The sequence below is a fragment of the Pezoporus flaviventris genome, unplaced genomic scaffold, assembly GCF_033815535.1.
Source record: "Pezoporus flaviventris isolate CSIRO_AGI_PZ_B2104156 unplaced genomic scaffold, CSIRO_AGI_Pfla_v1 ptg000086l, whole genome shotgun sequence".
In the NCBI taxonomy this organism is placed as follows: Eukaryota; Metazoa; Chordata; class Aves; order Psittaciformes; family Psittacidae; genus Pezoporus; species Pezoporus flaviventris.
This window is the reverse complement of record NW_026892634.1, coordinates 878,500-1,436,956: the sequence shown is the minus strand read 5'-3', so window position 1 is coordinate 1,436,956 and position 558,457 is coordinate 878,500. Positions and strand designations below refer to the sequence as shown.

Below are 558,457 nucleotides of genomic sequence, written 5' to 3'. Positions count from 1 at the left end.
GTATTAGCTTAAGGGACAGTTTTTTTTAAGTATTTAGATTGGAAAAAAACCAATGGAATGTGGCTATGTGTTTGTGCATAAATATATATATTCACACATAAAAATCACATTTTAAAGAACATAGCTCAGATTTAGGGGAAATCCTGCCCTCACTGAATAAAATGGAAAATTTTATATTGAGTTCAAAGGTAGCAGAACCATGTCCATCTAAATTAATATATCAGCTTTGTAATGAGCAGTTTTTGCAATAAAATATGTGGGAGTCTGGAGGGGTAAGCAAAACAAAAAGGTTAACCAGATTGGAATTGTAAACAAGTATGATTTTAATTATCAGCTTGTGAGACTGTGGATGGATTTTTTGGTCTTGCATTCCTCTTTTTCTTTACAGGCATTAGCCAAATTTCAAAGAAGCTATTGTTTAAGTTTATTTGGGATTCAGTTGCTGACAAAAGGAACACTGTATTTCTCTATTTCTGTGCTTATTTACACTCTGTAAAAGCATATTTTCATCTTGGCTGTGGCATGCCAGGTCAGTTAAATATGAATTTCAGGGGCTGCCTGGAGGTGGTGTGAATAATGACCAATCATCATCCCATGTTCTTCTACTTGCTCTGGCAGCTAAATAGCACACTTAGTACTGTGCTGTCATTTTCAGTTACAAAGACAAAATGTTCCCCTCTCCCAACCAACTCTTCCCCCAATATGGTTTAATTGTTTACTGCAATTAAAATCTTTGCCTGGAAGTTTCAATGAGCTTCCTGAAGCCCTCAATGAGCTTCCTGAAGCCCAGGTCTTATCCAATTTCCTTATATGACCTAATATAGTGACCAAATGCCAGATACCTCTCCCTCTTGAGAAATCTTGTCGCTTATTCCAGAACATGAACAGGAGGGTAAATCTTTAGAAAATCTAATTTCAGATTTGGAGACTGGCTCTTTCAGAAGCTTTAAATGATGGCATCTAGATACCTATCTGTATAGGTATCTAGATTTCAGGGAAAATACTAGGTGATTTTCTCTAAGGTTGGTCTAAGCTGTGGACTAAGATTGTTTTCTAGTTCAGTCCCAGGTTTATTTTAAGTACAATTCAGGTAAATTCACATTTGTCAATTCTTGCAACTTCTTAGTATTTAATGTGACAGAACATGTAAAATCTCACCTTTTTAACCTGAGGGCTGTTTGAAGAGAAAAGAATTATTTTCATTGCATAGGCTACTACAACATCTGCCAATTCTATTTGAGGAAAAGACATCTCTGCTATGGCTCTAAATAGACCTTGCTATTTACAAGCAAATAAAATCCTGCTCCTGTCCATCCGCCTCTCTGTGTAGAGTGATGTCTAGCTAAAAGTAAGCCCTTCACATTCACAAATCTTCTAGTTTCATAGTAGTCTTTTGCAGTAGTTGAAGTAGCAGGCAAGCAATTTTTTAGTACCTCTTTCTTTACAGAAGTTTTTCCATAATATATAGTGTCTGCTTCTAAGAGAGAAAACTGTTTACAACCTTTGGGTAAAGGAATTAAATGCCTTCAAGGTGTTGCCAAGACCTCACTGCTATCCTGATTTAGAAAGACAAAACTGTCACTAAATCTGATCTGCTGTCTTCCTGAAGATGGTAAGAAACAGATAGATTCCATACTGGTTGCAGAAAGAGAATTTGAGAATTAGTGGATGCCTTAGGTTTTTTACTTGGATGCATTTAAGTTCTGCTTTATTTTCTATTGTCTTTCATTTATCTGAAAATATTATTTCGTTTGAACTGTTGTAGATACTCCATGTATAAAGCAAACCGATTAATTAGTTGAAATTGTTCTACAACAGACAAGTGCATGTACACAACGTTGTAAGAATGTGGGTTTTTAAAAAACAAACAAGCACACGTTTAACAGATAGGGAGGCATATTCTGCGTTGATCACATGCAAAAAGTAGAAGTGTTAGCCTAAAATGACTTGAAAATAAACTAATTCTGAGTACCTGAAAGGAAACTGGTTTAATATGGAAGTGAAATAAGAAGGGGAAATTAGTTGCTATTGCTTCTAGTGTGGAATTTTTGCAAATTACCCTCTTAGCAATTAACTGAACTAAGTCTACCTGAGAAAATGCTTGTCCCCCTTTAACATTATTTTGAGGGAGCTATAAATTTAGTCAATGAGTTGCAAACAAGCGAATCCCTGTAGCTTACCCAGTTCTGTTGACTCAGACCAGCACAAGAAATACTTTGAAACTGCTAAAGACTTAATTCAGAAAGCTTAGAAAAGTGTGATAACTTGAAAAATACTTTGTAAAAAGTGTGCCTCCAGCAATGGTTTCCCACTAGTTTTCATTTCTATACAAGTTAAAAATAGTTTAGGTATAATCCTGCTTAGGGGCAGGGATAAAGTAAAAAGCCTCTCAAATCCTTATTTTTCTCTGTGAATCTATTATACAGATTTTCACTTTTTCAGCTTGTTAGTTTGAATTCAGTCTGCTTATTAAGATGCAAACAACCCCAAACTTATAAGATCATTTTACGACTGCTCAAATTTTGCAGTGTTATTTAGCCAGATCTTTGACGAAAAATATACAAATCACTAAAATGATTTGTTCAAGTACAAGTTCAAGTTCAAGTACATATTATGAAGCTTCAGAGTCAATAGAGATATATACTGATATATTTTAAGAAAATCTGACAGAAAATATGTTTTGAATTTCCTACTGAAGCATTCACCAAAAAAAGCTGTTTTTCCAGAAAAAGCATGATTCTTGCAGAAGTTCTCTTGGGAGAAATAAGTAGAAGAGGGTACCTATCAAAGGAAAAATTCTGAATAGTCTTAGTATTGAGAAGTATTCAACAAACTTGTCAATGTTTTGTTTATGGACTAAAATAACACAAACAAAACAAAACCCCAAAACTGGCATCCTAGGACCCTGCTGACTTTCTGTGAGCAGTGTGGTGGCTTTGCTCCCTTCTGAACTGATGCTGCATTTAATTTTCTGCCACCAAACAAAAAATCCCAAACCCATCTTAAGTAAGCCACAGGCAGTCTGCACAAAGTGTTTGTAAGATTATAATAAACATTTCCCAGTTAGGGAGTGCTTCACAAGGACGGAATAAATTAACACAGCCAGTATTTATGTAATGTTTAGATTATAGATTGATAAGATTTGTGCATGAAAGCGAGTTAAAACATGCAAGTTGCTGCCAGAACAGTAAACCACTAGCAAACATCCATGTGATACAATAATGTGTATGCTTACAGGGTATTCTGCTAAAGCAGCATGGTCCTTGCTCACCCAGAAGCCCATGGGAAACAATATTTCATGCACTCATGCCAGTGCCATTCTATTGTCTTGGGATATTCCCACAGTCCATAAACAGAGGAAAAATCCTTAAAAGTTACAGGGTATTTTTCTTACTAGCCCACTAAAGCAAGTAAAAAATTATCCAAGGAAGACCTCTAAACCTAAGGGCAGAAAAATCTTGGGAATAATTCTGAAATAATTTTTCAAATGCATGACCTCTCTAAAAGTTTCTGCTTTTCACTTCCGCTTTTCGCCTTCTGCTTTTCACCAGGAGGTTGAACAACTGTACGCTGAAGGATAATTAAACTATGAAGACAAATTATAGAGACCTCTGTACTCTCTGACCCTTTGATTCATTTGGGATATCTTAAGTCTTTATCTGAGACAAAATTTTAAATCTGAGTATTTAACTGATTAAGTACTTTTACAGAGGTTACTGCTTTATGCATAGGCAAGGCAAGTTTAGCTCATGCACATGAATATGAAATATCACCTCAGTGTACTATCCCTCATCACCTTTTAATTTGGCATATGACCCTTCTAATAATTTGTAATTAAGAAATAGTATCCCAGATACTTGGAGTAATCAGGCTACTGAACGATGGAAAAGGTTTTGCTGGATACTCTTTGGACAGAAAATGCTACTTATTACATAATTACAATAAATGTCTATACCTCCTCATTTGATCTAAATTGAGTCAGATTGATATTAGCCAATTTCAAGAAGCAGTGCAGTTGGTCTGTGAAAAGATTCATCCTAATCTGCTGCTCTAACAGTTATGTTTTTCAGGGCTGAACAGAGACTGTTAGAATTGCTTCATATTTTGAAAGCATGTATTACATAAAGATGAAATGTTTTCATACATTTCAAAAGGCTTAACCTGAATTTTACTCTTTGTCAATTGGCTCTTGCAGATAGGTATAAAGTGTGGTCTTTATTTTTACCCTGGAAGGTCATAGGCTAAATCAATTGTAATTGTTGGTACACTGTTGGTATCACGTAATATATGAAATTTTATAAAGTCATTGAAATTTCAGGGAAAAGCATGAGTAAGTTTTGATGGTACAAATTGTGCATATGTCAGCAAAAAATAAGTTCAAATATATTTATTTTTCTTATTGAACTGACATCTCTTTAAACAAGGGGACTCATGGGATAGATAAACTGAGATTTGTTGCATTTTTTTTTTTCTATTCATTAAGATAAGGAATGGAACTGTATTCGACTTCTAAAGGCAAACCCCCTCACTTAAAAGCATGTAGTACTGGCATGACATCTTTGTCCTTAAGAATCAGTCTGCCCTTCTCCAATATGGATAATAAGTCAAGGCCAGTGATCATGCTACAGTAGCTAGTGTGAAGGAGACAAAAATAACGGGACATATGTTCAGAATATGATATTTGAGACTTCTGAAAAGTCACTTGTCTTACTTCACACTTCACAGCCTGTAACTTATTTAAGAACTGCCTTCTGGCATGTCTTCTCTGCTTTCGCTCAATTTGAAAGTGAACACTGTCTTCTGAGGACAGTCATTGCTCCCATACTCCATGTTCCTGTCTGAAATACTGTCCTGCCTTGTAAACAATCTGCACAAATGAATTGTTCTCATGGGAAAAAGTCAAAATGGATAGCTTTGTGACAACCAGACCACTGGAGGTTATGGGAAATCTAGCTTTTAATGTAATACTAAATATAATAATAAAGTTTTAGAGCTAGCTCCTTGCTGCTGCAGAGCTGACATAACTCTGTTGGTTCCCAGAGAACAGAACTGACTGACATAGCTAAATTTTTTACCTTTAAGTTTTCTTTAGAGTGTAATGTCCTGCTTTAGTCAGCATTTGGCCTATGTGCGTCTCATAGACTGGTGGAAGATCTTCAGTTTTGTTGTTTGTTAGGTGTAGAATCTGTATGTCTTGAAGACCAATGTTTTCTATTTATAATCATTATAAGCCCTATCTCTCTTCTCCTTCACATACTGTCAAAACTAGCTGCTTGACAGTTCGAGCTCCCTGTGTGAAATTTGCTACTTACAGAGAGAGGAAACAGCTGTGGGTCCATAACATACCTTAGCTGTCATCAAGAGATTCCTTTGCCTTCTGCATTTGAACACAAAATACAGCCAAGTGTTAGGCCTAGCATGGCTGCTATAGGTGCCTTACATAGCCCAGGACTGGGTGGTCTTGATTTTTTGTTGTTGTTGTTGTTGTTGTTGTTGCATTGTGAAGTGGCTGGATTTCAAGGAGTTGTTTGTTATACCATTAGAGATTCTAATAATCAGTTGTGGCACGTTTAAGAATGGCTCTCAGACCTTTTCCACAATGCTTTCCAACTCTCTCAATTGTCTTTTGTGTAGTTCAATTGTGTGGTCTTCTAAAGGTGAAGTGTTTAACAATAACCATCACCACCATTTTCTATAATTTTACATTATTCCATATTGCTTAGAACAGGAAAGATCCACTCAGAGTACACTAATGATCTGACAGACCCAAAGACAGTAATGTCTTTATTAAGGACAAAATAACTCTGATTCCCATTACCTACTTAAAACGGAATGTGGCACACCAATAAAGTGGCATCTAGTCTTATCTAGATGTTAGAGAATATGTGGCATATCTCACTCTTCACTCCATGGCATCAGAATTATATGTGTAACCCTGAAAGAAGACTTCTTTTGACAAAAAACCTTCCAACAATCAAACCAAAAACAGAAACAAAAAAGTGTCTGAGAGTTATTCTATTTTCTCTTGAATTTTACATTTATCTTACAGTTATTTTCATTCCTGTTTCTATTATAACAGTTCAATTTGTAGTAAACGGTTTACTGTTTGAACATTAAAGCACAAAATTCAAGAAAATGGAGAAAATTAAACTCCTGAAGAAAATTAGTTTTCAAAGAAATGCCCCAGAAAGTTCAGAGATTAGTGCATATACAGTAAGTGCTGTATTTATGTAGTTCAGAGTGGTTGTTTGAAGGTAAGTGAAAAAGAACACGAAAGAATGGAGAGAGATCTAAATCTTTTTTGTGGGGAGATTTACTTGTTTAAAAGTGGTAAGAGAAATACTATAGTTCATTGCTCCACTTTTGCGGATGCCCAAAGAAAAAAGCCCAAATTACTTTCCAGGATTAAAGTAGTTTGAGCTTTCTTTCAGGTCCACTGTCTATCTTTTCACAGGAAAGTGATGGGGAGTGAAGAGCACAACTGGAAAAAAAACCTGAAGTTTAAAAGAATTTCACACTATTCAGTTACTTAAGGAAGATTTTTGTAGATATGAAGTTCAAAGGTAGCACGACCTACCATACAAAAAAAAAAGAAGTAAACAAATAATTTAACAGTGCAAGTTAGGCTTTTATAGGGGAACTCTGGGTATGTCAATATAATGCAAACACTGCTTCCATAAATTATACTAAAGTAACACGACGAATAAATTAAATACTCTTTGCCCCATAAAAATAAGATGCCAGAAGAAAGCTGATCTTTGCTTTAGCTAATTATGAAGCTTTGCTGTAACTAATTGCAAAAATGCCCTTAGGTATATGATTTCAGGCAACAATGCTAAACTTTAGTGTGTTTTAAAAACTGAAGTCTGGAGTAATACCGTCACATAAATACAATGGAAATATAACAGTCTAGGAAATCTAAACAAAATAGTTTCTATCTTAAAAAGGGATTATAACACCAGTGGGAAGAACCTTCCTTAGATACAACTGCTAACTACAACAAGGCAACAGAGAAAAACAAATTCCATTTGTCTAGTGGTCTAGCACACTTCACACAAAGACTGTGGAAGATAAATAAAGCATCTTACTGAAATTTATTTGTTTAGGACCAGGTCCATTATAAACTAATCCTCTTTGTTATTCAATCTGAATGCTGACTTTTTGTGCATACTACTGAAGAAAGAAAAATTTTTTTGTACTAAATTCTCTGACAAAAATACTTGGAAACTCACCATTGCAAGCTCAGTGTGATGGATGCTGTAAACAGCTAGTTTTGTGCTTAATGTTCTACAAAGTAATGTGTCAAATGCATGCACACTGCTTAGAACACATGGGTTTTCAGAACTATATTACTGTTCTATCACGCTCAAGTACATCATACGGTGGCAGAGTCTTGAGGTTGCAGTCACTGTGGGTGCATCCTCCTTTTTGTTCTAGGTGGTAGCCAAGTAATGCCATTTCTTGTACAGACCCGCTATATAGCAGCCTGTATCTAGACACTTACTCAGTTTAAACTTTAATGAATTGGATTTCTGGGATTACTGTATGAGAGTGACAAACAAGGCAAATACAGGAAATGAGTCTATCCTTAAATCACTGACTTTGAGCTGCTATAGTATTTTTTCTGTATAAATGGGTGTGCAGACAGATATTTGATGGTTAAAAGATATTTCTTTTGTTATTCCTGTTGGCATATGAAGAAAGAAAGGATGATTTCCATTTAAAAGAATTATCCATCAACTGTGTATCTTTGCAGTTGACGCAGCTATGTGTTACAGATGAATTCTGCTTAGTGATATTCTTCCATTACTTCCAGATCAGGTGAAAATTCCTCCTTCATAATTCATACAACTTATCAAAAAATAATCCTATCATATGATCTCTGAAGTTACAAAGAGTCATTGGTTCCTGTGAAGCAGTGCTAACTTTCAACTCATTGGATTCTATAAAGAATGTTGCATTTAACTGACATGCAAGTGTGGAAAAAATGTGTAAGTGGAATAATAAGTACGTATAAACCTTCATTATCTCAAATTACGTAAGCTGTTCATTTACAGTTTATTTTGCCAGGAACATTTTTTCACAAAGTAATGACTTGATTTTTTAGCTCTAGCCAAACTCTTAATGATTTAAGAATAGTAGCAGAGAAAAAAGGGATTTATTGAAGAAGGTATTTGAAATTCCGTCCGCTGAACAAACATGAAAATTTTTTATTCCTTCTGCTTTAGATACTTTTCAATGAAATGCTTGAAAGAAGTGTGCCTGCTCCAAAAATTAGGTCCTTGTGCCCACTGCTAGACCAAAATGCAAGCATTCACAAACACATGACAAAACTTGTCTTTGTCATACGGTCCTCTGAACTAAGTTCCCTGTGTCTTTCTGGGTGCTGATTGTGTTACCCAGCTGCCTACACTTTGGTTATACTAGGAAAGGGATGAAAGAATAACGTGACTGGGAAAGACAGCCAGAAGAGATTAATAAGTCAGAAATATTTCTGTGTCCTGATTCTAGCTGACCGTGACCATCTGAGTGACCTTTAGAAAAAAAAAAAAGGCAAGTGAGGAGGCAGGGAACTGGTTTTGCCAGTCTAGATGTGGGACAGTAGTTAGCCACTGTAGTAGTTGCCATCTACAGCTTGTTTGTTTTTTTTTAATTTCTGCTTGTAAACATTTTCAATACAATCGCATTTATGATAAGGTATCTGATCTACTATTACATGTAGTCTAATGTATCATTCAGATTTACCTAAATAAAATTTATCTAATAAAAACGTAACAATTTATGATGTATCTTTAAAAATGTAGGTTAGGATGAAAGCTTGATGTTTGCATAATCTTCAATGGAGATATAGGGAAAAAAGGGCAAGGTGAACAAAAAAGCAAAAGGAAAAATTACACAAAATTTATGTCAGAAAATTTAAAGAACTGGATGAGACATTCCAGACTCAGGAAAGTCAGAGAAAGCTGCCTGTGAATGAAAGAAGGACAAACAGTACACTTTGAGAAGAAATATCTTGGGAATGACAAGCCAATCAGTTTAGCTATCCAGAAATACACTGGAAAGATATGAATCAGTTTGCAGACATTTAGGGAATAATAAAGGCAGAAAAGATAGTCAACATACTTATATTAAAAAAAAAAATAAAAAATCATAGTCAGTGCTTTTCTTGGTGAAAAACTACCAAAGACAATAGGAGAAAGTCTGCCTTGACTTTAGCAAGACTTATAACAGGTTTTTTTGGTGACATTTTCCTGATAAACGAAGGAGATTACAATAAAATGAAATTACAATAAACCAGAACTATACCTCATTGTAAAACAGAACTTCAGCAAATTTTTAATTATTTCCTGTCAGACTTGGGGACATCTCAGGTTTATAGGGATATATAGATTTTGGTGACAGTCTGATCAGTTGGAAGATAATTCTTTTTTTTTTTTTATGTCGTGTTCACACCGTTACTAACTGCTGTAATGACGGAGTGCATTTATGATCTCTGAGCAACAGTAAGATACATGGAGTCAGAAGCACAGTGTAACTAAGGCAGAGACTGACTACAAATTGCTCTAAAATCAGGTAGGTGATATTAATGAAAGAAGCTGAATATACATAATGTACAATACTATAATTAGGAAGCACTCTTGCAAAATGAGAAACAACTGCCTAGGTGGAAGTGCCATAGGAAAGAACGTGCAGGCCATAGTGGATTACTAAACAAATAAGCCTAGATATGTAAAGTGTTAGTTAAAAAAGAGGTGACATTTCCTGTGTATTAGTGGTATTGCTACCTGGAAGGTGTGAAGGGTTACATTGTTCTGGCAATGTCTTTGCTACATTGTGCAGTGTAAGACATTGTATAAAGAGCTTGACACTGAGAAAATGTTAGAGGAGTTGTGTCAGAAGACATTTGGAATATTCATTTTTGAAGGAATTGAGTTTTTCTATCCCAGGCAAGAGAAATCAGAAAGAGGGCGTAAGTTTCTTGGTGACCCTGATGACTGGGGAACCAGAGAAATACAATGAAGAGACTATAGTTAGCTCTTCATTATTCAGGATAGTTAGGCATATAGATACCTTAAAGAACAGAAATACCTCAATAATATGAAGGTGAAACAGAGCTCCCACACTCAGTTCTGAAAGCTTTTCTTAGTTGCTTTAATGATCTTCTGATGAGGGTATAATTCAGCATGTAATAACAGCAGTTTATGTTCCTTGTCTCCAAATATAGACATTTTCTATTTGGCTGTATGAAGAGAGTTGCTTTTGAGAGACAGAGTTTATCAACAAAAAATGTACTCTATTATTGGTAAGAAGTTTAGCAACAGTCCCAAGACAATATATGTCTTAATTCTAACAGAAACACTGTCAATAGTAAATTGTTCTTCACTAACAATTCAAGTTATATTAGTGGAGTATGTTCCATCTCTGTACTGTACAGCCTTTTATATTTTATTTGACTGCCTTGTATTAAGAAGTTGTACAGCTTCAAGAATTTAAAGTATCAGCATGAAGAGTTTTAAGCATATTCTGTCAACACCTTAATCAGCCAAACAGTGGATCTGTCAAACAGTCTTCTGTTTGATGACTTATAGAAGGCAAAATATCCTCTAACTACACTAACATTTAATGTGGTAGACAAGATAGCAGTATGTACATTATTTTCTTGGAGACGTAGGGAGAGGCTAGAGGGACAACAATGGAGAACTCCAGAGAAGAAGAATAATGAGGAATGTTAGATAAGATTTCTATTTTATTTGTTGAGGGAGTTACAGGGATTAATTGGGGAGATTTGAGGATCCTTAACTTTTTCTTTAAATGGGGGTTCCTACTCCCAGGGAAGCCCCTCTTTGCCACAATGCAATCAAGGCAGTTCAGGTTCTTCATTTATGGTTCATTTCTAAATTTTTCTTTTCTTCTGTTCCTGGGTTATAATTTTTCCGAACATATTATGCCTTAAAATGTGTAACTTCTATTATTTCTTCTTTTTTCCCCCTTTGTTTGATTCAATTCAACTCTTCTTCACCATGTTCTACCAAGCATGAGGAATTTCACTCTTTTTACATATGTGATAATGGGTATTTGCACTTTGATAACATTGAAATATATTTTTCCACAGGGAGTTAACTGTCCCAGCTCTGTGAAAAACTTGAGCAGGAGGACAGCAGTGTTGTGGCAATATTATTCCCAACAAGTCTATTTGAATCCTGTGAATCCTTTGATTTTGTCCATAATCCTGTAAAGAGGCCAAATTTATTCCACTCTGCACATGGTTTCTTCACTGAAACATGGAGTATCTGAGTGTGTCATTCAAATGCAGCCAAATTCCTTCCACCTCATCTGATTCCTAGATCAATAGAATTTCTTTGTTGTGAAAGTACATTCCATCTTCTTGCCTCCTTTGCTGAAATTACTGATAAGTGCTCTCTTAAAAGGACTAGAAAGGGTATTTTACTGTTACAAACTTTCAGCTGGCCACTCTTTACAGCACTGACAGTCTTTAAATCCCTTAGTGATGTAAAGTCCCTTAGGGAATGTTTTCAGTAACCTTAAAGCTTCCCATGGTTTTGGTTTGGCTTATGCATGTATTTTCAAATGCAGTTTTGTTGATTTGCCAGCTCTGGAGTATTGCTTCTTTTCTGCACTGATAGAGGCCTATGTTCCGTATTTGCTAAATCTACTTTATTAATGAGAGATATGAATAATTCAGGGCCTGACCTGAACATCTCAGACTTTGGATATTTTGAACTGAGAGTCAGTGTGTACATATTCCTACATAGTTAATTAATTTGAACTTTGAAAATTTATTGTCTGATTTTATTGATATATATGCTTCAATTCCTAAAGCAATTTAGTCCTATAAACTCAAAAAATTAGCTGTGAAAACATCAATCTTTCCATTTATTTTAATTTTAAAGAAAAAAAGTCAATGGATATTATGTGTTCCTGTTGAGGGCTAGAACACCTCTCCTATGAAGAAAGGTGAAAGAACTGCTGTTGTTCAGCCTGTAGGAGAGAAGACTTGAGGAGGACCTTATTGTGTCCCTTCAGTGTATAAAGGGAGTTTATGGGAAAGACTGTGAGAGAGACATTTTACCAATGTCTGTAGTGACAGAACAAGGGGCAATGGTTTAAAATGAAAGAGCATAAGTTGAGATTTGACAGAAGAAAGACTTTTTTATGATGAGGGTGGTGAGAAACAGGAGCAGGTTGCCCAGAGAAGTCATGAATATCCCATTATTGGATATATTCAGTGTCAAGTTGGAGGGACCTTTAAGAAACCTGGTCTAGTGAGAAATCTTCCTGCTTATGGTGAGGGGTGTTGGACCAAATGATCTTTGAAGGTCCAGTCCAACCCAGACAATTCTATAATTCTATCATTCTATCTTGTAGCAAGGTATGAAATTATCATTTAAAATGTATGCTGTATGTTACTGAGTTATTTTTTTATGCATAATCCTTGCAATTAATAGATTTTTAAAAACCAACTTTTATTCAATAAAGTTACTAATACAGCAGTGAGTAATAGAAAATTACTGCATGTGTTCCTAGAAGATCATTCTGTAACATTTAACGCCTTACCTATTTCATAAACTTCCATGTTGTTTACATTCCTTCAGAAATGTATTCTGTATTCCTCATTATTTCTGGGAAGAAGCTGTGAACTCATGGATAATTATATCCAGGAGGCATTCAGAAGGTTTAAACACACCAATATCTAAATATTTAGTCTCATTGAAGAAAGAAACTTCAGACACTGGCATCTGGCAAACTGGTAGCTTGGGTCCTTTAGATATGTTTTTGGCTGGGTAAGTCTTTCTGTCTATGGGTCTGACATTGCTCTTGGCTTGGAAAATAATTCTCTCTAGGGCTGATGCTCTTCACTGTGAGTCCTTACTAGTAGTGCTGATTTGTTTGTATTTAGCGGATGTAGGGGAGTCAACTAAAGCTAGCTCTCCCCAGCAGCAATGGAAGAAGAGCAGCTCATGGCTTTCTTGGAAGCTGGAATTCTGTCTGAGCATAATGAAACTCTTAAATATGTACCTGGCTGTGAGAATGCCCAAGAGAACCAGAGTAATATTCAGATTTTTCTATTAAGATCTTTTTATTAAGATCTTTTAGGTTAGAAGGTATCTTACTTTCAAGTGTTTTTTTTTTTTTTTTTTTTTTTAATATAGAGATTAGGTGTCTATCATACATCCTTCAAGCTTGCCTTTTTTTTTTTTTTTTTTTTTTGCATATTTTTGGACATTCTCTTGCTTTTGAAAGCAGTATGTTATTAAGGTATGCGAAATCCCAATCTACCAAACCAGTGTCAGGATGACAAGTTTGATGTTACATAAAGAGGTTTGAGATTCATTTTTGAGGTTCATAAAGAGGTTTTTCTGACTTGAACATGAATGCTTTACAGCAGCCTTAGCCAGAATGGCTGGCATCAGTTAATTCACACTGACAGGAGTTAACAAATTTTAGATTGTGAGTGAATTTCATTTTGTTTGCTTCTTAATCAGATTGTAGTAATTGGGGTCAAAAGCACTGCCTTCTTACAAGCTGTCAGCACAATTACCTAGCATTTGGTATTCTGTACAAGTGGAGTAACAGGCATTGTGCATGTCTGTAGTACTGTGTAAGTAAAAGAACCAGGTCTTATAAGACTGTGATTGAAAATACGTATGTGACATACTCAAATCTGGTATTTTCCTTATGTGCTGCTGTTTAGACAATAACCCTAACATTTCAAATAAACAATGTCTCACTGAACTGATGTACTTGCTCTATCTACGCTGCAGAACGTAGCAGCTTTTGGCATATGAGGCAGAAAATGTTTTACAACAATTTAATATTTTACAAAGGGTTGCTTTTCTTACTAATGTAATCAAAATTAAAAAAAAAAAGCCACAGCTGATGTCAAATTAATAGAATTTTGCCAAAGAAATCACATAAAATTACTTTGCTAGTGGTCTCCTCATTCAATGAGTACTTTATTCAATAGGGTCTGACAATTTTCAGTGAAGGGCTTCTAACAAACAGCAGCTGAAGCTCCTCTTCTGAAAATGCTAGAAAATTGAAAGACTGTCTTGGTGGTCAGTTAACTACAAACCCTCATTATTAAACTATTAAAAAATAGTTACATCTTTTACAATACTAGCTTTATAAAAGCAAAGCAGTGTGCCACCTTTTTTCCTAAAGTCTGCCCTCTGAAATCTTTGTCATGAAGCTACTTGGACAGCTGTCTGCTCCCCTCCTCCTCTTCTAGTAATGCTCCAGTTACAAAATGTAGGTATCAAATCTCAGGGTTCTATTATCTATCTTGCTGGATGGCAAAGGATCAAATAAGCTGCATCTGACTCAGTGCTATGAGCTGTTGTGTGTGCAGCCCAGGCAGCTGCTTCTCTTCCTCTGTGATTTTGCAATGTACTGGTGAAGTTAAGTGCTAGTCAATTTAAGCACTATTCTCCCTGATAGATTTGTTAGCTTGCCCAAACCTTTATGCACTGTTTCAAAAATACAATCTTCTCCATGTTATTATCCATGGGATTTTTAAGCAAAGGGCTGCATCAGAGCATAAAAGTAAAATGAAACATTACATTGGCTTTTTGATACTTTAACTTACAGCTCTATCTCTCAACCAAGGGCCAAACAATTTATTCTATCTTTTTACCAGTCTAGAGCTTTCTGCTCCAGGGCTTCTCATTGTTTCATACTTCAGCCTCTACACATCACATTAATGCAATGACCATGTAACAAAAAGTGTAGACAGCCCAGTGCCTCCTGCAGTACACCATGTAAACACAGGCAGAAACTAGGTAACATTCAGGAGAAGGTTGGTTTGGCTATAGTAGCTGAGACCAAAGAACAATTTTCTGTTTTCTAAGTGGCTAGCAAATGAACATACTTTGCATTGAATAATTAAAAACCTGGAGTATGAATCACTGCCAAAGAGGATTACTTTTTTTTTTTTTTTAAACAAGAATTGCACTGTTACAAGAAGCTGCATACAACTCTTTGCAAAATTTGTGAAGTTTGGAGAAAAAAAAAAACAGAAATGGAAGCTGGCATCCAGAGTAAGTGACAGCATGTTCACCACTTATGTATTGTAATAAGGTAAAAGATAAAGGATAGATGCCTACATTTAAATACTCGACTTGTATTAATTTTTAATATTTCTTTAGGACAGTTTCTTTGCTGCAGAAATGACATTACACTTAAACAAATAAAGTCATACTAAATACTTTACATGAAGGGATTTTTTTTTCCAAAGTGCAATTAATTTGGTTATTTCCTTTAAAAATAAAACTATAATTACATTATAATTATAAAAGCCACCTTTATGAGTTACAGCATGTGCATGTAGATATACTATTGTATAACAGCTGCATAAAGTACAACCTTGTGTAAACTAGGTTATACTTTATGTAGGGGCACCTGCTTAAAAAGCTAAAGAAAAGGTCTTTCAAGAGAATGTATTTTGAAAAGAAAAGCAAATCACCACTGGGTGCCACTGTTCTTCCTTGCCATCTGTCTTGCTATCACTGCGGACCTATTTTAGCAGCAAAGGCATGATCCAGAGCCCATTCAGTCAGTAGCAAAGCTCAAAAAGACTTCAACAGCACGTGATGAGAATGTAAAAGAACATGGCCCTTCAACAAAGATATGCCTGTTGCATAATTATTATAAAATATGGTAGGTTTTTTTGTGCAACAAAATATGTGGAATTTTATTCCACTGCTGTACATGTTTTTTGACAGTAGTGGCTTCTAAGAAAGAAGTTAGCGAGCATTTGGTACATAAAAAAATTAATGCACCGGTCCTGAATTCCTGAGAAAACAATGATAAATCCTCTGCTCCGCTTAACAGAACCACATGCTCTTAGAAAACAGTTCTTCATATGTATAGTGAAGCTGTAGGTTCTCCTTTCACCCAGAGAGATGTACATTTTAGAAGATCCACTAGAAACTGAAATTCTGCTTTCTATTCCTTCTACGCTGCAGTATTTGCCTTGCATCAGTACTACCTCCCCCATCAAGGAGGATGTACAGTGGCTGCAATTTAGTCATTCTGGCATTATTCTTCACTTGGCTTCATTCTCCAATGGTAATACTGTTGATTTATGAAAGACTCAGAGTACTTAGATAAGCTATTTCCTGGCTTTATGCCTTGCCTTTCTCTGTCTCCACAGAACCCGAGGTCATGAAAGGGAGAGCATTGTCCTAAGTTTTTAAAATCAGGTTAATGCTAAATTCCTTTGGTATTTGAGAGATCTTTTCTGGATCTGTATGTTATGCAATATTATCTAAATGGTTCAGCAAAACTAGAAATGCAATGTTCAGAAGTACCTTAGCAACTAAGCAATGTAAGACTAGATTCGTAAAGATTTTTAAATGCCTGAGAATCTTAATATTAAGATTTTTAAATGCTTTAAGGTCAATGGGAGATAGATACATCTGGAACTTACTGGGCGTTGACCTCTCCAGCATTTGGGGATCCTGTGTGTAAAGGAATTATCTATCCCAAGCTAGACACATAAACATCTGCAACAGACACCGCAAGGAGACTTCACCTGAGAACTGGTTCACAGAAGTAAATAAACTGAGTGGAAAGTTGCTTAAATTTGGCTTTGGGAATCACAGAATGGTTGAGGCTGGAAGGGGCCACCAGAGGTCATTTAGTCCAACCTCACTGTTCAAGCACAATTACCTAGAGCACATTACCCAGGATTTTATCAAGTTGGCACTTGAACACCTCCAGGAAAGGAGACTCCACAAAAAATACTGATGAAAGCTCTCAACTCTCAAAAGCAGATGGGTGCCTCAGCCCACTCAAAAGTATCTGTTTATATAAAGCAAGGTAATATCCATACAGAACTAGTTTTCTTATTGCTGGGCCGTATTTCTGTAACACATAACTGAATTTGATCTAATTTGAATAAAAAGAATAGCCAGTGAAAAAGGGATCTTCCATACTCTCTTCTGTGCTGTCTCTCTTGCTTACTAAGTTTTAGAGCAAATGGTCTGGTGATATTGGATGTTTGGAAGTTCGGAAGTTCTATACATTCCTGCCAGAAATGCAGGAACACTAGAGTTAAAAGGCAAGTGTAATGGATTTCAAAATTTTCAGTGGCATGGTAACCTTGGACATAGCTATTCCTTTCCATTCAATTCCATGGGATTTGATTTGATATGATTCCATTCGATTTTTAAATCTAAGATACTTTTTGAATCTAGCCTTTAGTATAAAAAATATGGTTTAGATTAAAAAAAAATTGGTGTATAACTGCTATTGAAATAGCAGTGCCTGGGGACTGTATGGCAATTGGAGTCTATGTGTTTAATAAATTTTTACAAAAGGGAATGTACTTTGGCGTTTCTGAAAATACTTTCTATGTACTTGCTCCTATCTTTCCTGGGACAGAGTATTTCCTGAGTGTATGCCAATGGTTTAGAAAGTCTCAAATACAATCCAGATATAATTCTTCTGTATTGCATTGTCTCCTTTTTGTTATTCTACATTTATTCCATCCTGAAATGTATAGGAGCCTGGTTACTCCTTGCACCATAACACTAAATGAAGGCTTAGCTGTATTTAACTTCAAGTTAGCCTCATAGGAATTGCGAGAGTCCTCATCTCTTTTCTTGAACAGAATAATAGAAGCGGTTATGCAAAACTGAGTCACTTAAAATATGGGGAGAAAGCAGCAATTGTAAGTCAAAAAAGAAAGAATTGTTCTAAGTTTATGGAGTGTAGAAACTAATGAAACTATACGTAACAGGGCTCATATAAATAAAGTAAAACATTTTATGTAAATAAGATTAAATATTTTACAGGCTTTTGATTTTAAATGACTAAACTATACTAATGAGAATGGGACAAAAACAATGAGTCTTACAAACAGCAGAACAAAACTGCTTATGGAAATTATACTTCTGCACTTAAAATTTCCAAGTGGCACAGGAACAAAGTGGATATTTTCAGAATTTTGTCATACTAAATTACCTGTAACCTAATTTCAGATACTCAGATCATGCAGTTAAATATTTTTTTCAAATGCAGTTACTGTGCCTGGTTTTTTGTAATAGAATCTTGCTTCGTTAAGGTGGGTAAACTCCCTTTGTTTGTGCAGTTTTTAATTAAAAAAACTCCAAACCTGTGACTGATTTAATCTGAAGGGTTATTTGTTGAGTATTAATATATTCAAATATACAGGACTTCCAGTTGGATCCAGATAGAACCACTTGTCTTCGCCTTGCAATCATTTGTGTCACTTGAACTGTTCATGTGACAACATTCTAATATAAGAAGAGACAAAAGTCATTGTTGGCCTTGCATATTAATAAATAAGACCACAGTGTGTGCAAACAAAGGCTGCTTCCTGGAACATTGTGTCACAAGATTCCCAGGGTCAATCCTGATGGCTTTATTCTGATGAGCTCTGTTGAAATCAATGAGCTCAATTCTCCTCACATTAATTTTACACCACTGTAGAGACATTACTATTACATAATCCCAAATTCTGATCTCAGCCTTGTTAGTCTAATTCAGATCAGAAATGACCTACTGATCTGAGCATTACATCCAGTGTTACCCTTGGGTTCCCTAAAAAGGCAGAATGGGCCCTGCTTCCACTAGGCACTTTCAGAGGTGTAATTAGGTAGTGAAATCTTTGTGAGTCATTGTACAAGTGGTGAAAGAAGAGCTCTTGAGGATTTTAAGCAAGTGTCCCATTTTTTCCATTGAGCAGGGAATGAATGCAAAATACTATGTGACCGTTTCTGCAGGGATTATAACCTCTGTGCTTCTTCTCTAAACTCAAACTTAAGTAACACTAAAGAAGAGTATTTTGCTTTCTTGCTTGTGAGCTTCTGAGTGCCCTTCTTGCGAGAAGGGCTCACTTATGTTTTGGATTGCTAAGTAATAAAAGATGAAATGCTATCATATAAAAGGCAGACAACAAGAAGCAGGATAATTATCTTAGAAACAACAATCTGTATCCATAATTGACCCTTGTTTAAATATTTCTAATATTTATTTTCTAGATTGCTAATATACACACAAGTGTTACTCCTCAAAAAAAAAATGTTAAAAGTAAGATCTTTGATAGCATGTTGATAACTTCTTTTCATTATTTGGGTCTGAATTTAGTAAAGTGCAGCATTGTCTCATCAGATATTTTCCACATAAAAGTGATTTGGTGAGAGTAGTTGGAGCTCCAATCTTGATGTACAGCCTGAGGAGGAAAATAAAGGGAATATCTCTTTGGGAGTACATTTTACCAGGAAGAAGAAAGCCTGGAATAACATGTGTCCTAGTCCTGAAATCCTTCTACTGTTTTAACTCATAAAACTCTGCCAAATGTAGAATAGAGGTTGTAACTAAAATACGTCATGCTATTGTAGGCAGCTGGTCCTGTGTACCTGTTAATTAACTGGGCTGCAGTCTGTTCACTCTTAATTAACATTAAAGTTTATGAAAATGTCCAAATCAAACTAAAAGTGTTTTTTGTTTTGTTTTGCCATTTGTTTGTTTTCTTTTGTTGTGTTTTTTTTTTTTTTTAATAGGCCACTAATAATTCATCTCTAGTGAAGGGAAAGATAATAAAAAGAATGAGGGGAATGATTTCTTACCAAGATCTATATCCTCCTTCAGAATGACTAAATAGCATGGGGTTATATCATCCACTTTGTCTCCAGCCTGTGTCTAATGGATCTAAGCAGACCCAGTTCCAAGAAATTCTTTTGTGTTTGTGAGCCTCAGAAAGTACATCCAAGAAGGTTTTTTTCCTGTTAATTTTTGACCACTGTCAAACACAGAAGATAAACGCTAAGAAAAGTAATGATGGAATCTTCCTTATCTCTGATTTCATCATGAATTTGGACCTGCATCAGGCTGTTGAAGTCTTAACCAAGGCCCTGGTACAAGGTAACAGATAAAAGAATGTATGTAATTTATTAAAGGCTGTAATTATGTCCACATACATGTGTATTATCAGTATGATAACTGTAGCCCATGTTTATCTAGTTCTTCTCTATTTTCTTTTAAAAGTTTGAGTTTATTGCTAGTTCATATGAATACAAACACAAAGAAAAAGAGAGAATTCTTTTTCAGTAGTAACCTGAGAACTGCCTGATTTGTGAGCTGTTCAACTGATTTTTCCTTTGAATTATGTTGACTGTTCTGTCTGTGTCAATATAAACAATAGTGAAATTCAAGGTCAGGTCTCCATTAACATCCTTTCTCCTCTTTTGCTGATCTGAATTCATGATACAATCTGAGTTTATAAGAAAAAAAAAGGAACTTTAGCCATAACTAGTTGTCTCCACATTTAAACCAGTCTATCTCTCCCAGACTCCTGCAAATATAGCTCCCTATTACAGATCTTTCCACATGATTATGGAATCCATACAAATACAAAATCGTAATTATTAGTGACAGAGAAACGTATTAGACAAGTCCCATGGGGACCAGCACATCGTCAGTGATACAATAATCTCTTATAACAAATGCAGTCATACAGCTAGTGTAAATAACTGGAACTTTCTATGTCTCTACCCAGTTAATTGTGTCTGAAGACAGTCTTAAGTTTGGTGTTATATCCAGATGATCAGAGAATCCCAAGATCAGAATTATTAGTGATAGAAAAACCTATTACATAAGTCTCCCAGGAAACAGCATGGCATTGCTTGCACAGTACTTTTATGATAAATGCAGTTATACAGCTAATTTTAGCATCTGGGACTTTCTTCAAACAAATATGTTACTTCTCAGCCCATTTGTATCTGATGTCACTACAAGAGAATTGTTCTGAAGCATGACTTCAGCTTTGTTAGTGAGGAAGGAACACGAACACTGGTACAGCAGTGCTGTATTTGGAGCAGCATGCTGGCTTAAAGAGAATAGCAAATATATAACAAATCAGCTTTTGTTCTTGTTTTTCCAAGCAGGATGTTTGCCTCTGCTAACTAATTACATAACCAATGGCTTTGCTTAATCTTAAATGTCATGCTTTCAGTGGTGTAAATGGTGCATACAGATACGCTTGTGCTTTCAACACACAGTATAGTTTATGTTTCTTTCTATTTTCCTGTGGATTTTTGCAGTTGAACAAATAATTTATATCATCTTCCATCTGAAATTTTTCAAAAGGATATGTAGACTGTATCCTCATAGGAAACTAATCATAGGCAACTAATTACCAGTTTGTATGTAGTGATTCAACATGCAGCAATAGAACCACACGTAAGTATGTTGGTGTCATGCCCCATGTATACATTGACCTTTGGCTGTGATCAATAGAACAGGCAGCATATCTCAGAATTTCTAAACCAGCAAATCATTGTATTATTCCACGCATTTCTGCAGATGATGAACTATCCTGCCTGTCAAATCAAGAGATTAAAGAAACAAATGCTCTAGAGCAGAATGGCTCTGTTCTCAACAGCCAAAGGTATTCCATGCTGGCTGTGGAATGCCATATCCCCATGGCAACGGTCAGTTTGGCTGGGAATCACACAGGTGATGGGGTCTTGCTTTGCTCAGTACAGAGGGTGAAAACTACAAAGAGGAAGGCGTGGTACCTGCCTAAACAGCTGTTTTCCTTCTCTTGCTGAAAGGTGCCTGGCTGGAGACAATCAAAAAAAAAGGCTAAAGCTGACCCTCAGGATCTATTTTAACTAACTTGAGTTTAGACTGAAAATCTGCTGTGACTGTGTTCTGTTAAATGCTTACGGTTGAGATCTGCTCTTCCCTAAAGAACTGACAGCTGTTTAACTTTTAGGCAGCAGTTATCTGACTCTGCCTTAGCCAAAAGGCAGCTATTACCAGAGCTGTATCTGTTGGTTTGTCTGGTACCAAATGTAGAAGAGACTGGGGGGTTATAAGGAGAAGCAAGGAGACCTCTTGACTGGAGATGTGTGACAACCCTTTGAAGGTGCCCACATTGATCAGACTGTCAGGAAAAGGCAGATCAGTGTGGTAGCACCTGATCACTTACTGTCATCCTTGGCTTTTTTATCACTTCCTGTGCATTGCCAGCTGGTTTGATTGATCCTGTTACCAGTTCCTGCTACACTGACACAACACTGTACATTTCAGAATTTCTCTGTAAGGAATTAAAGTCTTCACATCGGGCTAGTGCAGGACCTAGATTCTGATACAATCTTCCTTTTTACATGAAAAAAAAATCCAGATTAATGGCTTTTTTTTTTAGTTGAGGCAGAGTATTAGTTCTGTTTTACTTAATAATGGACAGAAGAGTGCAAGCAGAGAAACTGACAGCTGGTGACAGGACTGAAAATGGTGAACTTAAGGTCTGCTGGCAAGCTAGGATGAGTCAGAGTACAGCAAGAGGGGAGGACCATGTGTTTGGGAGCATGCACTTGGAGAAACTTATGGAAGGGTTGAGAGGAAAATTAGGTATCAGGTTTTGTGGTTGCTGTGTCTGCACATTTTCACAGTGCTTATCTTTTGCTGTCAGTATTCAGGAACAGTAATTTGAGGTCTACCCTAGACATCAGGGCATGGTGGCTAGGTAGACACAGATTATTTTAAGGCAAAAGGCCGCAGTAAAGACAGAATCATAAAACTACCAATTTATCTTCATAACATCTATAAGAATTAAATATCACTTCATTGCATGCAGTCAGCTGTTGCATACTTCAGTGTCTTGTATGCTACATAATAGCAATTGAGACATGTTAATAGAACTAGAAGGGTAATTTCAGCAAAGAGAATGAGACAGAATGATGACAGGAGACCAGGGTATACATACGTGTACCTTATAGCACTGAAAAAAATAACAGTAAGAACTTAAATGTTCATAAATAGTAAGTATCTTAGTTTTTATGTTGGTCTGAAAGATGATCTAGAGCACAACATCCTGTAATGCTTAATAAACAGTGATTTATTTCAGAATAATACTGTTTTTTCACTTGCATTGAGAGACTTCCATCACATACAAGTGTTCTTATGGTATCGCAGATATGTTAACATTTATGTATATTGCCTAAATAGGACTAAAACACTAGCCACAGACATGTGACTCGCAGAGTGGAATCATAGAATCTTGGAATAGTTAGGGTTGAAAAGGACCTTAAGATCACCAAGTTCCAATCCCCCTGCCATAGGCAGGGACACCTCCCACTAAACCATATCACCCAAGGCCTCGTCCAACCTGGTCGTCTGGAACATTCACAACCTCCCTAGGCAGCCTATTCCAGTGCCTCACCACCCTAACAGGAAAGAATTTCCTCCTTATATCCAAACTTCCCCTGTTTAAGATTTAACCCATTACTCCTTGTCCTATCACTACAGTCCCTAATGAAGAGTCCCTCCCCAGCATCCCTATAGGCCCCCTTCAGATACTGGAATGGCTAAAGAAAATAATCTTTTGAGTACCTACCCTATCCATACAGACGAGTTTTAGCAAGTAAGTCTATCTTCATTTAGTAGTCATATATATATAAAAAGGTTGGTTATATAAAACAAGGTTTATTAATAAAACAGGAACTCTAAATACAGTTTTTCCAGATTAAAAAACTGACTAATCCACTGAGAAATTGATTAAGACAATCTCACCTAACTTTAGCTGCCTGAAAGGTAGGTATTAATGTTCGTATTATCTATGTAGGTTCCATCTCTAGTCAATGGAAAGATCCAGATGGAACCAAAGGTCCAATCATCTTATTCTGCTTTTACTATTAAGGACTTGCCTTTGCTGATTATAAACAGAGACAGAATTTGATTTTTAAACCAGGTAGCAACTGCTCATATGGCGCAAGTGAGAATAATCCTGTGCTCAGATTCAATAACTGGGGTGATAACAGAAGACAGACAAATAATATTAGTTTTAGGTTTTTTCTTAAGAAGACACAGGGTAAGGGAATCTAGTATTTTATGACCTGCAAAAAAAATTGCATACAGTGTTTCAGGCACAGTGTGCAGGTTCCTACAGTATGCAGGTTCATACAGTAAGCATATTCACACTGCAGGATTGTTTCTCTAGGTTGGCTAATGCAGAGTAAAATGTAGTGTGTGACAGAGACCATTACCATTGAATCTTCTTATACTAGCAATATTAACACTTTGAGTATTGTCATCTTTTGGTCTGTTGCAAATTTAGGAAGATATGTGTTCAGTGCTCAAGTTGAGAGATGTCCTTTTTTCCATGTGGGTGAACTAATGCACTTCAGGTAGATCTAACACAGAGATACAGTATGCTTCAGGATACTATACAACTTTGCCACATTCACCATTAAAAATACTTTGCCAAGAATGTTTTTTATAATGAGAACCCTATAGAGATTTCCATTTATATATTATAACAAGATACAGAAGAGACCTCCATGGAAGAACAATTAGCATAGAGGGCTGTGGGAGAGATAAAATAGAAAGTGAACAGGCAGTCAAAACTTCTTATTCGGTATAACATAAATAACATACATGGTAATAAAAAAAAAAAAGCGTTTGAAAATAATCATGGTGGAGAAAGAAATACAGATGATCTTGTCTTGGCTGCATTGGTTTCTAGATTCTGACTTTTGGGATTCCTGATGTAGGCATCCATTTGGAGTGGTTAGAAATTTTATTGTGTCTCTCAAGGGCACAAGTAAAAGCTAGAAGCTGCTAAAATTATTTCCACAATGATTCTTCGACTTGTTCATGCTCTAGCCAAAACACAAACAATATTCAGCTATCAGTGGGATTAATGGAAACTGTGCCTTGCATGACAGCTTTTGATTAGATTGCACTTTGTCCTTTTTTACTTTGAAGCATTTGAACCTAAAACGTCTAGGAAATTAAAAGGAGCTTGCTGAGGAAAGAAGGTGGGGAGGAAGGAAGGGAAAGAAATAATTTTTTGCTGTTTTAATAAATTAGACATAACACCTAAATTTGTTTGACTAACTCTACATATTTCTATGTCTGGAAATACCTGTTCTATGAAGGGGTTCAACCAGCATTTTTAAAATTCTTTTATTTGTTACACTGCCAACAGCATGGGTAGTTATTAGTGTAACGTAACCCTGGGTAAGATTTGTGAACTCTGTATGGTTTAGCTGAGACTTGTATTTGTCTCAGAAGTCATCAACTCCCTCCCTGTGGTGTAACGTGTTCCAGACTTGCCTGGAGCCTTCTTTTTATCTGATATTGAAGACAGTACAGACCACATTTTTGTCTGCCAACAATGAAGAAAATTATCAAAATTGGTTCACAAAATAAAAAGGTACTTGATACCTAAATATTCTTCTTTGTCCTTTAATAATTTGGTTCTTCTTCGGTACCTGAGGGTATCTACAGACTTGTATCATTGTGCAGATCAAAGGGGATATAAACGTTAAACAGCTTATCACATTAAGATGTAGTAATGTTTCCAAAATTAAAGGAAAAATGCAACTATGAGAAAGAATACTCTGTCTCTCATTTCTGAGCAATGTTTCATAGGCTAAGAAATACAATGTTATGTATTTATATATCTCTTTACAGGTTAATTATTCCTATTATTCTAAATTTAAAAAGTTTTTGAAGAGAGGTGACATTCATCAGCTTGTCTTACTGCACAAAGACTGATTTTAAGCTTAAAGAAATTGTATCCAAAATGGTGTCTGAGCTTTTATGAATTAAAGCTCAGTTGCAGGAAGCCCATATACTCTTTAAGTCATAATCTTTATTAAATGTTGCTAAAATCCTCTTACAGCAAGGGACACTTAATTTTCTTAGCTTTCATTAGCCCTGAACCAAGTTCTTTCAAGAGTTGCCACTTAGAGGACCTAAACAAGCTGGAGTTATGGCCAACAAGAACCTTACAAAATCAACAACAGATACACAGTCCTGACCTAGGATTGAATAACCCCTTGCAGTGATACAGGCTAGGGACTGCCAGGCTGGGGAGCAGCTCTGATAAAAATGTCCCAGGGGTCAGGATGGACAGCAAGCAGGGCATAAGCCAGCAGTGTGCTCTGGCAGGTACAGAGGCCAAATGTGTCCTGGACTGTATGAACAGGAACATGGCCAGTCAGTTAACAGGGGAGACTCCTCATCTCTTCAGCCCTCACTAGAGCACACTGAAATACTGTGGTCCATTCTGAGGCCCCAGTATGGGAAAGACAGGGCTGATTCAACATGGAGAAGGGCTGGTTCAGGTGACACCTAACAGCAGCCTTTGTTGCCTATGAGGGGCTACAGGGGAGATGAAGCTGGGCATTTCTTAGAGGGGCATGGTGGGAGGGTGAGTGACAAGAAAAGCGAAGACTAGTTGTAAGAAAGCCCTTCCACTAGAAGCCCAGGCAACCAGTGGCACTGGCTGCCCAAGGGAATTGTGCAGGCTCCTTCCCTCCTCAGAGGGTTATGTATTCCAGCTGGATGAAGCCCTGAGCAGCCTGATCTGACTATGGCTCTAAGCAGCACATTGGAACAGAAGCCTCTAACGCTTCCTCCCAGCTTGAATTAACCTTTTAGCCTCTTATCCCATGTCACCATGATGATTCTATTTAAGAAATAATAATTATTAAGAAATAAAAATAAACACATATTACTAACTAAACATTCCTAAATAAACCCTTTTCATACCTTAGGAAAAAAAAAATCTCATAAGCCTTGCTGTAGAAGATCCTGATTACAAGTCACATATTATCTAGTTTTCCTTGTTGATTACGCTTAATATCTCAGTTCACTGACCTTGAGTGATATATGAAAGTAGCTTCGCAGTGGTTTTGCAGGTTAAGAAAACTAAGGTTGTGCTGTTGTTTTCTAACCCCATCTCTCCTCTGATGCAAAGGCTTTATTAACTGCCTGACCTGCTGCTATTAGTCAATATGCATTGAAACAGTTTTGATTGCAAGCCCCGTGTAAAAGGAAAATCACATTCACTGCAGCTTTTCCTGGTTCATCAGTCAAACCTGAATCAAAGGAGCATCTTGCCTTTCCTGGCCTTGCTATGTTCAGTGACAGTGGGCTGCCATTAATCAAGCTGCTGTCAGAACAAACACGAACTTGAAAGAAAACCAGTTTTGTGGCTGACAACAGCCTAGCCATGTGCCTTACTAGGAAGCTGTTAATGGGCTATGGTAAACTTAATAAAATTGTGAATTATTTGAAGGAGGTACTGAGTGGTCATTTAGGCAGACACACCACCAGTGGCAAGGTAAGTTTCCAAGCCTGCAACTCACTAGTAGTTTTCATTTCAATTTTGGTTTTTGTGAAAACATGACGTCTGATTTCTGCACACTGCTCAGGAGAGCGGGAAACTATTGCAACATCTATCTTACAGCAAAATCAATGAGTAAAATCAGCTACAGATCTCAGGGCTTGAGCTGCAACCACAGAAAGCTACTTGTGAATAATGGACATCTTTTAAAAAGCTGGATGAGCATGTGCAAAGCCTCTCTCAAACCAGGCAATGTGGAGGGCTCTTCCCCTACCTGAGGGCAGAGGTGGGGTGCCTGTGCAAAAGCCACTTCTGGTGATGTCCTGCTTGTTCTGGCTTGGGTGTCCTGCCATGAGACCCATCTCACCCACACCTGAGGTGAGGGACGAGGCGCTGCAAAGGGAGCTGGGGTGGTCTTGTGAATCTTACAGGCATATTCTGACAGGTTTCCCAAAGGCAGCTGAAGTCTGCTGTAGCCCTCACAGAGATGGACATCTTAGTGCCCAGACATGCCTTCCTCCCCACAGCTTATTGCTAACCAACCATGGAGCCACCATGCCTGCCATGGCAGTGAGGACAGCAGCTGAGGCCTGGGGGTATTTTTCTCACCTCAGAATTGCTCCCACTCCCTGGCCCCTTGGTGCTGCAGTTTCCGCAAGAGTTATCAGCTGTGAAACATCGTATCTGTTTTATTTTGTTTGTTCACCATTTCATGTAGCCTGTTGTGTTCCTGTCCAAGGGAGGCCATAGGCTCGGCTTGTCCTTCCTGCCAAGGTCAAAGGCTCTTGATGGAGAAAGGGGCTGAGCCCTCCTCCCAGGGGAGCATTGTGGAAGGTGTTAGCGGCAGGGGGTGGGGGGACTACTGTGGGGAAATGACCAAGTGAGGAGTGAGCCCTGAAGCACAGCAAAGCTCGCCAGCCCAGAGGAAGGAGGAGGAAGCAGGTACACAGCCAGGTGCCTGAGGGGAGAGGAGACAGCCATGGGCACCTGGCTGCAGCAGCACTGAACCTGCCACCAGCCAGCCAGCCCCCAAGCTGCTGGGCTTGAACCAGCCACGAGAAAGGACGTGGCCTGGAATGCAAGGTGAGAGAATTTGTTCAGGGTGCTTTACTTCTGTTTCTTCTCTGTTTGACAGCCTTGTGCAGCTGGGAGTTGCTCAGACTACCGGTCAGATGGTGTACTCCTCTGTGAGGCCAGGCCCTGATGCGCCCCTCCTCAGTTTTCCTCAACCATGAACAGTCTTCATCCCAAGGTATGAAGCACTACAGGAAAGGTCAATGTCCTCTGACAAACACTACATCCACCATCATCAGACACACAACAGGAGGTGTATCTCCAGGAGGTTATGTGTACAGTGTGTGTTCATTCAAATAAAATAGCCCATGTTTAAGAATTAAAATACGTGAAAATCAGGTTTCCATGGGATACACAACAGAATTCATGTGGTGAAAAAAATCAGCTTAAATGTTTATTAGTTTGAATAAACCTTAATTTTTAATGAAGGTATATGTGGGGAAAGAGGGTGGCTGTTACACTAGTTCTTTGTGCAGAGCAGCGTCATTTCTGGTTTGGACTAATGGCAAGTGATTTCAACAGGTTTTAAAAGAAAATAAGTATCCTGAATGTGGTTTCCCCTTCTCTTTTTTTTTTCTTTCCTTTTAAAAATACTTTGCAGAAAGTTAAAATATCAATTATGTTTTTAGCCTGTCAGCTCAAATAAGGCAGAGCTAGAAGACCTGGTTTCACAAAGAGGACTTGGAAATAGCTGCCTTGAAAGCAGAACCATTGAAAGAGAAACATATGCCAGAAACCAGGTATGTTCCAGGACAGCTTAGAAGAAACAGGACCTCAAGTTTTAAAAAAACAGAGAACTGTGAACAAACCTCATTTATGGCAGCTTGAGTAAAATAAAGAAATTTGTGCCAAATCATTTTTGCCTAAGCTACATGTAGCCATTTAAGGACAGTATTGCAAAAACTAAATATTTGTCTTCTTTGAGACTAGCTATGTGATATTTCCTGCAACACAAAGAATCTAAAGATCTGGTATTAACTGGAAAATGGTTCCACATTAATCCAACATATGCAGCTTTTTTACTCAGAAAAATTCTTTTAAAATGTTAAAGTAATATTTCATAGCTGCAGATGCAACTATTTACTCAAGTTCTAAGGAAGACTAAATGAATCATTAAAAGAAAAAATAATACAACCAACATGCTTTTCAGCAAGGCTCACAACCTGGGAAAGATCAGCTGCCCACATTTGAGAACAGATTAATTTATCCTTAGCTAATTACCCTGTAAGGTTCAGCTGAGCTGCCAGCACCACTAACAATCAAGACATACCACAATGGATTGTTCTGTCTGTTTGATAAACTCATTCACTGCACATACTGATTTCTGGCTGTGCATGTACAATATAATTTACCCGGTCAATAGTGTTACTACTCATCTATTCAGATCATTTTCTGCCTTTTTGTTCTGGCTTATTATTTTCAATCTGCTTTTTGCATCATTCTCTCTAGTTTGAGTAGAAGTCTGGCAGTCAAGACCAGTATGTTCTAGTTCTTGCTCTGCTGATTAGTATTTGTATGGCTTTATCATAGTTTTAGCATCTCTGACTTCAATTTGCCCATCTGTAAAGCTGGAATAGTATTTAAAAGCCTCTGGGGATCTTCAAGCATAAAGTAGTTCTCACAGTGAAACTACACACAATGCAAAGGGACATAAAACCTCAAGAAATACACTGTGTCCATTTAATTGTAAGGTGCCATGGCAAGCATACAGTTGAATTATTATCTAAAATATATACAGATGTAAAAGTTATTGTTCAGCAAGAAGTCAGTATTTGACTTGTTTTTTCAGTATATAAAGAGATGAATTGAAAATTTCATGGGAAGGGTTTGAAGATCGTATAAGTTTCCTTTTTCTTTTAAATAATCTAATAATCTACATATAAATATGAAAAATATTGAAGTCTTAATGACTTCAATACTATAACTAGAGTTGATCTTTTTTGACATAACAATGAATAAATCACACTCTTCTTAAAACTACTGCTTTCTGCAGAATCTGAGCATGTTTTCATTGGTACCAGCCAGTCACTACTGCTGGCATTAGTGAGAATCAAATCAGATCCTTTGTAATGAAAACTTAACCGTATGCTGAATCTTAGTCAAAATATGCAGACAGCATGCTTTAAATCAAGGTACATAATTAACTGGGATATAAATTCCTTAAAAAGCTAGTCCTTAGATTCAGGGCAGCATAAAGCCTTTTCAGTTTAATTTCTGAATTTAAACGGTAAGGTAAAAATGAAAAATAATTTATTTAAAGCCCAAGGTAAAATATATCTTGCTACCTGCAGAATAAGAATGGGCAGTGCACTCTTTTTTCGGGAGTGCAATAAAACTAGAAAGTAAAGATGCTTCTCATTGTGAGCAAACAAAAAAGTACTGTTTATTAATTGCAGCAAAAAGGAACTTTAGAAAACTGGCTTAATTGTGGCAGTTGGAGAGTCTTAGAAGAGGCAGAATATGACTTTCATTAACTTGTGTGATGACTGGGACTGGACATAGAGAAAACACATGCACATGAGTGTTGGAGAGAGATGTTTATTTACTACAGCAATCTTTGTCTGTAAAGGGAGAGATGGAAAAATTTTCCATATCATTTATAGTACTTCAGCAGTTAAAAAAAGAATTTCCTCAACCACTTCCTCCTTTCTTTATCTTTTTTTTTTTCCCAAGCAAAACTTTCTGCAAGATAAATATATAGTAGAGATCTCAAGACATATGTTATTAAATTTCTGGCCTGTCATCACCCCTTGGTTTTCAACAAATGCAAGTTTAATGTGACATGAGGATATGTGATATTAAATATGACAGTACAAAGTATTTCAAATGTGCCTTATTGGAAAACTATAATACCATAGGTTTCGTGGATTATACATTTCTCCAAAACTGGCGTAAAAGAATTGGGAAAATAACTGCGTATTCAACTGACTGCATTCCCTAGAACATGACATTTAAAGAAAACCAGCTAATTAGTGTGAGGTGAAGTCTGCTCAGGCTATATTGGTTTAAGCTTGGAGGAATGCCACAGAAATCAGTCTAATAACTTGAAAGTCATGTGGCATAGAAAAGAAGAGAATTTGGTACATGAAGTTCTTCTTTTTTTTGCTTTTCTTCAGGGACATCTATTTATAACCCTCTTCTCATACAGCAGCCTTGGCTATCATTTTAGTCATCAATACAATTTTGTAAACATCTTTCCCCTGAGCAATGCATCATTGTCTCGAAAGCTGAAAAAAAGAAGAAATGTACAGACAAAATAGCTAGGAATTTGTAGCTGTAGCCTTATCTTCAAATATCCTGAGTTTTGTGCATGGGCAGTTGTCAGCTCAGGAAATAAAAACCCCACAAAACCCCCATGAAACCAAACCTTGCCTGTAAGTACAGCAAAGTACTTACACGCAGCAGGAAGCAAGGTGGCTTTTCATAACCATGTTGAGTTAAAAAGAAAAAAACCCGAAAACCAAGGAGCAGATTCATCATGTAACCTATAGAAGGAACTCTTTCCTCACCAGATTGGTCATGTACTAGAAATTCCAAAACAAGGAAGAAGATGTACAATAAAACATTGACAAGAATCATACTTTGTGCTGTTACTCCCTCTTTGGTCTGAAGATAACAGCTGCCATCTGAAAATGCAAGCCCCTGAGAGCTGCAGATATTTCTGAAAGTATAGGCTGAGGCTATTGAACTTTCTTACATCATAGCAATTTAATGATCATTTTTGTTACAGGAAAGGAAGAGGGGGGAGATTTTTCCTTTGTGTGAGCATACACCTGGAGTGTATGGAGCTCTACCTGAAGACGGAAAAGGAGCTGTTCGAGAGTTTATGGGTTAGGATTAGAGAAAAGACAGTCAAAGGTGACAGCATAGTAGGTGTCTGCTATCTAGACAGAAAAAAGTGGGTGAAGCCTTCTACAGACAAATAGTAACAGCCTCACATTCACAGGTGCTCGTGCTGGGGACTTCAACCACCTTAATATCGGGAGGGACAATACAGCAGGACATAAGCAAACCAGGAAGTTCCAGGAGTGCATTGACGATAACTTACTCCTTGAAGTGATTGAGGACCCAACAAGGACAGGTGCAGTGATGGACCTCATGCTCAACAACAATGTGTGGCTTGGCTGCAGTGACCATGAAATGATGGAATTCAGGACCCAGGGAAGAAGGAGTGAGCAGGGCAAAAAACATGATCACAGCCGTGGACTTCAGGAGAACAGATTTTGTCCTGTTCAGGGATATGCTTGCAAGAGTCCTGTGGAATAAGGCCCTAGAGGGAATAAAAGCCCAGGAAAGCTGGTTAACATTCAAGGATCATCTCCCCAAACTCAAGAAAACTCCATCCCAACAAATTAGAACTCAGGCAAAAAAAGCCAGATGTCCTTTGTAGACAAAAAAAGTAGCTCCTGGGCAAACTCAAACACAAAAGGAGGAAGTCATGCTTGAGCAACTTGATAAAAGTATGTGATGAAGTGACTGGCCTCATAGATGAGGAGACAGGGAAAAAAGCCTACAACACTATGCCTCATAAGCTCCTCATAAACAGGATGTTGACATACAGGCTGGATGAGCAGATGGTGGAGTGGATGTAAAGTTGGCTGAATGGTCAAGCCCAGAGGGTGGTGATTAGCAAAGCAAAGTCTAGTTGGAGGCCAGTGACTAGCACTGTACCCCAGGGGTTAATACTGGGTCCAGACCTGTTTTACATCTTCATTAATGAGATGGATGATGGGGCAGTTTACCCCCAGCAAGTCTGCAGATGACACCAAATGGGGAGGGGTGGCTGATATGACAGAGGGTTGTGCTGCCATTCAGAAGGTCCTTGACAGGCTAGAGAAATGAGCTGACATGAAGGTTCAAGAAAGAGAAATGCAAAGTCCTGCACATGGGGAGAAACAACCACATGTATATGCTGAGGGCACGTAGCTGGAAAGCAGCTTGTCAGAAAAGGCCCTGAAGTTCTGGTGAACACTAGGTTGAACATGACCCAGTAATATGTCTCTGCTGCAAAGAATGGTATCCATGGCTGCATTAGACAAAGTGTTGCCAGGTCGAGGGTGGTGATCCTTCTATTTTATTCAGCTTTGGTGAGGCCATTCCTGTAAAGCTATGTCCAGCTCTGGGCTCACCAGTACAAGTACATATTGGAAAGAGTTCATCAAAGGGTCACAAGGATAATTAAGGGACAGGGGCAACTCACATATGAGGAAAGGGTGAGCAAACTGAGGCTGTTTAGCCTGGAGAAGAGAAGTCTCTTTGGGAATTCATATTAATATTTCTAAATACCTGAAGGGAGGTTGCAAAGAAGACAGTCAGGTTCATTCCAGTGGTGCACAGTGACAGGACAGGGGCAATGGGTGCTAAGTGAAACACTTAGGGTGTTCTGTATGATCACTGGAAAACACATTTTGCTGTAAGGGTCACCGAGGACTGGAATAGGTTGCCCAGGGAGGTTGTGAGTCTCCAGCCTTAGAGATGCTCAATAAGCATGTAGACACAGTCCCAAGTAAGTACATGGCGTTGCTGGAGCAGGGGTTTTGGAAAGGAGACCTTCAAAGGCCCCTTCCACCATCAACAATTCTTTGATTCTCTCATACTTAACCAATACAATTCCTTAACTGGTTTTAATGAGCAGTTAAAGAATTCTCTGTATTACAGACTGTAAAGAGTGGAGCAGTAATAAAGAGAATTCCCTAGCTGTAGCTACCTACATGACACATCAATTTGCTTCACAAGTGGCTCTGGTATGCACAAAGAGCAATTCTTTTCAGAGGGACCTAAACTGTCAGTTGTGCTCAAGATGCACACCAGCCTTTAATGGGGATGTCAGATTCAAAGCAACAACTTTGTGCAGCTTTGGGCTGTATGGCCATTGTGAATGTTAAGTTTAGAAGGGCAGAGTAAATTTAGTCTAAAGTAAAACTTGTAAGCTTCATCATGTTGAGGGTTGGGGATCTCAGCAGCAGCACCTTTGAGTTACTGCTTGAATCCTGTTGCACCAAATTTCTTTTTAACTTAAGACATAGCAGAAATGTGAATGATTATGTCTAGTCTCTCTACTATTGTAGTAATATCATTCTTAGAAATACATCAGAGTTGTAACTGGGATTAAAAGTGACTGTTTTGGCTCACATTACGGTGAAAGGCTTTTGTGACATATCATAGAATCATAGAACAGTTGGGGTTGGAAAGGACTTAAGATCATCTAGTTCCAACCCCCCTGCCTTGAACAGGGACACCTCACACTAAACCATCTCACCCAAGGCTCTGTCCAGCCTGGCCTTGAACACTGCCAGGGATGAAGCATTCACGACTTCCTTGGGCAACCCACTCCAGTGCCTTATCACCCTCACAGTAAAGAACTTCCTCCTTATATCCAATCCAAACTTCCCCTGTTTAAGTTTTAATCCATTACCCCTTGTCCTATCACTACAGTCCCTAATGAAGAGTCCCTCCCCAGCATCGTATATGCCCCCTTCAGATACTGGAAGGCTGCTATTATTTCAGAACATACTGTACAAAGTTCGTGCCTTTGTGTTGCTGGAGGCTAGTGTTGGCTGTTCTGATTTTTTTTTTTAAGAGCAGAATAGGATTGTTTTATGATATTATGAGAAAATAATAGCATTCAGTTAGCCTGTGGAACCATCAGCCATTCTGTTGACACTATCTTTTGATTATCTATAATTGATTTAAAATCAAACAACAGTGTTATATAATGTGCACTTTATAACATTACTGCCTTGTTATTAAAGTTCTCAGCTGACCTTGTATGTAAGCTGATACTTTACGGCAGTTCTTGGATGAAGCTTTCATCGGATTCTCAGGGGCTGTCTTCATTGATGCATTAACTTAGCTCATGTGACACTAAGCTTGGACAGCTGTGGTCTGCCACATTGCAAAGCTGTATGGAAGTGATTGTGTTCTTACTGGTATTGTCATCACTGTTAGGACAAGAAATGGCTGCACTCTGACATATGGTTCATCTGGCCCAGAGTCCTATGTTCAGTTTTCACAGTCAGAGAAATATTTGGGAAAAGTATGACACCATATTGTTGCCACAGTTCTCCAATATTTCCCAGCTAGCAGTAACAGCTAATTCAAGTGTAATTTGTTCAGATGCACTATAAAAGGTGATATCTTTTCTTTAATTGTCCTTGAGAGATATTTCCTGTCCATTTGTCTAATCTCTTTTAGACTAATATGAGGTGGGTGGTGCAACATCCTGTGGCAATGAGTTCCACTGCATGCTGTGTAAAAAACCTACCTGCTTCTTTTTTATTAAGTACTTAATAATTGCTTTTATTGCACATTCACTCTTACATTAGGAAATACATTAAATAATTATCCTCTATTTGCTTTTTCTCTTTAATGTATGGATTTATATTCTTTAATTATACCCCTCCTTAGTTACTTGTTTTCCAAGATGATATATCTACATAGAAAACTATTCGTTATCTTTGGTCATTCTTTTGCCCAATTCTCTATAATCTTTGGTTCTACTATATCCTTTAAAGATGGTTAACATCTTCAAATCATAAGATACACACAATGTTCAAATGGTAGGTATTGTAATACTGTGTTATGTATGGTAAAACTGTGAGATTTTTCTGTTCTGTTCCCTACTTTGTTTTTCTATCATCAAGAACTGACGCAATGTTTTCACAGAACTATATAACCTGCCATAAACTTAAAATCCCAATCCTGATTGTTATTACTCAACTTGCAGTCACATGCTGTACATGTAAATTTAGGATTATATTTTTCCTGTGCCTCACTTTGCTTTTATCTACACCACATTTCCTCTGCTATTTTATTACCCAGTGACCCTTTTCCTTCTCTACTTCCTTATAGCTTATTTTTATTCTACTGGATAACCGTAGTTTAAACAGAAAACTTTGCCACTTCAGTACCACCTTTTTTCTCAGGTAATTTATTAACATGTTGAATAGTCTGTCCCATGGTAGTAGGACATATGCCTTTTCTTCATGGCGTTATAAGCTATCTGTAACTCTTTACGAATTTATTGTGGGATATTTCTCTGTTGTCATGAACTCCCAACAGGGGAAGATACTGGAAGTCTCTAAGCACTGAGTAATTTGCTCACAATGTCATTTCAAATTGAGTGGTTATCAGACCTAGTGAAGGTTGTGTCAGGTCCTAAACCAACATTTCTTCTTTGTTTAAATACTCTTTTTAATGCTCATGAATTTTAAAGGAAGATTTACGTGAGCTGAAACCTTATCTAGCCACCACAATCTGTAATTCTATCAATATGTCTCTGGCAATCAGCTCTGGTTATAAAAGATTCCATACTTCAAACAGTCTCAAATATTAAAGTGTTTGATGCAAAGCACACTTTGAAGTTTCATTATGACCATAAACACTTATTGCTTTCCTTACTGTATGTGTATTCAAAGATCATGTATTGTGTAAACAGTGCAATGTCACTGTATGAAAGGACTGGGATCTTTTTATCCTCACATTTTTTTCTCATTTATATCCTGGAAAGATTTCCTGCCTTAGTAGAGAAAACTGATTTATGTTTTACTCTCATAGCTTTTGAAAGTAGAAATCTACTTGGCATTGAGAAACCTTAGTGATCCTAGAAATGAAAAACATAACAGTAGATGAACAGGAAAATCAGGGAAGAACTGGTCATTTCCCAATAGTTGGTGCAATACTTTAAAAAGCTTGAAAACTTTAAGTAATCCAAATAAATTGTAATCATATAAATAATGAATGTTTAGAGAATTGAATAACTTTTTTAAAGTTTTCATTCAAATTTCCATTGGACTAACGCTGAAAATAATGATTTAAACTTAACACAAAAACTATTAAGAAGCTATTTTCTCTCATACACCCTGATGTAATCTCTTACAAATTAGAAGTCTTTAAAGGACATGTATACAGTGGAATTACATTTTCAACTTAAACTAAGTATTCAGATTCTTCTTACCATTTATTCAGCTCTGGTAAATAACTAGATGATTTCTAAAGCATACAAGCAGAAGAAAATTCAAACTTTGCAAGTTTTAGTAAGCGTAATGAGGAGAAAATAAATTTTCTATTCAGATCAGTATTGCTTATCATCTTTACAAAGAGAACACCAAGTTTAGGGCTTTTGCTTTCCACTTGCAAGGTGGGAAGAGAGGATGCTTACAGACCAGTAAGTAATGTATACGAAGTAGAGGCTAAGGATGGGCTGAAGTTGCTTTGGTTGCAGTAACATACTGATTTGCACTGCCACATTATAATCTTTACAAGGTACATCTTTACTTCTATCACCTCTATTTGGCAATCTCTAGGTAGAAAACTAGAAATACTCTAAACTTGGTGTTCCTTCCTTGAAAAAGATGGGAGAATTTTCAGACTGAATTTCCTGTCATCGAAGTTGACTTAGTCCTGAAGCATTTTTAAGAGCATACCTTTGAAACTGGTTCTGATCTTGCTAGTAAAAGATAGAAGAAAACTCATTAAAATCAAATAGCAGTTTCAAATACATGGCACTTAAAATTGCAGTATATATTTCAGTGCTGACCAGTAGATTTTAGTTTTTTAATTCAAGATGCCTAAATATGAAAATATAGTTCTTATTCTCTCTTGTAAATGCCTTATATCTTAGCCTCTGCATTTTGATAATAATTTGGGGGATTTTTTCTTTAGTGTAGAGTTCCACATCTCTGTACTTATAGCATTTTCATAATTGTAATAACAATACAGTTTTGTGAGTTTTTTAATATACAGAATTTTAGAATTGGATAATTGAATTCTTGTGTGTGTTTGCAATCTACAGTTACAATTTTTTATGTTAGCTAAAGTTTAATATAAAGACTGAGGGAAAAGTGACTATATGAGTGCACACTAGCTCAAGGTAATTAGTTTTTATTTCCTTTATGTTCCATAGTCTGAAGTTTCTCTTCCTGTATGGTTTTACTCACATTCAACTGTTCTGTAATGTTAGTCACTAATGAAATCATCAAACACTAAATTTTAAACTAAACTTTCTGGATGATAAGCCAAAGCCATCACATACGTTGGTATAATATGACAGTAGCCCACATTTTTAAAATTCTACTATATAGAAACTCCTAAATGAAAAGCATCAAAGTCTGAATGGCAGGGCTTTTTAATGCAAACTATAAAGGTCATCTCTGTTGTCCTGAAATGCAGGTAGCCTTTCATTTCCATGTGGTATTGTCCAGAAGATAAATGGAAGTATGCTATTCTGAGATATAAGGGTAAGACATTTTTCACAAAATTTGTCATTTCAGAGAGAGAAGATGTTCTGGCTGAGAGGAATGACACTTTGATACGCTTGTAGATTGTACCTGCGTGGTCTTTTGTCACATCTAAAATTCCTTTGAGGTCCTGAGGGCAAATTCCTTTTCTGTCTTACAAGGAAATTAACTTCATATTTTTCACTGAGTGTTCAATAAGGAGAATTGTCATAGTATTCTCAGAGCTGTGCAGGTCTAGAGCACTAATAACTGGTTTTACATCAGAATGGTATCAAAACTGTCTTGTGAAAAATCCACTAAAAGGGGTTATCTGTGTGGCTATTGTTTTCATATTGCATTACAATGCCTCTTCAGCCTAATTGTCATTGTATGCCACAGTATAGAAGAGATGGGTAAGGAATATTAACTTTAAAAGAGAAGAATAGGAAAATATAGAATTTGAACTATTTTTTGACAGAAGAACTGTAGAACCTCATGCAGACAGAATAATGTCAAACTCAAACAAAGCATAGTTGTTTCAGCAAACTTCCAGACTAGGAAATATGACTTCTATCAGTGGTCAAAAAGCCTCAAACTGCACTATTGCAGCTGCTCCATCTTTTCAAATGGAAAGCTTAGACTTCCAGAACTGACTTTCAGAGAAACAAGTCTTCTTTATATCCAGTCATTTTTCTCCCTTTTCTATATAATCTCTAGAGACCTGGATACTGCTTCAATGCTCTATAAATAACAGTCTGTTTTGCTTGCATTAAATTTGAATGCATATGAAAATTCATATGCTAACAATATGCAGACCCCACCTTCCTAGCAACATCCTTTTCTCAACCACTCTTCTGTGAAGGTCAAGTTTCTCTGCTGTGCTGCTTTGTAATTCTTGTGGATTGGTGGCAAGGAAGGGGACTTTTAGCCCAGGTATCTGTGTGTGAAATCACTGCCATTTGTTTTAGCTTCCAAAATGGAAAAGTGCTTACAAATGCATCCTTTTGTTTTCTTTAGTAATTTAACATACATAAAATTTTGGATTTTTTTTTTTCATACTATAATGTTTTCATAAACAGAGGTTATGCCATGTATTTGCTCTTTTTTAAAGGGTGTGGCTAGACCAAATAATCCACTGCTGGCCTTGTAACTTTATAGAGAAGACAAGGTTTTTAACACCAAATGCTGTAAGCTCGAACGGACAGAATTGCCCATCTCATTGATATTCAAAGCAAAAGACCCCAGAACTTCAGGAAATGGTCAAAATTCTGGGCATCAATTTTTAAATTAGATTCAATGGTAGCCAGAGGAATCCTGCCCAGCAGGAAGTAAAAATTGTGCAGTGGACTACTTGGGGACAAGGAGAATGTTTGTTTTTAGAACAAAGGGACATTACAACTGTGACAATTAGAAGGCTGGCTTTTGCATTATTTTGTCTACCCTAGTAGAGAAAGAGTATGAGCCTAGAGGGTCTGAATGCAGAATTGTATGTAAAGAATACAAATACAGGCTTGTCTCAGATAAAAAGCTTATTTAGGTTGTAGCAGACACCCTGAAAAACACTTCTTGTCCACAGATGAAGTTGGTAGATATTGCTTTTCTAATTTAAGTAGAAAGTAGTAATTGATTTTGGTTCTGCATTTGTGTAGTACCATAGCAATAATCAAGGTTAGGTACTATTAATTCAATGTGCTGTGATGGCAATAAGAATAGAAAAGATAGGTGTGGATATACAACTGGCTTTTCCAACAGCTTTAGTTATCGGCCTGCTCTGATCAGGAACCCTTAGAAAGCAGAAGTCAGAGCTGTGGCCTGACTCTCAAAACCCCTGCTTGAAGGAGAGAAAACTTGATATGCACTTCATTTGTGGCTCTTTGCTCATTTTACTAGACGAGTTACTCTTAATTAGTAGAGCACTAATACCAGAACAACAGTCATGCAGAAATGCTCAGAAGATGGTATAATTATACATGCAGAGTGCTGCATATAGTTAATACTTTCCTATCTCCACTGGCCATTAAGCAAGTATATGAGACAAAGAGATACATATAATACACTAGGCCACTTTCTGTCCTGACTGACACTATACGCAATTTCTTTCAAAATATATGAATTCTTTCTTGACTCCAAAACATACATGCTCCTAGTGGAAGGGAAACCTATGTAACTGATCAACATACTTCTAACAAATTTTCTTGTGATGACGTAACTTACAAGAATTATTAAAATCCACTAGGATTTTTCCGAAGGTAGAGCAGTCATGTTACCTTGATATAATTGGGCAATTTCAACATTATATCCAACATAATATCTGCATTAATTATTGAACTGACCTACCTATGTTGTGCCAAAAACTACAGCCTTATCTCCACAAGCTTTTTACAGGAGGTAGCTTATGTAGCCATAGAAGTACCTCCTGCCATAGAAGTACCTCTTTGGGAAGAAAAGCAAAGTTTCAGCTTGTGGGTAGCTTACTGGAGAAAAAAGTATAGAATATAATTTAGTGCTAATTTTCTGATTTCAGGATTTGGTTATGTACTTCTCTTGTGTCTAACACACCCCCTTTTGTGCTAGAGTTTGGTTAAAAAATTCCATTTGTTTTCAGATGTGAAGCTGCAGCCCATGACTTGTTAAATATAAAGAGCTATGATGCTGTAACAAGGAAATTCCAAAGAGTCTGGTTTGGCTCTCAGGTTGTTGCCAAGCCATTTCTGTGTTGCTTGAAGACAGAGACATGCTTTTGTAAAACACTCATATTACACATACTTGTAGTATGGCTGACATTTGATTTTGAGCAACACTGTTGTTAGAGTTTGGAGGGGCTGTGTAGGACAGCCCTCAGCCCTTCATCATTTGACACAGAGGGTATTGCAAATGCAACTTAATCACTGCAGTAAATATCCACCTGTCTAATAGTGAGTGCTTGAGGCTGAAACATTTGAATGCTTCAGTGTTACTGCAGGCAGCTACTACTTAAAAAATTTTTCAAAGCTGTAAATTATACAAAAGCCAAGCCTGAGTTATCAGATTACATAGTTTCCTCTAATGAATGTATGTCACTACCATGTGCAGCATACAGTATATATGTCCACACTTTAGTAAGATGATTCTTTCACGATTATTTTTAAAATACTGGTCAGAGAAGCTTTTTGCTTTGTTGAAGACAGGGAAACTAGGAAGGCACTTAAAATCTGTTTATCTGAAGGGTTTATGGTGCATCTTTACTGCACATTTGGCAGAGTTAAATCAGAGTCTTACCACTGTGTCATACAGCCAGTGAGACCAGTTAGCCCAGTTTGCAATGCTACTTCATCTGGATATGAGAGTTTTACTTGGCAGTGGAAAGACAAAAGGGCAAGATCTCCAACAGTATCAACAGAATGAAAAAGTTCTTCCCATAGCCTCTCATTGGATCACAGATTACAATGACTATCTTTTGTTAGCTAGCACCACAGCTGAGCAAACAGTGAGCAATGTGAATAGTAGGAAATTTTTATCACGCAACAGCTTTAACCACTGTTTGGTTCTGCCAGTGCAAGAAAGGAGAACGGTGGAAGAAAACAGTTTTACTTGAAATAAAATTAATCTTTCTGCAGATATATTGATGCCTGCACTATTAAGCTCATTTCTCTGGGACTGAATATAGTGTACATATATTGACTTATGTAAATGTGGGAACTTTACCTATAGTAGGGAAACCCCACATTACAATTAAAAGCTAGCACTGTCAGAACAGGATGGTGAAGTATCTGTGACCTTTACAGTTTCTTCCTTTTGAGCAGCCCACTTGATGTTTTTTTATAATTGAAAACAAAAAAAAAAATCAAGCAATTGAGACAACCATAGTTAATTATTAACTATAAGGGTAGCTAAAAATATTTTATATGTATTACTAAACATAAGGGAATTCTGAATTTTCAAAGTTAAGTTTGTGGGTGCAGGTGACTATTCCAAACTGCAGCAAAAAAAAAAAAGTCAGTTAACATCTCATTTAAGTGAGTTAATATACATATTATGTGTGGGGACAATTGCTGGTAGTAGCAGGGATCTCAGAGGTAAGATCTGCACCCCATGACTTGTTAAATATAAAGAGCTACAACACAGTGTTAATAAAATACCTGGCCTTCACTCTTTCTCCTTAAGTCTGACTCAAGCATTGATATTTATGTGAAGTTTCTTCTTGGCAGATATTCAATAGCATTGAATATCTGGAAAAAATTGCCAGCAACAAAATCATAGGAGCCAGCCTGAGTTGGTCAACTGGTGTAATAGCATGAATAAAAAAAAACAACCCTGCAATATTTTAGGAAAGAGATTGGCCCAGTTGCCTTTGAAATCATTGAGACTTCTGCCGATTTAACTGGGAGGTGATTTTTAACTAGGAAGAGATCCTTAGCAATTTTTTTTTTTTTTTTTTTTTAAATTTGCCCGATTATTAAAGCATGGCACTAGGACTCTTTTCTGCCTTTATTCCCCCATTTTTTCCTGATGTACTAACCTGGCCTAGAGGCTAGCTCAACTTAGTTCTCTATGTCCAATTGTATAATAACTATATACTGGATCTTTTGCCCTTTTTCAGCATAGAGGACCATGGGGATTATTTACTTAGAAGTTCTTGTTTTCTATTCCCCACAAACTAGAATTCAATAGACATGAACATGACTTTTAATCACAGTTCAAAGTGCATAGGAGCTTGAGTAAGGATTTGCAATAGTACTATACTAAATACTACTTGGATTGAAATCTTCTCTTGCAAGCAAAAATATTCAAGTTGACATAAATGTCTTCTGGCGTGCAGTTTAAACGCAACACTGCCGTGACTTTTCCATTGTTGACTAAAGCGCGAGGTTAGCATTTTTGCTGTTTGAGACAATCATAACTTTTCCCTTTGTCAACATGAAAAATAATCAACATCTTCTTTACTCCAGTAAAGTCCTTATGCATTTATGTCATCTACAGAATGCAAGCTCCATCAATTTAAACTATTTACATTCTTAAAGTGCTACCCCTGCTGAAGTGCTTTACTGGATTGTACTGTGGTAATAACTTTTACTCTGCTAACTTTAAAGAATAAGGAAACACTCTATTCCCCATCCATCCCAGAAAAGTATCCGCTAAACTACCAGCACTCCTGCTTTTGAACCTCCTTCTGTTTGCTCCTATTCCTCTGTTAGAGAAGTTTTTTAGTCTCAAAGAAAGCAGGAATAAATCAGATCAAAGCCCTTTTTGTCTTGTGACAGTAGACTTTGCCACTGTCACAAATCATTACTTAACTTGATCTGCATCAGTGCTTACTATATGCAAAAGATTACATTCAATTTCAGGAATAGTTATTATTACAAGAATCGGCACTAAAGTTATGAATGAAATGGGTACAAGTGTAGTTTCTGTACCCTTCTGCTCACTTCACTGTAACACAGCCTGATTAAAGACAGGCTTAAATGCAGAGAGTAGTGTCTTTACAGATGGTTTTGGAAATTTGTTCTATACTTACATGTTTAAGGGATTTGTTAAATAAGATTAGTAATGCTTTATGTTTCTCTACTAACCCAAGACCATTATAAGATGGTTCTTTACCAGTAGTATAACATCTCAATCCTCCCACTGCTCTATATCATACTGTATAATAAGACCTATCACATAAAAATAAAGCCAAATGACATGACACTTTTTAATTAGGTATAGTAGTAGTAAAGTCTGTGTGTCACAGACAGGCTACCATAGACATGACTTCAACATTGTAGTTTAGTTTGTATTTATTATTCTGATGAGGGACTAGACTTAAAATCTTTTGAGCCTTAACAAATTTTAAAATGTCATGCAGATGGGAAAGGGCTGTGAACAGAGTTGGTATATAACTCTCCTGCTCCTAAAAAACTTAACCACTGTAAAGGAATTAGGTGAGGCTAGGAGAACTTGTTTGGCTGCAAAGTATCATCAACACTGCCTGGCTTGTCACTTTCCATGCTGGACCCAGACAAGCAAAGGTAGATCAAATCTTTCATTAGAACAGGAATGTACACAATTATGCAACAACTTTTATCAGTGACCTGACCTTTTCAGGTTACTTTTCCCTTCAGCTGAAAAGGCACTAGATGTTTTTAACCTAAGCATTAATTTAATTGTGCCATTATATACTCACAGAGGGTTTTCATGTCCTTTACCCTTTGGCTAATTAATGTGAAGTTCTAACAATGGCCTGTGAGTATGGACAGTTTGAGCAAAAAAGGGAAGGAAAAAAACCCAACTCTGAGGCTGATCACAGTTTGTTATGAACAGGAGAGATGAATTTATAGTAATTTCCTTCCCTTCTTCTATAAAAGGTGTATAAACCAAGTGTGAACTGTAACAATAATTATAGTTTAAACCATGTGTAAATTGGTTCTGATTTTCCCCTCCTGACTCCTACCATTCACTGAGTTATTTGATAACATCAGTTCAGCAAAGTAGTTCAATATTTCTTCGTTGTCTAAGGAAAACAGGTTCAGTCACTCAGACTCAGGGTCCTACACAGATTGTAGGTACCTCATGCAGGCTTGTTTTTCTATCTTAACAGTTAGAGTTTTCGATATGACATCCCTTCTAATAGGGTTTCAGTTAACTTATGCTAGATTCATATCCTTCGAGTAGTACAAAGAATGCTGCCCAAGCAATTATGAGGCCACTGATGAAGGGCTTTGTATTTCTTGGAAAGAAATACTATTCCCCTCATCAGCACAAGAGACTTTAAAAGTGGAACTTGCTCATATTGCCACAGTTGTGACGTGGAATGATTGACTTACATGTTAGGTGCTTCAAAAAAATATCAAAAAGATTTTGCTAAGGTAGGAAAAGAGTATTCTTTACTATCTGTTGGCTCTAGCTCTGTTTAAATCACAGAAGAAAAGAAGAGCCAAGCTAAGTGCTACTATGGAAGCCTTCATTCTCATTCACTACCTTTTGGGACATATATAATTTCACAATGAATTCAGTAGGAATTTTCTATTTGTAGAGTTGTAAAATTGGCCCAAATGTGTTGTTATTGCAGCACAGTAGACAAATTGTCAGAGATAAATATCTGAGACAATACATACTTATAAGTGCCACTGCCATAATAGAACTCTAAAATATGCAACACAAATGTGTTAGTCCATACTGTGTTCCATCCTTAAGCAAGATGCCTGCTGAAGGGACTTCCAGCACTGTTTAGGGAAGGCCCATGGTTTAAGTAAGTAGTCAAAGTATATCCAGCCTGGGTTCTACTGAACTGGCAAAGAACACATTGCAGACCAGTCCTTTCCAATTCCAGGTAAAGGAGCAATTAGTTCAAACTAATCATGCAGATGTCTTTCAGGTGATCAGAACTAAACCTTTTTCGTTTCATACACCTTGGTTCAACCTTGATTCAACAATATATGCAAATTGTGCTGGTTTTGGCTGAGATAGAGTTAATTTTTTTCATAGTAGCTAGTATAGGCCTATGCTTTGGATTTGTGCTGGAAGCAGCGTTGATAACTCAGAGATGTGTTACTTTTTGCTGAGCAGTACTTATACACAGTCTAAGCATTTTCTGCCTCCCACACCACTCCACCAATGAACAGGACAACAGTGCACAAGGAGCTAGGAGAGGACACAGCTGACCTCAACTGACCAGAGGTATATTACTTATTATATGACATCATGCTCAGCAATAACACTACTGGGGATGTTGGCCCAGAGATCACTGCTCTGGCTGGGCATTGGTCAGCTGGTCATGGGCAACTGGTTTTATTTGCATTAATTTTCTTTCTTGGTATTTATTTATTATTATGAATTTTTTAATTAATAAATGTTTTTATCTCAACCCAATGAGTTTTCTCTTTTACCCTTCCAGTTCTCTCCCCCATCCCACCGGGGTCAGACAGAAGTGAATGAGTGTCTGTGTGGTGGTTAGGTGCTGGCTGGGGTTAAACCACAACACATGTTTAAGTATGCTGTCATTCATTTCAGGAGGTTAATGGATCTTTCTAAAATCATACAAGCACTAATTAAGCAAAAACAAATCAGAGTAATAAACTGCCAATTTCAAGTTTCAGAGTTCAAAGTCATTCAATTGCAGAATGTCCAGTAGATGAATGAACTGAAATGCAGCATCATAGAATCACAGAACAGGGTTGGAAAGAGCCTGAGAGATCATCGAGTTCCAGCTCCCCTGCCAGAGGCAGGGACATCTACTAGACCAGGGTGCTCCAACCTTCGTCCAACCTGTTCTTGAGCACTTCTAGGAATGGGGCAGCCACAGCTTCTCTGGGAAACCTGCACCAGCGCCTCACCACCCTCACAGGGAAGAATTTGTTCCTAATATCTAATCTAAATCTACCCTCTGTCACTTTAAAGGCATTCCCCCTTGTCCTATCTCCACATGCCCTTGTAGTGATTTCTCCAGATTTCTTGTAGGCCCCCTTTAGGTCCTAGAAGATTGTTATAGGGTTTCCCTGGAGCCTTCTCCAGGCTGAACAACCCAGCTCTCTCAGCCTCTTTTCATAGGACAGGTGCTCCAGCTCTCTGATCATCTTTGTGGTCCTCCTCTGAACTTGGTCCAGCAGGTCTGTGTCCTTTTTATGTTGGGGGAAGCAGAGCAGTACTCCAGGCAGGGGAGTAGAGGGGGCAAATCACCTCTCTTAATCTGCTGGTTGTGATTGTTTTGATGCAGCCCAGCATACGGTTGGCTTTCTGGGCTGCAAGAGCACATTGCTGGGTCATGTTGAGTTTCATATTGACCAACACCCCAAGTCCTTCTCCTCAGGGGTGCTCACAATCCAGTCTCTGCCCATATTTATGCTTGGGATTACCCTGACCCAGGTTCAAGACCTTGCTTTTGGCTTTGTTGAACTTCATGAGGTTCGGACCTCTCACATTTGTCAAAATCCCTCTGGGTGGCATCCATTCCCTCCAGCATGTTGACTGCACCACACAACTTGGTGTTGCTGACAAACACGCTGAGGGTGTACTCAGTCCTTCTGTTCATGTCACCAACAAAGATGCTAAACAGCGTCAGACCCCTGAGGGACACCACTCATCACCAGTCTCCACTTGGACATCAAGCCGTTGTTCGTGACTCTCTGAGTGTGACCATCCAGCCAACTCCTTATCCACTGAGTGGGCCATCCATCGAATCCACATTTCCAGTCACTGGGAACTTCAGTGGACTGCCATATTTCACATATGATGGAGAATGGCTTATCCACTTCATCTGCCAGTTCCCTCAGGACCTGCAGATGTACTCAACTTCTCAGTGATTGCAACTTTTCTATGGTTAACAGTACATAACGTAGGAAAAAATGACACAGCCATACAGAATCTTTATTTGATGGGCCTACTAGACCTGCTTTTATAGTATGTAACTTGTATGCATACTTGTATTGTATGTAATTATGTATAGCATACTCTTGTGCTCATCCAAAGGCTGAAGTAGAAAATAGCACAAATACTGCACACTCAGAATTGATTTGCACAGGTATTTTTCACTCTTCCTGTAAGCATAGGAGGAATTATTCAGTAATTCTAAGCATTATGTTAGTAGGTGCTGCCTAAAACTCTGTGTTGCTGTGGTTCAAATTAGAATTAGTAATAAGCAGACACTAATGAACAGCCTGAAAGCTGTTCTCTGACACTGCCTAGGGAGCTAAATGAAGGAAGTGTGTACTTTCACAGCTTCACCTTTACAAAGTGGGCTATACTTTTCCAGAAAACTAGAAGGTAGTTGTGGTGATAATGGAATAAAACACAATAAAGAACAAAATCTTATTATTATAATACACAATAAAAATTATTTTGATAAGATCTGTATACTGAATATATAATATTATAAATATCAGTTTTGAGTAGCTAAATTATATTTTCGTATGCCACACTTTGCTACGTAAGCAGACTGCTTTATGATAAGTACTTACCAACCAGCTCTTCTAGTTAATGACTGTTGATAAATGCCAGTTCTGAACATATTTAGCTTAATGAACTGTACATATAGAATATGTAAGCTGGAAAAAAAAATGGACAATGACTGTCTTGAGAATTATTTCACTGCATGTTTCTTTAGTTACAAAATGTCTGTTATTCCAGTCCTCCTTTCAGTACTCAGCCTCCAGCAAGTCATGTTTTGATACAGCAATGTATGCATTTAAATTCTGTACAACTAACAATTGTTAGTTTTGTTGTTTGCTGGAGGTTTTTTTGTTTTTTTTTGTCTGTTTGGGGTTATTTTGTTGTTGAAGTTTTGGGCTTTTTTTTAAAGAAATGAATAAGAAACAATCCTATCAGGAGAAAAATGTGGTATTCTCAATGAAATTGTGTTAAATATGTAATTTCTAAATGAAGGGTCCTCTTTAGAATCTGAGCTTGTTAAATGAAATTTTAACTCCTGACAGTGCAGCTATGGTAGTATCATCACTGGAACTGACATGAATCTTTGTTTCATTCAGCCCATGTGAAATTTATATAAATGAATGCATCAAAAGACATTTAGGACACTTAAAATTATGGTGCACTTGAACTAACAATTGTGAGACAACCCTCTTTGATAGTTTTCATTGTAACTATTTACAACTACTTCTGTATGGACTTTTTAAATTGCTCTTGTCTTGCCCATTATAAAATGATTGTGCTATAGTCACAAAGTCTGTATTAGTCTCTGAGCAAAGCTGAAAACCCAATGGGCTTAGAATTTGACAGAAAAATCTTATAGGAAATGTAGTATTTGCATGGTTATGTCTATTTTAATACTACCAGAGTGTGATCTCTCACGCTAAGAAGGGTTGTCTCACTCTTTTGCTGGAGGGTTTGCAAAGTCTTAGTGTTAAAAAGGTGTTAAATGCAATAGACTAAAGCTGCCCATGATAGCTGGAATTAAACCAGATGCTAAAGAGTGCTAATATTGCATCCCTAATTTTAATTAGTGATTATTAAACAATGATTCTTTGTTTATGTATTATTTTTTACAGATGACTAGTAAATTAACTGAACTTACTTATTAGAATTCCTTTTACTGATTTCAATGGTAAATCTTCTCTTACTTTTTCTAAGCTCTTTAATAGCTGTCAGACATCTCAAAAGGTGCAATTTTGCATTTAATAGCATAGAAAGGTGTTCCTTTTAACGGTTTGTTCTCTGCACGTCTTTTTTTTTTTTCATTTTTAATTACTTTGTCATGCAAGCTTAACATATCTCACATACTGAGATTGCGACTCACAGAGGTAGTGGCTTTTCAGCTTACCACTGCTCATTAGCTGGTTCAGTCACCTCCGGAAACAAGCAATGGCCTCCTTTCAACACAGCTACACACAATGTGGCCTGATCAGTGATCCACTAACCAACTCTGAGCTGAGTCACATGGAACAGCCAGGTCACAAAGCAGTGCTACACTATATCATACTAAAAGGTGAGTTATACAGTGAGGGGTTCCATTCTTGAGATGGCAATGCTAAGCTATAACCTGGCACTTTAGCCTTTTCCAAAGTAATGTGACCTGATTATCCCTTTTCCTTTCCCCTTCCCATACACTGGGCCACAATTCTGAATGTGACGTGTCTTATGTCAGAATGGAGAAATTTAAGTGTGTGCACTTAATTTGAAAAAGCTTCACAAAGACACATTTTAAATATCAGGTGTGTACTCTGCATATGGATTGCCCAAGTTGTACTCACATTATATAATAAAAGCAAAGATTCAGAATATACTCATGGCATTTTTGTGTGTGGAAAATTCATTATTTGAATTATTGTTGACTAAACTCTGGACTGTTTTGTACAGAAGTCTATGGAAAATAGCAGTGCTACATATTCATTATGCAAACTACAGAGATATAGCAGCATCAATAAATTAGCTTAGCTATTTCATTCCACAGTTTCAACAAGTTGTACTAGCCATATACAAGTTCCTTCAGTTGTTCCCCAAACTGCTTTAACATGAGGAACTTAAAAGAAATTCAAGTCTAGAAAAACCAACATACAATACCCTCTTGTTCACACTGATGAAATGCCTCAATTTACACTTTTAAATGATAATTACTACTGTAAATGTGTATCATCTCAGTCTGAAAAATCTATCACACTAATACCTAAAATCTGTCCTTTACATACTACTATTTACAACCCTTCCAAGCACTCTGAACAGAAGAAATAGCTGGAGTTGTAAACTCCTGTTATTCAGCAACATCTTATGCAATTCACCTTTATAACTTCCTGCCAGTTGCATTTAACCTTTGATTTCACCACTGGAATATTTTTTGTAATAGTACCCAAAGCAAACAGCACCAGAGCACTAAAATCCTTTCCCATACAAGCTTAAATTTCATTCACAGAAACATACAGGGTTTGGGTTTTTTTTATTTTTCTTTCTATGTTTTTGTTAATGAAGTTAATGAAGCTTATCAAGACCTATCATATCTTACTAAGTATGCCAAAATATGAAGCCTCAGCTAAGAACAGTATTATTTCTTTTAGCATGCTTTGTGGTCTAGTTTGAATTAGATGATCTTCCAGGCACCTTCCAACCCAAACCAGCCTGTGATTCTACAATGCTGCATTTCGGTTCATCCATCACTGTGTTTTTTTAATTTTTATATTTTCATTTCTAGGCTGCTCCAATGCACTATGAGGTCTAAACAGAATTACTTCTTCTGCAGCCCTTTTTAGATCAGGAAATATCATTTTTATTTACCTACTAACCCTTTTTTTTTTGGTAGTAGGCTGTTACAGAGCAGCTCTCTAAAAGAAGCTTCTAAACTTGACAGCATCAGGAAGATTCTTGTAGGAGCCACAAGGTTTGTAGCTCTTTTCCTGAAAAATTAACATCCACCTCATTCTTAGGATGATGTGGGGAAAATCTGACAGAATTTGCTTCTTCAGATATCTATTTCTATCAGACATTCTACCAAAAAGGTACGCAGTATTTGAGCTTGTATTGATAATTGGTAGTAAAAAAGGATGATTCTGAATTATTCTGAATTCCAAAGGCTATAATATAAATAGGACGATGGTAGCTGCATGGACACCTTGGTGATCAACAGAAGAAATCAGGAATCGTAGTTTGTGTATAGATATTTGTGTACAGGTATTGGCTTGTATAGAATTATTGCTTGTGCTTTGCTTGCCTACCACAATTGAGCCTGTCTGCAACAAAAAAAAAAGATTAAGGATTTGCCAACCATGCAAATCTGGGGCCTGAATCATCCCAAGTATAATATAAAATAATTCAATACAGAGAACTCAGGGGCAGGGGAGGAAAAGGCTGTGTAAATACAGGCCTGGAATAGAAGCCCCCAAACAAAATTTTAAAGGAAAATTAATCAGTATACAAAGTTTACATAGGTTTTGAGGAAACAGAAAGGAAATTTAAAACAGCATTGAAAGAATCTAAAGAAGGAAAACCAGGAACTTAAATTTGACGAGCAAAATTATACATGTCCAGTCCTTCACTGAAATTCAGCACTTCTCTCCAGGTGTAATGTTCCCTGATGTAACTGCTTGAGGCTGTTTTACATGGGATTTATAAAACAGCTAAGAATTTTGTCATACTACACTATAGTAAATTCAAAGTTAACTGACACTAAGAAATGCCTTCTTGTTATGTTTCTGCCTTTTACTCAAGCTTTCCTAGTTTAAATATAATTTTTTAATATTATTTTTATATACTAGATCTAGTTCTGTTGATAGCTGATACGGTTTTCCACAGTGGAATTCCCCTTCCTTGCAGATGAAGAATATAGGATTTCCCATTTTCTTTCTGCGGATTTCCTGAGTATCTGGTGATTCCAGATGTCTAAGCAAAAGCAGAAATTGGAAGTGCTTTATTTTGGCATGAAGCCAGTATGTTTTTCCAAATTTAGACAATAACTTTTTGGCCTCTCTTCTGATTATAAGTGGGCACTAATTGTAAGAGTCAAAGTTGCTTTACTGTTTATTGAAACAATGAGACTTAGATTCAGTGAGAATTAGAATTCATTAAGGTTTTTGAGAACTCATTTCTGATTTGTTAAAAGTGATGATGGCTTGAAACTTGTTTTTCACTCACGACTAATAGTTTTGGTGAGTTGTGAACTGACTGTTTATTTGGCCAAATATGAAGTAAAGTGCACTAAAGAAGAGATTGTATCCATGTTAACATAGAATTGTGTGCATGTATATGAAATCCTGTAACTAAGACTGTCTCAGTACATTTGTAAGCAGTAGGAAACCTTCACTTCTGCATTTGCTGACCTATAGTGTTTAAATGAAATCTTACTGCTCTAGTGTTCACGTTATGAACTTTTTTCTAGGAAAACTCATGCTACTGAGAGGTGCTAAGGCTACAACATTTTTGCTGAATACCTCTGTTGTTGATGTACACTACTGGACAATATATATACCAGAAGTCCTTTTAGAAAGATGTGTACTATTAGAATGAATCATTTTGATATAAAGAATCAGTTTCATAGTTCAGAAGTCACTTTTGTATCATTCAGAGCAGCCAGTTTGACAAATGCCCATCTTCGACAAAGGTGAATTGTCATTGAAAACTATCCAAGTCCTTCTTCTTAAAAATGTTGTTAAAGATTCTTAGAAGGAACAAGGTCTATGGAACAAAAATTAGTGGTGTTAATCTTATAAACATAGCAGGATGACTATCTAAAGAGTAACTTTGCTCTTGTTATATTTATAAGACATTGCATCTGGCAAGCCTTGAAAGTGTACCAATTTTGTCCAAGGTTTGTTTCATCTCTGAAGATAAAAGTGTTGCATCTCACTTGATGCCCTACAAACATGGATGGGTGTGTTTTCTGTCTTGTCACTGTAGTGTTCATTTCATTTCTGTCTACTTTTTAAAGAAACTGCAATGTGCAAAAACAAACAAAAAAATAATTCCACTGGCACAACTCAAACAGACAACTGACCTCACTATTCTGTAGCCAACAAAACTAAAGACTCTATGATGGAAAGGAAACCCCTAGAGGTCAGTATAGTCATAGTAACATTAGCACAGAGAAATCTAAGTTTAAATAACATTGAGAATAAAATAAAGCAGCTATAGAAAGGAGTTTGCACTTAGATTATAGTCTGTCCTTAGGTGACCCTGCTAAACCCATGTTGAATGCTACTAATAATTCTTGGAATTAGAAGGCATCATTGTACATCAGGACACAACGTCAAATAGAATGGGAGCTCTGAGAGTTCTTCTTCGTAGCAAAGAGGCAGGAAAGGAATGAATTGATCAGCCTGGGGTGGAGTGCCTCCAAAAACAGGCTGGCTGGTGCAGTGAGCAGTGAAGAGCATGCCAGCTCTTGTAAGGTATTAAGGATAGTATTGGGAAGCAGTTTATGATATGGCTGTGCTCTGATCTTGCAGATGTTGGTGGAACCAAAGCCTGTAATACCTACGTTCAGTAACTCTGTCAAAACCCTAATGAATTCACTACCTTCCAATTCACCATGACATGAAACAGGAGCAACTTTGCAAATGTCATTTGCAAATGTCGTTTGCAAAGTATCTAATTATGCAGCATATGATTTGGCCTTCTGGTTTTTAAATGGCTCACTAAGGTTCCACAACATGGCTGGATTTTTCCCCATGGGAATGTGCTATAATTTGCCAGCCAAGAGAACAAAGCATGGGGCATAAAGGTACTGGGACTTCCCTATTCTTATGTTCATGCTTTGCAGACTATGTAAAATTCATATTGAGCAGATTTTCCAAAGTATGTTCAAAACATTTAGCAGGTGTGTCCTTTATCAACAAAGTGAAAGCTAATTTTTTGTGGCAGTGACTTAGTGACAGAATACACAGACACTTAGTGCTTGATTCAATTGCCTCGGCAAAATTCTTTCATGTCATTTCAGGCACTGGGGAGTTTGCATAGGCTTGTCAGATATGATACCCCAAGAAAACAACGAAACCCTGTGCCTTTAGCATTTGCGTATGAATGCCATGTGGGAAGTAGTAGGGCATCTCAAATGTCACTAGATGCCTGTGTTTAGGCAACTGAATCAAACTTTCAGTGTTCATATGTTCCCTTAACACTGATTGTCACTGGCAGCATATGAAATAATTCATTTTAACTCTTTTGTTAGTAGGGACATAGTCTTACCTCATTACAGTACTGCTTTGTGTTAACTTCATTAGGATTTCAACACAACTTTTGAACACAAGGAAAATTCCAAAACAAATTGTATAAGACCTTAGATAACAATGGCTTCAAAAGAAGGTATTAATCAAGACCTAGCCCCTGGTGCCTGAATAACTTTCAAAAGGAGACAAACAGTGTTTGTTTTGCTTGTATTTCTCAGATCAGACTGTTCAAACTGAACTTAAGCCTGGGGCAAAATGAGCTTAGAAAAAAGTTGAAGCTGAGTTTAAAGAAAAAAAAAAAAGAAAGAAAAAAAGAAAAATGAAGGAAGGAAGGAAAGAAACAGAAGGTCTTGTAACACAGTCAAAAAGACTAAGAAGAGCCACACCAAATCTCATCCTAGCTTTACAATGTTGTAATGATATTGACTTCTAGAGGGCTGTGTTGGTGTAATTGAGGGCACAACTGGTCCAGTGCATGATGTTGGAAAAGGTTTACATCAGAGAAATTTTTGGAATATAGAATTTTAAAATAACCTAATGTCCATTGTTGGAAATATACTTGAAATGAAAATTTTGGTATTCAGAAATTTATTGTTCTCTTTCTCATTTTTTTGACTAAGTAATTTGCTTATGACAAGAAAGTTGTTTCGACAGCACTTCAATATGGCATTAAGAGATGATCAACATGTGAACTTGGAAAAAACAGCTAGAAAGAAGGGGAAAAAAATTAGATTGAAATATTATTTAGTATAGGTAGAAATATTTTTGGAGAACAGATGTTATCAATGAAAATGCAAAAAGCCATGAATGATTCCATTAATTTCCTAATATCTATTTATTTTATACTATATCAACAGATGTTAGCTCTGAGTATTACATAAACCATTTGATTGAAAATGTTGTATATGTTGTCCTTTCATACCTGAAGAGCTATAAGTGTGTGCAGGATTTCTATATATTCGTGTGATAGAAAATAATGTTCTGTAATAGAATGCTAAAGTGAATAACTCAACAACAGAGTAATTTTGCCAACAGAGGCCACTTTCCATGTACAGGCATTTATGCAGTGCTTATTATTTTAAGTCCTCTAGCAGGATGGCTTTTTAAAATGGAATGAAAGAAAGACATTGGTTAAAAGTTTAAATTCTTCATTCAGTTTTTCAGTTATGAAAGAGTCTAGAAGATCTTTGCAAATGCTGGTAAATTGGTGCTCTACATATTAGCTAATATACTACAGGGTGCACTCTGAGAATTTATTTATACAAAATAAAAATACATGTATTATGTTGACAACGTAATACACACATTTGAAAAGAACCTCAAATTTCTCACTGGCATTTATAAATCATAGAAAGAGCTGTCTCTCTTTTTCTTGTGTCTCAGAAAAAACACAAATGCATTTTTTTCCTGAGAGCTAGCATTATGTTGGTTCTGCTGTGTCCTGGGTTCAGCAGTAGCAGTCATTTTTTCTGCTTGTTAGTAGCTGGTGCGGTGCTGTGGTTTTGACTTTCAGCCTGGGAACAGCACTGATAACACCGATGTTTTTAGTTACTGATCAAATGTTTAGTCTGAGCAAGGACTTTGTGAGTCTCATGCTCTGCCAGGGAGGAGGGGAAGCCGGGAGGAAGCAGAGACAGGACACCTGACCAAAACTAGCCAAAGAGGTATTCCATACCACAGCACGTCATGCCCACTATATAAATTGGGGGCAGTTACCTGGAAGGGTGAGATCACTGCTCATGTCAGGCTTGGTATCAGTCGGCTGGTGGTGAGCGGTTGTATTCTCTTCCTTTGTTATTTCCCTTATCATCATTATTATTGGTGGCAGCGGCAGTGTTTGTGTTATACCTTAGTTACTGGACTGTTCTTATCTCAACCCGTGGGAGTTACATTCTTTCAATTCTCCTCCCCATCCCTCTGGGAGCGGGAGAAGGAAAGGGGGAGGAGTGAGAGAGCAACTGTGTGATTTATGGCTGAGCTTAAACCACAACATGCTGTCTTTATTTTCCTCATAATTATTACTCTGGATTATATTTTAGGTATATTTAATTTTAATTGCTTTGTTCTATTAGGAGAAGATTTAGAGTAAAGCATGCAAAAACAAAGGCAATAGAAAGTGATTTCAATGAACTACAAACTTCAATTTGTACATAGGTCTATCTGGCAAAAGCAGAAGCCAACCTGCTGTTTATATGGCAACACAAGAAACTGCCCCAGGCCGCAGAGTCTGCGTCCCCATTATTTAGATCCTGATTTTTCCCAGATGATTTGTTCTTTACGAGAAGCCCATCTTTGTAGCAGGTCTCTGCTTATAGAAATTTAGGTATGATGTGATTGCCCAGGCAGGGAGACAAAGCTGGCAGACAATTTCTTTGTCACGTTTATTCATGGGTAGCCTGTAAGCCTGCAAGCTTACAGCTGAGACACATTTGAAGTTGTCTACTTTCCCAGCTAGCTTCAGAAAGCACTTTATTTTTTTCACAGTTACATGAATACAGTTTTTCATATATGTGATTCTTACAGAAAGCCCTTTCTCCTGTGTGAGTCTCTCACACATTTTGCCTTTATTATTTTGCAAGAGGTTTGCCCTCAAGAGAAGTAAATTGACCGAAAACAGATCAACTAAAGCCAGATGCATGAAAACTTGGTTTGTTGCTTGCCCCTGTGAAGGTCAGTGACAATCATAGTGCTTGGGAGAGTAGATTCCCAGGCAGGCCATTGGGTGATAATTCTTCTGTGCACTTCTTTCCCACAGTTTATGAAGCTGATTCAAAGCCCACAGAATCACTGGAAACATTGCAGTTATCTCCTCCATGTCTTAGGTCAAGTCTTTCAAGTCTCAAAGCAAAACCATTTCTGGCGAGTACAGGTTATTTCATTAGAATGCTTGTGTTTCTTGTAAACTGTGAGGGTATTTTATTGTTTCATACAGCATGATCTAGCAAACAAGTAACAGTGGGAATGTGGTAGAAAGATTTTCAGAACTACCTGATGCTCCTGCCATTTTTCCTGAGCTTGTGACCCTCAGCTGTGACAAGGAGACAGCTGACTGCCTCCTGCTCTGTTTATCTTTACCATTTCTTCTGCCTTCATCGCACTTGTTCTTAGATAATATAAAAACTATGAAGTCTTCATCATTTAGAATTTGTGCTTGTTGGGGTTTTCCTGTAATTTCTGTAGTACTGCTCTAGCATCAGTATAGCATTAGATACGTTGGGCAGGCTGTCATTTTTTTATTGTTTGTCTGGAACTAAATTGTGGAAAACTGGCAAATCTGACAGGAACAGGCACTTTTCTCTCCCTCTTCTCATCGCTGATGATGCTGTTAAGACATGAACAGGAGAATTTCAGAAAACTGCTACTGGGGATTTTTCAAGTCGCTTTACTGCAAAGCTACTGGCAGGAGAAAAAGGAAGGAATCAAGGCAGGAGAATTTTCTGTTTACCCTCAGATACAGATATGTTTAATCCAAATGCATGTTTGTGTTGTTAGTTTGCACTAGCCATTTTCCTTTAGAGAGGAAAGATAGAACTCCTCCTTGAGCACAAATGAAATGATTGGTTTGAATAACATTTATTTAGTGATACAGCTATTGTAGCCATGATGCTGTCAGAATATGTGGCAGGGCAAAATTTCTAGGTAAACTGGTATCTTTTATTAGATTAGTTGGTCTAGCTAGTTAGTACAGATAGAAAAAGTACTCAAACTTGTGGGCACACAAGCTTTTCTCCAGATTTGAAAATGCAATCTTACTTGTGTATCCAAGTATCCAAGAACTGCCCTTTGGCCACGCTGACGTAGTCCTTGAGTTTTAGAATATTTATATTTCCCCTAAGTCTGCTGTTTAATTTTCAGTCTGTGACTGGTTCTGAGGCACTATATAGGTTTCCTCTCTGAAAGACAGGCTTACTATCTTATGTAGTCAAAATAAAGCCCTGACATGGCAGTACAACCACTTGAACATGCACAGTCCAAACTTTTTTTTTGCTGAATTTCTTCTTGGGACTTCTGCAGAGTTCAGTGGTGTTAGAAACAGCTTCTTCTCAGGTGCAGTGTGTTCTTTTAATAGGTTCAGGGAGAAAATTCCTAGCTTTTCATTTTTTAATATGTTGTGTAGGTATTTATCTAGACAGAAATTCAGGGTTTTGGAGAGGACACTTTGTTCAGCTCATAATGGTGGGGTGTTTAGACAGACTAATAATATAGGTGAGCAGAATGGTTCCCTCTGTCCCTGAACTGGATGGTGCTGTGATTTTTCCCGTGACACACTGCTTTTTGTAATCTGTTTTGTCTTATACATGTTTTAAAGGTAGAAGTTGTCCACACTGGCTCAAAATATCAAAAAGTAATAGTTATGCTGTTACAATGACTGCTATCCACTTGGCTGCAGAGAACAGGTGAGGGTGCACAATATACAAGATTCTTGAATTTGCTATTCCTTAGGTTCTCTTAGAGTAGAAGAAATATTATAGCTCTGCTTTTTTTGAAAGGAAACTTAATTGCTTGTTCTTGTTTTTCCAATTTTTGCAGGAGCTCTCCCAGAGGAAAAGCATGGATTGTATGAAATTCCATCTGACCCAGTTGTGATAACCGTCTTGCAGACACTCATGGCAAAAAACAAGGGTTAGGGACTAAGACCTTAGGGAATGCACTTGAAATGCTGCCAGTTTATTCAGTTGCCTCCCACCCCTAAATTAAATGACAATCTTGTCAATCAAGAAGCTAGATAGTACAGCAGCACAGTAAAATGCAGTCCAGAAAAGAAGTGTTACCATGATAAGAAACTGATAAATCTATATTAGAATATTTGTTTTGCACAGGGCAGCAATTCTTTTTGCTTCCTTTATGGCAATGCTTTTACACAGGAGCAGAGGGACAAATGACAGTTTTTGAGTCATCTGATCTAGTCCTCCAAACCATTAATTGTCAAGACCTGAAGAAAGGTGAAAGCACTGTACTCCAAGGTTTGGATACTGGTTCCCACCAGAAGATGGGATGAGTTGCAGGGAAGACACCTGTTCTCTCAGACTGAAAGACAGTTCCGAGCGTTAAAGACAAGAGACACAAGCCTCCTCCTTTCAAAAATATATCTTCTTTGAAAAAACCCCATGAACCCAAAAAAACCCCAAGCCAACCAAACAGCCAAACCCAAACCCTTTTTATGTTTCATACTGAAATAATTTTTCAAAAATTCAGTCCAAGTACCTATTATTCTAGGTTCTGGGGGAGTAAAGCAGGGCTTTAAAAGACTCCTTTTAAAGAACACCAAAATTATTATGAAAGTCTTCACTGTCACTGTTTTCTGATGCTGAAAAGGAACTAGAATGTAGCTGCTTCACAGAAGTCTGAAATCCCTTATTTGGGTAGGCCTTGAACAGATTTGGAGTCTTAGTTGACACCTATTAAAAAAATTGAGAGCAGAGTTAGAAACTTGACACAGATAGAAGCTTTTAAGGTTTTCAGGATTTCCTATATGCAGTTGAAGCAGGAAAGAAATGTCAGTTCCCATTTTCCACAGTGAATAGGAAGCAAAGTTACCTTTCTCTTCTTTGATGTTTAAATTAGCTGTATCCTTTGAAGTAGTTCCTGTTCAGGTTGCCCTTCATTTCAAAAAGTAGTTATTCCTTTGTAATTCCAATTAAAATCTAGAATATATTCTGTTCAATGCAAATTTATAATTAGAAAAAAAGCTCATCTTCACTAGATAGATTATAACAGCCTCTGAAACTGAGTTCTCTTTTAAAGAAGAAAAAGCAAAAAATAATATTAATGTCTGCTTTTATTTTTTCTATAACAGATTTCAATAAAATGAATTGTAAAGTAATGAATCATTCCATTGGTAAGAAAGGAGAAAAGAGATGATATGAGTTTAAAATTGGTACATGAGGAAATTGATAGCAACATTCAGTTATCTTTATTACCTAAACAGAGACTCAAATTTTTGTGCTAAGATATTTTAGATCTAGAAGTGCCATGTGAAAATTGAAAATTTTCACTCATTTAATGGAAGAACTGTGATTTTGGTGTCTGGATATCTTCCTGCTCATCCTTGTGAAGAATAGACAGATAGGCATAGTTCTCTTAAGCTAAACCAGGTTGTAACTGAAGTAGGTGAAGTTGAACCTGTTTGCAATGGGTTCTTGTCCTGTGTATTCCCAGGTAATGGGGAAGCTGACAGAATCATGTATATTTGCCTTTGATATCTGGTGAATGTCAAGAACAGTTCACAAAAAAACCCAAAACAAACCACAAAACACACACACACACAAAAAAAAACAAACCAAAACCAACTAAAAAAAGCCCAATTCTTTACCAAATGGAAAAATCAAGGTTCTTTTATAAAAGCATTAAGGTGATTATGAAACAAAATATGATCTAAATAGACTGTAAGAATTGTCTGTCTAAGTTTCAATATCTTAGAACTAACCCAGACAATGAAATAAACATGTGAATTGCATTGGTTGTTTTTCAATAAAATAGGCATCAAACTAAAGAAGCCTCAACACAGGCTCCTATTTTTGTAAGGCAAAGGCCTAAAAAGAACTAGAGCATGACAGCATAAGCAGTGTGAATTTTAAACTTATTAATTGTGTATTGTAATTAAACAATACAGACTCAGAAATCTTATATCCCAAGTCCTGGGCTCACTAAAGAATATAGGGCCAACTTAAAGGAAGATGTGAAGTGCAAAACCTAAAGGTTTGCTTAACAAGCAAAAAGACTTTTCTCATAAAAAAACAAGTTTTTCTGTTGAATGTTTCTCTCAGATAGATGGTCAAAAATCTCAGGACAAGCCTGATTCCTGCTGAATGTGATAAAGAAATGCTGCTTGCTGTTGCAGAAGTAGCTCTTAGAGAATTTCTGTTTCCTGGACCTGATATATTGTACCTGGGGTATCCAGCTCAAGGCTGGACATATGAAAAATAAAAATCTTATCAGCAAAAATATTTATACTTAGGGTAAAAATTCTCAGAACAGCAGAGATTTAACTAATGATTTTTTGCCCAAACACTCCTGGGAACTGTTTTTTATATGTGAATGAAAAACTCAGATGGCAGCAGGTGACAGTAAATAAATGCTCTCAAAGCATAGCTGGAAATTAATTTTTTCCCATATTATGATTGGAAGTGTCCAGAGAGCACTTTACTGCTGACACTAAAATGACTCCCTGGATAAAGGTGGAAAGATACTATTTTTTTATCAAGCTTCCAAATTGCATCTTTAAATGAGAATGCTTATACAAAATTATTCGGGAAAACAACATCACAAAAAGATCTGCACTGGTCAAAAGAGCTAATTTAGAATCATAGAATCATAGAATACTTAGGGTTGAAAAGGACCTTAAGATCATCAGTTCCAACACCCCTGCCATGGGCAGGGACATCTCACAGTAAACAATCTCACACCAGGCTCTGTCTAACCTGGCCTGGAACACCACCAGGGGTGGAGCATTCACAACTTCTCTGGGCAGCCCATTCCAGTGCCTCACTGCCGTCATAGTAAAGAACTTATTCCTTATATCCAATCTAAACTTCCCCTGTTTCAGTTTTAACCCGTTACCACTTGTTCCATCGCTACAGTCCCTAGTGAAGAGTCCCTCCCCAGCATCCCGATAGGCCCCCTTCAGATACTGGAAGGCTGCTATGAGGTCTCCACGCAGCCTTCTCTTCTCCAGGCTGAACAGCCCCAACTTCCTCAGCCTATCTTCATACAAGAGGTGCTCCAGTCCCCTGATCATCCTCATGGCCCTCCTCTGGACTTGTTCCAACAGTTCCAACATGTCCTTATGTTGAGGACACCAGAACCGCACACAATACTCCAAGTGAGGTCTCACGAGAGCAGAGTAGAGGGGCAGGATCACCTCCTTCCACCTGCTGGTCACGCACCTTTTGATGCAGCCCACGATGCGGTTGGCTTTCTGAGCTGCAAGAGCAGGCTGAAGCTTCCTCATGTTCAGTTTCTCATCAACCATCACCCCCAAGTTCTCTGCAGGGCTGCTCTCAATCTCTTCTCTGCCCAACCTGTAGCTGTGCCTGGGATTGCTCCAACCCAGGTGTAGGACCTTGCACTTGGCATGGTTAAAATTCATGAGGTTGGCATCAGCCCACCTCACAAATGTGTCGAGGTCCCTCTGGATGCCATTCCTTCCCTCCAGCGTATCAACCGAACCACACAGCTTGGTGTCATCGGCAAACTTGCTGAGGGCGCACTCAATCCCACCACTTGTTACTGGTCTCCAGCAGGACATTGTGCCGTTGACCATAACTCTTTGTTTGCAGCCATCCAGCCAGTTCTTTATCCACCGAGTGGTCCATCCATCAAATTGATGTCTCTCCAATTTAGAGACAATGATGCTGTGTGGGACAGTGTCGAACGCTTTGCACAAGTCCAGGTAGACGGCATCAACTGCTCTACCCCTGTCCATCATGTTAAAAGTGGATATCATAGGCAAAGTCTCCTGTAGATTACAAAGAGTTCAGGAAGAGCTCAATTACAAAAGAACATGTGTCCTGGGTTCAGCAGTAGCAGTCATTTTTCCCCTTCTTGGTAGCTGATGCAGTGCAGTGTTTTGATTTTCGGCCTGGGAACAGAGCTGATAACAAGGATGTTTTGGTTTGGCCAAGGACTTTGTGAGCCTCATGCTCTGCCAGGGAGGAGGGGAAGCCAGGAGGAAGCAGAGACAGGACACCTGACCCAAACTGACCAAAGAGGTATTCCATACCACAGCACGTCATGCCCAGGATGTCACGGGGAGTTAGCCGGAAGGGCTGGGAGTCTGCAGGGTTGGAGGAGGTATTGGTTGGAGCTTGGTCGGGCTTGGGGGGTGAGTTATCGGTCAGCTGGTGCTAAGGTGTTGTATTCTCTTCCCTTGTTATTTCCATTATCATTATTATCATTGGTGGTAGCAGTAGTGATCTGTGTTATACCTTAGGTACTAAACTGTTCTTATCTCAACCCGTGGGAGTTGCATTCTTTTCGATTCTCCTCTCCGTCCCTCTGGGACTAGGGGGAGGGAAAGAAAGGGGGAAGTGAGTGAACGAGTTACCTGACTGGGTTTAAACCACAACAACATGGCAACTGTAGACTTTTTGTTCCTTCTGACTTACTGGATACAGAAGACTTACCATTGCCATCATTAAATAACACTTTTTTTTTCTTTTAAAAGCAAAGAGGAAGCTGAAAAAAACCCACCCTAACAAGTAGTTACAATTAAAATTTAAAAGCATAAGGGAAATCTGTTCCCTTTTATACATGAAAAAAAAAAAAAAATCTGTTTTGTGGTACCTAATAACACATGAATCAATAATTTCTAAACCTTTGATATTTGAAATAAAGATGATCCTAGCCAGAACCTGAAATCTTTACTTAATTTTCCCTAGAAATAAATGTACATTCATGCCTTGGCATGCCAATGGGTAAAAAGCTGTGGGGGAGGAGAGAGGGAGAGAGGGCATAGAGGAAGAGGCAGAGAGGATGAGGTGTGCATAAAGGGAGATCAAAATTTGGGGTAAAATTGCATAGGTTTATGCCTGACCTGTTTCAGAACCGCAAATCTCATTCAGTTTGTGTGGCCCATAAATTTACCAAGTACAATGAAAAGCAATCTAGTGAAACTACTTGTTAAGTGTTTCTAAAGAACAGACAGAAGTCATTAGTCTTTTCTTTACTTCAGCATGATTTCCCAAATTGGCACAAGAGCCTTTGTGAGTGGAAGAACAATTGGTAATTTCTAAAGAATACTAATGTTCCCTTAAAAATAAAAAAGAAAAAAAAGGAGAGAGAGAGAGCAAGATAGGGGGGAAGTTTTAATCTCCAGTGATTTACAGAAAACATAACAGAGGGAAACACAAAAGCCTGTGTGCTTGGATCTGGATCTAGATAAGTGTGATATGAAGATTAAAAAATAAAAACCCCACAACAATGTATTTTCCACTTCCCTAAACAGTGTTTATGAAGTCTTCTTTCATCTCTTCATATAAACACACCCTGTTAGACTCCAACCGCCAACATCTCACCCCCTGAATTTATGAAATTTTATACTCTAGAAACAGTCATCATATTTAGCCATGAGAGCTGCAAATATTGGACCAGGTGCATGACACATGGTTAAGCTACCACACTTCATAGCATAACTTTTGTATATACAAACCCCCTTTATCTCAGAAAGAATAGTGTGATAAGATTAAATGTCCTTTGCTGAGGTCTACAAAAGGTGTTTTTTTCTCAGCTTATGCAGTACTCCAGGACTTGTCCCTCATGGCCTTAGGTATTTAGACAGTAACCCTTTCTCTTTGGTTTAACTATTTAACATAAAAGTTTTAGACAATAATCATAAAATCATAAAACCATAGAATGGTTAGGGTTACAAAGAAACTTCAGATCATCTAGTTGCAACTTGTCACAAATACGGACGTCTCACACTAGACCATGTTGCCCAAGGCTCTGTCCAGCCTGGCCTTGAACACTGCCAAGGATGGAGCATTTACCACTTCAACTGGGCAACCTCTTCCAGTGCTTCATCACCCTCACAGTAAAGAACTTCTTCCTTATAGCTAACCTGAACTTCCCCCATTTAAGTTTAAGCCCATTACCTCTTGTCCTATCACTGCAGTCCCTGATGATAGTCCCTCTCCAGCATCCTTGTAGGCCCCCTTCAGACACTGGAAGTCTGCTATGACTTGCTATGACTCTCCACACAGCCTTCTCTTCTTCAGGCAGAACAGCCCCAACTTTCTCAGCCTGTCTTCATACAAGAGGTGCTCCCAGACCCCTGATCATCCTCATGGCCCTCCTCTGGACTTGCTCCAACAACCCCATGTCCTTATGTTGAGGACACCACAACTGCTCACAGTACTCCAGGTGGGGTCTCGCTAGTGCAGAGAGGCAGGATCACCTCCTTCAACCTGCTGCTGACACTCTTTTTGATGCAGCCCAGTATACGGTTGGCTTTCTGGGCTGTGAGCACATGCTGAAGCTAGCTCGTGTTCAGTTACTCATCGACCAACACCCCCAAGTCCTTCTCTTCGTGCCTGCTCTAAATCACTTTTCTGCCCAACCTGTAGCTGTGCCTGAGACAAGAATATTTAGTTATTGTTATTCTCTAGCAGTTATGCAATCAGGCATCAATTTCAGAGTTCACAGAAAAGGTCTAAGGACATTATTACTAACATAGGTCATTGACTGATCAATGACATGGTAGATACTGATGTGATTTGTAGCACATGATACTTGTTCTCTAAATTACAGCAGGACATTGGGTACGTTAGATTCAGATTTTTAACGAAGTTACCCCAAGCTGTATTGTTTCAAAAACTATTGGCTTTGAAAGGAAAAGAGTATCTTGTTTCAGAGCAAGTCAGTATTATTGTTTTGGTTGTTCTTCAGATGCCTGAGGCATATTATGGCATGGTTACTTTTGCCACAGGGATGGAATGTCTATTCTGCAGATTACAGGCCTCTAGATTTTCATTTGAAAAACAACTGAAACTATGCATAGAATTTTACATCATTCACATCATTCACATTGGTCAAACTGTTTCATTACAATGTACACTGCGTGACTGTGATTGCAAAAGACACTTTTAAGGGCTTATTCTTATTTCTAATACACTAGCCACTATACCGTAACATATATGGATTATGCATAAGTTTTATATAAACATATAGGTATGTATGTACCTAGACATATTGTTGTATACATGAAAAAAATGCACTCACAAATATATAATTAATATATTTATATTATATATGTTTGCTTTAGAATTACACACACATAAGCATAATATTTTCAAATGGAATGACCTAATCCACTAACTTTATTTAAATAAAACTTGTTTTATTCTAGGTACAAAATGACCTTTTCCCTGATGGAAGACTGAAGATTCGCATAGATAATAAATATTTATTAGATGTGAATGTTAAAAGGAAGATACAATTCTTAGAATATCCAGAGTTCTAATATTCAAAGTGTTACTGAATCTCTAAATGCATCAAACACCACCAGTACAAACTCATAGACTGGATTTTTGGAGGGTGTTTATTTCAAAAATTCTTATGTAGTAAAAAGGTTTATGAATGCAATGGAAAGACTTTCTGGAATAGAAAGTTGTGAAAATTAAATTTTCTGTGTCTTTATTTCAACTTTATCATTAGTTTTGCTTCGTTTCCTATTTTTGCTGATCCTTGGTTAAGAATGATACTGTGAAGATGTAGTCTGCATGGCAATGCAGTCACAGTGCCACCTGAGAAAGTTCCACAAAAATTTTAAGTGTTCTTCCCTCCTTGTGTCTGGTTGGCAATCTTTAAGGAATTGAACCCATTCATGATCACAACCTCTCTCCATCTCAAGAAACTGTTGTCCTTTGTTTTTGTGAAGAATGGCACAACTGATTGAAAAACTTCCTGTTCCAGGTTTATACAGGCTAACTACGTTATTCACTTTGTTCCTTGAAAACAATGCATTACTCATAATGATGCTTGCAAATCTGCTTTGATCTTCATTCAGGTGATGAAGTATATGCAGCTGTGAACAATCTGTCATTTAGCTTCAAAATAATCTCGCATTAAGTAATACTTTACAGGGGTTTACTAACAAAAGTTATAGATGATTTTGATCAAGATAATCTCTGTTAACAGGTAGTCTGTTTATTACACAGTATTTTTCCCTTTTGTAGTATGCTGTTTTATTCTTTCCTTGCACCAGGTGCATTAAATTGAATACAGAGTACTTGCATTTGGTATAAATACAGAAAAACCCTGCTTTACTGTATTCTTCCTGAGCTAGTCCAGCCTTATATATTTTTTAGTCAACAGTCTTCCACTGTCAGCTTTGCAGAAAGGATTGTCTGTATTGCTGCTTCATGTCATGTTAGTGCAATGTGAGACTAATTAATGACTGGACACTCTCGGTGTAACCATACACAAGAATTCGAAGAGCTTTTGTGTGTAGGTTTTTTTGTTTTGATGTTTTTTGGGGTTTTTTTTTGAACAATAGGGGAAAGACTAAGCCAATATCCCATAAATTTAAAATATTCCTTGCTTCTGAAGAAAGGAGAAAATATCTGAGTTACAAAGAGAATGCTATTACATTTTTATTTTTAAAAAACCTTAATATATGCCAAAAACTGCAAGTGATCAGTGTATTATGGTGTAATCAAAGGTTTTCTTCAGAAGGAGGGAAAACCCTTTGAAGGCTAAACTCAGTAAGATGATGCTCCACCCTATTGAACACCATATTATTTGATAACTAATTATAACCTTCTTTCCCCAAATCTGAGTGCATGTTAGAAATTATGGATTTTCTGGCTTTATACATGCTTGAATGCATTAGACATGAATGAAAAATATTTTAATCATTCATGATGTTCAGAAGACAAAACTTGCATTTTGTTGAAATACCTTAGCTTCCCTCTGTCCTCCTAACCCCTTGCTGAGACTGAAATTTCTGTGCTATGTTCCAAGTAAAAAGAGCAGTATAATATTTTCTTGCCAAAACCCAAGAATAGCACTTTTCTCTTCAACCTTTCAACTTCAGCTCTATTACTTCTTTTAAATGTGAATATTCTCATTTAATTGGACTAATACCTGCATGTATTATATGCTTACATTTTACCATTAACGTTATTATTACTATGACTAAATAAAAATCCTCTATGAATTTTCCACTGTTTTTCAATGGGAAATGATTTGTGATTTGCTTTTGAAAATATTTGCTCTCTGTGAAAACATCCCATTATCAAACTGGAAAAGTTAACATAGGGAAATGCCTGGCTCATGTTTGAGCTGAAGCTTAGGTAACCATGCTGACTTTTCTATGTGTCGGGCTTCCCATCCTGATTTCACTGTTCACCTAGTGGCCTTGAGACCAGCAGAACCTTTTTCCTGAGAAGGGAGACTACTCTGAAGATGAAATCCAAGCTGTCTTTAGGAAAAAAAAAGTGGGAATGTTTAACCTCTGACTATAAATGCTATGTAGAACACCATAAAGCTTCCAAATTGAAAAGTATTGCTTTGGGGCTTTCCATCTCAAATAAACAGGGACAGAGAGAAGTACACCCTTCCCTCCTCTCCTCACACCCCCAAAATCATCTCAGAGATAATAATATCAGATTTTATTCCCAGCAGCATTGTTAAACGTTGTCTGGGGAGAATGGGTGAAAGTCTCTTAGTTTTTGTCTATCACCTCCAGAACAGTCTGGTAATTCCTGTTGATTGCATTCTGCAACCATTAGTGTAAATGTTAGTCCCACATCTTTGTAGAGAACATGCCAGTCTCTGTTCTCAGTCTATGTGGGAAGAGTGATATTTAATCTGGTTTCCTCAAGGACCAAAGAGCATAAAACATAAGCAGATGAAGGGTACTGGAGAGACAGCTAAGAAACTTTTGATTCATAAGCCAAGCCTATATGAGATAGGTTAAGGAAAGAATAATACAGGCAGAAGGCACAAGTCTGTTTTTTTCAGAGACTTGTCAAAGCAGAACACAGTAATGGATGTTACCAAGTCATTTCCTATGTTTCTGTGACTAGGACTTATTACGACACCAAGGTTATATTAAATCTCTTATCTGTGTACACAGAGGTGCCTGGTTTTAACACTCATGTGGTTTCTGCCCTTCTCACACCTTGTAAATGCACATGAGGAAGAGACTTATATTCCTTGAATTTTCTGCTTCAGCAATCTTCACAAGGGTTAGGTCTTGCTTGAGTTCCGAGTTGGACACTAATTGCTGTTCAGCTATCCTGAGGCTGAGCAAAGTAAACTATGGCACCATGTTTCTTTGACATATGTAGAGCCATTCAGTTAGCTATAGATGAACTGACCACAGAGCACTCAGGCATGACGTAACCTGCATTGTGCTCTAAGCATGCAAATGAAAGAGTTCTTGCCTGCAAGATCTAGTTGCTCCAGATTGCTCATTCTTCATTAGTTTTGCTCTGCTGTGCCTTCACCATCAGCTGACTCAAGCAAACATTACAGCTGTATTCCCCCCACACACTCACCCCTAAGAAGCTGGAGTGAAAAAAGGGGGAGTAGCTCAGTTACTAGCACAGATCCAGATTACATCTGGGCATTCATGTTTAGAATGTTATTGCCTTCTTCAGCATTTTAGATTCATCACTTGCTTTCTGATGGACCTGATATAGTCAATTTCCAATGTACAGAGTAGTAGTTCTACTGGGAAGTACTGCTGCATGACAAACAATTAGAGTAAGGCTTATATTTTTCAAGTGCCTGGTTTTGTCCAACTGAGTGCATGTCTTTCCTTTCTTTCCTTTTTTTTCTTTTTTTTGTATTTTCAACTGGGAAGTTTTCTCCCATAAAATGGAAGATGAAAGTTTCTGGTAAACTACTATCTCTTGTTCCCTGTGCATAAATTTATCTGATGTTCTAACTTATACTTCATGAGCAATAGTGAGTAAGTATTTTACAGTTGTGTCTGGACCACAGTGATAATGATCTCTTCTTGTGAAGGTATCTCTTGCAAGACAGCTGCTCTCCTTCACTGTGAAATCTGTCATACACTCCTTTCCAGCTACATCCACTGTATGATTAATGTTTGGTGCCTGACAATAAAGCTTACATTTTGGACACACACCCTTCTTACTATCTTTCTTTGCTTTAAAATATGTTGGCTGACAATAAAGCTTACATTTTGGACGCACACGCTTCTTACTATCTTTCTTTGTTTTAAAATATGTTGGCTAGTACTAGCTAAAATCTCAGCTGCTTTTTTACAATCTCTTGTGCTATTTACCTTACAATCTGCATTTTTCTTACTTTTTAGTAAAAATTGTCCATATCCTTCTTTCCTGCTTCTTTATGCCACCTGTCTGCTAGACTTCCTGTCAGTTGGACATTTGGAACTTCCTTCCGTTTCCAGTCAGTCCATTAGAATCATAGGGTCATAGAATCATTTAGGTTGGTAAAGACCTTTAAGATCACTGAGTCCAGCAATTGCTTTATTTTAATTTGTCAGCTGAGGCAAAGCAGACAAGTGAAGAGTTAGCATCAGCTGTTCTGTTCTTTGTCAGGAAGCTCTGCATATACATTTAAGTACCTTAAATAACATTTTTAATTTTTTGTTGTTATGTATCCCTGTTTTCTACCACTTTTGATGGCTATTAGCACAGCTCATTTTCCTTTTCAGTGACTTTTCTATTAACAAAATAATATATAGTGGAAGTCTAGTATAGTCATTATACAGCAGCAATCAGTTGCTACTGAGGGGTTAAAACCTGCCCATTATCACTTTATGTTCAGCATTTACACTAAAGTCCCCATTCTCTGGGATTAAATGCCAAATGAATAAGTACACTTTTGTCTGATATATGTCCACAGTTATGAAAAAGAAGTTGTTTGAAACATGACACGTTATTGTAGAAGCAAAGAAGTCAGAAAAAAAGGTTAGACATTTCAGTGTTTTGTAGTTTCTTTACTTTTAGAGATCTCAGGATTTGTGAAGGTAACTGTCAATACTGTGTCCTTGACAGAGGTTTCTGGGGGTCAGTTAGCAATCCAGCACAGCAAATGACTGTCTGTGACTGTTCCTGAAACTGCTGCCTGTGGACTTCAAAGAATAAAATATCAAGGTATGTAAATAAATTATAGGAGCTAAAGGCCTAGATTAAACACAAAACTAACAAAACACCCAAAAACCACAAAACTTTTATGAGTGGCAGGGCCTTTTCACTCTGCATTCTCCTGAATGCTTGATTAAAAGAGCAGCTGGGCCTCAGAAACTTGTCATGTATTTTCCTTCCCTTCCCTTGTTCTCTATTAATGAAAATATTTAGATAAAAAGGGATCCTTGTTTCCTAACATTTCATCCTCCTCTGCTGTTTATTCTCTACCTGGTGTCATAGTCCTCTGAGTTTTGGCAGCGTAATAATTTCCACAGCAGTCCTGCTGTGTTGTCACAAATAGAAGATTAGGATTTCAGATTTTTAATAAGTAGAAACAGAAAGGTGAATACTTAAACAAAGACTTTGTCTTCAAGTAAATATCCTTAGTAATGTACAACAAGGAGAGAAAAATAAGGGAAATCTCTAATACCTCGACAGAACTGTATAAGAACAGTATAGCTTTTTCAATCTTTTCTACACACTCCCCAGTAGACTTCAGGAATGCTGTCGCCTTTCATCTTTGTCCTCTGTTAGAAAGCTGTTTCTATACTTTTTGGGCAGAAGAAAGCCCTTGGCAAAGTTTCAGACTGAATGAATTATATTTTAATGACCGTTTGTAATGATAAATGGCAGGATTCCATCTTAAATATAGGGCTGGATTCCCAAAGTAAACAGTGTAGAGAGAATTCTTCTCTAATGGAGCAAGGTAGATATGGGTTGGACTGGGAAGAGACAGAGAGCACTGCCGCTCAGCATGTTTAGGGCTTGGGGCTGTGAAACAACACCAGATGTAATTCTGAGGCCATCAATTACAATAGCCTATGAGGTTATTCTAACCTGAATTGTGGATCACATATTTCTCTGAAAAAGATAGGTGGGTTAGACAAATTGGGTGAATTAGGCAAGCACATAAATAATTGAGCTTGTAAGATTTTAAATAAAAACATCATGAAGCCTATGAAGCAATTAGAGTTAGAAACCATGAATACAAATCTCCAGGTGTAGCTTACATACCTCAGATGCAAGTTAAAAAAAAATCACTAGGGGCCAGATTATGCCATCAGTATTCCCACAACGTAGTTGTTTATTCTCCCAAGTAATCCCTTTGAAACTGAGCATGTTTAGAACAGCAAAATCTCTTCTAAATAACTACCAGCAACTGAACAGATGGCAAATAAGATTCCTCTGAAAAACTATGCTTCCATATTTTTCTCATAACTTTGTTACAAATAAAATAAGGCTTTAAGTGAGATATATTTTTACTATTTCCAGAATAATATTTCAGTGTTAGCTATCCAAATCATAGCATTTCACATGACTTCATAGATAAGATAGTACAGCTATAGCCTTTTGGAAATCTGCATTTATTCCTATTGAAGTTGTAACATGCCTGAGATAAAAACATACTGAAATAAGAAGCTAAACATGGGCCAGTTTTAAGACCTGAAAAAATCACTGTGCTCTCTTCCATTGAATGCAAGCAGTAACATGTTCCACTGCACTTTTGCAGATAAGTTAGGAACAGAAATTTTAAGCTTTGTTTAAAAGAAGCAGTACACAGTTTAAAAAGACTAGTATTTTTACACAATATATTTCATCTTCCAACACTGACAGTATCTTACATGAAACACTTCACAGCAAAGCCACTCACTGATTGGCTTACCCCAGATATACACTTGAGGTGTTCTGAGTCTGATTATTTTCTTACTTACACTGGAGTAAAAGAAATCTACCAAGAATCTGCTCTAAGGGAAAAATAAGTCTTTGTTACTTTGGTAAGTTCTTATGTGTATGCAGTCTTCTACATAAGGTCAGGAGCAGCATAAATCTCCTACTATGACTACCCTCCACAGTCTAGTCAGTCTTGTATCAGAAACAAACTTGAAGGATGCTGTTTTGTGGTACGCTGCTGGATGCAAAAGATCCCAGGAACTCTTTCTTGTATTCTTTTGTATGACTGGGCCAAATTTGTTTACGTACCTGTATGGCTTCATTCTTATTTCCATTTTAGAATAGAATATACACACACTGGATAACCTATCCGCTGTTTACAAAAAGAGTCTTAATTTTCTGAAAATAAAGCACAAAAGTAAAAGGTAGCCCTTGTGTAGACTGAATTAACGGTCCGCTACCATCTAGTTCAAGCAGGTTTTCAGAACTGCATTTGCATTTCATGTATATATTACATGAACAAATTAGCAATACTGAGATGTGTTTACTTATGCATGCCTATAGCAAGTTACTGTGTAATTTGCTCGTACATCTGCATATACAATCACTACAATTACATTTGCAAATTAAGTATGTATTCATATACACATGTGGGATAACTGTATACACAATTTTTTTACTATTTAGATTATAAATTTTTGTCAAGTGAATATTTATATTATTCAAATATCCACCAATTTGCATAAGTCTTCCTTCTGGGGTGAGAGCTATTGTAGCCTGCAAATTACTTTGTTCTTATCTACAGTAGAAAATGTATTTGCTGGCTATCTATACACCAACTTGTATAATCTGGTAATGTCAAAACATTCACATCTTCTCTTCACTACACTTTCTATTTCTGATGGTTAGAGTGCAAAGCTCTCCACAGCTGAGATATTCCCTCTAGTAGTTTAGCTGTGGCAGCATAGTCTGTCCAATCAACCATTTGCTCAGTTTTGGGGTACTTTTCTTGTTGGCATTGAATTCTGTGTTACTGTAAGTGCTTTACAATAGCTAACATTGCTAGTTCAAAGCTAAACTGGTTTTTCCTGCTCTATGCTAATCATGATCCTGAAGGCATATGTGAAGACAGCAGAGGAATAAAAAAAAAAAAAAAAGGAAGAATTTAATGCCACTGGGGCATGTGGGGACTTAGGGTTAGGGTGTTTGGGATTTTTCCTTTTCTTCTTTTATGAGAAATTAATTTCTTGGTGTAAGATGCTCTGTCAAAGGCAAGGAGAAAAGAATAAAAATGATAGCTGAGGTGAATATTAAACTAATATTACGTTATTTCTTTTGCTGTGTCAGAGTGCAAGAATCTGTTACTTGTAGATCCATTGCACGGCAGCAAGTGGTGGCAGGTTGCAGCTGCAAGTATGTGGCCTTGAAGCCATGGGGTAAATCCCTTTGTACAGGCACCTGTTGTTGATGGGTCATCAACATTAGTGTCTGTTCCATATACGTAAGTAGTCTCACTACTTAACCTTTTCTGCTCAGGGAGCAAAAGGCAGACCAAGACAGGATGAAGTAGGGAGCACAAGCTCAGCAGAACAGGAAAAGTTATCGTGGTAGTAGTGTAGCAAGATGATGACTGAGAGACACATCCCCAGTTCAGTGAAGCTAGAAAGAGACAAGAGGTTGAGAGTGTAAGAGGAGAATGATGACAAGTGGGCACGGTTTTGGAACTGGGAAACAGAGGTTGACTGAAAAATGAATACAAGAAAAGAAAATTAACATATATGCCTTTCCCTGCTCTTGTGTTAACTAGTATACTTTCAGGGATTTCAGGTGCATGACCACCACTCATAGCATATAACCTAAGTATGGTGTGGAAGCCCTGCTATAATACTCCTTGAAGTTCTTTAATTGAAGGAAATTTGGTAAAGAACTTGGGAAATACTTGTTCACAGCAACCAAATTCTTAGATGGCAACAAGCACTTGAAAGTCCACAGCCTTTCAGAGTCAGACTTGGGAAACAGGACATGGGATTTAGCATGCTGAGTAAGGAAAAACACAACATTTATTTAGACAACATGGAAAATAACAGGAAAGTAAATTTCTCATAGTGCTGAGAATCTCTAAGGATTTAAAACATGGATTGTCTTTCCGCAATAACATGCCTGCAGATGCAGGTGGAAAGGTCTTTGAGTAGGAGTCACAGAGTAGATTTTTCCTAACCATGGACAATGTAGCAATATGTTTTAATAGTCAGAGGGGCTTTCATACAATTTTAGGGTATTCCTGGTTTGGATTACATTGGACAGGCACCAACCATCAACTCGTATTTTAGCAGGTTTCATTTAACTGTTTATTCCTGAAAACCTAGGCTTCAAATCTACTGCTTATGTCTCATGTGGGGCCGAGAGGCTATGTGGAACACAAAATCAGCTTAACTTGCTTTTGTAGATGTGTACTGATATATTGCAGGTCAACATGCTGATGCTGTTTGAGCAGAGAAAGCAGCTGCTCCAACCTGCATTTGAAGCCTGAAGCTACACAGTGACATTATGAGAATCAGTGCTCCCCAGAGAGGTGCATGCAGTTTTACCGTCTTCCCTTTTGCTGTAGATAACAGAAAATACTCTGTTGCCTCTCCTACTGTCTGTTCATTCTTTATCTGAGCTTCAGAACAATAGTTTTCAAAGAAAAAGGTAGAGTGTAGCCCAACATAATTCCAAAATTTTACTTCATATAGTGCCTTCCAAAAATCTTGGAATATTGAGATTCTCCCTGCTCATGCCGCACAGATTTCAGAGGACTTTTCTGAAGAGGGAGATTTCCTTTTGAACCCTTGCCATAATATTTTCTTGTGTGCATTACTGCTGCTGATTCCCAAAGTAGCTGAGTTACAATGGTCCTGTTTGAAAAAATTTAAAACTCCTCTGGAATAAAATAGGAGCACCAATAGTAAAATACACATATTTTGAAAAATCTGAAATCCTGCAGCTTTATGATGTTAATAGAACCATTAAATTTGACTTTGCTTGCAGCTTCCACTGAGGAAGCAAACTGAGAAATGCGCAGGCAGGGGGATTCAGAGAGCAGGAGTCTTTTCTGAAAGGCAGAGTAGAGTTGATTACACCTGGCAAGCTTGGAGGTTCTGTATTTTTTGACTGAAGAGTTAAATTCTTGGGACACCAGAGGAGCAGGATTTCGGCTATGCATTCCTACAACAGGCTCCCTGACAGCTTGTTTTTGAACATCATCTTATCTTTTTTTTTAAATAACAAAGATTAATATGAAAGACAAAACCAGAGTAACAGGTCTGAGAACCCAGACACTAAAGGATCTAAAGGAAGAGAATTTATCTGGTGAGGAGATAGTGATGCTGTTTTTTTTTTTTTCTGATGTTGTATCTTTTCATCAGGCAGCTCCTCCTTTCTCACCTTCATGATGTCCTTGGAAATACAGACCCTGTTCAGTAATGGTTTGGTTGCTTTCATGTCTTGCTTCTCTTTCATTACTTTTCTCTTTTGTGAATCATCACTCCCATCACTTTGTTCTGAGCATAACTGCATGGAGAAAAAAAGTATTTGGGGCTAAAAGTCAGAAGAATGTAGAGCTTTAGGGTGCCAAGTTAGCTCAATACAGAACCACTGTAACCTGTTTGATGAAATATTTTCATTGGTTTCAGTGGAAGTCTAAGTGAGGTACTAAGAACAATTCCTAAAAAGTCCTTAGTATGAGTTCTGTCTGATTTTCTTTTCACTTTCAGAGTACATTCAGAATGTGTAGAACCTAAACCGATTTTGCACTGTAACTGCTGGTCTTAAGAACAGTAAAATACGTTCTTGCCTCTCAGTTTGCAACATTATGTTTTGAGTCATTTTTAGGAAAGTGGCACAGCTAGCTATGTCTCTCTATTTGTAGTTTCTCTGGCAGAGGAGACTCTTTAACCCAGTGTGTAGCCTCTCAAAATCTCTTCTAATGTCAAACTTTGAGTAAGAGCTAACAAAGAACATGCGTTTTGAAACATACAGTAACTTCAGTGAAGCTAAGATATTTAATATGTCTCAAGATACATCATATATCCAATATGGCAGTATTATAAAACCATTAAACGCTGTGTGTGGAAATGGTAGTGATTATAAATGATTTTCCATTTCCTTTTTTTCTTTTTCATTTTAAAAGTTGACTTTCACAAATTAGCACTCTATGTCTTTCTTTTTTTGGTTTTTTTTCTTTGACAGATAACCGAGTCAGGTCATTGTAATTTAGCTTTCTAGCAGTTTGTTGTTGTAGGAGTACTGCTGTCAGAACAGTTATTCCTTAATTATTCTTCTGCATTGCTATGCATTTTTATAGTAAAATAAAATTTTATTACACAATAAAATGCACAATAAAAGGCAATTTTGAAATGTGTAACGTAAAAAATTTCTCAAGTATTGCGCAGACTCATGAGACACAACTGTTTCTTACATGGAAGATAAAAAAATAACACCAAAGAAGCCAAAAAATCCTCATGCATGTTCCACTATTTCTCTTTCCTGGAGAAAGTTTTATGTGGATCTATTTGCACTGAGGCATTCTAAGGAATTGGATTGTTTTGTTTTATAGGTAAGCAAAATGAAACATATTAAGAATTTCATTTATGTTTATAATGTTAGAGCACTTTGTGAATTACCCATACATTCAAATAGCTTACAGTTAAGAGGTTCACAATGTGATCAGCAGAAAAAATGCAAGCTTTCAGTAACAAGAAATTCTGCACTATGGAAATGAGTTATTTTAGCAAAAGGAACCAGCAGGAATACTAGACCACTAAGGCTAGTCTCATTTTTAAGAGGTGAAGTGGGTATATCAGTAATTTACCTCAGTGGTGCCTACAGTAATGAAATTTTGAAAGTGTGTATTATGAATTTGATGCGGAGAGACTGCAGAGGTTAGGCATGAATTAATCTAGAAGAAATACAAATGACCTTTGTGTGCAGCCTAAGTTACACTACTGAGCAAGCTGTGACGGGGGATGAACATTTGCTTAGCACTGCAAGCAACCTAAATGAAACATCACATACTGTTTTATCGTCAACATGCAAAGGTTTTATCACATACTGCTATATTTCTCTAGCACAAAATGCTGTAGGGAGTTACCTGCTTTCAAATCTAGTACACACAGTAATACCCACAGAAAACCACTGATGAGGCTTAACTGCAGAACTGAAAAAAGCTAAAGCAGTGGAAGCAATACTGGTTAAGTGTTTGATTAGTGAGGATGCTAGTTTTCAGAGTTTCTTGGTAGTGTACAATACAAGCTACTGAGAAATGTAGAGCCCAGCAGTAGTGATTACCTGGTCTTCTGAATAGCAACTTGTTTTAAACATTGGATGGAAGTATTTTTCATAGTGCACTGCAGCGTTAACTACTTGGTGTGTCACAAGGAAGGATTCCTACCTTATATTATTGCCACCTTCTTCTGAAGAATATATGGACTGATAATATCAGAGAACAAATAATGTTTCTATAATATCCATAAATAGCAAGACACCAAATCTATCACAGCATCAGGAAGAAAATTCTTTATATTGCCCTTTAATTTGGACTCAGATCTCCTTTTGCTTATGTTTGTACAGTAATATCCTTCTTGAAAATTTGCTTCATATCTTGGAACTTCCATATATTCTGATAATGCAAGTAGCAATATTATGAATAAATATCCACAGTAATAATTATCTAATTTTCCTTAAAAAAGGGGGAAAGGGCTCAGAGGCTGTTAAACAACTTTATCAGACAAAACCCCTTTTCTGTGTGCAAATCAATGATTTTCTCTTTTTCATGCTAAATAGTATTTATTTGTAGTGATCATACTCATATTTCTCTTAATAGGAAGAGTTACCCATATTAAACAACAATATGGGATGTCAAGACGCTCAAGATGTAGGAAGACTTGATACTGACAGATGAAATATTGGACATGATCCAGCAGTGTGCCCTTGCAGCCCAGAAAGCCAACCTTATGCTGGGCTGCATCAATAGGAATGTGGCTAGCAGGTCAAGGGAGGTGGTTCTACCCATCTACTCCACTCTGGCAAGACCCCACCTACAGCACTGCATTCAGCTCTGGAGCCCCCCATACAAGAAAGACATGGAGTTGTTGGAGCAAGTCCAGAGGAGGGCCATGAAGATGATCAGAGGCATGGAGAACCTCTCCTATAAAGACAAGCTGAGAGAGAGAGCTGCAGCTGTTGAGCCTGGAGAAGTGTGGCCTTTCTATATATAAAGGGAGCTTATGAAAGAGGTGGAAAAAGACATTTTACTGAGGTCTGCAGTGACAGAACAAGGGGCAATGGCTTTAAACTGAAAGAGGGCAGATTGAGATTGAATGGAAGGAAGACATCTTTTTATGATGAGGGTGGTGAGACACTGGAGCAGGTTGCTCAGAGAAGCTGTTGATGCCCCACCATTGAATGTGTTCTGTGTTAGTTTGGAGGGGTTTTTGAGCAACCTGGTCTACCAAAAAATGTACCTGTCCATGGGAGAGGAGAAGAGGGGGATTGGACTACATGATTTCTAGAAGTCTCTTCCAACCCAAACCATGCAATAGTTCTATTCTATGGTTGTTGTCTCTTCCATTCACAAGATTACAGCCTGCCTCAGTTGTCATGTCCTGTTTGTTCCCCCACAACTTTGACCTGAGAAATTAATTTGACCTGGAATGTGTCAGAAGAGTTACTACTGTTGAGTAACAAGATGACTTGGCAGATTGTGCTGGAGGGAAGGGAAGGGGAAAGGGGGGTGGGAGACTGTTCAAATCCTTTTAAAAATCAGGCCTTCAGTCACGTCTACTGTACATGTCTATCAGAACACTTGCAGCAACTATTTTTCAATGTATATTTTCTTCTGAAATTTAGGATATATAATTTCTGTGAATCCTGTGCTTACTATGTTTCATATGTTTTCCTTCCACTGTCTTCCCCATTTTGTTCTACATAATTTTCAGGAACTGGGAAAAGGGATGATTCTCAACAGCATGGAAAAAAGCTGGATACTGGATTTGAAGATATTAGCATTTTTCATTGCTTAAGAAGCTGATAAATCATCAGATATTCAAACTCATTCTTTGGTAAGTCCCAGAGATTCCTCAAGCTTTATTCCAAATTCCTCCCTGTGAGTGTCACCATAGCTGTTAGCTGTTTGAAGCTGAGATAGCAATCTTCCTTCACATACTTGGTATAAAAATATTCAGTGGTAAAAAAAAATTCTGATAAAAGAGAATTAGAACTATTCAGATAGACACAGTGGGTATAAGTTTAAATTCAGAGGTTTTCAAGCAGGACCCTACATGTCTGCATTGGTTGCAATTCTTTAACCTGTTTTTTCACTTTTCTCAGAATATGAGTAGCAAATGAGTAGAAAGAAGGGAAATTTCTCACTTCTGCCAAGTGAAATTAAAATTGAACAGTCCCTTTTTGGAGTTCATTTTAAAGTATAGCATGACAGAACAGACCTGTAGAGATCTTAGACCAGTGGGGGAGAGAGACGTTAGGCTTTGTTTTATTCTGGTGTCATCTACTCAGGTTTCACTGTAGCATGAGAAGATGAAGCAGCTGGAACAAGCTCCAAAGAAAGGTGAAAGCAGCTGGCAAAAGATTTTAAGTCCAAGGCTATTTTGGCTGCTACAATCTTTTAAACTATTCATCAAAATTACCAAACCGCAATAATCTCAGGGTAAATTTCATGGAAACTCCTAAGAACTAGGACTTTCTTAACTGAAATTACTGAGTGTACAATGTGATGGAAAATCGGCTAATGTCCACACAATTCTCAGAGGAAAAAGGTACAATCATATGTTTCCCAGCAATAAATACTTCTTCCTGCTTCATTATATCATTTAGTAATAGAAAACCAACACATTTGAAAGCCAAATCAGAAAATGGAGCCTTAATGATAAGTTTAATCATATAATTATCAAAGTATGAATAACCTTGGATGAGGGAGACACACAGTATCGGTTAAACTGGAAAGAATGCAGCAGCCACACTCATTAGAGAAAAATAAACAGAAATACTAGAGTTCAAAGTTACTAAGCAACTGCATTTAAAGGAGGAAACATCAAACTATGTGTTTCTCTTTGGGAGTTTTAGTTATTGAGCTGACTTCAAAACTATTGCAATGTAATAAATTAGCCTGGAAAGTTTCTTTAGATATTCTCTCAGTTTTGTTGTTGTTGCTTTTTATTTTTGTCTGGGACACATTTCATTAACACTTTGTAGATGTTTATAACACTACAAAAGACAATCTAGGCAAAACACAGCAAGATAAATCCAGTCAAATGTGCAAATTCCCTAAGGGTGTTAAGATTACAAAACTACATGAGAAAGCTCAAGATCCATACGTTCTTATGTCTGTAGTTGGCTAAAAAAGTAAATAGAAATACCAATTAATATTCCACCTTGTTCAAACAGTATGGTGGGGAATAATCCTTGGGGAGTGAAGATTTTTTAAAAGGGAAAGAAAAATGTCAAGAAATCTAGAACCACACTGTGACTGACCCCTGTACAGAATGCCTATGAGCTGACCAACAGCCTTACAAATGTTATGGGTTGGTCAGAGTTGCAGTCTAAGCACTATTCTTCACCTTCCTTGGGAGATTAAATCCCACAAGCTGGGCAGAGGTATGGCCCTGACCGCAGTTCATCAGCAGCTCAAGGCAGAGGAAAGGGGAGGCATGTTACCCCTTGCAAAGCAAGGTCTTTTTGTATATGCCAGTGGGCTCAGGGAAGACTTTTGATTCTTATATGATTTATTGCTTAGTGGTAGTATAAAACAGACTAAATTACAAAATCATGTTTATACTCTGCAATCTGTAAGGATAGCTTTTACCTGGACAGATAGCAATTCTTTTTCACAACAGTTTAAATGTACTTTTTCTGCTATAAAGATTCCAGATGCTGAAGAGTTTCTCCTGCAGACTCTATAGTCTCTCCTAGAGACTTATGTGAAGTCTCCTGCAACTGCCGCTTATTATTATATTTAAGGTTTTTTCCCCAGTCTATAGCTTCTTTGAGAACCGTAACTTATTTCATTTACTGGGCCACTTAATCAAAGTACAATGAAGTGTGTTTAGATAGATTCTGTCTATCTAAACTTTAGGGCACAGAAAGTGAGCTGTATAAAGAAGTACATTAAGAGATATCAAACACTGAAAGGATCCCATTCATGTGACAATGTAATTTTGTCACATGCCATGAGATGATACATCCATAATGCCCATTGACCCTTCTGGACTTTGAGGCTGCTGATACTGTATAGAATCAAAGTCAGGGTTGTAGGAAAAATACGTAATTGATTTTCCACTAGAGAAATCTGTTGTGATAGAAACTTCTTTGTTAAAGCAGTTATAGCATCTTCAATCTAACATTTTTTTGTAAAAATAAAAAAAGGAAAACGTTTTAAAAATTTTTCAGTATTTTAAATGTAAATTTTACTGATAATTTCAAAGTAATTACTTGCTGTTGAAATTTCTTACAGTGTTTCCAGGGATTTGAAGTCCAAATGAAATATTTCACATTTACTGAAGTAAAATTCAGTAGATACAGTTTGATCTTTCTAGACATGTGAAATTATTAATAAGCTTGAAATGAACTTTCTAACAAGCCATAACTAAGCTTGTTATAGAAAAAAAGAATTCATAAACTATAATAATCAGCAAGATTTATAATCTTGCATAAAATAATGAGTAACTTCAGTTAGTCACAGAACAAACACCTTGTAGTCATGTAAGAATTTAGTAAATTCACAGGAGAGTAAAAGCTATTACAGAGTCAGCATGTCTCCTTCTGGAGTGATAAAGCATTATTTTCCAAATACACTTTAATAACATTATATGCATATACTCATACTAATAAAAGGCTATAACCTCCAACTTAATTTAATGGATCTTGTATTGATTTTACTGGGAGTCTTGAATAACTATGACCCAAAGTAAGTGAAATGTACAGAGCAAGCAGATCATTACATTTCTAGGTAATTTACAAAGACAAATGAGCATTAATATTCTTCCTTGGCAGATAAAAAGATTATGACTTGAGTAAGGTTACACAGGCAGTCAGTTATGAAGCTGGGAAAGAGCCCCGTTCTGACATGCTCTGAAAGCCCTGTCTTCCATGCTTCCCATGAAGAATAATCCAGCCGTAGGAGAGCTAAGGAACTGCCCAGAGCAGCCTCTGTCTACTTTTTGTACAGCACACCTATAAAAATACTGAAGTGCAACGTTAAATTTTTAAATGACTGGATTATTTCTAGTTGTCACCTAGATCTGGATGAAGCAAAGAGTTTAAGCATCATTGTTAAACCCTTTGCCTTCAATGAGCTTTGAGTCAGTTGCTTTTTTGCATGCATACCCTTTATTGTAAGTGTTTTCTGATGCAAAATAGAGTCTAAACGGGTTGCATTGCCTACTTGCATACAAATTCTGTAGCTGTTTTTTCTTTATGGTTAGTTACCAAATCCAGAAGCATGGCACTTTTTCAAAGTATCCAAACTAGCATCATATCACACTACTTATTAGTTAGCATCCTACACACAGTATAATCTATGCGATGACAAGATCCTATGAGGAATTTGGTACCCTTAAGCATCACTCCTCCTTTGGAGGTAAAGACTTTGAAATCTCTTTGGAGCAGTTATATGAAAGAAACATCCTACTTACATGGAAAAATGGTTCTGTTTTTCTTTTGATTTAGAAACAAAATGCAAGAGTTTGTGAGTTGTGAATTGTTTCTGCCATAGAGTTTAGTGTACTATCTACTTTCTTCAAGAAAATTTCAGCAAGGCTAGCTAAACGTTCAGTAAACACATACAGTTAGAAAACCCCACAAAATAACCACTCCAATTGTACAGTTCCTGTAGAAAACACAAATTTCAAACAAGAAAGACGTTTAGAAAATATCTTTAAAAAGTATTCACAAGGAACTCAGCTTGAAAGTTAAGCTGAGCACTTCTGCAGATCTACCACTATTTTATTTCACAGGCATAAACACCTGAACACACTGTTGGAGGTTTTCTGTACTTAGGCCAAGCAATCATTCTGATTGCACTCTTAATCATTTAGTGTATTATGTATAATACATACATATATATTCCTTTTTTATATTTCTTTTCCTCAGAAATGTTTAGTGTGAGATGAGACCATCCCATACATACAGGCATGCTAATGACTATTTTTCAGCACTTGAAGAAAGAAAATCTCAAATGGAAAGATTGCAAAGAAAAGGCTTTGGCAGTAGGTCTAAACTACAGCAACATAGCTATGATTGTTTCGGGAAAAAAACCTCTTTTCATCAATATTAGATTTTGATTGGAATGTTTATCACATTACTTTCATTCCAAGTTGCTACAAGGGACTGACAGAGTGAGAATGAGAGTGTTTTATCAGTGAACTGGTAAATAAGTTACTCATAACATCTATTTCTCTTGAGTTAAACATAACAATAAAGCCCAATTTTCCAAAAATGTAACCAAATAAATGGTATGTGGGGGGGATATGTGGGAAAAGCAATTGAGACATACAAGCAAGTAAAAGAAATAGAGATGGTCTATGACTCCCTGAAACTTCGAAGCTGTTGTTCGAGTTGAAAAATGACCATTGTCATTAATACTAAAGTTGTAAAACAGGTTGTCAGACGTATGTGACGACTATGGAGAAAGTAAATGATTAAACTTTTCCTAAGTCTTGAATTAAAAAATTGTTCATTTTAAAAGAATGTGTCATTGAAAGGAGATGTTTGTACAAGGATACAAATAACTTTTCACTTTACTATGTTTTTGTTCCTGCTAAAGACAAGTATAATGAGTCAGTTGTGAGAAAGTAAAACAAAAGCAACTTAGAAAGGAAAAAGAGACCTAGCAATTGCTTTGATGTTTGTAAAATGAACTGCTTGTATACAAACCACCAGACTCATATTGGTGGATTTCTGCTCAGCATTGACAGTATGGATAATTTTACTACATTATTTATTCAATTTCAGCTATTTATCATAAGGAAACAGGTCCTAACCCTGGGACTTCTGAAACTGATGGAAAATTTTCCCTTTTTCTAATACACTTTCTATACCCATGAAGTAAAGAAGAGCAAATACTTGTATACGTAGTATGTAGTAACAATTATTGGGAGGTTTATGTCCTTTTTTGGTGGTGGTTGGGTTCAGTTTGCTGCACAGAGGACATGGGGCTTCAGAATGAGTTCTCATAAAACTGTCTAGAACAGGAAAGGGTCTTGAAGCCTTAAGTGCCCTGACCAGCCTCACGAGGCATCCAGCCTTCAAAACGGAACCATTATCGCAGAAGCCCCATTTAAGCTTAGCCCAAGTGACACACTCATTACCTGACCTGTGGACAAGTTCTTCCTCAACTTGCAGACTGGATTTGCCAGGTAAATGTAGCCTTCCATTTGTCTGATGATTTCTAGATTCTTGGTGGGCCCTGTTTTTCTCACTAGCTCACCCTGCTCAGCTATGGTCAGACTGCAGCTATTTTGGGTGGGCATGTGAGGCTCCCATCTCACCATCTGCTGTTGCTATTTCATGACAGGCACGTCAGTCTGTAAATCTAGGCTGCTGGACAGTTGACTATAAATCTTCACAGCCCACCTCACCACAAGTGATTGTAATAATTTTCTGTGCGCGTAGTTTCCTCGCTGTTGTATGTACAAAAGTAGGCATCTCCTTAGAACTGTCAATAGAATAGCCAACATGGTGGCTTAAACAATCCATACTTTATCCAGCTATATTGCTGGGTTTTCTTCAAGGCAATTATTACCCAAAGTTGTTAGTTTTGGTTTTAAGTCACTGAAATGACTCAAGATGTGGATAGACTCTCAGTGGGATTTTTAAAATCTGACATTTATCTTTAAATTAATGAGATGTGCTGAGGTTTTTGCAAGTTCTGCTTACTCACGTAATCTTTAGATACACTACTTCCTTAAATAACAACACCTAGATAAATATTAATATAGGCTTTCAATAAATAATAAGTCCTCTCTACAGAAAAAAAATATTTCTTTCTGCTTTTTCTTTTATAGCACGTAGTTACTAATTTAAACAACAAATGGGTCAATTCAAGCTACAAAATGGGGAAAATGAAGCAGTTGGTATGAGTGCTACAACATCTAGCAGATAATTGTAGAAAATAAAAGGTGGTTTAACACTTAAATACTTAAGCATTGCTATCAAATACAAATGATTGAAATGTCTATTCTATCATTTCTTCCAATTAAAACAATGTGACTATAAATTAAATATATACAGAATGATATTTAAGTTTTATTTTTTAACTCTGGCAAGAAGAAAAGCTCAGAGAGATGGTTTTGCCCAATATTTTTTTTAATTGGAAGGTGGAATTCTAACTGAACCAACAACTCTCATGAAGTGAGAACTTTATTCCTTCTAGTCTTTGTGGGTCTGCAATAAACTTGCAATTTGCAGGACATGTCTCTCTGTAAACTTTTCCCCATATGAAGTCCATAAAGTTATGTTTTTGCTGTACTTTGAGTTTTAAACCTGAAAGTACTAATGGAATATTAACAGCACTTGGAATGAATGATGATTTCCCAGTTTACCCTACTACACTTGAAATTATTTCCACTTCAGTCACTAGAGTTATGCACCACACACAGCAGTCTGTACAGACACTCCCCTCTTGGCCTCATGTCTTATAAGGCAATAGGTCCCTCTTCCTTCTTTTCCTTCTTTGCCCCAAACATGGAAATTTCCATGCAGCTTCCATTCTCAGGAGACCACCCACCACCAAGTGCTTACAACAGTTACTACAGACTCACTGTGCATTTCCCAATAAGGAATTAAGCCAAATTCTTTGACCTTTCATTGGCTTTCACAGCAGTTTTGTTCCACTGACAATGCATAGTCCTGCCTAGGTAGGTCCTGCAAGCCTGGCTGCTAAACCAGTTTTAAATGGAGAACATTTAGAAGTGGCATTGTTTACTCACTCATTAACCTCTCAGCCAGTCAGAATCCAGCAACAAGGTATCATAGAAATGAGTTTAAAAATAAACAATTAGGATTATTAGCCTTCTCCTCTCATCCTTCTCCCTTTTACCCCTGCTATTACAGAAAGCATCATGGTGGCACCATGTGAAGCCAGCAGTTGCCATACACTGAATTCTGTACATACCTCTGCATGCTCCATATTAAAAAGCACTAGGACAAGAAAATGTTCATGCAATCCAAGCAGAGCAGATGATCCACGAGTGGGAATGGCATGGAGGTAAGAACACATACACTGGAGCTCCTTACTTCAAAAAGGTGGAAAGGGACCTGGACAGTGGTCCATAAAATCACTAGGGAGGGGAAAAAGACAACTAGGCAAGGACTGCTCATTGCCTCTTCAAGAATTAGGAAATGTCTAACAAAACTAGAAGCTGGCAGGTTCAGCTAAAATAAAAGGGAGGTAGGTAGGTCAGGTAATTCTTGCCACAGGAAATGAGGAAAGATGAGAATTTTCATGTATTCAAAAAGTGATCATACAAACTGAATGGAAGAAAAATCCAACAAGTTCTATTAAATACACCAGAGGAGTCCTTGGAATGGCAGTTACTGGAAGTTGTGACTTTCCTGGGAAAGTATTATTACTAAGTGATGTTAGTGATCTCCGTTCTTATTTTAGGCATCCAATGTTGTTTTTGTGCTTCTCTGTAGAGTTTGAAAAGACAACATTGACACTGCTTGTTCCTGTTTTTTTTTGTTTTTTTTTTTAATTTCTGCAAGCATCACTGCATTTTTCACGGTGATTGCAGTGCTCTGTCACTGACAGTACATTAAATGTCAAACACTTTTCCAAACAGGAGGGATCCTCAACAGTGCATGTTTGATTCACTCTGTGCTTTTGGTGATAGCTACCTTTATCCCTCAAGATAACACGGAAGTCCCCATTTCTCTCCTCCATTTTGCTACACTGCACCGATACTCTAAATTTGACTACTTTATGCTTATGTAGCAAAATCAGTGGGGGAAGCCTCGCACACAAGAACTTTCAATTATGTAATAGCTTCCTTTTACAATAAATGGAGCTGAATTTCTTTAGTGTATTTATTCTTACATATTTTAAGGGTTGTTTAAAAGATTCCATGCAAGTAGCCGTTTCTTTGTACATATTACACAGCGGATGTTCTCCTGTTTGCAGGTAGAGTGCAGCCGGAACTTTGCTCCTTGTTTCTTGCTGGCAGCTTCCCTCCTCAGAGGCTGGAGGACTGCAGCTTGAGAGGCTGCCATGGAATTCAGTTCAATTAAACCTGGTATTTATTGTGACCTTACTAATTTATTCTGCCAAGAAGGTTAAGTGAGAAGCTTTACAATGAGCTAGGAGGAGGGCCTTGTGACAGAGTAACTGTAAGTAGAAAATTCTGCCTATTGCTGGTACTGACTTCAGCCAAGTGCTTACATGGAGCCCTGCATCCAATGGAAAGAGGAAGGCCCCAGAGTTGAATTAAATAGGGCAGCAGATGACAAAATAACCAAGTCAGGTATTTTACATGATGGAGCCTTGAGGCACTTCCCATACACACACATGAAGGACTGTTGAGAATAAAGCCACGAGACGCACAGATTCCTTCTGAGCTTCCCTGCGAAAGGCTAAGGGGAGGTTTCTGAAACTGGGTCTGAGGTGACTGGAAAGGGTCTAGGCATTTTAAGCAGAACATGTGCATCACAGAACCTATGTTAACCTGTGGTATATACAGTATTGTAGCCTAACTATACTAGACCTCGCCTAAAGATAGGTGCTTTGATTTTTTGGAACAGAAGTGAACCCTACATGTAATGTTATGTAACTTCTATGCAACTCCCAGTTGCTATTTTCCCATTTTTCAAATTTTCTGTGGCATCTATGAACATTGTAACCAAGTGGATCACATTGTACTTGTGCTTTCTGCATCTCCTAAAGAAATGAGATAAAAATGCAGCAGCTAAGTGACTTAAAGGAGTGAGCCATTCACTTTACCTGCAGGGAGAAACTCAGAAAAGCCTCCTCAAACTTTTTGGGTTTTGAAAGGGATGAACTGTTTTTTCCACATTCCTGTAAGTAGAGAGCAGTAGCAGTCCTGTTATATGTGTAATGAAAGGGGCACAAAGAAACTTGCAAAAGTCAGAACACATTCCAGAATTTTGACTTTGATTTGATAACCCAGCTCAAACTAACAGTTAACACTGAAAAACCTTCTCACATATAGATGATTCTGTTCCTTTGTAAATATCAATAACAATATCAATAATTATAAACTTCACCATCATTTACAGGTGCAGTTTTATGATTCCAAAAGTAGCTGCAAGCAGAGCCTCTACAGTAGCCATATTCCCTACAGGACTGACACAAAATTCCTGTAACGTGATCACACTTCATCTTGTGCCTCAGAATAACCTCCTTTAATGTGGAACTCTTTTTTTCAGCCTTGCTTCGTTGTTGAGGCATCCAGCCATGGGAAACAGCGATTAAAACTCTCCTCCTAACACACTGTGGGAAGAATCCTTTCAGTTGCTACCATGGTTACGAGATATAAGCCAAGGTCATTGTTTGTTATGATTGTAGCTGTGCTGAGCCTGTTTTGTTCTTTTTTGTTTTTCTTTTTAATTGACAGCTGTTGCATTTTAGTAAAATCCAACCAGGCTTGAGGCAGATATAAAGTGTAGGATTTTTCTAATTCAAGTGAGGCATGCTGGTATTTCTATATTCTCTGTGATCTAATTTCTGATATTTGTTACCATTGTACTTTAAATACAGAGAGGCGAGTTAAGTCTGCACGCTTTCAAACTTTGCCATGTTTTAGAGATGCATTTTCTAAAACTAACGACATTGCTGGCAATCTGTACTTGTGCTTTATTTAAGTACCATTATCCTCTGAATTAATCAGATTTATCAGGTTTATTCTGGGTGGATTTGGTATCAGTCATGCGCAAGCAATTTCCAAAATAAGATCAACAGAGACATAGAAAATAAGGTCCCTTCTCTTTTCAACTGTGAGGTTGATTTAGCTGTCTTTGTTGCCATTTCTAATTTAAAGAAGTTACTTTTAAGAATATGGACTGTAACTTGTCATGCATTTTAAATGAGGCCTCTATACTAAAGACCACTCCCATACATCTGGTTAAACTAAAGCATAGGATGCAAGGAGCTGTTTCAAAGCTACCTTCTTGCTTTTCAGCTCCATCTGGGCCACAACAGAGGTAAAGCAAATTCCTAGGGTAAATTAAAGCAGATCCATCATTGCTTTATCATATATGAAACGGAACTACTTCCTCTAGTAGCTCTGAAGGGTCTTTATGCCTATACTGGTCAATATTGCTGCAGCAGTCTTGCAAGGGTTTTGATATACAGCAGAAGCCAAGGCAGTAAATGTGATATTGTGTGATACTGAATAAGATACTAACTTCTTTGGGGCAGTTTTTCCTAAATATAGCATGGAGAACTAAAATATAAAAAGCATAGAAGGCAGTATTTTGCATTTTATTTACTTTCTGTTTCTAAAAGCTGCCTTTCATGTGTAATTCTTCAAACCATGTAATTACATTTCTGACAGTTTTTTATCACAAAAGAGAAATATTGCCAACATTTTATTCCTCTGCGGGAAATTTTCAATACTTTGTATTTTCCTTTAAAATGCTGTAAAGCAACATTGTTGGTGTCTCTAGATCAAATAGGATCAGACTCCAAATATGCACTTCCTTAAAAAATAAATTGTATCTATACACACATATAATCAAAACTGTGCTTATCTTCCATTTCATTGTGGACACTCATGAAATATATGCTCTTAAATGCACCTATGACCTTAGTTAAACCTTACAGTGTAGGCTTTTATTTTCCATCATTTCCTTTCTGACAGCGTCGGCAGTAAGCCAAGTGAGCAGACGCAATCCCTATCTTGATATATACCAAAAGGTTTATTAAGTACATCACATTTCAAGGACTGAATTACTCAGTTTCAGAAAAACATATGGAATAGAATACTTTAGAAAGAATCTGTAAATATTAATTACCTCTTTACACTCAAGCCTTTGCGTATCGCAATGTTCCAAATGTAAACAAACTGAAGAATGCTGGATGACAAATTCTTGGGTAAAATCATTTACAGGAAGACAGGAAATGAGTCAGGAACCTCAGGAAAAAATAGCTATCTTAGAAGCATCTAAAAAATTGTCCAAAGCATTTTTTTTTTTCTCCCCAGGTGGAGAAAGGAAGTGGAAATGTATCAATACGAGTTACAAATCATACATTCCTAACTTCCTTCTTAGCTGCATACCAGCTTTGTCTTAAAATTTTAGTGCTAGACACCAATGGGTAAAATAGGAAAAGGAGAGAAATTGTGGCTTTATTCTGTATTTTAAAGACTCCTTGATGCAGACACTGATTAAAACTTAAATAAGTGATTTTCTTTGCTTCTGAAATTCTTTGGAAATATCAACAGCACTGCACAGAAAAGATTTCTTAAAGCTGCTTCAGGAGCCTTTGATATGCTACGCAGATGCATTTTCACTTGCTAAGCAGAATAACAATAGTTGGTATGTAGTGACTACAGTTTCACATGTTAGAAAGAATCCAAAGGTTCATGAAAAGAATATTTATGTATTTTCAAGCTTTATCTTGATAAACAAAATGCAGAAAATAAGGAGACTTAAAAGTGTAACAGCAAGTTTGAAGACTAGAAAAAAAAAATAAACCCACAACTTTATACTCTCCCATTTACTTTAAGAAAGGTATCAGGACACAGAATCACTAAGTACCATTGTTTAAACTTAGATATTTCAAAGAAATGTTTTCTGGGTTGAGGGAAAGAAGATTTCAATAGCATCATCCGGTTCATTCTTTTCAGATGACTTGCCATTCACATGTGGCAGTACATGAGATGGATGTCTTCCTGCATTCTCAACTTTCTCCCCCTCCTCTGTATCCAAGAGACATTAAAGAGTCTGTGAAACTCTTGCTAAGCTCAAGTGGGAAAAGTTGCTTTATAGTCAGCAGTTTCAGGTGGATGAAGGTCAGAGGAACACTGAGGATACCCCTGATGGTGCTTTTTTTTTTTTCACTAAACAAATGAAAGGAACTCTCAGTTCTAAAATACCAATTTGCAGATGACACCAAGTTGCGTGGCAGTGTTGATCTGCGGGAGGACAGGGAGGCTCTGCAGAGGGATCTGGACAGTTTGGATTGATGGGCTGTGGCAAATGGTATGAGGTTTAACAAGGCTCAATGCTTGGCTCACAACGACCCCATGAAACACTACAGGCTTGGGGAAGAGTGGCTGGAAAGCTGAAGGGTAGAAAAAGGACCTTGGGGTGTTGGCTGACAGCAGCTGAACATGAGCGAGCTTGTGCCCAAGTGGTCAAAAAAGCCAACAGCATCTTGGCTTGTATCAGCAATAGTGTGGCCAGCAGGGCCACGGCAGTGATTATCCCCCTATACTCAGCACTGGTGAGGCTGCACCTCAGATACTCTGTTCAGTTTTGGGCCCCTCACTGCAAGAGAGATATTGAGGTGGTGGAGTGTGTCCAAAGAAGGGCAGTGAAGCTGGTGAATGGTCTAAAGCACAAGTCCCATGAGGAGCATTTGAGAAATCTAGGGCTGTTAAGCCTGGAGAAAAGGAGGCTGAGGGAGACCTTCTTGCTCTGCAGCAAACTGAAAGGAGGTTGTAATGAGCTGAGTGTTGGTCTCCATGCAAGTAACAATCAATTGCACAAGAGGAAATGGCCTCAAGTTGCTCCAGGAGTGGTTTAGATTGGATGCTAGGAAGAATTTCTTTGCTGAAAGGCTTGTCAAGCATTGGATCAGGCTGCCCAGGGAAGTGGTAGAGTCATCAACCCTGGAAGTATTTAAAAGATGTATAGATGTGGTGCTTAGGGATATGCTTTAATGGCAGAATTGAGAGTGTTAGGTTTATGGTTAGACTTGATGATCTTAAGGGTCTTTTCCAACCTAAATGATTTGATGATTCTAGGAATATGAAAACAGAAAGAATGGACTCGGTTTTCCATATACTATATTTCCATATACTATATTTCCATATACTATAATTAAGGAAAAAAACAAAAGAAAACAAACAATAAAACCACATTTTTCATACAGCAAGTTTTACTAGTATAGTAGCAGTAGAGTCATTACTGCTCTACAGAAAAGTTGGTCAGTTTCTCTGTGTAGATTAGTGTCCATACTGCAGATAGCAGCTGTTTTAAAGCCTTTTCCCAGATTTGGAAGATAGAAGGAACATGGATCTTTTTCAATTAAAGTATTGTAATTCACTTAAAAAATCAGCCCTTTAGCACTAATCAGATCCAGTCTGACACCTTTATTTCCATTTTACAGGTCAGTTTATAGCTTCACAATTCAATTAAATCAATTGGGGAACATCTCTTTCTCTTAGCCCCAAGAAAGCACCTACCATCCACAGCTCTAAACCATTATTCTTCACAAAACAAGCTCTTTGAAAAGGTGATAATTCCCTGACCACTCCATTATCAGGAGAAATGGAGGAAGAAGCCTGACTGTAAATTATGCCACACAGATTCAGAATGGATTGAGATATACTTGGGAAAAGTACATGTCAATCAAATCTCACTTACAGAGGCTTTTTTCCACAGAGTACCTTTTATTTATTTTTATTGCACTCCTCAGGTACACATGTGTCAGCACTAAATAATTCAGTCCAACTGCTAGTCCAAGCTTTAAGAAACAATACATGCCTATATACTAAGAGAAAGGTTACACAGATTAATAATGATGGTTTTGTTTTGTTCTTTAACATAGGTCTGCTTATGTTAAACTACTAAATTATATTTGCTGCTGCTCCCCAAAACCAGCATCAATAATTGAGTTACATGCATATTTAAATCCAGAGCTGCTTTTGCCTAAAAATATCTCCAACTCTGACTGTGACAGAATAACTACCTTCCATTGTGTAACAGTCCCAGACTGTGATTTGGCAAAACAAGAAGAAAATTACCCTGACTGGTTCTTTGTACTTTTCTTAGTTTATCTCAGTCTTTCTAAAACTGTTGAAAGTATTTTAGGTATGTAAACTGTACTTCAGGTAGTCTGTGTTCCCTTAGAAAATTATTGATTGAAAATAAGTACTTAGAGTGTTTTCACATCAGAACAGCTCAATCCCTTCTTTCACAGTTCCCAGAATGCCTGATGATTGCAAAATTAATAGCCAGCCAGTATGGTTATGTGATCATTTGGTGTGAGATATTTGCATTATTTTCTGCTCACCACTGAAATTATACTGTACATACAGAAAGATTTATTTCCTCCTAGATTTTCCTTAAAGAGTCTGTCCTGGGTTCAGCAGCAGCAGTCATTTTTCTCCTTCTTAGTAGCTGGTGCAGTGCTGTGGTTTTGACTTTCAGCCTGGGAACAGCACTGATAACACCGATGCCTTTAGTTGTTGCTAAGTCATGTCTACTCTGACCAAGGACTTTGTGAGTCTCATGCTCTGCCAGGGAAGAGGGGAAGCTGGGAAGAAGCAGAGACAGGACACCTGACCCAAATTTACCAAAGAGGTATTCCATACCACAGCACGTCATGCCCACTATATAAATTGGGGGCAGTTACCTGGAAGGGTGAGATCACTGCTCATGTCGGGCTGGGTATCAGTCGGCTGGTGGTGAGCGGTTGTATTCTCTTCCTTTGTTATTTACCTTATCATTATTATTACTGGTGGTAGCAGCAGTGGTTTGTGTTATACCTTAGTTACTGGACTACTCTTATCTCAACCCGTGGGAGTTACATTCTTTCGATTCTCCTCCTCACACCTCCAGGAGCGGGAGGGGGGGGGGGGGGGGGGGGGGGGGGAAGTTAGACATAGAGCTGTGTGGCAGCTGGGCTTAAACCACAACATAGTTTCATGTTTTTAGGACTTATTTTAATGTGATTTAATCACCATCCAAGGTCCTGTGACTATCTGCTCTTGTAAGTCTTTAATATGACTAGTTCATCTTTGGGCACTTATTATCATTAACAATCTGCCTTTTGGTTGCTCATAAATGTTGCTTAATATCTTCCTCCTAATTGGGGAGGGTGAGGAGGATAGGAAAACATTAAAATTCATTCAGAATTGATAGGTTTATAACACTTCACATGTAATTCTTTTTTTCTTTTTGGAATGTTTAGCATGTCATAAATCATTGAAAAGTCTAACTCTTGGCTTCAACTGCAACAGTCATTGCTCAAGTCTACTGCAGATCAGACTCCATGTGTTTGAGGTTTAGCCCCAGAATGCATGAAATGTATGGGGTCTGTGAAAATGTGACTTGGCCAGCACTGATTACATAATGTCATATTATTCAAGGTGACATTCAGGTTCCATGAATACAAAGGTGGGGTTTTTTTTCCCCTGAAACTTTTTTTGCTTGATTTTTCACCCGCCTTTAACTAGTTGCAGCAAGTTATACAGCAAGACTAGCTTTCTTGTAGCTTGAAAGACTAATACTAGTATATGATACTAGCTAATTAATGTATGCATTATGTATTTTGGTACAGATTTACTATTTGTTAAATAAACACTTCAGATGTTGGACTTTTTAGTTTTGGATAATATTTATAAATTAGTTCTGCTATTAGGCTTGTTATTCATCACTGGATTTCAATTGAAAACTGACAATCTAATGACTGCCTATGGATTACTAGAAATGCATATTATTTTGATAACTGAGTTTGAATACACTTACCTAAGCTAGCACCTCTATTTCTGTGATCTATGACTCCTAAATACTGAAAATTATTTAACGTACACTTGTATGTACATTTGGATGCAAATACAATTGTATAGAGCCTAAATCCAGGTCTCTGAAACAGCTGTTTAGGTATTTCACAAACTCTTCTCCTAAAATTAATGTAATGGGTAATGCTACTCCTTCAGTCAGGTAGCTGAAACAGTAGAAAGTCAATATAATTAATTAATTAATGAGAAGGAAAAGGAAGAAAAGAATCAGCTTTTTAACAAATACATTTAAGAGTATGCTCCTACCACCATGTGAACTTTCAGGACACAGGATTGAGCAAAACGGTACAGCTTTCAATTTAAAGGTCAGGTATTGTTCATATTTCTCTTCAATGGAGAACAGAATTTATTTCATCCTCTGAAGTCTCACCAGCCTGAATCTTGCCAGCCAAATCCAGTTCAAATCTCTGATTTTCAGGTCCCACTGGTCCCATATGTACCCATTCTGAGGTGTTGATTGGTGAAAACCTACTGTTTTAGAACCATTTCTCTAAGACTCCTTTGAAATTGCATAATTTCCATTTATAAACGTTTCTGAGTCATAATTGCCATAGGTGCCAGGCTTCTCTTTTCATCTTTGAATTTCCACCTTTACCAGTTTAATTTAAAAGCCAGGAAGACATTTTAGTCAGCTGATCATCCCAACAACTGTATAAAAGCTAAAAAAGGGTGGTGATGAGGGAGGGGGGAGCAGAGTCATATTGTAGTTTTAATTATATTAATAAGCACTGGTACAGTTTGTTGATTCATCTTTGCTCATAGTGGTGGTTGAGTTTTTTTAAATACTATAGCAGCATCTGAGGACTTCAAGCAGGATGGTGATCTTACTACGTTACATATTGTGCAAACATAGTAAGAAACAGTGTGTCCACTGAAAAACCTCTGGTCTAACCTGATACAATAGTGAATCGTCAAAAGAAGATCCAAAGTCATAGCAAAATTGTGATACGTAATTGCTATATAGCCAACTGTATACTATCATAATGTGTGTATATCATAAAGTCACAGAATGGTTTGGGTTAGAAAGGACCTTACAAATCATTTAGTTCTCACCACCCTCCCACAGGCAGGGACACTCACTGTGCCCTTTCACTAGACCAGACTGCTTAGACTTTTACTTACTGCACCTTTTTGTTGATAAATAATAATTATGTTTGTCTGGACTTTGCAAATATGACAACACACAGAAGCTCAGACTGTCCCATCTAAATAACAGAGCTGTTACAGGCCATCTTGTGTCAACAGCGACTCAAAGACACTAAGCTGTTTTATAGATAACTAATTAAAAGATGCTTACCCATGTTTGTTAAAAAAAAAGCCAGAAAAAAATGAGGGCAGGTTCAAAAGCTTATGTTAGTAGGAGTATTATCGTATGAGTTCTACAACATGTGTTAGCAGTTAACTCTCAAATTACTGCAGCTGGTTGACCACAGCACAATAGTTACATTTCTCATGCAAGGTAAACCAGGCAAATCTGCACAGATGGTAAAAACAGTAAAAAATATAAGTGAAAATCCCTTAGGTTTTCTTTGTCCTTCTGTCCATTAAAGGAGAAAGCAATTGTGGCAACATGAATTTTCCACAAAATTAAGACAGAAAAATAAAGAGAACCTGTGATACGCAAAAGATGGGGCTTCGTGTTTTATTATGCTTTCATTTTCTCTCAGGACAACAATGCATTGTACTTCTGGAATTAAGGTAACTCCTGAATCAAAAAAAGAAATTGTGATATTCTTCTTGACCCCCTGGCACAGGATGTTATTAGAGTGGTATTTATTTTCAGGGTCTAAGCACTGGGTTAACCATGTCCCAGATTAGCAGAGCAAATCATCTGTTCTGGTTGAAAGTGTTTGGCTTTAGTCTGTAAATAAGAAAGCACATTTTCAACACACAAGAATCTTTAATTGCATTAATTAATTTGTGAGACATCACAGTTGAAGAAAATGTGTCCTGTTGATTAAGTTCTTGGATGGGAATCAATGGCTTCATTGCTTGGCTGTATTAACTTTCCAAATATCATCACTGCGGGTTTCATTACAGAGAACACAATAGGATGTACATGGCTGAGTGAGGTATACCCAGGAAGCAAGCCACTTAGAATTAATATACAGTTCTCCATAAATCAAGCTGTCCTTTTCATATTCTGCACAAAGGAAGAGAAGTACATACTTGAAGGCCTTGATTCACAGCTGACATTCGATCTGACCTCTCTTTCACATAGCATGAAATAAATATGGCAGGTTGGGTCTTTGGTTTCAGAATACCTGCTACTGTGATAAATTGACAGGCAAGATGATCAAACCCAGGGGAGGAAATAAGGATTTCTAGTTTTGGTAGTTTTAGGGAAATTAGATGGTTTGACAAAAACTTTTTTCACTGACAAATGAGAGATTTTTGAAACTTAACTAGAAATGAGTTGTCAGATATATTTTCCTTCTGTCTTTTTCTCTTTTTGTCTCATCCCATTACTCTTTTTCCCCTGAGGGCAATGTAATGTAGTATTCAGGTATTTTTATAGCTTGGGAGTTACCTATTCTGTCACACTTATTAGCAAAGGAGAAAGGAAAAAGTAGAAAACTTAATTTGCATTATAATAATCATAGCATTCTGGAATGAAAGTCATAAAGCCAGGATTTTCTACAAAAATCCTTCTCTTGGAGTTTCTAGAATATAATGTAATTATGAACTGTGTAAAATCTTGAGATACTCAACACAAACTACATGTTGCCTTCATCTGCAAAGAGGAGGGCTCTTCAGTGGTGTCCCTATATAAAGTGATAACACTGACACCCATCAAGTGGGTGGTTACTGTGGAATTGCAGCGTGTTTGGGATGCTCCAAATCTACAGTGTTAGCATAGCACACACTGTTACTTTGTTTTGTTTTAATGAGTTCCTTGGTTCTGCTTTATTTTTTCTTTCCTACCTCTTCTGTATCAAATTCATAATTGCCTCACATTTATTCCTGTTTCAGTACTTACCTTCTACATTTCTGTTCTGTAAGGAAAAAAAAAAAGTATCTTTCTGAAACAAAGATGAAATTGGCTGACAGTTACCATTCAAAAAATGTGCCTGACTCACTCTACAAATCACCTCTGTAGAGGCTACTGCCATCCTATTTAGTATAAACTCAGTGACAGAAAAGCAATGTATTTTATTCTGGCAATAGCTTTAAATGACCTTGCAGGAGTCTGCAGGTTCCAGAACAGTTCTTCAGAATGTCCTCTCTTGGTGCCCAGGTGGATTAAAGTACAGCTTCCCTTGCAGCAGAGCAGCAGCCTAGCTCCATCAGGTCTTCTTTCACTCCATAGTGATACAGTACAGAGAGCACTAGTGTTATCTTAAAAATGTAAGCAAGTCTATTGTACCTTTTTTCCTTTTTTTGTTTCAGGAGTAAAAATAAGAAGAGCAAGGATAACATTACGTGTTTCCTAATGTTTTTAAAATTTCACTCCAAACACTGCCATTTCTCCAGCATTCTACACAGCTTTCCATTTACGGGGTTAGAGACAGTTCTTTCACTTCACATTATTTGGTAGCTTGAATGGACACATGGTTAAAAATGGTTTTTGTCTAACTAACTGGGAGCTGGATTCCTGATGTTCAGAATATGCAGTGTTGAAAAGATAAATAGCACTGCTCTATTAACATCTTAATGAACCCGCTGAAAAGCCCATCTGATGTCTTAAATTCACATTTCACATGTGCTGAACAGTTTTATATTTCTTTTACATTCCTTTGAAGTCCTTACACTCAAAAGACCATCACAGAATTTTTTTTTAATCTCAAATATTAAAAGCAGTTGCATGTCTGACTTAAGACATGTTACTGTTTGCTGATATACAGCATACCAGGCCTTTATCACAAACACCACCTGTTTCAGAAACTGTCGCCTTTTGGGCTTCTTGTTTCATTGCAGACAGGACATTGAGAAAGAGGAAAAGGAGCTAGGGAAGGACAGAAAAAATTCAAGGCAAAAGCTCCAAAAACAACCTTTGGTTTTCTTCCAACCCAGGGAGTACACCAGAAATGGCCTTGCTTGAAACAAAGCAGAGGGAGGAAGGGTGAGGTTGAATTTTGTGTTTTAAAGTCTACCTCAGTTCCACATGAGTATTTATTACAGATGAAGCCTGAAACACAATTATTTCTGCATCAGCACAGATGAGACCAACCTGTTTCAACATTTGCTTCAGCAAATCATTTTGCAGTTTCAAAGGTACACCCTCAGTAGGACCGTTTCCATGGTCCATTTAATCTGTGAAACTTACAGCAATAACACAGGAATACAATTTTCAGTCTTTTGCCCTTTTAAGCCCTTTTTGACAGGGATTTTAGTGATACCTTAGAAGACTGAGTGGGAATTAAGTATTTACAGTATCACAGTATCACAGTATGTTAGAGATTGGAAGGGACCTCGAAAGATCATCTAGTCCAATCCCCCTGCCGGAGCAGGAAACTCAACTTTTTTTTTTTAAATTCTCTCCTTACATTGTTATTTCAGGAACTGAATTACAAACTGTGTAACTCCATCAGACTCACGGTTGAATAAAGTGAGATGAACACATTTAATTTTTCATGGTCATTGTTCAGATGGGATAATTATCTGTCAGAGGATGTTAAATAAATAGCTTCTCCATGATGTCAGTGTTTGTATCATGGTGTAGAAGAGTAAGAACATTTTATGGAAATTTATCTCATAACACTAGTTATAGATCCTGGAAATATTAATATAATCATAGAACCATACAATCATAGAATCACAGAATAGTTAGGGTTCGAAAGGACTTTAAAATCATCTAGTTCCAATCCCTCTGCCATGAGCAGGGACACCTCACACTAGACCACGTCGCCCAAGGCTCTGTCCAACCTGGCCTTGAACACGGCCAGGGATAGAGCATTCACAGCACCCTTGGGCAACCTGTTCATTCCAGGGCCTCACCAACTTCACAGTAAAGAACTTCCTTACATCTAAGCTGAACTTCCCCTGTTTAAGTTTTAACCCATAAATACTGTGGATAAATGCTGAGGATAATGCTGTGGTTTAACATTTTTGTTCAGAGAACTTCCCACCTTGACAGTCACAAGCAATATTATTACTTTTGATTTTTTCTGAAGAAAGTTAAGAGGTGTATGTGGATTGGAATACTTTTCAGATTTTTTTTTTTTCCTTTTATTCTAGTTCTATGAATGGAGAGGCATTTATTGAAGAACTGCTTTTGGTTTTATTATAAAAGGTCCTTATGAGCTGAGAGCAACCTACGCACCTTCAGAAAGCTCAGTGAACTGGGGTCTAAGATTCTAGGATAAGAAAAAGGACTGACCTGATAGCTTGCATTGCTGCTTTACATGTGCAAACAATATTTCTGACTGAAGACTGTCATATCAGTCAGCTGTTTAATGAAAGAAGAAAAAGTATCTTAGAGACACTAGTGCTGCTCCAGGGAAAGTAAGTCTGGTAAGGCACATTGGAGACCTTAAAAAGCAGCAGTGGCTTGTTATGACATTTACGTCACTTCAGATGTCACAAACTCAGAAAAGCCAGACAAACTGAGTTATCCTGGATAATATCCAAAACCACCCACACACAACCTGGAAAAAACTGTCCTTTATAAATATATATCTATATCTTAAATATCTTAATCATTTTCTGGAGTTCCCGTTTGATATCCTTTGCCTTCATGTTGCAAGAGCCTTGTTATGCACAGCATATAATATACCATTTACTACTGTTTTTCTAGTAAGATCTTAAAATACTTAAAAGATGTAGGAGACACTTTCCTAATAACATACACGTTACTGAGAAAACTAAGAAATTCATAGAAAATCACTGCTATTCTGGTACATGGTGCATTACTCACATTTCTGCAGACTGAGAATATTTCATTCATATTCACTTAGGGCTCATAACCCAAATTTGAGTTCCAAAGTACTTAAAACATCACTGCTACTGAGCTACTGGGCCTGCTTGGCAATTTCCCATCAGTAACTCCTCATGAACAATAGAGACAGGCACACAGAATCAAGCCGAACTCTGAGAATCCTATGCTCAGTATAGATGACTTACAGCTGTAGCAAATACTGAATCATACTAAAAAAAGCATCATTTATTTTTTTGGATGAAAGCTGGAGAACCCTATATTCTGACACATCTTAACTGTTCTTGGGAACTTTGCTTTAGACAGTTTTCATAGAATCAGGAGTAGATGCTTTCTTTGCATGTTTCCTCTGTGCATACTATGGGTGATAAGCCCTTCACTTGAAATTATCTCTTAGCTGATCTGTATAGTAGCTGAGAGGGCCAGATTTATAGCTATACCACTTACTGCTCCCTCACTGGGTTCTACTGACTGACAGCCTCGCTTGTCACTAAAGGAACTTGAGTTGGTTAAACGTCATGATGTTTAGATCTATTTTGTTGATAATCAGAGGGTATCATGTGCTCAAATGAAATACTGGGACTTTGGTAAAATTGTCACATCTAACCTTATGACCACTTTACCAATTTTGACATACTGTTTCTGGTTCTCAGCTTTCAATAGAATGTGCTTTTATGGTATCTAACAGACAACAGAACCTCACTGCACTTTATGAACTGATGGATTCTTCTAAAAATTATGCTGGCAAGTATTTCAGTGTGGAAAGTGTCCTTTTCAGAAACATTTTTGCCCACCTACTAGATTCTCATAATCTCTCTTTTAATTGCTGTATATTTATTGGATTCTGACAGAAAGTTGCAAAACATGCCTCTGATGACTGCATATATAAAAACACATTTAGATAGCACTTGCCTTAAGCAATCAGTGCTGTGAAAGCAATCCTTATGTAAAAGAGACACAAAACCTCCCTGTAAACTAAAAAAGAGACAGTGTTCTGTCATTCTCAGAAACACATAGTCAGTCCACCACTAATGCCAAGCATGCTAAAACAGTGGAAAAACCCCAAGCATTATACGTCAGCATTCAAGTAGCTTTCACAAATGGTTCTTGCAGCTTTGGACTTGTGCGACAAGAAGATAGAAGACAACAATCTTCTCCCTAACTGCAGCACTAAAATTATATGCTACTTGGAACACCTAATTTATTTTCTCTGGTTTGAATACAGGATAAATGTTTCCTCATGCATTAAAATGATCTGAATGTATGTGCAGCAGTGCTGTGGCAGTGAAAAAAAAATTATTGGAATAGTATCATAATCATACTGGTTTGAAGATAAGTGAGAAGGGTAGGTTCCTCACTTATATGTTAATTAGCTAGCTGGGAAAAAGATTTGCACAGAACATTCTATCATCTAATCAGTTGACTTGATTGGCTTAACAGGCCATCATGTGCTTTTTTTCTGCAAGATCATCAGCATTCACATATCACCATGCCATAATAATTAGTATTGGCACTTCATTCCCTCTAGCAGTTGAAGGCATGAAAGAGGTGCCAGTTATGCCAAGAGGAAAAGATAGAGGGGAAGGCACATAAGAAAAATAGTAATTTTAGGGAAAAGGGGGTGGAATGATTAAACAAAGGAATTCTTTAGCAAAAGGAAGTTCAGTGACACATTTCTATTGTAACTATTAATTATGACACTGTCTCAAACAATATGACAGCGTGTGTGACTGGCTACCCACTAATTTGAACATGTGCACCTTCTCTCTGCACGCTGGCACTGCCTCTTGCTCGAATTTAGTAATGCGGAAGATTAAAGCTGTCAGTTACATATAAGGGTTAAGAACTCCAACAGGATTTATGTATGATCTCTGTGCAGTCTCCAGGGAGAATAAGCAGACTGTTCTCTGCCAAAACACTCCTAAGCTGCCCTGCAGTGAGGAGCATTACAGGAAAAGTACCAGAGTTAGACAGAGGGAGAGGGAATAGCAAAGACATAGCCAAATGCAGCTGTCTGCATCTTACCTGCTATGTCTATTCTCCATTCTTACTTCAGTGTACTTCCTCTTCTTTCAACAAATGTATTGTAAAATTGACTTAAATGTAAAGTTTACTTAATTCAAGTTAGATAGTATATCTTCTGCTGCATATAGAAAAATAAAGAAATTAGAAATAATGAACTAACAAGAATAGTGAACTAATGAAGATTGCTCCTCTCTCAATTTGTGTGTTCCTTGCTGAGAATCTAGCCTGAGCTAACATTCATCCCTTACAACTCCACTGATGGCTAAGACAAGTATTCGTTGCCCTAGTGCTCTCCTGGAGAATAGTGCTTATTAGACTGTAATTAAAGTCTTTCAGTGTCTGAAAATCTGGGAGTATGATTTCATTTCAGCTCCTGTCACTTAGGTATTAACTAAAAGAAAAGCTTCGGGAATTATGACAGTCCAGTCTCTTGTCAAAACATAATCATATCTTGTGCCTCCCTATTTACCCCAGTAGCTTTTCCACAAATTCACCAGTCAATAGCGGTCTTTCAATTCCTAATTACTCAAAGGCTTTGCAAAAGGGTTATTGAGAGGACAGATACCTCAGCTGAGGAAAAAAAACTTGTGGTTTCACTACAGATCTGCAGCTGAGACAAACTGCTTATGCACCCCAGCTGTGTGAAGTGTCCAGCTGGAAGAATATATATCTTTTTAAACACCAAACCCCAAGCATCAGCCATAGTTCATTCATCCTATTATTTGCTGAGCAGTTTGCTTTCCTACAGCTGCATTCAGATCATGGCAAAGGTGAGGGTGATGATAAGGGTTTACAAGAGCTTAAGCTAACCCATATGCTTATTCATGCAATTCACATCATTTGGGTTAGCTCTTTAAAAACTGTCCAGTTGACACCAAATCTGAGGCGTAAGAGCACATTCAGCAGGGGTCAAAGCAACCTTGAACATGAAGGGGGTGCTGTTTCCAACTGCACAATGCTTCTCCATTAGTGATGAAGAAGCAGTGTTTTGTGAGTCCCAGAAAGAGAGCAAAACAAGCCAAAGGGAGGGTTTCGCTGTCTGGCACAGAGAAGGGCCATGACGACTTCACCTTCATAGCCTTCTCAAGCATAACGCTGCCTGTCCTCACTTGTGTAGCAATTTATATCTTGTTTGCATAAGGTGTGTGAATGAGATGCATCTTTCCCGTGAAACAGGAGCATTTCTGAACAGTTATGTAATAAATGTATTAGTGTGCCTGTCTGCATGCATAACGCCAAAGGAAACTGAGAATAGTGTCTGAAACTAGAGGAAATATGAAAAGGCGTAAAACTCCTCTACAGCCCCATATCAACTTTCTGTGCATCTTTGATCAGTACCATTCCACATTATAAAACATTGGCAATAGGCAATGCAGTCTGTTGCAAGTTATGCACAAACAACCCAACTGTGACTTTGAATATGCTATGCAGTCCTGAGAACTGCTAACAGAATATAAGCAGAGAAAAAATCTAATGTCCAAAACACACCTCAGTGTATCTGTGAAGTAATTTTCTTATAAGTTCATAGGGTACTTTAAGCAAATGATCACCGTGTGCAATAATTCATAAACAGGGAAAAACCAACCAGACTACCTTAAGCTTCAGCTCTACTTGAGCTCTGTAATTTGGCACAGATTGGGTTAAAGTGACTGTCCAAATGATTTATTGAACCTGGATTATTACATTGGAAAAGAACTGGTCTGGAAAGAAATTAATGAGTCAAAGGTGCAGTCTAGCAAGACCCAGGGTACCAGTATCACTTCCAAGCAAAGAAGTGGTTTCCTTATGGAACATATGTATTTTTGGATATCACTGAGACAGCGCCATAAGGAACTGTAGGAGGATAGCAGATTACAAGCCAGGATCTCAGAGAAAGTTGAAGGCAGGAAACAAGCAGTGGAAGTCATAGGGAGTCTGTCTAGATCCAAAAGCCTCTTTGGAATGTCTCTGAAGTTAGGAACTGAGAAGGTACAGAAAAAATAAGATAAGCTAATATATTTTCAAACTGTATGATGCTTTTATTGCTATCCCCCTCCCTTCCATGCCAGAGGTAACACCTTCAAAAATTTTTATGAGTGTTTTGGTCAGGAAATGAACTGAACCAGTACTGCAGCATTCCCTTTTTTAGTTCCAGTGCTGAGCCCTGGTGTCAGTCGTATCGCCCTTCAAAACCAGACTTGGCTCCTCTTCCAGGCAATGCAGGATTTTTTAGCATTGTCCAGCACGGCTTCTCCTCCACATGGTCCAGAAGTCCAAGGCAGAAGGCTGATAGCAGTTGACTGCATTGTGTCTCTAGCCACTGGCTGAGCATGAATAAAATGCTCAGTCTACAATAAACATATGAAATACAGTAAAGCAATCACAGTATTATGAACACAGTTCCTTCTAGCACTTCACTGTTGGAAATTGAAATCAGGGTATTTATTAGAGAAAGTTGTAAAAGAATGTTTCTTCTCTCCTCAAGGATAGTCTCAGGATCTGTTTTTTTAATTTATTGCTTTAGTTTCATAGTCTCATAATCAGGTGACAGTAATTTCCCTGCATTCCCTGCCAAATTCTTCTACAGTTTTCCTGTTCTGGAGTATGTCCTTTCTTGGGACTTTTTTCAATTAATTTTACTGGTTTGAAAGTTACGCGTCTCTTACAGATTCATTGCTGAGCTGACTTCTGTAATGGAAAGACAGGCATTTCCCATCTACCTTAGATTTCTATCTTAAAATGGTATTGGAAATGCTTATCTCTCTTGATTAGCATAATGTGAGAACAGATAAGTAATTTAAACTTGATATTCAAATCTGGATGGCTAAAGCTAGGGGTGATAAACCCCACCCTTAGAGTCTTTAACAAACATCACCTTAAGTTCTGCTTCTTTCTCTATCATTTCCAAATGAGAACAGTTTAGGAGTATTTCTAATTGCAGATGCCATACATGTCTTGTAGATGATCTGAAACTAGTTCATACGTAATTGCTGAAAATAGAAAAAGAAAGCCAAATCTTTTTGTTCCCTGGAAGATTTAAATGGCCTTCATGGACAGAAGGGAAAGAGAAATTTGTAACTGACTTGTAAAAAAGGAAGATAATTAAATCTTCATCAGTATTGTTTTGTGGATAGGGTCTTTCAACAAAATTTAGCACACCCGATTGCTGTGTTACAGAAGAGGCCATGTTTTCAAGCTGCAGACACTAAATCTGCATTAGCTTGGTGCTCAAGAAGGATGTCATTAGAGCTCTTGTTAGAACTCAGTTTTGCTGAAGTTAATTACGGTAGGGTAAACCTAATTTATAAACATATTATAATACTGCATTACCAGCTATTCAAGTAAATCTGTCTGTAAATTAATAGCTTTTGCGACCTCTCACAAAATTTTGTGGCCAAACACCGTTTCTTAAGGGTTTTTATTATTAATTACATTAATGTCCAGAAGATGCTCAGAGCACAATGACTTGATTTTTTTTTTGTTTTCTGGTCAGTATTAGGACCATTCTGCCTATATCAGAAAGAGTTAGAAAAAGGAATATAACAATTTTTTAATCAAAGATCTGTTTAATGATTGTGCTCAGTGCCATTTCAAGGAAGTCCTGGATGCATAGATGAACTTCCCAGAGACATCCACAAATCAGTGTGATGCTTGGTTTAGTTTACCTACATAGTTCACGCATTTTTTTGTAAATCATTAACTTACCAATACAAAAAAAAAGCAAAAGTTAACTGATTGTCGTTTTGACTCATGACCTTGCTGAGGCAACAATGCAAAAGCTGAGGGCTACATAACCAAAACATGTACAAAGACTCAAAGAAAAGAAAGCTTCACAGAGCTATCATGTCCCTTTAGAAAGTGAGTGGCAGATTAAATGAATAAGGAAGAGCCTTAGCAGAGAGTTCTGCAATATAGCCTTTCAGCCTATGAAAAAGCATGTGCTTGACAGAGGTTCTCCTGCTTTTTATAAAGCAATAGCAAGACAAAGGCTAATTCCTCGAGCTCAGCTGATCCAGAGAGTGCAGCAATGTTTTTCTTCTTGCAATTTGGAGCATGCTACCATCACTTGATCCCGAAAAGTGCACTGAGAAGCAGTAAAACATTTAGAATATAACATTTCTTTATGAGTTTTGCTTGCTTTCATTACTTTGGAGCCCTCTGCCACCTTGCTAAAAAGTGACCTCATCTGAGAAACTTTTAATGTGTTGCAGCCAAGTGTCAAAGAATGCAAACAATAAAATAGAGAGTGCAGAAGTTTAATATTTACTTAGTGTTTTAAAATAGAACATCTATTCCAACATGAGTAGGGTTTAGATGTCACAGAAAAGGCAGAGTACTCATCAGTGTATTATGCAGCCATTCTTCCCCTTTACCTCTCCTCTTTCTGCTTTTCAGCTTTAAGAGGATTTCACAACCATGTTGTCAGGTTAATTTACCAGGCATTGCCTTATGCCTGTCAATTTTTTTTGTCTGGGATGTTACTGAGAGGAAAGACAACTGGAGGATGTGTGTAACACTAAACACGTGCAGATTTGTATAAATGGATTCTTGTTTATGTTTCCCATGACTTTAAACATTTGGAAATGAGCCCAAATCAATATAGTTAAATATATGCATTGTGTAAATACAGCCACATCCCAAAAAGAAACATTAAGTGGGAGGGCACTGGACACTAGACAGGTTTTTGATGAGGTCTTACACATTCGTACAGCCTGTGAAAAGGTAATTACATAGGTGGACACTTTTTACTCTGTTTTTCAGAGATTAGAACACTAACATCTAGTAAATTTCCAGTCAGTCTATTTGAGTACAGGTTCAGACCTCTGCTTTAGTAATTTACTATTCAAAACCTTGGACAAAGATATTCAGGAACTGTTTTGTAAATCCTGCAAATCCATGCCTTTATGTTCCAGGCTGCAGGTGGGATTAAGGATAGCCCAAGCCTGCACCACATAATCCAGGCAGTTCCACTGGCTCTGCATTTTGGTGTTTCACTGGGAGCTGAGGTTCCTACACACTACTTGGGAGAGCTGGTTCTCAAAAGAATAGCCTTTCAGAAGTGAGCACGAGTTTAAAAGAAAAGCTTAAGAAGGGAGCTTATGACTAATCTGATTCATCCAGATGATAGGCATGTCTCTTTCCCAAGATAATCAGCCCTCAATCCTTTCCTGGTGGTAGTAATCATTCAAGAGGCTTAGTCTGGACCTGCTAAACCCCTGTACCTATCATTTACTCATGCTGGCTTGCTTCCATGTATTCCTTGAGTTTCAAGTGTTTTCTTCATGTGTCCTCTGCTGTCTCTCATCTTTAAGGGACCTGTCTTCCCTCATGATACTGTTAAATGATATCTATTGGGCATGTCCTAAGAGTACCAATGATAAGAAAAGGGGCTCATGTTGTGAATAATTCAGCTGTGGTACCCATAACAGCCTATCTCACATAGCCATATATGCTCCTGGGAAGTCCCAGTCCTTAGCAGTGCCAGGAATTAGGTTATCGTGACACCCAGCTGCACAGTCAGTCACATCCAGTCCAGCCAACATCCAAACAAAATCCATTGGGAGCTCATGTTATCTGGCTTTAAACTCCCACAGCTCATTCCTTCTGGCCCCTCCATGTGTCTTCTGGATTCCAGCGCTTGTGAACAGTTTGGCACATGAGAAACATAACATCAGGAAGATTGGCTTAAGGAATTGTACATTTCAGCCTCTAAATAATCCACTTCAGAGGACTTGGGACTTTTTGACGTTGGGTTCTGTCTAACGTTTTAGACCTAGGAAGGCACATGGTGGTTTCTAAATATGAAAAGGTATATATATATATATATACATATATATATGCATGTATATACATATATTTTTATATATATATATGAAATATATAAAAAGTAGCAGTCATCTGAGCAATTCTAAGGTTTTGTGCTGGATCAAGACAGGAATGAAGCCTGAAATTGCTGTAACTTGCATGTCAGCCTCTCGTCATCTTTTTATTAATTGTGTTTGTTCCAGTAAAGACTAAAGACTAAACATGAACAGCACCTCACTTATCATTGTACAAGGTTAAATACATAGAAATGTATATTGTTGCTTTTTTAGTGCTTTGTATCTAAAGTACATTTGGAGGCACTCAGAGGTACGCGTTGTCCTGCTTGCAGCCAGCCAGCCAGTAAGACAAACAAGCACTCTGTGCTATGCATAACTGCTATCCTGGTAATACAGCACCTCCTAAACATTAGGCTGAAAACTATTCACCAGTGTACAAACCTGCATATCCTCAAAGAAGAAAGAACTTGTTAATGTGGAAGCAAAATGGCATGACAAACTCTAAATAACTACAATCACCCTACTTAACACAGGTCCACATAACCCAAGATAACTTTAAAAATCCTCAGTAACATCTTGTGTAATGTGATTCTCCAGATCCACCTTATTCATATTAATACTTGATTAATCCTCCTGGGAAGGGTCCCTGCAATGCGAATAAGCAAGCTGTGTACTTCTGCTGAGGCAAATTTTAAGAATGCTTGCTTCTACTTCTGTGGAAGTACCTATTAGTTTACAGGGCTGTCATAAGCATTTGGATGTCCCTGTTCATGTGCATGTAGTGAGACTGGACTAATGGTGCTTGAAAAGCACAGATGATAGTTGCACGGGTATAGAAATGTTGATACTGGCAACCGGCTGCAAGGGAACCATCTGTCCTTTGGTGAAGGGTTCTAAGACCATTTTATTGTCAATATCACTATCAAATTATGGGTGTTGTTTCCAACTCCCCTACTATAGGTTGCCTTTTGAATAGCTTAGCACCCTCAATATTACTACACCTGCAACTTCGGAAGATCTCAGCTTAAGACATCCCTCTGTAAGTGTTTAATTATTGGCTCCCAGTATAACAATCAGTTGACATAAGCATGAACACATCTTGGTGTCTACAGTTCTATTACCTTATCGTCACACAATATTTTAGATGCTGAGTTAGAAGACATTTAAACGTTTTGTATCAGAGGAAAATCACTGCACAGCATATTGTATGTTTTCATAAAGATATACAAAAATCCACACAATTATCACAATCTTTTACTGTCTGATAATTAAAATGCAGTCTAATGTTCCTATAAATATATTGATATGCGTAAGAAACATGTAAAAAAATTAAACACTCAAAATTCAGTGATTTGCTTTATGGAAATTGGACATACAGAAAAGATACTCCTGCACTATAAAATGTAAAAATGCATAGAAATATTTATACTGCATTTACCTCAGACAATGTAATGCTAAACTCTGCTGACGAATATAAGATTTCTGGGGATTTTTTTTGATGGACCACTTTAAATTAACTTTACTTATATGGCACTTAGTTTCATATTACTCTACTGAAATTGATTCATTTTGCTATCAGTTACTCATGAGGGTTAGACATATTTTAAATTTAAAAAACACTAAAAATCATATTTCAGTCCACAGTGATTGCTACACTAAAAAAGCAGGGTTTGCTTGATGCAGATTTCTAACTTTTAGCAACGTAGATGATAATGTTTTACTCTAATTTTCACCAAAACTTAGTAAGAAGCACATTTTAAAACTGTGGAAAATTTTGTGTTCCCAAAAGTACATGTTATTGAAGTACTTCGTAGCACTAACAATAGCTTTCTGGCATTAACAACCTAACCCACAAATGACATCCGCTGGCTATTTGTTAATTATGTTTCTGAATTGCCTATGGCTACATTAAAGGACATATTTCAGGCTCTGATTTCTATTAATAGATACCTGTTTTGGAAAGCACAAAACCCCCTTCTATCCTATCCAACCTCCTTACACCTAAGACAGCAAGCCCCCTTCTTTTATTCAGACTATCTACTCTCAAAATACAACAAACTGCTCCTCTCCTGTAATATATACAGAATATCAATGTGAATGTACAATGTGTAGTCCTCTAAGTTTCATGAAACCATTCGTGAGCAGTCAAGAAGTGTGGAAGACTAATTATTTGGAGACAGCATTTGCACTTAATGCTTCCATAGACTTCAATGTTCTGTAATCCTTCAGGAATAGGTTCAGTTCAAAGGTATGTTTATCACAGCTATCTAAACGTCTTGCGATTAGACTAGACTGTAAATAACATAAAGTGAGCTTTCTTATTAGGCATCTACTAATTTCTCTTTTGATCACTCGGAAACAATTCAAGTGCAATCAGAGACCGAGCCAGAACCTGGAACTGTGGAGCTATAACGTTTACACAATGTTTTGATAACAGCTGTGGAATTTCAGAAAGTCCTGACAAAAGCTCATGTCTGCTTTTGTTTTACCTCTTCAGCTTTACTCAACTGGCTGAATTAAAAAAAAAAAAAGGACCACAAGTATGTCAGTTTTCTCCCGTTTTGGGACCACTAAGAATGTAACAGCTAGCCCGTATTAAAGGACCTCAAATACTCTGTCTCACCATCACTGTTAAGTCCCCATGTCTTTCTATACCCAAAAAGAAAAGAGGCAATGAAATAATTCCCCATGAGTGCTTACAATAGACAAGGCAAGATAAATTCTGAGAAGATGTAAATAAGAGCAATGAAGATTTAATCCTGCAAATGCTGTGGAATTTGCTCTCTTCAGGAGATGGAATATTGCTACTACAAAACAAGATATTCTAAAACCCACATATACATACTTATTCATAAACTATTACAATTATGGTTTTAGTAGTACTATTATATTAATTGTTCTTTTTGTGTAACCAGGAGATAGTGTTTTGAGGAGTCTTATGCTGTTTTTTCCAAAAATGTCCTTGAAAGGTACATGTTCACTGCAGACACAAACACTTACATGTTGCAACTCGTGGTACAAACAAACAAACAAACAAAAAATCCATAAAAACATATTACGTACATATTGACAAGTCGGATAAGAATGTAAAGACTGATCCAGGAACATGTATCTGCTAATTTTGGCATGGAATAAACCCAACATTGCACCTGCCCTGGCTAGGTGAAAGATTGTCTAGATATGAAAAGGTAGAAGAAACACTAACAATGAAGCTTTCATGTGAGGAGCTGAAGAACTAGGTGGTGTGAGGGTAAGACAGAGAGAACTTCTCCAAGGGCAGAGCGCCAAAGCTAAATATCAGAAGAGAAGGACTCAGTGGCAAGTCTACTTTTGCAGGTTTTATTAGCAGGTTAGACAAACATATACCATGAATGTCACTGGTGCAGTCGATTTGTCTTAACTCCACAGCAACAATTACACACCTTCTCAAACCCTATTCTTCCCTTCCACACCCGTTATTGTTCTCATGATCTCAGTCCACTGTATGTTCTCCTTGGTCAAATTTACCTCTCTAGGTCATCTTCAGCCACTGGAACCCAGGGCTGCTGTAATTACTGCTTCTCACAAGAAAAAAAAGAAACAAGAATAAATCTGGACACAGTAAATCCAGAGGGAAAGGTTTTATTCTCCAGGGGTAGAATTCTGTGAAAAGCAGCTCTCTTCTCAAAAACTGGGTGATGAAAATCTGCCTGACAGTCTCTGAAATTCTCTTGGGTTTGTGTGCCAGCTACCTCATTTTACAAACTTTAAGAACTCAGCTCACCTACCTGCTCTCCATAGCTAGTAGGAGGAGTTAGGACCCTCCTAAGGGAGATTAGACCTTGGTTAGGCAAACTGCCTTCTAGAAATGCTCTTTCCACAAATTTCAGGATGACTCTGGGAAAACAAGGCACCTCAGCTGAATGGATTCATTCACTTCATGTGAATTGAGGCTTCTGTGCAGCAAAATAAACTAATATCCTCAGAGAACGGGATTGCAAAACTAAAAGGCTCTTGGAGTTAACCTTTAACTTGAATGGCTAATCCAGTGACTTGTACACCAGGGATAGGCAAGTTCCTAGTGTTCCCGTAAGAAGAGGAGGAGAAGGTGCTTTGGCACAGAGAGGATGTAGGATGTTGGCACTAGCAGGCAGATCAGATGGCAGTGCTGGAAGACACTGTTCTGTTGCTGTCTTTGGGCAATTAGCACTCAGAATAGTCCTGCAATGCACAAGGAGAAATGAGGAATAAAAGCAGTAAATTTATACACAGAGAATGGCTTTTTCCCATGTAAAAGTTGTATTTATGCTAGTGGCTAGGTAAGGCTGGTGGGGGGGAGCAAAAGAAAAGACCTGGCTCACACACATGGGGAGGGAGTGAGAGGAAGCAAAGTAAGAAAAGGAACAGCCTTATCCTGGCAGGAAGAATGGGAAGAGGGACGGGAAAGAATTTTCCGTGTGTCTTTACCCAAGTCAGAATACCACTGAGGAAGTGTCTGCTTGATTTAGTTCTCTGATGGTTGTTTGCACCCTGGAATCTTTGGCAGTAAGTTGACATACAAGGTAGTTATACCTGTTTTTACCAGACATGAAAAACCAAAGTACACCATTTCTTTTGTGAAATTAAGAAAATAACAAATATCTGAGGCCCCATCAGCCACACAGCTTATAACATTTTGGGCAAATATATACGTGCACATGTGTAATTTTCTAATACCTTACTGACTAAATCAGAGTAACTGTCATAATGAATGCATAGTTAAGTGAAGAATCCCTACTTTTCTGCTTTTTTTTTTTTTTTCAGTTTGGATTTCCAGCAAAGTTTTAATGCAAAATTGCTGATGTTTTATCTTGCTTATTTATCCATACTGCCTAGGAATTACTAGGATATGTTTCAATTACCATAGTGTTATGATGAACCTCTACAGCTACTTCTGAAAAATCATTATTTTGAAGAAGTGCTATTTTATATTTAGAAAATAAATCTTAGAAAAATAAAGCCTGCATAAAGATAACAACTTACAGACCCACTAGCCAGATTCAGAACAAGGTAAAAGGGTACCTACTACCAAACCAGTCTCCAAACCTGACAAAAATTTGAAGAGGTTATAATGTTTCACAAAGAGGGCAGAACTAAAAGAATGATAAAAAGTTTTGTTGCCTTTATTTTTTTTTAATACCAAATTACCCAAGGTTTTCAATGTTGCTCATTTTTATCAACTAGATTAAGACAAGCAACTGTGAACTGAAACAATCTCACCACAGAATAATGAAAAAATTAGCCAGCAGAATCCATATTTTATCTGTGGTTTTCCCAATATGTGCAGAATGACTCCACTGTTGAAAAACGCTTCTGAAATTTGATCCATGTCCAAGTCAGAATGCAGGTGAAGAAATCAAGAGTGCCTTCAACTGTGTATGTCAAATGTTTAATGTTCAATATGACATTAGCCAGATTTAAAACATGAATTTTGGTACGTCTGGATAATACAGAAAGAGGAACAGCAACAGCTGCAAAAATTTAAAACATACTATGTACTGTAACTTTTTGTCCTGGATTTCTAAACTTTCTGCCTTTGGCCCTGACCTTTCCTTCCTGTGCATATTGGATAAACAAAAAACAAAATTTGTACTGCAGAACTCTCAGTGAATCCTACTTGTATTTATGAGGAAGTTGTCTTAAAGTTGTCTAAAAGTTGTTTTGTCATGCATCCACCAAAATAATATAATTTTTTAAAAAAGTGGGTTGTTTGGGGTTTTTGGTTTTTTTTTTGTTTTTTTTTTTGTTTGTTTTTTTTTAAATGTAAGCACGATGTTATGCAAAGTATTCACAGCTAAGAAAGCAGTTTTAATGTAAAGTTGTCCTAATATAATTGCCCTCAGTGGTAAAATCATTACATTATGCAATATTTTAAAGTCACCCTGGCTTCTTTGAAAGAAGTCATACCTTTCAAATCATACCTTTTCTTTGGGAACAAAATGAGGTATTTGGTGTTTTTTTTAATAGAAAAAAAATAAATAAATGAAGTATCATCAGAAACCTGGCTGAAGATGTGAATATATCCAAAATAATTAGATTATGAAATCGATGTTTCAGTATTCACAGAGCACTGCTAAATTTTCCAATAATCTTATTATGGAAGGCCTGTATAGTGTCTTCTATATATTTAATAATGCCTACTCTTTAGTACCAAGAAAATTTTCAATAAATTGACAAGACCATTTATTTGTATATAGCTGTCAAACGTGTGAGATGTCTACGCTTCATCAACCTGTTGACAGGGAAGCAAGGAATCAGTGGAGTGATAAGCACTGCCTTCCAAAACGCCATATTCAGCATTCACCTATTTGGTAAAACAAGAAAACACCCACTGAAATGTTAGACGTGAAATTGGTAGAAATAACTGTCAAATTAGCAAAGTAATCGTGGCATACATGTTCAAACAGAAGTAGGAATTTTTTGGGGGGAAGAGAAAAAAAGAGGACTAATATTGTATTTCTGAAGTGTACATTCCCCATCACACAACATACACTGTTATTTCCTGCAATAGCTGTAATTAGAATTTAAAATTCATCAATTTTTCCCCCAAAATACAGAGAATATTTCCTTATATTTCATACAAGAACAAGCTACAATGCCTGTGGCTGGACAATTCTGTTGCACATGACAGTACAGGTTCATCTGAGGAGCAGGAATTGTAGGGTCAAACAGAAAAACCCTGTATGAATCTTAAAAGATCTTTTATCGAGTTCACTGTCTGTGGCTCATACTTAGATGCAGTTGCTAGAAAAATAAATTCAGGGTAAATCAGTGTGTCATGACTCAGTTTCAAAATACACTTCTATACAAAAAAAAGAGCAACTAAATAAATAACCTCTGTGAAAATATTTAAACATGCCCAGTGAGAGGTGACATATTTCAATCCAAAACCTTAAACCTCCTTGCTAGCTTCCACGTTTTTTAACTTTTTTTTTTTTTCCAGGTAGCAAGTTGCAAAGTAACATTTAATGAGGGATTTCTTTTAGCAATCTACCTCTGTTTGGCACGGTTCTTAAACAAGCTGCTTGACCTTAGTGGACCTGGACAAGTTTAATGCTAAATATACTCTTCAGTGCCTTGCTGAATAGGAAAGGAGATAATCACATACTTGCATAATTTGCTCAACTGGGTGTCTCACTGTTCAATTGAATAGCTATATTATACTTCCATTTATTTCAATACACTACAGGTCATTAAGCAGTTTTAGGCAGTGGCCTAGGGAGGTACTGAAAACTATCATCTGGGAACTGATATCTTTCAGCCTGCTAAGACCCGAGCTGTACTACTGGACAAAGGCCAAGAGGAAAGACAGCAGTAAAACAAGATAAGAAATATAAAACAGAATACTAGCAATAGCTTTATGAGAAACAATCAGAGATTTAAAGTTTCACTTGTAAATGAGACAAGACAGTGACAGAATGGAGGTAAATTCTCTTATAAGAAGGCATTTGCTATGGGAGGTAGCTGGTCATACAAAGAACAACCTTGTGAGTTTTGTCATTTCAGGACCAACCAGGGGAACAAAAGTAATGAATAGTCAGTCACCATTTCCATTACAAACGATCCAAAAATATTCTTCTAAGAGATCATACCATACAGGGATAGGAGGAAAAACTACTGTTTACTGACAGAGTAAAGAGGTAACAAGAAATACCGAGCAATGCAAAAGAACAAATTTAGATATTTTTGCCTTTTGATGTTCTAGTTGAGAAGAAGAGTAGATCTCACAATTAGAGGATGTGAGAGACAGCTGCAGGAAAGTGTTTCTACTGCATTTCCTTCCAGCCCATTCTGAAAGATTAAGGAGTGCCTATGATATTAATTCCCTTTGACATAAACGAGTGATGATAATGGACTGCAATATGTGGGGGTGATGCTTGCCATATGGTTTTTGACACAACTGAAGTAGCTATTTTTGAAACTGAGTAAAACAAATTTACAATATGACATGTGGGATAGAAACAAGCTACAGTTACAGCAGAAGCTCTACCTCTTGGTCTAAATGAACTGTTTACAGGGTATTTTGAAAATACAGGCCAGTTAAAGAATCAAAGCAGGACCAAAGTCATACCTGTTTTGACTGAATTTTAGGTACTCTTCCTCAAGGCAGAAGAAAATCAAATGAGGACATTGTCTACTGAACATTCCTGCCAAAATTTACATCAGATCTGTGCCATCAGTCTAGTTATACAGAATTTTTAAAGGTACCTGATGAGAACTTTTATCACCAACTTCCTCTGAATAGGGGTGTTTTCCTAGGAGCAAAAGCACTATATAAAGTGAGATAATACAGACATCACCTGGAAATGCAGTCTCCAGCAGTGACCAATACCAGGAGCAAGCATGAGGAAATTCAGAGTAGCAATTAATACACTTTTAATTTTAATACAATTAATACATTTGGGGAGAAATTCTTTCTAATCTTTGTTAAGAGTTCAATTATACTTTGATAGAAACAGATTAAGATCTTTAAAATTTTTCTTCCTGGAAACTGTGCATGTTTTTATCATTTGAATGGCTATTCCTTTCTTCCCACCCATCTAACTCTATGGAATCTGCATCAACAACTTAATTATGCTGTGTGTCATTACTTTTCAACTTCATTGATCATTCCATTCTAGTAGAAAGGCATACTGTAGCTCCCTCTTTTCTGCCTTTCGTTGCTGACCAGCATTTTGCATAAATCTACTAAGCCCCCTTCTATCAGTCCTCTCTAAAGAATCACAGCTATTTCAGTCTCTCATTTCCCTACTTTTGAGTACTTTTATTCCTCTAAAACTGTAAATCTTTGTCTATTGTCTGTTGCTGGATTTGTGCTTGTTTTTTTCTGTTTGGTTGGTTGGTTGGTTGGTTTGGTGTGGTTTTTTACACAGATTATTCAATTAAAACTGTATGATATCAAATAGAGATGAGTGATTGTGTATTATAACAATTTACTATGGCTTCACCCCTTTTTTAACTGCTGCACCACCATGATTGGCGGTTTCATTAAGCTATGTTAACATAATTCAGATTTTTTTTCTTTGAATCATTCATGCTTACTTTGAGGTACCAGGCACATGCGATCTTTTCAAATAAATTTTCCACCAACAATAAACTTCCTTACATCTCCCAGGGGCCCTGAATTTATCCTAGGAAAAAAGTTAAAAAATATTTTAAGAGGAAAAATATTTGGATTCTACCTTATATAGAAACATGGGGCTACATTTTTCTATAAAACTTGGGTGTAATGATTTTCAGAGATTAGTGATAAACTCCTTCAAAGGAGCAGGTGAGTCTTTATCTAAGCATTTAAAGACTTCCGGAGCACATACAAAAATGCCTGTAGAAAAAAAAACACAACACTTGACCACAGTATTTAGCATTGCTCAGGAATGCAATAAATTATGCAGCAACTTATCCTGCCAACATATCATAAAAAGCTACACAAAGGGCCTACAACTAATATCTGTAATGCAATCTGTAGTTCTAAGATAAGCTCTAATAGGAAAGAAAGGGAAAAACAAGTGCACTACTACAAACATATGTTTTTAGCTCCCACCTCTCATAAGATTATAACGGTTTTGGCTGCCTTTGGTATTAGTAATTTTCCCAATGAATTTGTGGGCGGAACAAGAATGTGGAAATGAAAACTGAGAGGGTATTGTATGTTCAAAATATCCACCTGCACTCACACACATTCATTCACACTGTAGATCTGATTCAAGCCATCATCTTTCCATGCCTCAGTTTTCCCAACTGTAAAATGGTTCAAGTCAGAATATGCTCCTTTGCTACCATTAAACTTCTTCTCCCACCTTAGTTCCCTCGTGTTTCCACAATCATTTCCTATTCTGGAAATGAGAGAAATCATTCCTAAAACCACTTACCAGCAAGCTTACTTGATTCCCTCCCAGTGGTTGTGCACCTAGGTGCTACTACTCCAAAGGCTGTACACATGCTTGGGCACAAGTCCCCTATGCAGCCATCCTCAGTGATGTGGTAAAGGTCCACCTTCCTTGGCAAGTCACCAGGATCTTATCCTCTGATGCCTAGCAAACATCATAAGCATCACAATTGTACCCCATACCTCCCCATGAGAGAATATTGGCGACATACAATAAAAGTAGCAGTCTTCCTTTGCCATAATCTCAACTTCCCGAACATGTAAACTCTAAACTCATAAAAAAACATGAAAAAGTATAATGAGTGGATAAAGAATATGTTAGTTATGCTGCTAGCATGTGGGCGATGTTTAGTTTGTCTTATCAGAAGAGGGTACAAAGACTTTCATTCCAACAATTAAGACTTCTCCCTCCAGTCTGAACTAATCAATTTTAATTGGTTATTTTACTCTACTTTGTCAAATAACTTTATGGCACCTACCAGGGAGAGCCTGGAGCAAACTTCTGCTTAGATTCTAACCATCTTAAATAACATCCTAGAATTAATTCTTATCCATCTTCCTGGCATAAATCTGGTAGTAAAAAGGAAAGAAAAATTCTTCCATTGCAGGAACATGTAGCACACATGAATCTCTGGCAGTGCCTACTCAGGTTTTCAGACTTGTTAAAATGCATGTTAGAACTTCTGTTGAGGAGTGGTAGATCTCAAATCTAACTGAATTTGACTTAACTTCTATATGGTCATCATACAAGACTTGGCAAGTTTAAGCTGCTACAATGCTACATATACGGAGTCCACTGATGGCACATGAATATAATGCAAAGAAAGCATTATTAAGATATGACTGGGATCAAGTAACATCAGTAACCATGGCAGTAACCACAAAAAACTCCTTAAGAAACATTCAAGCTAGTAGTTACACTTTACAGGCAAATCGTGACAGTTCGGAACATGAGAGGCAGAAAAGTTGCTTGAACAGGTACGGTTAAAAAACAGTAAAATATTTCTACACAAACCTGCCAGCATCACTTGGGACTACGGAGGATGTGAATGTAAAATGTCATCCTGTTAATTTCTGCACTTTCCACTAATTCTGAATTATTGTTTAGAAGTAGAACACTACTTTGGAAAACTAGGACTTTCCTATTTTTTGTGCGGCTTTTTTTTTTTTTTTTGAGAAAACGGTGTTATAAACATCCAGATGGACAACAGTTGATCTATGTATAAATTATGTATTTGATTCATTTTTGATCTGACAAAATAAAAATCAGATCATTTTGGATTGCGAACAGTTGCTGCCAAGGGCTGGGGGACATGTCGTGGGAGTAGGGGAAAAGCAGCATGTGATCCTATAGGATATATAATGAGATGTCTGGGCAAGGGGCAAGGTGGCAGCAAGGGCCAGTAGCAGGTAGTAGCTGGACAGTGGGAACACTCATCAGCCGTGGCCTGTACCTATCCAGCACAGCCTGTCCCAGCAGCTTCCCACAGCCCTTCCTCATTCCATCACTGATGGCTCTGTGTATATCTGTGCACACACACGTGGGGTATGAGTGCAGTGGTTGGGGTCAGAGGGTGGGTGGGAGCCCCATGTCCATGCTGCAGTGACCACAGTGGGTGTAAGTGTGCAAGCTAGTGTACAAGAGCTGGCAAATGAAGTTGCGAAGCCACTGTCCATCATATTTGAAAAATCACGGCAGTCACGTGAAGTTCCTGATGACTGGAAAAAGGGAAATATAACCCCCATTTTCAAGAAGGGGAAAATGGATGATCCAGGGAACTACAGATCAGTCAGTCTCACCTCTGTGAGGTGACACTGGCAAAATCTTGGTGCAGATTCTCCTGGAAGGCATGCTAAGGCACGTGAAAATCAACAAGGTGCTTGGTGACAGCCAGCATGGCTTCACTAAGGGGAAATCCTGTCTGACCAATTTGGTGGCCTTTTATGATGGGGCTACAGAACTGATGGACAGGGGTAGAGCAGTTGACGTCATCTACCTGGACTTGTGCAGAGTTCGACACTGTCCCACATGACATCCTTGTCTCTAAATTGGAGAGACATCAATTTGATGGATGGACCACTTGGTGGATAAAGAACTGGCGGGATGGCCGCAGGCAAAGAGTTGTGGTCAATGGCTCAGTGTCCAGCTGGAGACCAGTAACGAGTGGTGTCCCTCAGGGATCGGTGTTGGGAACAGTCTTATGAAATTTAACCATGCCAAGTTCAAGTTCCTTCACCGGGGTCGGAGCAATCCCAGGCACAGCTACAGTTTGGGTAGAAAAGAGATTCAGAGCAGCTCTGTGAAGAAGGACTTGGGGGTGTTGGTGGATGAGAAAATGAACATGTGCTGGCTTCAGTGTGCTCTCACAGCCCAAAAAGCCAACCGTATCCTGGGCTGCATTAAAAGGAGTCTGACCAGCAGGTCAAAGGAGGTGATCCTGCCCCTCTACTCTGCTCTCATCAGACCTCACTTGGAGTATTGTGTGCAGTTCTGGTGTCCTCAACATAAAAAGGACATGGAAGTGTTGCAACAAGTCCAGAGGAGGGCCACGAGGGTGATCAGGGGCTGGAGCACCTCCCGTATGAAGATAGGCTGAGAAAGTTGGAGCTGTTCTGCCTGGAGAAGGCTGCGTGGAGACCTCACAGCAGCCTTCCAGTATCTGAAGGGGGCCTATAGGGATGCTGGAGAGGGACTCTTCATTAGGGACTGTAGTGATAGGACAAGAGGTAACGGGTTAAAACTGAAACAGGGGAAGTTTAGATTGGATATAAGGAGGAAGCTCTCTCCTGTGAGGGTGGTGAGGCACTGGATTGGGTTACCCAGGGAGGTTGTAAATGCTCCATTCCTGGCGGTGTTCAAGGCCAGGTTGGACAGAGCCTTGGGTGATATGGTTTAGCGTGAGTTGTCCCTGCCTATGGGAGGGGGGTTGGAACTAGATGATCCTAAGGTCCTTTCCAACCCTAACTATTCTATGATTCTAAGAGCCATCGAAGATCATGCCAGATGTGGCGTTGGGCTGGTGAAGTGGGTGGGAGCCAGTGGGGGTGCCTAAGGATGAACACAAGGGGTTTAGCTATGGAGACAAGGGAGTCCCAGCCTGCTCTGTGTGCATGTGCATCTCTGTGCACGTGTGTGTGTGTGTCTGTGCATGCATGTGTGTGTGCATGTGCACCATGGTCTGCCCCATCAGCAGGCTCAGCGGCTGTATGTCCTGGTGCCAGAAAGTGGGAAGTCTCAGATTAAGAGGCAGCTGTTGGTCTGGTAGAGGGTCTGAGCCAGCTGCCAGAAGGACCCACAGCATTCACTCATGTGTGCATGGAGTCACTTGTGGATTGCCATCCTGCCCCGCCAGAGAAGGGAGGGGGCTCAGGCCCTCCATGCTGCCTGTGCCTGTGTGAGTGCTCTGGGTGTCTGTCTGATCTGTGTGCCCACACATGCATACTGGTACTGATGTGGTGCATACGTGCGCTCTGTGTGTGTTTGCCTAATGGGAATACATCTTCAGCCTCACTGCTGGCTGGATCTGGCAATGTGCAGCTGAGCAGCCTTGCCTCTCCCAGGCTCTTGGGTCCTCCAAGAGACATCTACTCACATACTTTGTTTCCTACACTTTTGTTTCCTGCACTTTTTTTAACTTCTGTCACTTCACCAACCAGTTGCTAAACAGTACAAACAGTGCTGGGAAATTTCTTGGAAATGTTAGATGTTTTCCTATGGTAAAAACTCATGGAAAAAAACCCAAAATATAAAATAATATAATTAGGCAAAACAAACCTAAGAGTTTTCCAAATGCTGAATGAAGTAGGAAAGGAAAGAAACACCCCAAAAGGATGACTGCAGCAAAAATGATTGCTAACTTCCACTCAATTTTGACAGAGGGCTTATGGAACATGAAAGGAAAAAAACTAAAAAAATTTAATGGACTGTCATAATGACAGGAAAATTAAAAGAAAAGGATTGAAAATTAATTCTATGAGTAGAATGTGGTTTGCTGGCTTGAGCTTCTGCAAATATAGACATCTTGTCTGTGGGCACTTGTAGGCTGTGCGCCAACCCACTCACTTCCCTAGGCTATTTTACATAGTGGATGTCTGCTCCAAAGGGCATAAAGTTCAGAAACCAATGAATGGGATACAAAGATGTGGAAGTTATTTTGGCCTCCTTCCCCCCCCCCCCCCAAATTAAGTAACCAACCAACCACTTTGAAAAGGAAAAATGAGATAAATCGCTATCACTTAGATACACTCCTGAAGGGTAAAGCAGTTCCTCACCTCTGTATTCTGGATGTCTCATGTCTCTACATGGAGAATGTTCTCTGTATGTTTGAGACAACTTCCCGCACGTAATTCTAGACAGCAAAGAAATGAACTGAAGAAAGAACTGAATCATCCCAAATGGACTCAGTTTATGCAGGAATGTCAGGAAGAAGGTAACAGAACAGGTCACTAGCTCATGAAGAAATTAAATAGGAGGATCTCTGGTGAGGGAGATTATATGAGCTCTGTCCAGAGCTACTTGGCTGCAATCTGCATGCAAGGCTTGGAATCAGAATCAGTACTCCATGGTCTGCTCTGAACAGTTACAGAGCATTCAGGCTGTCCATATTTCAGCAGCACCTCAGTGCTACTCTGCAACTTTGTCTACTGTAAAATTCCTTAGAGACTGAGACCCGTAAAAATGACTGAAACTAGAACAAAAAAAGATAAACCGTGAAGAATATAATTTTGCCTTGAAGTTGCACTGTACTGCATAAAAAGCCTGCTTGTTTGCCTGCTTATTTACAATTTCAGAGTTGCTGCAATAAATTTATCTATTTCTCAAGTTATTCTTCATGTAACTGTCTATAACCATAGCAGTTTAAGATAAGTCCCATTTCCCCTTTGAATAATTTCTTCTAGCACATAAACACTGCAACTTGCAAATGCTGGACAAAAAAAAAATGTATGAGTCAGATATTAAGTGCTCTGGATGATATGTGATAATTAAAGTCCATAATTATCTGGTCTTCACTTTTAATCTCACTTTTTCACATGTAGACCTTGGCAATGGTTTCTAGAGCCTGCGGGGCTTCACTGGTCTTGACTGGACTGATATGGGCACATGATAAAAGGCAGTCTCTTGGATACTAAGAAAACCAGGACTTTAAAGATAAACCAGCAGCCTAAAACTAAACATGGAAACTCAGGAACTCAAGTAGATGCTGAACATCGTTTTTTCAGCTACCAAAAAAGTACAGCATCTTGCAAAAACTTCCATTCCTGTATGGACATGAGATATATCCTCCGCCTCACTCCTACGTAAAATAAATAGCTAACAGAGTATTAAGTATTGAAGTCCTTTGAAGAAGTTATCCAAAACCTATATTACATGCCAGTTTTCAAACACAAAAGGTTAGAAATACCCAATTATCAGAATTCGAGCCATCAATGGAGGTAGGTACTCGTTACCACCAGGTCAATCAAAACAAGGCAGTGTTGTGTTAGGGCAGTGGGATATTAAGGACACACACAGACACATCAAAAGCATGGCTGGAAGAAGAAAGGTCCTTGAAACAGACTGGTCCACCACCACATCTGGCTGCCAGCAAATGGGTTTAATTTTTGAGTATCTTAATCACAGGATTTATCTGGCAGCCTTTCAGAAGTGTTGCTGCAATTACCTTTTCTTCTTGTAAGCTAGGATTAGTATAATACAAATAAAGGTAAGTTAACACACGACTACACAGTGTTTGTTAGGACTTCATTCAGATTTCTGGGAAAAGACAGTACTACTTAAACACTCATTTGGATGAACCTTAATTATAAAAGACACAATAAACAGTACAGTAGTAGAATACAAATATTAACTGTGTTTGTTGTGGAACAGGAAAGAAAAAAGAAGGATGGAAAAAATATACCAAAGGAAAAAAAAGAAGAAGAATCAGGCTGTGTACTGACTTAAAAAATCCGACACTGGATCATGATGAAGAAATAACATTTTTAGATGCTAACAAAGACTGTTTCGAGGAGCAACTAAGTAGGTGATATACAAGAGAGGAAATAACCTTCATTATGTTTAAAGCAGTGCATACACATGACCTATTAAAAAATCTTAGCACCAAAGAACTGCATTGCAACAATGACTATAGCTTGACCTGCAGAAACAAAAAAGTATGCAAAACTCCCAAATCTCTCAGACTATGCTCAGCAGAAAAAAAAAAAAACAAAACCAAACAAAAAACAGAATGAGGAGGCTGGTCAAAGACAAAGCTGGAGAGAAGACCAAAACAAGCAAGGTTCTTAAGAGTTTTGATTGCTGAAAAATCATTTTTGAGAGGCAAAGCAAATTTAAAAAACCAATCAAGCATGACTTGAGAAAGGTTGAAAAAATGCTGACATAACTGAACATCAGATACAAGGCAAGTTACTAGAAGAATGCTCTGAAAAGTTGAAGTTGTGTCCAAGTATATTAAACCCAAACCAAAACATGATAAGCATGAGATGACTGCCCAAACAGCATATGCAGAAGAAAAAAAAAAAAAAGTAAGAAACCGTCCCTTACATGTATTTGGAACAGCAGGTCTATCAAGAGTCTAAGGCCAATGGATGATGACGATATAAAAAGAACACTCAGAGAAGATAAGTCCCTATCAAGAAGACAAAGTAAGTTCTTGTTATCTGCCTGCACTGTGGAAGAGGTAGATGCATGAATAGGAGGGATCTGCCTGAACAATGCAACCAGTCCGAAGGGCACTCTGCAATAAGGTCTAGAGGAATGCAAGGGCAAAACTGCTGAATTACTAACTGACACACAGCATCTTAAAACCAGCTTTTGGAACTTTGGAAAGTACATGTTTATATTTTATTATTTGAGGGGAGATCTGTGGATTTACAAGCTTCTAAGTCTGGCACCTATCATCAAACAAATCATGAGAAACTATAATAAAGGGTAGAATCTGAGGACGCGTGGGCAAATATGGTTTGCAGAGTGTCAGCACAGCTCTTGCAGACTGGGAGTATACCTGAGTTTTCTGATGGGTGTTCACAGGCAAGTAAACACGACTTAGCATGATTTTCTGACAAACTTTTGACAAGATCACAGGTTTTTAAGAAAACTAAGGATCAATGAAACAAGAAGGTCCATGTTTTGATAAATACTCAATTTAAACAGAGGAAAGAGAATAGACTAAGTTGTTCAGAACCAGAGAGAAGCAAGAATGTGTGGAACAGTGTCCACAGGAGCAAGGACTTAGGAGCTCTACTTGGAAAAGAGGCAAGCAGGAGAAGGAAGCAGTCTAAATGGCCATAACAGTCATAATTCCATAAAAGGCTGCATTTTTCAGTATTTCACATTGGGTATCATATGAGCACTATGGAGTACCAGGTGAAGCTGGCAAATGCCAAATTGAAAGTAGAAAAAGGAAGCAGTTACTTACACCATGTTTACATGTGAAAGTCCCTGCCACACACCACTGGGAAGCTGTATAATGTCAGGGGGAAAACAGACAAGTTGATGGAACAGAAAGACCCCCTGGCTTGCTTAGCTATGCCCTAGCTGCAAAATGTTGGAGTCTAGGAAAGTACCTGAAAGACCTGTGCCTGCCCTCTTCTTAGGCAGTCTTTCCTTGGTGGCCACTGCTGCAGGCTGGTTACAGAACTAAACAAATTCTTCATCTAACACAGCACAGTTGCTCTGTTCTGATTTTTTTATGTGGAGGTTCATCTGGGCATTAAATTCCTTTTGCCAACTCTGACAGCCATTCTCATAGACCTTTCTGACACCCTCCAGTGCCAAAAGGGTGTTTGATGATGAAAGGTACCTCAGCAAGGCACTAAGCCAACTGCATCTGGTATTTTCTCCAGTAATGTATTTATTATACATGTATAAGTATTAATTCAATGTTCCCATGCTTTTTAACTACCAAAACCAAATTTTGGATTTTCAGCAGTGCTTTTGCATCTCTAACAGACAGTGAAACCTTCCACAGCTACTCACTCCACACTTTGTAAAGAAGAAAAAAGTTAAAGGTTCTGTGGTAAATAATCTTAGGTAGAATTAATTTATTGCTTACTTTTATTTAATGTATTACACTTTTGTTTTGTTCACCAATGACACCCAGACTCTACTGTGTTAATGTTTTAACCACTGGTATGCAATAAATAATTTGAGTTTAAAGTGAATATTAATTTCTCTTTTTTTCCTTCAAAGTGTATTTTTTAGTATTAATGGCATTTTATTTGGCCATATTTGGAGCATGTGTTCTGTTTATTCTCCTTTAAAGTTACAGATTCTCTCACCCTTCTCACAGGTCATGTGAAGTCCCAGGACCTTTAAGAAGGTCTGGCCCATTTTCCTCTGACTCTTGCCAGTTTCCCATATACTAGTATTTCTGAACTTCCTTGGTCCTTTCGGTTTTGAGAGGACAGCATTTTCCTCATCCGTCTTCTTATTGTTGGGTCCCCTATTTCCTTGTTTTTCATGAGGACTGTGGTAGCATCCTCAATTCTTTGCTTTCTTCAAAGACAGTATTTAGCATTATATCACATTTGATGGATGCACACCACAAAATTTATTTGCTATTAACGGTACACCCTGGTTTTTTTCTTTCATTTCGATAAGGTTCTCCCTCACAGAATCATGTGCCCCTACTGTATTTCAACTATGATGATGTACTCTTCCCTCTTGGGACTGTTCTGTGCCACATTTTCTTCCCATTAGCATACTCTTCTCACACAGTTCCCTCTTCCTTCTTCTAAGAAGGAACCTCTTCTTGATGCCAGAAGTGCAAGGGCTCCATCCGTCACCCGCTTCACTCAGACTGCTGCTCTGGCTCTCCTTCAGCATGAGTGAGGCCAACCTGATCGTGGCTTCTGGCAACACAGAATTGTGGGATGGATTAAACGTTTTAGCATTGTGTTGCAATAATAAAAATAAAGGTGAAAGAGGGACTGACATCAGGCAGACTGTGAGCCTCGCACACGTGGCCAATGACTATCTTAGCCATACACATAGAATGACACTTCATTTAAAATAGCTAAACATCATAATACAATCCCATCACCACCAACTATATCATGAATATGGGATTTCACAAGCTGCTTCCCTGCTCTTTCCCTGCTTATTTAATACAGGAAACTGACAGAAATTATAATTTTCCAAATCTAAATTGCTTCCACCTTATCTGACAGTCTATGCAGGTGCTTATGTCTGCCTGTGCAAAACATACAGTGGAGAACTTTCTTTGTACATTCTTTATTCTGATTTGTCCTCTTTATCATCCACTGTTTTTCAAGTCCTTGCTCCCTGACAAAAGTACTTCACCGTGCTTTAATCTTTTATTTTCCAGTTCATTCACAGATTTTTGTTTATTCTTTACACTCTGAAAATTTAGCAAATCCAGCCTTTTTTAATCTGTTACTGTCAGTCTGGGAGTCCATCAAGGAATTTCTCAAACAACTCTGAAGCATATTATTTTTTGTTCTTTTTCTAAAACAGTGCTTGAACAGGAAAGGATCAGTGTGCTCATGTTTTCAGCCTACTGGTGCCCTCAGCCCTTTCACATAAACACATCCCTAAAATTGAAATACTTCTTCCTCTAAGCAACTGTAAAGAAAAAGCAAGATTTGTTTTATAACTCCAGTCCTTTTCTGTTTGGTTATGTCACCAAGTTTCTTGTTAATTTAAATAAGACAGTAGAGACGTGGTGAGCTAGAAAATGGGTGTTGGCACTCAGGAATTTGCTAGACACAAACCTGGAACCATGAAGTACCAGCCAAGATGTTTTTGAAATAAATAAGTGGCACTGCTTGAGAGGATTAACTTAAGTGAACGTTTGCTTGATGAGTTTTAGCAATTGAACAAGGTAAAACTGTTTTGGTAACTCTTGCCCAACCCTCTTTTTTGTTTTGTGACCTTCAAGCACAGTGATAATAAAATACATGATGCAAAATTATTGGTGGATCCTTTCTAATTCCTTACTGTGGAAGGAGAAGACTTTTCTTACATCCAAGGTTTCTTTTTCACAGCCTCAGAGCTAACCTCCTATGCTTTAATGGATTATCCAGATGCTTATGCTCCACTAAGACAGGGGGAGTGGTGGGGGAAAGGGGAAGACGATGCCCAACAACTGCACTTTTAAAATTAAGTAACTAAAACCATGTGTACTTTTGGAGAAAGCTTACAATTTAAGGGACTACGGCAACACAAGACACAGAAAAATACTTATTACTGACATTAAATCTATGATGTGAGGAGAAAATGACTTTTACATAACACTAGGAAGAGATGTGGTGGCTGAAACTGAAAACAGCTCCCAAAGACGGCCTGCTTTTACTCTCCTCGTTTATTCCTCCCTCAAGGTATCCGTGGGCAAACTTTCCTGTGCTTCCCCGGCATTTTCTGGTCCTGGGTTACCCGCAGGCACACCTCATCTTTGCACTTAACTCACCCAAGCCGTACATCCGGACGCTTTACACCCGGACAACGCTAAGGAGCAGCTAGGTTGCGTACGGCAAAGATCCAAGATGAGGCGACTGAAAGCGGGGCTGGGGGGTTTTGCAGGGCTGTGAGCAGGAGACGGGCCGCCGGGCGCAACGGAAGCACCATCACAGCTGCGGCCGCCGGGCCGGGCGTCGGAGCCCCACTGCCGCCTAGCCTCCAACCCGCGAACCGACCCCGCCAGCGGAGCGCTATAAGCAGCTGCCGGGGGCGAGAGGGGGCACGGGAGGTCCCTTAGCCCGCCATGTGAACCAGGCCGCTCCTCCGGCCGCGCCCGCGTCTTGCATTCCCGCAGCTCGCGGAGCCGTCACGGCCCGCTCATCCCCCACCGCCGCTGCTCCTCTCGCGAGAGGTGGTGGCGGCCGGCGAGCTGACAGGCGCTGACAGGCTTTGACAGGGGGGAGACCCCCGCCCCGGTGCAGGCGCTGCTTGTCGTTCCCCCCTCCCCGCCCCCCAGACCCCTGGGCTCCGTCCCTCCCCAGGCCGCCGCAGGGCGGATGCTGCTACGGCCATTCTTTAGGCCGGGAGGAGCCGCCGCCGCCGCCCTCCCCGCCAGCGTTGCCGGCGGGTCGGGAAGCCGCTCCCGCGGCCGCTGCCTGGAGCGGGCGGAGCTTAGAGAACAGGCAGCGCCGGCAGCCCTCCGCATCCCGCTTTTGCCCGAGCAGGGAAGCGAGCGGGAGGGGGGAGGCAGCAGTGGCCCTTTCGCGTCCAAGTTCCTGTCGCCACCAAGAGGGGATCAGGTGGCGGGACTAGCCGCGGAGGCCAGGAGGAGGAGGGCAGCGGGGACCATTTCCTTCCGCGGATCCACCGCCCCACACCGCCGCGTGCCCCGCGCAGCTACCTCCCGCTGAAGCCCCGGTGCAAGCCGCTCATCAGCGTGCGGCGCTCTCACGGCAGTGGGCGGCTTTTTCGCGTAGCGGGCGCGCTTGGGGGTAGGCGAGCGGGAGCACGAAGGCGGCGAGGACCGGCGCGGAGCAGGAGGGCGGCGGCGGGCACGGGTCCTGCTGAAGCAGCGCGCGGCTGGGACAGGAGGGGGGTGCGTTAGCAGCAGCACCGGCGGCATCATCACCTGGCGCTGCAGCAGGGGGCGGGGCGTGCGCGGCGCCAGGCGTTGTGTGCGGCGCGCTGCAGCCCCGGGCGCTGGTTGGTGGTTTAAAGCAGCGGAGCCGCGGCCGCGAGGGGTGGTCAGATCGTTGGAGCTGCAGCCGCGCGTACTGCTCGATTGGCGAGAAGAGAGAAAAGAGAAGAGGGAAGGGGGAAAAAGGAGAGAGGGAGAGGTATGGAGGGCAAACAGCAGCAGCAGCAGCAGCAGCAGCAGCAGCAGCAGCAGCAGCAGCAGCAGCCGCAGCCGCCGCCGCCGCCGACTGGCCCTGCCGCGATGAGGGCTGCAAGCGATGAGCGGCGCTCGGAGGACGGCAAGGATGGGGCTGGCGGCGAGACTCTGGGCAGACCATTGGGTCCCACGCCAAGCCAGAGCCGCTTCCAGGTGGACCTGGTGGCCGAGGGCGCTGGCCGCCCGGCCGAGGAGCTCCGCAAGGCGAGCGGGGAAGGCGGCGCGGCGGGGAAAGGCAGTGAGGAAGCCAAGGGCAGGTTTCGGGTGAACTTCGTGGACCCGTCGGCTGGTGACGAGAGCCCTGGCGAGCCGGGGGGCAGTTCGGAGGGCGGCAATGTCAGTTTTCAGAACGGCGGCGACACTGTGATGAGCGAGGGCAGCCTGCACTCCGGAGGTCACCACCACTACTACTATGATACCCACACCAACACCTACTACTTGCGCACCTTCGGCCACAACACCATGGACGCCGTGCCCCGAATCGACTACTACCGCCACACGGCCGCCGACCTGGGGGAGAAGCTCATCCGGCCCAGTCTCGCCGAGCTGCACGATGAGCTGGATAAGGTGAGCCCCGCTGCGAACCCCCGGGTACTCCCCACCCTCCTCTCGGCAGCCTCCATGCAGGGCGGTCGCGGCCTAGGATCCCTCGTTGTGTCCCCGGCGGGGCCGTGCGGGTCCTCCGTGCGCGCCGGCAGTGGTGGGAGGGTAACGCGAAAAGCGCCGTGAGCCTCGAGGAGGCGCAAACAGTGCGAATGCATCGGATCGCCTGCGCCTGCATCGTGTTTTTTTTTTTCTTTTTTTTTCATGACGCAGTGAGGTTCTCCCTCCCCACCCCCCTCCCCCCCGTTATGTTTTTGTGATATGGTGCCGGTGGTGAGAGGTAGCTGCAGCTGTAGGCTCGCGGGGTAAATGTTTTTTTTGCATAACCGGGAGAGAGGATGTGTTCCAGACACAGCGGTTTTCCGCTTATGGTCCATATCGCCTTCGGATAGGGAATTAAGAAGTATTAGTCAGGGAGGGGGAATGAAAAGGTTTGGATGAGATGCTAAAACCCCCAGGCAATAAGGAGGATTCACTTGCTTTTACTAGTGACAAGAGGTTTGTCCTCCAACCAGCTGAAAACGCTTGCCTCGCCCTGCACAGGCAGTGCCGAACCAGAGCGCCTTCTGGCGTGATGCTGAAGGCTGCACAGATAACAGCTGAGGCTCCTTGTCCCCCTTAATATCCTTAAGGAGTCTTTTCTGCCATGCTGAGTAGCCCTGCGTGTGAGGGCGTCATGAGCAGGGCCTCAGAAATTTTGAAGCTGCGCGTGTCAAGGTTTTTCTGTTTTGTGCTAGCCAGTACGTTACTGGAGACTCTACAGTGAAAGCTGATTTGCATCATAGGCTGTCTTTATTAAAAGTCAAGCTTTACCTGAACCTGGAAGTAATTTGATGTATTTTTTAGATCATTATTAAGCTATCATGACTAAACAAAAGCTGCTTTCTTGCCGTCTCAAAATTGCCTCTTGGTATATGGCTGTGCTCGAAGAAGCTTGTGCCCTAGTGGGTTTTTCTGCCGGGTTTAGGGAAATGAACAAACATGTGGGCCACATCCTACAGTGTTTACAGAACTTTTTTCATCCTTCCTTTCACTCCTTATAGGTGGCGTTCCATGAGAAAATGTGTGCTTCTTTGGGACTGTCCAGTTTCACACCATTTTTACACAGATCAGTATGTTTGCACTGATCTGTGTGGTTTTTGTATGCTGATTCTTCCAAGTGTATGTTTTCAGACCCTTCATGTATTCTGATAGAAATAATTTGTGTGCTATAAAGATACTTCTTAGCAACATGTGAGATTAAATATCAAATTAATCTTGCCTTTCAGGTCCCTTCCTGATGGAGTTAAATGGTGTTCTGTAGTCTGTTTCTAAGTTAGTATGGAATGGAAGTTGGCAATTACTGTCTTGTGCATGAAGTTAGATATGCTATAAATAAACCGTGTAATACATGTGAAAACACACTTTCCTCCCCCCCCCCCCCCCCCGCTTCCCAGTTTCTGATGCCTGGCCAATAGTGGGATGATCAGGTTGCTCTTTGAAATTTTAAGCTTGGCAGGTAGGTTTTTGATGTGTTTATATTGCAGCAATCAAGAAAGCTCTTTATGACACCTTTAAGACATTTCAGTGTGGAATCTAACTTAATCTGGAGCTATAGCTTGTAAAAGCGCAATTTCTTCATAAAGAAGAAAAAAAGCATGAAGAGCAATTTTCTCTGTACATTGTGGCATAGAGGAGCTGTAGATGACCTAATCACAAGATTGTTAGCAGAACAGTTTCACTGTAAGCATTAACTCAAATTCTTAATATCTCAAGTGTAATGAATTTGAGAATCTGCAGTGCGATTAGTGTGTATGTGAAGATTTTTTCTATTTTGATTTTTTTGTTAAAACAGTTATGTCCTGTCTGCTGTGCCCCCCAAAAGATAGGGGATGTCATGCTTAATTCGATTACATTGTATATTATACTTAAGTATTGATTTAAAAAAACTGTCATGGTATAAACTTCAGAAGGTAGGTTGAATTTCTGTATAGTAACTCAGTTGTTTTGTCTCAGGATGTTAATTCCGAAGGCAGTTAATGTGCTAACAAGTATTTAGGCTTATATGACGAAGGGAAGCAATATTTTTTTACTTAAGACTTGGGACAGCTTGCAAGATGAAGTTGAGAACACAGAAGCTTTTATTAAGGGTATGTTGTGCATACTGATAGCGTGGGATACCTATATTTTTCGCAGTCTCTGGAGCATAAGGTGGACTACGTCTGTGTTCCTGATTTCTGGCCACAGAATGATGGTAACTTTTAAATCGTGATGGAGCCATGCTTTCATATGAAGAATGTTCACAAAGTTATTGTGCTTTTTTCCACAGTGTTTCAGGGGGTTTATTGTCTCTTTTCCCAAAGTGACACTCAGTTCCTGCTGACTAATGGTGATGGTCTTTACTGTTGAATAATACTATGCATTAAAGAAGAGATTTCAGTGACTTTTAAGAAGTTGAAAAAACTCACTCTTCAGCTCTGTTTTTTTAGTACTAACTTAATTTGTACAGCATGGATGTCAAAGACCTTGTAGGGCAGCTGATGTAAACATCTGTAAGCGGCGAGGAGAAGCAGACAGGCCAACCCAATATGGGTGATAAGCAACTTCTAGTTTATTTGTGACGCAGTTCACACATATATAGGAGTGGTATTCAGCCACTCCTTCTTGGCATAACAGTATTGGTTAGCCCCCACAGCTTCCTCCACATTCTCCTCCCAGGTCCGGTCTCCGGCCACCTGTGGGGGCCACCCCCTGCCTTGCTTGCACAGTCCTCCAGAACTCTATGGTTCTGCTCTTAGAGTCATTCTGCAACAAACATCCAAGTACAATTTCATAAAATCCACACTTATGTAAAGACCTGTTGTTATGTTCCTGTTTCTTGACCCAGTACATCAAGGTTGGCAGCTACTTTGTGTTAAGACTGATCAAAAAATACGTTCACCAGCAGTGTGGTTCACTGCTTTGAATGCAGCAGTTTCTTCTTGAAGTTAAAGTTTGTGCTATTTGCAAACTGGCGACAGCCCACAAAGCCAACCATGTCCTGGGCCGCATCAAAAGGAGCATGACCAGCAGGTTGAAGGAGGTGGTGACCCTCAGTGATGCTCTCATGAGGCCCCACTTGGAGTATTGTATACATTTCTGGTGTCCTCAACATAAGAAGGACATGGAGCTGTTGGAGCAAGTCCAGAGGATGGACACAAGGTTAATAAGGGAACCAAAGGACCTCTTGTGTGAAGGCAGGCTGAGAAAGTTGGAGCTGTTCTGCCTAGAGAAGAGAAGGCTGCGTGGAGACCTTGTAGCAGCCTTCCAGTATCTGAAGGGGACTTACAAAGATGCTGGGGTGGGACTCTTCATTAGGGACTGTAGTGGTAGGAGAAGGGGTAATGGATTCAAACTTAAACAGGGGAAGATCAGGTTAGATATGAGGAAGAAGCTCTTCATTGTGAGAGTGATGAGGCACTGGAACAGGCTGCCTAAAGAAGGGGTAAATGCTCCATCCCTGGCAGTGTTCAGAGCCAGGTTGGACAGAGCCTTTGGTGACACAGTCTAGTGTGAGGTGTCCCTGTTTGTGGCAGGGGGTTGAAACTAGGTCCAATCGTAACCATTGTATGATGCTGTTTTATTTTTTTCCCTTTTAAAATGTTGTGAGGCAGTGTTACAGTAATGTTGATGCTGGTGCCAATTACAGAACAGAGGGGTTTTTTTTTTTTTTCCTTAGTTTTGTTTACAAGCCTCAGATGTTTACCTCTTCTACTGATTCTGTTCTCAAAGAAAAGTACTTGTTGGAGAAACATATGTGTTCCTCCACATATGTGTACAGAAGGGGTATTTTTTTTTACCAGGGTTTGTCTTGCTGCCTTGGTAGAATAGGTGTTAAACCACCTGAAGTTTCATGTGGATGTTTCAAGAGAGGCTTTCCTAGTAGAAAAGAAAGTGGTTATTCTTGAAACTGGCTGTGGAAGCATAGATTGGTGATGCTGCAGTACAAGTGCATGAATTGCATACTACTGATCTTGATCTGTCACGTTAAATTTCAAGTGAGTGGTCTTGTCTTCATACCTTATTGGCTGCACATAGCCAGGTGATCAGCCTGTTGTTTACCCAATAGGTGTTCATTAATCTTGCTTTGCTTTAGAGAGGTGATAAAGGGAATTTGGTAATGCTGTTACAGTTGCTAATCTTCTTAGATAAGGTAATGCTTATGAGATGCATTAGAGATGCAGAGAGGTGAGAAGATAGTACTAACAAAGAAGTGGGAGGGAAACTACAAACCATGATAGGTAGGGTTTTGTTGCAGCCCTGTCCCCTCCCTGCTTGAGGGGATCTACCTTCTTTCAGACAGTATCAAGGTTGAAAGTGTCCTAGCCTTCCTTAAATTTTTCTAGCTGCTTTTAGGAATATCTGTTTTACTTCGGTCACCTGTCTGTGTAAGCGAAGCTGTAGCCTGTAGAAGACATTCCATCTGCTTTTGTCTTCCTCAGTGCAAAAAATTACCATGCCATATCACCATAGCTGATATGGTTCTGGAAGGTATTTCTAAAGTACTCAGAATTGGACAGTGTCTTAGTAATCCACTGCTATGCATTAATGTGTGTCTTTTTTTCAGTATAACATTGCCTTCATTGGGGAGTTTATTATTTTTTGAAGAATGAACTTGAATATGTGAGAGATTCTGATTTGGTGTATCTTTTGTGCAGTAGTCATTTACAGTTGTGGTAAGTAGATGTTATGTGAATGAAGCCCTCTGCTGGTCGTGTTGTTCTGTTTTTTGTTAAATATCGAGAGAGCTAGCTGGTTCTCGTAGCAGGCTAGAAGGCAGTAATCTTGGAGGATCTTAACACCAGCCCTATTCTGTCCAAATTAAAAACAAAACCAGCAACAACAAAAACCCCCATACCCTTCCCCCTCCACCCCCCAAAAAACCCAACAAAAAAACCCCAACAGAACCCAAAAACCCAAACAAAATCCAAAGGCATTTAAAGGTATTGCTTCCTCCCCCACAGAAATCCATGCACCTGCCCTCTGAATTTGGAGATGTAAGAAAGAAGACATTACTGATAGTTTTGATGCTGAGTTGAGGGTGATTTTGTTTGATTTTGTTGAAGTTGGATAGCTGTTTTTTTTTGACTATCAGGCTTTGACTTATATTTTCTTGAGCACTGCAGTTTTCCCTCTTATGTAATAACTTAAAATGTTTAAGCACAGTGAAAAAGCTGCATATGGCACTGCTTTTTAGCAAAGAACATTTTCTCTTGAAAATTTTAATTGGCTGCTGCACATTTGTTTATATCCGCTTCCACACCTGTTCTTAGTTTGTACCTGCTCAGTTTATTAAGAAAACAAGTTAGCTGACTATGTTATGTAAGGTCTGTCTTTAAAAACTCCTTCCTCCCCTTTCTCTCACTGGAACACTGAGACCCACTTGCAGATAGTTTTTATTTTACTACCTTGCTGAGTCTTATATACAATCATTGGGTCTTAGTTCTTGTATCAGTGTGATTTTAATTCAGATAGCTTTTTTCCTCTTGCTCTCCTTTATATTTGTAAGCATAATTTGAATATTCTTTCTGAATTTCATTGTATTTAAGTAAACCAAGAAAAAATCTCTTAGTCTTGATCTCTGTGGTCTTGGACATCCTAGAAGCTTTTAATTTATAGCTGTTCTTCTCCATCACTCTTGAAAAGCAGTGAGCAGCTGTACCTCAGGTGAGGCTTTATTAACATCATGCATAGTGATGTGTTTATGCTTTTTTCAATTTGTGTGGAGAACCCTAAATTTGTTTATCGTGATACCCCACCTAATTACCGACATCCTCAGGAAGGGGAAAAAAGTAATACACCACTCTACTTGCAGTGGTATGTTGTATCAGTCCTCCAAGGTCTGTATTTTATAAGGACAAAATGTTTTGGGTACTTTTGTATTGCTTGATGCTTGAATCTCTCTTATTTAGTCTTTGTGATAAGTCTTTAGTCCGAAACACCTATGGAATACTGGAATCTTTAAACTGTCGTCAATGAAATGCTAATATTGTTCTCTTTGTGGTTTTCTTTTTTAATTGTTCTAGACAAGCTGGAAATAACTGAGTGTTATTAACAGATTATAGTTTGGCAGCAGAAGTGTAGGCTGGTGCTGAAAGGGGTAAACTTTTGTGCTCTCTAGTGGTGATGTTTGTATTTTTGAGCTGGATCTGAGAGCTGATGTGGTTTACGGGAAGAACCACCACCACTCCGCAACTGCAGTCTTGTGCTGGATGTGCTGAGTCAGTTCCCTGATCAAATGCACCAGTGTGTTTTGACTGCACAGTCATATCAATAATAGAATTTTTGAGCATGCACCCTAATATACATGTGTGTTTACTTACAAAGTAATTTCATGTATTACTGTGTTAATATTTTGCATGGGAAAAAAAAAGGATGAGGTAAAGATTGAATAAAGTATGAAGATTTCTGAAAGTGGCTTATTAACATTACAAGAAGGTTTTTCTTCCCACAATCCCAGTGGTCTGTCTGCTGCACTGCTTGGAGACTGCTGCAGTGCACTATGAGTGCCTTGAGTGCTCATGTCAGAAGAAAAGGCATTGTGATTTGCCAGAAGAGTGGAACCAAGGAAGAAAGGAGGAAGTGCCTGTTCAGAGGTTTTTTTTTTTTTAATAAACTAGTCTTAGCTGACATACTGTTAGTGTCAGTGACTAGTTAAAGACCAGAGCCTGGAAGCATAGTAATAACTTCTATCTGGAACTGATTAAAGAGGAAGGTGCATCAGAATTTGTCTTCAGATTAACCTTTTTACCTGTACATACTGCATTTGATTGGATCTCAGATGATTCTCGTTCTTGAAGAATGTTCTTGCAGAGGAGGAGGTTGTCAAGATCAGTATCTTGGAGTAATTCAAAACAGTGTACAACATCTTCTGTTGCATCCTTCAGATCTTTTTCCAAAAGTACCATGTAATATTCATTCATGGGCAACCACAAATGCATTTGCCCCCCTTCTTGGTGCAGGTAATAGCAGTCACAATATGGTCATTCATTCAGTGCTGAAATTTTTTCAAACAGACAGATGCCAACCTCATGAAGTTTAACCATGCCAAGTGCAAGGTCTTACACCTGGGTCAGAGCAATCCCAGGCACAGCTACAGAGAAGAGATTGAGAGCAGCCCTGTGGAGAAGGACTTGGGGGTGTTGGTTGATGAGAAAATGAACATGGGCCGGCAGTGTGCGCTTGCAGCCCAGAAAGCCAACCGTATCCTGGGCTTCATCAAAGGGAGCGTGACCAGCAGGTGGAAGGAGGTGATCCTGCTCCTCTACTCTGCTCTTGTGAGACCTCACTTGGAGTATTGTGTGCAGTTCTGGTGACTTCAACATAAGAAGGACATGGAAGTGTTGGAACAAGTCCAGAGGAGGGCCATGAGGGTGATCAAGGGACTGGAGCACCTCCTGTATGAAGAGAGGCTGAGAACGTTGGGGCTGTTCAGCCTGGAGAAGAGAAGGCTGCATGGAGACCTCATAGCAGCCTTCCAGTATCTGAAGGGGGCCTATAGGAATGCTGGGGAGGGACTCTTCATTAGTGACTGTAGTGATAGGACAAGGGGTAACGGGTTCAAACTTAAACAGGGGAAGTTTAGATTGGATATAAGGAGGAAATTCTTTCCTGTTAGGGTGGTGAGGCACTGGAATAGGTTGCCCAGGGAAGTTGTGAATGCTCCATCCCTGGCAGTGTTCAAGACCAGGTTGGACGAGGCCTTGGGTGATATGATTTAGCGTGAGGTGTCCCTGCCCACGGCAGGGGGGTTGGAACTAGATGATCTTAAGGTCCTTTTCAACCCTAACTATTCTATGCTTCTATGATTCTATGACTTGGAGTTGTTTGCCTTTCAGTTTTTTGGAAGCTATTGAGTTCTTGCAGCTTGAGTTCATGGCATGTCTTTATTTCTACACTTCAACATGCTGATTAGGCTGAAGAAACTTACTGAAATTTCTTTTTATGCATTAAAAACTAAGATGCATTGTCTGTGCTTGATAATTGACTTAAGGGTGCAATGATTAAAAAAAAAGTAAAAAAATATTAATTCCTTTTTTTTTTAACAAGGAAGCTTCTCTTGCATCTTGATTTTGGTACTTTTTCAATTAAGCTGCTTGTATTACAGATCGTACAGTTTTTAGTTTGAAGAAAATGGCAATGTCTGTTTCAGCTGTAAAGAAACTTAATGGCTAGGTTTATTTCAGCTTATTCTGAGGGTTTACATGGTAAAGAGACTTCTAAGGCTATTATGAGTAATACTGCAATTGAGCTGTAAGCAATTTGGCAGCTTTTGTTTGAACATAGTGCTGTGCCAGTGCAAGTGCCAACAGATGCAAAAGCTCTGCTCATTGATGGCTCAGGGGATGTGCCTGTAGCTGTATGCATCACTTCATGTCATGATGTTAAAGATGTCAGCACTGCTTAATTGATTTTTAAGACTGTTTCAGTGGGCTGTTTATTCTGTTGTAAGACAGTAGGTTAAATAATATTTTCTGTGAATTCACTACATACAGAACTAGACTTCTATATGAAGTTCTCTAAAGGTCACTGCTGCATAGTGTGGTATGCTTGCTCTACATCCCCTCATCTCTTGAATGAAAAGTGCATAATTCTTGCGGAAGTAGACAAAAACTGTAAGGTGTCAAGAGCAAAAATGCTTCAAATTAACCTTTTTTTGGGGGGTGGGGTGAGGAAGTGTGAAGATTATGTGGGAATTTGCTGTGGTGAAAACAAGTTCTTCAGCAAGACTGAAATGGATTCTCTTTTGAAGTTATTTACAGAACACTGTATTGAGAATCATAAAATGGCATGGGTTGAAGGGGCCTTAAAGATCATCTAGTTCTACCCTCCCTTGCCATGGACAGGGACACCTTCCACTAGACCAGGTTGCTCAAAGCCCCATCCAGCCTGGCTTTGAACACTTCCAGGGATGGAGCAGCCACAACTTTGCTGGGCAGCCTGTGCCAGTGTCTCACCACCCTCGCTTTCTCAGGCTACACTAGAGTAAGCACAACTTCTAGGCAAGAGGCTTGCTAATACAATTTAATTCAGTTCTTACGTGATCAAAATGCTGCATCTCCTCTCTGGAGAACAAAAAATTCTATGGAACGCTTAGAAGATCTCTAAACATTACAGATGTATCAAGATTGTTTTTGAAATAATGAAGTGAAAACTACCTGTTTTCAGAGACTGAATCTGTTTTCCTGAGAAGTGTGAGTTCTCTTCATGCCAATGGATGTCAAAAGGAATATGACTATCCATGGGCAGTAGTGAATAATTACTGTAATAATCATTCACAGTACAGTGGTTCTTCTGGAAAAGGATCAAATAAAGTGGTGCAGTAGGGAAATTAAAGCTTGGTTCTGGAGAGAGCAGGAAAGGAACAGTACATGAAAAGCGGAAATGAGGTGTATTTTTGAAGAGTGGGTAAGATTACAGGTGTTTCTTCCTTTCAGGCTGGATGGATTGGTTTCCCCTTTTTAGTGACTAGATGCAAATGGTACAATTTTCTGTTAACTAGAAAAAGTGAAGAGACTGGCAAAGTGTTGGGTGCTTTTTTCTTTAGATGTTTTGGTTTTGGGTGTTGTTTTTTTTTTGTGGGTGTTCTGTGTGGTTTTTTTAGGGTTTTGTTATTTTTTTTGTTTTTTTGTTATTTTGGGTTTGGGGTTTTTTGGTGTGTGTTTTTTTGTCTTTTTGTTTTGTTTTTTTTTTTTTGGTTCTGTTTTGTTTTGGTTTTGGTTTTTTTTGTTGTGGCAGAGCATTTTGACTGTTCCTTGATAGGAAGGCCTGACTTTGCCTACAGTATTTCTGGGAGTCCAGGACATAAGCATTGTTGGTCTTCCATGGAGTAGCCACACTTTATAGCTGCTGAGCAGAGGTCTTTTCTTGTTTGTCTCTATTCTCATAATCAGCTGCCCAGAGTATTCATATAATCCCGGGTTTATGGAGGGATGTGTGAATCAAGGTGTGAAGATATTTTTTGATGCTTTTGCAGATCGGCCTTGTTTTTTTATGGAGGGGAGAAAAAAAATCATGTGTCTGTTAGGATAATGTTCTTGCATACTTGGAGTAGTCAGCAAAATTTTGGTACTGTGTCATGTGTAAAAACTACTTGAAAGGATTCCATCTGGTCACGCTTTCCTGGCTGCAGGCTTTCAAATTTCAGCATTTGCGTAGCTATCTAGACTTCCGTGCTTTCCTCTGGAACTTTTCTTCTGTAAGTACTGCTAGTCCTTCTCTGTTAGGGATGCAAAGACTTGATTCTAAACTTCCTGTGGTGACGTTATGACAACAAGATCAAATGGTGTTGACACTGTCACTGTTTCCAGAGGCTCTGATTGGTAATTGCCTTGAGAAAGGCTTTATTTTCATGTGATGCTTAGGAAAGCGTTCGAACTTTTTTTGCTTATTAAAAGTCTGAAACCTCAATATTCCTGGTGATGCCATAGAGAAATCAGGTAGAACAAGGGATGAGATTATCCTTGGAATGTTACGCAGTATTTTGATGCCTGGATTACTTAAGTGACATGGCAAGTTAGTGGCTGTGGGATACTGCTATGACAATCAAATTAATTAAGATCACTCAAAGACCAGATTATGTCAGTTTTCACCAGTTAAAGTGCTCCTAAGTGAGGGCAGTTTTGCTGTTGCTTCATTTCAGAATTGATGCTAAACCTTTTTCTTCAAGCAAGTCCACCAGACTGGAGTTTGTTGCCCATCCCGTCTTAGGAAGGGGAGGATCACAGTCACCTCCTTAAAGAGAAAAGTTCATAGACTTCATGTATTTAGTTGGTTTAGAGATCAGTCAGAAAAATTGTATGCATGTAACATGTTAAGTGGTGGTGAGCTTTATAAACAGAGCTGCTATTTGTCCTATATAAAAATACTACCTTGCAAGAACAGTGATTTTTCTCCTAAGCTGAAATCAATTGCCTGACTAAGTTTCTTGATTAACAGTCTCGCCAGCCTGGATAATGGATCCTGCAACTTGTAAGAGTTGGGAGGAAGAATGAATGATTTTTTTTTTATTCTTTTAAGAAGATTAAAGTAAAAATGGCATTTAAAATCAGTACCTATATATATACACACACACACACGAAAATGTTACTTAATTTTTCTGTTTAGAAGCATTATCGAGTTGCAAGACACTGAAACACAAGATGATGGCAGAGATGTAGCTGGCTAATTCTTCAGTTGACATGTTAATTGTAACTATACATTTCTTCTGTTTAAAATTGCTATAATAAAAATACTTTAATTTTAGTATAAGATAACATTAATGTTCCGTGTTTGATGCAATCTCGCAGGAAGTGGATGTCAAAAGCATTTGCTGTTATATTTTATATTTATAATTTTAGGCAATGTAATATAGCCGAAGCACTAAAGTTTTTGTCTCTTGGCTGCAAACCTGAGGTGAGTAAGCAATGGTTGAAGCTGTTCATGTTTGAGTCCATGGAATCCCAAGTTTTAAAAACAGATCTGAGTAATTTTATCTCTTGATGCTGTAAATAACTGCTGGGTGCCATTTAACTGGGTTAGTAGGTGGTTTTAGATTATGATTGTAAAGGTACTGGAACTGGAGTATAGTAGCAGCATTTTACATGTGCTTCAAACAAGAAGTGGGAATTATAAACTCTATTAGTGAATTTGCTATAATTCCTGTTTTAAAACCAAGCAGTGATATGATTGCTGAGTTTTCTGAACTGCTATCAACAACTAGTCATTGCACAATGACCAGTTATGCTTCCTGAAAATGTGTGGGTTTTGAGTTTGTTCCTTAAAGAAAGCAAGCACTAAGAAGGTGTTTAGGCAGAGTGAAATGTTTTGAAAGTGTCTTCTGTCGTGTTTTCTTTTGCTGCCTGACTGGGTTTTTCCCATTGGTGGTAGGTTTTCCATCAAACTGCTGAAAAACCTGTACACCTGAATCTGTGTTACTAACTTAACAAGTTTATTTTTAACTAACAAATTATCAGGAGTTTGTGAAGTGCTCTAGGTGTCTGTTGAAGCTACTCTCTTTTTGTGTCTTGTCTTGAAGTGAAAGGTAACTGTTGTTCGTTTGGATTATCACCCTGTTTGAGGAACCAAAGATTCAAACTATTACCTCTGCTCTGAGGTGTAAATGAGTGATGTAATTAGGACATAGAAATTGATAACCTAATTTCGGTTTTAGAATTTGCTCTTTCAGTGCTCCTTCATCACAATGAGAGCTATTACAAAGCATTTATTGTGAGTTGGGCTCGCTAGTTCTTAGTTCCCATACTAACTCATGAAAACCCTATTGCCATCCTTACTCCAGCAGAGGATTCTTGAGGAGGGACTAGAATGACATGCAGTATTTGAAGGTCATGTGTACTGCAGATTTTTTTTTTTAATTCAAAGAATTATTTTTATGGTTTTATAATAATTTCAGCTGTTGCTGTGTAACAAGGTGATAGTTTTCTGAAAACCTTTAGGATAGGCCAGAAAGCATGCTTTCAAAACTAGTGAGAGATGTAGAAGGCATGTGGGTTTCTTTCTTATTACTTTCTTATTTACTTTCGTAGCAGTTGAGTTTCACTTGTGTTAGTTTCCAGTTCCTAGGTCTAACAAGATACTTCTGTATCATTTGATAGGTCTAAATAGCAAATTACCTTTCTTAAGAAGTAACAGTTCCAGTCAGGTAAATACGAATATCCATACTGCATAGCTCTGGGGTTCTAATGGGAAGCTCAAGTAAACGGCATAAATGAAATCAGTGAGGGTATCTAAAAAAACTTTTTACGGTTAGCTCTTCTGAGACAGATCAGTGTAGAGAAGAAAATAGCTGTCTGTCAAAACCAGTATTGCTAGTGTTAGTAATTTACAAATTGTAAATTCCATGCCAGTACTGATGGTTCTTTAAAAGTGTTACGTAGACAAAGATACTGAAAAAGTTACTACCTACAGTACTAAGTCTGTCGTCTTAGAGCTGGTTATTTCCCTTAAACCAAATTATTTCCCTTAAACCAAAACACAAAACATACAAACCCCACTGGAAAATTCAGACCTGGCAGATTTTTTTCAAACTTAGTATTAAAAACTTGCCGTGATTTGTTATTACTCTACAGGGCAAAGTTAACAGCAGCATCTCAGGCATTTTCAAGAGTGGTTGGTTGAAAAAATGGTTACAAACAATAGTGTCACCAGATCAAGTTAAAGTCTGTGAGAGCTTGTTTGTCTTACCACATATGTAAGTACTGAAATACTTTGTATTCTCAATCAGAAAATAAAATTGGAAACTTTTCTTGATGAAAGTGTTAATCGCAGGACTCTTTTATGTGCCTGGACAACAATGAGCTTAAAACCATTCAATAGAGATCTAGATATTTTAGAAAGGAAACTGAGTGCTTTTGGTTTCTTTCACCACTGGTTAGATAAAAGCATTAAAACATAAAATAACCAGCTTATCAGAGCTGACCCTTAGCCACAGACTGGGAATTTTATGACTGCAAATATTAGAGTGCTGCAAAAGCAGTGTTTAAAGAACAGATGTGTTTGGTAGATTTTAGTGTCCTGCAGTCAACATTTAAGAGCTGGTTTATTCTTGGGTAGTACAGGATCACACTTAAATATATTTATACCAGTACAAACTGTTTGTAGAAGTTGTCTCTGTTCGTCAGAGGTAAACGCCTATGTCAGTAGGATTATTCTGTGCGGTTATTTCATGCATACAATACATAGCACTTTTTAAGCCTTTTATCAAGATAATTAGAAATGGCAGGTGAGGTGGGAAGAAGAATCAAGAAGTTCATTACAGAAGGGAAAGCGGAAGGCTTGTTCATACAAGAAAAGACTTGTAGTCTTGAAAAATCAAGGGAAGTGCTGGCATCTTCTGGGGTAAAACGTTCACTAATTCTGCTTTTGTTTTAACTTCTGTCACTTTTATTTAACCCACGCTCTGCCTGAAGTATGTTAGAGTTAGAAAAGCAAAAAACATTTGACATTTATATTTTAAGCTGTATTAACTCTGAAAATCTTCTGTGTGGTCAAGTTTTGTACTTAAGTAGTCGTAGTCTTAACTCTGTGCAGCTATAGAGTTGCTGCACAGTGTGAGTATTAATCGCTCTAAGTAACAATTCTTCCGGTGTTGAGACAGCTGCCATGCTACATCTTGATCAGTATGTGTTAATGGTTGCTTCCTTCCACAAAAAAGAATTTCTTAAAAATGGCAATGCCAATGAAGCTAATATTTGGGAAACGGAAACGATAAAGTGTTATGGTAACAATTGTTATGGTATTAGTGCACAGTTTGGCAATAATGCGGTAAGATACAGTGAAGGAGTGCAAAAGCTTACAGTGAAGGAGTGCAGAAGATGTGTCAAGTCTCTTGCCCTTGTGAAGAAGGGTTCCACTGTCCATGGTGATTACTGCAGGCATCTCTAACCTCAAAGCTTTCTGCATGAGGCTTTGACTGTAGGTGGTAAGGACAGAGACCCATTGCTGTACAGAATTGTTTTGTAGGTGCATCTGTTGGTGAAGGACAGTTCTCAGGTGGTTTCCCTTACTTTCTGTCCTCAGTAAGCATATTAAATAATGGGATCACCATACTCAGTATTAGAATATGTAAGTACAAAGCAGTTTTAAATGTAAGCTGATGTTCTCTTGATTAAATGTAGTGGAATGCCATGTTTATATTTCCTTGCAGAAACTGGAGATTGGAAAGATAGGGGTCTTGATTCGCTTTAACATCTTGATAGTACTAGCTACTTGAAACAGCTTCAGTACTGTGTCCTACTAAGACAAGAAAAAGCTACTGTTGTGAATCCTTTCTGAGGAATTTGTACAAGGATAAGCCCTCATACAGTATGGCATGTACTGAACCTGTAACTGGTCAAACTTGAGAGATGGAAAAAGAGATGTTAAATGCTCAGGTGCTTTTTTGGCCTTCCTTCTTTGCACGAGAGTAATGACAATTAGAACAATTAGCTAAAGAAGTTACTACTTGGGACATGCCAAATCCGGCAAACTGCAAAAAAAGCAGTCTGCCTGAAGAACCATCATGTATTCTTAAAAACAGACTTGTTGGTTGTCCTGTCCTTTCTCTGGGACTTCTATGTTGTAGTACTTGAAAAGAAGCAAGAGCAGAAGAGTTCATATGTGTTTATTCTGGTACTGCCTCATATGGTTCAATATAGCTTGAGCATGTTGAATTTAAGATGAGCTCTAGGTAAGTTCACCACAAATAAATGTTCTGCATGGCATACACCACTATCAAGAATTCTCAGTAAAACTAGATAGCCATTTTTACCCATGAGAAACTTCAATATGTTAGTGTATTTCTAGTGTGTGAAAAATCTCAGATCTCTTCTGGCTAACAAGTCTTTTCTTATTACTAATCCAGTTCTAATGTGGAGGCTATTCACAATTTGCACAAGTAGCTTATTGTCATGATGCATTACTGGAGATGAAATAGTAGACTATCTGTATTTTTCAGTGCACTGTGATACAGCAATGGAAATGTCTATGTAGGAACAGAGTTTAACTGTTTCTTGGCTAAATTCCTGTCAGTGTATGATAGAATTATCAGCATGTTAATGTGTCCTATTTTTAACTTTAACAGTGCAAGTAAACACTCTGAGCGTTCTTTGGAGTGATTGGATAGAAGACTATTTTGATACGAAGATGTGTTGACAAGAGCATTTTTGATCTGAATGCTAAAACTGTTTCTTTCCCCTTTTGTCACACCCCCTCCAAATCCACAATGCGTTAGTGTTTTTTACTGCATATGAAGATCTTACCATACATGTATTGCAGTTCTAAAATAGTGCTAGTGCAGTTTTTTCCATTCAGTATGTGACTTGAGTAGAAGCATTGTTTCCTCATGAGCACAAGCATGAAAATACTATTCCTGCTTGATTTGCAGCTGAGACCACAGTGGTACTTTAAATCTTGCATTAAAGGGAAGAACTTGGAGCTTTGTGTATGGAATACTTTTGTGCCCACACTGTAATATCTGTTCTCACTGTTTTATTGGGCAGCCACTGACAACGGATAACCACCAGTAACCTTTCAGTTATTACATATTGTGTGTGCTTCGGAATATTTTTCTAGGAAGTATTGCATGGTGTGGAGAGACAAGACAAACAGAACAAAACTTTCTTGTGTTCACAGTGTGTGTATGTTGGACCTGATCTGGTAACTGATAACTCAAAATTTGCAAGCCATTATCTCCTTTCCAGAATACAGCAGGCTGAGCTATTGGCTTGTTTGAGCACTACAGTAAAATGTGTAGATGTCACATAATGGTTGAGGTTGGGAGCGACCTCTGGAGGCCAATGTGTGCAGGTCGTACCAGTACCTGTCCAGCCATGGTAATGTGCTGAGTAATGTAATTGTCTCTTAACACTAGATGGTAGGATAGTCTCCACCTTCTCATAAAACCTAATGGTGCAGGTTTCTTCTAGCCCTTCGTTGATCTTCCCTGACCCGTCTTTTCAAAGAACAATTTTATTCCTTCTTATTAAAGACATGGCATGCCTTTTTTTATAGGCAGGTTTCTTGGCCAAAGCATAAAACCTACTTAGATAATGTAAATGTAAATCCCTTTATGTAGTACATTAAAATTTAATTTGTTCCAAGTATAATGTGATGCTTTTCTGTGAGAAGTAAAGATAGTTTTTATATGAAGGAATAATAACACACAATTACACTGTTGCATCCTTGGTTGGAGGATCTGTTGTCATGGCTGTGAACATCTTTGTTAACCTGTTTTTTGTTTTAATGTATCTTTTTTCTTCCCAACTGCTGATGGTGTGTGGGGAGAAGTGAGGAGAAACTTATCATCAGTGCTGCTGGAAACAGCAGTACCTTGATAAGGGAGATTTTAATACCTAGGGACAGTTCAAAGTTTTATTCTTGCATTTCTAGGAAAGTCATCTGAAGGATGAGTACTCAAGGGCATCAGAGTACTGTAGTATGTAGGCTTACTCTTTTTTGTTGAAACTTTAAGGTGTGTGAATTAGGTGAGGATCCTGATAAGAGGTCTTTGCATTTCTTCAGTTCTTGTTTAGGCAGGTTAGGATAGGCTCAGCAAGTGAGCGGCTTGTGGCTGTATCTGTTAAATTAAAACTAGTTAATTAGTATCTTCTTGAAATAGAGCTGCTAGGGTTCATTCTGTGTAAAATCTTAAATGTAGCAGCAAGGTAATTCTGTATTTTGGTCCTCACTTTATTGTGATGTTCTTGCCACTCTAGATGGATCACACACCACTTCCTTCTTGATTTGTGTGTCTGAACATAGGTAATCAGCAAATCAGTATATTCATTGATCAAAGGCTGTGCAGATCTCTCCAGGTAACAGCCATTAGTTCTCTATTCCAGAGAGCTGCAGTTCAGCAAACTGGGTAATTCTGTGTTACATTTCTTTTTGTCCTCTTTTTAACGTGTGTAATGTGTGATATACATGTATGTATGTATACACACGTGCATATAAAAATATACATATGTATACAACACGTGTATCTAATCCCTTTGGGAGACAAGAAATAATTATTTAAGAAACCTCTCTTGGAAAGGTAACAATCTGGAAACTGATCACGATTCTGCCTACTGGTATAAAGCTTATGCCATACAGGGTCTCCAGATGTGTTGCAGGTGCACCTGTTTTTAAGTGAATTTCGTAATTGGAGTCATTGAGAAGCACTGATGTGAATCTGTGCTAATGACTTTTGGATAAGGTTGAGATAATCAGATTATTTTTTTCAGTCTGCTTTGTATGTTTACTGCTGATTGTGAGGGGATATGGATGACACCCTTCAGAATGACTATGTATAAATACTTGCTCTGGACTTTATGCTGAAGGTATATTTAGTGTTAATGTATCAGGAAGAGGAGCAGTTCAATAAAGTATCTCACATTAAACTTTCTTACTGGGTCCATTCAGCATGAAGCATACTTCTTAATAGCATAAATTGGGTCCAGACTATTTTTTGTGTTATTCAGTGAATGGGAGTTTTGCCTTTGACCTCATTGGGATTGAACCTGTAATTGCTTAAGTGTTTTATAAGACCTCTGGGATGCAGGCTGCTTCACAAATTCTGCTTGAGCTGGTTTGTTGAATAGTATTCTTCAAATGGTATTCAGCGTCTTTCTAGTATGTTCACTCTTTATACTTGTTGCCTTGGATAACTAACAAACTTTGCTTAGAGTGTTGCCTGCAGATTTGTTACAGCAAGTGTAGGAAACTGAGTTTGTATGTTCAGGTGTTCACCTGGCTTGGCAAAAAAACCGTGCTGCTTCAAAAGTAAGCATGCGACATCATGTATGTGCACACACTTTTATTGCATGCAGATTGTATTGTTTACACACACACATTTATTTTAATATATATCAAACTGTTAATATTTCTGCATTGTAAGGCTGAGTGTTGACTTGTAAAGGAAATCCACAAGTTGGTCTTCATCCATGAAACTGATGATTACGGTGTCTGTCATCCTTCATTTTAAGGAAGGAAGAGTGTTTGGGAAGAGACTTATCTTTCCTCCTTCTCCTGAAATGTCACCTTCCTTTCTAGCAGCATCACCTTACAATGAATAGTAGAATAGTTTGCCAGGAAGTGAATAATTTATTTCCGGAAAAATCGATCAAATGACAGCAAAGTCTGAAGTACGGGAAATGCTGTAGCTGAGACCAGTAACTTGTGGTAGAACAGTATATGCTTTCAGATTAAGAAGTAAAGCCTCCTGTGCCGTACAAGTCACTTCATTTGAAATTTTGTAGTTTTTTTTTTTTCTAAAAGACCTTGTATTTGTTTCTTAGTGCTGTAGAACTGATTCTTAAAAGTATTTATTATTCTGACTGCTAGTGGATTGCCCTGAGTGAAGCAGAATACCTAAATCTTCTGTGTAAGTTTTTTTTTTTTTTTTGCATACCTTGAAATCTCTCAGATGTCTCATGCGGGGAATGGAAAAGAAAAGTTAAAACTTCTGCTGGGTCATTCTTTAACTTTTCTGTTAAAAGTAAATTAGTTTTTATACAATGTATTAAATGCCCCCTTTACTCTGTTAATCACATAAAAATTTTTTTTTCTAATTTTTTTTTTTTCCCCAAGGAGCCCTTTGAAGATGGCTATGCAAATGGTGATGAAGGCACACCAGCTGGGGAAGCTACTGCCTCTTACACACCTGACAGCAAAGGAGTGGTCAAGTTTGGCTGGATAAAAGGTGTATTGGTAAGTCTGGTTATTGTACTTCAGTTTCTTACAGATTTGGTCTTTCTATTAGCCTTGTTTTCTTGAGAGGGATTGTGATAGTGCTGTATAAAGAAAAGATTATATATATGAGAGATGTGAAAAATGCCATAATTTTGGGTAAGGTTTCTTATACTGAATTTTAAGGAAATGAATACTTCAGGGCTTAAGTTTTCAAGTTATCATGGCTTCTTAGCACTGGTTTTGTGATTTTGAAGTTGCATAATTTCCAGGAAGGAAGAAGATTATGCAAGTATTCATATGTAGTAGAAAATATGAATCTTAAATGACAAAGGCAAATGAACTGAATACACTTTGTATGTGTTCAGCTTGGATCTGTAAGACTTTGGATTGAAGTGTTAGAAAACTTGATTTCTATTTGTTTTATTTCACGGAAACAAAAAATGTGTTGAGCAGAGTACCTACCACTATCTGGCAAAACTTGACCCAGATTAAGTATTTAAATTTCGTTGAACCTGGTACAAAAAGTAATCGTCTCCTAAGGTGTGGAAGTCTTAATACTGAACAGTATAGTCATGGTGGAAAAAACTCGAGTCTGCTCCCATCTGGAATAGTGAAAAATTGAAGGTGACATGGGGGATTTTATAACAAGTGCATATTAACTTATTTTTAATATTTTGGCAAGGAGAAACTATGATTAATATGTACTCTCCAAAGCTGAAAGAATTTATAGTGATGGTTGCAAGTGCAACAGTTGGTTAAAATATACTGAACTTGAGCATTCAAAATATCTAGCTTTAGTTCAGCAGTCTTGCACTGTGTAACAGCAACTTCTTACAAGTCTTCAAGTAGCCATATTCATTCATATGGGAGAAGGAGAGTGCCTATAGTAGCTGTGAAATGGGTATTACAGACTTCTACTGAGGTACCCCAACCAAATTCAGAGTTGGTCATTTTGAAGCAGATGTGAAGCTGACTTTGAATGTCTCCAAACCCAAATCCTCTATTGGGTTATTTTTGTAAGCAACAACTCAAAGTATTAAAAAGAGTTATGGGATAAAAGTTGCTGGCCATTTTATTCCAAAGGATATTTAAGTTTCAAGGAGAATGATCTCTTTTTCAGTGGTTTGAAAGTTGCAGTTAGTACTTCCTAGTAGGTGTAATCTGCCTGGGTGAATATCTTCACCTCATGTGATGTACATTTTTTGAAAGACTTCTTAAATCTCTGAGAACTTTTTACTTTTGTGCTTTGAAGAGGTCCTTGTCTCATTTCTAGTCCTAACGGCCATTTAAACTTTTTGTAGGATTGATACCGTACTCTTCAGGTAAGAGAGTCCTGAGTTGTGTTGGTAGGCTTCTGTCTAAATTCTGTACAGTGTAAAGTATTTTAATAAGAACTAAGAGTTTAAAATGTAAAGATAAAAAATACACACTACCACCACCATTCTGTTGGTGTGCAGCTGTTTTGTAAGATAAAAAAGTTGTAGGGCGGGAAGATGTGGTAGGTGCTTGTTTTATAAAAAAAATAATGAATTGTTTAATAGGGTATTGGTTTAGTGCAGTTTTGGGGGGGGGGTATTTTTGGGAGATCTGAAGTGGGGTTGTAGTCTTCACATTCTCTAGATTATGCAGTCTTATTTAAGTCATATGTTCTGCAGTATAAATTTTGGATCTTGAAGCTTAAGGGTCTAAGTTTTTATTTGGTTAAGACATACTTCAGTATTTGACAACTATAGTCTTGTAAATTAGCTGTCTTCAAGGTAATATATTTTTATTCATCTTTAGGTTCCTTTTTTTTTTTTTTTTTAACCAAGCCTGGTCTAATTAAAAAGGATCAAAACAACTATTCTTGTAAAACTGTGAAAAGTGGTGAATAAAGACTGCAAAATAATTTAAACAACATTAAAAACTGAAAACACACCTAACCTATGTATTTATGTTTTATCTTAGGTACGATGTATGTTAAATATTTGGGGTGTGATGCTTTTCATTAGACTTTCATGGATTGTAGGACAAGCTGGCATAGGTATGTGCGCTAATACTATAATTTTATTTTAGTCAGTCTTTAAATGTGATCCAAAAGAAGTGTTGATCCTGAGCTTACGCTTTATAGAGAGGTAGAAAATGTCCTTAATATTGCCAGTTTTAAAGATAATTTACCCTTATTCAAACTTAGCTGTGTGAAGTTACTTGGACTTTTTCATCTAGTTGTAAGTTATGTAATTTAAAATTGACATCTGTAAATCTTCAGTGAACTTTAATGATAAAATTTGCATTTCTGGTTATCAGAGTCTGTGTATGGACAAGTGTAGTACATAAACAGTTTCCTTTGAAGGCTTAACTTAGTTTTGGGCTGCAGAAAATACCTCATCTGCAAAACGCATGTGTTTTCTCGAAGCTCTAGGGTACAGCTTTTACCCTGCTGATTAAAGATAACGTTTATCCAATTTTGATTCTATCCTGGAAATTTCTCTGTACAAAAGGGGCGTGAAGAAGCCTTTTGCTTGAATGTGTGGGACCACACACAGTAAATTTGTGTTGTATTTGCAAGGCTAATTGTTTAAACCAAGTTTAGTTGAAGATTTGTACACCTTAATACAGCTGGACTTACACTCTTTTTTCCGAAAGGTCTGTCTGTCGTTGTTATCGGAATGGCCACTGTGGTGACCACTATTACAGGACTGTCTACTTCAGCAATAGCCACAAATGGGTTTGTAAGAGGAGGTAAACCTACTTTCATAAAGCCTATAAAACTTGAATCGCTCTGAAGCATACACCTTGAATATGAAACCTAATTTATTTTCCGTATTTTTAGTATTAGAGGTAAAACTGTGTGGATGAAATATAAGGAACAGTTAGTTTTCTGAGGAGCTGAGTTTTCCCTATGTTCTGTATTTGATTAAGCAGACATGTAATTAATGAAAAGCCAGTAATGGCTTACTAATAAGATTTTTTTAATATTGGCTTGCTTTCCCCCTGCGGAAGAAACATTGCCTGTTACGAATTTTTGGAATGCAAACATTTTGAGATACACATATCCAGGAATGAATAGGTTCCTGATATTCTCCTGCATCTGCACTTGTGGTTTAAGGGTATGCATGTGTGGTTATATATGTTCATGCCCTGAAATAAAATTTATTAATGAAAAAATACATCCTATAGAAGGATAAACTGCAACTATATGAGAGCATACATGGCTGTGTTCCTGTTCTATTGGGATTGTTTTTTTTTTTTTATATACAGTAGAACTTCTTCAAACTCTTGATATCTAGCTTTCTTGAGGGTAACGGTCATTCTCTTTTATGGTTTATAAATTCCTACAAAATTACTTTGTAAGCGTTTGGTACCTTTGACATGTTCAGACTGCTTCATGACATCACAGAACTGCTACTACTAGAAAATATGGTGGAATTAAAGAAGAAGTTTGCAAAATTTTTTTTATTAAGAATGAGCAGAAAAACCTCACTATCATAAATAGACCCAGCAGGAATCTTAGTATTATGTTAAGCTTAGTATCTAAATGTCCTTCCTTTTTTTTCTTTCTCTTTTCAAATTGCATTTTACATACCAGATTTTCTTGTTCATCTGAGAGCCATTTTGCTTTTAGAGTCACTCTTGCAAAATAATAATTCATTAGAAAATTTGAAGTGCTGAATGGAGAAAACTGTAAAGCAAAATCACAGCTGCTCCTGTGAAAATCTTACATTACAGTAATATCGTTCTTATGTTAGTGTTCTCATTTGCAAAGTACGTCAAAGCTGGATGCCTACATATGTTTTGCACAGCAACTGTAGTGCAGTGAAATTAAGGATATCCTGTTGCAAATTTTTAATGTGCACTCAATTACTTCAGACTGGAGCTGGAGGATTTTGTGGCTTCGAGAAAGCTTAGCCCTAAATTGGAGGAATGTGCATTTGCTACTTTTTTTTTTTTAATTTTCACTCTAAGGCTGTGGATACTCGGTATGTCCATTTGTCGTGTCAGGTTTGAGATGTTGTATTTGACAAGCTCAAAAATACAAAGAATAAGTTCTGAAAAGTCAGTGACAATGTGATTTGAGAGTCCTATTGAGGGGCAGAAAACTCTCTTAACAACAGAGCTTTAAAAAAATAGTCATGGAGGTTTGGAGGTTGAATGAGTTTATTACAGTCTACTTTGCCAGTTTCTTGAGCTATAGCTAATGAAAATGTATAATAGTAGAACTATGCAGAAATGCTTTCCATGTTTTCAAATAAAAAGCCCAGTAATACCGGTATTTGTATTTTACAGTTTGTTTTTTAACCACAGAACTGGTTGCATAGCTGAATAATATGATGTGGTGCATGAGTCAGGATTATTTCCAACTGGTGTCTTGAAAACTTGTAAGGTTCCTGAAACTTCAGCATGCTTGTCCCAGAAATACTGAGTTATGGGTTATTTTCTAATACATCAGGGAAGATGCACACATAAATAGCATCTTGTTTGTATAAACTTTAAACTGCTAATGACTGTTTGTTCTCACACTTTATCCCATAGAGGGTATTTTTGTCTCTCCCATTTTTCTTTTTCAGGTGGAGCATATTACTTAATTTCAAGAAGTTTGGGGCCAGAGTTTGGTGGCGCCATAGGTCTGATTTTTGCATTTGCCAATGCTGTTGCAGTAGCAATGTATGTTGTTGGCTTTGCAGAGACAGTTGTGGAGCTACTCAAGGTATATGGACAATGGTGGTTATATTGATTACAGTGTCTTTTATGCAAGTTTTAGCCGTCATCTACTCATAAAATCATAGAATGGTTTGGGTTGGAAGGGACATTTAAAGGCCATGTAGTACAGCTCCCCTGCCATGGGCAGAGACACCTTCCACTAGACCAGATTGCTCAGAGTTCTGAGCTTGACCCTGAATGTTTCCAGGGATGGGGCATCTACCGTCTCCCTGGGCAACCTGTTAAGTGCCTCACCAGCCTTATAATAAAAAAAAATAAAATACCTTACATGTAGTCTAGGAATCTTTTTTTTTTTTTTTTTTAGTTCAGATCTTACCACCTGTCCTATCGCTACAAGCCCTATTAAAAGTCTGTTCCCATCTGTCATGTAAGCTTCCTTTAAGTATTGAAAGGCCGCAGTAAGGCTTTCCTGGAGGCTTTCTTTTCTCCAGGCTGAACAACCCCAGCTCTCTAAGCCTTTCCTCATTGAGAGGTCTTCCAGCCCTCTGATAATTTCTGTGTCTCTCCTCTGGACCCATTCCAGCAGGCCCATGTCTTTTTCTTACTGGGGTCCCCACAGCTGAATGCAGTAGTTGAGGTGGGGTCACCCAAGAGTGTCGCATAGGGGCAGAGTCACTTCCTTCCTGGCCACACTCCTTTTAATGCATCCCAGTGTACGGTCAGCTTTCTGGGCTGCAAGTGCACGTTACCGGCTCATGTCCAGCTTTCCATCCACCATACATTTTCCATCCAGAAGTCCTCCTCAGCAGGGCTGCTCTCAATCGCTTCATCCCCCAGCCTTTATTGATACATCACAATTGTCCTGACCAGTTCAAACATACGGAATGAGGTACAAGCCTGATAGGTACTTGTACCTTGATGGATCAGTAAAATACTACTGTAATTCAGTAGCTTTCTGGTTTAAAAAAAAAATAAAAAACAAACAGAAAACAAACAAAAAAAAACCAACCAAAACCAGTCTAACAAATTATCAAAAGTGTCAAATGGAAACTTCCCATGCTATCTCCTTGACCAGTTTGTGGTAAAATCCAACCTGGCCATTGAGGAAAAGGTTGTCAGGTACAGATATGTGATGTAGAATCATAGAATCATAGAATCAACTAGACTGGAAAAGACCTTTAAGGTCATCAAGTCCAACCATTACCCCAGAACTGCCAAGACCACCATTAAACCGTATCACCAATTCTGAGATTCTTGTTATTGTTTCTTTTAAGTGATAGTCATTTATATTACATTCGTTTCCAAAGGTGTTCTACATATCAAAAACTATATCTTAACTTAAACACAACCAAGTATTTTTTTTGTTGTTGTTGAATGTTTTGATCAAATGTAATACTGAGAAGAGCTATACTTTTTGTAGATGGCAAGCAGTTTGGAATACATTAGAAGAATTAATAGTGAACAACAAGTGAAATATGTGTGCAGTTGCCTTGCTGATTAATCTGATTCTCTGGCAGCTGAAGACAGGCCATGCTGCTTGGGGATGGGCTATGTATAGGCATGATCATTTTCACTTAGAAGATTCAATGATTTAAAACAAGACAAAACCCAAATTACTTGTGTCTGTACAGGGAATTTAAAATTAGTATATTTGAGGTATAGAGTTTAAGTCTGTAAATTACAGTCAATAAAATGCTGTTCTGCAGAAGGGAAGGTAAGTACTTGATGTAAGTGTATGACTGTTTTTTTTGTCTTTGTGTGTTTTTTTTTTTGTTAGGAAAATGGAGCACTGATGATTGATGAAATGAATGATATCAGAATCATAGGGGCTATAACAGTGGTTATATTGCTGGGTATATCTGTTGCTGGTATGGAGTGGGAATCAAAAGTAAGGAACTTAACTTTTCTTCTCTGCTTCATAATTTTAATTCCATTTTCTATGTCAACTGTTTCATTTTTAATATATTTACTGCACTCAATATTGCATGCATGATATGTTAGAAGTCAGCAGGCAGTTTTTATATAATAGTTCTCTGGTCTGGACAGAATTTGGACCTTAGACTGCCTTACTCCATTGGAAGTTTGAACATCTGTGAGAACTTAAAAACTGCATAACCTATTCATAATGACACTGTCAAGTAGGTTAATGGTATTACTTTTTCTTGTTAGCGCATTGTTGCCCAGATGAGGGTAAGAGCAGTAGTATGGGAATTTTCCCTCAGTGGGTACTTCAAATGAGCTCTACAGATGGAAAATACAGGGCTGGAGCTGAAGCCCATCTGAATTTACGTAGCTTCTGTTAACTCAAACCCAGTATTTTTATTTTCCTGTTCACTTTCTTTTGGTTTGTTTTCACTTGGAAACAGAGAGACAGTGGTGATGTGGTTCCTAGGCCCAGCATTGAGGACAGTTGTGAACATTGGTGGTGATGAATGTGTAGGAGGGTGAACCTCATCCTGTGGTTGCACAGTCTTAGGTCAGCTCAGATTATGAAGACAAATACATATAGATCCTAGGATATCTTAACATAGGGGTTGCCTTATTAGTTTTCTGCTGTGCGTCATTAGGCAGTGTATCACTAGGCAGTGTAGCTTGCTATTTTTTCCTGCACCTGGTGGCCTTTTATGGAGCATTTGCTTATCATGTGCTCAAAAACAATCGAGAAGAGCCTCACTTGGTTTCCTTCCCATTTGATACTTAGTTCACAATAGTTCCTATTTTTTCCAGTGACAGCCAGCTGAAGGAGCTTTTTCATTTAAATGTTGTAACTTAAAAAAAACCCACAAAAACCAACAAAAAAAGACGGAAGTAAAGATTAAATCTGCCACAAGGAGAAAAGAACCTACAGAAGCCCGAGTTTGGCATGTACTTGAAAATCAAAACAGCACACTTATGTAAAAATTTTTCATATAGTCCTTTGCTGTCTGTACCCTCAGTTTATAATGGTATTTTTATGTACCTGGCAAGACTGTCCTCCTTGATCTTGCCCATTCAGTTTTTCTTTTGCATTACTTAGTTGTTATTAACCCTCTAGCTACTATCACTTGAAGTCACGAGAGATGTCTTGCTTTCGCTCTGTAGCATGCACAATTCTATAGCAATAGCTTGCATAGAATACCCTGTTTAATGTTCTTGTATCAAACATGAACTGTGGTACTGTTGCAGTGTTATCCTCATTAGGAAATAGGTAGCTTTCAAAAATCCTATGCTCAATGCAAAAAAACAAGGTTTGTTGGCTTGTTTTCTGCGTCATGGAGGAAGGCAGGTAGGAGGGATGCTAAGCAACTGAACCTGTCAAACAAGCACTTCATGTGTGTTAACATGGAGCTTAGCATAGCAAAGCAGTACTGCTTCCTTTTTGATTAAAGAATCTATGATATTCCACTATGCCTTCCCTATGACTTAGAGTATACTTCCCAAAAATGGGACAAGGGGAATCTATAATAATGCCTTCAAAGTAGATATAAAAGATAAGAGAGACAGGGATTCCAGGGAACCCTGCTTAAAAAGTAGCTTTTCAGAGTTTGTGATCTGCCACTTAGCTCCTTGTGTTGAAGTCTTAGAAGCCCATTCTTTCTCTGAGACCTTTGAATGTAAAGAAGATATTCAGAAAATGCTCTTAGCTTCAGGGAGAAGATCAGGTTTGTTACTGGGTGAATCCACTTGCTAAAATTACTTTGTGGTAACTTCATGATGAATTCTCTGGGCTTATTGAAGACTAAGCACTCAGCTGCATCCTTTATACCTCTCGCCTGTTCTTGGCAAAGGAGAGTGCTAAATATGATGCATTAAGTGGTTTCTTCTGGTGGTCTTCTAACTCTGCTCTTGGATGTCATGTTCTGTTTATCACTGTACTATAATGTTTCCTTAAGAGTTTGTGTGAACTGAAAACTTTGTTTTATATTATCAGCAATGCCACTGTGCTGTTGCATATTAAGTTCTCATCCTAGACCTGAAAAAACAGTCAAACTACAAATAGCTTCCCCTGAGCCACTGGCATATATGCCTTTATAAGGAAGCAAATACACAAAAGATAACATGAATGGTTAGAATAGTTAAAATGGTAGCTCGTTTAAATGTAAAACCTGAACAACCTCTTCAGTGCCTAGATTTGTCTTTACTCATGCTTTTGAGGCATTGGATTTTTTAAAGTACTTCTTGTTCAAAGTATAGGGTTTATAATGGTTTTATTGAACAGTGGCTAAAAATCTAGGTTGTACTGAAATATTTTTAAGAAAACTAGAAATTAACAAGCAATTGTGGTAATCTGCAGTTTAATTTCATAAATAAGGATTGAGAACATGAAAATAACTAGTCCATTGCATAAAACAGTAAACAAAAGTTGTTTGATACCTGATTTAATAAAATTCTCAATAAAATAAATATTGGATACTGAGGTATAAGACTAAGTACTGTGATCGTAATTAATAAGGCAATATTTGTAGGTTTTTTGTGCATTTATCTCTTGTCAATGTCTTCAGCCTACTCAAATCCATTTCTTCTGGAAGGCTGACAGAGAAAATAGTTTTTAAGTAATTTTTCTTTAGAAGTATAACTTGAGGGTTAGATTATTAAATTTACAAATTATCCTATTTCCTTATTAAAAATCCCAGTACACGTTCTCTCCAGTTTGCCTTATTTATTTGTGGGAAAACATACTGTGAGAAGACTAAACTGAATTCGGAATCAAATATTTAAATTTTGGAATACAACACTGAAGCTTGGAACTGTGAAAAAGATTAAGTTCTTCTGTCTGACTGCAATCATTATGTTTCAGGCGCAGATAGTCTTACTGGTGATCCTCATACTTGCTATTGGAGACTTTGTCATTGGAACGTTTATTCCTTTGGATAGCAAGAAGCCTAAAGGTTTCTTTGGTTATAAAGGTATGTTGGAAGAGTTAGTGTTGTAAACAGTATCTTTGCAAAGAGCAGATATCCTGTCATAATTAAATTAAACCTATAAAATAGCTTATAGTCCCATTTAAGTATAGAGGTACTTTTTTTCTTTTTTAACCTGATTCTTCCAAACTTCTGCAGTTTTGGTCCTTAAAGCTATGGGGCCAAAAATTGGTCCTGTCTACTTAACATTGATTCTATTAAATCTAAAAAAGCTGGCTGGTACTATATTTTTTCTGGTTTTAAAAGCTGTTTAAGTATTGTGTTGACTGAGTTGAAGTGATGAGCTAGGACCTAAATGTTATATGCTTAGTTTTAAGAAGGTCATACAGCTGTGACTTTCAGCTTTTTCATGGAGATAATAATGGATGGAATGGGCTAATACCGTAGCTTCTCTACAAATATTGATATACTTAAATCTCTTTCTACAGCTGAAATATTTATGGAAAATTTTGGTCCAGACTTCCGACATGAGGAAACTTTCTTTTCTGTTTTTGCTATTTTCTTCCCTGCTGCAACTGGCATACTTGCTGGTGCAAATATCTCAGGTGATCTTGCGGTGAGTAGTGAAAGAGAAAATACTGTTCACAAACATTGAGTATGCATTTATCTCTGTCATCACTGTCCACTGACATTTTTCTTTCAGGATCCTCAGTCAGCCATACCTAAAGGAACGCTGTTGGCCATCTTAATTACTACATTGGTTTACGTAGGAATTGCAGTATCTGTAGGTAAATAGAGAATGTTTTTAACTTCTACATTCTTTCTGAGGGTGTGTTTTGATGCGGTTTATATAATTCACTATGTAAAATCATTATGTAATAGACTTTCATGCATGGGAAAGTAATAGCCAGAGGTTTCTGATTTTTATTGTTGGCGGTTCAATATTCAGCTGATTTTATAATTTCCTAAGGTGAGTGATTTTTTTTTTTTTTGGTGGGCTTTTTTTGTTTTTTTCCCTAAGACTAGTGACCGCTTGAAGCAGACTAAAGCACAAAAGACTTCTGATGGATCTTTCCTCATTTGTTACAGTTACTTATGTTAAAAGATTTACAGTTTAGCAGTGGGATAATCCCTGAATTAGAAAAGTGAGTTTTCAGAAAATACTTGCTGAACAAACACCTGTATTGGTTTGAAGATGATGATGGCCAGGTAGTCAAAGTGAATTGTGGGATGATCAAAGAGCTCTTTGGTAAGGATGCAGGAGCAGTAATTCGCCAGTAAAAGGAGAGGAGAGAGTAGTGACTTTATCTGGCCAGCTGACTTTTGGAAGTGTTGTCATGTTGAGAAATGTTACAATTTCCTGAAGTTTTATTTTCATGTGGAAAGAGGAGCACAATCATAGACTGACCTGGATCTTGTATAAACCTCTCTTCCTGGTCTTCCCCACCCCACAGAGGTTTGAAATTCTTTGTAGGATTTGCCTTGGGTTTTGATGCTCCTATATCAGTGTTGCTCCAAAGCATCAGTGGTCAACCAAGTTTTTTTTCCCACTGATAGGATTACTAGAAGAGAATTATTCTAAGAACTTCTTATTGCTGAGCAAAAAGTAAGTTGAAGGGGGACCTTAATGCTCTCTACAACTACCTGAAAGGAGGTTGTAGTGAGCTGACCGTTGGCCTCTTCACACAAGTAACAAGCAATAGGACAAGAGGAAATGGCCTTAAGTTGTGCCAGGGTGGTTTAGATTAGGTATTAGGAAAAATTTCTTCCTCAAAAAGGTTGTCAAGCATTGGAACAGGGTGCCCAGGGAAGTGGTGGAGTCACTGTCCCTAGAGGTATATAAAAGATATGTAGGTGTGTCCACCATCTAAACAACTTGGTCTAGCGGTGGACTTGCTAGTGTTGGGTTTGCCCTTGGCCTTGATGATCTTAAAAGTCTTCTCCAACCTAAGTGATTCCGTAAGATAAGATTGTAATAATATCTCACATATTTCTTCCCTGTGGTTTGGAAATGTTACTAGTATAATACAGTTTCTGGCAGCAGTAATCAGTTTTCACCTTGCCTTATCTTAGCTGTGCTGCCTTTTGAATGAAATTCTCATAAGAGTACCATTGAACTTACTGCTAATGATACTTCCTTTCCAAAGATACCAATCTTGCTAGTCTGCCTCTGTTGGCTAACATTGTACTGTAGCTCTGCCAGATTGTTGCTCTGTAGTGATTGTGCTCTATGCAGCATAATGACCTACACTTATTTCCTAAATAGATTGACCACATAGACCTTTGCTACCAAATTCGAATACTTTAGAACTTTAACCCACATGAGAGCGAAGTGCTTATTAAAATTCATTTGATCATGAAATAACCATCTTTCAAACATGAAAAACCTAATTTTTTGTACTGCAAAAGGAGCATCTTGCAAAACCAACTGAACATGAAATTGTTTGATGCGTCAGACGTGTTCTGCCTTAGTTGCCTTCTATAACTTACACTTGGAATTCTTGTAGTTAGAAAAGCCCAGTGCTATTGTAGAAGATTGATGTGAGTGAAATTTAGGGTGTTTTTGAGCTGTTGGATCAGGGATCAGACAAATACAAATACTTCTGTTCCTTTCCCCACACAAACTATTCCCCCACTCTAAATTTCCAAAGTAGTGATAAGCGCGTCATTATAACTTAGAAAAGGCTAGTAAATGTCAGTGAGTAGTCATGTCTGAAGGGGAGGATGATGTTCTGAATTTAGCTCAGTATCTGCATGCTCTGTACTAAGTAAGAGGGTTAAACTGAGTAACTGAGTAGAGAAGGCTTAGAAGGGGAAAACTGCTAGAGCTGCTGCTAGAGCTAGACAGCCTATTTCAAACAACAGCTGTGAGGAAAAAGTATGCAGTTCCGTATTTTAGCAAGGGACTAACGCAGAGACGCAGGTGGCAGGATGAAGACTGCACAACCAACTTCTGTATCAAAATTCTTGAAAGATGTATCTCAAAGAAAAACATTCACTGCTTTAAAACCAAGGGAAGCTCTTATTAAAATACCCCGAGTCGTAACTCCTGAATAGGGTTATGACATGCTCTCTGTACACAGGAAAGTAAAATTAATTAGAGGCTAACTGTATCTGTGGCACCTGAGAAGTTAAACGCTCTCAACTGCAGTCTGAAGGACTTGGTGTTGCATCTCTGGAATCCTTGCTGGTTGTATGGAGTTAGGAGGTCTGCTCACCTGAGGCTTATAACATGGCAAAACTGCTTTGGCAGGAACATGTTTATAAATGCCTTTCCTGTTTTTACAGGAAAGAAGGCATAAAGGTTCTTAACAAAAATGTTGTCAGAATCTTATGAATAAATAAAATGTTTTAGTTAACCCTCAGTCATAAAAGTCTGGGACTTTTACTTACATCTAGATATCTTCTGCTGAGAGTGGAGCCTGCCCAGCTGGCTTCTCTTCTGTGTTCTCTCATAGTAAGGCTCACATTAAGTTTGTTCATAGTATGAAGTTTGTTCATAGTATGATTATCCCTGTCTATTGTACTTTGATTCTGTGTGTGAAAGACTTGCCAGCAAGTTGGCTCTGAACTCTGGAGAAGGGAATGAGGAATAGGAGGGCTGTGATAGTGCATTGTAGCTATTTAATGAGTTGCTCAACTTAATGGGCCTGCCACTCCAATCTACCAACAAAATGTTATCTACAAATAATTCTCCTAGTAAGTATATTGTCACATACGTTATATATTGCTTGAATGCTGGGGCAAATGCTTGTGTAGTAAAAAGAAGAAACTTTCTCATACAGAGCTTTTACTCTCATTTAAAACAGAACAACAACCAAAAAAAGACCCAGCCTGTCTGTGTACCCACAAGAAAAGCATGACAGATGATCAATATAGGAAACTCTTACTGAAATTGAACCAATTTGGCCTAATAAGTAACTGAAAAATAAATCTTAAGAAGTGGGAGGATTAAGTAATGTCCACCTACCAGCTATCACTGTGGACTGTTGTTAACACCTCAGAAGCAATCTAAACATGCTATGTAGGTATTTAGAAGTTAATTTTCCTAATGAAAGACAAAATACATAGATCATAGGGATTGTTAGAGGAGAAACTTAAGCTTGCAGCACATCTGTATCCTTCTTTTCATTTTGCAAGTAATCTAGGTCCTCAGTAGTGACATGGTCCTGTTCCCAGGATCTCCTTGTTATTCAAGTTCCTGAAGGACCAAATGAAGGCAATTCTATTGGATACTGCTCTGTAAACTTCTCTCTTCCTCACTCCTTATTTAATTCATTTTCCTGGAAACATTTGTTGGTATCCAAACAATCTTGACTACTTCAACTATTAAACCATAGAATGTTAATAATATTTAGCCTGCTCTAGTTTGTTGTTCTTTAAGACAAAAAAACCTTGAAGCAGAAGACTTGTGGGCTTTGTGGTACATTTTGGGGTTTTTTATTTCAGTAAATAAGAGGTGAAATGCTATGCCTTCAGCATTTTCTTGACTAGTCAAATTATAAATGATCATAGATAAATTGAAGACATAAATAGTCAAATTATAAATAATCATAGATGAATTGAAGACATAAATTCAAGTGATAAAATGAATTACAAAAAATGTGGTAGCAATGGGATTGTCCAGCTTTGTTTTTCACCAAGAAACCAAAATAAAATACCACACAAGAGGTGGCTTGTTTTAGTGTTGGGAAATGCAAGAGGCTTTCATGACAAGCTGCTTAATTTTTTTGAATGTCAGAGCGTAACAGTGGGAAAGAAGTAACAGCAAGACTGTGCATACTTGTCTACATACAGTTGTACATACATTACTAAAATGTGTTCCTCTAGGAAAACTGACATAAAGAGAAACTATAAAATCAAGTGATGTGGAATAATACTAACTTTAATTTAAGAGCTGTGTGGAAACTCATTATTCAGAAATAATATGTTGAACTAAAATTGTGCAGTTAGCTTTTGCATGTCTATTGACATTATTTTCCTCTGTGCTAAAACTTCCCTTTCTTACTAGATTTAGATTTATTCAAGGCAAGAGAGCAATTAGTTTGCTTGTTTATATTTGTTCCTCACAATGAAGATGCGCTTAGTACTGAAATGTATTAAAAATGTAAACGCTGTATTTTAACATTGCTCTGTGAGACTATGTATACATAAAAAGGGAATTGAGCATGACAGGTGCATAAGTTCACGTTCAGCCTATTTGTGCTTTTTTTTATTTTGTTGCTGTGTTCACTCTAGGTTCCTGTGTTGTGCGGGATGCCACAGGGAATGTTAATGACACCATTGTCACGGAGCTGATGAATTGCACTGCTGCAGCTTGCAAATTAAACTATGATTTCTCATCCTGTCAGCCAGGATGTCAGTATGGGCTGATGAACAATTTCCAGGTATAAAACTTTCTGTTTATTAGCTTTTTTGTTTGTTCTTTTTTTGAATTGCATACCACAGAAAACCAGGCTAAAAATAATACGATCTATATGGAATACTTAAGCAGTATGCTTTAGCTAGTATGCAGAAGAACGATGTCTGTAAAGAATTTTTTGGTGTTATACGTAGGTGATAGAAGTATTTAATGTGAATAAGCTGCTTAGTTTGGGTGGTGGGACTGTAGCTTTCTCTCTAGGTATCTGAATGCTATCATTCAGTGGCATGGGTAGATGTACTTATTGTTCAGTAGTCATGCATAGTATTCATAGGCAGCCTCTCTCAGTAACTTGTTCCTTAATTTTAAGTTTCTTAGAAAATATGCTGACTTTTTAAAGAATATTTTACTTATCTGTCACAGTATCCTCTTTAATGGTGAAACTGTTGTCAGTTCTCATAAAACCAGATGTTACTGAATTAAAAAAATCCTCTAGAAGCCATGGGGTAATTCACCGTCTGCAACTTACACTTCACAGGTAATTAGGTGTCCATGTACTACTGGTCAGGGTTTGAAAGAAACTACTAAGGAGAGCATACTTGTTGCTGATTGATTTAAACTTCCTTTACCATAAATTTTTCCAGCATGTGCACAAAAAGTTGGCTAGAGACTAAGATGAAATCCACAAATGAGAGAGGTGTCTGGCTCATGGGTTTTGGTTAGAATTATGTGGTACATCTGCTCCTTACATGTGGTACATGTACTCCTGTCCTGCAAAGCTGGGTGGAAAACCTGTTTGGTCCATGCTGAAATAATGCTGCAGTGCAGACCATTCTGTAGAGTAAAATTAGAGTACACTTTGCTTTTTCTGATTTAGAAACATTTCAGAATGGTTGTGGGAATAATTCTGCACAATCAGATGACTCGCCTCATTTGTTTAAGCTCAGAAGCCCCCAGTATGTTGTCAGATGTACAGCTGAGAGCAGCGTGGAACTGATTTTCTTTGCATCTTTAAGCAATAAATACCATAAATGTTGCTTGTACTTCCAGTAAGTTAGACATTAATGTTCTAGTTTCTTAACATTTGATCTAAAGAATACTTCTGTCTCCCAGATTAGTCTTACTTCTCTCTGTGGACAAACTAATGGGTTCTGAATTGGAAAAGTCATTTTCAAGGCCAGGCGCTGCACAGATAATGCACTGCTCCTTGTGGCCCCTTTTCTAGGGGAGATTTGAAAACTTCATTACGGAGACTACACAGGATCTCTGGATTCTAGGGGAGGTTTGAAAACTTCATTATGGAGAGTACACAGGATCTCTGGACAACCTGCTGCGGCACTTAGCCACCTTATGTGTGGAATTTTGTTTTTCTAGTTCCCAGCTGGACTTTTCCTTGCTGTTTGTTTTCTTTCTTATCCTCACTGCTTTTGCTGTGTATCTCTGACCAGAGTCTGAGATTCTGTTTTCTGAGATGTTAGAAGGAAATTGTTTGCATGAGAGGCTACCTGTACATAAACTGTTGTCCATTTTCTGACTGAACTGCCCTCAGCTTAGTAGCTCTGAAAGAGAGCTTTAAGAAGATGCTTTTTGCTTTTGGGTTTTGTTTTTTTTACATGCAGGTCACAGGGAGAATGCTCCAAACTTTTGTACCTCTCCAGCTCATCATACAAATGTAAATTCTTTCTGTAGGTAAAGTAACTGGCAACAAATAGTTCACTAACATAAATTAATCCATAAAGTGAGTGAAGATGGTTATATTTATTTATCTTACAGTTTGTAAGCATGTAGGCTCTGAGGTTGAAAGCATCAGCTTACTTCAGCCTGATGACTTTATCAGTGCAGTACACTTCCTGCTGTATTCAGTTCTTTTGGCAAAGAATTAATTTGAAATTAGTGCTTAGGTAGCTTGTGTTTTGAATGAGGTTGGGCAGCAAGGGGATAACTTGTAGAATGATTTACCTCTGAAAAGCTTAGATGATGCTAAGAAATGTAAATTGAGAACAGTTGATGAAACAGGCTTAGTCAGACTGTCATAGAAAGATCATCTTTAGTTTCTGTTGTAGTCATTGCAAATGAATGAAGTCCTCACAGGCTTCAGACATTTCTCTGCTCAGTGTCAGTGATATTTCTGTGCCCAGGCTGTCATCTGTTTTCAGCTCTGTAGTCTCAGCTTTGGAACTGCCCCAGATTAAGGTATGGCTTTGGGCAATCTAAATGCAGGATCTAGTCAACTTTGGATGAAAGTTGAAAGTACATGAAATTCCAGTTCAGAAGCAATGTAAAAGTTCTCCTAAAATATTCTTTCTGCAAAGGAAGGCAGTTGTGAAACATTTGAAAAAGTTAGGGGGAGGGTGAGTTTAGCAATGCTTTGTCCATACCCATTATAAAAATAAAACTTTAAAGAAGCTGCTGCTTGTTTTCATGTGGCATTTTTTTTCTGCTCCACAATGGCTGTACCAAATAACAGAAACTGTAGTCAAGATACTTCATTATCCCAAATCTTAGAAATTTAGGGAACTGTTTGAAGAGCAGATGGCAGACAAACATAACGAGTCCCTTATCAGTAGTAGCTGTGACTATCCCATAGCTATCTGTATCTCGCTCATAGCAGTATCTGTCTTGACATGCGAGTGGTAACGGCAATTTTTACAAGATACCTGTCCTTCCATTTCTCTGTTCTTTCAAGGTGAAAATCTCAGTGCTATAGCTAACAGCATATGTGGGCTCCTAGTTTTTTATGGTTAAGAGGTTTAGATTATGGTGTGTATGCTGGGGGAGAGGGGAGGGTTTCTGCTGGAATTGGTTTCCCTTTTATTAGCTTAAATGAAGCTTCCTAATGTCTTCTTACATTCTAGCTTTTAAAATGGGCAAACATTATCTGCTTACATCTTACTTAGATTTCTCTCAAATAATGGATGTAATACTTAAAAGTAGTGTAAAGAAATGGAAGTAATGAAGAAAATGTATAAAGAGAGTAAAATCCGAGTAGGTTGTAAGAATGAGAGTGCAAGAAATTGATGCCAATGTATTAAAGTGAAAGCATCAAAATAACTGTGTTTTAAATTGGATGGGAAGAAAAGCAATGGTGACTTGCACACAGATTCTGTCCATACAAAGTCCTTCCAGGGAAGATAGATTGAGCCGTCCTTGCAGGGAGGAAAATTTTCATGCTGCTTCTACAAAGATTATTTTGTGCTGGTTTATTATGTTGCTAGAGAAAAAGTTTCTTTCTAAAATATTTCAGCACAGCCTTTACACCCTGAACTTCTCTTTTAGAAATACAGTGTAGGGTTATTACAAACTGGCATTTACAGCTAACTTTTTCTGTTGATCATACAACTAACTTTTTCTGCTGATCATTAAAGTAACTTAAACCTTAAATTTACCTTAAGTAAACTTAAACTCCCCCTTCAGGGGAGATAATGTATGTGTCATTAGTTTTATTCATCTGTGAAAAAATGCCTCTTCTAACTTTTTTTTTGTTATTGGTTGTAGATATGCTTCAGGAAATTCTCTCCATTCATTATGGTTCTATGACAGCTACTTCAGTCTCATCTTATGCACCTGCAATTATTTAATCCCTCTTTTTAGGCAACACATGCCTTAAACCTGATGTAATTTAGAGGCTCAGTTGACTGAGAAACCCAGCAGTCTGTCAGTCTGTTTTGAAGAAAAGCACTGAATTTTGTTGTTAGCTTAGCCCTAGGAGTATGAATAAAACTTCATCAGTCACCTGTATATTGTTTCTGAGAGCATGTTCTACCTAGATAAGATTGCTGTAGACGGATAGATTTTACATCTTCAGGTGACTGTAACTTAACAGTAGCATACAGGGTCTGTGTGATCATTCTTGCCTTTGTTCAGTCCTTTTCCTGATACTGTAGGTGAGGTTGAGAGGATGAAGGAGGCAAGTAGTCAGTGCAAATGATGCAGAACCTCATTCTGATACATTATGCTTCAAAGGCACCATGCTGGGTTTGATCCATTAATGAAAACCATAAGCTTTTTCAAGATAGATTCTTTAATACTGTCTATCTTCAAGCAGCTTAGGCTTTTCTTTCATAAAGAAAATAACTATTAAACCATGATAGTATTTTAAACGCATAGTTCTCTATCTTCACTTGAAATAGGCAAAGCTGGATGCAGGGTATGGAAGTAATCAGTAGAATGGTAGAAGATGGTCTTCAGGCTATATGGAAATTAGAAGCTGCTTTTGTTCTAATTTGGGACATTTTTTAGTCTTAACATTGCTCTTTTACATTTTAGCTTACTGAGCATCCCTACCAAGCATTGTATATTGTATTTCACTTACTGGCATTACAAAGATGTCCTAGGGTGTGATCTTGGGGAGACAGGAAACAAGTTTGTCCTGTCTTTTTTATTTTGAATGAGAAGCAAGTCTAACTTAAGAGTTACGGAGATGCTAAGAAAGACAATCACCCTTCCCAAAATTCAGTTGATTTGTCACTTGGGCTTTCTGAGACCATGCTATCTAGTGGTAGGCTAGTCAGAATATGTAATAAAATTAAATATGTTTTTCTTCCATGACTTATTTTTAATCCTTTTATGAGCCCATGGGAGACTTACGCCATTGATTATTCTGACCCAAGAATTACACAGTTGCATTGTACTTTGTGTAAAAAGCCACCTTCTCTTGTTCTGAAATTAGGATCCATTTATATACGTTGATTTGTCTGTAGGTCATTTGTTAATATGAATGCATGATAATCAAATAGCATTTAAGTGAAGAGTGCATAGTATTTTATTCTGTTTGTGTAGTTAATGTTGTTGTCCATACATACATTATACTTTTTTAATATTATTAAAAAAATAATTATATTGCTTTCAGGTAATGAGCATGGTGTCAGGATTTGCACCACTGATTTCTGCAGGTATTTTTTCAGCCACCCTGTCTTCTGCATTAGCATCTCTTGTGAGTGCACCCAAGATCTTCCAGGTAAGGATGGAAGCAAAACCATCATCCTTTAAAGAATAACTGCGGTCAACTTTTGAATCAAAATTTTTGGAAGGGGACTCTGACAAACTGCTGTCGTGGCTCATACCAGTTGACAGCAGGACATTGATTTGATATTTACCTCTTGCTTAGAATAGGAAAATAATGTTTAACTGTTAATAAATGTTAGCTAGACCAGAATTTCTTCCAGCTATGATGTGTTTATGATTAATTTGGAGATTAGTTGGGGTGTAACTAACAGCAGTCTACAAACATCTTTATGATGTTTTTTATTGTAAGTGACAGTGGAGGACATACAAAGAGAACAGACTAATTCATTTCTCAGAGTAATCACAGAAGGACACAGCTTGAAATAGAACCTGTAGCTGTGGAACCTCAGTCCTTAGGGATTGCATTATGAAAATAATTGTGTACCAGTTCTCATGTAAATAATTAACATTGATTACCTTGTCTCCCTGAATGTGTTTTGCTTTTACTTCTTTTTAACCATTTGATCTTATTCTTTTGTCTTAAAAATTCTCTCTAATTGGGTACAGCTGTAGTGTCCTGTAATGATCTTATTTCCCAGCAGTTCAGTAGGGAATCAAACATAGAAGAGATTTTGTTGAAGAATAGAAGCACAAGTGTTGATGCAGAGAACTAGTGTATGCATTGGGCAAGCTTTTCACTTTTTGAGAAAACATTGTCTCTAAAGAAGGATTCTTTGTGACTGTAAGACACCAGTTAAGTAAAATAGGCAGTTACTTACAGAAGAAAAAAATTTGTTGTTCTAGACAGAAATTACTGAAGGATAGAATACTGGAAACAGAAGGTGTCAAGATGCAAGACAGTTGAGAATAGAATTAGTACATGGTTGTAAAAAACCTTTCAGGAAGATAATATGCAGTGGGAGATAGCATTAGTAAGTATATAGTTTGAACAAAATGCATCCTGACTCTTGGAATTTCATTTTTTCTTAGGCTTTGTGCAAGGACAACATTTATCCAGGATTTCAGATGTTTGCTAAAGGCTATGGGAAGAACAACGAGCCACTGAGAGGATATCTTCTAACATTTTTAATTGCTCTTGGATTCATACTAATTGGTTAGTTTGAAATTATTATAAATCTCAATATCTTTTTGTCCTTTATGAGGTATTCAGTTTCATATCATGACTTGCAAACAGTGTCCTGAGGTCTCATGCACAGCTTGATTCTAAGCCAGCATTCAAAAATCTTTTTATTTTGAGAGTTACTTTTCTCCTCTCTTCTAGCTATAACTCTGTCTAGAACTGCAGTAGATATGAATTCAACTGTAGCAATCTGTACTTCTCTTGATAATAGCAGGTATCTCTCTCTGGATACTGTCAATAAAAATACATCTTTTGCTTGAGGTAGAGAGATGTTACATCTTGTAAATACGGTAGCTTACTTCATATTTTTAATAATTACAAACAGCTCAGTAAACAGCAAACTTGCATGAACAATACTTTTTAAACTGTTTTTTTCTATTAAGTTACAAATAATAGAGATAAGTGCTGATGCTGCTATGCTAAAGGTAAAGATAGTCTAGGTAAAATTACATGTGCTCTATCTAGATGGCAAACTAATTGTGCTGTGTCCATCCAAGAGTCCTGTACCAGTGCTTTTAAATTTTTTTTCCTCAGTTTGCTCTTTCATCCTTCCCCCTACGTCTCCTTAAGGCACAGGTATACACATGATGTCCCTATGCAGCGTGCTGATTAGAAACTTGCTTACAACAAGTAGAAACTTGCACACTAACATGGCACATTCTGCATTTTGGTCGTTTTTTTGATGGTGAGAGTACACACGTTTTCTACCATGCTCCTCAAGGAAAGGAGAGCATCAGGTTCTTCCAGCCCTCACACTAAAGAGGGTGTACTCATCAGTGTTACAATGGTGTAGTCGACTGTAATATAGTGGTATATTAGTACCACTGATGAAACTTTTCATTTAGAATGCAGGTAGAATAACATGTTTGTTCCACTGCTCACACTAACTTTGTTTGCTGCTACCATTCACCAGAGTTGATAGTCTCTTAAACTTATTAGTGTCTCATTCTTTGCTGTTTGAAAATTGAGCTAGAGATGTACTATATATGTATTTATGCTCTGTCTACTGTTTCTGACATTCTTCAGAACCCAGTATATTAATGCACTGTTTGATAAAGCTATAGTGGGGAAAGAAATTCTTTCAATTAATTATTTTGAGGAAGTATGTAGTGCTTCGTAAGTGGCAGTCCTGGAACACTTAATAGTGTGGAAAAATGTTTATTTTTGAAATGGAAAGTTATGCTTTGTATTAGAAGATAACATAGCTAAGAAGAGACCATTAAATAATAGCTCTATCTGAAAAGAAGAATGAACTGCTGCTTCTTAGAGTACATCAGAAAACAGGTTTGTGTAGCAGATTTTTTTTTTACTCTGGAATCTACATGATATCTTTTATAACAGCCTGCTTTGTGTTTGCTTTTACAGCTGAACTGAATGTGATTGCTCCAATTATTTCTAACTTCTTCTTGGCGTCATATGCCTTGATTAACTTCTCTGTATTCCATGCTTCTCTTGCAAAATCTCCAGGTAGGAACTACATTTTGGGGGGTGAGGGTTTAGCCTGAAATTTCCTTAAGCATAAATACAATATAAAAGGTATTGCTATAAATGAGTGTTTAATTTAGTTACTAAGTATCTATTTGATTCTCATGATGCATCTGTATTATAAGGTTAATACTGTGTATACCTGGGTCTTCTGGAATTTTGAAGACTGAGTGATCCAGTACAGTTTGGGAGCTACTAATTTTGTTACCTTTGCTCAGGGAACACAAGATAATTCAGAAACTCTTGAAAGGTTTTTTTGTTAATTCTGTATATGGTGTTAAAGAATTATCCAGGACATCTTTGGATGTCTTGTTAATGTTTCTTCTTCCAGTCCATGAGAAACTGGAATTGCAGGTGGTATTGCCACATTTTTATACTCTTTGGTGTGGGAGGCTAGTTAACAAACAGGAGTAAACCAAAACCCAGTACCATCTGTAGAATAGATGTGTATCATGCCCAGCCCACTATGCATTTGTACTGAAATAATGCCCTTAAAATCTTCTTAAGTTACTGAACAGGTAGATAAAATTATTTTCCAAGAACATGTGCATAGTCTGTGTACACGACAGTTCTACGTGTAATATACTTGCTAAATCTTGGGTGTGTTAGTGGGGGTATGCATGTGTGTTCACCTGATTTTGGATAAACTTGTGACAAATAAGGGTATAAAACAGTGACAGTCCAGTATTTTGACATATTCAAGTTGTACTTAGATATATCTGTCCTTTGGCCTTTCATGTGTGAAAATTTCTGGACATGTGAAAATAGTAAAAATACACCACTAGAAACAGTAGTCTGTGAGAGAGAAAGTCCATAAGCTAATAATTCATGTTATACTACCCTTGACAGCAGAAATCAATTGTCAGGCAAGCTATTGCCAAAGGTTCCTGTAGCTGTATTTGATAAATACATTTACATAAACATCTTCAAAATTTCCATTTGAGATAAACTTTTAGAGGGAAAAATTAGGAACGTTGACATATCCATGTAAGAAAGATATGAATTCATTCTATAAGTGTTGGAAAATCGAAAGCATAAATGTGGCAAAGTATGTATTTTGTACATCACTGTCAGAATGTGATACAGAACACTTGGGAAGGAAAAGAGGAATCACACCTTCCTTCTCTTTGAGTGATGATTAAATTAATTTCCTCCTTCTTTTCTCTTCTATCCCTCAATTTATATTTTGCCTAGGTTGGCGCCCTGCGTTCAAATACTACAATATGTGGATTTCGCTTCTTGGAGCTATTCTGTGCTGCATTGTGATGTTTGTCATTAATTGGTGGGCAGCACTTCTAACATACGTCATAGTCCTTGGACTCTACATTTACGTCACATACAAGAAACCAGGTGTGTATATGGGTTTCTTTTGGTTGTGATGGGGGAAAGAGGGATGTAGAAGAAAGGAGGGGGGAAAAAAAAAGGTCTTTAGTGGGGCAGAGAAGAGGGAGAACTGGAAAACTTCTGTTTGGCTGAGTAGTTCAAACTTCTGTTTCAGGCTTTTTAGTTGTAATGAAACATAATTATGCCCGTATAGTCACTATTATTCTCCCTGCTTCAAGTTATCAAGGTGCATAAACTCAGACATAAACATTTGAATGAAAATTGGAGGAAAAGGTACACATGGAAAGAACTTGGGTTGCAGCAACAAAGGCTCTAGGAAAGCATGTTATGTTTTGTAAGGAAATGAAAGAGAATGCTTTTATCAATCCAGATTGAAAAGGGATTTGAGAGGTGGTGGGGTTTGTTTTTTATTTTCAGTAAACTGTTCCTATAGCTATGAACAACAAATCATATTAGACTTTCTTCCCTCTTCTAATAACACTGTATTATCATAAGTGCAAGATGGAGCAGGATGGAACCAGAAAGTGTTCCTGAGGTTGAAAATAAGGAAAACCTTACATCCTGGGCTATGAAGATTATTAAGTACTTAGATGACAAATTCATTGTAGCTATCAAAGATGTATATGGGAACAAACAGAAAGGATACTGGGATCTTTCCTTTCCTTGTAAAATTAATCTTTGCCATCATGAGATGCTTGAATTTGAGATCCTCAGGACAGTGAGAAGAGCGTGCAGCAAGCTCACTGCCCTGGACTTCAAAGGAGCAGACTTTGGCCTCTTCAGGAACCTGCTTCGGAAGGTTCCATGGGATACAGCCCTAGAGGGCAGGGGGGCCCAAGACTCTTGGTTGATATTCAAGGATCACCTGCTGCAAGCTCAGGAGTGTTGCATCCCAACTAGAAGGAAGTGCAGCAGGAGGGCCAGGAGACCTGCTTGGATGGATAAGGAGCTGCTGAGGAAAATTCAGTTGAAAAAAGAGGCTTATAATAAGTAGAAGCAAGGACAGGCGGCCTGGGAAGAGTACAGGGATGTTGTCCGGGAAGCTAGGGACCAGGTGAGGAAAGCTTAGGCCCAGTTAGAATTAAACTTCGCTAGAGGTATTAAAGATAACAGGAAGGGATTCTACAGGTACATAGCAAATAAAAAACAGACTAGGGAGAATGTAGGCCCCCTCAGGAAGCTCTCAGGAGAACTGGCTACACAGGATTTGGAGAAGGCTGAGGTTCTGAATGACTTCTTTGCCTCAGTCTTCACTGGCAAAGGCTCTGACCACACCACCCAAGTCTTGGAAGGCAGACACAGGGGCTGTGAGAATGAAGACCTTTGGCCCACTGTAGGAGAGGAACTGGTTCGAGACCATCTTAAAAATCTGAACGTGCACAAGTCCATGGGACCTGATGAGATCCATCCGCGGGTCCTGAAGGAGCTGGCAAATGAACGTGCGAAGCCGCTGTCCATCATATTTGAGAAATCATGGCAGTCAGGTGAAGTTCCTGACGACTGGAAAAAAGGGAAATATAACCCCCATTTTCAAGAAGGGGAAAATGGATGACCCGGGGAATTACAGACCAGTCAGTCTCACCTCTGTGCCTGGCAAAATCTTGGAGCAGATTCTCCTGGAAGGCATGCTAAGGCACATGAAAAACAAGGTGCTTGGTGACAGCCAGCATGGCTTCGCTAAGGGGAAATCCTGCCTGACCAGTTTGGTGGCCTTCTATGATGGGGCTACAGAACTGATGGACAGGGGTAGAGCAGTTGATGTCATCTACCTGGACCTGTGCAAAGCATTCGACACTGCCCCACACGACATCCTTGTCTCTAAATTGGAGAGACATCAATTTGATGGATGGACCACTCGGTGGATAAAGAACTGGCTGGATGGCCGCACACAAAGAGTTGTGGTCAATGGCTCAATGTCCGGCTGGAGACCAGTAATGAGTGGTGTCCCTCAGGGATCAGTGTTGGGCCCGGTCTTGTTAAACATCTTTGTCGCCGACATGGACAGTGGGATTGAGTGCACCCTCAGCAAGTTTGCCGATGACACCAAGCTGTGTGGTTCGGTTGATACGCTGGAGGGAAGGAATGCCATCCAGAGGGACCTCGACACACTTCTGAGGTGGCTGATGCCAACCTCATGAAGTTTAACCAAGCGAAGTGCAAGGTCCTACACCTGGGTCGGAGCAATCCCAGGCACAGCTACAGGTTGGGCAGAGAAGAAATTCAGAGCAGCCCTGCAGAGAAGGACTTGTGGGTGTTGGTTGATGAGAAAATGAGCATGAGCCAGCTTCAGTGTGTGCTTGCAGCCCAGAAAGCCAACTGTATCCTGGGCTGCATCAAAAGGAGCATGACCAGCAGGTCGAAGGGAGGTGGTCCTGCTCCTCTACTCTGCTCTTGTGAGACCTCACTTGGAGTATTGTGTGCAGTTCTGGTGTCCTCAACATAAGAAGGACATGGAAGTGTTGGAACAAGTCCAGAGTAGGGCCATCAGGCTGATCAGGGGACTGGAGCACCTCCCATATGAAGACAGGCTGAGACAGTTGGGGCTGTTCAGCCTGGAGAAGAGAAGGCTGCGTGGAGACCTTATAGCAGCCTTCCAGAATCTGAAGGGGGCCTATAGGAATGCTGGGGAGGGACTCTTCATTAGAGACTGTAGTGATAGGACAAGTGGTAACGGGTTCAAACTTAAACAGGGGAAGTTTAGATTGGATATAAGAAGGAAATTCTTTCCTGTTAGGGTGGTGAGGCACTGGAATGGGTTGCCCAGGGAGGTTGTGAATGCTCCATCCCTGGCGATGTTCAAGGCCAGGCTGGAAAGAGCCGTGGGTGATATGGTTTAGCGTGAGGTGTCCCTGCCCACGGCAGGGGGGTTGGAACTAGATGATCTTAAGGTCCTTTCCAACCCTAATGATTCTACGATTCCATGAATCTTACAGAACTGTTTAATCTAGCAGTTTTTCAGTGAAAGTATGTGACTTTGTTTAGGCAGTTTTTTGCAATTACTTTTTTCTTTGATGCAGTATAAAATAACTGAACATTTCATTTTTCCCCTGAAGTGTGGGGTTTTTGTTCTGGTTTGGTTTTGTTGTGGTGGCTGTTTTGGGGGGGGGTGGGGGGGAGGGGTGGGTTTTTTTTGTGTTTTTTTTTTTTTCTGGGGGTTTGGGGTTTTGGGGGGGGTGTTTCTTTGTGTGTTTTCTGACTCTGAAGTTGACACAGTCTTTGAAATGCTGCAGGAGGGAAACCTCAGTTCTTTCTTCCTATAATTGTAAAATAGCAGACTCTCCTAATTTGTTTGCTAAAACTTCTACAGAAATGTTATCTTTAAATAGAATTTTCTACTTAGCTGTAGGGCTTGTTGACTAATATTGTGTAGAATGTACCACGATATAGCTTAATTATTCTGTGTTTTTAGTTGGTATTTGACAGATTTTGTGATCATACAGTTTTACAATTAACAGTTTTAAGTTATTGGAACTTCAAATTTTCCAACAGATGTGAACTGGGGATCCTCAACCCAAGCTTTGACTTACTTGAATGCACTACAGCATTCTATTCGGCTCTCAGGAGTGGAAGATCATGTGAAAAACTTCAGGTAACAGTTAATATTAGAGACATATGAAATGTATTCAGTGGGGTACTATCACAGTGTTTGCTGTCATGGCTTCCATTATATGCCTCTTCATCTCCTGTGGGTTATAACAGCTTTAAATTTTATCACCATGGACATCTGCTGGACATATTTACATTAGTAGTTTATTTCTGATTAAGCAGAAGTCTATGTGTGATGCATGCTTATTGTTAGATGCCTCATGCTTTATATCATGAACCATGAACCACACTCTTCTTTGATGAATTGTGAGATATGCTCCAAACTGCTCATGAGCATACAGTCTACATGCTTGGTATAAAACCAATCTAATGTAAAATTCCCAAAATGTGTATGCTGTGTGTATTGCCTTCAACACCAGCTATTTCATGTTAGGCATATTCTCTCATGGCACTCCAGTAAGGGTAAACAGGCTATGCAAGTGTTTTTCACACAACTGGAGAACTGATTTTTGTCTTGCCAGCTTGGATACTCAGGAAGGTCCTACTGAAGGAGGCAATTTTCAGTCCTATAGTATTTACACCACTTTTCTGGAATAAGCTATTGTAGAAGAAAGATGCTTCCAAAAATTTAACAAAAAATATTGACTTAAACTAATCCTCCAATTAAATAGAATCATAGACTGAATGTGACCTTACCATGTGGCCTTGTCCAGTCCCTGACTGGACACACCATAGATCTAGCTGGAAAGTTATATCCAACTTTAATCAATCTTTACTTAATACAGTATTGTAAAGTAGATGAGGTTGCTGCCTCTCCAGTGACAGTTACGTTCATATAGCCTATATTTAGAAGAAACTTCATTCTGTTAATAAAAAAACACAACTCCAGATAAAATGAATTGCAACATTTTATTTTTCCTTCTCTATTCACAATTCTAGACCTCAGTGCTTAATTATGACAGGTGCTCCAAGTGCACGTCCAGCTTTGCTTCACCTTGTCCATGCTTTCACCAAGAATGTGGGTTTGATGATCTGTGGCCATGTACATATGGTAAGTCTGTTCATCTGTACTTTAAAGTCACTTATGTTTTTGTGTGATTTTTTTTTTTTTTTTTTTTTTTAAATCTGTTTGTGGTTCTTGTTTGTGTGGGTTTTTTCTGGTGACTTTTTATTTGGTTGGTTGTTTTTGGGGGTTTTGTTTTTTTTTTTTTGGTTGGTTGGTTTTTTTAGAAGAAAGTGTCTTAAATATGGAGAAGTGCAAAACCAGAGATACTCCGGTAGGATCCACTCATGTATGGGTTATCACTATTCCAGTTGGGTATACCACAGGGGAAACTTTGCAAAATTAGTACCTTTGGTCATTTGATGCTTAAATGCTTAGGAAGCTTTGTAGGAGTAAAGTGAATGTTAGATTACAGCCTGAGTCTCTTTCTGTCCTTGTGTAATACAGTCTTATGTTCTCTCTCATTCTTTGAACAGAGCAGTTGGTCAAAATGATGTGCAGTATACAGCTAGACTTCCTCTCAGTGTTACCATTTCAAGGGAATTGATAATCTCTGTAGATTTCTTAAAAATCCAGGCTAAAATAAACTTCGTTGAGCAGGAAATTCAACTAGCTCAGCCAACAGATTAGCTCTCAACATTTCATGCAGATTTTTATTCCTTCATTACCAGATTCATTTCATTGGCAGGTGAAAAAGTAATGCCAACAGGCATTTCTTTTCCTGTTACCTTTCTGCCCAGCCTCTAGTATTTTACTGACTTCCCCTGCTCTTTGTCAGGATATGAGGTGCGGGGTTTTGGGGGTTGAGGTTTGTGAGGGCTGTTGTGCAAGGACATAATTTTACCAGTTCTTACTAAAAAAAAGAGTTACCTTCTACAGCAGCCTGTAGAGGTTTTGGGGTGGGGAGACGAAAGCAAGCTTCAAGTAAATGCTCTTCAGTGTTGTGCTTGTCATGAGTTGTCTGAACCATGATACAAGGTGGCTGTCCTAACATGATCTGTACCAAATTTTCAGTTAGTTACAGAAAGGCTGTTGGATTTCTGATAAATTTTGGAATGTGTAGTTTAGCTTTATATCTTAAGACCTAACTTCTGTCACATCACTAAGAACATTTAAGCAAGTGTAACTTTAAATGCAAGGATTGGTTACTCTTAAATACATCTAAATTTAACCACACTTGTCAAATCTGACTTGCTTATAATCTAATGAACAGATAAGGCCAAATCAAGTTAATGCAGTATATAGAACCTACATTTTGTGAGGCAAATACAGTCCAGTTTTGTCTTCAGAAAAATCAATTATTTTTAATTCCTTACTATACAAACTTAAAATTTCAGTGAATGTGAAGGCCAGAAACTGAGTAATACTAGAGAGGTAAGCTACCATAGATGAAATTACTGGCTTTCAAAAGAATAAGGTAGCATCACCCTTCTTGTAGGAAAGAAGTTTAATATTTTCTGGGAGGGTATGCTATCTTTATTTAAAATTGCTTTCCTACAGAATGGGTGACACTATCTCATTCTTCAGTAACTCTAACCATTTGGTTCACATCCCTCTTGTGTTGGGGATACCGGAATTACTGTACGCAGTATTCCAGGGGGAGTCTCATGAGAACCAAGCAGAGGGGGAGAATCGCCTCCCTTGACCTGCTGGCCATGCTCCTTTGGATGCAGCCCAGCATAGGGTTGGCTTTCTGTACTGCAGGCAGACATGCTGGGTCATGTTGAGCTTCTCATCAACCGGTGCCCCAAAGTCTTTCTCCTCAGGGCTACTGAACATTTGGTCAAAGTCTGTATCCTCTTGTAAACTGTATCTTACTGCAAAAACTGGGCTACTGTGTTCTTGATTATACCTCATTCTGGATTTTGATGTATAGGAGGAGCACAATGATCCATCCTGATGGAAGTAATAAAAAGAAAGTACTTAATGAGGAGACTACTTTGACTGCAACATAAAACTGCAGATGTACGTGACAAAGCTTCTTAATCCCAGCCTCCCAGGGCAGGCTGGGAGGAGAACTGAATAAGTTAATTAAAATCCTTGATCAGGGTATAGTTCATTACAAAGCCCTTTCTTTTTAAAACTTGTTACACTGTGTGTGTTAGCCAGGCATTGTTTCTCCTGACTAAAGCTGAACTGTCCTGATTTGCACTGGGATATTTTTCTCCTAGCAGCTGGTACAATGTTGTGTTTCAGCTTTAGTCAGAGAACAATGCTGGTAACACACCGCTGTTTTAGTTGCTACTGAGCAGTGCTTACCCTGATCAAGGACTTTTCAGCCTTTTATCTCAACCTGTGGGGTTTACAGTGTTTCAGTTCTCCTCCCCATCCTGCCTGGGGAGGCTGGGATTAAGGAGGGGAGGGTGTGAGTGAACAAGAAGCTTGTGCCACCTGCTGAGGAAGCGGGCTGTGTCCTGCGGGAACAAGATGGGCAAGTTTCAGCAATCCTCCTCCTGAAAATCAGAATCTGGTTCACTCTGCTGCTGCTAATGCCTAATTTTTTTCTTTTTTTTTTTTTATTTTGTTTTTTTCGTTGGTTTGTGGTTGGGTTTTTTTTTGTTTTTTTTGTTTTTTTTTTTTATAGTGTGGAAACATGTTCTGAGTTTCCTCAAACTTGAGTTGGATTCTGGTGGGGTGGGGCTTTACTACTACTTGTAATTCTTGTTCTCTGTCATTTTTATTTCTTTATTTCAAAGGGTCCTCGGAGGCAAGCCATGAAAGAACTGTCAACTGACTTGGCTAAATATCAGCGATGGCTGATTAAAAACAAGATGAAGGCTTTCTATGCTCCAGTGCATGCAGAGGACTTGCGGGATGGAGGACAGTACTTAATGCAGGTACACCTCTCCTTCAATTTTTAATTTTTTTTTTTAAAGTAAGTGATGAAGATGAACATCAAAGTTTGAAATGTTTTTATACTTGGAAGTAGTTTTATTTTTCATAGTTATATAATAAATACATGTATAATAAAAATACTTTTTCCTGTTTAAGAAAATAATAGAACCTTTATTTTTATTCTTCTTAGGCTGCTGGCCTGGGTAGGATGAGACCTAACACCCTTGTTGTTGGATTTAAGAAAAACTGGAGACAAAGTGACATGAGAGATGTTGAAACCTACATCAATTTATTCCAGTAAGCAGAGAATGTGGAGCTGTAGCTCTTATGTTCCATTTCAGTACGTTCAGTAATGAGGTGAAATCAGTTGTGTGAAGTCTCACGTATACTCTGATTTTCCATATTGCTGATCTAGCAGTCTTCAATACTTTGTTTTCTTCTGATACAGAAATTAATAAGTTTTTATACTCTAAAAGGATTCTATTTCTATATAATAACTCTTTCTGTGTCTAGAAAGTGTTGCAGCAGTGGTCTGAGGTTTAAGAATCTGCACAGATGAACCTAGTATCTTATGTGCCAGTCTTTGAAGCATGTTGTCTACTTAAAGCAGGGTTTTTCCTACACTACTTCTGTACAAATTAAGTGTAGTGAAGAATTAATCAGTTCTTATGCTGAAACTCTTATCATTATTAAACCTTGCTGTTACATACAAGAAATATTCTACTTACAAGATACACAGCACTGACTCACAAAGTAATACAGTAGCCAAAAGGGAGATGGGGAAGGAAGTACTAGTGTAATTTGACAGTATTGAAAGACCAGTTCTGGCTGAAAAACTTCAAGCATAATTTGTACTACAAACACTTAAGAAAACCAAAGCTTGCTTCTTGTGCTTATACAGAAGATTTTTTGTTTTTCTTAAATGCTGCTTAACCTGCTTCATTTGTGTTTTACAATTTTCACTTACTGTGCATTTGAAAGAAACAGGATGGAGGGATTATGGGGAGAGATTAGAAAAGAAAAGCAAATAGTTCCTTAAATTCATTAAGAGCAAAGAATCATACCTGTTCTTGAAAGAAGCCAGAGCATCAAATGCAGTGAAAAAAAAGGAAACATGTTGGTTAGTTCTTGGGTTTTCTTTTTTTCTTATTTTATTTTGGAATGGCTTGTGCTGGAAGATGTATCAAGGCCAACAAGTCATGTGATTCTCCATACCCCAAAAGAGAAAGCTCAGGAGGTAATAACTGTAGCTCAAGCATGTTTCTGGAGAATCTCTGGAAAATTGAAAGTTCCTAAAGCACACAATAGATATCTAAACACATCTAATCTGTACAGATTTAACAAATTAAATCATTAATTTAAAATGTTCACTAATGGACAAAACATTTTCTTATTACCAACCTCAATTTTTCTTGCATAATAGAATATATTGACACTTTGAATGTTTCTAATCAAGTCTTACTGCTTCTAAAGAGAAGTGTTTAATGAGTGAAATCTTGCGAAATTTCTGTCTGTGGAAATGACATAGGAGAAAGTTCTCTGATTTATTGTTTGTAATAACGTATTTGTATTTAAAGGACTGATGATTGATAACTTGCAGACTGTATGATATGGTTAAGTTCATGTTTTTCTGTTGTGTTTCTTGAGGGTTTTTTTGTTCTTTATTTTACTTCGTTTTCACTCAGTGATTTATTCAGGCTTTTTGCTTTTTTATAAGGTAATGATGTTTTCCTTTATTTTATTTTTTTTTTTAAAGGGGCAAGTTCTTTTCCCATCAGATATAATGGGAATAGGCATGTTATAGCTAATTGGATTCTATATTACAACTTCATAAGTGTGTTTAATACCAAATGTTTTGGAAACTTGTGTTTAAAGTTTTAGTTCTCAGATCAATGAGATCTAGTCAAAATATGTCTCTTTTTTACGGGGAGAGATAAAACTTTAGATTTCTCAGTGTATCTGGTCATCCTTCATTAAGAACTTGATTGCCCTGTTAGTGTTTCTTTTATTGAATTGCTGTTTACAGGGGAGAGATGGAGAGGGAATTGATCTGTGTTGCTTTTCAGGATATGTAATTCAGTTCACTAATGCAGTTGACAGTCTGGAATATAAACTGAAATTGTAACACACATTTATGATTTGGGAGTTTAAATGGCAGTATTTAATCACTGGAGTTTCTTCAAAGAGGGTGCGTAAAGTAGCTTTTTGTAAAAGAAAAAGGTGAAAACACTTTATTTTTGTTCCTTTTGTTCAGTGATGCCTTTGACATTCAGTATGGGATAGTTGTCATCCGCCTAAAGGAGGGCCTGGACATTTCTCACCTTCAGGGCCAAGGTAAGATTTATTTTGTTTCCTCTGCTTCTAATTCGCTTCTAATACTGCTTTCTGAAAATACTAAATGAAAATAAATTAAAAAAAAACAAACAAAAACCAAAACAAGAGCCAAAACAGAAGACCACATTAAGCCAAAATAGAACACAGAATTAACACCCCCCCCAAAAAAAAAAAACAAAAAAAAACCCACCCAAAACAAAAAACCACCACACAACAAACTAAAAAAACAGTTGTCTTTACAGAGTAAAAATCATGGAAAGAAGCAAGCTAGAAATGTAAAAGGCAAAAACTGCCCGTGTATAATGACAGAACTTTGTTTTCTATGTGTTTCAACTTTCAGTATTCATAAGCTGCATATAGTTTCTTCCCAAAGATTTACTATGTTACTGAAACAAACAGGCTGGCAAATTGATATAAAGTATTTGGACCCAGGTCTGACAATGATGAAAATCACAAATGTTGCATGATCCAAGAGTGCTGAGGGTCTGGTGTGGGTTGCCAACCCCTACATGCACTAGGGCAGAAATCTCAGCAGTAGTCCATTTCAAGTTTGGAAAGGCTTTGTTTTTCCATATAGAAGCCTTGGTTATGTTTCGTAGTAGCGATCGTAAGCCAAATGATAAAATTTTAGTTAAATTTCAAGCAGAATAATGGAGAAGGCCTGTGAGCTTTGGCAGCAACTGTCTGCTGAATTGATAGTGTCTGATTTGTTTGTAGCTTGCTCCCTACAGTGTTGCACAATGAAGAACACTTGTGACACAAGTTCTGTAGGGGGGCATCCTCTTGAAAGAGGGGAGAGTTGTTCCTTCATTGGAAACATACAAATGTCTTAGGATTTGGAGAGAAGCAGAGAGCCTGTCACTCTGTGCAGTAGGGCATAGGAATGTGAGAAAATGGCAAGGAGTGTAGTGTGAAAACAACAGTGCTGAGAACATTGATGAATGAAACACCAAGGTGTCAGAAGCTTCTTAACATCCTCTGTTGACTGCGAGTTTGCTTTAAATGTGACAGCTACCAATTAGCTCCACTGAAGCCAGATCTGGAAAAAAATCTTAGCTGTGTTAACACACTTCGTCTGGGCCTTGTCTGAGGTTCATCTTCCTCTTGGAGTTAGAGTAGAAATGGAAAATATTTCTGCAAGTAATTTTTGTTTCCTCCTGGTTATATTTTTCAGTATTTCTGGCTCTGGTTTATGTTCAGCCTGTGGTAATGCAATCAATAGCAAAAATCTGGGAAGAAACTAGCAGGAAATTACAGCTTTGCTCAGAGGAGGAGTCTCCTTGTATTCTGAAACATTTCACACAAGACTTTCTGGTGGTTTTCTACCCTTTTTTAAGAATTTTCTTTCCCTTTCTTTGCCATGGTATAAGAATTGCAGTAGAGGTTAACCCACTGTGAAGTAGCTCTGTATTGTCTCACACCTGTAATGATACCATTTGGACAATTAAATTGTTTAAAATGTGTTTCTGTGCTTTCTCAAAGAAGAATTGCTGTCATCCCAAGAAAAATCTCCATGTACCAAGGATGTCATAGTAAAAGTGGATTATAGCAAGAAGGCGGAGACAGACACTTCTATAGCTTTTGCTCCATCATTTAGTGAAAGAACTTCCACTTCATGTAAAGGTAACTTGCTAGTTAGCAATGAATTTTCAATTCTCACTGTTTCTCTCTTTCATTCTGTTTTCAGGTTCTCTATCCCCTCTCCAGGGAATTATTTAAGGCAGTTTTCTGTGTGGAATAGAAGGGTCATGCTTTTCTAGCTGTTGATATGACATGGTTTAGTGGGAGGTGTCCCTCCCCATGGCAGGGGGGCTGAAACTAGATGATCTTAAGGTCCTTTCCAACCCTAACTATTCTATGATTCTGTGATATCACTAAAGTTCTTTGGTTCAGAACTTCTAGTGTGTAGAATAAAACTACATCTTGTCCGTTAAATAAAACAGGGAGTAGACAGTGACATGCAGTAGATTTTCTTTGTTAATGAGTTAGGCATTAAAAAATGCTTGAGAATCGTGCTACACATCTGTACATTTAACTGTGATTTGAAGACTGCTGAATTTATGAAGAGTTTTTCACCTTAGGCTAGAGTATTATATCTATGATAGCTGACACATATAATTTGCGATATTTTTACATGAGAATAACCAGTTTTCCTCTTATTTTAAAATAAAAGCTTGGAGTGACTTAATAGGCACTTTAGAGGAGCCAGCAAGAAGTGCTATGCTTGACCTTGTGCTCACCAACAGAAAAGGGCTGATTGGAAATATGATGCTTCAGGGCAGCCTTGGTTGTAGCAATCATGAGATGGTCGAGTTAGAGATCCTCAGGATAGTGAGAAGAGCGTGCAGCAAGCTCACTGCTCTGGACTTCAAGAGAGCAGACTTTGGCCTCTTCAGGAACCTGCTTCGGAAGGTTCCATGGGATACAGCCCTAGAGGGCAGGGGGGCCCAAGACTGTTGGTTGATATTCAAGGATCACCTGCTACAAGCTCAGGGGTGTTGTGTCGCAACTACAAGGAAGTGTGGCAGAAGGGCCAGGAGACCTGCTTGGATGGATAAGGAGCTGCTGAGGAAAATTCAGTTGAAAAAAGAGGCTTATAAAAAGGTGGAAGCAAGGACAGGCGGCCTGGGAAGAATACAGGGATGTTGTCTGTGAAGCTAGGGACCAAGTTAGGAAAGCTAAGGCCCAGTTAGAATTAAACTTAGCTAGGGATGTGACAGATAACAGGAAGGGATTCTATAGGTACATTGCAGATAAAAGACAGACTAACATGGGCCCTCTCCGGAAGCTGTCAGAACTAGCTACCCTGGATTTGGAGAAGGCTGAGGTTCTTAATGACTTCTTTGCCTCATTCTTCACTGGCAAAGGCTCTGACCACACCACCCAAGTCTTGGAAGGCAGACGCAGGGACTGTGAGAATGAAGACCTTAGGCCCACTGTAGAAGAGGATCTGGTTCAAGACCATCCTAAGAACCTGAACACGCACAAGTCCATGGGACCTGATGAAATCCACCTGCGGGTCCTGAAGGAGCTGGCAAATGAAGTTGCTAAGCCACTGGCCATCATATTTGAAAAATCATGGCAGTCAGGTGAAGTTCCCAACAACTGGAAAAAGGGAAATATAACCCCCATTTTCAAGAAGGGGAAAATGGATGACCTGGGAAATTACAGACCAGTCAGTCTCACCTCTGTGAGGTGACACTGGCAAAATCTTGGAGCAGATTCTCCTGGAAGGCATGTTAAGGCACACGAAAAACAACAAGGTGCTTGGTGACAGCCAGCATGGCTTCACTAAGGGGAAATCCTGCCTGACCAGTTTGGTGGCCTTTTATGATGGGGCTACAGAACTGATGGACGGGGGTAGAGCAGTTGACATCATTTACCTGAACTTGTGCAAAGTGTCCCACATGACTTCATTGTTTCTAAATTGGAGAGACATCAGTTTTATAGATGGACCACTCAGTGGATAAAGAACCGGCTGGATGGCTGCAAGCGAAGAGTTGTGGTCAATGGCTCAATGTGCAGCTGGAGACCAGTAACGGGTGGTGTACCTCCAGTGCAGTTGGAGGGAAGGAATGCCATCTAGAGGGACGTTGACACGCTTGTGAGATGGGCTGATGCCAACCCTCATGAAGTTTAACCCTGCCAAGTGCAAGGTCCTACACCTGGGTCGGAGCAATCCCAGGCACAGCTACAGGTTGGGCAGAGAAGAAATTCAGAGCAGATCTGCAGAGAAGAACTTGGGGGTGTTGGTCGATGAGAAACTGAACATGAGCTAGCTTCAGTGTGTGCTTGCAGCCCAGAAAGCCAGCTGTATCCTGGGCTGCATCAAAAGCAGCGTGACCAGCAGGTCGAAGGAGGTGATCCTGCCCCTCTACTTTGCTCTCGTGAGACCTCACTTGGGAGTACTGTGTACAGTTCTGGTGTCCTCAACATAAAAAGGACATGGAACTGTTGGAACAAGTCCAGAGGAGGCCACGAGGATGATCAGGGGACTGGAGCACCTCCCATATGAAGATAGGCTGAGAACGTTGGGGCTGTTCAGCCTGGAGAAGAGTGTGTGGATACCTCATAGCAGCCTTCCAGTATCTGAAGGGGGCCTATAGGGATGCTGGGGAGGGACTCTTCATTAGGATCTGCAGTGACAGGACAAGAGGTAACGGGTTAAAACTTAAACAGGGGAAGTTTAGACTGGATAGAAGGAGGAAGTTCTCTACTGTAAGGGTGGTGAGGCACTGGAATAGGTTGCCCAGGGAGGTTGTGAATGCTCCATCCCTGGCGGTGTTCAAGGCCAGGTTGGGCAGAGCCTGGTGTGAGATTGTTTAGTGTGAGGTGTCCCTGCCCACGGCAGGGGGGTTGGAACTGGATGATCTTAAGGTCCTTTCCAACCCTACCTATTCTGTTATTCTATGGTAATAGTTAAATGAGCAGTGGGAGTACAAATAAATCTGAGGATCTCCTAGTCTGCAATTGTGTTCCTTTCTTTGTATGAAAATCCATTTCATTCCACATCTTTATTTTCTGGTTTTTATGTATATTAGTAGCACTTTCACTAACATCAAAATTAACATTTTTATTTTGTATCTTTAAAAATCTTCCAGAGGAGGACGAGGATGGAAAGACTCCAGCACAACCTCTATTGAAAAAAGGCAGGCATTTTCCACCTTTTTTGTGTTAAATCATTCTTTTGCATTATTAATTTCAGTTTTCCTTTTGTATTCCTTTCTACACACCACACATATGTATATAAAAATAAATACATATATATATACCTAAATGAAAGAGAGGAAAATACCAACCTTGCAGTATTGTTTTTTCATTTCTGCTGGAATGTGGTTCATCTTCAGGGATTTGACTGTGTAAAAATGCAGCTTTGTGGAAATTCCCAGATGAAGTTGCTACTTGCTGAGAAAGGATTGTGCATATATCTAAGATTTTAAACTTCTGTTCTTAAGTAACATTTGAAATGTATTCAGGAGCTTGTTCAGCATTCTGTCCCTTAGGTACCTATCTGGGTCCTTACTTGATTTAGGAGTACTGCAAATATTACCTAATGGTAAAGTGAAAGTGCTCCATCAGTATATTCAGTGGCTCTTCTAAAGACATAGTTGCTGCTGTGTTATTTGGAGCTCTTCAGCAGCTTTCAAATTAAAGCATAATACAGCCACTCAGTGAGATTAACATCTGAAGTAATATGAAGTATTAATTCAAATAAACAGCATTTTCAGAGCAGTTTTCACTTCCTGGTTTATTTTGGACCTTTTTCAAGTTAAGCAAATATTTTTGCCTTAACTAAAATTTATCTTAACTTTTTTGTTATTTTCTTCACAATTTCAACAGCCAGAAGCTGTTGGGTTTTAATGATGTAAAGTGAGATTACATGTTGAAGCACAAAATGCAGTTTGGAAGAAGTTCCAGTATGCAGTAAAGTAAATGTAAATCAGTCACAGATGTAAATTTAAAAATTCCCAGTAAAATAATGACTGAGATGAATATCAGGCTCCTGGCTCTTGTTCAAACTGAAGTTTTATTTAGGAGAAAGGGGTTAATTTTTTCCTTTAGTTTCTTAAAAAGTTACTACTTAAGATACCACAAAATACTCAGAAGTTGCATTTGATGAATTTCTGAGTGACTAAGTAAAACACTTCAATTCTATCATACTTTTTTTGCCAGATTCAAAGATCCAGTCTTCTTCTTTAAATTTGACTGACCAAAGACTTCTTGATGCTAGTAGTCAATTTCAGAGGAAACAAGGCAAAAGCAATATTGATGTCTGGTGGCTCTTTGATGATGGAGGTAATGTGCTTTCTGCTTTAAATGTTAAAAAATTACTGAAGTTACCTTGTAATTAATTGTTAATACATAGCTTTCAATCAGTTCATACATAAATTACAAATTTGTACTATTAAACACAATGCTATTGTTTTCTGAATCATTCCCAAATTCTGGTCAAACTGCAGGTTTGACATTGTTGATTCCGTATCTTCTTACAACCAAGAAGAAGTGGAAAGACTGTAGGATCAGAGTGTTCATTGGTGGAAAAATAAACAGGATTGATCATGACAGAAGAGCGTAAGTTTACCTTTAAAACTTTAATTCAAAATGCTAATAGATCATGCTACACAGGACATGGCTTTCTGTTCCTAGTAGCCTTCTTTCAGTTGTTCTTTAGCTGAGGTGTAATCATACTCTGTTCCCTCTTTCCAAAAAAAGTTCCATTTCCCGCAGATTGTTTTGGATGAGATATGTCAAGTTAATTTGTTTGCAGCAGCATTGTCTGACACTTAACGTTCTTTTTTTCAAGTATTTTCTGAATTTGTCTTTAAGGAAGAGCTCTTTAGTTTTTACAACCAAACACCTATCTGTTTAACCCTGTGAAATAATTAAAACTCTGATCATACATAAAGGCTTGTTTTCTTGATACAGGATGGCTACTTTGCTCAGCAAGTTTAGGATAGACTTCTCGGACATTATGGTTCTTGGGGATATTAATACTAAGCCAAAGAAAGAAAAGTAAGTCTCGGAAAATTCAGTTTCTTTGTTTCCTGAATACTTGATTCATTCATGAATTTTGATTACTTCATTCTTTCCTACATATCAGTTTTGATTAGAGTAGTTCCTGTGATATGCAGTACTTCACAAAAACAGGGGAAATAAACCCGACATCCAAGAACAAAGAATTTTGTATTTTTTTAAATTCTCTGGCCCTTAGACTGTAATACTAAATTTAGAAAAATACAGTTATAAGAATCCAATTTGTCTGGAGTGAAAGAGAAATGCTCACAAAAAACTTAAATGGCCTTTATCTTACTTGGAGCCATAGTTTAATGTAAAAAAGCTTGGTCTTCAAATAGCTATGTGATATTTCTGATTTTCAATTTTAAGAAACATTAAATTATAGATGGCTTTCAGGACAAATATGTAACAGCATGTGTGAGATGAAAAAATATTATCCTCCTTTCCATTCAAGTCATTAGTGTGTTGAAGCTGTAAAACTATCTTTTATGTGGATTTGCATATGACTGAATAATTTCACGTCATGCAAATTAGAAAATACTTGTTTGCAACTTACGTAAATGGTGAAGGCTGGTATGCATTGGTTTTTATTCTGCTTTCAGTCACCTTTTCTTAAGTGTATAGAGTATATCAAGCAATTAGAACACTAGACTACTCCTGCCACTCTGATGCTTTTGGGATGTCTTAACTCTTGGGAGCCTGCTATTTTTCAGTGTGAAAAACTTAGAGGTAGCACATATTTATGCATAAAAAGTTGAGCTAGTAGAATTACATGTTGTTATTTTTTTTTTTTTGTAGAGGTGATCCACAAGTTATTTCTTCTCAAAGCATTTTTTTCTATCTCTGCGGGTACATTCCCCACAATACATCCAAAACCTTTGTAAGATGCTAGTTGGCCTTAATAATAGCTGTAAGGAAAGTGGAGGAAGATGATTTAAGTTGCAATGTTATGTAATAGAATATTGTCACTACTTTTCCTTTTTGTTCAGGCAAAAAATAGATCACATTTGTTTTTTCCCTTTTAATAAAGGTGAAGTCATCGTAACTTCAGTAAAGAGCACCAAAAGTAGAAAAAAAAAATTTTTTTTTTTTTTAAGCAGTGTGTGGGGTTTCCTGGAGGAGCAGGAACGCCTCACAAAATGGGCATGTGGGGAGCGTTTAACTATACAGAAGCTAACGTGTTACACATACTGATACTACAATTTATCCTAAGAGGTGTTCTTTAATGTCTGTTAAACTTGCCACACTGTAATTTGCAACCACAGAACACTGGCAATACCTTGTCATCTATATAAAAAACCCATTTAAATAGCATCAAAATGCAGTTACTTCATTGGTTGCAAAACATAATTTCAATATGTATAGGTAAAAATCTTGTTTATTTTTCTCACATCTCACATGCTGGGTCTATTGAAAGACAAGTTACTTTCATAACTGTGGCAGCCTTGTTTGCTGTTCAAGTATCTTAATGTCGGTAGAGAAAGTAAGGTAATGCAAGTTGTTCTTGTTGAAACAAATGCCTCTTCAGTCTTCATAAGGTTTTCTTCCAAAGTTTTTGCTAAAGTTCAAGTAAAGTCAAAGTAGCTTCTCATATTCTAACAACGGCAACAGTAAAGATGGCTGTGGTTGTTTGCATTTGAATGTGACTCTAGGACTGTATTGCAAAGGTTAAGAAACAGAATAAAAACATCAAAGCCAAAATCCTAATGGCATAAGCATGAAACTTGATAGCTATTTTTTTTTTTAGTGTGACATGTAAACTTACCTTTCAGATTTAATTCTGAAGCTACTGCTACTCAAGTCCTCAACTTTCAAAATTACAGTAAAACTCTTACCGAAAGTTGTTTGGGGTTTTTATTTTTAAACTGGCTAAAACTTTTTATTGCATGATGAATAGTGAAAGCTGCTACAGATGTCCCTAATTGTTGAATTATGTGTGCATATATAAGTAGCTGATCTGATGTTCTAACTGCAGTTGGCAATGAACAGATTTCAGTTCACTTTATTTTTACATGGTAGTAAAACTTCCTGATACATGAAAGTCATTGCTGACACAGACTCATATCTATTCTAATACGGCTGTTCAACTTACTTGTTCCAGTATTGCAGCTTTTGAAGAAATGATAGAGCCCTTCCGACTTCATGAAGATGATAAAGAACAAGAAGTTGCAGATAAAATGAAGGAGGATGAACCGTGGAGGATAACAGATAATGAACTTGAGCTTTACAAAACAAAGGTTCTGTATTTTTTTTTTTTACCCTACTTCATTTGTGGATGTAAAATCAGTGAGTTCATGCTTGTAATTATCTCTTCCATAGTTGTTTTTATGCATAGCTGATGGAAAGCGGCATTTAAAACCATTTATGTGGTTTTCAAAAAAAAAAAAGAAATATTTCTGCCTTCTGGGAAGGGGAGGGCCTAAATGCCTTTATTTAGTATAATATAGTTTTTATTCACCTGTCTGACTTTTTTTTTTTAACCAAACATACCACATCTGGTTGTGGTGTTAAAGAGCAATTAAAAGTTTGCTATTTTCCCCAGGTAGTCATGCACTATAGAGGCATCAGAGGTACTCCTTTTCAGTTGGATCTGTAGAGGAGACTCAGGTAGCATTTTGTAACAGGATTCAGATACAGACAGGTAACTGAAAAGAAGACTGCTTAAGTTTCAGTAATCTCAAATTCTTCAGGATGGTTTTGAATGTATTCCACACATCTTTTTTTTCTTTCCTGTATGGGTTTTACAACTTCTGTGAGAATTTGCTGTGGAGAAGCAATGGGAATCTCTTAACTGCAAATTACCAAGGGGTTGGGGGAGAGTGGGAATTTTATGAAGTACAGTTACTTTATGGTTAATGACCTGCTCGATGCTTTCCTGTTCCTCATGTCTATAAACACTGCCAAAACTAACTTCAGTAACTGAAGTGATTTATTCTGTGTGCTAATAGCTTAATTTTTTCCTCAGACACTAGCCTGCGGGCTAAGTAGACTTCAGCTTATTTGAGAATAACAGAACTATAAGAAATGGTTACCTCAAAATTTTTGCTAGGAAGTTAGTTGATGTAAGAGCTGAACTCTACTGAGGAAGCTACCTGAGATGTTAAGACAGTGCAGGCCCACCACAGTGATGAAGACAGGACTTCACTTATCTAAGCTTCTGTAACTGTGAGCTTCTAAGATACAGTTAAGAGAACCTTAAAGAGAGTATATAAGGGGTTCTTGCTTACAGGAGCTATGGAGGGTGGTATCATTATTAGAGTAACTACTTCAGACTTTCACAGTACTTGGCTTATTTCCAAACTTTAAGCTTACTGCTTTCTTCTCTCCCAGCCTTGCAGTCATAGGTGGTTTGGAACAGTGGACAGGTTGCCAAACTGAGGTGGAAGTACATGCTTCCTCCAAATGACTTGTACCAATTCATCATAACTGTTTTTCATTTTTCTTGAATAAATAAAATTCTTGTACTTTTGTATAAAAGATCTTCCTAACAAGTTTCATTTTAATTACAGACTTACCGCCAGATTAGGCTAAATGAGTTGCTACAAGAGCATTCAAGTACAGCTAATATAATTGTCATGTAAGTAAATGATGTCTACTGTTACCTTAATTGATACAGAACTGTAATTTAAAATATGTGTAAATACAGGTTAGGGAAAAACTGGTGCCTTGACATTAAAGTACAGAAATACTCAAGGTTTCAGTGCTGGAAATATTTGTTAGACATATAGAGATACTATACTAATGAGTGAAAAGTGGCCTGTGTAGTTTTAGCTTAACTCCACATTTATAGCAGGGGTCAGGATTCTCACATTCCTCTTCTGCATGCCAGATGTTCCCCTTTCTTTCCTGTCCTTCCATTCAGATTTTTTTTCTAGGAAATCTGTCTAGGTGAAGTTAAATTTCATCCTGCTGATGGATTTTCATGGAATTGCTTTTGGTGTAAACAAGCAGAATGAAGATTGTATGTTTCCTTAGAATCACAGAATAGTTAGGATTGGAAAGGACCTTAAGATCACCTAGTTCCAACCCCCTGCCATGTGCAGGGACATCTCACACTAAAATGTTATTATAAATAAAATCCTTGTTGTGTTTTTCTTTAGGATCATACTTTATCACTTCATGAAGCAGTATTACAAGTGAAGTTTGAGTAGGGCAATTAAACAGTAGGGGTTTTTTAAGAGAAATGTATGGCATGTTTTGGAAGGGCTGTGAGAAAGAATGTTAGATTGCAGTGTAAAAAAAGAAAAAAAAAAAAGGCTTGTTTTTAAAATTTTGAGTTTTTCAAGAAAATGTCCTTAACTGAGGAGAATTCTCCATGAAGCTACCTGAATATAAAATGGTGGTAAGAGGCCATGAGTGAGGGGTAATTAGATGTAAAGGCCTGTGGTGCTTAGGATAGGAACTCTCAACCCATTAACTGAATTCTGGGGCAGGGGGAGGGGAAGCAAAAGAAAAACTGAAAAGGTTAGGAAATTTAATTTTGCATCTACCTCTTTGCACAATTGTACTTTCATGTTTACATGGCATGACTTGTACTCCACCAGCTTTTTCTAATTGTTGAATGCTTTTTTTTCTTTGTGAATTGTAGGAGTTTGCCAGTTGCACGAAAAGGTGCAGTTTCTAGTGCGCTGTACATGGCCTGGTTGGAAGCACTGTCTAAGGATCTGCCACCAATTCTTCTTGTTCGTGGGAATCATCAGAGTGTTCTTACCTTCTATTCCTAAGAGTGCTGCACATGGGACAGCTATGATGAAATGGTACTTCAGTGTACAGTGGAGAGTGACTTACATATATATGATCTATAGTTTATTAACATCACAAATGCAAAAAGTGACTCTTCTTTCACGATTTCACTGACTTGAAAGCACACAAGGAAAGTTGCTGTATTTCTAAAGGTGTGACATCTTCAGTTTTATTCTGTATTTTCTGTAATCTTGCTTAATGGGGGAGGATTCCTTGTTAGACTGAAGAATAAGACAAGCTTTTTGTTTGCTATTTGAATAGCAGCAATAAAATGTTTTATTTTTGATCAATAAAAGTATTATAGATTTATAAAAGCCTTTTAGCCTTGAGGTGCCTTCTGAAATTAACCAAATCTCATCCATACATCCTATTTTGTAAATTTATATAGAATGTCAAAAATCTGCCTTCAGCTAAGAGTTTAGATCAGACTTCCTTTAGTTTCTAGTCTCTTCCATATTACAATAAAACTGAATGCTGCTTTTCAGTCTTCCATCAAGATATTAGTTCTTAATACTGTATGTTTTCTATTGTCAGAATTTTTTTTATTATTATTATATCTGTTAGATTTAAAGGTCAGAATTGGGGCAGGTCAGTTGCATTAACACAGTTTTGTGATGCGATTGTCAAGACTTTGTGCTACTAAATTTTGTAAGAGTTAAAATAAAATTAATTCCTACTAGCAGAGAGAATCCTTTTCTCAAATTTGACAATATGTACTACTGAGATACATGGCTAACATTAGCTACCTTGGCAAAGGTGTGTCTAGAGCTTTGTAGCTCCAGCGTGAAGCCAAATTCATCTTGCTGTCTGAGGCTCTTAGTACAAATGAGAAGACCTGTCCCTAGTTCTTGGCCTATTGTATTTTGGTGTCACTTTCAAACTTACTTTGAAACAAAACTTAAGGCTTGAATGGGGATAATATAAACAATGTGATGCTATCTAACAGAAAACAGTAAACACTATGTGAAAACTTGCTATCCAATATAAAATGTAAAAGCTACAGTTCTCTCGCATTTTTCAACAAATGGTTAAAAGGACCACTAGTTACTAGGGGAGATGTTTTTAGGTCAATCCGTTCAGTTGTCAGAAAATACATTTATTTTTATTAAATAATACTCAGGTTTGATTGTCTAGCCATTTAGATCTCTTCCATACATCCCACTTTATACATTTTCTATGTTCAATAAAGAAACTGCCAATCTTATATGCCCTTTCATTGCATATTTTAAAAACTTCATAATTTAGTCTACTATGAACACCTACACAAGAAAATTCACTTAAGCCTTTGTATAAAGGTCCTAATGTGAACTATTTTTTAAATTCCTAATATATTTTGGATAGAAACGATTACCTAAAAACATTTCACAAGCTTTTGATATTAGTATTGGGCATGCTACTGAATCAGTTTACCAGCGGTGGAGTCACTTTCACTTAAGGATGCACAGAAAAGGTGTATTTTTATGATAAATACAAGATCAAATTGAAATATAACTTCCTTTTGAAGGACAAAGTGTAATTGTTGTGTGGTAAAGTAGAGCTTCAAGTTGTGATTAAAGATAGAAATAATTTACACAGTGCAGTTTACAATGTTGTCAAGTTCTTGATAAACTGCTAAAAATCTTTTTTGCTGTTTCAGTTGGATTTGAGATTATTGAATCACTTCCTTTATTAAAAAAATTAATAAAAACAAGTAAGTGTTTTGCTGCTAAGTGTGAGATAACTGATGCCAGCATGAACCCAGCTTGTTACAATAGACATTGTAAGACAAGACTGCAGTAAAAGTGCTATTTCCTTCCAGGTTGAGGGGGTGGGGAACAAACTTACCAGTGTATCTATTACAGGTTTTACAGTGTTTTTTTGGGGAAAGGGATGTCACATTGTGAGTATGGAATCATTGCTGTGTTTCTTCTTGTTTTGTGGGTCACATTCTTTCGAACAGATGGGACAGTAAGGCATGGACTTAGTGCTGCTATCATTAAAAATAAAAAATAAATACATGCACAGGTACACTTAAAAGATTTTTTTTCCCATTCAGGAAATCATTGCTTGTGATCTGTAACACAGAAACCAAATGAAGTGTGTGTATACATGCATATATGTGTATAAAAATTATATAAAATATATCTAAATATGCATATGGGGATAGTTAAAGTAGTCTGTGAAGTAATGTAGGATGCTTTTCTCATGCACTCTGAAGTCCACTAATGCTAGGCACGGGGTCAAGCTTCAAGATTATTTGCTACACTAAAACTTCAATAGTTAATGGTAATTGTTTGCAAGATGTCAGTTAGTGGCAGTCACTCCAAACTTCTGCTTTTGATTTTGACACCAAATTAGGTATGTTCCAATCATTAATTACTTGAAAAATGAAATTACTTACACACGGCAATTCATACCTTCTATAGATTAGGTTTCTTTATATGGGTTTAGAAAGACAGTTGTAGCTGGAGCAAATCAATTATTTATTTGTTCACTTGTATTTAGGTTTCCTTTTACATACATTCTTTTTATATGCTTTTTCTGACATTGCATATTTAAAAATAACTGAAAATAATTTAAAGATCTGAGCATTAGTGGGTAATGGCCCACTTGGTTTGAAGAGGTAAGATTTGATACTGTACTGTAACTGTCACACACAATGCTTTTCTAATGTTTAACGTGATTATTGCAGTTAATACTTTGTACCAGGGGGATGTCACTGCAATAAAAGGAAGTGAATTCAATACAACTGTCTTGTCTTACAAAGCCTTTTTTATTGGTGGGGATAAGGAACAGTGTTCATAGTAGCATTAATACTGAAAATAGTTCCTGATAGGTGAATATGCTTATTGCATGCATCTGTATGTAGGTTCATTGTGGAATTTGCTTTGGACCATGCAGAACTTAAAGCCATTCAGGTGTCTGGTATAAGGAGACAAGTGTTTTGTTCTCAGGGAAGGGGTTTGCTGCTGCTGGGCTAGGAACAGCAGTTGTTTTGCATAACAGAATTACACCTTGTTTAGCTCTCTTAAAATTTCTCATGACCTGCAAACGGTGCAGACCAATCCACAACACGTGGTATGCTTAAACTGGAATGTAAGTATCTCAAACTTTGTACCTATAACACATAAAATCTGTGTTGGCCTGAATACAGGGGACTGTTCTTTTTCTTTCAGGAAATTGTAGTCCACGGGGTATGAGGAAGTACGTTGAGAAAATTACTTGTAAGCCTCAGATGCTTGTGAGTAAGTCACATTTGGCATTAACTCCACTAGTGTACATTCAACTAGTTGCAACATCTATCATAATGAAACCTAGCAAGTGTTCATTTTCTCATATGAAATGGTAACTGGAACCAATGAGTAACTTTTCAACCTCATCCATTTTGGTGTTTCCCAATGTAGCTGGGTAAAGGAGATACTTTATTTAAAAATTAACATCTAATGAATTCAGACCTCTATTTAATTCTTAATTTAGTGAATTCTTAATTCATTAAATATTTGTTAAATTTTTCCATGCATTTAAATCTCACTTAAGAGTGAGATCTGGAGATCAGGGACAAGGAATGCTTGTTAAAAACGACACTGCCAACTTCTATGGCATTGGCTGTAAGCTGTTTCAGTTTGTAAAGAAGCAGAGGGGGAGGCATGTAGCAGTTTTTCTAGATCCTTTTATTTGCTGAAGGATTATGTTCAGCTGTAACGGGAGCTAGGCTTCAGGTCTCGGATGACAGAGGCAGTGAACAGTATTCTGCTTTAGTATCACTGCTGTGCTTCCCTTCGGTGCAGGGTGAAAACTGGGCTCTTACCAGTGTATCATCAGATCTTGCTACTCTGCTTCTCAGTAGCATGGTGTGGAACAGGTTTTTGAGAGTGGAGAGTGCAGGTTAGGTTGATGGCAGCCAATGCCTGCATTTAAGAGAGGGGGAAACAAGATGAGGGAAATCACTTTTGAACTGGAGGAGTAAATGTTGAGGCAGCAGCATGCACATTCCCCAGACAGAAGCAGGGAAGACATTTCATGTACACCCAGAGGCCTATCTCACAATGCCAGAGAAACCTCACATTCACTGGGGCTATATACATCAAACTTTCTGAGAAGGTGTCCACCCATAAGTTACACCTGGTCACGAGGATAACTCAAGCCCAAGATGACTGCTTACACCCCTGCTCTTACTGCTATCAGCAGGCACAGAACTGAGAACTGACGGCGGACTCCGAGCACCGTTTGCTTGCTGGGCTCGCCCTTCGTTGTGCTCGCTCTGTCCAAAAAGGGTGGTGCTGTAGTTCCGGCTATCTGCTTTCTCCTCTGCCAGCCTGCCGCCCTTCCCTCCTGCACTGCTGGTGCGGGCCTGTGCAGTCACGCTTATCTGCACGTCACAGTATAGCGGGGAGGTGAAACGGAGACGTTGGGGATTTTATATGTCAGACAGCGCTACATGTGGCTTTTTAAACCACCATCCTTCCAAGAGAACGCGCCCCATCGCAGCCCTGCCGCTGCCGCTCTTTTACCGCTCCTCGCACAGCCCCTGGTGGCGGCATGCGTCTCCCTCCTCCTCTTACTGCCTGATGCGGGGGTTGGGACGCTTCTCCTGTCGCGCGCGGCGGCCCTTAAACCGGGAGAGAGAGACCGGGCGAACGGAAGCGCCCGGGAAGAGCTGTCCTGGCGGTAAAGCCTGTCCGTGGTGGAGCGCTGGTGTTCATGCGTGGTGCTGGAAACGGATTTTATCGTGTCCCAGTGACATCTTGCAAAGGACACCGTTCTCAAGTAGCACTTGAATGTGAGAAAAGGGCCTCACAGCAATGCTCCCACCCTTTGGGGATCTGGGGAAAACGGATCCGCACAGCTGAACGGGGATGCTGGGGAGGGACTCTTCATCGGTAGGACACGAAATAACGGGTTTAAACTTAAACAGAGGAAGTTCAGGTTAGACATAAGGAAGAAGTTCTTTACTGTGAGGGTGGTGAGGCACTGGAATGGGTTGCCCAGGGAAGCTGTGAATGCTCCATCCTTGGCAGTGTTCAAGGCCAGGCTGGACAGAGCCTTGAGTGACATGGTTTAGTGTGAGGTGTCCCTGCCCATGGCAGGGGGGTTGGAAGTAGATGGTCTTAAGGTCCCTTCCAGCTCTTAACTCTTCTGTGATTCTCTAACTAGCCAAAGCAAGCTCTAGTGTGATGTTCTGGGTCTTGGTACCTCATCTTCATAGTCCCTTGGGTCCTGCCACAGTAATAATTACGAATTCGTGCTTTAAAATCATGATTTGTAGTGAAGGATATAGGAAATACTTTTTCCTGAGAGTTACTAGGAATTAAAATAGTAACGCCAGGTGGCACTATTGGCTTTCAACAGTCCAGGTAATGCAGGAAACCGAATTGTCAAAACACACTCGTCTTGGCTATTCCTCTGTTTCATGGGCGACTTAGTGATTTCAACAACGCATATCAGCATAACAGTATTCTTTCGTGTTTGGTTGTGTTTTGTTGTTGTTTTTTTTTTGCATAATTTTTGCTGTGGGCTGGAGAAAAGGTTAGTTGTTCTTCCCAATCCTCCCCCCCCCCCCCCCCCCCCCCCCGCAGAAAAATACTCTGCTTTTTTTTTTCTAAAGGATGCAGGAACCTCCATGCACAGAATGATAGAATGGTTAGAGTTGGAAAGGACCTTAAGATCATCAGTTTCCAACCCCCCTGCTATGGGGCTCACACTAAACCATGTGGCCCAACGCCCTTTGGACAGCCTGTTCCAGTGCCTCACCACCCTCACAGTAAAGAACTTCTTTCTTATATCTAAGCTGAACTTCCCCTGTTTAAGTTTGAACCCGTTACCCCTTGTCCTATCACTACAGTCTCTAATGAAGAGTCCCTCCCCAGCGTCCTTGTAGGCCCCATTCAGATATTAGAAGGCTGCTATGAGGTATTCACACTCTTCTGTTCTCCAGGCTGAACAGCCCCAACTTTCTCAGCCTATCTTCATATGGGAATCATCCTGATGGCCCTCCTCTGGACTTGCTCAAACAGCTCCATGTCCTTTTTATGTTGAGGACACCAGAACTGCACACAATACTCCAAGTGGGGTCTCACGAGAGCAAAGTAGAGGGTCAGGTTCACATCCTTCGACCTGCTGATCAAGCTCCTTTTGATGCAACCCAGGATACAGTTGGCTTTCTGGGATGCAAGCACACACTGAAGCTGGCTCATGTTCATTTTCTCATTGACGAACACCCCCAAGTCCTCCTCCGCAGGGCTGCTCTGAATCTCTTCTTTGCCCAACCTGTAGCTGTGCCTGGGATCACTTCGACCCAAGTACAGGACCTTGCACTTGGCTTGGTTGAACTTCATGAGGCTGGCATTGGCCCACCTTACAAGCGTGTCAAGGTCCCTCTGGATGGCATTCCTTCCCTCCAGCATATCAATGGAACCACACAGCTTGGTGTCATCAGTGAACTTGCTGGGGGTGCACTCAATCCCACTGTCCATGTTGACAGCAATATTGACAGTATCTGCACTGATCCAGCCTGTTGAGTTCAAACAGCCTTTTTACCACCTAGTAGCTACATACAGCACTGGGTGATGCTCACTCAGTGGCTATTTCCAGCTGTGTTAACCCTGGAAAGCGGAAGGATAAATGCTGCAGGCAGAGAGAGAATAAGCATCAGAAAACAAAACAGACCAACATCTCCCCTGTAGCTTCAGAGTGATCCATAAAATTTCAATAAGGTATTTTTGCTTCATACCTAACAAACTTCCACCACCTTCTATAAGTACAGGGGTAGGAGCAAGATGATAAAAGTTTTATGTATCCCAAGATATTCAGGTATTGTCTATTTTAAATATTGGTGGAATAGAACAGTGTAGCATTAAGCATTTCCAAGCTTATTAAGCTTAAATTTCTCACTCTGTTGAAGTGTTTTACAACTAATAACTAAATCTTGGAACACCTTTATGCAATTAAATTTATCTCTGCCAAACAGATGGTAAAATGGAGTCAGAAGAAAAGGATTTCCACAGGCTTTGGCTGAAATTTAAAGAGCTGGGATGAGCTTTGAAACATCCTCACTCTGAGCCCTGTATGGTCATTTGTTCTTTCAGGTCGAGCTCTGTGGCTGGTTGGTTTAACTATAGTGTTGCAAATTAGAAGGATTCTCAACCATCTTTGTTTTGCTGCTGTTGCTGATTACATAGACTAACATTTGAACAGTTTTTAAATATACTATACAGGAAGCAGTGGGTAGGATATACGTACAAAATAATATGCCAGATAATACAATGTTGGCCTATGTGTTTTATAAATATTTTGGTCAATTTAATGTAACTCAGCTCTGATGAGCATTGGAGGTAACAAAAAAAAAAAAAGAAAAAAGGCAAAAAAACCCAGTGCAAAAATATAAGCATGAAAGTTAAGCGTTATTGCGTGTAATAAAGCATTTTAAGCCCTGGGAACCTAGAAATTATAGCAGGTCAAAGCATAGTGCCTGCCAAGAGGAGCTTGCACCTCAAAGGAAATGACTCTTTATGGAGTCAACCAACAACAGCCATTTACAGTATTAACATGTGAAATCAAGACTAGCCACAGAATAGTGTGGGCTTTCACATGGGATTTTAGCTAACCTCATATAGAATTTCGCTTTACTTTTGATTGCACAGTTGAGTGTGTTAATTTTAAAGGTCTTTATTCCCATTAAATTTTTTTTGTATCAGCTACCAATAGTAGTAATTCAGACATGGTAGGATTTATTGGGAAAATTCAAGCTTTGGCAAGTACATGCCAAATCTTACTGTGCACTGTTTATCCATGATATTTTTTATTTTAATTGTATCACAGGGTTTGAGGGTTACTACTTTTTTGTCCTTGCTGTGTAAGGACCTAGCTTGATTCTCAGCTTGGTCCTGGAAGTCACCATGGTGCAAATAATCATGATGAATGAAAAAAAAAAAAAGAAAAAGAGGTTATGGTTACTTGTCAGCTCTGAGATCTGAGCATCCTCTCTAGCCAGAAAACAGATCTTACTTTTTCCATCCTGTACTATTGGCCAACCCTGGAACTCAGGTCATTCTAGAAAACTCACTCTGTCCCAGACATAAAACATTCCAGTATTAGTTTATAATTTGAAGTCTGTCTTAGCAAATAAATCTGTGCACCAACACTCCAAATGCATCATAATCAACAACTTCTCTATTTCCCAGGGTTAGGCAAGATTAGTAATAAAAAGTGCCTTCTCCCAATGTAGCTTTGACTATAGGTAGTCAGCCAGTAATGTAAGGGCAATAGGTTCAGAGTTTGTAGTCCTGTCCCTGTTCTGACAGCAATTTACCACATTCTGTGGCAGCTTTTATGCCAGGAGATGACTTAGTGGCTGATATGGAATTCAGATTAAATCCTGATTTCTAGGTTTTGCTGGAGAGAATACTAGGAATATTCTCTCTTCCCTTTAATGTGAAGCACTTTTAAATTGATCCTTTATAATTAATTCTAACTTTAAAACATTAACACATGTTGTGGCATAATTAATTCTTATTGATAAAGAAAAATCAAATCCGTAACACAGCTTTTTCCTTCAGTCCATAAACACAAGGCTGGGAGAAGTGGCTGGTACACCTGAAGGCTGTGTGGGACCTTGATAGGCTGGAGAATTGGGCAGAGAGAAACATAATGAGGTTCAACAGGGACAAGTGTAGGGTACTGCATCTGGGAATAAAGAACCCCAAGTACCAGTACAGTTTGGGGGCTGACCTCTAGAAAGCAGTTCAGCTGAGTAGGACCTGGGAGTTTTGGTGGATGATAAATTGACTGTGAGCTGGCAGCGTACCGTTGTGGCCTGCAGGTCAAGGGAGGCTTCCCCCCCACACCTCTACCAGCCCTGGTGAGGCCGCATATGGAGTACTGTGTCCAGTTCTGGGCTCCTCAGCACAAGAAGGACAAGGAGGTACTGGAGGGCCATAAAGATGACCAGGATTCTGGAGCATCAATCTTATGAGGATGGATTGTAGGAGCTGATCCTGTTTGCAGAAGAGAAGACTGAGAGAGGATCTTATTTAATGCATATAAGTACCTCAAAGGCAGGTGCCAAGAGGATGGTGTCAGACTCTTTCCACTGGTGCCCAGTAACAGGATGAGGAGCATTGGCCATAAGCTAAACCACAAGAAGTTTCCCCTCAGCATGAGGAAGAACTTCACATTGAGGTTGTCAGAGCACTGGAACAGGCTGCCCATGGGAGTTATGGAGTCTCCCTCTCTGGAGACATTCAAAACCCTCCTAGAAGTGTTTCTATGTAACCTGTTCTTAGTCGCCTTGCTTTTGCAGGGAGGTTGGACTGGATGATCTCCAGAGGTCTCCCTTCCAGCCCTAACAATTCTGTGACTCTGTGATTCTGTGATAAGGTAAGATCCAAGCTATCTGCTTCCCAAATCTAACCAAAAGCAAGAAAAGAGGTCATGTAGTTTCACTGGCTTCACCACAGTGTATGCACAGATCTTTGAAATTAGTCTGTAGTATATGGAGCTTGAAGGAATAACAAGGTTCTCACAAGAGTTTCATGATGGCAGTAGTAATGGTGGGGCTGCTTAGCTCATGTTCTTTGGTAGATTTCTGAAGTTTGTATTTTTCATCCTCCAGGTAAGCGACTGGTGGATATGGTAAAAATTCTTTTTCTTAACTTTAAAAAGCATCAGAGAAATTATTTTACTCTTCTCTCCTGGCCTGTTTTAGTAGAAGAGCTGTGATCTTAACAAATGGTATGTGCATTGTTTGTACTTGCTGTTTTTTAAAGAACTGTTTATAAAACAGAGTTCTTTCCAGGAGCATGAAACTAACACACAGAAGGTTTTAAGGTATCTGAGTCTATTTTGGGGAATCTTCATGCTTGTAAAACAAATTGTTTTGGGAGGTTACTGTGAAGATCATCTATCCCAACAAAGCAGCCTTCTCAAAGCAGCTCCAGGTATATCAGTTTGCTCAGGACCTCGTCAGATTGAGGTTTTAATATTTCCAAGGTGCTCTGTACATCTAGTGTTCAAATTACAAGTTTTCATCATAAGGATGGTCAAGTCAGACTTTCCCATGTTACAACTTGTCTGTTGCCCCTCATCCTATTGTGCGCCAGGGAGAATGCATTCACATTAGGTTGCCCTACTACCTTCTCAAGCTGAAAAATAACCTTTCTTTCTGAATTTTCTTTTACATGTTGTGAGCTCCATCCCACTCACCAGTCATCTGGGTGACTATGCTGTACTTATTTCCTTAGTGTTTTGCTAAAGGTAAACCAAACCTCATTTTACTGTTTTTCACATCTCTCACTAGTTTCAATTCCAACTGAACTTCAGATTTTCAAACTTTATTCCTGTACACTTGGTCAGTGTACTGGTATTCTTCCGGGGCATTTAGTCTCTGCATCCACCTTTTGTGATCTTGTGCTTTGACTACATGTGCTGGTTGTTCCGCCTGTGCTGGCCTTCTGCCATACTTGCTCAAATTCCTGCATATCTGTTTGGAAGGTTCTTGTGATTTTAAGAGGTTGTTGAAGATCAGCTCCCTTTTCTGGGTCTCTGCCCTGCAGAGAAGTCTCCTGTGGGAACCTGCTACAGATCTCTCAAAAGAAGCCAAGGTCTCCTCAACTGAAGTCCAGGGAGGTAATTCTGCCTTTTGTCTTGCTTACTCCTTTCAGGATTTTAAACCCTGCTCTTTGTCAAAGTCACTGCAGTCAAGATTGATCTGAGCCTGCACACCCCCAGATAATTCTTTCTTGTGAGAAAACAGGTTTGGCAGAGATTTTGTCCTAGGTGGCTTTTTGAGAAACTGCATCAAGAAATTATGACCAAGACACTCAAGAAATCTCTCGAATTGCTTTCCTAGCCATATTGCCCCTCCAACAGATACTACTGTGCTTAAAATACCCTGTAAGTACCACAGCCTGTGATCAGGTGGCTTCTTCCAATTGTCTGTTTCAGCTGTGTTCTGACATGTTTATACATATGCTCTTATGATTATAGAAAGGAATATAGGGTCACCTACAAAAATGCTAGAGGCATCCCATGTCTCGAATTAGGAGTTGAGAGTCAAGGAAATTTAGATCAGTCTGGCACTGCAGTAGCTGTGAAATAATACATTGAAGCCATATGGCAATAGAAGAGGGCCTGTGAATGTGATCCTGTGGTTCTGAGTTCCTGTTTGGAGAGGACATCGTGAGAGTTGTAAGGGAATTTTAAGAGGGTGGGAATTTAAATGGAAACCATTAACTGTCACATTCAATTCACCTAAGGACAAAAGAAACATAGATCATGGATTAGAGGGATTAGCAGAGTGCATGTTTTGAGTGTGAGAAGAAAGCTGGGATAAGAATACAAATGATAGACTGAGAAGATGCATGAATCATGGAATAGAATTGGGAGTAAATAGATGAGTGCTGAGGAGGAAGGACACATCTTGATATATCTTTGTCACCTGTTTTTCTCTCACTTTTCTGAAGAGAAATTAAAGCCTTGTGTGGAAAGGTGAATTGATATAAAAAGGCATTAGAGAAGTGTTATAGGATGCCTGCAAATGCAGATGTAGTCAAGTGAGGGTGCATCTGACGAAAAACTTCATAATGAAGATAATCAGCTTAACAGTTTGAATTATTTTTCTTATTATTTCCATTTTCTGTCAGATCTGTTGTGTAGAGTATATAAATGCCCCAATGTCTGGTTTTTTTTAAGCACAGTGTGCAATCAAAGGGCTAAAATCATTTTGCCATTTTTTTCTCAGTTTTTCACCTTTCTTTCTTCATAATTAACCATTTACTTATGGAATGCTTGATATTACTCGCATAATTGAAAACATGGGGTTTGACAGCTTATTTGAACCATAATCTGGGCTCTGCTTCCTGTTGCTTTTTAAGAAATCTTGCTTTTTGTCTTGGTCATGTTAGATTATTTGTTCCTGGTTTCTTTCATAAGCAGCTTTCATCCTTTTATGCTTGTTTGATGTACACTGAATTCTACATCTGAATGCATAGTTCTTTGATATGCTACCACAGTAGCATGTGATAGTCTATGTGTATTTATGATTGATGACAGGTGCACTGATGTTGGAGATGAGACTTCTGAATTTTGTGGAGAAAATTGTAGGAGAAGTAGTGACACTAGGAAATTGAGAGGAAATTAAAAAAAAAAAAGCCTGAGTAAAAAATTAAAGAACTCAGAATAGTTGATTAGGTAGCAACACTGAACGACAGCAAGATTAAGCACCTTTCCTAACCAGCTGATGGTTATTTCACAAGAAATGTATACAGTATTAACTGATGCTGTTGCTAGTTTGAAAGACATAAAGGACTGAGAGAACAGTGGTTCCCTCTCATGTCTAGAAGACATTTCTATTCTTTCATTTTTCAAAGTATTGTCTGAGCACTAGGGAAGGTAAATCTGGCACTGTGACTGTAACATTTTTGTATGTTGCCTGGATAAATAGGTATAACTCAATTTTCTGTGGATGTCAGCCTTGATATTTCAGAAGCATAAAATACTGCTTTTCATGTTCTCCTTTACCAGCTTTTTGTCTCACAAGCGGCGGTGTTTTGGTTGTTTTTTAATGTAACTTTATGGGAACAAGAGCTTTTCCATTATTTGCTTTGCTGGTGCTCAAATTCAGGCATTGGTTACTGTGTTTTTTCTTGGCTATTTTCTCTGGACTGTACTTTCCTTAAGAGTATATGTGCTGACAAAGGGTAGCTTCGTTTTCTCTTCACTAAAGAAGTTGGGGGAATATACAGGAGTAGACAGGACATTAAATGCAAACACACATGCAAGCCAGTTTAGTCCATTTAAAAAGGTGGGAAGACACTGAAGTGCCTTACAGTATGTTGGATCCGCATAAATAACGTGACTGAGTAGTGCTGTCATATTCTGTTTAGTGTTGCATGGATCAAGTGTTGCTCCTTTTTTTTCAGGAGAGGAGGCTAGACTGAAGAGGTGGTGGATGTAACTCAGTTCATTCAGAAGGAAACAAGACTCATGTGGTTGGCTCCATAGTCCACAAACTCTTGTCTTTTGAAGTGGGTAGATTTATAAAATATACATCTGTCTTCTCAACAGCTGAAAAACAACTTATAACTATCAAATTTTCTTTTAAACAGTCATCTTCTACTTTCATCCTGGCTTTAAAATTGGATTCCAGGACAGCTACCGTTTAGCCAAAAACCAGCTGTTTTGAGACTGAATGGACTTTATTATTCTGTGGGATACTTAGAAATGGTGTTTCTTTGCATCATATGGTAAGCAGCCAAAGGAATGTCAATCTACTTACTTAACAGCATGTCTGGTGTACTTGATATTTTTGCATGGACTAATATTAATAGATGGGCTACATTAGGACCTATTCCAATAAAGCTCTGCTCTGATTCAAGAGCAACTGTTTAAGGCTATCTCTCTGTGCTTAATCAGAGTAACAGCAATACATTACAAGGATTTTGATGAGTTTTAGGCATACTGAAATCAAGGGCTTAAAATACTGTGCATTATGTGTCCAAGAATTCAATGGACGATCCAGGAAAGTGCTTTTCTACTAAGTTTAGAGGCCTGTTGAGAGACACATCGCACTTACCAGAAATGGGACTACTGTTGACTAAACTTCTGGTGATGTTAGTCTTACTGATTAAGAGCAAGAGATATAAAGCTGAGGTATCACAGTAGTGTGTCTGACCTTAAAAATACTGTAGTAGGTTGTGGGTTTTTTTTTGCTTTTAATTTGTCTTTTCTAAGCTTTGTGCAATTGACAAATTCACTGATGGGCATTTTAAGCTGACTCTTGATTTGGAATTATGAATTTTTAGTCTCTCAGCTAACATCAGATCTTCTCAGGTATTTATATTCCATTTTTGTTTTATGGCTTAAAAATACTGGAAGAGAGGAAACCTCTTGATTTACTTCCTTTAGACAAATTTCTTAGCAGTGTCATACATTATTAACTTTGTACATGGCTGGAAGATAATTTATAAAAAAAAGTGTTCATTGGTCCAGAAATAGACATCTTGTGACCATTTAAAAAATACTTTTTCTAAAACCTCTTTTAAAAAAGAAGTTGGATCAACTGTGTTATCCATGTTGGTTTCTTTTATATTGGTCTGTACCTAAGTGCATGTCCTGGTTTAACCTCAGCTGGCAACACAGCTGCTCCCTCAGACTTCCACCCTGCTGGGATGAAAGGAGATTTGGAAGAGTAAAAGAGAGAAAACTCATGGGTTAAGATAAAGACAGTTTAATAGGTAAATCAAAAGCTGCACATGTAAGCAAAGTAAGACAAGGAATTTTTTCATTACTTCTCATTGCCTGGCAGGTGTTCAGGAAGAAACAGATATGCTTCCACATCAGCCTTACATACTTGCTTTGGAGCATTTTTACAGCTGTGTAACCCAACTGAATATAGAATTTTACTTGTGAAATGCTGACATTTCAATTACTGTGGTAGCATTGGCATCATTATGACATCTTCTCATCAACACTTGTATAAAGATAGGAAGGCAATAAAAGTTGGTTCCAGGGGTGAAGCATATGAACTGGAAATCCTAAAGTAATACCATTTTAAGCCTGCCATCAAAAGTGGGAATGACTGCATGAGTTTATGGAAACAAAAATCATATAAACTCCTTAGTATTATTCTTATTGTAATGAAAACAGTAAAAGACAGGGACATGCATGCAAATTATAGAGGGAACCAATTGAAAACTGATGCCAGAAAGAGTAATTTTACAAAAAAAAAAAACAAAAAAAAGACACGTTGAGGAATTCAGCACACAAGGCTGATGATATGGACATACCTAAGTTTATAGCAGAAATTAGCTGAAACACGTGGTATGGCAGGAGATAGGGCTATCTAATAAAAATGGAAGTTCTGAGGGGAAGTGTTTTGTTATACTTACAACTCCCTCTTTTCTTTCTTCTACTTCTTGCTGGCAACTTCATAAAAGCTTTTTAGGCTAGATAGAAAATGTGGGCCAATAGGGTAGATTGTTTTCTTCAGTTAATGTTGCAAAATGGACAAAAATACCATTATAGTGTAAGGTGTTCATATCATAGTATTTAAAGTTATTGGGTTCACCTTTACATGACCATTAAGAACTATTCCTTTGAGTTAAAGATACTAAGCCTAGCACTGAAACAGGTCATGTAGTGCTTGTCATACTTCAGGTTCTGTGGAAGCTGAGACTTTGCCTCAACTCTGGGCTTGCATGTTTTCTGGAGAAATGGAAGCTTTGTAGCTCTTGTAGGCTTATTGAAAAATGAGAAAAGTTTATTTAACTGAAGGGAACTGAAAATTTAAATGTAGATCATATGAATATGATTTCCCTTTCCCTCCCCTCCCCTCCCTTCCCCTCCCCTCCCTTCCTCTCCCCTCTCCTTCCCCTCTCCTTCCCCTCCCTTCCCTTCCCTTTCTTTCTCATGAAAATGACAGGATGGTGCAATTAGCACAGCTGAAATTTTGGTGCAGATTTATTAGTTAATTTGATAACATAAGTTGACTATGCAAGTGAACAAATTATAGTTTAGAAAAAGTCTTCCTTGAAAGAAGTAATCTTAGTATGTGCAGTGACCTAGTCTATTGGAGGTCTTATCTGAAATTTAGGTATTTGAGAAGACAGACTACAGCAAACTCATGAATGAATATATTATATTCTTCATCTGTGTACTTGAATTAATGCCATGAAAATAAAACATCTAGCAACTCTGTGCCAAATAATAGCAGTTATTTGACAGTATAATGGTCTTAAAAAATGTGTCACAGTAATTATGAAGTTACTGTTTGCATAATTTATGAGTAATCCAGATGGAAAAAGAAAGGAACTTAGTGACTACCAGATGGTGCGGGACTGCAGATGTTGTTCCAGCACTGAAGCTAAAGACTGTGGTTCCTCATAAAACTAGGACCTGGGAGCAAGTGCAGCTTGGAAGCTGAGGATGCAAGAGTAGGTTAGGGCTGTGTGTTAGGCGTTGCTGAGTCAGTAGGTTGAAAGGGAGACTGCTACTGGCAAATTAATCTTAGTTTTGAGAGTTTCAGCATATAATATGAAGGTTATAGATGAAAAGCTGGTTTGAAGAGGTAGAAATTGTTGGGGTTTTCCACAGTTCTTCTCAAAATTCCCAAGTCTGATCATTTCATCATGGGTTAATTGTGCATACACCCAGATAATAATACATGCTCAAAATGGTGACGTAAACTTCTTATCTCATTATAGCATACCAGATGTGTTATACTAAGCAGCTTTTCCTCATTGACATTAAACGTTAACAGGTGACCAGTCCTTTCTAATTCAAGGTAAAGAAGCAATTACTTCAAATCAAAGCAGCCCATTTTGCATAATGAGAAAAGGTCATCCTTCAGGTGGTCAGAACTAAACCTGTTTTGTTTCGTACACCTTGATTCAATAATGCATGCATGTTGTGCTTTTTTTGGCCTGGATATTTAATTTTCTTCATAGTAACTATTATGAGGCTATCTTTTGGATTTGCGCTGAAAACAGTGTTGATATCTCAGGGATATTTTAGTTATTGCTGAGCAGTGCCTACACAGAATCAAGGCCTTTTCTGCTTTTAATTTTTCCCTGCCATGTGAGAGTGCACAAGAAGTTCAGTGGGGACACAGCCAGGATAGCTATCCCAACTGTGCCTTCTGGTGATGTAGTTGACCTGTGTATTGATTTTTATCTTAAAACTAATGTTTTTAAAAAAACCTTAAGGTTCATTTGAAGGTTATGCCCTGGTGGTTATTTGATGTCCCACACATCCACCCTTTTTTTTTTTTTTTTTCTTAGGGATGAGTGCAGGTCTAAAAACACAGGGTAGGGAGAAGAATAATGAACTTCACAAGCTATCTATCTCCACACCGTCTCCACAGTGCTCTAGGCAAGGGTGGGTAGGGTCTTGAGTGATCTGGTCTAGTGGAAGGTGGCCTTGCCCATGGCAGAGGGGTTGGAGCTAGATGATCTTAAGGTCCCTGCCAACCCAAAACATTTTATGATTCTATGACATTTTTAGCTTTCCCTGTGCTTTAATACTCCTGCTGGTAAAACTGTGAGAATGGTTATGTTTTCAATATGTGGATTTTTTTTTTCCTTAGGTTAGATCTATTAGATATAGACCTATGTATGCTTCACAGTGTTAGTGTCTGAGTATAGTCAGTTGCTACTTGTATGACTCACTGGTGTTCAGCTGAGGGGTTGCGTCCTTGCATAAAGCTGGAAAGAACTGAAAGATTTTCCTCAAAAAGAAATTGTAGGTTATAAATTATTTATATGTATGTATTTTAGAATTATTACAGTAAGGAAGTATCACAGACTTGCTAGAAGAGCCAGAGTGTACCGGTGAAGTCCCCACTGCCTAGGCCTAGCTTAGATGTTACTTGCACTCACTACAGTCTTGCTCCAAGTTGCCAAGAGATTTATACTGCAGCCTTTTAAATAGCAAGACTTTTCATTTTACTTTTAGCAACATATTTTGCCCTTTTGTAGCTTTCTGGAACACTTTGTACACATGTGTGGTCAGCTTTCTCATCAAATATTTAGAAAGACTAGAGGTTATTTAAGAGTACAGTTTGGAGAAAGGGATGTACCTACTGTGACAGGTTGGGTGGAAAGGAAGATACTTTTTCATCTGTATTGATTTGAAGATGCGTGTGACTTTTTAGGCATTGTGCATAACTATCTTGTGCATTTTAAGATGGTAGAGAATAATGCTGCCTTTCTAGTAAAAGAATATGGTATTTTTTTATACTTTGTAATTAGTGTATGATTAGTTAACACAGTGTTATTTGATGATAATTTCTTGTTTAGAAAAAAGGCTTTGAATCTACCAAGTGTACATGACACACACAAATAATCTCTGTCTGCCAATAAAACTCTCCAGAACTTGTAGCCTCAGAAGAGTTGTTGGTAAGAGTTTACTATTTTCCCTCCTTTTTTGAGAGTTTGGAAAAAAGGATAATGCTCTACTGTGTTCAGTCTCTTGGCTTTTATTGCATTAAGTGTTTTCTGGAAAGCTCCCATTTTGGACAGAGAGTAGCCGTCTTGGAAGCTAACTGTTAGAGTTGTTAAGTCAATGCTGTGGAGGATATTTTTATCAGTTTTTTTTTTTACCTGGAGGTCTTTTTCTTTCTGTAGACATCAGTCATTTTACCCAAAAGAAGCTCTGAATCATAATGAAACTTGCATGACCACATCCAAAAATAATGTCAAGTAAGTCTGATTCCAGGCAGTATCATATTGTCTTGTTTAAATTGATGCACTATTAGATGTCACATAAATCTGAATGCTTACAGATTACAAGGAATACACAAGGCAAGTAACTTCTATCAAATAAGTCAGTAATTATGAAAACAATTACAGTGCCATTATGCCTGATTATTTCGTGACTGAAATTTAAATATATGATTTTCTTAAAAAACTTGTTTTTCTCTTAAACACTCTGAATAATTTAGGGAAGCAGAGAGCACAGCAGTGTGCAGGACAAGTATGTTAGTTTGGATCTTTGAAAACATGGGGAAGAACGATTTTATGCTGAAAAAAAGTTCTCAAACACTAGGAAAGCTCACTGTTACTGCATCCAGTAATTGGAACCTTAGACCTGCAACTTGGCTTTTAATGCAACAAACTTGTGAAACACCACACCACCAGAAAAACAATAGAAAATATAGGGCTAATTCTGCTGGTGCAGTCTAAGTCTTGTATTATTTTCAGAAACTAAAGAGAACAGATAAAAAACCATTTTGCTTCTTAATTCAGTGCTTAACCCAGTGGGTTGAATTTCCCTTTAGGTATTATCGCTGTGACAAAAACACAGTTAGTATTGGCTATTACTTAAAAACAATCACCACTTAGAACAGAATAAAAAGACAGCGTAGGCAACGAGGTCTTTGTGGAAACCTTGCATGCTTTAAGAAAAAAGTATTTTTTGCACTTTTGTGTTTGACTGTGACCTAATGAAGGGCATTCAAGGAAGAGACTGCCAGCAAGCAAAAGTACCTTCATTGATGGTCTTACCAGATTTTTGCTATTGAGGTAGGCTGCAGATTTTACACTCCTCTTAAACATATGGGATTTTGTAGTTTGGTGGGGTTTTTTGTTTGTTTGGGGGTTTTTTGTTGTTTTTTTTTTTTTTTACAGATGAATTATTAAATTGTGATAGTCCTTGTGTCCTCTTTACATGGATAAGCAAATACTTAAGCAAGTTATTCCAGCCCACTTGAACCTAATATATGACAGATTTTGAGAGAGTTGAGGCAGAGTTTTAATGTTGTAAGGACTGTTTTCAGCTCTGTCATGATAGAGACACTAAGTCAGCAAAGGCTGTTTAACCTTAAATGCGAGTGAAGAAGAGTTTGCACATACCAGGTTTTTTTTTCTGCTCTCAATCCTTCAGATTTACAATTAGATGCTTATTTTTTGGCAAGAACACAGACATTTCACAGAAAAAAAAACCAACAAACTAACCCAAAATAAGCTTTATTGCAAGGAAAGTTGTCTTGCTGATACAGACCCTCAAACAAAACTTTTTTTTTTTTTTTACAAACATGATAAAAAATGTACAAAGTTTTTTCTTTTCAAAATCCCCAAACTCAAAAAGAAAGAGGAGAGGAAAGGAAAAGGAAAGGAAAAAGGAAAAAGAAAAAAAGAAAAAAGGAAAAGGAAAAGGAAAAGGGAAAGGAAAGGGAAAGGAAAGGAAAGGAAAGGAAAGGAAAGGAAAGGAAAGGAAAGGAAAGGAAAGGAAAGGAAAGGAAAGGAAAGGAAAGGAAAGGAGAAAAGAAAAAAGAAAAGAAGAAAAGAAAAGAGAAAAGAAGAAAAGAAAAGAAAAGAAAAGAAAAGAAAAGAAAAGAAAAGAAAAGAAAAGAAAAGAAAAGAAAAGAAAAGAAAAGAAAAGAAAAGAAAAGAAAAGAAAAAAGAAAAGAAAAGAAAAGAAAAGAAAGGAAAAAAGAAAAAAAGGAAAGAAAAAAATACTTGATTTAATCTTTGGTCAGCACTGATATGTGATTGAAACAATCCTAGAGTCACCATGTGCTTTGGCTATTTTCACATATGAAATTCTGTTACATGACTAGTTACAGGAATCAGCTGTCAAAAAAAAAACACCACTGAAACATACACTTAACCCATAATGGTACAACATTTTTTAAAAAATGCTAAAGTAAACTAATGTCAACTCATTGTACAAACATCTTTTCTTACAAAAAAAAGCTATGATAAAAGGAGGCATAAGGTGTATAATTAAAGTATTAATGAAACTTCTAACAAATGGATTTCAAATACACATTTTCCTTGTCTGCACTGCATAATTAGTTTGCACATATAGCAGTCCCGATACAGCTCTCAGTTTTTAGTAAAAGCACCATTAATTCAAGCTAGCACCAAACAGTATGAAACATCATGTATTCCCTTCAGAGAGACATTTTCTTCAGCTGCCTACTGTAATACAAGTTTGTAGAGCATGTTTTCTGAAAGTGAGCTGTGGTTGCATGTGTGGTTCTTTTTGATTATTGGAAGGTAGTACAGTAGAGTTTGGTTCTGTGATTCTAATGGTATTAAAAGCAGTCAAGGTATTTTGCTACAGTGGCTGTGTCTCCCATTATTTGATGTAGCTGATTCAGAATACAAAATACAATCCTATTGAGCTGCTGTGAAATATGATCTCTGCAGAGACTGATATTATAATTCTTGTCCTTTAAGTTTTTTGTTTTTTGTTTTTTAATACTCAAAAGCTTTGCAAGAGCACTTTAGAATATCAGAAGATGCACTATAGTGCTCTTTCAGCTCATTTTAAAATTACTTATATACTATTTGGATGACTGGCCCAAATAGAAGAGGAAGCATCTTTCAAATCTTTTTGTTTTTTTTTTTAATTAAGACAGTACCTCTAAAATGTTGTATCTCAAATTTAAAAATCCAAAGAAACCCAAGCAAGTTTCCCTTTTTGTTTACATAATTTGTTATTTTCTCCATATATTACTGCATTAAAAATAAATAAACTTCTATATTTTTTTAATTAGGAACTATAGCAAAATACCGAAAGTGTTACAGACTGCTCACATTTTTGTTCCATTTAGTGCCATATGATGACTTCTCAAACTTTAGCTTTTAAATATACTGTAAATTGAGGTTATATAAAAGATACAGTAACCATGATCACCATTGTAACCAAAGTTTTGGTGGTGGCAAAGTTTAAGTTACCCTCCTGCAAGGGTGGTTCTGCAGTCTCAGGAGGATGGAAAGAAAGGGGTCTTCTCTTCTCTCTCCCCCAAAAGTCAGTGGCTGTTTCAAAGCCTTTGAAAAGCAAATATGCTCAGGTGTGTAGATAGGTGAACAGAAGTGACTGAAGAACAGGACTCAGTCTGGAAGATGGCTAGTACAGGTCTATCCACAGCCTCATTCTGAGAGCTTCCCCCAGCTCTTCTAGGAGGTAGTTGTCCTCATTGCTGTCTTCCAGTTTCTTTTGCTCCTTTTTCTTGTATAGAGGAATGCTAATGATTTCCAGTGTGTGAGTTCCAGGCACCGACTTTTTCTTAACTGTGTGCAAATAACTCAGTCCATCCCTTTGGTGGATTTGAAAGATGCCATCATCATTGCCAAGTGTGATGATGTAGCGCATGTGGTTGGTAAGGGGCTTAATGGCTGGCATGAGTTCTAGGATATGCTGCTTGCTGTCAAGCCTAGAAATGTTGACTCTCATCTTTAAAGGACTATCCATGTCCAGACTTTCCAAGCTAATCTGCTCAATCTGAAGTAAAGAAGGGAGGATTGTTTAGAGCAGGAGAGGAACAGATATTCACTCGCACTGAGAGAAGAATAATAAGAAATTATTTACAGTTTCTGCATTTGTCAAAATCTAGCTGTAAAAAAAAAAGGCAATTGTAAAACAATTCCACCTGGGAGAGCTCCTTGATTCTGCATAACATACACTATAAATCTTAAGGCTTCTCACAAAGGCTTAACAGGATAATTAAAGTTACAGCATCAGGTCTACAGAGGAGTCTCAGATTTCAGATTCTTTTCAGATTATGTGTAATTTCATGCTTGCAAAAAGTCCATGTGAAGAACAGACCTATGTTTACTACTGCAGACTGTACACGAGACAGTCTTGTTCTTATGATCAACTTCAGTGAGGAACATTACAGAAACATGTGTCACAACACTGTATGGGAATTCCCTGAAACTTCTGCTAAAACTGTTTTCTTGAATCCTGGCTTCTAAGCAAGCTCAGCATTTGGTGATGAGGAAGTACAAATAATCTTCCTTCATCATCTCAAGGAAATTCAAGTAAGGAGAGAACTGCTGAATAGCCTTCTACAGAAAGGGCTAGTACATCATGTTTTCCAATTATATTCTATTCAAACTACTGAAAGAAGTGTGAAAAAACATCCCAGCATTGTTGTTCTGACAAATCAGTCGTGCGCTTTTTAAATTTGAGCTTCAGTACAGTTATGTTGCAGGTGTGAATCTGTCCAGAGGTGTTAGCTGTGAATTCACGGCAGGGGTTAGGGGCAAGAATGAGTACATACTGAGAAAAGCCAGCTAACAAGCAACAACTTTTGAAAGTGCTTCTACAAAAATATACTGGCTGTAGTCTTCTTTAGAAAACCTAATACTACATGAGGTGTCTAGCCTACATGTCAAGATCCTTTCAAGCCTGTAAAGACAGCAAAGGATTTCTTTCTCTGAGAGAATTCCAATCTTCGAGTACATATGTGTACTAATATGTAATGTAATTAAAAACACATCATGAAAACAAGGAAAACTGTGAACAGGACTAACTACTGTAGTGTTTTAAATACCACACTCTACAGATGTCATTAGTGATGAGATGATTTCTCTTTTCACATAGTTTTATGGACATGAAACTGTCTGCTTTCACTGCTCTGGTAGTTCTAGTACTAGAAACTGAACAGGTTAATGCAATGAAAAAATCATCAGATATAAGAATTATGAACTAGATATAAAATTACCCATGCAACAGAAGAAATGCTTTTCAAAACATGCATGTATTTCTGTGGTGACTTGACCACAGAATCCCATCTGGAACAGGTCCAATGGGATGGGCAGTGTGGAAAAGGGATAGTTGTGGGAAGTGTAGGAGGGAAGGGATGTGTGTGGGGAAATCAAGCATTTAGATTTTAAGTGCTAACACTATGTGCTTTGGAGCAGAAATCTCAGGTTTACTTGTGTCTTTAGGCACTTCACCAATGCAAGAACTGGTTTTGATGGCATAATACAAAGTAGTGTGTACTAAGGCTGAAGATTCTGCATTGTTGTATGTCCTTATCCATTTAGAAAGCAGACTTGTTTCCCCATTCTTTCAGTGTAACTAGCACATAGAATCATAGAATACTTCGGGTTGGAAAAGGTCTTAAGATCATCTAGTTCCAATCCGCCTCCCATGGGCAGGGACACCTCATGCTAAACCATGTCACCCAAGGCTCTGTCCAACCTGGCCTTGAACACCGCCAGGGATGGAGCATTCACAACTTCCCTGGGCAACCCATTCCAGTGCCTCACCACCCTTAAAGTAAAAAATTCTCCTTATGTCCAATCTAGACTTCCTCTGTTTCAGTTTTAACCTGTTACCCCTTGTCACTACAGTTCCTAATGAATAGTCCCTCCCCAGCATCCCTATAGGCCCCCTTCAGATACTGGAAGGCTGCTATGAGGTCTCCACGCAGCCTTCTCTTCTCCAGGCTGAACAGCCCCAACTTCCTCAGCCTGTCTTCATACGGGAGGTGCTCCAGTCCCCTGATCATCCTCATGGCCCTCCTCTGGACTTGTTCCAACTGTTCCATGTCCTTTTTATGTTGAGGACACCAGAACTGCACACAATACTCCAGGTGAGGTCTCACAAGAGCAAAGTAGAGGGGCAGGATCACCTCCTTCGACCTGCTGGTCACGCTGTTTTTGATGCAGCCCAGGATACAGTTGGCTTTCTGGCCTGCAAGCGCACACTGAAGCTGGCTCGTGTTCATTTTCTCATCAACCAACACCCCCAAGTCCTCCTCCACAGGGCTGCTCTGAATCTCTTCTCTGCCCAACCTGTAGCTGTGCCTGGGATCACTTCAACCCAAGTACAGGACCTTGCACTTGGCTTGGTTAAACTTCATAACGTTCACATCAGCCCACCTCACAAGCGTGTCAAGTTCCCTCTAGATGGCATTCCTTCCCTCCAGCGTATCAACTGCACTGGAGGTACACCACCCATTACTGGTCTCCAGATGGACATTGAGCCATTGACCACAACTCTTCGCTTGCAGCCATCCAGCCAGTTCTTTATCCACTGAGTAGTCCATCTATAAAACTGATGTCTCTCCAATTTAGAAACAATGAAGTCATGTGGGACACTTTGCACAAGTCCAGGTAGATGACGTCAACTGCTCTACCCCTGTCCATCAGTTCTGTAGCCCCATCATAAAAGGCCACCAAATTGGTCAGGCAGGATTTCCCCTTAGTGAAGCCATGCTGGCTGTCACCAAGCACCTTGTTGTTTTTTGTGTGCCTTAGCATGGCCTCCAGGAGAATCTGCTCCAAGATTTTGCCAGGCACAGAGGTGAGACTGACTGGTCTGTAATTGCCCGGGTCATCCATTTTCCCCTTCTTGAAAATGGGGGTTATATTTCCCTTTTTCCAGTCATCAGGAACTTCATGTGACTGCCATGATTTTTCAAATATGATGGACAGTAGCTTAGCAACTTCATTTGCCAGCTCCTTCAGGACCCACAGGTGGTCTGCCTTCCAAGACCTGGGTGGTGTGGTCAGAGCCTTTGCCAGTGAAGAATGAGGCAAAGAAGTCATTAAGAACCTCAGCCTTCTCCAAATCCAGGGTAGCCAGTTCTCCTGATAGCTTCCGGAGTGGGCCCATGTTGATCCTAGTCTGTCTCTTATGCACTACATACCTATAGAATCCCTTCTTGTTATCTTTCACATCCCTAGCCAAGTTTAATTCCAGCTGGGCCTTAGCTTTCCTAACCTGGTCGCTAGCTTCACAGACAACATCCCTGTATTCTTCCCAGGCCGCTTGTCCTTGCTTCCACCTTTTTATAAGCCTCTTTTTTCCCCTCAAAATTTCCTCAGCAGCTCCTTATCTATCCAGGGAGGTCTCCTGGCCCTGCTGCTGCACTTCCTTGTAGTTTGGATGCAACACTCCTGAGCTTGCAGTATCAACCTTGAATATCAACCAACAGTCTTGGGCCTCCCTGCCCTCTAGAGCTATATCCCATGGAACCTTACTAAGCAGGTTCCTGAAGAGGCCTAAGTCTGCTCTCCTGAAGTCCAGAGCAGTGAGCTTGCTGCACGCTCTTCTCACTGTCCTGAAGATCTCTAACTCGACCATCGCAACCATGTTCGACCATCTCAGTCATGTAGCCATTACTACAGATTTCAAGACCAGAGCTAATGCTAACGACAACATCCTACCATAGAGATAACGCAGGTAACAGATATGCACACACTTAGAATTTTTGACAAAAAATGCATCTAAAAGGTGTAAGAAGTAGGGCTGTCCTTTTGTATGACCCAGGAATTATTTTTATAAGCCCATACAATGCAGTAAGTTTTGAAGTGTAATTTTCTAATACCCTCAGCAATTCTGCAAATATAGGACTTACGTGTATCAGTTGTTCATGAACTCTAGTCCGCCACATTTGTGAGCAACGGACTAGACGCTTGGACTACAGTTATCTGCAAGAAGACTTATTTAGCTGACCCAGACCATAAGATGTCATCCAGTCTCTTCCTGACAGCAGAACAGATTGCAGACATGACGAGTTCCCTAGCTCTCTGTAATTATAGGAAATTTATTTCCCTGAATATATTTTGAGGAACTAGACCACATGTCACACTACAAAGGATTATTTATAAGTTTTAAAACCTTTAAAACTTTGTCTGTTCATAGTTCTTTATGTCTTTCTGATCATCACATCATTCCTGCCAATAGACCCAAGTGTGAAAAAACACTGAGGCACAGGAAAAAAGATTTTTGCCTTTGAATGTGGCCTGCTAAAAAAATACCTCAATTTACTAATAGTGTTAAGTCTCATATTTCTGAAAATAGCTCAAAGTACATTGTAGTGCTTATTTATTGTGGTACGTACAGTGTAATTAGCACTTCTCTTCTTCCTGTTGTCTTTTTTGGAATAGCCATTGGTTTTGCATTCATAACATGCTTCAGGTGACAAAGCATTATCTTCATCAGCATCTCCATCCAGTGGCAGGTACTGGCCTTTGTTAAATCCCATCCCTGAGACACAGTGGCTAGTGAATAGAAACATCTGGTTTAGTAACTTCTTGCAGTTTTATGAATTGTCCTGTTAAATGGGAAGTGAGTGTATGTAATCCGTACCACAGTCTGTATCCCCTTTCCTTTCCCTTCCCTCAGCAGGAGATTTTTGCATTAATTTTCTTCATGCTACTGTGGCATACTGAATGAAATACCACCACTGGCTGAATGCCTTTAGGGTTTTTTTCGTTATAATTTACAAGTTTTACAAAGAAACAGAGCAAAAACTAGCTTGCTGTGAACTTTAGAACCAAAGTATATAGCCGTTGTCATGTACATGTTTGTGTTTAATGTTCTGGGTTGATCAGTGGGGTTTAACCCCCTCATGATCTCAGTACAGATGTTACCTAGTTTTATGCAGTAAGAATTCCGCATTGAGCAGGTTTGTGAAGGAGTGTTCTTGTGCTGATACTAAGTGGAAAACAGAACTAATTGTTTCATTTTACTCATATACTAGATTCAAAATGTGTCATGCTGCATGTATGGACATGTGATTTTTTCCACCTTTGGATATTGTGAGCAAAGGGAGTAGAAAGGATGACTTAGCAGCCTGTTCTTCATTTGCACTTCTGTTCTTTAGCCTGACTAGGGTCAATCCAGCCTTTTTTATAGCCCTCTGAATGTATCTTTGATGAATGACTGTGTGGAAATACTCACCCTTGTCCAACTCTGTAATAGCCAGGTGGGCAGCCACAAAGATAACCACCTTCAGTGTTGGAACAACCATAATTGCAGGGGTTCTTGGTAGAAGAACACTCATTCACATCATGGCATGCACTAGAGAATTGGTCATATGAAAATCCAGATGGGCAGGCACACTTGTAACTTCCAAGTGTGTTGTAACAAGAAGCAGAGCCACATAAATTAGGATTGGAGCATTCATTTTCATCTAGTAAACAAAACAATATTGGCATCTTCCAATCTGATAAACATCAGGCAAGCATGATATAGCTAACAAATCAGAGTACCTGCAAGTCCTAGTGCTCTGCTACATCCTTGACCTCATTACCCCATAGAGATTTGATTACTGAAGAAAAAGTATATTGGCAAAGGTCCCAAACACATGCAACTGGGCTGTTAAGTATGTCAGAATAATATTACTGTTAAACTTATACTGACCCAGTGTTTCCCCTTCCTTCAAGATACGTCTACTGTTTTGCTTAGGGGTCCTCTTTCCCCTCCCAGGGCAAACTGCTATCATATAAGGTCCACAGAGGAGAAATGAGCTGGAACTCCAGTCATGCTTCAAGCATGACGGTGTTCCTGAGCAGCTAGTGATGGAGCCAAATTAGCACACACTTGTGGTGGAAACCTGCAGGCTCTGTGAGTGGAAAGACAATCTAAATATTAGCCAAACAAAAAGAATAAGAAATATCATAATCTTCACCTTGTGGGTGTTAAGATAAAGAGAAGATGACTCCTCCAGTATGGGGGACTGATTTTTTTCCAGGCTATATTGTGAAAGTAAGAAACCCTTAATGGTTACGTTGATACTATTTCTCCCCCTTCAATATAGATGCTATTCTGTAATAGTCTCAATTTGCTAATATAGTGAATGATTCTTACTGATGAATGTTGGGATTTACTTTTTTTTAAATTCTTTCCCAGAAAAGGTATTTAGATTGATACTTTCAAAAAAGCTTCAAAGAACATCTTTCCACTTTTTAAGATGGAGATTTTTATGAGGAGAATGGAGTCAGAATTTAGGCTTCACCAGGAAAATCTGTCACACAGAGTTTCAACAGGGTGAATGTGTTTTCTTGTTAACCTTACGTCATTGATGTATGTTGTGGCGTAGTAAATGTGTGGAAGGAGGGGGAGAAAGTTAAAAAAGATCTGTGTCTGTATACCCTTTGTTCTCTCCATTCTTGTCCTCGCCTAGCAGTCATCACTATAAACATTACGGCACCTTTGCTGATTAAATGTATCCTGTGCTGTTTCCTTACCAACACATTGATTCCACTGGTAATGCTGAACATATCCTTGTGGACATCCACATCTGTATCCACCCAGGGTGTTTTGGCAGCCATGCTGGCACCTATGGTTTCCATCACATTCATCCACATCTTTGCAATCCAGAGAGAAGTAGAACATGAAAGAACACACGATTATACACAGTGCCAAATAACACTATTTGCTTTGATCATAATCATTGAAACACCCACAATTATGACAGAGAACTACTGCTGTAAGATGGAAGCACCACTGAAGCTGGCCTTTCGAAAAGCCTGACATCAATTAATGCAGTATTCTTTCTAGCTATTGATAATCCAGCCAGAGCTTGTGAGCCTTTATACTACTCAGATTTGTAGACAAGCCACTACTCCTGGTAAGGCCATAGGATGTTGCTTTGATGTAATGTTTAGAATCTGAATGGTTTATTTTTTTATTTCAGTTTTCAAACGAACTATGTAGGACTAAGATTTCAGTTTCCTGGAATATACTGAAGTGTTTGAATATGAGGAATATATAACAAATTTGGATATAAAGTGCTTATCTTTGCAGGGGTATTCTGTTATATCTGTCTTCGACATCACAGGATTCACTAGACATAGAAGTAGGGATTTGCACCATAAAGAAAAAATTTGACCTTCACTAGTTACCTTCACAGTTTAGCCCAGTAGAATCCAGAGAAAATCCCCTTTGACATTCACACATAAAACTCCCAGGGGTGTTTTGGCAAATTCCTTTTGATCCACAAAGCGATGGTTGAGAAGCACATTCATTGTTATCTTGAAAATGCAGAGGAGAGAGAAGGTTGGTACACCTAGTGGCATGATTTTAGACATGTTCATATAACATTTCTGAGAAGGTTGAAATCCACAGAGGTGCAAGAGTTTATTTTGAAAATATAAGCTTTTCACATTTAAGTGTCAGATGACCTGATGACTCATGTAGGGCTATGAGTAAAAACTGAAAATGTAAGTTGTAATTCAGTTGAGTGTAAAAGACCCAGGTATGTAATTGCTGACAGTGCAGAAATGCTGCACTTCTTTATCAGCTGAACCAAGATAGTTTCAGTTGGCAAGATTCATATGAGTGTTTAAGATCTAAAGACATCTGTATTAAAAAAAAAAAATGCAGTTTGGTATTGTTTAACTACATTTTTATATAAGATTTTTATACTTCACCCCTTTGTCTCCATGTGGTTATATGTAGACTATAATAACATGTATTAAATATGAACAACCTACTAAGCAAGAAAATATGAATGGTGGATAGAGTGATAGAGCTATAATTGTAGCTTTTCAAAATCTGTTTTCTGGACTCCCAGCACTATTTCTCTGTATTAATACTGTTTATAAAGAGCAGAAGAAATGAATGAGAATTGAGAATGCTGTTTTAACAAAAAATCTGATGCAAGAAAACTAATGTTTTTACCAATACAAGCTGTGTGATGTTGTGTAAAACCAGGTGGACATTTGCAGGTGAATCCTCCAAGTGTGTTGACACAGAGAAACTGGCAATTGTGTTGTTTGGTTTGACATTCATCAAGATCTGAAATAAGAGATATTGTCTTCAGAAAAGTCAATAAAAAGAGGTACATTTAGTCTAACCTGAAAAAATATCCCACTTCAAAACTATTTCCTTTTAAATCAAGCTGCAAAAAAATCTGCAGAAGTCACTGTGCATAACTTTCTTTACCTTTGCATGTCTTTCCATCTTGAAGAATGTAGCCCCGAGGACATGAGCACTGATAGCTCCCTTCTGAGTTCTTGCAGATGAAATTGCATGGTTTAGGAGACTGGGAGCACTCATCAAGATCTAAAAAGAGAAAATGTTAAGTATCTTTTGTACTGATTTCTTCATCTTTGAAGGGTGTTTTCTGAACAGCATTTTATTTAGAAAAAAATGTTTGTAGAAAAAGTACCCAATTTACATTTGCTCAGAGTTCCTATTTTTTTCTATATGGATGTGTTGCTGTGGAGTTTCTATGGAGTTGCTGCTACAGTGACAAATTGAATGTCTTGGAAGAGTAATAGACTAGAGTGACAGTGCAATTAATATTTTCACTGAAAGACAAAATATTTATTTTTGGGCATTCTATGGTATACTTAGATGTGTTAACCAACAGGGAAGTGCGAAAATGTAGACCATGAAGTAATGACCTGGGTTGTCAGTCAAAATGGTTATACAGCTGAAACATATTTCATTATTCATTCTATTCCAGGAATATTGCTAGTACAGCTTGTTTCTTTATATCCCCAAGTGAAATACAAAGCCACAGGCGTGTATTAAGAAAGATAGAAAAGCAATAAAGAGAAAAAAGTGCCTTGATACAAAATTTACAGAGGTTGATATGTCTTTACATACCAATTAAAAACCATAACTGATGATTAAGATGCTGAATCTTACCGTTACAAGATGTGCCACTTATGTCAGTGGTATAGCCAACTTTGCAAAAGCATCGGAAAGAACCCATAGTATTAATACACTGTCCATTTCTACATAGGTTTAGCATGACCTTACATTCATCAATATCTGTATGGAAAATATTAAAAATATAATTTTTTAGTTTCAAATTCAGCTTTTTTCTGCTCTTCCATCTTTGCGTATTTCCTCATCATCATGCTTCCAATCGGCACTTTATCCTTTCTTCTCTTTAAAAATAAATCTGAATTCAAAGTCAAACATCCTTCAAAATTTCACTGTTGTTTTTTGTATCAAAACCTTCCTGAAATTTTGTTGGGTATTCATGTTAAAGTTCTGCTAACTCAAAATACAAACCCCATAGATGTGAATTTTCTTATGACCAGTTACATGATGTCAAAAATTTTTCACCACAATTTAAAACTGAATGCTAATTTCTGCTCCCTCTTTGAAAACAGTAACCACAAAGAATTCAGTGAGACTGTTGTTAGAAAAACTGTTACTGCCTTTGCCACGTATGCAACTTTTCAGCATACAAAAGCTTTGGGATCATTTCTAGCTTTTAGTTACTGGTTGGTACTGTCTGTTTTAGAACCCAACCCTGAAAATCCTGCACAGCTGTAAGTATGATGATTGCAGCTACTGTTTAAAGGTGTTTTTAATTTCTGGTCTCTCAGCAGCATTTGAAAAATCAAGCTCTGTTGCTTTACAGGAAATTCTTAGAAGGAACTTCAAAGAGAATTTTGCATTTCCTTAAATATGTGAACATATTCTTTTTCCCTTTTCTGCCTCTTTTCATCCCTGCAAATACCTCTTCCATCTGTAGTATAACCTGGTCCATGTGGACAGAGTTTCTTATATTGGGTGGTTCCGGGAAACGGACAGAGATCACACTGGTTACCCCAGCCACGGCCTCCATCACAGCAGCACTCAGTTTTAGTGACAAGATTCTGGCTGCTTGAAGCCATCTGACACATTGTCTGTAAAACTTCAGCAAAGCAAAACCCTTGGCGATTATCTGTAAGAAAGAAGTAGAGAGATCATGAAAGAGGAGGAGATAAACATCTGATCCATCTAGCATCTGATGTATTATTCTGGCTCTTTGTCAACACAGGCAAGCACTAGAAGATATTAGCAACCAGTCTATAAAGTCCATTTTGACTTAGGCTTTCAGATTTGTTGTGTCTTCTGATAATCTGCTGCCATTACAAGTGTATACCAGACATATCTAAAGTTCAGTACCTGCAAGAGCTGGATACGAGTTTTACTTCGAGGAAATTTGTGCCCTGGGGCATATCTGGTGAGCTTGCTTGATAGTAAAACAGGCTGTGGGCCAAGTTGAGCTGACTGTTTGGTTTGCATTTGAATTATTTACCTGGGCTGGGGTTAGAAGTTTTCTTTCTTTGTTCTAATGGCAAATATAGCATGTCTGACCATCTGTATTTATCCTGCTGTTGTTAAATGACAAAATACTTAGCACTTAAAAGTGTCTATGCAATCCTGTACCTTTTCAGTGGTACTCCCAGTTTTCATTCAGGACAAAGAAAAGAAAAAAAGAAATTATACGGCCGTACTGTTGATCTGTCCCTTTCTAATTCTATTTTCCTTAATTTTTAAACCCTTTAGTTAATATCTGTCAATCAGTAAGGTGGAGCAAAATCTCAGAGTCATTAAGCTCCTACACGTTTCCTTCGAACAGGTAGCTGAGGAAAGGAGAGATCCCAGCTTCCAGTGCTAATGGAAACTAAATTTTGCAGGCATGGTATCTTCTAAACACGCTGTGTCACCTGTCTTATTTGTTAACTAAAATGCAGACAATGTCAACTATGGTCAGACAGACATTTCTGGTTAAATGAAGATTATGTTTTTTTTCTCTTAAATCTAAAAGTTAAAATCCCTCAGTATGTGTTTATGTATCAACAACTAGCTGACCTGTTTTGCAATTATGAGTAGAATCTGCACATTTTATACATGAATCAGGTAAAATGTTAACTTTGGCTTTAGGCAAAACTTACTTTGGATTCCTGGCAACTGTTTACATCAAATAAAGCTCTCCTCACTGAAAGCGTTAATTGTGTGAGACAGCATGTTTGCTGTAGTAATTTGCAAGACTCAGCAGATTTCTGTTCTCCTAGGTAGGCATACTGTGCAGGTTTTAATGGGTTATAACTTGAAGAACATAGAAAGCTTTGTTCACAATCTGAGATGTGCAATAAGTTTTTATGGGAACAGAATAGAAAGGTTTGCACAATATATTTAAAATAATATAATCTAAGAGTTAACATTTATTTAAAGGTTTAATTCTTTGAAATATTTTGTTTCTTGCAGACTAATTTTTCATTGTAATCTGTGACCTAGGAAGCCCTGAAGGGAAAGCAGCAATGAGCAAACTAACCCAAAGCACAGTTTTCATAAACTAATAAGAAAATAATATATTAAATATATGAGTGCAATAATGACCTCCAAACAGGGTATTTCCTTGGCATGAATGACTGTCTAGGGTTAACAGACTCATCCCATCTGGTCTTAATCCTTAGGAAATACCCTGCACTTCCGAGGTTATTGCTTTGCCTTGAAGTCAGCACACTACCGATGACAATTTACTGGGAATTGTTTCTGTAGTGCTTGTGTTAAGATAATATGCAAGTCTTTTTTATGTAAGAATACTAATAGATACTCATACTGTCTCAGTACTGTAAAACACTTTGAGGTATCTACACATGAACACTGATGATAATGGAAAAGTAAGGTTTTGCAGTTGTTTGATTTCTAAAATGGAATAATTAATTTCTCAGATGGAATGACAAAACTGAACACACTAAAAAAGAAATACAGATTGATGAATGTATAATACTTCATATGCATTTAATGTGCATGTCTGCCTCAAAACTTTTCTATTTATCTTGCAGGGTTTTGGTGAAATCCTAGCATTTTGTATTCATAATATTTTGCCCAGTCCCTGGAAGTGTTCAAGGCCAGGTTGGACAGCGCCTTGAGCAACATGATCTAGTGGAAGGTGTCCCTGCCCATGGCTGGGGGCTTGGAACTAGATGATCTTAAGGTCCTTTCCAACCCCAACCATTCTGTGATTCTATAATCACTATCTGAATTAAAATTACAAAAAGTTGAGATGCCTAGTTGCAGTGCTTATGATCGAATTCTGGATATGCAAACAATTTTGCACTGCATCCCAGTTTTTGATCTATCTAAGGTAATTAAAGTCTGATTCTTCTTTAAAAATACCTGTACTTTGTTTGGATAGTGTTGCTCAGCATCATAGTCACGTCCTTCGGAATTTAAACACTTCTATTTGAGACTCCTGATTGCTTGACACAGCTGACATTCTCAAGATGCTCCACATTCCTATCACTATTTAATATCAAATCATTGTTTAATTAATAAGGATCTTTTAATTTCTGTAGATATGAGAGCTGTTAGGTACTCAGAAGCCTAATTTACAATCTGCATCCTTTATACTTTAATGTAAGATGAAGGGTATATGAAAGAGGCATTTACCAAGACACTCAGTGCCTGAGGGACTTGACAGAAATCCTTCATTACATTCACATCGGTAGCTCCCAATAACGTTCATACAACGACCATTTTCACAGATACCTGGCTTGGTTCGGCATTCATTTTCATCTTTGTAAAAACATAAGAAAAACTTGAAATAATTTGTTACAAGAAAATATATCAGACTCATAGGATGCATTAATTATTTTGCACAATATTTTCAAAATATTTGCAAGAAGTAGAAAAATCAACAACTAATTAAGCCTGGAAAGGACTTCCCTAATAGGACTATTCTGTTCCATTCCTTATGTACTTAATCCTGGGATGAAAGCTTTAATCTTTGTACATTCTTTGCAACTTAAAACAAGAAGCAGAAACACTTGCAGCAGAGCAAGTTCTAGCCATAACTTCTGTAACAAGTAACATTAAAATAGAATTGGGATACATGCATGATTTGAGTAATAAATTCTCACTTTGTAATTATTCAAAGCTTCTGAATACCTTTGACCTCTCCTGCAATAAGTTGTGTTTCAGTACACACACACCATTTCCCTGAAACAGGTTATAATCTTAATGTATTTTCTTCCATAACTAATGGCACAGATACTGTAAGCAACTACACACCTTTAGAGATGCTTAAAATAAAACCTCGGAAAATTTATTAAAATTATTGTTAATACAGATTATTTCCCCTGAAAAATGGTCATAAAGATCTTTACAAGAGACTATTCATTCTGTTGTTAAAAGAAAACTATTTTAAAATATTTTATTTTCATTTTCATTTAAAGCATTTGCTGAGATGGATGTTTAATTTTTTTTTTTTTTTTCTCTTTTTACTTACCGAAGAAAGTATAATTTGCCAAAATGTAGCTATCATTTTCCCCAAAACTAATTGAAAAAAAAATGGAGGAAATCTGTGCTTCCTTACAGGATCGAAAATTATTTTGAACTACGAGAGTTTTCCACATTTGTTGCTCTTCATATCTTTTATATATCTTACAGCTTTAATTCTTTATGGAACTTCCACATTATTTATTAACAGTATTAATGCTAAATTAAATGTAACTTTTTTGTTTAGGATGATTTTGCTTTCTACTCATCAAACGAGGGCTATTTTGTTTGGCAACTCACTCTTTTAAACTTAGTAAGTGTCTGAAAAACTTTCTGATTTTGTTGTACCACAAAAGAAACAAAACTGGAGTTTTTCTTCTGAGATACTTATTAGTCACTTAAAACTACTTTCAGATAGATAAAGTGCAAACCATGAGACAAAAATGAAAGCTTAACATGTTGGACATTATTTGCTATCTTAAATAACCTTTATGAGTTGCTATTTTCTGGTTTACTATATACACATACAGAGAATTTTTCATTTGTTTGCTTGATTGTTTTCAGAGATGCCTTCTTTCCTTTCTAAGCTTTACCTGTGCAGCCTTCTCCATCTAGTCTCCGGATCATTCCAAGAGAACAAACACACATGAAGGTACCAATCAAATTTTTGCACATCATGCCTCTTGATTCACAGTCATGGAGACCTTCTGCACACTCATCTAGATCTGGAAAAAATTTGCATTTTGTGTTTGAACTTTCAGTAGCTTCAGTTATTGAAGACAACTAGCACTTCTTCAAGAAAAAAAAAAATGAGATACAGACTTCTCTAGCAAGCACTGAAGAAAAATCTGATAGCTATGATTAATTGCAGTTGTCTAATTTTTCTAATTTCTGTCATCTTGCCACATAGAATCATAGAATAGTTCAGGTTGGAAGGGACCTTAAGATCATCTAGTTCCAACCCCCCTCCAATGGGCAGGGACACCTCACACTAAACCATGTCACCCGAGGCTCTGTCCAACCTGGCCTTGAACACCGCCAGGGATGGGGCATTCACAACTTCCCTGGGCAACCCATTCCAGTGCCTCACCACCCTCAAATTAATTACGGTAAAGAACTTCCTCCTTATATCCAATCTAAACTTCCCCTGTTTAAGTTTTAACCCATTACCCCTTGTCCTATCACTACAGTCCCTATTGAATAGACCCTCCCAAGCATCCTTATAGCCCCTCTTCAGATACTGGAAGGCTGCTATGAGGTGTCCACGCAGCCTTCTCTTCTCAAGGCAGAACAGCCCCAACTTCCTCAGCCTATCTTCATACAGGAGGTGCTACAGTTCCCTGATCATCCTTGTGACCCTCCTCTGGACTTGTTCCAAAAGTTCCATGTCCTTTTTATACTGAGGACACCAGAACTGCACACAATACTCCAGGTGAGGTCTCACATGAGCAGAGTAGAGGGGCAGGATCACCTCCTTTGACCTGCCACATTAAAGGTGTGTTAAACTTCAACACTTCTTAGCTTTAAAGTCCCCATCACGGGGTACCCTTGATTAAAAAATTCCACTAGATCTTGGTCTTACATGAGTTCTAAAAGAGTAAATCATCATCTGCTGGGCTGTTTGCTACATTCTACTGAAACAAAGAGTGCAAGATGCACAGAAATATTTGGAACATGTTTGGCCAGTACAGAATGATGGAAATTAGGTTAAAGTTTATATATCAGTCATTACCTTTGCACATCTTTTGGTCTTCTCTTAGTACGTAGCCAACCGGACATGTACATTCATAGGAACCATGAGTGTTGATACAACGAAAAGCACACAGCAAGGGGTTCTGGCCACACTCATTTATATCTGAACAGAAGGAATAAAATAGTAATTCTCCACTAAGTTTCAGAACAATCACCATGGACATTTTATTCTACCAGTGCTTCTCTTGTCAGCTAAAATGTATCAGAGGTTTAATAATTCAAACCAGAAACTTTTGGGTGTTTGTTCGGTTTTTAGTACCCAGAGAAAATTGAATAAAGCTCTGCTTAAAAATAATGGTATAATAAATATAGAACTACTTGAGCTCAGAATGACAAGTTGGACAGACCCAAAAAAAAAATTTTTTTTTATATCAACAGTTACTTCTTCCCTTTTTGCCAACAAAAAACTAAATAATGTAACATACCACAACATGCAGTTTGGGAAATCATGTGATAACCTGAAAATACTGCTTAAATCAATTCAGGACTTCTTTTTCAATGACATGAAATTCAAGTCTCATTAATAAACTAATTTGAATACTGAGGACTGGATAAAAACTAAAGGGAGAGAAAGTAAAGAGGACAAGTTACCTTCACAGTTCATCATTGGGCCTGGCTCAAATCCTTCATAACAGTTGCACTCAAAACTGCCAATCACGTTAGTGCACGTACCATTTCCACATGGACTGCCAATGGAACATTCATCAGTATCTGTATGTAATGAATAAATGCAAACTGAAGAGAACTGGGACACATTTCAAATTGTGTTTTAAATTCAAGTGTTACAGTTCTTATAACTTATGAAATATGGACACACCGATGCAGTGTACTCCAGTGTAATCTAAGTTGTATCCCATGGGGCACTCACAGCGGAATGATCCATCAGTATTGATGCAGTGTCCATTTGAGCAAACCCCTGGACTTTCAAGGCATTCATTGACATCTAAAAAGCAGGAGGATATTAGCAGCTATGTAGCTGATGCATATCTGTATCAGGTCATAAGAAAGCACTTAAAAAAGACTAAGCACCCTATCCTGTTTGTCTCTAGCCATGCAATTTAAAAGGTAATCTTTTAACTATCATTTCATAACAGTCCGCATTTATTAAAGGTCAGCTTCCCGTCACCTGAGGCTAGGTGGAGTAAGCCATCACATGCTATAATATCCAAGTCTAGTTTTAAGTATACGTAATTTATTTATGTTTTTAATTATCATGAAAAAGAATACTTACCTTCACGTCTATCATCAATTCCAGGAATAGTTCCATGACCATATGGACACAGGTCCTGAAAAGCAACTGCAGAGGTACGTTTTTTTAAAAAAAAGAGTGACTGAGAGACAGATGAAAGATAGTTAAAGCCATCCAAAAACGTTCTTTATGACGTTTTCCAAAACTGTCTATTGTTTAAAACACGGTCATTACGCTGTCTTGTCAGACAAAAAAGTAACAAGGTCTCTAGGCTGGGGAAGCAGCACTAGAACTCATTGAGCTTTCATGTGTACATGCTTGGTGCCTTCCCCTTTCTGTACTTGGAGAAAACAGGGAACTGAAAACTCAGTTACTTCCGGGATTGATAGCACTGTCTGATTTTGCTCTTCCCTTCTGCCCAAAGCAGGCTACTGAGGGAGGCTACTAGTTCATTTTTCTACAGAGCAAACCAAGAACAAAATATGCTTTCTTGTATTTAATTTTATTCCTCTTATTGACCTGAAAATGGTGCTAGAAAAGGCTGTTAAGAGAGAATGCCAAAATATCTCTCCTTCTAATGATCAAAAAGGTACAACAAAAATGTGTTCTTTCTTTTCTCCCATCTAAAAAGGCTTAATTTTAAATCTTGATGTGTACCTTCTTCTTCTTTTGGACAGAGCTCACAGGGATCACCCCATCCTTCTCCTGGCATTTTGCTGCAGCAACACTTTGCCTTTGTGGTGTTGAAAGCCTTTGGCACTGAGCATTTCCCATTCTCAAAGTTAGTGAAACAGAAACTCTGGCGAGTATCTAAAAAAGAAAATACAGTCACATGGAGCATCTCCCACCTTGTTAGATGATGACTATCTAGCCCTGGAAGGAATAATATAAGACATGTATTTTTCACACTCTTTCGAAAGCACTTTCCAGTCCTCATAATGGCATAATTTGGAAGGGACCTGCAGAGGTCACGTTTTCCTTATCTGCAGAGTATCTGTTACCTATTAGAGTAAGTTATTACATTCCTTAATCATTAACTTACCAAAACATCTCCGTCCATTATCAGACAGCACAAAACCTGTAGGACAGATACACTGGAAACCTCCTGGAGTGTTCGTACAAGAGCCAAAGACGCAGATGTTGGGATCTTCATTACACTCATTAATATCTGTAAATTTATGGAGAAAAATTTCACTGTAACCATAACTGTGAATTATGTGGTCAAGAAATATTGATTATTTATTTATTTAACTTCAGCAGCTGCCAATAAAGCACCCAAATGCCTGAAGGTTCCACTAACTTTCAAATTAGAGCACTTTGCTGGCATGCACTTTTCTCTCCAAATAGCGTTCTCTGTTGTCATATTTATTACATAAACATTAAAGAAATGCTTTCAGACTGAAACACAGGAGAAGGTATTTATGATAAGAAAATTTCTTCTATAAACATACAACATCCAGAGATAATTTTTTACAAGTCTGTATGTTGGAGCTTCTTCGTAATTAAAGGTGGGCTGTTTTCATGCTGACTGACTGATACTTGAACTGAAACTACAGCTAGTTATTAGTAGAGGGAGACCTATATTTATATCTTCAGATTCATATTTGCTAGTGTTCCACAGTCAGTCATGAGATGTTATTTAAATTTCTGCCCTGTTCAATTGCATAATTTAGAATATATTGTTATAACTATTTAAATATGAGATTTATTTTATTAGGGATTTTTTAATAATTATTAAAAATTTTAATCAAAATAAAAGAGTACTTAATATAAACACCAAGTGTCTGTAAAATTATGCAGCTCAAACAGGATCAGGTTGCATATCCTGCGTCTATAGAAACAACGGACAGAGTAAGAAAAGTAATGCATAAATATGTCTTTAATTTTTAGATATGTATTATTGAGAACTATATTTTAATCTATTCTATTCTGCAAATAGTTACAGAAGATATAAGCCTCCTTGCAAAAGTAATTTTTAAACATAATTAAAATTTAATAAATTCTGAAGTGTATTTTAAAAATCTTCAAAGCTATTCCTGCAATACAGCCTGTTCTGAGTCTTTCAGTAAGAGATATTAAAAGGACCATCACAGACACCTGTGCCTTTGTAAGCATTCTGCAATAGTATCCATACTGATCTTAATCAAAGGGTAGGCAGGAACAGATATTTTATATGAATGTAAGCTTTTTGGATGTTGAATCATAAATTTGTAGTGGCATTTTTCCTGCTTTTTCTTGGAGACTCTACTCAATCGAAGAAAACTGACCTGTGTTTAGCAAATAAGGAAACAATGGAAATACAGTCTTTATCACTAGGAAAATATAAGCGGAGTGATGGAATAAATAGGTAGGAATAAACTATATGACATAACTTCTGAAAAATACTGCCTTGAGTCCCATTTTCAGAAGTTACTGTTAAGTATAGCACATGAATAAACAACTGTAGCATAATCTGGCATATGTCAAACTCTATAGCTTCTCATGGACAGGCTTTTACTATGTGAAGCATTTTAAATTGGCTTATTTCAGTGAATGAAAATGTAATTAATTTGCCACTTAATTTGGCAGTTGCTAATATACAAAACTTAGCAATTCAGCTGCGCTAATGGAATGGAAAAACTCCTCTTTTGAAGTACTAATTATTACTGTAATGAATGGCTTTGTATTAGCCATATTGGAAGAAACTTCATGGCGTTGATAAACAGGTGACTAGCCAGACTGTGGAAATTAATGAGTCCTCTTCCCCTCATTCCCATAAAATTAAAGGAAATATATTAATTAGTTAGTGAAAACTAATAATTATTCTGTGGCTTCCAGTATTCTGTGGCTTCCATCTGGTTTTGGTTTCTTCTGCATATAATCATCCTGAGTTTCAAAAGTAATCTAGACATTGCTATCATTCATTTCACAGACAGAAGTAATGAATTCTTATAAATCTGGATGCACAGAAGACCAATAAAAATTAATGGGGAACATATGTTGCAAGAGCTGTCATAATGTTAGTCAAACCATTAGCACAATCACATGTGATTATGCATGCATTGTCTAGAAACTTTACCAACAAATTTTCTGGACACATGGCAGAATTAAGAAAAAGAATGCAATGAAGTCCTTTTTTCTCAGTTTGAGCAAAAATCTATTTGGCAGTCACTGATGCTATCAAAAACATCAAGAGATTCTGTGATTATACTAACATGGCCATAAACTGCAATATTCCTGGAAAACCAAATGCTTTCATTTTAAATTCATGATTTTACAACTCTAGGTGATTTGATTTCATCTCAGGCATAATTGCTAATGTGCAAACAGCAGCTGCCAAAAGAAACCATGAAGTTGGCAGGCAAACTGAATATAGTGGCATGATATAAAAAGAAGACAGAATTCTGCGGTTTAGGAAATACAACTTAGTGTTCAAAGAAAAAATTCAAAAAGGTTCCAGTGATCCAGTTCCTGAACCCATACAGACTAGGTAGCTGTAGGCCAAATCTTTATGTCCTTACTAGCGTTTTCTTCAGTTCATACAAGGACAAACTGCTCATTTATTATTGGAAGTTGTTTGGATGAATGTGTGGCTGGGTGTCACACCATCTAACTTCGATCATTTAAGCTGAAAGCCAGGTTTCTCAATATAGTCATAGTGGGGAGAGAAATGCTTTATCTGTCCTTTCACCATGCAGAAACCTAGGGTTTCTAGGTTAGCTACCTAAACCTAGTTGAGTACATTTTCCTTGCTAGGTGCCCCACATAGTTAATTTTAATGCCCAATAAACTCACAGTAGTTCTGTGCTTTGCTCTGCTGGAAAAGGGAGTTTTAACTTGGATTTGTTTCTTATTCTCTGCCCTACCTAATCCTAATTCATTGTGTGATGTTCAGCTGCTGAATTATATTTCAGGCTTTTAACAAAACTTAAATGAACAAAGAAGAACACGCAAACTGATGAAAGGTCTGTTGTACCCTTTTCCTCCTCCTATGACTCTCAGCACTTGGGAGACACTATACATAACATGAAATCAGAAAACAGTTGTTAGAAGAAACCAATTTAAACAATTGTTCCCACAAGATCCATACTTCTATCAAGATTTTTAAACTTCATAGTCCTCTGAAACCAGAAGCTTAGTTCATGCACTGATTGTCAATAGTTACCTTTCTTTTATGTTTATTATATAAGCCAAATACATGGGTTGGTTTGTATTGTGAATGTTATTAAAAAAAGAGTGTATTAAATATAAAATAGCATTTTTTAGGTAGATATTTTTGTTTGCATTAATGAAGAAGTCAATGTACAAAAATAAGAGTACAATGCAACACAAAATATCTTGCTTCCTCTGTCTAAAACCTCCTCCTGAAGAGTTTTCTTACTTACCTCCTTTCACCATGATCTTAAGTTGGGCAACATTCACAAACATTAAGGTGTACAACTACTTCCCACCAAATTAGAACCAGATATTTTTTCTAATTTTTAAATTGTTCAGAAGCAGTAATTACAACTTGCCTTACCAATGCAACTTTCACTTTTTACTTCATATCCTGGTGGACAGATGCATCTGAATGATCCTTCCAAATTCTGACAAGTGCCAGGAGAGCATGAACCAGGTAGTGCCACACACTCATTAGTATCTTTGGAGAGTAGACGGAATCAAGAAAAGTTTAGAATCTTGTAATTCTTATGGTAACAAAACAGGCTTATTCATGAAAAATACTAGGATTCTTTTCTAATTTTCTAAGACATTTAAATGGTTGAAGATGAACAACTATTCCAAAACTCAATTACCTCCACCACTGTTTCATTAGTCAGTGTTGTTTCGGGGTTTTTTTAATACTTGGGTACTCAGACTTGTAATGCTGCCCTCTAAATGGGGGCTAATAGTTTGATTATTTTAGCTCATCAGTACTTTAACGTTCAATACTTTAACATCTCAATGTGGTACTATACATACCAATGCAATTCTTGCTATCTAGAGTAAGTTCATATCCTTCGTTACATAAACATTTGAAGGAACCAATTTCATTGAAACACTGTCCATTTCTGCACACCTGGCCAAAGAGCGAGCTGCACTCATTGATATCTGTAAAGATAAAAAATCAAAACAAAATGCCAGAAGTTGGAGTTGAGTATACAGTATGTTATAAACATACTCAAGTTACAATATATATTTGCGTGGAAAAAGCAAATCTTGCAGCAACAAGGGAACAGCTTGTAACTTTCACTCAAGTGCATTAACGTATATGTTTTATTTAAACAACACTTTTTTATAGGGTATTATAATTTTCAAACTTGCATCATTACCTCAGCTACTGCATCTGGAGATATTCAATTACTGCCAAGTGACTTTGTGATACTAACTCCAGACACAGAAAATAAAATGTTACATGGAGTGGTCTGGATTTTATATTGATTTATGTGCACTCAAGTTTCCTCCTAAAACCTGCCTTGTCATTTTCAAATTTTGGAATGTATCATTTGCTTTCCACAGGATAATTTTCTCCTTCACAATGGTTCTGAAAATGAGGTTTGAAACTGCTTATTAGTTTTTAGAGTTACTTTAAAAATGCAGATATAAAGGACCACCTCAGAAGGAAAAATGCAGATGAGAATGTGTCAAGAAAAGGAGATCAGATAAGCATCATGGTGCTACAACCTACACTTTGCTGTTTTACAGTACTTGAATTTGAATGATGAAGACTAACATCATTTTTACTGAAGAGGTTTTAGTCTTCTTCAGAAGCATTAAGTACCAGCTGCTGATAAACATGTACTTTCCACTTCAGTGAGTACAGCCATGCCTGTGTTAGTAGTTTATTCCATAGTACATTTCTTCTGTGTTACAGTTCTACTAGCAGAAATACTCCAAGTATAGTACTGGAATGGGCTAAATTGCCCTCGAACGACTGGGAAAGCTTGGAAGAAAGCCCTGAATCAAGAGGAGTGCTAACAAAAGGCCAAGTCTCTGAGTCAGCTTAGGCTTCTGGGCCATTGAAGGTACAGCCTGGAGCAGAGGTACTAGATTCTCCTGGTAGTAGAGGCCAAGGGAAAAAGCTCCTCAGCAAATAGTGCCGTTCTTTGGCAGCAGAACCTTTTTACTCAAATAAGTTTTTAATTGTCTCTTTCCTGGACAGAGAGAGGATTTAAAATACCAATTTAAGATGTTTTAGTTCTCTCCTGAACCAGAAAGGAACCATTAGACTGTCCTGTCTTTTTTTCTGTAGCAAGAAGGAATGTAAAGCTTTTCTCTCCTTTGCCTTATGCTCTGCTCAAGAGAGAGGATATCCAGAGACTTATGAGTCTGTTCTTCAGTCCAGGAAGATTTTAGTTGCTTTATCACAAGTATCCAGGGATTTAAATTGCCCAAAACCATCAGATATTCTTAAGCCTGGTGCTTTAGGGAATAGGAAATAGCAATGCCTGTGTAAACTCTGATTAAGCAGAGTTCATCTTAGAAGAGCAGATTTGGTAGATTAGTTGTACTGGCTTTCTTGCTCCTGGTCTTTTTTCTCTTTCATGCTGTGTGCAAGTGTCAATAGGGTGAAATAAATTATTTTAAAATCATAAGACAAAACTGGTGGTGTGACATAATATATGCTTATTGCAAGAGGTGCCTTTGGACTCAGCCAGCAGTCAACGATGTATACTGTAAGTATCCAGGAAATCTACTGGAGATGAGGGCTGCATTAAAATGTCAGTGAATTCTTAGGGTTTATGTTATCTCAAGCTAACCAGTAAAAAAAAAAAATTACTTAAAAAAAAAGGGATAGCAATAATTAACCTTTAGGGCTTTTAACTGTATCAGTTACTGCACTCAATTCACTTTCATAGCATCCTGACCTGTCCTTCCTTCAGGTTTTAACTATATACTATCCTCCTTGGCAAACCAAGCAATCAGCAATGAAAATAAAGTTTGCATTATAGCACCTACCCATACAATCATTATTATGAGTTAATTCAAATCCTGGATAACACAGGCAGTTATATGATCCAACCGTGTTTTTACAAGTTCCATTTCCACATGGATGGCGTTCACATTCATCAACATCTGCAAAGAGAAACAAAATTGTACAGGGGAACTGATTTTTGCAGGTATGTTAATGTGCTATCTGTGCACAGTGACAATATTCTAAATCTCTCTCATCTGTCACATTTTCTATAACTTGTCTAGATTTGTATTTCATAGTATGAAACTTTAAGAATTAGTTTTTAGAATTATTTGAGTTACTCAAAGTTTGTATTAACTCAAGACATTTTCCCATGCACATGCATCATTTAAAAACCAAAACAGTAGAACTGATTGCAAAATAATAAAAGAACAAGAAAAACACTCTTATTTTGTGATCTTTTTTCTTATATCATCTCCAGTATGTCATTATTTTAATACAAAATGAGTATAGATTTCAGCTATATTAAACGTGGAATTCTGTTTTTTTAAATGAAACATGAACTCAATAAATTTCTACATAATTGAAAATAACTGTCTTTTAAAAATCTCCAAACTCTATCACTTTGTGATATCTCCTATAAACTTCTCTGTCAAACAAACCACTATGATACACTTTTGTGAAAACAGATTTAATATAGAATCACAGAATCATAGAATAGATAGGGTTGGAAATGACCTTAAGATCATCAAGTTCCAATCCCCCTCCCATGGGCAGGGACACCTCACAATAAACCATGTCACCCGAGGCTCTGTCCAACCTGGCCTTGAACACCGCCAAGGATGGAGCATTCACAACTTCCCTGGGCAACCCATTCCAGTGCCTCACCACCCTTACAGTAATTACAGTAAAGAACTTCCTCCTTATATCCAATCTAAACTTCCCCTGTTTAAGTTTTAACTCGTTACCCCTTGTCCTATCACTACAGTCTCTAATGAAGAGTCCCTCTCCAGCACCCTTATAGGCCCTTCTTTAGATACTGTAAGGCCGCTATGAAGTCTCCACACAGCCTTCTCTTCTCCAGGCTGAACAGCCCCAACTTCCTCAGCCTGTCTTCATATGGGAGGTGCTCCAGTCCCCTGATCATCCTCGTGGCCCTCCTCTGGACTTGTTCCAACAGTTCCATGTCCTTGTGTTATCAACACTGTCCTCTGACTAAAGACAAAACACAGGACTGTACCTGTGTTTCTCATCGACCAATATCCCCAAGTCCTTCTCTGCAGGGCTGCTCTGAATCTCTTCTCTGCCCAACCTGTAGCTGTGCCTCAGATTGCTCCAATCCAGGTGTAATATATGTTAATATATTCCTTAGTGTCCTGGGTTCAGCAGCAGCAGTCATTTTTCTCCTTCTTAGCACCTGGTGCAGTGATGTGTTTTTCTTTCAGCCTGAGAACAGCGCTGCTAGCATCAGTGTTTTTAGTTGCTGCTCAGTAACGTTTACTCTGACCATGGATTTTTCTGAGCCTCATGCTCTGCCAGGGAGGAGGGGAAGCCGGGAGGAAGCAGAGGCAGGACACCTGACCCAAACTGACCAAAGAGGTATTCCATACCACAGCACGTCATGCCCAGTATATAAACTAGAGGTAGTTATGGAAGGGCTAGATCGCTGCTCAGTCAGGCTGGGTATCGTTCAGCGGCTGGTGAGCGGTTGTATTCTCTTCCCTTGTTATTTCCCTTATCATTATTATTATTATTGGTGGTAGCAGCAGTGATTTGTGTTATACCTTAGTTACTGGACTATTCTTATCTCAACCCATGGGAGTTACATTCTTTCGATCCTCGTCCCCATCCTTCCAGAAGCGAGGAGAGGAAGGTGGGGAGTGAGTGAGCAGCTGCGTGGTTCTGGGTTGCCAACTGGGCTTAAACCATGACACTTAGTAACACAGAGCCATCTCTGAGAATACCATCGTTTTTTTTTCCTTAACCTAATATATTCACTCCAAGGACAACTTCACATCCAGTATTCACAAAAATCCAAAAACATATGAATCAGTCTTTAAATGTTACTATGAGCCCCTCAAAAATTTACTCATTTTCTCTCCCTTTGAAGAAAACAAACCCAAACAAACCCAAGACAAAAGCATTGCCCTTCCATACCCATGCACATAGTCTGGTCTTGGGATGCCTTAAAACCATTGTGACATATGCACTGGTAACTTCCTTGCGTGTCCACACATAAACCATGACTGCAAACATTAGGAATTTCCAGACATTCATTGCGATCTGTAACAAAAATATAAAACAGATGGTGCATATTATTGACTTTTATTATTCATTCATTTTACACAAACATGTTTTTACAATCTATTATTATTAATTCCAGACTCAAAAGTATCCATAACTAAACCGGAATCATAACAAAACTTCATTTTATAGGAACTTCTTGCCTACACACATCAAGGTCAAAACTACTGTTAGGATTTCCTTGATAAATCAAGAATGTTCTCTTAAAAAATTTATTCTGGGTTTTCTGCCCTTCTACAGAGAAACAGGGCTATAAAGTAAAAACTGTTACATAAAACAGCAGAATACACAAGGACATAGAAAATAAAAGATACTTTTACCCTTCGAGAGAATCATGCATGTAGCATTGATAAGGTACAGCTCAAACAGATGACAAAAGTCAACTGATTTCTTACCAACACAGGCACCATTGGGTGACAGTTTAAAACCAGCAGCACATTCACAGCGGTAACTACCAGGACTGTTGATACAGTCTGCATTTCTCTGGCAGAGATTGTCTCCATTGCTGCACTCATCAATATCTGCAATATCAAGAGTCATGGGTCAGAGATCATAAACCACAAGATACCTGCTTTGCCTAGAATTTAGACTGTATTGTACGACTTGTGCAAAACGGATCTTTTGTCCTCAACAAAGCACGAGTATTCTGACCTTCAGTCTCCTGTGCCATAAAAGTAAATGGAAAGTAAAATCAATACAATTTCATCCATGACACACTTTTTTGGATGAAGGAGGGTCCTACACATTGAAGTGTGTTTGCAATTTTAAATGTCTGTCTAAAGAAATTAGGTTTAGTATTAGAAAGTCTTCCTCTTTGCTTTTGAACTGAAATAGTAAGTGGCCCAGTTTGCTAGCTTTTTAAGGTGCACAAGACCCTTGAATACCAATGACAAAACCCCTATAGACTTTAGGACACACAAAATTTCACTAATTGTTTCTAGAGAATGTCGCTAGCTATAAAACAGTAGAAGGACAGAAAATGCAAAAAATTGAGGAAACTTTTCTTTGAGAAGTTTTAATAATAAGAATTAATTTTCTTCCTTAAAATAAAATTAAATAAAAGCATTTAGTTTACTTCCTATTTAGGACTCAATTAATGGCTTAACACAAAACTATTATAAATTTTATTAAGTGCACATGCATTAGTATTAAAGACAAATACATCACAAGCTTATTTAGACTTAAGCCCTACAAAAAAGCTCACTGTCTCTTGGATTTTTGAAAACATGAATCTAACGTTTCCCTTCTCTTTAAGGTAAGCATGCTTATGGGGGCTAAGTAGAAAATAACATAATTTCAAATCACCTTCACAGACCAAGAGCAGGTCATTGTAGCTGAATCCAGTGGGGCATTCACAGCGGAAGCTGCCGATCTGATTGATGCAAACACCGTTTGCACAGATTCCTGGGATTTCCTTACATTCATCAATGTCTGAAAATGAGATGAGCTAGTCAAAGTACAGTACTTCATGGCTTTAGGTACTGCTTGGATTCTCAATTTCATTGCTCTTAAATCTGAGTTGAGAAGTTCCATTTAATCTCCAGAAATTGTATAAAGGATATAAATCTAAATATATGCCCATTATGAGAGAAAAACAACTATGTGAAGTTCAGGAAGTGATTCAAAACAGAGTAATACTAAATGTTACACAAGATGCAGAACTGTTACAAATGAGCAGAAGTCCCACAACATCTTTGAAACCAAAACCTTTTGTTACTAGTAAAAACTCAAAACCATGAACTCCATGAACTAAGGTGCTGAGTGTAAAAAAGATTGTAACAAAATGTAGAAATAAAAAAAAAATAAAAAATTTTACAAAATAAATGGTCTCACAATTTATATAACCATTGCAACTCTACAATCAAATTACAATTTTATTATATTAAATGTTATGGTATCATTATGGAGCTGCAACAATATAATGCAAAACAATTTTTAGTTAAAATAAGTTTAGTGAAACCTACCAACAGCTTTTCCAGTATGAATATCAAAAGTGAAGCCAGGAATATTCCCGCATATGCTCTTGAATTCAGCTAGAGCAAAACAGAGAACAATGCATTTACAGTGAATTAAACAGTTAGAATTAAACTTGTTAAAAATAACAAGAAGGGATTCTATAGGTACATAGCGCATAAGAGACAGACTAGGGACAACATGGGCCCACTCCGGAAGCTATCAGGAGAACTGACAACCCTGGATTTGGAGAAGGCTGAGATTCTGACTTTTTTGCCTCAGTCTTCACTGGCAAAGGCTCTGACTACACCACCCGAGTCTTGGAAGGCAGACACAGGGACTGTGAGAACGAAGACCTTAGGCCCACTGTAGGAGAGGATCTGGTTTGAGATCATCTCAAGAACCTGAACGTGCACAGGTCAATGGGACCTGATGAAATCCATCTGCGGGTCCTGAAGGAGCTGGCAAATGAAGTTGCTAAGCCACTGGCCATCATATTTGAGAAATCATGGCAGTCAGGTGAAGTTCCTGACGACTGGAAAAAGGGAAATATAACCCCCATTTTCAAGAAAGGGAAAATGGATGACCCGGGGAATTACAGACCAGTCAGTCTCACCTCTGTGCCTGGCAAAATCTTGGAGCAGATTCTCCTGGAGGCCATGCTAAGGCACATGAAAATCAACAAGGTGCTTGGTGACAGCCAGCATGGCTTCATTAAGGGGAAATCCTGCCTGACCAATTTGGTGGCCTTCTATGATGGGGCTATAGAACCTATGGATAGGGGTAGAGCAGTTGACATCATCTACCGGGACTTGTGCAAAGCATTCGACACTGTCCCACACGACATCCTTGTCTCTAAATTGGAGAGACATCGATTTGATGGATGGACCACTCGGTGGATAAAGAACTGGCTGGATGGCCGCACACAAAAAGTTGCGGTCAATGGCTCAATGTCCAGCTAGAAACCAGTAACGAGTGGTGTCCCTCAGGGATCGGTGTTGGGATCGGTCTTGTTCAACATCTTTGTCAGTGACATGGACAGTGGGATTGAGTGCGCCCTCAGCAAGTTTGCCGATGACACCAAGCTGTGTGGTTCGGTTGATACCCTGGAGGGAAGGAATGCCATCCAGAGGGACCTCAACATACTTGTGAGGTGGGCTGATGCCAACCTTATGAAGTTCAACCAAGAGAAGTGCAAGGTCCTACACCTGGGTTGGAGCAATCTGAGGCACAGCTACAGGCTGGGCAGAGAAGAGATTCAGAGCAGCCCTGCAGAGAAGGACTTGGGGGTTTTGGTCGATGAGAAATACAGGTACAGTCCTGTGTTTTGTCATTAGTCTGAGGACATTGTTGATAACACAAGAACATGGAACTTTTGGAACAAGTCCAGAGGAGGACCACGAGGATGATCAGGGGACTGGAGCACCTCCTGTATGAAGACAGGCTGAGAAAGTTGGGGCTGTTCAGCCTGGAGAAGAGAAGGCTGCGTGGAGACCTCATAGCAGCCTTCCAGTATTTGAAAGGGGCCTATAGGGATGCTGGAGAGGGACTCTTCATTAGGGACTGTAGTGACAGGAAAAGGGGTAACTTAAGGTTCAAACTTAAACAGGGGAAGTTTAGATTGGATATAAGGAGGAAGTTCTTTACTGTAAGGGTGGTGAGGCACTGGAATGGGTTGCCCAGGGAAGTTGTGAATGCTCCATCCTTGGCGGTGTTCAAGGCCAGAGCTTTGGGTGACATGGTTTATTGTGAGGTGTCCCTGCCCATGGGAGAGGGGTTGGAACTTGATGATCTTAAGGTTCTTTCCAATTCTAACTATTCTATGATTCTAAGATTCTATGAATATTTATAAATCTCTCAGGAATTACTTGTAATGCTCTCTGCTTTCCAAGAGCTGATACAAACCAAATCTACTTAGAAGAGCCACTGCGTTCTGCACAAATTATACTGAAAATTCAGACTGCCAATAAATGAATGCAAATTGAAACAATAATTCATACTTCTCTTTCCTCAAATCTTTGCAGACTTTTACATGAGTAAATGTCTGATCTGAGAAAGCAGCACTTCAGTTTTTGTTTTAAACAAAACTCCTTACCTCTTTAGTTGTTTTTCCTGCTTTCTAGACACCTGTACAGAAAATCTGCTGGAATATTTTCAGATAGGAAAAATAAATGTAATTTACCAGTACCTAGCTTTCTTTTGTGACAGTATCTCTGTTTTGGTTTTCTCTTTTTTTTATTTTTGTTTTTTTCTGCAGAGATTACTGCAGCTAATTTTCCCTAAACTGTAAAGCAGAATGTACACTCCAATTTAGAAGAAGATGCTCCAAAACCCAGTATTGTTTTAATATGCTCATTTCGTATCCTCTTTTCCAGAGCATCTTCAGGGTGGCAAATGCACAGTATAAAATAAGTGAACCCATGGTTTTCCAGGCAAGGTGTATGAAGTTGAGTGGATTTGCAACGTACAGAGAAAATTTTCTAGCATGGAATCTATTAGTTATTGCACGATGTAAGAAATAGTTACTGCTTTAATAAAGTATTTCTTATAAAGCACCTATGTTGGCATGGGATTTTACTGGCAAAACAGTGCTTTCCTGAAAAAAAACGTGTAACACATTTACAGTACATTAATAAACTTTGATGTAGGTGGAAATATTAAACATTACTGTCCTACAACTATAACTATGCCAAATGTGTAAAATACTGACCATGAGTAGAACTGTGTACTGAAAGCCTACTTGTCTGAGGGGAGCAAACTACTTCCATTGTGAAGACACAACCAGTTTGAATGAAGTTTGCTTTCAGTGTGTTTTAAAACAATAGCCATGCAGATACTATTCAGAATCTTTTTAGATCATATTCAAATTCTCCAGAAAAATAATATGTGTCCTTCAATATTAAGTTTCAAACCATTGTTAAGGAAAAATTCCAAAGCATGCAGTAGATAATTGTACAGTTAGGGCATTAAGCCAAGGTAAAATAGTGTTCCAAAGAACACGGATCGAATTTACAAAAATGTCCCATTGACATAAAATTCAAAGGGATTCTGGAAGTGTAATATCTGGAGACTTCTGTGAGTACTTGGTCCACTGTTTGCTCTGCTGAGGACCTACAGAAAACCTATCTATCTATCCAAGAAGAGGAAGTGTATGGAGTCTACCTTTAACTCTCCTCTAAACCTGAAATGCATACAAATTATTAGGCATCTCTTCTACCTCCCGAAAAAGAAAGGAGATCCTTCTGCTTTCTTGTGAGTAAAGCTCTTTCATCTAGAGCAGTGATAGTTTATTTCTCTACTGACTGTAGCTTGAGGTTTTTGATCATTTACATTTTAATAGCAATGGTTCAGAAACTTATAATTTTGTGAAGTTTAACCACAGGGGTTATAACTTGAATAATTCTTGTCTTCCTGACACAAAATGTTCTTGCTTATTAAAACTTCAGGAAATGTAGTTAATCATTGCTCAGAATGAGATTTGGTGACATACTTTTCTCACATTGAAGCATTCTTTGTTGTTTCCTGTATAAGCCAAGTAAGATCCAGTAAACTTGAACTTCAGCATTTTCTTGTTTCTGCTGTACCATTGTTTAATGACTGCTTAATGCCTACTAAGGTCATTCTTGCAGTACAGGACACTGCGTCATAGAGGTCTTTGCCACAGTGTTTTACCATCTAGCAATTTTCTGCTCTTTTATATTAACATGTATAAGATTTCAAGTTCAGAAAACAGTTCTTTTCTACAAGAAGCCTTATGCCATTTACTGCTGTCAGTAAAGCTATGAAACACATATTAGAAAGAAAGAGGGCCTTGTGTTCACAACCCCATCCAAAGGCAATGATAACCTACTCCTGTGGTAAAGCCTAACACATCAGGTCAGGGAGGATGAAGAAGAGACTCTGAGGGTTGCAGTCCTTCTTTCCGTATGAGTTGTGCAATCTACATATTTCATGCATTCCATTTAATAGTGTTTTTCTGTTTTGTTTTTTTTTTTTGTACTATATAGGAGAAGAGCATATAATTAGCTAAGGACTCTGTGATAATGCATTTATACACAGTGACAAATTATCCATATGCAACCATGCCAGAGGCTTACTTTCTGAAAGCTCGACTTTGCTTCAATTACTTAAAAATATTTCAAACCCCCATGTACTTATCACTATGTTATTTTTTAGGACAAAAAGACCTATCACATAACAAAGAGGAAAAAAACTCTCTGAGGTCAAGCACTCCTGAAATGATCAAGACATGAGAGAATCCTGTAAATACTTGGTTCCCTCTTAGCAGTGAACCAGCTTTTTACATTTCTTTGGTTAAAAAAGCAACCAAGAAAGAATGATTATTTCTGATTAAAGTGTATGGTAATAATTAAGATCTACATAATGTGTAACACCAAGGAGGTTGATTGCTAAGCATAGATATATGAAATGAAAGAAAGAGCTCTGTTCATAAGGGGAAAAAAAAAAAAAGCAAATACATTGGCACGTGAAGTTCATTTAGAGGAATAATACAATTCTCATCAGAGCAGAATAATGCTCTTAATGAGCTACTGTGCTCAGTCTAGCAAAGTGGTTAAGGTCAGTGTATCATAACCCCTGTCTGTGATGTGTAGCCCCCACCCAGATTTCAGAACCACTGATTATATCACATAAGTGCAGCTATTCAGCCATTTACACTTGGAATTTGTTTGATCCTTCATGCAATCTCTTTTCATGGTGAAAAAGGTTCAACCATGTCTGCAAATACAGTAAAGGCATTTAGAAGAGCTAACAAGGCAATACTGAAATATTTTGGGAAATATTTTAACCCCATAACTGCCTGCAGATAAAATAGAACTGTCTTAACAAAACTTTAAAAGCTGTCGAAGTTTTTGAGAACTTCAGTCTTACCAATTTAAAAGAGGAATTCTTTCTTCCATTCAAGAACATTAATTGCATGAATCCCTGCTAGTACTTTGCTGAATATTTCTCATCATGTTGTTGTCATGATGACAATTTTATGGCACTGAGATAAATGACCATGGGAAGGAACTTCATGAGTTCTCTGCAGTAGTAAACATGTATTTCCTCTCTCAAGCTTATTTCCATCTCCCATTCCCGACTGCTAGAAACATTCCTTTATTCTTCTTCCTCCTACTCAAGCAAGAAAAGGAAGAAGCTGGTTTTTTTTTCTTTTCAATTCCATTTTCCTCCTTTTTACTGCTTGTGGGGTTAAATCTTTCCTAAATTATCTGCTACTTCCCTTATGTCACCAGGTTAAACCACTTGGGATGGAAGTAATACATTCTTTAACATCACAAATAATGCAGCATCAGAGGTATGGTTTTAATGGCACTAAACTTGGGGCAAAGGCAATTAAACAATAAGATGTTTAATTTGTACCTTGTAACTTTAACTTCACACTGTATAAATTTCATTTGTACTAAACAGGTATCTGGTATTTTTAGTTTTACATGGCACCTTGACTCTGTTTACAAAGGGAAGAATATTTCAGTTAACACCAGGCGCTACTATCAGGTTTCAGAGTTAGTGATGTAAAGAACATGAGAATGATTTGTGTCAAGAACTTAGAAATCATCGTTACCAGTGCACCTGTGACCAGTGTACCATGTGTGGAATGTATAAAAACAACCTTGATTATAATAAATGCTGCTGTCAATGTAATGATGGGAAAGAAGAAGAAACAAGGGAATAAGCTAGTCCCCTCGTTAATCATTTAGACTGTTAAAACAATAAGGAACTTTTACCTTTGTTTAACTGCTTGAATGCTTTAAGGGGGTTAGGTAACCAAGAAGATACATCCTGTTAAATATACGGGTCTAAGGTTGTGGTTAAGCTTGTGATAGACATCTTTCTGTTAATGTATTACCGAGAAGTTTCAGTATGTTTGTTTACCTGGAGAGAAGACCCCAGCAACGGGACAGAAACAAATGAAAAGGAGCCACATTGAGTTTTGGGAAAAGAAGACAACAGGACTGGCTGGAACTCAAAACCAGGAACTGAAACCCTGGACCGAGAAGTATAAGAGACTGTACCACAAAAACCCCGGTGTGCATTGTTGGCAGAGTGGAGACTCCCTGCACACCCAGCGCTGCTTGCTTATTGCCTCTTGATATTAATCAATTGTAATAAAATAATTAAATCAGATCATGGCCAAGGCTAAATTTTTATAACAGTGATTCTACCACCAATTATTTTTCTGAGTTGAGCTTTCAAGGGTGTTTTGTTCCAGGCGAGGAACTCCATAAAGACTAACTGAAAGACACCCTATTATTTTTACTTCCTTTTATAGAAGGGAATTTTTACTTCTTTTTACAATAGTCTGCTTATTGAGTTTTTGCAAGTTCATCACCTTCAATAGAGAAAATATAAAAGCAACTGAGAGGATCGCACTCCATTCACAAGTGAAAAATACACAAAGCAAATACACTTAGTAACACAAACCCAATCTTTTTCATCTGGCAGATTAGGACTACCAGGACAAATGTATCCCCAACTATGCAGTAACTAAATTATTCTATCCCAAATTAATTATCCTGGAAGACAGGCCAGGCAGCAAGCATCTCTTGTCAGCCAGAATCTTGAAACCTACTATTACTGCCCGATGATCACTTTTCCAGAAACCTCAAAATGCCAACTTCAGAGCTGGGAGTTCTGTAATCACACATTCAGAAAACTTGCTTATGCTTAGTACAACATCCTGGTGTGTTTTACCTACACTAACATAGATTCTTGACATAAATCTAAATAAACGAGAGTAATTCTATTTCCATACAAGACCTATGAAAGCTTTGATATTAGTTAGAAAGAAAGAATAAAACAACCGCAAAGTACTCATTTTATAGCACCCCATCACCAAAAAACAGGTCTAAATAATTATATCTACCTACTGATACCTGTATTACAAATATTCTTTCAGCTACAGGACTGACACACTCCTGCTCCTGATGAGAAAGTCAGTCTGTACTTCTGAGACCTTTTTATTTATCTCAGTGACACCTGCCAGTGGTTCATTACCTTTCCCTTGCCTTCCAGGGCAGCTGAGTGGGAAAATAGGCACGTTCTTTCTGAATTTTGATTTTCATCCAGAGGGTATGATTCAAAATGTTTAAGCTGTATCTTTCCACTCAATGTGGAGTGATACTCATTCCACTTAAAAGCATGGAAGAACACCTGTTCTTGATTAGCATACCAAGACTTAATCCAGCCAGTGGCAGGATGGCAGGTTATTGTCACTCTGCTTTGGGAGTACAGCAAAGATTTTTTGTGACTAAAGTGTTAGCTTTAGCCAATAGGTCAAAAGAGCAAATAAGCAAAGAAAGTAACAAAATGGGATGATTATAGGAGGCTTTACCTGTTCCTGGAGTTGGACATGGTTCACAAGGTTTATTCCAGGCTTTTCCAACATTGTATGTGCAGCAACACATCCTTTTGGTCACATTGAAGGGCAGCTCATTCTCACAGGAGGTTCCATTATAGCTTCTGTAGCAAAAGCTTTTCCTCATGTCTAGATGTCAGAAAAGAATCACTTTTGAGGCAACCAACAAACTAACTTAAGTAAATGTCAATGACCTGCCAATCTAGACAGTGGTTCACAAACTTCAGTTTCTGAATACAAACCAAACATATGCATGGATGCATTTAAGAATAATTTAAAGGTTCAAGTAATCTACAGTCTGTGTTTTAGACTTACTTGAAATTTGACATTTTCAGTTTTCATTCAAAGATACAAAAGGGTAAAAGGAAAATTTCCAAAAAATCAGAAACACACTGTAGATGCTCATCAGATCCATTTATATAGTAAACCCTACCATTTGGAAATGACTACCGAAACCAAAAAAAGATTTCTGAGTTCTGTTAAGGAACACTGCACATCAGACATTGGGATCTTCCTGGCTACACGACATAACTGGAAGTTAAAAACAGGAAAAAGCAAGACAAGACTTTAGAACTGGCCTCATCTAAAAGGGAATTTCTATGAAAGTCTGATATGATATTCATGTATTTGTAATAAAGATGACATTTTGCATACCCATGCAGTTATGTCCTCCGTTCACCTGCATATATTCTGGTGGGCAAATACAGGTGTAGTTCCCCAAGGTATTGTAACAGGTACCAGGACCACAGACACCAGGATGTGCAACACACTCATCAATATCTACAGACCAAGGAAAACCATTACAATTACAAGGGAAAAGAGGACCAAGTCCTCGCAAATGTTTCTGAGAAATATAACCATAATAAACCATGCTAAGGTAACAAAAATGTTTCATTTAAAGGCCAACTTGGAAAATACAGCTCAGATTTGGGTTAAGAAGCTATTGTAACAGCTGCTGAAAAGTAATATTGTTAATGTTTAATAAGTGCAAAAGTGCAAGTGCAAGAGAAAACCCTAAATAAATTCCAAGTTGCTGAATTAACCACTGAAACTGGAGCACTTGGTGCCCCACTAGCTCTTTAGCTACACAGACAATATTCACATCCTCTTCACACGTACATTACTGTCTCTTTTCAGTTCTATTCAGTCGTATTCAATATTCCATTGAGAAGTTACCTATTAAATACCCTATTTAGAAACTAGCAAGCAAGCAAGTAAGCACAAAGTCTTGCTGCCCTAGTCTTGGATATTCTTATTTAAGATAGTTGGGGTGTAAGATTTTCTTTATTTTCTTTTTTCCCCCATACAAGTGTAGTTTCAAGCCAGTTTGGTCATCTTCACCTGAGCTTAGTAAAGCCTCAGGATTCAGTCTCTGTTTTGAAACAAGATTATTGTTATTTTTTTTCTCTCAAACTGTATGAAGAAGGGAAAGCTGATGTACAGCACTTCAAACTAGGAGAAACCATGAGAGATGTACTTTTCGGGTCTATTTACAATTTTTGGTCCTAACACTTAGGACCAATCACAAACACAAATGGAAAACCAGTATTAACTTTACTTCACATTGTATGAATTAAACTACTACTCTGAAATAGTTGTGAAGAGGGTGGCTTTTCTCATGTAGAATACAGGGACCCTAGTGAAACTAGCAGGATATACAAGGTGGTGAAGTGAGAAGCCAGAAATCATGAATAATCACCGTAGTTTACTTAGTACCCATAGTTGAAATCTATCACGTAGAAATAAACGTTAGTATATTCAAGTGTTGCATTTCAAGCTTTATATTAGTCATAACACTGGTGCCAAATATAATGTTTCTGGAGAAGATTTTGGGTAGGAGTGTGGATACCATATCCACTTTCAGGTTTAAGCCTGAAAAAATTAGTGTTTTTTCACAATACCACATTGAGACAGAGAAAGATGTTTCAAAGGAACCAACCTTCACAGATTCTTGTCTCTTCACTGAGGTAGTAGCCTTTTGGACATTCACACTGGAAGCTGCCAAAAGTATTGATGCAATTTCCACCTTGGCAGAGCCCTGGCAGTTCCTGACATTCATCGATGTCTGAAAACAGAGAACAAAACTCACCACATTTTCATTCCAGAATGAAAAGAAACAAGAGACTTTAAGTACTCCCCTGAAATTCCACCAGCTAGTAGCTTTTAACTGTGATGTGGACTTTTTCCTGTTTTTGTTTTGTTTTGTTTTTTTTTTTAATAATTGCACTTCATGAAAACATGGATGAGACCCTCATTCTCTTCCATTCAAATAGCTCTTCAAGTTTCAGTGTGATGAGCTGATTGAGTTCAACTTCCATTACTGTTTACAGAATCTGGCATCTAAAAATTCTCATTCCTGCACACTCACTGGAACCAGAGATTCTTTGTCCAATGAGTATTTCCTGGAACTCAGACCTTCCACTGATAAGCTGTTATTTTCATAAATGACTTGTCCTTTGGGGGCCAATATCAAAGACCGATTTAAGTAAAGAGACACACAGAAGGTATTTTCCTACTGAAATATTGTTGGACTTCTTCAATATTCTTTTCAGTATGTCTTTTCATCATGGTGTTGTCCAATTCATATTAGCAGAGGGTTTTGCTCTGCACTAAATGTAGTGATAAATACAGTTCCAGTATATATTTCTCCAAAGCTGATACATTTTTTAATTCCAGCCATCACAGTAATTTATGAAAAACTCACCTTCTAAAATAATAGTGACAGGATTTGGTCTGAATCCTTCTCCCCCTGGACAGAGAGTATTATATTCTGCTAAAGTATTACAAGAAAGATCATGTCAGTCATATGAAGATTAAAATGCTAACAAACAGAAAGATAAAATTCCATTTGTGTTTTTAATTAGTGTCTTCCCTATGATCACTGGTTTTCTATGTTTCTTGACCTCTTCACAGTAAATAAAGGTAGAACATTAGACTAGTAGAAAATCAAGGTAAGATTAAGAGGTGTGCTTAAAACATTACCATGAACTTGAATCTCTTAAGGCAGGCACAATGTTGTTTTCTCTGTACTGTGCCTTTATAAAGGCACATATTTTCTATTTTCATTGGTTATTTAAAATGAAACGTCAGTATAACATTGATACAGTTGTTAAAATTTGAATTATTATGAGTCTGTTACAAACAAAATGCTCGACATTTATGTTGCATTATTCACTCAAAGAACTTCAAAGGTCTAAAAAATTGACAGCTATCATCAGGTATCAGTTTTGAAAGTAATCAAGAGTGACTTAGAAATAGGTACCCAACCATTACCAACACTCTTCTCTGACATCTACTGCAGCTCTCCAAATTAAAGCCATGATTTCAGTTCTAAACATTATTTTCATTTCCCCACCAACATGGAGCAGCTGAGTAAAAACTCTTACTAGATGCATGCAATCCATTCCATTCTTAAATCAGGGTATCTGCAACTACTTTTTATTATCTTTTTTTTTTTTAAATGGGACAGAAGTAAAAGCAAATAACATACCCAAACCTACACAAACTACATCAGCCTGGTCCAGTGGCAAGTGCTTTCTAAAGTTACTACTGGGAGAATAGGCACCAAGTGAGTCACAGAAGACTAAAGGTCAGGTCTCCTGATACTCAGGTCCATACCGCTGCATCACCCCTCTGACGGCAGCAGGCAGATTTTCTTTTATAACTGTGCCAGAACACTGCCTCATGAAGAAAATCAGTTTCTTACACAATAAATGAATACATGTATAGTAACACAGTTAAAGATTTCAAATACTTTTTCTGTCCCTTCTTAGCATCTTCTAGGGGGGCAGAATAAGAGAACATTTCCTTACTGCTGTTTACAGGGGGACATGTCTCACAGGGGTTTCCCCAAGCCTTTCCCAGAGAGCAACAGCATGAGGAACGACTGACTCCAACCCCAATTTCAGTGTTGCAGGATAGGCTGCCATCCCCTTGTGGTCCATACTTCAGGTAGCAATTGCCAACACGGTTATCTACAAATGAAGCACATATGACCAAAGCTCCACACAATGATCACGACAAAGAAACAGCAGGAGCTCATTTTAACATTTCATATCTAGGAGCAGAAATTCAGATAACATTGTAATTTTGAAGTCACTGGGAAGCTCAAAACACTCATGAACACTGACAGTTACTGATGCTGTGAGAGACAGCAAGGAAAATGACTAGCTTCAGCTTCCTAAGTACCCAGAGATGAGTTTAAAATGTTTGCATGTTTTCCAAAGTCACACCATACTCTAATGTAGCACATACACTATTCCCAGTCTTTCTTCCCAGGAAACATCAGACATCAGAAACCTTGCTGCAGTTTGCGGAAAGTATTTCTTCTCCATAATCTGATTGTGACTAGGCTATGTCTCTACAAGAATTAAAAGAATTTACATATTTTTCTGTGGAATTACAGAACAAAGTCATGTCACTGGAAGAGTTCATCTACTGGAAAAGAAATTCTCCAAAAATCAACATTGAAATGAAATAAATGTGCAGTAGGTTTGATAAAAATTAGTTATTAGTGCACTCAAACTGTAACTTAATGATTTAGACAGTTGCTGGCATCAGCAGAACGAGCAAAGGAATCTAAGAGAAGTAGAGCTATGAGTTTTCCTACTGCTGCATATACTGTCTATGTGTTCTTTATAAATGGAAAATAACTAGCAGTAAGTCATAAATATAAGGAATGAGAGGACAGTCAATTATTATAATATTTCTTATTGCAGTCAAATAAGATAAAATTAATTTCCTCAAGAGTACTGTTAAGATTCTAAAGACCATTTTGGTGAATTAACTTGCTATTAAACTTTACCTCGAGGCACAGAAATGCACTCTTTTTTTTTTTTTTTTAATAAATTTGCTGCATGAAGGCCACGGTATCTTTTTTGCATTTTTAGTACTTCTGTTAATGGTATAACTAAGAAACTTAGAAATAAATTTTTCAATGATTTCCCAAATGCATATTTTCCTAAGAAATATCACAGCTTTAATTTACTGCCTACAGCAAGAGCCAGATGCTACAGCTGTAGCAATTTACATGGAGTAAAATGAATACAGTATCATAAATGTAGGTAGTTCATCCTTTCAAAATTTCCAGAGTTTCATAAATGTTTTGACATGACACGGGTTTTTAAATGACCCTGAGGTTTGGGACATATCTATGAAAAAGTTTGAAGGCAACTTTCTCAATTGCTAGGTACTACTTGTTCTTAAGGTCCTTATATACCACCTAATATGTGTGGTATAAAAACACAACTTCATGCTAACTTTCAGACTGGATTTTTTTTTCTTTTAAAGGTTCTTAACATCAGTCAAGAGAAAAATCTGAAGCTTTCAAATAGGTTTAAATTTATTCCAATTCAAGCATTAATAGACAAGTTTGGGTGACTATGCATGGCTTTTAAGAGCATACTGTACCAGAGGTTGTGAAAAAGAAGCGAATTCTTTGGCCCCACATATTCTACAACCAATTTCAGTATCTCACTATAAATGCACACTGATGTAAAGCTCAAATACGGCATATGTATTCTCTACCTCTGAGCCTCTGATGAAAAGATACTTCAATCACGATATCTATCTCTCTAGAAGCAAGATTTACCTCACATCACTGATCATCATATGCCAGCGAAGGGTTTTTTTAAGACAGTGTTAGAAGAGAGTAAAATGAACTGCCTTTCTAAAAGGAGCACACCCTGTTCTCACTGTGGAATTGAGCTGAAACAACCCAAATGTGGTTATTCTGTGAATACTTAGCTCCTGTTCTCATAAGAAGTGCTCACTTCTATTCATTTGTGATAGCACCAGACACAGGCCTTTTTAAGTGAAGCCAAGAAGAGATTTGACTTCATTCTTCTTGGGAAAAGTGAAAAACAACAACCATTTTGGAAGACCTTCAGCCCAAGACCTCAGGCCCACTAAGAACAATATGAGATGATAGACCTTGGAGCAAAGGCAGAGCCTGAAATTCTCTAGCAGAGCACCTATGCCAAGTCCATCAAGAGTTTTAGGTTTCGGTTTACTCCTCATATTAACTGTTTTTACACAGTGCCATGTTCCCCTTTGCAAGGGTACTACTTCTGTTTCTTGTGAAAGGAACTGGAATTCAAAATCCTCTGCCTTTTTTTGCACAAGTGTGCAAGAGATAGTGCTATTGAAGAGAAACAGAAGGTGCTGTCCTTTACTGAGGAGTTTCTGGAACATTTTTCAGCACACCTGGTGCATTCCAGAAGCAAGAAGCTTTTTCAGTTTTTTTTTCTGTTTGGTTTTTTTGGGATTTTTTTTGTTTTTTTTTTCCTACTAGCCTCTCTGGGATTTTGGTTGGTCGCTTGTTTGTTTTCCAAATTACTACAACCTTGCAGTGAAAACTGGGTGATGTTTTACTATGTGTCTGTGACACAAACGTTATTGCAAGTGAAGTTTCAAATTGGAATTGCAGTCCTGAGACTATAAGGAATCGCAAGAAAACAGAAATTCAGTTCTTCTCTCTTTGGACTGTGTGAATCAGTAAAGCAGATAATACTCAAAGCATACCAAATCTAGAAACTACTACTAGCATATCTGCACTGGAATGACAATTCTGATTCCACTTCCCATGCAAAATCATTTAACACTCTGGAAATATGACAGGTAAGAACTGCTGGTGAAATAAAAAAGGTCAAAACCTAACAATGTCTGTACTCATTTAAAATAGTATAACTATTATGTTTTTAGTTTTTAGTTGCACATGGTGCTCCAGCTTTTCACGGGCTTCTAAAAAACCCCACACTAAAGTGTCATTTCATTCATGGATTAGGGTTTTATTTCTATTATCTCACTCTAATGGAATTTCATGGGAAGCAGAGACTTTGTTTGCCTCTGTCAAAACCAAAAGCTGAATGTTCACTGAGTGGTTGTTGCACTGTGTCAAAGAATCAGCTTGGCTAGAATGGTAAGTGTACACCTAAGGCTTGTAGCTACTCCCACAGGTATGTAAGTGGAATCCATTTCTACCCCATGAAGCTGAACTTGAAAAAATCCCAGCACACAACCATACAACCCAAACCCCCATGTTTGCTAGAGAACCAAGTGTTGGCAGACTTTTTTTCTGTACAATGAGTTGCTGAGAAACTAAAAATGCCCAAGCAGTATTTCTTCAGGACAGAAATAAGGGTCAGAGATATTTTCTAACACTTTCTTAGTGTTTTTTTTCTTGAAAGAGGGAGGGCTTATTCTCTTATTTGGATTCTAGATATACCCTTAAGTAGGTTCCCTTCCAGTGTGGAGTCTTCCTTGAGGAAACACAGGACCCCTCCCAAAAATGTCACTGAGACAACTACTGGCCCCAAAGCAGAGTGCCAATTCAAACTTTCATTTTTTAGTGAAATGAAAGTCAGCTAGAGTAGCATAATTCATTCTCACAAGCATCTTCAGAGATCACTTAAATTCTTTGGCCATAATTCAGGGTTTGCAGGGCTGATCATACATAACAGTCCTGTGTCATGTAGCAAAGGTGAAAAATAACGAAAATTCACATTGTCTGTGTGAGAGGATAATTGTGTAAACTACAGTGAAATGTGTCTTTTACTTTGTGTTTCCAGCCAAATGGGTGCCACAACCAGTTTTAATTCCCGTTTAGACTTCAGCTAAACATATAAATCAGTCCCAAGACACACCTAGGATTAAAAAAATTCAGGTTTTAAATGAAAATTATTGATTGTTATGAGAATAGAAATGGACATAATGTGTGTTTTGACAAATTTTGAAAAAGTGTATTTTAAAGAAACTATAAAACCCATTAATCAGTTAAAATAACTTAACTCCATCTCTGGAAAACTATATAACAGGATAAACAGCATGTGAAGGTATAATTTTTCTATCTTGCAACCTTCATTTGCACCAAACCAATCACCTTGGCTGTAATGCTTCAGGTAGTGTTTACTTACCCACACAACCCACTCCAGTAGGATTTAGCTGGAAGTCTGGAGGGCAATTACACTCATACCTTCCAGGAGTATTTACACAAAGACCATTAACACAATTAATGGGATCGGCACATTCATCAATATCTAAAATAGAAAGGTCACATTTTAAATCTGTTCACTGAATAGAAAAGAAGAATGATTTTACTTTCTAAGACAAAATGGGCAAGAACATTTCAAATGCAAGTGAATTTTAGCTGAAATTGACAAAAAGCCCTACTAATAATTCAGCTAACATTTAGGAATAATCCTCTTAAAGCTGCATATTTAAGAAGCCATTCTTTTTCTTCCATTCTTAAATGCACTCCAAAGCACGCAATTCTACACATTGCTTGCTTAGTGGGAAAAAATGCACTCTGATTGTTGCAAGAGAATACAGTGCATGTTTTTTGAACTCATTGTTAAATTACCTTGGTGTTATTAAAAAAAAAAAAAAGTAATTCTTCACATATTTCAGAACAGAATAAATATACCTGTGCAGTTTCCTCCAGTTCGATCTAGTTCATAGCCATCATCACAGATACAATGAAACATTCCTGGTAGATTATTACAGGTGCCAAATACACATATGTTCTGAAAGGCACATTCATTGATATCTGAAGGAACACATTAAGAACAGAAAGTTACAAAGCTTTACCATATTGATATCATAATCAGTTGCACTAAAATAAAATGAAGATGCATGTAATTGAAAAAAAATTTAAAAAAAGCAACAGTGAGTAATCACTTTTGGTTTTGTGTAGAACACTATGGATAGGCATTTGTGAGGCATTCTCCATGAAGCTGCTTGTTAGTTATTCCTGGTTTATGTAGTGTGAAGTAAAATTAGCAAAACTGACTCAAAATGAATGCTAAGGCAAAAAGCCAACAGGTTCCTTTCAAAATAAGCATTAAACAGAATAAAGCATAACACAATACAAAGGTGCCAATAATTTCCTAGCTCATAGTCTACAGCATGTCTTAGTAATGGCAAAGAAGATTTTAAAAACACTACCCTCAGGAAAAAATGTATACTAAGAAGAAAGAATGAGAGTAGGCATCAGCAGTTTCTTATATCTCCTTGGAGAAAGAATAGAGGGAAAAGAAAAACCTAAGTAAGAATTAGCCATGATTTTCTCAAGCCCACTTTAAACCTGTTACATAATGACAACATATAGGTGAGCTACAATGCATCTAAAGGTCTGTCTCTGTGCTCACGTAAACTGAACATGAAATTAATTTGAAAGACCCTCACAGAAAATAAGACGACTTTGTAAACTACAGAGCTAGAAAAGGAGTTACATATTAACAGCACAGAGTGCAAAGTTAGTTTTAGACAGTACTTATAAAGGCCTTCTGAGTTGAAGGCAGGTAATTACATTACTTACCTTCAACTGCAAGGAAAAAAGCCCTGCAGGTACTGTCTGACACCAGGACTTTTAAGTTGCCAAAATAAAGCAGCTGTGAAAAAGGCTAATGCAACTCTAGCATGTATTAGTGAGCTATTTTAACAGAGACAGGGAAGTGGAAAACATTAATACTGTTTTACAATGTGCAGCTAAATCTTTATTTGAAATTCTGTATACGCTGCTCTGTTTAAGAGCCATGAACTAAAACTGGACAAGGTGTAAAAAAAGGGATATTAAAATGATAAGAGTAATGAAATACCTGTTTTAAACTTGTCTTGCTTGCCTTACCCAAAGCTTGAGAAGCGACATAATGCCTCTCTATAGGAACATTTGAGGTGTAACTTTTGAGGGGGGAGAGAGATATAAATTGTTAAGGGAAAAGGAAATTTAAGATAAATACCAACAGTCCTGAGTAAATTTAAACTGGAAATTAAAGGCAGATTTCTAAGTACCTTGGAGTGCTGCCATTGAATGACCTCCAAATCAGGTCATGAACATAACTTGTATTCAGATGAAGCTTTGTAAGGCTACAGAAAAGACTGTACCATTGAGAGGCTAATGTACTGACATCTCAAGGGATTTCTGAAGAAACTGGATGAATTATTTGCATTAAAATTATTGTACTAAATCCAGATTTTTCTAAAGCTATAAGCCTGATTCATACATGTACACCTGAATGTTTGAACATGTCATGTTATAGACTGAATTTTGGAGACTACATTTGGTTTTAATGTCTCATCAAGAATTTTAATTTCTTAAGACATTATGAGGTTTCCACCATAAATTATGAAGTAAGTTAAAAAGTTTTGGAACAGCTAAAAAGACTTTCTCTAATATACCATTCTCTCATATTAAGCTAAGAAATCCCATAAGAACACAACAGGGAACAGAATTTGAATTGAACTAGAATGATAATAATTCCTTTTGCCATTCAGAAAAACTGCTACAATACTGAGAGTGAAAAGGTGATGATAAAAAGTCTCCAGTATACATGTTAAAGGACTGTTACAAACTTGTCAAACATAGCAATGATTTGCCTACTTAAAATTTCCTGAAAACATTTTTTTTAAAATGAGGTCACTTGGTGCAGTTTCTGTCTTATATGCAAACACACTAAATAAACAGTGACAAACACAGGATCCCACACGCTCTTCACTAGTGACAAAAAGATGAGGAAAAAGTAAAATAACAAAATTACTGAGCTAAAGCTCTACTGTGGGATTTTTGGACCAAGGCCAGGAAAACTTTATAAAAAGATGAAAACCACCTTCAACATAATTTACACTGCAAAATAATCTGTGTTTGAAGAAATTACTTATGGGTGAAGCACGTGCTGAATATTCTGCTTCCAGGCTGAGGTCCCTCCAGAACTTCTTGTTTGCTTTATTACAGCCAATCCAAACTCAGAAAATGAACTTGAAGTACCAATGGCTTACCTTGGCATGATTTGCTGTCTGAGGTGGGAGTGAATCCCATCTCACACTCACAACGGTAGGCACCAGGGATATTCAAACACTGTCCATTTTCACACAGGTGAATATTTTCTGCACACTCATCAACATCTGTAAAAGGCAGAAAACCTCTTTGAAACTACCTGTGTCACTAGCAAAATATAAATAATATCCTGGCATTCAAAATAATAGTGCTGTTGAGTACTGTTGATATAAAGGAAAACATTTCTATCTGAAGATGATGGAAACTGAATGAATGCAGAAAAGCACACATGTAATCTCCAAAATAATTACTTGCACTCTGTCATGATTCCTTACTCCTTGTTTTCCATTAACAGATATTTTTTGTTTGTTTGCTTTAATGCACAGTTTTCAGATTCAAAACTATTATCTTTGCCAAGTTGAATACTTTGCTTGCAGTGCCAAGATTTTGTCTCCTGGCATATATTGTTGTGTTACTTTGACACAAAACCCATTCAAAAGGCAAATTTTCTTATGTAAATCATAAATAGAAAAAATATTTTCATATGCATTTTAGAAAATACTTTTTGAAAATTATGAACATTGCAACTACCTTTTGCACACTATTGGGGATTCTCCTAGTATGTCCCAAAAATAATTTTTTAAAGAGCTATGAAAGAGCAGAATGATGAGGCACTCACCATTGCAGTCATCCTAAAGGGTCATAATATTGTCAGATATGCTTAGGATTGCCCAAAAAATTTTTCAATATGATTTTTTTTTCATTTTATTAGTCAATCCCTAGTATCAGATCTGATTTTTTAAAAATTAGAAGGTCTGAAACGCAGTCTATTATTAATTATCTTTACACATCAGTTAATTTTGTATCACTTGCTGTGTGCTGAACAACGTTCATTAGTAATAATGAACTTTAACCAACAAATGTAAAGACCAATATTATGGGCAATATTTTTAAAGTGTAATTTATTTTTCTTAAAAAAAAATCTTTTAAAATTATTAAAAAAAATTTCCTTTTCAATTCATTAAAATTTCTTTTAATGATCAAATCCTGTTCCACTAATACTATGAGGGTGAAAACGTGATGCTTTCCCTGCCTGGGTCAGACATGGCCTATAAGAGGGGAACAGTACCAAAGACATGGTGTTCTGTGGTCTTAACTAGAGTGCCTGCTACGGCAAGCAGCACATGCACATTCAAAAACATTGGAATGAAGAGAAGGAGGTGGAGGAGGAGGAAGCAGCAGCAGACAGGAACTTCACCCAACAAATGGGCCCAGTGGGCCCAATCTGGCACACAGAACTATCAGTTGCCTTTGTTAGCATTTTGTGAGCAGATGGGAAGAATCCTGATCTTAAAAGCCACTCTTACATACAATCTCTTGCACTTTGGCCTTAGCTCTAATTTGCAAAGCTTCCACGCAACAGAAACAATCAGTGACATGTCAGCTCTCTCTGAAACTTCTCACCAGAACAAGTCAATCCATCCCCAGTGAACCCCTCTGCACAGGCACAGCGGTATGACCCTGGAGTGTTTACACACTGAGCGTTCACGCTGCACTGGTGGGTCCCATTGGAGCACTCATCAAGATCTGCACATAAGGGGCAAAAGATGTAGTAACAGATGCAGTTAGTATATTTGGCTTACAATTAACCGTCAAGGTAACTAGCACAAGTGCAAAGACACTTATCTCTCCATAAATACACTAAGTTCTCATTGGAAAATACATGGTTAAAGTGATTTTATTTTAGCATTAAAATTATAACTCATTGTCCTGGGTTCAGCAGTAGCAGTCATGTTTCTCCTCCTTGGTAGCTGGTGCAGTGCAGTGTTTTGACTTTCGGCTCGGGAACAGAGCTGATAGAGATGTTTTGGTTTAGCCAAGGACCTTGTGAGCCTCATGCTCTGCCAGGGAGGAGGGGAAGCTGGGAGGAAGCAGAGACAGGACACCTGACCCAAACTGACCAAAGAGCTATTCCATACCACAGCACGTCATGCCCAGGATGTAACTGGGAGTTAGCCGGAAGGGCTGGGAGACTGCAGGGTTGGAGGAGGTATCGGTCGGAGCTTGGTCGGGCTTGGGGGGCGAGTTATCGGTCAGCGGGTGGTGAGGTGTTGTATTCTCTTCCCTTGTTATTTCCTTTATCATTATTATCATTGGTGGTAGCAGTAGTGGCTAGTGTTATACCTTAGTTACTAAACTGTTCTTATCTCAACCCGTGGGAGTTACATTCTTTTGATTCTCCTCTCCATCCCTCCGAGAGCAGGGGGAGGGCAAGAAAGGGGGGGAAGTGAGCGAACGAATTACCTGACTGGGTTTAAACCACGACACTCATGATTTTGGACAAAATGTTTCCAAGCATTAAAACAAAAAAGAAAAGGGAAAAAAAAAAAAAAAAGAAAAGCTAGCTTTCATTTCTGTACACTTACCAATACATTTAATGCCATTTCCAACCCATCCTTCTCTGCAAATACATTTAAACCTTCCTGGTATATTGACACATGAGGCATGCATGTCACAATTGTGAGCACCAATTTCACACTCATCCACATCTACAAGCACAAAATAAACTATTAGCATTTACATCAGGAGCACTGCGATATTACAAATTATGTTCCTTTTACATGTTGCTTATTTCCACTGTGCAGGTTTGCAGTCCTTTAAAAAACAGAGGTTCATGCAAGTTACTTATATTATACATGAATAAAAAATAGCGACAATTGTATTTTCATTTCGGTTTTTTTTATTTGTTTGTTTGTAAACATGACAAACAGTCTGCTTTGATACAACTGCTTTTCAGTTTGAAATTAAAGCTATTTTCCAGATACACTTAATAAGCTAATCTTTGTATGTCTAAAAATGAGGTGAGAGCTTTGGATGCACAGAAACATTTCAGTTATAAAAATGATTAGCCCAGGATTTTAGTGACTACAGAACAAATTCTTAAAGACCAAATTATAGCAGAAATTCTGTCAATTTTCCCAGGAGGATGATTTTGGATAAACTTAGCTTCCTGAATGCAATGAACTTACCTTGAAGAAGACAAGGTACTGCTTAACTATCAAAGGAACTCATAGAGTTTAAAACTGGCTGACTATGATTCTCTAAAATCTGTTAGCACAGTTTGAAGAATGGCATAAACTTTCCCTTTTATAACATAACTTTTCTTCATTCTTTTCTTTCACTTCTTTCTCTGTGTCCTGCTCCTAGACTATAGAGTCATTTCATGCAGCTGTAGTTGACAGATGAGTTCAGACTTTAGGTATGTATGACAAATAAATACAATGACAAATGCAGCTGTGCCCACCGAAACTATATTTTGTACCACAAAATATTCTGCCAAGCTATGTTGATAAAACCTTTGCCTTTGAATTACCATTATGTAAGGGGGCTGTCACATCACATAGATATTGGTCAAGGTATGTGTCTTTTCAAACTCTGGATACACACTGAAGAATGTAAAACACTTAGTCTTATATTTACCATTATGTAGAGACACCAATCTCTTACTTGTGTGCTACGATTTTAGCATATATTTTTCCTGAAAGCCAAAGAAAGTATGACAGATGTGATGGAAATTTACTTTACCTGTGCATCCAGTGGTTCCTTTCTTGACTGAATATCCTAGCTGACAGTGACAAATGAAGGAACCTTTAGTGTTTTCACACTCCCCAAATATACAGATGTCGGAATTCAAATCACATTCATTCACATCTGTGAGTGCACATAAATTTATTATTAGTTGAATATTACTGTCGATTAACAGCATATTTTCTCTTTTGGAATACTTCAAATGAGGTATAAATATTAGAAGCACGGTCCAACCCTACAACATGTGGCATTTATTAATATTTATCATAACTTCAGCTGTTCCATTCTGTATTCTTTTAATTTCCTAAAAGCAAGTAAGGATGAATGAGTAGTCCAAATATAACAGTGTTTCCTAATTTATTTAGAATGCTAATTATTAGTCTGTGAAGCTAGTTACTTCTTATAAAAATCACTTTAAAGAATTTTAAAAAATGGTTTTGATCATAATATAGCTATATTTGTCTTTCAAATAAGAATTTATATAGAAAGAAAAAGTAGTAAGCCACAACCAGAAATGTTTTTCCACAACCATATAAAATAAAATAGCACAAGAAAAAAACAGAGCACCATGACTGTAGAAGTGCTCTTGTGCCAGACTTCTTTCCTCATCAGCTCTACAGTCTGGCTGCTCAGCACTTGCTGCCTTGACACACTCTGAAGTTTCAAGAGGGAGAAAAGTTAGCTGCTGATGTCCCCCTGTTCTTCCCAGTTGCACTGAGCATTACACAGGTAATGAAAACTCTCTATTAGGAAATAAACCTCTCCTAAACAACAATACAGTTTGTATCTGAACTGTGATATAGAGTCTTCTACTGCACGCTAAATACCCAATGTAGGCTTTCAACTATAATATAAGGCTTTAACATTATTCCAGAATCCACCTCATTTGGGACCTAAATAGTTTATAATTAAAGATCTGGTTAAAACTTGTACTAAAACATAGTCTTGTTAGGAGTTACATTTAAGTCAACTTTTTGACTTTATTCAAATAGCTCCAATTTTACACTAATGCCAAGATGACCTAATTCCACATACTGTAAAATAAATACAAGATATAGAAAATATTTCTGCTGGGGAAAAAAAAAACAAATCCAAGTTCTTTGTTGGAAGTAATGTTAGGTCCCGTAAAAAAATTTAGTTAACCCAGAGGCTTTTTGACAAATTGGATGATGCCATTAGCAAAGAAAGTAACTACATAAATGGCAGAAATTCACAATTTCTCACTGTAGGCTTTTAACCTTAACATCAGGTACTGTTTCTTTACAGAAGAACAGTTGTGTATAAAATTTTAAAAAAGGATTTTGATTTTACAGCCACACGCTATAGCTAATATGAAAAAAATTATTCAAGAGGTCGGTTCTTAACTTTTAAGTTGGTAGAATAAACATGAAATACGTGCACAAAACTGAGAACAAGAATGTGGAATAACATAAAAGTGAACGTTAAAAGAAAATCTTCAGCCCAACTGAAGCGTAGAATAAAAAAGACAAAACCAGATCTGGACAGCTTTTCTCAGCATTACATATAACTTGTTTCTCTTCAGCGTGTGTGTCTGTGCGATTGTACACACATGAAAAGTGAAGGTTTGTTTGACAGATGCTCACAAAATATAAAAAAATGTTATTACTATAGTCAAAACCACCTTAAAATTTGAAATGTGAAAATTTATATTAAATGGAAAAGGTAAGAACTTCATATGAACATGATAAATTAAAAAGTTTAGGCTAATTTGACAAGATTCTTTTAATTTCCTTTATAATTACTTATGATATCATTCTGTAGTTGAAGGAATAAAGTTTATAAGGAATAAAGTTTACAAAGAGTAACATTTACAAGGGACAGAAGAAAATGCTGGGGCACTCCATCTCTCAATAGAGGTGTTTTGGAGGAACCACATAATTACAATTAAATCTCTCCTATTTCTGAAACTATGTGATTTGATTTGTCTATGGACTTCTCAATTTTTTTTTCTAGCCTTTCTGACGTCTACAGTGATGGGTGAGAAAGATGTATAGATTTTCTTTTTATAATATACACAGGTTCAATACCTACTTTCAAGTATTCAGCAGAACATCCTAAAACATTAACTGCAGAATATTTAGTCTTGCATTAAATTTGCTGCATACAGCTACTTACCAATACAAGTTTTCATGTCCACAGAAGCCATAAATCCATCATAACAGAGACAGTGATATTCCCCCGGAATATTAGTACATTGCCCACCATCACAGATATCTGGATTGTTTTCACATTCATCAATATCTAAGAAAAAAAAATGCAGATAATAATTCTGTCACTCTGGTACAGATTGGCCAAAAGAATACCAGCGTAAAGATACCATGCTGGAAGTTTTAAGATATTAAAACCTACCTGCACATGTCCTGACATCTGGCATGAGAGCATAGCCATCATTGCAGCTACATTCATAGCTGCCTTCTGAGTTAGTGCAGTGGGTGTCACAGCCTCCATTCATTATGATGCATTCATCAATATCTGTGGAAGCAACATTAGTAGTAGTAAGTTTACTTTTATACGGAAAATTAATCTTCTCTTGCCATTGTACTTAGGAAATGAAACAGTTTATTAGTGATATGATTCAGAATTTTTATTTTCACTCTACTGTCTCTGATTTAAATTCTGTTCAACTTTCTCTCTTTCAACTGCATTTTCGTCTTGCACGAGCAAGTGGCTACTTTTAGTAGTTACTTTTGTTCATTGTTGCTTCTGTGTTTTGCAAAACAGTGTAAACCCAAATATGTGGAGAGAAAAAAAAGAAAATCCCTGAGAAATTTAGGTTTCATTAAAGCTTGAAATGTAGCAAAATTTATATTTTGGGGATAAAAAAAACCCAAAACAAACCAACAAACCGAACCCTAAACCAAAAACCAATAAATAAAAAAATCTCTATACCTCTGTTCTCCTTACCAGTGTGATGACAACTACATAATTCAGTATTACTATAATGAAACATTTAATATATAATAGCAAGAAAATGTGAATGCACGGGGCTGTTCTTGCTTGATCAAGAAATCACACAATATTTTCTGATCGTTAGCTCAAGCCTCTGATTTTAATGGAGTAGTACCAAGAATATATTTTTTCCAAAGTACCCAGCAGTGCTCAATACAGCAGCCATACTTTTAGTCCTTCTTTATATTTCTAAAGTAAAGGTTCATGATATGCCTAATAGAAGAAGAGAAGATGGTCTTGCTCAGTTTCAAAGGCAGGCATCAAATTAAATAAAAAGAAAGACCAGATGAAACAATATACACTGAAGCAGAAATACATAGGTGAAACTGTACAACACTTGCCTATGCAGCCTTGTCTGTCAGGAGTAGCCTGGTACCCAGAGTTACAGGAACACTGGTATGTTCCAACCATGTTCACACATTTGCCATTTCTGCACAGATTGTCACTTAACGAGCACTCATTTACATCTGGAAAACAATTATTCAAATCAATTACCTGTTACTCAGAATGCAGAATAACTGCTCAAATGCTAAAGAATGAGGGCGAGAGGTAATATTTTAAACTGATGGCTTTGAGGCTTTTTCAGTTTCTTTCTTAGTGTGCTCCAGTTCAAGTGGATGCCTAGCCCATCCCTGAGCAGTGATCAGTGACTTCCAGCCAACTTCCCCTCAGTTTCTATACTGAGCATGACATGCTGTGGTATGGAATATCCCATTGGGTCAGGTGTTCTGTCTCTGCTCCCTCCCAGCTTTTTGTGCCCCTCCTCACTGGAAAAGCGTGAGAGACTGAAAAGTCCTTGATTTAGAGTAAGCACTACTTAGCAACAACTAAAACACAGAATCATAGCATAGTTAGGGTTGGAAAGGACCTTAAGATCAAGTTCCAACACCCCTGCCATGGGCAGGGACACCTCACACTAAACCACGTCACCCAAGGCTCTGTCCAACCTGGCCTTGAATGCTGCCAGGAATGGAACATTCACAAGTTCTTTGGGCAACCCATTCCAGTGCCTCACCACCCTAACAGGAAAGAACTTCTTCCTTATATCCAATCAAAACTTCCCCTGTTTCAGTTTTAACCCGTTACCACTTGTCCTGTCACTACAGTCCCTAATGAAGAGTCCCGGTCCAGCATCCCTATAGGCCCCCTTCAGATACTGGAAGGCTGCTATGAGGTCTCCACGCAGCCTTCTCTTCTCCAGCCTGAACAGCCCCAACTTTCTCAGCTTGTCTTCATATGGGAGGTGCTCCAGTCCCCTGACCATCCTTGTGGCCCTCCTCTGGACTTGTTCCAATAGTTCCATGTTCTTGTGTTATCAACACTGTCCTCAGACTAAAGACAAAACACAGGACTGTACCAGCTACTAAGAAAATATTAATTCCATCCCACCTGAAACCAGGATGGCAGCTCTGAACAGTATGTTTAAGCCAGTGTCCAAAGGTTTATCTTCTTTGTTTCTGGTCTGTGAGCATTAACTGCACAGTCTGCTGGTTTAAACCAGCTCTTGAAGGAACTACGCATCAAACACAGAAACGAAGGAGACAATAGGCATTATATTTTTTGCATTTTTTCACCATTTTGGTGAATTGTGTGCAAAAAGGAGAGCACATTGTGCAATAAGGCACAACACTTTTTTTATGACTGTAGGAACGTTTATGTTGTGCTTGCAAGTATTTTACTTAAAAGTTGCCACCATGTGTGGTACAGTCCTTTGAGTTGCTAAGTAATTTCTAATAGGCCTTGTAAAATATTCCTCTTTGAAGTCAACAGTGTTAAGGGCACTATAGATATTACAGGATCTGTAAAATACTCATATAAAGTTACTCATATAACGGAGGAGCATGAATTTGTATAAAGCATTCCTGAAACCCCATCCTTGCCATAGACAAGAAGTTTTCATAGCACAAATGACCAGTCTTGTCAGAAAGCTGCAGACTACCACTCAGAGTTGGTACATAGCTGGCACCTATGCATTCTTCACGTCCTGGTGACAGCTCATGTCCCGAAGGACAGTCACAACGAAAACTCCCTTCGGTATTCACACATGTGCCACCTCTACACAGCAGAGGGTTGCGTTCACATTCATCAATATCTGTGAAGAAACCATGATAAACAAATAAGAAATCATTTCTAAGGAGTAACAAAGAGAAAAGCAATTCTCAGTGCCTCTATGTGACAAAACCTGGAGCTCAGACATAAAAGGTTTCCTTCATTAAAGCAGTGCCACTCCTCCTATAGTGTTTGACAAACCAAACAAAAAACTATACTTACTAACTCTAAAAATGGGCATTTTCCCCCTCAATCAGATCAGAAATCCATAATTCAAAATTAAGTATCCTAAGAGACACAGGGCACAAGAAAAGACAGCAATTGCTTGAATAGTTGCCATTTAGAATAATGTATGAATGTGATGAAATTTTGAAAAAAGTGCTTCTTAATGCAACGAGAAACTCATCTATGTATGCATTAAAATTGCTGTCTGTGGATGCTGTTAATGAGGATGTATGTGTAAACTTTAAACTGAATGGCTATTCAGTTTGGTAACTCCTGAATATGTTCTTGTGTGGTTTGTAATATGCTTGTTACACCTTAAAATGGCAAACTGACTATTTGACTCACAAACCTCAAAAAAACAGCTAATGCTGTAGATGTGGATGAAAAGAAATATGACCAAAGGTTTAAAAATTCAAATTGCAAGAAGCACATACATTTTTGGACTTCCAGGAAGCATTATGACTACCTACGCTTGAAACAATAGACTTTTATTCAACAGGGAGACTAGTGTTATCTTTCATTAGCCTGATAATTTGGCCAATATATCATTGGGTTTTGCGGTTATTCATGGAGGGAGAATCTGCCTGATGACAGAATTCAACATCTCTTTTGCTATTATCCTGCTTGGATAGTCCTTGCAGCTCCAAAATGTTTCTGTTGAACATTACCCTTTCCCTTTCTTAGTTCCTGCAAAAGGCCCTCAAGAAGTGATTTCTTGTCTTATCTCCTCACTCTGTTTATTTATACATCTTGCTTCCCTGCCTCTGCCTTATAGATCATATATGGTCACCATACAGTACTGATTCTCTGCATTGTACTCATGAAGGCTATTCAGCTTCCATGGTTTAGATTCTTTGTTATACTCATCTCTGAATCAGGCAAAGATTGCTGACTTTTAGAGTTTAAAATCATCACAGTTTGCAGGATATTAAGTACAGGTGACAGGAGGCCTGTGGTCATAGGACCACATATTTGGGTTCAGTTAATGAGGACAAAAGCTCCTTACAGAACTTAAAACACACAAAAAAAGGAAACATAAGACAGCTAAAAGCACGAACAGGTGATGTAAGAGAAATACAAAGACACTGTCTGCGTATTCAGGGATTGGGTTAGGAAAGCCAGTCACCAGGACTTCACCCTAGTAAGGGATGTTAAGGGTCTAATAGCTGCAGCAGAAAGATGAGGGGAAATGAGGGAAGGGAACTGCTGACAAAAGACATCAAGACCTATGAGTACTGAAAGGAAGCTGGCCAATGTCATTTTTAAGCCATTCTTGACCATCTCTGAAAAGTCATGGAAATAACACAAGGATCTTTAGGGTGGGAGAAGAGGAAATGTCAAATCAGTCTTCAAGAAGGGCAAGGAGGAGGACCCATTCAGCCTCTTCTAGGTGAAAATCTCAAGAGTTTTCACTTTCATTATATGTTTCATGATGTATTTCACAAAGTACTCCACAATACTAACTCAATTATTTTTAAGGTGACTAGTATTTTTTGGTTTCTCCATATCTATTCTTACAACTTTAGACAGATTAGAGAGGTGATTTTTCAGAAAACGCTCCCAAAATTTCTCAAGTACTGGAAGAACGAAGGAAAAGTGAATCACACTACTTTTGAAACTCCAGCCTTCTATTCCTAACTTTACCAAATGTTTGGATATCGCATTGGCCATTTTTAAAACACATGAATGAATAGTTGCTGCCATTCTAAAATATCTGCAAAGAGACATGTAAAAGTAATAGGCAGAAAGAACAAGCAAAGCTATATGCATAGCTTGTATCTGCAGCAATATCTGCCTCATTTATTCAAGAAGTCACAATAATTATATGTATAAAGTGTTCAGTGGAGCAGAGCTCATATTGTATAGACTACAGTCAGGTTTTGCATGGTAAATGGACAGACTCCAGGTCATCCTGGCAACACTTACCCATACAGTTCTTCATCATCATAAATCCACTTTCATAACCATCAAAGCACTCACACTCAAAGCTTCCAGGAGTGTTGACACAAGTACCACTTCCACATAAGTCAGGGGAGATCCGGCATTCATCAATGTCTGTTTTATAGTAATGGAGAGATAGAAAAATCAAACAAAGTTTAAGGTTATTCTGCTTTTTCACAGAAGTGAACACTTGGCCATTATAAATTAACCCTACAAAAATCATATGTAGTATGTATATCAACTGCCAAAAATTAAATATGTTTAATATTTAAAAGAATATTTGATTATGTGAATATGAGATATGAATATAAATTACAAGTTTGTGAAAGATTCATAGAGCAGTGCCTTCAAAGCTCTCAACTATAGATTAAACTAAGGCTTCCATTACGTGTAATTTAAGGTTAGATTTCTATGGAAATTACTAACTGTAATAAATTCTGAGTTGTTATAAATACAGAGGTACCAACTGACTTCATGGCTATAGTGCCACTGATATCAAAAGGCTTATTATGAAGACATTCATCCAGTAATAGCATTGTAAGCTTACATATGCCCTTTCTATTAAGAATTAAAGTAGTACCTTTGAAAGCCAGATTTATGGTTCAGTGGTTATCTTACTAATTAACGTTGAATGAAACTTACTACGGAAAACTAGCAGGTTTGCAGAAGGTAAAAAGAAGAGAAGGAAGAGCTTTTTGTAATACACACTGCTAATGAGGCACGAAGCTAAGCAGTAATTTGTAATATGGATATGATCCAGTGGGACAGGCCAGTGCTGAAGGAGACGACTAGAAAGAAAAACTGCAGACCCTGCTATTTACTACCTCCTCCTATATTTATAAGACTTCTGCCTTCCTTAGTCTACTGCCCACTCACTGTTTGGGGTGAACTAGGGTTCAATGCCTTTGTTTCGTGTTCTCCAGCATACTCTCTACCTTCAGCTTCATTAACTGCTATGTCATAAATTTTCACATATTAAGAAACCATAAAGTCTGTACAGGGAATAACAGAATACTTGAAACAATGAAGACATTAGTCCAAGATAAAGCATAGGATTGGTTCTGTCATCCAAGAAGGCCAGGGAGCAAGGAATCAGAAAGGAGCATCAATATGTTTGCAATACGCTGGTAAGCTGGGCAGCAGACTCATTTGTGTAAATGGCTGAAGAAAAATAGGCAAGTATAAGACTAACTAAAGAATCTATTCAAGATATAAAACAGTTCTTTTTTCACCACATGCAATAGCCTCCTTTGCCTCTATGTCACTCCCCACAGCCAGGTTTCTGCCGGGACAGGATAGCTCAGTCCTCAAACACAGATGTGTGGAGGCGTTGGATGTGCTGGGCCTGGGATGTTACAGTGTATCTGCAAGCTTTATAAAACATATTGTTGCTAATTTAAAAAATAATTTAAAAAATAAATAAATGTTAAAGTCTTCCATTTAATAAAAACAAGCTCTCTACAGCTGCTCAGTAGCACATTTTAATCGGAACAAATATTCATTGGAAAACAGAACCAAAAAAAAGCTTTTGTAGGGAGCAGTTTTCTGACCTATTCTTGCTAGTTTAGAAATAAAAATTTGTTAAATGCATTACTCATCAATACAATCACTATAAAACCAAGGAAATCACCAGTTAGGGCAACATTAACATCCAGACCAACCTCAGCTAACATGCCTTACCACCCACACTTCATATTATTTTATGGACGCCGGTGTGGTACAACAAAACTTAATTCATTTTCAGCACAGAGCCACCCACAATGCAGGCATCTGGGTTCTCATGATCAGAAAACTATCACGCTTATCTTCTGTTTTAGTTTTTCCAGGCAGTAAAAAACAAAATATCAAACTTTTATATTAAATACAAATATCGATTTAACATTGAATGGATTTCAGTATTACAGAGGTGCCTCTGCGTGTGCTTGGCTATGAAATCTAAATGAAAATTAATTTGTAGTGGAGTTTCAAAATTTATTTGGCAATAAAATGTCCATAAAGGAAGGAACATAAATTAAGTTTATCTGTATGTTAAAACATTGAACTTGGCTTCACTATTGATACTTACTGATTTTTCAAGTTGTATGAACATGACCTAAGTATCTTTTAACAACTTTTAAAAAAATTCCTAATGTACATGTACAAAAAGAATGTTCTATTTATAAAAGAATCACTTTCTAAAAGGGAAACTTAAGACAGCTGGCCATTCCATCCAAAGATTAAGCTCTTAAAAACTGAAGTTAATGAATGACATTAAGTTTACAGATCACCAAGCCATTCAACAAGTTCAAGTTCCTTTAAAATGCCGATGGGACATGGCAGAGTTCCCCATCACTGGATGTTCCCAAGATGGACAGGATGTTAGATAATCTCATCTAGGTTCTCTTTCCCATAAAAGCTTGGAGCAGATGATCTTGTGAGACTCCTTTCAACCTGGGCTATTCTTTGATTCTAGGAAAAACTGTGGAAAATGAAGACTTACCTGTACAGTTTCTTTCCTCCATATCTACAGTAAACCCACTGTTACATCTACATTTGAAACTTCCAATTGTGTTTCTGCATTTACCATTCATGCACATACCAGGAAACATTTTACATTCATTGATATCTATGAAATAAAAACAAAAGAAAAGATCATCCTTAAGCATTAATGTATATATATTTAATGGAAATTTCCTGTTCCTTCTTCACCAGTTGTATTGGGCATTAAAGGCAGGGTTTGGGTTGCAGCAGTCTGGAGGGATGGCTTCTACCTACACAGAATGGAAAAATGTGGCAATAAGGTAAGCAGGAGAGGGCACTGTTGGAAACAGGAATGTAGATGCACTCTTGGAAGGCAGAACTTAATTTCTGAGGAGAAACCCCTGAGAGACTGCTAGCCCTGAAAGACCTGTTTCAGGGCACAGACACCTGTGAGGGACTGCAGCCTCTGGAATTTCCACAACAGAGCAGGGACATCCCTGAGGGCTGTGGATGACCCACGTCACAGCAGAGATATGCCTGAGGGACTGTGGCTTGTAGATGACCCAAGCAGAGCCAGGAACACCCTGAGGGACAGTGGTGCATGGAGGGTGCATTCTGGGGCAGAGACACTTCTGAGGGATTATGACGCACATGCAACCCCTACTATGGTAGGGAGATCCCTGAATGACTATGACCTATGGATGATCCATGTACATGAGTACACAAGTGATCCACACTGGGGCTAGGACACCCTGAAGGAGCACGGGCTGCAGGCAACCCAAGCTATAGCAGGAACACCCCTGAGGGACTCTGTCTCATGGAGGAGCCCATGCCAGGGCACAGGAAATAAATAAGAAGGAAAAAGCAGTAAAAGAAAAGACTAAGAAACAATGGGTGACAAAGGGACACTGTCACGGTGTCTCCAAGGCTCTGTGCTGCTAACAGCCTCATCCATGGGACAGGAAGAGGCAGACACCAGGAAGGGTGGAGGAGAGGTGCTAGGCTGAAGCCAAGCCTGGGGGAGGGGAGAAAAGATGTTCCCCTACCTGTTGAATTGTTTATGCTTTCTTTGCTTCCCAATAACCAAACCAATTTGTATGCATCAGCAATCAACCAAATTTAGTGAAATTTCCTGAGCTGAGACTCTTGACCATGATGCAGCCTTCCAGTACCTAAAAGGGGGCTACAAGAAAATCTGGAGAGGTACTATTTACAAAAGCATGAAGTGACAGGACAAGAGAGAATGGCTTTAAGCTCATAGAGGGTACATTTAGTTTAGATATTAGGAAGAAATTCTTTGAGTGTGAGGAGATACTGGAACAGGTTGCTGAACATGGATGCACATGGATGCACCATCCCTGGCAGTGTTCAAGGCCAGGCTGGATGGGGCTCTAAACAATCTGGTGTAGTGGAAGGTGTCCCAGCTTGTGGAGGAAGTTGGACATTTAGGATGATCTTTAAGGTCCCTTCCAACCCAAACCATTCTATGATTCCATAATTCTATGATGCCAGTGTGGGTATTGTGCTCTGTTTTGCTTTCTAATGCATGGTGTTCCTCAACCAGCTTGTAAAAGTTGCAACTATTACCTGGTCGATTGCAATATTTTTAAAATTGAGATTGCCACAGTGGTATCTGGAGCTCAGTTTAAAAAAGGGTAACCTTTGTAGAATATCAAATGAAATGTTTTTTCTCTTCTAAGTCCATTTTGCTGGAGCATTGGATAACACAGGATGCTAAAGGATCTTGCCCAGGACAAATAAAGATTTTTCCTGTGTCAGCCTCCCTCATATGCACTCCCCCAACAGCATTTAAAAACTTTAATGAGCTTTTCTTTCACACTGCGATGTAATTTGCTGGATGAATGTCTTTACCCAAGAACCATCTCTGATGAAACAAACTTCCATATCTTGCATGTGAATGGCAGAAAAATGTGGTCCAAATACAAAAGCAGAAACAAGAAGCAAATCCTTGCAAAAATCTTCGAGTGGACAAGAATTTACTATTATTAAATAATTAAGAATTTATTGTTTCAAATTAAATATTTTTAGAAAAGTTTTTTTTATGATTATATATTTTTATTTGTGATATAGAATTATTATATTCCTTTTTTGTTGAGTAAAGCACCACTTAATGTTGTGAGCTTTGCCTGAAAACAATAATATTTGAAAATCAGAGCTTACTTACGATGAAAGAGAGGTCTAATCTGTTTAAAGTTTTCTCAATTGACTCAACATATTTCAATGCAAATGCTTCAGAATACATGCTTTTAAAAACAGATAGAATAATAAAATAATTCTGGATCACCTCAGCATCTGCACACAGAAATTATGGTCTTATTCTCATATCTGAGTCACCTAAAATACCTCAGATCTGCTTACTTAACATTTTCCAGCCTCTTCAGTTTTTTTTTTTTTTTGTGGTACAGGAAGTGAATCTAGTAAAATTTGGACAAGAGGCTTCTATTTATTACTTTATCACTGCAGCTCCTTGTTACTGCCCACATAATGTTAATACAACAGACACACTTCACTTTTAATCACGTATTAATTATGCAAACCATAGAAAGTACCCATCCTTCTTCAGTCTCTCTTTCAAAGAACCCTGGCCAAATTTTCATCATATTTTATGCTTAACTGTTAACTCCCTGACTTTATGGAGCCTCACTCTGCAAAGCACTACCTAAAAAACAAGGTGCACATTTTCTGCTATTCTCATCATTGAGAGCTCCCTCCCTTCAGTCCTGTTGTAGTAATTTCCCTTTACTCCTTACCAAATTCAAACATTGCACCTTTTCCTTTTAGGCTCCTGTAATACTCTTGATCACCATGCAAACAGAGTTTTCCACAGGTAAGGTCAGCTCTTTCAGGCAACCATCTTTATAACATCTCTCATCTCAAGTACATAATAAACATACACACAAATCCTGACATTTTCTTAGAATATGCACCCAGGTGTACCTGTAATTAATTCTTAAATCCAAGAATGAACCCTTACCTTTATAAAATGGCCTGCCAGTTAGAATATCTCCCCTGTTGGAAAAGCCAGGACCTCTGGGGCACAGAGCCTCATATTGCTTGGTGCCAGGCTTAGGACACTCCTCGCAGCCAGAGCCCCAGGCAGCCCCCACAGCACAGCAGCAGGCATCCATACGAAACTTGCCAGTCATGGACTGAAGGCACTCATCTTCATCCCATTTCAGATAGCATTGCTCCATGCGGATATCTGCTCATTTTACAACAAAAAATAGTAATTTTATCCTTTGTTTTATAAGTGCTTCTACACATGTATAGCACAGAGGAAAATCAGCAATATATCAAGTAATTACTGCATAAAGAGAATAGTGATTAAGAAGCCACATATATGGGTGGATGCACCGTGTAGGACTTTTCCAAATAACTGGGGGTTCCTGGCACTGGCTGCAACAGGGCTTCCCAGCTTGAAATGTGGGCCTGGATGATGATTCGGTTGTAGCTGGTGATGTATTTGTTCTTAATCATTGTTCGCTCTGTGCAGTAATGATGTAATGCATTGCTAATTTCCTCAGTGCTATACATATTTATATATATCTCTATCTGATTCACTTTACTGTGCTTATTTACTACATATATATATACATATATATACCTGATTCATATTAGTGTGCTTGTTTGCTTTAGTGTGATTATTCCCTTTAGTGTTCTTGTTTAATAAACTGTACATGTTATACAGCTAGTGTGTGGTCATTTTATTGAGTACCCTGCCTGTCAGCAGAACAATCTGGAGTAACTGGCAGGATACAAAACAAAATGGTATTTTTTAAGATAAAGTTTCCTGAGATGATGGAGCTGGGTATCCCAGGCTGGGAACAATTACCTTATCGAAATACAGTTGCTGAATAGTTGTGTTTTGGTTTATGTGAGAATTGGTACTCCTGTTTGAATGAGGCAGGACAGCTGTATTTTCTTTATAAGTATAAGCATTAATATTTCATATAATATACTGGACTGAAGGCTAGGCTTTAGAAAACCTAAAGGAACTCTTAAATGCTTAGCAAAAAAGCTTTGGAGAAGATGCAAGATCTAAAAATAACACAGATGAGCTGCTGAAGTATTCTCCATACAAGCCCTTCAAATTTATGCAGGTTTATAATGTAATTTTTTGTACCCTATGCACATCTGAAATTAAACAATTTAAAAGCAAATATAAGAAACAGAAACTGTTAAAAGAATACCATGATCATATTTATTTTAATTTCCAGAGATTCAGCAAACATACTACTAATAAGTATTTGTTTGCCGTAAAAACACTGTAGTGGATCCTGTAGGAAATATAACATGCTTCAGAAATACATGATATATTGCGCAGTGCTTGTGTTGCATAGGCAAATACATGTAATGTTACTGTTACAATATTAAAGGTCATTTTGTCATTAAAATAAGAAAAGGGAATGTGTCTTTGAGGGTAAAGGAATCCTGTGTATTGCTTGAAAACAGATTCTTTGTTCCAACTTTTCATTATAGCTACCCACCACAATTAAATTCACACCTGTTCTCACCATATTTCTCGTTGAGAAATAATACAGGGTTGATGGCCACAGGTGCCAGTTACTGGCAACAGTAAGTTTGGTGTTGGGAAGGTGGAGTATCAAGTAAAACCTAACATGCAAAACTGCATATGTACACACAAATGTAACAGATACATGCAACTGTGCAGACTTGCTTTTTTATTGTTTCTTTTTTTCTGAGACATTTATACTGATTATACACATCTGTTTGATTTCAAAAGCCTGCTTATTTTTAAAAATATCTCTAGAATTAAAAAAAAAACACAACTTGGTAACTATTTGTAGCAGCTATTGGTAAGGCACAATTAAAGCAAAAGAATTCCCTTAAATTTCAGTCTGCTTGAGGAAAGAGATCACTGTTGAAATAAAAAATTGAATGTTAGAGTAAGAGAATCTTTGACATAAAGCAAGGGCTGAAAACTTATTTTTTATTCCTCTGCGCTGTTTTCTTAAAAGAAATCAGTGCTTTCAGCAGTCATACTTTTACAGTCCTTTAGAAATGGTAAGAACAAATAATATGGATTCCTGAACCTACTCTAAATATCCAGTACATCCTGACTTTTATCTTTCTTCATTTCTGCCCACCGATTTCTGAAGATGCTGACTAACAATACTAAATAGACTTGCTACAGAATACTTCTGTTTTCTGGAACTTAAATAGGGGTTCAGTATTTTTTATGTTTGAAGTCTTTCCTAGAGAAATGTAGGTCTTCATGGACATCACGTTTTGCAGTAGAAGATATTAATCTGTACAACAAAGATGAAGCCTTATTTTTATTTACACTCTTTTGATTACTCCCAGACAGATCAAATTAGTGCTACAAGGTAGTATCTGAGTTTCACAAAATGACTGGATAGCCATGGAGAAGAGCACCATTCACAGATTCGCAGTGCATCGCAGTGCATCACAAGCTGCTGACTGCTTATCAACTACCTTTCAGTAAACCAGACAATGCTGTTTGCAAATAGGAGTCAGAGTAAGGGCAGCACTCTAGCAAAACCTATTAACTGCACTGTGTGCAAAACAAGTCTTTACCACAAACATTCATATTCCCCCTCAAGGGATTAACTGGCATAGGCTTTTGACATTTCAGCAAGCCTAAACTGAAACATACACTTAACAAACTGCTTTCTGAGGAATTCAGAAATCCTTTCACATTCCTTTGAGAATAACTTTGGACAGCTGTTGGACACACCTAGAAAGCTAGCACAGTTGAATGTGCTCTTACCTAAACAGACTCGCCCTGTTCCATCCAGTGTCAGTCCTTCAGGGCACTCACAGTGAAAGGAGCCTCTGCTGTTTATGCACCGCCCGTTGGGACAAATCCCAGGGAAAACATCACACTCATTTACATCTGTTTGGGAAACAAAGAGTTTAGTTATGTGAAGGAGACAGTTACAGCTTTATTGAGAATTTAAGCTACATAAAAGAAAGCAGGAGGCTTTCATCCATACTGCATTATTCTCTGAACACTGTTCTGAACAAGCATTTGGCTCAGTCTCAAGGGACTCTTTCAAGATCTTCAATCATAGAGCACTAAGATCCCACACTCACTTCTCTTAGAAAACTGATGGATATGGCTTTAGAGAAAGAAAAATTAAAGGGATTAAATGTATTTTGACAGAGCATTTCCATTCTGCATATCATTTTTATATTCTTCAACAAACATGTAACATAACACTTCCCCCACAGTCAGTAACTGCCTGTGAAGATGTTCAATATGATTATGCCTAACAAAACCAATGTAATAAATCCCCTTTTATCTCATTTTTTAAAGACAAAAAATAGTGACATCTTCAGCAACAAGCAAAAACTTCACCTTCACAGGTAACACCCTTCACTCTGGCAAATCCTCTTGAGCAAGCTGTGTCTGGAATCAAGCCAGAAAGATATATCACTGATCAGAATGATAGAAACATAGGAGTAAGTCATTTAAAAATAAATATATTTTCTGAATTCTCTAATAATTTGACTGTATAAGGTGGTGAGTGTTCTAGCATAAATCAAGAAAGGCAGTGAATCATTTATGTTGCTTAAAACGAATAGTTGAGCAAATTAAATCTTAGACAATTACTCTGTCATGTGCTTTCCATAACAGAGACAAGAATGCTCAGGTAAAGAGGTAGATATGAATCTACTCATATCAACCTCTGCAATCAGATGTAGCTAAAAGGTAAATTTCCTGTACACTTGCCTGAAGATTTAAAGCTTTAGTGATGCCAATTATCACAAAAGGCTTTTTTTCCACTGCAGCTTAATAAAGTATCTGACAAATCACATTATTTTAGGATGTAAAATGTTGCATGATGTAGTTACATGAAAGCTTGCTGAAGTTTAGAGAATAGGAAACTAAATGGTCAAATATACCCAGACTGAGCTTATTAGCTGTCTAGGTTGATCAGTGACTGATCAGTTCCACCAGTCTAACCTGACCATGCTGCTTGCTGGAGCCCAAATCTTTATCTTTGCTTGATGCTGCACTGCACAGTTAAGAGCCCTGTTGGATGTTGTTTGCACCATGCTTGTTAGATTGGATACATGTACCCATAGTGATTGTGCCAATTAAAAATTAAATGCTAAAACATCCTGCACTAGTTCAGCTGCAAGCAGTATTATTCAAATGGGGAGAATTACTCGTATGGGGAGAATTACTTGTATGGGGAGAACATGGCACAGTATTTTTTCCAAAATAAAGCACACAGTTGGAATTCCTGCTTCCAACTTCTGGACCTAGCCCTATAACCTAACAGCATTACTATTCTGCAATCAATAATTGTACATAAGTCAGGTATTTGAAAACAGCTGGAAAAAGTGTTAACAGTCCACAGCATAAAAAAACCCACAAGACTTTTACCAGATATTTCACTTTAACACTGTAGTCTTTACTTTCCTAGCCCAATGCACAGTCCCTGTGGAGATGAAACACATGTAATTACTGAAAGATTTATCCACATGCTATTAGAACATCCTAAGTTATTAGAATGATCTTTGATGGTGGAGATTACAAATAATGCTAAATAAGACAACTTCATTTCATAGGGTTTTTGTGTTGTCTGTTTGTTTTCTACACAGAAAATCCTGAGAATCTATCTAGTGGCCTTTCTCTTTTCCCAAAAGATCACAAAAAAGATCTAGGAAAGGAAAAGGTCTTTAAGATTATTGAGCCCAAAAGATGGAGGATATGAGAGCATACCTAATTCACATCGCTCACATGGGCTGCCCCAAGCTGCTCCTAAGGTAGCACAACATTCAGATTTCAGTGTGGCACCATTGATGTTGACTTCACAGCGACTGTCTTGGATGTTAAGCCAGCAAGTCCCCTTCAGACTATCTGCAGCAGAATAGAAAACAATATGGAATCATCACAGCAAAAACAGCTAGCATGCCATGTTCATGCCACCAGTAGACAAGAGAGGACAGGCTCTCTTTTAAAAGAAAACCTTCCATTAAAGTAATTTTGTACATATTTTAGTTTAGATGTGGTGGAAAGGGATAGCAGTATCACTAAAAGTGAGCAATAGTGAACACTGAGTCATTTTATAGTTCAGGTCCCACAGCTAGCAGAGGTCCTCCAGATACTACAGTGGATTTATTCATTTTTTTTTATCAAGACACTGATCAGCTTAAAATAGATAAGTCACAACAAAAGCAGAGATCACAACCTCAGACCCTTCCAGATGACTGTCTAGATCACTGGGTTATGAAATCCAGATGCTCTTGCCTCTCTCCCACCAGTGAACCTTCATGGTTGTCAGGAAGGAAATAGAGATAAAAATGTGGGGGATAAGGGTGTGCTGTATTCTTTTAGGGGTTTACTTTTGCTGGTGCATTAGCTATGCTTTGAACATGCCTGTTAGGTTATACCCCACCCTCGGCTCCAGAGAGCCCAGCCCCAGCACATCCAGCTCCTGAATCATGTATTGAGTTACCAGGCTGGGAACCCAGAGCAGCTCAGGGCAAACCCATTTCAGTAAGTGACCAGCCACATCAGGCAGGACCTCCTAACTGCTGTCCAGGCTAGACAGCCGCTGAGCAGAGGGGAGATTTTCAGCCACAACTGTTGTCTCTGCTGCCTGAAATCTTCTGAAATTCTCATTTACATACCTAAATCCTCAAGTCTTTATACCTACACTTTTGGTGTCCAAGCTGTTTTTCAAAATGGTGGTTAGATCCTAAATCAGTTACATAATTTAGAATTTGTACTTACAACACTTTTGCTCAGTACTTTTACAATATTACACTCAAATGGTATAAAATTCCTTGAAGAAGACAACAACCTTTGTGATCAGATAGAAAAAGCAATCTGTAAAGAACAAAACCATATTGGGAAGTGTGCACTGGTAGACTTTCATTATATGTGCATACTCAGAGTACAAAGCTAAGCAAGTGGCCCAGATGAATTTAATGAGATGACTAATGAAAGAGGAATAGGACTTGGCTTTAAGAGTTATATATGTTATATGTACAAAAAGCCAGACCATCTATTAGGTGCTGTTGATGAGTATTACTAATACCTAATTTTTAGCAGCAATGTGCTTAAGATACAATCATTCCAACTATTTTTTTAAACAACTTGAACATTCCTACAGAATTGTCAAGCAATAAATTTATGCAGACCACAGAGAGCACAACCCTTCTTTGGCTAAAGAAAGAGGAAAAAAACTGGCACAAGAATGTGACTGGAATCAGCTCTAGAAACTGGGCAACGTACTTCATTAACAGTATAAAACAGTTGTATTACTTAAGTTAACATTGGCCTCAAAATTGTGAGGCAGAACACCACCCTTGAAAAAGTGCACAAACTAACAAGTGGTGTAGAACTGTGGAAAAGGCATCTTTTCCACACATTGATCAGCCTTTTGCTAACAGTCAAGACTTGGGTTAACATAATGAGATCAAAGATGAAACCTGCACAGTCATTAGCTGGGTCAGCTCTTAGCCAGTCATGGGATAGTCACCACATGTCCACATTGAGGGACCAACCTGGGGAGAGGAAATACAGGGGGTTTATCTGTATTTTTACGCCATATCCAGCTTGCCGCCCACATGTTGATGTCTCTGCTCTATTTTATGAAAATGTAAATGCTTCCATTACTTTATCAACTAGAAGTTTCTTGAGCTCGATATTATTTCTTTTTAGTAGCCAACTTTACAGGATGGAAAAATCAAAATAATATCTCAAAAAGTATTTAAATTATACATATTAGCAGGTGACTTTTCTCATACCAGCTGCATCTACATTATCTTACTGAAGTGTGATTGTCTTATCTTCTTATTTCCTTTATTTTACATAATCTCTTTTGTTCAGTTGAAATCTACAATTGGCAGTCACTGTGACTCTTGCTTCGGTGAAAAAGTTATTATCCAGCATCAAAGCATTCTTTTGGTGGCTTGCATCTCTTTGATTCTGACTTGAAGAAGAATATATGCATACTACAGGCAGATGGCAGCCTACTTGTTGCGCACTTTATGAATTCCACAAATCAAAACATGCATAAAAAACATGTATTAAATTCATACTTTAAAAAGCATAAATAGCAGCATTGCTATTGTATAAGCAATTCCCAAAATAACAATGCAAAACACTTTTACTTAACACTTTTAGATGCATTTAAAAAAAAACCACTTTTTTCCTCTAAGAGTGCAGACTCAACTTTGCAAACACTGTCAGTGTGCAAGCAAAATAAATGCAAAATATGTCAACATTTTTGCTGGATGCTGCTGAACTATCATCCCTCGTTTGCTGGAGGTTTCAGCTGAAATATTGAGTGCAAATGCTGTGACTTGAATTCTGAATGTAATTTGAGCATGTCACCTTTTTGCTGCCCAGGAAAGTTCACAGAAAGAGACAAATGGCTCACATCTATACCGAATTTGTACAGGTAATATGGATGCAAACCTAGGTCTTCAGCCTTGAGGCTGAGCAGACTGAGCTTAGCAACCTGAGGAATTGACAGACTGAAGCCTTCTGTCCCCAAACTGAGTAAAGAACACGCAACAGCCATATAGCCTTACCATATAATATCAGTCTCACATGCTGTACATGATCTCATCTGACAAGACAGTGAAAATCAGCAATAAGACCAAGTAGCAACAAATACACTGGAGCAATAAATTGTAAAAATGAAATTAACAGTAATATCATGTTAATCCTTTCTTATCCTAACATTGGTGCAATGTGATTTTACTTAAAAATTTTGTGCTGTTTTTAAGTTCAATAACTTTAGTTATAAAAGAAAGAAAAGCTCACATAATGTAGGACTGATTCTGGTTCTGACATGAGAGCGAATTTGAAATTAAAGAAAAAACAAAGAGGAGGTCCAGAATCTGACAGTACCTTTGATCATTCTTATGGAGAACACAACACATTCCCAAATGATATCACTATTTTAGCCATACATTGATGTTTTGGCACATGCTTTTCTTATCTGATGCTACAGGAATGATTTACAGGGAGCAAGCCACTAAAAAAATTAGGGCAAATACTTTCAAGATACAAATCTTTCACTGCAGTGGTAATGGGAAAAAACAACTTGTTCTACTGTAGAAGAGCGTACAACAGCATTTGAAAGTTTTTCACATGGTAAACTACTTAAAACTTCCAACCCCTTACTTACTTTTCAATAATCCAGTCTGGCCTTCTCTAATCACTACCAATTCCAATGGAAATTTTGCCAAGGTAGAAAAACACACAATTGGGCTCTAACACTAGAAATCAGTATGCCTTGCATTAGCTGTGCTTCTGACCTTTCTGTCCTAACATATGCTCACCTCTACTACAGAAAACGTTTTTCTGAGACTATTTTGGTCAATGTGAAAAATTAACAATTAGGCTCACAGTACATAGCTGGCTTCTATTATTCACTCCTTATCTGACTGTTCAGGCATTTCTTTTTTGTTTACATTTTATGTTACGTATCACTAATATTTGAGCCAAGTGGGAACGCACACTCTTAAACATACCAGTGGAAACCATTCGCAAAAAAAACCCATAACATTGTTAGAATTAGGCTCTCACTGAACTTCCAGCATCTTTGGATGTGAGAACGCAAGACTGAAAATATGCAGTACAAAAAAATATAGATTAGCAGGATCATATCAAGAAATTAACACAAGGTAAAAAAAAGAACAAAACAATACTAAACTTCACTGGCCAGTGATGCTGGAGGGAAATCTAAGAGAAGGCTTAGGCACAAAAGTAAAAACACTTAAAAAACATATTCACTTAAAAACATATTAAGGCACAGACAGACTCCATCCTTAAATAGAAACTTCAGTCTTTGCATTTAATTTCCTATCTGAAGAAAACCTTGGCAAGGCAAGAACGTTGAACCAAGAACACCAGACAAATCCATCTTAAAATAAAAGGCACATTTAAAATTAGCATCACTCAGTTATTTGTGACATTCCAATTCACTTTAACCCATGTATACTAAAATGACTTCAATTATGTTACACAAATAAGAGGAAACAATGGCAGCTTGTGATCACCTGAGAAGTACAGATGTCTCTAATCCTTTGAGTTTTCTTAGACAGGCAAGGCAAAAAAATCATTAATGAATGGCTTCCAAAGATAATGCCAATGACATCTTCCAGACAACTGTTGCTGCTCACTCCAATACAATCTGTGCAATGCTCTGCTTTTTTTTCAATGCAACAGAATCCTCAAAGGATGCTAACATTATTTATTTTTAAATACACACGTAAATATATATATTGTGTGTGTGTGTGTATACAATCAAGATAATACTATGTCTGCTTCAGGTGCAGTGATCCTGACAAATTCAGAGCTGTCTTACTCACCTGTACCAGATTCCTACATAAAAGGTTAAGTATCTGATTGTGCTATAATGAAAGCCATTAGCATTTCATTATAGCTAGGAAAATCATTCTTTGCAGTTCATGAACAATGTCCTGAACCCTAGAAGCCATGTGATTTCCTATCACTATTTGAGTAGATGTTCCTCCACTTTTTCTTGCTTTCTTGTCTCAGGTTTAAAAGTAGCTGAAGAACTCAATGGGAATTTTTGCTGTACAGTTTCTCTACTATCAGACTAATAGCTTTACCCATATTCTCATTCTCCCAAAGGACAAGGTAATTTATATTAACAATGACATCTGCACTCTCTCCCACCAAACAATACTGCATTTCACCACTTTCAGTTTTGACATCCTCATAAATTACGTTTCTCTCAGTTTGTTCCTGTTCCTGTTGAAGCAATCAAATTAAGTATGTGTTTGTTTGGTCTTACCTATGGAGACATACTGTCTCCTAATAGTGGGGAAATTACTCAAATACATTATTTCTTGCTTAATCAATATGATCAATGCTTTTCAAGTTGGCAAGAAAAAGGGAAAATAACAGGAGGAAATACCCACCAATGCATATCAGTCCTGTAGAGTCCAATTTGCTGCCAGATGAACATTCACAACTGAAAGATCCAAGATTGTTCCTGCAGGCACCATTTACACACGGGCTGCTTTCACATTCATCTATATCTATAATCCAGAAACAAAAGACAATGTTAAAACTAGAGCGTCCTTCTGGAAAATATTATACAGTATAAATGCTTCTTTGCCAAGACTGCCTGGTGTATTTGTCCTCCTTCACCCTCTCAGCATGACATTCAAAAGATACAATGACCAGCAGGTAGCACATGTATAGGGGCACATATTTTGAAAGTGTTAATTAAATGGCTCTTTTCTATAAAGATAATGATTTCCAGCAATTTGGACTATAAAGTTTTCCAGCACCAACTGTAACTGTCCTGTGTGAAAACAAAACTCGTTTCATATAATGCACTGCATTTCCAGACACAGCATGCAGTGCACAAAGACCTTACTGTTTCTGTCATGTATGGCTCCGTGAGGCTTTGGAAGAATTAAGAAAGCCCTGTCAGAAGCAAAATATAACAACGTTGGCTGTGATTCTCAAGTTTTGGAAAGCATTCAAGAAATAGGAATTGAAACTGGAATACTTTAAACGGTACTTCCCTTGAGCCCCTACTTCTATTTATTACCCCTGTGAGTTGTTTAAGCCAGTTCACATGTAAGAATAGGACTCCTGCAGATTGTATTATTTGCTGGTGTGTTGGTTTTTTTTTTAAGTGAAATCAGTTTTAAGTTTAAAACAATATTAGGAAATCCTTTTAAAGAACAATTGCAGATGGATATCCACCATTTCATCCTCAATTAATTTCATTTTTGGATTTAGGTCCTGAATTAAGCCATACATTGTAATCCAACCAGACAGTTCCTCTGGTCGGCCAGGAATAAAATTGTTTAGTGCTTGCTTATGTTTGCTAGTAGTGCTTGAGGAATAATGTCATGACCACAAACTAAAGTAGCCTGGTCTAAATTAATTATAAATTAATGCAGGATCTAGTTAAGCACAGGAAACATTAATAGCATCAAGAGATCAGTTTCAAGACAAACAAAAATTACTTCCTTTTTTTTTAGAAGTCACGAAAAAGACACCATTTACTATTTGGTATGTTATGATGCATCAAGTCTTAATTTCACTAGAGATCTATTCTTTCATAATCTTCTGGGGTCATATTGAGGAATATGCTTTTAAAATACTCACCAAATTATGTATATATTATTAGAGGAAAAAAAAAAAAAGAAAAAAAAAGGAAAGATGGAAAATGACCAGAAATTTAGGAAACTGATCTCTCTCGCATGCCAAAACCAAACAATTTGAAAGGCAATTTTCACAGTCCCTTTATACAATTACCTACAATTACCTACAGAGATCGAACAGGACTTGGATGTCAGCAAATTTTTGGATAATGACAGAGCTTTATGTTTGTGCAGTCTACTCTTAAACTTGCAGATTACCGAGTTTACACATTAATAATACACAGATGAGGAGATATAAGATCTAGGAGGTCCTATTGTGTCAAGACAGTGTGCTATGTGAGCGCATCCACACAGCTTCGAAGGCTGGGTGTGCTTGGCTGTGTCGGCAGCACCCAAGCTGGTAAACCCCATCCTACTATGGGCTGGCAGTCCCACAGGGCATTAGGCAGAGTTTCCACGGTACTCTGACAATCTCCTGCTTAGACACAGTTGGTCATATTTTGTCTTAGACTGGGTCCTGAGGTAGCTAACTATGGAGAGTACAGCACTGTGTATGAGCAGGGAAGGCCAGGCTAGTCTGGCACTGCTTATTTACTGATTGATGCGCTGGGAAGCACAGTACAGAAGTAGACCTAGAAAGCCAGTTACTTCTGAGAGAGCAAGCTCTAAGTCCCTCTGTATCTGAGCTGGTAGTCTGGAGGGCTTGCCAACGCTTACCTGTGTCCCTTCCCTGTAAATACATTTCATACTTTATTACCTCAGGTTTTAATACCTAGGGTATGCTCCCTGCCTCCTTGGCCTCCCTCTCTCTCCCCAGCCAGTAATACCTGGTAGTGAATAGCAGTCTGCTGCTTTTGCAGAGAAACCAGATACTGGTTCCTACAATTCGAAACAGATCACACTGAGACAAAGAAATAATCTTAAATATGCACTGTATGTCGAGTAATTATCCATCTAGAAATGCTCTTGGAGAAAGATACACTTTTTCTTTCTTTCTATCTGCCATCTTGCTTTCAGCAGTTTGGCTAGCTTCAAAAAAGAGAAAAAATTTAAAATGCAGGACAAATGAACTAAAATTAAGCTATGCATGGTTTCTCTGTGTCAAAGACAAAAAAAAAAAGACTGAGAGCCAAACAAGTGAAGTAATGGTTCTTCACACAGCAGGTAGAGAAATTGGAAATCCTTGCCCTAGAATGCTGAAAGCTTGCATTAATCAACAGCAATCTGGACAAGCCCATGGAAGATAAAGTCACCAAGGTCTGTATAAGGTAAAGATCCTCCTTCTGGTGTCACAAGTCCCCAGACCTCAACTGTTGGGGATTCAGGGTGTATTTTTTGAAAATAATGTTGTATGCTTGCTCTGTTGTGGGTCATAAGGACCTTTGATTAGTCTCTGCATTTATGTCTTTGATTTTATGCAGATGTGTTTCTCTGTCCAGTTAGTTGCAAGTGATCTTCCCTGCTTTTAGCTAAGATGCAGCTTCAGGGAAGTTCCCATGAGGGACGAGGCATAATGTGTGCTACAGAATATTTGGGGCTTTTGGACACTGACTACATGCAAAATGAGACTTACAAGCTGGCCACATCTGGGCACATTTTCAGAGTAAAGGGGCACCATCCTGACACAGAAACTACTCACAAAATGTCAAGCTCCAACAGCATAGAGAAGCAGCAGATTTTTAAAGAAAAAGGTTTGTGTATTTCTAAATACACAGATCAACATTTTCTTGGAAATGAACTAAAATATTGTCCGAATTTTTAAAAGGCTGTCCATTCCACACCAAAGCCAGATGATATAGTCTAAACCCTCACTTGGGTTTACATCAAACATGTTCCCTGGCAAAAAAACTGACTCAATCTGACAGGTTGATGCTGTCTCCAGAGGACAATCCCCTTTCACCATTCTTTCTATGATTCTTTTTCTCCCAGTCTCAGTCTTCCTTCCCTTTTAAAGTGCAGTGCCTGCCCCTTCCTGATCCACAGACAAGCAGTTACTTTCCATGATTAGGGATGAGAATGGTAGAAGTTGGACACCATAGACACCAGGGGTGAGGAAAGTTGTGTCATAGAACCATGACATAATTGGACATGCCTCCATTTTTCCCTGATGCAGGTGAAGGAATACTCATCCCCTTTTTCTCTATGGAGTAGAAAGAGGGAGAACAGCTTTCACTCAGGATTAGAGTATACATATCTGCAGACATTAACTTCTAGTTGTTTCTACAACAGTCTTGTGAATATGCTCTAGGCCTCTGACCCCAAAAGAACAGCTTGTTAGTTTCTGCATTTGACATCCTTCAGCACTCTGCTACTTAAAAAAAAGAAAACAAACAAACAAACAAACAAAATGAAAAACAAACCCAATGCTTTTGGGGATTAACAGTTTTATAATGTTGCATTGATTATTCCCAAAAATCGCCATTCAGGAAAAAAAATTAAAGCATGAATGCACTTCAGCAGAAGTGCTCTGCTGAATCAGATGGAAAAGTATCATTTGCACAATGTAAACAAACTGCAGAAATTGTTGCATACACCTTCTTGTAATATTTTTAAAAAGTAAGCCAGAAACCCAAATTGATTTTAATTTTGTTTTCTTTTTTTTAAAATAAAAGCCACTATGTATGAAAATATGTATTAAGTTTTTTTTTAAAAAACATTATTCTTCTTAAGTGAAGTGAGCATATATTGTGAATGTCAGAGAAAAAAAATTGAAACTATCCACTGTACATTCTTGAAAATGAACTTCAAAGCACATCTGGTTTATATTTACCTAGTTATGTCACTGGAAACACAATCTAAACCACAAATCTTGCTGTAAAAATATCAGCTTTTGCAGACTCTGGAGCCTCAAAAACTGCCCCACTCCTCACAATAAACTGATAAAAAATTCCAATTGAGTTATAAATGAAAAAAAGTGAAAGGCTTTGTCTGTTCATCACAGTCACTGACGAGAATTGTATTAATTGAAAATATACTGGTGAGTAATAGGCATTAGAGCATTTTCAGATTACAGTGGAGAAGTTCTGGCTGCAGAAGTTTCTAACAAATAGTGATCTTGTAATTCCAAACTGAATTACATAGTGCTTCTTTAAAGCCAGAATTTCAACAGAAGGAGATGAATTCATTCCTCTACTGTCAACCCACTCAACATTAAAAAAAAGTAATACCCTTAATAGTCTTTATAGACAGTTTTATGCCAAACTGCTTCTGATCAGCTTTTGTTACCTGATCAGCTAAATTTAAACATCAATCTAACCATGAGATTCTAGATGAAGATAACAGGTCCTTTATGATCTTCGGATGTAAGTTAGTGTAGGTAATAGTACTGAAAAAAAACTGAAAATCCTTCAGATTTTGATGTAAAGACAATAAAAAAAGAGAAACCTTTTAGGATGATTACACTATGTTCAGAAAGGAAATACTCTTTCAGAGTTCAGCAGACATACAGGATTTTGAAATACAGCCAAGAGAAGCACAGGCAGTGTTATTCTATGAAGATGGCAAAATATCCTCCTTTTCACTAACAAGCTAAACCTAATGATCAGCATGAAGGGAGATGAGACAGGGATAGATCTGTCCTTCTATAGAATCTTTTGGAATATCAAATAATACCCTTTCATTAGTCTTTGCAGGGGCCAAGGTACAAATATTGCAAATGTACACATGTATATTCTTTAATGAATATCTAAAAATTATTACTAAAGAAAATAGTGAAAATCTCACCAAATTCACCAAACAGAAACCCAGTCTTATTTAATGAGCTTGAATGATCATCTTAGTAATTATTCTTTAAGAACAGAATAGATTTTAATTTAGGTTATGGCCTGCTTAAACAAGGTGTGTGCGCATTTTCAACCTCATGCTCACATTGGCTCAAGCTACAAAATATCTCAGTTCTAGATGACTGTCAAAGGTGCTATATGTGTTAGTTTGAATAAATTATTCTGGTTTAGAATCGATTCATAATTTGGAGAATGCACCTAGCTCCTTTAGACAAAACCTAAAAGTGGTCATATTCCTTAGAAAAATGCACTAAGGTGCCATTAAGAGGAGACATGCAGGCCTGCCATTTGAATTACTGCTAGTATCTTCTCTTCAGATCTCCATAGTATTTTTCTGTAAGTTCTTCTTTATCTTAAGTGTATTTTTTTTTTTTTATACTATGGTTTTGCAGTCAATATCAGCTAGCAGTGCTGTCTAAAGAAGTCACACTTTCCTCAACGAACTACTAATTCAAATGAATTTGTAAATTCACTTCCACTCAAGAATAACTCTCCTGCATGCTATTCTCCACTTAAACCCCACTCACATAAGATAAGGGATTCCCAGACTTAGTTAACTGTGTACTGATCCCTAAACTTCTTCTAGCACAGGAGAAAACACATTGCAATGATAAGGATGCCCAAAAGACAGAAAAAATCACTTTTTTCCTAAGGCTGTGGTGGGTCTGTGGTGGCTCAATGTAATCAGGAAAACACTTTTAATATGAGTATTACTGATGCTATCAAAAAACAAGTTTACATTTTATATTTGAAAATCTATATAGTTTTATTTCAACAATTTCGAGAAGGTTGTTTGCATCCTGGCATCTCATTGTCTACCTGTTGGTCAGTGATATGCTCTGAAGTTCATGGCCTATTCATCTTCATAATGAACACCTCCCTTTACTTTATTATTCCATTTTTTTTCTTTCTAGAAGATTCCTTAAGAAACATGCATATTAAAGGGCACATGGCAAGCTATTTTCACAGCTAGAAATCTTTTGGTGTACAGAAACTAAACATATAGACAGATCCTGAAGAATAAATTTCACCTGAACATTCTGAATTTATACTAGGCATTGAGACAACTTAGCAGATTGAGCACTGTAAAACCTGTTTCTGCTATGTAACACTTTCATTGCTCTTAACAACTTGTTCCTTAGTAATATCAGAGAGCAATTTTTATTATACTGTAAAAATATAGGACGATTCTAGTATTACTAGGCAATAACACCCACATCCTGGAATTCAAACATCACATAAAGCATGACAAATATCAGAATTTGATGTAGAATTAACTGTTCCCACAGATTGAAGGCAGAAAAGAAAGAACAGACTTTGTGATCAAAACAGATGCAATTCCCTAAATGATAAACTAGGTGTCGTTGCTACATGATCAAGACCAGGCATATATTCTCCTTTATTTAAGCTTAAAAATCCCTTCTATAAGGAAACAAAAATATGTATATATAAATATGAACTGATTACTTGGAAAAAATTCAACGGCAAGAACTGCCATTCTGCAGAGAAATTACAAGAGGAATGCAATGATTTATACAAAATTTCATCTTTTTCCCTCATATTCATCACCATTCTGCATCTTTGTGATTATTTAATGTTATATAATAAGCAATGAAATTAACACAACTTGGAATTTTGTTCACCTTCACATGTGTCCGTCCCAGTGCTGAACACATAACCCTTTGGACAAGTGCAGCTGTAACTTCCAGGTTTGTTTCGACAGAAACCGTTATCACAGAGCAACCCATTCATTGTACATTCATCAATATCTGCAAAAAGATGAATTAGACATGCCAGTGAATGGAAATGTCATGATATGCCTGTGAAGCATAAGTAGCCCCTGTTGCTTTCTACAGCAACAAGTAGGTTGCTGGATATAGAGTTTTCTACAACAGTGACTGAGCAAGACAAATGCCAGTCCTTAGTTTCAAAAGTCCAATTGGTTTGCTTAAGTTTTCCTGGAATGATCTTTGGTTCTTTGCCAATGTATGCCTCTGTCACTGGAACAACTTCATGAAGGTCTATTTTCTTTTAAAACACATAAAAAACCTATGTGTTAGATTACTGCTCTAATCCTGTTTTACAGGCACAAGTAATTTTTGTTATCCATGAAGTGAATATGAGCATTAAAATCTAAACTGTACTATTCATGTATGGCAGACATCCTAAGAGTAGACGTTTGTACATCTCCTGAGGTACATTGTATTAAAAACACGCCTATCATTAAGACTAGCACATCAAGCACACTGAATAGGAAAAAAAAACCATAAATTAACATCACTCCCTGAATTCCTCTTACTGCAAATAATGCCAATGAAAAGCAACCAATCTTCCTCATTGCACTATTGATTATTTTTTGAAAGAAAAAAAATTATCATTTGAGATAGTCTTTAATGCCAATCACATGTAACAAATGCTTAAGCTGATAGAATAATACTGACAGGATAAGCCATGATTAACCTGACACTTCATCCTGCTTCAGGGTAACCCCTATATTTTAACTGCTGGATTTCCCAAACTTAACACTGCAACTGAAATCTTAAATCAATGAGATTTTTTAGAGAGTTCAAATTAAGGAGAAAGCGAGAAAGGAGAAAATCAAAAATGAAATAGAATTGCAATCTGGAGGCTTTTTCCCAGCCATGTTAGATTTTGCAAGCTATGTTCATAAACTCCTGCAGTATTAGGACAATAAAGTCTAAACTTCTCCAGATGAATCTCAGATGTAAGTCTGGCAGCTGTAAAGAACCTCTTCTAAACTAACCTGTTGTTAATCTAACCTCGTCTGATTTTAAGTAAGGAAAGAAATATGAGTTTGGAATTTAGTGTTTTCAGGAGCCACAGATGTTAATTTTGAGCTTCTTGTACAATCACACAATGTGTCCCTTGAAAGGAACACACTTTAGGTGATCTTGACAAGTTATGTACATTAAAATACAAACTGATCCATGCTTTTGAGAAAATTAATTCGTAACCTGCAATGACATTTCCTCCTTGCACTTTCTAAACAGCCACCAAATAGCAAAAAAACCCATGTAAGAATATTAGCATTTTCATTAGAGATTTTTTTGTATTTTATTGTAGTTTCAAGAAGTAGATGTCCTACAACCTAAATTCTGTCAATTCAAATTAGCATCAAGATAGTGAAGAATTATTAAAAAAAAAAAATAAAATCTAGCAACTTACCCACACAGTTCCTTCCAGAAGGATCAGGCTCGTAGCCACTGTTACAGTTACAACGATAGCTGCCACGTAAGTTTTCACAAATTCCACTGGAGCAAATATCAGGATCCAATGCACACTCATTAATATCTGTATTAACAGAACACGTAAGATAAACACATACTGAAAGATATGGAAAACATGAGCCTGTGATAGATGTGAACAACATCTGACTTACTGGATGCTGGAGGTGTCATTCAGAGCAAGGATACAGCAAGGATGCAGCCAGAAGACTATTTCCCTCTATTCAATAATAGTAAAGCCAAACCTGGAATACTGTGTCCAGTTTTGGGCTACTCCAAGAAGTTCACATGGGCCCACTTCTCAAGCCTGCCAAGATCCCTCTCTTGCTTCTAGCAAATTAACTGTATCACTCAGCTTGGTGTCATCTGCAAACCTGCTCAATCCACCATGTGGATTTTTGATCCACAGGTCATTGATGAAGGCATTAAACAGTACTTGTCCCATTATGGACACTTGAGGGAAACCACTTGTTACTGGTTTTCTCTTGGCCATTGAGTTGTTGACCGTAATTCTTTGAACATGACCATGCAGCCAATTCATTATCTAACAGCCCATCCATCAAACCCATCTATCTCCAGTTTAGTGGAGACAGAAGAATGCTGTGGGAGACCATATCAAAAGCCTTACAGATCTTCCCTTGTCCTCTAGTGCAAGCACTCCATTGTAGAGGGCCACTAGATTAGTCAAGCATGATTTGCCCTTGGTGAAGCCATGCTGGCTGTCCCTAATCACATCTAACTTTCATGTTTTGACATAACTTCCAGGAGGATACACTCCATGCTTTTATAATGTGCTGAGGTGAGGCTCAATGGTCCTCCTTTTTACACCATTTTAAAAATGGATGTGATAGTTCCCTTTCTGCACTCAGGACTTGCTTGCCATCAAATATGATGGACAGTGGCTTAGCAACTACATCTGCCAACTTCCTCAGGTGCACCTCACCAGGTCCTATGGACTTGTGTATGTTCAGGTTCCTTGGGTGGTCTTGAACCTGATCTTTTCCTATCATAGAAAGGACTTTGTTCCCCCAGTCCCTCCCTTGATGTCTGAGACTTGAGAGATATGGGAAGAGTGATTACCAGTGAAAACACCCACAAAAAAATTGAGTACCTCAACCTTCTCCATGTTGTTAGTCACTGGTTCTCCTGTCTTATTCATCATGTTTGTGTGTGCCTGTGTACATTTTCTTGTAATGGTCCTTTTTGACCAATGTACCTGTAGAAGCTTGTCATATTCTTAACAGTCCTTGCCAAACTCAGATCCAGCTGTGCCTTAGCTTCCCTCATCCCATGTCTATACATCTGAGCAGTGTCCCTGTATTCTTCCCAGGATACCTATTCCTGGTTCCACTGCCTATGCATTTCATTCTTACACTTTAGTTTGACCAGAAGGTCATTACTCAGCCATGCTGTCCTCTTCTCTTCTCCCCTGATTTCTTACACATGGGAATTGAGAGCTCTTGTGATCGCAGGAAAATGTCCTTAAAGAGCTGCCAGCTCTGTTCTGCCTCCCAGGTGGTTCCATCCACTAATTCCTTAACTCAAAGTGTGCTCTCCTAAAATTCAGGCTTTACTCTTCACCTGGCCCATACCCTAGAGATCATGAGTTTCACCAGGACATGATCACTGCAGCCCAGACTTCCACCAGTCTTGACGTCTATAAATAGTTCTTCTGATAAGGAATAGGTCCAGTAATGCCTCTCCTCTGGTTAGGCTGTCTATCACCTGGATGAAGAAATTACCCTAAGTGCTTTTCCAAAATTTCCTGGACACCATACAGCTTGCTCTGCTCCTTTTCCAGCAGATGTCAGGGTGATTTAGGTCCCCTAGCAGGATCAGTGCCTAATGTATGAGAAGGGGCTGAGGGAATAGACTTGTTTAGCCAGCAAGAGGAAAGATGAAAGGGACATCTAATAGCAGTTCTGTGATCTTAACAGATGGTTACAGAGAAGATAAAGCCAGAATCTTGTTTGAGGTTCACAATGGCAAGAAAAGTAGCAACAGTAGCAAGTTACAACACAGGAAAATTGAACTGAACACATGGGAACAGTTAAGCATAGAGCAAGCTGTCCAGAGAGACTATGGAAAATCCATCCTTGGAGATTTTACAAGCTTTACTGAGCAATGCCTTAAGAAACCTGATTCACCTTTGAAGTTACCCCTGTTCTGAGCAGAAAGTTAGGTTGGATGACCTCCAGATGTAATTTCCAACCTATACCAATAGGGCCCTATGTGTTTGCAAGAATACCTTGAAGCAAAATATCTCTCCTGTGAACCCAGTGACTGTAGTTTAAAGACTTAGGTACAAAGTTATAAATTATAAGGTGACATAAATACTTTTCCTAATACAGAAATAATGCATAGGTCAATACCACAACATACTCAGTCTTACAGAAACTACAGCACTTGCTGGAAATGTAAATTTGTTCTCAGATTGATAGAGTAACATGATAAATGAGATATATTCCCTGAATTTACAGTCCCATATAGTATTTCTGCTGTAGTTGGAAAATCCCAAAATATTCTTACGAACTGTAAGAACAGGAGAATACTAGTTTTAATATTTTTTTGCCTCTGAGGAAAAGAGGGTTTTTCAATACTTACGTTATTTCTTCCCATACGGTAAGCCCATTACTTTAAATAGTTCCCTTTCCAAATTCTGGCAAGAACAGTAAGGGTGCTGGCCTAGCTGTGACTTCATAAAAAGGTTGGTTTATACTTGTACTGCTCAACTTTTTATAAAGGACATTTCCTTTTTAAGCATAATGCAGTTTAAATTATGATTTACATATACTCAGATATACATTTGTAAAAATCATTTTATCCTTGGATTAAAGTCAAAGCTATGAGACATCTGAAATTTTCATGAGAAAATAAGAATTAGCATAATAATTCAGATTTATGTTTTTAATTTTCAGAAAAGGTTTTCTGTGGTTTACTGAACTTGTTTGTATCACTGGGACAAGCCCCACAACTTCATGACTCTATCTCTCTGTATTAAATTCATGACTTCAGAAAGTCCAGACAGATTGCAAAATATCTGTCCTTGCCTATGTCCAGATTTCTCACATGAAGACATGAAGGTTTTGCATTTGTTAATCACAAGCTGAATGAGAGTACTAGGCATGTGGTTTTGTACTGCAGTTGAATTAAAAAACCATGTATCAACTAAAAGTCAAATAAAATCTATATTACAACAGCTTCAGTGATAAAGAGTGAGTGTATTCCTACTCAGTCTTGATAACAAGAATTCATAAGGAAGAAAACAGAATTTTTATTAGGGACTGAATGTGGTATTAGTATACCTCTCATTTAGGAAATAGAATTGGCAAACAAAGAACCTTGGTATAAGCAGTAACAGGAGTAGCAGCAAGAAAACTGTATGCAAGGTCACTGAACAAGATGCACAGAAAATACTAGGGTTTTCTTAAAATATTAAACAAAGATTTTAGCTGAAACATAAATCCGTGAGAAATTGTAAACTTCATCACGCAGTTGGTGGAGACAACAATTAATGTTTTTAGTGAAAAAATGTATTTCTCATGTATCCATAAGAACATATAACCTCCCCATCAGACTACATGCAAATTCTCATGATAGGGTGCTGTTTGTACAATATTAGGATACACTGCCATTATTTCTCCATGAGATTTAGAGGTTCTTCAAAGGGACCTTTTATATTTCACTGAAAACAGAGAAAATTTACAAACTATGAATTTCAAATTACTTCTAAGTTTGGCAATGTGTTAAACAATGAGCTTGTAGAGAAGAAAAACCTATGCATATAGGTTTAAAAGTTATGAAGGTTGTTACTAAGTATAATGATGCTCCTGCTGAACTGAATTGGAGCTTTAATGATGGGAAGGATAAAAGCTATACAAATTAAATGACTTGAAATAGGAAATGTACAGTATCAACTTTAATTTGGCTGTAACTTTATTAACTCATCAGGGAAGTATCTAGCAATAAACCATAATACTGTGTTCCACCACTCCTTCAATATGCTCTACTTATTTGGCAGCTGCAGCCTGCATTGCCCCTACTTCAGGCCTGGCTCAGCTATTTTTTTTTAATATTCCTCCCTCTGAGGTACTAAAAAAGGAGCTGGAGCTTTACAGTTCCCAGTACTAAAGGCAGTTGCTCACTTTCAGGACTTTTTTTGAAGGATCTTTTTCAGTAAGCTCCCTTCCAGCTCTAACTCGCCAGAGAAATGATCTCTCCATGGAAAAGAGCCATGTAGTGAACACTGGATCTGAAGTGAAAAACTGCTCTATTACTATCCTGGCTGACTGATAATTAACTGCAAATGTAAGTGGCTCCCATCATTCCCCAGATGAGGGTGAACTGTCTTATGTATATTCTAAGAAAAAGAAATTGTAAGCAAAACCTATAAAATGGATGACTTTTTCTTGTCAGGGTCAGGCAAAATCCAGCTCTGTAAAGAATACTGGCTTTTTCTTTAGAAATTTAATTACTGTATTTGACACTGAAGATACTGAAGTGGACACACTCATCTTGAGGCAAAAAGCTCCACTATAGTATGGTAAAGAAAAATATAATTCTATTATTTTTTTTAAATCTTGAATGATATACACCAAAGAAAATGTGCAACATACCTCGTCCATCCACAGTAATACCTATTCCACTGCTACACAGGCCATGGAACTCAGCTACTCCGTCGAAGCAAAGAGATGTTGGGGAAAGAAGAAAATGTTATTCCCGGTGTTTCATCTTCTTTAATTCTAACCCAAACCCACCTGATTTTTTTTTTTAATAATTTTTCAGCAATGTAACTAATAAAATGCCAATGTTCACATCAAATAACTATTAATACATCAAGTAGCATTACACCGTGAACTTTCACATATGTACAAACATAAAATTTGATAACAAGAATTAAACACAGGATTTCATTATAGTCTTGACAATACTGTGCCCTTCAGCTACTGCTTTAAACCATAGTGCCAGCTTTACTTTATTCCTTCTAAATACTTTTGTGCTGTCTCAGAAATCTCTGAATGGGTATAATGTCCAACATACATCATCTCTGTTCTATATTCAAGAGTTGCTTTTTTTACTGAATACCAGTTTTATTTGGAAAACTGTTTCAAATGTAACATTTCTAAAATTAATATAGGCTGCCCTTTTAAACTGGGTTAATCTGACTAGGAAATTTACAGATTCATCAGAGAATTCTGCTTATTCTCTTTAAAGTATTATAGTCAAATAAAGGAACAACCTGATCTTAACAAGAGTTTTTTAAATTTGTATGTTCATTATAGTGTTCAAAGAAACATAAAATTTTACCTGAGTTTTTGGCAGGGCAGGGGTAACATGGCTCTCCGAAACCATAGTCAGGATTGGCACAGCAACATTCAGATTTTGTCACAGCACCAGGGAAAGGACGGACACATGCTCCTTTTTTAAGGCCTCCATAGCATGTGCTACGCATATGAGTATCTAAGAAAGGGCAAGCAAAAAATAATTTATTTTCTTAGGCTGAGAGTGAAATGTATGCAGACAATGTCAATGAGAGCTAAAAAAATTAAAAATTTGTTCAACAAAATGGTTACACTGGCTACACCTGCATTGATCTGCTACAATAATCCTGATGGCATCAAGGCCAATTCTCAAGATAGCTCATGGAGCTGTGTTCAGAGCACATTAAAAACATCTAGACTAGCATATTGTGAGCAAATTTAAAAGCATTCCATAGGACCAAGCAAAGATAATCCACACAACCACAGCAGCTTTGTAAATCCCTCAACACATATCTCAATAAGAAATACAGAATGGCTTGAATCAGCACGTGGTGACTATTTTCGCCCTTTGTGAAGTACTACAACCATAACCTGGACATGTAGATATTTATTTACTTCCAAAATCGTTCCCTATGTATGATAACTCATCAGCAGCCCAGGGCTGGTAATACTGGAGGCTACCTATTTCCAGAAGGAGGAGCACAGCAGAATAATTTCAGCTGATTGTTCAGACCAGCATTTATGTGACATGGCTGTCTTATAACAGGCTTATATGTAAATTGGCATTCGGCCAGAACATGGCTTTTCTTTATGCTCCTTATCAATCTCCCTGTAAAACTGCCATACCTTATGGCCATGACATGAGCCTGAGTGCACTCAGAAGCTGAGTATGTGAGGGAACCCAGACACTTACTTAAAAGATGACCCCAAAAACAACAAAGAAAAGTTGCACGGAAAATCTTACAGTGGATGTTGAATACTCTGTGCCAACCCGAATAAGAACTGGCAATGCCTTACTGCTGGCTCTTTGAGTGTCATCACCTGGCTACTATAAAACAGGATTGCCTGTACATAATTTATTTTCTCTTGCTGTTGGTATCCCATGGAGCAAAAAGTTCTAGAGCACAGTTAAATGTGGCTCAGATTTCAGGCTTATTCCTTGCTGAGAGTCTAGGTGAAGCCAATACGATTTGCTTGCACTTGACAGCAGGAAAAGATTACTATGCTTGACAACAATCAAGAATTTTTGCACAAGAAATGTCTGTTTATGTACTCTGCAAAATAATTGGTTGCATCACACCCTCTCCCTTCATCTCCTCGTCCAGATGCCATTCTGCCATGCTCTGCCATGAATAAAAGGTCTTGTCACAGGAGGGAAAGCTTCCTCTTTCTTATGTGTCTGAGACAGAATGGAGAAGCGATTCAAGGAAAGGAAAGGCACTGAGTGAAACTGCAGGGGGAGGAAAAACCGGAAACTATGACAGAAATTCTCTGTAAGAACGTCTTCAAACACATGAAGTGTAGGAAGCAGCTGGAGGAAGATACATATGTACCAAGCAACTGCTCTGCATAGGAAGAAAGCTTTTCCACATAAAGCAGTTTTCATAGAAGAAGCACAGGGACTTTGGGGAGGATTGCCTAATTATTTAGAGGAAAAGTCTTATCTACAATTAGTGATTCACAAAGCCTGTGCAGAAGGAAGAACCAAGCTGCTCCCCCAGAACAAAAATAGTAATCGTATGACAAGAAGAATGTCCTCCCAGGCTGTGCTTCCCATGCTGATAGCAAAGACGAGAAGGACAGGCACCACTTTGTCCAGAGGCTGTAGGCATCTCACCAAGCTCAGGTTCCCCACGTCACAGCAGCTCCAAGCATGCACCTTACTGATGAACTTACACTGCTCCCATATATAGTTTGGACAGCCTTTGTCTACTAATGTCAGAACACTGAAGAACTTATTTCATGCCTTGGATCAGAGTTTAGCATTGGTGCTGCTGTAACCATGTACTGGTTTCCATAAGAAACATGCTCCTCCATCCAAGGTTTCCTAGAGAATCGTATTTCTAGACACCTAAATTTTGTGGCATAGCACTTCAACAGCTGTAAATGTTATTGCCACCATGCTTGGGGTCCAGGTGGTTGACCTATTCCCAGTGAAAGTCACTGCACACATCCAGGTGCCTTAGAAGGCAATGCTCAAATCATACAATGCTCAAATCATACAATGCTCATGACAGACTGAGGTATGGTTCTGCAAATTAACCAGAGTAAAATAAAACTGTGTTTTCATCCTAGATGGCTATAGCTTTGGATAGAGATGTGAACTGCAGACTGAGTTACAATTAAGTGCTTCAGCAGATAGCCAACAACATTGCGCTTTAGCCACAGCTCAGTACAAGTTCTGAAGTTATGACATAACCAGCTAGCCTGATCTAATATCAGTTCCAACAGCAGCCCTGTAACCAGTAACACCTAGTGCACAAGGCCATGAAACAAAAGTGAAGCTGCCAAAGAGGAATTTAAACTACTTGTCTTTTAACATTAGGTTTATGGGATCGCATCATGCAAAAATTCCTAACAGTTCTTAATAGTGATATTTATGTTCACAGAATCAAGTCTCTCCAATTTTCACTATTTCTCCTGCTCAATGTTTTTTAACACTATGGTACAGGGAGAATAAAATGTTTTCAGATTGAAGAATTGAAAAGGGGAGAGTTGAAAAATATCAGTGCTGCAACCAAGATACATAGCTGGTTTAATGATTTGTAGTGGTTGATACACAACTGAACATAGATACAAATACATGTATGTATATATAAATATATATACAAATGCACATGCATAAACACAAACACATAGCAAAACAAAAGACAAATACTGAAACAGATCCTATGTGGTTTGATGTCAGCATTAGCTGAAAGAATGTCATCTGATGCATTCATCTAATTTGTTAAACTGATAATTTCACTTGCTTTTCAATGAAAAAAAAAAATTTACACTTACCTACGCACACACGACCATCAACTCCAACAGCCAAGCCAGGTGGACACTCACACTGAAAAGATCCTTCAGTATTTATACAATTGCCGTTCATGCAAAGCCCTGATGTCTGACATTCATCAATATCTAATAGGAGGCAATGCAATTAAAAATCTATTAGCTGTCTTTAAACAACATTATAATTACTATTTTTAGAACATTACCAAATTACTTTATGATAGCAGATGAACCATCAACATATCCTTGTTTGTTTCTAATAAAAATTGCATTTTGAAATTACACTAAAACAAAACACCAGCTGCACATTAAAAAAACAAACAAAATCACAAAAAAAACAAGAAAAAATGTAGGATTAGAGGCTCTTAAAATTCTACATTATGCAAAATTAATGATATATCTTCCCCTTTGTCTAGCTCATGATACTGTAACTTTGCTTTAACATATGGTTAAGGGAGCACTAATCAAGGAATATCCATATGATGATAAATCTTAATTTCAAAAAACTTTTCAGTGGTCATCAAATTCTGTCAAAGTCAACAGGCCAGCTACACGTATATTATATTAATATACATATATATGTTAAGAAAGCCATAATTGTTAAAAATAGTTTAACTTCCAGTCAGAGAAAAAACAATTTAGATGATTTTGTACTTACTAAAAATAACTGAGGCCCAAACCTCCTTTTACTTGCAGAGAGTATCTTCCATTAGTTTCCTTAAACTGAAGCTAAATCAGACTCAAAATCTTAAAATGTTTAATCTAAGTTTTCAATGAACCCACCTTAAAAAGTTTGCAATGATATGCGGCAAATACAATGTCTTATGACTTATGAACTCAGAATTGCCAGAATAATGACGTGGAAAACATACTTGTGTGGGTTCACCACTATAAAATCTTTTAAACTTGCATATTGATGCTCACTTTACCATTTCATGAATGGCCTGCATATTTTGCTGTATTTACAATGCTCCAAGACTCTTCCAAAGCTCATTTTTCATCTGTTGTAGCTTTCACAACAGTATTAAATAATTCATTTATTTCTTTCTGCAAGTTAAAGACCTATTTCTACTTCAGGCAGCATAAGTAATCTCCTGTAATGAGTTAGTAAAGTATTAGTATGATATTAAATCCATTTGACAAGAGTGCAACTCTTGCATGAATGAACGGACAGGCAAAAACATTTTCAATCAAGACTGCCTCAATGCATTACCTCTCAGCTGTACATACCAGTACAGTAACGCCCATTTGGAGCCAGAACAAATCCTGGTTTGCAGATGCATTTAAAACTCCCATCTTCATTTATGCACATCCCATTTAAACACATATTTGCAGTGGTACACTCATCATGGTCTGCAAAATATTGTGAAGAAAACTGCTTATAGTTTCTCACCTTCCAGAAGATGACACAGTAAATATAAACAATCAGGACTGATGTGACATATTCTTTCACTTGAATATTAAATTCCTCTCATAACTCTGATGAACTATCTGAAGAGTTTCCACTGTATAGACAAGGCAGATTATTTTTTTTCCTGTTCTGATCAGTCACTTTCCATGTTTCAGCAGACTGTGTATGGAAGAAAAGGGTGCATCGTTCTTTCTTACATGAAATGATAAAAAACTTCAACCTGATAGAATTAAGTACTTATTATTTGTCTAGGATTTTTTTTTTTACACAGTATAGTCAAAATTAAACCCAGTTATTTCTTCAGCAGTGCTACACGGAGCACTTTCTATGAAGCTTTAGGGAAAAATGTTATTCCTGCACTGAGTTACATGGAATGCTCTAGGAGAGATGTAGCCTCTGAAATAAAATTGCCTCAGATTTTCTCTCAAACCATGCAGTTCTGCACAATAACTGTTTGAAGGTAGGGGTTATATGTGACCTCGGGTCACATATTATTTCAAAAAAGTTAATCCTCAATGATTCTCAACTGTAATATGAAGTACAATTTCTAGAATCACCAAGCTAATGCCTGCCCTGTTATTTAGAAGAGTTCTTACCCACACAATTTTTTCCATCTGTAGTCAGTTCAAACCCAGCATTGCAAATACACTGGAAACTTCCATCAGTGTTTACACAGCGGCCATTTTTACAAAGAACACCATTCTGGATGCATTCATCTATATCTAAGGAAAAAAACCGAACACCAAAACACCACAATCAGAGAATTACTGTAAAATAAAATGTATACAGTGACAATTATTGCTTTGAAAAATATTTGCATGTTATTTAAATATCACTTTGAAAAAAATTCTGAAGATGGTTAAGAATTTATTCTAATCTCATCAGATATAAGAAAAATATTATTTTACAGACTTGTACAATAAATGCTGCATTGATGAGTGTCTTTAGAAACCTACTCACACATTCATGTGCGTACATACATAAATATACACTGATTGTACAAATAGTTTTGTAGAAATCTTAGCTAAGGAATTCCCTGACCAAGTGATAGGTTTTTCAGAATAATGGATAAATGTAAAAAAAAAAACCAAACCAGAACAAATGGAATGTTAGCCCAGAACTACAGCTCCAATTAATACAGCAGCTGTTGGGGTTTACTGAAATCACACTGCTAAGTACTTTTTGAACTTCAATGGGATCTGACATAAGGGGTCAGAACATCTGCAGTGTCAGTAGATGTGAAGCAAATTTTCTTACCAATGCAAGCTTGCTTGGTTGGAGTTCTCTGGAAACCCGTGTGGCACTTGCAGTAATAGGAACCAGGCGTGTTGACACAGTCTCCATTAGAGCATGGGTTAGATGTGCATTCATCAATGTCTGTTGGCAGCACATAGAAGCATTAGTAAATTCACAATGCATATAACAATTTTTTCAAGTTTGAAAGTTTCTAAGTATAAAAGTAACTAATAGCAAAATGCTAAATACTGAAAAAAAAACAAACCAAACCCAAAAAAAACTTGTTCTTTACTTTTTTAAGAACACAGAGCTGTTCTTAGTCCAAACAGGCAGACATTTCAAAGAAGTGAAATGCTACTACACCATTATACACAACTTGAGACAAAATAAAAAATACATAAGGACTTTGAGACATGGGCTCTGACAGTTGCCTACTGAAAAGGAACCACACTATTCAATACAGTTTTCTTTAACAATAATAGTTAAAACAATATAGTTTTATTTAACAGAATGACAATTCGTTCTTCTTTGGAATAAAACAAATGCAAAGCAAAATTGACATTTAAAAATCAGAGCAAATCATGGCATCCAACACCCCCATTTCCCCATCTTATTAAGTTTATTGTAGTATAGTGTGAGGAGGGGGCCACACAGCAGCAGGAGGGATTCTTAATGAGAACACAATCTGTGCACCACACCTCAATTATTTATGGCCCATACATTCTCAACCTTAGTCTTTGCATCTGACTAATGCCAGACTTAATCTATCCCTTCTCTATAAAGCACTTCATGCTCATTTCCAAAGGTTTTTCGTGTTTGGGTACAACCAAACACACTCTCACCACTCTACATCTTAGGTAGGGTGAATAACTCCCATTTGACACATGACTCTGAAGACTAACTCCTTTCAGAAACCCTTTCTAAATTTGTTTCCCAGAAGTTACCAATGAATCTGCTGTGCCTTTGACCTGAGACAGCTATTTGCAGCTCTAAAGTGACACTGATAATTCCTCCGCATTATATTTCTTTGAATCCTCCTCTCTGTGATCCCAGTAGCAGAACAAGTGCATCCCTGTGGTCTGGCAGGCAGGATTGCTGGCTGGGTCTCTCCTGCAGCGACCAGACAATGACTTGAGCAACTTGTCTCTGCTACAGCTAAATCCACAGGTTTCAAACTGAATGGATACCTTGAAGAAATCCCTCTTTTTTAATCAATCATCTTTTCCAATTTGACATTTTGATTTTTTTTTCCGTTCAGCTGTGGCCCTCCATTCCACTTATAGGTCTGACATTACTCATCTCGTCATTTAGGCAGGCTTTAGCACTACAAAGGCAATGGTGATTTGTGGGAGGTTTTGTTATCTAACTGTAAGCTGTCATAGGAAGCTGGGGCTAAATAAAGCTACTGCTGATCAATTCTTACTAATGATAATTTTCCCATGCATTTTCCAGTGTAGGCTACAAGAAATACCAGAAAAAATACAAAGGTAATTTTGCTGATCATTAGTACTTACCCTTTATCACATTTAGCTCTGAAACTTACTTTATTATATCTTGAAAATGATGGTAAGGAATAAGAAACTTACAATTGTATGTAAAATACATGTGTAATTCTAAAAAGTGTTGTGCCATGAATTACTTGATTACAAAAAATGGCAACAGGTTAGTTTTGTTCTAATGTAGCAATAAAGAAGACCATACATTTCACAGAATTAACTGTGTTAATGCATACACAGTTAAAATGAATAGCATCAATGGTTTACCCATATCACTGATTTAATGATCTGGTTTACAGCATTCTTGGTGCCTAGATACAATCAGACCATTTGGGTAAACAGTTAAATGAATAAAGGCAAAGCAAATGGAAGAATCAAATACCTCCTCTCAGGCACATTTTGCTCATTCACATTTGCATAGCAGCTGATAGCACCACTCCAGTAAACCCACAAGAATGAAGCAAGTTGAAGAAAAGAAAAATTTGGAGAGTTCTATACAATGAAGAAAACAGTAATTCTATCTTTATATTGTAGTAGACTTCTATGAAATCATAGTAGCTTCCTGCCCTCATGCTTCTCTACAGTCCCTGGCTGTTGGGATGCTCTGTCTCATGAGTGCTAGACAGGGTATTTTTTCCACAGTGCTCAGATTATATGGGGGAGACAAGGAAGATCACACATAATTCCTTCAGAACTAAGTCCTCAATTACCAACAAAATGTCAAACTCTAAATCACATTTTGTTCTATCTAATGTCTTAATTCAAATTACTGTCTATTTATTTTGCTTTAGTATAGGGGAGGACGGGGGAACTTACAAATTCTGGATATGGCACTCCTCTATTTTTAGTTTTTCTTTAGAGAATGACATTTATGACTTACTTACTTTATTAAAGGCTTCAACTTGCTTTATCTGTTACAGAAAACGTGCATGCTAGGAATGGATTTTACTGTAAATTCATTTATAAACTGAACAGCAGGAATACAGTGTTCCTCTATGAAATAGCTGACTTAAACTTGGAAAATCCTTTCAAAGCCATGCGCTTTGAATTTCAATGATTTCCATATAAAATATGCATCTTAAGATGGTCTTATTTTTGTAAGTTCTTGATAAAGATGGAATTAGCAAATCTATGTTAAAATAAAGGAGTTGTTGGCTTTGAGTTTGCATTGCAAGCCCGTATATTCCAGCATTATAAACAGGAAACATTTGAGACAGAAATATTTAATCCATTTAATCTATCTCCCAGTCCACCCTTCTTCAGCATCAAATATTTCTCTTTCACCACTTGCATCACATTTACCTCCACTTTTCAGTGTTTCATCTGTTAACACTTTTCAGAATTTCACTAGACACAGAACTCCCAAAACCCCATAGGATTGACTTACTGCAGTACGTCTGAACATCTATTACAAAATTTAAAATATGAAGATTTGTATTTGCAAACCAGCTAAAATTCAACACAGCACAGCTACAGGCTTGCTGCCACTTTCAAAGTCTCTACAGTTTTACCCACAGGTGTGGTTTTTTTCTTAAACAGAATGAAATAAGGCAATGCAGTGCCTGATCACTTAGGACACTTAAGGTCCTTGATGCATCAGGCACGTTCCATCATGAAAGCACAAGTTCAGGTCAAAGAGCAGTATGCAATGCCATTATTTATTGATTTGGCAGGATAATTTTGAAATAAGACTTTTCTTTAACTCTGCAGAAAAATATCTAACAATTTCTGGCTTCTTTATTTGTTGCAAAATTAATTCAGTGCTAGGAACAAAAGTGCCAGGAGTCTCCATACACCACGAAGAAACAATAGCCCTCCAACTCGCCACTTAAAAAGCACTTATAGCTCCTAAGGCCCAAGGATGCAGCAAGAGACTAAGCCTCTTGAATTTCCCAGCCACAGATCAGAGGTACAGAAAACTGTGAGCCAAACAAAAAAAAGCAGGAAAAGTTGATCTCACTGAATCATAGAGAACAACTCTGAGGAAGTAACAGCCTTCAAGTACAAAAAAGTACAAAAGGAAAGGTATTGAACTGCTTTCCTTAAATATTGTGGATAAGACAAGAAACAATGAGCTCATTTTTGGTTTTGCAAAATAATGTTTAATTTAGATTAGATGTTCTGAAAACTTTCTCCAAGTTTATCTATTGAGCACTGCAACTGCTTAGGGAAGTGATGGATTCTCCAGTAACTGAGATCTTTTTAAGAGGGTGTATTTGTACAGCTGTCAGGAACGTTATAGCTGTAACTGACCTTTCTGGTGCAAAGGAACAGCCAAGCTAAGGGGGCTTGCAAACTATCAGTTGCAGTATATCGGTTTAATTTGAGAAAGGAAAACAGAGCAGTTAAACATGGTAAGAAACAGGGACATCAAAGCTAAAGTACTATTCAACAGTTGTCACATTTCACTTTTCTAGAAGGCAGGTTGCCAGGCCAGGCAGTTCCTTATACTCAGTTTGCAGTTCAGTGGGAGATGGAAGAATTTGTAACTCAGAGATGAAGTGCTCCCTGCTCATTTTCTGGTTGATACCCACTACTGCATGTATGTTGAAATCTGCCTGTACTATTATCACCTGCATACCATAAATGGTGTAGTCTTGGATTAGAACATTTTTTAAAGGATTCGTGTAGATGCAATTTTCTGCATTTGCTTCTGTTTTTCCCTCTAATCCACAAGCACACTAGAAATTGATTCTAAAAGCACAGTTTTTGTAAGAAAAGCCCATTGCTAACTCTTGTAAGCTATTTTAAGATATTTTTCATTCACAGATCTCAAATCTCTTTACAAAGAATCACTAAGCAAATTTTTAATCAGAAATACAACCACACCTTTCTATTGAGGATCCTATACATCAGTAAGCTCTGTCCTGCTTACAGGTTTCTTCTCCACACTACTACACCACAAAAACTCCCAAATTTTGTATTTTCCCCAAAATACCTCATAAGCCTTTGACACTGCAAGAGTTAAGTCCACGGTAACTGAATAAAAGCACAGAATCCTAAATTCAGCTGTTATGAAAATTTAGCACTCAATATTTTCATATTGGATGAAATAAAATTTTCATTTTAAACACAAAAATTTAATTAATGCATTTTAAAAAGTATTTGGTGTCTTTCAAACTGCAATTCATCATTATGAGTAGGTAAAACATAAATTCTGCTCTTTATCTTGAACATAACTTGACATGAACTCCTGCAGCAAAAAAGGAGCTATGTGAGCATAACTAAAGTGAACATGAAACAGAATTTATTTTACTGAATGTGAAGGCAAAAATGTACAATATCCATCAAGTACACGAATACTCAAAACCAATATTTCTGATTAAAGATGGAAAGATATTAACTCTCACGAAGATTTTAAATTATTTTAGTGTATGTAGTATCATGGTCTTTGCACACTTTTTCACAAAAGCCATACTAAAATTAAGATGTAAGTGGGGAAAAAAAAGAGTATGTTTGTTTGGTTTTTTTTTAAACAGATTTAAAGCACAAAAGTATTAGCATTTTAAAAGTGAATAAAGGATTTTAGAAATGTGCACTTACCAATACAATCCCCATTTGTATCCTGCTTATATCCCATATTGCACTCACATCGGTAACTAGAAAGGGTTGGTATACAACGGCCATTTAAGCAAAGGTTGGAATGGTGTTTACAGATGTCTATTGTCTGATTGAGTATTGCTGATAAAAGAAACAGAACATGAGATATTAATATATGAAAATATTAATATTTTCAAATAGAAGTATAAAGGTTATATAAGCTTCAGAAAGTATTATCAGGTGTATAAATAGATCCACCAAATAGAGTATTTTTTCCAAGCACTATCTCTTGACATGACAAAACCAAGTACCTCTCAGAACCAAAAAGAATATTAGATGAACAGTCTTAATTTTGAATTACCATTTATGAGTATAGCCTCATGAGACTGTCAGTGGCCTTATGAATAAACCACAACCTGGGTGAAAAAAACACAACCTGGCTGAAAGCTGAAGCAGTCTGTTCCTATATGTTTACTATTTTTGGCCTGCCTCTCTAAAAATACTCCATCCTAGAGATGTGCTTACACATGTTATAAGCAGCTCTACATATATCAGACTTCCCTCAGAATATTATTCCTCTTGGGCTCCCAGTCAAAGCAGTATTCCTGCAGAATAGGTAAGTTTTACATTTGGAAGAACAAAGGAAGAGAAATTTATTTTTAACCCTGTTTTTTTTTGAAAACACTTAAAAATACGAAGTTTTATTAGTAATGACCAGGAGAGATCAGCAGGAACAGAAGGCTGTGTGACCTCATAGCAGCCTTCCAGTATCTGAAGGGGGCCTATAGGGATGCTGGGGAGGGACTCTTCATTAGGGACTGTAGTGAAAGGACAAGGGGTAACGGGTTAAAACTTAAACAGGGGAAGTTTAGATTGGATATAAGGAGGAAATTCTTTCCTGTTAGGGTGGTGAGGCACTGGAACAGGTTGCCCAGGGAGGTTGTGAATGCTCCATCCCTGGCAGTGTTCAAGGCCAGGTTGGACAAAGCCTTGGGTGATATCATTTACCATGAGGTGTCCCTGCCCATGGCAGGGGGGTTGGAACTAGACGATCTTAAGGTCCTTTCCAACCCTACCTATTCTATGATTCTATAACAGCACAGTCTCAAGGACTCAATAACTGAATAAAAAAATCTCTACATCTGAGCTCTTTTAAAAAAAGGGTTCCTAAACATCTGAATCTATTAACTGAGGTCTCTTAAATGTGCTTGAATACAAAGGCATTTTTATGTGTTAAGAACACCACATCATTTCAAGATTAAAAACTAAGCAGAAAAAAAGGAAAAAATGGAAGGAATAAAAAAAAAAAAGCGAAAAACAAGTCACAACAATGCAAGAACTTACTTAGCCCTGTAATTACTGGTCCATTCCCATTGGGACTTTGGCCACTTGTTCCTACCCCTGCTCCACCTACACCTGGGGAGAAACCATTGCTTCTCGGGATGGGAATAAATCCTGCTCCCCCTGGGCCATAGCCATTGCCATTGCCACCAGGAAGGAACCCGTTTCCTCCTGTCCCACCACCTCTGGAACGACCTCCAGCAGAAGCACCATCCACACAAAGTCTGCGGTGTTCATCTATTAAATAAGAATGCACAGAGAAGCATAAAGTAAATGAACCCTTCAGAGTCAGCTTACAAGGAAGGTAGAGACCTTTGTATGCTACAATATATTGAACACCAGCTCCTCATTTCTTTGGCATGATGTGCTCCTTCTCCCACTCCTTATCTCAGGCAGATCCCATGACTGTGATGGGTGTTACTTAAGCGGGGACACTAAAAATAATAAAAGGCAATATTGTAATTTACAGCTATTTGTTGAAACCTTTTTGCTGATGTGCTGCCAGCTGCACTGTAACTCCCTGGTCACTCAGGGTCACTCAGAGATCTTGATATTGATAAACTGAAAATACATTTCACTAGAGATGTGGAATACTGTTCTGTGAGCAGAGTTTAAAGAATAAATTAAATACTGACACATTCCTGGTTCAATGTAGCCCAAAATTTAATGGAACAAGAGAGCAGCTGTACCTTTAAATCAAAATAACCTACGGACCTCAGGGTTGTTTCCTCTTTGAGCTTGACCACAAAATCTTTCCCATTTCCTAGGAATTATTGCCAAAGTCAACAAAAGAATGTTAAAGAAACTAGTCCCAAACAATCATGAACTCCCCAAAATGGCTCACAGACGGTAACATCAGTATCAAAACCACAGGTATGAATAATAATGTAATTCCTGACTTTCTTTTTCCATTTACCCTGCATTTTAAATTAGTTTATAATATTTCAGTGACCTCAACCCCAAGTAGAATGGACAGTGAGAAAATAAATCAACAAGTCACTCACCAGACCCTCTGACAGGACACATGCCTGGAACAGACCCAATGGCCCAGCACTGGCCAGACTTGCAGCAGCATTGTCTTTTGGTGAACCTACCGGGAAGCTCCTGTGCACAGCGGCCGTTCACTATGCTGGAGAAACATGTACTTGCCCTCTGATCTGGAAATTAATTTAAAAATAAAACCATTCCTGAACGCTGACTAGGAGAAAAGCTCCATGAATTTCAAAAGATGTGGTAGTAATTACAATAACTGAGCACATCCTGATATTTTGGTTAAAAGCGCATATTATCTTAAACTGGGAATAATAAAATAATTCGTATTAATAAGGATTACATTCTTCACTTTTCTCCTAAGGAGAAATTGTACAAAGTACACAAAATATACAAATTATAGTTCAATACTACAAACATTTAGAAGCACAAGAACTTTCGGACACATTTTTCATTTAAGGGAAGGAGAACCTGTTTTAGTGCACTAAGGCATGTGATTTGTGTGCAGTTGGTTTTGGGAACTGATTTTGGCAACTACATTGTAAACCATGCCAAAATCCATAGATATTTTGATCATATTGGAAATCATGTTCTCAGTATTCCTGAGGCCAGCCATAATATACTTGACGTTTGGCATTCCTCAGATGACCCCGAGTAACAAAAGCTGTCTATTTTGTGTGAAAAACTATCTACGTGAAATCATTTGTAGGTCTTGTGCTGCTACTGGCTTACATCATTCATCTGTAATTAAAAAATCCTTTCAGAATTCCCATCCCTTTCTCAACATGAAAACAAGTGCTTAGATATGTCTGAAAAAATAAGAACCACATGAGATCTAGAAAAGGCACTGTTATTAGCAATTGTTAATGTTTTTCACACATGGTATGCAGTACTATGGATAATTCACTGGAATGGTTTATACTATATATTTGACATGTGCAGCTTTATAAAAGAAATTACAACATGTGAAAATAAGCATACTTTTTTTTTTTATAATACAGAAACAGATTTTAAATAAATTTTCTTGTAAAAACTGCATCTACTGAAACCAAATATTTAGTTTGTTTTAGTATCTGTTCCAGACAATTTACTGGCATTTCAGCATATCTTACTTAATGCCTCCTGAACTTATATATGTGCCTTATATTTGTCTCTAAAGGTTAAATTAACCTACGTGAGATGGAAATTGAAATACCAAGTAAGAATAAACATTTGCCCCTTTAGGACCAAAGTGAGCTTAGCTTTTGGTTTCATCTGATGCAAGTTTGAGAAACAAATATAATGAACATTTCTTATGTTTGCCTAGATAACAAAGAGTTAGTAGTTGCTCTTTTCCTAAGAAGATCCAGATCTCAGGCAGGAGTTCTCAAGCTACAATGCGGTTGACACAGAGGGATCTACAATCCACATAAAGATGGCTGCAGTGGCAATCATCATCAGAAGAGGATGTTAAAAATTTTAAGCAGCTGGATCAGAGATAATAGGGAGTTAGCACAGTTTAGCATAGGGGGAAGTGCTAGATGACTGCGACAGAAGTTCTTCTGCTGTTTATGAGTTGCCTCAATAACTCTGAGAGCACTAAAAGCCTTCAGGTTGAAATACCTACCAATACAGCGGGAGCTATCCACAGATGTAACATAACCCCATGTGCAGATGCAGAAATAACTTCCCACGGTGTTAGAGCATACACCACCATCACAGATTCCTGGGATGATGCTGCATTCATCAATATCTATGCAGAAAGGAAAAGACATGGAATAATTAAATGAGCACTTTTATATAGTGTATTAAAAAGAGGGAAAGACCTTTTCTGATACGCAACAATTATTAAACTCAGACTGAATACCAAATTGCTGGTGTTTGAATACTGCAAATAATTTTGCTTGCCATCTAATGGAGCTTTCCTTACACATTCAAGGGGTGTACCACTTCAAGTTGCAGAGTATGTGAGGACAGTCTGGAACTTCCCTGAAGTGACACACACTGACTGCCATCTCCAGGAAGCACACAATAGCTACAATGCAACATCAAAATACTCATCTGGCTATTGAGCTGAAGGAAGGAGGATGGGACAGAAGCCAACTATGACAACTCTTGGCTTCTGCAACCATAGAAATATTCCTTATCAGATCTGCCTGCTTTCTAGCCTTCTAATATTCCAACTATAAGCAAGAATTTTGGCCGACCTATTCAAATCCAACCAAATGTTGCATTTTTACTTCAGATATTTTTAATCCATTCGAATGTTTCTGCCACCTAAAAGCAGTGCTCTCATACGAACACTGAAACAATTTTGTATGTAAATATATATAAAGTGAGATGTCATCAAGCCGATGAATGAGCTGCTGTATGTAACAAGGGGTTCCTAAGGCATTCAGCACCAGCCTGAGAGCACCGTGTCCTTTCCCAGCACAAACTGGAAGCAAAATTAGGAGCTGAGGCAAGGAGAAGCAACAAGAGGAAGCAGTCTGACTGTATTATTAGAGATTTGAAGCACAGCAAAGCAAACTGAAATGGAAGAATTACAAGTAGGAAGAGTAGCATGAGAATAAAGACTGGATCACGACCATTTATAAAAATGAGCCATTTAAATAACCACTTCATTCTAAAACTGCGACAATCTTTAGACATCTGAATATTTTTACAGTTGTTTTAGTAACCTAATTTTACTTTTAAGTGACCTCTTTACACTAGCTTTTTGAGTGGCTTTCAACAAATGTGAACTGTGGCCCAGTACACAAGACAAAAAGCAAAAAAAGAGGCAAGAAGGGTGAAGCAAGATGAAGAAACAATGAATTCACCACCTGGTCCAGAATCTGATCAGGAGTCATCATCACATGACGAAGTAACTTCTCGACCTCGGACCTCAACCGAGCTACGGAATATGCGAAAAGATTTTACCCGTCAACCAGGGGAGCACATCATCGCCTGGTTACTCCGATGCTGGGACAATGGGGCCGATGGTCACAAACTAGAAGGTACAGAAGCCAAGCAGCTGGGATCACTTGCTAGAGAAGGGGGAATTGACAAAGCAATTGCAAGACAGAAAATGTCCCTCAGTCTTTGGAGGCGGCTCTTGGCAGCTGTGAAAGAAAGGTTTCCGTACAAGGACGATGTTACGAGTCGTTCGGCCAAGTGGACTACTATAGACAAAGGCATCCAGTCTCTGAGGGAATCAGCCATTGTAGAGATGCTCTATCACATCAAGCCGAATAACGGGGATACACCTATAGATCCAGATGAAGTTGAATGTACACGACCCATGTGGCAAAAACTTACATGGAATGCACCGTTATCATATCATATTCATTGGCAACAGTAACCTGGAATGACATAGTACCACTAACAGTGGATGAAATGGTTCATAAACTCCGAGAGTTCGAAGACAACCTCACCCCTTCCATCATCTCAGCTGTGGAAAAACTGTCCCAGGACCTCAAACAATTGAGGGACGATCTATCTGATTTATCCAGCTCCTCACGTGTACCAACACACATCTGAGCTATTAACAAAAGCCGTCCTACTGAGGAGATACAGGAGGTACAGGAGGTATATGCCGTGGGGTACCCTATGGTTTTACCTGCAGGATCACGGAGAAGACATGACAAAGTGGGATGGAAAACCTACTTCAGCTTTGGAGGCATGGGTGAGTGAATTGAAGAGGGAAGCAAGGGCCAAGACTGATCATCCCATGAGAGCTACGGCTTCAGTTTCTGGTGAGCAGTTTCCCAGATGGAGCGGAAGAGCTGATTTTACTCCAGCTCCTGTGATAACGAAGAATAATCCCTTTTACCACGACCTAAGCGTCCAACGCTGTGATGACCATTGGAGGGGCCCTGCCTCCAGCCAGGTGGAGGTAGGGGACAATCAGATTTACTGGACTGTGTGGATCAGATGGCCTGGCACATCAGTCCCACAGAAGTATAAAGCTCTAGTAGATACCGGTGCACAGTGTACCTTGATGCCGTCAAGGGGTGGAACCCATCTATATTTCTGGAGTGACAGGAGGATCCCAAGAGTTGACTGTGATGGAGGCTGAAATCAGCCTGACTGGGAGGGAATGGCAAAAGCACCTTATTGTGACTGGTCCAGAGGCTCCATGCATCCTCAGCATAGACTACCTCAAGAGAGGGTACTTCAAAGACCCAAAAGGGTACCGATGGGCTTTTGGTATTGCTGCTTTGGAGATGGAGGAAATTGAGCAGCTGTCCACCTTGCCTGGTCTCTCAGAGGATCCTTCAGTTGTGGGGTTGCTGCAGCAAGTGCCAATTGCGACCACAACAGTGCACCGGCGGCAATATTGCACCAACCGAGACTCCCTGATTCCCATCCATCAGCTGATCCGTAGACTGGAGAGTCAGGGGGTGATCAGCAGGACCTGGGAGCGGAGAAGGGGAGAGCCCTGGGGGGATGGGGGTCCTCTATTGTTCTCAGCCCAGCACCACTCACTGGGAGTGAGTGAACAAGCTGTCTGGCTAGGGTTTAAACCACGACAGTGCGGTATTAATTTAAATCAGCTTTCATACTGTGAAACAAAGATCTAATCAAAAAAGACTGTTGAACCCACACTGTCATGTCAAATAATACAGGAGAAGCACCAGAAAGAGTGTATGACAGAAATTATCTTGTGATGACACTGTGAAGGTCTTCACATTCCTTTCAAGAAAACCTTGGGACCCCACTACCCATTCTTTGTACTTTTCCACAGACCTATCATATCCTTGGACTTGTCACTCTAGTAATTCTCTTGAGATGAATGACTAATTGAGAAATAGTTCTTAGGAGGCTTTTACGTGATAAAGACTTTGCTCCCTCCCTTTCTTACATTCTCCACACACTCAAAGAAAATGAACAGTGTCAAAAAAATCTGGTGCACACAGGGACTATGTTAAAAAGGTTAACTCCCCACTGTGGGAAGGTCCACATATGAAGAACTCCCTTTGGATATGAATCTACAGAAAGCACCTTCTACTGAGAGGAAAGTGAAGTTTTGCCACAACACCACTAAGACTATGCAAACTATTCTTTGCAAAATGAAGGTATGAATGAAACATTCCCTTTCCCACTAGCATGTCACTTGGAGTATCAGGAGTATCATTGCAGAAAAGACAATTTATCTTACAGGTAACATGTCTTCAGAATTCCTAACTAGTCCACACATATAAGCATCCTGTGGAATTTGTTGTTGTTTTATACTATGTAATAGAATCAGAGAAAGTGAAAACTTTGTCTTTTTACAAGGTTATTTAAGCAATTTATAGGATGAAGAAATTTTAAATTTTACATTAAAAGAGTTACAAAATGATGAAAACTACTTCCCACATTTCAGACATCTGCTCTAAGATGTACAAAGCAACATGTCATTTTTGCTAAATCAAAACACTTTTAAGAAATAATGCTTTCACTTAGGACTTCATAACTACCTACTGCAGAGATTTCAGAATTCCAAATGATGGTATAAATAAAACTCCATTAATTCCACAGAAAATCTCTGAAATCTTGCATTGATTTACCATATTAAAGACAACAATAATGTGGTGAACTACTTACCACCTGATTTAATTAATGCAATGAAACTATGTGTACAAATGAAAACAGAACCAGAACTGGTGCATGTCTTACTGAGATCTTTCATGCAGCACAGATCTTTCACAGCCCATAAGTCTTTTAAACATGAATACTGTCTTCTGTATGCAGACACAGTCTGAAACAGGAGTGAAAACTGGATGAAATGAGGACTCTGTGGGAAGAACTTACTTTTTATGGAAAGTGACGCCTTCCCAATGGCAGTCACTGGAAGCTCATGCAAGAAAACTCCCTTTTTACCATCCCTTAAAACACACCTTTGATTTCTAGGGGATACTACACAACCCTTTTTCATCAATACTGCAGTGGTTCCAAAAATAAACTCCAAGACTAATTACAAAGTTCATAGGCACCCAAGCTTTGATGAAGAGATTAGCAACATGGTGACAGTTTATCACCATGGAAGTACTGTCTGAGATGCAAATGCTGTACACATGAATCAGATGGCACAAAGCTGGTAGCAACTGCCAGCAGTGATACATGAGCAAGTTCAATTTAAGAATCCATGTGCTAGGAATATAGTGTTTTCAAATATCTGTTTCATTCAAGTTTTCATTCAGCAAGTTTGCCAATGACACGAAGCTGTGTGGTTCGGTTCATACACTGGAGGGCAGGAATACCATCCAGTGGGACACTGACACACTTGAGAGGTGGGCCAATGCCAGGCTCATGAAGTTCAACCAAGCTAAATACAAGGTCCTACACCTGTTTCAGGGCAATCCCAAGCACAGCTACAGGTTGGGCAGAGAAGAGATTCAGAGCAGTCCTGTGGAGAAGGACTTGTGGGTGTTGGTTGATGAGAGACTGAACATGAGCTGGCTTCAGTGTGTGCTTGCAGCCCAGAAACCCTGGGCTGTATCAAAAGGAGCATGACCAACAGGTCGAAGGAGGTGATCCTGCCCCTCTACTCTGCTCTCATGAGATCCCACTTGAAAGTACTGTGTGCAGTTCTGGTGTCCTCAACATAAGAAGGACATGGAGCCGTTGGAGCAAGTAGAGAGGAGGCCATGAGGATGACAAGGGGGCTGGAGCATCTCCCCTTTGAAGACAGTTGGGGCTGTTCATATGAAGGGAGCCTACAAGGATGCTGGAGAGGGACTCTTCATCAGAGACTCTAGCAATAGGACAAGGGATAACGGGTTTAAATTTGAACAGGGGAAGTTCAGGTTAGATATAAGGAAGAAGTTCTTTACTGTGAGGGTTGTGAGGCACTGGAAGAGGCTGCCCAAAGAGCCATGGGTGACATGGTCTAGTGTGAGGCCCATGGCTGGGTGGTTGGAACTAGATGATCTTTCAACCTTATTATTTTCTTCCTTACTAGATCCTTTCCAACCCTAACTATTCTGTGATTCTATTGAGTCAGTCACTCTCTTACAGAGGTTTTTTAACCTTGTAGGCTTAATAGCTTTTTTTTTTTTTAATAACTGAGGTGCAACAGCAGCTACTATATATGAGAATAAATAAACATAAGAAAAACAAATCTTTAAAAATCTGACTACTAAAAGCAAGCACGCACTTAAAAACTGGAAGTTTTCTCTTCGTTTTTACTTTTCTTGGCACAGGTACCTGTCACTTTAAAGGCAGTAATCCTAATTACAAGAACACAACACCTGATTTTCTATCAAAGGAAACCAAATTCTAAACTCGTTGGTCATACAGCACAAAGCCTACTGAAGTAGTGTGTAGGTGGAGTCTGGAGCACTGGCAAGACAGATGAAGAAAGTAGTAAGCCACTTCTGCAAAGCTTCAAGACATAGACCATCCTTCTCACCTGGCTACATGCACAGGAGCTTAACAGTGTCTAGGGCTCTTGTCCAAGAGTGACAGGGGGCTGGGAAGGGAACAAGTACCTTCCTGAAATTTGGGCAATGACCAGAGTGGAAAGAATACTCCAGTCATCCCCACGCAGAGAAAAAAGCCTCTTTTTTTAACCAATTAACATGGAGAACCCTTCTGTAAGAAAAATCTTCTTACTTACTGGAGTACTGAGTCAATGGATTTTTTTGTTTCACTAGTTTTTAAGCTAAATCTCTGTCTTTCCTTCCTCCTCCCTGGTTCTTGCATGTGCAATTCTTTCAACAAAATCTCCATTGCTTGTGACTGGAAATTCTGAGACTTTACCTCAGAAAGACCTATTTTTAGGATGGCTGACTGGGGGGACTCTCTTCCCTTCCTCAAAAATACATAAATTAATGGTCCTAGGGAAAATGGTTCAAAGATAGTAAGGGGAGACACTGTTTTAAAGGTGAAAAACACTGGTGGCATGAATGGCTGTGGTTCCAATTATTGCACATGAGATGAGAAAGCAGTCTTAATCTGAGAACCAATGTGTGGCATAAACTTCGCAGGTGTGAGCATTAATAGGTGAATCTGCCAATAAAAACCCCAGGCTGACTACCTGTCATCCAGAATTCATGACTATTACTGCTACAGTAAGCAGGAATTTATGACTAACTGAATTAAAAGTCCCAGAAAAAGTGCTCTCAACTGCTGAGCTCTGAAAAAAGGCTCCTTGAAAATAGTTTTAGTCCACAGTAATACCTGGTAGTATCAAATCTGAATAACACAGAATGTAATGAAATTATACATTCAAGCATGAAAACCAGAAATAGAATGGCTTCTTTTAAAAGGCTCTTTGCATTTTAGTGCCATGTTTAAAAAAAAATAAAAATTAAAAAAAAAATAGCCTTTGTCATACAGTCCTAGTTCTTTGATGTCAATGGTACAATATTTTGGAAGAGCGTCAGAGCTATCATAGCTCCTATAGTACCTTTGATTTTAAAGGGTGTCATAACTACATTTATTCAAGGAGTATGATGTATTTTCAATTTGAGAAGAGTAAGTGAAACACATTTATTAGATCTTTGAAGAACTAATAAGTAGTAGTCAATCTCATATGTAAATCAGTAAGAACAACTGAAAGCTTTCAGTTTATCTATATATAATCCATCTCCAAACAAAAGATGCAAGTTCCATTAATTCTGAAAGATAATGTCCTAAAAATTAACAGAATATCATTCCTAAAAAGACAATGAAAGCTTAATACATTGTGTTTGCATTTTATGTCAAAAAAGAGAAGGGTATGGGGTTTTCTTTTGTTCATTTAACACATCATATGAGTGCTCCAGATCCCTTAAATCCTCTTCACTGATACACAATTGCCATTAACATCTGAAAGGTTAGTGACAGTAAACTGTAATCAGAGGCTCAAAATAAATGCAATAAACTTACTGTATACCTTTTTGGCATTTGATTGGGTTCTTTTTAAATAAATACAGGAATATAATGCAAGCAAAAAGCCCAGGAAAGCAGTATTTACTGCTTAGCACAGTTCTAGCAAAATCCATTATGACACAAAAAGCACAACATGAACATTCCTACTTACTCTAACAGTAGCTGTTATTTCCAAAAGGAACCACAGGAGAAAAAATACAAACCCGCAAAATACATCAGGATGTTTGAGGGCAAAGGATATCAAATACCTCCTTATTAAGTAGAAGACTTAATAAGGAAGGTCTGAATATTAGTGTAAAATTCCAGCCTCTGCCTCTGAATACTGGAGCCTTGCCTGGCTACTGACTCCAACTTGGATTTTGTCCTTTGTAGTTAGTAACTAATACTCGATCTAGTTTTCCATACTTAAAGAAAAAAGTGAGCAAAATACTCCATACTATATCATGTTTTAAATAAAAAAATGCATTAAAGCTCTCCTTCCCAATGGCCTAATCCATATATATAAATGAGGTAACTTCACTGAAATGATGAGTCCCACTAACTGAAAGTATAATTATTTAAAGGACTGGCTATAGTTCCATCCTGTAAATCTGACACTGACAGATAATGAATTCTCAAAGCTTTTATACATATATATACACACATATATATGTGTGTGTGTATATGTGTAAACATATATATATATATATATATATATATATATATAAAGAGCCCGATTAAAACTAGGCTTGGCTTCCATTCTTGTTCTATTCTTGGAATAATGTATAATTTTGGTATAATTTGGTATAATTTTGGCATTACCACCTTGGCTATGAAACATGGGGAAATAGACAAGAAACGGTTTTATCATTTTTGGTTTGGTTTTGGTTTTGGCTTTTTCCCCAGGAAAAGAAAAAAAGGTACAAACTGGGCACTATGGGTTTGTGGGTTGTTATTTGCATAATTCCCTGTGAGGAAGTACATGACCAGGGAAGCTAGTGAGGAAGCTGTGAACAGGGACTAATTAGTATCTAACTTCTGCCATGGGCAGTGGCGGCAGGGGCTTAAAAGAAATAAAGCCAGCACATGTGACCTGTTCTTCAGTAAGCTGCCAACAATGCAGGAAATGAAAATCCATTTATTACTGAACTATGAAATAACAGCAACTATTTCAGAATCCAGATACTATTTCACTTTTATTATACACTGTCCCATAAGAATCACAGATTTTTAAGCAAATATGTGTTAAAACTGAACTAACTTTTTCCTGTGGACACTATCAGGGAGAACTGCTGAATAACATTTTTTACAAATAAAGTGGAGCTTTACACAGGTTAAAGAAGCAGAATGCAAAGAATGCTTTCATTATTGTTTTCAGAAGGAAGGAAACATATCACAAAAAAGTTCTTCTTTAGGTGTCAAAGCTGGAGTTCAAATGCCAGGCAGAAACATAACATACATAATATGACTGGCATTGTTTTTGATCTCTATTAAAACAGCTATTTGATGTATTTTAACTGCATCCTTGCCTGAGAGGAGGTATCAGGTCTCCTCCACAGGGAGCTCTTTAGGGTTAACAGCAGTAAAGCATGAGCACTGTTGGGGACAGATTACAGACACCATCAGTGATCAAGGCAAGTGTCTTCTGATCAAGTAGGCAACTGTAACAGCAGCTGGGTTTTTTTGCTATTAGCAATGAATAGAAAGGGATGATTCTTTCTTTGTGCTTCTTTCCACATAGAGGGAGAGGAGAAAACAGTGTTTCTGCAAGGCTCCTGGTGTTCCCTTTTAAAATGGTTCAAATGGATCTTCTTTCCCTGTGAACATCACTGCTTCCTGCAAAGCCCTAAACCTCTGTGCGTACCTATCAGCATGCTTTTGTATACAGTTAGGTAAATAAACATGCACATATGCACAGACACACACACAACTGCCCCTATTCCTACTCAAGCATGGTAAGAAAAGCTCTATTTCTATGGGTGCCGTTCTACTTCTTGTAAACTGAAGGTTTCAACAAGAAACAGCCAGGTTTCCTCTAGAAAAACTCCGGACAGGAATACCATTGTGTATTGCACAGAAATTGAAACTAGTCAGCATAAAAAAAAAGACAAAACAAAAAAAAAAAACAGAAGGAGGTGGAGGACAGGACCAGAGAAAAATAACTTCGAATATCGTTTTTACTTACACTTCGGTATTACTTGCAACGAAAACAAGTGAAAATGCAACATTTTCACTTATAAAGTGTGATTTTCAAACTGATTGTATTACTTAATTTTTCTGTGAATTCTGTATTGTAAGCAAAACTAAGGGAAACTCTGAGACAGCTTCCAAAATTGGTCACAAACCATGTCTTTGTTTGTAACTGAATACTAAGTATAATGTAATTTGGTAACATACTTAAATTGCTGCCTAATCATAAGCCAAAGCCTTGAACAAGCAGTCCCTCTTATCTGTGCAATTTGAATGTGAAGGTACCTACTTGTTGGGATGAAGTTGGAGAGGTCTAATTTCTTTTGAAGGCATGGCAATTTCAGTCAAATCAGTGAAGTCTTCATCAAATCCACAAAACCTCACCATTTTTGCATCATATAAATTTATGCAGAATCGTTGTTTTTAATTGTATGAACACGTTTACTGAATAAACATGGTCTATGTTTATTAAACTATGCTTATTAAACACAGTCTACGCTATCAAACATGGGTTTTTATCTAAAAAAGAAGGACATTTCCTATGTTTTTTTACTTACCCAGGCTCTTCAACACCAAGTGTAAGAGAAGTAATTTCTTACACCCATTGTTAAAACTGCCAAAGTTGCTTTTCATGCTCTTTTCAGTAGGCTGAAAATACCTACATCTGTATTGGAGTATTTTGGATATTTTTGAGAAAACAAACAAAATCCTAGTAACTCACTTGCAGTTATATGCTGTTAACAGATGCACTCTTTATCAACAGTACTAAATTTTGAAACAGGATAAACACTGTCTTTATGTGCATAAGTCAGACAGAAAAAAAAATCTAAGGCAAAATAGACCAAAGTAGAAACAGACCCTGCAACTATTCAGAACCTTTTATTTCATTAAATTCCATTCCATTTTAATGCTTTACTTAACTATTTTTTTAGATATTTTCTATGACAACATCACTTACCTTCACACTTTTGAGTTGCCTCATTCTGCTTGTGACCAGCAGGACACTTACACTCATACGAACCTACTGTATTCATACAGTTTCCTCCTTGGCAGACTCCAGGGATAGCCTGGCATTCATCAACATCTACAAAGACAAAAAAGAATGATTACTTGGCATGAGATACAAAATTTCATCATGAATTTTGCTGATAGACAGAAAGCTCTGAAATTATTCTTAAAAATAACGAAAGCAAACCCCAGCATATTCCTCTGCTTCAGCCACTAATATAAAATACAGCAATAACAGCAGTAATGTGACCCAAATCTCCATGTGTGTTGTGTTTAATTCCACATAAGCTCAAAATGTACTACATGCAGAGATCAATTTAATACCATTTTCTATTCCTGGATTATAATTAAGTATGGAATTCAATCATAAGTTAAAGCAATACACTGCCTAACAAAATAAAACCCACAATTTTATTTCATTCCTTTCTCTATTATGATTAAAATACCTATTTAAGATAGGTACTTTTTCCTAAGATTTTTCATTAGTGCCAAATAAAGAAATAATACTAACCATTATCTTATTTCCATTTCAAGAAATGGAAAATTTTCTGTTAGCTTGCATGCAGTATTAAATGAAGCAGCTGGTAAACTTTATTTAACATGCAGAAGAAATCGCCTCTTTCCTCTTAACACTCATGTTCATTTTTTTTTATGCCATTTTCTTTATGCCTACTTTTTCCCACAGTTATCTCTTTGCCACTCAATGTAGAGAACAGCAAGATACAGATGGGGTAGGACAACCATATTAATAGTAGAAAAAAGTATTCCTTTTCAGGAGGATGTTCATTATGTCAAGGCCCCCACAAGACACTGAAATTCCACTCGAGTTTGTGGATTATCAGGTTTTGGTTTTGTTACTCCTAATGTTTGTGCTATAGATAAAACCTTGTCTATCCACCTATTTTTTCATTTAAGCAGGTATAGTTTCTCATAGTCCAGGAAGAAGGCACAGATTTATAATTTTTTTTTTTTACTTATTTTAACCACTGGGCTTGGGTTTAACTTGGAGAAGTTTGCATTTAGGTCGTGAATCTCTGCTGATTTAATTAGCACCATACTGTGTCCAACAGATTGGAAATGGATTTAGGACTCAGAAGTACAAACTTTCTGCAAGCATTTTTTTTTTTTAAATAAATAAATAGTGCTTGGTACAATCTAGTTGGTCTGGAAAGTGAACTTTTCACCTCTGAAGTATTTTAAGAAAGTTGAACATGATTTAGCAACATTAGCCAGAAAATAGGTTCTATCATTTATTCACACTCAGCCCATTCAGTAGCTCCCTTCTTAATAAGACTAATATGGCGTTTGACTTTTGACCCTTAGGCCTCAAACGGCATTCATTATATTCAGCATGCCTGTGCCTTGTGTCAGTTATTAATGCTTATTTAAATTAAGCCAACTGTGTCAGCAGATCAGTGGTTAAAAATAACTACTGCATATCTTTCACAGTTCTGTAAGTCACAGATGTCAAATAATAAATGGCAGTAGCAGAAGTAGCAGCAGGAAAGGAGTACTTCCCAGAAACAAAATTGTAACGCTGAAGTTTCAAAGTAAATAAAAGTTTAAGATCTACTGATTCCATTAATTTCTTTCAATTCCAATCCTGTATTTTTAAAAGGACAAATAAATGCGAAGTCTGAAAAGCTGATCCCAAGCATAGAGCTTGTCCAGTGAAGAAAGCACAAATGATATCACTATGCAAGGTGAGATCCTACAGATCTTTGAATCACATGTACTACCTTGCTTTTCTCTGTTAACGTCAATCTTAATTTGTGAGGGCTTATGCATTAACTATTGTGAGTCATATTAAACTCCAAAGATAGTAAGTATATTCAACTTCAATGTTAGCTTAAAAATAAACAGTCCAAGCCCGATGTTTGGGTTTTTTTTGTAAGTATCACTTTTTTGATAAAAAACTAAGTTTGTTGTAATATACCATTACTGTTTTGGAGCTGAGAAAGGACAAAAGTATTTTCTTAAAAGGGCATATTGTATGAATTGCTTCCTAAATGCCCTTTTAAGATACAAGAATATTTTTTTCTGAAAATACAAGAAATTTGAAATGAAGGCTATTTTATTTACTTTGTTGTACCTTTTGACAGTCAGGCTACGCCACAGAGGAGTTTCAGCATTATTAATTATCCATTTATTTATTTTTTTAAACCCCAACCACATTAACACAATAAACTTTTTGCCATAAACAGAAAATCAGATTAATAATTCTTTAGATATATTTCTGTATATAAAGGTTCAATATGCTATAGATTCAGTAGAAAGTTTCCATGTGTTCAAAGGTTTGATAATATTTGGAAGTGAAAAAAGGTTCTTCACTTTTGCAGTTTTCTCTGCAAAATGCCTGCGGGATTTGCACAGCTAACTTTCAATATGGACCTCTGTAAACACAGCCAAAATCAGCTTCCCTTTCTGATGAGTGGACTCTGTAGAACCAAAAAGCTCAGGGAAAATAAATTCTCTCATATTTTATACATAAATATTGGAGAATGCACTTTTCATTTGCAATGCTAGTAATAACAATTACCCAGATAGAAATTTCCTCTCAAACTGAATAGCCACAATTCCTGTTCAAGAAATGACTGAATAGGAGTTGTTGGGGGGAGGAGGGAGAAGAAACAAACAAACAAGAAAACAACATCCCCCCCCCAAAAAAAAAACACAAAACAACTCACAAAACAACTCACAAAAAACAAACAAACAAAAAAAAAAGGATTAATTTTGATTGGTTTTGCTTCTTTAATTTTTAGAAAGCTGTTCATGGCAAAAATGAAACAGCACCACCATCATAATGTTCTACACAAGCACATTACTCAGGGAATATAATTAATCTTGAAAAGGTGCTAAACAGCCATTTCTGATTCACTAAGATTGCAACATGGGCATCCTGTGAAGAGTAGGAGAAACTTCATACTCGGAAGTCAAATTTTGTCATCCTCTTTGATATGTAATGCACATTGAAATTATAACCTATATTCCGATAGTATAGCTTGCAAGTTGTACTGATTTTGACATGTCCATATCAACTTCTGAACTAGGCTATCTGCTGATTCATTCACTTAAAAAATGCCAAGCATTCAAACTATGGACTGTGTGATTCTGGTCTAATCAATATGTGAGAAAATTACAGTTTTACTGAATACCAAGGCGGGGTTTGTGTTCATTTAACAAAAGTCTCTGTAAATCTGAGAAAAAAAAAAAGCAGAAAGAAAAGAATTAAAAAAACATTACCCAGATCACTGTATCCATTACTAAAACCCGCAGGGAAAATATTTAATACCAGTCTCATTTGGCCTTTCAGATAGGAGTTATCACACTTAGAGAAGAACTGTTTCCTGAATTGCTAATACTCTCCTCTTTTTAAATTTTCTGTAGCACATTCCACCTCCCAGAGCTCTACCTTGACTCTTTTATTTTCCTCTTCACAGTTCACCTCTGTGCAGTCATACCTACTATTGTAGCTTCTATCTATGCACAAGTTGCAGATCTCCCATTCTTTACTCCTTTTATTTGGATTAAGATCTTCATTCACCTTTTTCTGCCAGAATGAGTTTGGCACGGAAATTTTAAGTCTTTACTGTATTGCCTTGCAGTATTACACTGCAAGAATCTTGGTCCAAATTTGTCTCTTCAGCATACCGCTTGGCTCCCTCACACAGTTTCTACTTTAGCTGACTGTTGGAGGGTTTTTTTTTTTACCCCCTTTGAACAGCACTGCTGTACTGCTTTTTTCTAAAATGTCCATACGTGCCTGTAGAGAAATCCTGGAGCTTATTTCTACAGGCTAGGTACCATAATACAGAGTTTGGAAAGGTAAACTGTCTCTACAATGTCAAGTGACACATCCAGTCCCTTCCTGCAGTAGGGTGGTCTGAAAATGCAGGAGAGAGTGGACAACATGCTATCAACCTGCAAATACCACAGAACTTAGGTCGGGAGGAACTACCAGTACTCAGAACTTAAAAGAAACTGTCTCAGCTGTTGAAAGGCAATGATTCTGAGGAACAAAGAAATTCTTCACCTCTCCTTTTCAACATGGAAAATCTTTCCTTCATCTGTTTGTGCCTTACTATCATCCCGTGCTATTTCCTGAAGACATAAATGAAATCAGATTTTCCTATGTTGTAATAGAATGCCAAAAACGTAGCAAAAATGATGTCTGTTTAAACTTCCCATCACACAAAGCAGACTATCACATTATTTCTATGCTTCCCAGCAGAATTTAGCAATGATGTTAACTGTGTAACTTCAAAATATTTGCCACACAGAATAAGCTGGCAAAAAAAAGAAAACACAGTATTGTGGACACGAGTGCTAAAGAGTTCTACTGATCTCTCACGTAATTTAAATGAAGAACCAGAAGCTATGCCAGCACCACTTTGGCAACAAAAGTTTAAGAATTCATTTTATCTGACCAATCTCTTCATCATACAGAGGAGTTTGACTTACTTGAAAATTGTAACCAGCGTGCATGCCTTCAGTACACTGTTTCTGTTTATGATATTGTTATGAAAAGAATGTCTAAAATATACTAATCACTTCAAGATGAACAGTGAAACATAAGCTGTTATATGCAGACAGAGGCCTACTTCTGACATATAAGGAAAACCTCTATCAAGTATTTCTCCATACTGTAATTTGGATGCTTAAAGCAGTGGAAGCACAAAGAAACAGAAAAGCAAATATTTTAAATGAAGAAAAATGATGGGATTTATTCTTGCTTAAAACTAATCTAAGTATTCTAAATAAAATAGATGCTTTTCTAAGATAATGCTGTGGGGAGTCCCATAGAAGTGAATTTGAGTTAATAGCTTCTGCTGTGGTTTCAGGTCAACCATACCTCTGTGTGAATGAAAACTGAAGGAAAAATAAGATACATCTCATCAAGTTTGATTTTCTAAGAATTAAAAATCTTCCAACATCTTAATTTTCTCTCTATTTTTTAACTCATGTTTGTGGAGGACTCTTACCAAGAACTCTTATGGAGTAGAACTGAAACAGAAATCTAGCCGAACAGCTCACTTTGTTAGATTTGTGCAATTTTAAGCCACTGCATTATGATGCAGTGTAGGGGAAAGCAGCACTAAAAATCATGCTGCGATGTATGGGGTCAGAGTGAACACTGAAAGTGAAGGAATTGGGAAATAACAGTGAGAAAAGGAAGACATTAACTAGCTTCTTGTGAAGCAGTAAAAGAGGAACTTCCCTGAAACCTTTTATAACACCATGAGCATCAGAAGCTTCCTAAATCAGGATGTTTTTCAGAGAATCACAAACTGGTTGAGGTTGGAAGGGACCTCTGGAGGTCAGCTAATACAACTGCCCTGCTCCAGCAGGGATACCTAGAGCAGGTTGTCAAAGACCACATCCTGTGTTTTTGAATGTCTCCAAGGATGGACAATCCTCAGTTTCTCAAGGAAAGCTGTGCCAATGCTTGGTCATCCTCACATGTTTCCTTACATTGAGGAGGATTTTCCTGTTCCTCATAGAATCATAGATTAATTAGGATTGGAAAGGACCTTGAGACCATCTAGTTCCAACCCCCCTGCCGTGGGCAGGGACACCTCACACTAAACCATGTCACTCAAGGCTCTGTCCAACCTGGCCTTGAACACTGCGAGGGACAGAGCAGTCACAACTTCTCTGGGCAACCCATTCCAGTGCCTCACCACCCTAACAGGAAAGAACTTCTTCCTTATATTCAACCTAAACTTCCCCTGTTTAAGTTTTAACCCATTACCCCTTGTCCTATCACTACAGTCCCTAATGAAGAGTCACTCACCAGCATCCTTGTAGGCCCTCTTCAGACACTGGAAGGCTGCTATGAGGTGTCCATACAGCCTTCTCTTCTCCAGGCTCAACAGCCCCAACTATCTCAGCCTATCTTCATACAGGAGGTGCTCCAGTCGCCTGATCACCCTCATGGCCCTCTTCTGGACTTGTTCCAACAGTTATGTCGACACCAGAACTGTACACAATACTGCAAGTGAGGTCTCACGAGAGCAGAATAGAGGGGCAGGATCACCTCCTTCGACCTGCTGGTCACGCACCTTTTGATGCAGCCCAGGATATGGTTGGCTTTCTGGGCTGGAGAGCACCCTAAAGCCGGCTCGTGTTAAGTTTCTCATTGACCAAAACCCCCAAGTCCTTTTCCACAGGGCTGCTCTCAATCTCTTCTCTGCCCAGCCTGTAGCTGTGCCTCGGATTGCTCCCACCCAGGTGTAGGACCTTGCACTTGCCATGGTGAAACTTCATAAGGTTGGCATCAGCCCACCTCACAAGCATGTCGAGGTCCCTCTAAATGGCATTCCTTCCCTCCAGCATATCAACTGGACCACACAGCTTGGCGTCACTGGCAAACTTGCTGAGGGTGCACTCAATCCCACTGTCCATGTCAGCAACAAAGATGTTGAACAAGACTGGTTCCAACACCCATCCCTGAAGGACATCACTTGTTACTGGTCTCCAGCTGGACATTGAGCCATTGAGCACAACTCTTTGCATGCGGCTATCCAGCCAGGTCTTTATCCACTGAGTGATCCACCTATCAAATTGATGTCTCTCCAATTTAGAGACAAGGATGTTGTGTGGGACAGACTTTGCACAAGTCCAGGTAGATGACATCAGCTGCTCTACCCCTGTCCATCTGTTCTGTATCCCCATCACAGAAGGTCTCCAGATTGGTCAGGTAAGATTTCCCCTCAGTGAAGCCATGCTGGCTGTCACCAAGCACCTTGTTCTTTTTCATGTGCCTTAGCATGCCTTCCAGGAGAATCTGCTCCAAGATTTTGCCAGGCACAGAGGTGAGACTGATTGGTCTGTAATTGCCCAGGTCATCCATTTTCCCCTTCTTGGAAATGGGGGTTATATTTCCCTTTTTCCAGTCATCAGGAACTTCATGTGACTGCCATGATTTTTCAAATATGATGGACAGTGGCTTAGCAACTTCATTTGCCAGCTCCTTCAGGACCTGCAGGTGAATTTCATCAGGTCCTATGGACTTGTGTACATTCATTTTGCACCCATGGCCTCTTGTACTGTCACTGGGCACCACTTAGAAAGAGCATGGCTTTGTCCTCTCTGCACTCTCCTTTCAAGCATTATTCTCCAGACTGAAGAGTCCCAGCTCACTCAGCCTTTCCTTAAAGGAATGATCCTCCACACCCTTCATCATCTTCATAAACCTTCATTGGATTCAAACACCATAATCTCTCTCTTGTTCTGAGGAGCCCAGATCTCAACACAGCATTCCTAAGTGTGGCCTGACCAGTGCTGACGAGAGCAGAAAGATCACCACTCTTGTCCTGCTAGCAATACTTTTTCTTCCACAGCTCAGGATACCATTAGCTTTCTTTGCTGTAGTGGCACACTGCTGGCTCATGTTCAACTTGGTTTCCACCAGGACCCTCAGGTCCTTTTCTGCAATACTGCTTTCAAGATCACCAGCACCCAGCAATACTGGCACCTGGGGCTGTTCTTCCCCATGTGCAAGACTGCATATTTCTCCTTCTTGAACCTTCATGAGGTTCCTGTCAGCTCATTTTTCCAGCCTGTCAAGGACCTTCTGAATGGCAGCACAGCCCTCTGGCATATCAGCCACCCCTCCCAGTTTGGTTTTATCTGCAAACTTGTTGAAACTACACTCTGCCCCATCATCCATCTCATTAATGAAGATGCAAAACAGGTCTGGGACCCAGTATTGACCCCTGGGCTACAGTGCTAGTCACTGGACTCCAACTAGACTTTGCTTTGCTGATCCTCTAAAACTAGACTTTGATTTGCAGGCCCTCTGGGCCTGGCCATTCAGCCAGCTTTCCATCAACCTCACCATCTGCTCTTCCAGCCTGTACATCAGTATCTTATGGGAAACAGTGTCAAAGCACTTCTTCTGAATTACCAATCAGAAATTCTTGCTAACACATACATAAACACAAACACATCCAGCTACTGTATGCCTTTTGTTATTTTGTAAAAATGGAATTAAAGTTCTCCAGCACTACAGGGAATCACCTATATAAAAAATTAGAGCAGATCATTCTAGTAAACTTCACCACTTTGCTAAGAAGGACCTTAACTCTTGTCATGGAGATCTGCTTACTCATACAATGCCTGCAAAATCCCAGCTGTGCTCTCTCATACGGGTTTTGGAAGCCATAAGATATGGATAGACAGAGACAGAACAGTACACAGAGAGTTTATGAAATTACAAAACAAACAGAACAAAAAAATCTGTCACACAAAATTATTTGAACCTCTATTTATCCCTATATTCACTAGGGATTAGTAAATCAAAAGGAATTTTCTTTATTTAACTCATTTTATTATACAGACCATAATCAGAACTCAAAGAAGCATTAATTTACAGCACCTGATTTCAGCCCAAATATCAACCTTACGCAGCACTGTTAATTATGTAATGCTCTGTGGGGATAGCTGTGCTTTGGTTGGCGTCCAGCCTTCCCTCCTGCAAGGCCCAGCCACTGCACTGCTAAGGCAGCAAGCACAGACACCAGCAGGAAGAGTGCAGCCCAATTCAATGGGATACCTGGTGGGGATGTAGTTAAGACCACTGCCTTTCCCTGTTTTGATTTCACCAAGTTACAGAGAGAGTCTGGTAAATGGCTTGATGAGCTTAAAATCAAGTGGGTGAAATGAGTTCATGACAGAGGAGGTGGCTGAGTAGTTTTCAGTCAGTAAGAAGCGCAGGAGGGAGGCTGGGGAGCTGGCAACAGGGGAGCACTATGTTCCCTGACCACCCAAGCCACCTATCGGGCAAAGGGTGTCCCTAAACTGGAGTGAGTACAACAACCACGTATACATGCTCGCTCTGCTCAGGAATCGGCTAATGGATGAGTGCAGCTGGCTGTTGAACAGTTTTTTGATCCAAGGTGATACAATAATGATGAAAAGCTTCAGATTCATCATTGTATCTGATCCTGAACCTCAATAAATAAGGACCACTCAAACAAAGGTTGGGACTCAGCCTCAAATTAATCTTAGTTATTACTACCCATGCAATGCAAAACGGGCAAAACAATTGGGGGAAGTTCATAAATCAACTAACATAGGCGGCTATGTTAGTTGGGTGCAATGAAGATGTCACCCAACCAAAACCCCCAAAAGAGGCTAGAACCCTCAAACAAGGTCCTGTGGAACTTCAGGTTAAATCCTCAGGTGGGATGAGAGACCAGAAAGACTTCAGAACCAGGTGGTGGAGGGAAGGTTTAGACTAGGTTTGTCACTAGAATTAATGCATAAGAAACCCACTAGCAGTTTTAAGGGCCACGGTCCAAGCTGTCTGTGAAGCCAGGCAGTGTGTCAAGGATGCAGACTGCTCATCCACCAATCCATTATTTTACAGAGACACCAGAGAGGCTCTAGGCACCATTCAGCATGCTTCTACCCCACTGGCAGAAAACTGGTAGTGCCCATACCCTCCCCTGTGTTCCAGTTATGTCAGCTTAAACTTTTTGAGTGGGACACCAAGAGGGATACACATGGGCCCTAATAGATTCCCTGTAAGATGTTTGATTGACATTGGAGCCCAGATTTCTTGTTTCACCTCTTGCCTTAATGGCAACCCTGGGTATCTCCCCATGCACATGTGTTCACGTTCAAGCAGTGGGGGGCAAACCTCTCAGTGTGGGTGGTGTTGCATCTTCCTGATGAAGTGACATTGCTGAGTTAAAATTGCTTTTGCTCCTAACCTAAAAGAGGCACTATAGCTCCACAGGCCTTTTTTACGATTGGGAAGCCACCTGTGGACAGCCCTGGCCAAACTAAATTTCCACTGGCACAGATATGATTAACAGATTGGTTACGCTTTTCCACCTGGACTGCCCTTGCCAAACCTATCAACTCTCCAGAGACTGCTTCAAGCCCTGCAGATTGGGCAAGCAATATCTTTCAACCACCCCACCAAGGGGCTTAAACAACACCTCCTTCTGAGCATGCATAATATCATCTGGAGCATTCAGACTCCTGACAGCAAGACCCTAAAAATTCTGTACAAATGGATACAGGGGTAACTGTCTGGCCTTTCCCTCCCAAGTCTGCTTTCTTTTCTGTTCTGTACAAAAGGAATGGATGAGTTCACAACTCAGAACAGCATAATATGTTTCACTGGTATGGTACATGGTTATCGTATTCTGCTGAGGCCATGCTGTCAGCACAGCAAGAATACTATGCGGTCTTACTGGAGGGAGAGAAGTTTGACCCTAGTTACTGACCAGGTCATTATGGGTTCATGAAGGTTTTTTTTTTTTATTTTTGGCACAGCTGTTTGGCATTCAACACCATAGCTCTAAGATGGAAACAGCAAATGATTTCTATGTTCAGTGGTGGCATAGAGGTCATGGTTTAAGCCCAGTCGGTAACTCAGAACCACGCAGCCACTTTCTCACTCCCTCCCTTCTACACACATACGTGCGCGCGCACACACACACACACACACACACACGCACACACACAAGGCTCCCAGAGGAATGTGAAAGAGAACTGGAAGAATGTAAATCCCACAGCTCTGCTCTGGAAGGGCATGGTGTAGGGCTGCTGCTGGTAGCATATGGCCAACCAGTTGCACTTTGAGTAGCATCACAGGTACCTGAAGCATGCCAATACGAAGTGGCTTGGCCTCTTTTTCCTGATTGCCATTAGCACCAATGCACAGACAGATGCTTCCACTCAGGTAGGGCTTAAAAGTAATGTAGTCTTGCAAATGGTAATGGAATTTGAATGATATGTGGACATGAATGATCATGTATTTTCTGCCTGTATTGTCACTCCAACATTAGCTGAGAGCTTGCTTTTAAACATCTATGGCTCAGGCATTGACATATCAATAGCAAACAATTTAAAGCAGCAGTTCCCCTCCATACCACAAAAGGCAGTCTGGCCTGTTGTATACCTCTAGCTTCAGGTCCCATGTGCTTGAGTGAAAGCTGCACAGAAGGGGTAGATGGCTGGACTACTACTAACACCACCCGTACATGGGACTTAGATTCAACTATCCCACACAATGGATTTCATTTATCCCACTTTAATACATCAAAACCTAACATCTCTGTTTCCTGTAGAATGCAAGACTGTGATATGCCAGATCCAGGCAAAAAATGTATCAGTACTCTGGGGGACACTGAATGCTTCAAATTAGAAGTGGCAAAACAGTGACTCCCACACTCACTTAAAATTTCTTTGTTTCAAATACAAGATGTTTCCTGCCACATTCACTTAGGTCAAAACCAAAAAGTGGGGAGTTTAAACTTATCAACCCACCTTAAGAGAAACAGGCCTTTTGGTCTCATATTATACATCAAGCTTTATTCATACGGGGAAAGAATACTCTTCTGGTGGCACAGACACTCCCAGGTATGGTACGGATGTACAGTGACAAATACGCCTATCCCAAATTTGATTGGTGGAAAAATGAAACCTGGGAAACCTGTCTGTCAGCCACCTGCCTGCACCCATTCCATTCTGCCCTAGGAAATGGATGCCTCATATGTTGCACTACTTAAGTAGGCAGAACTGTCAGGGAAACCAGTCTGTAACAGAAAAGTAGTGCATCCTCCTTTGGGAGTTCTAGTACCAGTTTTTAAAGCATTCTTTATACAGTTTGTTCTAAAATTTAGCCAAGAAGCTACAGCAGAACAGATACCTACCTTTCAAGATAGGTGGATCCCAGTAACAACAAAAAGAAAGAGCAGTAAGTTTCTTAGCATCACAGAAACAGATACTGGATAAGGCAAAAAGGCTTTTCCATTTCTCAAACATTTTATGAATACAAACATAGAAGACCAAAGTCCTTCCTTACTCATGCATTTTACTAGCCTTGTACAAATAATCCAAACACAGCATCTAGATGGTTCACTATGGGCTTTATCTAAATGACAGAATTAAAAAAAAACATCTACATAACAACTCCCAACCACAAAGAAACCACTTCAGGAGCAAGAAATAGTGATTTTTTTTCAGTAGAATGAATGAAATATATATTAGTTACAGCAATACAAGCCAGGTGCCTGGCTGCTGCTCTACTGCAGTATTTGATAGCTGTACTCAACAGATATCTCAGCCTTTCTATGCTCTGTATTTGTGGCTCCTTGATTGGCATTCATTTTATACAGGCATTTGAGTTTTTTTCTGTATGTACACTAGCTAAAATCTGGAGGCAGCAAAGCATATCTGAACTTTATCAGAAGTGAGACACAAAACACATGCGAGGAAAACAGTGATTTTAAGTGGACTGCAGGTTTCCAAGACTCATTATCAGCAACACAATAGTCGTGTAATGTAAACCCACAGACTTACCTTGACATGCTCCAGTGCGAATATTAGGGATGAAGCCACGACGACAAGGTTGAGGCTGAGCAGGGCACGTTTCACAGGGGTGACCCCATGCATGCCCAATGGTTGCACAACAGAGTGTTTTTGTGCAAACAATTCCAGTCAGCTGGCCCTGACACATCTGGTTGTTAACTTGCATGAAACATGGTCCTGTTCTGTAATCTGGAAAAAAAGGAAAGATCACTGTATTATACAAGAAAGTGTACTAGTATCTACAGAAAGAATCAAGTTTTAATCCAGTAGATACCCATCTTAAGAAAATTCCAAAAGGACCTGGAAATCTATTACTGCTTACAGAAGCAGCATTACACCTTCCACTGAAGATAATTATTTTCACAAGGTTGTCTTATCTCTCGATTACTTCTGATAGATGCAAGTAATGAAGGGCAGCTGGACTCAAAACTGATCTGTGCGCTGACAATGTATTCAGTAAAATCCATAATACCTGACAGAATTTTACAAATGAACGAACAAGCACACAATCAAAACAGCAGATCAGATTAAGCAAACAAGGACTGGATCTGGTTTACTTGTTCACAAGTTACTTCATGGCAATTCATGGGAGGGAACTACAAACCACAGCAGGCATACATTTGTTCACATCAATCAAAGTCCATGCCGGCGACTGTCACAGAATCAACATTCCTGCTGGAATGCTTAGTGCAAAATAGTGTTAACCATATAGAACTAATTGGTAAACCACCATTTATCTTCAGAGGTATAACAGGAGATAAAACAACCTATTCAAACCATATTGAGCACATGGAATGTAGCACACAAACTACATGAAAATAGACTCCTAGTCAGATTCCTGTAGTTAACTCATTAAGGTTCGACCTGTATAAAGACTTTTTGACTTTATGAGGCCACATAAACTGGGAACAACAATTAACTGAAATTCTCTAGGAAAAAATGAGAAACAAATGGTTGTTCTAAGCCAAATTTCATACCATTACGTAAGCTTTTAGAGGTGGGGGAAGAAGAACATGCAAAGCTTAAACTCAGACTCAGTCACATGAAAGAAGACAACAAGAAAGAAGGAGTATGGCTGCTCTCCTTACAATCCTGTCCTATCTTTTTTTCCTACTCAAAACAGACTCCAGTCCTGGTATGGGGTCACACACTGTCTTCCACACACTTTCTTTAGTATGCAGTTGGTCTCACAACCAAGCTACAGATGGGACAATCGCTGCCTTCTAGAATCTGATACTTTCACCCTGAAGCATAAAAGTAACAGCTTTGACATGTTTGGAAAGGAAAAAAAAAAAATCTCTTAAAGTAAAAGGTAACTCAAATAGAAGTAAGTGTTCTGCTCCCTATCTTTGATAAGGTTCATTCAGATATCAGTCTGGGAAAGCCTTTTGCACACAGTTATTTATTGACAATTAATTTCAACTGGGCTGTTCACTTTAAATAAAGTTGAGCAAGCACGTAAGTATCCACAGCAAAGATGCCTAACAGTAAAAGATTTTTTAAATACTTGCTAATGACCACGTATTTTAATCTTTCTTGACTTTCATTACAAAATAATCTTCAGAATCATACATTTGAGCTTTGTCTGTGTCTACAAATCCACAAAGATAATATTTTTAGTAAAGTATGTACATTGCAAAAACAAAATCCTGTTCATTAGAAACAGGTTTCAGTAATCTTTCATCCAACATATTGGAAGACAAGCAGCTTTACAATGGTCTCAGTTTAATTACATCCAAGGCCCATACCAAATCATAGAGAGCTGAATTTTTAAAATAAATTATGGATCCTGATGACTGACATTTTAAAATTCTTTATCCATTCAGTTCATCCAAAATGAAGTACAAAGGGAAAGAGTCTGAGTAGTGGATGGTGCTCTATTCTAAGAGCAAAAAGTAAGATTTTACAGCTTGAAATGAAGACAGGTGTATTCAGGCTAATAGTAAAGTACAGCTGCTTACATAAAGGTCTCTAGTCACAGTGTATTTTCACTTAGAGGAAGCAAACATACTAAAACTACATGCCATTCTGAATCACTACAATTGGAAGGGACATCTGTAGATCATCTAGTCCAACCCCCCTGCCAACTCAGGACCACCTAGAGCAGGTTATACAGGAATGAATGCAGGCAGGTTTTGAGAGTCTCAAGAGAGACTCCATGACCCCCTGGGCAGCCTGTTCCAGTGCTCTGCCATCCTCAACATAAAGATCTTTCTCATGTGGAGGTGAAATTTGTGGTTTAGTTTATGGTCAGTGCAATATTATTCCCTTTGCAAAATATATTACCAATACTTGGTTCATTTAACAGAAACAGGAAATATCTGTGTGTCCTGGGTTCAGCAGTAGCAGTCATTTTTCTCCTTCTTAGTAGCTGGTGCAGTGCTGTGTTTTTGACTTTAGTCTGAGAACAACACTGATAACACTGATGGTTTTAATTGTTGCTAAGCACTGTTTACTCCAATCAAGGACTTTTCAGTCTCTCATGCTCTGCCATTGAGGAGGAACATTGGAAGCCAGGAGGAAGCAGAGACACGACATCTGACCCAACTTAACCAAAGGGGTATTCCATACCACAGCAAATCATGCCCAGTATATAAACTGGAGGGAGTTACCTGGAAGGCCCAGATCACTGCTCGGGTCAGGCTGGGTACTGGTCAGCAGGTGGTGAGCAATTTGTATTTTGCATCACTTGTGTTTATTGTATTATTTTCCTTTCTCCTTTTAGTTTTACATTCTCTCTCCTTGCTAGCTCCCTTATTATTATTGGCGGTGGTAGCTGTAGTTTTGTATTGTACCTTCATTACTGGATTGTTCTTATCTCAACCCGTAGGATTTACATTCTTTTTATTCTCCTCCCCATCCCCCCAGAAGCAGGGTAGGGAGAAAGAGGAAGTGAGCAAGAGGCAGAGAGAAATTCTGAAGGTATGTCACAGTTTCAGCTGAAGCTGTGGATTCGATTCTGAAATTACCATGTACAATTCTATGGTCTACTTTATACTGTCAATCAGATGGCAGTATCATAATGCCTCATCTGACCTTAAAAACCCTGAGTTTATGAACCAATCCTATTTTCCATATTGTTTTTTTAATCTGATTGTTAGGTATTTCTTCATTTGCTCCTTTCCCAGAATTGCTGCTGGAATAATTTTGCCAGAAAGAACATGTGTTAGAACATATGTTATAAATCATTTGTGCTTAGAAAGGGTAAATGTTTTGGTGACAGAAAGTGATTTTCAACACATACAATGTTATGCATTCTTCTAATCTCAACAAATTATATTCATTGACTTGAAGAATGACAACCTTTATCAACAATCTAAATTGTTAATATAATTGAAGTTAATAAGAAGTACTTTTTTCTTGGTATCAACATAAAAAAAAACACCATGGAAATAGTAAGCATTCTAAACTTTACTACAGCATTTCTATTCTTTCACAGAAGCACATTCTGCATTCACAAATCGGACTATCCAGCTATCCTAGGTTTTAGGATCTTTTTAGTTAATTCCTTTTAGAAAGTTTTAAGTCTGTTCGAATAATTCCATCTGTAATTTAAAAAAAGCTGATTTGACAGGGATCCTGGCACAAGGACTAGAAATTTAAGAGTTCTAGTGTAGGGTATGGTCCAATATTCATCTACTTAGTATTTCTTCCTGTATCTCTGACAAAACTAGATGATTCAGATGAAGGTGTAAAAAGTCTGCTGCAAGTAGACATGGGATAATCTGTCTGGCACATTAAGTTTTCGCTGGTATCTAACACCCACTAGGTCAAAAGCCTGAAACATTGTGTTTAACATCCCAGCTACCATTTTGTCATACAGGACAACACACTAAAATATTTTGGTACACATATAAGAATCCAGTTTCTATCTGAATTTTGTCACACTTAGCCTCCACAGTTTCATACTGTGCTAACTAACTACTCCTGCTCATGAAAATTTTACCTCTTCTCAGGTAATTAAAAAGAGGAAAAGTGAGATATAAAGAAAAAAGCAAAAAGCAAAAAAGGCACCTAGAGACATATTAGAATGCCCATTGCAAGTTGTTTGGAAGAACATGAACACTTGAAGATTCTTTTCATGAGAAAGCAAACTGAAATTTTAACTGAAGGCTGTTAATAACAAAATACTGTTTCTGTAAATATTTTGAAGCCCAACAGTACTATTTGTGGGGCAGTGGTAGTCTTCTACACCTACATAAAGCCTATGTAAAAGTTCAAGGAAGGTAAAAAAAAAAATAAAAATAAAAAAGCTGTGTAGTGCTGGAGCAGCATAGTATCACAAATCCTGTATTTAATGTCTGTGAATGCTAGAAAGATTAGCAGGAAGAATTGTGAAGTCTCTTATATAAACAAAACTCCATAGAAGCATAACTGAACAAGGAAGTAACGTGTCTGGAAGTAAATATTTTTAACTTTAAGCTATTCAGAATAGTGATACTTTTATTACTAAAAATAAAATACTGAAAAGATTAAGCATGTTGATCATTATGAATCACATAAGGAGTGAGTAAAGGAGATGTGAGATGTCTTCCCATCCCCATCAATTAACGAACAAACCTAATATTTGGCAAGTATGTTTTACTTCCTTACAAAGCAAATTTGCCTTTCATAAAGACTTTTTACAGTACTTCTGCAAATATTCATGAGAAGATGAGAAAATAAGTAATTTCAACCTGTAGGCTCAAGTATAATAAATAGCTTATTACCATTAATGACCTCTAAAATCAATTTCATACATCGGCATTATTAGATAAACAATGTAACATGGGACCCGAATGCTGGAAAGTAGTACCTGCTGTTAGAGTTACCAGAAACTTAGCTGGTTTCCGAAAGAAAAATCAGCAGTGTGTGAAAGCGCAAGACTCTGTACCCCACATTAGGCAACACTGAGAATGGAGAGATTAAATCTGTTTCAGCAAAGATCTGAAGTTAAATTCACCTTGCTAGAAAATGCTCCAACAGGAAACATGCTTGAGATGCAATTGTCTGTATCACACCTCTGATAAGATGCTGCAGCAAATTTCTCTGTAATTTGTACTAACATTCAGAGGTCTCCACAAACCTGAAATATGTATTTTTGCTTCTTCCAGCACCTGCTCCTTGATTACTGATGAGATTTTAAAAAGAAACTGTACCTGAGTTTTCCCCTCTGCAATGTGAAGTCTCAACGTTTCAATAATTAAAATTTAACTGTGCTCCATCTTCCTGCAATGGGAAATCCCACAATATGAGACTTTGGAGTAATACCGGCAGGATTGGAAGAGAAAGGCATACCCCATTCTCCCACTGATTCTGCATAAATGACAGCACTGCCAAGACCTTGTGCTTCCAAAAAAACGGGAGACCAGGGCTTTCCTTGATTAACTTTTCATCTGAGTATGAAAGGGTTGGTAATACTCATAGCTGTACTTGAGTTCAGACCAAAAATCTGAAACATATGCATATGCAAATATTACTCTTCTTGTTCAACTCCCAACATCTGCAGATCATAAGTCACAGTATGCAAAAAGATATTTAAACACTATAAAGGTACATATGTTTGTTTTATTAAAGATTGTCTAAAATTGTTTTTCCTTCAACATTTTAATCATCCTAATAAGGAAAATTGTTCTTTCTACAGTAATGCTTAGCTGCCAACACTGAGGGCTCATGATACGGGAAGTTTCAAAGGTAACAAGAAGTTAGATGGATTGTACTGATTCAGGCTTCATATAAATAAAAAGCATTTTTTTCAAAGGTGACATCCAACAAGCTATGGAAAAAAGATTGTTGGCTGCAAATGAGAGCTAGTCTCTCAGGGAATGAAAGAGACTTGGCAAAGCTATTAATTTCTCTTGGAAAAAAATGAGTCTATGGGCAGTACAGCTATTTAGACTAAGAAGTTCACTTAAAACAAAGCCTGAATGGTAAATTGTAGCTAACTTGAAGTTGAGACACAACCCCACAGGGTTCTTTAGTCATTGTCTGAAACAATGATTTTTATGAAATTTATTTTGATATGTAATAGTGAAGAAGAGCCATTTAATCGGAAAAGGTTTATGTCAAATAAATCATGAAGGCTTGCACAATTTTTAAACAGCTGACAGCTTTCATTTTTTGGCTGAGCTTTTACTACTGTTCTACCGGTCCCACATGACCATTTCTGACCAGCTCCTACAATGCAATACTTTCCATCACACAATTCCCGTCATTGATTAGGAAACTTAATATACACATGGCAACAGAAAAGGAAGTGGAGGGCAGTTCTCAATGAAAGAGGAGAAAAGCATGTTCAATGCAGCCATCTATGCAGGCTTTGTAGCTTCTAGCAAAATTCCAGTTTCCACCAGTACAGCTGTCATGTCCATTCTGAGCACATTCTCATTTTCCTCTTGTTGGAACAGCAAAAGCAGCTTTTTTCCAAAAACAGCATTCCAGGGTTTACACACACATTTTAATATAATTGATATTATGTCAGGATTAAGCAGATGAAGTATTAGTATAGTGTTATCGGCAGATCTTAAAACATTTTCTTTTTTTAAATAAAAAATAATTCATTTTTACACATCTATGCACATGGTAAAAGAAGCCAAAGTAACAAATAATTAACTATTTCTGAAATGCAATGCAAATTTGTATAATAAATCTGAACATTAGGGAAAATGCTTCTAGTAAAGACACAAAACATTTTGAAAAATACACACACAAAAAGCAGAGAAAGAAACATGGAAATACTTTGGTTTTGTTATTTATGGAATTTAGGTGTTTTCAGAAGCAAAGTATTTCCATATACATACAAACCTCTTGGAAGAAACTGTTGCCATGGGGAACTGCAGTATCATTCACTGGCAGCTACAAAATTAGAAGTGTAAAATAAAAGCTGGGAAACAAATATGCCTGAATCTTGGTTCCAGCAAGGTTTCCAATTTTGGTTTGTTTGGAGCTTGTTCTAAATGTATATCTTTTCTTACACTTCAACAAGCCCTGCTACTATATCAAGTTTTCATCTGAGTTTGGATAGTGGGGATCTAATGAAATACCTCTCTGAGGAAATACTTAACACACAAGCTGACATAAACCAAAATATTAATCATCAGTTATTACAAGATATTCCAGGCTGAATTACCCCTTTTCAAAGTGTATGTGGAGATAAGAAATCACAAGAATGAGTTTTTCTGAATTTAGCAGCTCACAACCGCTATGCTGAAATTAGCTTCTTACATCTTTACCTTCCTGTCATCTGTACAGCGTTCAAAGTAGTGAAGTAACTATATCATGCTTCCTACTGCTTTCTGCTCTTATGTTTGTCCTTTTTGTTAAGAGGAATTCCCACCATACTGGCATTCTGGTGCACAACTAGGTTCCTTCAGAATAAAGAACAACAAATAATACCCACGCCCAAAGCCCCAGGCCCTACACCTCCAAACTTTAATGGAAGGGAAGCCAGAGATTTTCCGTTCCACCATACAGTGAAGGGTAAGACCTAAGTCCACCAAGTACTGGAAGATGAGAGCAAAGCCAAGGCTATTTAAATCCTCATTGAAAGTGCACACTGTTCTACCAGCAAAGCTTTGTAGTTACAACATGGGAGTGAAGAAAGATTTTCTGTTGCAGCCTGACAGTTGCATGCTTGATTTCCAAAGGCAGGAAGGACTCTCCTTACATTTGTTGAAACTCTGTCCTCTGCACAAAACCCTGCATTCATGTTTCATTGACAAGATTTGCCCATATGATGAAAAGAAAAAGATACTACTCATTAAAACTTGGACTGCTGGAAGCCAGACAAATGCATATTATATTGTTTAATTCCTTCATATCCCAACAACTAAGAAATCATTACCTTACTATATGCCTGCAAAGTAAATACGCTACTTCTCTGAACCTTAATATGAAAACCTGAATAACATCTTCGACAGGTTCTTGGTTCCTTATCCCAGGAAATCTGTGCTATTCAGCTCAACCTCAGAAACAGAATGCCTTGTCAGCGAAGTGGAAAATAAAAGATCTAGGTCTGCAGATGTGATAAACCTTAAAGGGTGTTGAAGAATAGTATAAAAAGCACAATGAAAACTCCCTCACCCCAACCTCACCTCCTCCTTCAGAGTTCAGTGTCATTTGACTCACTCCAGAAACTAATCCCGCTAATGATTATTATACTGCTTTTATACATTCTCCTTTTACACCCACACAGAGAATGGTTTGCAGAAGATGTCCACACTCTGATCTCACCATGGTATGTTGGGACATATTTTTGTTAGCTGAGTGCAAATGAGCAGGCAGGACAATTTGAAGGTTAAATGTACAGGTTTCTACAGCTGCAAAACTTTAAAGCAGCTAAATGGAACTTAAACTTTTGTGGTAGGTGCAGAAGCAGTATAATGTTTTTTTCAACCTTCTGGCAATCTGTGTACTACTTTGCGAGGTCAAAAATAAGAAGCAAAACATAAAAGGAGATGATACTTGCATATTAGCCCCGAGCTGGCCACAACCCAGAGTCAGAACAAAGTTAGGCACCATAACACACAATGTAGTCTCTGCTGAAGTTAGGTAGAAGTGAATGATTGCAGCCATGAAGTCTCTCCCTTTAACTGTATTCCTTTTAGCAGCCATTTTAGGAAGACCTTCAGAATGCATCCATATTCACAAAAAAAAAAAAAAAAAAGGAGGGGAAAAAAATCATGACTAATTCCTATGTAAATTATGGAAAACGTGCAAAAAGCCTTAGCAGTCAGAAACCCTATTAAAACCATAGACATACAGTTGGAATGCACTGTTATTAACTGTTAATCTATGTAAGAAAACAACTGTTTCACACAGTGGTCTTAGGAGGAAAAAAAAAACTTGCAAGAAACACTCCCCCAGATGACTGTCTAGACTAACCCGATACTCTGAAAATGAACTAAAACCCCAGCCAGTTACTATCTAATAGAGATCTTTTCTGTGGAGAGGCAGAACCACAGTTTCATCTTCTCCAGAACTCTGGATTTTGTTCAGTGAAATAAAAAAAAAAGCTTTGGAGATTAGCCTCTTTGGCTTGTACAGTATTTTCAGTGGCGCACTATAAAGCTGGGTATATTTTAACAATCAAAACACAGGACATGAGTTAATTCAGAGAATTCATCTCTCAGTAACTGCTGTCACATAGCAAGCCATTACTCTGGGGTGGTTTAAACCAGCTTATTTTTAGTACTCCAGTATTTTGCAAGCCTGGGCACAATGCACTCTGGATGAGCTTCAACAAACGCTATCCCTCTTATCCATATAATTTTAGCAGAATACTTATAGCTTTTAAGTGATTGCATAACGAATGCTTATTAAGATAGATATGGTTGAAAATTTAAAGTAGATCAAATTTAAAGAACTTTAAGCCTTCATATTTAATTAATTTTAAATTGAGCAACTGATCACCCTCATGGCCCTCCTCTGGACTTGCTCCAACAGTTCCATGTCCTTTTTATGTTGAGGACACCAGAACTGCACACAATACTCCAGGTGAGGTCTCACAAGAGCAGAGTAGAGGGGCAGGATCACCTCCTTCGACCTGCTGGTCATGCTCCTTTTGATGCAGCCTAGGATACAGTTGGCTTTCTGGGCTGTGAGAGCACACTGAAGCTGGCTCATGTTAAGTTTCTCATAGACCAGACTGGCTTTTCACCAGTTACATGAGACCTACTTTTAGACTGCTCCAATCTAAGTAACAGAAACATCTTCTAATGTCTATATATCCCACCTGAAGTACTGTGCTCAGCTCTGGGGCCCCCAGCATAAGGAGGACGTGGATCTGTTGAAGTGAGTCCAGAGAAGGACCACAAAGATGATCAGAGGAGTAAAACACCCTCCCTATGGTGACAGGCTGAGAGAGATGGGGTTGTTCAGACTAGAGAAGAGAAAGCTCAGGGGAGACCTTATATCAGCCTACCAATGCTTAAAAGGGGCCTATAGGAAAACTGGAGAGGGACTTCTTACAAGCATATGCAGGGATATGAAAAGGGGAAATGGCTTTAAGCTGAAATAGAGTAGATTTAGATTAGATATTAGGAAGAAGTTCTTTACTGTGAGTGTGGTGAGACACTGGCTCAGGTTGCCCAAAGACTTTGCAGATGCCCCATCCCTGGAAGCCTTCAAGGCCAGGTTGGACAGGGCTTTGAGAAACCTGGTCTAGTGGAAGGTGTCCCTGCTCAAGGTAAGGGTTGGAACTGGATGATCTTATGGTCTCTTCCAATCCAACCCAAACCATTCTATCACCTTTCACTTTCGCTTTTCAGTTCTTACAGAGCAGTTCAGTGCTGCATTTTTTGGGGAGCAAAACCAGAAGATCTACATTTAAATGCACACACTGGTCCTAATCTAAATTCTGTTCTAATCAGAACTCCCAATAGCTTATCTGGGATCTCTGCCAGACTTAGTAGTGCAGTACTGAACCTAAAAAGTCTATTTTCATTGGCTTCAGCTGCTCCCTGGAAACCTGGAGAGACAGAACCTTCTCATCTTTCTGTCAGCAGAAGAGAGAGTGATGACTACAGCATGCTATCACCCCTACGAATGGCACTCTATGAGGGGTGAAGGCTGTACATAGGGAAAGACAATGAAGTCATGGCAAAGAAGGAAAGGCATACATACTACATATTTCATCCTCACTATAAGTAAATGGGAAAGATATTTGAAAGTCTATACCTGCAAAGGCTAGATCTGCCAACTGCTCAGAGCCCCTGCACTTTATAAATTCTGACCTTGAGCACAAAATTTGTCAGCAAGCTGACAGCAGAAGAGACATAGTGAAAAATATCAGGACATTCAAAAAAACACAGGAGAAGAAAATAGGAAAAAAATATTTCTAAATACTTAGCATCTGTCTAGCCCCCAACCACAGAGCCACTCATAGTTATGTGTCCTCCACACTCATCCTTCTAGCTCATCACTTAGACACCATTAAGCTCCTTTTTTATTAATAAAAACAAATCTGAAGGGGGGCTATAGGGATGCTGGGGAGGGACTCTTCATTAGGGACTGTAGTGATAGGAAAACGGGTAACGGGTTAAAACTTAAACAGGGGAAGTTTACATTGGATATAAGGAGGAGGCCTTGGGTGATATGGTTTAGCAAGGTGTTCCTGCCCATGGCAGGGGGGCTGGAACTAGATGATCTTAAGGTCCTTTCCAACCCTACCTATTCTATGATTCTATGATTCTATAGTGAATGACTATGCCCTTTAAGGGGAAAGTAAACAAACAAATCTTTCTTGTATTTCAAACTCAAGTTTACATGAGAAGAACTGTTCAAGTGTTATTGAACAATATTTCACTCAACCATTAAGCCCCAGTACAATATTACAGAAGAAGACAAAGCAGTATTCAAAGACCTCTTTTCATTCTCTCTCAGCTCTAACTTGGTACCTTTGTGTACACAGAACGTGCAGACACACACCATACACACACCCCAGTAAAACTATTTAACAATAGGGTTCATGGGCTCTAAAGCAGTTAGATCATTCTACATGACAGCAGTTAAATAAAACATGTAATTATTTTTATAAAAGTATATACATTGATATTACTTACATTAAAAATATATAAAATACCATCTTTATATATATGCAAGTATAAACATATATAGTTACACACACACAACCTTGTCAACAGTACATCAGGTTGCTGTATCTTCACTATGCTTGCTTTCAGACTCCTGTGTAAGAATTTAATATATAATTAAATATATAATAATAATATATAATTATATATATTGAAATTTGGTAACAATTATATAGCTATCAAAACTACAACAGCTGGAAACACCCAGAGAAATTACCTAACTAACGCTATGAATACAACACACAAGCTTGAACAGTTTAATGATTCTTAAGACTACTGATGATGTGTAAGTTTTTAATTTACACTTCCTATTTCTCTACCAAAAGACAATCTTTTCAATACCAGATTGACAAAACACATGTAAATTAGTGGAAATCTGCTACCAATACTGGGGTGGGGGAGAAAGAGAGAAAGAAATGGGAGCCGCTGGAAAGGGGGGAAGGCAAAAAGGGGGAGAGGGTTAAACCTCTGAAGTGTACTCAAAGTATGAAGTAATTTGAAATTTTTATTGCCTTTTTTACAAATAATAAGGCCTATGTTTGCTTCTTTCTTTTGATTAGGTTTTTTTGTCTATGACCCCTTCTGCTATGAAGCAATTTCAATTTAACAATTCATTAATGTAGCAGGGTTCAAATTTCTTGCCATGATTTTACACATTAAAACCCACATGGTTTAGTGTGAGGTGTCCCTGTCCATGGCAGGGGGTTTGGAACTTGATGATCTTAAGGTCCTTTCCAACCCTACCTATTCTATGATTCTATGAATAAAAGGTATCAGTTAAACCCTTAGAGCTAAAAAGTTCAAGTGCCAAACACTAATCCTTCGCATCGCTTTCATTATTAGGAAATTTCCATCTTTTCTTGTTTCACCCCCTTCTGACGGGATGGGTTGATTTCTTGACTGCTTTGACCAGAAAAGCATCTTGTAAGAATTTGCACTACTATAGCTTTTTATTTTAGAGATATAGTTTTATACTAAAATGTATACAGAAAGGCAAGATTTTTTATTAAAGTGTAAACAGTTGAAGAAAAATGGAGGATTAATTGGGATCTGTGTACCCTTATCACATTTGAAAGACTCAGGGTTTGTCTGGTTTGTTTAACTACGTAAACTAATCTAGTGAAAGGGATCTTTCCCTCCAGCCCTTCCTTCAAAAAGCACCTCCATAAGTGTGCTTAACCAGTGTCTACATGCCACTGTACTTTCAGGTGTTATTAGAAACCAGCACAGAAGCTAAAGCTTTTCAAGGGTATTCAAGCAATTTTCCTCTCTTCCTTGGAAGGCCTTAGTTAACCCAGCTGAAATGAATAGAAATATTTCCACTACATTTCACTGAAGCTGGATTTGCTACAACTTTCTGGTTTAGGTTTCTTTTACCTCTTTTATAGGCAGTCCCAACTTAATCCATCCTATGCATTTTCCTATATATTTTTTTTCCTTCTATCCTGGGCTCAGCAGTAGCAGACATTTTTCTCCTTCTTAGTAGCTGGTGCAGTGCTGTTACTACACTAACATTGTTAGTGCTGCTACTGCCGAACCCAGGACACCTTCTTAAAGTGTGATGAGACACAGAGTGAAAAACATCACACAACTGTATTTTTTAAGTACCCACAAAATCTGAAATCCACAAAATACGAAAGCATTAAAAAATAATATTGCTTGTTATGGTGTTGTAGTTTAGAAATAGGCATGCATCACAACTGTGCTTTTGGTTCAGTTCGTTGTAATTCTGAACCTTGCATGCTTGATTTAGACATTAAGCAAAGTAACTTCAGGCAGAGGACTGGCAACAGAGACAGCAGGTAATTGTAAAAACATAATATTGTAAAGCAGTAAAACTACACCTTTGGAATGTAATGGTATTAACAAAAAGGAAATCTACTGAGATACAACTACACGAGAAGAAAACCACCCTACTTTAAAAGCTACCGTCTCAAGTTGAAAACAAACAAAAAAAAAAACCAAAAAAAAAAAAACAAATAACCCCCTAAAAAACAAAAAAAAACCCACTTTTGTTAGATTTTTGCTTAACTAAAGATCTGTACTTACAATATAAAACAATAGAAAAGTTACTTAAATATACTCGTCAAATTATAGAAGTTTTCATCATCTAAGAAATGCTAATAGAAATGAAGTGAAGGTGATTTCCTAGGCAGAAAAGAACACAGAACTCCAGTTATTCCTAGTGCCACACTCAAGCTGTGTCTAGGATACGTTGTCATGATTAGATAAAAAGGTCGTTTTATTATGCTCATGATGTTGGCTTTTTTGAGCCTGGTGTGTCAGAAAGTTAAAACAGCATTAATCATCTTCCCTATTCTGGTATATAAGTGAGAATGATTGCTCCAGCAACTGTTGGGCATCAGAGACATCACTTACTAAAGCCCCTTCTGCCTTGATCAAAATGCCTTTTCTATGGGTAAGACAAAGGGTTATACAGGAAGAATATCAGTCACTTCACAGTAGTGAAAATTCTTCCTCTGGCAAGATTCTGATGGCCTTGGGGAACCGTAGAGCTCTTGACCATGTCCAGACTCTAAAAAAAGTCTAAACAAAGTGGCACAGCTCTGCACTTACAATATGCAAGTATAAGGGTCTGAAAAGAGGGCTGAAAACAGAAACATTATTCCTGCTCTATGAAACCACAAGAGGAATGAAAACTACGTTGAAACTAAATTTTTGTCAGTAAAGAACTTTGCATTATGAGCTTTAACTCTGACTTGGAGAGGGAACATCTTTTCACATATGTACCTAAATTATCACATGTGTAAATGCTAGTCAAATAATCAAATGAATTCCCTACCTAATGAATGCAACATTAGATCCTAAATTGTAACATCTGAGATTTAATTTTGTGATGCTGATCTGCAGCCTTCAATCAGCCAGGATTTCCAAAAAAACACCATTTCTCAGGAAATAAAACATCTTACAGTTTCAAATGATACAATTTCTATACTGGAAAATGTCTCTTCCATTGTTACATTTTATTCTTTTCAGATGTTTCTGGTTTAGCTGGGAGGCCTTGCTTAAGCTTTCCATTTACTGTAAATATTGCAGATTAAGATCTCATTCTACAAATATTCAGAAGCTATGAAAGATTTTGGGCATCAGACTGCTAAGTGTGAGGTTGGTACATGATGTTTCTTGTAGTACAATGTCCAAAAAGTTAAATTACAGCATGATCCATCAATTAAACTAGTTGAAATGGGATCAAAATTTAACAAGGATTCTCTGTTTATATTCTTCCCATCATTTATGCTACAAGGCACAAAGGTTGAAAAGATCAGAAGAGAAACCTCTCTATATCTAGCATATAACAATGTTTTAAGTTTCAGATGCAAAAAGGAGACACAGCTCAAGGTCCTCTAGCAGATGAAGAGCAAAATTTTAACTTGGACATAAAGGTCACTTATTGTCAGTCCTAATAAGAAAACTGCAGATTCTCAAGTAACACAGCCAGGGACTGAGGAAACACCATGGAATGCAGCCAGGGACACCCACCCTGGAAATACACACCCGAACTGAAAGTATAGGGAAGGTAACAGAAATAGGCTACTGGTTCTCACCCCAGCATGAGAGGATAATTAGGAAGAAAGTACAGAGCAGAGAGAAAAAAGCAGGCTACAGGGCTGGATATCGTGACAGTAAGGAGAAGTGGTCTTTTAGGCATGGCTGGGAATTGTTTCTCTGAAGCCAGAGAGTTACTGCTACAGAGAAAGACAGGAGAAAGATTCCTGAATGAGAAGAAGCTTAATCTGACAGTTTTAAGGTGTGAAGATCTGGACATCAGCTACAAACGTATTTTTCGTACATGAGTTGCACTCACTGAAAGCATAATGAATTTGAGGTATTTTGCAAGCCTGCATTAGAGTCTGATTTCCAAGAAATACCCAGAGCTCCTACTAAAGTCAGTAAGAGAAATGTTATTCACCACTTATAAAAATCAGGACACTTAATCTTACTTGATTCTTGCAGGCTAAGAATCAGGATAACATGAGACAGATGTAACATAGCTTTTTTTGGTAGACAGCGTTAGCTACTGTAATGTTGTACTCACATTAAATGGTATTACACACCTGCCTCCCAGGAGGAAAAAGAAATTGGGCAGAGAAGAGACCATACATGGTTGTCAGACTGCAAAATTTTCTATCCCTCCTTCACCCTGATTAAGACTAGATGACCATGTTCATTAAGCTGATGACTGGAATGAGAAAATCTTTTGTCATTATCCATTTTTTTTAGGAAAAATAACATATGCCACACTTTACTTGAAAATCAGATGAAAGATCACAAAAAATACAAAGCTGTGCACATATGGGAAAAGTCTGCATTGCATGCTAAGTTGCACAGGCAAAATACAATCCTCAAGAAATGTTTTCTTGAATCAGAAGATGACACAGTATTCACAATAGTGATTTGTCCAATAAAATGACACTTAAGTAGTCAATAGTTTCTTATTAAACATATTTCATACCACAATAGAAAAAAAGATCAAACAAAGATGCTAAAAAAAAATTAAAAAATAGCAAGACTGTCACAGTGCCAAAGCTATATTGTGAGGTAAGTGCACTTAATGGACCACACAGAGCAGCAGAAGATTCAGAGATGGGCAGTCAGACCCATGCCACTACTCTTCTAGTAATATTTCCTTTATAAGGGTTATTATTATTACCTCTTCTTTTTCACTTTAAGATCAGTAAGAGCTGACCTTAATGATATCCCTCCATTTCTGAAATTCATCCAAAGTCCTTTTTGCACAGATTTTAACACCTCAGCAAGTTTAGCAACACATCAAGATTTCCAGCCAATACCTTACTACAGCCTTCTCAAATGTGCCGATAGTGCTACAGTGATGCATAGCTCCTCTACTGAGAGCCGACAACATGTTGAAACTTGGCTATGAATTGACGTTAGAGCACTAATGTCTTCATTTTCCATGGGGCTCATCAAAATGCTTTTTTGTCATTCCCTGCCTGATGCAGATTTTACCATTTACCCATGCTACCTTTATTCTTTTCAGTTTCACTCTTGTTTTCCTTCCACTGTTTTCAACAGCTCATTGCTTCAGAAAGAATATTTCAACTCCTGCTTTATTTTTTATTTCCACTGAATTTTCCCTTGCTATTCTTTTGGGCTTTTTGTGCTTTGAACACTCTGCATATCACTGGCTATTAGTTGTCTAATTTGAAGTAGCAAATAATGAAAAGTCTTGTCTACAAAAAAGGTCAAACACAGGTATTTACAAAACAGTATTTCTAAGGTAATATTTGCCTGAAAATATCACCATTTTCTTCTACCATTACTAGACCGTAAAAAGTTGTAACGATACTGTAGACTCAAACAATCACAAAAGAACAACAACAACAAAAAAGTAATATTCTAATGCATCTGAAAGAGTAAAATCTTCACTCAGGAAAGAAAGAGACAGAATTTTCCCAACACATCATCTTCCCTCTCCTCTGCAACCCATTCCCCACTCATGACTTTGGCCCATTACTCCATATTATGAGACCCTTTAGTTTCCAGAAAACAATCTCTAGATGCAGAATGTAACCAAGCCTAAGTCCTACTTGACACATAAACCCCAGTATTTTATGCTCTCCTGGACATTTGCCTCCTCTAGGTAACAGAAAACACTAATTTTCAAATACAGATTTAAAAAATGCATATATGAAGAAAATATATCTGTTTGCCCGAAGTCTAAGCAACTCTGCTACTTCTTTCATTTCACAGTTTAGAGCAGGATAGCTACAGTGCTCCCCTTCTAAACCCTGACTTGACGTAAAGAAGCTTTCCCTGTGCCTGGGTTGCAGGAAAGCTCCATTTTACTCTGGTGAAAATTCTCAGGTCCTTCAAAGAGTTTATTCAAATCTGTATTTTCATCTTCTTTCGTAGACCTAAAGGCATAAAATTTCTGCTTTTATTTCTAACACAACATGCAATAATCGTACATCTATAAGACTTTAATATTTATCTGTCATATGCCTGTAAATACATCAAGGTATTGAATATTTCAAGTGCTTCAAAACCAGCTACATTTAAAAGTATCATGGCTTCTTCATTGAAGGATTTTTACCTTTTTTGTTGTTGTTGTTGTTGCTTACTGTTTATGGATAGAAACAGTGTTATTCAAATTTTGGGTTTTAGCTGGTGGTGTTTGTTTTGGTCTGGGGGGCGGTGCCATTGTTTTGTTGGTTTTGTTTTGATTTTTTTAAATTGTAACTGCTCTACAATCATCAAGACAGTTTCTCAGGGCCTTTGAAACTGAGAGGCTGCAGAGGCTCCTACAGAGAAATTGTGCTGTTCAGAAGTAACTCAGAACTAAGGATACTGGTAGCAATCTGCTTCCTTCAAGGTTTGATTTCTCAAATCATGGGTTTCAGTCTGAGGCTTTGACTATGGGAGTCATCCTGCCTATTTTATCAGGTTGTGTAAAACTGTTAAATTTTGTGTCCTGTAGGAGTGAGTATAAATGAAAGTGCAGGGCATTTTAATAGAAGGTGGGAATAAAGGAAGACAATGAGATTAAATAAAAAATACTTACTAAATACTGCAGTTGATGGCTAAGTCTGCTGAAGCTTCCCTACCCAGCCTTCAAAATGCAGCAACTTCATGTGCCACAGCCTGTGTTGGGGGCAGGGAATAGAGTAATAATACTTCTTTTGTCTGGTTAGCTCTTCAGAGCAGGGACCCACTTATGCATACATACACACATGCTACATAAAGAACCTCTGTTTCAGGTCAGGCTAGTAGTAGCTGCTATAAAGCAAAACCCAACAACATAAAAGTTCTATTCTCACAACTCCTACAAACGAGAACAGCTTATTGATCAAAAGCATATTTTTTGCTGCTAAACACCTGAACAACGTTTACAGTCGTTGGGGGACAGTGAAAATAAATCAAGCAACTTGAGAAAAAGTACACATCTTTTTATAACCTCTCACGCAATAGTATGCCATGGCTGGCAGACCGGAAACCTCTTGAACATAACCTGCCACAGCCTGCATGCCAAGAAGTTCTGCAGTTTATGAGATTACAGGGGTAAGACCTGATACACATACAAGATCTGAATATATCCCCAAAAAGTTTTCACTACTTCTTCTCACGATAATGCTACCATCAACAGATATGGAAAAGTTGTACAAAGTTAAAAGATCATTTGAATACTTTTCAGAGGAAAGTGTAGTTTCATAAAGAATTTAATTCCCTCTTTGCTTCATTTACACCTAATCACTGTCACTCAGTCACACATAAGCATCTTCAGCAGCACTACAGACTAAATATGAGCTGGATGTTTTCTTTATAGTAAAAATGTATTTGAGAAGCATTGAGTCCTACAGAAACTTCTGTCAGTTTCCTCCATAAGCTTAAATTTATTCATATAAATTATCCAAAAATATCTTAACAACTTTTAAGTGCAAATCAGTTTTATCAGTACAGATTTGCTTCTGTTTTCTTTGTTCTTTCTTCTTTTGCCTGTTACTATATACTTTCACTGAGGATGCTTTTTACTTCCTGCTACACTTTCCTCTGTGCTGTTGATTGGATTCTTCATCCACTTCCCAGCTTGAAAAGAAAATATTGTTTTTTTTTTCTTTTTTCATCTCCCCTTCCTCCATTTTTTCTATTGTCCTTATGTATAAGATCATCACTGTTTATTTTGCTGTCAGAAAGGGTCAGATGAAGGTAACTGATCTCAAATACAATATTAGATGTATGCTCTCCTACCCCACAAAATGAGCCTCTCCTTCGGTTATACCCTCTGCCTCAAACCCTTTTCACTATCCTCTGCAACATCCTCTTCTTCAACACCAAGAACACTTCATTGTCTGTTGCTGTCCTTCCTAGGACCCTCAAATGCATGGACCAAGTTCTTGTAGGCATTGCAGAACTGTCACAGGAACTGCTGCCTTGCAGAGATCAGAGTTTCCACTGACTATGGCTGCATCTATGCAGTCTTCCCTATTAACTCAGTAAGAACCTGTAGTGGGGCATTAGCTCCAATCATTGATTTACTTCATCTGTCATGAGGGATGGGCTCTTGTCTCCTTTGATAGCCAGAAATTCCAAAATTCAGCCAGTCAGAGAAAGCTTTCAGACACTTGCACTGGGAATACCAGGTGCAACAAATACATTGGGCTAAGATACATTAGTAGCAATTTTCCTGAGAACAACCCAAAAGCTCCCTGCTCCCCATGGCTTCTTACGCTATGTTCAGTTATCATACTTCTCCATTTTCCCTCTTTTCTCACTAGCCCAATCTTGATAGCTTTGTCTGAAATACTCTCCCTTCTTCAAAAGGATATTATTCCCAAGCTATGCATTTCTACTCAGCCCAAACCTTTTTACATCCCATTATAAGTCACTTACATACAGAGTAAATGAACACTATTCTTTCTCCTTCTACATGGGATGAAGGCAAATTTAGATCAGTGACAGGATTCTCTTTTCCCACTGCCTCTTCCTCCCTTTAACCCATGACAAAGAAGAAGGAAAACATCATTGGCTTTCCATGGCTTCATACCTCCACAGAAAATCAATTAAAAAAATACCAGGACATGAGCCGAAATACAAATATCATTTGATCAGACAGTCTTGAGAAAGCAAAGGAAGTGGTCATGCTAGAAAAAAAACCAACACACATGTGTATAAATCTGAGGATGAGGCCTCTTAATCTGTTTCCCCAGTTTCTTTTTCCCAAATTATTTTTTACTGGGAAAAATTCAACGGCAAAATTTAAACATCTATTTTTTTTTGTTTAAGGGAAAAAAGCCAACGACAACAACAAAAAGTCCATAATAAAGGAGACAAAATCAAATGCTGGGATCTTGTGTGTTTACATATCAAAGACAAGAAGCTGACCTGAAGAACAGTCTTTGACAGGAAATAAAAAAGGTCATTGCATGTATCAGAAAAAGTAAATCATGAGCTCCCAAACAGTTCCTGCTTTCTTGTTAACCCAGCAACAAGTCTCAAGCTAAATACTGTAATCATGCCAGTCATTAGGTACTGCTCAGCCTCCTGTCTCCAGCCCGGAAATTAGTCTGCTCAGAGCCCAGATAGCTGAACAACCAGTCACGTTTTATCATATAGCTGAGGCTAGGAGGCCAATCTGAAGGAAAGCTACATATGTTCTATATTAGGAAGAAAATACCTAACTTAAAGAACTTGATTTACAGAACAATAAAAAGTATGCATTTAAAGCACAACAATGTAAAAAACTAACAAAACAAAATCCCTTATAACTCTGTTGTGATTTGCAAAGGAGGTTCACATAAACTTAAACTTATAAAATTTTACTCAAAGAGTTATGAACTGTTGCTAAACTCAGTTTAAAATTAAACTACAGAGGCATTTCTTACTGTAAATTATTAGGGCAACTATTGCAATGAATCAATGAAAAAATAATTTCCTTTTGCATTTTTTGGAAAGCATAAATTTATTAGGTTAAAAGCATAAATTACAAATCACTACTGATCAGAATAGGCTTTTAAGATATCTTTTGTATTTTTTCATGTATTCCAGCTCATGTAAAGTATAAAAGAAGTTAACATTAACAGTTCCTATATTAGAGATTTCCTATAGTTACTACCAAGATATACTACAGGAGTAATCTTTCTTTAATGGAATAACAGTACAATAAATTAGTAGTAGCAACTTCTTTTTTTTTGAATATGAGAAATGCAACACCAAGATAAAAGACTAGGTGAAATTTTATTTAACCCTGCCCACTGTTGTAAAAGCATATTATATTACATACAAAATTATATATATTAAATTGTTATATTAATGTGACAGTGACAGAAGCAAATTTGGCTTACTACCTCCAATTTCAAGTATGAAAAAGTAAATTTTTAATTATAATAACTCAATTTCCAAATAACTATATAATGTAGCTTTAATATCCATCCTAAACTGACACACTTGGTAATCTGTTGTTTTAGCTAGAAGGAAGGTGTACTTTCTGTAAAGACCTATTTCTGAAAACGGCTGTAAATATTAACAGAGTTTTGAACAGAATAATGCTTCCTAATTCCCCACTACCCGAAATATAAAAGATCTGAGTCCTTGCACTTGCTTCATAAGGAACGATTACAGAGAATGGGCTGGGTGAAACATCCAACAACAAAAATCTAAACAGCAATGAACAGAAGTCCATAAGCCTGATTTTAAGAATGTAAGCAACAAGCTATTAGAGACAAAAGAAACAAATTCGTCCTTTACATTCTTCTGTTGCTTGTGACACCTAGTGGGTATAAAAGCAGCCTGGAAGAACAAATAGCAACTGCTGCTTTTTCAGTGTTCGGTTTAGTTATTTCCTTAACCTACATGGAAATTATTTCCATTTCATAGTCAACAAATGTAAAGATGTTTTTTACGAGTTATATTCAGCTTTGAACACTTCAGAATTTAATTTGAAACAAAGGATTCCACAGGATTCCCTTCAGAAGCCATTTCTAAACACGTGAATTACACAAAGGTGTTTGAAAGCAGCCAGCATGAGCTTACCGAAAGAAAATGTCATCACTGCTTTCACCCATGAGGTCACTGGTGCCAAGGACAAGGAGAGGGCAGTGGATGCTGCTTGACTTGAGCAAGGCTCTCCCTTAGAGAGGGATATTGTGATCAGTGAGAAAAAGGCCAAGTAAGTAAGAACAGATAAGGTGACTGGAAAACCGGCTGGACTACTGGCTAAAAGAGTTGTAATCAGCAAAGTTCAGACAGGTCCAGAAACTAGTGCAGTCAGTCCCTCAGGGATGAGTATCTGCACAAGTAACAATTTAACATCTGCATTAACACCCTGGATGATGCTGCAAGACCACACTCTCAGCAGGACTGCAGATGACACCAAATCTGAGCACCAGTGAATATGCTGGAGGGCAGGACTTATACTCAGTGATCCATGACAGTTTAAAAAAAGGGGGTGGATAGTTATCTCAAACTTCAGAAAAAGCAAATAGAACAATCTAATGGAACAACATAGGCTGGAGGATAACTGCCTGCAAAGCAGCTCCAAGAAAAGGATCAGGGGAGCCCTAGTAGATAACCTGAACAGGAAGCAGCAGCATACCCTTGCAGCAAAGAAGGCCAGCTGCATGGGCTGTATCAGGATGAGCACAGCATTCAGTCCAGGAAGTGGCTCCTCCATTTAGCACTTCTAAGACTGCGTCAAAGTACTGTATCCAGTTTTGGACCCTCAATACAAGAAAAAAAAATGGAGATACTGAAGAAAGTCTGGGGGAGAGGCACCACATGGTTCAGGGAGCTGGAGAACTTGTCCTGCATGGAGAGTTTGAGGGACCTGAGTTCATTCAGCCTTAAGAGACAAGGTTTCAAGGGGATTTGATTGCTGCCTATAACTACCTGTTCAGGGGATGGAGAGAAATTGAAGCCAGACTCTTGGAGGCTCACAGCAATCAGAAAAGAGGCAATAAATACAAATTGGAACATGCAAAATTGAGATTTTTCTTTTTTTTTACCATTTTGGTAGTCAAATACTGGATCAAGTTGTCCAGAGATTTTGTGGAATCTCCATCCTTGAAGGTGTTCAAAAACTGACTGGACAGTTCAAAAACTGAACAGGTCTAATCACATTAGACTTCCTTTGAGCATGTATTGGACTAGATGGCCTGTGAAGGCCCCTTCTGCTTTTAATTATTTTACCAATCTAAGAAGTCTACTTCTGCCCCGAGTGGGTTTCTGGTCCACTGCTAATGTGAATTAAGAATGTGACTTTCTATTCATCCAAATGATCCTATCCCCCTTTTTAGTATTGATAACCTTTTAAATATTTTAAAGGAGTAAGATAAAAATGAGGACTAGTATTCAGCACTCATGCTACGGTTGTTCAGCTCTTCAGTACCATTTTTGATGAGAGCATGTATTCGTAAACATACCAACTTGGACAAAAGAATAATATTGCTGCTAAGCTCTTCAGCATCATCTTTGATTATTACTGAAAACTTCATGTTAAAGGATGTACAACATTATTGGTTTGACAAGCAATCCTCCATTCATTAAATATCCATTCTAAACAGACAGTAATTTGGGTTGTAAACAGAATACATTCCACAATTATATCTAATGGAGAACAGTTCTACATTACAGTATTTCCACAATCTCATTTTCAAACAATGCTTTGAGTTATTAAAAGCAAGGAACAAAGATTCATGAGAATGGAAGCAGGTTTATTCTAAATCACTACCTATGGACTTAGTGCCTTAATTATTGGTGTGCTAATCACCTAGTGTAATGCAAAAAATGTTTTGGTCAGCATTATTAGAACTGACTTTGTCAGTATCTCTAAGCCTATAAAAGAAGGCTGAGGGATTTCTCCTTAAAATTTTTGGATAAAAACTTAGTTTAGTCCCTCATTCATGGAAATGCTATAAGCTAAGCCATACCTAAGATGTTTAAGAATAGTTTCAGGAATTGATCTTAGTATTACAGTAATTAGTTATTTTTTCACTCCATATCTGAATTTCTCCCATTGAAGAGAACTAACCAGAGCAAGCAACTTCCCAAGTTCCTCTTATAAAAGAGGTGTTATACAGAAAAGCAATCCTTAAATTAGTTACACTTACGCAATTAGTTATACCTTCAGCAATTTTCCTGTAATATTATTTCACATTGCTGAGAGCAATAGCTCATCTTTTAACTATTATATGAATAAAATAAGCAGCCTAAATTAGCTCAAATTCCTACCAATTGTGACAGCTTTCTACTTACCAATCTGAAATTTGGCTGACTAAAAAGGAAGATATTTTCTAAAATTACGAATAATAAATGGTTTAGTGCAAGATTACTGGCTCAGACAGAAAATACACAGCATAAAATATGTACCTACTGTATTGTTGCATATAGCTGGCCATAATTTCCTTTCTTATTTACCTCTTTCACATTGAGGGCCAGTAAATCCGTAGACACACGCACAGCGATTAGGTCCAACACACCGTCCTCCATTCTGGCAGCTATTTTCACAGACAGCTTTAATTAGGAAAAATAAGAAAGTTTTAAATGTTATAGTAACAATATTTCTAAGACTACCATATGCAAAATTCAAAAATAGTATTTTTCCTATCAACTGCTTTAAGTCTTTCTGGACCTGAAGATCAAACTCATGTCCTTCCTACCCATCATCACCAACAATAATGATTGTCCAAGTCAAATTCCATTAGTACCTGTATAATGATAATTGCAAGCAGCTGTTCAACTATTTTCAGCACAGATTCTTAGCAGATGTTTAACTTAAGTATATGTTTAGACAGTTCTGCAGCTCTATTCACTAATTATAAGAACTTACATCCATCACCAAAATTCCAAAATTAGCAGACAAAAACTATTCTGAGGGGTTTTGAGCATATCAGGTTATGCTATGTCATCATAACTGCAACAAACTTTTCATAAAGGGGGGCTTGGGGAATCTGATAAATCAGCTCTCAAAGTTGATACTGCTGGCAGAAGTCATGTTTAGAGCAAGAGAAAAGAATTACTGCTTTAATTAATCTTTACGTACCTTCAGAAACTGTTTCCTAGAACATCCCAATGAGAAATAAAACATCTGGGGGGAAGTATAAATCCACAGTATATACAGATGGAGAAGGCTCTTTACGGTTATGGGACTTCAGAACACCCACTCACACTATTTATCAACAGTATGAATCAAGAACAAAGCCTCCTGCCAAAGCACTGAAATCTCAATTTGAAATGAAGACAGTTCTTCAGCATGGCTGAAAAATACCACTAAAGAGGTGTTTTAACTGTGTCTATTTTCTAGGACATACATCATTTTTTTCAAGTTAGCAGATCCTCCAAATCAAAGCATTTCACCTTAAAAGGAGAGCCCCATTGTTTTGAAGTGTCTCTTAGCAACAGCAAAGAGATTTTATTCTAAAACGCTCTAGGTTGCTTTCCTACACAGAAGCCCCCAGTCTGAAGGTGGCATTTGTAACATATTTGAGTATCCAGCATAGAAAAAACTCAGCAACCTAGAGAAGGTATGTATTTCTGGAAACTGCCTCCTATATCACAATGGGGAAAATAAAATATACTGGTATGTGGAAATGTGATAAAGTCTTTCTTATTGAGAACTATAAAACTGAATTACTTTTTACTGAGAATGCATATCTTATGCATAAAATGAAGATACTTCTCTGCAGGTGTTAAATTCATGAATTAATGGACAATAGCAATGTAGTGAGACAATTAACTTCAGTATATTTAATACACAATGATATCTTATTAAAACAAAATAAAGATATATTTACATTTTTTAGACATTCATTCCAAATTGCATTTAGAAGACAAATACTCAATCTTCCTTGAAATTTTAACAATCCTATACATTAAAGCCAATCTCCAGATTTTTTTCAGATCTTCTGGATTTTTTGTTCAGATTTTCTGGATCGTTTTAGAATTGCCACTTGAAAATTCAATCCTCTTTTCATTTATTCACTGGAAATACTCTCTCTCCAAGACCATTCAGGTGTTGATACAATACTTTAAAATCAGTAGAAAGGAGCCAGAAGCTCTAGGGTCACATTTTAGGATTACAATTATTACTCAAGATTTTAGAGAATTTTATTGAGGTAGAAATAAAGCAAGCACAAGACTGTTCTTCAGCATTTGTAAAAATGGCTGAGAAAAAAAAAGTTTGTTTTTTTTTTTACAATATTCAGCCTGCTCTTTGCAGAGATGCCTTTTGTTTGTCTCTAGTTCCTTCAGACTTACTTAAGCAATTAATTTCTCAGCTAATTAGTAGCCAGCTGGCCTCAGAATACACTTTGAGTCTCTGTAAATCCCTGCAGCCTTCAGTGACTTCTATTGTTTGCTAAATTTGTATGGCTTGTAAACACTGTAATGCTATAGGTAGAGCTGTGCAAATAATTGACTTTTTAGCTTGTCTGCAAAACCAAAAAGGTATCCAAAAGCTTGAATAGTTTTTAATCTTTTTCTTTAGTCACACAGAAAACCATGCTTCAACCTAGGAGCTTGACTGCTCTTACAAAATGGAGAAACTTCATCATAGAGAATGAAAAAATAGTGATTGTCTGGTAAGGAAAGGAGACTGGAATTTATACTGCCATTGTTCCCAGTGGATTTTTCAAAGCTATTTGATGAATTTGATTTTTAGTTTGAATTTTAGAGAATACAAATGCATGAACTGACTTTCAGCTAAACTCTCTACCTCAAAACAGCATTAAATTTCTTTATATTTCATTATATTTCAGCATATTGGCTTTTTTATCTTCCTACTCGTCCTAAAATAAGAAGGTTAACTTGCAGGACTTTTGTGGATTTACGTTTAGATGCAACAGAGCAGTTACTTACGGTGCCCACAGTAAGTTCCAATGTAGCCTTTCTGGCACTGGCACCGGTCATCCATGCATGTACCCCCGTTCATGCACCTGATGCTGCACTGTTGTACTGCAGTGGAACCCAGGCAGAGAGATACCAGTGTTAGGCAAAAATACCATGTTGGGAAGCAAATATGGATAAAAGCAGAGATGTCTGAAAGTAGACATAAACTTTGTATAATATATGCTGTGTATTTAAGTGTACACTGAGCTACTCTTGTAACCAAAGAGGTTCAAGCTGTAGATATTAGTCAGCCATTATTTTAAAAACAACCATGAAGTTTTTTAAGTTTTCCATGAATATATTTAGCATCTTTGAATATTTCATTATCTTGGCTGTACAATCTTAATTTCTTAGGAAAATGCACTCAATGAAAACACTACACACACTTATATTTAAACCAGCTTATGTCTTTAAACATGTTTGTTTCCAATTTGTCACACAGAGTAAATATGCACCCATGGTATATCAAACTTTATAAAAAAACCCTAGAGATATACCAAAGTGTAAGTAAGTTACATGAGTGTATGCAATAATGACAGGTTATTTTTAAAGAATTTACACAGTAGTTGTTTTTCAGTTGATGTTCAAAGAGAATTACTTATAATGAAATCTCTAATGAAAATAAATATAGCTAGTCCTTACTAGATTTTGATCCACAGGTAGGTGATATTTGTCCACTTGCACAGGTGCACATGTTAGGACGGGAACAAAATCCATCACCACAGCTGTTTTTACAAATTGCTGAGGAAGAAGATGATTAAAAAGTGATTAACAGTAACCCTAGTGTCCAACTACAGGAAAAAAAAAAAAATTTGATAAATCAGAGTTGTGCCTTCCTTTCTGCCTCACCAGCCAAGGAAGCACCACTGAACAAATGAACGACAGAGCCAGTTATAGTCAGACAGCAGTTATAGACCAAATCCAGATTCTATAGGAAATCTAAATGAATACATCAAAATAATCTGCTGAATTAGCAAACATACCAAAAGAGAGACTGAAACATTTAGAGCCAAGTATGGCACAGGAGGTCCTTAAAAACCACATATGGTGCAAGAAACAGCTTGTAAAGCACAAAGCTAAGGAAGAATCAGTTTCTTTGTAAATAACTTCGGGGTTTTGAGAGTATCAAATAATCTGGAAGCATATCTTCACTGAAGGATTGCAAAAGTAACAAATACCTTCAGTAGATCATTTGCCAAGATCTACTTAAAAAACCTGTCTATATATATTAGATTGAAAAAAAAAATCCACATGGTCATATACATTAAAAAAAATTGCAGAGGTAAGACCATTCCAGAATGCTTGTGCTCCACTTCTTATTTAGAAAAACATGCATAAATGAAACCCAGCTCCTATAAGGAAGCTGTTTTCTTGCTTCTCCATTAGAGAATTCAAATATGGCCACAGTGAAACACACACGCTTTCTCCACCAGATCAGCAGCTCTGTTTCAATACCGAACATGACCAGATCGGATTTAGTAAACCTGTATCCTCCTTGTCATACTCCAATAAGGGCCACATTTTATTTACAAGAGAGTAGACAAAGCCACATTAGTGATCCACTGACACCACTTTTCAGGCATCAAATAGAAGCAGTGTGCCTCATCTACATTTACTGTTAAATTCCTCGACAACTATACCATAAATGTGAAGCCATGAAAGGAAAAAGAGTTTGTGGGATTTCACTATTTGGTTGCAGCTAGAGACATACCACTGTCTGATGTGAAATACTTTCTCTATTAGCAGGCTTAGAAGTCAGAAACTGGATTTAGAGCACTGTACAAACACAGGGAACAGGGCTCTTTCTACCACTGTTCAGTCCATCTTTACACAACATAGCTCAATCTCATTAAACAAGGTCTACATTTAGACCATTTTCTTGGTTATTATCTGTTAGAGAATAATGTTTTATCAACTGAAAGCCTTAGAGCTGAAAGCATATTCTAAGTATACTTTTATCAGTACAGTTTATTTTAACAAACAAAAAAAGTAAACCTACCCAGACCTTTGGTTTTCAGATAAAAGATCACATTTAATCATAAATATGTCACAGACTGCCAATGACCATCATCACACTATCAACTGAAAACACTGTAAGGTCAGAATAGTTTCCTGTTGAAATACAACTACCTCATAGATCTCTCATCATGAAATTATACTTTAAAATCACCAGTTAAAATCTGCAGTAATTATAATCAACACATGTCCAGTAAGAAGTTTGCTAGCTTGTCTCATCCTGCACAAGAAACTGTCTAGCTAAACAGCTCTAGCTAGGGGTACCATAATCTCAATGAAAGTTTAACATGAGCACAGAAATCTGTGCTTCAAAACCTTCACCAAAAATACAAATAGAAAAGTATCATGTCTAATCATTCACCCCTCAAAATATTAGAGAGCTGCAATTAAGATCCAGTAAGTAAACAGGAAGCAAAAGATGTCCTTTGTGCACATAAATTAATAGTGAATCAAAGATTATTCTGGATGTGAAGAGAGATGAAACAGAGGTCTTTACAATGCACTGAGAGTCACTGTTAAGGATAATGTATAAGGATTTCTGAAGGCATTTAAATCATCACCCTAATTTCATTTGAGCTAGATGCCCAGGTGAATTTGAAAATCCTGTCAAAAGTGTATTAGGTAGCCTAAATTAATTTTTAAAACTCAGGTTTACATTTAAGTAGACAATATTGTAAGAGATTAGAAATGTGATCTGAACATCCTAGGAGCAACTCTTCTTCCACAATGGTATTGCTACCAGCATCTTCCTCTGAATGACTCAGTTAATCTTTGCTAGGAAATGCTAGGTCAAACTTAGGTGAAAATCAGTGACATAAGGCACTGTTATAAGAAGTTATAAGAAATACTAGCAAATTTACTCTTGTAATAGATAGGCTGTTAGTCCTGAATCACAAGGTAAGAGCCCAAAAGTCACCTTTAAGTTTGGTAGATCTTGACTTAACATCCAGTCTTTCCCTAGTTTAGTCCCAGATGTCTGTAGTTTGTTAGATGGAGTATTATAAAGACCTTCATTGCGTACATAAAGGGCAATATGTTCTGAATTTGAGCACACTAATTAGAAAAAGAGATGGTGTCATGCTAGGATGGATGGGAAAACTTGCACTAAAATTCAGAAGCATGTGTCTAATACCAGCTCTGATCTGTCAGACAGGAAATCCAACTTAATTATCTGTCTGATTTTTAGGTGGACAACATTTCCTAATGAGAGTATTAAACAGGTTTAATTTTTTTTCCACTAGGCCATGTCAACAGCCACATCTATCAGCAAAATTACTTATTATGACCAGGCAGTAATTCGAGTCTATATGATTCATAGCTATTAAAACACAACTAATAATAACAGGCAAGAGAATAAGCAACCCAGATGTAAAAAACAAATTTGATTGTAATTCCAAGCCTAGCACAGATGTTACAAAACTTCAGATCTGATTTGGTTTATATCAAGACCTTCTGATTATTTTTTTTTCTGTTAATATAGTTGATTATTTGATTTATGAAAGGTTTGTGTGTTTGGGGTTTTTTTACCTTTTCCCTTGTCATGTTCTTTAAACAAACAAACAAACAAAAAACACACAAAAACACACACACACACAAAAACCAAACCAAAACAAGAGGAAACATGTCTCCTAACAAGTCACCAATGAAAATGCAGTAATTGTCTAAGCTTTCAATTAAAAGAAACACGGGCATATAAATCCACCTTTTTTTCTTTTTTTGCATTTTTTTTTTTTAAATAAGGCCAAAGACAGAACAAATTCTCTTTTCTCAGACAGAATGAAGCAGCAACTCACAGGAGTTTTTTTATTACTACCCCTAGGGCAGTAGAAACTTGAAGTCAGACACTCACGGACAATGCACTGATTTCCTCCTGGGAGCGTTTTCCATCCAGGGCAACAGTACGATCGGAATCTAGAGCCACACACATTCGGCCTGTTACACAAACAAGCAAATAAACATATATACAAAATTTTAAATGGGTGTAAATAGAATCCACAGTTTTATTCACAGCTGCATGAAACAAACAAGAAAAGAATGCATAGCAAAGATGTCTACAAAAATCCCTCTTCAAAGGAATAAAGTATTTCTCCATCTCAATAAGTTCGAAGCCATGTACAGAATGTACTAGTTGAACTGGTTAGCATGCATAGGAGAGGCAGACTGGTAAACGGCAGTTGGCTCATCCCTGCTGTAACTATTTAGGATATGCAAGGGAGTTTGGTTATGCATTCATATACAGTTGGCTATAAGAAGTTGGCCGCTGACACAAGATAGAAAGGATGACTGGTCATAAAAACTAACAAACTAATCCAATTACCAAGAACTCCCCAAAACACTATAAAAACCAGATTTTGACTATTTTCTCAATAGAAGCCAAGAAGAGTCAAAGTACCTTAATACTCTAACACGCCTGACTAAAGTCCCGATGTGGTACTTCTGCTAGTTGTGATGCAGCCCCACACATCTGCTTTTAATAAAATCGCACTAATTAAAAGACCATATCTCATTGCTGAGGACAAAATTTCAAGTTCACCTAATCACAACTCTCCCCAGCCACGTAAAGGGGCCGGAAGGTAAGACGCACTCAGGGCAGAAACGAAGACCAGGGGTCTGTGTTTGAACCGAGGAGCAGCCTGCCGAGGCTGGCAGCAGAGGGGAAGGGGACTCAGACTAATGAAGGTGGAGGCCGAGCGCGTCCCTACCCACGGAGCACATCCTGCTGTCCTCGCCGGCGGACGCGGCCGGCGGCGCTGCCAGCTCCATCCTCCCGGTACGCGGCGTTCCGGTGGGTGCCGCCCAGGCGCACCGGCGGCAGCTGCTGCTGCTGCTGCCCGGCTGCGCCCTGCATCCGGAGCACCAGGCAGCCCAGCAACAAGACGCAGGCCTGCACCCACAGCCATCGCCTTCTCCCCATCCTGCGGCTGCCCCGCTGGGAACAGCGAAGGGGGCGGGCGACGGCCGGAGGGGATACGCCTGTCCCGCACCACCGGCGAAGGACACGGTGCCGCGGCTCGTCGGGGAAAGGCTTCAGCCGCTGGAACGATTTCTTCTCTCGTCCCCAGCCTGCCCTGCCGCAGCGGCCGTCAGCGCGACACGGTGATACCAACGGTGGGGTCCACGTTGCATCCCCCCCCCTCCTCTCTCTCCAAGGAGAGGGGAAAAAAGAGAAGGGAAGAAAAGTCGAGTTGGTTGGGATTTTCTTTTCTCCCTCCTCCGATAAAAGGAATCCAATAGAACCAAGTTGAATTTCAAATAAAAGCAAGATAGCAATTAACAATAACCAGAGGAACGTGCCGAGAAAGACTAAGAGAGAAAAGACCGACTGAGTTTCTTACGGTTACTTTTATTAGCCGGCGGGCGGTCCGCAGCCGGCGGGAGGGATCGTGGAGAGGGATCTGGGGGTGGGTTTTGCCGCTGCCGGCAAGGGGGGCCGGGCCGTGGGGAGCGGGGCTGGAGTCACACGTGTAGTTTTGCGGCTGGGGCCGGGTAGAGGGGCGGCTGCCGGGGAGCAGAAGGAAGCGGAGGATACGGAGAGAGAGCGGAACAGGTAGAGCTGGCCTTAAAGGCAATTCCGCGCCTTCCTGAGGCGCGCCCTGCCCTCCCAAACCTGTGAGAGCGGTACCACGAAATGCACACGGTGCAGCCTTTGCGGAGAGACTTAACAAGCGAAACCCCGACCATGGAGAAGCACCTGGGGTTCAGAATAAAGGTCCGGGTCCAAGCTGGAGGCCTGGCCTGGCAGGGAGAAGCCTGGGGGTTGAGGTCGCAAGGCGGGAGCCGGGATCCCGCAGCTACCCTGCTGCTGGACACAGAGCCCGGAGCACAGCGCGTAGGCAGGAACCCGAAGCGGTAGTGGCGGAAGCGGGGCCTCGTTCCAGGTTTTATGCGGCTCAGCCTCGGGTATTTTTTGTCAGCAAGTTGGCAGTTTCCCACAAAATACTGGAATAGCACCAAGGGCGATGAGCCTTTGAACTGCATTAGTTTCCAGTTTCTTTCAGTAGCAGTTTTTGCAAGGTCACGCCTTACAGTTTTACCTGTTTTACTCTTGCTGTTTCTCTCTACATAAGCATCTTAAAATGAAAGAAAAAAAAAAAAGAAAACCCCACCAAACTGAGCTTGGCCAATTTAGTACTTACTTTTTAAGGCAAACCCATGCATTTACCTAGACGACCTGAGTAGTTAGCCACTAGTCATAGGGAAACAAAAGCAATGGAGACATCCCTGCTGAAGGTCCCCGAGTGCTCCCTGTGGGTCGTCCTGGTAACAACGCTGGACAGCAGAAGGTCACAATCTGTTTTGTCATCTGAGAAGATTTATCACTTTGAATTACAGCTACCGGTTGAGCACATCACCACACATAACCACTGCATGCAGTGGCAACCAGGAAACAACTTTTTTTTTTTTTTTGCATTTGAAACAAAACATAAAAGCATGTAGCTGCTGCTTTTAGCTCTATGTGCATATTGTCTGTCACTATAATTTTGTAGTAGCAGGAGCCATGTTTTATTATCTCTGAAATAAAAAACACTAGCTAAGAGGTCATTACTTAAGTCACTGCCGTACTATGATGATGCAGTGGTTCTAATAGAGGCTTCATTTACAGATCTATATTCTGACTGATGAGAAACTAATTTTTTTTAAACTTGGAGGTTAGCAACAGTAATTTGCATGGGAAGATCTGAATCTTTAAAGCTAAAACCTTGAGAAATTAAGTATTTAACAAAGAAACAATTTAATGAAGACAACTGGGCAGAAGAGGCACCTCATGAGAGTAGGTAATGTTTGGAAATTCCTCAAAATAGAAGTTGTTAAACCTGTCATGAATGAGGTGAGCCTAACAAAGCCAGGGAGAGAGAAGGATTCCGTGCCTGTTTGAGTGAATAACAATCTCAAGAAAAATGCAAAGAATAAGCAGGCAGGCTGCAAAGAATAAAAAGGAAAGAATTGATCAGATAGAAACGTAGGGCCTTGGCTATCAGGAAGCATAAAGATAAAGAAGTAATTGTCAGAAGTTAAACAGAGCTGCTTCTTGAGAAGGACAACACAAGGAAAAAAAAAGCCATCAAAAAAAGTGAAGCAGTTCCAAGCAGGGGTGGGCTAGAAATTAGGGGGAAATGTTACAGTTCAAAGCCAAGTTATAAATCCTTTTTGCTGTTTTGTAGGGTTTTTTTGGGAGGTGAGATTTGTTTGGTTTGTTGTTTGGGTTTCTTTTTTTTTTCTTTGAAACTGTAGATATTGTGTACAGGATCTAAAGCAAATGGTTGGCAGCTTGCAATGATTTTAAAGTTGATTTCTAAGACTCAGAGACCCACTGCATTCAAGCCAGAAGAGGATTAGGTAATACCTTTCTAGAATTTTGAAAGGAAATATAATACAGTACTACAAAACATTCAGTAGCAAAGAGCCAATTTTCATAAGATTGTGATATAAATGGTCCATGTCAATAAGTATACAAATTAAATACTCACTAATAAAGCTGTCTTAGAAAGGGAAGCATTAGTCATTTTTATGGGTACAAGACACTGATCAGACTTTATCCAAAATAATGATTATGTCCTGATTATTCACATTAGAAGAAGATGTGTTAAAATTGGAATAGCAGGACACAGAAGTCACTAGTAAGGTCAAGAGAAGAAAACCACTACTAAAGGGTTTGAGTTCTTTAGCTAACTGATGTTCTCTTAAAAAATAGTGAAGGAAAATTATACAAGAAAGGAACTGCAAAGTGATGATAATTTGAATTAGTGCTTCAGTTAGAAGAGTTTCTTAGATAACACAGGAACACAGCTCTGCATTAGAAAAGGTAGAATCTGAAATTATAAGTACATTTGGGATCAAACTAGGTTTATTTAAGAAAGATGTTGTAGCCTGTTGTCTTCCAGCCCTTAAAAAGCATTTGAATTTGGTGATCCCAGAGGTTCTTTCTCATCCTATTCTCCAGCTGTATAAAATAGAATAGCTTCTTCCACAGAGTATGCTGTGACATATTTACTTCATGCAGAAGGATGAATGATGTCTACTTTTCTCTAGCGTAATTTCCACTTCAAATCTGACCAACATCTGGTGAATGTTCAGGAAACATGTAAGTGTACATTTTCGTATAGAAAATATTACCAGAGAAAAACTTATAATGCAGATTATTTTTGAATCCACACTTTGGTGTGGTTTGGTTGACTTTTTTCTTCCTAAACAAGGGTGGGAGTTATTTTTAAGTAAAGACACTCCTACTGTTTTTGCATTTGGAAACAAAGTAAAAATGTGGACTAAAGCAGGATCCAGTTAAACTAGACTTCTTGGATGTAAGTAATTTCTTTTAATCCTCAGAATTATGTCTCTTAATGGCCACATATTATGGTCAGTTGAAAACATTCTCACTACCCTCAAGTATCAAAAGCACACAATGGTGGATGCTTAGGTCAGTGCAGGTATTACAAGTAGAAATGACAATTTTTCAGTAGGAGGAAGCATTGTTTTGTTTGGGTTTTTTGTTTGTTAGGATTTTTTTTGTTGCTGTTTTGTTTCTTGACTAAGACACTACAGAAAAAATTGTGCAATTACAAATGTGTGAACTTGTGTTTCTGTACATTTCAGGAGCATGTCCCAGTCTTTTCACTGTTAAGTGCCGGATACCGGTTCTAGAAACTTAGTATATGGTGTGATACAGAATCACCAGCTCGCAGATCTAAACACTTGGGTATATACAGGTACAGGATGTGTTTTGCTGAGTTTTCCGCATGATTATACTGATAGCAAGGGATGTATGTGAGTGCCTGGTCACACCAAGTGTAATAGGAAACCTTTGTCTTCGGGCATCATGTGCAGTACCTCCTGCTTCCTCCATGGAAAAAGTATTTTAATTATTCTTTTGAGATGGTGTGGGTTTAATCTATATGAAAAGTGGTTCAAATGATAAGAATTGGTTGGAAGACACCAGAATAAACTAAAAAATGTAGTCATTCAGGCATGTGAAAATAATTTCCTTTTCCTTTCTCCTTTTCTAATTACATCTCAAGTTTCCACATTCACAACTGACTTGTTCTGTAAAAATAAGTTCCTTACTTGTTAAACATATGCATCTTTTCACTGTTATTTTAATACACCTCATTTTGACAAGAAAGCAAATGCTGTCACCTGACTTTTTGCCACCACTAATCTGTACCATTCCAAACATAAACTTTTATTAAAATGTGGCAGACTGCACTGAGAAATAAGAAAATGTTAAAATAAAAGTTATAAACATGTTAAAATAAATGCTTTTTAATAAAGCAAATTGCAAAATACCTATTGATTCCAAACAGACTCTAGACTCCCACATACTAAACCATATCAAAAGAGGCCAGAGTGGAACACAGGTTCTATATGAACTAAGGTATCTGAGTGAACTCCTATCTGTATTCTGATGACTTGTAAATGCCACTCATATCAATCAAACATGTTATCCATGTCTTTCTGACATCTTCCAGTGCCTGCTTAGTTGCTGTAGTAAAGTAAACATTGTAAAAATTGAGGTTTTGAGCTTGTCCTTTTAAGCCAGTCCTCCTCTGCCTCTGTGAAAAATGAAAAACAAGCAAACAAACAAAAAAACCCCAACAAAATGACCACCTAAACCAACATAAATCTTGAAACTTCCTATTGCTCAGTTTTGTAACTTCCATATAATCCTATTCTACATCCTCTCTCTCCCAGAAGTACACATTCAAGCTGTAATATCTACTCAAGTGAAAAATAGATTCCGTGGTCTAATTTTGCACCTTACATATTGATACCTCCTCTTTTCTAGTCCTGCGTTATATAAACCTGTTTGAGATTACTGTTGACAAATGTCTGCAACTACAGAAGCTGTCTCTCTCTGACTCTTTTCAGCTGTTCCTTCTTCCCCACTGGATTTAATGCATGCTACTTCAGCTTTTCAGACAGCACCAGATCTCCATTTGGGATCTTTCTCTGGTATCTTCAACAAAGAAACATTTAAAATGTATTTCTGGAAAAGACCTTGGAAAGTCATCTGATTAGTTGTCTCCGTGTAAAGCAGAAAAAACACCCCCAAACCCAACCAACCAAAAAAAAGCCCAAACAAACACACAAAACAACCATCCCCCCTCCCCCCCCAAAAAAAAACAACCAAACAAGTAAAACTTGAATTGTCAACAAATTGTCCTTTTAGCTTGTGCCTCAAGTACAGGAATTTGCAGGGCTGCAGATGATCTATGGATGCTATTGATTTACCCTAAGAAGTTTTCCAAACATCAAATAGGAATCCTAGCTTTTGCATTTTAAACACCTTCCCCCCCAACTCACTTGTTATTTTTAGCAACTTCTTCCATGCTTATATGACAGAATATCATTCTGCCATATTTTTTTTTTTCCTTCTGCTCTGACTAAACCAGTGGGAGTCTTTTTTCAGGCTTTCCAGATCTGTGCTAATTCTTGTTGCCTTGATTTGTCTGACTGGGCTCACCTCCTTCTTCAAGTGAGATGCTCAAAGCTCAAAAGAATTCTTAAGCTGATACTGTGCCCAAGCTGATCAGAGAGGAGGGAGTCATTAATTTATTTTACGGCCTAAAATTGGTGATGCTCGTGGACTATGGGGTACTTGTATTTTTCAAAACAGTACTGATGTTATTACTCAGTTGAACTTCTTCTATAATACTGCAAACTTTTTCTACAAGAGTGCTACCTAAACCTTAAAAACACATTTCAATTTACTGAGCTGTGTACTCTGGGGTTTTTGTTTGTTTGTTTTTTAGCCTTTTTTCTTTTTGCCATTTGTCTAATCTATTGGACCATTTCGAATTCTAATCCTGCCCTCCAGTGTAGTTGTGCTTCCTCCATGTTGGTATTTATCTGCAAATTGAATAAATTTTCTATCATCCACCCTTTAAAAAACATATTGAAAAGTAATGGGTTCAGGGCTGCCTGGAACTGACACGTTGTACTTGCTTCCTCCTTGGAAATAAGCTATTAATAGCTGTTCTAATATGTTTTCCTTAACCAATTATATATTCACTGTATAATTTAAACTAGACTGTGACTTCTTGCTTGCTTAAAAGAATGTCAGTTGAGGCTGTTTCAAATGCATTACATCTATTTTTACTTTTTGTTCTATCCATCTGTCCTGTTACGTTCCTGTATCTTGCTTTCCTTTGACAAGGCTCTCTTGGCTGTTTTTAATGTTCTTGCTTTCACATGAAAACTTGAATTATTTCTTTTTCAGCATTATATCAGGCCAGGAAATTAGAATAGTTGGCCTAGCTTCCTTTTTCCTCTTTTTGAATGTATGCACTGAAATGGGCTTATAAAATAATTAGATTAGGTGGCCTAGTCTAATTATCTTCCTTTTCCCTCTCTTGAATGTATGCACTGATTTGCTATATATATTTGGGATATATGGACCCACAGTTGGGTAAACAATAAATGAAACCTAGTAAGCAAAAAGTGAGAAAACTAATTTATTCCAACTCTAAACTTATTCTCAATAAAAAAGAAATCAGCAAATAGTTACGGTCTTTATGGTCTTTTCCATGTCTCTGCTCATTTCTAAAATGTCAATGCATAGAAAGAATATTACAACCATTTAAGAGGCAATTCTGGTTCATATTTTTGACTAATTCACTTGTAGTTGCTCTACAGATAAGACTTCACATATTGTCCCTCTATGTAAACTCTGTTACATATACAACACATAGATCAGTCATCCCACAGAGTTACGGGTTTATAATTTCCAACAATAAAAATTATTTTATCAATGCTTTCACTGCAGATGAAAATAAAAACTAGTTATAAGTCAAACTGAGACATATTGAAAAGAAGGAATGAAACCGTTAAGTGGAGATTGTAAAATAAAGACAGAATAATATTTAACACATAAATTGAAAAAAGCAAAAAAGCCATCACAGTACTGAAACATGTCATAAAAGTACTGTTCCATGCACTTAAACAAAATTCTTTTAATTTTACAAAGTTTCAGCTACAAAAAATTTTGAATGCCCGATTCTTGAGAAAATTAGTCACATCTTTACCTACTTTACCTTTATGATACATATGAAAATGTAAACAAGGAAGACTATCTTAGTACATCCTTTTGGGACCCATTTGACTATTTTGTTTGTAAAATTTGGGGATTTTTTTTTATTATTTATGTTTATTTAGTATTGCAGAGGTAGGGTGGACCACTCTGTACTGACTTTTCTTTATTTACCTGAGAAAAAACAAAAGTGAAATGTTCCTAATTTAGGCATCTCAGCTACCAGAAATTAAACCCTACTTTAAGCTCTGAAATTTAATACCAGAGGTAAGGAGTCAAAGGGGGGGGGGGGGGGAATTAAAAATTAAGCACTCTCTCTTCCCCCTCCCCCCCCGATATAGAAATGTTAGCCAGAATTTGTGTGTGGAACTGGAACTGGAAATTAAGATCTGTGTATCTGTCTTAAGTTAAACAGGAGGTTGAAGGTATCCCTTCATTGAGCTCACACTCCTCAGTGTCTGTTTTAAAATTAATCAAGTTAAATAAAACACAGCAGAAGTTCCTAGATATGGAAAAAATGGATATAGTTGTTTCATTACTTCCTGGATTCCAGGAAGATAGCTATTGTTGTAATTCTTTTGATTTGTCTTCATTTTGCAAACTCTACCCTGGGGAATCTGTAAGTGGAGTGTATAAAAGCAGTTAATCAAGAGAAGTGTCATCAGGCATTAAGCACTGGACTACATGGTTATAATTATTTAAATACATTAATAATTTTATAGAATTATGATTTTAAATTGTTGGTTTTCTATAGTCTTTGAGCATTGTTTTCTGACTCAGCTTCTTTTTAACATTTTAAAAAGAAGGCATTCAAGTATCCTAAACCTCATTGATAAGACATGTTGAAATATACATTCCTCTAGCTGTTCATCTACCTAAAAGCATCTGTAATATTTGCTATGCAGTGTGTTAACAGCATCTTCACAGTTATCTTGTGCACTGAGACAGTTTTCCTTGTCTAAACCAGTGCTGAAGTCCATAGGAGTTGTTGCTACAAACATGACTGTTACACCACAAATTAGGAATCTGAAATAACAGGTATTATGCTTAACATTATCTGTTCTACATTTCAATGCTTCTGCATGCCCACATGAAGATAAATTTTTTACTAAAGGCACAAGGATGAACCGAGAGAGTATTTAAGAGCTACAGCCATGTTTCAGTTCACCTGAATTCTACCACTCATGTAAATGTTGTACTGACTGCTAGTCCGGCTGTACCACTGCTAAAAGCAGAAATTCTCCCTTTTTATATAATATTTCTTTACCTGTGGAATTACAGAAGTAAAGGAATCTCAGCAGCATTCCCAAGAATCCCTGATAAGCCCCAAACTAAGAAATAGCATTATCTAAATGCAAGTAGTTCTTAACAAGAAATTAATAAAAAACAGTTTTTTGTTGAGTTTGGTTTGTGTTCTTCCTTTGTGATGGGCCTGAGATTGTTGTTCTGTGTATTAGAACCAAATTTTATTTTTACAAAATTAAAATAGGTTTGTGGAATATGAATACAGGTAGACTTTGATGTGTCGCATGCTATAATGCACATGCAAATGTCAAGTTGCTAAATTATTATAATTGCTGTTTCTTTGTATAGGTGCATACCTAAGAAAGGCAAAATGGTAATTTTTACTCAACTGTAAATTGAAACAGATGGGTGCCAAATTTATGTAAGGTTCAAATCAGCATAATATAGGTATATAAAACTCTAGTCTTTATTCAAGATTTAAAAAAGGTCCATGGTCAAAACACATGGAGAAATAAATATCTATTATCTATTCTGTTGTAAAAATCTAGCACAGAATATTTTATCTAAAACATATATTTTCATTATGGAGTGCTTCAGTGTCTGTGATGGCACTACATACACTAAGACCAGTGCAAACTTTTCATTAACTTATTTCAGCAGCAGTATGCCAGCATATTGTAATTATGGCATATTATATGCAGCATGCCCTTCATATAGACTAGTGGAAAAAGAATAGGTCATACACCTATGCACATTCCGTAAGAAAACGGGAAGTCATCAGAAATGTTTCTAATGTAGTTTTCCAAAAAGAAAAATTTTACTGATGTTCTCAATTCTAGCTGTAGTGCCTAAAAATGCAGGTACATATAGGCTGCTACACAGAGCCTCTAAAACAGATATCTAAAGATGCAAGGGCTTAAAGCCACTATGAAACTCTCTGCTTTTATTTTTATTTTCTTAAAAATAAAATTTTAATCTTTCTAAATATTGGACCTTGAGGTACAATCATTCCTGATGTTTTTATTGGGTAAAACAAATCTGACCTCAAGTTATAGACTTTCAGTTTGCAGTCACATGAACCTCAGTGTATTAGGGAGAGAAGCCATGCTAATTCCATACATATGTGCTGTTGCATTCCTGTAAATTTTCAGACTGCAAAGGAAATGCTACTTACACCTCTTTCGCCTTCAGTTTTTGGTAGAACATTTCACAGACTGCATATGTGTTTTGCATTCAGAGAAAAATAGTCATGGATCCCTTTGAACAGATACTCTGCTTTTAACTTGCCATTGACATGAACAAACTTGTGTTTGCTAATATAAGCCTCATATCTATGCTATTTTTTAACAATGTAGGAAACCTAGCATTTAGGCCTCAGATTTTTTCCAGTACGTGCAGAAATATGAACAGCTTTATCATCTTAGTTGTTCTCCCTTGCTTACAAGAAAGCATATTTATATCTTTATGTGCAAATACACAGATACAGTCTTATATATGTAAAATGTAAATATTTTTTAGAAGGACTTGGTGTCTACTTCCCAGTTAGAGCTAAGCAAACCAAACAAGTAAAATGTGCTTATGTCAGTCTAGAAAGTACTTTGCGCAGAATAAGAGCAAAGGCCTATAAGATTACCATGATAGAACTTTCCAGACCAGCAGGAAAACCAAGCTGTGTTCTCCACTGATTTACATTGGCACAGACCTTAAAAAGACTTTAATTAGTGGAAATTATATGTGAACAGAAAACAGTAGAAAACATCCAGTATGCATCTTTCCAGCCCGAGAACATTCTTATGCCTAGCCAGAGATGGGCATAGATAGAATTATAAGAAGAAGGGCAGAATATGCTTGTTTGGGTGAACTTGCTACAAACTTTTCAAACTGAAAAGTCACGTTTGCAAATCACAGTCGGGTTTTGAAATTAAGTGCATTTCAACATTGTCTCTTTGTTCAAAACATTCATCCTTCCATGCCGTGTACTGTATCTCACAAGTGATGGCTACACTTCAACAACTGGTACTACAATTCCAGTTTGTAAACACAGTGTAGGGAAACTTCTCTTAAATCTCTGATCAAGGGACTCACAAGGGTCTGTTGCCAAGTGGAAGTGATCTTTAATTAACAGTCAAACAAAATTTGTGCTTGAACCTGCAAGGATACTTCAGGCCATTTAGAACGTGGTTGGGGTCAGAACAGACACTCACACAACAGGTCCTCTGTCATTATAGTCTAACACACTGTGTTATAAAATACCTTTTTATTATGTTGTAGTTCAGTTATCTTTACTGGAACAACGCTGTTTGCTAGAATCTTTTTTTGCCAGCTAATGCCAAGACACAAAGAACACAACCTTTGTGTAATATTCTAGAAGTTCAGCAATGGATAAAACATCTTTTTTCTCCTTAATCTATTGATTGAGATGTGTTTATCAGGTTACTTGAATGTCATTCAAGATCATCTTAATTGGAAAACAATTTTGATACTATGTAAAAGTGTTACTGGGTTTTATATTATTACAGTGACATCTAGAGGCTTTATTAATGGATCAGGACTGTGTTCTGCCCAGTGTAGGATAAACACATGAATTAAAGTTTCTTGATAGCAAAATACTACTATCAATATGAAAGAGGAAGGAATTATTTTGAAGAGACTGCACAGAAGGAATATTGGTAAGCTTGACACGTGGATTCATTATGCATGTGGCATAGCTATTTATTAAAAAAATAGAGGTATGAAAGAGAGGGGAAAAAAGGATGTTTTACAGATACCTCCAAGGTTTATTTTTCCAAAGAGGAAAAAGAACACGAAAGATGCAGAAATATGTCCAATTTTTAAGCACACAATCTATGAAGGTTAGTTCCAACAAGACCTTTCCACAGACAACAATCTCTTGATCCTAAAGAGGAGTGACTGCAAAAGATCACAGAACAGATATTTCATATAACAGAGGATGTGGAATCTGTGAAACAATGGAAGAAATTTATCTTTGTATTAGCAGTCTGGATATATATTGCATTTGAAAGCAGTAGGCAAAGGCTGGTTATCACTGGCATGAGAGATGACTACCAGAACAAGAGTTTCAGTCATATAGGTGGAACATCATATGCAGTGCAAATTGCAAGTGATAGTGAGAGTACGGGTCTCAATGAAAAGCAGGATAACATATTCTATACTAAGAATAGTTAGATAAAGGAGATGGGAAAAACATGCAGCTAAGCTTTGTTTTGTCCTTTGTTTTAGAGGACAAAAATTTCAGTTAAATGAGGAGACTAGGACCAAAAAGGAGGCCACAGCTTCAGCTATTTAAAAAAATTATGATCTACCGATGAAGGAACTCTTCTGGTCACCTTTATCATCCTAATCACAATTAATGAAATCCAGAGAGCAGCACTGAGAATTTTGACTGTAAACAATGGGCAAAAGTCAGTATTGACCTCTTATAGAAAGGGGCCTTTGCAGTGGCAGAATGAGACACAACAGCCATTAACAAAAGAGGTGCACAGATGATATTACTGATAAATTGTGCTGTTTGGAAGTCACTCAGAACTAAGGATGCCTATAGTGATCTGCTTCCTTCAAGGTTTGATTTCTACACAAAATGAAAGGAAAGAAGCAATTCTCCGTTCACACCACATCCTTTTACAAGGTACAGTTTCCTACTACTGTTGGCTTCCTGTGAAGGCTTAAGCATCCTTCCTTCTTCTCATTTGTAATAACAGGCCACCAGAACTCTCTGGTGAACAAAGACTTACTTGCCTTTGTTCAGTTGATTAGTACAATAGCGCTATGGTCCTGGCACGGACTTAAGCTCTTACCAAAATGACTGCTCTGCCATTGCTGTGAACTGTAGGTTCAGACTCACTGCCTGTTACCATGATTTCTGTCCAAAATAGCATATTGAGGTTTGGTCTTCTGCATTTAGAGTCTACATATGTGAGATTCATTGGAAGAATTATAATAGCATGCTGGAAGCACTTTTCAGATCAGAGATTATTTCCATGAAGATTATGAGCATAATGATTCTTCGATCCCTGACATGGATATAAGGACAAATTTTTTTCCCATAAGAACAGCTGAGCAGTGCAGCACATTACCCACAGAGTTTGTGCAGACTCCGTCCCTTCAGGCTTCAAGCCTGGATGGAAGATGCCTTGAGCAAGCTGGTCTGACCTCGGAGCTGACCATGCTGTGAGTAGCATGTTGGACTTGAGACCTCCTGAGCTCCTGCCCAACCTGAACCTTTCTATGGTTCTACAGGTATTAGATAAAGAAATGGTAGCTGTTTTTTATTAAGGTTTTATTACTAATTATAGAAAATACTATTGGAATAATTAAGGAAAATCAGAATCTTGCTGCTTTTAGCTCAAATGAAACCTACAGAATAAAATATAGTAGGTGACACTAAAAATCCATGGTTTTGCCTATGTTTTTTCCAGGCATTATATATATGGAATACATACAATCTCCTGAAACTATTAAAATATTCTTCCCCAAAATTCTAGTATCATTTTAAGGGAGAAATTCAAACAGCAATGCAGAGGTCCGCCTCTTTCTTTCTATTTACACATTTTCTTGGAGATATCCAGGAAAGTCCTAGGCAGCTTGCTTTCAGCCTCTGTGTCAAGGTTTAACTGACTACTCTTGAAGTGGTTGTTGATGATCTTCACTAAGAATTGGGGGTGAGGGGTGAGGGTTAGGAGGCAGTCTCCTTTCCAGGTCAGGAAGCTTGTCATTGAACAGACTTAGCTAAACCTAATCTCTTTGAGGTATATATTTATTATCCAATTGTGTTTTTAGCAGATGTTTTCATGCTAGGTACAAATTGCTTGCATTTATTTTGTGTGCATTTTAAGTAACTCTATTATTTTGCTTACTATGTTTTTGTATTTCTGTTGTAGCTTCCAAAATCTTTTCACCATAATCTAATTTTCCAGGATTACTGCCATCAGTTTACATTCTTCATTCTTAGTATCATTAACACCCTTGGACAAAACCCATCTGGACCTCAGGATTTATTGTTTTTGACTCATTGCAACTCATTTATCACTTCTGTCTTACTGACCTTGTAATCATCCAAGACAGTGAGTGCACAGCCAGTTCAGATGAGATTTCATTACTGCATTCCGTCTCCATTCTGAATTCAGAAACTGTGAGTAACTGTCCTGAATATATAAACTTCAGTAAAGAAATATGCATACAAAGCAGAGAATCCTACATCTTCAGTTTTACTGAGTGCAGTTAACTGTGTGGAGCAGGGGGTCTTTCTAAGCAGTAATTTGCAGTAGCAGTAGGTTACTTCTTACACTAAATTGCAGTTTTTAATGTCTTATGTCTACTTAGGTGTAAAAAACATTGATAGTTTGACTTATCACCCAGTTTGAGGCATAGCCCTTTATTACCTTGTTATATATGTACAGCCAGTGCTATATTCCACTGCTGAGCTGTGACCACTGAGAATTGCAATCTCATATTATAGCTGGGCTATAATATGTTTAACAGTTTCAAAATGTGTATTTTTTTCTGTAAGAGGTAACTTCAAATTAAATGTAGACTGCAAAATTGTACTGCTTATTACCACATAAAATCATAGAGTAGTTTGGTTTGAAAAGGACCTTAAGGTTCATCCAGCCCCAGGCACCTTTGAGGGCTCCCTCCCCACCCTGCCTCAGCAGAGACGCATTCCTCTAGACGAAGTTGCTTAAAGGCCCATCCAGCCTGGCCTTAAACACTTCCAGGGGTGGGGATGGGAGCATAGTTCCATCCTAATAATTTATGCTGTCACATAGTTTTTAACTGTGATTGCATAGAGTCAAGATGACAGATCTGGAGATTGTATCCTTTATTAACAGTTTGCAATGGTAAAACTCAGCCTGCATGCTAGCCTGCTCATGCCATGCCTTCTCTAGAGGGTCCACTTCTGGTACTGAGAAAGTAACCATTCAAAAAGCAGAGAAGCAACAACGGTAACAAGTAGTAACACAAGGTTTTGTGTGTGTGTGTGTGTGTGTGCGTGTGTAAATTAGGTCATTTACTCCATTATTCTGCCGCTGTAGAATTGCACCTTAGTAAGTATTTTTTACAACTTTGTGAAATTTGGGTTTCACGTCTGGATTTTCTGGTATTTCCACTGAGACTACAAACATGGCTACGTATTAATGCGAGGTCTGGTGGTAGTTTTCTTCATGGTCTAATGGCCCCAGCAGCGAAAGGTGTGTTAGGCACCATATGGCACAAATGCAATGGCTACATGTGGTTCAGGATAATGTTTCCCCCTTCCCACCCAGCTTTGAGACAAATATTACTGGGTTGGGGTTTCTGTGAATTCTGCTAATTGTAGTCAAAACTCACACTGTCTCCACTCCATAATCAACTTTAAATCCTGCTAAGAAAGGATTGTCCATACCAAGGCATACAGGATTCAGTATTTCCTGGGAAAAAGAAGAGCTGGCACACAGTTAAAGTGAGATTGTAAATAGGTAGAATCAGTCTTTAAGAGAGTGTTACTAGGGTATTCTCAAGCGTTATTGAAAGCTTGCTCTTCTTGTAAGAAACATCAGTATGTGGAAAGAGTAAACCCCCCAAAACCCCAAAACACGTTTACTTTACAGCAGCTACTAAAGGGATGGATCTCTCCAGCACAATTATTGTCTCTAATCGCAGGGGAGGCAGCGATGTAAAGTGAAACAATTGCCCTTTTTTTATTTTGACTGAAAAATATGCCACTAGCACTACAGTTACTTCTTTTCATTCTTCCGAATAATGTAAAGTGAGAGATAATGACATTAATGTTTTAAGGGATCTAGCCCAATGCAAACATATAAAGGTGCCCTTATGCTGCAACGAACTAGAGAAATATATCCTTTTTGATCAGATAAAGATCAACCCAGAAATATAAATAAGTTCAGTCTTTCCAGAGGGGAAAATACCAGGAGGAAAAGCAATTTTAAGTTCACTTATGGAAAAATTTTACAAGGCAGCAGCTATTACCAGAGTCATCAGATACCAGATTTATTTACGAAATTCTTTTCTCTGTCACCTTCTGATTATATATTCTCAGACGTGCAGCCTTTTGCATCTTAATTCCATAACTGGGCAGTTTTATTTGCTTACTTTATAATAATGATCTACTTATAATAATTCATTTAGCATTGTAGCCTTTGAAAAGCAGAATTTCACTGTTTTACATGAAATACTTACAGCCTTTAAAATGTAGAATTGCAGTTAAACATACTTTCTCTTAGAGAACTCCTGTAACAATCATAAAACTATAGAACAGTTTGGGTTGAAAGGGACCTTAAAGATAATCTGGTTTCAACCCTCCTGCATGGGAGGGATACACCTGGCTTGGGATGGCCTGTTTCCTTTTGCTCCAGCTGGGGGCATTGGACTCCTCACCAAATGGATGCAAAGGAAGAAAAAAAAAAGACGACTAAAACCACAGATAATCTAGATTATATAGAACTCAGAGAAAGGAGAGTGGAAAATGAATTAATTAAAGAAAACTGAATAAAAAACATCAAAGAAATTATTGATGAAAAGATTAACAGGTGAAAAATATTAAAAGGTAATGCAATAAAATAAAACATTCAGAAAATGTCAGTGAAAATTGGCAAGAAATTTGTAGTGCCTTGCTCAAGCAATAGTTATTAAAAAAAAAAGTGTTTTGTATTAACAGTTTTAAACTTATTTGTATTTGTGATATATTTCTTAATTTCCTTTTAAATTTCTCCAGTTCTTGCTCATTTTACATCAGTAATATAGTATTTCTTGTACCAGAACTTTACTACTTTTACATCTTTTCCTTGAGAGTTGGAAGAAACTTGGTTAACTGGACATGGGAGAAGATGGAATGGATAGAAAAGTTTTATTGTCTTGTTAAAATATTAAGTTCAAATAATGGGCCTGCACATCAGGGTTCAAGGGGTTGTAGTGAATTGGGCTATATAAGGTGGGTGGCCAGTAACCAGCAGTGTTCCTTGGGGCTCAATTCTAGGGCCAGTTCTGGTCAATATTTTCATTAATTATCTGGAGGCAGGGGTCGAGTGCACCATTAGCAAGTATGCCAATAATCCTAAACAGGCAGTTGCTGTTTACTCCCTTGAGGAGCAAGAGGCTTTGCAGAGGGATGCAGGTAGATTGGAGCATTGTGCAATCATCAGTGGCATGAAATATAACAAGAACAAATGGTGATTTCTGTACCCAGAATGGAGGAAACCAAACATAAGTATAAACTGGGAGAGGAGTGGCTGGAGAGTAGGTTTTGTTTATTTTATTATATTTCTTTTTTTTTCCTATGAATTTGACATTTTAATTGCAACTGTAATAATAAATTCTTTCTGTCCCCTTGTAGCAAGATATTTGTGACTGATATTTTCTCTGGATTAGCCCTGACAGTTTTTTTTTACTGAACAGGTGCCCATGTAGTAAGTGCCTGGTCTGGATATTCAATCTGGACGGAAAATACTTTACCTTCTTAATTGACTGTATGGTGAAATCCATTCTTAGTCCACTACTCTTTGATTAAGAAGCAGCGTATTCTTCACTGGTACGTCACATGAATTCAAAAGGACCCAATTTTTACCATAGGCTTTATAGGTAAGTTGCTTCTTTAATATCATCTACAAGATCTTCTTATATCCATTTTTTCTTAAAATACTTTTATTCTAAAAATTTTAATGAATGATCTTCATGTAAGCACAAGTGGGATCAATTTGAAAGCATGATTTCAAGGTTTCCTTCTTCAGCCTGAAAGGAATCTTCAGGTATTTTCACAACCTGAACAATATTTACCCATTTTTTTTTTTAAGTGAGAGAACCAGTTTTAGAGACAGACTGAAACTTCTTCATAACTTGATGGAAGATGACTAATGTGAAAGACGTTCAAGACCCTCCCTGAGACACCAAATGGGAAAGCTGTGAAGTAGGGTAGAAGATACGGTTATGCAATCAGGATACTGTATTAATTATTTAAAGACTTAATTAATTATCAAAAAGGCTACTGTATTAATATTATGGAAAAATATAATTCATACAATACTGAAAAAAAACTGAGCTTAGGAATTTGCCACTCACCTCTTTAGAGGAATGGCATATGCAGAAGCTACTAAGATACATGCAGTTAGTAATGAAGATTACATTCCCCAAAAAGATTAAGATATTTCACACATATAAAGTTGACAAATTTAATGTAACTGTCAGCTAATGACTTCAATATGTGTCCAGCAATTTTTCATGAAACTCCTCTTTCACTTGAAGAAGAAGAGCTTAAAGGACTACAACAGATTCTGGGGAGGCCTACTTTGTTGGAATCTGAAAACTCGATTTCTGCCTTACGGCAGGAAACAGAAACTCTGCTGGGAAAAGTCCTTTATAAGTTATTTAGTAGCAAAATACCATTTCTTCCTCCTATCTTCAGATAAATTCATTTAGGTCTCAAATGGTAAAAAATGCGATCCGTAATATTTATTCCAAGCTCTCTGTACTTTTACTGTACATCAATATGACAATGTCTTCCATTTTTTCTTTTAGCTTCAACAAACAAAAAGACCAAGGAAAAACAGAAGGACATACAAACCCACATTTTTCCCCCATGGGTAAAAATCCTTAAAATTTTACATGGTTAAAAGAAATTAAGAATGTATTGTGCAATGTAATTGTTGCTCTTGCTGACTACATTGAAATCAGCATTTCAAATATTCTAAAGTCAGCAACATTTAATACTTTTCCACATGCTCAAATATGCTAAACTCATGGAGTGTACTGATGGACATTGAGAAATAACACTGAACAAGGACAACTGGAACTTCTGGAATGGGTGAAAAGCACACTGAAGGACAGCCACATCAGTTGTGCGACTGATTACGGATCTCTCATATATTGCCTAATTTGTAAACTTCACAGCCACATTAAGACTGGCATAAGCACTAGGACAGAAGGAAATAGATCACCAGGAAAAGCTAGCCAGAATCCGCCAGTAGCTTGGCCTTGCCACCTTCCCTAGTTTTTGGTGCCTTCCTTCAAGCCTGGTACATACAAGTGTCAGCTAAACATCTGTTCCACACCATGAGCATTTCTGTCCTACATCAAACACTTGTCTCTAGGAAATGGAAAGGAAGACAGCTAAGCGTGTCCTCTGAACTCAGGGTGGCACATCTGTCTACTTTTGCAGTTGGTAATAAATTTTTCATTAAAAAAGAATATTAAAGCTCCCAGCTGCATCTCATTTTGCTTGTACTGTCTTACCTTTGCAGTCATGTGAACAAACTGCTGCCTACAGCTGCTTGGCAGAATACCTCCTGAGCACAGCAGGCTGACCAATAAGAGATATTGTCCTGACAAGGCTGATAGAGTATGAGACTGAAAAAGTTTTTGACAAGAGATATTAGCATTATATGAGAATTCTGGAGCAGGAAAGCATGTATTCCAAAGAACAAGTCACAGCAATTCCTGAACCTGCAGCTGAGAGAATTATGAAAGTCAGGCAGGGAGAAAAAACGCCTTCTGCTAGACAAATCAGAATCTGGCTCACCAGAAACATGAACTAAAAGATGCTTCTGGAAATCATGCTTCATTTAACGACACTAAGCAAAGCTCCGTAAGAATGCATTCCCAATTCCAGCTCATGTTTGGTCCCTGTTACTTCTTCAACCCTGGTTACATGCTGTTTGGTCTGAATCTTCCAGTGAAAAGAGCTTGCGTGCATGTAAAAAGCACATATTATGTTGCTACAGACTGCCAATTTTTCCATGAACTTCTTTTTTGGTTTGCTGTTGAAGTGAATTTTCTGAGCTGATTCAACCTTACTGAGCAGAAAAATACATAGTTTTCCTGGAGTCTTTTGTATTCTTTTTTTTTTAATGTAGAAGGAAATAATTCAGGTAAAGAATAGACTAGTATTGTTTTACTAGCTTGTTTGTTTTCATTTACATATTTTGGAGCGGATTCTCTCCATACCTTCCATAGATGCAGATTGCGTGGGTGGAGAATACAAGCTGTTTTCCTAGCCTTCCACAGGACAGGTGGAATTTAATTTAAGCACAAATTTATATACAATAATGCTGAACAGAAGTGGAGTGTTTGAGAAACCTGAAGAAGCAACGTACATCTTGCTCTGAATCTGAAATATGTTTGCACGTTGCTTCAATCATTGATTCAAAAATTGCATATATGGCATTATCTAAACTGTAGGTGGAAGAAGATTTTGAATTTTATCAGTAAAGCTTTTTGCACTGATTAAATTATGCAGTTAAAAAGTGGACTTCAGGTGTCATATGGGAAGAATTAAAGCCCAATATGACAAAACTCTAGATACATCTAGAACTGCAATTCCCATACTTGATTTGTAAAGCCATCATAAATAGGTTTTGTATACCCTACAGAATTACTGTAAGCACTAAAAGGCTTAGATTCTAATTATATTTAATTGACTTTAGTTGCAGTGTGTCGTTACCCAGTGAGGCTTGAATAATACTGAGGTTTAAGAGTGATAGTGCAAAGTATTTGGGAGTCATTGGTCAAAAAATTATGCTAACTATCTGGGTTAGGTTCAAATACTTTTGGCTATTAGATCTGAAAAATGATTGTGTAGCTAATGCTGCAGTATTTTGACTCCATAATGTTGTGGCTTGACCCCAGGAGGCAGCTCAGCCCTACACAGCCGCTCACTCACTTCGCCCATGTGGGAGAGGGGAGGGAAGCAGAAGGGTAAATGTAAGAAAACTTGTGTGTTGAGATAGAGAGAGCAAAAGGTGTACAATCATGCAAAGCAAAAGAAAAAAAGAGTTCATTCATACTTGGCAGTGGCAGGCAGATGTTAAGACATGCCCAGCAAAGAAGGGCTCGATCATGTGTTGCTTGGGAAGACAAATGACATAACTCCAAACATCTTCCCTTCCTCTCTATTCTGCCCAGTTTTTTATTGCTGAGCAGGCTGCACTGTTGGTACAGAGTGTCTCTTGGTTGCTTGGTGTCAGCTGTCCTGAGTGTGTCCCCTCCCAGCTATTTGTGCACTCCCACCCTACTTGCTGGTGGGGTAGTGTGGGAAGCAGAAAAGGCTTCATGTAAGCTCTGCTCAGCAATAGTGAAAACACCGATGCTTATCAACATTGTTTTGTTCACAAATTAAAACTTAGCAGTATGTGACCTACAATGAAGGAAATTGTCTCCACCCCAGCCAAAACCAGTACCCATAATCTTTGCCAGATAAGAAACATATTGTTTGGGATTTAGGGACTAGTTATTGATTAACATTATTGTAGTGGAGAGATACAAAATAATTGGATTCATTTAAGTCTTCAAGTTTGATACCCTCTAAAACTTAGCTTTTAAAGGTAAGTGGAAAAAAAACCCAAACAACAAAAAACATCAGGAAAGCACTTGTTTCCAACAGAGAAACCTGCATACACACGTTCTGAAAGTTGGTCTGTACCTGTGAAGAGGCACTTCCTTTTGACTCTCACTAGTTGTATGCACAATAACACACTATAGAATACTTCCACAGTCTCAGGTTTTTTATTATGGTATCTGTAGGTGCTTCTGTCAAAAGCTTTAATTAAAAACTCTTCCTAAAACAAAAGCAGCCATGCATTTGAGTATCATAGAAGAAAGTAATCTTTAACCATTATGGATATACCATTTTAAGAAGCAGCTGCCAAATGGTGACCACGTGAAAAGTCTTGTATAAAGGAAACTCTGTTCTGTATGCTCAGTATTAGTGTGCTGTATTAAACCAGCAGTACTGTCTTGAAGCACAAGATGTGCATTAATACAGGAGTAAAACTTCAAAAAAATTCCAGTTCTCATTTAGCAGTAAAATGGGTGGCAAAAAAGAGTATTCTGGGTCTCTTGTCCTACAGAAAATGTTATTGATATTTACAGTTTATACCTGTGTTTTTTCTTAATGTACCTTCAAATAATTTGGCAAAGGTTAAGATAGCAAATTATATTTTGCTGGATATAGTGCAATCATATTTCTAGAGTCTTTAAAGTTTGTGGTTTTTTTTTCCAGAATCAAAAAACTTTGAAGTTTTTATCCCCTTGTATTTGCGAATGGGAAAGTTGACAATACCAAAGGCCCTGGCCATAGCATATCATATGTGGGAAATACAAAGCCACATCTACAGACAGAACTGCGAATTAAAAAAAACAGATACACTAAATGAGGGGACTACAGCCTTCCTTTAGAAGATATCATTCTGGTATGTGCATTCAGATTACTATTTTAATAGAAAGTCTCAATATTTTCAATAATATTAAAATATCTTCAAATAATTTTAAATTTTCATATATATATTTTAAATGGAAAAGTTTTGAATGAAAATACTCTGCATTCCTGAGATGCATCTGTATTTTGGAAGGACTGATCACTCAAAACATGTCAATATTTCAAAGCCCACAATCCCTCATAATTTATCTGTTTATCTTGAAAAATAAATTATTTTAAATATTTAAAATTTTACTTAAGTATTGAAGATTACTTAAGTATGAAATTGCCACTAAAATCAGCATTTCAGAGATCAAATTAAAACAGGAACGCTGTTGGCAGCCTTTATTTCAGATCCTAAAGTCCAGTAAATGATGTGATTACCCATTCTTAATAGAGCACAGGTAAATCTTTTTCTTCTGAAATATCTATATGCTTTTTTTCAAACTGATACTAATTTTTGTTTGTGCATACCAAGTAAGAGTTCAATATTTTTAAGAGGGAACAATTTATAATGTACTTCCCCCTCATAACACCATAACTTCGGTAAAGAGGAACTGCCATAAGAAAAAATAGAGGCAGTCCCATCTGATCTTTATTTAGGGTCTGTCCCATCCATTGCAGGTGGCAAGGACTCTGCTGTTATCAGGCAATAATCAAATTTACCCTTACTTCCTTTCCTGGCAGTCCTTGCTCTCTTCTAACTGCTAGACTTGCTCATAACTGGAATAAAAAATGTCTCATTGATGTTTTTCCATTTTCTTTGGGCCAGGTGCTGGCACACTGATACAAGCTGACCTATAATCATATGAACAGTCATAATTATTTCAGCAAGATTACTCCTAGGATACACTAATAGCATGAAGAAAAGTGGCAGAATATGAACCTTTCTAGGTAATAACAAGCACCACTCTGTGACCTCAGCTACTCATCTCCCTCCTGCCCATTCCTCACCTAAGCACACCTTTTAATGTCTGTTTAAACCTTAAATATGGACAACTTTATGCAGCTTCTAATTGGTCCCAGGAGAACTGCTGATCCAGAACTAGAGGAGCTTGGATTCAGTTTCCCTGCTTTTCTACCAAGGCGATGGTGTAACTAATCTGAACAAGAGTGTTCATAGCTTATTGCAAGATTTTCACAATTAACTCTTTTTCAGTTAACCCTTTATTGACTAAAAGAATGCTGTCTTAAAGCAGTGTCTGCAGTATACTACTTTCAGATTTCGTTATTCAGACTTCTTCTGGAGAATGGAAGTGTTCCAAGAGCTACTAAATACAGCTGCTTTGTGACCTCAGAGCTGAAGTCTAGACATAAACCTAAAAAACATCTCTAAAGAAATTCTTTAAACGTCATTCAAACTAACACAGTTTAGTTGGTTACAAAATGATTTAAGCCAAAATCTTACATTATACAACTTTGTCCAAAACAGGTGTTTCAGTAATAGATTGATTCAAAGATTATCTTTTTTTCCTTAAATTGAGTGAAACCAGTTTCCCATCTCTAAGCGACGCTTGCATTCCTATATTAGCCGACAGAGAAAAACAAAGCAATTATATGAGTGAATGTTTCTGTAAAGCCTTTAATTTTGGCAAATAAGTCCACTGGATTTCCCAGGTGTTTTGAACATGCCATAAAAATCAGGATTTCCTTAAATATGAAGTGACTGGTGACTGTGGTAAGAATCTCCTTAAGCACAGGGTGATTTCTGAGTGTAGTATCTTCCCTCCCCCAACCTCCTTTTTTCACCCCAGTTTTAGACTGGCATGAGCATTACTTCTGAATGAAGCAGACATTCCTTAGGATGTACTGCCAAAAATAATGGAAAGCTTGATACAATGGAATGGTATAAAATGGTACCTGAAACGCTTAGAAAACCGTAAAACTTAATGTTGCACAGCTCTCATAGTCAGTGCCAACTACTGCAGCTGCTAAGATGTACTTGAAGAATCCAGGGAGGTTTTTTTTTTACTTTTTTTTTCCCTTTTTCTGTGGAGTCCCACATACATCTGTCTTTAGGAAACTTTGTTTGTAGTACAGTTACAGCCTATGAAATGAGCCAGAAAAGCACTTCTGTGCATTCAGAAAGGAATGAAAAAGACGACAAAGTGCTCCTAACAAATTCCTCCAGACTTAGTTGTGAAATGAAGCACAACATCTTAAATGTTTTTCAGTAGCTCTTCCAAAGATATTTGTAACCCTGGCTTGTTGCTAGCCACAATATGCACAGCAGGAAGCAGAAGAGAACTACAACTCACACTGTGAAACAGTGGTCTGAAACACCACGCCATGGGTACAGGCTCAGAGTTTTCTAATCACCATTAGGCAGACCCCACTAAAGCTACACAACATGCTGTTATGTGAAGAACAGAGACGCAGAGACTCAATCTGTCTAGCATTCCTTCCCTTTGGCCTCACCATCAAAGATAGACAAGAAGCCACACATCAGCTGGACGATGAACTTCAGAAAGCAAGTATCTCCTGTTCCCATAACCAGAGCTATTTGCATACTGGCTTGGATATAGTCCTGTAGCTGATCTAATGTGAAGTCAAAAAGTGTAATGGAAAGACATTTCCTCCATGCTGCTGTTTCCCTGGAGAGTAAAAGCTAGAGGGTTTTCTCTCTAGTTTTCTGAGCCAGGTGCTTAAACAGGCCCAGGAGAATTGTCCTGAGCACTGCTGAGTAGTAATGGGCTCACCTCTTCTTCACCTTTTGCAAGTTTCTTCCTAGAGTCCCAAGGTGTAGGACTTGGATCTTAACGATCTTACAAATAACATTAGGAAATAAACACTGAAGTATTTCTAATTCCTCTGAAGCAGATACTGTTATTAATGTAGACTGCTTATGCCTATGATACTGTGGATCTATTCAGCATTACTGTCAGAAAATCAGTAATAGAAATAGGACTGCAGAAAAGCTTTGTACTAGTTTTGACTCTTTTATCTGAAACTGCAGATTCTGATTCAGACTTGCAAAGAGTTTCAAGAAGACATATCTGGGACATATCCTCAAACAAATAATGAATAAGAAGAACCAGATGCAAAGGCAAGAAACTGTATATTTGGGAAGACCATAAGAGAGAGCGCGCAAGTAATTAAGTATCTAAATGTACTGGGCACAGACGCCTTCTCTCTGTCACAAAATAATGTCACATGGAGATCTTAATTTTGGGAATACAATTCATTGAGGATTCCTGTGGTGCCTTTTGTCCCACTGTATCAGTGTTTGTATGCAGCTTAAAATTTAGCCCAAATAGAGAAGTCATCAGCAGTTAATTTTTACATACTCAGGGTAAAGAAATATGCAAAGCAGGTGTATAAAGTGTATCCTCCCACTGCAAATAATCCAGGTATCCAACTTGAAGGATATACACATGATATTACATTTATCTTTCAAGGCATAATGAACAATTTGACAAATTAAATTTACTGGTAAAACAAACATATTTGAATTATAATAAGAAGAATAGTTCATGAACTTAAAGTAAACTTGTGGAATTTCTGAATACCTTAGTCCAGAAATTTTGTAACTCCTCAGATTTGGTCATCCCAAATATCACTTCTGAGAAATGATCTCCATTCCCAGTAGTATTAGAAGTCCTAAGAGGCTACTTCCTTTTTCAAATAGCATGTTAAGAAATAATTTATATTCTATATGAATATATAGAAAAGTCTTTCTAACTTTTAAAACTCTCTGGGAAGTTAAAATGAGTTCCAATAATGTTATTGGGCATGAAGCATTTATCTTTATTATTACTTTCTAAGAAGTTATAGCTGTTTATTCATAAGAGCAATTTGCAACACTTGCATGTTTTTGAAATACCTTATGTGTGCTCTGCCTTCTGACATCTTTCTGTAAGTATACTATCAAACTTGCTTGATAGTCATGTTGTGTAAAAGTTAACCTTTTACAAAGACAAGGCACACATATACATATACACACACATATGTATATGAAATAATTATGCAGCTTTTCCAGGGAAGCTGTTTTGCAAAACTACTCAAGTAATTTTACATATAAAGTGATGCTGTGGTAATGTAGCCAACTTTGAGTAGACGCATTTCCATTTCTTACAGATCTGAGAAAATCGCATCTATAACTTTGAAGAGGGGTTTACACATACCCTTTGAACATTCACTCGCACAGTGATACTGTGATATATTCATTTACATGGAAGGCTCAAGACTGGGGTAGGTAAGATAAGCTATCCAGGCATACAGGATACTCTTGCAATCCTGGAGAAAATAATTGATGTTCAGGCACAAAGTGACAGCTACTTGTTAACAATTTTTCACTGTTTAAAACAAGTCAAAAGAAACAAACAATCAATATCCACAGACTGTAGTGACATTATGCCACCAACGTGTGGTACTTATAGAACTGCCATCATTTAGTCCTGTTTGTAGTAAAGACAGTCCATATTTCACCTATGTAGCCTAAGCCCAAACATACATTTGAACTGCATTCTCAGCTGTACTCCTTACGCATGACTAGCACAAGTTTAGAACCTAGTATGGCTATATTTTGAAAGTGCATTGCCTTTTTTCCATGTCCTAACATAAAATAAATTAAAAGATGTATTTCTTGGATACATTTCCAGGCATGCTATGAGGTATACATAAACTACTACACAGCTGTCACCTGCAATTTTATATGAAACTATTTGATAATTTTTTGACGTAGCTGTTTTTCCTATTTTGTGCCCACTAAACTATCTCCAAGGTGATAGATAACAAGCTTCTAAACTAATAAATAGCTTAAATAGTTGTCATTTAAAACAGACAGCTTGGTAGAAAGGTTTCATATCTCACAGCTTTGAAGAGCCGTAACAGGAAACTTTGCATCATTAGGAAAAGATTGCCAGGTTCCTTTCAGACATATATGTAGCTATTTCTGAGCATAAATGACTACTGATAGACACTAACTAACTTATTCACAAAAGGAGCAAGTTTTCTGGCATTTCTTTAGAAGAGCTCTTACTCTTTTCTATAAACTTTCACCCATGGAATCTAAGATGCCTCTCTTTAATAGGTGGAAAAAAAAAAGAAAGGAAAAATACCAATATATTTAATGAACTGCCTACAATACTTCTAACCTAATGTATTTCATAGAAAATTTATCCACAGAGACCTTCACAACAGATTATGACTTCTTTGCTTGTAAATTATGCAACCACTTTAACCACAATCCAGTAAATGTCATGTGTTTCTCCATTTCCCTCAGAGACGCAAATGATGGGAATATAGAAGCTTTTCACTAGCAACTGATGGTTGCCTAATCTTATGTGGTCTCATCAAATGAGCACCACTAAAATTTTTAGGCTACATTAATCTCTTGAGGTGACATTTCATGGAAAACTTTTCTATGGAGTTGCAAAACAAGCATGGTTATCTTTCATATTTCTCTTGTAGAAAGCTGAATTCCTTAGTATCATATAGGTCATCTTAACTTATCACTGAGGCCATTGCATAGACTCTGATTTATTGTATTTGTCCTCAACTGTTCTGACACTGGTTCTGAACTAGTACTCCTGAGATACCACTCCTTTCATCCATATTATCCAAGTTGATTTAACTCAGAATACCAGACCTAGGAAACTCTGATGAGAATCGCTTGTTGGTGCCAGTCAATACAGCAGACATATGGAGGGTATAATGGCTGGGGTATGCCCACTTTGCCTCGTTTTCACACTCATATGTCAATTTGCTTGTACAAAATGCACCCCCAAGAAAACAGGAACTACTAGCAAGCAGCACAACTGGCTTCAAATCAATCCTCAAACATCTAGCAGCTAGATTCATATGTATACACACATATATAATAAACAAACAAACAAATAAATAAATATCAACTAGTCTGCTTTAATTTCACAGTCAGGAACTGCAAATGACCAGCACAAAATGACTGCAAATTGAAAGCAGCCTCTTTAATAGTACAGAAAGAAATTTTATTAAGCCTTATTTCTTGATATATATGCTGTAGTCACGATGAAAAAACAAATTATTCTGTGGGTTGGATTAGATCCTTGAATAGTTTAAGTCATGGACAGTACAGAGATTGCTTTCCCATGTGCCAGCCAACTGCACAAAGCTCAGGAAAGGTACTCATTCAGAAACAGTTGCCAACAAGCCCTTCCATGATGGAAACTGTTTCTGCTGCAGAGCAAGATAGTGTATTGTTAATCTTTTGATGCTACAATAAAGCTGGCAAAGACTTCAGGCTGCTGCTGGTTATGTGATTTGGAGTAGCAATACATTTATGCCAAGAAACTGTAGTTATAAGTATAAAATATCCAAAATAGTATATAAATAGGTTTTCTATGCAATTTATTAGTTAATAAAATATTTATCACTTAAAAGTAATTTTCAATAGTACCCACTAGCACAGCAGGACAAAAGTCAATGAAACTGGTCTGCTTGCTCAGTTTTCTTATCCAAATCCTGGAGACCCTACGTGCACATCACCTGGAACCATTTGCTGAGAAAAACTAGGGAAACAAGCTTCAAAGCCTCAGGCAGATCACCTCTGAGCTTTCACAGCCATAGGCTGGAGTGTTTCAGAGGAGAGGCAAATCCCTGCCTGATACCATAACGTGGAGTCCTCTCCTCTTTCTCCCACCCTGAATGGCCTTGTAGCTCATCTCATTGCAGTATGAAAGGGAACTGTGACTCAGGTTCAGTACATACTTCCAAGTTTCAGCTTGTGCTTTCTGAGTACCTTCAACTGCAAGTAACACCACAGAACCCATTTTTTCCCACTGAGCAGCTTCCCAAAATTGATATTTATCATAAACCCAATTTCCTGTATGTATATAAATTGTTATATAAGTTATACAACTTGATTTTGTTAAATTTCAATGCATTAGTATGATATACAGGTGCATTTTAAAGGTAATAGTGATTGTTTTCCATTAATGTCCCTAATACTTAGAAAATTCTTGCTAACAGTGATATTCGCTACAAATACTGGAAGTAGTTGATGTTAGTGTACAAATGTCCTGCGTTCAGCAGCAGCAGTCATTTTTCTCCTTCTTAGTAGCTGGTGAAGTGCTGTGTTTTTGACTTTCAGCCTGGGAATAGTGCTGATAACACCGATGTTTTTAGTTGCTGCTCAGTAATGTTTACTCTGACCAAGGACTCTCTGCATCTCGTGCTCTGCCAGGGAGTAGGGGAAGCTGGGAGGAAGCAGAGGCAAGACACCTGACCCAAACTAACCTGCTGTTAGTTTATAACTGAAAACACTAATAAAAAATGAAGTCATTCAACAATATCTGATGACCTGTTAAAATCTGGGGAAAAGATCAAAAAGAATTAACTTGCAATAAAGTAAGCTTTGCCACTTCAGCTTGGCTGTCTAAACAATTCATTTCCTTACTTGTAATTATAAAAAACTGTCTAGCTCTTCCTTTTTAGTATTTCCATTTCCAACAAGTTGAATTTCTGGTTTACAAGTTCACAAGACCCTTTGGAAACTGCAGCACCCAGTTTGATTTGGGTCTGCAACATTGCAACAAAACACCAAGCCTGGCTCAAGGAGTCTTCATTAAGTTTTTGTGTACCCCAGGGTGTCCAGCTGCACATTCTGCTGAAAAAAAACCCAAGGGATAATATTATATCACTAAATATTTTTTTATTAAAGCCAAATATGCAGCAGGATCTCTGACAAGAAACGAGTAATACAAATTAATTTAGCCTTACAAAACTTATATTTACTGGTATTCCTTCATTCTCAAGGGTCATAGTAAAATTCTGTGCAGCACTAGATATTCAGAAACTCTGAACCTCTAGCTACTTCTATTTATAACTCAGCAATTTGCTTGTTATTCCAAAGGCATATTTACATTGTGTGTAACAGCACAGAGACTGAGCCATTTCTGGTTGGGTGACTGTGCACGCACTGCATATTGAATCATGCAAATGCAAACTTGTCATGAAAGTGTGCAGGGATGCAATTAACTGAACCTCCTTCTCAGACAGACTTATTTAGCTACAGTAGAATTACTAGAATGCTGAAAATGCAATATCAGGCCACAATATCAGCTTAGGACCCCTTCCCCTCAAGTTGTAAAAGTGTTCTTTATTGATGTCAAAAATGCTTAAGTGGTACTAAGTTCCTATTTAGAAGCAATTTTCCTTTATTTTTCCCCTCACCAAGTCTGACATATTTTCTTACTCCATAAACTGTTTCAAGAACTGTAGTAAAAATCTTGAGATCATTTTTGCTAACATTTTATCTATTATGCTGCTTTATTTCTATCTCTTCAGAAAAAATCCTTAAAGCTATTTCTTTGGTATGAAACCAACAGACTACCATTGTCTGGTCCTTTTTTGTTCAGCTGCATGGCATAATTGTTTTTATATATTAACTACTAAAGCAGCTTGGCACGTTACCACCTGAAGTTCCAGTAGACTTCACAGTCTTCCAATGCCAGGGTATTTGGAACAAGGAATTTTGGAACAAGGAATACCAGCAGCAGTAGCTGAACAGCTGGTCAAGGTCAGTGAAGGTTTTTGTCTGTATTGAACCTATGTGAAGGGCCAAAGAATTCAAGACTTGGACTTGTTCAAACCCCATAACTATTTGATACAACCAGCAGAAACTGAAACTTCAACTTTAGTCTTGAAATAGTAGCAGAATGTCTTGGTTTTGCTGAAAACAAACAGTATTTTGGTGTAAGTAAGTAAATTAAGACATCATGGCACTTCACCTATCTTTGTGTGCAAGTTGATTCTAGAGTTCAAACTACTCAGACAGGTCCTTAGCAAGGATTGGTAGAACTACCAATTTACATTTGAAAAGATTTTACTATGGGACTACAATTTATTCTTTTAAGATGTCTCTTCCTTAACACCAAAGCACATTTTTGAAATCTCCATTATTTTATTTTGAGACACAAATATGTTCCACAACATTTTATTGGTTTCATTAAGGGAATCGTTTGATTGAACTCAGTCAAGCTACAGAAGTTATACAAGAATTTTCATGAAATACATATCTGTACTGAGTATATTAAAAATTTTAGGAAGGAGATGTGTGTGTATATATACATATATATTCTAATTACACATGGTGAAAAAGACCAAAAAGCTGCTGTAGCAATATACAAAGCTCAGCTCATCCTTAGCTCAACAGTCATGACTGATTTCTCTGTATGTTGGTCTATTTTCCCATATTCTCCCAAAGTCAATATAAAACTGGAAAAGTACAATAGAATACTGCATAATTAAAAAAAAAAAACAAAGTATTGTGATTAAAGTTAGCCCAAAGAAATATGATATACAATTAAATTGCCTAGTTGATGCATACTGTGGCAAACATACCAAACTCTACCACATAGCACTATCTGTTCCTTCTAGTATTCAAGCAGCAACAAATAACATCACTAATAGTCCTGGAAAACAATATTCCTTTGGATAAAATATTCCAGTATTGAATAAATAAACCTGGAAATAATAAACTAAATAAACCTGTAACTGAAATTTGTTATATATACATAAAATAATAGCACTGATACTATTCAGTATAATCTGTAAAAAAGGAAAAAAAGAAAAAAAAACATTAATTGTAGCTTGTTTTCTTCCTACCAAGACAGTGGGAACTTTTTATCACTACAGAAATCTGAAGAAACACCATCTTTTTCGTAACCATCATGAAGAAAAATAATAAATGAAAGAGCACAATAAATCAGATGGACTGTAGTAATATTGGCAGTGACTGAGTTTGGATACATATCTGTTTATTACTTTTACACATAATTTGTTGTTGTACATGTAACGTATGTACTCTAAGGACTGTCATGCTATAGTAGATTAAAGCAGAGAAATGTATGACACAAACTCTGAGAAATTTTGTAAAGCTGGAGTAAAGCTTTTTATATTATTTTAGCTTGTAAGTTCTTGGAATGTGTCATATGTTATATTCTGAAAAGCAATAAGGGGTTATAAATTGCAGGGAAGGAGGGACCAATGAGGGCAGGGGGACGAGAGGAGGGTCTGGACCTCTGTTTGCTGCCCATAGCCTATTTACCACGCTAACTGAAAGTAGCAACTCACCTTATGCATATCAAAATATATCACGTGTCCCTATGGGATCTAAATTATCTACCTAACAATGTAGTAAATACTGGCTTGTCCTCTAGGGAGCTTCATGCATAAGGATTTTCATGTCTACTGTAGCTATTATAATTTTAGAAAGGGATCACCTTCTCCATAAGTGGTACATTTACAAACTTTATCTACATTATGTGCTGACATTTCAAACAAGCTTCTAAATCCAGTTGTAAGCTTAAAAATCTTTTGTGAAAGCTATCAGAATGTGATGTTGTACCCCAAAATTGTCACTCACTCTCAATTTACACTGTTTTCTAGTGCTGGCTTTGCTGACACTTTCTCTTTACAACGTGCAGGTGTTTTGCTTTTATAGAAACATGTAAAATTCATTTACAGCTTCCAATATGTGCAGAGGCTTACCCTACCTACGTTTACTTTTGGAAAGTGAAACAAAAGGTGCCAGAAGTCTGCCAGAATAATTAGGCCACAGTTCATTTGAGAGCATTATTTCCAGAAGATCCTGAATGGATGACTTCTTAAGGGAATAATCAGTATTTCGCATTTGCCTGATTGTAGTAGTCAAAATATTAAAACTATTTTAATTAAAATAAACCCCAAAAGTTTGGGGGTGATAACTCATGGCAATAAGTGTTATTTTGTGACAGCATCCCTAGAAGGTACCTATTAGTCAACGTTAACATAAATCGTACAAGTTGTTGGTGTTAGTGGTGCACAATCTCATGTATATAGAGCACACAAATAATAAACATATTTCTCACATTAAAAGTGAATAATCCTAATCTATTTGCATTTACTCTTGAACACGCCATCAGATAAAAGTATATGTCAATGTCATAATCTCATGGTTCATTACTCTATGCAACTTAAACTGTTTCTTCCAATTCTCTAAAGGAAAGCAAGGCTTTGGAGATGCTGGGGTATGCAAGGGACACAATGCACATGACCTGCCAAACATTTGTCACTTATGGAATCACACAATTGTCATCAATATTTTTGTAATACTTTTATGCATAATACATAATACTTTTTCTAAAAGCATAAGCCTCACTTTATATCCCAATACAAATTCAGGAGAGTGTAAATCTGGCTTTGGGAAGGACATTATATGAAATCATTATTCCTACATTTGCAGTAATGAATTTCAAAACCACTTTAAATATCATTAAAAAAAAAGAAAAGACTAAGGACCCCTGAAAATCGAAGAGTAGCTTACAACTTTTTATTGGAAGTGTGTGAAAATCTGTCTTCTGTCTTTTTTCCATTTCTAAAAGTTCCCTTTTGTCGTGGTTTAAACCCAGTCAGCCATAAATCACACAGTTGCTCTCTCACTCCCTCCCCTTCTTTCCCTCCCCCTACTCCCGAGGGGACGGAGAGGAGAATCGAAAAGAATGCAACTCCCACGGGTTGAGATAAGAACAGTTTAGTAACTAAGGTATAACACAAATCACTACCAATAATAATAATGATAAAGGAAATAACAAGGGAAGAGAATACAACACCTCACCATCCGCTGACTGATAACTCACCCTCCCGACTGACCGAGCACTGACCGATACCTAGTCCAACCTCGCAGTGCCCTAGCCCTTCCGGGTAACTCTCAGTTACACCCTGGGCATGACGTGCTGTGGTATGGAATACCTCTTTGGTCAGTTTGGGTCAGGTGAGCTGTCTCTGCTTCCTCCTGGTTTCCCCTCCTCCCTGGGAGAGCATGAGGCTCAGAAAGTCCTATGGCCAGTGTAAACATTTGAGCAGCAACTAAAAGCATCAGTGTTATCAGCTCTGTTCCCAGGCCGAAAGTCAAAACCACAGCGTTGCACCAGCTACTAAGAAGGAGAAAAATGACTGCTACTGCTAAACCCAGGACACTTTTCAAGACTATAACACCCTTTATTGTGGCATAAAAGGTTCAGAGTAACATGTACAATTTCTAATGCACCATATCATGTTTTTCTGATAGGATTTTCATCTTGTATTTTCAGTGTTAGAGGTTCTCAATGAGATGTTCACAGAATATGGTTTCATAGTCCATAAATTAAATAGCATTGTTTGTGCCTAAATAACATATAAACAATCTTGAGAATTGGTATGTAGCCCACCAAGAAATAGTGTTGGGTAGACCACATATAGCAGTAGCCTATTATGCTCAGCTAACACTACGAAAATGAAGAGTCAAGTCTACAATTAGCAGGTACCATTCCAATCATTGCTGGTTCTATAGAGACCATCAAAAGAGCAAAATTATGTGGGAAAACTTTCAGTTCTATTGTAGTCCTAAGTCTTGTGTACAAGTCATTGTTTTCTAGCTTGAATACTTTTAAATAGCTTGGAATTTTAACAATAGTTTTCAGAGCATCCAAACTGTGAATGTTATACCCTTAAGGTGTCAATTCTGACTCTAAAGTTGCTTAAGCATGTACACAAACATAATTTTCTCCTTTCTTACTTACAGAATTTATCACTTACTTTTGCAGGAAAACAATGCAAAACAGGTAAGTCAAATAGAATTAGAATTATTAAGTTCAGTCAGTGGGAAACATGACTTCACTGAAAGTAGCAATTACTTCATTTTCCATCGTTTTCTTCTATGCTGACATAACCAATGCATATCTTATAGTAGATGTGAGATTACCTATCTATGTAAGAAGAAAATCAGTGCTGGTCCAGCACATCAGATTCTGTACTAGCACCGCCATCAGGTTTTATATATTGCAAAGGTAATTTTCACAAAGGAGATGAATGCCACAGTCATTTGCAAGCGCTTCTATCTGTCAGTCTGCTGTTAGCTGTTGCATTTCACATGGTCCCTGTTGCCAAACTACTTCTTGTAGAAGTGCTCTACTCTGAAACATTGAATACCACAGAAGACCTCTGCTCAGGAAGACTGAACTACATAATTTTTTTGCTATGCTCAAGAAGACTGAACTCACATCGTACAGAGTGATTAGGATATTCATGAAGGAGAAAGAGATTAGTTCATATATATCAAGGATGAGGGGGTGTCCTGGGTTCAGCAGTAGCAGTCATGTTTCTCCTTCTTGGTAGCTGGTGCAGTGCAGTGTTTTGACTTTCGGCCTGGGTACAGAACTGATAGTGATGTTTTGGTTTGGCCAAGGACTTTGTGAGCCTCATGCTCTGCCAGGGAGGAGGGGAAGCCGGGAGGAAGCAGAGACAGGACACCTGACCCAAACTGACCAAAGAGGTATTCCATACCACAGCACGTCATGCCCAGGATGTAACTGGGAGTTACCCGGATGGGCTAGGGCACTGCGAGGTTGGACTAGGTATCGGTCAGTGCTCGGTCAGTCGGGGGGGTGAGTTATCAGTCAGCGGATGGTGAGCGGAGAGGAACTTGATGAAATTCAACAAGGGCAAGTGTAGAGTCTTGCATCTGGGGAAGAACAACCCCATGTACCAGTACAGGTTGGGGGCTGACCTGCTGGACAGTAGTGAAGGGGAAAGGGACCTGGGGGTCCTGGTGGATAGGAGGATGACCATGAGCCAGCAATGTGCCCTTGTGGCCGAGAAGGCCAATGGCATCCTAGGGTGCATTAGAAAGAGTGTGGTTAGTAGGTCAAGAGAGGTCCTCCTCCCCCTCTACTCTGCCCTGGTGAGGCCGCATCTGGAATATTGTGTCCAGTTCTGGGCCCCACAGTTCAAGAAGGACAGGGAATTGCTTGAAAGAGTCCAGCGCAGAGCTACAAAGATGATTAAGGGAATGGAACATTTCTCTTATGAGGAGAGGCTGAGGGAGCTGGGACTCTTTAGCTTGGAGAAGAGGAGACTGAGGGGTGACCTCATCAATGTTTACAGATATGTAAAGGGTGAGTGTCAGGATGATGGAGCTAGGTTTTTTTCAGTGATGTCCAGTGATAGGACAAGGGGCAATGGGTGTAAACTGGAGCATAGGAGGTTCCATGTGAACATCAGGAAAAATTTCTTTACTGTGAAAGTGACAGATCACTGGAACGGGTTGCCTAGGGGGGTTGTGGAGATATTCAAGGCCCGCCTGGACAAGTTCCTGTGTGATATACTCTAGGTTACCCTGCTCTTGCAGAAGGGTTGGACTAGATGATCTTTTGAGGTCCCTTCCAACCCTTAGGATTCTGTGATTCTGTGATTATTTTAAACCCAGCTCAGTCATTTAGAAGTATCTAAAGAATTTAAGTGCCACACTCTTAATTACTTTGATGAGGATAAGAAACAGATAATGGAATTCAAAATCTAAAAGGAGTACTCTCCTGCCCCATATTCTGCTTAATATTATTTTTATAGTTCTTAATACCAAATAATCGTTTGGAAGAATGCTGCATTCTGGTATTTCTTCCTGAACTCCTGCTATAATAACTGCTGTTCATATACAAACATAAAAAGGGTGGCAAGTTGAGGTGATATACAAACAAAAATTAAATTATAATTTAATAAGGATAACAACAGGAACAATCTGGGAGGTTTTCTTTTGGTTGTGTTTTTAAATAATAGGTATTTTGGAAATACATTTCCAGAAAACTCTTTTCTCATTTGTCCACAGAGATTCAAGCAATCCATCACAGTGTCTCTTTATTTATTTTTTTTTTACTAGTAGAAAATTATTCCTTGTGCCTAATTTACATTTTTCCAATTTAAGACCATTTCTTTTTCTTTTAGCTTGGCCAGGGGAATGATTTTCTCTCTTCTATTGCAGCCTTTTACATACTCAGGGATGTATCTGACCCTTTTTTTCCTGATTCAAGAAGAATATTTTAATGTAGTTGATAACTATAATAATTAAATTTAAAGAAAGAATTACCTTGCTGGTGTTTTCTTCCACCTTATTGCTCTCATTCCAGGGGTTGTATTACCCTCAGAGGGTAGGTAGTGAACACAGTGCTTCTTCCATATCAAAGGTTAGAAAACATGACTGTAATTCATATAGAATATAGGAACACATAATATGAGATGGAACATTTTCTTTCCAAATAAAACTCTGAAATTTACACACTGTTGAGAAAAACAATGTAACTGCTACATTGTTTTCATATATAGCTTTGTTCTGATTCGACCAGAGAGACAATTCAGCCACAGATAAAGGAAAAAATACCTTACATGTCTGTGGGGCTTTTATTACATACTAGTCACTTTCTGCTACGCTATAGTCACCCTATAAAACCAAAAATAGCTAACAGTCATTTCTTTTCATACTTGTAAAATGGTGTTTTTAGTAAATGTTTTAGGAAATAGTTTTAGTAAATGTGATCTTTCCATCTTTTCATTGACATTCTATATAGTTGGGTAGAAATTAGGGTTAATTTACAAAATACCCTTGAATAGTTCTTGCTGCTAATTGAAGAGTTTACTATGTCAGCAGGTGTATATTTTTTAAACAAAGAAGGCAGTGTTGTTCCACAGATAATTCTTACAATTAGATAACACTTCTATACTATCTATTCTGCTGTAGGGCGCTTGACATTCCAATGTGAATAGGGCAATGGTGCATACCAGTCAGCTTTCCTCTAGTCTTTTCAATGCAGCTTTTAAGGTAAAGCCAAGCTTCATTACAAATACAAACCTGAGTAACTTTAAAAGATTCACTGGAGAACTCCAAGTATATACAGCTCTGACAAAGTACAATTTAATATCTGACATTTTCGGCAGTTTGGTGCATTACTAAGTTCGTTCTATGGTCATGAACTTATGCAAATGCTACTCTGCAGTTAAGAATACACTACATATTCCTTACTCAGACACCTAGCTGGTGAAGAGATTACAATAAACTATCACAGTGTTCAGGACTTGTATATTTTCTAGGTGAGACATCTTGATCTCTTACAACTGCCTTCTTGTCTTCAAATATTAAGATTTTAGTTTTTGATTCTGTAATTGAACCAGAGATAAACTCACTCTGGCAGACAAACAGACCCTCTAGAGAAACAAAATCTTGCTTGCTCACTCTAAGGATGACTCACCTTACATATTCTGTAACAGTGTGGTGTTGGTAAAACGGTCTGAATAATTAAAGAGAGATGGATAAACTGGGGCAATGTCTTTTAAGACAAGACATTGTGGACTATTTTTCCCTTCAACTTTTGGGTCAAATAATTCCATTCATAGTTTATACCACCTGTAACTTTCTAAACAGTAGAATCTCTACTGATATTAAGACTTCTTGCAAGTGGCAAGAAACACTCCATTCTTAAAAAAAACAAGATGGTATTTTTTATCTCACAGTTTCCAAAGTTGCATATACACTAGGAAGGTAAGGAAAACAATATGCGATTTCATCATGTTTTTCTAATGCTAGAAATGCCCATTTTAAACATAGGGCATTCTAGTATAGTGCTGCTGACATATATAGCTTTTTGTCCCTCTCAAGAATAGAAATGTTTTCCTTAAGCACACAATAGTTGTCGATTTTATTTATATGATTACATCAAACTTGTGGGAAGAATTCTGTGCTTATGACTGCCAGATTCTGGCTTTTATTTTAATTGTGTTCAGTGATAGAAAAAAACAGCTTATAAAGCTCCAGATAATAAAGTTCACCACTTAGAGTTCTTATTTTGTTGAAAGGGAACAGAAGAACAGCTCAGTTTGTTTGGAAAACCATATCCAAAGAGGAAACCAAAAAAACCAGAAAGCCTATTTTTCCTTCTGTGAGGGCAAGAGACTGAAATCTGATTTCTTTTGGAGATTATATTGTTATTGACTTCAGTGAGGATACTTGGATTTTTATTGACATCGACAACAGGAGAATGAATTTTTTTGAGCAGTCCTCTCAAATTCCACTCAAATCAGTAGCATGCCATCCACTCTCCAATTTAAACCTAAGTTTTTTTGTGTGACTTTGTAGCACTGATACTTTAGAGATATGAAGAGCTCTTTTATGCAAAAGTTACCTTGTTTGGATGTGATTCTTTCCTTTTTTTTGTCATTTAAGGCATTCTTCCATGTTGTGATGATGGTTTTTTATGGTAGTGTCAAATACTAACATACAGAGGCATATGCAAGACACATAACAACACCTCAAATTACATATGGTTTGGGAGCATGAACAAAGCTGGTGTTAACAGTTCATATTGCTTCCACCTATAATACCATATGCTTTTCTGTTTTTATGGAGACCTAGCAGTCCTTTAATGTTATTTAATACTTTCAAAGAGAGCAAAGCCTAGAAGGCTTGGAAGAATTATTTGTGTGAAGAAGTAGGGAAGCTAGGAAACACTACCCATCCTACACCTTCATCAGTAACAAACTATATGTTTGGGGGGGGTTTTGAAGAGTTATTTTTAGACAGATAGCTGGTTGCTTATGAAGTCCACAGTTAAAGTGATCACTTCTGTTATCTCACCGTAAAGAAGATTCTTAATGCTGATTCAAAAAACATCAATCAGACAACAAATATTTAAACACTACCGTGTCCAATTATGAAGTAAGTAACATTTTTAATTCAGACTGACAAATGTTTAAAAAACTAAAGATGACAGCAAGAAAACTTGTTGTGCCTAATTGCACACATTGAATTTCGTGCCTGACAGAAATTCATAGCAGTATTAGTCTTTAAAAGCTTTGCTTATTAAAACTTCATATTGCACTGTGATTCTGGTTTTGCACTTGTAAGGAAGCAATTGAAATAAATTTATTACTAACTGTATAAATAAGGAAAGTTTGCTTTATTGCAGAGTGAATGAGGAGTCCTTGTAAGGTACCACTCAGAAACATGTGGCTCTTTCTGACAGGCCTTAAAGACTTTCTGGGGTCAGGAAGAAGAAAAAAGAAAAGGCTTCTTTCTGGAAGTTTACCAGAGTTCCTCAGACTTTTTTGTCGAGGCTTAGTGGTCTGTAGGTAGAAAAAGATTCCAGCCTCTGTAGCATTTACTTGTGCTGTAATTCTGACATGGTTTGGACCACAGATAATACAGAAGACAGATTTGAGACCTGGTAAGAAAACTGGTCCCCTAATAGAGTTAAAGAAACAATCTGAATAAGCATTTCATAGCAGAAACTGAGTGGAAAGCAACTGTCTTGTAAGAAATGTAGCATTTACATGTAAGTGTCTTTCATATCTACACATTGCTCCACAAAGAGATTTTCCTCACAGTTTACATGGGATATACTGCTCAAAATGTGAAGGATTTAACCAATTTCAGAAGCTTATATTCAAAAGGAAATGGCCCATTATCTGTTTTGACTGTTTTACGTAAATTCTGTGAATGGATTAGAATACTATACTGTACATGTGTGTTTTTAAAGTCACTACTGAAAAACAAATATCACCATTGGATTTTGAGAGTTTATCACCATCAACATCAACTGCTAGCTTTCAGAGACAGAAGTCTGTCAAAAAAAAAAAAAAGAGGTGGAGAAAATAAAATATTAGCTTCTGGCTATAACGGAGATTACACAGTACATAATGCAGTAAAATACTACATAGGAAAATCATTGTCTGATGGAAAAGTGTTACACAACATTCTTATGATATTTCCTCACTTGAAAATGAGTTTCAGGAAACAGATAGCATTTTATTTTGCCACTATTGGATGCAGGGGGCATTGAGGCATTTGGAGAGAACTTAAAAGGCTTTCCAAATGTATTTCATTCTATATTTCTAGTTCTGGTATGACAAAGGTGGTATTGCTAAAGATGCTTTGACACTGTCCTTTGTATTGAATTTCAGCCATCTTATATAAACCTCTGGCCATACATGATCAAGCTTGACATGTTTTATTCTTCAGTTAAACAAGTTTAGAGAGAAGGTAGAGAAATGGGCAACAGAATTTGGCTGCTTACTACACTTCCAGTCTCTTAAACAGCTGTAGCTATGGATTGAAAGGTAGAGCTAAATCAGTGAATTAGAATCATAGAATCATAGAATCGTTAGGGTTGGAAAGGACCTTAAGATCATCTAGTTCCAACCCCCTGCCGTGGGCAGGGACACCCTACGCTAAATCATATCACCCAAGGCCTGTCCAACCTGGCCTTGAACACTGCCCGGGATGGAGCATTCACAACCTCCCTGGGCAACCTATTCCAGTGCCTCACCACCCTAACAGGAAAGAATTTCCTTCTTATATCCAACCTAAACTTCCCCTGTTTAAGTTTTAACCCATTACCCCTTGTCCTATTACTACAGTCCCTAATGAAGAGTCCCTCTCCAGCATCCCTATAGGCCCCCTTCAGATACTGCAAGGCTGCTATGAGATCTCCACACAGCCTTCTCTTCTCCAGGCTGAACAGCCCCAACTTCCTCAGCCTGTCTTCATACAGGAGGTGCTCCAGTCCCCTGATCATCCTCGTGGCCCTCCTCTGGACTTGTTCCAACAGTTCAATGTCCTTTTTATGTTGAGGACACCGGAACTGCACACAATATTCCAAGTGAGATCTCACGAGAGCAGAGTAGAGGGGCAGGATCACCTCCTTCGACCTGCTGGTCACGCTCCTTTTGATGCAGCCCACGGTACGGTTGGCTTTCTGGGCTGCGAGAGCACAGTAAAGTTGGCTCGTGTTAAGTTTCTCATTGACTGACACCCCCAAGTCCTTCTCTTCAGGGCTGCTCTCAATCTCTTCTCTGCCCAACCTGTAGCTGTGCCTGGGATTGCTCCAAGCCAGGTGTAGGACCTTGCACTTGGCATGGTTAAACTTCATAAGGTTGGCATCAGCCCACCTCACAAGCGTGTCAAGGTCCCTCTGGATGCCATTCCTTCCCTCCAGGGTATCAACCGAACCACACAGCTTGGTGTCATTGGCAAACTTGCTGAGGGCGCACTCAATCCCACTGTCCATGTCACCGACAAAGATGTTGAACAAGACCGGTCCCAACTCCGATCCCTGAGGGACACCACCCGTTACTGGTCTCCAGCCGGACATTGAGCCGTTGACCACAACTCTTTGTGTGCGGCCATCCAGACAGTTCTTTATCCACCGAGTGGTCCATCCGTCAAATCGATGTTGCTCTGATTTAGAGACAAGGATGTTGTGTGGGACAGTGTCGAATGCTTTGCACAAGTCCAGGTAGATGACATCAACTGCTCTACCCTGTTGCAGAATGGCTCCAAGAGCAAGGCCATGGATCCTTAGAGGCCTTGTGCGAGCAAAGCAAGGTGTAGGCTTCACAGGTAACTGGATACCGGATGTGGGAGGAGAATGTGAAGGAAGCTGTGTAGAACTAACCAATACTATTCTGACTAGTAGGCGTGGCTAAACACCACGCGGATTTAAGCGAAGTGCGCCACAAATAAAGTAGAAGTTTGCTTATCCCCCATATTGGGTTGGCGTGTCTATCTTCTCCTCGCCACTTACACTACCCCTGTCCATCAGTTCTGTAGCCCCATCATAGAAGGCCACCAAACTGGTCAGGCAGGATTTCCCCTTAGTGAAGCCATGCTGGCTGCCACCAAGCACCTTGTTGTTTTTCATGTGCCTTAGCATGCCTTCCAGGAGAATCTGCTCCAAGATTTTGCCAGGCCCAGAGGTGAGACTGACTGGTCTGTAATTCCCCGGGTCATCCATTTTCCCCTTCTTGAAAACGGGGGTTATATTTCCCTTTTTCCAGTCATCGGGATCTTCACCTGACTGCCATGATTTCTCAAATATGATGGCCAGCGGCTTCGCAACTTCATTCACCAGCTCCTTCAGCACCGTGGATGGATCTCATCAGGTCCCATGGACTTGTGCATGTTCAGATTTTTAAGATGGTCTCGAACCAGTTCCTCTCCTACAGTGGGCTCAAGGTCTTCATTCTCACAGTCCCTGCGTCTGCCTTCCAAGACTTGGGTGGTGCGGTCAGAGCCTTTGCCAGTGAAGACCGAAGCAAAGAAGTTATTCAGAACCTCAGCCTTTTCCAAATCCTGTGTAGCCAGTTCTCCCGAGAGCTTCCTGAGGAGGCCTACATTCTCCCTAGTCTTTTATTTGCTATGTACCTGTAGAATCCCTTCCTGTTATCTTTAATACCTCTAGCTAAGTTTAATTCTAACTGAGCCTTAGCTTTCCTAACTTGGTCCCTAGCTTCCCGGACAACATCCCTGTATTCTTCCCATGCCACCTGTCCTTGTTTCCACTTATTATAAGCCTCTTTTTTCAACTGAATTTTCCTCAGGAGCTCCTTATTCATCCAATGAGGTCTCCTGGCCCTCCTGCTGCACTTCTTTCTGGTTGGGATGCAACACTCCTGAGCTTGCATCAGGTGATCCTTGAATATCAACCGACAGTCTTGGGGCCCCCTGCCCTCTAGGGCTGTATCCCATGGGACCTTCCTAAGCAGGTTCATGAAGAGGCCAAAGTCTGCTCTTTTGAAGTCCAGGGCAGTGAGCTTGCTGCACGCTCTTCTCACTGTCCTGAGGATCTCAAATTCAAGCATCTCATGATCGCTGCATCCAAGGCTGCCCTTGAGCGTCACATTCCCAACCAGCCCTTCCCTGTTGGTGAGCACGAGGTCAAGCACGGCACCTCTCCTTGTCGGCTCTTCTATTACTTGCAGAAGGAAGTTGTCTTCTACACAATCGAGGAACCTCCTGGATTGCTTGTGCGGAGCTGTACCATCCCTCCAACAGATGTCAGGGTGGTTGAAGTCACCCATGAGAACAAGGGCCTGCAAGCGTGAGGCTTTTCCTACCTGTCTATAGAGTGCTTCATCTGCAGGCTCTCCTTGATCAGGCGGTCTGTAACAGATCCCCACAGTAATGTCTCCCGTAGCTATATTCCCTTTAACCCTGACCCACAGACTCTCTGTGGACTGCACACCTGTCCCCAGACAGAGTTCCATACTCTCCAGGCTATCCCTAACATAAAGGGCAACCCCCCCTCCCTGCCTGCCAGGCCTGTCCTTCCTAAAAAGCCTGTAACCTTCCATTCCAACACTCCAGTCATAGGAGCCATCCCACCATGTTTCTGTGATGCCTGTTATATCATACCCCCATAGACATGCACACATCTCTAATTCCTCTTGTTTGTTCCCCATGCTACGGGCATTTGCATAGAGGCATCTGAGCCAAGCTCCAACTGAAGCCAGCTCACTGGCTGGAGCAGCTGGAATATGTCTACATTGCTCCAGGCATTTATTACAGGTTCTGGCAACTGACTGGGTGTGTTGGAATGGAATGATGCCCCCCTCCCCCAACACATCTAGTTTAAAGCCTCCTTGACCAGCCTGGCAAGCTTCCTACCAAAACTGCTCTTTCCCTTCTTTATCAGACCAGCTCCACCAGGCCCCACTAGACCTGGCCTACAAACTTGGGTCCCGTGTTCAAGACACCCAAACCCCTGACTATGACACCACCCTTTTAACCAGTTATTAACCTGGTTAATCCTCCTAGCTTTTTTTAGGTCCTCCCCTGTACCCTGGAGAATTGATGACAAGACCACCTGAGCTCCAGAGCCCCTAACCACCTCTCCCAGGGCTCTGTACTCCTTCTTTATGTTCCCCAGGCTACTACTATCTATATCCCTAGCACCCACATGTATCACCAGGAGTGGGTAATAGTCCGTGGGACTTACTAGAGCAGGCAGCCTCTCTGCCACATCCCTGATCCGTGCCCCCGGTAGGCAGCACACCTCCTTCGAGACAGGGTCTGGCCGGCAGACGAGTGCTTCTGTCCCTTTCAGTGTAGAGTCCCATACTACTACGACCCGCCGCTTTTTCCTAGCAGCACCAGTAGAGATCTTCTTTACCAGTGCATCAGCCGGCTGTTTCTGGCTCGAGTGCGCTTCCTCATTAGCCCTCTGCAGGACGGCAAAGCGGTTCTGCGTGGGGAGAGCGGATTTAGGGGGAAGCCCCTTGCTTTTTGTTGTCATTTTCCTTCTTTTTTTTTTGTTTTTTTTTTTGTCTATACAGGGTGGAAAAAAAAAGAATACTCCAAGACACATGGATTCCAATCAGTCTCATAATACAGGACTGCAGACCAATGTCTCATAAAAGCAAATTGGTTACGCCCATCTAGTTTAATTTTTTATTATTTCAGGAGAACACAGTCAAACCACTTACTTAGACAGGACCATTTGTCAGGATTTAGCAGTAGTGAAAATTGCTCACTGGAGAAAAGTCATCTTTCCTCTTCTGGAAGACTTTTTTTGTCCATTTAGAAATCTAATCCTGTCTACTTACTTGTTTGATGGTTTGAGCATGTTCAATTCTCCTACATATAGCTCTAATACTAGAAATTCAAATCATGGTCAATGAATCTAGTAAAGTGCCTCAGGTTGTATGGATATATAGTCCAATCCTTCCCAGGAATTAGAGAAGGTGTTGAAAAGCATGAGTACTAAAGTTACTCAAGTGAGAACCTGACATTTCAGTATGATTAAGACAACCTTATATTTTCTGTGTTTCTCACATATGACGTCTATCTTTAACCCAACCAAATAAAGCATAAGAGGGGGACAAAACATCTATGAAGAATATTAATCTGAATTTATTACAGTTTTATTTCCTATCATGGTTTATAAATATCTCACCACACATTCTGCCAAAAATCCTGCATTTGATGAATGACCCAAATCTTTTCCCATATATCTTGTAGTACTGTTTCTGAATGAATCCCTAAATCTGAACAAAACCAAAGCAAATAAAGACCTTGACTTCCTGAAAAATATCTTCAAAATAGATCTAAGTATTCTTATTTTTATTTATTTTTTTTATTATTATTATTTAGTTAGAGGCAAAACACTGTATTACTGCATTCGCTCTACCTATCAGATTGGGACAGCAGCATAATTTATATTTCTGTAATAGCTGTGTGTAGGGAAATAATTTAATAATTTAGAAACCAATGCATTTATAATTTAAAATGTCTTAATAGATTTTCTTTCATTTGAAATTTGACCAATTACTACCATATTCATAAATAGAAAAAAATATTATACTTCCTAAAGTTGCCTCAACAGTCCATTCTCTAGTTAAAATATCCAATCAAACAAAAATGTAATTTAAAACTCAAACTGTCTTATGAAAGCAAAAAATTAACAAAGGTAAGTGGGGGTAAGAATTCACTGTAGGTAAGAACACTGACTAGACACACTGCTAAGACTGATCTCCCATCTGTAGCCCGCATTGTCAGTAAAGCATCAGTCAGTTTGTGTATGGATGGTGAGTCCTGTGGCTTTCTGGGCTTCTCTCTAAACTTAGGTAGGCATTTTAATGATGAAATTTTTGAATTTTTGCCTTCATTATATTTTTGTGAAGTATTCTGTGTTAAGACTGGCTTATGTGTAGTTTTCATAGGTTATATATAAATGTAGTTTAGCTGCACTGCTTCTAAAATTAACAATTTTCTTAATGGCATCCCTCTTTAGAAAAATCAGTAAGTTACTGTTTGCGTTGCACAGCTCCAGAGGAGATGGAAACCCTGGTATCGTTGGGCCAGTGAAGTTTCTGATCAGGTTTGAGGAAGCTTCATTTGCCTTCCTGATATATTAAAATAAACCCCTGTTAGTTAATTGCAGCTCAGAAAGAACAGCCTTTACTTTCCTTGTGTGGGTTACCAGACTATTTAAATATACAGCTGTTATACATATGTTACAATTAAATTTTACAGAGGACAAGAAAATGAGAGAATGCTTGTATAAGAGTGCCGAAGTTGTAATAATGGGAGAGATTCCAACAGGTTAGCTTTTCATCATGGAAAGTGTGGAAAAGATATAACAATGTACTAAATATAGATTGGCTTCTCAAAATAGTTGCTATCATACAGAGGTGGGGATTAGGTGTCCCATAAACTTCAAAGTTTAGAAGCCTAGTTCTGAAATTCCACTTCAAAGAGTGTTTAATGATGGGAAGCGGACTACAAGAAGGTCTGCATTTATTCATTAATCAGATGTTAAAATTTTGATTAGTTCCACTATGAAAATACTTGAACATGCATCAGAAAGTGATAATTTTTCATCATTTTTTTACCTAAGCACAGCTGTTATGTAGCAGATCGATACTAACCTTAATGCCATCTCATTGAAAAAGCATTCAATTCAGCAGTTGACTTTCAGTAAACAGATTGCAAGATACTAATACATTGATCAAAAAACTTGATACAGTGATACTGAACTATGTAAATGACTTAAAAAAAAAAAAAAGTTTATGGATCCTTTTTTCTTTAGATACATTTCACCAATCTTGTAACATTATCTACTACAAACTCTTTTTCTAACCCCTTCCCCCACAGGTGCAGAAAGCAGGCTGCTAATCTGTCCCATGGAGATCTAAAGCACTATAGAGAATATTTTATTGAAAACTCTACAGATTAATTTTACCCATATGAGGAAACACTATGATAAACACCGTAATCTCTTATTTTAGAAAGGATTATGCAGAGCTGCATCAACAGCCTGACATGCAGAACTAATAACTATGTAATGTGAGACAGTTTATTATTTGAGTGTTATGCATGGCTACTTATTATGCATAGATGTATTCACTAGGTAAACTTTTTTTTTTTTAAACAAAGTTACTTAAAATAGTGGATTGTTTGCCTCTTTAGGAACTCCTCAGGACAGCAAAAATAGTCTTAGGGGAACTGTTGTGCCTCACACAATTTAAATTCATATCAATACATTTGAAGAGTCAAAATACATTTAGTTTTCTCATTACAGAGAAAGAAAAGGATACCACGATCTTTCACAATTTGTGCAGTCTCCCATTGTTTATCAGACAGCTGCAAGAAACTTTACTAGGAGGATTTGCTTGAGAAATGAGGCAATGCTTGCCAGTGGCATTTGCTTTTGCATTTAAGTAATTATTTCATGCTAAGAAAAAATTGTGTACCCAACTAACTTCCCTCTAAATTGTTCAAGGATTGGATGCTATTATAAAAAAAAAAAAAAAAAGAATAATGGATTGACCATGAGGCACAGATAACATTGACTTTTGTCTGTGATGGAGGTATGGCTATGCAAGCCATCACCATTACCCTTTGTGTCTTAGCCCCCAGTAGTGTTTTAATCTTCAACAGTCTGTCAGATAAACCAGACATTCTGGTGGTCCTATGATATAGCTAACCAAATGTACACTGAGGCACATACAAGGACCACACACACCATTTCAATTTGTAGAATTAACTGGACTTGACATTTGCTTCATTTTTCATCTTTGAATAAGAGAATTTGAATTATTTGAGCTAATATTTTAAAAAAAGTAAATCACATTAATAGTACGGCACTATACTAACCATAATGTAAACCCCAATTATTTAGTATTGCGGCTACTACACAACATACTGCAAATAGATTCTCGAAACTCTCAAACAAGAGAAAACTAAAAAAGTTTCAAATAATTCCTAATTTATTAATCTTCTTTTATTCTCTTGCTGTCAAGTCCTAATCTGCCAAAAACCCACACCATTTGCCTGTAATCACATAGTAAACTTTAAAATTGTTACTGACCATGACTACAGCTGCACAGAAGTAAAAACATCCTTTTTCATATAATTTACTTTTTTTTCTTCTACCTAGGTTCAGGTTTCATGGTCTTATTCTCTGTCAGTTCCAAAGGTACTTACATTCTCCTGAAGGCAGAGGAGAAGCAATTTATTATTTACAGAAGTTGCAGAACATGGGTAATATTTTTAACTGCCTAAGTGGTCATCAAATCATACAGGAAGATAACGCTCAGCAACCTCCAAAAAGCATTAAGACTCTAGAAGTATGTCCAGACTATGTACACTGAATTATTTTAATAAGGTATAGGGTGTTTAAAAGCACATATAGATCTTATTAAGGATAAATAGGAAAGAAAATACTTCTCTTATTCATACTGCTACCATGCAAGGTTTGGATCCAAACAGTCTGGTTATCTGCCGAATCAGAAAACCAAAAGCATTAAAACTAGAGCCAGTTCTTGCTTGTAAACCTATCACTGCTGCTGTGATCTGTTCCTTTATCCTCTAAAGAACAGTCTCTTACTCTTTGTCTTAAATAATATTTGAGAGTGTTACTCGTCACAAAACTAAAATGGCAGGTAGATTCTGAAAATGACTGGCTGCTGAGATCCAGACATTTATCTGATTTTTTAGTATAAAAGAAGGCTTCAAGCTTTTGAGTAATTGAATATGTATTTTCCTTGGCAAACTGGAATGCAGATAATATCAATTCTATCTTTGTAAAAACTCTAGTAGAACATATTTGCTGTATTCTAGCAGTTTTAAGTGAATTACCTATTTAATGAAAAGTCTATCAAAGATACAGATATTTAAATAGTTTTATGATGAAACCACAGAACAAAACCTTATTTTTTACTGCTGGGCATTTTCAGGCAGTACGTTTGGAGAATGAATGCTTGCCAGGACTATCTGGAAGGACGCAAAAAATACAGCACTCAAGACAGACTATTGCTGTCACCTAAAAGTAGCCAATTTTTTATTTCTGGAAAGGTGTCTGAGAAGTTGATGAACAAGCACAACAAATATCATCTGTTTTCTGCCAGCAGACAAGATTCCCCACAATTGCTTCAGCTTTCTAAGATCACTGAAACTGTTTAGTCTTAGCTATTACTTTCTTTCCTCTGCTTTTAACAAAGGTGAAAACACTATGCTTTTCCTCTTTCTCTTAAGATAGTTTTATTTCTTGATTGCAGCGCTTTTATTCCCAAGTTATATTCATCATTTAAATATATAGTGCTAAGCAATTTAAAAGTTGTTTTTCAATATACAGGCCATTTGAAAATCACTCTCTGATATTCTGTTCCCACTCTTGAAATATACTCTCAATCTTTTTTTTGTAAGTCATAACTTACTATACCTATTATCATAAAAAAACAAAAAATTTGATGTGACTGTAGTCGTATGTTTTCCATAAGCATTGTGCTTCTGAATATTCTAAGTTACCTTTCAATCCCTCATACAGTATCTTTTAAGGAAAACGAATTAGACTGATACCTAGCTCTGCCACTAACTTACAATTAACCAGCTTCTGGGTTTTCCTCATAGGTCAGCAGTTTGCAGCCATCTTTCACAACTTGCCTAAAATGCTCTGTTTCCCTGTTAGCCTGAGGAAAGTAAATAGAAGTATGTTTGTATTTAATATTTCTTCCATTTGAATTCTCCAGATTCCATGAATGTCAGTTGATGTCTGTTGTCAGGGACTAATTCTCTCAGACTTTCTTCATGACTGAAAAGGATTAACAAGAGCTTGATCAGTCTTGTAGAAGTATCTTGGGAAATAAAAATTAATTTGGACATTTTGCTGAGATAATCAGTTCTACTGAACTATTCTCAGTGCTATTTGTAAAGCAGTCTCCTGAACTTGTACATTAATTAGTTTGATAAACAACCACTATACTGTTTTGATGTATATTAAAGAATTGTTTCTGTATGCTATTCTAAACTTGAAAGCCCATCCCCAGCTATCTATGGAGATTTGAGTGATTAGTTGCATATGTGTAATTTATGAGTATGACAATCCAGGCAGGCCTGTGGCCACTGGGTGCCATCTCAAACATATATTCTGAAGTCAGCAAAAGCCACAAATTATAGGTAAACAACTTTTGCCTTTTCCAAATACTGTTCCAACAAGTTAGATTCACATTTTGTGTTAGGATGTATTCCACAAGATGATGTACATTGACCCTGTCCTGTTATGGTAGTACTTATTTCAGTGTCACCTGCCAGACATATGTTATACTTGAAAATGTACCTGAAACATGCTTCCTTCCTATGCTTTTCTGACTGTTAGGATGTTCAGTTTATAGGTGACAGTGCATAAATCAGTGCTGAAGGGAAATATTGCTTACTTTTATCCTTCTAGTTAATAACCGTGATAACTATGAAAAATGTATTACTATGGGTTAAACTCTTGGAAATTTTTCATATTTGTAGATGAACGGAGTGCTTTGCTTCTGACAGTGAAAATAAGAATAAATATTTATTTCAGTGCTGTAAAACTGTTGACAAAAAAATAAATGTTTCAGTCTTGGTGGAGCTGCAGATACTAGATCAACTTCTCACTGAGATTTGTCTGTAGTTCTGACTGCAAGAGAGAATTGGAGAGCCAGAGACTGCCTTCTTAACAAAACTCTTTTTAATGTTTCAGAACAAAAGAAAAGTCTGTATTCACAGAAAAGTCAAGATTATTGAAGCAATGAAATAGCTAAAAATAAGCTTCTTGCAAACACCAAATTCCTAGCCAGGAAATGGTCAGATTTCATGGACTGCCTTTCTGAGCGTCTGGTATAACTATTTTTCTGAGATTACATGGATCCTATCATTAAATATGTTTTAAATTTGAACTGACATCAGAACTGCTAACCACCACTAACTACAGTGATTAGTCCTTGTATAGTTCTCATATATGACAAAAAGTCATTCTAATCCTGATGGGATGTAATACAATCCTCATAAAATGCTGAAGTTTAAGTTTGTCAACCTTTTATTTCTGAAAAGCTCCAAACTCAATTTTCATTTTTTCAGTAGAGGATAATTATTATTACTGTTGCTTGACAAGTATCCATTAATCTAATACACTTGATAAAATCGACTGGAATTGATATTTCTTACAGGTGCAACATAGTAGCTGTAACTCATTAAAAAAGTTTAAAAGGAACATGGTGCCTCTAAGCTATCATTATGCCTTTGTGATCCTAGATGTTTTAGTAGCTGAGCTGGTTTTCAACAGTTTGGCAACATGTGATGGATTACCAACATTGCAACCTTAAACTGCTCTATGGATATTATAGTTACTTGGAACCTCCACTATATATATATATATATGCTATATATAGGTGCAGCTTCTGATCCTGGCCAATCTGAAAAAAAAAAACAACCCCAAACCAAGACTCTGATTGGTATTAGTCCAGGATAGTTTCCCAGTCCGTCTGGTATGGCTACTTCTATAGGGGGAACCTCCGCAGATGCTGTTCAGTATCATTGGTTACTCTGTCATTTGGTTTTCTGGATATATTCTCAATTTCTGATAGCTGACTATAGTTTCTGGCTCATAGTTTGTTATGGCTTTTAACTTGAGGATAATATATTTGTTCCTAAGTGTTGAGCAGGACTGAGTAATGAGAAAGTATACATACATTAATACAGAATTTTACACTGACAATACCTGATGGACGCTGCCATCTTATGGTCAGGGTTGGAGGCAGGATACCAGTCTCAGTCCAAAAACCAGAACTTTCCCTGCTATGAACTAGTACAACCATTCCTATATTTTTAAGAGCTCATCACCTAATAGAATAGTTTTTAATGCATATATTGGTTAAAAATTTAATGGAAGTCAACTCCCTTTTAATGGCATCAGACAGCATTTAGAATGATGAATGCTGCATAATGCATTTTCATCCCAACTAATTTCTATGTGAACGACTTGGGATAAGCTAGATATATAATGTCCTATAATAATGGGTTAGAGTAGTTTCAGCAGACCTGAAAATAAAAGTCCTGAATATAAATAAAAATTAATGTTTCTCCTGTGTATTAGGCAAATATGTGCACCCGCACTTTATCTTCTCAGGAAAATCTTCAATTTTCTAAAAGAGAAGAATGGACTATGGCAGTGTGTTCCCTACTGCTTGCACTATGTTCACATAGCTCTCTTGTTTTCATTCTGCTTCTCTGCTGTGAAAGCCAGCACATGTGTGGCCACTCCTAGGGTGTGCTTGGCAAGGTCTGGAGCACAAACGCCAAGCTCCGGAATGCATTTTTTCCAGCATCAATATATGAGACTGTAGCTGTCTTCCTGGCTGGATTTCTTCATGCTGCTGGCTGGCTCCACGTTTGGCTGCAAAAATAGTAAAGGGGTTGCCAGCAGAACTGGTGTGGGGATTAGTCTGGTTTAGCTGTCCTAACCTTCAGGATGCCGTGATCTTTCAATTTCCCTTTCACAAAGGAAAAAAAAAAAAAAAAGTCATATATTTTTACTCTAAGAACAATATTTTAAAGCAATTTTTTATTTTTATTATTCTTTTTAGATCCTTTTCACGTGACTTTTGTGGTGAAGGAAGAGGAAGAACCATATTAATCTGAACTGTTAGAACACACACAGCAAAGAGCCCACTGTACAGATTCTGCCCATACCTTTTGAGGAGGCCAAAGTTCCCTCCTCAGCTTGCCCACAGATAAATAGGAGAACCAACTTCTTTCCTCATTTCTTGAAGACTTGGTATCTTGAGTATTTTTAGGTTGACAACAGGCAAAACAACTTACTTATGTCTCTAATAACAGGATACAAGAAGTTACCTTGTTCAGTTTATAACTAAAGCAATACTGACAATACAAAAGAATACTGAGACTGTTTGCATCTTGAACATACCAATCCAAACTTCTTCCTGAATGTTTCATACACATTGTCTAATGGAAATAAAGGAAGACTATTAGTATCTGCCTGAGCTGCCAGGCAAAAATCAGAACCCAAATGGAGGCTGAAGATTTTGAAAGATATAATGCCACCTATTACTTGCATCTTGGCTGTATGACAGGTGTGTGGATAATGCACATCCCGAAAATGGGCTGGTAGACAGCATTTCACCATTATGTTTTGGAGACCTGAAAGGCACTATACCTTATTAAGGCAAAGCTACTATAATGTTCCTTTGGGGATGATGCAGTTCTGATTGCCTGAATTTAAGGTTATGCTTACAAGGCACAAGGGAATCTATAATGTGTTCACTCTAATAGCTCTAGTTTCCAGCTAAAAAGTAACTCCGGTACTAATTTTCATACAAACATCTATTTCTGAGCATCGATATGGGCTGCAGAGGTGAATACCCTTGTCTGTGTGCTTTGAAAAGTTCCAATGTATTTGGTACTTCAGTCCTTCCTGGAGCACTGCCTGGGGTAAGTGTTGGTCCATTCCAAAAATGAAACAGACTGTAATTTGCACAGACTGTTCCTCAATATTTTTCAGAAGAATAAAAGTTGGGAAATGTTTCCATCAGCAAAGTGCCTGGAAAAAGAAGGGGGGAAAGATTAATAAGTCCAAAATCTAAAACAAGGGAAAAGACAGAGGAAACAGAAAAAAAAAGAAGTCCTTAAGCACATTTCAGGCAGCCTCACTGAAAACTAAGAGGAACCCAAAACTATAAAAATAACCACAAGTATAAATCCTTAGATAAGTTCTTTTAAGGGAAAGTATGCATTATTTTCAGCTACCTGTGACAAACTTACTTACTGTATGTGACTGTAATTTTTGAAAATTATGGTTTTTATCATGGTTGAATACATTTATCTTGAACTACATTGTGACTGTACATTGGTAATTGTATGCTGCACCAAACTATTTTCAATTTTAGTCTAGTACTAGTGTGCATGACAAAATATAAGCAAAAGGAAAGTGATATTGTTTAATTTGATGCCAGTAGGTCAGCTTTTGAAAAAGCATAAAGAATAATACATATTCTTCTGATATTCAAACAGCCTGTCAAAAAGCTTCACTCTGTTTTGAGTTCTGCTGAAAGTGCATCACATCTATAAAACACCACATCCTCAAAAACATTTGCATTGCTGGTAACAAGATTAAAATCAACATGTAAAGGAATCCAGGTTTAAAATTAAGAAAACCCTTCACTTTTATTGTTCTCTGTCTTCTAACTTCAATTATAATGATTGCTGTAAGAGAGATGCCATAGGCTGTCAAAAGAAAATAAATTTACTGGTGTAACAGTGCTCGCGGTATGTTATTTATGTTTGTGATAAAAGAGATACTGGTTTGATTTGGTTTGGTTTATTTGAGGGCATAAAACATTTAAAATGATAAATTTTAAGTATTTATATGTGCTGTATAGCGTATGAGTTAGTAAATATAGTAGTATTCCTGCTCATACTACAACTGATTCATATAGCCTTTAACAATTAGTATTTTCTTTCCAGAGTATGGAACGTAGTGGGGTTTTACAATAAACAATTCAGTTGAGTTTTACTTCACTTTTAGTTCAATTTACTGTAACTTCAAAGTGTCTAAACCCTGCATAATTGCTATTCAGTATGTCCCAAGTAATCTGTCTAATCTGTGATTGCGTAACATGCTACTAAACATTTTATCCTTACATCCCTGAGTTACAGATCAGGTGGGATACATTCTCATGCATCCAGACATCCAGATGGTTTCTATTTAAAAGAAAATGTAATCATTTCCTTCTTTCCTTCTTTTCTTAAGGAAGCAACTGTCTGCTTTCATACTCACCATTCACAGAACATATTCTAGGCCAAGTCAGAAATCTTAACTTAAAATTCTGTATTTAGTATGAAGTGATTGAGTTTAAGTTTTAATTATTTTGCTCTTTTTTTTTGGCGGAATGGTTTGGGGTAGTTCCCAAAGGAATCTCTCTATATAAGAGAACACTTTACATTGTATTTTTCTGAAGTACAGTGACACTAAGAAAAACAAGTGTTAACAAAATACTGAAGGAGAAAAGGTGGATATTTCTCATAACACTTTCTATTTTTAGAATGCTAGAAACAAGCCTGAACTGTCATTAGAATCATAGAATCATAGAATAGTTAGAGTTGGAAAGGACCTTAAGATCACCTAGTTCCAAACCTCCTGCCATGGGCAGGGACACCTCACACTAAAACATGTCACCCAAGGCTCTGTCCAACCTGGCCTTGAACACTGCCAGGATCTCTTTTTCTTCCTGGATATTTTTGACAGTTAGGAAAGGAAGAGCCCTGCAGTATATTTCAGAATAATTTATACTTATACAATAATGGATTCTTTGGGGCTCTTTCTACTTTTGCTTGCAAATGGAATGGTGAATTTTTCAGAAATACAGATATTATCTGGTTCTTCAGATTATCAGGGAAAATATAGACAAAAGTAAGAAATTCTTAACAAGAAGTTGGACAAACACACCAAGCCTCATGACTTCATTTTCACAGCTCATACAAACGCGGTAAGTTGATCTTTCTTCCCCTGCAAACTAGGAGGCAAAATGTGTGCCAGAATCAGTGCTAGAACCTTTTTAGTTCACAACTGTACAATTAGAGCAAGGCAGAAAAACCACGTGATCTTGAAAACGGTAAAGATCTGAGTAGAGAAAATGTCTTTATTTGCCTCTAGATGTCCCTGGAAAACTGTTTTGTGTGAGCTTCATGAAGAATTGAGCTAAAATCAAAGTGTTTGTCTAATAGCTCTGGAGCATGCAGTTTAGACTATTTCTGTGTATGTGACCATGAAATGAACTTCATCTTATGGTGTTTATCATTATATTATCATGCAGATAAAACCAAAGATAGATAAACTGAATTTTGCTTATAATATATAAAAATCATAAATTCTGTAAGAATTACAAATCATAATAACAAATGGAGATTATAACATGTAAATCTATAGTCTACAATGAATTTATGAGGTTTCTTAGATTACAGATAATAAATACGAATTTTTGCACATAATACATGCACCTGAGGTCATGCTGTCTTCTGGGTTTGTTTAATCGTTGTGTTTGATTTTTTTTTCCCATATAAGTGAACAGACAGCTGAACATAGGTGGCTGGCTGACAGAATAAGAATTATCTTGCCTTCCCATTTTCACATCTACAATACCAGCAGGAAAAAGAAATAAAAGAAAGATGCCAATGTGCTTCCTAGCATGCTGGTATGAATGAAACTTTTCAATGAATGTTGACATTCTGGCATTCAGAATGTTGTTCTGACTGGGGTCTAAGTGATAGAATATCAACATTCCTCACTTTCTCCTGTTAAAATATTTGCTATAAGGTGTAAAAGAAAACTATAGAGGTTTTTCTTCACATTAGCTTGCCAAAACCTCTGGATTTGTGTTTACACTGGTTGGCATCACAAGCTTATCCTTCAAAGCAACCTGCTTTTCTTTTCTATTTTAGAATGGAATCTCTCAAACTTACAATATATTTCTAAGGATGAAAATATTGTTTGGCACTTGGAATTATTTAAATGTAAAGTGAAAAAAATACTAAAATACGGCTGAGCTGAATCTGTAGGATGATGTTGGATGCAATGTGAAAGCAAGTGAAATATGGAATGATACATCAGATACAAAAAAACTTTGCACTCTTGTCTAGGGACAAGGAATCTTTTGGCTACAACAGCTGGACTACATAAATAAGACTTTCTATATATCTACAGATATACTAGCTCTGTAACCAAGACTGGCTAATGGGGAAAATGCACACAACTGTCTCAATTCACTAATGACCATGTCTCCGTATTTCCAGTAATTCACCATGTCTCCAGATCCCATGAGACTTTGGCAGCGGTTTTCAAACAGCAGCTACTTTCTTACCCAATAAACAGTGCAAAGAAAAAAGCAATAAGAGTTCTCATGAAACAATCACTTCATCACAGATAATCAGCATACCACAGACTACCAAACTACCCCCAGAAGATCAAAAGCTACCCCACAGTGAGGTTCAAAAAGCCCCCCAAACCAGGTAATGTTCAATATGAGACCACTGTGTCATGTATTATGGGATTCCAACATTCCTAAATGTTTTGGTTTTGGAGCCATTATATGCACATTGGACCAGAATGGTTTAGCCTGATATGCATTAGAAGGAACAAGTATAAACCACATTCTGTAGTCCACTGATATCCACAACTGCTTTGATAAACTATATCACATGGACCAAAACAAGTGGCGTCCCTCAGGGATCAGTGTTGGGACTGGTCTTGTTTAACATCTTCGTTGCTGGCATGGACAGTGGGATTGAGTGCGCCCTCAGCAAGTTTTGCTGATGACACCAAGCTGTGTGGTTCAGTTGATACCCTGGAGGGACTCTTCATTAGGGATGGTAGTGATAGGACAAGGAGTAAAGGGTTAAAACTTAAACAGGGGAAGTTTAGATTGGATATAAGAAGGAAATTCTTTCCTGTTAGGGTGGTGAGGCACTGGAATGGGTTGCCCAGGGAGGTTGTGAATGCTCCATCCCTGGCAGTGCTCAAGACCGGGTTGGACGAGGCCTTGGGTTATACGATTTAGCGTAAGGTGTCCCTGCCCACAGCAGGGGGTTTGGAACTAGATGATTTCCAGGTCCTTTCCAACCTTAATTATTCTATGATTCTATGACTCTATGAAAATATACAGCAAACTCGCTGGGCTACTGTAAATAATGTAATGAAAGTAAACAGCCATGTTTCTGTACTACTAATTTAGGTTGAATAAGATGTTACCAAGGCATTCAAGGTTCTAAGATACAAGGTTTTTCTTAAACAAATTTTATCTGAATTATCTTTTAATGTGTCTTGCCACATCCAGTAAAATAGTGAATAAAGTACTTGTTCTAAAATTATGTTATATCAAAATCAAGGTAACTCAAAATGGAAACAGTAAAAAAGGGCTGTGCTTGCAGAGAATCAAAATTAACTTGTAACAGAAGACCTAGTTTAGCAAATACTCTGAAAGAGTGAAGTGTTTTGGAGAGAGAATGCAAAACAAAAAGAAAGATAACCAGTCGTTTAGATGAGAGTAAACTTGAATGTCGTCATAGATTTCATCCACAGGTCATGAAGGAGCTGGTGAATGAAGTTGCTAAGCCACTCTCCATCATATTTGAAAAATCATGGCAGTCACATGAAGTTCCCAATGACTGGAAAAAAGAAAATATAACACCTATTTTCAAGAAGGGGAAAATGGATGACCTGGGCAATTACAGACCAGTCAGTCTCACCTCTGTGCCTGGCAAAATCTTGGAGCAGATTCTCCTGGAAGGCATGCTAAGGCACATGAAAAACAACAAGGTGCTTGGTGACAGCCAGCATGGCTTCACTAAGGGGAAATCCTGCCTGACCAATTTGGTGGCCTTCTATGATGGGGCTACAGAACTGATGGACAGGGGTAGAGCAGTTGATGTCATCTACCTGGACTTGTGCAAAGCATTCGACACTGTCCCACACGACATCCTTGTCTCTAAATTGGAGAGACATCGATTTGATGGATGGACCACTTGGTGGATAAAGAACTGTCTGGATGGCCGCACACAAAGAGTTGTAGTCAATGGCTCAATGTCCGGCTGGAGACCAGTAACGAGTGGTGTCCCTCAGGGATCGGTGTTGGGCCCGGTCTTGTTCAACATCTTTGTCGGTGACATGGACAGTGGGATTGAGTGCGCCCTCAGCAAGTTTGCCAATGACACCAAGCTCTGTGGTTCGGTTGATACGCTGGAGGGAAGGAATGCCATTTAGAGGGACCTTGACACGCTTGTGAGGTGGGCTGATGCCAACCTTATGAAGTTCAACAAAACTAAGTGCAAGGTCCTACACCTGGGTCAGAGCAATCCCAGGCACAGCTACAGATTGGGCAGAGAAGAGATTGAGAGCAGCCCTGTGGAAAAGGACTTGGGGGTGTCAGTCAATGAGAAACTTAACACGAGCCGACTTTACTGTGCTCTCGCAGCCCAGAAAGCCAACCGTATCCTGGGCTGCATCAAAAGGAGCGTGACCAGCAGGTCGAAGGAGATGATCCTGCCCCTCTACTCTGCTCTCGTGAGATCTCACTTGGAGTATTGTGTGCAGTTCTGGTGTCCTCAACATAAAAACGACATTGAACTATTGGAACAAGTCCAGAGGTGGGCCACGAGGATGATCAGAGGCTGGAGCACCTCCTGTATGACGATAGGCTGAGGAAGTTGGGGCTGTTCATCCTGGAGAAGAGAAGGCTGTGTGGAGACCTCATAGCAGCCTTCCAGTACCTGAAGGGGGCCTATAAGGATGCTGGAGAGGGACTCTTCATTAGGGATGGCAGTGGTAGGACAAGGGGTAACGGGTTAAAACTTAAACAGGGGAAGTTTCAATTGGATATAAGAAAGAAATTCTTTCCTGTTAGGGTGGTGAGGCACGGGAATGGGTTGACCAGGGAAGTTGTGAATGCTCCTTCTGTGGCAGTCTTCAAGGTCAGGTTGGAAGGAGCCTTGGGTGACATGGGTTAGTGTGAGGTGCCCCTGCCCACGGCAGGGGGTTTGGAACTCGATGATCTTAAGGTCCTTTCCAACCCTAACTATTCTATGAATCTGTGATTCTATAATGGAAGCTTTGCCCAACTCAAAGGATTATTTGACTAATGTATGAACCTCTCTCTAATCTGAAAGATATGACAGAAATGCAACAGGGATTTGACATGTGTGTTTCTGCAAAATAATGAAAGGCCTGTAGTCTGCTTCTGTGGTCTTTAATGTCCTCTCTTCAAGGCAGCGTGGTACAATTTGGCTGTTAGAAAGATTAGTGACTTTGTTCAAAAAGGTAATTCTTTCAGTACCTTAATTTTTAAGAAACATTTTGAAACCAATAGATTATTAAAATAATGCAATGTCATAAATTCATATTTGGTTGTAAATATAGCATGCACTTAAATCCATCCACTTACGTGCATGTAATTATTGCAATGCTATAAATCAAACTATTCAGTTATTTCATTGAAGTGGTATTCCTACTTAATATTTAAATTTGAGATGTGAAAATCCACCTAACCTTGGTTCACACTAAATATATTCATAAGTGAATTTGCTTAGTGTAAAGCTATCAATATATTTTACTTACTCTTCCTTTGTCACTTTACATTCATTATAGTTTAACTGAACCAAATGTTTCTCCTTCATAGATAGGCATTATCTGCAAATAAGTATAAAGGGCCCTGCAATGATGGGAGAAGAAAGTGGTTACTGATTTTTGTCAAAATTTGGACCCTCACAACAAATCCATGCAATATTCAAGCCAAAAGAGTAAAACCAATGATGCAATTCCTCTTTGAAATAAAATTTATTGAGAACAAAAATATGCTGTGTGAAAGATCTCCTTTTTGTACAAAGTAACGTTATTGGCTTACTCATTTACTGACTACAAATATTCATCAGATTCAGTCTTTTTTCATTTGCTTTCCCAAGATACTTCTTAGGCATTTTAATGTGCTTAATGTACATGTGTATACATTTTTGTATAAAAATAAGTAATATGCTGCTGGGGTCTGTTAGTCTGTCTGTTTATTTTACATGCATATATTTATATGAGAAATATTTTAGTTATTAAACTTCATGTCAATGAAAAATTAACTTCCGAGTACATTTTTATACAGTAGATTCCCATATTATTGTTACAGTCAGAAAATTGACTGTAAAAATGGTTTTGTTTATGAGCATACCAGTTCCTGTGTGTCTTCAAGTCAGTGGGAATCTACAGTAATGGCTCTGTAGTTAACCAACATATTTTGCAAGCCTTACCATAGAGACACCTGCTTTCTAAAATGCTTTAGCTTGAAATAAGTCCGGTTTAGCACAAACCTGTATTTCAATTTATTAGCAGCACTTTAATCATCAATAAAAGACCCCTCAGATTTCGGTCCCCTTGATTCAAAGACAGTGAAGTTCATTACATCTGCTAACTGCATAGCAATGGAATAGGCCCTAGAATGTAAAGAAGCTAGGAGCTTATTTCTCTTCTATGGAGCCGTCAACATGGCATGTAGAAGATAGTTGGGCAGTATAACACACACAGGGAGACTTTTCTCATTTGCAGACCTTGAGCTGAGCCAAAGAAATGATAGAGTTCAAAATAAATCAGACAAACCTCAGGCTTAGACAAAGAGAAAAAAATGGGACACGACTGGACTCTCACCAAGTCCCAGAGGAAGAAACTTTGCCACTCACCAGTGAATGATAACTGACTGTTGGCCCAGATCCTACTCAGATATAAAATTTCTGAGGAGTGGAAACTGGAGACAATATTTTTTTCCTCATATAAATGTCTGTTAGCATATAGTATAACAGATAACCATTCTGGGCACCTACTTGAATTAAATTATTAGTTACTTATCATGGAGCATATACTGTAGGTAAAGGTTACATTTTGTTGCAATTTATAATTGTGGGGTGTGTATTCTCTTTGTTGCTGGCCACTCCTTAGGAATGTCACAGATTTTTACTCTGCTTAATTCTTGTCATGGCTTTTCCACATTGTTTTCTTTTTTTTATCAACTGCCATCATAAGCAAAAACATTAAATACAGCCTTTGTTTCTGAATGCATGCTAGCCTTCATGTATGGATTCATGTATGCCACAATAGACACTGCAATGTTTTGAAAATTATCACAAAGAACAAGCGAATTTTTTTAACGTACAGATATAGAGACATAGCTATGCAAAGATATATGTGCAGCTCTTTTACTTATGGTATGTTAAAATACTATGTCAGAAATTAATAGCTGAAGACCTTTTAACAGTTGCTAAGCATCCCACCTTTTTTGGACTCACCTGAAGAACAGTCAAACCAGTAATCTGGTCAGGTCAATCTGCATGCTTTATTTATTCTTCATATGTGTTCCTAAATGTCCACAATATTGACTACAACAGTGTCATGCTGAAAAGTGCTGCTTACATTGCAAAAAAGCATAGCAGTAAGCAATGTTCATTTCAGGGCAAGCTGGTGCCACTTCACAGTCTGTACTCCCAAACACGAGGAAGAAACAAATGCTTTAGGACTTTTAGAGCAAGTCCGCAGGATCTCTGCAGACTAACCAAGTCTGTGCTTATGCTTCAATTCAGCTGGATGCCAGCCAGCAATCAACTGCTGTGAGTAGTGCAGTGCTATGCCCAAGTTAATGTGTCTTGCTGAGAGACTGACTTCAAGCTCAGAGCTGGATCACAACTGGCAGACAGAGCCAGTTTAACCCCTCTGTAAAAAGACAGAGATGTAGTTTCAGAATAAAGGAAATCTGAAATTAAATAAAATCTATGGATTAGGATTTTGCAAAACATAGCACCCTAGTGGGAGCTCCCAGAAAGGGAACACTACCCAAAGTGGCATAAATGCTCTAAAGCCTGCTAAGAACAAGGCAGATATGTAAAATAGTTGAAAGAACTGAACTGGGACAGATTGATCAATCACAACTATTTCTTGGAACATATTTTCCCACTTAAGATAGATCTAAAATAGATATAAGGTACATACATTTAAGACAAATCCCAGTGCCCTGCATACATTTATTACAATAGTATAATTTGATACAAACTAAAATAAAATTCCAAAAATTTTTACAAGCCCCATTTTTTTTCTTATTTAAATATGTTTTAACACTTTAAAAATCTTTTAACTTTCCTCTCAGTACATTATTTTATTTAAGAATGTATGCAAAAATATTTCTCTGCATATTTTGTGCTGAAATATGTAGCTGTCTTATAAAATACGCCTTTTCAGCCAAACATTTCACTTTATAGGCATGTTTGGCATACTTGATGAACACAGTTTCAGAATTTAACATGTGGTCCATTTTTTAATAATAAGCTATGCTGATGTTGAAATGGCAAATCAGTATAATATTTTTTGGGAGGCATCTAGTTGGTTGCTAAGATGTTATCTTTCTTGGAGTAAGTAATACAAGTGCTATTGAATGCCAGAAAGGAGACTATCAAATGGTGGGATGGAGAAAGTTTCTTGAGCTCCAGAAAGGCTAAAGAGAAATCCTTTTGAGCTCCACTGTACCATTGGGAATAAAAGCCAAAAGCCAACTTTGCATGCAGACAATACTAAAAAAAGACATGGAATAAAGAAGAAAGCAAAACTGGGATCCTAAGCCCATAGGAATTTTGTGACAAAGACATCTCTACAGGTGGAGAGGGTTTATTTGGTTTTAATTTCTGCAATTTCTTTCTGAAGTAACAACAGATTTTATTTCCAAAATAATGAAGTATCTATTTTTAAAGACACATTGTTTTAGCCAAGAATGAGCAAAGCATAACCAATATCACTCATCCCAAACAACCCACATTAAAAAAAAAGATCAGTATAGTTAAAATTGATATTAGAATGTGAAGAAAAGGCTATTCAAGAAAATGATTCAAAAAAGTCAAATGACACAACTCAGGGACCTTAAGATCTAAGTTGAGCCTGTATTGATGACAGTGGTAGTTTCTTCAGTTTAATGTAATGACTCAACAATGATGTAATAATTATAGTGGCTTTTCTCAGGAATGTTTACAGCTCACAAGTAAGCATTGAAGATCTCTGGAAAATTTGGAACCTTGCATTTTATAATTAGGCCTATAAAAGGCTGTTTTTTTTCAGCTTTATTAATGATCCAAAGTCTCAATTTTATTATGAAGAAAGAAACCATAAGGTTTGGGTTGGACTAAGTTGAGGTGGGCTGAGGGCTGTCTGAATGGCCAGGTGCAGAGAGTGAAGAGTGGCATAAGGATTAGTTGCTGGATTCTTACATATAATGCTATGCTACAGAAACGACATAACCCTTACCCCCAGGTCTCTTTATGCACTCATAAAATCCGTTTCTGATTCACAGAGGCATTAAATGCACTTACACTGGAGGAATGCACATTGTCTTAGAATTGCACTTTCGAACAGGACACACAATGTGATTGTTGAGAAACGTTCTCTGATTATTCAGTGGGTCTACTGCATCTTAAACATAGAAACCACTTATTTGTCCTGGAGTAAAACAGTGACCAAATGTTACAAATATTCCTTCCATGTTTCCATGGCATGTGGCTCAGAACCACTGACGGACACAACATTAGTAGGTAAGAAGTGCAGATCTTTCTGATTACTACAGAAATTGTATGAAGAGCTCCAAGAACTTCCAAGAAAGCAACCTGAAAGAAATAAGAAACATAGAGATAAAAGGAAATATACAAAGGAAATGAAAATAGATAATGGACACAGGAAAAACAAATGGAAAAGAGAAGCCCTACATAAATGAAATTAATTTCACTTAATTTCAGCTGCTTACCATGCAAATGTGCTCACTGGAATTGCCTCTCTTTCCTATACAGTCAGGAAGAGAGGGTGATAATTCTTCTCGTGCAGGATTATCGTAGGCTGAGGTCAATTTGGCCAGTGTAGGAGTCCACTTCAGGATGAAGTAAGTCACAGAAAAAATTCACTCCCTGCACTGACGACCTGTCTGTAGTGAGAAACCATTATCTCTTCTGCAGCCAGCACAGATACACTCACGACTTTTACTGATAAGTACCAACACTGATGGACATTCACAAATGAACTTTCATGTTCTGAAGAGAGCCCCAGCTCATTCACCAAGATAGGAACCTGTAAAAAAATACGATTCTGGAGTCCGACAAATCATATGTGTAGTGCTGGAATAAAACCATTTCTACAGCCCATGAACACTGAGATTTGAAAAAGTGCATGGATGCCACCAAATGCCCACTTACCTGGTGTCCATACTGTCTTTGGAGCTACAAGTCTTCTCCTGTCATAGTCTGGGGTTTGTTTTCTGTTTGTTTGTTTGTGGTTTTTTTTTTGTGGGGTTTTTTGGTTTGGTTTGGTTTTTGTGTGTGTTTGTTTGGGTTTGCTATTTGTTTTTTTTTTTCCCACAAGTGGCACAATTTCCTGAAAAGCAGGGCTGCAGTGAGTTTGCATTATTCAGCAAAACATGTTTTTCTAACAAGTTCCTTGTCATGTCCTCTTATAAGTAGGGCATGACTTCATGCTTTGCACTATTAAGCTATTGAAACTCTGGAATAATTTCCATCAAAGTGGAAAGCAGGGGAGAGCTCCAAAGAAAATCAGTGTCTCCCCCTAAGGGAGAGGATGCTGTGACATGCTACCTGCTGACTAGTTAATTGGCACATGGTTGACTACGCCCAGCCACAACATGTCTATATGCATAGCATGTAACTGTTGGGGAACAAGGTGGTAGAAACTAATGTCAGGTAAATGTGGAAGGGATGGCATTCATGTGGAAGAAAAGCATCAAGTCCAGAGACATGATCACAGAAAAGCAGATTCCTGTGCTTTCAGCATATGGCCTACTTTGCTTTTGAGTGGTGCCTCTTGTAAAAAAGCTTGAGCCATTATGCCACACATAAAAATACTCTTGACTCAAGAGCATCAGGGACATAGAATTTTTTGTGACTTAGTAGTTTACAGCAGTTGCTAGTGCTAGAACAGGAGTTACATGCCTTGTACCTAGATCTTGCAGGGAAGTAAGTAAACAATTCAGTTTATTTCCACAAACAATTGCTGGAATTAGCTAATTTGTTTTCCTTTTCTAACCAGAGGTACCCATCAAGGGAAGGAAGCTCTTTTCTATTTTTCCTCATAACCAAGGCAGTAACCTTATGTTTCAAAGTACATTAGTCCTGGTAAAATGTATCATGACATATAATAAGGGCATGTTTGATGTACAATGAAGAGTCTGTTGAGATCAGCAAAGTTATTTCACTGTCTCTAAGTCAACTGCCGAACTGTCAAATCAGAATCTCTGCAAAATTTTGTTTTGGTAACACCTACCACTTGAAAAGCTGAAATAAGTATTTTGTGCCTGGAAGTCTCAAATCAACCATAATGTGAACTGGAAGTTCCTGTTTCAGCTACCCGAAGTAACTATATTACCTAGGATATACTCAAATCCTCTGTGAGTAAGTGCTGAGAAAATACTGAGTTTACTTTGGTCCTGGTCCTCAGAAATATATTTTCATGTTACATCTGTAAACATTTAAACAAATGCAAGAAACAAAGCATTTAAACATACAATTCTATGAGTCTATGAAACATGCCTCTTAAGCAAGGAACATCACATCAAAACCACTTGAACTCGTATTTAGTTCTGCTGAACATGGATCAGGAATGCAATGCTGAATAAGGGATGTACAGTCCTTCTTTGGCTTGCTTTCAGCAATGTGACATATTTCACAGTCAGAGCCTAGGTGACCTTCCTGTCCTACAGTCAATGGCCCACTCTCTAAAGCTAGTGGGAATATTGTGAAAACCCTTGACAGACCTCAGGTAACAACTAGTCTCTGCTGTAATAAATACTGTTGAAGGTGTGTCTTTGATGAAGCGCTGCTAGCCATTCCAACAGTTCCTGCTCATGTTTTATTTAAAAACAAATGAAATATTTGCATAAAACTTACATGGAATTGAAACGTGAGTTCTGTCCACCCACTGGTAGATTTAATTTATGCCAGGTAGGCGTGTTGGTCATTTTCCTCCCTGCCTCCTTTAAAGAACTTAAAAATGTAAAGAACAAGCGCTGACTCCTGGCACAAGCCGTAGTTCCTTGTGGTGTTGATGTAATTATGTAGCATACCATTCAATGCAGAGAAAAGGCTTCAGGTAAAGAAACTATTACAGAAAGTTTCCTTTCTTATGCATTTATTTTTCAGTCTCTCACTGAAAATAAGTTCATAGCACTTGACTTTTTCACCAAAGAGCATCATTTTGTCATTCTGCACAGTATCACCAAATACAACACTTGACTGTTAGCACAGGAACCAGAACTGTAATGTTGTTCCCTTCTTAGGCTTCCTTTTCCCATGTGTCATGACTATTTTTGTCAGGCATTGAAATCTAAGTGGTTTCTTAGACCCTTAAGGCAGCCAGTGCACTTAAGGAAAGATTGGATGTATTTTTCAAGTCAGGAACTTTAACATACAATTGGACTATTCATTGAGCTGCCTTGCAGAGTAAACTGTTGCCCACAGAAATATGGCAAAGTAACTTGCTGGTAGTGAAGATAGTGACAGGAGGAAGCTTCCTTTGCCCCATGATCCTGATATTAACCCACAAGGCTGGATCTGGGGCTGTGGAGTACTCCATGGATAGCAGCAGTGTCAAGACAGCTCCTGTGAAGTGGAGAACTGATACTGCAAAGATACTCCTGCTGAATGCTCCAACATAAAGGAAAACTAAGCAAAGCCAGGTAGCTTTTGATTGCATGAATTTCAAGCAATTTTTCTAGGAGGTTGTGCCTTCTCATTTTGAATTCTGAATTTCACAATAAAATTTAATGTTAGAGAAACAAGAATTGAAACAGAATGTAAGTGAAGATCAAAAGTTGAAGCTTGACAATGACCATTACCTTTCTGATTTTTCAGAAACTCCAGGTTACTCCAGTAACAAATGAACCCAGCCAAAACAAAAAATGTACCCAGCCCCACCAACACTTTCAAGTCTCCTTAGAAAAAACTGTATGTAAGAGTCCAAATCCAGTAATATACCCTCAAAATTTTATCCTGATAGAGAATAATTCTGATACATTTATTACACTCTCAGCAGAAATCAAAATACTGTCAGAATTCTTTACTGTACTCAAGTCCAACTGGTTTACAAGTTTAACTGTCCAACCCTTCAATATTTTCTCAACTATATTTACTCATAAGAAGGTATTTTGAATTCAGAGAGACACAGTGAGTAAACTGCCTCTTAGAGAAGCTAACTTTTTTCACCACAGTTTCTCTTGATGGTTTTTTTGCTACATTGTCATGTAGGACTCTACGTATCAATCCCGCATACATTTGAAGTCCCAGTTCCAGAAAAAATATGTTCCCATGAATGCAAATACAGAAGCCCTTAATAGAGTAACACAAGACTCAATTTGTCTCAAGCTAGTATTTGGAAAGGATATGCAATATACAGATCAAGGCTCCTCAGAAAATTCCCTGCATGGCAAGATAGGTGGTAAAGGTACAATGAAGTGACATAAAAAAGTCAGTGTAAAATTGAGTTTCAAAATACTAATCTGTTGAAATCTGCTGTAATGTGAATCTGAATGCGAAACATATATATCAGAAAAGACTGAAGGAAAAAAAGTCTCCCTAGTACTGCAAAGTTTATGTCCAGTGCCTTTATGTTAATATGAGGGAAAATCCTCATATTTGCCATGGAACTGGGAAGTAACAAATGTTGTTATTCTGCATGAGATTAACTATGTGAGTTTTTTAAGTTTTCCATTTCAAAATTAAAGCAATCTTTCACTAGTAAAAATAGTCATGTGTGGAAAAGTTCTTTTCTTACTGTTCCTTTCTTACTGTTCCTTTCTTTCATAACTCAAATGAAAAAGCCAAAGCTCCTTCAAAATAGACCAGACTTGAAGTTTTCTTCCTGCCAAAGGAAACGTCCCATCTGGGCAGGAAGGACTCAGTTTTTCAGCCCTTTATCTCTCAGAACTGGACAACTCAGCAGAAGCTGGAGATGGAGGTGTTAGAGAGGGTGAAGTTTTTACAATAAAATAATCATATAAAATAGTAAAATGATTATATTTGAGAAATATATAAATCAATAGTGAGGCTTTGTATATTAGAAGACGTTGTAACTTTGCCGTTTTGTATCATAGTTACTCTGTAACTAAATGATACAGTGGTAGTCTTGGTAGCAAGAGCTAACATAACTGTATATGGTGAGGGGAGTATGGGTGTATGTATTGTATAACTCTACCCAAGCAGAACCTAAGTTTAAGATAGCCAAAAAGGGCATACCAGAAGCATCCTGGTGAAGATAAGAGAATGCTAACGTCCACAAGACGACTGGGACCTAGCCAAGTAGAGAAAAGGTGAAGAGGACAATCTGAGGAAGACTTCTTACTTCATCTGAGGAAGACTCCTTACTTCATCAGGGCGACCACCAGAGGGGGCTGCGCAAGCGCAGAAGAGGCTGATGTCATAATAGACTGATGTAGCAATCCGTGATGCATATGTATTAGTCAATGATGTAATCTGTGTTGAATATGTATTAGTTACGAAATTTTTAGCGTATAAATTGCGAACGCGATGTGACGGGAATCGGAACCAGATTTGGGTGCCTACCCCTGGTTCCCGGCGCCTCAATAAAGCACCTTATATAACCATTCCGGTGGTTATGCGTCAGTTCTTACGCTAACAGGGGGACTGATACTGTGAGTTTGTGGCAGCTGGTGCTACCCAAAATCATCCCTTTGGATGAATCAGTCTGAGGCTGAGAAAAAATGCCTTCCAGAGAAAATTTTGCTGGTACTGCTGCATTTTTCTAAACCAAGTTATTTTATATGAATCAATATTTTTTACCAAAATGTTTCTAATAAGTCCCAGTTTTAAACTTTACTCAGCTTTAAAAGTCAGGTTTGTGACCTGCAGTGTTCTGCAGTAAGTAGACATCAAGAGTGCAGTACTGCAGCAGAAAGCAAAGAAATGCTAAAGAAATGATGCAGAGAAACCCCCAGACTCTCTCCACGCTTTTTAGAGATGATTTATTTGCACAGTAGTGGTCAGTTTTCAGGGGTTCTGTCCGGTCGTTGTTTTCACAACATGTATATCCCTCATCTGGCAGGATATTTCCATAGTGAATGTCTGTTGTGGTTTGCCTGTTGTGGATGTTTCTTGCAACAGAAGTGTACCATATTACTAGAGCAACACACAGAGTGAAATCTTAGCTTTAATTTAACTTCTTTAAAGCAAGGATAGACACGTAAGAAAATAATCTAATTTATAACAAATGGAATAGTAAGGAACCAAAACCAAAATGTTGTGACTAATGGACCTGTCTTTGGAGGTTGCCTTTTATTAGGGAGCTGGATCAGATAGGTGACCTAAAAGCTAAAGTATTTCATGATTATATGATAGAGTTATAACTACAAATAATTACATTGCCCTTTTAGCATACAACTGCGGGTTTTCTGGTGTGCAGCCTTAAAAACAACGTTTTTCTCATTAAAACGCCTTAGCAGTTTGCTACAGTGACAGCAAAATCAAAAGGGAGACATTTGCGGAGGGTGATAAGGGGAATTTTTACATTGTGTAATTCAGAAACCTAAGGCTTGGGCCTAAAGCTGTCCTGTTCCCTCTGTTAAATCTGCACCCTGGGCATAAGCATCCACTGTATCCCAACTAGAAGTCTAAAATCTGAGCACAGAAGTCAAATCTCAAGCCTGAGCATGATGTGCAATAATCCAAATTAGTTCAAGCTAGTACAATTTAAACCAATCTGCTGCTGAAAAGGGTTGCCATACCAGTCTCCTTCCTTCTCTCTTTTCCACACGAACATTTGCAGAGCTGATCCTGCTGATCTGCTAGGACCAAGTTAATAATTTCTTTTTAGCTTTTCTTTCTTTTTCTTTTTTTTTTTAAAAAAAGGTTAACTTTATGCCTGATAATTTATCTGATCTAGCTCAGCATATGGGATCATGAACATCTAACATAAGGAAAATAAAATCAGCAGAAATGAGTCCCCAAGGTAAAAAGGAGACCGGTTTCCCACTAAGAGCTCAGGTTTATCAGCTGCCTGTGTAGTCACAGTTCCAAGCTAGTGACCTGCATGTACCTTCCCTCCACTATTTTGTTCCCTTTCAGGAACATCCACAAGAACACAGTAACTCCTCTCCTCACTCTATTCAGCATCTCCTTCATGGATTGCTAAAAATCTATTTAGGAATGAAATAATAATTAAAAAACTCACAATACCCCAGAGTTCTAGTTTCCATGTTAACAGATTTCCAGACTTCAGCTTCCAAGTAACTGAAAATTAGCAATAACAGGGCTTCCAAGTAAGATTGATAATTAATGAGTGCTAACATGGAGTAAAGTTACTCCTTTTCATCTTTCCTTCCAAGACAAGGCTTTCTACACAACTTGCTGACCTTGTGAACTTTGTATTCTGTCTGCTCTGATAGCAATTAGCTAAAGAGCAAGTGGATGGAAAAGTCATGAATAAACCGTTGGTAAATATTTTGGCCAATATACCTAGAGTCTCACAGAAAAGCCTTTCTTTTGTCCTGGTGCAATAAAAATTATGGGCAAAGGTAAAACATGTTCATGCTGCTTCATAAACATCAGTCTCCAAAACTGCAGTGGCTGCTTCAATTTCTATAGCTCTCACCTTGCCCTTCCTGTTCTCACCAAAGACTGCCAAGCATGTCTTCCTCACTTGCACAGGAGCAGCCATCAGCCTTGTCCTGGGTTCTGCTGTAGCAGTCATTTTTCTCCTTCTTAGTGGCTGGTGCAGTGATGCATTTTTGATAAGCCTGAGAACAGTGCTGTTGTTTTTAGTTCTTGCTAAGTAATGTTTACTCTGATCAAGGACTTTTTCAGTCTCATGCTCTGCCAGTGAGGAGGGGCACAAGAAGCCAGAAGGAAGCAGAGACAGGACCCCTGACTCAAAGTAGCCAAAGGGGTATTCCATACCACAGCATGTCATGCTCAGTGTATAAACCTGGGGGGAGTTACCAATAAGGGACTGATTGTTGCTCTGGTCGAGCTGGTTATTGGTCAGTAGGTGGTGAGCGGTTGTATTCTCTTCCCTTGTTATTTCCCTTATCATTATTATTATTGGTGGTAGCAGCAGGTGGTTTGTGTTATACCTTAGTTACTGGACCGTTCTTATCTCAGCCCGTGGGAGTTACGTTCTTTCAATTCTCCTCCCATCCCTCTGGGAGTAGGGGCTGAAGGGGGGTGGGGGGGAGAAGGAGGGAAGTGAGTGAGTGAGTGGCTGCGTGGTTCTAAGTTACCATCTGGACTTAAACCATGACAAGCCCTCTAAAGGAAAAGGAGGGAAACTGGACATCAGTACAGATGCAGTATTTAGCAGAGCTTCATGAGAGACTGCTGCATGGGCAACATCCACCTCTGAAGCTGTCACAGCCTCAGAGCTGTAGGAATTGCAGCATTTCCTCTTCAGGCTGAATGTGAAAAGCAGCCTGCAGAGCAGGTCAGGCAGAGCAGGACAGGCAGAGCAGGACAGGCAGAGCAGGACAGGCAGAGCAGGACAAGCAGAGCAGGGTGGACACGGCCCTACAAAAGCCACTGCAACACGGAGTGGCCTCACCTTTGCCTCAAACCATTATCTGTGATGAAAAATATTAAACCACTAATGAGCATTCTCTTCCAGAAGCCATGTGCAGAAGATACCCAACATCTGCGGTTGCCTGAGATAGTGATCATGCATTTTCATAATCTGCCCTGTATCAGACTACACACCCACAAGTGTTATATTTACGTTTACAGCAGTTGTGATTAAACTGTCTGCTGGGTAAACCCAGACTGGTGTAGATAGCTTACCAAGCACACGAGACAGTAGTTCAGAAAGAGCAGACATTCACTGACTATCACAAAACTTCTGAGAAGGCTATATGAAACACTTAAAAAAGAAAACTGTGCATTTCAATAGTCCATTCACAGCAACTTTCCTTTCACAATGAAAATACCAGTAAATTGGGAGCAATCACAGGGCCTTGTTCATATAGGCCTGATGACCTATATGAACCACAGAAGTCAAAGAGCATTTGACTTTGAAGTCTTTCATAGAAGGGCCTGCCTCTTTGCCTAGTGGTCTTAATCTGAGCACTTATTTGCTGCTGAGCCAGAAAATGCAGCCACATAATTAAACAACAGGGTGTCATTTGTTTTCATGTGCTACTCCTAGAGTGGATTGCAGTCCTCGTTAATTTTCTGCCATCAGACCAAAAAAAGAGTTCCTGTACTGAGGCTGAAGACTACAGGCTTTAAAACCATCACTCCTTTATTTGGCTATTAGGACTTGACTGAGTATCAGTGTTACTTCTGTATGGTATTAAGGGTATTATTTAATAGCAATATAAACATAACATTACACTAGATTCAAAATGTCCAAGCCCTTTTTTTTTTTTTTTTAATGAAAACATGATTGTTTATTGGGTGCATTAGGCCATTTTATAACCAACTGCCCTAGGGTTTACCTTATGTAGTTCATCAGGCAACTTTATGCTAATTTTTTCTTATTAGAAGATGGCTGTTTGAATGCAAAACAAGTCAATTATTTACAATTAAGTCCTCTGTTTACAGAATATGAAGTTTCATTTCTCAGATTTGTATACAAAAAGCTGTAAACTAGAAATATACTTTTAAAATAATGAACTGCAGCCATTTGAATTCAAAACATTAGCCCTCTATGACGACATAGTTTAAAACCAGTTAGCAGCTAAGTACCATGCAGCTGCTCACTCGCTTCCCCCACCCCCAGCTCCAGGTGAGATGGGGAGGAGAATCAGAAGAATGTAAAAAAAATTCTTGAGACAAGGACAATTTAATAATTTAAATTAAGTAAAATAAAATGATAATAGAAATAATACCAACAATCACAATACTGATAATAATAAGAGGGAACAAGAGAAAAAGAGAAATGATCATTCAGAAAACACAAGTACTGAACAACAAAATTGCTTACCACCTGCTGACTGATTCCCAGTCCTACCCGAGCAGCAATCAGTCCCTTATGAGTAACTCCTCCTAGTTTATACACTGGGCATGACATACTGTGGTAGGGAATACCCCTTTGGCCACTTTGAGTTAGGTGTCTTATCTCTGTTTCTTCCTTGCTTGTGTCCCTTCTCACTGGCAGAGCATGAGAGACTGAAATGATCAGGGTAAGTACTACTTACCAACAACTAAAACATCAGTGTGTTATTAGCATAATTCTCAGTCTAAAGCTAAAACAGCACTGCACCAGCTACCCGGGGAGGGGAGGAAATAAATTCTATTCCAACTGAAAAAAAGGGCATATGGTCAAATACATCTAGGAGAAACAATGATCATAACTGAGGAAAAAAAGTTTATATTTCTTTATCCTCCTGGTAGTGACAATAAAGATAACAGGAAGAAAAAATATTTTAAAAAATGTTAATTTAATGTCTCTTTTTTTTCCCCATGCATATTAACATCTGAAATATTGTCAGTGCTCTGAAGACCGATCTGATTTTTTTTCCCTTTAAGTATCACTAGATGGTACCACTTTGCAGACTTCTTCACACTAAATTAAAATGTGACCCTAAATGGTGACTTAAGGAGATTATATTTATTATAATGCAATCTTTTTCAGTTGTGTTAATCTATGACAACTGCATTTATACCTCTGTTTATACTGTGTAACTTTAAGAATTTCATGAGATCGAAATAAAGGAGAGGAAAAGCTGTGTGACTATAAGAGTGCTTCCATGCCTTCATCTTGACTTGAGGAAGGGGTGATCTGTGGTTTAGGCAGAACAGGGGACTCTAAATATATACCAATATTATGAAATCTGAAATCTGTTTAGATGGAATTTTTAAGAAAACCAAACTAGTTGTATCATCTCTAAGCAAACTTCTAAGTTTATATAAGTATACAAGCACAAAAGGCAGATGAAAGAAGGCTTAGATGATATTTTTCATCAAAGTGATGTTCAACATGATAACAATCAGTAATTTTGTTATCCATTCAGGAGGCAAAACCAAAATTTTATTCAACCTGAACCAAAATGAAAATGTTTTAGCCTTCATGATAGGAATGCAAAGTTCTGTTCAGAAGTTACCTGTTGCTGATTACTGACCTGACACACTGTGCCAGAAGACAACTGCAGTCTGTGATAAAGGGAGAATGGTATGAAGCCTCTCTGAAGGAATCTAGTTGAAACTTCCTAGAAGACAAATTCAAAGCTGGCTTTTTCAAAGCTGAGGCGTCTTCCAAACCAGTGAATGAGTGAAACTTCAGAGATGGGATACTGTGTTTCTATTACTATTCCAGTTTGCACACTATGAATAGGGATTAGCAATGAGCCTAGAACCCTGCAACCCCAGCTACTAGCCATCAGGCCTTGGGCTTTCCTGTAGAAGACTGCAAGTCATGTATCAGTATACCCTCTATGCAGAAGAGATGTCTTCTCCAGTCTGTGCGTCACCAACTCCCTGTCTTCTTGGGGCAGGACTATGTTCTTCAGTATTGAGTTCCTTCAAGAGTATTGGCAGAAGCCAGGATACTCAGTGTGAAATTTTCTTTCCCTAGGTTTTGTTAATTAGTATTTTACTGACGAAGTGGAAAAATCTTCTCAGAGGAGAAAGCTTTCAAAGTGATTGGATACATGGCATGAAGCTTTCCTGGGTAACCTTACTCATTCAAAGATGCTCATTATTCCCTTTAAATTCTGAGATACCACTTCTCTAGCTCCTTAAGTTCACTTTTAGCATGATACATTTTAGTACACTTGGGATATTCTGAAGAGTATGTGTCTGGGCAGCAGCTAATGTCCCAGTGCCCAGGTTTACAGGTTCACCACGCTGCTCTGTGAAGAGCATCTTGCTAGTCAGTTTACTGCTAAATCATTTTTAAATCAAGCTAACTTAATGTGAAAATGTTAATAAAATTGTTCACAACGTCCAAAATATCAAGCAGAGTTACAGAGACTTAAGTGAAAAAATGAAGGAAAAATCACTTTTAATTCCTTTGCAGAACTGGTCACTCTCTTCTGCCAGCAGACTAACTTGCATTTTTTCCTAACACATAGTTTGTCAGGGAATCTCTGTTTGACTTATTAAGAAGAATCTTCTCCTTATGGAATATTTTGGCCAGACTCCATATGGAGTATTACACCCAGTCTTGCCTTTTGAAGACTTTTAGGGACTAAGGTGAGTTGTGCCAGACTAAATCCTTCATTGCAGAGCTTGGTCACTTCTTGCCATTCATGTAATGAATCAACTGTTCCTCTCAATTGCAATGGTTCCACTTCATTCTCAAAGTGAATATCTCTTTGTAATCCAAGTGTCTCTTTCTACATTTTCTTGGTTAATTACCAATACTTTCATCTCAGCATTGAAAATTCCTCCTGTTGGTAACTCACTTTACATGTTCCCTTAGGAAATGTCTTCTCTACTAAGCCCTTTACAAACATCTTTTCTAAGACCTTATCTATTCTGGTAACACTTTCCGTTTAGACTTGCTGCATAAAACAGTATACAACAGTTACTCCCAGGCTCTTCTCTTTCTTGAGATTGTCATAAAAATTTAGCCTTGGCTGTGATCTAATTATTTTATTACAATTGATTAATATCAAGAGGCAATAAGCAAGCAGCGCTTGGTGAGTGGGGAGTCTCCGCTCCGCCAGCAACACAAACCGGGGTTTTTGGGGTACAGCCTCTTATACTTCTCAGTCCAGGGTATCAGTTCCTGGTTTTGAGTTTCAGCCAATCCTGTTGTCTTCTTTTCCCGAAACTCGATGTGGCTCCTTTTCATTTGTTTCTGTCCCGTTGCTGGGGTCTTCTCTCCAGGTAAACAAACATACTGAAACTTCTCGGTAATACATTAACAGAAAGATGTCTATCACAAGCTTAACCACAATCTTAGACCTGTATATTTAACAGGATGTGTCTCCTTGGTTACTTAACCCCCTTAAAGCATTCAAGCAGCTAAACAAAGGTAAAAGCGTTCCTTATTGTTTTAACAGTCTAAATGATTAAAGAGGGGACTAGCTTATTCCCTTGTTTCTTCTTCTTTCCCATCATTACATTGACAGTAACATTTATTATAATCAAGGTCGTTTTTATACATTCCACACATGGTACACTGGTCACAGGTGCATTGGTAACAATGATGCCTAAGTTCTTGACACAAATCATTCTCACATTCTTTACAAGACTCACACTTTATTTTCTTTTAAGGAGGGCCCATTCCTTCCGAAAAGATGGTAAAATGCAAGTAATGTGGGACCATAACTCTCTTCAGCATATTTCATTCATACCTCTTTTCACCATTGCACAACCACATGGGCTGTAAATACTTAGTTCTAAGTTGCGGGGTGTTTGTTTGGTTTTGTGTTGGTTTTGTTGTTTTGTTTTGAGTTTTTCTTTGTTTTTTCCTCTTATGGAATATATGAATTTCAGGTGCAACAGAATACCACATTTATTCAGAAATAAGACAACTTTTGCTTTAAGAAGAATAATGCATTTATCTTGGAAAATGGTAACTTTAACGCCCTAAGGTTTACAGGTAGTTCTTCCTGTTTTCCCCATATCCCCCATGCCCCAGCTTTGAATGGGAATAGATTTCAGAGTGCACTGAGTATTTTGAAAAGCAGGTTACTAAAGAGTGATTTGAAATACTCCAGCATGCCCTTTATGAAGCTCTGTGAATCTTTATATTCCCATAGCTGCTCTTCTGCACATTGTGACACACAAGGTGTTGTTGAGAATTTTGGTATGGGTAATTTGCAAATGGAAATTCGAGATTTAGATGAAGAATGCATATTTCTCCATAGAATAGTAAATAAATTCTTGAGGATTTTTATTTATTTATATGCTATTTTCCCTAGACGTAATGGTAGAACTGTGTTCAGTACAGATGCAGTAAACTGAAATACATCAAAGCTGAACAGAATAAGAAGCAAAAGTCTAGAAATATTATTAGGCACCTGAAGGTGAAGAAAGAATAAGAAATAACAGGAATTAAATATGAAGCATGAGGGCATTAAAAAATTAAAAATGCGCTGTATCTTCCACTGCCAACCAACCTAGTCAATTCAGTATCGATGTGCAGGATGCTACTGTACAAGCTCACAGTCAAGAAAGGGATATTCTGCATCAAAGGTAAGTTTCTGTATTTTTTCTTTTTCAGAGGAGTGATTAGTGGGAGACCTAGATATTGGATGTTCAGCCATGAGGGAAAGTTACTTCTTTCAACAAGGCACTTTGCCAGCACTGACTTGTCTGGAGCAGTGCTCATTTTAAAGTAATTAAGGCTAGTTCAGAAAAGCAGTCTTCCATTTTTGCAGTTGCTCATTGGAACTGCCAGGGGTTGAGTTTCTTGCGGAGAAGGTGATAAAAGATGAGAAGCGCAAGTGACGTAGTGTTGTCTGGTGACATACGCACATTAAAACCCAAGGAACTGTTCTGCGGGGAAAAGCAGCATTTACACACCTCTGATCAATCTGGAACAGGAAGGTGATTATTGTTAGGAGAAAGGGTGCCACCACATGTAGAGCTGGCAAGAAAACTTAGAGAAGGAGGCTATTTTAAAATTGAAATTGTCAAGTGGAGGAAAGAACTATGCTTGAAAGTTTGAAATCTCCCAGTAGAAAGTTACTAGCATTTTCAGTACAGCAGGACATTTTAGGAGGAAAAAAGATTTCATCAAGAACCTGATTTCCTTTTCATTGTTAAAAAAGGTTCACAAGAAATGCGTACCCAGCTACAGGTTAGGTTTAGTTTAACATCCCTGAGTATCTACCACTTCATGATTGTCCCATGAGAAAGGGGGGGGGGGGGGGGGAAGAAAGGAAAAGAAAAAGTGGAGCAGGTCAATCAAGTGTTACTAAATTAAACTCTTATCCATCACCACTTCCCTACTCTCTCTGTTCCCTGATAACAGCAAAGATCCTTATATGCTTATAGCTGCTGTTCAGGACATTGTGACCTGAAATGTCCTATGGGAAGTTCAGATATAGATAAATTAAATATACAAATTAGAGATTACAATGAAGAATAGGCATTTCCAGTCCATAAATTCTAGATAATCTTTTATATTTCCCTTCTAAAAATCTATTTATGCGCCATTTTCCCCACACATAATGATAGAACTGTGTTTCATCCAGATGCAGACCGTATCTCAGGGAAAACTGACTCTCTCTTGGGCTTGGGAAAGCACAGTAGGCAGCAAGAAGGTCTGAATAGAAGCTTTGTTTCTCCAGCATAATCCTTCTGACTAGAACTTACTAATACTGTAACTCCACTCTGTAGTTTTCCCAAGAAAAAATTCTGTCCAATGTCTTCAGTTTTCTTTTTTTATCACACAAGACACATGATGTGTATGAATGGCTTGTTCTCACTGAGGGCTATGTCACCCTTTGAAGAAAGGGAAAAGCAGAGCCCTCTGCAAAGACAACACTTCATCTTCCCTTCTTCCCTTTTGTAGCCACAGAGTCTGTTCAGGGCAAGAACCACACTTCAAAATACGCTGGTTACAGGGGAGAGAAAGCTGTAGCTTTACATATCTGAAAATTTGAAGGTCACATACCACTGTCAAAAGAAGCCAGGAACATAAACAGGACACAGAGACGAATTAAAAATGAACTCTCTTGGACCAGAGTCAATTGCTTAGGGTTTACTACAGCTCCATGGCCCAACTCAAAAAGCACAAGCAAGGGACTCTTCTAAAGCCAGAGGGCATGGCAGAATGAGGTGGGAACAGCTTCATTTCTGTTCTGACTGAATCACTTAGAGTTGCCTTTACTGACAAAAGTAAACTGTAAGTCACACTGAATCTGCATTTAAAGGGCATTTGGTCTTTTGGTTGAGCTCACTATGGGAGAAGATACAGATATATTAATCTCAAAGCTGTAGCCAACCTGAGGTCCCACCATATCTTTTCCATAACAGCTGAATCTAGCTACTCCAGGTACCCAGAACAGAGGAGGAATTGATACCAAGTTCCTGACAGAATTTCATCAGGTCTGCTGTTAGCTTGATTGGGAAAATGATGATGCAAATTGATGATGCATTGACAAACTATTTTTGGCCTTCATTTGCTAAAACTTGGTTTCCTCATCTAAATGAAAGCAATATTATTTGGTACTAACACAGAATTCAAAGCATTCTACAATGGAGGAAAAATTAATTTTTCTGTTTCTTCTCTAACTCAATAAAAATAATACTGCCCAGACTTGGCTAAAGAGATTTTGAAGTGCTCAACTTCAAATGCTAGCTGAATTCACACCCAGAGATTTTCAAGTATTCTTTATCTTTCCAAACGTAACCTTAAAGTCCAGCTCTCTCAAACTCCAGGAGAGGAAAGGAAATGGAGAGGAGAGGGAGAGGGAGAGGGAGAGGGAGGGGAGAGGAGAGGAGAGGAGGGGAGAGGAGAGGAGAGGAGAGGAGAGGAGAGGAGAGGAGAGGAGAGGAGAGGAGAGGAGAGGAGAGGAGAGGAGAGGAGAGAAAGTATCCTACAAAAAGGTATTGTGGTCATCAGAACTTTCCAACAACGTAAAGTGCAAGGTCCTTATAGGCTCCCTTCAGATACTGGAAGGCTGCTATGAGGTCTCCACGCAGCCTTCTCTTCTCCAGGCTGAACAGCCCCAACATTCTCAGCCTATCTTCATACAGGAGGTGCTCCAGTCCTCTGATCATCCTCATGGCCCTCCCCTCGACTTGTTCCAACAGTTCCATGTCCTTTTTATGTTGAGGACACCAGAACTGTACACAGTACTCCCAGGTGAGGTCTCACAAGAGCAGAGTAGAGGGGCAGGATCACCTCCTTCAACCTGCTGGTCACGCTCCTTTTGATGCAGCCCAGGATACGGTTGGCTTTCTGGGCTGCGAGCGCACACTGAAGCCGGCTCATGTTAAGTTTCTCACTGACCAACACCCCCAAGTCCTTCTCCGCAGGGCTGCTCTGAATCTCTTCTCTGCCCAACCTGTAGCTGTGCCTGGGATTGCTCTGACCCAGGTGTAGGACCTTGCACTTGGCATGGTTAAACTTCATGAGGCTGGCATCTGCCTACCTCACAAGCGTGTCAAGGTCACTCTGGATGGCATTCCTTCTCTCCAGAATCACAGAAACCTTTTGTTTATTATTCTTCAGAAGAGCACCTTTCTGCTTTAAGAGCTTTGTGCTTTAGCCCAGAAGATTAAATCCAGGACAAATTACATTAATACCTAGCTGACAATGAGCAGATACTTCTCTGCTCTTTCACTGGTTAAAAAAAAAAAAAAAAGAAAAAGAAAAAAACGAGAACAAACAAAAAGTCAGCATCTGAGTGCCACTAACAGCTACATGTAAACTAGCTGAAGCAGCACTTCTCAAAGGTCAAAATGTTCCAAATGGCTCAAATCAAAGCTGAAGGGTACAATACTGTACACATCGATTTCATTTTCAAACACAGTCATTCAGAGAGATGAATATCTCTGGATAAGCTAGCAGCTTAGAGCTAGGTGATTCCTAGCACCCTGCTCTGTATGGGCATCCTTCCTGCCTGTTGTGGCAGAGGGAGAACCAGTGGGGCACATCCACTCATCAAGAAAACCCCCCTCTTGCATGTAAAATTGCTGGGGTGTTCAAACAGCATGACTGCGTTTTCAGCTGCTTTATGTGTGGCAGCTCCTACTCCAGTTCCTAAGAACCACCTTGGGGTGGGGTGTGTGATACAGGTCACTCTCTTCACAGTAGTTGCTGGGTCTGTACCAGGACATCCGAAATGGATGGACAGTTTCGGAAAATGCTGAGTGCCTTTCTGGTTCCCCTTGTGTGACAAGGGATTTCTGTAGAAATCCTAGCAGAGGAAGAGCCAAGGGACCAAGGAAGCTAAAGCTGTAGGAACTGAAGGTTTTGATAATTCAGCAAACAAAGCACACTCCTAACACTGCTATTTCTTTTTTTATGTCTTTAGTTCACATGGCCTAAGAAAATACCTCTCTTTAAACAAAGACATTTACAAATTACCCTGTGAGCTTAACTAGTTCCCCTAATAATATCTTTTTGTGTATTACTTGAAGAGGACCACCTATGCCACTGACACCAGCGACTAAATACTCGCTCCCCCTGTGGTAGCACATCAAGGAACCAGGGCCACTGCTGACTTACTGTTTGGCATTATTCAAACCTGACTGCCACTACAGTGCCTGCTGCAGCAGCTGTACAGACTAAATCAGGAGGTTTTTCTCATTGATTTTGGTGATTTTCCAGCAGATGTTTGGAGTTCTTTTCTGATAAAATAGGATTTTGTCAGCACAAAGCAAGGCCCTGAGGTACAAAAATGACTGGAGAGAGTAACAGGGCTGGTTATGAGAGTAATGGGAGGGTGATCAGGAACACTCAGTCAAATAAAGGCAAAAAGTCCTTATAACAGGGAAAAGCTGGAGGAACCAAGTCAGATATCACCATACTGAAGTCAAGAAACGTTGCTGAAGCCAAGAAATAAAGCTGTAATGACACAAAGAGATTAGAAGGGGAGCTAATCAATGAAAAGAGAAGAGACATAAAAAAACTTCTTCAAATGTGACAGTTTTCCAAATGAAGTTTCAAGTAAGCATTAAAGAAATTAAAGCCCCAAACCCAGCACTTTGCTGAAAAGAAACATGGGTATTTTACTAGGTCTGGTAAAGGATTAAAGTACCACTCAGGAGAATAAAACAGGAAAGGAGATGAAGGAATGTAATTTGCAAACACTGGGATGAAGTTACCAGTCTTCCATGTAAATAAAGAGTAGGTTGATTTCAAAAGGCATTCTGTCTGAGTAACAGCCATGAGGCCATGTTCAGTGTATTCTACCTCTGTTGATTTATTTTGGGGATGGAGGAGCAGGGATGGGGAATAAAAGCACTGTGATACTTGATTATAAAGAGCAAGTGGTTTGTCAGTTGTGACAAACCCCAGGAGTACATATTCATGGAGATCAATGCCTTCTCCTCTGCAGCAGTGTAATACATCCCTCTGCATTTGGCAACAGTCCCCATGTGCAGGCACAATTCCTGAACTCAGTTCAAGCTACACGTGAAAACAAATTCAGCACATCAAGGAAGACTCCCCTATATTCTTTGACACTAAAGCTCCCCACCTTGCAGGATCCTGTTTGGAATAAAGCACAGTGTAGGAGTATGATATTTTGAATAAACCTTCTTTTCTCCAGATTCTGCAGTATGATAATATAAACCAGATTCAAGAGCAAACAAATATCCTGCAACTCAGTGCAGTTTTTAACATTTATTTGTCGAATACAAAGCATTACAAACAAAAACATCATTCAGAGATGTATTATTACAGAAGGTTCTTAATTTTTGTGACATATCTTCAAGATTACCCAAGCCCAGGCAGTGCATATAAAAGGAACCTGACATAAAGGAGTTTCCAGTAGACTGACTTAAGTTAGTTTTGAATGACAGACTGGAGTATAGTTAAATGCAAATAACGCTCACAAGTATTCTCAAGATGTAAAGTGAAAACTGCAAGCCTCTGGATGGCACAAAGTAATTCTGTTGCAATCTGTTTTTGCAAAAGGTGCCCTCAATTTGTGAAGTATTACTGGAAATGCTTGCATTTATAGGTTAATATAAAACCCAGGTGCCTAATGAGAGTGTAATGACAACTCTTCTACCACAGATACTATTGCTGTTGGCCCCTCTCTGCAGATCTCAGCTGTAGACATGTTATTTCATCTCTTCTCCTGGTGGGAAGTTAGGCCTAAATTCCAACCCTAGTTTTATACACCCTGTCCTGTATCTGAGCGGTGTCACTATGGTGCCGAGGCTAACTAGCAAAACAGCCATTCCCAACATGATATACAATAAAGGGACTAACTCCTGCTGCAAGATAGTCGAACATTGTCACATCCCAAACCACAGGAAAAGCAGGAATGAAAGGCACTCATTCAGGCCATCAATTCTGGTTCTTCTAAGTCAGTAGTGGTGTCGAAGGTCTCATAGAACATGCTCTACTAAATATGCTCTATTGATGACTGACAGAAAAGTTAATATTGTGGAGTTAGCCATGGTGGAAAAACAAACTCTCATGCAGGCCTTCCTCAGGAGGAGCAGGGGAAAACAGGATAAGAAAGCTCCTGTGTCAACATAACATCAGAGGGGTTGTTTACAAACCATAGCTGAGGGCAAGACAGTCTCCACTTAGGGAAAAATTAATCTAATTTACTGCCAAATAAAACAGATTTTGATGGTGAGAAGCCAAGGCAGACACTGAAGCAGCACCTTTCCTCCTGCTTGCCAGGCCCAGCACTGTCTTTCTCCCAGACTCCTCCAGCCTTGCTGAGTGTACAGGGGGCTCGGGAGCACTGTACCAGTTTCTCTCAGCTTCTCTGTCATTCCCACAGTTTTCCCTGCTCCAGTGAGGATTTCCTGCAGCTGCAGCAGATACATCCCAGTGCTGGGATCATCTGGAGCATGGCTGTGTCAGGATATACACCTGAAGTGGGCATTTTGAGCAGAACTGGCTGCTGGAGCTGCTGCCCCGCTACAGGCTTCAGGGTTATTCATGTTAAAACCTGCACTGCTGTCTCAACCAACAACAAAGTGCCTGTGTTTTTACACTTAGAAAACTTTGGGACATAATGTAGTGAGTTCAGGCAAGGAAAATGAAGATGGCTAAGGGATGGGAACATCTCCTGTATGAGGACAAACTGGGAGAGCTACCCCACCTCAGACTGGAGAATAGAGAGCTGAGGAGATCTTACCAATAAGTACCTGATGGAGAAGATAACAATGATAGAGACAGATTCTTCTTAGTGGTGCTCAGCAAAAAGACTGAGGTCCTTAGCTCTTGTCTGTTCTTCTCCTGAGCAGACAACAGCCAGTGGGAACAGCTGAAGAGGCACAGATGATTACTTGTTGCTATCAGCATACTTATATTGTTTTATTTTAAAATATACCCTGTGATTATGCAAAGGGTTTAAAAGGTCAAAGCCAACTCAGGACAGCTAAGGCTATCTGTGCTAAGATAAATGCTTATTTGTTATTAGCAGAGATCATTTCTCTTTGGAAGAGCAACCGCATCAAACAGTGAAGTGATCTGAAAGTGTTGTTTAGATGGGTGCATTTCAACCTCCAACCTCTGAGTTAATTATATGCTTCTCCTCCTAATCAATGGGCACAAACAGGATTTCTTTGATACAATTCCAGTGACCTCAGACATCTATTTTGAAAAGTTTTGAATAGATGCAGAGAGACCTACATTTCTGTCTTTAAGAGATAGAAAATTGCAGTCATTAATGTTACTTGAGATTGCATTCAACCATGGACAACTTTGCGCAAATTATGATGGTTTTGAAAAGCCTCAATATTTTTATCACAGCTCTCATAAAGTTCAATGTCCTCCTGAAAGCTCAAGACTAGGAGACTAGGAAGTTAGGAAGTCTAAGGCCCAGTTAGAATTAAACTTGGCTAGGGATGTTAAGGATAACAGGAAGGGATTCTATAGATACATAACAAATAAAAAACAGACAAGGGAGAACTTAGGCCCCCTCAGGAAGCTCTCAGGAGAACTGGCTACACAGGATTTGGAAAAGGCTGAGTTCTTAATGACTTCTTTGCCTTGGTCTTCACTTGCAAAGGCTCTGACCAAACCACCCAAGTCTTGGAAGCAGATGGAGGGACTGTGAGAATGAAGACCTTGAGCCCACTGTAGGAGGGGATCTGGTTTGAGATCGTCTTAAGAACCTGAACGTACACAAGTCCATGGGACCTGAATAAATCCATCTGCAGGTCTTGAAGGAGCTGGCGAATGAAGTTTCTAAGCCACTGTCCATCATATTTGAAAAATCATGGCAGTCAGGTGAAGTTCCCAATGACTGGAAAAAAGAGAAATATAACCCCCATTTTCAAGAAAGGGAAAATGGATGACCTGGGGAATTACAGACCAGTCAATCTCACCTCTGTGCCTGGCAAAACCTTGTAGCAGATTCTGCTGGAGGGCATGCTAAGGCACATGAAAAACAACAAGGTGCTTGGTGACAGCCAGCATGGCTTCACTAAGGGGAAATCCTGCCTGACCAATTTGGTGGCCTTCTATGATGGGGCTACGGAACTGATGGACAGGGGTAGAGCAGCTGATGTCATCTACCTGGACTTGTGCAAAGCATTCGACACTGTCTCACATGACATCCTTGTCTCTAAATTGGAGAGACATCAATTTCATGGATGGACCACTCAGTGGATAAAGAACTGGCTGGATGGCTACACGCAAAGAGTTGTGGTCAATGGCTCAATGTCCAGCTGGAGACCAGTAACAAGTGGTGTCCCTCAGGGATCGGTGTTGGGACCGGCTTTGTTCAACATCTTTGTTGGTGACATGGACAGTGGGATTGAGTGCGCCCTCAGCAAGTTCACTGATGACACCAAGCTGTGTGGTTCGGTTGATATGCTGGAGGGAAGGAATGCCATCCAGAGGGACCTTGACATGCTTGTGAGGTGGGCTGATGCCAACCTCATGAAGTTTAAGCATGCCACGTGCAAGGTCCTACACCTGGGTTGGAGCAATCCCAGGCACAGGTACAGGTTGGGCAGAGAAGAGATTGAGAGCAGCTTGCAGAGAAGGACTTGGGGGTGTCAGTCGATGAGAAAATGAACATGAGCCGGCAGTGTGTGCTTGCAGCCCAGAAAGCCAACTGTATCCTGGGCTACATCAAAAGGAGCGTGACCAGCAGGTCGAAGGAGGTGATCGTGCCCCTCTAATCTGCTCTCATGAGACCTCACTTGGGGTATTGTGTACAGTTCTAGTGTCCTCAACACAAAAAAAGACAAGGAACTGTTGGCACAAGTCCAAGGGAGGGCCATGAGGATGATCAGAGGACTGGAGCACCTCCTGTATGAAGAGAGGCTGAGAAAGCTGGGGCTGTTCATCCTGGAGAAGAGAACGCTGTGGGGGGAGGGACTCTTCATTAGGGAGTATTTGTCCTATCCTGTAGTGATAGGAGAAGGGGTAATGGGTTCAAACTTAAACAGGGGAAGTTTAGATTAGATAAAGGAAGAAGTTCTTTCCTGTGAGGGTGGTGAGGCACTGGAATGGGCTGCCCAGGGAAGTTGTGAACGCTCTGTCCCTGGCAGTGTTCAAGGCCAGGTTGGAAGGAGCCTTGGGTGACATGGGTTAGTGTGAGGTGTTCCTGCCCATGGCAGGGGGTTTGGAACTAGGTGATCTTAAGGTGTTTTCCAACTCAAATTATTCTATGATTCTATGGTTCTATCATACAGACTACTGTCAGCTTTCACTTAAACTGATGGGTTTGTTTTTTTTCAGGTTTCTTTTCCCCCAACATACCATTATGAAAATAATCTTGAAAATGACCATAAGACCTTTAGAAAATGGATATACCAAATGGTATATTTTGCATGCAGTGGGGGCTTAGACTCAAGCTTCAATGCTTAGGCTTTGTATTATTAAATACAGAACACAACTGAGCTTCTAGTAAAGATGAAATCTGGGGGGGGGGGGGGGGAGGGAAGGAAGAGCATGTGAAGCTGCTTTGCTCACTAATTTTTGTCAGTTTTTAGGAGGTTTGATGTAAATTCTAAGTCATAAGAATATTTTCATTATCTTTCTGTTTTCTTCATTAAGGCAATACTGATTTTTCTCAGGTACAAAAGTATTTTTACCTGCAGAAAAGCAAAACAAAGAAAGTTTTCTTCAAAATTGGTGATGGATTAAAAAAGAAAATTTCTCAAATTTCTTGGTTGCAACAGACATATTTGGCAGGAGACTAAGAAAAAATTGCATGAAAAAAATAAAAAAAAAATAATTTGAGCTCCTTCATACACAAGTACGTTCCAGGAAATTTGTCTGTGATAATCACAAAATTTGTCCTGTACAGCAGAGATGAAGGACACCCATTCTTCATCCTTTCTCTGTTTGCCTTGGCCCAAACTCTTGTCCTGGCTTTGGCTAGAGCTTTTTGGATGCAGCTGCTGCAACTAGCAATGGTTTCTTGTAAACTGACTAAACACTTGCTGAGGTTAATCACCATTCTCTGGTGGGGAATCACCATTCTGATGGGTTAATTACCATTCTCTGTGCCAGGTCAAGCAGGTGGTAACCTGTACTTTTTGGTGCAAACAAAATGACGAATGCAAAAAAATTTCTCTAACAGATACTCCATCTTTTATGAGGGCCCAATGGCCGACTGAAAATAATGTATATGTCTATATGTATATATGCATGGATGTGTATTTATATACACAATGCAAATGGCAAAATTTAATAATATATTGCCTCATAGGTGCTACTTCATGTCATCTAACAGTGTCTTATATTACCAGAAGCGCAGTACGGTTTTTAGTAGGATTTGTAGGGCACCTTGAGTCAATCAAATAATGCCTGAGTTTTTATTCTCTTTGTGGTCGTGGCTCTTGGGTAACTCCTGCTTCCCCATGGGGCACACCGCATTGCCCTCTGGCCTCTGGCATCCATGGCTGTTGCAGAATGGCTCCAAGAGCAAGGCCATGGATCCTTAGAGGCCTTATGCGAGCAAAGCAAAGTGTAGGCCTCACATGTAACTGGAAACCGGATGTGGGAGGAGAATGTAAAGGAAGCCGTGTAGAACTAACCAATGCTGTTGTGACTAGTAGGCGTAACTAATACCACGAGGATATAAGTGATGTGCGACACGAATAAAGTAGAAGCTTGCTTATCACCCATATTGGGTTGGCATGTCTTGCTTCTCCTCACCGTTGGCAAATGGCGCCCGAACAGGGACCCGGATAACAGGGACCTGGATAACAGGGACCCGGAGAACAGGGACCTGATAATAGGGACTAAAAGCCGGAACGGCGAGTGTGAGTGGCACTGGTGGCAGCGGCCGGGGAGCGCGGGCAGTGCTACTGCGGTGGTGTGTCTGACCCATGTGCTTGGACTGACCAAAAGGAGTCTGCCGCTGGGGCGAGCCAGGTACAGCTGCATCAGGAGGATGATCCAGTATCGGACGATCCGGAGACCGAGGTTACAGGACGATCCAGAAGAGGACGATCCAGAAAAAGGAACAGGCCGGCCGAAGAAAATGGACCAAGAGGTAGCCCCTGATTTATTACAGCGCTTTTTAGAAAAGTGGGGAATTAAGCCTGAGACTCTAAAGCAGCTAGCAGGTCTAGTGGCTGTAGGGAAAGCTAAGGGATTTTTTGCAGATCCTAATACAGTTTTTGAGGAGAGTGAGTGGCGAAAGTGTGGTGATGAACTATTTGACTCAATGCTTAATGATGATAAAACGGCAAAGAAACTCAGTAAGCCACGGAGAGAAGTAAGAAATTGTTTAAAAAGATACAAGGCGGAAAAGAAAATTGCCACTGTAGCAACAGAGAAACTAGGAACAGAGGTCTCCGGTCAGTTGAAGCTGGGGGAAGATTACAACTCATTTCCCCCAACTCGTGGGGCGCTCCCTGTGCTTGGAGCATGGGGTTTTTCCCCCCCTCCTTCTTCATCAGAAGGTGCAGTGGAGGAGGTGCAACTTTCTGCTCCCCTGCCACTGCAGTTGAGTTCCGAAAAGCAGAGGGATTCCAAAAGTAGGGATTTTGAAAAGGACAGAGAAAGTCTAATAGAAGCCGATAAAAGCAAGAGCCAAGTCTGCAGATGGCCACATACCGAACAAGAGACATCTGACAAGAAAGACATAGCTGCAAACAACAGAGACCCTGAGTTCAACCCAGGATCAGACCCCAAGTCCCCTGAATCCGAGCCAGATTTATATCCTCTGCTTCCAGACTCTCACTCTTCGTCTCCTGCATCGGTCTGCTCAGCTCATCAGCAACTACTCACTGGCCCTGGAGACGCTCAGCTGCAACAATTGACAAAAAAGCTTGAAGCCCTTGAGACTCGGATTGACACATCTCCATCGGCGCCTTCACCTTATCCTCCGTAAAACTCCTTCCTTAAAGAAGGCAAACAGGGGGAGGGGGTGGGAGAGGTATCAATGGGGGGCACAAATCCTGTGCGCTGCTGGCACGGGTTAATCAAAGATGCAATTATTACAGGTGAATTTTCTGCAATGGGCCTCTCTGCATATCCTGTGTTTACTACACAGCATGGGGGTTAAAGAGTGGGAAGCTTTCGATCTCAAAATAGTTAAGGAGGCCTGACAAGCAGTGACCATGTATGGGTTAAAATCCTCTTATACTCAAGCTGTATATGTTACGATTTTTTTTTTGCGATTGACAGGGGGAGCCCATACAGTTTCTCTGTGATACTCATGTACTAGAAGTTGGTAAATATAAGTATGTCCAGGTTTCTATCGACCTTTGGAGACCTTTATAGATATTGCTGGCCACTTCTTCCAACACAGGCTGGCCACCTGTGTCGGAATGAGTGTGCATTTTGGGCAGTATAAAAGCCCAAGCCTCATACGATGTGGGGGAGGCAGAGCCTCTGCGGGGACGCCCGCTAAGGATGAGCCTGCCACCTCGCACTGCAATGATGCTTCTCGGAGCTGGTTTGCTGTTAGTCTCCACAGGGTCCTTGTGCCACGCTCTGTACGTGGGACTGTGTAGTGGGAGTAATGATTGTCTTTTTGTGTTTCAAATATTGTACTTGTGTGGAGTATGCTTATGGGATCTCACACGTGTGTGTGTGTGTAGAGGGCAATCAGTGTTTTGTGTATTGTTGGGTTCATGTAAAAGTTTTTAAGGGGTAGCTGTTTAACATTTCAGGCATGAAAGAGTTAATGTAAAAGTGCGGCTGCCGGCAGGTATTTATGGTTGCTGCTGAAGCAGGCAGGCCGCTATAGCTGCTGCCGAGCAGGCCGGCTTTTGCAGGGATAAAAACAAAAAAAAGGAAAGGGGCAGGGGGGAAGAGCAATGATGCTGCAAATATGCAGTTTAACCTGTCTACTTCTCAGGAACTGATAACCTGGGGGAGGGGGTATATTTGTGTCCTCCTGCCTACAGGTCCATGGCGACTGCCTGCAAAGTTTGTCAAGCCTTGCCATGAGCTTGACAGAGGAATGGAAAAACCTGATGCCTCGGCTACAGGAGCTGACGGTGAATACCCCAAGCAGAATGAGATAGAGGAAGAGAAAAACTAATGATTGCAAAACATCACTTGGGGGCAACTGAAAAGTAACATCCTGAATATGTGTGCTTGTAAAGTAGCTACTATTAGAGGCTGTGATTTTGTGTATAAAACCACCTGTATTTACTATCCAGTTGCTAATAAGAAACTGCACCTTGTATTGTATAGATTTGTCACTTGTAAAAGAGATGTTAGAGTATGGAAATTTGCAGTAGCTGCTAGAAAATGCTAAGGCAGAAGCTAGAAAGATTTTAATACAATGGTAATCTTATAAAGCAGATGATGGAACAAACTAAGAGGGCGGGAGAATTCCACAGGTAAGAAATTTATTTGGCTAGTCCCTCACTACCACCAGCATCTTCAACATGCTGCTGCACCCTGTAATAGTTACTCTGCTAATGTAAATTTGTGTGTGCCTTGCTGTAGTAGCGACTTGTTACTGGATATAAAACAAAAAGGGGGAGATGTGGAGACAGTGTTCTCACGGGAGAATGCATAATTGGTACATAAACTCTGAATAATCCTGAAAGATACAGCAAGGCCATGAGAGGCCCTAAGAAGCTTAAGCAAGCAAGATAAGAACCTGGAATTCACCGAGTTAATGAGAACTGTGGACTGCTGGCAAGCTTTCAAGGTTGAGTTCTCACACCTGTGTTTAACCAATTATGTTAGTCACTAAGGGTCTTCAAGACATGTATCCAATCATAATATGCCAAATCACTGTAAATGCTTCGGCTGGAGCCTTGGCTCGGTTAAACAAGCTAGGTTGCTGGCTTGCTAAGCAGACAAATCCTACATCGAAGGCAATTTCTGATTTGTTGTTTGATGTTGACTCTGTGAGACATGCAACACTGCAGAACAGAGCCGCTATAGACGTTTTCTTGTTGGCGCAGGGACATGGATGTGCAGAGTTTGATGGAATGTGTTGTATGAATCTTTCTGATCATTCTAATTTGATACATGCACAGCTGAAAACCCTGGCTCAGCTTACCCAGCAATTGCAAGTGAGCAATGACCTAGGGATAACTAAATGGTTGTCCTCATGGGGCATTACAGGTTGGCTTAAAACGCTGCTATTTGAAGGATTGCGCTTATGTATCATTGTTATTTTAATCATTGTAGTTGTTAGACGTGCTTATGGCTGTTTAATGAAACAAGTGAACAGAACGACCCACACTGTTTTGCTCACACAAAAGAAAAGAGGGGAAATTGTTGCAGAATGGCTCCAAGAGCAAGGCCATGGATCCTTAGAGGCCTTGTGCGAGCAAAGCAAAGTGTAGGCCTCACATGTAACTGGAAACTGGATGTGGGAGGAGAATGTAAAGGAAGCCGTTTAGAACCAACCAATGCTGTTGTGACTAGTAGGCGTAACTAACACCATGAGGATATAAGCGATGTGCAACACGAATAAAGTAGAAGCTTGCTTATCACCCATATTGGGTTGGGGTGTCTTGCTTCTCCTTGCCGTCGGCACATGGCTCCCAACAAGAGTGCCACCATATCCTGAAGGGATTGAGTTAGACGCATGTTTCTGGATCCCCATTAAAGGCCCTCCACCTGCAACTTTCCAACTCTTTCTCCAAATATTCTTCTTGAGAGCTAGAAAATGACATCTCAGTTTGTGTGGTCTTCTTTCCTTCTCAGTTCCCTGTCTCCATAAAGGCTGACGCCTGGGACCCAGGCATCACTTCAGCAAGAGATCAGCTTGGGATAATCTGAAACCCAATGCATTCTGGAGGCACTTCCATGTAAAGATAATACCATGCACTGGGCCAGATGCACGTGAATTGCAGGGGTTCCTCCATGGCTGTGTGCCAGACAATAGCAATAGAGAGGTAGAGAATAGAGGAACTGGTAGAGAATAGAGGAACCGGAGAGGAAAGTATTTTCCTCTGACCTCCTGTCTTCATAACAGCAGTTTTTGCCTCTTTTTGGTTCAACTCCAACATCAAATCCCATGAAAAAACTACCAAAACTGTATTTTCATAGCTAACTACTACAGGTTTGTAAGGGGATGTTTTAAGACACCCATAACCAAGTGAACAGTTGGCTGGGGAGGCAGCATCTTGTAGTTTCTTCTTTTTGATAAAATAACAATCTGATATGAAATATGGAAAATAACATTCTTGTCATGTTCTTTATTGATTTTTTTTTTTTTTAAAGTAATAATTTGGTAATACAAGAAATTTCAAGAGGAAGATTTTACTGAAAGTTCTCAGAAAAGTGATGGACATTTTATTTTTCTTTTCTCACAGGAATGACTGTAAGTATATTTTTAGGTTTTCCTTCCCAGTCTAAACAGATGCCATTCAAGCTTTACGAAGTCTTCAACAACTGTGAAAAAAAAGTTGTTCCCTTGCCCACGGTGGAAAGAAGTCTACAGAGAGTGGAAGCAAGGACACATAGCCTAGGAGAAATACAGAGAAGTTGTCTGAACAGCCAGTGACCAGGTTAGGAAAGCTAAAACCCTGACAGAATTACATCTAGCCAGGGATGTCAAGACCAAAAGAAAAGCTTTTGTAGGTACATCAGTGGTAAAAGGAAGATGAGGAAAAATGTGGGCCTTGTCCAGAAGGAAACGAGAGACCTGATTACCTAGCACATGGAGATGGCTGAGGTACTTGATGACATTTTTGCCTGTCTTCACCAGCAATTTCTCCAGAAACACCCCCAAGCTGCAGAAAGCAAAGGACAGAGAATGTCATGGGAGAATGAAGGGCCACCTGCTGTAGGAGACTGGTTTCAAGACCATCTAAGGAAACTGAAAGTGCACAAGTCCATGGGACCTGAGGACATGCATCAGCAGGTCCTGAGGGAATTGGTTGGATGAAGTGGCTGAGCCACTATCCATCATACTTGAGAAGTCGTGGGAGCATGATGAAGTTCCCAGTCACTGGAAAAGGGGAAATACAGCCCTCATTTTTAAAAAGCAAAAGAAGAAAGACCCAGGGAGCTACAGTCCAGTCAGTCTCACCTCAATGCTTGGCAAGATCATAGAGGAGATCCTCTCTGATGGAAACAGTGACAAGGCACATGGAAAAGAAGGAGGTGACTGGTGAGAGCTAACATGGCTTCACTAAGAGCAAATTGTGCCTGACAAATTTGGTGGCCTTCTATGATTGGATTACAACATAAGTGGATAAGGGATGTGCAGCTGATGTCATCTAACTGGACATGTGTAAACATAAAACTATGTCCTCCAAATAGATGAAATAAAGTAATGAAATTAGTATTCAAATGGAAGAAAATCTGTAATCTTAAATACTATAATCTAATTAAATAATGTAATCTAGTCATTATTCAGTTAAAGAAAAAAATATATTGAAAATCTTAATGGCCTACAGATTTCCTAAAAACCAAATACCAAAACTATGAATGTCAGAAAACATTCACACAAATATAGAAGACATTTCTTATAAAAAAATTAAAAGTACACAAACAGGAATGTAGCCAACTCATGTGTATTTAGCAACCCTTGTCAGAAGTTATTCAGCTTGTAATTTTGAGTTTCAGAAATTAAACATTTGTTCCATATGATTTAAATTGCCAGCCAACAGTGTATACGCCTTCTTGTAGTCATGTAATCTTATATACTTCATCAACCAATTAGGCAGCCAGTGACACATAGTGTCCTTTTCAGTATTTACAGTCTAAAACAAGAGTGTCCTTTGAGGCTTGCATGACTAAGCTTAAAAAAAATGTGTTAATTAGAAATTACCATTCAACCTAGTAAGTTAATTGTGCATTTTGATGCCTTTGACTATATCCTTAGTATTTTGTGTTCTACTTCAAGCTCACACTCTGAATACCCAGAGATACTTAAGAAACTTAAATTTCATTAAAAGGAAATGTCTTCAATCATTGTGATTGCAAAGGACAAGCTGAAAAGAAACCAAGAGAAACAAAGCAGCTGATAGAGTAGGTATACAAAACTCCACTGTTCCCTACTTTCTGACTCTATAGCACAACCCCTCACCCCTAACAGCAGTTCTGTTGTTTTGTTTTACCTTTTGCTAAAAGAATAACCCCAGATCAAAGTCAGGCAAAGAGAAATGGAGCACAGACTGAGAAGATATAGCAGTCAGTTTTCATTAGAGTAATATTTCTCGGCATAGAATGACTCTCATCATATAAACAAGACTAAGGCCTGGAAATACCAGATATTCCATTGAGTAAAAGAAGACTGAAGAAATTACTCAGTTATTTCAAGCTAATTGCTCAAATGCCTTTTTCAAGACTTCAGGGAAAACATCCCAGAGCACACTGGCTCAGTGGAGTAAGTAAGTTTATTTCTGACCATGCAGATATACTTATCTGGGTATACATGCAGAAAAATTCAACTGTATGAAACTTGAAGAAAACAACACAAAGGAGAGGCAACAGAGTCAGATTTCAAGCGCTTATTTCTTACTTTTACAGAAAGCTTTCACAAAAATAAAACAACCAAACCATGTCAAAAGTCAACAGTAGATGATATTGTAAGAAGATTACAAAGGTTTTTCTTAGACTTCAAAGTACATATTTTATAAGATGGAGAACTACTCAACTGTTTGCATTTACAGCTAAATTGTAAGTTATTCACCACAGTGTCTTAAGAAATATTTCACTGTCCTGAGCAGCTCCATTTTTTAGAGTGTGGATTAAATTCCTCTGCATGTAAATGTTTTGAAGAATCCTAAAGTCCAGTTATCAAAAGCAAGCTTCGTGGTACTGCCAGGATACTGCAGCCAGAAGCAGGTATCAGGCTTGTCATTCCAGCATAGGCAGGCCACTGCAGTAGGGCTTCTGGACTGCAGCTAACTGTACAACTGTAGTGTCACTCAGAATAGTGCATACTCTTTCTTTATAGTCACTCTTTCCTAATACTCACTCATTTTCTTCTCCATCTGTATATTCCACAATTTTCCTTTTATTTCCTTTGTTTAACTCATTTTTTTTTCTGCCCCATAAACATTATTTTGCTCAAACAATTCTAAAAAACAGTGATTGGTGGGCCTTTTCATGCACACTCAAGTGTGAAAAATGTCAACCCAATTTAATCCTGAAACAACTCTGAAGACCAAAATTGTTTCATATATCCTACTTTAGTTTCTCATCTTTGTTCTACTATGAGTTCTCGCTTATACAAAGACTATATTTGGCAACAGAAGTAATATAAGAATGCTACTATTATTTATTGAGTTTACTTCTGATCTTGTCTAAAAGAAAAGTAGGGCTGAGCCTAGTCTTACATCATCATGCCTCTTATTTATTTTCTCTTAAGATTACTTCAATGTGTTTAGTTTCAGTTTATAAACTCTGCCACTCACACTAACCCCAGAGCTAAATTTACTGTCTGGAGCTATAGTGAATCTTGCATGCATCTATGAATCTTTGTACATGTTGCAAATAAAAATGAGCAAACATTTTTAAGTCATAGTCAAGGAGAATTTAGCAGCCATGAAAGTTATGAGGTCTTCTGTTAGTGCTCTTGGCCAGTAAATAACAATATTCTGAGAAAGCCAGGAAGTCAATAAAGGATCCATATAAAGTGAAAACAACATGGTTTTATGGCAGATCTACTGCAAGAATAAAGTTGTAGCTTCTTTCATTTTTTTAAATATATAAAATGTATTTTAAAATATGCGAAAGTGAAACTTTGAAAAGGAGACTGGTCAATGTTACACATATCAAGTTGCATGATCTTCACAAGTCCTCCTCTACAACTGTTTGATAATAAGCAATTAATGATTGCCTGAAATTTATGAACAAAGTTCATAACTCTTATGCTACAAAGGTTCTTTTTAAAATCTTAATATGTGCTTCTGTGTGATTTTGTTTGAGACTTTAGGGTAGTATTTTAAATAAAGAGAATAATATAAATAACACAAAGTTATTAACCACCATTTAAGGCAAATTCCAGAACATCCTAAGGTGAAAACTGGCTATTTCAGAAGATGCAGAATTTTCACAGTTGGGTATAAAAAAAGTTCATCAGACTGTTCAAACCTACAGAGGATTAGATGGGGGTCTCAAATTCTACTGGACCAAAATAACAACTCAGGCAGCAAAGAACATATTTGGTGCATCTTACAGATGCATGGCACTTAAAATACTTTCATAACATACACATGATACTATATGAGTCAACTCTCTGTTTCTATCTGTTTTTAGGATGTGCCATGGTATAATAAACTATCTAGACAAAATCCTGACTCCAAGTTTAAAAAAAAAAAAGTCAGCAAATCGTTTCCTGATTTTATATCCTCTTTTATTTTTTCTTTGGATACTTCTTAAATTTCTAAATTTCCATCTTGTATTTAATTGTCAATGTCTTTAAAAAAGACATTCTGCTGTCACTCTAGCCACATTCTTTACTCTGAATGAACTCCACTGTTCTTATAAACTACAAGTTTATTTATTTTTTCACTCTTCACTCCCTTTTTCTTTTTTATATTGTTGTGGGCCTTTATACTCCAGTGATCTCCAGCATGGTATTTTAAAAAGTTCTCAAATTAATTGTGGAATCAATCAGCTTATTAATTTTGAGTTTCTGAGTTAAAACCCACTTTTAATTACATTAACTGTATTTTATAAGTCTGAAATAGCTAACCAGTTATTTCCCATCCAAACATGCTATGCACGTGGCTTTCAACAATTGTTGGAGGAATAGTGTGCTGTGTCTCTCTGAAGTCTCTCTGAAGACTTTTTTCCTATATTTCTGGGAAGATCTGATCTACTTCTTGAAGAAGAAGAGACTAAAAACAATGGCAAAGAAATGGGCAAGCAATGGAATACTCTCCATAATTGACCTTTTCATGCAAAGAGTGGGAAAGATTCCCCAAAAGCCATTCCTCATTTATGAAGGAAAGGTGCACACCTGTCAGGATGTGGACAGGATCAGTAACAAAGTAGTGCAGGTCTTCCTACACTATGGGAATCTGAAAAAAGTTGGCTCTGCTGAGGGGTAATGGACCTGACATCACCTATGTGTGGTTTGGACTGGCCAAGCTGGTGGTGGTTTTTCTCAATTTCAATATCTGCTCTAGGTCACTCCTGCACTGCATTAACGCATACACAGCAAAAGCACTGGTAATAGAGGGCAAGTTCTGTATTGTGTCTGACTTACTACTGACTTTCTACTTTTTTATGCTTTTTATCAAAATTAGAAAACCAGAGCCATTCAAAGCTGCAAGCCTTTCATATATATATATTCACACACACATATACTGGCTAAAAAAATGAGGGGAAAGATACAGCCTTGTTTAAATTGCAAGTGTATAGGCTCCAAAAATAGATAGATTTAATTAGTATAATAAAAGGCTTAAAACTGAATCTCTCCAAGCACTGGACAATGCACTGGCAGAAACTAACAGCATGGGGAGATACTTCAGCATCTTCTCATCTCCATTTCTATTTACTGGCTTATGTAGCTACAGCTACACTGACTACTCAAATTGTTTGGGGTTATTACCTTAGCTCAAAGTTTTCTTATACAAATTTATGTTACTTTAAAAATACTTCAAAGTAGCAGTCTAAAGGCAGCATTGCTTGAAGGAAAACGTACAGCATGTTGAGCTGTAATTCTGGCCCTCTTCCTGGCATATTACATAATACTGGACAATTTATTTTATCTTGCTACTCACTTTTCTTATTTTCAATACAGGTTGGCAAAATTCCATTTGAAGCCATGAGGGCTCATTAGTTGGTATGCGTACCAAGCTTTAAAACAAATAACATACTGATTGAATTAATCCTATATATTAGCATCACGAAATAAGATCAGGGGGCATATGTATTACAACTATAGTCACATGAGAAGTATAGGGAAAATAAACATCATGATTATTTTTTTCACTGTCCAACAGGTGGGTTAGTCTTGCTGCAGGCTGTGATAGTTCACTGTACACAGTGGTAGGGTACATAATTCAAATGCAGGTAATCAGGTTTGCAGTTGTAATTATGTTAATAATCAGCCTATTTTTTTTTTTTAATTTGGATTGTTTGGCATCAATAGAGAAAGAATTTATTTTTTATCTTTCAGAAAATAATGTTGCTGATGAGCACGAGCATACTCACATTGTACCTGACTAACCAGACAAGGTGCCCAATCACCCTGTTGCATCTCACATTAAAGTTGTCACTAATACAAGAAACACAGCTATGTATACCTTCACATCAGGAAGTACAGATGAGGATGTATGCTTACAAAGTAGAATTGCAGCTCTTTGAATATTAAGGTGGTAAAAATTTAACAAGAAGACAGCCACACACACACAAAAAAAGGCAGAACTCGAAATTTTAAGTCAAGATGGGGAGGAATTAATTTTGTTAAAAGCACAGTACACTTTAAACCATTTTTTGCCTTCACATAAGGATGGGATCCTCATTTCACATAGATATGCCACGGCTGAACTTTATTTCTTAAATATAAGGCAAATAAAGCCAGTCTCTAATAGCTGCTCAGAGTCCACTGTGACAGAATTTCACAGGTCTATACTAAAAAGAAATATGGTCAGCACAAGAGCTTCAGCTTGGGAGAAAACTCTTCCTCAGGGACTGGACTGAATAATAAAGTTTCACCTTATTTCACTAGGAACAAAAGAGGAATCCTTCTTCTAGTCAAGACAAATAGCTTTGTAAAAGTTATTTCTATTGCACATAGCATCTCATTGGAACAGTGGTTCTTCAGGAGCTTTCCCGCTCTCACTTTGTGGGGAGTGAATGCTGTGCACAGTTGGTCTGCACTTGCCTGTGAAGGGTACAGATTTCCTCCCTCAGACAAAGCAGATGAGATGATTAAACAGCCCTACAGGCAAAAAGACAGAAGAAGCTGAGAGAATAAGGAGATATACTTGTGAGGTAAAGACTGACAGGACAAAGTCTCAGAAGACAATTATCACTGTGCATTCCAAACATAATTCTGTTTGCAGCAAATTGGTTAATGCGAGCAATTAATTTATAACTATTTGCTCTTCTCCCTTTGACAGGCTTCCCGAAAGCTGCTATCATCTTTCATCTAAGAGCTCTGTCTGCCTGCTTAACTCAGTGTGGTGCAGTTTTCCAGGGTATTATGTATCTCACTCTTCCCTTGCACCACACTAGTGCTTCTATTGGCATCGGCGAATGGATTGAATTCAGTAATATCTATCTTCCAGTGAAGTTTCATTAACTTCAGAATGCTGCAACATTTTATTATTTTGTGAGTAACTGTTTTTGGTGAGTAACTCAAATATGTCTACGAATAGATTTTTGTCATTTTCTCATTTTATCACCTTCTCCAGTCTTTAAACAACATTTAAAAACTAAGATATAATTTTTGAAGCTTAGAGCAGACACCATTTGTTGCTTTGATCTGACATACATGTCTTGAGGTCTGTTTGTTGATGATACCACTGCATATATTTTGCAGGTTTGACCTGAAATCACATTCGTATCCTGCACCGAATGACTGAAAGGGCGTTCACACTGGCATCTGAGAAGTCAGATTTGATTTTTAGTTTCAGAAGGCAGAAATGCAAGAGGGAACAGGTAAGCTAGAAGCAAGTGGGCTAGAAAGGATTCAGAATTTGGTTGACATTTAGAAAAAAATGAAAAGGGGGCAGGGTGGCAGACATGAGAGGTCTAGGATGATGTGGCTTTTGGAATGGGAAACTCTAAACAAACTTCAGGGCCACAGAAACACAAAATTGTGGATCATGAGTTGACAAGAAACAGGAAAAGGGGAGTGGAACTGAAACAACAGAGATTCTAAGCCAGTTTCCCTTTCACCACTTTTCACACAGAGAAGCTGTGAGCTACCTTCTCCTCCATCCCAAGATATTTTTTTCTCAGTTACACAAGTCACCATCTTGACAGAAGTAAAACGGTTGGGCTTTGACCTATCCCTAACAACTGCTTACAACTAAAAGGTTCTCTTCTACTGCTTCTGATACTGTAAGTTATTAGTTACTACTCAAAAAAAAGAAGCAAGGTTCTATTGTGCTATTCACATTTAACAATCAGATCTGCTGGAAATAGCTTACAATTCATTTAAATAGCTGGATTTAATCATTAGTTGAAATAAGAGAATAAAAACTCTTTATCAGAAGTTAAGATAGATTTTAAATGTTATTTTGAATTTTCTTATCTGTTTTCATCACCTAGGAGGAACTTGTGTTCTGAAGAACAAATTTTCTGCAAGCCAGTTTTGGAATGACTGTAGAAACCACAATGTTAGTGTTTTGATACATTGGGGAATTCTGTTGCTACCTCTGCAACCAATCAAGTGTAAGTTTCTGTTTGCAAACACACCTTTAAAATACAGAAAATCTAAGCCATACAGATTTACCCATTTATCAATGGTATATTACTTTTAATGTTTGATACTTTTTTTTTCCTATGTATACAAAATTTGGGCCGTGTGTTCTTGTAGTTCAACAATAGCAACCAAGTTTATATTAGCAAATGTAGTGGTCACACTGAAATAAGCATGGCAGGTTGGGACAGTTATTCTCAGACAATAACATCAATTCCCCTGTAAAGCCAGTTTTTTATCTGAGTGACAGGAAAGTGTCACTCAGCAAGTGACACAGTAAGAAAAAGTTGTAAGCAATAAAAGCTTTACCTGACTTAATGATAAACAAGAGCATGATCCAGTGTCCTGAAGAACACAGGAGCTAAATCATCGTCAGATTTAGGACAAAAGTTACATATCACTAGACAGAGTAGCACCAGAAAAGCACATCTTAAAATATTAATTATATTGCAATGCTTGTTTCTCAATGATGGTGGAAACGAGTAAGTTAACTTTCCTTCATTTTGTACTCGGAAGTTAGGAAGTTACTAAGAGAGGGAGGCAACAAGAGGTATTTGTACCTACCACAGAATTCACCATGTACAAGCAAATGGTTCTAATGATCTTCAACTGCTTTGGTCAGAGGCTAGCGAAAGAACTAGCAACAGGGGAAAATCTGAGAGAATTCAACAGCTGCTTTGAATAGCGACTTATTATTGTGTGGTCCAGATGTAGAAGAGGAGTCAAAGACAAAAATGGATTAGAGGGAACAAGCCAGGAATGTTGTTGGCCAGAACTTGTCTGTACAAACATTGTATCAGTAGTCTGTGGATAAAGAAACCCAACCAAAAACAAACAAACAAAAAAACCCCAAGAAAACTCCAAACCTCCAAAAAAAATAACAAAGGAGTAATTAGCTAGGCCAAACTAGTTGTGTAAAGATTTCTCCTGCAGGAAAAGGCAGGAAGAACTTTCCTTACTTGGCTCAATAACAAGAATTTAACGGAGGAGGTATTGATATTTAACTGGCAACTAGTAAGAAGAGGGAAAAATAGAAAGATGCCTGCCTGACTTGAGGAAGCTGAGGATGCCAGCAGAAGTAGATCAAGATAAATTCAGAGTCCTGTCAAGATCAGGTATCTTACCAAAGTATACTACGTATAACCTTTAGTGTACCGCACAAGTTCTTCCACAACGGAAGAAACCTGTGCAGACTAATAAACCAGCCAGCTACATTTCACCAGGACTCCTTGTGCATGCCAGAGCACAGCAGCCTTGCGTGTTGCGCAGGACTAGGGCTTCCTAGATGAGGGAACTGTTGGGAGTATGCTCTAGGGACCTAGATCATAATGCCTGTCCTTACCTCCTTCCCAGAGCATGCCTAAGTCTCATACTGAAACTGAGAAAGAACACGGATTTGGGAACTAGGAGGCACTTCTGGATTTCTTGCTGTAGACAGAGACTCTACAGACACTAGGGTCTGTCTACAGGAAGCTTACCCAGTATCCATGTACATATCGGAAGTAAATTTTAAACACGGTACCCCATAGAAGTTAACAAACAAAATAGAGTGTATGTCAAGGATGGTTTTAAAGAGAACTATACCACTTTTAAAACAAAGGTATTTTAAAATTCTAGGTAATGCAGGGAAGTCCTGCAGATTGTTATTCCAGGGATGAGACAACATAAGTGTAACAGTTTCTCCTATGCTTAGTTCTCTGGAGCTCCTGAGGTTTACTTCAAGTCCTGCAGTCTCACCAGCAACTTGGAAACAAACAAACAAACAAGCAAACCATTATTTCATCCTGAAGACCAAGTGCTGAAGAAAGGACAATGCTAGGCATGAAATAACTCTCCCAATCAGCCTGCAAACTGGTTCATAATTGGGTTTCATTACATGCATGGTATTTCTTCAGCTTTATCATTAAAACTGCAAAAGAAAACGGCTCATTAAACAGAAGCAGGGAAGTCTCCACTACTGTTTTTCAGGAGTTTATCTGCATTACAGCTGACCTTATTGCGGGAAGTAAGTTATCCATCATAAAATGCACTTCTGGATCAAGAGTTCACAAGACAATTTTATGTGAATATTTTTAAAAGTGAAAAAGTTGAAACCCTGGTTCTGCAAAAAGATTGTAGAGTAATTCTTAGGCAATGTTCCATTTCAATATCACCTTAATATTATTTAAGAATAAAATATATTTTTACAATTTTTACAGCTTAAATTAACAATAAAATGGAAACAAAATTCATTTATTTGTTTTCAATTTTTTCACAGGAGCCATACCTGTGGCACTAAAATAATTTTACCTTCTGCTGTCGCTCAGCCATGGCAGTAATTTAATCACTCAATCCCGGTTGCATTTCAAAAAAGTGGTGGCTTTTCCATTGGCAGAGTCTTGACTATAGTCCTACATATAGGGTACAGGCTCAATACAGAAAACATTTACATAAGTTTGCCACAATAATGACATAACTGACATGTAATAGTGACAGGCTAAGAACCACATTTTGACTTCAGATTTAATTACCACTTTTTCTGCATTTAGATTTAAGATTAAAATTTGCACCTAATCATACGAGATGTAGTAAGGAGCTTTAAGTCATTCTGCTACTTATTTAGGTTCCTTAGGCAACACGGCAGATGTGTAAAATTTACCACCACATGTAGAACTGACCATAGCACATCACAAGTGCTTCCTACCAACATGATTTTATTTATGCAGAAAAATTCCTTTTTTGGTTCTGAAAGAAATTTCCATCAGGAAATGGCAATTCATTATTTATTTACATTTTCAAGATAAATTAAGTCTTTTAAAGTATTTAATATACATTTCAGTTATAGAATTTATAAGTGAAAATACAAAGCAGAACTAAGAAATAAAGTTTTCACCTTAGGAAAATCTACCAAACTCACTGAGATTAACCAGAATTCTGATTATTTTCTGTTTGATTTTTACAAAAAGAATGCCCTTCTGTGAAGTATTTTAGTCAAAGTGGGAGTCTTAAAGGAAAATTATTCTACTAAAATATTTTAGATCAACTCTAGGTATTCAGACCCACTTTTCTCAGTTGAAGAATGTTTCCTTTTATCAGTTTACAAAAAGAAGAGGACAGAGTTCACAAAGTGCACATTCTTCTAGGAAATGGATCAGACCTTGCTGTCTGGAAAGAATTTCTGATGAAGTTTGGAGCAACTAAAATATCTGAATTCTATGGATCCACAGAAGGAAATCTTAGTTACTTGAACTACGCCAATAAAATAGAAGCTGTAGACCATGCTGGCATCTTCTCAAAGGTAAATGTAATCAAATGAACCAACCAACCAATTAAAAAGCGAACTGAAAAAAAAAAAACAACCAAACAAACTAAACCAAACAAACAAAAAAAGAAACCCTGCATGAAAAACACAACTTAAGAAGAACAGGAAAGTATATAAAAAGAACCTGCTTACTACAGTCCAGATGTAGCAAAATTTGGTTCATGGAAACAAATTTTATTCTTAGCCCCTTACTTGACACTATCCTCTGTACATACATTGCGAAGCTACAATAAAGATACAGAGGAAGTCCACAGAAGCTGAAACTACTCCTTTGTGTGTCTGATTTCTTTCTTTTTTTTTGTTAAAGTTTACTTAATAACCTGAAAATCCACACATATTAAGTGATGAGGCAGAAATTAGCTTTGATTTGACTTTTAAATCAGGAGATATCTGTTCCTAAGCAAACTTAGACAAATTTAGTCCTTGACTGCATCTTCACTTATTAAAACCAGCATCACAACTTCTTCTCTGAAATAAGATAAGCAAAGCAAACTAACAAAAGAAAAATATCAAAATTCTCAGCAAATAAAGGAGAAAAAAATTAATCTCCAGATATTGGAGTTACAAAATTTATATATATGATTACTGTTGAAACTCTCAGTGGAGATACACATTTTCCGTGCATAAAAATGTCTTGACAGTCTCAAACGCTTCTCCTGTTTGACAGACTGCTTGTGAATCATGAACATTTACTACAATAAAACACTGTTCAAATTATACTAAATATTCAGACCAGTTAACATCAAAACCAGATTAACAACTTCTGCTTTTAATTTTAGATGCCTTCCCTACAGCCATAATAACAACTCTGCAATGCTTTTGATCTTTTAGCAATCTTAATGATGTGGACAGCAAATGAAGGCAGGAAAACCTAAATCAAACAACTGAGCTATAAGTTTCCATTTGGATCTGGCTGGAGTAATTTCTGAGATGTCTGTAAATTTAATTTGAATTTTTTCTCAGACAATCTTCTTGTGTTATATTCTAATAATATTAAGCTTCTACCTAGAAACGGGTGGTAGTTTTAAAGCAGAATTGACAAACTGATCAAAAGCACTGCTTCACTTTATTTCGTATAAATGATTTGAACCAGACCACACTCCAAACCAATGGATCTCTTTTTACTGATAAAGGAGACGAACACTTCATCTGTATGAATGTATACTTACTGTTGCTTACTACGATACGAACACTTCTGGCAATTGGTACTGAGAAAACTCAGTATATTTCAGGCTGTTCCAAAACTTCCAAAGTCAATAGAATATTATCCATTAATTGAAAGGAATTTTTATCAAAACAGCTAGAAAGTAAGACAGTGAGGTTTTCAAGTATGCATATGCACATTTTTTTTAAAAATAGTTTCGACATTCTTCTGAGTTATTGAAATATGATGTCTGGAAACAAGAACTAATGAAGGGTGAAAATGAAAGTTATCAGAAAGCACCCATAGGTAAGGAAAAAAGCTAACAGGTACCTGGTGTGATATTTTGGGGCATGGATAACTGATTTGAGAGCACCAGATTCTTGACATACACTTAGCAATAACACAGGAAAAATATATTATCAATAGATACAAATAGGGATCTATTGCTAATATACCCAATAACATATCCAAATATTTATAATACAGCCAATAGCATAATCAGTATTGTGGGCTCAGAATGTTTCTATTTGCACCTGAAAAAACTTGTTCACATTCCCGAACAAATCATATTTCTTACAGTACTTCCTGCATTTATTGTGTTTTGAGATGTTTACAAATGCTTTCTAATACCCAAATTTAAAGTTCTGATGAAGAACAGTGCCACTTAAAAATCTGAATAACATTTATCTTATTTTTACATCTAGTGACCAAAACAGTTTTAATTATTTAGTGCCTAGAGTTGCATAGAATCTTCAAACTCTCACTCAGAATGGAATATTCCTACTCAGAACTGAAGCTCCCAGGCTAAAAATAGGATGGTCTCACAGCTGAGACTTAGAAAAATATCCTGAAAACTGACTCCCATTAAGGATGGAGCACTGCAATTTACTAAAGTCAAGTTAAATGCCTGAGTGTCTCTCTACAGAAGTATGAATGCATGTGTGTCACCAGTAATAGTTCTGGGAAAAAGGTCTTTAACATCACTAGTTCTGTGTGTAGATTTAACTGTTATTGAGATAAAATTACAGAATGCAAAAAAGGCTCTTGTACAGCAAGACCTAAATGATAGCACTTGTCATGCTAATGTCAGATCTTAATGACACATAGTACTACTGATCATCAAAGCAGCAATCATTATGAGATTTACTCATACTATAATATATTCTGGCAGTAGCATTGGAAACCAAAGTACCAATTATTATTTCGGTTAATATATTATTTGCTGTATCTATATAAAACTTCTTTTTTTTTCCTTGAAAAGAGCTTGCTTCTTTCTTGGTTTTACAGTGAAACTGATAGAATGCCCTGTTTCATGAGACATTAGGCACTATGTTTTGCCCCCACATGCATTGTTTGACTACCAGCACCCTTTTCAAATGACAAAATTTCCATTGGGCAAATGATTTTTCAGGGTAAGTATGTACACCATACTCCAAGCAGCTCTTCCCTAAGGTCTAGCTTTTCAGAATAGAAGAAAGCAGAATTATGTTCCCTCTTTGTCATGGTTTAAACCCAGCTAGTAACTCAGTACTAGGCAGCCACTTGCTTGCCCTCTCTTCCCCTCTCCCCTGGCAAGATGGGGAAGAGAATCAAAAGAATATAAACCCTGTTGGTTCAGATAAGAACGGTTTAATAACTAAAGTACAATATACTACTACTAATACAACTAACAGTAATAATAATAATGAGAATAACAAGGAGAGAAATGTAAAACTAAAAGAGGACAAGGAAAAAAAGTCCACAGACCCAATAAATGCAAGTGCTGCACAATACAATTGCTCACCTCCCACTGACCAATACCCAAGCCATCCCTGAGGAGCTATTTGTCCCTTCCAGGCAACTCACTCCAGTTTATATACTGGGCATGACGTGCTGTGGTATGGAATACTCCTTTGCTTAGTTTGGGTCAGTTGTCCTGTCTCTACTCTCTACCACCTTCTTGTGCCCCTCCTCATTGGCAGAGCATGAGAGACTGAAAAGTCCTTGATCAGGGTAAGCACTACTTAGCAACAACTAGAAGATTAGTGTGTTATTAGCATTGTTCTCAGACTAAAGCCAAAACGCAGCTACGAGAAAGATGATTAAATCCACACCAGTCAAAACCAGAATACTCTTCCACACACCTATTTCTGCTGTTCAGGAAACTGTAGCTGTAAGATGAGTAAAACATACATGGTTTTCCAAAATATTTTTAATATGATACTTTATGCTCTAAACAGCTTAAAAATATGGGGGGTTTGCCTTTTCCTGGCCTGTAGGTAAACTTGGTATTCTGGTTGTGCAAGTTACTCAGGATGCCCCATTTTCTGAATATACTGGAAATAGCAGAGCCTCAGAGAAGAAACTCCTCCATAATGTGTTTGTGAAAGGAGAACAAAGAAAAAGCAGAAACCATGTTTGTTACATCTCTTAAAAAGTGTTTTGTTTGTTTCCTCATCTAACATAATTCGGTGCTTGAAATTTACTAAGAAGCACCTCCCTATTTGTCCCTAATCTGTCTGTGGAATAAAGCAGAAAATACTCAGCACTGCTTATACAGTAGACAACAGTCCTCAGGCTTTCTATAGACCAAGTACGGTCTCATACATGTCTATGTCCATCTTTTGCATTAATGTTTGTGGAAATGCTTTCAGCTTTTTATTGAACTAATGATCACTCTGATTTCATTAGGCCACTATGTTTGAGAGATGTTTATAAGATTAAGCAAGCTAGGAAGAAAACCTATCAGCCAGCTGCCAGCCATTCAGAATTCCTAATCAAAAGAGGTTCGTGTCATTTTTTTTGTTGAATAGAAACACTGAAAGACCTTAAGTCTTCCAACATGAAGTACCGTGTATCTTATATTCAGTGATGTCTGAGGGGATAGGGCTGATATTTCACTCTATCAAAATATTTGCTCTGACCAGTACTAAATCCCTCCAAATGTTATACCAGACTCACAAAAACTTTTGTCATACTATTTTTCAATTTTTTTTAGACTATGAAGGAAGAACAGGGATGGCAGCTATTGTGCTTAAACCTGCCCCGCCTTTTAATAGAGAAAGAATTTATAAGCATCTTGTGGATCTCCTTCCAAGTTATGCCCAGCCATGCTTTGTGAGAATTATGGTAAGACAATCAGTTGCCTCCTGTTTGTATTTATCTTCTGTCTGACCTGAAAATTTGTCTCTACAATCATGGAATGTGGGAAGTAATTTAAAAACAGTTTCAAGACTTGAAACATAAAAAGTATTACTAGTCTGAACTACTGTTGCTTTTATTATTATGAAGTTAAAAAATATTTGACAAATTAAACTTATATTTTGCTTTAAGGATCCATACATACCAAAAATCCTAGATGTGTTTAACAACTTGGTCAAGCTGGACTTTGTTTCAAAGCTCTTAATCTGTAACTAGCCAGTAGAAGACTAAGTAGACACATATGGGTAATATTACACTTAACTTAGTGCCCTTTTTATAAAGGATTAGTGTCCTTTCATAAAGGATTAATGTCTTTTTTATAAAAGGATGAAGTGATCAATTTAAAACCTTTTCCTAATATGATTGGTTTTGAAGTGATTATAATTCACTGTACTGACAAAGCATCAAAGAAATATCTAGTTCTTTGCAACAGATAGTAAGATACTCTACAGTGAAGAGCTCATAATTTTAGAATAAAAATGTACCCACATGATTTGGAGTATAAAAGCAGAATTGAGATACAATCCTTTTTAAACATTAACCTTAAATGTGCAAGCATTATACTCCTTGAGTGTTCCCCACAGGGTGACCTTCTGAACAGCACAGGGGAGCATGCACTGCAAAGAGCAGGTAAGGGCCCCACATTACAGCTTCTGAAATTTTGCAGCAGTTCGTTTTCTGCTGTTAGGAGATGCTGAGAGGTATTCAGCAGTTTTGCCTCTCCCTAAATATTGATAAATAGTCTGAAAGGCAAAAATTTGGTTGAGAGCAAAATGGAAATGAAACTGAGTGAAAATGGAGAGGAAGAGGATGAAAAGAATGTATACATTTAGAGATAAGTGTATTTACGAAAGCTAGTTTTTCACTAATAGGGTACTATACTAAGTAAATTTATCTTGAGATGCAGTTAGCATAGGTTATACTACCTAAGTGGCATCAGGACAGCAGTGCGGAAAAACCTTTGGAACAGACTTGTCTTTATGGTTCCATTAGATGAAGAAAATCAGTATGGAGCTTTAGGTGCTATATAAGTGAACCTCATTAAACCTTTTTGCATTTATACATTCTCTGACTAAAGTTTTTTTTAGCTAATTGAAGGGAGCTTACTACCAAAGATACTAGTGGTACTAATTAATGACCACTCACACATATAAATGCTTATCAAAGGAGATTAAACCAGTCTTAATAAAAAATCAAAATTACGAAGTCCATGTTGTTTCTTTAAAAAATATCTTATGGTAGGGTAATAGGATGAATGTTCAACTCACATTTTTCTGAGTGGCCTGAAAATGAAGTCACTTCTGAAAAAAAGTATGTGTCTTGAGAAAGAGCTCATCCTAATCAAGAATGACAAAAATAAAAAATTCTCACACAAAGTTGTACTGAAGATAAAATCAGTCCTGAAAATTTTTCAGCAGCCCATCTGTAGAGTCTTTCTAATATGACTTCCACCACTGTTGAATGGTGTTGTGAAAACTTCATAGAGTAAGAGTTGTTCTTCTCAACCTCTCTGACTTGAGTCTAAAAGAGCTGAGGCCCAGGGACAATGATCTGAGGAACCAGGGCTTTCTGAGGCTCTGACACACTAGTGTTTTCACTTGACTTTCCCTAACTTAATTTTTTCTTTGCAGAAAGACATTAGGAAGAGGTTTCTAAGAGCAGCCAGGAAATTATTTCAGTTTTGCAATATCTGTGGGTTTTCTTCGTGTTTTTTTTTTGTTTGGTTGGGTTGCTGTTTGTTGTTTTGTTGTATTTTTTTTTGGGGGGGGGGGGGGTGGGAGGATGGTGTTGGGTTGTTTTGTTTGTTTTGTTTGTTTGTTCTGTTTAGGTTTTGTTGATGTTTTGTTTTGTATTTTCCAAAACTCCTATTTTCTAAAGTCAGAAAAATCTGACTTTATTAGAATAACATCAGGGGGTCATCTAAACAAAGAAATCTCAGAAATCTGTATTCATAATGCACATTTAAAATATCTAATTTCTTTATTAAACTTTTAATCTTATCAACTTTTTAAATAATTACCAAGAGAAATTCATGTTAGCTGTTTGAAGCAATCCCACTTAGTTATGATTAGCATTACTGCCATATGGCAGCCATTCAGTGCCTGTGTGAAATGACTTGGTGGTCTAAGTGTGGTTCCTATCGTAAGTGCTGCCAAAAGAGAGAATTAACTGGCAAACTTATTAGCAGTCCCACCTCAGAAGCCATAGACTAAATGATCTGGGAGTTGTGGAAATGGAGTAGCAGCATGAAGAGGAAATCAGGCATGTTACAGATGTGGCCTGTTTCAGCATGGGAACTGAAAAAAAAATGTTGGGTACATTGAAAACATCATACAAGTAATAACAGTGTTCTAGAACAGTGTGTTTTCTACATTTCCCTTAATGTGAGCCACATTTTAAATTAAATTATTTTATATACCACTTCTGCTCTCCAATGCTGAACTAGTGTGTGCAGACAACTGGTCCATGAATTGGCATTTGAGCAAGTGCTGTACAGCAACTGCCTACATAGAAAAATAACACAGGAAGGCATTTAACATTTTTGTTTTTAATGTTGCAAATGAAGTTTAGCAGTTGGAAATCAGAGAAGAGCCAGTACCATAAAATCAGCCAGCTCTCTAGAGCATCACAAAGTGCCTCTAAACTACAGATTTTGTGATCAGCTGCACTTATGAAAATTAAAGAAAATGAAACAGCAACTTGCAAGCTTGTATTTGGTTTTGATAGATAAATGAGTAAGAAATAACAGCTGCATTTAGATTTTGATTTCATTGCACTTGTAAATCAGATTATTCTGTTTCATTGAAGACATTCTATAGTAAAATTGTATGATCTATTTTATTCAGCAATTGCATAATATTTTCACTTATATAGGCTGAAATGGAATATTGCACTTTACTTGAATTATTTCTTTTTTAGGATGTTATGCAGGAAAAAATATTACACAATAGAAGTGACCATGAGCATAAAATAAAACTGGAAGTATTCACTCAGTGTATTAAACAAATACTTCACAGAGAGACACTTGAAGCCCTATGACTTATTCATAGCCTGATTTTAAAACAACAATAACATTATTCATATAAACTCACAATCATTATTCACATAAATGCACCACCATTATTTGCTAATCTCAAGAAAAATACTTCAAGGTCTACAAGTGACATTTTTAGAAAGTAGGCATGATTTTGTGTTTATGAAGCTACAGATAAAGCTTCTAACGTAACATATAAATATAACAAAAATATACTTAAATTATAAATACTGCATAATATAGCATACTGCTTTCAATAAACTATGCTGCACAATAAATCAAGTGAAAAAATTGCCAGCACAGTAATTTTATATTAACTATAAAACAGATTTAACTGTAATATTAGAAGCCTTTGGCTTAATTTTCTAAACACTATAATGAAGAACCCAAAACTTCATGCATTTTTTGTAAAATACATTTTTAATGTATCTTCTCTAATGAAATAAAGAAAATATCTCCAGTGACTGAGACTGGTAATATAAGCAGGTAAAAGCATAATACTTAGTGCCAGAGGGAGTGATACTTAGAAAGGCTAGATGTCATGACACCAAGGCATACTAGTGGAAGTATAAAATCAATGGGGCCAAAGACTTCAGCATGCATTATAGAAGACATAAGCTGCTATGAAGTCCCTACATTCATAGTATTGTATAACCTTAAAAGGAGCACATCAGCTGTAGGCTCTCCACAGCTATTTTGCTTTGATGGCCTTTTTGAAGGACGCAGAACCATTCAGAACAGCCGTTGGTTTCATAAACAAATCTCTTCTATGCCATTAAGCCATAGATTGTTTATGATACTTTATAATAATTTGTTGCAAAGTAATTAAAAGGCATTTAATTTCCAAATCAAAACAATGTAATCTACTGAAATAAATTACATTAGTAGAACAGAAGCACAAAAATAATTTGAAGGGTTTTTTTTAGGAGGCATATAGACAATACATGTAATTATATATTATGTGAGTAAAGAGTTGACTCTAAGAGTGCCATCAGCATATTCAGTCATTTTAGGCACCACAAGATGGTAGCATTTCTGAACATTTCTGGTACTTCCTTGCTTCTCTAGTGTTTCAATGCACAGAATTTTACAAAACAGCAGTATGATTTTTAATCACAGAACATTTAAAAGTTGAAAGTAGACCTCTGAAGGTCTTCTGGTCCACTCTTTCTACTCCAGCAAAGATGGCTAGAGCCAGCTGCCCAGACAGCTTTTGAATATCTCCAAGGAGGGAAACTCCACGCCTATCTGGGCAACCTGCAGCTGTGCTCGGTCATCCTCACAATAAAAACATTTTCCTGCTGTTAAAACTTTTTCCTAATGTTCACAAGGAACTTCCTGTGTTTAAGTTTGTGCACACTGCCTCTTGTCCTGTCACTGGGCACCACTGGGAATACCCTGCTACCATATTCTTTACACCCTGCCTTTAGGTATTTGTACAGTGTTGAGATCGCCCATAGCCTTTCCTTCTCCAGACTAAACAGTTCACTCAGCCTTTCCTCATGCAATAGAAACTCCAGTCCTACAATGATCTTCATGTTTACAGAACTCTCTCCAGTATTCCCATATCTCTCTGCACTGGGGAGCCCAGGACTGGATTGGAGTGCTGAGGAGAGAAGGATCACCTCCCTTGGTTTGCTGGCAACACTCTTGATGCAGCTCACAACACTGTTAAGTTTAAAAACTGCTTTAACATAATTATTTTCTAGTAATAAGCACATTAGAGAGCTCCCAGAAGCTCAGAAATGTCTAGTCACCTATCAGGCTTTATTCTTACTACAGAGATACACCCCAGAACACTTACCTGGCCTGTTACTTTCTCCTTCCTTCCACACCCTTTTGCTCTCTACATTCAATTCCTACCCAACATTAACTCTTCAGAAAAAGTTAAAATAATAAAAAGCACAAGACAACAATTCTATCCCTGGCTGCACAATTAAAAGTCAGTAGCTTGTTCTTTTGCACATATTTACAGGCAGCAAATTATGTCCCACCTCACACCATCTAAAAGTGTTTATCCTCAATTCTAAGGGCCCTAGAAAAGAAACATCTCTCTTGCTTCTAGTTCAGTTCAAAATTGTGATTTAATCTCTGGTTTAAGGAACAAAAGACACACTAATAAATATCTGTCTGTCAATGTTAAAGCTACCAGTACTTATTTTTTAGCTGCCAGTAAAAGTGGACTGCAAAATAAACTGGTGGATGGAAAACATGCAAAGAACTAAATGCAAGAAGGACTGGATTGCACCTACACAAAAAGGAAAATAACTAATCAGCAGCTTTTTGAAGAGGAAGATTTATTGGTTAGGATGATTAATCAAAGGACATGTCTTCCAAAGTAGGCAGAAGCAGACCAAGCCTGTTCATTCTCCAGCTGGCCATTGAAGTTACTCTGGGTACAAAGCACAGCAGCCTAGAAATTTTGATCTGTTTGTAAGCTTGTTCTTTCTGCAAGGTTAACATGGTTACACTGCTTCCGGAACAGTTCAGACTACAGAAAGAGGAATTCAGCTATGCTTGTATTCATCCACGAAGATAAAACAAAAATCCTAAAGGGTTACTTTAATGATCTCTAGCAGTGATAGTACATATCACCAACCTAATCAGGCATGCAAGTTGCCTCTGAAAGTGACTGTCTCTTCCTACTAATCATAAAGCTTTCAAACCTGAGTGCTCTTATTTGCACCTACAGCAAAGTAGTCCTTTTGAAAATAACTTTATTTTCACATGGGTGTCCCTTCATTCTCCCCTGGCCTTGCAAAGCCAGAATATGAGCACCCACTCCCAAGAGCAGCACAGCAGCAGCACAGAATGTATCTCTGGGTAAAGAATTCTCCATGACTTAACACTGAACCAAACACATCTTTCAAGGTAGGAGAACAAGGCAGCTGGGTATTATGAAACATATTTGTGCACTAACAGAAACTGACAGACTGCTGAGGAGGCTGTAAAGTATATGCTCTTCGAAGCTTTTTGAAAGCCTATGAACTTTCAGCTCAGATGTGCCTCTGGACAGGTTATCACCAATAGCTTGTTACAGACTCACTGTGACTCATACTGTGACATGATGGGCATTCACAACAGATCATGTAGTTTCATTATCTTCACAGGAGCACAAGGATTAGTCACATATGTTGTACTCGTCAACCAGATCTGTTGGTGAGATAAATATCAGGAATATTTTATTTACAGTCAAAATCCTTTTAAAGTGAAGATGTACTAGATGACTTCTGGGGCATCTCCCCACCCCATGCTTTATATTTTTCAAAAACAGGAGGAGTTTTACCTCAGGACTAAAAGTAATCTCCTCTGTATGCAGCAATAAGGTCTAGATGACCTGCCAAAATTCAAGATTTGTAAGGTTATTGTGGTATGAACAGAAACAGACAGCAGGGTCAGGTATTTTTCCATACACTTTCACCTGCGTCACAGTTCAAAGCCTTTAGTGAGATCTCTCCCAGTGTTAACCTTTCCTTCATGTTCTTTGTTTCTCTTTAGGTACTTTCCATGACCATAGCAGATTTCAATATCTTGCCGGGTTTGTTGTTTCTTTCTCCTATCAGCAACACCCAGTTTAAAGCAGTATCACTAACATGTCTTCATTTCGTATTTTAAATTCCTGTATGAATGACTTTACTTTTGTTTTGGAAGAAGACATGCATTCAATTTAGAAAATGGTATTACTTAAGAAACTTACTTTTTTAAAGAATTCCACCAGGGACTGTACAACAACCTTAAACAAATGACAACAGTTGAAATTCAAAGTTTAAACCAGAGTCAAATCAACATTATAAGAATTAATTCATTTTTTTAAATACAGAAAAGCTTTTAAATACATATATTATTCATCTATGTCACAGAAAAGCGAAGCAAGTGACCTACAGAATAAGGAGACCCTTAAAGAAATTGAGAGAGTGCAGACCAAAATGTTTCTGTCAGCAGGAAAAAAGTCCTATAAAAGACAAAAAAATCTTTAATACATTAGTGACTTCAGTAATAAATACAGAGGGCACCAATTTCTTTATTTAAAATCAGGAATCCTTTTAGCTGCAATGACAGCAGACTTTTATTTCCTAATAGTGATGCCTTTTTTAAGATCTGAAGGAAGTAGGTGATACTTGCTTCTGCCATAGCAGAAAAATTCACCTCTGGAAAAACGTTCAGAAGAAAATGTGTACAGAAGTGTACCTAATACAAGTGATAAAGTTTGTAAAGGCTTGATGTTGCCTTGTGTTAAGCTTCTGTATCAGTAAGAATACAAAATACATCTATGATTCCTATGCAAGCAAACTATTTGGCAAAGACATGCCTCTTGCCATTTTTGTCAAGAAAATTTTGAGATTTATACTTTTGAGATTTAGAGCCTGTTATTGCCACTAATCATCTTTTATCATGTAACACAAGTACTGCTCAGATTCTGCAGTCTGTTCCACACAGCAGCTGAACACATCTCCTACCATCCAGTCTCCTACTCATTCTGGGGACATTCATGTTAACGGTCCTGCAGTCTCCAGAGAATGCTTTTATCTGTGCAGCACCACAAATTCATCACTCTGTTGCTCCTGTACACAATTTAACTTGTGCAAGAACTATCCCTACCTATGAATACATGTTTTCTTTTTTTAGTTGGAAAGCAAGATAAATATTCAAAATTCTCTCTCAGAGACCAGCTAAAGTAGAAAATACATAAGGGAGGGAAGCCATTATAAAGAATAAGCAATCCTCCCACTGCCTCTTTTGGAAGAAACAAAGGTAGTTTCTCAATATCCAGCCATAAATCTTTGCAGTCTTGACAGCAAAGAAGCACAGGAACCTGGAAACCTTATACTCCCAGAAACCTGGGAAGCTTCTACCCTGCGCAGAATGTTTCTACACATTAGGCAGTGCAGGAACTCCAAGCCTCAGGCAGGCAGCTAGACAAACTGTCTACTAAAAGTTATTAAAAGTTCAGGGGCAATGAAAGTATTGCATGCCATTCTACTTCAAAATGTACATGCTGATTTTAAAATATCACAATGGTTTTATGTGGCATTGCTAATTCCGTATGGCATTCGTAGTGTTCTCTTAGGCTTAACAGACCTTGTTTGTTTTCTCTGATAGGACAAGATTAACTATAAAATTCTTACATGTCAAACAAGTTTGACATCTTCCAACATTTTCTACAAATATGGGTTTTAATTAAAAAAAAAATTTACAGAAATCAAATGACAGAATTCTGTAACTCTTGGTATATTACACAAAATACCTTGCTTTAGGTCAACAGCAAGACAAATACATATCATTTTACCTGCTTAAAAGAAAACAAAAATCTCATATATTAAGAAAAAAAAAAAACCTAACAGGTTTCTTTGTATTTAGTAAAAAAAAAAAAAAAAATTCACACCAGAACCCTGCTGTTTTGAAATACAGAAATAAGGCACATTTTACCACATCCATCATGATTAAACTTTGACAGTCAACACCAAAGGAAGATCACAGCTGCTGAAAATATGCTAATATCCTTCACACACAGCAGAGAGGTAGGGGTGAGCAATTTTCCGCCCAAGTATTCTGATCTCTTGATGAGTCCTCATGCAATAAAGCAACATGAAGACCAGACTTTGGTACCTAAACATCATACTGAAATTGGACAAAAGAGAGAAATAAAAGTTCCAACATGAGGGATCATCTTTCCTTAATTGCAGAAAATATAGACTAATCCTAAATAGGCATGAAGAAAAAGCTTTCAGTTTACTACTGTTCGACATTGCTTAATTTTACTGTAACTTCTATTCAAGAAGCTGTTTATAATATCTTCAGAGGTCCTACAGATAAACCAAAATTCTGAGAAGCCTCGAGTCAAGAATGAGGGAAGGTCCTTACACACTTATATTAAGTGTGTTTTAAACTGTTCCATGTTTTTTTGTATCTGAACTTAAATAACCTATCTCTCAAAAATTAAAAAAAAAAAAATTACAATATTTTAAATATCACAATGCATTTAATATTAAATAATGCTTGCTTTAATGTTTGCTTTGACATGCAGGTATTTGCTTGAATTTTATCAAATTTAATATAACTCACCAAAGATTTCTTTCAAAATTTTTCAAGGAATGTACCTAAATGGAATAATGTTGGCATGCTGTACTGTAAATAACTATATATACAGTAGACTTTAAACTAGATCACCCTGTAATTTGAAGCTATAAGTGAAGAAAGGTGTTTCTAGGTAACTCATAGCTTTGTTAATAACAGAAATCTATTACCTTTTACTACACAGGTATACTGACATATGCATTTATCCTTCACATAGGAATTACAAAATTTCCCCAAAACACTGGCTTTCTGAAAGCAGCTGGTGCCAATTTAAGAAATTCTTGCAAAATAATCAAATTAATTTCATTTTTTGTCTTGAAAATTATCATAATAAGAATTACCATATGAACTTAGGAGCCCATTTCATAACAGATACTGGTACTGCCTTTTATACTGCCTGCATATTAGAGCTCATTCATACCCGCATGATGACAGTTGTAGCTCTTGAAGTAAAAGCACTGAAGAAATCTAGATTTCTAAAATAATCTCCAGTGTAGGCTGCTTCTTGTTCCAAAACACGTAACATGATACAATCCACAACTGAACTTTAAATAATACATGGAATCACAAGAATTAGCAGTCCCAAACTCCCTATATTAAAAAAACTCAACAAAACAACAAAACAAACCAAAAACCCCATCTTATTTAATGATACAAATTAAATAATACAAAACTTTCACCAACTCTCACTCTTTATGTATACTTATTTTTTTAAATACCTTTTTCTTTCTGTTAAGCATACATCTACACTGCCACATAAATACTAACAATATATATGCATTTAATGTGAATTAGAGTATAGAGATTCCTTATTCAAAGTTCCCTGTACTTTTACTTCAGGACATAAAATAAGAAAGCTAAAGCCATAGGACTGATCTAGTTACCTCAATAAGAGAATCAGGAAATAAGAAATAATAATAAAGAAAAATATCAATAAATTAGGAGTCTCAGCCACCTTCCCCCCAAAATGAGAATGTTAGAGACAATAAATGAGTATTTGGAGTCTGTCTGTTGATAGGCAGAATGGAAAAAGGTATTGTGTAGCAATAGGTCTTAATTATTTTCTTCCAGACCTATCAAATGGCTTTTCTACACATACAGCAGTATTTATCAATTTTGACTGATCCAGCCTTTGGAAGGCAATGTAGTGCTGAGGGACAGAGGACAGAAAGGGGACAAAATAATGAGTGCAGCATGACCTTGGACTCTCTACGCTCCTATTGCCCAGTCCTCCATGTCCATCTACCTCGTTTCTCACCCCTAGCTGTCAGAAGTAGTCTAAGGTAAAAAAAAAAAAAAAACAAACCACAGAAACACAAACCCACCCTTGCTGTTTACCAGCATGAGAGATCTTCACTATGCTACTTGAAAAAGAGAGGGCATGAGAGAAGTGATTTATTGCCATGCCTGAGCCTGTGCTGTCTAGGCAGACCGCTCTTACAAATGTGAAACTGTTCTTCAGCCTGTTTTTTTTTCCTTCTGTTAGGCAATTTTCTGCTTTGCTTATTCCACACATAAATACTATTCCACAAACTCCTGCCTTGGCATTCTGTAGCAATTGCAAAAGCAACTCTTATGCTCACTTTCCCATGCTGCTGTTTTTCAGATATCATGGCTTACAGACAGATGGAAATGTAGAAAGACATACTAACCACAAATCACTCCAGTCAGACCATGTTGGCTGGTCATCTCTGTACATCTTTGCATGGTCAGCTGACCTTCTGAAAGCTTCCAGAATTCCTTTTGTTTTCAGTCGTAACTGGAGGTGACTAACACATGTCAAAGTGATTTTCAGTGCTGTCAGTATAGTGGCACCTGTGTGGATAGCATGCCAATACAAAATGGTATTACCTTAGCCTGTATTAGTACTTCACTGACCACTAATACACTATAAGGGGATTGTTAACACTGTTGAGACAGGACTCTGAGGCTGTGATTAGCCAACAGGACATTCATTACGTCATTAATGGACTAGTGTACAATGCAGGTTACAAATGCTCATTACAAGTTGTTAAAAAAAATAAATTGGCCACTGCACACAGACGTATCCTTGAAAATTACCTTTCCAACACCCTGGCATGAAATATAAATTCTGCACCAAGATCATTCATATAGATATAAAAAGTAATTAAACTGCATCCAGCTGAATGTTTTGGCAAGAAAATCCCTTTCAGAAAGAAAGCATAATTATTTGCTCCCATAATGCTGATTTTTTATAAGTGTCTATACTTGCCTTATTGTTACCAGTTTCCTTTTTAATTTTATTACCAGACTAGTATTTGAAGACACCTACATATTTACCTCCTCATTTTTAAGATAACCACTTAATAACACAGACACACCCCAGGCAGTTACAAATGAAGAAGACGGCCAATTTGTCTGAAATGTTCATCTTACAGCTTACAAACATCATAAAATGACACGCACAAAAAATATTTTCTGTGCATGTAATACTGACTATATCAAATAAATGCAAATTAATGACATTAAAATATCTGATTGAGTTACTTCTTCCTCATTAACTTTATGAGGTTTATCAGTTACAGTGGCTGAATACGACAGATGTAATCTACATGTCAGATGACAAGTTATCTGAATGAACATACATGATTTTTTTTTTATTTTTTTTTTCCAGAAACGCTTTTCAGAAAACTGCTAAAGATTTGAGGCTCAGGATGGAGTCAGAAGGTATTGCGTCGTCTTAGAATCCGTGAGAATCAAGTCCCAGACAGTGCCATGACAGGCAGGTGCCACTAACTGGCCTTAATAGCCTTGACCCAGTCCCTGGGATTGGCTCAACTTCACCACAAGGCCCCACGAGCTCTATTTAAGCAGAGGTCTGGACAGCCACTTTTACCTGAACAATGCTGTCCCAGTTCTGTGGGTGGACCTTACTGTATCCTTGTTTCTAGTCCTACCTCTGGCCTGATCTCCTATCTGGGCTCACTGTCTGGACCTTGCACCTGATTCAATCCCCTGGCCTTCTCTCAGCTGCTGACAGTCCCTACATTGGAGTACTCCAGACCCCCTGTGTGTCGAAGTGCAGCAGGACTGCCTTCTGCGCAGGGAGGTTACTGCTGCCTGTATTGTGAGCATGCTCAGCACCTGGCTTGTCCCAGCATATCGAGCTGCTGTTGTTGCTTGGTGACACTATGTGAAGTGGAGCCAAAGTAACACAAAGTGGGAGTTTTCAGTCATCTCTCAGAGTAAGCTGCCTTGTGAAAAGGGAAAGAAGAATACCAAGAAAAACAGGGAGCCCAAAGAGCATGCCAAACATTGCTTCAGGCAAACCTGAAATTCATGTGTGCCAGAAACTGTTATTAGCTGTAAAAAAAACCCACACCAACTTGATACAGGAGACTTAATAAAACAGTATTTTGCTTTACAATCACACTAGCCTGAGTGTAGGTAGAATATACTTGAGGAATGAGTCTCTTGCACCAGAAAATGACTGTGGCTTTACAATTCAGATGAAAAAGCCCAAACATGTGCAGAGAAATACCAGTACCTGTAACTGTCAAGCATGTAAAATAATTTTCTCCCTCACCCATTCTAATTCGGGTTTTAGGCATTCAAGAGATTTGTTTCCCCTCTTTATTTCCATAAAACAGAAAAGTAGGATGTGAGGAGAAAGCTAAGAAAATGAGCAAAAAGTTTTGCTACTGAATTTAAATCAGTATTTTAGCAGAGCCCAATTATACCAGATGACAAAGTATTTCTCAAAATGGTGTTCCATATAGAAGACAGGCTTTTCTAAAACATAGGGAAAGATTCTGAAATGGGAGTATAAGTAAAGGGAAGAACTGCTAGCAAGAAGAGGCTGCAGTTGACAAACTGTTATATCAACCAACACTGATAATAATATCTTCAGAGTCATCAGGTAAAATTTCTAATGTAATCAAAGTACAAAGTAAGGAAAGCACAAGTAAGGGACAGATGTTCTCTGGCATACTGTTTCCTTAACGGAAACATGAAAGCTCAGAAAACAGAGGCACGTTCAAAACTATCTTAGGCATGCCTGAAGGCACAGAAGAAAAACAACACTGTTCTAATCCTTTGAAGGATGATTCCAGCCGCCCTTTCACCTAGAAATTCAACAGGATAATAAAAAGACTAAACACTTCCAACTGGTACCTATTCAAAACACACTGATTAGAAAGACTTTTAAAAAATTATTTTAAAATTAACTTTCACCCTGCTAGCACATACCCAAAGAGACTTGAAATGCTAGGCGTCTAGCTCAGAGATGATATCTTCAAACCAGTTTGTTCTGTTTACTCATTGTTGCAGTTTTGCTAGAGGTATCCACATTGTTCTGGCACAGGCCAGCATGGCAGAAAACTTCCCTGGTGATCATTGGAAGACTTTCTCCTATACTTCTATGTTACAGTATTCCAAGCCAAGATAAGATTACATAGAAGTAATTTTTATTATTTGACATGTCTTAAAAAAATTAATGGGGACATTATGGTCTGCATTAGTAGTGTAGAACAACAATTATAAGAATAACAAAAAAATCATGACATGCACTGCTCGTATGTTTAGTTACTTTCAAATCACCCATAACTTAAGTCCAGTCAAACTGCGGTCATTAGAATACCTATTTAAAGGATGTGAAAATGATGGCACTTCGTACTAAGAAGTCCACTTTTTTTTCCATTCAGTTTTCTGAAAAGTGTGTTTTCTCCATGCTTTGAAGACTTTCTTGCACTGCACCAGAATATCCTTTCTACAAGATTTACATTCAGATTCAAATCTTCATCTGACTCTTATTTAAGATGGGTTTTTGACCTTTCTCTCCAAATGATTAGCTACCCTCAAGAGTCAAATAAGTGTCCCTTTGAATAGTCAGAGCCATCCATTTCCTGTATTCGATTAGCAAGGCAGGAGTTGTGAAAGGAGCAAAATCAAGAACATGGGTTTGAATCTACCAGAGTAAAAATGTGAAATTAATTAGCCAGGTTCGGGTAATATGTATATACATGCATACAGCTCTACAGTGTGTTATCTGGATATTAAAAGGCATAATGTCTCAAAATGATAACATCAAAATTACATGTTTTTTACACTACAGAAGAATTTGATCGATCTGTGTATACTTTCTTGCTACATTGAGGGGTTACAGGGAAATATTTTAGTATTAGCTAATCATGCTTTCCAATAAGATTTTTTTTCTTCCACCTGAGTTCCATCAGAAGAAAATTAAACTTCTTTATATTTCATTATTGGGTCACTCCATACTCTGAGGCATCAAAATGTTTTCTGTTGAAGGGAAATTGAGCAGAATAATTACAGTATACTAAATAATTTACGGCTCAGTGATTTGTCTGTGGTATGAGGTTATGAGTTCTATGTAATGTAAGGGGTAAAATAGATTCCAGCTCATGACATCTAACAGGAAGCTGATTAACGGTTATATTTCTTTCTATACTTTTGAGGTTTTACTTCCTTAAAATAAATGTCACTACATTTAAATATAGGAGTTTTTAGAGGGTTTTTTAGAGTTAATATTTGGAATGGCCTTAATTAAGTTTCCTTCACAGAATGAATTTACCACTTGCAAGTGTGTCCTATGTTAATAATTTTAATCTCATAATAAAAGACATTTTTCCCAGGCAACTATTGCTTCATTCAATGCACATGGTAGCTCATGTTTACTTAAAAGTTGAGTAGTTTGTGTTACACTCATTGACCCATGCATGCAGAAAATTTTATCTTTGCTGCTGATATTAATTAGTTAACATGAAATAAAATTATTAATTTATCTGTGAGCCTTTCAAATCCTGTGCTATTTACTTTTAAAAATATTAGTAAATATGCATACGTCTCCACTGGATAAAAACCTGACACTGTAGAGAGCAAAAATTCTGGTGGTGAATTTTGCTCTCCTAACATCAGAGGCTAGACTAGCTACCTAAGCTGAGGTATACAAGTGCCAGTTGGGATGCATGAGACTGGTTTAGCACCTTCTATTTAGCCCCTAAAGGTCAAACATTTTTTGCCAAGGAATCTAGAATAGCACTAGATCCCTAATCATGGGCAACTGAGTCACGACCAGTGCAGAGGCAACGCTTGCATATAAGCCACATCCTTTCACTGCTGATACAGTTGAAACCTTGTCAGGATAATCAAGCAACCAATTCAACTCATCCCACATTAGACATCAGACTAACTTGGTCAGACAAGTGATTCTAAATTACCCTAGTCATACTCAATCTCCTTTTGTGCAAGCTCCCATTATAACCAACTCTTGTGTTGGCCCATCTACCTCACAGATACCTGTGTGCTGAATTTGACTCAGAAAAATTAATCAAATGTGTCTAATAAGTTTTAAGGGTTCAATTTTTCAGCATCCCACTTAGCATAGCATATAAAGCATGGCTCCCCATGACTTAATCTATAGTTGTTTGATTAATAACCAAATCAAGAGTCTAAGAGGGTCTTAAAGTCTAAGGTTAGGCATACAGCTTGGCTAAATCACCCAATTTGGGGAAAGCATAAGTAATTAATCTAGCATCATGCAGGAATTGTGGCACAGGCAGTGATCAAATCCAACCCCAGTATTGCTTCACCTGAATGCTGTGACTCTTTCATTGTCTAATGAAATTTCCTCCCTCAGCTTACCTATTATTATATAAATTAGAAAATTACTGAAAAACAACTTATGGAACTATAGAAATTTCCTTCCTCCCTAGGGGAGGATGACAAGATGCAAATAAATCTTAACCTTACAAAGAAACTTAGATAATGACTTCAGAGGATTGATGTAATTTCTGTGCACAGTTGAGAGAAAGAGGGACAATTCAGAGATCACAAACCCACAATATTTCTTTGAAACTAAGTATTTCAGTGTATCGGAATTATTACATTAGGCTCTTGCTCGTCATTTCTGTTCTTTGGGATTAGCAGCACTGGTAACATCTAAACCATAAAATTCTTCCTTCACTGGTCTCATGACTAATGTCTTTGATGTGCCAGTCATTAGACACCTTAGTAAATGCAATCTCCTACTCACTTGCCTGTCTGACTTTCAACTCACAGCACAGTACATTTAAAATACATCTCTCTCATTCACAGGTTATTCTGTATTTATCTTCCTTTTGTTCTCTGTCAATTACTTACCACCAGCAGCTTTTCTTTCACTCTCATCAGTATACACAGAGCTTCACATAGATCTGACTCTTCGAGTACTTTTATTCTCATTTCTTGCCACATCTGCGCTACATGGCAGAACGCTTCCCCTTCAGCTTTCTTTCTCCCTTCTTCAAATTAATCATTGCAAACCAGAGTATCTTTAAACCCCCCCCCCCATCTTCTTCTTTCAAATCAACATGTAAGGATAGCTCACAGTCTTTCCCTTTATTCATTATGCACATTTACATAGCAGTTAACAATGCTAAACTCTAGTCAAACAAGTAATGGATGGTTCGTTTTTTATGTTACTTCAAGGACAAGTTACAGTAGCATTTAATTTACTTATTATTTATTAAAAAACAACCAAATGACCAAACAAAACAAACAAAAACCATCAAAATAAACAAACAAAAAAAACAACACCAACAACAAAAAAAGAAAAGCAGACCACAAAACACTGGCCCAAACATTCGCCTAAGGAAAGCCAGATAAAATTCTAACTCCTCACAAAACATGTTTCTGGAAGAACTGATGCTCAGCAGTTGCAAAACTGCAAAACTAAATAATTCTGTTCTCTGTAAATGTACATCTGTATAGGATACAACATATATAGATACCTCCACTACACCTTACAAGTACAACACATAATAGATACCTCCACTACACCTTACAAGTAAGCAACACTACTGCATCAATAAAAAACTATCAGCCCACTGCCACTATTGCTTTTAAAGAGTCATGAAATCTATTTGTAATCTAGTTTTACACTATTTAGTTTGCTTGAATTTGTTTCCAGTATATGTCCAGGCAGCATTCATATAACAACGCTGTGTCTGTATATTCTTAATCTAATCAGGCCTCAGTCTTAGTGGTAAACCAGAAAATAACACTAGTACTAGAGACAGCTGAGAACAGAATTCGGCATTGCAAGTATTTGTTCTCTATTCCCTTGAGGCAAAGCCAAATGTGTTAGTCTAGATTTAAAACCTTATGCTAAAAGTTAGTCAAAACAACAGAGTTTTGAGCTAAAATGGACTGTTCTGCAGTTGGAGCTGACAAAGACCACTCACGATTTAACACAGTTTGACTATGCAACTACCTAAAGAAAAGATGGCCCAGTAGTAAGGAGCATTCTTAGATTTGAAAAGCACTTTAAGAAGCTGTTGCCTGCCACTTCTCAACATGTTTGTTGCTGCCTCAGCCCACCTTTCTCCCTGACCCTCTCATTCAATTCTCAGTGCTTAACGGGACCACAGGAAAGGCAGTTCTTATGATTTCCAGGATTTTAAGGAGCTAGGAAGTTTTTTTCAAATGACATAAAGTAATGAGCATGAAGCTGAGCTTTGGCTTGAGTCAAATGGCCAGAATTAAAATTCCATTATTTCTTGTGTCCCTCACTTTCCAGGCAGAAAAAAAAAACAGAATAAACTTAACTTTTCCTGTTAAGATTACTGGGGAATTGGTAAAAAATGTACCTCAAAAGCTCCTTTCTCTCAGCAATAAAGTACCATTTCTCCAACTGCATGACATGAAATGTATGCCAAAATGCCTGCGAAATCAATGATCTGTTGTTTCAGTTCTGCAGTAACTTTTTCACACATCAAGCAAGGCAGTGTGCACTTTGATTTAGAGTTATTTACAAGTTGAGTTTGTAGAGCAGAAATCTGTATCACATTTACTACGGAGGAGAAAGTCTTCTTGTAATAACACAATAATTTGAGGAATCTATTTGGAGCATTTGAATTAAATCACTTGAGTTCTTTATTAGTTCCATGTTTTTTTATCACCTATTGGGTAACAAGAGAGCACTGATATGTGTGATATTCTAGAACATTGTTGTTATCCTCCACAGGTGAGAGGGCAGGTTTGTCCCTTTATGAGTCATTTGTGCTGTGGTTTAATCAGAGTGTGGGCCTCCTGGGCTTGCCAGAAACAATATATTTGTTATTCTGATTGCCTGGAAACTGTTCTTCATTATCTGTACAGATCATCCTTTCAGCTCTTTTGCAGCTGTTGCTTCCTCACCCATGAACATTTTCACTGACACTTCAATGACACCAATTTTCTTGCTTCTGTGATAAAGCTCTAAAAGACACTAAGGAGATCCTTAGACATAAAGACTTGGGCAGAAGTAGGGAAGAAGCTAGTGACTGAGTACCACACAGCCACTAACTTGTTCACACACTGACTCCACCCCACCAGAGTGGGATGGGGAGAATCAGGAACAAAAAGTTAAACCCATGGGATGAGGTAAGAACAATTTAATAAGGTACAGTATCATACTACTAAAAATGAAAATGGAAATAACAAAGAGATATATATTAAAAAAAAAAACAAAAAACAAAAACTCAACCACACAAAACCCCCAACCAAACAACAGTGATGCACAATACAATTGCTCATCACCCACTGACCCAGCACTTTGCCTTGTTGAACCTCATCCCACGGGCCACAGCCCAGTAATTCAGCCTGTGCAGATCTCTCTGCAGAGCCTTCCTACCTTCCAGCAGATCAACCTAATGTCATCCACAAATTTACCATACTTGATCCCTTCATCCAGATCATCAGTGAAGATAATAAACAACACTGGCCCTAACACTGAGCCTTGAGGGTCACCACTAGTGACCAGTGGCCACCTGGATGTGATATCATTTACCACCATTCTTTGGGCTTTGCCATCCAGTTTCCAACCCAGAAAAAAATACATCTGTCCAAGCCATGAGAAGACAGTTTCTCCAGCAATATAGTAAAGGAGGATTCTAGAAAGAACCTAGTGATGAGTTGTTGTTACTATTCAGGCTTTACTACTCTGTTCAGGGATTCTACTAATACTTGTGCTAGTCAACTTCAAAAAAAGGTTAGCATATCCCTTCAAATATGGGATTCCCTCCAAGCTGTTCATAAAGTTCAATGAGAGTCTGTAAGAAGTACCCTCTGGTATATAAATTTCTGTTTTGTCCAGAGATGACATCCCTCACTGAGTCCAAAGTGCACAAGTAACAGAGCAAGCTGGCTTGGTGTCTAAAGAAGACCACCAAGACCAAACTGTCAGCTTTCAGATCTCACAATTAAGACATGCCACGGTCTACATAACTCCAGACTCAGGGGAACTAAAACAGGTAAATTCTATGTTATGCACTGAGCCACGGGAGTATTTTGCAAATCAGCAGGTCACCAAGAGCAGTGGGTGCCAAGTCACCAGCATGTTCAAGTGCTTGGGGTACAGATCTCTGAAATATCGGGATCAGCACCGTGCCCAAGTGTGACCGCTTCGAGGCATACCTCCCTTAGGACAAAGGCGACATTTGTATGGTGTGCTAACCCTCAGCCTTGGCCCAGCCCCGTTTCCAGGGGGACAGAGCAGCTCCTTTGCTAGACCCGCGGTAGTTGCAGTGCTGTCTCCTCAGTCTAAAGCTAATCCGGGGGCCCAGGTGGGGTGTGAGCACAGGCAGCGGGCTACCTGGGCCGCTATGGTGACAGCGCCTGGGCGCCGAGCCTCAGGGACCAGCGGTGGTAACTTGACTTCTAGGGGCTGAACCGCTGCAAGCAATGAGGGATCAGTCCGGTGGGGGGGGGCACTTGCCCTCCCGGGGATGGGGTCCATCGCTCTGCCGCCGCCTTACCGAGCCTTCCTGGCTCCCGGCGGTGGAGTGAGGTGAGGGAGCACACCCCGCCTCACACAACCGGCTCAGGGAGCAGTCCCCGCCACCACGCCAGCAGCAGCCCAATGGAACCCGTGCGGCGGAAGCCTCGCCTCGCCTCGCCTCACTGTTCCACCCACCCTCGCCTCTCCCGCTGGGGCCTGTCGCCTGCACGTGCCCGGCCCACCGCAGCAGGCGTGGGCTGAGCCGGGCGGGCGGCTCCGGGCGGCGGGGCTGTAGCTGAGACTCCCCAGCTGCCCTACAGCTGCTTCACCAGGAGCTGCTGCTGGCTTCCGCTGGCGGTAGCTCACCGCCCTACAGGAGGAGAGGGCAGGAGAAGCGCCAGCCCTTGTCGGCTTTCTCCGCAGACTTGGCCCTGTGCCTGCCCGCTCCCCGCGTCCCGGCTCGTGTGCGAAGCCGCCTGGCTGTAGGGAAATGAGTGGCTGGGACGACCTTTATCCTCTCCTAGTGCTGCCCTCCTGGGTACCGGGCGCTGCCGCCGGAATTGTCTCCATGTACCTCATGCAGAGGGTCATCTTCCCCTACTTCTGGGCAGACCTGAGGTACCTGCTGAAAGTACTGATGTATGGGCTGAGAGTGGAGATGTACCGGCTGCAAGGGAGGATTTTCACCATCCTGGACAAGTTTGTGAAGCTGGCTGAGAAGCAGCCCCACAAGCCGTTTCTCATCTATGAAGGGAAGGTGCACACCTACCGGGATGTAGACAGGAGAAGTAATAGGGTAGCGCAGGTCTTCCTACACCATGGGGCTCTGAAGAAGGGCGACACAGTGGCCTTGCTGATGGGCAACGAGCCAGACTTCATCCATGTGTGGTTTGGACTGGCCAAGCTGGGCTGCGTGGTGGCTTTTCTCAACTTCAATGTCCGATCCAGATCTCTTCTGCACTGTGTCAGTAGCTGCGAGCCCAAGATACTGGTTGTGGGAGCAGGTACAGTATATGCTTGATTTGTGCATCCAGAGTTTAATGCCACATATCCCCTGAGACTGTCTCTCCAGCTTCTTTATTGAAAATCTGCTTTTAAGATTTTCACAGAATGAAAGAAACCTAGGGCTAGAAGGAGCTTCAAGAGGTCATAAATTGTAAGCCTGTAAGGCAGAATCAAATACTTTGGGGATATCGGTTTAACATTTACTTCAAAATGATTGTTGCAAGAAAGTTTGCAACAGCTCAGTACAGCCTGTTCCAAGCAGTTAATTGCTTCAGTAGTTCTCTCATGTACCTCAGAAAAGATTTAAATGGTCTGTTAATTTCCCATTCCTTTTTAAAACATCGGTTTTAATCTTACTTAAGCCATAAGTTTTGTTCTCCTGTACTACCTCCCCTCCTTTCTAGTGATCAAAACCACTCTGCAAAATCGAATATCTAAGCTTAGAATGTACAATCTCTGCTGCACAACTGTTCACAGTCTTCTAGGGACTAAAATTGAGGATTTTTTTTTTACAGGTGTAGCACATAGGGAATTGATTTATAGTAACCAACTTACTCTTGGTGTTGGATTGTAGAAGAAATTGAATAGGAAATAACAGTGTTACGTAAGTTTCCAAAGAGTACTACATTTTTACTGAGTTCTTCAGAAGAATTTAAAATCTTATGTAGGCATACTGTGCATTTTCTGTGCAAAGTAGGCTTCAATTGTGTATAAATTGAATGTATAAACTGAAGGCAGATCCAAAATCTAAACTTGCCTTAGTATTTATGCTGAAGTGCAAGTGAACCTGAAATGCTAAAAGATCACAGAGAACTTTGACATTTAGTTTGAGGACAGTATTTCAGGATATTAAATGGTAATGTTGTTTTATCTCTCTAAAATTATTATTTATAGTCTAACCTGCCTTACTCCATTTCACGAGTTCTTGCTTTTTTCCTATTACACAGGATGTAGGATTTTGCATCCATGACACCTAAATAGCAGAATTTACTCCCATTTATTCTCTGCTGCTAAAAAATTGAGCTTTCAAAAACATACTTCAGATATTTCGCCTTGCATGTTTCGTAATTATAAATTTTGCCATTCTGATTCTATATGGTATGCTGTTTTAAGAATGGTAATTAAACCAAGAGAATGAAACAAAAGCCAACTTAAATATAATCCCAAAACACATGTCAACAGTGCTTCTGAACTGACTAATTTGCTTTCTTACTCGATAAAAAACACCCTAATTTAACACAGTGTCATGAATATGTGCTTTTGCATGTATAGATTGAAGAATGGAATTCAGAATTCAGTGAATTCTTGTCTGTGGGAGAACTTTGGATCAAAACTTTTATCTAAGAGTATCTTTATTGAAATGAGAGGTTAACTAATGAATGAAAAAGCCATTAGTGAAGCGGAAATGGGATCTGTTTCTCCAGTCCTCACTGTTACCAGCAGCTAACAGTAAGAGTGACTGTGTTAACTAACTTTATGAGTCTGCTTCTGCTCATGAAAGAATAGCTATGTGCAGACAGGTAATACCAAAGGTATATCAATAAATTAGCCTCTGAGCTGGACTTTTGTATGTTGGTCTTACTAAGTTATTCATGTGTTTCAGTCTCTGCATTACATCTGTCAGTCCCTTGAACCTGCAGGGCTCTGCACTACTCTTTTTTTTGGGACTTACAGGCTCTTTTTTATCTCTGTCTGTGAAACAAGGTGAAGTTCTTCTATGTCCTTGGTTACTGGCCATGTCTTATGGAAAAGAAGCCTCTCTTAAGGACTCCAGGTTTTGCAGCTGAAGGTTCATATACCATTTGGTGACTGTGAGGACTAACTCATACCACTCTTGAAACCAAAACATATTATGCATAATTATTGTACATGGCAATTTCTCCTTTATGTTTGTAAAAATTGCAGGACACTGTTTAACACTGAGGTTCTACAGTTGGATAATTCTCAGAGGTCTGTAAACAGCTTTTCAGCATGTGTTAGTGTGTGTTTCAAGGAATTATCCTTACCAGTAAGAATGACTTGAACTTTGCTGTTTTGCTTTTGTGGCACAGTTTTCCACAGGATTGTGCATAACTTGAACATAGTAGATCTTTTTGCAAAATATTTACACTAAAAACAATCAACCTGTGGTCCATTATCTATCATTGTCATAGTCAGGCATCATGTTTGGCAACTAAGATTGTTTTTTTAATCAGAGATTAGTATGTAATGGCATTATTTCTGGATAGTGGAAATTCTAGTTTAAAAAATACGTATAATTTTTACTGTCCACAAACAAACATGTGCTTGACTTTGCAATTCCATTTCTTTAACAGTTACAAAACAATCTTTTCAGTATTTTGGATGACCTTTGAACTTGTTCATATACTGCAGCACAGCAGAAATCATCCACTTAACATTTTGCCCATCGACTGTGCTCAGCAAGACCAAATTTGAAATTCTTGTCTGTAATGGCACATTAAATCGGGAACCTGTATTCAAATCCACTTAATATTAAGGTTTGTTTTGTTTCAAAGGGAACCTTGCACCTTCTGCTGATATCAGATCAGCAGAATATTTGTTCCCACAGATGATTGTTTATTATTAATCTTTCCTGCTCAGAACAGTGGTGCAGCCTTTCTCTGCGAGAGATGATTGCATCTTGGTACATGGCATTTTTCCAAATGCTTTTGTTTTTTACAAATGTGATACCTCTATCCAAATGGGCTCAGTACTGTTTGTGGCTGCATTTTCTTCCACGCCTTGTTCAGTGTTTCATGCTGCCTCTTGCAAGATGACTTTAATTTGTGGAATTTGTACTTTCTAATTCTCTTTTGTGGCTGCATATTTTTCAGAGGTTGTGGTTTGGTAACCTGGTCCAATTAGTATCATCTTGTCTTTCCTTCAGCACTTGCAGTCAGACTTCTTACAATTTCCTGATATCTTGATTGCTTCTTCTAACTTTAGAGGAGTCTTCCAATAGTAATTTAGTTTTGGGGGTTTGGTTTTGACTTACATATTCTACAAACTTTCTTCAACTGAATGTTTTATTTTTAAGTCAAAAATATGCTATAAAACCATTAAAATTTCTCCTTGTTTCTTATGTGAAATGTCTGTCACTAAAAGGCTGAATTTTTTCTATGATCACAGCAAAATAATTTAGTAATCTAGTAACTGCAGGTTGTAAGGCAGATACAGATTCGCTCATTTACAGATATTTAGAGTTTGTGTTCCTGTCCAGTATTTCCACTAGCCTTTGTGCCAGAGGGAGCTTTTGCTTTATCTACTTTCATTTGCCTGCTATGTTCCCAGAGCAGTTACCTCTTGCTTTAATTTAATACTTCTATTCCCAGAAATACTGTCTACCACCACTCCCATTCTGGGGAATGTTGAAAAAGATTCAAAAATTGGAGTTTAAAACTGCATTTTAATAAAACAACCATTAACCAACATGTAAGTAAAGTAGGAACTTGGAGAAAAAAAGCAGCTGTATGCCCATCTATCAGGACCACACAGCAATCTGACCTTTTAAAAGGTATTGGTCCTTAGCTACATATGTTATGAGATTATGCCACCTTTACTTGTTAAAAAAATGCTGGTTAAACAGCGGAATAAGATACTGCTTAAAATAAAGGCACCTTTTAAGGCAATGTGTCCTTTCTAGAAAATATTTATATTCATTGGAGTCTTGCTTGAACAAGGGATTACATTTTGTTTTTTGGACAGTAGCTGTGTAACAGCAATACTACTAAATAACACTTAAAATTCAGTGACCCACCGGAAGGTACAAATGGAATTTGCCAGTGCATTTATAGTGTTGCTACTTGGTAGAGTTCAGGTTTTAGTAGGACACCTCTGATTGTCATCATGACTTTTGATGTGAGGATTTAACTGTGAAATGACTATTATTTAACTGCATGGGATTGATTTACTGAAGTCTTGATAGCAAAGGCTATTCAGGAAGTGTACATGCTGCATGGACATGTGTGGGCAGCCTGCTCTATGTGGGCCAGCTTGAGCAGAGATGTTGGACCAGGATGACCTCCAGAGGTGCCTTCCAAACACAGCTGTTCTGTTATTCTGAAATCCTGTACAGAACTGCATCTGCCATTCCTGGGCAGGATTCTTTACTCTTGATGCACCAGCAGTGCTTTCTGCTACTTCTGAGTGCATTCTGAATTTCTTTCCATCTAAGCGCAGAATCAGGGTCTGTAACTGTCAGGAGTAAAGTTCAGATAGAAGATAACCTGTATCCTGGAGAGAGTGAACAGTCCTTTTTGGTATGTGTGAATTAAGGTCACATGGTACTATATACAAATAGCAGTATTATCTCTTATGTCTTAGTAACTGAGAGAGAAAAATAATGAATTTTACCAAAACTATCTTTTGTTAACTGTTTGGAATAAAAAGCTATTTAGACTGAAACATTTAGGACAAAGAAACCATAGAAAACCTACAGAAGACGCTCTTACTTGCCGTCAGTCACCATGTCTTTTAGATCACTTGCTTTTACTGTCTCTGTCTGAGGTGGCCTTTAAATGGAAAACAGCGCTAACCGTGATTCCCAGGCTGGTTTCTGTTTTACTACCTTTACTGCCTTCAGTGACATTTCAAAATACAAACACTGATCCTGGGCCAAACCAGACCTTTAATTTCTGTTATTATTACTTAGTGAAAATAAGTGCTCTGTGTAAGGAGTCACTTGGGGCATCAAATACAAATAACAATTATTTTCTGAGGCTGATGTAGGGAAGAGTTTGGACTTGCCATGGCTTACTGAGCATATCACCCAGGGTACACATCAAAGCTATGTAAAAAAAAAAATCATACAGTTTCCTTCCAAGTAACTTTCTGTTCAGTACAAGTTGATCTCATAATCTGATGTATTCCTTTCATCAGTGTAGGATTGTGTCCTTGCCAACAGGCTGCATTGTTTCTTTGCTGAAAAATAACATAAAACCCTTTTGTGCAACTTGAAGCCTAGGACAGGAATTAAAGTGAAAACATATTTTCCTTGCTTTCTGAAAAGATGTGAGTTACATATCCATGTAACCAGTTTAATGGAAGTTACACAAACTTTTTGTTGAACAACGAATTCTTTAAAAGCAACAGTGATAAAAAGGCAAGAAAAAAAAAAAAGCGGAGGAACATATTTATCTTGACCAATGGCAGGGATTTTTTTGTTTGTTTGTTTTTCCCAGTAGAAACTAAATAGCAAATGGTGAATATTCATATACAAACCATCTATGAATGCACGCAGATACACACAGAACTACTAACTGCATTGCCAAACTTTAGATAAGCAGTCATTTCTTCCAAAACAAATAAAGGCCTGAATATACTTTCAGACTGTAAAAAGTAAACAAGCACTTTAGAGAAACCATAAGATTAAATAATTGCTTTCCTGTATGGTAAAGTACACGTACCAGGTACCTCTAGACATAATCAAACTTTAGCTCCTCCAAAAGGGCTGTTCTTTCCTGACACATGAGCAAGATAATACATAAAGACTAATAAGCCCTATACAACATCTGGCACAGAGGTTCTTTATGGGGGGACAAAACATTAGTTGGTTAATAATAGAATTATTCACTGGAAATATGTTAGTACAACTGAAAGTTACCTTTAAAGACCCCATGCTCCTTCCAGAAGTAATTTTCAGCTTCTGGCACTTTAAATACAGCTGTTTTAAATTACCTTTTCTTATTCAGAAAATCACTTCTTGTTTCTGCTATTCTCTGCTATCTAACTAGAAATTTCTTTCAAGATAGCATATAATTACAAGCTGTTTACGTATTGTTCCAAGTACTAGATTCCTGAGCACAGAAGAAAAACTCTTTTAGAATTAATTCATAGTTCAATTGTAGTCGAAAAATCAAGCAAGCCTCTGTGCAGCATCAAAAAAAAAAGATTTTATGAGTGAATACTTACAGAAACAATAAACAACATGTTTGTTTTATTTGAAGCTAACTCTTAATTATTTAGAGTAAATATGTTTCATTCTACTAAAAGGGAGCTATGCCCTCCTGTCATTCTTGAATCTTAAATTATTTTGTCTATAGAGTTGAAATCAGTGATTACTATCTTTCTTCCTTTGAAGGAAGGAAATAAAAGGGGTGGGGGGAGAAAAAGTCTGTTCTTTTTGGCAGTTTTGCACTTCGTGTTACTCAAATACGCAAAGAACTTGGTGCACATGTCATCTAGAACTTCTGAATGCCTGTTAGGATTTAAGAATATTTGTGAGTTTCTTCAGGTCATGCAGTCCTAAAAAAAATGTCATCTGTATACATGTTAAGAATTGGTAAGTAATTGTTGTGGTTTAAACCCAGCCAGACAGCTCGTTCACTCACTTCCCCCCCTTCTTGACCTCCCCCTACTCCCGGAGGGACAGAGAGGAGAACTGAAAAGAATGCAACTCCCATGGGCTGAGATAAGAACTGTTTAGTAACTAAGGTAACAAATCACTACTGCTACCACCAATAATAATAATGATAAAAGAAATAACAAGGGAAGAGAATACAACACCTCACCACCAGCTGACCAATAACTCACCCCCCCCAGCCTGACCAAGCACCGACCGATACCTCCTCCAACCCTGCAGTCCTAGCCCTTCTGGCTAACTCTCAGTTACATCCTGGGCATGACGTGCTGTGGTATGGAATACCTCTTTGGTCAGTTTGGGTCAGGTGTCCTGTCTCTGCTTCCTCCTGGCTTTCCCTCCTCCCTGGCAGAGCATGAGGCTCACAAAGTCGTTGGCCAAACCAAAACATCATTTTTATCAGCTTTGTTCCCAGGCCAAAAGTCAAAACACAGCACTGCACCAGCTACTAAGAAGGAGAAAAATGACTGCTACTGCTGAACCCAGGACAGTAATACAGTTTCATTGCTTTCAAAAACGTAAAAAGCAAAACAATTTAGGGAAATGCAAGAAGGAGTGAATTTATCTATGTAAAACAAGGAAATGCTGCAACAATCACAGCTACAGCCACTTCTAACGTGTGTTTCTTTTGCTAGGTTCTCAGACTGAGTTTCACCTACAAAAATTATCATTTGTATATTTAGGAGATATATGTCTATACATGTGGGTAACAGGAAGACAAAAATGAAGAAGAAAGAAATAAGTATATAGTTATTCTGTCACATTTGATTGATTAACAGCTGGTTTTCACTAGAAACAATACTGTTGTATTTTCATATTCATTACTTAAAAATTACACCCTAGTTTCATAATATGACAGCAAAACAGAATTATTATGCCAATGAACCTTGACTCTCAGTGCTTCAGGTTTCCTGCAGTTAACACTATTGTCCTTAACATTATTTTATGTTCACATTTTTCTATTCTATTGCTATATTTAATGGAAGGGGTTGATAATCCAGTGATTTAAACGGAAGGATATCTGTCTTTTAGCTTTTCATAATTATTTGGGTGATTCCTTCCTGAAATCACTCTGCAGTACAAGGAAGTTAGAACGCAAAAATTTTAATGTCATACTTCATCAGATCTATTTGCTAAGCATCCATAAAATATATAGGACTTGTACTCTGTAGGGTTTAGGTTTGTAAGACGTATGTTTATTTGGCAGCAATAGGCTGATCTCTGTTATAGTAATAGAGATTAGTATGTCATTCATTAAAATACATAAAGCAGTCTGTCATTAGGAAAGTAGTTTTCTGAAAGATGAAATATCTTCAGGTATTTTAATGTGAAATTTATGCAAGAGGTTTCTGCTGGTGGTATCCATATTTGCACTTGATGAGGATTTGAAGTACTGGCTCTGGCAACGCCTCATTATAAGGTTCTGTGTGAGTCATGTCAACTTGGTTTATTCTTCTCTAAAACCTGAGATAGTAACATAAATTTATACCCTCAGGGGTATTTGTAACATTAATTACATAGGCTGAGATCTAGCAAAGCACTTAAGTGTAAATGATTCTTTAAGTATATGGGTAGTTCTATTGAAAGCAGTATTCCTGTTCTTGATACTGTTCCTGGATTAGTACTTCATTGCCAATGAAATGTTCTGAGAAAGTGATAGCTTGTAAAAATGCTTAGAAACATAAACATAAATACCAAATGTATTAGTTAAGGATTGGCCTCTATTTATATTTTTCCTTTTTGTTTAATCTGGGGCTCTGTCATAGTTTTCTTCCTGATAAGCCACCAACATAGACTTTAGTTATGCTGCTGTTTTTATTTTATAAAAGTGAGTTTGTATTTATTTTCCAGTAAAACCGAATAGAAAAATGTCTTTTAGTGAAGGAACGGCTTTCAGTGAATGAATATGGGATAAAAAAATAAACATAAAATAAAACTGTCTGATACACCTAAAATCAAACTCATTAAGGTATCTAAAACACTCAAAGTACTACAAAAATAGCCACATGGTTCTTCAGCAGTGTCTGAATAAGCCACAGGCCTGTATCATATTTCTATTCTGTGAAATTCAGGTTCCTACATACATGATAGTTTATGTGTTTTTAAATTAGTCACTTCTGTGCTTTGTTAAAAAATACCACTTGATGAGAGATTGCTGTTGAGGGCATTCATGGAAAGCTGTACTCCAATTACCAGCTATGTATGTATTTGCCTTGCTTCTTCAACAGATTCTTTCATTTTATTTGAAGTTGAAACTTAACTACACTTCATTCTGGTCTTAGCAATGACCAAGGATTATCCAAAATGAGGTGGGATGCAGCAGCTAGGAATAAAGGCTCACCATTTTGGCTTGAGGGCTAGTTGGCCATTAGACCTTGTGGGGTCAGCAGTATTTCTACCACATCATATCATGTTTGCAATGACTTTTTGTTCTAGTTCATCATTACTTTACTGAATTTATTTATGCCCATGGAGGTGACTTTCATTCCTCTTTCTAATATAAAGAATAAAACTAACAAAACTTTTTTGGGGAAGAATATTTTATTTGATAGTTTTCTGAAGAGATGATGTAACTTTATATTATGTTAATTTTTAAGATTTGCTTGGGACACTGGAAGAAATTCTTCCTGACCTCCAAAAAGATATTAGTGTTTGGATAATGACGAAAGACTCCATTTTTTCAAGTGTGCATACCCTTTTAGACAAAATAGAGGCTGCATCTGAAGACCCTGTTCCAGTTAATCGACGCTCTGCCAACAACCTCAAGTCATCTGTTTTATACATATTCACTTCAGGAACAACAGGTACAAGAGTCTATATTTTTCTTCAGCTTTCATCTAGAAACTTTAATTTTCCAAAACTCTTATCTTTTGGTTCATCTTTTCATAAGAGAATATCATGTTTCTCATTTAGAAACACTATAAGCATCTTTCTTGTGACTGTTTATATTCAGTGATGGGCTTTTCTGTCTTTTTTTTTTCCTGCCACATTGTACAAATACTACCAGAAGCTTTACCTCTTGTTAGTTCACAGCTAAGGTGTACATAAAACATTTAGCATTTTTTGTGTGTTTGCAATTATAGTAAGTACTATTTTCTGATCACATACCACTGCCTAACTAATATAGCTAACATCATAACTAGAGCTTTAAAAACAATCTTCAAACAACCAAATAAACATTTGTTTTTTCTTCATTAAGTCAGATTCTATGCAGGTCACTTTAGAGGCAGAAGATAAGATTATTTAATTTATTTGCTTCATGTTCTGGGGAAAAACAGGAAATAAAAAAGTCTTGAACAAAAAAATTAGGGAGTTACAAATATTGTCAAGAAGTCAGGTATGCTTATAATACTACTAACATAAACATGGATGATCTTCTGGTTAAAAGTAAGGACTTCTAGCTAAAAAATATGATAGAATTCTCCAGGTAGGACGATTTTGTTCTTATAGGTGCATTCAGAACATCTGTGTAAAGTCTGAAATTTTAGTTATGTAGAAATCAAATTACTTTTGAATGCTTATGTGTATTAAATTAATTTACACTGACCCACGTGACTAAAGGAGTAAGGTTTGTTTATTCTGAATAATGTGGAATAACTAATTCTAATCCACAGTAACTGAGCATTTTCACGCTTCTAAATAAAGCAAGCGCAGTGTTGCTCCTAAAATCAATGACCAGAAAACTTAGTTAAAATAAGTAAGTATCTTGCAAAGTCTGTATTTAGCTGCCTGCAAAGGCAGAATTTAAAAAGTCAAGAATTTGTAGAGCATTCCTTTCTATAAGTGGTTCACCGGCAACATTGATTTATTGCCTTTTCTCTTTGGTATGATGGGTTTTGAAATAGCTTTTTAGTGTAGCTACAATCTCCACAGATTACACTTCCAGTTAAGAGCTCCAGGTAAGTCTTCAGATGGATGGTGGCTGCACTGTCATAGGTGAGAAAACTTGCTGAACCATTAATTTTTTTAAAATTTTTAATGTTTTAAACAGCGAGAATTTAAGCATTTTGAGTTCTCACTGTTCATCATCAGGACTCAGCCTAAAATTTGTGTCTGTATGTGAGAACATATATGAAGCAAGAACACAATCCCTACTCAAAATAATGGGTACCAGATTAATAGCCCAAGAAGCCCTTGTGTGAGTCTGTGCTTTGCTGAACGGAAATTCTGTGTTGAACCTGAAGAAACTCGCTAAGAAGAACCTAACTGGAGTGGACTTTTTGCTGGATTTTTGTAGAGTTCTAGAACAAATAGGTAGACTTAGGTGTATGCATCTTAGATAAGCACCCGCTATGTGATCTACTTTGTCTAGATCCCATACCTTTCTTAATTACATTACGATCAGTATGACTCTTGCCTAGAAGAGATCTAGTGTAATGCCTCTTTATGTTAAAGGAAGTCTGTATGTACAGTAAATAAGGAAGTCTGTATGTACAGTAAATGCTTTTGGCCCTTGTTTGGCTCTGTAGAGTTTGATAGCATGCTAACCATGGCGTTTCTTCATTTTCCAGCTATCTGAATTGATTTGACATTAGATTAACTAACCAACATATGAGGTTACAAACTGGTTTATGTATCTTTACGTGTACAGAACATGCATGCAATACTGTATTAAACAGCCAGTTTTCTATTAGCGGCCATCTAAAGAGATGGCTGAAAATTTGGTCAGGAATAAACAATTGATTCTTTTATATTTTACAGATCTTCCACGGGAAAAAAAAAAAGTGTTAGGCATGGATTTATGTTTTCATTACAGGTCTTCCAAAGGCTGCAGTCATAAGTCAGATGCAAGTTCTTAAAGGAGCTGCTGGACTGTGGGCTTTCGGTGCTACTGCAGATGATATCATTTATATTACTCTGCCTCTTTACCACAGCGCAGCATCTCTTCTTGGCATTGGTGGATGCATTGAGTTGGGTAGGGTTTGTTTTGCTTACTTGTATTCATACAGAATATGAATATTAAAAATATTACTAAAATGCATAAAACATACTTAGGTTCACTGCCATTTGGGAAACTAATGCTTTTCTAAAATCAAATGAATAATCTTTTTCAGAATAGCTTTATATTTCTGTATTTTGGGGGAAGATGGTTGTAACAGTGAAGGATCTCTTACAAGCGAACTTTGTGGTATGGGAGAAGAATTAGTTACAGTCATTTGTGTCACAGATGTTTTTACTCTCTTTTATCTTTAGGTAAAAAAGACCTTAAGGACCTATATAATACTTTGGCAGTGTGTATCCTGCAGTAGTGTGTACCGACTAGGCACTGGGTAGTGGAATAGAACTAAAATGTATTTTGATGAAAAAAAGACTTAACAAATGCATGTATAGTAAAAATTCAGCTTTGTCACATATCATTAGATGATAGATAATTTTTTCCAGTTAATTTGCATGAAGTTTTGGCACAGACAATAAAATACGTATTTTACTGAGGCACCGTAAGTGTCCTCAATGACTTTTTTCTAAAAGATTTATTTGGAATTTGATGGCAAGTATTTCATGTTTCCTGAAGCAGCATGGACAAGTCAGAGCATGGGAAAGATCATTTGGTTATGTGTTAATTCTGTCTGAATCTGCATTGATGAATACTTCTTTTGTTGAAAACTTAGTTTCTGTGATACCCAAATGATTTTCTAATTCAGATTGACTTTTCTGGATATTTTCAGTTAAATTCTTTTGAATAATGTAACAATACCAACAAAGATAAGCTGTATTCTTGCTTTTAACCTTTTATCTATAGGTTTACTGTCTCACCAAGTAGGAGACTGGGTTCGTTCCCCTTCTTTGCCTACCAGATTTGAACACAAGTTTTCTAATAAAAAGACCTTTAATACCAAATAGTTCTCTGAACGAGGCTCTTCATTCCTCTTATGTTCTATTTTCTAGAAATAGTGGACATAGCTAGCTAAAGTGGCATATAGAGAAAAATGTTTTATTTCCTTTTCCGTTTCCATAAAGGTGCAACCTGTGTGTTGAAAAAGAAGTTTTCAGCTAGTCAGTTTTGGAGTGACTGCAAAAAGTACAATGTGACTATCATCCAGTATATTGGAGAACTGTGCCGTTACCTTTGTAGCCAGCCAATGGTAAGTGGAACCAAAGTGACAGTGATTTGTGAGGAAGAAATATGTACATTTATTGTTCTAAATGTGGTTATATTAAAAGCCTGTCCTTCTGCTCTTTATTTTTTTTTTAATGTGGGGTTCTTCGAATATTTGGTGATCTGTAGACTGTAAAAAAAAAAAAAAAAGGCTTGAATCAGGAAGACGTTAGATGCTGTGGAGGGACTCTTCATTAGGGACTGTAGTGATAGGACAAAGGGTAATGGGTTCAAACTTAAACAGGGGAAGTTTAGATTGGATATAAGGAGGAAATTCTTTCCTGTTAGGGTGGTGAGGCACTGGAATGGGTTGACCAGGGAGGTTGTGAATGCTCCATCCCTGGCAGTGTTCAAGACCAGGTTGGACGAGGCCTTGGGTGATATGGTTTAGTGTGAGGTGTCCCTGCCCATGGCAGGGGGGTTGGAACTAGATGATCTTAAGGTCCTTTCCAACCCTGACTATTCTATGATTCTGTGATTAAAAGAATTCAAGACTGAAAACAGGTGCATTATCATTTGGTGAAAAAATATTATTTCACAGAGTATCACAATTTAAGTTCAGAAAACCAGGATTGGTGTTCCATTTCTTTTCAGAGTTTTCAAGACTTTGCTTCTTGGCACATATGAGGGGTCTCAAGTTTTGTAGGTTATGTTTTTGCAGGAGCACAAGAAATAATCTGGAAACTGTGTTTGCAGTCTGTGTGATTAATTGTTCCCCTCTTCTGTCCTTTAACAATACAGTTAGAGGATGGCATTTTGTTTTACCCATTTTATCCTGTTCAGCATCTTAAAGCAAGAATGATAGATTATTCTATTTATTGCTTTATGTGATTTATTATGTGATGATTAAATTGCCTTATTGATTTATTTTTATAGTAGCTGGCATGTCTAAACTCTTTGCTTTGTGAGGCACTGTAGATTTTTTGGTTTTGGTAGGGTTTTTGCTAGCTGGCTAAAGAGAAGAATAATGCTCCTTAACAAGAAAAATTAAATTATAAAATGAAGCAGTTTGATGGCTAGGTCCTTGAAGAAAAATAGTAAATATTTGTCATACTAAATCTGTAAGAGAAACATGTTCACAGAAATAAGTGGAAGGATTTAAGTATGTCAAATAATCTGCTGTTATTTTTCAAGTAGACAAAATAATTTGCCAAATTGTTATCTCTCTTTAAGTTTCATTAACATGTAAGAACTATACATACTTGCAGCATGAGAAAAATAGGGCAAATACAAGTTTATAAGCTCTGTGAAGATATGTGGAAGGTATTCTCAAGGTTAGAGTACTGTAAAGACCTTCTATAACTAGTTATAAAAAACTATAAAACTATAGCAATTAAGTGCTTCATTTGTTTCTTTAACACTAAACTTGAAATGAATGGTATATTTCTAATGGAGGCCACAGTGTGGCTTCTCACTTCATACATCTGAATAAAACTTTTGGCAATCTCTGTGGTAGCTTATAGATCTTCATTTAGCTTTCTGATTAGTTTTGCCTTGTTCGATCTTTTGCTTGCCACTCACATCTGCAGCAGTGTAAGCGGCGAGGAGGAGCAGACAGGCCAACCCAATATGGGTGATAAGCAACTTCTACTTTATTTGTGACGCAGTTCACACATATATAGGAGTGATATTCAGCCACTCCTTCTTGGCACAACAGTATTGGTTAGCCCCCCACAGCTTCCTCCACATTCTCCTCCCAGGTCTGGTCTCTGGCTACCTGTGGGGGCCACCCCCTGCCTTGCTTGCACAGTCCTCCAGAACTCTATGGTCCTGCTCTTAGAGTCATTCTGCAACAATTCCCCCCTTTTTCTTTGTGCAAGCAAGGCATTATGGGTTATTCTGTTCACCTGTTGTATCACACAACTATAAGCAAGTCTAATAGCTACGATGATTAACCTAACAATGATACATAAGTGCAATACTTTAAACCGCAGTGTTTGACTCAACCTGTAATGCCCCGTGAAGACAACCATCTAGTTATTCTTAGGATATTGCTCATTTACTATTGCTGGGTAAGCTGAGCCAGGGTTCTCAGCTGTGCGTGCATCGAATTAGCATAAGCAGAGAGACTCATACAACACATTCCAGCAAACTCTTCACATCCATGTCCCTGTTCCAACAACGAAAGGTTCTGCAGTGTTGCATGTCTTACAGAGTCAACATTAAAATAAATCAGAAATTGCCTTCGATGTAGAATTGTCTGCTTAGCAACTCAGCAACCCAGTCTGCTTAGTTGCGCCAAGGCCCCGGCTGAAGCACTTACAGTGATTTGGCATATTATGATTGGATACATGTCTTGAAGACCCTTAGTGACTAACATATAATTGGTTAAACACAGGTGTGAGAGCTCAACCTTGAAAGCTTGCCAACAGTCCACAGTTCTCATTAACTTGGTGAATTCCAGCCTCTTATCTTGCTTGCTTAAGCTTCTTCGGGCCTCCCATGGCCTTGCTGTATCTTTCAGGACTATTCAAAGTTTATGTACCACTTATGCATTCTCCCGTGAGAACACTGTCTCCACATCTTCCCCCTTTATGTTTTATATACGGTTTGGGTGGCCCTACTTGAGCAGGGGATCTGGGCTAGATTATATTTCCAGCATATGCCAACTAGAGGCTGCCTGGGCCTGCCCCTTTTTTTTTCTGCTGTATGGCTCTCTGATAACAGGCTGTATAGCTCTCTGATCCTTCACATCAAGGTGTGGCACGGCATGTGTCCCCACCGCTCCATGCCTGCTGGGTTGCAGCCAACAGCGGAGCTAAAGGTTCTCCTTGGTGGCAAACACAGAAGCCAACCCAGTCTTGCCCTTGATTGTGGTAGCAGGCATTTTGTCAGCCTCAGTCCTTGCACCTTGTTGTCAATGCACAGTTTCACCTGCTTCATCCAGTAACAAGTCGCTACTACAGCAAGGCACACACAAATTCACATTAGCAGAGTAACTATTACAGGGTGCAGCAGCATGTTGAAGATGCTGATGGCAGTGAAGGACTAGCCAAAGAAATTTCTTACCAGTGGAATTCTCCCCCCCTCTTAATTTGTTCCATCACCTGCTTTATAACACTACCATTGTATTAAAATTTTTCTAGCTTTTGCCTTAGCATTTTCTAGCAGCTACTGCAAATTTCCATACTCTAACATCTCTTTTACAAGTGACAAATCTATACAATACAAGGTGCAGTTTCTTATTAGCAACTAGCTAGTAAATACAGGTGGTTTTATACACAAAATCACAACCTCTAATAATAGCTATTTTACAAGCACACATATTCAGGATGTTACTTTTCAGTTGCCCCCAAGTGATGTTTTGCAGTTATTTGTGCTTTCTCTTCCTCTATCTCATTCTGCTTGGGGTAATCACGGTCAGCTCCTGTAGCTGAGGCATCAGGTTTATCCATTCGTCTGTCCAGCTCATGGCAGGGCTTGACAAACTTTGCAGGCAGTCACCATGGACCTGTAGGCAGGAGGACACAAATATACCCCCTCCCCCAGGTTATCAGTTCTTCAGTTCTTGAGAAGTAGACAGGTTAAACAGGTTAAGTGCAGCATCATTACTCTCTCTCCCCCTATTTCTTTTCTTTTTTTTTTTTTTTTTTTTTTAGTCCCTGCAAAAGCCATCATTACTCCCACTACAGTCCCACGTACAGAACGTGGCACAAGGACCCTGTGGAGACTAACAGGAAACCAGCTCCGAGAAGCATCATTGCAGTGCGAGGTGGCAGGCTCAACCTTAGCGGGCGTCCCCGCAGAGGCTCTGCCTCCCCCACATCGTATGAGGCTTGGGCTTTTATACTGACCAAAATGCACACTCATTCCGACACAGGTGGCCAGCCTGTGCTGGAAGAAGTGGCCAGCAGTATCTACAGGGGTCTCCAAGGGTTGATAGAAACCTGGACATACTTGTATTTACCAACTTCTAGTACATGAGTATCACAAAGAAACTGTATGGGCTCCCCCTGTCAATCGCAAAAAAAAAAAATCATGACATATACAGCTTGAGTATAAGAGGATTTTAAGGCATACGTGGTCACTGTTTGTCAGGCCTCCTTAACTATTTTGAGATCAAAAGCTTCCCACTCTTTAGCCCCCTGCTGTGTAGTAAACACAGGATATGCAAAGATGCCCATTGCAGAAAATTCCCCAGTAATGTTCGCATCTTTGGTTACCCATTGTTACAACTGAGCGTCTCCAGGGCCAGTAAGTCTGAGCAGACCGACCCGGGAGACGAAGAGTCAGGGTCTGGAAGCAGAGGATATAAATCTGGATCGGATTCAGGGGATTCGGGGGCTGATCCTGCGCCGAACTCGGGGTCTCCGTTGCTCGCAGCTGTGTCTTTCTTATCAGATGTCTCCCGTTCGGTTTGTAGCCATCTGCAGACCTGGCTCCTCCGTGACTGAGTTAAAAATTTTTTCACTCTAGGGCATAGTGGGTTGCAGAGGCTCGCGGTTCCTGTAAATCTCCCGCTAGCGCATGATCTCTTATTTTTTACTGCGTGCTTCAAAATGGCGCCGCAATCGATCCGGCGCCGAGGCACCGCCCTCTTTCTTTCGGATTCCTCGACATTTATCATACGTATACCTTCTAATATACTTTCTCTGTCCTTTTCAAAGTCCCTACTTTCGGAACTGGGGTGGTGGGGGAGCAGGGAGTTACACCTCCTCCGCGGCACCTTCTGATGGAGGGGGAGAAAAGGAAGGGGGGGGTGGGAAACCCTGTGCTCCCGCGAGCTGGGGGGAACGAGTTGTAATCTTCCCCCGGTTTCAACCGACCGGGGACGTCTGTTCCTAGTTTCTTCATTGCTACCGCGGCAGTTTTCTGCCTTGTATCTTTTTATACAGTTCATTACTTCCCTCCGTGGTTTACCGAGTTTCTTTGCCTTTTTATAATCATTAAGCACTGAGTCAAATAGTTCATCACCAAACTTTCACCACTCACTCTCCTCAAATCTTGTATTAGGATCTGCAAAAAATCCCTTAGCCTTCCCTACAGCCACGAGACCTGCTAGCTGCTTTAGAGTCTCAGGCTCAATTCCCCGCTTTTATAAAAAGCACTGTAAAAAGTCCAGGGCTCAGTTCCCCGCTTTTATAAAAAGCACTGTAATAAGTCCAGGGCTACCTCTTGGTCCATTTTTATGGCCAGCCTTTTCCGGATCGTCTTCTTCTGGGTCGTCCTGTAACCTTGGTCTCCGGATCGGCCTCCCGACGCAGCAGTGTCTGGTTCGCCCCAGCGGCGGACTCCTTTCGGTTAGTCCAAGCACCCGGGTCCATCACGCCACCGCAGCAGCATTGCCTGCGCTTCCTGGCCGCTGCCGCCAGCGCCGCTCACTCGCCATTCCGGGTCCCCGTTAGCCGGGGCCTTGTATCCGGGTCCCCGTTAGCCGGGGCCCTGTATCCGGGTCCCCGTCGACCGGGGCCCTGTATCTGGGTCCTTGTCGACCAGGGCCCTATATCCGGGTCCCCGCTAGTCGGGGCCCTGTATCCCGGGTCCCCGCTAGTCGGGGCCCTGTGTCCCGGGTCCCCGCTAGTTGGGGCCCTGTATTCCGGGTCCCCGCTAGTAGGGGCCCTGTATCCGGGTCCCCGTCGACCGGGGCCCTGTAATCTGGGTCCCCAGCGACCAGGGCCCTGTAGTCTGCGTCCCTGTTCGGGCGCCATTTGTAAGCGGCGAGGAGAAGCAGACAAGCCAACCCAATATGGGTGATAAGCAACTTCTACTTTATTTGTGACGCAGTTCACACATATATAGGAGTGGTATTCAGCCACTCCTTGGCACAACAGTATTGGTTAGCCCCCCACAGCTTCCTCCACATTCCCCTCCCAGGTCTGGTCTCTGGCTACCTGTGGGGGCCACCCCCTGCCTTGCTTGCACAGTCCTCCAGAACTCTATGGTCCTGCTCTTAGAATCATGCTGCAACACAGCAGCTCTTGTGTCTTCTAAATGTCTTCAAAAGTAAAGACATTTTTGCAGTAGAATGCATCAGAAACCTCTTCTGCATCCAGCTTGACTTAGTGATCTATTGTCTGGAAAGAACATTTCTTAGTAAACGAAGTTGTTTTTTTTCCTCATGTTTGAGCACAAAGAACTAGCATTATATGATGTTCATAAATTTTGCTAGGCTCCTAAGTAAGAGAGTAATTCTCATGCCTTTCAAACTCTTTTTTTTGCAGTCTTTTGATCATATAAGTCTTTTGAAAATAAAAGAACCAGCATTGATAGCTAGTAGCCATCAGTAGCTATGAAATGGATTCTGCACTGAGAATATAACCAGTCTAGTGAAAGAGAATATTCAGCAGATTAATAACCTGATCTTGTTGGCTGACATTGCTCAAAGTCTCTTAACAGTGATCTATGAAATTTCAAAGGTACAGCATAGAATCATAGAATCATAGAATAGCTAGGGTTGGAAAGGACCTTAAGATCATCAAGTTCCAACCCCCCTGCCACGGGCAGGGACACCTCACACTAAACCATATCACCCAAGGCCTCATCCAACCTGGTCTTGAACACTGCCAGGGATGGAGCATTCACAACCTCCCTGGTCAACCCATTCCAGTGCCTCACCACCCTAACAGGAAAGAATTTCCTCCTTATATCCAATCTAAACTTCCCCTGTTTCAGTTTTAACCCATTATCCCTTGTCCTATCACTACAGTCCATAATGAAGAGACCCTCCCCATGTAGGCCCCCTTCAGATACTGGAAAGCTGCTATGAGGTCTCCACGCAGCCTTCTCCTCTCCAGCCTGAACAGCCCCAACTTTCTCAGCCTGTCTTCATACGGGAGGTGCTCCAGTCCCAACACGGATCCCTGAGGGACACCACTCGTTACTGGTCTCCAGCTGGACATTGAGCCATTGACCACAACTCTTTTTGTGTGGCCATCCAGTCAGTTCTTTATCGACCGAGTGGTCCATCCATCAAATTGAGATCTCTCCAATTTAGAGACAATTGGATGTCATGTGGGACAGTGTCAAACGCTTTACACAAGTCCAGGTAGATAACCTCAACTGCTCTACCCCTGTCCATCAGTTTCTTAGCCCCATCATAGAAGGTCACCAAATTGGCCAGGCAGGATTTCCCCTTAGTGAAGCCGTGCTGGCTGTCACCAAGCACCTTGTTGATTTTCATGTGCCTTAGCATGCCTTCCAGGAGAATCTGCTCCAAGATTTTGCCAGGCACAGAGGTGAGACTGACCGGTCTGTCAGAGCATAGCAGAGCTCCCTAAATGCTGTCTAAAGAAAGGTCTTGGAAATAATTCTCTACTAATCTGTGGATATACTTCCCATAGAAGGTTGCCACATATTTAAAATTTTAAAGTGTATAAAAATCTTTCTAATGCACTTGCAGATTTATTTCAGATTTGAAGCAGTAATCTATTTAAAGCATTGCATCCTGGAGCTTTTAGAAATATATGAATGGTAATGCAGCTTCTTTTTCCTTTTTTTTCTGTAAAGGACAATTGAATCCTGAAGTGATTTACAAACAAAGGCTAGAGTCAGTTTTCTTAATCATTATGTCCTATCTTCTTCTCTCATAAGCTGTCATATGTTATGACATTAATTGCATGATGTATGATATCTTACATCAACTTGGTAAGTGCTGTATAAAACCAGAGTTTATTTCTACTTGCATTCAAAATCTGTTTCATGATTAATTATGTCATTGCTTAGAAATTTTCTTTTAATATCTGTCCTGTTTTATGCCCACGTGGTGTTGAAACAATGTTATCCTTGATTCGGAGAAAACTCCAGGAACAAACTTGCCAGCAAAGTTTTCAAGCTGACAAGCAGGTATTCTTTATTGCGGCGCCGGGAGACACGGGGGATAGCTCCTCCTAACATGTGTCTCCCCATTGCCACACAAGCCGTCCTTTTGTAGCCACTGGGCATACATACATATTCATGAGGCTATGTATGGATTACATCATTTTCCAGAAAGTTCCCCGCATGCATACAGCATTGTGGTGGTGGTCTCTGAGGGTCGTTTACTTCCTCCAACAATCTTCATCACTTCTGGCAGCCTTTGAAGCATGCGCAGTAGATGCTCATACCGGTTTAATTGGTTCGTTAGCACCAGAGACATAATAATCCTCCTATCCTCCTACTTATCAGTTAGTTTAACTGTAGCCCATCCTGGACACTTGCGGTTCCCAGCTACTCCTTATCCCTGTGTCCTGTTCTTCTAGACTGTTTTTCTTAAACTATGTCACAACTCTAACGATTTATCTTGTGAGAATTCTCAGTATGTTCTCTAGCTGTACTCTTTTTTTTTTTTCTCTATGTATCGTGCACCTCAGTAATTTTCCATTGCTACTGTTACAAAGCCATCAAACTTAACATTACTTAAATCTAATTCTAAAGGTTTCTATATTCCATTTTGTGATTTTGCGCCCCCTTGTCTCATCCTTTGGCGTCAATGTCTCCTTTGGGTTACCGCAAGTGTGTCAGACCATGGATATCAGCTTTCAAGCTTTATTTTGTTAAGCTGAAGCAAGACAGTCTCTTCACTAGGTCCAGTTTGGCCATGGGATTAAGCTCTCTGAAGTGACTTTAGAAAAGATGCTTAGGGATTTATTGTGTTAAAACTCATCTTTATAAGAACAATAGTAATTTAGAGGGAGAAAACAAGTAAGTCAGTACTGCTGCGATAAGCAAACAGAATAAACATTTATTTCCCTGCTGTTGACTCAAGTGTTGTGGTAAGGGATCTAAGAATGGGATTTACAAATGTAGGATAGCACTGTCTTGCACCCAGAAACAGGTTGGTTCAAAGGGAGGGAATTTGATAGGTAAGGAAGGAAAAATGAATCAGCAGGCACTTCCCTACAGTGCAGGTTTTACTTCACATTACATTTTATTCCCCATTAAATTTAGCTCAATTTAAGTTCAGGACTGGAAATAGGTCTTTCTCTTATCAGTAAAATGTGGAGCAGAAATTTTTCGAGTGCCTTGCAGGTTTTCAGCATAAAAATTAAACACCCTTAAAAAAGTTATGTGTCACAGTTATAGACAACCACCCCTATACCTTCCATTTGAAGCTTCTGAAAAATCTCTGTATGTCACTACAATTTTATTTACTGAGGGTATCAGGAGGAAAAAAAAACTGTGTATCCAATAAACTTTGTGTTTTGAAATTCCATGGCTACAACAACAGTATTATTTATAACAGGTGGGTTTGAAACCAGATTATAATCCCATCCATTCTATCACCTTCTGATATTTTAATGTACTGACATACCTCTCTTAGACTCCATCCATATGATGATTCTGTGTCTGCTTTCTCATTCTTCCCACTAATAATGGTTTTTCAGGTTTTCTTCCTGGAAAAGTTTACTGCAATATTCGTAGATTCCCTTAGGCCTTAGGAAGCATTGGTTTTCCATACCCAAAACAGCACTGAAGGCTAATTATGACGTCATTGTTAGCATGGTGGGTCAAGACTTTTCTGACTCTTTAAGAGGTCACATATCTTAAACAATTTCCTTCCATCTTCTTTTCTTACATATTCATCTTTTGGGTTAAGGCAGTGCCGTCATGCAGAAAATGTCCTGAGAGTAAAACTTTGAAACCACAGTCATACTTCCACAAAGGGAAGCTTCCTATTGCTCACAGAATACTGTGTGCAATGTGGAGCACAAGAAATAAGATGTGCATGCTTTAATTTTATTAATTGATCTTTGGAAAGTTTTTTATTTTGCCTTGTGGTCTTCTAGGACACCCGCCAAAATTACTGGGTAAAATACAGAAAAAAGTGACTTTTTTGTTGGCAGATACTTTCCAAGGAAATAGAAATTCAGCTAAAGAAAACATTTCCTATTAGAAGAGCTAAAGGTAGAAAACTCGTGTTAGGATCTAATCCTATTAGTTTATCAGGAGATTGATTAATAAAAGAGTAGTGAGAGTGAGATATACCAAACAGCAACCATCCAGTTCCTGAACTGGAAGGCTATGTTCTCTTCCTAGAATTCCTGTTCCTTTCTTACAGTGCATCTCTACAGCACCCTTCCTGTTTTCTTTTACCTGTATTTTTAAATTTGGGTATGTATTTTGCTCAAAAAATCTAGTTGTAATTTGTAGTTAAACATTACTGGAAAGTCCTTGTAAGCATGCGTCTTGAAGAATTTATTACATGTGTCATCGTAATTGCAGTAGGGTATCTCTCTTATAGTCTCCCTACTAACTACCCAATGACCCTTTTTTCAGGGCTAATGTGTCAATAGATGAATGTAAATCCTGTGTGGTGTCCATCATATTTTATATTTAACAGGTGTTTGCATTTCTTATGCCCTGACATTAATTATAGTTTCATCAAGGCTAAAACACAGGAAACATTTCATGCTACCTTTGCTTGAAGTTGCATTTGCTTCTCTCTATGTGGCTTTTCCTGCTGCAGAAGTGGTAGGAGTAGGACAATGAACCTGTTTTCTTCTATTCCTTTGAAGCAACTCAAATTTGAAGCAATTTAAAAATGAAGCAATTTAAAATTGAAGCAATTTAAAAAGGAAGTGCATTTTAACTAGCTGCAGTCATGAATCCTTCCTTCACCATTTAATATACTGTTGATGGCACTTTGAAAGGCATGTCTTTTATCAACAACTTAATCATGCAGGTAGTCCACATAGTTTACAAAGAACACTTAAGAAGAAAAGTCTGGCATATGGAAAAATCCAGGTTTGTGGTATTTAGTGTAATAAGGCAGATCCTGACTTGTCAATTAATTACTGTACAAATGAAGCAAGCATTCAAAATGGAGAAGTAGTCTGTCAGAACTGATTTATGATTTATGCAGATATTTGGTACAGGGTTCAAAGATCTAAGCAGAATAAACTGAAGAAAAGTCCAAGTGTAAGGTAATAACAGGTCTTGCTTAGTAATACTTCAGAAAGGCATTGAAAAAAAATTTCAACTATATTTTTATAAATGGATAACAATTTATTTCAGAATCATCTGTAAGAGAAGAAAATAGTGTGGGAAAATCAACAGTCATTTTTAAAAAACCTTGGAAATACGTTCTAATGTTTTGTTATTCTAAAATCTGTTTCCCTAATTTTCTGTACAGAACTATCAATCACATTCAGAAACACAAAGCATAAACAACTTCTCAGAGGACAGGCATTGTTTGAACTTATTTGTGGTAGTTGATCAGGGCAAGGCACTGAGTCCTTCATAAGTGAGATATTGTGAGGAAATACAGCTTTTAGTGAAGAAAGTGTTAGGTACTATGCTGTTACAGCAGGCATAGAATGTGCATGTAGCCAGTCACTGCATACCAGCTCTTGCTGGGATAGCTTACTGACGTGACACAGCTTGTTCAGGAGTTGAGAATGGCATGGATAGAGCAGAGCTTATGATGAGAGATATGTACAAGGTGATTTCTTGGAATTCCTCCTGCTCCTGTAATTCTGTCTGCTATACCACAGAGAAGCTATTTGATGAGGCATCTGAATATGGCAGAAATTCAAAGTATGACTGTTTAGTGCCATAGCTTGTTTAAAGCATATGTTCCTGCATATTTCATTTATTTTTCATCTCATGTATTAGGGTACTCTAAATGTGCATCACTCAACCAGGTGTCTATGTTGAAACTATCATCCCTTTTCTTTCCCTTCTCTTATTTATTGCATAAGTTTTCGGCCACAATGGCCATGGATACTAACATGCTTAGAGTTGGCAGTGATCTGGATGATAATACATATGATGAACATGTAGACCTGTTAATGAAAAATATATTAAAATGGCCTAATTTTATTCACTGATTCACTTTCCATTAAAAGTTAGTTGCATGAAAAGCTAAAAGGAATTCATGTCATGTATGAGTTCTACAGATTAAGTAAAAATATGTAAACCATAGCTATATAAATTTACTCACATGTGAAACTAATGTGACATCACTGTTTAAAGTTTCTGTCATTATAATCATTCTCTTCATACCTATTAAACCTGCTAGGAAATTAAATTACATGTACTTTCCGTTCTTGCAGTTGGAAGACTGCTAAATGCATGACAATTTTAGTGCCTTTTCCTCAGAAAGCCCTGCAGTACTCTACAGGGAGTCTTAGATCAACAATCATACAACTGTGATGGAGCTGACTAAATCACAAATACAGAAGTTGCAGTAATGCAGCATAAAAGAAATTTTGCCTTCTTTGTGAAGAAGTAAATTACTGATCTTTTTTTTAGGAAAATTTGCTCTAATTAGTTCTTGATCATATCATACACCTTTTTTGTATTTTTGCAATAGGGCTGAATGTATTAAGAGAACACTTCTCTCAATATGTCAGTGAGATAGTCATGTACTGTATTGTGGATAGGTGTTAACATTGCAAGCATAATAGAATGCTAACCTGTCAAGTTTATTCTGTGTATTTTCCACTACAGAAACAACTTGGTGCTGTAGTAATATAAACCATCCAAAATAACATGAGGAATTGAAGGTATAAATGAGGCTGTAATTGCTCTTTTGGAAAAAATAATTTAAAATCCATTTAGGCCACTTCTTCCTAGTCCATCCTAGACAGTGGCTTTGCAACAAGCAGCTATCAATGTTTTTATTTTTCTTAAAGTCTAAATAATTGAAGCAAACTTACCTGCTTATTAAATTGGTCTCTAGAGAATTTGAATGTTCCTAGCCTGATGAATGGACCACTTAATTAGTACATGTGTATATATATATGCATGTGTCTGTCTCTTCTGTTCAATGTGGAACAAAGGATTTCTGTGAAAGAATCTCTTGTGCTGTTTTTCCTCTCTTAGAAGAGGCAGTACATTTAAATAATTCAGTGGCATCAGCAAGGGTAACTGCGGTTCAGTTACTGACAGGTTAATTTCAGTTTAGTAATGAAACTGTAAGAAAAATAACCATCTTTGGAAAATTTTTAAGTTGAGCTGACTGGAATATTCTAAAGATGGTGGACAATTTTTTTGTGTGGAAGAATGAAAAAAAACAAGAAAAAGAGTTAAAAGGTTTCCTAATAAAGTTCAAAGTAGCACTCTTACAAAAAAGGAATACCTTTTGATTATTGAAAGTACATTATTTTTGAATGTGACCTTATTATTTCAGATATATGCAAATCTACACTGTTGCATTGTGATATTGCATCTGAAGTTGAAAGCTAAAAAATCAAACTTCTCCAAAAATAACATCTATGGGCAATTTTCAGCCACTTTATTCAAGGCTATGTCCCTGGTCAGTTTCATTGTACACTGTAATGAAGCACCTGCTAATAATGATTTAACATGAAAGCAGTGAAATGTGTGTTTATGTGGTTAGAAGTTACTTTTGCATCTGAACTAAGGTAGGAGAGGAGAAGGGAAAAAGGAAGAATTGGGTTGTAGAAACAGAATGGTTAGTGATGAAGGAAGGCCTGTGAGGTAGTTATGAGGTAAAATAGGATAATGCCTCAGATTGTGATCTGCCAAGAGCTATGTTCATCTAGCAAAGTAGGTGAGTTCCTTGCTGAGTCATTCCAGCAAGAAGACTTAATTTCCAACAGAAAGGCTCCAAAGCTCAGTAGAGGACTTTTTATCTTTCTATGAGTCAGTGGTTTCAAAGAGGTCAGTCTTTGTGATTTAGAGAAGGAACTTAAAATTTCACTATGTTTGCGGTTTTTGTTACAGGAGTGAAAATTCGTTGTCCTCATGAAACTGAATTTGGCCAAGATGTAAGCCTCTGGGGAACACTCTTGTTTATGTAATCAGTAGAAACTTCACTGGTTTTAATATTCCAAATATTTAAAGATTCCTGTTTCAGCCAGCTGACCAGATCTCTTCACAGAACTAGTTTGCTGTGGTATTCTGTGACATTAAAGCTGCTAAAATGGATTTTCATTACAGAGACATACCTATTTCATACTGGACTAGAGTTGGAAAGGGAAAAGGAAACTAGACTAGAAGAACAGAAAATAGGGACTATTTGCTTTCTGTATTAGATGTATGTGGACTTATATATACACACACATATAAATATATAAACAGTGTGAATATGTGCATGTATGTGCACCTATATATAGACAGGTGTTTGCATACATATGTGTAAGTGTACATAATAGAAGTATATACTGACAGTGTTGCGGTACCAGAGTGCTATGCAGTTCTAAAGGTATATGGTAACATACCTTTATTTATTTTGCACTGTCTCACTTATAGGGCATTCTGTATTTCCACTTCTTGCAATGATTAAAAAGGGAGCCTAATTTTCAAACGTGTGAAATTAAAATCAAACCAAACCAACAATTTAGATTTTTTTGCCTTCTGATACTTCAGCTGAAATCTGATTGTATTTTAAAGGTGCTCCATGCAATCTCAAGGTTTGGGAACGCATTCATAAAATTAGAGAGCCTCATTGAACTGGATGAACATGTACAATTGTGTTTCTTGTAATAAAACATGGAAGTTTACAACAGTAACTCAAGATCACCAAGAAATAACGTATTCCAAGTTACACAGAACAAAGCCTTGCAAGTCTTAATATTGAAAGAAATACAGAAGATGACTCATATACAGTGTGTGGGAAGGAACAGATATTACAAGTGTGTGAAATCTGAACACACAAGAAAGTAATCATAAATCTCTGCTGACTTCAGTCCCTTGACAGAAATAACGTCTCTGTTCTTCCCAGTTTTCTGATTCCTCTGAGTGGAAACAGAATGAGACAAAGCAACTTTAAAAACATGGAAGCATTTATATAAATTAATGTAGCCATTATTCAAGAAATTATTTGCTTGGTCAACAAGATAATAGGGGGTTTGTTACAGTTTGCTACATTGTAGCTGTTGGTGAGCTATGGCAGCCTTCCTTTTTGATTGGTTTTTGTTGTTGTTTATACTTGGTGTATTTAAAGAAGGTACATGCAACGATCAAATGAATTTACCAGTATATTGTATTTTAAATTATGTTTTCTTTTTTTTTCTTTTTAACAGAAGGAAGGAGAAAAAAATCACAAAGTTCGATTAGCAGTTGGAAATGGAGTAAGAAATGATGTATGGAGGGATTTTAAAAACAGATTTGGTTCTGTTAAGATTTGTGAGTTTTATGGTGCTACTGAAGGAAATATTTGTTTCATGAATCACACAGAAAAAATTGGATCTGTTGGACGCACCAATTTCTTTTATAAGGTGACTATTGATTTACATTTTACTTTGATAAAGGTAAAATATTTCTCAGTTTGACCACAGGACTTGGTCTGTGCAGCCAAATGGAGTTGCAGTAATAAGTCCAAAGTAAATTTTCTGACTTAATTACCCTCTGTAAAATCTTGGTTGCCAAAGTACTGCAGATTAGTACTTAGCACCCAACCCAGTTACACTTTCAGCAGTAACAGTTTTTTCTTAACTTTCAAGAGGCAAAAAGCCTTGCTCTTCTGACTATCTTTAGTAGGTTCCAAGTATCATTTCAAATCTCTGTATTAAAGGATAAAAGAGGAAGTTGGATTTGTTTTAATATGTAAGAACTCATTAGCTGCAAAATAAACATATAAGTATTCCTCCTGAGTTAGTGTTCTACGGATCATATTTAGAGTAGTTTTCAAAAAACGTATTTATTATGAATATTACTATGTAAATATTTGGCATGGGAATTAATAGTTAAAATAACAGACAGACAGACACAATGAGATATTTTATATGCAAGTGCAATTAAACATCAACTCAAACAACATCTAGTCTATATCATTTTTCAGAAATTCCAAAGGTAACATAATACAAATATAATCATTGTTGAGTAATTGTGACAGACAATACTTGCCAAGGATATTAATTTAAAAATCTAACCCTATTTATCTACCAAATCTGCTATATTTATTTGGTTTGTTCTAGGTTATTAAAACTAGAAAAAGCACGGATTTCTTTCACTACTTATTCAATAGCCTCTGATGCGTTTTTCATCAGCTTTGACAATGGGAGTTACATGTCTTGGAGAAAAGGAATACATAGTCTTTATGTCACATACTGTGGCTTTTCCTTCATCCTTCTGGGTAACTGAAGAACTTATTTCAGCTTGAAATTCATAGATAGATTTTTCCCTTTGGGTGCTATTAATACCATCTCTTAAATGGTTTAAGAATTCAGCAAGTAACATGTATCCCAAGCCTTAGCTAATAATATGCAAGATTTAGAAAGGTTTTCTAGCAAGGAAACTCAGTATTCAACATTATGTTGTTATTTACACCAATTTTTACTTGTGTTGAAATAAATAGGACTAAATGCATTGCCTAGAATTCGCGAATTAAATGATATATATATACATCTATCTATACTGAGGTACCTGTCTACATATACAAATCCTGCTGGCTTAAGTGGCATCTGTGGTCCTGAGAACTAATAGTAAAACGTCCTGACAAAACTTTTTTTCAGAGAATGGTGTAAAAATACTCAGATGTATCTTCTTATGACATGCAAATCGTTTTCTAGGTAGCATATGTTCCAGGGTCCACAACTTCAATTAAGCATCATCCCATTATAATGACTGCAGACTAGTTTGCAACTCAGGGCCAGAGGAATTCTTCACTTCTGGGACAGGAAGCTAGACTGGAGGGAGGAACTTGGAAACACTCAGGAAAACACTGAAAAAGCTAGTGTGTTTTTCAGAAACTGTTGAGAGCTCAGGAATTTAAGCAGACTGACTCTGCTTATTCTCTGGTCTACATGACTTACACTCTGTAGTATGCACAGTGGACATCAAGTGCTGATGTCTAGAATGCTAGAGATCCACTACAGAAAATGAGGAATCTGGAATTTACATAGTCGTAGGTGAATCAGGAACCTTAGAACGGATGTTGATTTTTGTTTCAGACTTTTATAACCATGCTTTAATTATTTTAAAACTTCTTTTTTTTCTTAATTAAATGTCATCAAATGTTACCTTTGTTCCAAACCTGAGTAAAACTTTTTCAATATTTCAGAACTTTTGATTGTGTTATGACATAATTCATTAACCTTTTGGAAATATCATGTAAAGGTTACAGCAGATAAAGGTTTAGACTTCAAATTACCTATTTATTGATTTAAGTATCTCTATTTTTAATCAAGTAATGTTGGGGTTTTGCATGTATTAATAGGGGCGCTTCATATGTCAATAGCATATGTTGTTTGTGTTTCCAAAAGGAAGGGTGTCTTTTTGCACATGCAACATGTTACTTTTTCCTCTTTAATGGTGGGGCTTATGATTTGAGTCAGTCACTGCAGATTAGGAGTAAAAATAGCTCATGCAAACTGCAGTTAAAAATAAATGTAGTTGTAACTGAATACTTGATCTCACTAGACATCTTTTCTATATTATCTATACTATTCCAAGTTGGAACTGTTATAATCTATGGAAACATCAGTATAGTCTGCTAAGATAGTTATGGGTCATCCCCTTGTTTACTCAGTGTGAATATGGAAAAGCCATAATATGGAAAGAACTAGAAAAAAACATTCATTGCATTTGGCTTCATTTGAAATCAGTTTTATTATGCCTTTTTCTACAGTTTCTTTTCCCTAGTAAGACTTTGGTTATTTCCATAATTTCTCTTACAAGGAGAGTGCCCAAGGCAAGTTATTTGTGAGCAGGTTCAGTATTTAGCTACTGCCATTCTCCGAGGGACCTGAGTTGTGTTGGATCCCAGCCTTTCCCCCAGGGTATATATATTTGGCATTGTATGACTGTAGAGTTTGAGAAGGAAGAGAATGAAGGTTGTCATGGAAAACCAGGTTCGATGCAGAGACAAACTACTTTGCCTTGATTACATGAACATAATATGTTTAGCCAGGTCAGTGAGTGGATTATATGACCCATTTTATGGGGGAATACAACTGCCCCAAATCTCTTCTAAATCAAGGAAGTTTCAGACTACTTTATTCTTACTACAGGCATTTGTTGTGGGTTATTTAAAAACATTTTAAAGGTTGAAGATTATTAATGCATTGTCAGGGGTAGTTCCTGTGCTTGTTTTACTTCAATCTGAAAGACATCTGCTGGACTTCTAGCAATATGTAAAGGAGAGCACCTTTATTTCTAATTTGCTGAATCATAAATGATCTGAAATTGGAAAGCGAGACTTTCTTCTGCTGGAAAACAGAGAATGGCAGAGACAATCCACAGCCATCCAGTGCCTGTGGTTTTTTTGTTTGTGGGTTTTGTGGGTTTTTTTTTGTTTTTGGTTGGGTGGTTGGTTGGTTGGTTGGTTGTTGTTTTTGCTTCTTCAAACAAATGCTCCAACAACTTCTGAAGCATTATTCTCTTAACACATGGGATAATATGAGGATACCCTTAGATGTATTCTTTATGTTTGGGAGACATATTCTCTATGTTAGGGATTTACCTAACACCTATTTCTTAAACTGGGAATAGAGAGAGAATTGAGAAAGAGAAGAGGCCTCTATGTTCATATATATGATACGCAGAAGGAGAAGGAAGTAACTTACTCTCTTTCTGTTGGCATAATTGCACAGTTGAAATGAAGTAAATGCAGTATAAAACCCCATATAGACATTTACCAAGAGTATAATGGGAATAATAGTAGGTAGGTTTAAAGCATAGTATTTTTAGCCGGGTAAAAAGAAAAGGAAGGCATTTCTGCTCTATGTGATGCCAATGGCAGTTTCTAAAGGTGAAATGCAGCCAAAAGTTACAGCTTTAAATGAGAAATTAAGCTCTTAGAATGAGCAAAGTAACTTTTCTGTCAGTAACTACCAAGGGCTGGGGACAAATACTTGTGAGAAATATTAAGGTTCTACAGAACACATTTACTTTCATATATTGGAAGATACAAGGTAATGGGAAGAAAGAGATGAAAGTTACAACAGTTGCCAGACATCCAAGAAGCCACTGTGTGTGAGATGTTAACTCAAAGGAGTGCTCTTGCTTGCATTTGTGTATTTTTACACTATACTCTTCATGTAAGAGGCATTGGTTCATGTGCTTGGAAGCATCACTGTGCTATATGAATAAATCCTTCAATAAGGATGTTCATACAGAGTCAATGAATGGAAAAGTAAAAGCTTCTGAATAGCTTTTTAGCTGGCTTTACACAGAAAATAATGATAGATTCACATAGTAATATATTACTGTATTTACATCTGGTGTACATATGTATATAGTTACTGATTGATTTTATTAAAATTTTATTATATAAGACATACATTATGTGTATTTATACAAATGTGATATGGCAAAAAATCTGTAAGACTCTCAGTCATGTCTATCAAATATATATATAAATCTCTTTCTGACCCTAAAATAAATTCTGAGTGATGGCAGAGAACATGCCATGGGAGAGTGGGACTAGTGCGATACAGTGAAGCTTGTAAGAAGGGCTAAAAATAACCCATGGCAAGTACACCTGAAAAAACAGCATGTAAAAAAAATTCCAGTCTGTATTTATAAATGTATTTTTTCATTATTTTAAGTATAAGTATCCCAACTATTACAAGAGTCTAAATCTCTCTTACTCATAACTCAAAACCAGCTTTAAGCTGAGAAATGTTTAAATCTTATAACAGATCATAAATTATTTCAACATATATATTTTGTCTTTTACACAGCAATGCAGAATTAATGTTACACACTTTTTTCATGTAGTCATAGAATTTAAGTGGCGTAAGAGATACTTTTTGGTTTAAAGGTAAATAAGTTAGATTTACGACCCTGGAAAACTGGATTCACAGGAGAAACATTGGAATGTCCTAATCCAAGCAATGGAAACTCTTAAGTTCATTGGCCAAGGAAAATGAGTGTTGTTTCTGCTCCTTTGACTGGTTTTGAACTAAAATAATCTAAGGTACTTCAACTGTATTCTAGGGTATTTTATTATAGTATGTGATGATTCAGTTAGTATCAAGCATGACTTTTAAAAGTATTTTTCTTGGTTTTGTTTACTTTGGCAAACAAAACAACTGTACAGAGGACATATACTTCTATTCTTTAAAGCATAAGAATGTATTATAAATATATTTTAAAAGCTTTTGTAAGATATGATGAAAGTATACTCCAGAATTATTTTTTTTCCTTGCATTTCACTTTTTTAAGATGCTTAGAATTGTTACATGTAACACTTTGTTTTGGAAACAGATGTTCTCCCACAGAATTCAACAATATTTGTCTCTAAAATGATTAAATGCAAAGTGATAGCTTGTGATCTTTGTCGTCTGATGAAGGTTCTGTAAGCATTCACTGTAAGTGGAAACTTTAGGAATTTCAGAGTTATTTTGAAAATAATATTTAACCCCAAATATTTCCAATAAAGAAAAAAAAAGGCATATAGGGGTGGGATGCTGTTGCTAGATAACATGCAGGTAGCATAGTAATAGACAATAATGTCGCAGGTTAGTTCATTTTAAGTTTCAGCTGCATAAATGATGTTTTTTGTTTGATACATTTACATGGTGCTTTAGGGAGTAAATTAATCATTAATTGATTTTGCATGCTATGACCATGTTCCTTTGGTCAAGTATTAAGAATATCTTTTTGTTTCAGACTTATGATAAAAGGAAGACACATTAAAAAGATTTGGTTAAATAAGTTTGTTCATATGAAGCTGATATTGTGTGCTTGATATTTGATTCAAGTTGCTATTTATTCAGACTTCCTTGAAAACAAAATTATGTGATATAGCTTCAGCAACATTTCAAATTAAGATAAAATAGTGAGGCAACTCTTCATCCAAATTAGCTGCAGAAAAGCAAAGAGGTTTATGTTTTAGCATCCTAACCTTCACTCATGTTCCTATCACCATCCTCAAATTATATCACATTTCTTTATTGTGAGGAACGCAGGTGCATATTTATGTTTTTAAAACTGTTTTCTCTGATTGCCAGGATTTCTCCAGGAGAAGATAATTGTATACTCTTGGTTTGACTTGTTGTTAAATAGATTGCTGATACACTTCTTTTTTAAAAAGGAAATCAGAATCCCAAACTGGGCAACTGAAACCTCTGGATGGTAACTGCAAACAGAGTGGTCCATGTAGAATCAGGCATATGATACCTGTCAGTGTCTTTCAAAGGTCTTATCTGGATTTATATCACAGTAGAAAAATGAAGTGAAATAAGATTCACATCCTCTGTGTTGGAGAAAAACAGTATTGCAATTTCTAGTGTTGATAAGAGTATATTTCCCTCTCCTTCAGCTTCCTCAGAGCCACATTCTTGCTGATCCATATACAAGAGGAAGGTTAGTTGTAAAACATGATCAGGGAGTCAGTTAGATTAGCAGTGTCAGCACTCAAGTGTTCACAATATTTCAGAAGAATGTAGAACTAGCCCTGATGTAACTGTGGAACATGCACAGCTACATGACCATGTCAGATAGCATGGGAATATATATCCTTCTGTTGATGTTCGTGATAAGACTTCCCACCATACACCAGCCTGAGAAAGCTTGAGGGAAGAACTGAGGATAGGTAAGCAAGAGTAAAGCCCAGCAGTAAGCATATTTCCCTTTGTAAGGAGATTTAGGTCTTTACTTTGCCAGTTGTTTTATGTGCCAGAATACCCCAAGAATACTTTTCATATCAGGTACCACCATTAAATGTCAGTTAAATTCCAGGTATGCTTCTATTATCCTGATTCGTGTACACTTTTCTACTGATAGGTGGATCCCATAAATTACTCTTAAAAAAAATAACAAAATTACAGTTCTATGTCTTCAAGTATTTTTGAAAGTTACAACATCATAAAATTCTTTGATGTTGCTTAACTCCAGAAAATGGTGTAAGTTTACGTACAGAGTGTTTTCAGTTTTAAATGAAACTACATTCTGTGTTTAGATGAGCAAGACTGGGGTAAAAGTTTCCTTGCTTATAGCTGCTGCCACCAGATGTCACTGTGTAGATGAATAACTGACGACGCTTTTTTTCCCCCCCTCTTAGCTCTTTTTCCCATTTGATTTGATCAAGTATGATTTCCAAAAAGATGAACCAATCAGAAATAAGCATGGTTGGTGTGAAAAAGTTAAGAAAGGTAAGTATGTATTTTAATAGGATATAACAGCCTTTAATTGAAATACAAGTACTTCAGATAATTTTTTTTAAGGAACCCTCTTATTGTGTTACTGTCCTCTGCCAACATCAACTATTAGTCTTTGCTCTGACAAAAGCAATGTGATTTTGGTCTAAGATAGAGCACTATTAAACATTCTAGTGCTAATGTGATTTTGGTCTAGGATAGAACAGTATTAAACATTCTAGTGCTGACACCAGAAGAATTTAGGAGATCCTAGAATATATTAACAGAAGAGCAGCATTCAAAAGTGGTGTGGTATTATCTCTGAATATGTAGATAATGACATCTCTCATTTTTAAGGGGAGTTAACATAGTGAGATGTTTGCTTCAGAGTTCTGTGAGAAAGACTGGTCAATTAAATCAATGCTTTTTGGTGAGAAATTAAGTGTTCCTAACTAAACCAAGTTGATTAAGCTTACATTTGTTTGGGTTTTTTTAAGAGATTTTTTTGTTGTTTTGCTTGATTATAGTCTGCTCTCAAAATACCTATCAAACATCTAGTATCTCTTGATTATACTGATTTCCAAAGTGTTTATCAGATACTGAAGCATCTCTGTTGTACAGTGGGAAAGTAGCTGTAATTAATGCCTGGAAGCTGAAGCAAAAAAAACTCATACTAAAGGTCAGGCAGACAACTTTAACAGGGAGATGAAGCATATTTTTCAAAAGAGTTAAGAGATTCTCTAATAGGTCTTAATCAAAGATGGACACTTTCAGGAAAAAATGGTCCCCAAAACATGAATTTTAAATAGGAAATTTTTATAAGGAAAATTATCTGTAGGGATGACGGACTAGCCTGTGAGGGGAACACATTCTCTAATTAGACAGCTGGTCTGATTTTCCAATTATACCAATCAGCACCAATGCCCTTTATCTTCAGAGCATCATAGCTGCAGTGACACTACCAGTGAACTAAATGGTTTCATCTTAAACACTACCAATTTATGGGAAAAAGGCACATATTCTTTTATGAGGAGGCAGTCTTAAAGTAAAAATTCTGCATACTTTTGCATGCTTTTTTATTTTTACATGTTTTCATATTTACAATTTTTGTTTCTGATACAAAGAAACATAAGTCTTCAACTTCATTGTTCAGAATGTGCTTCCAAAAAGGTATGAAGTTTGTACTATTCCACTTTCAGCAAACTGATACCCAGGTACTCTACATCCATGACAGGATAATTCTAGCCCCATCTATCCCTATTTTTGAGAAAAACAATTAAGACTATTATATTTTACTCTAAGAAGAAAGCAATGAGGCTGTATCACATCAATGAAAGGTCTTAAGGCTTGTTCTCAGAACTTCAGAAAGGAGACTACTCAGGGATATAATGCCTGAGTTGAATACCTGTTTTTGTTTTTTCAGTAGGATGAAGTTCAGACTCAGCACTCCAAATTCAGTAAGGTTTGGTGAGTGGGACGTAATATTAATATGAAGGGTGTACTTTGAGAGGTTAGTAAACCTACTAGTGAACTTATAATTGATAGATGACATTTCTGGGAGAACAAGGATGGGTCATCAGGAAGAAATATAGAAGACTAGGAATTTGAGTAGACAATATGGTAGTGTGTCTGTATGGTCCCTTTGCATGTAGAGGTGACCACAGGAACTGTAAAGCAGTAGAAACAGTTGTTATTTTTGGGTCTTATCTACGGAACCCTGGTTCCTGGTCTTGTAAAATCATGAGTACCAAATTAATATTAATGTAAAGTACAGGAAATGTGCAATGATATCCCAGGTTTACATTCTTTCAACTTCTCTGTATAGGTGAGGCCGGTCTTCTCATTTCGAAAGTCAATGCAAAGAACCCCTTCTTTGGATATGCTGGCAATAAGAGACACACAGAAAAGAAATTACTCTGTGAGGTATTTAAGAAGGGAGATCTTTATTTTAATACTGGAGATCTAATGGTTCAAGATCATGAGAATTTTCTTTATTTTTGGGACAGAATTGGAGATACCTTCAGGTATAATCATTGTTTATTTTCACATTTCTTCACTTAAAAAAAAATAAAAATGGACATGCAGAATATAATAATACTGTTCTATTTGTTTTCAGCCTGAAGTGTTCAGTTTATTACTATTATGATGTAGCTTGTAATGATCTTATAGGGATATTAGGGGCTTAATTTTTAAAAAAGTGTTCCTGTAGAGCTGGATAGCTTATTTCCAGAATGTTTTGTAGGAATTAATTCTTTGAACAGTCTTTCCAATCAGCATAGTAACAAGTGATGGTTTTGCAGTGATCAAGGAAGTTGGATACTGAAGTGGAAAAAAAATATCAAATACTGAAGACTGGTGACATTTTATGTGTTTAGATACACATCAAAATTTTGAAAACCATTATATCATAATATGATCAATGAAAACCATTATATCAGAATATGATCAGCTTTCATTAGTAATAGCTAATATCCTGTATCATTTGAATTACAAGTCTTTTGGTGGCCAGATAAAAAGAAAACAGTGTGATAAGTGAGAATAAATTTGAGATGTTGTTAGTCTGAAAGGAATGGAATTCCTACTAAAGGTAATGTTTTTTTCAAGAAGAGGTGTCCATAAGTTTTCATGGGGCTAAATTATTTTCTAATGTGTTTTAGATGGAAAGGGGAGAATGTTGCAACTACAGAAGTTTCCGATGTCATTGTAATGTTGGACTTCATACAAGAAGCAAATGTGTATGGTGTATCTGTGCCAGGTAAAAGCTTTAGCTGTATGTTTTCATTCCCCTGCATTACTTGTTAACCCTCATAACTTTTTTATTTCATGTTTTAAATCTAACAAAAATATACATAGAGATACTGAAAATGGCCACACGCAGAGTTGTGGTCAATGGCTCAATGTCCAGCTGGAGACCAGTAATGAGTGGTGTCCCTCAGGGATTGGTGTTGGGACCAGCTTTGTTCAACATCTTTATCGCTGACATGGACAGTGGGATTGAGTGCCCCCTCAGCAAGTTTGCCGATGACAGCAAGCTGTGTGGTTCAGTTGGTGCACTGGAGGGAAGGAATGGCATCCAGAGGGACCTTGACACGCTTGTGAGGTGGGCTGATGCCAACCTCATGAAGTTTAAGCATGCTACGTGCAAGGTCCTACACCTGGGTCGGAGCAATCCCAGGCACAGCTGCAGGTTGGGCAGAGAAGAGATTCGGAGCAGCCCTGTGGAGAAGGACTTGGGGGTGTCGGTCGATGAGAAAATGAACATGAGCAGGCAGTGTGGAGACCTCATAGCAGCCTTCCAGTATCTGAAGGGGGGCTATAGGGATGCTGAGGAGGGACTATTCATTAGGGACTGTAGTGACAGGACAAGGGGTAATGGGTTAAAAACTAAATAAAGGAAGTTTAGATTAGATATAAGGAAGAAGTTCTTTCCTATTAGGGTGGTGAGGCACTAGCATGGTTTGCCCAGGGAGGCTGTGAATGCTCCATCCCTAGCGGTGCCCAAGGCCAGGTTGGATGAAGCCTTGGATTGCATGGTTTAGTGTGAGGTGTCCCTTCCCATGGCAGGGGGGTTGGAACTAGATGATCTTAAGGTCCTTTCCAACCCTAACGATTCTATGAAAATACCCCCAGATTGTAAAGGAGCCAATGAATCATGCATTTTTATATGCATGCAGTAATGTTTTTTTTTAAAGTAATCTTACATGAATATGAGAAGACGTGGAGATGTGGTGCCTGGGGACATGGTTTAGTGGTGAACTCGCCAGTGCTGGGTTAATGGTTGGACTCAATGATCTTAAACGTCTTTCCAGCCCAAGAGATTATATAGTTACATAATGTAAATTAAAGATTTATTAAATTCACAACCATGGAAAATCCACACATCCATGTGTCAAAATAAAATGTCAACAAGGTAAAAGTTGTAGGCAAAGTAACTGTAAGGGAAAGTGTATGATGACATTCTTCTGTATTATTTTACCTTCCACTTACCCTCATAAAACATCTATAAACAGCTATATTACAAAACCAAGGACAAGGTCAAAAAGAAAATGAAGAAAAATAAGTTAATTTTCGTGAGAGCATCTGAGCTTGATTCCCATTCATGCTAAATCTTTTCTTAAAATGCGTATTTTATCTGTCTATGTTAAAGACAAGTTTCTTTACAGGAGTCCGTATAGTGCTGCGCTTTACATGAGTAGCTAAACCGGTGTTGATAACTTACCAATGCTTGGCTATCACTAAAAAAAACTTGCACATTATCAAGGTTTTCTCCCTGCAGCAAGTATGCTGGGGTGGGCAAGAAATCAGGGGCAGATGTAGATAGGACATAGGGCCCAAACTAATCAAGGGGACATTCTGTATCAGATGATGCCATGCTCAGTTGTAAAAGCCCGGGAAAGGGAAGAGGATAAGATGTTTGTGTTTGCCTGACAATGCAAAATAACTAAGGAAGTCCTGGTTTTCCTTTGCTTCTGCAGGTAACTTTTGCTTCACCTATTAAACTGCCACTATCCTGATACATGAGTCTTATTTTCTTTCTGTTCTCTTGCCATTCCATGAGAGAAGGGAGTGAGTGAGAAGCTGGCTGGATGCAGGCTGAACCCACCCCAAAATTACAAGGGTTTAAAATGTGAAAAAGGTGCCACCTCTAATTTAAAGCCACACAATAAGAAAGATCATAATAAAGAAGACTGATTGAAAATCAGACACAAAAATATGAGAGCTTCTAATTTCCTATACAAGTCTTACCTGCAGATTCCTACCCAGTTAATGTGACTGTCTCGATATGCAGTTAAACATACACAAATCAAGTTCCTTACAGACTTTGTAGCATTAGCAAAAAAAACAAAACAAACAAAAAAACCCCAAACCTATATATAGAAAAGAGACAAAAGATAACATTGGCAGAATGTCATTATTACTAGCTGATGGTTAAAGTGTGCAGTTTGATTGCTGAAGTTCATTGCTTCTATGTTTTTCTGATTTTGATCTTTCCCATAGATCCACAGTGCTCTCTCTTTCCACATAAACGAGTAAGATACTTGTAATCTCTCTCTGTGTTAAGGACATTCAGACCCACAGTTTTCAGAGAAGATAATGGCAAGAGAGAGAGGCTAAAACTGAAGAGAAGACATAATTATCTGATCCAGTGTCACGTTTTAAGTCCAGCTGATAACTCAGAACCATGCAGCCGCTTGCTCACTCCCCCCCACCCTTTCTTCCTCCCCCTGCTCCCAGAGGGATGAGAAGAATCAAAAGAATGCAACTCCCACAGGTTGAGATGAGTCCAGTAACTAAGGTATAACACAAACCACTGCTGCTACGACCAATAATAATAATGATAAGGGAAATAACAATGGAAAAGAATACAAACTGCTCACCACCCACTGACCAATACCCAGCCCCACTTGAGCAGTGATCTTGCCCTTCTGGGTAACTGCCCCCAGTTCTACATCCTGGGCATGACGTGCTGTGGTATGGAATACCTCTTTGGTTAGTTTGGGTCAGGTGTCCTGTCTCTGCTTCCTCCTGGCTTCCCCTCCTCCCTGGCAGAGCATGAGACTCAGAAAGTCCTTGGTCGGAGTAAACATTACTGAGCAGCAACTAAACACATCGGTGTTATCAGCGCTGTTCCCAGGCTGAAAGTAAAAAACAGCGCACTGCACCAGCTACTAAGAAGGAGAAAAATGACTGCTACTGCTGAACCCAGGACATCCAGGAAAGAGGCTCAAGCCCTCTTGTTTCTGAGAGAAGAATGTTGTTGATGTTTTCCACCTTTATTAATATTGAGGGACTCCTAAGTCATTTACAGCATTATTGCTTAATCGGTCACTTGAGTGATCTCCAAATATATGTAATACCATATAATATATTAATATAATCTTCTAGCTTTACTAAAACACAGATGATATATGACTGTCATTTTATTGATGCATTACAGTTCTTTTTTGTAAGGTTCATCACTAAAATGTCAACTTCATCCATGTTTTAAAATTCTTATCTCACTTTTTCCTCCCAGGTCATGAAGGAAAAGCAGGAATGGCCTCTCTTATTCTAAAGCAGAATACATTGCTGGATTTGGAGCAAATATATAAACAAGTAGTGACCTATCTACCAAATTATGCTTGTCCTCTTTTTTTGAGAGTTCAGGTAAGCTGCATTATTGCACAGAATACAGAACTTTGACATCATCTGAACACAGAGATGTCTAAGTGAATAACTGAAAGTGCTTGTTCATATATCACTTGATTAGTTTTATATCTGGTCCTATTTTCTGTCTTCATTAATGGAGTCCTGGGAAAGGAATTACATAAAAAATCAATAAAATTTGCAGATTATGTTAAAATGGGAAGAATTGAGTACAAATGAGTAAAGACAAGATAGTACAAAAGCATTTAGGGAGATTAGAAGCATGACCATGAAAACAAAAAGATACAGTTTAGTAAACCATGGACAATTGCGTCTGGAAGAAAATCTAAAATCCATTTTATTAACTGGAAATGAGAGAAGAGAGATGTAGAGGTAAAGCAGGAGATACTGATTATGCACAATAAAATGATATTTCATTGACATTAGTGACACTAATGACAAAAGCTAAAGCATTTGAAAAGGTACTAGGTAAATTGAAAAGGTGAATTAAAAATGTACGTTATTATTGTCACCACCATAATAATCAGTCATGCGTCTTCATTTCTGGTGCTCTAAAAGCACAATGACGAAGACAAAAACGGTTTTGAAGGTGCTTATTAAGTAAGTCTCCCAAGTCTGAAGAAAAAAAAAATTAATAATCATTACTTGAAAGGAGAAATGATGGAAGTTGGATCAATGGGCCAATCAGAGGTTGACTAAAATGATGGTAACTTAGTCCAGACTTATTGCTATACAGATGTACAAAAAAGTCTTTATGCTGGGCAAAAGGAATCTGACTCTTGGATCTAGCCTGGATATCAAGTATCTAGAACTTCTATTAGATTTAAATGCCTACATTACAGACGAATTGCTGTTGGTACTGCTGTCATTAACCAAGAAATAAGGTAGTGGTGGAGGCTCAAGGCAAAAAGATAAAAACCTGTTGTTCTTGTCTGACATTTAGTCATACTTTAGAAGTTGTCGGATCTTAGACCAACTAAAGCAGGTAGATGCAATTGCTCTCAATTTCTAATTTTCAGAGATCGTTTGCACATATATTTAAATATGTAAAAACAGAATAGAAGACAATGGAGAGAGGTCAGAAAGTATGGCTGAGAAGCAGTAGTGAAGATAAAAGAGTTTCCCTAGAGATGCCTCCCACTACTTTTTCCAAGGGACACAGTGACACTGAAAAGAAGCTTGAAGCATTACAAGATGTATGGTAAAGATCTGTCTCTGTTGGGACCTGGCTGAGTATGAGTGTGGTTGATTACATATGTGATTTTTTTAAATCCTTTATTTAGGGTGACAATAATTAGAATTTCCTGAGTTCCACCAGGAAGTTCTTAATAATGACAGTTTTTACCCTCAGATTCTTTACAATGTATAGTTTTATAAGCACACACAAATGAGGAAGCTAGATTGTCCTGGGCAGGCTGCAGCTATACCAGATGAGACACTGTGATGAGACGCTGCACAGCAATGCAGAAAGCAAAGGGTTGAAACTTTTTTCCACCACATCTTCAGGTTGGTCCACAGCAGCAGAGAAGTTCTAGTTTTCCAGGATAATGGAAAAGTAGTAACAGTATTAACCTTACATCAAGAAAGATTTTCAAAAACAAATGTGAATGTGAGAAAAAAAAAAAAAAAGTTCTACTGAATAATAAATCTTTCTCTCTTCTATAGGATAAAATGGAAATGACTGGAACATTCAAACAACAAAAATTTCAACTGGTGGATGAAGGTTTTAATCCATCTAAAATTACTGATCCTCTCTACTTTTTAGATAATTCTAAAAAAGCATATGTCTTGTTAACCAAAGAAGTACATGAAATGATCTTATCTGGGAAAATTAAACTTTAACCTAATAATAGGTTATTGAGGGACAGTCTATATGAGCTACTGCATGAGAAAACACTAATTACCAATATTTATACATAGTTATTCAGAATAATATTTTATGTACTTGATACGTACATTCAGATATGTTTTGTATCTTTCCTCTCTTCATCATTATTGATTATTAATCATTTTTTTACCTATTGAGACCAATTTCTAATTACATGATCCATGATCTGTAGAACATAACTGAAATCTGTTTTGTCTCAATCTTGGAATATAAATGCTGAGTCTGATGTTTTTTCTTAGTACAAAATTAACGTGAATGATATGTGGGATGAAGCACAGTAAAAAAAAAAGATTCAACATAAAGGTATTGTGACACAAGTTGTTTTGAGAGAGAAAATTTGCCACTGTGTTCATGTAGTTTAGATTTATATTTACTTCTGAATATATATTTTAAGAAACAAAGACTTGGCAGTGGTTGAATGAAAACACAACTTTTCCATAGTTTCTTCTGATAGAACATAAGATTGAAGACAGTCACACAGAATAAAGCCCTCAAACCCAAAACTAAGAGGTTTGTACTAACATCACTGCTGAAAGTTTTTTGTCATAATCCATGTTCTTTCATTTCTTATACTGGCTGTTCGGAGTGTCAAATTCTGAAGACAGTGCAAACTTTTGTGAAATGTTTAGTGGAGGATCAACAATAGCCAGAGAAAATGTGCACCTTAATGGGGAAAATCACTTATATAGCATTAAAAGAATTTTACAGCACTTTATGTATGTCATGCATATTGACTAATGAATAGTTTTCTTACTCTTAATAATGACTGCCAGATATTATTATTTTATTAGTACAAAATATAGTAGAAATTTTAAAATTCTAAATCATATGTCCTAATACATTGCTTTTTAAAAGTTTTAAAATAAAGTATAAGGCTATTTAAACCAAATTCTTTAACATCACAGTTTTTTAGGTCTGATTGAGTAAAGTCTATTACACTACTTGCACAGTGTTCTCCTCTAATGGATTGTGATACCAGCATTGACCATCCAGAGGCAGTATCATAGAAAGGGTTACTTCAGTAAGTCTCTCTTCTGTTACACTGTGGTGAGAAACCAGGCTCACATAAAAAAGTTGGATGTACCATACTTAAAAAATTTACTATCTTTTCTTATTTCTTTCTACTTTGTTCATCTAACGAGACAGTAGAACTTCTGTTAACTTTTGATTCTCTGATCATCACTTTCATTGATTTTCCTTAAAAACCCAAGTCAAGGATCTGGTAAAAAACACACAAAGGTTCATAGCTTGTTTGCATTTCTGAATACCGTATTCGTTATGGGACTTTCAATATAAATAAGCAAGTTTGCAGTTTTGCAATTTACAAAGCAGCAAGAACAAGCTGTGCTTACACCAACATCATGCTTGGTGGTAGGTGTTACTGTAACTGTTAAGTACGTGATGGGGAAAGTAGAGGACTGCTGGGTATGGATGGAACGGTTCACTGTGGTCTAATACTTCCTGAGCTGTTCCACTTTTTCTGTTTCTTTATGTAGTTCCCAAAATGGCTGTATATGACAGAAAGACAGGTGGAAGGTGCTGGTTGTTATTCAGGCAGATGGAAGTACCATTGCTCTGTCTGCAAATACTTGCACTTCCCTGCTCGCGAGCTACAAATTTAACAATCAAGTGTTTACAATAAAATTAATCCCAACTTTGAAAGTTACGTTATAATTTTGAGGAAAGGATTGGTTGTTGAAATGTTGAAATCAAAACTGGTTTATGCCCATCTTACAATAAGCTTGTGTTGAATATACCTCAGGATCACCCTTCTTTCATTAGAACATCAAAAATTATGCTGTTTCTATGCCAAATAATACATTTTAAAAAGTGTACTCTGGTATTTAGAAACATATTTAATCTTGTAACAGTTTATTTTGCTTTAGAACATTTGATACTATTTATGACTAGAGAAAAGATTCTACCTCTTACATGCAACAGAAAGGTGGGGGGTGAGCTATAAAAAAAAAGATGAGGAAACACGTAAATACCTTTCCATGAAGCAGCCAGTTGGTGGTTTTGAGCTCTGTGGTATATTTCAGCAGCAGCAGGACTCAGTTCTAACTTGATTGTCTTGAGCAGCCTACAGGTGTTGGTTTCCCAGCTGTGACCACTAAAAATACAGAATTCCATCTAATGCCCTGTATTCCTCAGTGTAACCAAGACAGTCTGGGAGATCTGCCTGTTTTGAAAGGCTGGTCAGAGTCCTGACCCATACACTATCCCAAGAGATAAGATGTTTATGACCTCAAGAAAATAATAAAGAGAAAATCTACAGAACCATAGGCTCCATATTTCCTAAGGGGAAAACTGTATCATTTTCAATCCAGTAGTTTTCTTTCTTTTAGCCAGTAGATTAGGTGCCAGCAGATGCATTGAAGCATGTTGCAGCAAAACATCACATTTCCCATGGATATGTAGATCATTGAACTGGCACTGAAGTTACCCCAGTATATGCCTGGGAAGTTTAACTTCACATAGTAGGGGTAAAGAAGCATCTGAGGATGGCTGGAGTGTGAATGGAGAGCTTCACTGCTAACCTTATAGTAAAAAAATGAGATATTAAAATCAATAAAGGTAAGTATGTTTTACATTTAGTGTCTGTGTCTTGAAGTTTTCCTCTGCAACTGAGGATAGTCAACGATGAAAGAAATGTTTAGTTTTAGGAAATTAGATTGGAATTATCATTTAAGGAAGGTAAATTCCTGCAAGTGTAAACACATATCCACTCTCTTGTCCTAGTGGTACAGTTAACTGGTACAGTTAATACAGTTAGTCTGGATTATCTTTCATAAATCTTCCTTGTAATCCCTAGGAAACAGTAAAAAAATACAAAGTTCTTAAGCAGATCATATCCTGAATTGTGTCCTACTCACCCAAGTCAGGTAGATACAGTTTTTCAAGAGATGAAGCATCTGAACTGTACCTCACACTCGCACCAGCATTCCCATACCTGCACATGACATAGAAAATACCTTCTAATTTTTCTCTTGTTTGCATTTTTTTAAATCAAAAAATACTAGATGGCTCTGGGAGGAAAGACAAAAAAGACACTCCACCTAAAAAAAATAAATTGATTCATTTTCAGTGGCCTGGCCCCCGCTCACAATGCAACCACCAATCTGATATGCTTTCTCACAAACAGCAGAAATTATAAGACACATGCCAGTATTTATGAAACCCATTCATTAAGTCAAAACTAATCTCAAGGAGAGAATGTCCTTCTGTTCAGAATCTGCTGTCTCAAAAAATGCTATTTGCAGTAAAATTAAATGCAAAGTATTATCAGGCAGCCAAAGAAAGTTACACATAGAATCATAGAATAGTTAAGGTTGGAAAGGACCTTAAGATCATCTAGTTCCAACACCCCTGCCCTGGGCAGGGACACCTCACACTAAACCATGCCACCCAAGGCCTGTCCAACCTCGCCTTGAACACTGCCACGGATGGAGCATTCACAGCTTCCTTGAGCAACCCATTCCAGTGCCTCACCACCCTTACAGTAAAGAACTTCTTCCTTATATCCAGTCTAAACTTCCCCTGTTTAAATTTTAACCCATTAGCCTTTTCCTATCACTACAGTCCCTAATGAATAGGCCCTCCCCAGCATCCCTATAGTCCCCCTTCAGATCCTGGAAGGCTGCTATGAGGTCTCCATGCAGCCTTCTCTTCTCCAGGCTCAACAGTCCCCACTTTCTCTGCCTGTCTTCATATGGGAGGTGCTCCAGCCCCCTGATCATCCTCGTGGCCCTCCTCTGGACTTGTTCCAACAGTTCCATGTCCTTTTTATGTTGAGGACACCAGAACTGCACACAATACTCCAAGTGAGGTCTCACGAGAGCAGAGTGGAGGAGAAAGATCACCTCCATTCAAAGGTCACGCTCCTTTTGATGCAGCCCAGGATACGGTTGGCTTTCTGGGCTGCGAGCACACACTGAAGCCGGCTCATGTTAAGTTTCTCATTGACCAACACCCCCAAGTCCTTCTCCGCAGGGCTACTCTGAATCTCTTCTCTGCCCAACCTGTAGCTGGGCCTGGGATTGCTCTGACCCAGGTGTAGGACCTTGCACTTGGCATGGTTAAACTTCATGAGGTTGGCATCAGCCCACCTCACAAGGGTGTCGAGGTCCCTCTGGATGGCATTCCTTCCCTCCAGTGCATCAACTGAACCACACAGCTTGGTGTCACCGGCAAACTTGCTGAGGGCGCACTCAATCCCACTGTCCATGTCACCAACAAAGATGTTGAACAAGACCAGTTCCAACATCGATCCCTGCGGGACACCACTCGTTACTGGTCTCCAGCCGGACATTGAGCCATTGACCACAGCTGTTTGCATGCAGCCATCCAGCCAGTTCTTTATCCACCGAGTGGTCCATCCATCAAATTGATGTCTCTCCAATTTAGAGACAAGGATGTCGTGTGGGACAGTGTCAGATGCTTTGCACAAGTCCAGGTAGATGATGTCAACTGCTCTACCCCTGTCCATCAGCTCCGTAGCCCCATCATAGAAGGCCACCAAATTGATCAGGCAGGATTTCCTCTTAGTGAAGCCATGCTGGCTGTCACCAAGCACCTTGTTGATTTTCATGCGCCTTAGCATGCCTTCCAGGAGAATCTGCTCCAAGATTTTGCCAGGCACAGAGGTGAGACTGACTGGTCTGTAGTTGCCTGGGACATCCATTTCCCCCTTCTTGAAAATGGGGTTTATATTTCCCTTTTTCCAGTCGTTGGGAACATTACCTGACTGCCATGACTTTTCAAATATGATAAACAGTTGTGGCGCATCAAAGACGGACTCCAGTTCTGGTGAAATCTGAAGACCTTTATTTCGCATCTCATCCCTTTTATAGTCTACTAAGTGCTAAGCATTAACTTTCCACTCTCTTACTTCCTTATCAACCCAATTCAGCAAACCTAGTAAGGGTTACAAATATTTACATCGTTTGGTCTGTCTTTGAGTTACACATCCTGCTTTATCTTGCAAACGGCCTGCTTTGTTTTGCTAACCGATCTTTACCCTTTGTTGCTCTCTTTAGGGTTCCCAAGGCTTAAGCCCGACCAGGGCAATAATGCCTGGATCCATTTTGTTAACTTTTTCTATCCCATCACCCACAGACAATGGCTTAGCAACTTCATTTGCCAGCTCCTTCAGGACCGTGGATGGATTTCATCAGGTCCCATGGACTTGTACATTCAGGTTCTTAAGATGGTCTCGAACCAGATCCTCTCCTACAGTGGGCCTGTCGTGGTTTAAGTTCAGCTGCCATACAGCGTGCTCACTCACTTCCCCCCTTCCTCCCCCACCCCTGCTCCCAGAGGGATGGGGAGGAGAATCAAAAGAAACTCCCACAGGTTGAGATAAGAACAGTCCAGTAACTAAGGTATAACACAAAACACTGCTGCTACGACCAATAATAATAATGATAAGGGAAATAACAATGGAAGAGAATACAACTGCTCACCACCCGCCAACCCATACCCAGCCCAACTCAAGGAGTGATCTAGCCCTTCCAGGTAACTGCCTCCAGTTTATATACCGCGCATGACGTGCTGTGGTATGGAATACCCCTTTGGTTAGTTTGGGTCAGGTGTCCTGTCTCCGCTTCCTCCTGGCTTCCCCTCCTCCCTGGCAGAGCATGAGACTCAGAAAGTCCTTGGTCAGAGTAAACATTACTGAGCAGCAATTATAAATGTTGGTGTTATCAGCATTGTTCCCAGGATGAAAGTCAAAATCACAGCACTGCACCAGCTACTAAGAAGGAGGAAATTGACTGCTGCTGCTGAATCCAGGACAGGGCCCAAGGTCTTCATTCTCAGTCCTTGCGTCTGCCTTCCAAGACTTGCACAGCATGGTCAGAGCCTTTGCCAGTGAAGAATGAGGCAAAGAAGTCATTAAGAACCTCAGTCTTCTTCAAATCCAGGGCAGCCAGTTCTCCCGATAGCTTCTGGAGAGGGCCCATGTTGTCCCTGGTCTGTCTTTTATTTGTAAGGTACCTATAGAATCCCTTCCTGTTATCTGTCACATCCCTAGCCAAGTTTAATTCTAACTGGGCCTTAGCTTTCCTAACCTGGTCCCTAGCTTCCGGGACATCCCTGTATTCTTCCCAGGCCGCCTGTCCTTGCTTCCACCTTGTATAAGCGTCTTAAATAGTACATAAATAGTAGTAGTTTTAGAATCCATTTAGCATGAAGTATATTATTAACAGTACTGCCAATAACTGACAGCATAGTCCAATAATTCATTTTTCCATAAGGATAACAGAGGATCATTAGGTCCTCTATGTCCTGGTATTCAGGACATAATACCTTTATACCATTAACTATACAAATAGATTACATGAGGTAGACAGCAATGCAAGTCTTAAACAAACTAGGTCATTATAAGAGTGAGATGAAATCCCTGCATCACTAAAAAACCCACAAGCTCTCCACAGTCTGAGAGTCCTTTACCAAAATAGTCTTCATTCAGTTTCTCCAAAGACTGCATCAGACAAAGTTCAAATCAGTCTAGAATTGCTTTTGCAGTATAACAAAGCAATCTTCATACAGGAGATACACTGACCTATTTCCATCTGGAGCTGCTCCTGCCACTGTGAGTTTTATATGGTTTTCATAGTTCCTATTATTACGGAGGCCTGCATTAGAAGTGTGGAGTTTTGAGTTATCTCAGCTGTACCATATATAGGAATAATTCTTACTTATAAAAATCACACTTAGACTGGCAAAACCCCACTTTTTTTGCCTCCTTTTCTTCAAGTAACTCGTACTGCTATGCTGACAAAACTAATAGTTCTTGCAAGTATGTACAGACTGTGGTACCAGTTTAGGGATGGCTAACTTTGGTAAGTTGTTCTTTGTGGTGGTTCTCAGTTTAGAACTTACTTGACTAAATGGCTCAATTCACTTTAAAACAAAGCAAAACCAAACAAAAAAAAAAAACTTTATAACAAATTGAGTATTCAGTACTCAATTATTTGAAGCATATTTTGCAATAAAGCAGTGAATGCCTTTAATGGGAATTCTAGCATCAAAAGAGTTCTGCTCGTTCTGTGCAACCTGCTGAGTACAGATAAACACAGTTGTCAGTGTTTTACACTGCTAACTGTATAGCAGGACTTATCTTTAGTTTTAAAATCAGTCTGAAAAAAGCAGGTTTGATCCAAAAGAAAGACAACTTACTTTGGTACACAGTTCTTTGTCTGGTAAAAATCATTATTCATTGTTTTTTTATAAGTATTTGTGCATCTTTGTTAAGTATATGTACCCAAAATATAGTCACTGGTTTCCAAGTCAGACAAGCAAATTTAATCTAGTTACATGGAATGCATCTTCAGTTGTCAAACTCTGACATCAACACTAATTATGCTAGCAATAACTATTCAGATGGTTATATACATGTGCAGATCTTTACAGTCTTAAAAATGGAAATGTTCATGAGATATTTTCTGATTAAAGCCCCTCAACCTGAGCAAATTAAAATGTAAAGATTAAAAGGTGCCTGTTTGGAATGATGGACAGCAGAGAAACTAACTGAAGACTATGAGAGTAATGTGAGCTAGAGTGTTACTTGTGATTCAGTGAAAACAGGTTGTTGTGATTAGCACAATTTCCATTCAATTTTCTTTTTATTCTTCCTTTCTAATTCAGTCTTTTCTCCTTGCTAATAACAAAATATACTTGCAATCTAATTAAATAAAAAAAAAAAAGTCATAAGGTACAGAACATATCCTGAGCAGATGAAACACCACCCTTGGGAGTGTGAGTGACCAGTAGTGTGGTGAAGAGAGTGGGCAAACAGGGCACAGAGGAACATGGTACTTTATATGGACAGACCCCAGTAGTCTTGCAAGCTTCAGAGGTGAGCTCAGCCAGCAGTCATCGAGACAGTACTCTAGGATGGCATCCCCTCAGCAGAAAGTAAAGGAAACTGGGTCCTCTCTGCTGTCCAGGAAGGACATGGTGACAGACAGATGTCCCTCATTAACATGTACCTTTCCTGACGTCTGGCTGTAGTGAATACAAGAACTTGTTGGTGATACGAGATGGCAGCTGTGCAAGATGCCAGCAGAATGATGGTTTCCTCTGCATGGTGGCAGAGCTATGGGAGGAGGTGGAAGGGCTAAGCAGCATAAGGGAATCTGAGGAGGAGATTGACTGGTGACCCCCCTAGTGACCCGCATGGTTGATGAGGTAAAGGCTGTGGACATTGTCTATTTGGACTTAAGTAAAGCATTTGACACTCTCCTACAGCATTCCCCTGGAGAAACTGGCTGCTCGTAGCCCAGGTATGTGGATTCTTTGCTGGGTGATTGGGCAGAGAAGTGATACAGAGAAGCCCTGTGGAGAAGGACTTGGGATGTTGGTTGATGAGAAACTGAACATGTGCTGGCTTCAGTGTGCACTCACAGCCCCGAAAGCCAACCGTATCCTGGGCTGTATCAAAAGGAGCGTGACCAGCAGGTCGAAGGAGGTGATTCTGCCCCTCTACTCTGCTCTCGTGAGACCTCACTTGGAGCACTGTGTGCAGTTCTGGTGTCCTCAGCACAAAAAGGACATGGAACTGTTGGAACACGTCCAGAGGAGGGCCATAAGGATGACTGGAGCACCTCCTGTATGAAGATAGGCTGAGAAAGTGGGGGCTGTTCAGCTTGGAGAAGGCTGTGTGGAGACCTCATAGCAGCCTTCCAGTATCTGAAGGTGGCCTACAAGGATGCCAGAGAGGGACTCTTCATCAGGGACTGTAGCGACAGGACAAGGAGTAATAAGTTCAAACCGAAACAGGTGAAGTTCAGGTTGGATATAAGGAAGAAGTTCTTTCCTCTTAGGGTGGTGAGGCACTGGAACAGTTTGCCCAGAGAAACGCTTCATCCCTGGCGGTGTTCAAGGCCAAGCTGGACAGAGCCTTGGGTGACATGGTCTAGTGTGAGGCATCCATGCCCATGGCAGGGGGGTTGAAACTAGACGAACTTAAGTTCCTTTCTAATCCAAACCATTCTATCATTCTATGATCCTATGATTCCATTTCCATTTTGCTGCCTACAAAAATCCAGCTTTTGCAAAGCAAAGCTTGTATCTACCCAAATACCTGTAATTTGCCATTAACAAATTGGTTTTGTTGGGAAATATGTAGTTCAACATTAAGTAGAACTCACCATTTTCTTAGTCTGTTTTTATACTGGCATATCTCTGCCACATTGAGGAGTTCCTATGCCACCTGTTGGGTATATCCTGAACTAGCTTGGGGTATTAAGTATTCTCCAGATGTACAGATTATTTTTAAAGACCTTTTGGCTCCCCTTGTGCTATATGAAAACTAAATTCCTTGAGAGAAATGTGGCACACAAGAAAGCAAAATATTGTCACATATTTTTGAGATCACTCATTTTGCTCAGCTAGCTCATTACATTAAATGGAAAGTAGCCCTTCCTGACTAAAATGTTGATCCTATAGTCTGTATTTTTCTTGAACCTCGCTAATCAATGTTCAGCACAAGTACTGTTCTTCTTAGACAATACCTTACCTAGTTAAGATAATCTCTGCCTTGCTTTGGTAGACTGTCCTGGGTTCAGCAGTAGCAGTCATTTTTCTCCTTCTTAGTAGCTGGTGCAGTGCTGAGTTTTTGACTTTCGGCCTGGGAACAACGCTGATAACACCGATGTTTTTAGTTACTGCTCAAATGTTTAGACTGACCAAGGACTTTCTGAGTCTCATGCTCTGCCAGGGAGGAGGGAAGCCGGAAGGAAGCAGAGACAGGACACCTGACCCAAACTGACCGAAGAGGTATTCCATACCACAGCATGTCATGCCCAGGATGTAGAACAGGGGGCAGTTACCTGGAAGGGCTAGTTCACAGCAGGGTTGCACGAGGTATCGGTCAGTGCTCTGTCGGGCGGGGTGGGGAGAGTTATCAGTCAGCGGGTGGTGAGCAGTTGTATTCTCTTCCATTGTTATTTCCCTTATCATTATTATTATTGGTGGTAGCAGCAGTGGTTTGTGTTATACCTTAGTTACTGGACTGTTCTTATCTCAACCTGTGGGAGTTGCTTTCTTTCGATTCTCCTCCCCATCCCTCTGGGAGCAGGGGGAAGGCAAAAAAGGGGGGGGGGGAAGTGAGAGAGTGACTGCGTGATTTATGGCTGACTGTGTTTAAACCACGACATCGACAAAGACCAGTGTCATAAAAGGAGTTTTTAAAAACTGCTTCTAGCGAAAAAAAGTTTTGTGACCAAATGATGATTGTTGGCTTATCACCAGTAGTACTTACACAGCCAAGCAGTGGATGACAATCAACCTTCATGTTAGTTGCGCTGTACAGGTTCTGTTGGCAATTTCCACAGTTACATTCAGATCCTGTATATTCACGGACCTGCAGAATTTGAAGCGAAGTAATTCTTTTTGCATTCCATAAATCATAGTATCTTGCCTTGTGCCACCGCCATCCTGTCTCTGTTTCATAAAGCTCATTTCTCATTACAGGAGCCAGCAGGACTTGAAGTTGTACAGAGAAATCAACAGAAACAATAGACTAGATAGCATATGGCCTGCAAAATTCAGTAAAGTATTAAAAGACAAACATATTACTGATTTTGACGTCATTCCATTGAAAAAGTAGTTCTACATAGATATTTTTTGATCTGCAAGTGCATTAAGTATCTTCTGTGACAAGACTTCACCCAGAAGCAGGTACTGGAAAAATTTATGTCCAGTTTACAAAGCTGCAGGGTTTTTTAACCTTACTAAAAGTTTTTCTGAACAATTAGATTTGTATTATAACTGCTAATTCCCACATCTGGCAGCTGCTGGTCCTCATGGAGCTTCCCTCCTCACTGCAAATTCTCACAGAGGATAGGGCATTGTGCTTTATCAACACAGACTGCTCAAAGCCACAGTCCCACAGTTGGCACTGGAGTTCTGCTTTCCCTTTCCTTTTCTAAACCCCAGATAATTCATGTGATCATTACATTTTGAAGTAACCCCCAAGGATTATTAGGAAAAAAGAAAAGGATTTTACGTACTGAAACTTTTAAGTAACACTGCCAATGCCATTCAGTTGAACTCACTGAAAAAACAGTAATTTTGGCCCTGCACATTCCATTGCATCATTCTTTATTAATAAACCCCTGTTCAAATTACTGATTTTTTAGCCCTAGCTTTCAACAACTATTCATTTTACATTATATCATTGAACAAATAGTCACACAAGCCCTACTCCTATTAGCAGAAATCCCTGAAAAGACAAAGAACTTTAAGAAAAAGTACCTTTTTTTTTCTCTCTTCAGCTTTTTTTTCATCTTTTGCTTTTTTTTGAATGCTACAGCACTGAAACCAAACTCAAGAAATTACTAGTTTTGTAGCCACTAAATGTCTCAGACACATCTATGTATTTGTTTGCAAAGTGGGTCAACTACCACTCAGCTTCACTGTTATTAGTATAACCCAATGTGTGCAAGTGTTGCCACACCTGGGCTGATGATGAGGCTATTCATTCTGGTCTCTCAAAGGTACTGAGAGTGGATTCTGGCTAAAAATGCCTGCCTGTGCTCTGGACTTGTTTTTTTCTCCTGTGTTCTGTTATTCCACCTAAAAAAAAAAAAAAAAAGTTAATTTTAAGGTAATGGAAGGCAAGGGATAATTCTTTAGTTAATGCAAAATCACTCACAGATTTAGGATTCCTGGAATTAAACCAACGAATCTCCTGAGGAATGAAAACCACATTTCATTCAGTAGCTGCTAATGCAGAAGTTTGTCGGGCAGATGTTCCAAATGACAATAATCAAGTTAGAAAGCTTTTGAAAGAGCTCTTGGGTTAGTAAATTACATCCTCTAAATAAAATATTTAGAACTGGGAAACTGAGGACTGAAGTGGTTTATTTAAAAATATATGTGATGTAGACAAATGCTGAGAGTGAAAGAGCAGACAGAAGATATTTCTTTTCTCCTGAAAAACCCTAGTTGTTTCCTCTGTGTTACGGTTTGCTGGTACTCCTTGTAAGAGTGAAACTACACTTCCCAATGTAGTCAGAAAGCATGCCAAGAAAGAAAGCATTTCAAAGAAAAAGCCAAGGCAAAATGTGATAGAAATACCTTGTTGATTCAGGTAGCTATTCATGCATAGAAAGGAGCAGAGAGGACAAAACTCAGCTGTATTTAAATTACACTACAGAGTTTAGGTCTAACTAATATATTTTTAAATTATATATTTTTAAAGATTAAAGGCTAACTTACTCATCCGATAATACATCTGCCCAGGCAAATACCTTGCTGATCCCAACCCTGGCCTGCTGTCCAAACTTTCCTGGCTTGACCTCACATCTGCCTCATTACTAGACTTTGCTGTTCCTGAACTGCTTTGCTTTTCTGGTCCAACTGCTGCAGGACCATGTGTTGCCTCCAGCGGTTTGCTACCACCCCCTGTACCCTGTCAATATTTACCTGGTGGAATAGCCCTCTTGTACACAGCAAATTGTTCACATGCCTTGTTTTTTCTAGGATCCTGAAACAGACGGCTCAGAGGGCTTTGCAACCTATAGAGACAGAAGCATTAAGAAAAATAATTTGAGTTACAATTCCTTGAGGCTTCTTTTAATTTCAGTATTGGCATAGGCTGAATTTAATGTCTTCAAGGAGATGATAAAAAGAACTATGTAAAAATGGAGAGAAAAAGGACAGTTAATGGCAAGCTCAGTTATGTTCTCAGAACACAACAGGGTGATTTCAAATCATCTTCAATAGTTGAAGAAGTGTTTCATTGTCCTGACTATTAAAATGCATTAAATGTTTTCCTTTTTTTTCAGTAAACTATTGCTTTAGTCATTACAAAAAGGATATACAGCTTAAAACTGGAAACAAAGTAGGTCTGGTCTGATAGCTCCCTACATCTTTGTCCACCTAATTAGACAAACTGAAAAGGTCCAGAATTGCTAACAGCATGAATAAAAAGGTGCCCCTTTATATACATGACTACATGGAAAGATACTGCCTGGTGCATAGTGTATGAACTCTTCCAAGTATGATCACAAAAAGTTTGCTCCAACTACGGAAACTACAGATCTCCCAAATGCAACTGCTCATAAAACATTTGCCTTATAACAAACAAACAAATAAAAACCAAAACTACATGCAGTGACTTCTGAATATACAACAGGATTACCGGAACTAATAGAGTTCTGATGAATTGGAGAGAAACTACACAAAACAAAGGATTTGAATTGAGAATTCTTTCAAGAGTAGCTTATTTGATTAAAAAATGTGCAAACCATTTTTGGATCAAAAGCAAACATAAACTGTGGGTCAAGCAAAAGGCATAGTACAGAAAATACTCCAAACTATCTTGAGTATGGCAACTGGTATTACACATGATTAAACATTGTTGATTCAAAGGAAAAATTAAACAGAAACCTTAAATAACTCACAAAACCTAATGCATATAAGGGTGATGGAAGAGCAACTGCAAGAGATGCAGATCAATTATATCAGTAAGGAAATGCTTTCAGGTTCATCAACCTTCAGTCAACAAAATGGATTCTACCAGGTATGCCTTAATGTTTCTACCATGGTCATTAGCTGGCTTGAAGCCAGGGGGTGAAAAAAGCCCTCTTCTGTTTGGTGAGATTCTGTCTGACTGGCAAAGCATATGTTTGTACATTTACATCAACATTTTAAAAAAAACAAAAAAGTAATAAACCTGTTTCAAAAGGAAACTTAACCAAGACTTTGGATGAACAACTGCTGCAATTCCAAATAATTCTGTGTGTAATTAAAGTATTCCTGAACAGGATACAGCAGCAATACCTGATCTTGAAGATTTAATTGTCTGTTGTACTTTGCGATTCAGACAAAGGTAAAAGATAATCACTAAGAATGTGCTTTAACAGAATTGCCGTACCGTATTTAATGCAGTAATGGAGAAGGATGTAATTATTCGTATCGGTAGAAATGTGAGGACTACCAAACCTGGAAGAAAATATATAAGGCCTTTTATTTTCACATATCACAGAGAAAACAATCATGTAATTATTCAGTAAGCTCCTTTTTCTATTATTTTATCTTACATATTCATATATTTTATCAATATGGTTACCATCAATATGGTTACCATTGTCACATTTTACTATCCTGTTCCCATTGTTGTTATACATTAAAGGAATTTAGGATATCAAAATACAGCCCAAGACAGGGGTTTTAGCTTTGAAACACCTGTCAAGCTGCAAAATTAGATGAGGGGCAGAGGTTTGTCACGGTAACGTGCTTTTTACTTTGAGGTATCTTTATGTAATGGGCAGTCTTAAAAATAAAGAAATAAAATAGTCTGATAATTCTTGATAAAAGGGGCAACATGGGCAGATGACTCTAGAGGTAAAGCTAAAAACATTATCATTATTAACTTAATTCCAAATCTTGCAAGGAAGCAAATCCAACCAAGTGAAGAGTGCTTTATTCTCCCAGGAAATTCCAGGAGCTATTTGCCAGTCACAGCTACTTCCGTCCATGCTGCTGCAAACACTTGTCTGTCATTTGAACATACAGCATTAACAGAGTTGTAAGCTAATTAGCTCACACACGAGCAATGTTTGGGTTGTCTGATCTCAGGGTCAGTTTGACATCCAGAATGCCCAAAGACTCCACCACTTCATACACAGACTGCCATTGCACGAAACTGCAGCAGAAATATAGATATCTCTTAGAAAGGATTTTGTGCAGTGTTAAGAAAATGCTCCTGCAGATGAGACAAACAGAAGTGGCTGTGCCAAGTACGGAGCGCTGAGGCAATCCACTCTGCAGCTGGCACAACTCAGCAGTGCAAAGTATGTACCTGCAGTACGTACCCCAGCAGTATCAGCAGAATTGCTACAGAGCCAGTGCAAGGGACACTATCTCAGGCATTAAGTATAGATAGCAAGCAAATCTGGCTGTAAGCCCAGTGTCAAGGGTAGTTTTAAAATACAATACAGATCTAGCCAGATATATTGAAGTCAACAGAGAGATCAGCTGGGACTACAAAGTCAGGACTGCAGACCTAAGCTATCTGCGTTAGCTGCATGATAATGTGGTTACACTGCCACAACAAGGTAGCTTAATACAGGTTTTCAGGACAAGATGAAAAATCTAACAAAGGTTTTTGTGGCAATGCTGTTGCTTTATCAATGTTATCTGTGACATGCCATCATAGGAAATAAAAGCAGTGATTTGGGCATGAGATGAAAAGCATTCTGAAATATCCCAGGGGAACAGAGTAACACTGATACAATAGAAAATCAATGAAACTGTTCAGAAAGGCAGTGTATTTATGGATGTCAATTTATGAAGTATGGGTGTTCCCTTTTCCTTGACTTCCTTCCTATTGCGGATGCGTAAATTTCAGGCAGTTGCTGT

The 558,457-nt window shown here is 38.1% G+C and overlaps 3 protein-coding genes and 2 long non-coding RNA genes across 14 annotated transcripts; 2 read left to right on the top strand and 3 right to left on the bottom strand.

The window, feature by feature from the left end:
- Positions 1-127,175: 127,175 nt before the first annotated feature.
- LOC133280706 (uncharacterized) lies at positions 127,176-130,853 on the bottom strand. Its single transcript, XR_009747271.1, has 2 exons — positions 130,687-130,853; positions 127,176-127,990 (listed from the first exon to the last, which is right to left on the bottom strand). It is a non-coding gene; the product is annotated as an uncharacterized LOC133280706 (long non-coding RNA).
- A 110-nt stretch (positions 130,854-130,963) lies between these two features.
- SLC12A2 (solute carrier family 12 member 2) lies at positions 130,964-198,183 on the top strand. Of its 6 annotated transcripts, none has more exons than XM_061475619.1 (26): positions 130,964-131,517; positions 150,619-150,738; positions 152,668-152,743; positions 153,346-153,441; positions 155,268-155,407; positions 157,139-157,249; positions 160,139-160,247; positions 160,691-160,818; positions 160,906-160,990; positions 165,441-165,589; positions 170,414-170,521; positions 171,499-171,622; positions 173,015-173,116; positions 174,329-174,484; positions 177,968-178,067; positions 178,964-179,075; positions 181,724-181,864; positions 182,053-182,159; positions 184,117-184,196; positions 185,682-185,819; positions 189,870-189,992; positions 190,157-190,268; positions 190,623-190,709; positions 192,814-192,949; positions 194,222-194,289; positions 195,301-198,183. In XM_061475619.1, the coding sequence occupies exons 1-26, from the start codon at positions 130,996-130,998 to the stop codon at positions 195,434-195,436; spliced, it is 3,366 nt and encodes a 1,121-aa protein (XP_061331603.1). In that variant the 5' UTR covers positions 130,964-130,995; the 3' UTR covers positions 195,437-198,183. The 6 variants fall into 6 exon arrangements, with proteins under 6 accessions (XP_061331603.1, XP_061331604.1, XP_061331602.1 ...); XM_061475620.1 differs by having other exon boundaries at positions 185,679-185,813; XM_061475618.1 differs by having other exon boundaries at positions 185,679-185,819.
- A 17,192-nt stretch (positions 198,184-215,375) lies between these two features.
- Positions 215,376-371,924, bottom strand: FBN2 (fibrillin 2). The gene is made up of 65 exons (XM_061475626.1): positions 371,270-371,924; positions 370,417-370,499; positions 367,194-367,292; positions 366,522-366,617; positions 364,083-364,178; positions 339,613-339,810; positions 327,242-327,367; positions 316,901-317,026; positions 315,309-315,461; positions 314,308-314,541; positions 312,967-313,104; positions 307,949-308,068; positions 307,288-307,413; positions 306,511-306,633; positions 305,287-305,409; positions 302,330-302,482; positions 301,639-301,692; positions 296,964-297,089; positions 295,421-295,546; positions 288,793-288,912; positions 283,607-283,744; positions 282,233-282,283; positions 281,642-281,767; positions 278,864-279,091; positions 275,888-276,013; positions 273,394-273,522; positions 271,160-271,285; positions 269,535-269,660; positions 268,594-268,716; positions 268,360-268,485; positions 266,221-266,346; positions 265,062-265,184; positions 264,100-264,222; positions 262,638-262,763; positions 260,287-260,409; positions 259,778-259,900; positions 255,677-255,838; positions 254,569-254,637; positions 253,804-253,929; positions 252,519-252,644; positions 251,841-251,993; positions 244,498-244,566; positions 243,839-243,964; positions 242,929-243,054; positions 242,387-242,512; positions 240,274-240,390; positions 238,297-238,425; positions 237,857-237,976; positions 234,401-234,526; positions 234,016-234,168; positions 233,401-233,466; positions 232,987-233,112; positions 232,761-232,880; positions 232,150-232,272; positions 231,011-231,142; positions 229,590-229,715; positions 226,885-227,091; positions 226,059-226,184; positions 225,348-225,467; positions 225,084-225,200; positions 224,306-224,434; positions 223,649-223,768; positions 222,360-222,591; positions 221,518-221,677; positions 215,376-217,160 (listed from the first exon to the last, which is right to left on the bottom strand). The coding sequence occupies exons 1-65, from the start codon at positions 371,479-371,481 to the stop codon at positions 216,786-216,788; spliced, it is 8,682 nt and encodes a 2,893-aa protein (XP_061331610.1). The 5' UTR covers positions 371,482-371,924; the 3' UTR covers positions 215,376-216,785.
- A 127,924-nt stretch (positions 371,925-499,848) lies between these two features.
- SLC27A6 (solute carrier family 27 member 6) lies at positions 499,849-543,971 on the top strand. Of its 4 annotated transcripts, none has more exons than XM_061475661.1 (10): positions 499,849-500,680; positions 509,637-509,843; positions 511,796-511,954; positions 512,998-513,122; positions 528,049-528,240; positions 534,972-535,062; positions 536,873-537,071; positions 537,705-537,802; positions 541,064-541,194; positions 542,860-543,971. In XM_061475661.1, exons 1-10 carry the CDS (start codon positions 500,167-500,169, stop codon positions 543,034-543,036), a joined length of 1,893 nt encoding a protein of 630 aa, XP_061331645.1. In that variant the 5' UTR covers positions 499,849-500,166; the 3' UTR covers positions 543,037-543,971. The 4 variants fall into 4 exon arrangements, with proteins under 4 accessions (XP_061331645.1, XP_061331646.1, XP_061331647.1 ...); XM_061475660.1 differs by having other exon boundaries at positions 499,850-500,680; positions 528,046-528,240; XM_061475662.1 differs by lacking the exon at positions 511,796-511,954 and having other exon boundaries at positions 528,046-528,240.
- LOC133280728 (uncharacterized) lies at positions 535,879-558,223 on the bottom strand. Of its 2 annotated transcripts, none has more exons than XR_009747278.1 (4): positions 557,643-558,223; positions 555,518-555,609; positions 545,959-546,035; positions 535,879-536,929 (listed from the first exon to the last, which is right to left on the bottom strand). It is a non-coding gene; the product is annotated as an uncharacterized LOC133280728 (long non-coding RNA). The 2 variants fall into 2 exon arrangements; XR_009747279.1 differs by lacking the exon at positions 535,879-536,929 and adding an exon at positions 540,782-541,338.
- Positions 558,224-558,457: the final 234 nt, after the last annotated feature.

Bases quoted from the DNA above. Each gene is read 5' to 3' on its own strand.
- SLC27A6 (XM_061475660.1), top strand. From the start codon at position 500,167: ATGAGTGGCTGGGACGACCTTTATCCTCTCCTAGTGCTGCCCTCCTGG. The intron at 535,063-536,872 runs GTAAGTATGTAT...TTCTCTGTATAG, and splicing joins GTGTGAAAAAGTTAAGAAAG to GTGAGGCCGGTCTTCTCATT. The intron at 537,803-541,063 runs GTAAAAGCTTTA...TTTTCCTCCCAG, and splicing joins GTATGGTGTATCTGTGCCAG to GTCATGAAGGAAAAGCAGGA.
- SLC12A2 (XM_061475618.1), top strand. From the start codon at position 130,996: ATGAGGGCTGCAAGCGATGAGCGGCGCTCGGAGGACGGCAAGGATGGG. The intron at 157,250-160,138 runs GTAAGGAACTTA...ATTATGTTTCAG, and splicing joins GTATGGAGTGGGAATCAAAA to GCGCAGATAGTCTTACTGGT. The intron at 178,068-178,963 runs GTAACAGTTAAT...TCACAATTCTAG, and splicing joins GATCATGTGAAAAACTTCAG to ACCTCAGTGCTTAATTATGA.
- FBN2 (XM_061475626.1), bottom strand. From the start codon at position 371,481: ATGGGGAGAAGGCGATGGCTGTGGGTGCAGGCCTGCGTCTTGTTGCTG. The intron at 313,105-314,307 runs GTAAGTTCTTGC...TTCTTTTATCAG, and splicing joins ACCAGTAATTACAGGGCTAA to CAATACTCAATCAGACAATA. The intron at 253,930-254,568 runs GTGAGTTTTTCA...CTCTGTTTTCAG, and splicing joins TGTCACTATTATTTTAGAAG to ACATCGATGAATGTCAGGAA.